This window comes from Aptenodytes patagonicus, chromosome 18, assembly GCF_965638725.1.
Source record: "Aptenodytes patagonicus chromosome 18, bAptPat1.pri.cur, whole genome shotgun sequence".
Lineage (NCBI taxonomy): Eukaryota > Metazoa > Chordata > Aves > Sphenisciformes > Spheniscidae > Aptenodytes > Aptenodytes patagonicus.
This window is the reverse complement of record NC_134966.1, coordinates 6334442-6894700: the sequence shown is the minus strand read 5'-3', so window position 1 is coordinate 6894700 and position 560259 is coordinate 6334442. Positions and strand designations below refer to the sequence as shown.

The 560259-nt window shown below is 46.2% G+C and overlaps 30 protein-coding genes, 2 long non-coding RNA genes and 1 other non-coding gene across 86 annotated transcripts in view; 14 read left to right on the top strand and 19 right to left on the bottom strand.

The window, feature by feature from the left end:
• Positions 1 to 21111, bottom strand: part of PTPA (protein phosphatase 2 phosphatase activator) — a 24974-nt gene extending 3863 nt beyond the window's left edge. The window contains exons 1-9 of the mRNA XM_076355118.1: positions 21019 to 21111; positions 18334 to 18434; positions 16923 to 17009; positions 11591 to 11716; positions 10706 to 10823; positions 9042 to 9141; positions 7743 to 7867; positions 7137 to 7237; positions 2346 to 2453 (exon numbers count right to left, since the gene is read on the bottom strand). Coding sequence (XP_076211233.1) covers positions 2346 to 2453; positions 7137 to 7237; positions 7743 to 7867; positions 9042 to 9141; positions 10706 to 10823; positions 11591 to 11716; positions 16923 to 17009; positions 18334 to 18434; positions 21019 to 21043 — 891 coding nt within the window. The 5' untranslated portion in view covers positions 21044 to 21111. The remainder of the gene's footprint in view (positions 1 to 2345; positions 2454 to 7136; positions 7238 to 7742; positions 7868 to 9041; positions 9142 to 10705; positions 10824 to 11590; positions 11717 to 16922; positions 17010 to 18333; positions 18435 to 21018) is intronic.
• Positions 21112 to 21505: 394 nt separating this feature from the next.
• CRAT (carnitine O-acetyltransferase) lies at positions 21506 to 39198 on the top strand. Of its 2 annotated transcripts, XM_076355583.1 has the most exons (15): positions 21506 to 21608; positions 24006 to 24108; positions 25502 to 25765; positions 26243 to 26361; positions 28601 to 28654; positions 29682 to 29847; positions 30442 to 30616; positions 31111 to 31289; positions 32310 to 32410; positions 32876 to 32995; positions 33505 to 33627; positions 33979 to 34114; positions 34595 to 34657; positions 35182 to 35319; positions 35891 to 39198. In XM_076355583.1, the coding sequence occupies exons 2-15, from the start codon at positions 24055 to 24057 to the stop codon at positions 36104 to 36106; spliced, it is 1908 nt and encodes a 635-aa protein (XP_076211698.1). In that variant the 5' UTR covers positions 21506 to 21608; positions 24006 to 24054; the 3' UTR covers positions 36107 to 39198. The 2 variants fall into 2 exon arrangements, with proteins under 2 accessions (XP_076211698.1, XP_076211697.1); XM_076355582.1 differs by lacking the exon at positions 24006 to 24108 and having other exon boundaries at positions 21516 to 21608.
• A 2599-nt stretch (positions 39199 to 41797) lies between these two features.
• Positions 41798 to 56025, bottom strand: DOLPP1 (dolichyldiphosphatase 1). Its single transcript, XM_076355504.1, has 8 exons — positions 55940 to 56025; positions 48093 to 48193; positions 46342 to 46426; positions 45974 to 46073; positions 45025 to 45123; positions 43555 to 43683; positions 42688 to 42777; positions 41798 to 42206 (listed from the first exon to the last, which is right to left on the bottom strand). The coding sequence occupies exons 1-8, from the start codon at positions 56013 to 56015 to the stop codon at positions 42170 to 42172; spliced, it is 717 nt and encodes a 238-aa protein (XP_076211619.1). The 5' UTR covers positions 56016 to 56025; the 3' UTR covers positions 41798 to 42169.
• A 2788-nt stretch (positions 56026 to 58813) lies between these two features.
• Positions 58814 to 75801, bottom strand: MIGA2 (mitoguardin 2). Of its 2 annotated transcripts, none has more exons than XM_076355152.1 (15): positions 75564 to 75801; positions 74684 to 74894; positions 73616 to 73728; positions 71125 to 71242; positions 70488 to 70627; positions 68819 to 68936; positions 68533 to 68633; positions 67944 to 68059; positions 67463 to 67535; positions 66710 to 66796; positions 65937 to 66035; positions 65287 to 65421; positions 64475 to 64528; positions 63410 to 63526; positions 58814 to 62777 (listed from the first exon to the last, which is right to left on the bottom strand). In XM_076355152.1, the coding sequence occupies exons 1-15, from the start codon at positions 75657 to 75659 to the stop codon at positions 62577 to 62579; spliced, it is 1779 nt and encodes a 592-aa protein (XP_076211267.1). In that variant the 5' UTR covers positions 75660 to 75801; the 3' UTR covers positions 58814 to 62576. The 2 variants fall into 2 exon arrangements, with proteins under 2 accessions (XP_076211267.1, XP_076211268.1); XM_076355153.1 differs by having other exon boundaries at positions 74684 to 74879.
• Positions 75802 to 77864: 2063 nt separating this feature from the next.
• On the top strand, positions 77865 to 104741 carry SH3GLB2 (SH3 domain containing GRB2 like, endophilin B2). 6 transcript variants are annotated; one of them, XM_076355097.1, is made up of 12 exons: positions 77865 to 77956; positions 86322 to 86463; positions 86913 to 87041; positions 88267 to 88400; positions 88882 to 88974; positions 93191 to 93253; positions 97687 to 97710; positions 100502 to 100591; positions 101089 to 101189; positions 101686 to 101700; positions 102336 to 102600; positions 103274 to 104741. In XM_076355097.1, the coding sequence occupies exons 1-12, from the start codon at positions 77894 to 77896 to the stop codon at positions 103379 to 103381; spliced, it is 1227 nt and encodes a 408-aa protein (XP_076211212.1). In that variant the 5' UTR covers positions 77865 to 77893; the 3' UTR covers positions 103382 to 104741. The 6 variants fall into 6 exon arrangements, with proteins under 6 accessions (XP_076211212.1, XP_076211214.1, XP_076211213.1 ...); XM_076355099.1 differs by lacking the exon at positions 93191 to 93253; XM_076355098.1 differs by lacking the exon at positions 101686 to 101700.
• A 2394-nt stretch (positions 104742 to 107135) lies between these two features.
• NUP188 (nucleoporin 188) lies at positions 107136 to 137287 on the bottom strand. Its single transcript, XM_076355360.1, has 44 exons — positions 137261 to 137287; positions 135252 to 135306; positions 134578 to 134651; positions 133898 to 133982; positions 133125 to 133205; positions 132603 to 132647; positions 131876 to 131968; positions 131614 to 131733; positions 130983 to 131194; positions 130075 to 130189; positions 128587 to 128787; positions 127780 to 127869; positions 127136 to 127201; positions 126483 to 126602; positions 125881 to 126007; positions 125605 to 125760; positions 125125 to 125251; positions 124397 to 124484; positions 124227 to 124303; positions 123954 to 124068; positions 123491 to 123611; positions 123188 to 123254; positions 122633 to 122761; positions 121312 to 121445; positions 120798 to 120904; positions 119783 to 119989; positions 118958 to 119127; positions 118546 to 118615; positions 117821 to 117888; positions 116979 to 117174; positions 116389 to 116466; positions 115951 to 116036; positions 115373 to 115518; positions 114025 to 114206; positions 113447 to 113647; positions 112675 to 112767; positions 112300 to 112458; positions 111369 to 111506; positions 110864 to 110938; positions 109928 to 110137; positions 109018 to 109149; positions 108809 to 108879; positions 108235 to 108364; positions 107136 to 108002 (listed from the first exon to the last, which is right to left on the bottom strand). The coding sequence occupies exons 1-44, from the start codon at positions 137284 to 137286 to the stop codon at positions 107832 to 107834; spliced, it is 5214 nt and encodes a 1737-aa protein (XP_076211475.1). The 5' UTR covers position 137287; the 3' UTR covers positions 107136 to 107831.
• Positions 137288 to 137410: 123 nt separating this feature from the next.
• On the top strand, positions 137411 to 143095 carry DOLK (dolichol kinase). 2 transcript variants are annotated; one of them, XM_076355584.1, is made up of 2 exons: positions 137411 to 137444; positions 140535 to 143095. In XM_076355584.1, exon 2 carries the CDS (start codon positions 140640 to 140642, stop codon positions 142209 to 142211), a length of 1572 nt encoding a protein of 523 aa, XP_076211699.1. In that variant the 5' UTR covers positions 137411 to 137444; positions 140535 to 140639; the 3' UTR covers positions 142212 to 143095. The 2 variants fall into 2 exon arrangements, with proteins under 2 accessions (XP_076211699.1, XP_076211700.1); XM_076355585.1 differs by lacking the exon at positions 137411 to 137444 and adding an exon at positions 139420 to 140040.
• Positions 143096 to 144852: 1757 nt separating this feature from the next.
• Positions 144853 to 152079, bottom strand: PHYHD1 (phytanoyl-CoA dioxygenase domain containing 1). Its single transcript, XM_076355587.1, has 11 exons — positions 151978 to 152079; positions 150972 to 151130; positions 150346 to 150421; positions 150167 to 150214; positions 148492 to 148547; positions 148242 to 148304; positions 148119 to 148140; positions 147620 to 147748; positions 145947 to 146063; positions 145673 to 145799; positions 144853 to 145480 (listed from the first exon to the last, which is right to left on the bottom strand). The coding sequence occupies exons 1-11, from the start codon at positions 152008 to 152010 to the stop codon at positions 145435 to 145437; spliced, it is 876 nt and encodes a 291-aa protein (XP_076211702.1). The 5' UTR covers positions 152011 to 152079; the 3' UTR covers positions 144853 to 145434.
• A 7276-nt stretch (positions 152080 to 159355) lies between these two features.
• LRRC8A (leucine rich repeat containing 8 VRAC subunit A) lies at positions 159356 to 179104 on the bottom strand. 7 transcript variants are annotated; one of them, XM_076355087.1, is made up of 5 exons: positions 179039 to 179104; positions 178244 to 178396; positions 177192 to 177317; positions 164887 to 167050; positions 159356 to 161498 (listed from the first exon to the last, which is right to left on the bottom strand). In XM_076355087.1, exons 4-5 carry the CDS (start codon positions 167041 to 167043, stop codon positions 161223 to 161225), a joined length of 2433 nt encoding a protein of 810 aa, XP_076211202.1. In that variant the 5' UTR covers positions 167044 to 167050; positions 177192 to 177317; positions 178244 to 178396; positions 179039 to 179104; the 3' UTR covers positions 159356 to 161222. The 7 variants fall into 7 exon arrangements, with proteins under 7 accessions (XP_076211202.1, XP_076211204.1, XP_076211203.1 ...); XM_076355089.1 differs by having other exon boundaries at positions 179044 to 179104; XM_076355088.1 differs by lacking the exon at positions 179039 to 179104 and adding an exon at positions 178885 to 178949.
• Positions 179105 to 182422: 3318 nt separating this feature from the next.
• KYAT1 (kynurenine aminotransferase 1) lies at positions 182423 to 193711 on the top strand. 6 transcript variants are annotated; one of them, XM_076355840.1, is made up of 15 exons: positions 182423 to 182537; positions 183218 to 183325; positions 184537 to 184658; positions 187068 to 187126; positions 188104 to 188254; positions 188568 to 188717; positions 189060 to 189146; positions 189270 to 189398; positions 189740 to 189860; positions 190539 to 190615; positions 190874 to 190963; positions 191323 to 191509; positions 191734 to 191810; positions 192113 to 192199; positions 192618 to 193711. In XM_076355840.1, exons 3-15 carry the CDS (start codon positions 184575 to 184577, stop codon positions 192684 to 192686), a joined length of 1368 nt encoding a protein of 455 aa, XP_076211955.1. In that variant the 5' UTR covers positions 182423 to 182537; positions 183218 to 183325; positions 184537 to 184574; the 3' UTR covers positions 192687 to 193711. The 6 variants fall into 6 exon arrangements, with proteins under 6 accessions (XP_076211955.1, XP_076211954.1, XP_076211959.1 ...); XM_076355839.1 differs by lacking the exon at positions 183218 to 183325; XM_076355844.1 differs by lacking the exons at positions 183218 to 183325; positions 188568 to 188717.
• Positions 193712 to 194551: 840 nt separating this feature from the next.
• On the top strand, positions 194552 to 200127 carry SPOUT1 (SPOUT domain containing methyltransferase 1). 2 transcript variants are annotated; one of them, XM_076355847.1, is made up of 12 exons: positions 194552 to 194615; positions 194696 to 194738; positions 194952 to 195071; positions 195404 to 195563; positions 196214 to 196303; positions 196654 to 196703; positions 196945 to 197075; positions 197497 to 197569; positions 197939 to 198037; positions 198743 to 198845; positions 199429 to 199576; positions 199770 to 200127. In XM_076355847.1, exons 1-12 carry the CDS (start codon positions 194574 to 194576, stop codon positions 199842 to 199844), a joined length of 1134 nt encoding a protein of 377 aa, XP_076211962.1. In that variant the 5' UTR covers positions 194552 to 194573; the 3' UTR covers positions 199845 to 200127. The 2 variants fall into 2 exon arrangements, with proteins under 2 accessions (XP_076211962.1, XP_076211961.1); XM_076355846.1 differs by having other exon boundaries at positions 196199 to 196303.
• A 415-nt stretch (positions 200128 to 200542) lies between these two features.
• ENDOG (endonuclease G) lies at positions 200543 to 203182 on the bottom strand. Its single transcript, XM_076355130.1, has 3 exons — positions 202673 to 203182; positions 201985 to 202094; positions 200543 to 201264 (listed from the first exon to the last, which is right to left on the bottom strand). Exons 1-3 carry the CDS (start codon positions 203180 to 203182, stop codon positions 200979 to 200981), a joined length of 906 nt encoding a protein of 301 aa, XP_076211245.1. The 3' UTR covers positions 200543 to 200978.
• A 160-nt stretch (positions 203183 to 203342) lies between these two features.
• On the bottom strand, positions 203343 to 216189 carry TBC1D13 (TBC1 domain family member 13). Of its 4 annotated transcripts, XR_012996759.1 has the most exons (13): positions 216117 to 216189; positions 215936 to 216009; positions 215251 to 215291; positions 214699 to 214760; positions 214303 to 214386; positions 212814 to 212896; positions 212496 to 212655; positions 211468 to 211675; positions 210628 to 210791; positions 208916 to 209076; positions 208627 to 208684; positions 207428 to 207900; positions 203343 to 206681 (listed from the first exon to the last, which is right to left on the bottom strand). XR_012996759.1 is itself a non-coding variant. In XM_076355324.1 (12 exons), the coding sequence occupies exons 1-12, from the start codon at positions 216137 to 216139 to the stop codon at positions 207835 to 207837; spliced, it is 1200 nt and encodes a 399-aa protein (XP_076211439.1). In that variant the 5' UTR covers positions 216140 to 216189; the 3' UTR covers positions 203343 to 207834. The 4 variants fall into 4 exon arrangements, 3 of the variants coding, with proteins under 3 accessions (XP_076211439.1, XP_076211438.1, XP_076211440.1); XM_076355324.1 differs by having other exon boundaries at positions 203343 to 207900; positions 214303 to 214402; XM_076355323.1 differs by having other exon boundaries at positions 203343 to 207900.
• A 1069-nt stretch (positions 216190 to 217258) lies between these two features.
• Positions 217259 to 239083, top strand: ZER1 (zyg-11 related cell cycle regulator). Its single transcript, XM_076355571.1, has 16 exons — positions 217259 to 217380; positions 222264 to 222527; positions 223402 to 223552; positions 223855 to 224291; positions 225871 to 226047; positions 227177 to 227291; positions 227815 to 227961; positions 228230 to 228403; positions 229115 to 229330; positions 230029 to 230070; positions 230418 to 230537; positions 230991 to 231106; positions 231238 to 231426; positions 232393 to 232490; positions 232892 to 232994; positions 234103 to 239083. The coding sequence occupies exons 2-16, from the start codon at positions 222370 to 222372 to the stop codon at positions 234158 to 234160; spliced, it is 2301 nt and encodes a 766-aa protein (XP_076211686.1). The 5' UTR covers positions 217259 to 217380; positions 222264 to 222369; the 3' UTR covers positions 234161 to 239083.
• Positions 239084 to 241690: 2607 nt separating this feature from the next.
• Positions 241691 to 247601, top strand: ZDHHC12 (zDHHC palmitoyltransferase 12). Its single transcript, XM_076355573.1, has 5 exons — positions 241691 to 241775; positions 242195 to 242331; positions 243341 to 243427; positions 244745 to 244911; positions 245524 to 247601. Exons 1-5 carry the CDS (start codon positions 241691 to 241693, stop codon positions 245831 to 245833), a joined length of 786 nt encoding a protein of 261 aa, XP_076211688.1. The 3' UTR covers positions 245834 to 247601.
• Positions 247602 to 248547: 946 nt separating this feature from the next.
• On the bottom strand, positions 248548 to 268592 carry PKN3 (protein kinase N3). The gene is made up of 22 exons (XM_076355502.1): positions 268513 to 268592; positions 264798 to 265080; positions 264086 to 264234; positions 262456 to 262585; positions 262191 to 262342; positions 261614 to 261809; positions 261112 to 261303; positions 260745 to 260854; positions 260117 to 260260; positions 259097 to 259172; positions 257928 to 258114; positions 256766 to 256877; positions 255656 to 255732; positions 254083 to 254149; positions 253383 to 253474; positions 252838 to 253014; positions 252686 to 252748; positions 252046 to 252122; positions 251338 to 251480; positions 250986 to 251093; positions 250329 to 250409; positions 248548 to 249433 (listed from the first exon to the last, which is right to left on the bottom strand). The coding sequence occupies exons 1-22, from the start codon at positions 268531 to 268533 to the stop codon at positions 249221 to 249223; spliced, it is 2850 nt and encodes a 949-aa protein (XP_076211617.1). The 5' UTR covers positions 268534 to 268592; the 3' UTR covers positions 248548 to 249220.
• Positions 268593 to 274774: 6182 nt separating this feature from the next.
• On the bottom strand, positions 274775 to 282770 carry SET (SET nuclear proto-oncogene). The gene is made up of 8 exons (XM_076355809.1): positions 282401 to 282770; positions 280916 to 280973; positions 279772 to 279914; positions 278943 to 279046; positions 278652 to 278765; positions 276921 to 277091; positions 276674 to 276820; positions 274775 to 275667 (listed from the first exon to the last, which is right to left on the bottom strand). Exons 1-8 carry the CDS (start codon positions 282753 to 282755, stop codon positions 275644 to 275646), a joined length of 1116 nt encoding a protein of 371 aa, XP_076211924.1. The 5' UTR covers positions 282756 to 282770; the 3' UTR covers positions 274775 to 275643.
• Positions 282771 to 298733: 15963 nt separating this feature from the next.
• On the top strand, positions 298734 to 307054 carry DYNC2I2 (dynein 2 intermediate chain 2). The gene is given in 10 exon segments (XM_076355834.1): positions 298734 to 298796; positions 298798 to 299007; positions 299782 to 300036; positions 300790 to 300899; positions 302630 to 302787; positions 303350 to 303459; positions 304210 to 304377; positions 304826 to 305058; positions 305882 to 306039; positions 306631 to 307054. Coding segments are annotated over 10 exon segments (1704 nt in total). The 3' UTR covers positions 306870 to 307054.
• Positions 307038 to 359991, bottom strand: SPTAN1 (spectrin alpha, non-erythrocytic 1). Of its 9 annotated transcripts, none has more exons than XM_076355827.1 (58): positions 359932 to 359991; positions 351051 to 351290; positions 350299 to 350424; positions 347600 to 347740; positions 346324 to 346470; positions 345566 to 345699; positions 344676 to 344820; positions 344425 to 344579; positions 343042 to 343177; positions 342378 to 342479; positions 341457 to 341594; positions 340899 to 341009; positions 340366 to 340443; positions 340033 to 340188; positions 339478 to 339682; positions 339162 to 339343; positions 338106 to 338349; positions 337664 to 337786; positions 336648 to 336865; positions 335815 to 335907; positions 335315 to 335449; positions 334640 to 334788; positions 333228 to 333287; positions 330773 to 330971; positions 329434 to 329538; positions 328610 to 328633; positions 328231 to 328266; positions 326330 to 326377; positions 325618 to 325709; positions 325079 to 325223; positions 324780 to 324961; positions 324497 to 324596; positions 324162 to 324359; positions 323893 to 324039; positions 323246 to 323349; positions 322946 to 323108; positions 322454 to 322468; positions 320539 to 320670; positions 320110 to 320247; positions 319637 to 319741; positions 319210 to 319418; positions 318253 to 318373; positions 317981 to 318102; positions 317293 to 317425; positions 316741 to 316839; positions 316306 to 316465; positions 315998 to 316074; positions 315614 to 315823; positions 315048 to 315344; positions 314453 to 314565; positions 313596 to 313613; positions 311737 to 311799; positions 310378 to 310432; positions 309668 to 309864; positions 309212 to 309265; positions 308580 to 308726; positions 308098 to 308245; positions 307038 to 307367 (listed from the first exon to the last, which is right to left on the bottom strand). In XM_076355827.1, the coding sequence occupies exons 2-58, from the start codon at positions 351285 to 351287 to the stop codon at positions 307242 to 307244; spliced, it is 7497 nt and encodes a 2498-aa protein (XP_076211942.1). In that variant the 5' UTR covers positions 351288 to 351290; positions 359932 to 359991; the 3' UTR covers positions 307038 to 307241. The 9 variants fall into 9 exon arrangements, with proteins under 9 accessions (XP_076211942.1, XP_076211939.1, XP_076211944.1 ...); XM_076355824.1 differs by lacking the exon at positions 359932 to 359991 and adding an exon at positions 356820 to 356867; XM_076355829.1 differs by lacking the exons at positions 311737 to 311799; positions 359932 to 359991 and adding an exon at positions 356820 to 356867.
• Positions 359992 to 361725: 1734 nt separating this feature from the next.
• On the bottom strand, positions 361726 to 373198 carry GLE1 (GLE1 RNA export mediator). The gene is made up of 16 exons (XM_076355288.1): positions 373100 to 373198; positions 372307 to 372531; positions 371139 to 371264; positions 370791 to 370939; positions 370408 to 370468; positions 369871 to 370125; positions 368870 to 369098; positions 368153 to 368268; positions 367893 to 367962; positions 367394 to 367536; positions 366334 to 366524; positions 365725 to 365854; positions 365282 to 365386; positions 364220 to 364302; positions 363984 to 364047; positions 361726 to 363300 (listed from the first exon to the last, which is right to left on the bottom strand). Exons 1-16 carry the CDS (start codon positions 373193 to 373195, stop codon positions 363232 to 363234), a joined length of 2112 nt encoding a protein of 703 aa, XP_076211403.1. The 5' UTR covers positions 373196 to 373198; the 3' UTR covers positions 361726 to 363231.
• Positions 373199 to 374266: 1068 nt separating this feature from the next.
• Positions 374267 to 393938, bottom strand: ODF2 (outer dense fiber of sperm tails 2). 2 transcript variants are annotated; one of them, XM_076355427.1, is made up of 20 exons: positions 393745 to 393938; positions 391976 to 392060; positions 389646 to 389771; positions 388849 to 389019; positions 387775 to 387941; positions 386622 to 386751; positions 385877 to 386008; positions 384913 to 384987; positions 383856 to 383927; positions 383186 to 383302; positions 382091 to 382276; positions 381150 to 381259; positions 380322 to 380457; positions 379523 to 379633; positions 378765 to 378869; positions 378035 to 378193; positions 377045 to 377145; positions 376338 to 376500; positions 375856 to 375981; positions 374267 to 375083 (listed from the first exon to the last, which is right to left on the bottom strand). In XM_076355427.1, the coding sequence occupies exons 1-20, from the start codon at positions 393936 to 393938 to the stop codon at positions 374910 to 374912; spliced, it is 2640 nt and encodes an 879-aa protein (XP_076211542.1). In that variant the 3' UTR covers positions 374267 to 374909. The 2 variants fall into 2 exon arrangements, with proteins under 2 accessions (XP_076211542.1, XP_076211544.1); XM_076355429.1 differs by lacking the exon at positions 393745 to 393938 and adding an exon at positions 391117 to 391270 and having other exon boundaries at positions 391976 to 392038.
• A 1256-nt stretch (positions 393939 to 395194) lies between these two features.
• PTGES2 (prostaglandin E synthase 2) lies at positions 395195 to 400925 on the bottom strand. Its single transcript, XM_076355279.1, has 7 exons — positions 400725 to 400925; positions 399454 to 399648; positions 398726 to 398781; positions 397940 to 398092; positions 397174 to 397374; positions 396741 to 396858; positions 395195 to 395999 (listed from the first exon to the last, which is right to left on the bottom strand). Exons 1-7 carry the CDS (start codon positions 400923 to 400925, stop codon positions 395871 to 395873), a joined length of 1053 nt encoding a protein of 350 aa, XP_076211394.1. The 3' UTR covers positions 395195 to 395870.
• A 1394-nt stretch (positions 400926 to 402319) lies between these two features.
• Positions 402320 to 407075, top strand: BBLN (bublin coiled coil protein). Its single transcript, XM_076355823.1, has 2 exons — positions 402320 to 402430; positions 405500 to 407075. Exons 1-2 carry the CDS (start codon positions 402340 to 402342, stop codon positions 405691 to 405693), a joined length of 285 nt encoding a protein of 94 aa, XP_076211938.1. The 5' UTR covers positions 402320 to 402339; the 3' UTR covers positions 405694 to 407075.
• Positions 407014 to 427039, bottom strand: CIZ1 (CDKN1A interacting zinc finger protein 1). 3 transcript variants are annotated; one of them, XM_076355821.1, is made up of 15 exons: positions 426732 to 427039; positions 424609 to 424724; positions 421942 to 422108; positions 420203 to 420338; positions 419237 to 419297; positions 416335 to 416414; positions 415885 to 415964; positions 414644 to 414826; positions 414161 to 414291; positions 413657 to 413741; positions 412932 to 413045; positions 412427 to 412606; positions 411704 to 411773; positions 410498 to 410619; positions 407014 to 407700 (listed from the first exon to the last, which is right to left on the bottom strand). In XM_076355821.1, exons 1-15 carry the CDS (start codon positions 426836 to 426838, stop codon positions 407158 to 407160), a joined length of 2175 nt encoding a protein of 724 aa, XP_076211936.1. In that variant the 5' UTR covers positions 426839 to 427039; the 3' UTR covers positions 407014 to 407157. The 3 variants fall into 3 exon arrangements, with proteins under 3 accessions (XP_076211936.1, XP_076211935.1, XP_076211937.1); XM_076355820.1 differs by having other exon boundaries at positions 407014 to 407763; positions 426732 to 427038; XM_076355822.1 differs by lacking the exons at positions 419237 to 419297; positions 420203 to 420338; positions 421942 to 422108 and having other exon boundaries at positions 407014 to 407763.
• An 8120-nt stretch (positions 427040 to 435159) lies between these two features.
• Positions 435160 to 504839, top strand: DNM1 (dynamin 1). Of its 13 annotated transcripts, none has more exons than XM_076355069.1 (23): positions 435160 to 435447; positions 460028 to 460101; positions 461302 to 461451; positions 462576 to 462779; positions 463307 to 463405; positions 464123 to 464283; positions 465404 to 465546; positions 465630 to 465765; positions 466953 to 467020; positions 468092 to 468230; positions 476424 to 476510; positions 476724 to 476794; positions 477252 to 477303; positions 478534 to 478545; positions 479814 to 479927; positions 490585 to 490694; positions 491320 to 491431; positions 492686 to 492697; positions 493948 to 494118; positions 494293 to 494534; positions 494923 to 495141; positions 498470 to 498506; positions 504190 to 504258. In XM_076355069.1, exons 1-22 carry the CDS (start codon positions 435287 to 435289, stop codon positions 498489 to 498491), a joined length of 2559 nt encoding a protein of 852 aa, XP_076211184.1. In that variant the 5' UTR covers positions 435160 to 435286; the 3' UTR covers positions 498492 to 498506; positions 504190 to 504258. The 13 variants fall into 13 exon arrangements, with proteins under 13 accessions (XP_076211184.1, XP_076211185.1, XP_076211182.1 ...); XM_076355070.1 differs by lacking the exons at positions 468092 to 468230; positions 504190 to 504258 and adding exons at positions 471489 to 471627; positions 502799 to 502867; XM_076355067.1 differs by lacking the exon at positions 504190 to 504258 and adding an exon at positions 502799 to 502867.
• A 2805-nt stretch (positions 504840 to 507644) lies between these two features.
• GOLGA2 (golgin A2) lies at positions 507645 to 527677 on the bottom strand. 8 transcript variants are annotated; one of them, XM_076355599.1, is made up of 28 exons: positions 527587 to 527677; positions 526130 to 526252; positions 525663 to 525743; positions 522084 to 522218; positions 521425 to 521468; positions 521213 to 521276; positions 520680 to 520739; positions 520126 to 520206; positions 518443 to 518481; positions 517880 to 517942; positions 517540 to 517633; positions 516765 to 516871; positions 516137 to 516195; positions 515750 to 515891; positions 514586 to 514675; positions 514297 to 514404; positions 514110 to 514197; positions 513246 to 513592; positions 512310 to 512423; positions 511811 to 512035; positions 511422 to 511521; positions 511246 to 511334; positions 510486 to 510639; positions 510251 to 510318; positions 509568 to 509670; positions 509206 to 509312; positions 508831 to 508999; positions 507645 to 508724 (listed from the first exon to the last, which is right to left on the bottom strand). In XM_076355599.1, exons 1-28 carry the CDS (start codon positions 527632 to 527634, stop codon positions 508474 to 508476), a joined length of 3153 nt encoding a protein of 1050 aa, XP_076211714.1. In that variant the 5' UTR covers positions 527635 to 527677; the 3' UTR covers positions 507645 to 508473. The 8 variants fall into 8 exon arrangements, 7 of the variants coding, with proteins under 7 accessions (XP_076211714.1, XP_076211715.1, XP_076211717.1 ...); XM_076355600.1 differs by having other exon boundaries at positions 513246 to 513589; XM_076355602.1 differs by lacking the exon at positions 520126 to 520206.
• A 1100-nt stretch (positions 527678 to 528777) lies between these two features.
• LOC143168792 (uncharacterized) lies at positions 528778 to 529130 on the bottom strand. The gene is made up of 2 exons (XR_012996780.1): positions 529063 to 529130; positions 528778 to 528906 (listed from the first exon to the last, which is right to left on the bottom strand). It is a non-coding gene; the product is annotated as an uncharacterized LOC143168792 (long non-coding RNA).
• A 130-nt stretch (positions 529131 to 529260) lies between these two features.
• Positions 529261 to 533239, top strand: SWI5 (SWI5 homologous recombination repair protein; the record flags this gene model as incomplete). Its single annotated transcript, XM_076355777.1, has 5 exons — positions 529261 to 529355; positions 529483 to 529531; positions 530070 to 530191; positions 531943 to 532037; positions 532504 to 533239. Coding segments are annotated over 5 exons (426 nt in total), but the record flags the coding sequence as incomplete, so codon positions are not given.
• A 1091-nt stretch (positions 533240 to 534330) lies between these two features.
• Positions 534331 to 536051, top strand: LOC143168566 (uncharacterized). Its single transcript, XR_012996745.1, has 3 exons — positions 534331 to 534545; positions 534803 to 534879; positions 535989 to 536051. It is a non-coding gene; the product is annotated as an uncharacterized LOC143168566 (long non-coding RNA).
• Positions 534946 to 539723, bottom strand: TRUB2 (TruB pseudouridine synthase family member 2). Its single transcript, XM_076355117.1, has 8 exons — positions 539627 to 539723; positions 539407 to 539535; positions 539211 to 539285; positions 538565 to 538626; positions 538163 to 538244; positions 537498 to 537570; positions 536929 to 537065; positions 534946 to 536143 (listed from the first exon to the last, which is right to left on the bottom strand). Exons 1-8 carry the CDS (start codon positions 539721 to 539723, stop codon positions 535854 to 535856), a joined length of 945 nt encoding a protein of 314 aa, XP_076211232.1. The 3' UTR covers positions 534946 to 535853.
• A 78-nt stretch (positions 539724 to 539801) lies between these two features.
• Positions 539802 to 545855, top strand: COQ4 (coenzyme Q4). The gene is made up of 7 exons (XM_076355776.1): positions 539802 to 539893; positions 540053 to 540234; positions 540723 to 540819; positions 542499 to 542601; positions 542945 to 543074; positions 543970 to 544063; positions 544688 to 545855. The coding sequence occupies exons 1-7, from the start codon at positions 539802 to 539804 to the stop codon at positions 544848 to 544850; spliced, it is 861 nt and encodes a 286-aa protein (XP_076211891.1). The 3' UTR covers positions 544851 to 545855.
• Positions 545856 to 547492: 1637 nt separating this feature from the next.
• TRNAR-UCU (transfer RNA arginine (anticodon UCU)) lies at positions 547493 to 547582 on the bottom strand. Its single transcript is given in 2 exon segments — positions 547493 to 547528; positions 547546 to 547582. It is a non-coding gene; the product is annotated as a tRNA-Arg (tRNA).
• A 197-nt stretch (positions 547583 to 547779) lies between these two features.
• Positions 547780 to 558114, top strand: SLC27A4 (solute carrier family 27 member 4). The gene is made up of 13 exons (XM_076355371.1): positions 547780 to 547825; positions 550557 to 550723; positions 551363 to 551757; positions 552436 to 552594; positions 552966 to 553035; positions 553145 to 553236; positions 553770 to 553879; positions 554310 to 554519; positions 554768 to 554894; positions 555075 to 555212; positions 555374 to 555538; positions 556002 to 556148; positions 556418 to 558114. The coding sequence occupies exons 2-13, from the start codon at positions 550563 to 550565 to the stop codon at positions 556573 to 556575; spliced, it is 1932 nt and encodes a 643-aa protein (XP_076211486.1). The 5' UTR covers positions 547780 to 547825; positions 550557 to 550562; the 3' UTR covers positions 556576 to 558114.
• Positions 558115 to 560259: the final 2145 nt, after the last annotated feature.

The window sequence follows — 560259 nt, the reverse complement described above, 5'->3', positions numbered from 1 at the left end:
GGGTGAAGGCAACACATCTGGGAACATCGAGCAGAAACTTGCTCCAGGAGCCAGCAGCAAACGGACAAGATCTTCAAGAGTGACTGTGGGTGCCTAGCCTGGAACGCCCAGAAGGATTCAGTTTTCAAAGGATGAAGCCTCAGCGATTCCTGAACATTGTGTCCTTCCCAGAAAATCAGTCACAGAGATCCTCTAGTTGCAAATGCTGGTAAAAGTTGCATGGCCAAGCACACCATAACTGAAAGCTCTGTCCAGCCACACTGCCATGTCCATGCTCCTCTCATCTCCCAAGCCAGGCAGGAACCAGCCGAGCCAGCAGCGGGGTGGGAGACTCCCCAGAGCAGATATAAAGAACCAGTGAGGAGGACTCAGCAGGAGTCCCCCCTCTCCTCTGCCCATCCAGGTGAACACAGGCACCATGCAGTGCCAGGAGAGGACATTGCTGCATGAGGACTATGTGCTTAGGAATAGTGCTTTAAGACCTACAAATGTTCTTTGAGGAAAAAAACTAAATTTAAAACACTTTGGTTGACTCAATGTTTTCTACACCTTAGCCTAAATTTGTGTCATTACTCTTCCTAGCAGCTTTTGCACTCTCCCCCTGACACAGCTACATCTCTAGATATTTCTAGAAACCCACCAGTACTGGATCTGGCATTTCTACACAGAATGTCGTCTGCTATTCAAAATAGACCGAGGCTTCTAGAAAAGACCATGTCTTGGGTGCACTTAAAAGAGCCAAAGAACCTCCCACCTCTAGAAGATCCCTGGGCTGTGCTGTCCCCAGCAGGCCAGGTAGATCTGCCAGCACACGGTGGCCCCATGACACCAGTGGACATGCACACTGCACCGTGGGTACGTCACTACCAAGCTCCTCCAGCCACATACGTGGTGCACGAGGTGGGAGCAACCATACAGCACAGGGCATGTGGGGCACCAGGCAGGAGCACCCAAACAGCATGGGGCACATAGGATGCCAGGGGAGTACCCAAACAGTGTGAGAAGGAACTAGTCCAAAGGAAAGAAAGGACCAAGGCAGGGCTCTTCAGGCAGCAGCAAACCACGCTCAGGCTCTAGGTTTTAGGGGACCCATGTTTCACTTTAACAGCGCTCCCAGAGCCGGGGTCTTCCCTCCAGCCCCCACAGCTCTCAGACCAGAGCCTCCAGCTCAGAGTTTCTCAGCAGGCAGCATCTCCAGCCTCCATGACGGAGCTGTGAGCGGGGGCAGCCCAGAAGGGGCAGCCCCAGGGGCACCCCTCCAAGGAGCAGCCAGCGGAGGGGGGTCGACCCCCAGCCCCGCTTCTCCTCTTTGGATGCCTTTGGAGGCCAGGAGGAAAGCTGAGCTGGGGGCGGAAGGAGCCAGCGGGCCTGGGAGTGACACCTCGCAGATTAGAGAGGTATGTGGCCTGGAACCTAAACACAGGATGTGCAGTGCAGAGGAAAGGCTGGGGGAGGGAGCGCACCGAGTTCGGCACAGTTAACCCCTTTGTGCGCTGGGCCTGAGCGGAGCTGCCCGCAGAACCTCTGCCATATGTCCCAGCAACAGGAGAATGGCAGAGACCACAAGGTATAGGATTAACTCCTTCAAGCCCCACCGGTCACCCCGGGTGCACCAGGGAGCTGTGCCATCCCTGCTCCTCCAACGGTGACTCCCTGCAGAGCCGGCACGGTCCCATCCTTCCCAGCAAGAGATGCTGCCTGTCGGCCGTTCCCTCCGGAGGCCCAGATGTGGTGGTTCCTGTCCTGCTTCCTCAAGCTCAGGGTTAGCTCGAGCAGGAAGGAGAGATAAGAGAGAGCCAAAACTGCCTGGTTCCCCAGGTCAGGGTTTGCCAGGAAAGCCTGCTGGGGCAGTGCCAGCAGAGCCCTGGCGGGTGGAGGGTTGCCAAACCAGGGAGGTAGCTGTGGCCTCGCCGGTCCAGCACACTGCACGGACGGGACTCGTAGCAAGGGGAGATCACTAGGAAGCATTCAGCCTGCTCTGGGGCTCCTGAAACATGGGATGATAATTTAAACCAAGTCTCCTCCGGCTGGTAAAATAGCAGTGCGGGGACCAGAAGGATGAGCAGGTCAAGACATCGGCCCTAATTTGGAGACCTGCAACTTGCACTATGGGAAGACAAGAAATGGCAAAAGTCATGTCTGCAAGGAATGGCTATTTTGGGGCAAACACTAGGCAGGCAGGAGCCACCTCCTAGCCAGCAGCACCTGAACTGCCAAGGGCTCCCAAGCCACGTTCAGCATGGGGCCCCCACCCAAGGAGCAGCAGAAGAGAAGAGCTGACCCACAGTGAAGCAGAAGGGAGGAGGTGTGTGGCCAAGCAGCCTCCCCCTGTCCACGGCGCTCACCTCTGCCTTGTACATGCGGATGAGGCCCTGGTTGACCTTGGACCAGGAGGGCACGGCGCTGATGTTCCAGAGCTGGTTGGAGTGCTCGGCAAAGGGGCCCGTCTTCATCTGAAAGAGACCCGAGAGCAGAGCTGAGGGAGCCGGGCCAGCCAGGAAGCTCATGCACCAGCAGTGACTCACGCTCACACTCTCTCCAAGCAAACATTCCCACCAAGCCCTGTGACCCACGCACCAGCCACCTCACTGCGCCTTCCCTCCCTCCCTCTACGCTCCCTCCCGCTGCGCCCACATCACATGAAGCCGTGGCAATCCAGCTCCCCCCCCTCCCCGATAAAATTAAGTCTTTTCCTGCCACGCTTTCCTAATCAGACCTCCCTCTGCACACCTCCCTTTTAATGACTGCATTAAAAAAGCCCCACATAAGTCCCATTCTCCCCCCCCTGGCAGAGCTTGGCTCAACGCTGTTCCTATTCTACCCAGAAACCTCCCAGTGCAGCACTGCTGGGCTTTCCAAGAAAATGACTCATTCCCCATTCAGATCAACAACAAGCAGCAGCGACAACCGCTGCTGCCTTCCCTGAATACAGAGGGCAGCGCAGGTTGGCAGCAGCTCTGGTGTCCGCAGCCCACTCCACACCTGCCTCTAGCAGAGGAGGGCTCTCAGGGGAGGCAGGAGCAGAGGGGACACGCTCCAGTCCCGCTCTCCAAACCGGCTCCAGAGCTGTGAGTTGCTAGCTTGCAGCAGATGCTTTTTTTTTTTGGTTTTTTGTTTGTTTTTTTTTTTTTGTTTTTTTTTTTTTTTTGTTTGTTTTTTTTTTTTTTAATACTCCAGCGTTTCTCCTCCCAGGGCGACGGGTTTGGAGGAGGGAGGGCAGGGGGGAAGCTGCAATCAGGGACAGTTGCATGTAGATTCCCTGGGTAGTTGCCTCTCCTTCTCCTCCATGAACAAAAACAGACCCTCGGGGAGAAAAAGAAATACAACGCAGCCACTTTGACTGAGCGAAGTTCCCATGACATCAGAAACCACAAGGCCGAAGCTCACGCTAAAAAGGAGCGTGGGGAGAGAAGAATCTCTTGGACTCTCGTTCTCGACTCGGGGCTCAAACAACTAAGCCCTTCCCTCCACGCACGCACAGGCCTGGAGCGAGGGTGGGAAAAGAGCCTCCAAAACCACCTCTCTGCCTACTGTAAAAGCAAGCAAGGCCGATCAATCTGCTTTGGGAAATTGCTGCTGCCCTTCTGCAAGGTCTGTGTGGCACCAGCCTGCAGCAGAGAAAGAAAGAGAGAGGGAAAGGGCAGAGGGGGGGGACGATCCAAAAAAAAAAAAAAAAAAAACCAAACAAACCACCCCACTGCTTGGAGGACAACGTGTTTCAAACCTGCTGTCCTCAGGGCTGGAGCACCGGGGGAAGCGGGTCTGTAGTTTTGCCCACTGTCGGGAGAGCGCAGACGCATCCCCGCTTCCCCTCGGCAGTTCTCGTGAGCTGGGGGATGACGGATGAGCCGCTCAGCCGTTCCCGCTCCCCTCTGCTGTGCGCACTTTCCTTGCGGATGCAAGATGAAACGCGCACATACACAAAGCGCGATGTTAACCGACAGAGCCGGCACATTATTAAGTGCGAGGATTTGGCACTGGCAGGCACCCGAGTTAAAGGCTGCCGGGGAGCTCAGTGCCAGGCAGTTTGCTCAAAGCATCCCCCCCCGTACGGGAGATTTGGCTGCGTGCATTTCGACGCCTAGCCTTCCTCCAGCATCGCCGCCCTTCGCAGGGGCACAGCCTGCATCAGCCACCACCACCGCGCTTTGCTTCTCCCCACTTCCCAAGCTGGAGCGAGCATGCTGGAGAGCGCAGAGGCGGCGAGCGCGGCTGGCCGGCCCCACGCTCACGCCTGGGGCTGCGTGAGCGCCTGGCACGGCCGCCACCGCGGCCCTCCTCTCCCAGGGCGAGGGACAGCTTGGCTACGGTTTCAAACTGGGGAGGGAAAAATAAGGTGGACGAGGGGGGGGGACAAAAAAAATCATCTCCTTCTAGCCACAAAGGGCGAAGAGGGAGCGCCGTGGGGGGGGAGAGCGAGAGGCGGCGAGTGCGCTGCAGTCCCGCAGTGACCCCAGGGGAACGGAGTGAGTCAGAGCAGCCATATTGAGCAGGAAATTACTCACAGACGCGGCGTTCCTGCCTCTCGGTTCCCAAGAGAATCGGCCTTTTGTAAATGGTTCCTCTGTCAGTGCCGGGGGGAGGGGGACGGCTGAGGCCGTGCTTTCCTGTCAGCTCCTTCCCTTCCAGCCGAAACCCGAGCCCTCCCTTCCCAAACCTCCAAATTTAGAAGCCAGATTGAAGCTGAAATTCCTGCTGCCTGCCCTGGGCCCTTAGAGGAGCATCTGGGCGATCTCAACTGATCCACTGCAACAGCCGGGGCGTACCCGGCACCCCTCTTCTGCACAAACACACACAGCCCTGCCGTCGCTGCCATCCACAGCCCCCAGAGCGGCAGGCACCGCAGAGATGCTCCCAAACCCTCCTCATCCTCACACCTACGGGTACCACACGCACCCCGCGGCACACTTTGGCAGGCAAGGCGGCAGCAGGGGGATAGCTCGAGTCCCAGCCGGCTCCATAAACCTCACCCTATTCAAGAACCACGTGTTCAGGTCCAAAACCACCCCGCAGATTTCCCAACAGCAGGCCAGCTTATGCAAGGCTTGCTGCCGTGCCTGTGCGCCGTGCGGGGTGGTGCTGCTGTAAGGAGGATGCCTTGGTGGGTTCAGCCCGGACATCATCTCGCTGCTACTTTAAGAGCCTGAGGTTTAAATATACACGTGGCAAACGCCACGACAGTGTATATTCATATCCCTGAAACGTCACCCAGGGGCTGAGAAAAATATCTGCTCAAGAGAATATTCTCTCAGTTGAAAGAAAACAACCTACCTCGGTTGTAGCTTGCTGAAACAAAACCTGCTCTCATGTCGGTAAGACATACCAGACCCACTATGGGAACTGTTGTGGTGTTTGCTACGTGTTTAACACCTTTAAAGGAGAGCTGTTTCCAGCTGACAAGCTCAGAAGAAAATAATATCGTTCATTTATTAAAGTCTCTAATCCCTTCTATGCTTTTCCCTGCTATTTTGTTTTGTTGTTGATTTTGGACAGAAAGCATTTGGAGGGCACTCGAGGCTGTCTCAGCCCCCCCTAGTGGCAGTAACAGCCTTCCCAGGCATTTTGGAGAGAAAAAACAAATTTTAAAAGCAAAATCTTTACAAAAAGGAAACAGTGCCTGCATGAAGATGGACTGAAAACACCATGCATTTGATAATCCAAGTTGTTGCCATCCCTTAGCGGCTCACGCCAGGAGGGCCCGAGAGGAGGGCTCCTTGCCACCAGGTGGCACTGAGGAACACAGCAGAAACACTGAATTCCATGATTCTCAACAAATGTGCGGAAAAAGAAGTGAAAACACTTATTTTAAAAGCCTACTAAAAAGCTAACTTTCTGCAGGCAAAAGCAGAGTGACCTGCAGAAGCAGTATGGTGCTGTGTATTTTAAAGTTCATGTGTCATCTGCGCGCTGCAGAATTTTCTACACACATGTCAAGAGATGTATGTTTTTAACAGGTTAGTGCACTGTCTGGATATTAGAGAGGCCCAAATTAAACTAAATCTTAGAGCATCTTGGCTCCTGCTTTCCTGTCCTCATCTTGATCTCTTCTGCCAGCTCCTGTTTACTACCCGTGGCATGATTTATCTCTGCATTAAGGGTTAAACCCTGTGGGGTGCTAAGTACCAACAAACCCTACTAGATTTGGCAGGACTTGACGCAGCACCTCCTGGGGTTTGGGCCAAAGGCTCCTATGAAAACTTCCTACATGAAAGGCTAAGTTCATATTCTGTAACCTCCCTTCTCATCTAATCACTAAATTAGAGAGGTGAGGAGGGGGGGAAAAGCAAACAGAACAAAGGGGAAGAACCGCACTCTGTCCTTCAAAATTAATCCCATCAACTCTCTCTTGCCAGAGACAAGAAATCCCTCACCACAACAGAGCGTGTGGTTCTTGCTCTCCCTGCCCAGACCGTGCAGCAAGGGGGACGGTGGAAACACAGCCAGGCCATCCACTGCAGCTGAGGGCAGAAAGCCATGAGCTCCCTCACTGAGAAACACTGCCCACAGTTGGCAACAAGCTGAATATCACCAGTCCCTCACGCAAGGGCCCTACAGTGCTTGAGCAGAAACATGGTTCTGATAGCGTTGCCAGCTGGGTGAATCTCAGCACCATCTCTGCTCTAGATCGTTTGCAAATAAGGTGCATTTAATGGGCAACTCTCTTGGTAGAATCTGGAGGAGACCAAGCTGCACGGAGGTTTGGGAGCCTGCCCTAAGCAAGGGGAGGCCCAGGGCATGCTAGACAGCACCCAACGGCTGGAGGGAAGGGAGGTTATCTTGGCAAGCCCAGTCATTTTGCAGCTCCTACTTCATCTTCCTAGCACACTTGCAGGCACCAGTCTTCTCCATTCAAGTTCCCACTGACTGATCCAACTGATGATCCAAGGTTATTTGTTTGCTCTTGTTACAGCTCCCTTCAACTGCAATCCACAGCCCATCTAGCTTAATTATACTTTCCTCTCAACATCCCTGTCTCAACTCATTCAAGGAGAGCACCTCAGACGTGCAACAACAGTTCATCCGCATAGTTCTATGAGAGCAAACAAGCAAGCAAAGGAGGAAGAGAAAACCACAGCCAGAGCCAAGTATCTAACGTCAAGAGAACTTCCCTGTGGGACAAACCTTCCAGTCCTCACCTCTGTAATGAAGAGGATGCACTCCAGGAACATGAAGTCCTTATGGTTTTCATTTACCACCTTCTCATCAACAAAGTGTCGAGGCTCCAGATTTGGATGGTCTAAAAAGAGTAAGAGACAATAGGAAGTAACCTGTATAGCACCCCCCTTCTGAGACCAAGTTCAATCAGGTCTTGTCCTGCCCCTCTTCCAGAAGAAACACGATCCTCCCATCAGAGCTCTTCAGAAGTCAGCACAGAGCTGCTCCCTTCCGTATCATCTCCCACTCCAGTGCCTCAGCAGTGAGAGCACCTGGTAGACTCCCCAGGGCAGCAAATATGTTTTCTAGCACCAAAGAGAAGACTCGCCTTTTAAAAAGCTTGTAGCCATTGCAATAAAGACAGATGTACAGTACAAGGAAGCCTTCCAACTCCCAGCCTAAGCAACTAGCTTTATTTGGAAAGCTGAGAAAAAAAAAAATCCAAGCTCCAAGCAAACTATTCTGCTGTATTATACACAAATTTGACATATTTGAATTTAAAAGTCAGTCCCAAGCCCTATCATCTTTGCAACCTAGACAGACGGGGCAGGGGGCAGGCTGGGACACGAGAAGATTTTTATTAGTACCTATCAGCTGGGAACTGCCCCATATGAAAGGTAGAAATTGGAAGTCATCCAAGCCCCACACGCCCTGGCTGCCAGCAGGTTCCATCCTGTAGGTCTTCTGAAGTTTTCGCATCACCTCTAGGTACCTGAGACCAAAGAGAGAAGGAAGGGTTAAGAGAAGGCCTTCTTCTGTCTTCATGGACTTACATGAGGACTGTTTGGAGAAGGACACAACTTCATCACTTGCAAGCAGGACCCCCACATACAGCACAGTACATAGAATATATATTCAGCTCCTTTGCCACAAAAAGCAGCCTGGCAGTAGGTACAGTAGCAAATAGCAGCACCTTTTAAAAATTGGGGGTTTTGGTTTTGGTTTGGTTTGTTTTTTTTAACACCAAATTCACTAAGAAAGCAAGTAGCAGGGGTTTACTTTATCTGCAGTGTCTTGTATTGGTGCAGATCCTTCCCCACCCCCATTGTTACTCTCTCTCTTCAACAACTTCCAAAAGAGCTCAGAAAGCTTTCCACCTTACGGCAACCGCTACTTCCACTTTTCAGGTGGAAAATTAAAGCTGGAAGTACTACTGAAGGAAATTGTTTCCATGCCACCAAACAGTGATACAGCTGGGATTAGATCTCTGGACTCCAAACACCCATTCCACCAGTTTCATCGCTACCAACTCTACCTCCTGGGCTGGAAACACATCCAGAGGAGCAGTGGAGGGCTGCCAGTTTCATATTTTTTTTTTTTAATGCCTGAAGAGATGTTAGATCCTCTGATCAGATATTCCTATCAGAAAGCACAGAGCTTCACCCACATACCTCTGCGGAGCTCAGTCACTTGTGCTCAACTAAAGTAACTCTCCAGAAAGACACTCAGCCCCTAACAGACAAGGTGCTATCACCTCTTTTGGAGATAGTTATAATGGGTCACCGTACAGTCCATTAAAAAGTTCATCTGCCTCCTAATTTTGTCTAAATTTGTCTTCAGTTTTCCCATTCTGCCCTTTTTCCCTAGGCCAGCCAGCCCTTCAGCACTCACATTCTCTAATTATGTACACGTCTTTGTAGAAGGCCCTTGATTTGCCCAGCTCACACCCCAGGAGGCAGCTCTTCTTACAATTTCTCCCTCCCAAATGGGTGCAGATGAGTGGAAGAAAGGAGGCACGATCAGCCCAGACTACAGGAGGAGTCTGGTGTACAGAACAGGCACATCTCACACATCTCGCACATCTCAGACAGCTGGAAGTGGACACTGTCAGGGATCTGCCCCCAAACAGCCCAATGCTTCCAGCCCTTCTCCTTCGATTACCTCACCTGTTAAATACTTTAAAGACAATGGCCATCTGGTCATCCACTCTGAGCACGCCGATTTTGCAGAGGCAGCAGAGAAAGGCTGCAAATGCAGCTTCGTGCCCTGGAGTTGACAGAGATAAAGAGATGTGACTCTGGTGTCTCTGGTCCCCAGGACAACCTTTCTGTGGGCACCACAATGGCTCTTCAGAAATCACAGCAGTCACATTCCCCGTGTCGAGAGCCCCACCCAGCTGTCCCTAAGGTGCTACCTCATCCTGTTAATGACATGAGCTGACAATATTTCATCCCACACAGCACCCACCCAAAGTATACCTTCTAGACATTCATAAGGTGATAAGGTGATTATTAACTCTGGGAAAAAAAAAAAAAAAAGAGAAGTTCTTGAGGAAAAACAGCTCCAACACTGGGAGTGCTGGGAGCAAGGCAGGGCCTTTCTCAGGAGCTTGGCACAGCGGGGAAGTGGAGCACCGCAGAGTTGTTTGCTCGGGGGATGCAAGAGAACCTCACATCTGCAAGTAAACAGATTTCCTCCCGCTTCAAAAATATCTGTGTCGGAAGGATGCAGGTCCCATGACGCTGCCGGGAACAGTCCATCCCAGAAGGTACTGAGATCTCAGGCTGAGCCTCTGCAGCTTGGTCCTCCAGCTAGCAGCAAGGAAAAGAAATAACCAGCAAAACCAGAGCAATGTCTTTTAGTGGAAGGGACCACAGAAGAAGGGAGGGTACAGGATCAGCAGCTCCACACTAGGAAGAAGTGCAGCTCCCAGTGTAGGAACAAAGTGCAACCTACGGTCAAGCCACTGTGAGCTAGGACATGGGCCACTGGCTTGGGACATACAGGAGGGGAGGAAAGGCTGAATTTCCTTCCCTGAGTTGACAAAACCCCAGCCAGCGGGTCCCTTTCCAAAGACAACATCTCCCCCTGGTGCCGGCGAGCTGCAGCTCTCCTGGCAAGCACTGCTCAGCCTCCAGCTCTTGATCCTTTTACCCACATCCTCCCCTTCTCCCTGCCCAGCTCCAAAGTCGTGTCTTGCTCTCCTGCCTTTTGGTGAAGACACTCTCCTCAGTACACCACATATCCTCCAGACAGAGGAGCAGAGCACGTAGATGATTCTGGATTTAAGTCTAACTGAAGCCAGTGCAGTTACTCCAACCCGCAATTCAGTGTCTCCTTAGGTGCAAAATGCTTCTACTTTCAGATTTCAAAGCCCCTCTGTAAGCAGTGATGTCACTTCTAGGGAGCACCAGACCTCAAGCCACCTCCCACTGAACACAAACTCGGTTCCCATTCTAGTTCCAATTCCAGTAATTATATTTTATCCCTCTAAACCGCCTGTTGCAGATCAGCCATGCAGGACTGCTGTATGCGGTAAAGCAGCTCCTACAGCTTATCCCAGAACGGCTTGCACAGCTTGGTTCACATTTCCTCAGATGAGACATGAAAAGGGTGTCATAGCTCTAGCACAGCCCTGTGCCCAGCCCCAGCTCTCTCAGTCATAGCCCACACTGGACATAGGGGTGAGGAGGCCCTAGAAGGAAGGTGTTTGTATCAAGCTGGCTCTAAAAAACAGTGGCAATAACATATTTAAATAAACGCAGCACCAGGCTCCAAAGGGTCACTACCTGAGGAAGTCAAGTCTCAGCCAGCATGCATGCCCAGGTACCTGTGCCATAGTCAATGCGGGTGGAGTTCCCCACGGATTCCTTCAGGTACACGGCCACTTCTGGTGCAGCGTCAGCCAAATGCTTGGGGATCACTGTTGCCACCAACTTTTCTGCTTCCTGAAAGACACAAAAGACTCCCTCGAGTGAGTGCAGATCTGTCACAGTCCCCAGGAGCAAGTCACCCTCTGCTCAGACACTGCTGCAGAGTGGGAGCTGCAATGGTGCACTCCTACAATGGCCGGAGCCAGCATGACAGAGGAGCAAGTTCTCCTGTTGAAGAAGTCATCTCCAGAGATGGAGCGATTCAGGGAGAGCTTGTCCTGGCACTTACCCAGGCCACACGCATCCTGTAGGAAAAAAAAGCTTCACCATCCAAGTACAACAACCCAGTTACCCACTGATTCATCTCCAGGACAAAAGCCTTAATAGAGCAGCAGACCACCTGCAAGCTCATTGCTGCTGGAACTGTGCCTGTGCCACCTCCAGAGCTTGATGCAGGGCAAGTGCTCTGAGCTGAAGGAAGTCGAGCAGTTTCATAACCTTCCTCTGATTTTGTGTGTCACCCATCAGCTAGCAGGCATACCGGGCAGTTACAAAGCAAAGGAGTTCCTTGGGCTTGGAGGGCCCTCATGGACCATCCAGGACTTGGAGACCCAGCCAAGAGCATTTACATGGACCATATGCTCTCATAAGAGGAGAGGACAGCACCAGATCAGGGGTAAGTAATGCATATCAAGAGATGGATCCTTCACAGCTTATACAAGCAATTCCTCTGTAGGCTGCTTGGCTGCCACACAATGACGGAGCCGTTCTGCTACCCCTGCTGGGCACGCTGCCCTTCCGTAGGAGCTGCGTGTAACACTACACGTGAAAGACATGCTCACCTGGTCTAGTTTGGCGTACCAGGTCCTGAAGGCTTTGTTCCCAAAGCGAGAAGGTTGATCCACTGGCGGGGTTTCATCGATCCATCTGTCAAGGGTGTTCAGAAGAGCCACCAGCTTTTCAATGGGCTACAGAGACAAAAAAGATGAGGGGTCACGGTGACATAAAACAGAGCAGTCCCTCAGGCTCCGACATCTCTGCCCTGGATTGGAGTCGTTAAAGCCCACACCATCCTTCCTAAGGGTGGCAAGTGGAAACGGGGTGTGCCAACCCTCCCCAAAATGCAGAGGGGCCGGGAAAACCGTCCTTCCCCTCAGAAGATCGGTCCAGTACAAAGCCCAGCCTGAGGCAGGCTCTCCAGTCACCCACACAGTCTTTCATGAGCTGTAACAGCACTATGCTCTAAAACCTCTGGGAGAAGAGCTACAGCAAGCTCCTAGCTGTAGGGCATACAGGATTGAGAAGCAGGGAAGTGCTACGCAATTCAGAGATCTCTAACACAAAACTCAGGCTCTGCATCTTGAGGGTCCTGCGTCCCGCACGGGATACAGCACAGCACTTACCTTATAGCCTCACCAGTGGCTGATGATGTGATTTAGAGGCCCTTCTCAAGGCCTCTAATCTTTGTCCTGAAGCGTCTCTTAGGAGCCAGGATTAGCAGTGATGGTGTTAGCGTTTGTACAGCATCCAGTGCAGCAGAGCCTAATTGCAAGTCAACCTTCTCAGCATGATTCCTGTTGCTTCAAACTCATACCAGCCAGACTGCTACGGCAGCTCCAACCCCGGGATACCCAGTGCACGTGGCAAAATACAACCTACCCAGGGGAAGAGGCAGCCTGGTTTGCCCACCCGCGGTCTCAGCAGAGCAAGCATGAGAAGCTCTTGGCTCTCAGAGAAACATCTCAATACAAACACAAAGCTGATGGGAAGACAAATGCAACAGCAGGACAACAGAGCCATATTTCTTACACTTAGCGCTGGAAGGAGAAAGTGAGGAACTTGAGTAGGATGTATGAGAGTGACTGGAGGAGACACTGCTGTGGTCATCAAGGAAAAGAAGAGAGGTGCAACAGGCGATGCAGCACAATGTCTCAAGCTGTACTGTTAGGACCAGAGCTGGCCAATGCACACAGCCTCCTCCCTTGCCTTGCTCATACAGCTGGGGAACGGCTACACCCCACGCACCAAGAGGCAGCACTTTAAGCAGCTCCAAACAGTTTTAGGAGGCTCTGCCGACAACTGGTCAAGCCTGCCAGAGGCTCTGGGATTCTCCTCACCCAACTCCAAGCAGCCGGAGAGCCATCAGCTGCCACAGCAGCTGGCCAGGCCCTGGGCAATGTAGGCTCCTCTGTCTCGAGGGGGGATTCCTCCTTAAAGGGGACAAAGAGGACAGCAGAAGCAGCGGCTGGTTTGACTTTGCTGGAGGCATCAACCGTGTGAAGCCGGCTGGTCTCCTGGGCTGTGGTTCAATTCTTCACGCTGCCTGCCGGGAGGACGAGGAAACAGCCGAGCCCAGCAAGTTTCTAGCCCTTGAAGTGCCACTCGAAGGGGGCGGGTGGAGAGACAGGCATGGCAGAGCCGTGCCACTGAACCAGCTGTGGATCACTCCCCATGCCCTCTGCTCCCAGGAGGAAGGGTCTCATGGCAGACACAGCCTCCCACAGACAGCGGCTCCTCAGGAACCAAGGACATGGCGGGATCAGCCAGCCAGAAGCAGGATCAGGCAGGGGAGGGATCAACCCACCCCACAGGACCTTGACACTTGGCCGCTGAGCCAGGCTAGAGGCTGGGATAGAGGATAAGACCTGAGCACACCAGGAACACAACAGACCCAAGTGCCATGGGGGGCCAGAAGCTCTGGGTGCCCTGGTGAGGCTGCAAGCTGGAGCCACTAGCGGGCCAGTGTCCCAGATTCGTGTGGACTGAGGCAGCGCGACCCCCTCTGCTTCAGCTCCCTGCTGCCCAAAACGCTGCAGAAACCCAGCGTCTCCCCACTGCACCGGGCCAGGTTTGGACTCAGCTCTAGTCCTTCCTGGCTATTGCATTCCCCTCCAATTAAGCAACAGCGTCCCCAGCACTGGCTTGCGTTAAATAATTAAATCGTGCTGGTGATTTATCCACCGGCACCAGCAGCTCATTACAAGCAGCTACCGTATTTCAAACCCCTCTCAGCGAGCACTCAGTGCTGCCTGGATAAATGGCTGCCAAGGACCAGCTCCTTCCCCCTCCCCAGATCTGCCCGCAGGCCTTGGGGAGCGCAAAAGTCGAACCTCCCCTTCCCCACTCGCTTGCTTTAAAGGGATTAAAAAGCCCAGCCCCACTGAACACAGGAGAGCAGGACCCAGCTGCCGGCGCAGCCATGCCAATAAATAATTAAAGAGATGCAGCTCGTTTTGGGCTCGAGGCCCTTTGAAAAGGGGGTTACTAAAAGAAGCAGCTTCCCATTGTCCAGCAGAGGAAACTTGTGCATCCAGGGCTGACCTCAGCGGGGGAGAAGGAGGGGAAGAGCAGAGCTTACGGGAACACAACCATCAGCAGCACTGCAGCCTTGTTTTGCCTGGATGGCTTTTTAAGCTCTATTTTTGCTTTACCTTTCCAGCGATCAAAGCAAGGGCAGCCTCCCCTCCGCTCTCCTTGCTCTTCTCGTTGTGCTGATTTTGCATCCCCTTGACTCTGAGTCTGCCACCGGTCCCAAAGGCAAACCACAGAGCCTGCTACAGAGCAGAGACCTGTCAGCATCTCTCAAGAGCAGGGGCCAGGCAGACAGAGGTGCTGAGAAGGCATCACAGCAGCCAGAGTTGCCCACGGGGGCCAAGCCTGCCCCTGTGGGCTCCTCGGGCCCTGTCGGAGGGGGGAGCTGCTAAAGTTGGGGCATTTGCTGCTTCCCCCACTTCCCTCCTGGAACCGGAGCAAGCCACAAGGCCGGCCAATTTCCCCCGGTGCAGCGAACTGTTTGAAGGGAAGGTCTGCTCCTCGCACGGCCAAAATTAACCTCCTCCTTGCTGCACTGCTCCTCTGATTAAAGTCGCAGCTTTGAAAAACTGCTCCAGGCTGCACCCCAGCAGTCACTGCACAGATCCTCCCATGAAAAGCACTCCCTCCAGGAGGAGAAGGCAGGTCACAGCCTATCAGTCACACAACCTTGTGCTAGACATAGTGTCTACGCCAGAGTCCTAAACAACAGCTCAGCTATCACTACTTGTCAGATGCCTCCAGCAAAACCCCAGACAGCTCCACGCAATTTTTCAGTAAGAGCAGAGCAAGCTCAGCAAGTCTCAGAAGGGGCTCAGCCCCCAAAGGATCCAGCTCTCGCTCCAGCAGACAGTTTGATATCGACACACTACTCTGGAAACCATTAAGCTGTCTCTTTCAAAGCGGAGCAGACCATACTTTCTTTTTTTTCCACGGCAAAGCAATACCAGTAAGTCGTGGAGAGGATATGCATTCAGCAGAAAGGATTCCAGGAGGTCATCTGCCAAAGGAACGCGTCCCCAGCATTTGATCAGGGAGGAAGATGGGATGGCACAAAAGCACAGCAGCAGCAGGTACGGCAAAAAAGAAAGCAGAGCAGAGATGCAAGCGGAGGCCACGAGGGGCTGAGCCTTTAAAGGCACAGATAAGCAGTTTGATCTACAAATGAACCCGCGTGAACAGGCAACCTCATCAACAAGGCAACCTTGGGGATGCTCCACCTGTGCCTCAAGTCACAGGCTTCTGCTCTCCTCAGCGTGAGGGGAATGAGACATGTTCCCTGCCACTTCCCAAGCGGTCAGGATCGTGTCTCTTGTTTGTCACCTGGACTGGGACTGCAGATGGAAAACATTCACTCCAAGAGGGATCTGCTGCACGGACACAGCCCTGATACAGCTGTTCCTAGACAGCTGACAGCTCAGAGGGGTTGGCGGAAGAGGGGTTTTTTTTCCCCCCTTTGTTTTGCTCATTTTTAATGCTTTGTTTCCCTAGAACTGCTCTGTGAATGGTTGGAAATGAGCGAGATCATGACAAAGACAAAACTCAAAGGTGAAATGCAAACAGTGGAAAGCAAGACCAGCATTTGCAGCAGTTTCTACTGAATCGAAGGAACAAAAGGTGGACACAAAGCCTGTTAGGGAGGGATTCATTATCCCTGATCCCCCCCATGAACAAGTTTCTCATTCACACACTGGCTCCTAGAAGGGAAGGCTGGACTCAACATGCCTGCTTCAAACACAAATGACTAGGTTAAAGATCATCCTAGGCTGCCTTCCCACACCAAAATGAAACTATAAACACACAGGGCCCAGTCTGCTTCCCATTCTGCCTACAACTTTTTAGACTATTCCCAGCTTTCTTGCACAGCTGTGATAAGTTTGAACAGTAAAAATGTACCCAAGAATCTCCTCATTGCAATGCAGAACAAGGGAGGGGGATCCAGCGTGCAACACAGAAGTGAAGCTGGTGGCCAACATATGCTCTGCAGATCACGGCAGCACCCAGAGACCTCAGGCCAGCACTGAGCATGGCTGAGGCCAGGCAGTAACACCACTGAGGATGCCTTCCCTTCCCCTCTGGCTCCAAACAATCTCACTGTGCCCTGATTAGGTGAACAGGCATTAAAACTGGCCACGGCAGCAGGCAGAACCGGGTGACAGTCACATTAATGCAAAGGGAAAAATAGGTCCTTTCTGCTTAACACCTTGGAAGGGGCGATCCTGCCCCACAGGCTAAACCTACCTCCCCAGCCCAACCCTCCTGCGCGCCCCGCAGCCCTCCGTAGCCCTCAGCACAACCCTTGGTGAGGCAGGTCCACTCAATGACATGCCTTGAGCTCACACGCTGTCAAACCAGACCTCGCACAGCTCAGCTACAGTGTGGGCCGAGGAGATCGGTGCTGTTAACACAGTCTGAGCAACAAGGAAGCCCAGGGACAGGGAGGCAAGTGACTTGCCCAAGGTCCCACAGAAAGGCCAGAGGGAGAACAGGAATGGTACAGGCATCTCAGCCTTTTGCCTGCAACCAGGAGGGAATACCACATCTTCAAAACATCACTGGTTGAAGCCAGACTGTGAAAACAGGGTCAAAACATGTCCTTTCTGCATCCTCCTTTTCACCACCAGCTTCTGTCCACTTGTAACTTGTTTGATTTCCCATCCAGCAAGCACACACAGAGCCTCTGCATCCTGCGGGGAGGATTGCAGGCTGACATTTGCATTTCCAAGCATAACCCAACCCCATTTATTTTCCCCAGCTCCCAGATAAGCTGCCAACTCATTCCTCGCCTAGGAGCCAAAAAAAAAAAAAAGAAAAAAAAAAAGCAGAAAAGGAGAAACAAGGGGATCCAAACTCTTCTCCTACCTCTGAAACTTTGTATTCGCAGGTCAGCTTCTTGCCCCTGACACCTTCATTCAGAGTGAGGATGAAGCCCATGTAATCTGCGTATGCCTGCAAACACACCCGAGAGAGCAGGGCGTTAGTGAATACCCACAGTCCGTTTGAACAAGCAACGCAGCATGGGAACGCTCCTGCACACCAAGGGAACCTTTCCCAACACACAACGCTGCTTTCTTGGAGACACCCAGGGTGCAGGGCTTGCTGTGAGGTTACTGCTATTTTTGGCAGACATCAGAGGCAGATGGCGATTGCACCGAGAACTCTGCATCACTGTAAAAATTACAGAGAGGAGAATCCTAAAAATGCTCGCACTGCCCCCAAAATCATTCCCTCAGCTCCCTGCCTCCTATCAGGTCACATTCAAATTCCTCGGCTCTGCAGAGTCTCAGTTGTGCCTAGACATCCTGCCCTGCGCTGCTTCTCCCAGACCTGCGCCTTTATCCCCCCTTTCCTCCTTCTACTCTTCTCCCATGCTCCTGCATGATGGAGAAGTAGGAGACAGCCCAGGCTCCTCACCGCTCTTCTCTAAATTCGCTGCTTTTGAAGCATCACATCCAGTGCAGCTCCACAGCTCTAAGTCTTTGAAAACACCAGACTAGCACACTGCCACCTCTCCCTCCTTGGGCCCCTCTTGCACAGAAGTCCTGACCAGGAGCAAGTCCTTAAACCCAGGAGACTTAACAAAGGAAGCTGCACTCAGAGGTTTGCTTGAGACCTGGCTATAACTTAAGCTTCTCTTAAGACATCACAGATCAGTCATCAAGCAAGAACTTGCTCCTAAGAGGTGGGACAAGTCTGGGCTAACACACCAATCCCTCAAAGGCAGAGAAGGGAGAACCTGCCTGTTCCACCAGCTCCACACATACTGTAAACAAAAATTATCCAGGAAATTGAAGGCCTTGGCTCTAGAGCCCTTTCCAGTACAGCAAGGTGGAAAGGCCCCAGGAATCAACCCAACCTGGTGCTATTAGAGGGCCAGGCAGCAGGACCATGTTCAAGCCGAGTTCAAACAGCGCTGGGTAAATCCAGTTTTGATATAATGTACAGGCTAGGTAGGATGAAATAGTTACCAGCTTCTCGTCTAGCTTGTTGGGAGGGAGCAGTAATAATTTGTAAGCACCTCTGGTCTCCCTCAACCTCTGGGCTCTCCCTGGCTCACTCCTTTGTTGGAGTATTTGGCTGCCAGACTCCACGCCTCATTGCCAAGTAATTTTCCTACAAACAGGCAGTGACTCTTCTGCTTTAAAACACAAATAAATTAATTTCCCATTACTTGCCCAAACCTGCTTTACCTCGTGGCTGTTCCCAGACCAGACCTGGCTGCCACTGAAAGATAATAAGCACTTACCAGTGTTCCCTGACCCCAGAGTCATACCTGAGAGCGCTTCCACTTGGCCATGTCGGAAACCATGTTTATCTCCTTTTTGGGGATCATGAAGCTCTGCTGGAGGGGAGCAGCCACCTCCTCAGAGGCTCCTGGGAGATGCAAAAAAGAGGTAAAATAGAGGCAGTGGAGAAGAAGAAATCCTCTATCTTCCTTTCTCAGAAATCAACATTCATTTCTCAGGAGACAGAAAGCAAACAAATCCATCCCAGCTTGCACCATTATCTCACCAAGTCCTCCTCACCAAACAATATCCTCCCGATCCCCGGATAATATACTCCTAAGGACACTGCAAGGCTTCAGAAAGTGGCATTATGTTTGTTTTCACCACTAAAGATGCATTTCCCATCTGGACAGAGAGGCTGGTGCAGGAGATAACAAAGACAACACCCAGCTAGTTTAATTATTTCTATCTAGTGAAGACCAGCCTCAGGTCGTGCTGAAGCACTGAGCTCTCCTAACAAACTTACTGTGCCTTGTTTTTAGGGTGTTAAGCCTGAACTGCATTCCTCTGAAAAGGACAACTCCTGCAAAGACAAAGCTGGAGCAATTCAATAGATGGCAGTCCAGAGCCGCAGCCCCCAGTCCAGGCAGCACGGGGGCTTGGAGGATGCCGGGACACAGCCTCTTCCAGGTGGAAGCTATGAAGATCATTTAATTTTATAGCTCTCTCAGAGCCCAGGATGTAATATTTAACACAAATGCAAGTTGCTAACGCATTAGAGGGGCTGTTTTTCCTGGCATCCGAACCTAGGGCCCAACCCTGCTGTAGGAGTGACCCCTACCCCACGCTCTCCAGAGCTCTGCTCTCAGCCTGCAGTCCCGCAATGGGACACTGCAGAGCCAGAAACGTTCCCTGAGGTTGGAGGTAATTTGCATTATGCTCCTATAAACGCAACTTTTAATAACAAGAGGCAGTGCAGCAGACCACTGTTAAGGAAACCAGGTGCTAGTGTGAATTTATGAGTTCTGTTAGAGTCACCCAGTTCACCTTTTTAATCCTAGAAAATCTGAAGGCATTTGTTCAGCACCAGCCACCCTGGCAACACTGCAGCGACTGCTCTCCACACTACGGCAAGTTCAGGCACTGGCTCCCTAACATACACCACCAAACTCCAACTCCTTAAAATATTATTAGCTGCATTTACATAGAAAATACTACCCAGAAGCATCAGCAGCCTTTTCTGCAGCAGAGCAGCGCTGTCTAGCAGGCAGATCAAGGAAAAAAGAATCCAAAGTCCCAGGAACCACGCAGAGTCTGCTACAGACTTGTCACATAACTGTAGAAAGTTATTTAGCTTCTCTGCCTTTCAAGTTCCCCATCTACAGAACAAATGCAGTCTCATCACCCGCCCAGGGTGTTACGGCGTTTGGTTCGTTCCTGCGCGTAAGTTACAGCAAAACTTCCAGGTACAAGGATGAGAGGAGCAACACGCAAGGAATTTAAATGAAGGACACGCGTGCCTCTCTTCCGAAAATTCACCACACAACTCACAATGACTAGCATCATAACGATGGAGCTCTTATTTTAAAAGAACTTATAACATGAAAACAATGAAAAACTCCAGAGCAGCGGTGTAAAAAGGCAAACACTGACTAGTCCATTAATACAGATGATACATAAAGACCAGAGATGCAGCCAGGGCAGTGTCCTGGACCAGGGGGGGTCCAGGTGTTAGCCCAACCTCTGCCTCATCACAGAACTTGTTTCATCTCTTTGCATTCGTTTCTCAACCACCGCTTCTTCCGACACACGCTTTGTGCATTTCCTCTTGGGGAAGGACCAAGAGGAAACGCAAGGTCTCCTCCTCTGTGGAGAGGAGACCACAGATACTCAAGGAAGGAAACACAGCGAGGGCTGCAGGGGTTACAATATCATAAAACGAATACGTAAGCAAAAGTCCAAAACCAATGATGGGATGGAGACAGGAGCAGAACGGGTTAGTTTTATGATGAGAAGCAATTTGGACAAAGACGACGCTTTCAGTCTTACTCTCGTGGTGTGGGGAGGGGGACTCAAACTCAGCCGCGAGATGGGACCTTCTACACGGGCAAACGCCACCCATCCCAGCCACGGGAAACGGAGTCACAAAAAATGGGCTACAGATGACAGGGAGCCCCGACTCCAGCTGCTCCGGCAGCCCAAATCCCGACCACCTTGCCCCTGGGATGCGCAGGACGGACCCGCACACCCTGTCAGCCCTCGCAGGACAGAGGTTCCCCGCGGCCCCGGCCCCGATCCCTGCCGTGGGGTGCAGATCCCTCAGGGAGCACCAGCCCAGCCCTCACCGTCTCGGGGAGATCAGGCCCGAACCGTGCCGGCAGCTGACGGCCCAGCAGGCCTCAGCCCGGAGCGGGACCGGGTGGCCGCTGGGGCTGGGGCCGGGGCTCCCCGCCCCACCCGGCCGAGGGTCAGGGGGCTCCAGGGCCCCTTCGTAACCTCAGCAAAGCCTCTTCCCACCTCACCCCACCGTGGCTCGCTGCCGTCGCCACCCCACAGCCTGGGGCCCAGCGCCCCCGGCCCAAGGAACCCCCTGCAGCATGAGGCCCAGCGGCCCGGCCCCCCGGCACACCCTGGACCCGGCACCCCGGCTCCGAAGACACCCCTTAAAGGCCCCGAGCGCAGCCCCCAGCCCAGAAGGCCCCGGAGCCGCCCCCGCCCCGGCCGCTCCTCACCTGCTCGCCGCTCGCTCTCTGCCATCTTCCCGGAGCTCGGCCACCGCCGCTGCCACCCCTCACCTCTCACCTCCGGACACGCCGAAGCCGCCGGCGGCCATCTTTGAGCAGGGCACGCCGCCCGGCCCTGTCGCTCCCGGAACCGTCAGCCGGCGGCGTGGCCCCTCCCGGCCACCGTCGTGGCCCACGCCGCCATGTTTGTGCGGGGCACGGCTTCCTCTGCCCACGCGGGACCGCGGGGCGGCCATGTTTGTGCGGGGCGCTGCGGCGCCGCGAGGAGCGGGTGTGCGCAGAGGGGAGAGGAGGCGCGCCTCGGCGAGCAGGAGGCCTCCTCTCGCCAACTCCCGGAGAAGGCAGCTGGCAGAGAAGCCGCATTCCCCGCTCCGACACCGACCCCGGCGCTCCCTCCCCTCACAGAGGGACCCTGCCCTTCCCCAAGATGGCGGCGGGGCGGCCCCGCCCCCTGGCGGCCGAGCGCGGCGGCGGGGCGGCGGCGCCCGGTGTCGCCGGTGTCCTTGCGGCGGGCGGCGGCCGGGGCCGGGACCGCGGGCAGGCTCGGAGCCATGCTGGCCTTCGTGGCGAAGGCCGTGGTAAGTGCCAGCAGCGCTCCGAGGGCGGGGGCGCCGCGGGGACACCGGGGAGGCCTCCAGCCGGTCCGGGGGGGGGGGGGGGGGGCGTGAGATGGCGGCCGGGCCGCGCCACCCGCCGGAAGGGCGACAGCGTGCCGGGAGGGAAGGGGCTGGCGGCGGCCGGGTAGTCCCGGGGGCTTCCCCGTGCCGGGCAGGCGGCACACGGCGCCCGGCCAGCCCCGGGCCTCGACAACGGGCAGGAGCCGCCGGCGGTCAGCAGCGGCCAGGGCGCGGGCCTGGGCCACGGCCCCCGCCGCACGGCTGTCACGGGCTGGTTCTGCCGCGGGGGTCTCCGCCAGCCACAGCCTGCCGCTTCGAGCTGCCCGGAGGCGTTTAGAAGGGGCGGGTGAGGAGGCGGCTCCGCAAGGCTCCGGCACGAAGGGCCCACCCTTGGCCCGATCCGTGGCATTGCTGCTGTCGGGGTCCGGCACCGCTCCCTAAACCTGGAGGAGAAACACGGCCTCCTGGGTTGGGACCGTAAGGACGGTGATTAAGGCACGCTGCAGGCACGTGTTTCTCTCGGACGAGGATCCCGGTTGTGAGGAGGGGTGGAAGGGGCTTGGCCACCAGCAGGGAGCCACGAGAAGGCTGCTTATCCCGGGTGGAGGGCAGGGACGTCGCTGAAGTTAATCCTCCAAGCCGGCTTGGTTTCTTCACGTGCCTTGAGGCAGCGTTACTCAGTGGAGCGTTCACCAGAGCTGTCAGAGATGGAGGGTTTGGGGCTGGATGACAGCAGGGAAGGTGGATGCTGGCCATGGCTGGTCAGGGGCGAGGGGAGCCCAGGGAGCAGCTATCTGTGGCTGCGGGCTTCGCCTTTAAAACACGCCTTTCCCTTCAAGCAGGGGGAAGGCTACACACACGGCAGAGTTGTCAGCCCCCGCGCCTGGTCTTAGCAACTATTTATTGCAAACCCTGACGGATCCCGGGGGAGGAGGCGGCAGAGCGGGATGACAGCCGTTACATGATGGATTCACTCCCCGAGACACTTTCTCAGAGGCCAGGCAGGGCTGGTTGTCTCTGGGCTTGAGGGGGTCTCCACCTTCTAATTTGAAAATAAAAGAAAAAGACAAAACTCTGTCATCCGACACTAGATGTTGTGGCCATGCTGGGAATCAGACACTGCTCTGAAATCCCTCCTGTCCCCCAGCCCCAGGCTGCAGGTGGATTTCCCACCAGCTTTGCAGGCTCTGGAAAAGGTCATCTGCCGTGTTGGAACGTGGCTCGGGAGCAATGCCAGCCCGCAAGCTGGCCATGTCTGCACGCCCCACTCTCTGCTGGTATTCGTTTTCCCTGTTGCTTGTGGGGAGAGGTGGACCGTTCGCTCTATTTGCTGCCAGCTGCCTCCTCTGTTCAGCTGTGATCACTATTCCTTCTCCCACCAGACACTTGAGTTTGACCTCAAACCAAACAAGCAGAGGACATAAAAGAGGGAAGATACAAATCCACGTTTTAACATGTAGTGTGTTCAATTAATTTGGTTTGGGATTTTCACTGTTACCCCAGGGAAAATCTGAAACTGTTTGTTTGGAATCATCATACTTGATGTTAGCTATGTAGAAGACTGTGCTTGTCTGCCCCTCAATCGATTAGACGGACACAAAGGAGGGGGTGATGTTCCTTGCGACTGCACAGTTCTGTTGTTGCCCTGCTTTGGAGATACCTTTTTTTTTTTTTTTTTAAGGGTTGACAACGCAGAACTCCCCAAGGTCTCAGCTTGCAATAATGACCACACATGCATAGGGCGTGAGGGCAGTTAAGATACCGCTTTTAGCCCCAAACTGAATTTGCTCCCATCTCCAACTAATCCTACCATCACCTACAGCGATGCTGGGTCACTGTCCAGTTCCTGCTGGAGAGCTGTCCTCATCTGACACCCTCTGGCCACCTTTGCCTGAGCAAAGGGCTAAATTCCCCATCGCCTGCATAAGTCCTCCCTGCAGCTTGTCCCATCTGGTGACAGCCCGCAGTGTCACCTGCTTCCAGGACGTAGATTGGGGTCTCTTCTGCCTGACGTTCAGGCTTCTCTCACAACAGCCACTGTAGTTTCATGGTCCAGGCAAAGGCTGAGGGAACAACATCCCCAGCACCTTCGCTTCTGCCATGGCTGGAGGCCCAGAGCTATCGATCGGAGAGAGACTCTGCCCACACGGTATTGATCAGCAAGCACTGACCGGGCAACGCAGGGCTGACAGTCAGTGGCCACGGGAGGGCTTCCCAGAAAGGCACCTTCATGGCAGTTGATGCAACCTGATGGTCTGATCACCCCCATCCTCTCCCAGGCCTGTGTCTGGCCTTGAGCTCTCTGCTCAGAGCGGTCATATGGCTGTTTGCTAATGAGGTGACGCCCTGCATGGGCAGCACATTGTCAGGTGGAAGAGGAAACCGAGACAGGCCGAGGGAGAGGTTTATGATCTTTTCTGTCCTCCCAGCCATGGATAGGAAGCAGAAGCAAGCAGAGAAGGTACAGTATGCCCACACTGCCATGATTAACACCCTTCATTTCTTCCCAGCCCCGCTCTCCTTTCATGCTTCAGTAATTCTCTTGTTTTTAACATTTCTTCTCCAAACCTTGATCCCATAGTTCTTGCCAGGTCCTACAAAGAGCATAGAGCATTTTCTCTGGGGGCTCAGCACCACGCAGAGGCTTTGTCACCTTGCAGATTTAGCTTGCTCTTTCTTCTTCTCTGTGCGTAACTCCTGGGAGGAGGTGGGGGGACACACAGCTATTTTCCCTTTGCCTTGGAAATCAAAGGGCATGTTCTCATTGGCTTTGCATCCTCAGTGCACTGAGGATATAAAGTCCGGAGTCCTGTAGGAGAGCATCTGATTCAGTAGATCCAACAGAGGGGGAGGAGCAGAGGGAACTCAAAACCTCTAGAATACAATTTAAACATCTTCAAGCCAAAGGGTGTCCAACCCTGTTCACCCAAGAGGAGTTGTTGTTCTTTTGGGGGGAAACTGGCAAATTCATTTCCTGGTTTTGCTGGGTTTGCTCCGTTTCATTTCTCTGCCCAGGGAAATGGTACGGTGCTTTCTAACGCTTTCACTCCCACATGACCCCATCGGATCCCAGGAGCCTGTTGGCATCACCCACAATTTCCTGAACAGCTCTCCCTGTTCCCTCTCCAAAGGCTCCTGTGATTTGGCCAGTCCCATGCTGGTACAACTGGATAGAGGTTCTCTTAATATAGCTGGGTCCTCCAGTAACTGGGAGGTTCACCAGCATAAAGGAGCATTGCCCCAAGGCCTACACATCACAGCCAGTCCTTCCCTGACCATCGCTGGTGATATACAATCCCTGGCCAGTCAGAGAAGAGGCATTTTAATCCTGTCCCAAACTTACCTAAATTCTGCCTCCTCAAAGCCTGAAAGGTAGTGTGATTTGGCATAAGGGTTCTGCTTAACTTTCTAGCCTTACGCTGTTGTAAGAAGTAACTGAACAGTTTCTGACAGTACGTAAGATGATTATTTCTTTCACGACTTACTTTCTTCCCACTTACCATGGGACAGAAGGGTTTGACTTTGTCAAACGCGTGGAGACTCTCAGCTGGAAGGTGCCCAGAGAGCGGGAGATATATCATTATCCTGGCAGCATTTCCTCTGATGAGCTGAGAATCAGTATCTTGGGAGATCAAGTCTCTCTTTCGCAGCTTTTCTGGATGTCCTACAACCATTTCTAGCATGCAATCAGTACACCTGCGCCTTGTGTTTGCGCTTTGTGTGCTCTGCTCCCATGCTGAGACATCTGTGTGCCCTCAGAGAGGTTGGAATGGAGAGTCCCAGATCCAGGTTATTTGCTGCCTTGTGCACATCGGGGGGAAGTTTTGTCTCGACATTTGCTCTGTGCTTTGCAGGCCAGGCCCTATGGCCTGCTGAAGCCGACAGCTTTAGGCAAGATCCCAGGCAGATTCCAACTTCATCAGGAAGCGTTGCCCCATCTCCCCGTGCCGCCGCTCCAGCAAACGCTGGACCGCTACCTGCTGGCTCTGCAGCCCATCATCAGCGAGGAGGAGCTGAACCACACGCAGGAGCTGGTGGCTGAGTTCCGCAAGCCGGGAGGTGTCGGGGAGAGGCTGCAGAAAGGCCTGGAGAGAAGAGCCAAGAAAACCGAGAACTGGGTAGGTCGGGATTCTGGCCCCCGGCTTTGGTTAGGGAGGGTGGAGGTCTGACGCACACCTCTCCAATGTTCTGGCTGCATCCACTGGCACCTGTGTTTTTATGGCATCACCTTCATGACCAGTCTGCTGCTGACCTCCCTGAGCTCTGCAAGCTCCTCACGAGGACTTGGGTGAGCAGAGAGATTTATGGGAGAACAGGGAGTCGCTGACCCTGTCTGTGGCTGCTGAAGCCTCTAACCTGTTAGCATCACACAGCTGCCCCAAGAAGTTGAAGGAAACCCTCTGCTCGAGCCCTGCACCAAGAGCCCCCACTGCCTTGCTCAAATCCCCGTCTACCCTTCCACGTGCAAAGCATAAAACCCAAATGGTTTGCAAAGCGTGGGACAGAGCTGGGGGCAGGATGCTGAGACCGTTCAGCCGGGCTCGGGTCAAACAGCAGCAGACGCCATGCCTGCATGTTGCCTTTCTCCGTCCCAGCTCTCGGACTGGTGGCTGAAGACAGCTTACCTGGAGTATCGCCTGCCAGTTGTGGTCCACTCCAGCCCAGGTGTGGTTTTACCTAAGCAGGATTTTCTGGATCGACAAGGTCAGCTCAGGTAAAGTCCTTTTCTACTTTCCCCTAGGTTTCAGACGGGATGAGCTATCTCTGCTGGACAGGGAAGAGGGTGTTCAGGCTGATTGGGAGAGTAATTAGCATGTGGTCCCCAAGTCTGATAGCTGTCTGTGCTGTGCAGGAGGGCTGTACAGATAAGGAAAGGCTGTAAGGAGACTCCTGGTTGCACCAAACTAATTATTTCATCAAGAGGGAAAACCGAAGAGTCCAGTGGTTCAGGTACTAAACTGGGACTAAAAACCTAGGTTTTGGTCTTTGCTCTAGCACAGATCTTCATTGCAAGATGGCCACATTGCTGGCTGGAGGCATTACGAGGGTATATCTGACACACTAAAGACTTCAAGGCACTAAGATTGTGTGTGCAGTTAAAGGAGGCATAAAAACTACCCCAGGTACGTAAGGGAGACCAAGCAGAAATGCCTCTGGAGTTTGCTAGTTTAAAGGGATGGGGGAACCTGCTACAGGGACTATTAGTCAGTCTGTTCCTGCAGGGGACTGTCCCCGATTGTGTCACTTCACTTGTGGATTTATGGTTTGGAAGACTTAGCAGTCACCAGCCTCTCTCCACCCCCAGTTTTTCCTTGCAATCAAACCCTGCCACGTCCTCTCTTCCTTGTGGGCTCTCTTTAATTTTCAACCACCACTACGACTGTGTTAAATCCACCTGCAAAACTTTAGCATTGACCTTTATGCAGGGTTACCTTCGCCACAGTTACCAGTCATCACTGCTCTGGCAGTTCAAAAGTACCGGCCAGGGGAGCAGCGAGGCTGAGAACAAATCCTCCCTTCCACTCCCTTGGATACACCTGAGCAGGGGTGCAGAGGGTGAGCCTTACAGGGACAGTGCAAGACCAGACAAACGTCTTTGAAAGCTCTTTCTCTTATTACTCACTCTCAAGTTATCCAAATAGAAGATAAGATCTGGAGCACGACCAGTGCCCCAGCCAGTGGAATCGAGCAGCTGCATGAGAATCTGGGCTCCCATGTAAAATACAATTTAAAGGCGTGTTTGTATAGTTTGTGGCTGCAGAAAGAAGTTTGACAGCGTGGCTTGAGACTAAAGCTTCAGAAACCAGAAGGCAGGTTTAGAAAGTGGAGTGGAGTTCTCCATTCCTTAATCTGGCAACACTGCTGGCTGAAAACAAGTCAGCTAACCTCTCCCTCATCTCCCCCACAAGGCCTAACTCTGCTCCCAGGCTGTTTTGCTCTCTGGAAAGAAACACAGGTTCTCTCACTGTTGTTTCCCATGCATTTTACTTCCTCGGGTTTTGCAATAAGGCTGGGAAATTTTCACTGAAAACTACTTTGCAGGATCCCTTATTTGTTTAACAGCCCTTAGGTTCTTGAAGTTACATCCTTTGATCTTCACTAGGGATGGGTAGGCTGAACAAATCTAGATGACACTGCCTGCAAATGCCAAATGCTCGCACCACTTTAAAGCCTTTGAAGCTCAGCTGACTGCAACCTCTTGTCACAGTGACCTCCTGCCTCTTTCCTCCCCTGCGTGGGTGGGAGCTCCCAGGTCAGAGTACACCAACCTGTCACTCCCAAGCTAAGCAGTTTGATGTGGCTTGTCACAGCCTCCCTCCCTGCTGGGAGTTGGCATCGGCAGCGTTTATGTTGATCCTGGTAAACACAACACCTCAGCATCAGCATGCGGCATGTCTGCATTTGTTTCAGATCCCTCAATGCCAGAGGAATGCTCTTAAGAGTTGCATTAGCAGCAGAACATTCATCGGGTAGGAACTAAGTCAGCACTAGTGAGTCTTGGATGCAGGGAGATACAGCTGCGTCTTGGCTTGAAACTCAGAGGTGGCCCCTGCACAGGGAGGGGCAGAAATCCCCTTTTCTTGGTGCTGTTTTAATGCTAAGACTCAGAACTAGGATGTGATAAAATCGCAATACGTCAGTAAAAAATACTGCTGTTAGAGGGTCATTTATGCATCTGGACTGAACCCTGCTTTCTTGAAAGTTGTCCAGAGTTCCTTGGTTATACAGTAATACATAAAAAAAGAAAGTGCTACATGGTAGGACTATCCAGCAATCTCAAATCACAACCCCAGAGTGATCAGCTAACCAGAGATGGGCACAACAGGGGCTTGGCAGAAAGGCTGAACTTTCTAAGGAGCAGAGAGCAGCTCTGCTAGCCCTCCTCAGCTGGTTCCTCAGCCCCAGATGTTCTGCCTTTGAATCTCAACTTGTTACATTCGATATTTTTCCAGGTTTGCTGCCAAGCTGATCGAGGGCATCCTGGATTTCAAGACCATGATTGACAAGTGAGTTAGTGACCTTCCTGACTTCTCACGTATTCTTTACTGTCACAGAGAGGCTGAGCCTAGTCAATAAATCTCTCTTCCAAATAGAAAGGAAAGAGTAGATAGCACATATTTGAAAAGAGATATTGTAATCAACATCACTGCTCACTGCCAAGGTCACCACCACTGGAAAAAAGCAAATTTACTTTTCTTTCTTCATGTTCTTTGTTTACCTTAATACTTTCACTGACACGTGTACGTGCTTAGAGGGACTGAGCCTGACTGACAGTCCTGTGGAGCTACCTACTTTTGTTTGCCCACAGAACAAGTTACAGCTCAGGCAGCAGGAATTTGTTTCTCTCCTTTTGGGTTTCTGGTGTTTCTCAGCTCCCAGCTAGACAGGATGAGCTCTAGAGAAACTTGTTCCTCCCCAGCCCTTTTCTTCTGATCACCAACAAACCTCTGCTGAACATGCCTTATTTATATTCCAAAAATATGTTTACCGACACATTACCAACCTTTACATCCAAATTCAGACAAGGCTCAGGGCCAACCATGAGAAGGGTAGTTGGAATATGACTACTCAAGTGATCAACTGAGTCCCAGTCTGGTTCATGAGTCATAGATAGCACATCAGACACCCACCCCTCAAGATTATAGCTGAAAACCTCTTTCTGCCATTTCACTGGAAACAATACATCTCCCAGTATATTGTGCCCTGGATTCTCCTCTGCAGACAACATAGTGTATGCTAAGCTATGTAGTAGGTCCAGAGATCTTTGGTGTTACAGAGAAGATAGTGTTTTTCCCCTTCCCAAATGAAAGGCTGGCAGACAGACATTTTTTGTAGTCCCTACTAAGAAAGCTGGTAGGAATGGGGGAGGACGGCCCCTTTTTTTATACCACAAGCACCAACACATTTAGGTCTTGCTGGAGTGAGTGACAGGAGCTGCACGGCTGAGCCTGTGCCTGTCTTGTGTGGGGAGTGCAGGCCTTCTCACTGCTGTCTTTTCTCTTCCCCTTCCTCCTTACCTTTTTGTGTCTCCAGTGAGACCCTCCCAGTGGAGTACATGGGTGGGAAGCCCCTCTGCATGAACCAGTACTACCAGATCCTCTCATCCTGCCGCATTCCCGGGCCCAAGCGGGACTCCATTGTCAACTATGCCAAAGGCAAAAAGCAGTCCAGACACATCACAGTGGTTCACAACTTCCAGGTACGGCCGCTCCTGAGCTTTCAAGGAGGTTCGTTTAGATGCAGGTGTCCCTTTCAGCTAGCTGTGGTCCAGAGGAAAGGGAACAACAGAAAAGTCCCTGCCCACAAGGTTTGCCTCGCCAGGAATTCATTCCTGCTTCCTTTATCTCCTTTGGCCTTAGCTGGCCAACAGCTGGGATTGCCGTGTGTGAGCAACAGACTACGAGGCAGAAAAACGCTCTCTTCTCTGTTTCTTGTCCCTGCAATTCTGTCTCTCAAAGCCCAGAGATCACGTCTGGAATTGGAAATTGTAAGTGGAAACTAGATAACAAACCCTACCACCACGGCTGAGTCTCAGAAATGGGAGTTCCTCATGTATTTTGGCCCTCGTTACCATTGTTTCTGAGCTTCTTAAAACCTGGACTGTATTTATGCCCTGCAAGGGAAGTTGGACTTGGGTCTCTCAATTCTGAGCATCCTTCAAAGGTCTGCTTGCAAGCTAAGTTCTTAGGTCAGGTCTTACCTCCTCAAAGTGGCTGTTCCCTGTTTCAGGGGCTGGACAATAAAGATCTCTCACGTTCTGTCTCTGTCCTTGTCTGCTCTTCTCATCCTTCAGTTCTTTGAGCTGGATGTTTACAACAGTGATGGAAGTCCCCTTACCACTGACCAGCTCTTCATTCAGCTAGAGAAGATATGGAACACCTCCCTCCAAACAAACAAAGAACCTATTGGGATCCTCACCACCAACCACCGAAACAGCTGGGCAAAAGCCTACAACAACCTTCTGAAAGGTCTGTAGAGCCCCTAACATGCCAGCGCTAACAAACACCACGAATGCTTGAACTACCAACCTCACCGCTGTGCTCTGCTCGGTTCTTTCCTTTGGAAGCTTGTTTTGGACAGATAATGTGAGCTTTTCACCTCAAAGAAGCAACTTGATTTCATTGCAAAGTATTGTTATTTCTGTTTTGGAAGGTACACCGGTAAAGTCTGAAGCTTGGTTTTAGACCTGAAATCCTAGAGTTTCTTGCCTTGCAAATGGGTGGGATGTACAAAGCATGAAAAAAGGAGGATGAATGCAGCATGCTTGCATCTGTAGCAACCCAGCTGGCTACAATCTTAATTACTGTGTACACCCCTAAATGACCAATATTGCATTGAAGTACAATGGGAATCCAACCACCCTGCACCCTTCAAACCTGCTCTTTCAAATTTAAATTTCCCTCCAATTAAAATGCAAGTTTTTCAACTCCCGTTTCTTATTTGCTGTTCATTTCTCTCCCAGATAAGACCAACAAGGAATCCGTGCGTACAATTGAGAAGAGCATTTGCACCGTCTGCCTTGATGCGCCTATGCCACGGGTGTCTGAGGACATCTACAAGAGCCGTGTGGCTGCTCAGATGCTGCATGGTGGAGGCAGTCGCTGGAACAGTGGGAACCGATGGTTCGACAAAACCCTTCAGGTAAGCGCTGATGCTCTAAAGATGACATGGGTCTGGAGGAGATGCTTTTTCCTGAGACTACAAAGGTCCAAGAAATCCCAGAAACCTTTTGCAGGAAAGTTTTCCTTATATCAAGAGAGTGGAGAAATAGGGGAGACAAGGTGTGGTGGCTGACAGTATGAGATCCTGTAGTTTCCCTTGCAGTCACCACAAGCACTCATTCCTGCCTCAGGGACTTTTGTTTCTTTTACTGCCTCTGCCCACGCTTATTCAGTGTAGCGGTTCTTTGTGTTCCTTGTAAATCAATTTTCTGCCTGCGGTGAACAATGCCTCGTCTGCTTGGAGGCAGCCCAAACGTAGGGAGGTCTGTTCCTTGTATCTCCTCTAGGTTTGCCACTTTTTGTGTTTCTGCCAGAAGCTGCCCAATGGCTTTTTTGTTTTGTTTTTCAAACATCAGCTGCCATCCCACAGCATCCCTCTGATCTCTTCTCCATTCAGTCCTGTCAAAAGCCTTCAACAGCAGCTGCTATTCAAGCTTCTCCTTCATTAGTTGGTGTATCCTGGCTCGTGGATAGTAGCAATGGTGCTTTGAAAGATTTCTCTCATATCTGCTGAACTCTTCATAATGTTTTCAGCTATTTTGTTCCTATTTGGAACTCTTCATTGATGGGATAAAGCTTAGATGTTCCAGCTAATTGAAAAGTAAGGGTAAGCCAGCACATGGTGTTATTATTCCTGTATTATGTGTACATCTAAGTAAATTGAACCACTCTGTATTGCCAGGACACTGAGTACACCAATATATCTACCAGACACACTCTTACCCAGTTAATTTTGCAAAACTGTAACAGTGCTATCAGATCTTCTAGGCCTGCTGAAAGGCTTCCACTTCTGTTCTGCTAAATGAGACCTGTGTGTTACAAGGATAGGATCACTGTCCATTCTGATACAGAGCAGTGAGATACTAAGATCTCTCTGGATAGCTCCTGCTTCACGCCCTGGATGTCTGTCTTCAACGCTGTCCTCTCATGCTTCTCATAGTTCATCATTGCTGAAGATGGCTCCTGCGGTCTTGTATATGAGCATGCTCCCTCAGAAGGCCCACCCATTGTTGCTCTTCTGGATCACATCGTGGAGTACACGTGAGTCCTGCCTCCTCTACTTTTCCTCAGCATTGGAGATAGGTTTTAAACCACCTGCTCCCCAAGAACATGCCTCTTCACAGCTCACCTCCTAGGAATTTGTTCTGGAGGAAGGGTAGTGGTATGCTAATTAGGTATTGCAGTTCTTGTATTCATGAAGAGAATTGAGTGGCCAAGCTGCTCTGATAAGTTTTGCCACTGCTTCCATTCTCAGGGAATTGGACTGTTCAGAGTTAACGGGACTTTTGCCTGGGAGAGGTGTTTCTTTTGGGCAGAAGGTGCAGAAGACACTTTACTCATACCCTTCAAAAAACACTGTAATAGCACTGTGAAGAATTTTTCAGCCTGTGACTAGTGTCACAAGGAGTTAGGGAAGATCTCCTGTGCATTTCTACCGAGGCTCTGGTGTGCTTAGCTGAGCCTCATGTTAAAGCTCTGGTTAAACATCATCATTTCTCTATGCAGGAAGAAACCTGAGCTGGTAAGATCGCCCATGATTCCTTTGCCAATGCCCAAAAAGCTGCGGTTTAACATCACCCCAGAAATCAAGAATGACATAGAGAAGGCAAAGCAGAACCTCAACATGTAAGTATGAAGCAGTGGAGAGGTCTGGTGAGTGACTAAGTAATTCATGTCCCCCTTTGCAATGCATCAGTGGTTTAAATGAAGCTTCCCCCACTGCAGCCAGGGAGTTTTCCCAGTGACTTCTTGGGTCAACAACATTGAACCTAGCTGAAAAGCACACTAAAGCCACCTGCCAGGAATCAAGTCAAAGGTGCTGGTAATTGCCGATCCATCCCACTTCACTGAGAAAGAGCAAGGCTTTACTGGCTCTAACTAGGGATACTAGAGCATGCACGCACACACACACACACACGCCCATCTAACCTGGTGAAGATTTTCAGTAGTGGCCAAAAAAGCTCATCTCCATAATGCTGCCCAAACAAGTCTGTGTGTGACTGAACTCTCTCTGTCCCTGCGTAGATCAGATCCAAATAGCCTGTTCTCTGAGCCTTGTGAAAGCAACGTCCGTGCCTTTATGTCACAAGAACAAGCAACAGGCAAAGGAATGCTTCATCTTTCTTTCCTTGCAGAATGGTCGAAGACCTGGATGTCAAAGTCATGGTCTTTCATCAATTTGGGAAAACCTTCCCCAAGTCAGAGAAGATAAGTCCTGATGCTTTTATCCAGCTGGCCTTGCAGCTAGCATATTACAGGTAAGACCACCAATAGGTAGCTTCTCAACCTCTTCACCATCAGGCTCAAATATGTGAGCTTGATAAAGGTGTCACAGACGAGTCTCTCGCAGGCTGCTATAGCCTGCTTCCTAGGTCCCACGTTTTCCCCAAGCACTGGGGCTGAACAGCAAATCTCACTTGTGGCAGCTGCCAAGCAACAGGTGAGATTAACCCCTCTGTGTGTGTACAATCATAGTAAGGAAGCATCAGAGATCAGCTGTCAATGGGACTCACATAAAGTCTTCCCCTTGCCCCCAGTTATTCTGCTTCACAAGAGGCCATTCCTCTCAGGACAAACTCACTTCTGTGACTTTCTTCTCCATCTTACAGGATGTACGGCCACACCTGTGCCACGTATGAGAGCGCATCATTAAGGATGTTCCGCCTGGGCCGCACAGACACCATCCGCTCCACTTCTGTAGACTCTCTTAAGTTTGTGCAATCAATGGACAGCCCTGACAAATCGGTGAGGATCTCAAAGAAGTGGAGTAAGAGGACTCCACTCCAGAAAAAGAGGAAAGCTGCTTATTTGGGTAACCCTGTGCCAGCTGGTTTCAGCTAAGCAGAACTGCACCCAATATGAAGCTGAGCTAAAACATAGCTTGGAGTATGTAGTTACACACCTTGGGTTTCATTTGGCTTTCCTTTCACATGTATTGAAAGCCTGGGAAACGACATGTGGACATTTCTAATCCCACCAGAAAGAAGTATGTCCCTTCTAAAAGTCTGTTTAGCTACTCAAACTAAGTTCTGCTACTGATGGATGGAGAACTCCATTCAGAATGAAGTAACATAGCCAAAGTGACTTAAAAATTAAATCTAGTAAATCTAAAAGTTAGTCTAATATAGACACACAAGGCAGAAATGCCCTCCATCCTAGAGGAACAGCCAAAATGAGGTTTTCCATTCTGCAGAAAAACTTACAGACAGATCTGTGTGTTCTCAGGACCAGGAGAAAGCAGACTTGCTGAGGAGAGCTACCCAGGCCCACAGGGAATACACTGATATGGTGAGTGTCCTCTATGCAGACAGAATTGGGGTTTTACATAGCAAATGAGGGTTCTGGTGAAAGACGAGACCTTAAGAGCTTTCTCTGCTGACATAGCGATGTGGCCATTAGTGCTGTTGCACAGGTCTAACTTTGACCTGACAGTGCTCTAGGCTACGGACTGAATGCTTTCTCTCTAGCTAGTGGTTTAAGTGTCCCTTGTGACTGACCTAAAGGAGAGAATCCAATATGAAAATAGCTTCAGTTCTCACTGTTGCCGATAAATGCCAAAGTTGCATGAGGACCCCTTAAACCAGAGGGAGGCCATAGGCAGGAACTGTGAGGTTGGTCCACTGTGTGTTTAATTTCACAGTCCTTACAAACAAGACTGACTATTGGTCCTAAAGGCAAGATGTAGTTTCCTTCTAACTTCAAACATTTAGAGATTTTTTTTTAGAAGTGCTTTTTGCTTTAACCCAAAGAAATTGATAATTTTGCTCGCTTGCCTGCTAGACAGGCTTTCATCTAGTCTTCCCTCCTTACAGGCAATAAGGGGCAATGCAATAGACCGCCACCTCTTAGGCTTGAAGCTTCAAGCTATTGAGGACCTAGTGAGCATGCCTGAACTGTTCATGGACACAGCATATGCTGTTGCAATGCACTTCAATCTCTCAACCAGCCAGGTAGGACTCATCTAAGCAAAGATGGAACTGCTCTCTATTTTCATTGCCTTTCTTCTCCACATTTCTTCTTCATTTCCTCCTGTTTGAAGCTAATCTTCATTTGGGGACAGAAATTTTTAAGCCTGCTACCAATCCCATAAAGCTGCAGATCTGATCTTACAGCTGCCACAGTCCATCTCAACCCTGTAAAATACCAGCATAACCAAGGCCAAGATCACCAGAAGTGTTTGGTGTCTACCTGCAAGTGATAGCAATTGAAGTTAGCTGCCAGAATAGCTTTATGTTCATCTGCTGTGCTGTGATTCTTACCGATACAGTTCTGCTTGTGACTTACTACAAGCTTATCCTGGGGAGAAGGAGTACTCCTTTGCAAATGCATAGGAAAACACACTGATACTAAATGGCAGAATCCAGCATGTGTGTGGTGGTAGGCGGGTCTGACCAAAAAGGCCCTCTCCTAGAGCATTTTCATGAGATGGCAGTTTCTTCTACTGTTGACAGAGTTGTTAGCATTTGATGGCTACATTTCTCTCTGGCTGGTTAGAAGTTTTTAATCACATTGTCTCCACAGGTCCCAGCAAAGACAGACTGTGTGATGTGTTTTGGTCCCGTCGTTCCAGATGGCTATGGAATCTGTTACAACCCTATGGATGAACACATCAACTTTGCAATTTCAGCATTCAACAGCTGTGCTGACACAAACGCAGCCCGCATGGCACATTATCTTGAGAAAGCACTGCTAGACATGAGGATCTTGCTCCAGTCCACTCCCAAATCCAAACTGTAAGAGGCAAACACGATGCAAAACCCCCAACTAAAGGGGCTATCCTTCATGCACTGAAGTTCGCAGTTCCTCAGAAAATGATTGAGGGGACAGCTTGCCCTGGAACCTAGGAGGGCATCTACCATGTGTTTTCAGCAAGAGGTTACAGAATAGTCATCCACAGATACTAGCGGTGAGAGGAAACACTGTCTGAAGCTGAAGTAGAACTGACTGGTCCTCTCCCATCGATGCAAAGTGCACCTTCCTGTCCTCAAAGAGGACTGAAATATGATTTTTATGGAACTTGCTGTAAAGGAATACAGAAAGCACAATCCTTACCCAGTATCTAAATCCATGTGGTGAGGAAGGTAGTTCTTCTCCAGGAAAAGCAGGGAATGTTTATTATATGATGGAACTACTGTAAGACCAAGTCTTTTTGCTGGCTTAGTCTTCTGAAGAGCACAGCATCTTTCAAACTTGACTGAGGATTTTTCTGCTGCTCCAGCAAAAAATCACCACTGAACTTTGGCAAGGGGAGAAAGAAGTTCTTAAGTCAGAGCAGATCCAGTCTCGTTAGAGTGCATTGCACTACTTAACCCAGGCACTCTGACCATTGCATGCTTTACAAGCCTGGGAATGTTCCCTTCCCCTCGTTTTAGGATGCTGGGATTTCCTTTCTGTTGCACTGACCCTATTAACAACAGAATATAATTCACTACAAACTAAGGTGGGGTTTTTTTGTTGTTGTTGTTCTAGGTTTTTTGTTAAGCTTGGTGTTGTGGTCCTAGCCATGGATCTTCAGGCTCAGCATAAAGCTTTTTCCCCACAAAGCTTCCACAAAACCTCTCTCACACAGGTTTTGCTAGCTTTGGCTTTATGTACCTTAACATTTGGAGAGATGAGAAGGGATTGCCTATGCGTTTAGCAGGACACTTGCTTCATTGTACCTTTCTTTAGAATTGAGGAAAAGAAACAGATGCTGACCTTCTGTTTACTACCCAGAGGGCTACATGCCTAGTCTCCTTCAGGGCACACATGTTAACCCAATGTGGTTTTATACCTTGCTTTCAGAAACAACATATTTGTGCATGATGTGTTATGCCTAAGTTGTGGACAAATAAGAATGTTTCTGATCAGGAACTCCAGAACATACTTCTGTTTCTGGCCCACAAAGTTCAAATCTGTTAGAGCCAAAGGAAAAACAGCTGTGGAATCACGCTTCTTTCACATCACTCTGCTTTAACAAGGCAGGAGATCTTGAAAAGCAGAAGAAAGCTGAGAACATGCGGGCACTGTAAGTGTTTGTCCACTGTGGCAGCCATTGTTCCTGCAGTAACAGTACTGCACCTTTTCTGCCTCTGTTGGAGGTTTTTCTTACTGCAACGTTACTCAGATTTGTGCCAGCTCTATTCTGTGAGAGAATGATCTCATGATAGTGTTTTCATGTTCAGTTGACAAACTTGAGACAGTAAAAGATTATATATAAACATTAACTACAATTTTCACATAGGAATTTTTGTAAGCACTACTTCCAATGAATCTGCCAGAATCCAAGCTCCTGACTATACCTTTATTTAGTGAAACCGTATGGTAATGAAGAATTCTAGTGCTATTTCTGCAACAGGAATTTAATATTGCACACCCTTCAAGATGTGGCTGCTGGGACATCACCATAAACAAGAAGCATTAGGAGTCTGATGGCCTGTTTTGTTACAGGGAAATATTTGATCATAATTGCTACTCTTCTGATCATAGAACAGCAAGGGACATGATAAAAGCGCCTTGGTGAACGTATGTGAAGAAATTTGCACTAAACCTGTTTAAAGTAAGAGGGGGGGGAAAAAAAAATCATTCTAACTTGCTTCTTGAAAGACACAGGCCAACACTACTGCATTTTTTCCTAAAAGGATGTTATTTCAAAGCTTCTATCTTATACCTAAATAAACCTTAAAAAGGAAAATTTAACTGAAACTCACCTGCACAGCCAGTGATTGTATGAACTGCCACTTTCACATCATCTACATGGATTTAGTTGATCTTTTAGAAGAATCCTGAATGGAGTGAGATAGTCTAAAAAAAAAAAACAATAGGAGCACTACAAACGTGCGAGCACACATCCCTGCTCTGTTGACTCCTCTGTATGAATTAGACTGAAAACTGCAAGAGGATACTCAGTATTATCACGGTGTAAGTGATTGTGTAAATACTACATAAAAGACCAAACCTTGCTGGAATAACATCTGGGCTTATGGAGCCTTTTACATTGGAAAAAATATTCCTTTTGCCAAAGTAACCCTTCCCCTGTACTGAATCTATGTCTGTTGCTAGGGGATGAGTTATTTTTCCCTGTCTGCAATGCCTTCAACCACTGATGCTACAGTATTGCCACTTAAGTATTTGAGACTGGCCCTCTTCTACTTCTGTCTCAAAGGGGAAGGCTCTCAAAGGAAAGTGCCTATTAAAGATTAAGCAGAAGTACACTCTGCTGTGACTGTATCTCAGAAGAGGGATTGATCTATTCTGGATGTCCCACTAGCTTCAGCAGAGTACAGCTGCAAGAAGCAGACTATCACATTGAAAGAGATACAAGATTCATAAACGACTTAATGCATCCTTAATGATATACGGAGCTGAAATTCAGATGAATGAAGCTGATTTTTTACATGCTTGAAAGGACACCAAAATCATTACAAGGTTTTTCCTTTAAAAAGTCTTTTCTTATTGTACAAGTTCTAAAGTGTGATGTCCTCTTGATTCATATCTTCTTGATTTTTTTCTGGTGTTGACTTACTGAATACTATTCTCCTCCCTGTTTACGATTGTCTGATTGTTTTATCAAGAGATGTCCATTGTATTAAAGGCACATTAAGTACAAGAAACTTAAGTTCCAGAAGAACTACCGATTTGGAACAAATAATTTAAGAAATGTATAGACTGAACATATTCAGATAACTCTTGGGGTGTGAGTGCAATTTATGACACAGCCTGGTAGTGTTGCATGCTTTGCTGGTTAGCTGTGTTAAATACTGTTTCGGTAGTGTAATCCATGTCATGCGAAGTTTTGAAGTGTTCTTTGAATAAACTAAAACACAATAAACAGATAAGTGCTACAAAAAGGCTTAAATCTCCTTAGACACTGCAGAAGTTACATAACTACCCTTATGGGAGGATGTTTGTGTGGGGACAGCAAGAACAGTGAACCACAGCATTCTGTCACCTTCCTTTTATTGTCTTAGTGTCTCCATCCAGCCCCCTTGAGTACAGGGGAGGAATAGAAAGCATCTGCTTGCAAAGCCACATATTCCAAAGAAAATACTCCATTTCAGAAAACTAGTGGCAGGAGACTTCATACAAGTGTAGGATAATAAGGCAGAGCTCAAATCTTTTTCCCCCCACACAGCACCATTTAGTTAAGAAAATCCATGGGATCACTAAGGAATTTCTACTATATCAAGTATTGCAAAGAATTCTGGAAAGGTACAGCAAAAGTAGGCAGAAGATGCAGATTACAAACAACTCACAGAGAACAGAGGAGAGTTTATTACAGTTTCTTACAAGAGCTCTTCTTCCTCTCCCTCACTCCTAAGAATTACTGTAGGAAGCTTGGGTTTGAAGGCAACATGAAGTAGAACAGCTTTTTACACTACACTGCTCTCCATGAGGAGATGAAACCTCTTCCCTATGCTCTAGTTCTCCATAGGTGCTTCCACATACAGTTTTTCCAGCAGTCTGTCATAACAGCTTAAGAGAGGCTAGGGAAGTGCTAGCCATTCTTGAAACAATCCACTCGTTCACAACTCTCTTCGCCAAGGACGAGGCTGATCTCCCTTCTGGCTTTGTAAGTTAACTTACAAGAGATATAAAGAGAAAATAAGTGGTTTTGCAAGACATAAGTGATTAGTACCAGCATTCAAAACTGAAACATATGGTACCACCATGTCACGTGGCCTATCTGATGTCCTGTTTCATTTTAATAGAGCTGTTCTAAGTCAGATCAAATGTCCTTGTGAAAGCTGCAAGATGCCTCTTTATTCTGATGCACCTTCAAAGCATATCCAGTGCTCAGGTCCTTCTGATGTTAACAGGATTGCTCACGATATGTGAATACTAAACAGTTCTTTAAAAAAAAAAATATTTGCTGTAACAACTGAAAACAGTTAGTTTACTACCCATAGCTACTTAAACACAGAAATTTAAACAGCCTTCATTCCTGATCTCATAGATCAGGATCACTGCTTTCTACAGTTAACACTCTGGTTGTCCAACAGTTTCTGCAGCAGCTCCCACTCCATACGAACACACAAACTCCTATGGCAATAGGCACAGATGAAAACTTAAAAAAAAAATCAAGATGAAGAGAAACACATCTCACTTCAAGCAGCTTTATAATGCAGGAGTCTGATAAAGTGGAGATAGTAAGACAGGCAGCAAGACTGAGATGTGACAGTCATTTTACCTCTGCTCACATGACTGCATCGAAGGCACACCGATGACCTTTGAGCCAGTTCAGAAGCTGTCCTTTATCTGTGAAAGTTCAAGTCAATTGTGCTTTGAATAAATACTCCCCTGTAGTTACACTTGAACTGCTGCACTATATACTAGAAATACAGAAAGTGTCCATGCACAGCCCTGAAGCACTTTGAGTATAGCCCTTGCCAGGTTAACTCATGGATCACAGAAGTTGTAGGCATCACCAGCACACACAGATGGCAGGCACACTCCCACAGAGACACAGCATCCAGAGAGCTGACTGGCCAAACGAAGAATCGGAATGGAAGAAGGATGGAAAACAAAACTTGCTTGTAGGAGTTCAGCATTCATGGTTACTACTGCAGAACCCCGACCAAGCCACCGTAATAACTGGTAGGAGTCTCTGCTAGGATAAGCCCACTACTCGAGTTCACGGTTGATTCTAACACGACTCTTCGAGAAGTAATTCAGACAGCAGCCTAGCTAGTTATTAGTCATTCGCCTTGTTATTCATTTATGGTTGTCACTTTGTTCATTCTTAAAAATCCCTCCCTTAAACTTTAACAGAAAAAAAATTTAAAATCCAGTGCTTAAGACAGAGACTAGCGACTGAATTTTGTAAGGCTTTCGGCTGACTCGTACTGGAGCACAGCACTGCTTATAACCAAACAGGCTTTCTAGTGCCATCGGTAGCACACTCAGTACAACAGAAGCTGTACAGATCACAGCAACCCTGAGGTAATAAAAGTATAAAGGAAGAGATGGAATAAACATGAGATATGTATGATAATCTTGCCACCCAGAAGAGATTCTGAGAAAGACACTCTTGCTAATTACACAACAGGAGCAGCAGTGGAAAAAAAAAAATAGTCAGTATATTTCAGTTTTTCCTTTGTTTTACACACACACTCCCCTTAATGGTATCTGTGCAGGCTTCCCTGCAGAACCGTCACTAGTGTTAAAAATCAGATCTTTAGTCTTTCTTTCCATCTGTACAAAGTGCAGCTGGAATTGATTTTGATCTCCCAAAGTGGTTGCAAAAAGGAAAGGAAGCCTTCCTCTCCCTTCTGCCCCATCATAGTTCCCCTCCCTCCTAAGAAGTTTTTAAAAATTAAAAGCCCTAATTAAGCATGATCAACTTGAGATTAGTTTGGTCATCTTCTTCCAAAAACAAAAACCCAAAACAAAAAGCAAAAACAAAACACACAATCAATGCCTCACCCACCCCAAAAAACAATAGTTCCATTTAAAAAAATAAATAAATAGTGTGTATATTTCATGCTGGAAAAAAAAAGTCACAGAAAGGATTCATTTTTGGTTTTCCCTCCCCCGAACATGACACCAGGCATTTTCTCCCCCCTCCCCTGACGTAGACATGATGGTACATTCCAACCAGCAATGTGCATCTGTGTTGAAAATGAGTTTGTACTCCTGCACGGTCCCACATGCATCAGGGAGCATCCAGCTAGCTGCTAAAGCAGAGCAAAGGCTTTCAGGTTTTGGGTATAGTCCCTGCCTGTTCCTTTGGTCCGTCTGTTAAAAGGCTCCTTGCTGCTCCCAGGTCTCTGCTCTTGTCTGTCTCCGTTAAAACGTGCACTCTGGTCCCCACACTTCGAGTCACTGGAGCTTCGTACCCAGCTTGCGCTGTCTGTTTCTGCAACGGCAACACAGAGGGCAGGGTGAGAGAGATGGCCCCAGCCCTATCGCAGGGTATTGTGGCAAACCAGCAGGCAAAAGATAGGAGGATTAAAGTAAGGCCCTGCTTAGCTCCATGCAAAAATAAAGCTGCCCCCACCAGACTCTAAAAGGAGATCGGTCCTTCCCACTCTTTACAGTCCTAGAACATCCACCATGTCTTAAGTGTGCACAAGCTCATATGCAGATGCAAGATTATAAACACTTGCTTGCAAAACACACGGGCTAGGGAGCTGAAATTCTATTTAAATGAAACATTCTTTAATCTCACACTCCCCAACAGACTCACCTTCCAGATGCAGTGGTTAACCCTCAACTTGGTATTTCTTTACTCTGCCCTATTCTACCCACAGCAGCTATCTACATATTAGAAAATAAATTAATAATTACATCTGACAAGTCAAACCAGCTACAGCTCTTCCCCCCCTCAGGTCACTTACCTTGCCTCTGCTCTCGTGACTGTGTATTCGAACCACAGGATGTTAGGAATGAGGCTGGTATCTCGGATTAAAAAGAACTCTGAAATTGGCCTGGAAGTGGACAAGGTGGTGGAAAAGGGGAAATAATTAGACTTCCTCCACCACAATTCTGATCAAAATAAAAAAAAAAAAAAAGAATAGCACAAACACTGCTCCAGACTTAACATCACTATTCCATTACCCTTCAGTCTGGGAAAGGAGCTCCTTGTTACATTTAATCAAAAAAAAAAAACCCCTCTTGTTTTTCCTTTCCTTATACAATGTTTCCAGACTATATTACATTTAAATGGTATTGCAATTTCACTAGGTCATTAGACCTTCATTACGAAAGGTCTGTCCTGCTTGAAAAGCTTCTCCAGCACTCTGCCACACCTCACAACTTTAGTAGGGCTTTACAAAAAACAGTTGCTTAAACTTCCTCTCTCCCCTACCCATATCAGGCAAGGCTATATGATCCTTTCTATACGCAAAACGTAGGAATGAGTAGGTTACACAGCCACACAACAGTCAGTATGCAAAACTGAACAAAACCCAGGAATTCCCATTTCTAACATCTGTAACTTCAGTAGCTCATAGAAGTTTGAGCAGCCCATTTACAGTCAGGGCTTGTACAGCTACAACTAAAATTTTAGAGACTGAAGTATCTTTATGTTTGTTTTGCTTTAGATGCAAGGTACAATTTTTACACCGATTGACTAGGAAAATTTTCTTTTGCCAGGGAATTCTACTATACCTGTGTTACCAGCTCACTGCAAGGGACTCATTTAATGAGCAAAACAGCAATCCACAAAATGCAGACTTGCAGGAATAAAACCTCCACAGACTTACCATGCAGCTATCCTTGGGAAGAGAGGAGTTAGTATCTCTTGTGTGAAGGCAAACCAGGCTATGGCCATAATGCTTCCTGCCACACCTCCATATAAGACTTGGCTCCAGGTGTGGTAAAGCAAATAAACCCTGCAGTGGAAGAGAAGAGTCACCAGACAAGCTTTAAAACAAGAGGAGGCATGACTCAAGGGCTGATGTTTCACTGGACCCTCAGACATTCTGAGCAAGTTATCCTCCAGATGTTAAAAGCAGGTATCTTACTTTTTTCATTAAAAAGCTGGCAAAAAAGTGGGGGAAAAAACTGGGAAAAACTGTCTTCCCTGCTACAGCAGTTTCAGCTCAGAGCACTGAAACTTTGAGCTTAACTCAATAACCCTCCGCATTCTTCTTCATATATCTCTGGATTAGCTGAGGAACTATTACCGTTGGTTCCCATGAGAGACTTTTCTAAAGCCAGTAACAAGACAAGACCCCTCCAAGCCACCAGAGCTGGGCTTAAAGGCTTTTAAGAACATAGACACCATTTTTGTTATGATTTTGCTGCTCTCAAATGTGACAGCACAAAGGCTGCACTACCACAGCGTGCTTACTGTGATTGCAGCCATTCAGAAAGCTGTATTAATGGTCTGTTGAGTTATCCCTGCACACGAGCTACGAGTCACGTTCAAAATTCTTTTCACCCATATATCATAAAGCCATTAAGATCATCTTATCTGACCCTCTGCCTAGCACAGCCCACTGGATTTCCTCAAATTAATTTTTAATTAGATGATATATCTCTTATGAAATTATCCTGTCAGAATTTTAAAAATAACCAGTAATAAGGAATCAGCTCTAGTGTACAGTCAACTGTGCCAACAGGTAATTACTTTCCTGTGGAAAACGCGGCCTTATTTCTAGCCTGAATTTGTCTGGTTTCCAATCACTGGAGCTCACTTTATATGTGTGTGTGTATATATTTTTTTTTTAAATCTACTAAAGGGAAAAAAATCATTATCAAAGTTTCATTTTCTTCATTCATCTTAATACAACTGAATCTTGCAAGTCAAACAGCTATAAATGTTTTTATTAACTAACGCTCAAGCAAAACAATTAGTTTGATCAACTGTAGCAATCCACATGCTGCAGATGCTGGTGTGCCAAGGCATGGTGTAATGCTTTCATGATTAGTGCTGGAAAGAGGGCGAGGCAGTGAGGCTAGAGCATGGCAATGGAGCCGATGGGGAATTGCTACAAGCTCAACTGATCTTGGGTTTTATAAATGCTTCTATGAAGCACCACACATGTAGCACCTTTGTTTGCTTATTTGAAGGGTCTCATGGCAACACAGCAGCTTCCACAAAGCTCTGACTTGTACAAATGCAGTCATCAAGAATCAGATCAGAAATGCAGGATAAGGAATGACAGGTCTGCTGGCTGTTAAAGGCCACAGGACTGTATGAGAGCATAAGACAAACAATTGCTCCATACCTACTATATGAGACTAGCAAAGCCACTGTGACGAGGCAGATGGACAGCACATGTCGCCATAGTAAATCCAGAAACCTCGCATTGTTTGTTTGGTGCATTCTGAAAGAGATGGAGAGCCATTAGCACAGTGGCAGGGAGCTGAGCAGTCCTTATCTCTGTTCTCACTATCTCTGAAACCCTAGGAAAGCTCTACTCCAGTGGGGTCATGGACAGCTCGACACCATCCCAGCAGCAATCTGTCCCACTGGCAGGAGTTAAAGAGAACCCAGAAAGCCATACTTCTCTCTCTCCAACTGTTAACAGGGATTGCTGTGATGGAAGGCAGAATGCTCACAATTACTGCAACTGATGCGAAAGGCACATGCTGAGCATATGCAACAGGGAGCCAAGACGTCAGAGTCCCTCCATCGTCCACAAAGCTAGGAGGAACTGTGAGTTTTGTCTTTCTCCACATGTGGAGCCACAAGACAGAGCCATGCCCCAGCGAGAATTTCAGAAAAGCACAGCACAGCATGTAAAACCAGTACTTGGTAAGGGAGATGAACTAAAAGGTCATGCAAGTGGGCAACAGGTATTACCTAAAAGATTGCAGACAACCCCACTGACAAAACTGAGTAGACACATGAGAAAGCAGCTCTTCTTTCCTCCTCCCTATTCCCCCCCTCTTCCCTCACACTGGTGGATCATCATGGCTTAGAAAAAGCAAATCGGGAGACCTGTACCCAGATAGGCATAGGAGGCCCACCCGTACCCTTCAGTTTTCAGCAATGGTAACTACAGTCCTACGTTCAGATTGAGACAGACATGCTTCATCCACCCTAGCCACAGAAAATTGTGCAGTTCCTCAGATTTAATTCCATTATGCCACTTGGGTGGCACACAGTAAGGGAGCCATCTATTTGAGGTGTTTCAACATATTAACAGCCAAAACCTGACATTGAATTTTTACCTTAAATAAAGGAACAGAAAGGAATAGACAGAGAAAAACCACATGAATTGGGAGTGGCTGGACGGCATCCCATATTTTGTGGTCACTGTTGAATGGGCTTCTGGGAAGAGAAGAAGAAAGAGTATGGTCAAGGTCTACTCTGTACATAGCAGCTGGAACGTTCCAGATGTGAAGCCAGACCACTCTGCTGGAGTATGTGCACATGAGTTCACAGGACACGTCTCTGCTCAGATGGCTCTGCCAGCCTTCTTACACCCAAACATCCAAAGCCAACATGAGGCAAAGGGGAAAATACCCTCTAACCCCCCACAGTTAGCATTCCACTCAAAACTCAACCGACACCGTGACACCAATGGGCCATACCATACCTTCGCAGGGCCGAGGCTCCCGGATTACATTTTTTATTAACCAGTTCACTCCCTCGTTGAATGCCAGCCCTCCCAAGAAAGAGATCTGTGAAGGCAAGACAACTGTGTCATCCTATCTAAAAGATCCATCTACTTACCAAACTCTCTCTGTTGACAAAACCCCAAACCATATGTTTCTAGTTTTCTTTTTTGACTACTAGAGTTAAAACCAATGGCTTCAAAATTCTCTACCTGAGGAAGAAAAGCATTTCTTTTTCAGCCCACTTTGTGTATTTGGCAACATATTGTGTATATGCAGCTTTTCAGCAGATGATACACAGAAAGAGACAAAAATGACACTGTATAGCAATTCTGTTAGCATATTTCCACCAGCAAGTATAGAAAGTGACATTTTTTAACAGGGCAGGTTTTAAGGGATTGTCTTTCCCCGACGACCAACAGGGGGAGTGCACTCGCTGTTATTTGGGTAAATAGCTTAAAAAAAGGTGACTTTTAGGCTTTCTGGCTTTTCCCTTTATGAATGTTTTAATCTTGAAGTTGCTGTCTTCAGTCTACAATGAAGTCACATTCTGAACTGAGCCAGACTGGTAGCATTTATTTTTACTCTTTAATTCCATGGTCCATACACCTCCCCTAAATTAGTCTTGCTGCTGTGATCAAATTCCCAGCTGGTGATGATAATCTGCCTCCTTAACACTCTGTCCCATTCCAGATGATGGAGCAATTTTTCATCCTATGTCCTGAGCTACGGGTCAGGCTGCTGCAAGTCAGCTAGTGCCTCTCTCCACCTCAATGGTGACTTCCCACATAAAGAATTGGGAATCAACCTCAACACTTGTCTCATTACCAACGCCTAACAAGCCCCTGTATTCAAAAACCCATGAATTTGTGCAATAGTTACTCTAACTTATTCTCTCTTTTGGGTCAACAAGAAACCTTTTGGGTTGCCAAAACTTAACAGCTGCCTTTCCTAGCTAGCATCGGCTTAATAACCTAGAAGTCCCATTCCCAGGTCCCTTGAGCCACTGGTTCCCATGACACCATGGCCTTATATTAGAAATCTGATACTAAAATCCTTTCACTGGCCCCTATTTTATCTGTTCACTGAGGGCAAATGTTACAAGAGGTTTATACCTCCTAAAGGGAATTTATCCATGACAGTGATTCCCAACTACCTGTCGGAGCAGACAGAAACCATTATGCATTACAAAAGAGTCCCTTGTTAGTCACTTGGACAGAAGCAAGTCTCTTCTGTCCCTGGTATTCAATTCACAGCTGGGAAGCAGCCCTTATAGACAGATCCACTCCCTTGGGAATCTGTAGGTTTTATTTTGTGGCCCCTTTTCTGCCTCAGTAGTTCAAAGAAAGCACATCCTATTGAGTTACAGACACCACCTCCTGCATATGCTGCCCATCTTGTAGGAACCTACTAGTGCTATGATCCCACTGGATCTTGGGAGTGTTCAGCCTCTGCAACTGCATTCTTTAGTTCCTCAGACATCTCCCTCGATGTTTTTGGACAGATAATGCCCAAAACATACTACAGAGTAACAGAAAAGTCAGCAAAGGCTAAGCTGTCTTTTAACCTGGTACAGGTGATAAGTGTCTCCTGCTGTTCTTTGACAGGAAGATCACCTTACCTAAGCTTGCTCTTTAAAGAGAGAAAAAGAAGTGTGAATACAGGAGCACCAGGTGACAAAGGAAAAGACTTTTGTCATAAGGAGAAGCTAGGAAGGGAGAGAAGGACTCACCGTGTGAAGCTCTCTCTTGAATATGATGAGTGTTACAAAGCCAACAATAATGAATATTGGACCAAGACTCAAATAAGCTAAAAGCTGACCAGAGAAATCACCTAGGGAAACAAACAAGAGAAACAAATCAGTTTGACCTTCACAGGTACTTGCCTGCCACCAGAGCATGGGTCAGTTGGTGCCCTCAATCACTGAGAGCAGAGGGGCAAACTCAGCACTGCAGCAAGTCTCCATTTTGCAGACTGACTACTGCTGCTCCAACCCAAAAGGAGCCAAGGCAAGGAAGACAGCAGCGCTTACATGCAGGTTCAAAAGCAGGGATGAGAGGAGCCTGGCATTGTTCAGCAGAGATTACTGCCAGCCAACATACAACAATGACCATGGGTGTGGGCCCAGAGTCACTTTAATCCAACATAAGCACAGGCTGCTGCAAAAGAGGCAATGTCTTTCCCTCCCCCTCATTCATATTGCCTCCCTGTGCCAGCAATTACCAGCAAGCACTCCCCAAACAAATCCTTTCCCATTCCCTTACTAAAATGGGTTACTTTTCAGCTGGATCAGCTCCCTAATCTGTCTCACCATGTGTCTGCATGAACACTAGCATTAGCAAAATGGGGAGGAAATAAATAGCTAAACATAGGAGGAGATAAAGGGAAAAAAGGAGACACTGCTTTTTAACCAGTAGCCCACTTGTATCACAGAAGTGACTTCGGGCCTCCACCTCAAATAGCAAACAGTCTAGTTATCGCTCAGGGAGAATCAGGGAGCAGCAATGGGACCTCACAAGAGGTCATAGGTACCTCAAAACCTTTATCCTGAACTATCACAGACACAGAAGTAGGCAAACAACAATAAAGAGCAGTTATATATTTTGATCTAAGTTTCTCTTGCCTCTGTTCCCTGAAAAAGGACACATACGAAAGTATTTGGAGAGAAGATGTCAGCATAAATTCCAAGGAAACAAAAAATTACCAGAATAATTTTGCTCCAAGATCAGCAAGTCACATCAGGAGAGCGAGAACTATCTACCAGAGAATCTTTAAAGACAGCAGTCACTACAAAAATGCAGTATGAACCCAGTGAGCAACTTAAGAGACAGGGTACTTCCTATATTGGTTCTCAGAGACTAGATCTTGTCCATCCCATCACTGAACACAAAAGGATCAGCCCCCACATAAATTTATCCTTCCTCCCTCCTCTCAAAAGGGAACAGGATGCCTCTGCAAGGCTGAGCATTGGACTCATTCCTAGATCAATTCCACTGCAAGATACTGAGTCTCCCCAGCCCATGCACCCACTTTTTAAAACAGCACTTGGCAAAATGGACTTTAACCTCAGCCTCTGAATACTAGAGCTGATAAAAAAAGTTACCGCACTGCTACAAAGTTCACGCTGCTGCTGTTGTTGCCACATAGTTGTGGTTACATCAGGTACAGTGCACAGATCCCTCTTGAATTCCAGACTCTGGGTTAGATTTGGGAACCACCACCATCATCAGCAAGGATTACTTGCAGGAGTTTTAGTTTGCATCACCAGTGATATTAGGAAGAGTTGGAGGACAAAACCCCCAAGACAACTGGGTTTTCACTGAAGTGAGGTTCTATTTTGTTTTTAACCTGAAAAGCATTAGAAGACACTGAATTTGAAACTTTTCTTGCACCATATGGCAGGTTTGCCTTGCATCAGGTGGGTTCCAAACGCTCCCAAAGCGGAACAGCAATGTATTACGGTAATGCAAAGTGGATGTAAGTGACAGTATCCGTTACCTGGCAATAGAGAATCAAGCCCCTTATGCTTTTACATAAATCACAAACTCTCAGCACAATGAATCCTGTCTTAAATGGTGAGGGACTTAATGAGACAAGCCACCAGACAATCAAAACTACCCTGAAAACCTTAGGAATACTTTCCAGTAGTCTCAATTCCAGTGCTACCAACTGAAGATAGCTAGCTCATCATGGAGGAATCACCATGTTTCAGATCACCCTCTCCGTTAATCCACAGTACATAAAGGCTTAGCACTTCAAGACTAAAAGCCGTAATTTTGTCAAGTAGAAACCAAACCAGATTATTCGTCTTCTCGGGGGGGGGGGGGGGGGGGGGGGGGGGGGGGGTGATGTCTATTTCTCATGCAGATGGCAGAAGATACTTAAGGAAGTAGTCTTTTAATTTAAATAGCATCAGCAGTACCAAACTCAAGATCCTCCATTATGTTATCATATTACGCACCCAATAAATCAAGCCACCCAGACTTCACCAGCACACAACCCACGTTTGCACCTGAAGCAGAGAACCAGAAACCATTGCTCCCAGACAGAGGGATCCCATCCGCTGCCCGCAGACAGAGTACCAAGTCCGTTACTCAGACAATCTTGACACAATAGCTCCCCAAACATTTCAACTGTCCATTTAAAATAGAACAGAGATAGCATTAATAATATTTCATATTACTGTGGCTAACAGCAATCAAACAGAATCACATTCTGAAGCCACTTTTTCTAGAGGAGGAGGCACATAAATAGCTGTGCACTAACTGAAGGCAGCACTTTTGCTATGTCCTGGGGGCTACACCAGGAAGTCACCAATGCCATCGTAAATGTACTCACCTAGATTAGCGGTTTAAGGCAGAGCTGCACTAACTAAACCAGCTCCAAAATGACTGGAAATCCCCAGTGAAGAAGGCAAAGCAAGCTCCGAGAAAGAGGCCAGTGCTGATCACCGCACAGCGCTCCCGGGGCCTCAGAGCATGATTACTTGTGTCACTCCTATCTACTCTCACACTCCAGTGCGCTCAGAGACTTATTCCCAGGGAAAGGGGACTTGCAGGAGAGCCGACAATTGGAAGTCCAGTCAGATCTAGCAAGCAGGTCCCCCCTCTACCTTTTTATAAAAATTAATTTCATTTTACTAAACTTGGGAATTTTAAAGCAATTCCTCCAACCAATAAGAAGAGAGACAAAACCTCTGGAAAAATGCAAAAGGAAAATCTATTTAATATATAGCTTCGGTTTTGTTTTGTTTTAAATTCTGCTTTTTTGAAGTCTAGCCTCCCCTGGACATCATTTGGGGCTTATGTTGCAAAAATAAAGAACCCAACTACCTCATTTTTAGGCACCCAAGAGATAAATAGGTGAAATGCTATACATAGCTCAGAAGCACGCTATTTTTTTCAGCCTTCATTCAGCATCTTCTTCTGCTCCAATTCAACATTTTACCCAGCATTCCTTCAGTGGAAACATCCAAGCTCTACCACATTAGCTTAACCTGTATATAATGTAAAAATATGAATCAACAGCACTCTAACCACATCCTACCACAAGATCTAGCTTTACCACCATCACTGCTTCCTATTGAAACATCTATTTGTGGCACTGCTGCTGGTCGTATGTTCTTGACTAAATGCATGTGTGCAGGTTGCACAGACAACATGCAGTGTATGTGTGTCACATGCATTTACACCAGTAAATATTCATGACGGATCATCATTTCCTCTACTTGCACATATCCTGATATCACAAGCTGTGGGACAGTAAAAATATCTTCAGGAGGCTTTAAATTACAGCATAAAAGGCACGCAGCAGGCATGAAACTTCTGCAGGAAAATTAAACATAAAACCCCACATTAAAGAAGCCAAGCAACTGAGTGGTATCTGCTTCTTTCAACAGATATTACTTAGCTACGAAATGAGCCCTGACTAGTGAGCTACCACCCTAAACAGAAATCGCAGCAAGGGTTATCAGAACAAACATTCCTATAGGAGCAACACACGCCAATACTGAATAGCAACGAGAACTGCTGAGCCAAAGTATATACACAGCACAAGCACCTTTGCTCCGATGGGTTGATTCTGCACGCTTGCCTCTCCAACTCTGCGTGACTGTAGTAAACACCCTTCACAACTAAGAAAACAGGAAGATTCTCTGTCATTCTGCAGAGAAAGGGTTTGGCATGCCAGGTTTCTCTCCTTAAAGAATTTGTCCAATGTGAGAAGAGGAGATCGAGAAAGTCCCAGAGCTTTAAGAATCCCAGCTGCACTGAAGAGAGGAAGTTTTTTTTCTTTTCTCCAAATAATAATAAAAAAAACCAAACAAACCAGGAACTCAATGTTTCTCCAGTGAAACTCACCCTACAGACAGGAAGTCCCTGAAGATGAGTTTTAAGTCTGCAACAAAAAGTCATCCCATGCAAAGCAATGCATACGGGAAAAAACAACCCTAATTATACACGCAACATGACAGGATTTAGTTCAGTTCTTATCAAACAAGAAACCCTGAGGCTTAGTGTGAGCCAATACCTTCAGAGCAGTATCCAATGCTCTGCAGCAGTCAAAAAGGCAAGAACAACATTTTTAAGAGCAAAACAAGTTACTGTTACAGCACTACAAAAATTTATTATGTGATTCTGTCTAAAAAGGGATAGTAAACACAGGAAAGGCAAATAGAAAGGGGACAAAGATAACAAGAATGGAACAGTAGCCGCTCAGAAAATATCAAATAACTCGGATTTTCAGCTGAAAAAGGAAAACAGAGGATACAACAGTTCTATAAAGTCATGAATGATATGGAGAAATGAACAGCAAACATTTGTTACCTCTCACTGCATGTGAGAGAGAGAGTGATGAAACTGCTGAGCAGTGGACTTAAAAGCAGAAAAGAAACAATCACAGTAAGTTACAAAGCTCAGTGCCAAAGATACTGTGAGATCCAAAGCGGAAATGGATTCAAAGAGCAATGAGACATATTCAGAGTATAGCTTTTATATATCCAAAGGACTTAACAATCCTGATGCAATCACCAGCTGATTACTGGAAAGACATACAGAAGAAGGATTATTCCTGCCTACCTGCCAGCAACCCAACACTGTGCCAGATCATTCCTTAGTCTCACCAAAGTACAGTTGCTGATAAGAAAAGCTCCAGGACCAAACATTTCTAAAAATATTATCCTGATATGGCTTTCAAAGACTGTCCTCTTCAGCAGCATGCTTTAACATGCTGTCAGGTAACACTGCCATTGTTGGTTTCTTCTCCCTGTGTTTGATCTTTGCATTTACTATGGGTAATACTTCAGTTAGGTCTCCAAGATCTCATTACTCAGACCAGTTTGCAGTTGACTACCACAGCGTTCATCCGCTGTTTCTCATTTGATCTTGCTCAAAGTTGACATTGCAGAAAGCCCTGAAGAACTCAGCAGCCACACCAGCAGTAAGGATAGGTGTTTGGCGTTTTGCACTATATCGCTGTTGATAAGGAAACATTAGATAAAGACAGGGAGGACGAGCACTCTTCTAGAGACACCTCTCCCCTTCACAATTACAAGCAGAAGCCCAATAATGGGCTTCATCTGCCAGACAGAAATCAGCAGTGACTGCTTTTCACCTGGTCACAGAAAGAGGGACCAACACTCTTGGCAGATGAAAGCTGGGATGACAGCAGTTCTGCACGGGAAGTCTTCAAAGACATGAGATTTTAAGAGCCGGTTGCCACAGTGGCTCAGCACGCTGCACTCCAGGCCAGCAGCCTCTGGGATCAGCCAAGAGCGAAAGATGTTTGCCACAAGACAGTGTATGACGTGCCAAGACAGCTTAATAATTTATGTTAGTAAAAGCAAGATCTATTTCTCTTTCTGACCCCTCTCTATCAGCACAAGGCTACACTAACTCCATTGTGCTGAGCAAACTGCCAACATCACTATTTTATAAATATACATTATCTAGCAGCTTTATGGACCTGGACTTAAGCCGTACACAGACAGAATGTAAACAGCTTTCTAAACAAAGTTAGAGCACTTTCCCCCAAATCCAGGTAAAAGTATCAGACTGCCATCTTACTGCAACTCATTCTTCTAGACTGAAATAAATTAAGAAACTTTCGTACCTCCAGCTGTTTTGATGTTTTAGTCCTTTGTCTCCACTTTATAGGCTTCCATAACGACATGTTTTATCCAAGACAAACACAGTGTTCATCCCCTCAATACATAACCCTAAGCTCGGTGGTGATTTACCCCCTCCACACAATCATCTTCTCCATTTGCCTGCATAAAAGCACTCAATGCAGAGAGAAAATAATCACATTATGTCACATTCTTTAAGATCTGACAGAAAACCCTTGCACAGCAGTTTCAGCCACCTTCATTTCCCAAACCAATCCAACAAATAGTGCACAGGATACCCTGTGTATACTGCCAGGTTCAGATAAGGAGATAAGATACAAAGATGAATATATCAGTACCACTGAAAAGATTATTCCCCCGTCTCCCCCAAACTGTCACGTTACTATATTTGACAAGGGGGACGGCAGAAGAATGTAGAGGGTGAAGGAAAACGCAAGACAGAAAAGGAAATGCTAATCTTTCACATAAAGCAATCACAGAACACAGCCATATGGGGGGGGGGGGGGGGGGGGGCAGGCAAGAAATAATGTATTTCCAGTGCCAGATCTTTTCAGTGTTGTCACATTTCAAGTTTCCTGGCTAAGTGGGTACTTTCAACCCAGAAGATCCCTAAGCACTTTAGAAGCTTTAGGTATTGCACTATGAGAGGAGCTTTCATCAGGAACTAAAATCCAGCTATTGAAATAGGACACACAGCAACACTTTATGGCAAGTTAGGCACTTGCTAGGAGAACTAGCGATACTGAGAACAGTGTTAACACCAAATTTGGATTTTGACCAGATTGTCAATACTAACACTCTGACACTTCATACCCTGCTTCCTCCTATTATCTTTGATCACAACAAGCAGCCAAAAAAAAATATTTTTTCTATCTCACCCAAAAGCAGCACAGCGCAAAGCACCTGAAGAGGACCTCCGGAAGACCACAGTTACTAACGAGACACTGCTTAGACAGCTGCTATCTGAATACAGACCCACTTGCTCTTGCAACACTGGTAGATCAGGGATTCATCCTACCACAACGTGGGCCAGGTGGCTGGCACGCAGTGCCACAGGGACACGGCACAGGACCTTTGCGGATCATACCACTGCCGCAGCTGGAACAGCCTATCCTGCACACAGGCACCCGTCGCTTCTCACCACTGACTGTACCCAAATCCACCTTGCCAAGTGCTGACCTACAGGAAGCCCTGTGCCTGTCGTCCTCTGGGCATTTCCCACAGTGCCACCTGACCAAAGCGTGACAGCGGGGCCCACTCCCAGCACAGCCACAAAAGCCGCTTAGCAGCCAAGCCCACCTCAGGGGCAGGGCCGCCCCGCCACGGCACAGCTCCCTGGGATGCCAGGAGGGAACACCAGGGCCAGATGGCCCTGTGACGCACCAAGTCAGACCTCCAGCATCAACCCAGACACGCAACAGCAGGGCGGGAAGGGGACACCCGGCCCCGCCATGCCACTGTGGGGTGGCACCGGGGCTGTGGGGAGCAGGCACGCCCTGGGTGGGGCAGGCACTTCGAGGCCCAGGGGCAGCCACACATGGCCAGGCATGCCAGGGAGCTGCAGAGGGGGCGAGGCAGCGGTGTAGAGAGGGGAGGGCGACACGGGAGGGCAGGACCGGCCCCGGGACCCCACGGCGGCGGGACAGGGCCGCGCCCCGGCCCCCCCCTCCCGGCCCCCTTCACCGCCTGGGGCTCAGCAGCCCCTGGAGCACGGCGCCTCGCCAGGGCGCATGCGCAGCGCCGAGTCCCCCCGCGGCTCACTATCCGGCAGCGAGTCCCACCGCCCCCAGCGCGCACGCGCGCCTCGCCGCCTCAGAGCGGCCGCTCAATGGCTCACTATTTCGCAGCTGCCAGCCCGGCCCTCAGGGGTGCCGTGGAGCGGCGGGCGGGGCCCGCCCAGGAGAACGGCGCGGCGGCCACCGGGGAGGCCGGGCGGGGGCGAAGCGGAGCTTTACCTGCGGGATACTCGACGTGAGTGAGGGAGACCGGCCGCCACGGAGCGGGGAGCGAGCACTCTCCGACTGCGGCCATCTTACCCGGATACCGGGCCGGGCCACCACGGCCAATCGGAACGCACTTAAAGGGCGGTGCGACCAATGGGCGGGGGCGCGGAGAGCGGCGGCCCAATGATGCTGCGCGGCAGGTGAGGCGCCGGCCAACCCACAGCCACCCAATTAAAAATCCAACCCGGGGAGCGGCAGAGCCAATAGCCTACTAGCACCCGTGCCCAATAGGAGGAAGACGCAGGTAGCGGAAAAGCCAATCGAAAGAAAGGCGGGCGTCATTGCCCTTCGTCATTGGCGAAAGGAAGGATGCAGATTAGCCAATCACCAGCTTCCATTGCCGCCAGCTCTTAGCCAATCAGCTGCGGCCCTGGGGTGGCTGCCACGGGGGGCTGAGGAAGGGGCTTCTTGGCGACTTGGCGCTTAAAATGGCCCCTCCGCCCGCCGCGGGCCCGGGGTGCCCCGGCCGGGACAGCCCCTGGGGTGCCTCGCCTTGGAGCCGGGCCGGGCTGGGCTGACGGGGAGCAGCGCCCACGGGAGGACTCCCCCTCGCAACCTCCCTGCTGCCGCCCCAGCGCCTCACGGCCTCCCGCTGCGGCGCTCGTATTCCCTGCGGCCATGGGATGGGTCCGGGGCCTGGAGAGGGCAAGTTTGGGGCTGGCACGCTGAGGAGCTGCTTCCTCCTCTGGCCCCGCTGTCAATGAATAAAAACCAACCCAGCCTTCTCTCATATCACCTTTTTCAAGGGTGAAAAGATGTGTTTTTAAAAGGGAATCTTTTATTTTATAAATGGTATTGCTACAGAGCCTACTACATAACAGGATTATTTCACTAGCATTCCTACTTGCCCCTGCACAGGAGTGATTAAGTGACATGAGCTAAGCTCTGTTGAAAATGCCCCCTTTTTTTTTTTTTTTTTTTAAATAACACTGGGAAGAGGATGGATTTTTATAGCCACATCTCCTTTATAGCTCTGTAAAGGACCAGCAACTCCAGCGTGAACGTGCACACATGAAAATAAAGCATGAAATAAAGTCCTTGCAGAATCTCAAGAGAAATCAGGATGCTGCTGCTGATACCCCGCACGTCCTTTAAAAGGTACTGCAAAGGCCAGGCAACGCCTGGTCGAGATAATACCTTTTTTTTCCCCTCCCCAAATACCTTTGACTACTGAAATCACCCACTTTGAAGACCAAACCAAAATGAATGTTCCCATATGTGAGCCCAGAGAATAATACTTACCTGGGGAGCCTGAGAAAAAGCAGAACACAAACAGTACAGCACTTCAAAAGTGAGATAAATGAGCAGCGTTTACACAGAAAAGCTTGTAGAAGGCAAATGCACCTTCAGACCAAACCACCAAAGTTAATTCAATTTTAAAAGATAAAACTTACAGAAAAATAAATACGCAAGAGCAGTGCAAGAAGTGATAAACATAGGCAAGGGGTTGCCTTTAATTTTTATATGTCAGGAAAGCACATGGACTAGGATTTCTATCCCTTAACACGTTCACTGTAAAGTAAGATTTCAGAACAGGGAGAACGCTCCTTTTTCCTGCAGTTGCAATACACGTGTTTTCAGATAGCAATTATGACTATGGCCAATTAATTTCAACAGCCTCTTCAAAGTTGACACTTTTCCTGGCATTGCAAGCAGAAAAATAGCATTAAAGTCTTCTTATTTGGAAAGAAAGAGCAAGTATTTACTGCAGAAGTTCAGTTCATTGCAGAAAACTGCTACAAGGTAGCATGAGTGATTTACTGCTTTCATTATTCAAGTTAAATAAATCTCCTCCTTTCCAAGCTATTGAATATAGAGTTATGCTGGCGGAGTGGATTACATTTGATCTATGTACCATGACAAGTACTGAAAATTGTGGGCTTCATTGCTATATTCACCCACTCCTTCCTGAACATAAGAAGAAAGTGTCAATACACAGAGCAGCCTTTGCTCTGTTCCTTCAGCATAAGAAAGCACAAAGCTGCTCTGGAGATGTAATGAGTATACAGTCTGACACCATGGAAACGAAGATAAACTCCTTTTAACTCTTTCAACTAACCTTCAGGGTGTGGCACGAGACAAAAATTTTCCTATTCATGAACATTTTATTTGCATATATCATAGTTCGTGACAGGCTTGCATTAATGCTAACCGAGGCTTAGGTTTTTATTTTTAAGCGTATGGATGAAATCTTAATCACTATGGAAGCAAACAGCCTATCTGATTCAATCTGGTTTCTGTATCATTTGAAAATGAAAGTATTTAAACATACTGTAATTGCTTCAGAAAAATGAGATGAGTTCCCTGCATTGCTCAGCAGATGGGCATCTCTGATACCAACCCACAGCCTTTACTCCGGGTTTCTTTCACCTAGTCTGGGAGGCTGATAAGTATGCTACAAGAACTTGGACAGTGTTTAAGAGATTCTGCTCCTCACTGGGATTTCTGTTATCACTTTATCACAGTCTGCTAGCCTACCCACACCACACCCAAACACAAGCAAACCACCATGGGAAAAGAAAAATCTGAAAAAATGAAACCCCACAGTTTTCAACCACTGCTCAAGGTACAATGAGTTGTCTTGTTTATTTTATAGCCTGCTTAGTCTACGGACTTGTCTTCACTAGAACCAGGAAGACTCCCCATGCAAACAAAACCCTTAAGTTTATCTGCTGTTAAGTTTAGCATTTTGACTCCAGGAAGAGCGAGCCTTGTTTTATACCATCAGTCTAGCACCAGAGGTGTCACCACAACTGTCACCTAAATCAGAAACAAAAGACTTGCGTTTCTAGCAAGTTTCACCAGGAAATTTAGAAACAAAAACCACAGTCATGAAGGAAAGTTTTATTTGACTTGTAATGCCCACATCCTAAGATTAAAGGTATTTAAAAAAAAAAAATTAGCTGCAAGGAAAAAGAAAGAAGCAAAACAAAAACAGATTTGTACACCTTTAGGAAATCAAGAAAAAATAGGCAAAAGTTTACATTCATTAGTTTCAGATATGGCAGAAGAATGTTCTAATGAAGAGGAGTAAATAAAATCCTGCTTTCCCACCTTTTTGTATGAGACAGCACGAGTCATGCTCTTCAAAGCCACACTGATCTCGTAGATACAACAAGGCAGATTTTTCATTATTTTTTTATTAATGTATTTGTGCTTTAAAGATCATAAAGACCCTCCTACAGCCAGCCATTTGGTGTACTCTCTACATACATACTAAAGTACTGAGTACGTACTTTAACCACTGGTGAAGCTTGTTACAACCTCCACATAAAAACTGAAAGTCATGCATATTTGAAATTCTGTTTAAGCATCAGAAACTATTGAAGGATTTTATTTCATAGCTGCTAAGCCACTTTAAATCCCCATCAGTGTTAAAATCTTGCAAGTGTCAGCCCAGAATGATTTAACCCCTTGAGAATAAGGGTTCATTATAAAAAAGGCAAATATCTTATCTCTAGAGATTCTACCCAAATACGTATCTCATCTGCTACTAATGCTGAAGAATTTCCTTTGCTAAACACAATATGCTGGGGAAAGAGGGATTTTCTAGTGATCTCTTATGAAGCCAGAGGGCAGGCAGTTGTTCTGTCATAACCTTTTACTCTACTCTACAAAACAGATGAGCATGGAGGTGGCTGCCATTTCAGCCAAGCCCTGCTCTGGATGGGATCAGTGGGAGCAGCCTGAGCCCCTGCCCGGGGTTGCAGCCAAAGGAGCTGAACGCAGCAGGTCACTGACCACCAACCCTCAGGTCAGGGACAGCTTCTTCCACAGGAACAGCTCCTCTGAACAGAACCCTTCAGAGGCTGCAAACACCTTTCGTCTGCCTTTCCTCTCAAGCTACACTGGGATTAGGGAAGGAGAAAGAGCAGCAATGAAATAGCGGCGGGGGGGGGGGGGGGGCGCGTGTAGAGAAGTTTAACATCCTCCCCAGTAAAGGGAAAAACAATTTGTCTCAGCAGACATCCTTGGCTTGTGCAGGAGCAAGTTAAGGGTTGGCAGGTGGAGGGGGAGAACTCAACCTTCAAGAAGCTGTGGATGCTCTTGAGGAAGATCCCTCTTTACCTTCACTGGGAGGGCAGCATACCCTATTTGCAATAAGAGCTAAGGAAAAGCATAAAGCTGTAATAAAACTCTTTCTTCCATTTGATTGATTAGGAATTCACTATTTCTTAGCTTAAAAAGCCGCAGTGCAAGTCAGTGTTTGCTTCATGGGGACCCTGTTTCAGTATCCTCTCCCGCAAGGATGCAAAAAGATCAAAGTCAGCGGCCAGTGTTCTTGTCTGTATACAAAGCAGGCAGGGTGCCCCAAGCACTGAGGCCAAAAGACACTCCAAGTAGTAAATAAATACACATAAAACAACTCTAAAAATGAGAAATTAACAGCATCGATTGTTTAGAATTACAATCCATCTTATTACATTAATCTTCACATTTTAGCATCTTTTTAACCACTATACAAAGCTGCTGAAGTTACTCTTTCTTCTAAACCAGCCATACAAAAGCACAAAGCACTATAAACATTTCTTTTTGGCAAAGTAACTTGCTTTCAGAATATAACGTACTTTTGAATCACAGTTTACATATAGCAGGTGTGTCGTGCTAATACAACATCCTCTGTTTCCTCTCTCACTGCATGCTGCCAGGAGCAAGACACCTCAGAGACCTCTCCTAGTTTCAGTTACTGTCTCTTAAATCCTTCTCATAACAGTTTATTTCATGCAGCCTCACTTGGGTCAGCTGCTCCTCACTTTTGCCTCAGCACTGTCTTGTTTATTGCATTAATCTGGTCTTCAGGATAAGCCACATCAGTTTGATGTGCTTATAGAGCAACAGATGTTAAGTTAATCCACTGATGGGGATTTAAGTGCTCTACCCTTACCCTCTTGCAAGCATCTCAGGAGCATTTATCTACTCCTTTTACATCCTCCTGTTTACTTTTTCCCTGCTTACTTCCTTCCTGCTTTTACCAGCAGAGTCCACGTTAGATATCTGAAGAGGAAGAGAGAAGACATTTGTATTCTCCAAGCCCATGCACTGACTTTCCATTCATATGGAAACTCCAGAGTCTTACTTTTTTTTTTTTCCTTGCAAAAATATGGCTAGATAAGACTTACACCTTGTACCTGGAACAGACACAAGGGATAACTAATCAGTCAAGCCTGTGTTTTTGTGAAAGTACTCATTTTCTTCTCCCTGAAGACCTCCTCATTCTGAGGCTGGGACTTGGAGATGTATGTGGCCTGAAACAGGAGAAAGCACAGGCTGGACCCTCAACCTTCATCTGTGGCATTGCACTCACAGAGGACTCGGCAAACCACTGCTAACCTCATACAAAAGCCAGGACCGCCTCGAGTTCAGCACACTCCACTGCCACCACCCTACACTAGTATCCAACTCAGCACATGTCCCAGAGCAGGCAGATTTCAGGTGCTGGCTGTGCAGTCAGGATCACATCATTTGATAAGAGCCCTTCCCAGCGCTACAAGGTCATACATACACATGCATTTGATCTATGCCCAAAACTACGCTACGTTTCTTCGGATTGACAGACTATAAAGAGTCGTTTCCTCTCTAGCAGCTTGATCCCAGCTCTCCAGCTACCTGCACACATAACCCCTTTCGTACATCACATCCAACATCTACACCTCTTACTGCCTTGTGCATAATGGGAATAGGCACCACACTACACCGGTTCCCTCTGCTTGTGTACACCCCACACCTCCTACCCAGCGAAAACTGCTGCTGGCTCATTCTGAAATACAGCAAGGCACTCCGATGGATGTTAAAGACTTCGTGCATGCACAGGCAGGATGCAAATCCACCCCTTCCTCACACTGGCTTGCCTTAGGGGCAAACAAGGCCTCAGCAATCTCCTAAGCGAGGATGACCGCCCCACAGAGCCCGTCATCTGGCCTGCAAACAGCACCAACACAGAGGCAACAGACCAACTTCCTTAGAGCTTCAGACTGGTTACAGAAGTCTGCATTTTACTTCAGTGCTTTACAGAAGTCTTTCTTCCTCCCTGGGAAAGAAATCTTTGCTAGTCACATTGCATGTGTTAAAACACGTAAGGTAAAAATCAGCAGTAATGTCTGTAGAAACACAGCAGAGAAAGAACGATAATAAAAATCCCAAAGCAAACAAAGCCTCCTTAAGAAGCTAAGGGTCAAGTGGAGAATTTACCAATGATGTTCCTGCTCCCACACACAATCGTAAACGTCGGGGATCATCTCCCAGAAAATGCACAGGCAAAACGGGTACATATATTGCCCTATTCAAGAGAATTGGGCAAAAATCTGGGCCCAGGCAGTTCGTGATTTGTATGACACATTAAAAATAATAATAATAATAATAATAATAATAAACAGGAAGGTGGAACAAAGAAGAAATTCAAACCATAAGCTGGCAAGTGGTCCTGGATCCATCCCAGCAAACACTACTGGCTACAAAAAGCAGAAGGTCCCACCAGGTTGCTGTGTGTTGAAATAGCCTTGCTGCCACCACTGAGCATTGCAGGTAGTTTTATCCATCTCTGGGAGGAAAAAGGTCCTTGTACAAAACTGTTTTCCTCCCCTGACTGACATCAGATGAGCTCCTTCAGCGACTCATTTTCACCAGGAAGCGTGCCGTTCATCTCGGGGGAAGTCTCAGTGCCCAGGTATCCCAAGAGGATCTCACTGCGCCGCCGCGACAGCTGCAAAATGTCTTCTGCCAGTGACTGCACTGTTGTGTATCTCACATTGTCCAAATCAAACATGTCCTTCAGATATTGTACTATCTGGTGCTGCAAAGACAAAAGGAAGGTTTACAGTAAAGAGACTTCCTCCCACCTGCAAATACCAGCTGCCTGGACTGCAGCAAGCGGAGAACCCCATAAGGAATTCTGCACATCTGCCACCTGGGCGAAGATCTGCTTCAGGCTGGGTATTACTTTTGTGGCTAAATCCCCTCATGCCTCTAGAACAGGACAGCAGAGCTCATGAAGTCAGGAAAGCAATGCTGATGTCCGTGGCAATATCCATGCAAACATTTAATGAATGCAACACAGCCTCTCATGATACTATCTACGAGATCAAGAGGATTTAGGCTTCAAGACCAAATACATAACTTGTAAGATCCCACGTACTCTTAGACAACATATTCTTTCAGCATATGCGCCCGTAACCTTTTCCAATACTGATGGTATAAATTGATCTCATCACACATTTTTGCTATCAACTATGGTAAATTGTGATGGGAATTCTTATCAACCTGAATTCAGCAATCCGCATCTCAAAAAACAGTGATTTTTAGAAGGCTTTTGTAGGTAGACAAGTTTCTTAATGCCATGTCAGTCATCAAAAGCACACATCTGCAGCTTTAAGCCTGAAGACAGCATTAGTCCCACACAGATTCGGTACAGAGAAGCCATCTTACCTTGAAGAAACTGCAGACTTCAGATAGCTGCTGCTTGGGCCCCAGAAAACCAAAGGCTAGAACAGGACTGACATGCTCCGATACGGAGTAGAAATGAGAGATAAAGCCATCTGGTACCTGACACAGGGAAGGGAAGAATTAGTCAGTCTCGGTTCTCAGACAGAATTACCAGCTTATTCCATATCAAATTCCATGCCAGAAAGCACCGTGCTTCAGTAACTGAAGTTAAAAGCTACTTAAGAATATCTCTTCCTGCAGAATTACATTTATCTTTCAGATCCCTTGAAGGATGACTAGAGCTTTCTATCTTCATGTTTCTAAACTACTATTTCAGGAGGAAAATAAATAGAAGAAAATGAAAGGCAACCATCAGGCAGTCTTTATAGACTCTATTTATAATCTCCGGACCAAGCCAGGAAAGGACATGCAAATATCCAAGACAGAGCTACTGCATGACAGCACCAATACGGCTTCCAACGCTCTCATTTCTCTTTGTACCATCTCGTACCAGCTGGTTGTGGGACAGGAGCTGAAAACTTGCCAGAGGCCACAGACCCTGTGGCAGAACTGGGGTTGTGAAGTTGCGGCTTCCTGTTCCCCAGGTCCATGAACTCATCTGCTGTGATACTTTAGAAAGCCACAGATTTAAGGGAAACGCATCAAGTAATAGCTAGTCAGCAGTCAGCGCTGGGAAGCGGAGAAGCGCATGAGCCATTCATTGCGCTGCCAGCAGGGGAACTACAATTCAGGAGCAGCCCCTTGTTGCTTGGTGTCTGTGACCATTCCTACGGTATTGTGAGCGGGGAGAGGGAATACCAGACAGGCAATGATGTCTTTTTAATCCTCACATTAAGAAAAAGGGAGAATAAACTCAGACTGATTCAGTAAGACACTGGCATGGCACTGGAGCAATGACGGCAGGACTCCAGTGCTCTAAAGCATCACAAAGAATGCGATTCAGTTCAGTCTTATACCACTTAGATTTTGTATTTTGTCAAGATCTAGGTGTTATCTTTTCAGCTTCAAACACATTAGATTCTTTCCCTTTTAATTAATTTTGCTTACCATCAGCAGCCTCCTTTTTGCTTTCAGAACTGACCAGCAGGCAGTTGCTAGAGCCTACAATTAACGGAGAGAGACCATCAGTTACTGGAATTACTTTTCAAAAAAAAACCAAAAACAAACCAAAAAAAGGTTTACCAACACATTGCCATCAAAGTATCAAAGCAGTGGCCCTTTTGCGCCAACAACTCTAAAATTAGTGACAAAATTGAAGTGAACTGGAAGCAGATTTAGCCGCTCCAGATCCATTCCAGAAAAGCCAAAGTGTTTTTGAAGATCGCTAATATGATCTGACACAGCTGCCAAACACCCCAGAATGCAGACTGTAAGCAGACAGCTGTTACAAGGTGCCTCCCAACCATCTTCTTCTCAGTCTATGAAACTAATCAGTCTTAAATATGCAGCTGGGGGCCAGGACTAGAGGAAAGCGCTGCTATTTGAGCCTCACTGTCTGCGGAGGTACCACCAGAATGAATGGCCAGGTGCAAAGAGCCACACTTGTTCTTCCCTACATTTTGATCCTCTTATCCTCATTCATGAAAATATGCGGTGTCATCTTTTAACATCTCCATGGCATCACTGATAAATGCCGCTAGAGAAATAAGTCTATTGGAGCCAACCAGATGCTTTCAAATTAAGGAAAGCTTTCCTGTAAACAATTTACATGTACCAGAAGATTGTTGTTTAGAGCTTCAGGAAAGCATGGTATTTCTAAAGAGAAAATTCAGCTCAGCCAGCACAGCCGAGTTTATACTCCTTCCTAGCCTTGGCACTGAGATCTCATGCTCAGCACAAGGATTAAGCGTTTAACGTACCGTCTCCTTGAAGCTGTCGGAGAGCCATCGGTTGCGCAGCACAGCCAGCACAGAGGAGGGCGGGTTCTCCAGATCCTCAAAAGCATCCATGAGGATGAAGTCCAGCACGATATCAAAGAAACTCATGCACACCACCTGTCAGAGAGCGGAACAGTCCGTAAACGAAACGGGTTTAAAAAAAAGGAGATAGACTTTACTCTTTTGCTTTGAAGCAACAAAATGTAATGAGATGAAGTTTGCCACCAAGGCAGGAGGACTGTACGCTCAGTGTGTACACTCAGTTCACAGCCCCCAGAGAGGGGCTGGCCAAGAGACGTATTAATCCTGTGTCCAGGAAAAGCCCGGTCAAAAGGCAAACAAATCTTACAGACCTACGGACAGTAGCTTGTGCCCTCTAGAAAAAGTTGGGATTTTGAGTTGGGGTTTTGGGTTTGGCTTTTTTAACCACAGTATTGCTGACATTGCTGAAGGCAAGGTTTGCCATGAAGTTTAAACACCCCAACAGCCAGTTTTCCCCCCACCCTCCCCAACAACATACGATTGCAAAATAATCGTATTTCAGCAGCAGTTCTTTCACTCCTGGGCTGTTCCTACATATTCATTATCCTCCAACTCCTCTGCAACTTTCTAGAGAGAACGTCTTTACCAACCCCTCTTCCCTCCAGCTCCTGCTGAGTGGTCGGCCAGGTCTCTTGCTTCAGTGCATAATGCAGCATCTCCTCGTAGCTTTCCAGAAAAGCTTTGGGATTCTGGGAGAGCAGAGAAACAAAACACTTCAGAAGGTACAACAGTTGCGGGCACATTTCACCAAAGTTTGACTACTCTATTCTGAGCTAACATCAACATCAATGCATGCGACTGGCTGAAGTTCTTCGCCAAAACACTCTTTGTGCAGAAAGAGAGAATTTGTTCCTGGGAGGCGTGGATTGCCCCAGGTTCAGCTGTGACTCAAAGCACCCACGTTGCTCCATTTTCTTCAAGGAAGTAGCAAGAGACACCTGTAAGCAAACCAAGCCAGTAAGGGACTAACGCTGTGCAAGCGACAATCTCCCTGTTTAGGGGATAACCAGTGACTAAGCCAGTGATCTGAGAGCTGGTATGCGGTCGATGCAAAGGTTTGATTCTCTTTTCCCTTTCCTATATTCCTTGAGATGATGCCATTGCTGATGCACAGCCTGTACCCTCTGTTTGCTCCAGTGAGGCACAGTATCAAACTGTGGACAAGAGCTGCACAGAGAGGTTCTTTCAAGAGAATTTGGTTAAACAAGATTAAAAGCACGGGCATTTTACTTCTTGCAATAGTCACCAGCATACAGATGAAGTTTTCTCCTTCCAAGACACTGGAAAAACTCTGGGTTGGGATGGAGGAACAAGTGTCCCTGTGCTCACAAGACACAGCTGAGTTGTTATACAAACTTCCTACCTTTTCAGCTTTTGTCATCAGTCCTATCACCATTTGCTTCCCAACCTCCCCAAAAAACAGTTGATTGCTTTCATCCTCCAGCAGCTCCTGCAAAGGGAACACAAGAAGTCTCCTGTGAACACCTACACCCACATGAATTCTGAGTTGGGAGAAGAAAGGACAGGACACAAAGCAGTGCAATGCTGCATACACCAGTATCGTTAACCTTTAATAAGCTGGAGTCTAGAAAACAAGACTGCTCTCTCCAGGAAGCGAGTTTAAAATTAGGCTGAAAGACTGGAATCAGCAAGAACGGAGGCACGGGAGCCACGGCGTGGCAGTGGGGCCAGGGCACAAAAGCTGCTGTTCAGGCTCTGGACATACATTGCTAGGATGCGGATCGCAGTAAGGAGAAGGAAACCTTGCTCCCCCACTTCAGAGGTTTGACTCCAGCCCAGTGAAAAGCTCTTAAGTGGGCGTAGCAGCTCCTGGGCAGCTCTGAAATTACCAAACTTTCACTTCCCAGAACTAAACTAGTGTCAGTGGCCATGTAACCACCGCTCAAGCTGGGCACAGCGACCAGGGGATCCTCTCCCTCTCCAAATCAAATCGATCAGGACGGGATTACAGTTAAGCAAGGGGAGCTTGGGCTGCTGCTGCTTCTGCTTTTACTTGCTCTAGAGGGGCAAAGACTTCACCCTTGCATGGGCAGAGGAGAACGTGCTGCTGGCAGCAACACGCCGCAGGAACCCAGGAGCCTCGAGCTGTTCTCACCTGGAAGGCCTGCCTGACGCAATGCAGCTTCGCGAGGAAATCCTGGTCGCTGTAGCAGCCAAGGAGCTCTGTCCTAGAGGGAAAGGGGAAGGATTGCATAAATTTCAGCTCTCCCAATGTCTGTGTTCCTAACAACTATGCTCCCCTAAAAAAAGTAATTCCCAATCTGTGCCTACGAGGAAGTAACAACCGCATTCCCTTTGTACAGGTCACTGGGGGACCAGACCACCTCTGCGAAGGCTATTACAGCACAGGACTATGCCAGCCAGCCACACAGAACAGTCATATTTCCCATTATTAATTTCCTGGGACAATTACCCTTTCTTAACATGTGTCCCCTAAAATCTGGGGCTAGTTCCCTAGCAAGTTTTTGCCCCCAAAGCGTTATTCTGGTTATAGGGCTGCTCAAAGGCAAATAATGTGTTCACACTGCTCAAAGGAGCCTTGACACAAGGACCCACAACTCCAGCTGGCACTTCACCTCAGCGTCCGGCACGCAACTTTCCCTTCTTTCACTAACTGCAGAGCTTCTTCATAGGCTGCTACTGGCTTAGAGAGGTGGAATGGTATTTCCTCAAAGTGGAGAGAGTCAAAGAGCTGTAGAGGTGGCAAGAGGCATGGAAGAACAAAATGATCTTGTTAAATATTTGCAAATACTCAGAGACTGCACACAAGCAAGGTATGCCTTCTTCAGCTAGCAAACTTCTGTCAGTGCCAGTTATTTCATGCAAAGATATTTCTTTTCCCAACAGTTTCAAAGCTGTCTCGGCTCTGACACAGCTCAGTATCACCTAAAATTTACACAACCAAGCCACATTACATTAGATTTACAGTACTTTCCTAGCTGTTATGGCATGTTTTCTACAGTAGATAGGAAGATGACATGGAAATGCTGGTTGGAAAGGCCCCTAATGAAACAGCTTCTCCTAACATCCATCATGAACCTCCCAGCTTGGGGCTGTTGCTCCCTGTTGTATCATCTTCCTCTACCAAGATGTGTTTGGCTCCACTGCCTTTGTGGCTCCCCTCCAAGCAGCTGGACTGCTACACACAGCTGAAACTTAAGTCACCTCTGCTGCAGAGAAGAAGGAGTCCTCGGAAATTGAGCTGTCTTCATCATCTGTCCGAAGCCGCAATGACCCATCCGTCAACGGAAGCATTAAAGTCTTCTCTGGAGGAGAGGAAGAAGTTGCATGTATTGGAGTTTATGGACTACCACTCCTCTTAGCCACTGTGCTCTCCCTCCCACCCCCACAAACAGCACTTTGTCACCACTTCATTGCCTAGCTTACAGAAAAGATGTAAAATCAGAAAAGAAACTGGTCTTCTAATGCATTTCTAACCCAGCTCCCATACCCAGATCCAGCAGCATGCTGTCTGACTGAAGCGAAGACCCAAACTCTTCCTGGAGGTGGTAGGCTCGGTGCAAGAGGGACTCCAGCTTCTCGGCAAACTCCCTTTTCTGGGACTCCTCCTTGAACACACATAAATGCCACCCTTAGTTAGCCAACTGAGCAGAGACAGATTGACAGCACAAATACGAAAGGAAATTTTCAGTAAAATGGGATTTACAGTTTGCAGATTAAATGATTTAAGAAAAACAAAACAAAAAAAAAAAAAGAGTGAGAGAGGACTCATTAATCCTACAATGCAGCTAATAACACAAGGGGAGGGAAGCTTCTACACAGCCCATTCAAACCCTCTGGCTTTTTAGCTTTACAATTTTGTTTTCCTGTTAAAAAAGGAAGAAAAAGCTTTAGAACTTTAATGTGCCATCCAGAAAAACAGGTATTTTAATGAGTTATAGATCACTTAATTCTCCTGACTTGTGACTTTAGCCTAATTTCAAGAGGGAATCACATCAGAAAACCTGTGTTGAATACAACAGAGTATCCAGAACTGGGTAACAGAGTAAGAGTCCTTGGATTAAGGTGCTGGGCATAAGCAAAGTTTGCTGTAAGCAGCACAGGAGGATAGGGGGGAAAAAAAAAAAATAGGGAGAAAAATAAGACTTACACAGCATCTTGCCTTCATGCCCCTGTGTCTGCGTGAGTATCTCACCCAGAAGATAGAAGCATTAACAAGAAGCACAAAATCTATTTTGATAATGAATCAACTGTTTTTAAGTCAGTTTTAGAAATACTATGGGACTCTTCAAGGACAGACAACAAGAGAATCTAGATTTGACTTGGATAAATATTATCCACCACCAAAGACAAATATCCCACATACTTACTACACCAGGCCCTGTTTATAAGAGGCTGGGAACACTTTTTGCCAGCGAGAACTCCTGGAGAGTTGGGAGTTTAGCTCTTTTCACAGTCCTGAGCTACAGCTGCTCTCTTTAGCTTCATGATTGACACTGAGCCTTTCTAGTTTGGATCTCCTCTTGTCAGAGGTCTTCCCTGCATAGTCCTCAAGTCCAAGACAACAAGGCGTTGTCCTATAATACTTGTTTCTGTAGCCATATGCAAAACGAGTTACACATCCCCCTGACCCACTTGCTCAGTGAGCAGGGGCATACTTAGCTCCTACCGAGTTACCACTTCACTTGACTCATTAATACATGCAGGCAGCCAGCCTCTGCTTCTCCACCCAGCTTCCTAGGAAGTGATAGTGACCATCAAGATCTCCACTTTCAAATGTGTTAAAAAGTTACAGACACAACACTGCCAAGCAAAAAGCTATTTCTTTCTCTCCGGTGCTGTATTTGTTACAGTCTTTTCCTACCGCAGCCTCTGCTGCTGGAGGACTCGCATGACAGTGACTGACATGATGCTGGAAGGTGGGCAGAAAAGCTGGGGAACGAGGGGGCGAGACTTATTAAAAAGAAAAAGAAATTAAAAACACCCACTCGCATTGCATAAGGAAGCCACAGATATAGACAGCTCTTAAACAGAGTCTGGCCCAACTCTGCCCTTAATTTGCTCTTCTTTTAACCTCCTAATTACTGCTTCCAGCACCAGGGCTGGTCTTTCAGCATGTTCCTCCAGCTGGCAAACGCAAGGAAAAAGGGGGGACCTACCTCGGGGATGTTCTCAGACATGCTCTCTTGCCGTTTCTTGCTGTCCCAGGGCACGGGGGTGCTGGTACTAGCATTGTCCCTCTGCCTGATGGTCAACGCCTGCTCCCACTTCTGCAGGGCCTCCTCAAACAGCTCCATGCCTGCCAGTGCAACCAAATACAGGCTGTGACAGTCCCAGGCCACTTAGGAACAAAGCGATACAGCATGAGCCTTTGCTCACTCAGACAATCCAGTGAAGAGGGAAGCCTCTCCCCAACTGATAAGAAAGAACAAATGTATTCTACTTCTTAGATTAAGAATTTGGATGAGAAGTTAAGGAGGACATCCCCAAACCGGTTAAAACATCAACCGTGTTACTTCCAAAATACTGTTCTCCACACAAGGTGAGCCTGTTGCTCAAAGAACAGTATTTTGGAAGTAAATTATTCACTGAGAAAACAGTGAAATGTTTCTTCAGGAGAAGAAGATGGGATTTCTGTAACTAACAAGTGACTGAGTTTGAGTCAAGAGTGGGAGAGTGCTTCCTATTAGAGCTCTACATTGAGCTGCTGATGCTCTATGTCAGTTTACACCCTGTTTTTGCTCTCACAGTGATAAACAACCCCCCCAGGGTGATGTTACCCTTGTGCTTGTTTACCTTGAACGTAGAGGCTTTCTGCACTGGAATCACCAATGGCTCCAGCATCCCCCATTGCCTGGGCCTCCCACATCCCTGCTGACGCTGGTGTTGGACTCGAAGAGTTGACTGCTACCATCTGCAGGAAAGCAGCAGAAAGCAGCAAATACCTTTTGAATTCTCTCCCATGGTAGCAGCGTTAAGACCACACAAACACCACCACCAGATAAGCCATTTCCCTTCCCCACGTTTGCCCTTGTGCTCCCCCTTACTGGTACTCCCTGGCCTGGGAAGGGGAAGGTATCAAGAGTTACCGGCTCCCTCCCACTTGGGTTTATGCTACGCTGTCAACTGCCGAGAGCTGTACGGTGCTGAGAGGGGAGGCGAGGTGAGAAGTCCTCCCCTTCTCCACCCAGCACCACAGCCGTGTCTTTGAAAGGACAGAAAGTTGTGTGGGAAATACCTTCCCAACCAATCTACACTGACGCTTCACTAGGAAACGGCAAGCTGTACAACGGTGAGCACTAGCAGGAGAGCACTGATGGAGGGGACAGCCCGAGAACGCTCCAAAGCAATCGCTACAAAGGCACAAGGATTTTGATAGAAAGTTCATGTCAGCCGCAGCTGTCCGTACAAAAAACACTGGAAGTGGGCAGAAGCGACCACAGTCCAAACGAAGGAACAGATTACCAGCAAAAATACAGCTGAGGACTTTGGCCAGGGGGATCCTCGCTCTTCTCTTTGTAACCAAACCTTCTCCTGGGAGGGCTGGGCACTAAGATCCACACGGCAAACTGTCAGCTTTCTCCAATTTCACACTAGCGCATAAACGTGTCTTAAAGTCTGACCCAATAAAGTGCTGGGTTCAAACACTAGCAACGACCAGTGTTTTCAAATGGCTTAGAGAAAGATGTCCAAATGTGAGCCTGATACTAGAAAAAAGCTACAATAAACATCTGACAGATGAATTCTTGCCCTGCCTCCATTGATTAATCTCTGTGGAGTTGTTAATAAATCACCTTGAGATCCAGAACTGCAAATCATCAGTTCACTGCTGCTGACTTATTTACTAGATGGCAAAGAGCCCCAGGAAGCAGACGAGAGAGCAGGCAGAAACTGCAGCTGTGCGAAGGATGAGCTGTTTTCCCATCAAGTAACATGAAAGCAGTGAGTACGGTGTCACAGACGCTCAGCTCCCACACAATGAAGGGGGTACGGGAACAGATGCCTCTCCGTGTGGATATCCCCACCCATGCACCAGCAGCGGAAAAAGGAATTTAGATAGTTTTTTATCTAAAGAGAAACAGACTTCAGCGATACAAAACCCAGACAGCATCTGTGGGAAGGGAGAAGCCGCGGGGGAATTAAATGGACGTGAGAGTCCCTGCAGGGGGAGGGAGGCCAGAGCTGGACACCCCTTGGTCCTCACTGACACATCCCATCGTATCCCAGTAACCCCAGGGGAATACTGGTGCAGGGCTGCACGCCCAGCGCCGTGCCGGCACTGCCGCCTGCTGGAGACACACTTTGGCCAGCACAGATTTCTGGCAACTTTCTGGTGCTTTAACCGTACAGGACAAGCTAAAATACAGCAATGCCTGCACATACTGTAGGGTGTTGGTGGCCGACAGCTCCCTTCGAAGGGGTGATTTTTCCCTCTTCTTGTCCCAGCATTGCTAACCAGCCACCGAGCCCAGGCGGGTGATGCCAAGGGGGTGTTTTGCAGTAAGTCGCAGTGCACGAAGCTGCAGAGGTTCGCTTGTGCCGCCCACTGCTCCAACAGCACTACACGAGGCTTTGAGCAGTGGGGATGTAAAACAGGTCTTGAAGCCACAAACGCTCCCCGGCGCTTCTGCGCTTGGTCTCACAAGAGGTGGATATAAGCAGTGATGGCTTCTCCTGCCTGGTTAAGCCTGAATTACCTGTATTTATAGGCTGCTTTTGGCTTTGGAGGAGGTAGAATGACTAGGCTGTGTTCTCGACCTGCACTGTTTCCCGAACAGAACTATCAGATTTTGGTAGTTAACTTGGTTTTTACAACCAAGCAACCTGTGAGCAGCCCCAGCAAAGGAGGGCTGTACTGGCACAGGGGCTGCGGGGCCACCCAAAGCCCCACCACGGAGGGAAGCAAACAAGCTCCCAGTTGCTGTGAGACCCAACAACAACCCAGCCTTGTTCTCGAGGGGGTCACAGACAGCCCCGAGGAATCATGGCCATGTCCCACACGCAAGTCCCTCCTGCAGCCCCTCGTTGGCCAAAGAAGTGGGATGTACCCTGGGGCTCTTGGCCCCGGGAAAATGCTGCTCTGATTTCATGCAGGCAACTCCAGACAGTCACTGCAAAGTTAATATCAGAACACACCCTACAATTACGCTGTAACCTGTTCTGCTCCAAAAGCTTTGGCTTTATCCATCAGCCAGTGCAAGCCCAAGGACTCAGTGATCTTGTTACAGGTAGGTGCACTCCTATCTCCCAGCGCTGATTCTCCCAGCCCCGCCAAGAAGGTCCTTACCGAGGCAAGGCTGTGGGAGGAACTGGAATGTTTGCTGGGCTCGATGGAGGAAATCCCACTGAGCGTGTCATTGCTCTTGCTACCAGGACTCTGGACTCTCTTGCTGGAGTATCCTGCAGTTGGGAAGGTCAAACAAAAACAGGATTTTAGGCCAGGTTCACTGCAGCTGTGAATAGGGAGGGGAACATCGCCCTGTCAGGTGTGACTGCGGATGGGCAAAGCAGCATCCAATACCTAGAAATGAGTCACGGATCTCCTGCATGCTCTGTTTTGCTCTGAGGCACTAAGAAAGGTGGTATCAGTGAGGATCCGAGGCTGAGGAATGAGTATTTATTCACCGCTTATGGATGGCAGGAGGCAAGCACAAGTGGAAAGCATCAAGGAAGAACTCCTCCAGCTTCCCTCAGGCCAGGCAGGGCATGGACATCGCTCCCTTGGTTATTATTAAAAATGCTTAAAGATTTTCATATGTTTCACAACACAAATGCTTAATCCCTAAAGCGCTTTGCTGAGGACGTCAGTCAGTCTTACCCCAAAAATCAATACAAGCAGGTGAAGAAGGTGCCCACGGTCCAGGAGCCACCGCAGAGCTGGACAGACACTTCTGACTCCCCAGCCTGGCCCAGGCCACCCTCCTCTCCACCGCCCAGCCTCGCCAACGCGGCTGCGCACGGGACCCCCGGGTCAGGCGTCATATTGGCATCACCGAGATCAATACGCAACCAGGTCACCGTCTGCCCCAGGCCGTTATTATCAGGGGAAGCATGGCGCAACGGGTCCACAGTCTTTCTGTAGGAGGGGGATGGGAACTGCAAACCTTGGTGAAAACCTCAGTGTCACTTTTTTCTAGCAAGGGCTTTAAGCTCAGGGTCTCTCCCTTTCCTCTGCTAACCCTGTGTTCATGGCACTGTGCTTCAGGCTTCTAATTTCATTCTGCATCGATGCACTACACAAATGGCTTTGCTTTCCTCTCCCCTCAGCTGTCAGGAACTTCCCATCGCTCCCTGTACACCCTCTTTGCTCCCTCACAAAAAGCTTTTGGGGATTTTCCCTTTTTGCAAGGCCAACCTTTCTTCACGGAGGAGACCCTTCTGGTTGGCAAGATGGGCACTGTGATCCCTCCAGGCTTAAAGCCGGACTTCTCCGGAGCGATCTGCTTCTTTCGACGACGACGACGCTTCAGCTGATGAGCTGCAAGAGCCAACGCAACTGTCCCGAGAGCTGTAGCAAACAGCACCTTACGCAGGCCTGGAGAGAGCCGCAGCTGAGAGAAGACAGACTTTAAACACAAAAGATATGAAAGAGCAACAATGAAAAAACAATTCCACCACCCTCTTTTTTTTTCATAAGCAGTCTTAAACATAAGACACCTTGGCATTCCCCCTCCCACCTACAAAACACAGCCCCTGCTACACAACTAAGACTTAGCAGCAGAGAAACTGCAGAGCATCATTTTGACAGAATCTGGAGAACTTGGTCTCAATTCTCATTGCCAAAACACCCTGCAAAAATCTGCACGCGGCCCATAACAGATGCAATCCAGGTTACCCAAATTCAATTCTTAAACCCTGGTATGTAGCTGAGCTTTATTACCCCAAGTGTTGCGTTACTACAAGTGGGAAATGTATTAATCATCTTTAAAACAAAAGTCTTTTTTTAGTGCCTTTGAAGAAGAGAAAGGTTGAGCCTGTGCGTTCTCCCGGGAAGGGATGTGGGAAGCCCTTCTCTCCCCTCTCCCTGCACCAAGCCCACCCTGAGCAGCTCTCTCCCACCACCCCAAACTCTCCATGCGATTCTTACAAACCCTCAAACTGCCCCGATCCCCCCCAGCATCACCCCGTCATGCCTCTGTCCCTCAAAACTAACACAGACTCTTCTCTCTCTACAGACAACCCCCAAAGAGAAAACCCAAGGAACCCGACAGAAAAGCTTTTCCTGCTTGTTGTACCTGCCCGAACGTCGTGTAAACAAACACGGGGATCTCTGCCACAGTCATTGCCAAGGCCTGGATGATGGACATTCCCTCTGTCCTTCTAAATGCCATGTCTGAACAAGGATCTCGGCACCTCCAGGAGCCACAAAAGGGAAGGGCACTTGCGGATGCTGCGTGAGCTGCTCACAAAGAAATCCAACTTTTCTCTGACATCTGGCTCAGAGTCCTGGGGTCGGCCTTCATCCAGCAATCCTCCTCCTGCAGGAAGAGGAGAAAAATCAGGTGAGTGAAGGGAACACACGACCTGCACCTCCTTGTACTGCACTTCACAAACCACACACCGGGTCACTTGGAGCAGTAATGCCGCTAGAGCCAAGCAGGAGATCTAAAGCATCTTCTCACCAACAGCAGCAATTTTTTTGCTTGTCCTACCAACCACAGGGGCAGATTTCCAAACTGCTCTACAGCAGCAGCATCCTTGGACTCGATAGCTGCCGGAGATTTCTACATGCACCAGAACTGGCTGCACATGGTTGGGGGGATTTTGTTTGCAGTCCCCATATAAAAAAAAAATTATTACAAATAACCATATGTACGCTTTCATTGTCAAAACTCTGCTTTCATACAGTTTTCTGTGCATCAAAGACCAACAAAAGGGTGTTTGCCCAGGAGGTTTCAAAGCTGCTTGAGTTTACTCAGAGCTTTGCTGGCCATGCTGGGAGCTGGAGGAGGGACAAGCTTCACGTCAAGGACAGAGCTACAGAAGAACGTATTAAACCAGAGGGGGTCGTCTCTTAAACGTCACAAAGTTATAAACCCTTTGGCCCCGCTCTCTGCCAGGTCAGCCTTTGCAGCAAGCCGACCCTGCCGCAGCGAGGGGACGCTGCTCTTACCCCGCGTGCGGCCGCGCTCCGGCGTCTCCCCACACTGACCAGATAAACCCACCCCAGGTGTTACAGCCACGCGATGACCCCCTGCTCCTGCCAGACCCCACGGCTGACAGCCACCTCACACCCCACGGCCCGTGGGTTGGTGTAACCCCGTCTGGGAGCCACATTTGGATACGGTCTCAAGGTGGCTGGAGCCTGCAGGGACCAGACACGGGCGACGGGCCCTCCCCACAAGGTTACACGCAACGTTTTGGCCAGAGCAGAGATGAGAAGAGCAAAGTGCAAGAAATTTTGGGCACAGAAAACAGCCTGGGGGTTACTACGCCTGGCTGAGGGGCACACGCAGCAAGGTACCAGGGAAATCCCTTCGTCCAGGGCATCTCGCCACAGCCCTGCCTGCCGTGGGCTCTCATGGCGAGGCAGTGCCGGCACCCCCGGGCACGGGGGTGTTAAACCCACCGGCCAGGCAGGCCCCAGCCAGGCAGGGAGCTCCCCACGGGGCTCCCCGTACCAGCGCTGCAGCAAGCTGGGGCCCTGCAAACGGGGCTCCCCGGGCCCCCTGCACCCATACTATCCTAGGCATCCCCCATGCCCCTGCGCCCTGGGGTCCCTCGCACCCCTGGGGCATCCCCCGGGCCCCCTGCACTCATGCACCCCGGGGCACCACCCGCACCCGTGCATCCCGGCGCGTCCCCCCACCCGCAGGCCCGGTTCCACCCGGGCTCCCCGTCTCCGACTCCCCCCCCACCCCCCCGCGATGGTGCGGCCCGCCGGGCCCGGGCCCGGGCCCGGGCCCGGCCCCCGCGAGCGAGCGCGGGCGAGCGGGCGGGCGGCACCACTCACCGTGGCGGGGGGGGCGCGCGGCCCCGCTCGGCGCCCTCTCCCCGCGCCGCGCGCCATGGCCGAGGAAGGGCAGCGTCTCCTTCCCCCGCGCCGCAGCCTACCCTGGGCGGGGGCGGGGCCGACCGCGGCGGGGCAGAGCCACCGGCCCCCCTCCAGCCAATAAGAGCGGCGAGCTGCCTGCCGGCGCACCAATCGGAGCGCTTCCCCGGGCCTGGCTCGAGGATGCGGCGGCGAGTGCGGCTGAGCAGGCAGGAGAAGGGGCGGGGGGGGGCGGTGCGAGCGCCCATTCGGCGGCGGCCGACAGCTCCCCCCGCCGCGGCGGCCCTGCTTAAAGGGGCCGCGTCCTCCGCCCGCGCCCCCGCCGCCTGAGGCGCTCCCCGGGGAGGCCGGACCCCCGCAGGCCGTCGCTACGGTCCGGCGCTCCCCTCCCGCCGCCGCGCCGCCCGCCCGGCTGGCTCGGCGCGGGGAGGCCCCGCCGGTGAGACGCGGCCCTTTTAAGAGTCCGCGGGGCGGCTCGGGGAGGGCATCGATCGGCGCTATAAAGGGCGGGCGTGCGGCGGCCGCGCTGACAGCAGGGGCGCGGCGCGGCGGGAGGCGGCTGCCGGCGCCGCCATGGACTTCAACGTGAAGAAGCTGGCGTCGGACGCGGGGGTCTTCTTCTCCCGCGCCATGCAGGTGAGGCGGCCGGGCCGCAGCGCGTCGCCGTGGCAACGGCGCCCTCCGGGGGGGGGGGGGGGCTCGGGCCTGCCCGGCTCCCTCGGCCGGGGCTCGCCTGCGGCTGCCGGGCCTTCCCCCGGCAGCATCTTCCCGCTCCCTCCCTCTCTCCTGTCTCACAGACACGGAGCGTCCCGCGCCGCACCCTGGGACCCGCGGGCCGAGGCCACAGCGGAGCCAGGGCGCTTTTTTCCCAGCCCGAGGGAGGCTGGAAAGTGGGTTTGGAGCTGGGTGGGTCTGCTTGACTGAACCACAGCCCCGGGAGCAGCCGCCGCTGGGCACCGGGGGCTCCGAGCGGTGCTGAGTGACCCCGAGCAGGAGCTGAGCTGAGGCTGTCTGGTAAAGGTTAACAGGGCACGCGGCCCCAGGGATGCTCCTAGCCAAAACCTTGACTTGAGCGGGGAGGGGGGGAGAGGAGTGTGGAGAGGACATCGCTTGCCTCACGGTCGTTGGTTTTAAAGAAAAGCTTATCTTGCAAACAGCTGCTCAGTTAGCTGTGCCCAGACGCATCAGGGAACTGCGCCCTTTTGCCAGGGAGATGTGGCAGAGGTGGCCTTGCAGATGGTCTGCACTTCAGTCCCTCGGGAGGTCAGGGAGCAGTAGCTCCCAGGCCCTGGCAAAACACGGTACCGTTGAAGTGATGCTTCGCTTCAGTGAGCTGCTGAGACTGAGCAGGTAGTGTCTCGGTGGTGGGCTAACGTGGCATCGGGACCATCCCTCGCAAACTTGAGATCAGGAGCTGCTTGGGGATGAAGTGACCCCCTGGAGCTGTGGAGTGAAGAAACTTGGCTACCCGTGAGGAGCAAAGCGTGCAGCGGGTGGTGAGATGTGGCTGCTGAGTCTGTCCGCTCCTTGGGCGTAATAACTGGAAAACTGCTCTCGGTTGGGCAGGAGAGAGGCAAGTCAGAGTTGGTTGGGATCCTGCCAGAGAAGTGAAGTCCAGCTGGTGACTCTGGGACTGGGCAGCTTGTTCTACCTATTGTGTGGGGGTTGATAAACAGAGCAGTGCCGTCTTGTTCCAAACCTTCTGCGCAGTGGAGTAATTCTGGCTCTTTTAGGAACTGGTCTCCTGTAAACAGATATCACCTCCTGTAACCGTGCCAATGAGTCATATGTTATGAAAAAGAGAGATATTAACTACAGGTGCAAAATAAGGAGCAGATGGAAGGCTTAAAGATGCTCTTCTCATGCAAATGACCTTGGTAGCAAAAGAAAGGAAGAAATGCTGTAAAGAAATCTTGTGTTTAGAAGCCTTATTGTAAGTCTCTGATAAGTGGGTTTTAGCTTCAAGGCGTAGGAAGGAGACAGGCATGGGAACAGTGTCTGCACACAGTGATTCTAGAGCAAGGAGGCGTTTATAAATAGGGGCTTCTGCCTGCTACACCTACTCCACATAATCTCATATATGAATATTCATATGACTAATTACAGTAGTAATTTCTTGACACAAAATGGGCAGTTAGTACTTGTGGACAGCATGCAGGTGTTTGTGTAAGGAGGGGAGGCTGGAAGGAAATGGATTGCTGAGGCTGAAAACCACTTTCTGAAGTCTGATTGCTGGGGAAAATAGGCCTATTTGGGCTGTCCCCATAGAGTCCTGCTGCTAGTGTGGGTGAGCACTGCCCTTATCTCCACCAAGAGCCAGAAATCACAGTTGAGGTCTGCTGTTGGCAATGAGGATTAGGTTTGTAGCACTCTTTAGCACAGCAGATCTTCCAGGAGGGGAATAAGACCTGCCTAGAATAAGCTCAGTTTTCTATAGCATTGGAGATGCTTTCTTTGGCTCCAGGCATTTAACAAAGCGATGTTTTACTGGAACTGCAGTGACTGGGAGATAAATGGACTAGCCATTATGTGCTGTGCCACTCAGACAGCATTAGCTATTGCTGTCTGAGATGTCTGGCCAACACAGAAGAGCTTAACTCGAACTGGAAGAAGGGCTGTAGCATTGCTCAGCAAGGGGGGAAGGAGGCAGAGCATGGTCAGCACACCACCTCTGGGGTGGCTTCCCTGAGGCTTAGTGCAGGAGCAGTCCTGGTTTGAAACCTGTCAAATACAACCTAATGCAGGTGCTGGCTGAAGGATTTTGGGCTAGGCTTGACCTCTCTCATGACCAAAAAGAAGAAAAAACAAACTCAAAAACCCACTGCTGCCTTTACACGGCTTTTCCTAGGCTCAGGCACCAGTTGGCAGGGCTCCTACTTGAGGAGAAGCTAGGCAGCTTGAAGGGCTTGTGTGCTCCTGGGTGGGCAATCCTGTACCCGTCTCCAGCAGGAGCAGGCCAGAGGTGGCTGTGACAAAGCAGCTGTATGAGCAGTAACTATCTTACCAGGCTCATGTATGCGGCTCCCTGACCAGGCGGTGCCTTGTGGGCTTCATGGCATCTCTTACGTTCTTCAGAAAAAACAGGTAGTAGAAGTAGGTGAAGTAGAGGAGGGAGGCGGTGGTCAGCACTGCTGCCCTGCGAGTGGGGAACAAGCTTCTAGGCTTGGGCAGCTGCAAGGATAAAGAGCTCTTGTAGGATTCAGCATCCCACTCAAGGATGTACTGTATTGACACTTGCACCACCAGTCACAGCCATCGAGTAAGCGTCTTCAGAGGGGATGCAGCACATAGCCCCTAACAGCTCTGTCGCCTGCAGAGATACTTCAAACAGGTCACGCTCTTCATCTTCACTGAAGAAGAATAAGGCCTTTCTCTTTGATCAGCTGCACCTTCCAGTTATCAGTAAGTGGGTTTGATCCCAAACCTCTGCAGAGGAAGCTATGCTAGCAGCTCCAGCTTCCCTACAGAACTGGCATCTCCCCTTCCAAAGGTAACACATTGGATGTCTCTGTTCTAGACAGGCTGCAAGCCAGGCTGTCTCGGGGATGTCTGGAAATAATTGTAGGTGTTTGTCTTTTGTCAGTTCTGATGTAAACTGGCTCTGGGTGAAATTGCCCAAGCATGAGTACAGCTTTTGGATGCTTATCCCACTGCTAATGTAATTACTACTAGCAGCTAGAGGTTGACTTATTCTATCTTGAAGCTCCTGAAGAAAGACAGACTCCCCCATCTCTCTGAACTCAGGTGATAAAACAGACTTTTCCCCTCTGCTTGCTGACCTTACTGGGGTTGGTACCTTGGTTGCTGGACACCTTAAAAGTCAAGAGAACAGGAGGTGACTTAAGAAAAGGGTTTTGAAGGCCAGAGTTATGGGACAGAGCATGTTTCCGTTTGAAACATGCCTATGAATCCATGAGGGGAGTATTTTTTCCCCTCCTAAATGCCTTGCTCATGAGTTAACTGAGCTGTCCTGCTAATGGCTTCCTTCTGTCCTCTAGCACAGTTTCACTTGGCTCACAGCCTAGCTTTCCTGACTCCTGGTGACCAAATACTTGAAGCATATTCTGTATCTGGTCCAGAGCTGTTGAGATTCAGGTAGTTTTTAGATGCTGACTGAGCGGCTGTGGCTTCTCTCCTCATGCAACAAGGTGGGAGGTAGATTTGCCTGAACTGATTCTGTCATGCCTCTGGTCACTGCAAATACAAATGTTACAATAGCCTGGGCATTATGAAGCTGTTCAGAGGCTTCAGAAAATCCATCGGCCCAAATCTACTGGCAGGTGCAGGAGACCATTCCTGGTTTAAGACTCCTGGCCCTGGTTTGATCTTTGTGATTTAAGGTGGAAAGTCATAAGTAATGTCAAGCTGGAAAAACTGGGGACCCTGCAAGTGGTATGAGGGCCTGGACTCTGCCACCAGATCCTCTGCAAAGGGGCTGCAGCTACCCTGTCAGAGCTCACAGCATACAGGCCTGGGCCAGCTGGAGTGGAGAGGGATGGAAAAATCACACAAGTCAACTCACGCTGCGTTTTGCAAAACAGCTATGGTGTTGGCATAACTCAGCGGGAGCACTGGGATTTTATTCCCCTCGCTTTAAAGGGGAGAAAGGTGCTAATGCTTTCAGCAAAGGAAACAACACGTGCTATTTTAAAGCCTAACCTTGATGGCCTTTAGTCTCTAGGGCTGTAGGCACAGCCTTGTTTGATATTGTAGCTGTAGTGCAGAGGGACCCATCCAGCTCAGCCCTACTTGCTTACCCTCCTGACATCCCAGGAGTGTCTCTACCAACTCTTGGGGAAAGGGGAGTTTTCCCCCAAGCTGTGAACGCAGGCAGCTGCCCTAACTGCAGTCCAGCATGGTCTTGCTTCTTTTGGGCCTGTCGCCCAAGAGCTGCTCTCCTGATCTGTCAGCCTGCTTGCCCGCACAGGCCCTGATAATGCATCTAGCATTCCTGCCGGCCAGCCAAGCCTCCCAGAGGAAACCTAACCTTTGGCTGAATTATTGATGCCCTGGAATGCAGCATGACTCTCCTCTTCCTGGAGAGCGAGAGTGGCACTCGACAAAAGGCTGCCCTGCATTATTAATCACCTCATCGGCTTCCCTGCACAAAGACGGGACTGGTGCTCAGCTGGATCAGCTGCAGGGATGGATCAGTGGGGCCTCTCACACCGTGACCTGGCACGTGATCCCAGGATGCAGATCCTGGAATTGGTCCAGGGCAGGACTGTTGACCCAACCGTCAGGTCCTAGAAAACAAATGGGAGTAGTTCGGCTGCGGCAGGATGGAGGAGCTTAAGGTTCCCAGGCACTGCAATTGCATGTGCTCTGCCCGCCCTGACTCTCTCCCAGGTGGATACGCACCAAGCCTGTAGGTCAACTTGATACAACCAAATAACACTCCCATTTGTGGCAGCGTGGAGTATTTGGTGCTGCAAAAGACACCAATGCCTCTAGTCCAGGAGCAGCAAGACACAAAATATTTTTAATCTGTCTTTTTACAGTCCGGAGGCATGAGTGTATTATCAGCTCGTCTGTTCTCCTGCATCTCTTGGCCTCACAGTGAAATCTTATGACTGTTCAACGGGAAGAAAAAATAATGAAATTTCTGTAAGTGTTATGAAAACAAATTCCTAGGAACCCAAGCTCTTTATGGGGGAGTTCTGCTTGAAACATTTGAGTAGCCAGACTTCATAAACTGCTGCTGTTCTACCCTGCTTGTCACTGGGGACACTGACTTGGGCAGCCACTTAAGAGGGGATCAGCAGCTGAGACCTGTGGCCACCTGAAAGCTCAGATCTCCACTTGCACCAGATATAAGAAAGAACCAGTTCATAGGATAAGGCGGTGTAACTTACCTCTAATCTCCTTCGCTGGCTATGCTTTCACGAGAAGCTTCATCTGATCTCACTACAAGCTGCTTCTGCAAGAGGTGGTCCTGCTCTCCCCTGCACCTGATGGCACATTCCCAGTACTGCTGTGTAGTCGAGAGAGATCTGCCCAAAAAGTCATGTTAGAGGTCAAGTTGAGCTAGATCAGTGACTCCCTGTGCTCAGACAAGGAGGTAGAAGTGTGCTGCAGGGGAGGAAAAGAGCACCCTCTGCAGCAACCCTCAGTGAAGTGGTACCAACTGCCCCGAGGCCGTGCCTGGGTCTGAACTTTGCAGCATAGCTGACTTCTTTCTGGGCAGGGGTGAGGGAGGCACTAAGGGAATTAAGTGTAAATGGAGCAACAGCCTCCCAGCATGTGAGCTACAGCCTCCCGTGCCCTTGCACCCACTTCATGACGTTCATGCCCTGCTTTCCAACTCTGAAAGAAAGCCTGAATAAGAGATTGTTTTCTGGCCTGACCCTTTGGAGCCACAGGCTGTGACTGAGATTCCTGCCCGTCCTCCCCTTCTGGCATAGCCCAGGCTTGCAGTGATCATGGTGCGGGTCCTCAGGCCTCTTGCAAGACAAACAGCTTTAGTGCCTGACCTAAGAACTGAGTGACTGAGTCCTGGCTGCTCCCTGGCCAAGTGCTGTGCAAATGACCCATGTTATTCCGCCGCACCGGGCAAAGGGGTGGGTTGCAGAAAACAGACGCAAAGGATGGCGATGCTTGGAGATGCCGCTTGTGAGTATAGCAAAGGACCCCAGAGCTGGAGTGATTCAAGAGGCTGGCAGCAGCACTGTGGAGATGCTGGAGGGCTTCAGCAGTGATCTGACTCTGCAGCAATGCTGTAACAAGCTGACAAGAAACTGGGTTTAGGCTTGACAGCTCCAGGGCAGATGCTGGTGCAGGAGAGTCTAAACTGCAGGAAGAAGAGCTGGAATTGAAAGTGAGATGAGATTTCAAAAAGCTGTCTGGGAAGGGGGGGCGAGGGAGACTGTTATACTTGCATCAAAGAGTCTTGGCTTGTTTAAGAAAGCTCTTAAACAGATGACTGGAGAATTGGTGCCAAATACCTGGGAAGCCCCAGTTTGCTGCATGGCAGTGACTCAGCCCAGCCTGGCAGAGTCTGAAAACAGCCCTGGGCTCCCAACAGTGACAGAGGAAGAGAGCCTCAGCCACTCACACATGTCTGATAGTCATGTGCGGCCCCCGAAGACAATCGTAAACGTTGGGTACAAAGCAATACAAACACCCTCTCACCTCGAATCTGCTTTTAGCCGTGTCCAGCAATAGCCATGGGGCCACGGCAAGACTGAGGTGAAAATAAGTGCCAGTAACCAGGGGCTACTGGTGCTGAGGAAGAGACTAGTGAAGCAATCCCTGGTCATGCATGGTTGCGAGTCCTCCGTCCCCACTGAGCTGCAGGAGGGAGTGTGACTGTCCTTGCGGTTGAGTATCTGTCACCGCCGACATCTGGCAAAGCAGTTCACTGGCTCTAGCTCGAATCTTGCCCAAACAGGTCACTGTGTAAACATACCTCCAGGGCTTGTATATCTCGGACATCTAGTAACATTTGCACGCAGATGGTAACAGGACTCCTAAAGGCTGTTTGCCTGCCTCGTGTGCTCGTTCTGGGCTTGCTCCTTATCTCACTTTGTTCCCAGCATTGTACTGTGTGTGAACACAGCTGGGGCTGTTGGGCAGCCACAGGAACAGAGCGTGCCAGAAAGCCTTTCAGGAGGGGCAGCAGACACCAGACCAAGACCCCATGAAGAGGGCATCTTGGCCCATCTAGAGCTGAGCTGTGGGACAGGGGAGAGGAGAACAGAAGCTGCACATGGCAGATCAGACAGGAGTTATATTTCATCTAAGAGTTTTAGCCAGGCTTTAATCTCTTGGCACCTGACTGTACCAGGTATTGTACAGTACCACGTCCTGATAACTCAACAGTGGCACCAGAGGTCAGCAACAAGGGCCAAAAAGGACAATTGCAACCTCTGTAGGATCCCAAGTGGCATAGCTGTCTAAAGGGGCCTTTTAGTATGATCCAACAAGATGCTGGTTCCATCAAGAGCAGGAAATTGTGCTTAAAAATACACTGAACTTGGCCAACATCACTGAGAGGCGAGTGGAAAGGGATGGGATGAGATGAGAGGGAACAGGCTCTTCTCTCAGAAGTCACCCAAGGAAGCAATGGGGGGTGTCCAGGCCATCTGATGCTGCACCTCCAGACCGACAAACCTTGCTTGTCATATGTCACTGCCCAGTATGAAAACACTGAAGACTTGCACAGCCTGCTTTTCCCTGCTGCTAATTTTAAACTTAAAAGGAATCACGGAGGGAGGGAGTGTCCATTGCCAGTATGAATCTGAGTGCTGAGAGAAGTCAGACACCGTTACATTTCTCTCAATACCCTGCTTCAGAGCCTGTCCAGCCTGCATGTCCTAGAGGAAGTCACTTGCTGGAAGTGGTTTGGTTTTTTTTAATCTAAATCCTGAGTTTGAGCCTCCTTAAACCTCAGGTGCTCAGTTGGCAGCTCGCTGCCAGCAAGGCAGGAGGTGAGCTGGGAGGCAGCGCTCGGACACTGTCAGTCTGATGGCTGTCAGAGGGCACTCACGAGCCCTGTAGCAAAACCAATGTTGTGTACATGCTTGTCTAATAAGATGAGAAGAAAGCCTGACTTGTGAGGTGGTCGTGGCATTCCTGATCCCATTGGATTTGCAGGACATAGAGTTGGTTAGGAGGAGGTGAAAGGAGTTGGCACCTTGCCTCACCTGAAGGGTGTCTGTTGCTCTCCTGCATGAAGTACTGCAAGCCATGTGCATATTTAAATAGATTCCTCACAACTAGAGTATTTTTGTACCAGACCTTATTAAAAGTTATTATTCTGGAACACCTCTCAAACCTGGACTCTATTTTTAGCTTAATATTTGTTCCACTCTTGGGCAAAAATTTGCCATCTTCCCCTGAAAGATGCCTGGGAACAAAGATGACACCTTGAAGGCTTTTTAGCCTTACTCTAAGATAAATGCGTGAGACAGAAGAAGCCTCAGTGTCTCTTAATAGCCCTGTAGCACACTAATTTTGCTTTAGCAGAACAGACCTTCTAATGACTACCTCCTTCCTGCAGTTTACTGAAGAAAAGTTGGGCCAGGCTGAGAAGACTGAACTAGATGCCCACTTTGAAAACCTTCTGGCCAGAGCAGACTTCACAAAGAACTGGACAGAGAAGATCTTGCGTCAGACTGAGGTTCTGCTGCAGCCAAACCCTAGTAAGTCCAGCTTCTACTGCTTGAAGGACAAATCTCTCCTGCAGCTCAAACAGTGTTAAAAGACATGCCCTCTGGCAGAGAGCCCTGTTCCACTGAGTTTGTGGGGGTTGGAAGACACGTGTCTTTGCAGGGCCTGTCCTTCCTTCCCTATGTAGCTGAGAGATGCCTGGGCGTGCTCCTGAGGACTGGGAGATGGTTGGAAGGGAGGGCACACCTTCTCCCAGTGCACACCTTCTCCCAGTGCACACCTTCTCCCAGTGCACACCTTCTCCCAGTGCACACCTTCTCCCAGTGCACACCTTCTCCCAGTGCACACCTTCTCCCAGTGCTGCTGTTTGCTATCCAGTGCATGATTGAGGACTGTATGGGGTGGGCTACCATGAATGCCAGTTCCAGGGGCCCCTCCTTCATCCTCCATCCTGTAACTGCTGGTGGTGTCCTCACTCCAGGTGCCAGAGTAGAAGAATTCCTCTATGAGAAGCTTGACCGGAAGGTGCCTTCCCGGGTCACCAACGGGGAGCTGCTGGCACAGTACATGACAGAAGCAGCTAATGACTTTGGGCCAGGGACGCCTTATGGTAAGTCAGCCTGGCTAATTAAAAAGCCCTGGGAATCCACCCCTTCCTAAGAGAGTATCCCCACTACTGTTTTGGGTTAAGACTTCCGCAGCATGCCTCTTGAAGGGGGCAGGGTGGCCTGCTCCCCCTGTGGCAACCTGCCTATTAGCGTGTCAAAACTGATGCCAGAGCAGGGTGTTTTCTAGCACAGCAGCGAACAGCCCATCTGGAGGTAGGAAGTCAAGTCTTACTCCACAGCAAAGCGTGCTCCATGCTGCGGGGGAAAAGGGGCAGGGGTCCCCCCATTCCCAGTACGGTCCTCAAGTCTGGCAGAGCTAGAGAGGAAATAGACACGCGGGTCCAGGGTAGCTAGTGGAACTGGATACAGGACACAAACTATTCTGTGGCTTTCTAAACTGGCCTGAACAGGGAGTTGCAGTGAATGGCTTTAGCTTTGTCCAGTTTGAGCATATTTTTAGTCTAGGGTGGTATCTAGTTGCACAGAGTCTTTCTAGACTCTGAACAGGAGAACCATCCTTTAACTGTGTCCTGCAAGCGGAGGGTGGAAATCTTTCTCCAGCAGAAAGAGAACAGGAAAACAGATTGGGAAGGTTGGTGCTTGGCTACAAGCCTCAACAGGCCCCTTCCTGACCACAGTGCGTCTTTCTGCTCTTAAATCCTAACAGTTGCCCCTTCCTGGGGGAATTTTGGACTTCTTTAAGCAGCAGACCTGCACAGAAGCACAGCCTTAACTTCCAGCTGTCCTTGCCTCTGCCACGAGCTTTGTTACCGCTCTCCAAATCAATAGTTGTTCAATAGTGAGTCCTGTTATAGGCAGAACAGCTCTAACTGCATCTATAGTCAGCACTGCCTAATCAACTCATTTTTTTTCTGCTCTGGTGCTTTTTAATTTGCTGCTCTGTTCCTGTGCCTCTGTTTTATGAGACAAACAAAGATCATTGTGCGCAAGCAGGTGTAGCAGTAAAAGGACATCAGTGGAGTAAGTGCCTCAGCAGATAGATAAGATCAAAGCTGCACTGGGAGCAGCTAAGAAGAGGCCTCAAGCTAAAAGCAGATTGTAGTTAGAACTGAAGCTGGTGCGGTACAGGCATGGTCACCTTGTCCAGGCAGGGTACACTGTGCCTCTGTCCCCCAACACTGGAGCCTGGTAGCTCTGGGTGGGTTGGCTGAAGCCAACACAATGTTAATTGGTTTCTCCTGGAGTTGAAGGCTCCTGTTATTGCAGGGAAGACCTTGATAAAAGTTGGAGAGACTCAAAGGCGCTTAGGTGCAGCAGAACGGGACTTCATCCACTCTGCCTCCATCAACTTCCTGACCCCGCTGCGCAACTTCCTGGAAGGGGATTGGCGAACCATATCTGTAAGTATGGTAGCAGGGAAGGGGAAGCTTGTCATGTCAGCGGAGATGAGGAGGGTGGGGGGAGAGGGAGACAGCCCTGGAAGAACTCATTTTCCTTCCCTATGAGAAAGGAGGACTCCATATCTCTCCCCTCAAAGAATGCAAGGATAGGGGAATAGCAATCCTAGATCTGCTCAGGGCTCCCTCTGCGGCAGGGAAGGATAGCCAGCTGATGTGCATGAAGAAGGTAACTCCTTTCCCAACTCCTGCAGCTTACTGGGCACCACCCACCCATAGGCTGCCCTGCTTCCAGAAGGTTAGCCTGTATCCCTGGCAGCCAGGCCCAAAACTCTTGCTAACGAGATGAACATAGCAACTGCTTCTTTCTCCCTAGCATTTTTTGATAAGGAAATAGATTTGATTCCTAGATGATACCTTGTCCCTTTCCCTCCCCAACAGCTCCTAAGCAGTCTGCTCTTATCCCATTTTCTGTCTCTTCCAGAAAGAGCGGAGGATCCTGCAGAACCGCCGCCTGGATCTGGATGCCTGCAAAGCCAGGTTGAAGAAAGCCAAAGCTGCTGAGGCAAAAGCAGCGGTAACTTTTTCCCTCATTCCCCTCCCTGTCCTTCTGGTCCCAGGGCTTGGCTCACATGAGCAATGCCACATGCTCTCTGGACAAAAATTAGGCTACCCCACTATGTCCTGGCTCTGGCAGGCATGGGTGGAGGGGATTGCTCATTTGGTATGCAAGGGATCTGGGAGCAGGAGCCACGCGCCTGTTCCTCAGATGCCTTCCCATGGGGGAGTTGTTGAAACAAATAGTTCTGAGCTTCCAGAGTCTGGAAACGTCTACTTGACCCAGGGTCCTGTCTCCTGACTGCTAGTGGCTACTGGACGATTTGTGCTAGTAACTAAAAGGCTGCATCTTCTGAGGACTTGCTAAGTTTCCCTGGGGATCTCAAAGCAAGCCAAGAGAGAGCTGAGCTGGGAGGTGCGCAAGGGGAGAGCATGCTGGGGCTCTGCAGCAGTCCCAGGCTTTCAGACTAGTTAAGATTCTGCCAACTCAGTCTTCCCCAGGCAGGAGTGCCAGGGGAGCCTGCAAGGGCTGGCCGGTGTCAGGCTGTCTACCAAGAGGTCCTTCCTTCAGCCTCTCTACTCACTTAATTCATGGTGCTGTCTAGTTACAGGCTAGTCTTGTCCTCTGGCTTTGGGGAATTCATGGCAAGTAAACTAGCAAAGGTCCCAGGTCAGAGCAGTGCAGAAGGGACTGGTAAGTCTGCCAGTGTCACTGTCCGCAGGCCTGAGCAATGGGGACAAGCGCTTCAAAGTGCTTGTCTGAGGCTGACAAGACCTGTCAGCTCAGGGTGCTCCCTGGGCCTGAGGCATCTCCTGGAGCTGGGCTCTCCCTGGGCAGAGACGGTGTAGCAGGAGGCAGAGAGGATGTAGCTGGGCACTGATGGGTTCCCTGGAGGGCCTTGTTGAAGCAGATTGCCATCCTGTAGCACTCTGGCTGTTGGCACAAGGACTTGCCAAGTTCTGCTTCTAGCCTGGGGCCAGGAGCTCAACTAGCAAATGTGTGCAATCACAACAGGCAAGAATCCTTGTCAGTCAGTCTCTGGGATGCACTGGGATCCCAGCCTAGGAGCCCTGCCATGAGCCCATTTTCTAGCCATCTGCTCAGCTGGGCCTCTGGCCTCGCAGCTCCCTGGGAGGCCAGTTCCCAGGTGTTTTCCCTTTTCTCCAGCTCTAACTGCATACATGCCATATGGGGAAGCTGTGCTAAGCTCATCAGCCTCCATCAGCAGGTCTAACAGAGTGCTCAGGCCTATGTGGGAAAGCCATGAATAAAAGTGATAGCTGCCCTTTTAAAAAAAGCCTCCTCTCATCAGTCAGGTCACCCAGCTCCACTGAAGGTAACTTCAGGGATCCCCGTTTCCCCTTCTGAAGGGGACAGTGCCCCCAGTCTCAGTGGGAAGTGGTGGCCATTGCTTTATCTTAGGCTCCAATCAGAGCAGGAATTCAGATACCTCCTGTGCTTCCTCCCTTTCCACCTTCTCTTTACCTTGCTTCCTACATGAAGTGATCCCAAGGCCTCTCACCTGCACACAGACCCTTGGGTGAGGGACTTCCCTGTAGCTGGAAAAGAAAAACTTGGTTTCCCCCTGGAACTGCAGGGCTGGGGTGCCCCAGGCAGGATGCAGAGCCAGTCCAGGCTTTCCAGGGTGTTCACCCCAAGCCACGTTTCAGCCACTCTGCTTCTTTAAAACAGAGATCACACAACAGAGGAGCAACCTCAGCTGCTGTTGTGGGCACCCGTCTCTTCCCCAACTTAGCTTAAAGGTGGGGTCCCTGGCCTCAGGGCTCTGGGTGCCTCACTGACTACTAGAGGACAAGGCACAGGTGGAAGCTCCCAGCACAGGGGGGAGAACTGCTGCCTCTGCTCTAGGTGTGTTAACTCATCATTAGACAACGTTCCCTGTAACATGCCTGGAGTCCTGTGTCACACCTCTCTATCCAAGCTGGCCTAAAGTATCACACCTCTCCCAGCTCACCACTCTCTTGCTGCTCCTCCCCTCTGTAGTGCAAACTTGCGTTCCTACAGCTTCTGTCTCGTGACTGACCCTCCAAGTGCGCTGCTGCCCAGACCCGTGAGCTGCTGTTCGAGTGTCTGGGCTTGTGCATTTCCCTCAGACTTTGTGCTTTGTCCTTCCTGTTGATGCTGTTTTGTTCACTAACCTTTTTGTTTTGTTTCTTTGTAATTTGCTCAGTGTGAGGGAGATGTGAGTATTGACTGTGCTAACAGTGCTGTGATTTTTTTTTTTTCTTTAACACCTCTCATTGTCTCTTTCTCATTTTAAATGAAAATTCATATCTCCCTTGTCCCATTGGGACTGGCCCTGGAGCATGTACTGAGCATGGTCAGGGCTGTGGCTGCCTGGGGAAGAAGGTGCTCCAGAAAGATGGGAGCATCTGTTGGCTGCCTGCAGCCCCTCTGGAGCATGCACTCGGTTCTATCAACGCTGCTTGCAAGCAGTGCTCAAGAGAGGCAGGGGCTCCCGGAAAGACCCACGCAGGCTCCTCTGGCTGCAGGCAGGAGGAGGGTCGGGTTGGGTGGCAAGTCCCTCTCCTGGAAGGGAGGCAGCCCAGAGACAATGACAGGCAGGTTGATCTGTTTGCGGTGCTGTTCTGTCCTCCAGGCTCCAGGGCTCTGCCCGTTTTCCCTGTTAAAGAGCGGAAGGGGGAGGGAGGTGGGTCCCTTTTGACCACTGCTTGCAAATACACCTTCTCCATGCACAGGAGTGCAAGAGCAGCTTGCCTCCTTCATCCCATGTGCTGTGACTAGTTTTGGGACTCCCTGGAGACCAGGGAATGGGAGGAGAGGTTTCTTCAGTTGCTTTTGATCTTTTCAAAAAAAAAAAAGCTATTTCTGTGAAACATCTCTTCTCCCCACAGGGAGGGGTCAAGCCTAGTTGCTGTGCTGGCCTCAAATCTCACTGGTGCATTTTTTTCTCCCTATATTCAGGTTTGACTTGTAGTAGGAATCGCTCCTCCTTATTCTTTCCTCCAGCCATCCCCAAAACTCCTGGATGGTTTAAAAAAAAATCTCTTCTTGTTGGGACTGCCTGACTGCTCTTCCACACACTGGTCACTCATTCCAGCAGGCTGCTCGGGACCCAACAAATGGGGTCAGCGTGTATAAGTAAATCTGGGTGAGCTGCAAAGAGATTAACCTGGGAGAGGAAACGTGGGGCCTGAGAGGATTAACAACGTAGCTGGGTTACAGCTGGATTGCGTGCCAGCCTTGCACACCAACCCACTGCGCAGTAAAGGCTGGCCAGGGGGATACCCTGATCCATCACACTGGTGTGGTGGTCCTGATGTAAGCTAGCTCGTTGGCTTACCTCTTTGGGTGATGCTACAGCCAAAGGCCATCCTAGGAGGAGGCCTAGTCTTAGCTGAGCTGAATAGAGAGACCATGTTAGTGATGGTTAGTGAGCCCACACCTGTGTGGGGGTGGACTGGATCCCTTGCATTCCCAATGAGGAAAACCTCCAGAGTGCTTAAGTCTTCCTGCCCCAGGGCAGAAGTTTAGCTACGGAGAAGGTGGCTTGGAGGTTTTCATCCCAGAGGTCAGAAAACTCATACGCTACCTTTGGCAACAGCAAGGCTTTGGACTAGATCTGCTTTGGCTAAGCCATGCCCCTTACTGAAAATAGCAGATCTGAGTCTGTTAGGAGGAAACACGCCCAGAGGCTTGGTGAGAGTAAGAACAAGTAGATGTGTTTCTTTAAAAGGCATCGTGGAAAGGATGCTCTGACGCTAGTAAACATGCCTGCTTTAAGGACAAGGCCCTGTACAGGGACACTTTAGGACTGTAGGCGGGAAGCAAGGGGAAGGAAGGTCCTGCCCGCTGGACTGAGCCAACATGACATGAGCAACCTGCTGGCTGCAAGGGAATGGGAAATGCATTTGAGATTGTGCTGTCTCATCTCCACTCCAACTGGCCGTCGTATGAGCGGATAGCTGTAAGTACAGGCAGAGTTTCTAACAGTAGAAATATCTGCTGTTCGGGTACCAGGTGTGACTGCATGAGCCAGTCCACCTCCTGCACAAGCCTGGCTTCCACCTGAGGAGAGCTTCCATGCACTGCTGCCCAGGCTGTTGGGAGAGCTCCCTCCTGCCATCCCATAAGAATTTGAACTAAGCTCCCAGCACAGACAGGAGAAAAACACTAGTCCCTTCTTCCATCCGTTGCCCAACTATCGACTCTTCTGCGTGACTTGTACATGAAACTCTATTCCCCCCACTAGGCTGTGCCTGACTTTCAGGAGACTAGACCTCGTAATTACGTTCTCTCCGCCAGCGCATCAGCGGTAAGATTGCCTCCTCCTAGATGTTGCCTCTCCAACCTCTTCCTGCCCCTCTCTTCACCTGACTTAAACTCAGACCTAAAATGTTTTCAACATTTTAATGTGACATGGGCTGCTCAGGGTTCCTCTGACTCAACCTTAAGGATGCGGATCACCCCTGTGGGGGTGCATGGTCAGGGTCTGGCACTTTTGCTGCGTGGTTTGCTTTCCAGTTTCTCTGCCAATCTAGTGGGAATCTTCTGACTGGTTTTTTTTTTATTGCTAGTGGAGCAATTGAAAGGAAAAAACCTCAAAGGTTAGCCTTTCTGGATGGTTCCAGCTGTACACTGGCAATGTCACGTGCGTGACTGCCTGATCAGTACTGTGGTGTCAGTGCTCAGAGGCTTTGTAGCTGGTCAGGAGAAGCAAAGGTGGAGGAATCTCTCTGCCACCCATCGTGTCAGTAACGCAGTAGGCTGACAGTGCAGGCTTGTCTATTCTGCAAATAGAGGTCATTTTTTTTTTCCTTTCATCTTGGGGCCTGTCTGTTGGCGGCTGTTATGCAGTCAGATGCGCTGGGGGTGGGTGAATAGCCCGTTGCATCTCTGCTGTGTTGCACTGAGTGGTTGTGGTCAAGCAATTGAGTTTGTGCTGTGTTCATGGCTCCCCATTGCACAATGTCACATTTCTCGTTAAAATGTTGAAAACTGATCATCTTGCTTCCTAAATAGCGTTCAGAACAACACTGATGCCTGTTAATAGAATAATCTGGGAGTGGAAGGGCTGGGGAGTGGGATCTGTAGATATGAAAAAGGACAGCTGAGCCTTCTAGCAAACAAAAAACGTCATGGAAACAAGTTGGATTTGGTTAATGGGAAACCCATCCCATTTGGAGAAAGAGGTATGTCTGAGCTGATAGCATCAGTGTTAGTTCCCAGGGGGATCTGTCCTGACCTTCTTGGAGAGTGATGCTGGGATCAGATATAGCTTTGCACAATAGCTAGAAAACTATTTCCATGGGTAACAGGCCCGGTGATGAGACTCCTTAGGAAGAAGCTGATACTGGTGATGCTGTAGCAATTGCCCAGTTTCCATCTCTCCCAGTACAGCAACTAGCAGCAAGGCTGTGGCTCTGGTTCTCCCTTGGAAAGGTCTGTTCCCAGGACAGCACAGTAACGGCCTAAAACTGAGCTCTAGGAGAATCAGAGGAGAGAAACTGAGCTTTCCCTGCCTCTGAATAGCTCTGGTTAGACCAGGGTATCCTGATCATTCCCCGAGGCTTTCTGAAGCAGACCTGAAGGCAAGCATCTGCATAATTAGCATCTCGCAGAGTGCCCAGATGCTCAGTTGAACATGTCTAGTCATCGCCAAACTGCAAGCTGGTCTGCTTTTGCTGTATTGCAAAGCTGTTCCGGGGAGCAGATGCCAAGCACAGTAACATGACAGGAGAAATAGATTTTGGGGGGTTTTTAGCCCACAGGCGTCTACCCTGGCACGTCTCTGCCTAGTTCAGTGGTCCCTCTTCAGAGCTCTGCTAGAGACGCTCTGACAGCAGTGATGATGATATGGGACAGTTAGAGCAGGGCTCTAGGAGACCGTCTTGCTCTGGGTAAGCAGCCAGCACTGACCTTGATCACTTCATCATGTTTGATGGCTGCACAGCAGGGCCTGCTACCAGGAGTGCCTGTAGGAAACCTGCTGGCCTGGCCAGCAGTGGTCCTTGTGGCTTCCAAAACCATCTATTTCAGAGGTTGCAACTGGCGGTTGAAGTGCCACCTGAAGTCCAGCTGCACTAGCAGGGGTGACTTGAGTAACAGTTGGCATCTCTCATTAGCAAAACATGGGCTGAGCCCAGACTGCTCCCCAGCTCCCTGCAGGCAGGACTGCTTTGCAACAAGCTCTCTAATCCCAGCATTCATCCCAAGGGGTCAGGCACTGCAGCAAGGTAGGAGCTCCTCATACTGTCGCTCCGCTTTTCTTCCAGGCCAGAGTCCTTGTGCTATTTTAGTCTTAGTGTGTACTGGCAGTATAAAGCAGCGGCTGCTGCTCCCCTTGCTGTTGAGCTCTGCTCCCTTCTGGAGGGAGAGATTGCTTATGCCCAGGTAACAACTTTCTTACAGGTGAGCAAACAGGTCAGCTCTCTCCTGGACCATATGCCCTCAGCAGAGCTCTGATTTGGATGCTAAATTTATGTTGTTGTTTTTTGGAGAGGTGGATAACATTGTGCTCTTATTTTCTCCCCTTCCCTAACAGGAGGGCTTAGATGGAATTAGATCCACCTGGAGATAAGCACCTCCCTGGTTTCATATGAGTTGGAGCCTGAGGAGCCATTTCTCCTCTCTCCCACACTGACCTTTTGTTTTTGTGTAAGAAGGTGTACGTGGGCTGTGTAAGCCTCAATATCCCTTTCTCTCAGACCCTGCCACTTGCCATGCGCTGTACTCCTAGGAACGATTCCAAGAAAAACATATTGAGTACCTTAAAGAGGGTTCCTCTGGCTGGAGCTGGGGTGGAGGTAGACAGGCGCAGATCATGGCCTTTTCTGCTCCCTGAGCTGTCTGAAACACTTCTGACTAGAGCCGCATAGTGCCTTCGCCCAGGGATAGATCTGGGCAAAGCTGGACTGCCCCAGAGCACCACAGGGACAGAGCTGGAGATTGCACAGCAAGGCCAACAGAAGAGAAACAAATCTGGCTACAAATTCAACGGGTACTGCAATGATTAAATGGGCCTGAAATGGCTTAAGTGCTGTCTACAGCATCTAAGTAGGAAGACCTGTGGCCAGAGTGAAAGCTTCCCATTGCCCCTGTAGTAAACCTTGCTCCAAAAACACGAGGGTGTGCTGGAGACACCTTGTGCCAGAGCAGCAGTTCAGGCTAGGACCTGCTTCTCAGCTGCCTACAAGGATCTTCCCGCCATCTGCCTTCCAGAGTAGGAGCTCTTAGACTGAGAAGGGGAAGGGGCTTGTGTCCCCACGCATGGCTGAAATTGCCCAGGCCTTATTTGAACCAGTTCCTGCTTTGCAGTAACAAAACATCCTCCTAAAGGTCAGAGAAAACACCCAGCCTCAGCGCACTGAGCGCTGCACAGGGACAGCCTGCGATCGTAAGGCTACAATAACTCCACTCAAGTAAGAAGAGGTGCCGGTCAGGCTACGTACCGTGGAACAGGAGCTGAGCTGCAGGCCAGGGGGCAGAAGCCAGAACAGGAGCAGGCAGCAAGCCAAGGAGCCTGGCATAACACCTTCCTGCTTCAGTCCTTCACCAGTGCAGGCAGCTCCTGCAGGTGCTCCTTGTATTGTCTGGTGAAGTTGTCTCTGCACCTGGGGCTGCCACAGCCCATGTGAGGGCAGTTGCTGGTGAGCAAACCTCAACAAGGTTCAGTTGGGAGACCCTGGGTCTAAACAGCGTGTGTTCTCCCTCTGACACCGCAGCATCCAGCGCAGGGTTTCCCAGGTGCCTGCAGTGCAAATTCAGCCATGCTATGGTGAGCTTCCCTGATCTGCAAAGGTGACATCAGAGGGTGAAGCTGAGGTCCTCGGAGGCCATCTCCCCCGGCCCCACTGACGTGGGGTGTTGCTGGCAGGCTGGTGCGCTCCCAGTTGATCCAGGGGGATTTCTCTCCATGTTGCCAGGGCTGAGGGAGTAGTTGTCTGCTGAGGAAAGGCCAAGCCGAGGACCTCTGGGAAGGATCAATGTGTTTTTCTACCTCTTCTCTCCCTTTCCCATCGCTGTGCGTGACTTTTGTTGTCAACTGTTTCATGTCCTGGAGCCAGATCCCAGCAAGCAGCTGGCAGCGTTCTGCTGCCCCGAACGTGCGCCTGTGGGTGAGGAGAGTAGGAAGGAGTAGCGTGGTGTTTTGCCCGGCTCAAAGGCAGCATCCAGCCATTGCTTCCTCCTTCCCATAGCTGAACATGCCTGTTGGTAGCGCAGACTGGCTGGATTATGATCCCGTTAACCTGAGCTCTCTAGACCAGTGGGTGAGGAACACTGGCCCCTGTCTGGCTTGAGCTCACAGCAGTTCCCAGGCCCTGTTCATGGGCTCAAGCGGCTCACCTGTCGCTCTGCAATCCTAAAAGAAGGGCTGTCCTTCAACATGAACCTCTGCAGGCTTCAGTAAGGTAACCCTTGCTGTTCAGAGGACTCTGCTGCTTAATCCTTTTCTTCCTGGAGCCCGTTGAATGCAGTTGCTGTAACAGCCCTGGCAGGGACCAGAGCTGGAGTGCCGCTGGCTCTGGTGTCATGGACTTACTCTCCCATTGTGAAACTGAGCTCGAGGGTGCAGGAATGAGGGGAAGGGGCATCAATCTGGCAGCTGCTGCTGGGTGAAGGGCTAGTTTGTCCCTGGAGTTGGCCTGCTGTGTCCACGGAGCGTCCTTGCCGATTGGTGTTAATGCCGAGTGCTTCTCGACGTCTCCAACACTGATCTCCTTTCCTGTTGCTCTGTGGCCCCTACAGCTTTGGAGCGACGAGGTGGAAAAAGTAAGTACCCAGCTGAAACTGTGCTCAAACCTTCTGGGCATGCTGGTGGTGTTTAGGGGGTGGGGGTGCTGTGTGCCTGCACACATGCAGGGGAGGATCAGTGGGATGTTGCTGTTGTCAGCCCCAGGCCTGATCCTGCAGCTGTAATGGTTCAGTGCGACTCTGACAGTGGCTTGGGAAGAGCCTGCCCCGTGGGCCAGTCGGCTGTACCTAGTGTGAGAGACTTCCTAGGCAAACCAGGCGTGCGTATGTGATAAAAAGGCAACTGAGAGCCCTGCACCGGTGTCGCAGGAGCAGAGGTGATGGGCTGTGAAGTGATTCAGCTCTGCTCCTGCGGCAAAGGCCCTGCCTGCTCCACTTTTGCATGTGCCATGCATTAGCCTCTAGTAGCCCCTTGCCTGCTTGTTGTGGGGTCCGAGCAGGAGCTCTGAGCAGAGCTGAAGCAAGGACAGAGTGTTTCCCCGCGAACAGCCCCAGCTGCCGGAGGGAACAGCTCTGTCAGGAGGGCAGGGTGGGAGGTTTGGAGCCTGTCGTGGAGTTGACTCTGTCTGGGTGAGCTGCACTTCCCCTTCTGAGTGGATCCATGGAGACAAAGTCCCAGATCTTGTTTATTTTCTGGACTCCGCAAGGGGAGTGTGACTCATCCGTGAAGATGGATGGAGGGCTGCTAGTGGACTAGAGATCAGGGTGAGCTCTGTGTGGAGCTCCAGCATGGTATGGAGCTTCCAGAGACACCTTCTGGGATCCCGTTGCCTTTCGTACCTCAAACACCCCCAGCAGACGTTAGCCTGAAGCCTGAACTGCAAGGTGGTAGAATGGCACGTTCCTGCATGCTGCGCATGATAGCAACCTATTACTGCCTTACTCTAAATGCATCATCAGAGCAGACTGGCTGTTTTTGAACCAGCTCATCCTGTACTTTAAATCCTTCAGTCCCTCAAACAAATAAGCAGACTGCAGTCAGCTATAAGCATGCAAGGCTCTGTTCCTCTATCCTCTACCTTTGGTCAATCCTGCTTGGATAGACCAAAGTATGTCAGGGAACTTCAAAGTTCTTCGTGTTTTGGAGAAGCACAAGACTGGAAGGGACCTCCCAGGTCACGGTCCAGTGCTGGCTTTATGGGAAACAACATCCTGCAACTGCTCAGAGCTAGCAGGGAGAGGCAATGGGTCAAATCCCAGGCAGTGCCAAATGGAGCTGGGTCTGCCTGTCACAAGTTTCAAATAGCTCTGCTGCTACTGGAGTCTCTGCTCAGCTCACTGGAGCAAGAATCTCTTGGTGCTTAGTAAGGCTCTGTACTGGTATTTCCTGTTACATTCCTCCTTCTCCTTTAAATAATCCCTTTCATACAGAGGATGCAAGAAAATAGATCAGTTGTAGCTTAAAATAGACAAATTTGATTAAAAGACAGTCAAAGCATTTCTTTGTTCTAGCCTAGCTGTGCAACAGTACTGGTAATGCTGTTACCAGATGAGAGGTGTAGTGGCCCGCAGCAGCGCCTCCAGCTTGCCCTGCTGAGAAGGCTGGGTCTCCTCTGGGGTGACCCTGCTCAGGAACGTCAGCGATGTGGCCTCTGCTCTGAGACTATCAGCCTGTCTGGATTAGCTCTCCGGGGTCAAATCCAAACAAGTCCTGGGCCAGACTGATCAGGGCATTTCCAAAGCAGCAAAAGGAGCTCTGTCACAGAACTGGTGCCGTGCAGGAACCACGGTACCGAGGCAGGCAGCCCTCCGATTGCTGCACCCCCCTGGAGAAAGGGGAGAAGGACACAGAACCCGTACTCCTTCCAGCAAGCTGTAGCTGAGTGGACATCACTCTTTTGTGCCATCCTAAGAGGGAACTGGCACGTTCTGCTTGGTGTTAAGGAGTAAAGCGTGCCAGAGAGAACAAAAGTGCCTGTTTGCCACCTCTTTCCCTCTGGCAGCGGGGAGGGGAGAGCAGGCACCAGAGCACCTGACTGTTCCAACACTTCTGGAGCTCTTCTCTTTGCAACGATCCACCTGGGTATTCTGGTACTGCAAAACTACCCTAGTGTTTGTTGGTGTGGGGGGAGAAGTGTTCTGTCTGTTCGGTAAAGAGGGTCTCCAGTATCAATCTGTCTCTGAATTCCCAATGTCTGTTGCATAGCTGCCTTCTGTTAACCATTGTTTAATTCCTCCGAGCTCAAAATAAATAACTAGCTTCAAAGGAGAGCCTTGGGTAGAAGTTGGATTGGGACGTTCATCTCCATTGCGGAGAGATGTAGTTAGTAACAGCAATTTAGTAAATGCTCCCTGGCCTCAGCCTTTGTTCTATGGTAATAAAAAGGATACCAGCAGAAGTTGTGCTTTTGGAGAGACAGTTAGGGAGGTTGTCACATTCTGATGCCTATAGGCTTGGGGGGGGGGGAGGTTAAAAGGACAGGTGCTGGCATGGGACTGGTTTTCCACATACCTCAGGATTAACAAAGCCTCTCCATCTTCACGTTCTAGTCTTGTGGGAGTAGGAGCTTCCTAGCTTGATGCATCAGTCTTGAGCTGCCATTCCATGACCTGCAGTGATCCAGTGTAGGATCAAGCAGGAATCAAGCCGAAATACAGCCAGAGGCCTCTGGGATTCTCACCCAGGGTGTCTTGTGCCTGATGCTCAGTGTCACTGGTGCACGTGGCTCCTACTGAGCCAACAGCACACTTGTCTCAGTGCCAGAAGGGAGGGGGGGGGTTGGAGGAGGTGGGTGTTGCCTCTCCCTGGAAGAGGCACAATAGCGGTCCTTGCCTTGTGCTGTCTTGAACACCCTGTCCTGTTTTGCAGGCAGAACACGAGCTGAGGCTCACGCAGACCGAGTTTGATCGACAGGCAGAGGTGACACGTCTCCTGCTGGAGGGGATCAGCAGCACGCATGTGAGTCTTCCTAGGTAACTGAAGGGGTGACAGGGACTACAGAGACTCTTGGCCCTTTTCTAGAAGAATGCCAAGAGGATGGCGGAGCCCTGCACTGGGAGTAGAGGTAGAAGGTGTCATAAATTTGGATGCTGGAATGCTCAAACTAAAAACATAATGAAGCATGCACAGGCAGTGCCACTGTGACACCCGCAGTTCTGCTGTCCTTGAGATGTTTCCAAGCCAGAAAAACCTTGTTGTTCTCTCACTAGAGCTGTGGACTAGCCACATGGGCATGGCTAGAGTGCCAGGAGCAGCCTCCTCTCTCAGATCACCCTTGGGCCTATGCAACATTCCCAAACTTAACAAATTAGTGTATTCAAGCCAACCAAGTAACTCTTTTAAATACTGGCCTGCACAAGTCTGCTTCCCGTGGGGGTAGGTAGCAGCTGCAGGAAGAGAGTTCCTGTGCCTGGCACCCAAACTCATGGACCAGCTTATGGTACTTCTCCCTCCAGGTGAATCATCTTCGCTGTCTCCACGAGTTTGTGGAGTCTCAGACCAACTACTATGCTCAGTGTTACCAATACATGCTGGACCTGCAGAAGCAACTGGGCAGGTGAGACAAGAGACTGCTTTTACTTCTCTAAGGGTTACTCAGCTGGCTACCCCTAGCTCAGGCCTCCTTCCCCATCCCGCATCATAATGTTGGGTAGAAGTTTTAAAGCCCCCTCCAAGCTCTGACACAGCTTCTGAGCTTACAGAATGATGACCAATCCTGGTGGTATTGCATTTAGAGCAGGCTAAATGCCATTGGATTCATCTGGGTTTTATACATTCATCTCAAAGCACGATGGCCATGAGAGTTTGAACGTTCTTCCTCTAAATTAGTTATATCACATGGGAGACAAATTCCTGTTGCCAAGCAGCAAGCCTGAGTGTGCGTAGCTGCAGCAGTAACTAATTCCGTGCTGCTGGCTGCACATCCCATGGGCGCGGGCAGGGCTGTTTTGTCTGTCAACCTGTCGCATCAGTGCGGTGGCCTGACCCAGGAGGGGCTGTTGTCTCTGCGTGATCACTCACTACTCCTGTTCCATTCTTTTCCATGCTTGCAGCTCCAAAGGAGAAATGTAAGTAGGATGTTGCACAGGAGTGGCTCTAAGAGCTCTTCACCTCAGCCAAACTCTGGAGTCTCTGCAGACTCGCTACAAAGGCCAGCAGGGGCCAGAGCTGTACTCCCTTAGTACAGAGGGGGGATTCCTACAGATAAACGAGACAGAGCCCCATTACTCTATCTAGAGAGCCCAGAAAGCCTGGGAGCCTCCAGTTGTGGCGTCCGGTTTAACAGCAACAATGACTGTCCCTTTCCTGAAGAACTAGCAGACTAAACAGAGAACACGGACCACGCGAGAGCAGGGCAAGGACACAGCACAATGGACCCAGCGAAACAGCTGCAGGGCCAAGAATAGCACCTGCCCAGACCCCCCTCTGGTGCCACACTTCACTCTCGTACTCTGCAAGTTAGGTGCCAGTCCTGTAACAGGACACTGGAATCAAAATAAGCAGACAAATATTACCTGTTGCATAGTCTCGGCACCCAAGAACTGAGTGCATTTCCCCCCTCAAAGGGCAGCGTAGGTATGTTACAGCTGTTAGCTGGAACTCTTGAGCATCATCTCTGCAGTGTAACTACTGAAAGAAAGAGCTCTTTCTTGGTTCCTCATACTAGAGCCTTACTGAACTCTGCTTTTTTCTCCTGCGTAAGATTTTCAGGCACATTCGTAGGCAACGCAGAATCCACATCTCCTCCCCCAGCTGCTACCTCTCTTCCAGCTGTCGCTGCTGCCACACTCCCTGCTGTGCCTACTATTCCAGTTGTGCCCACGATTGTTGGGGTGCCTAACACCATGGCAGAGAGCGTCCTGAACCCAAATGAAGTCAAGCCTCCTGCCAGTGGGACACGGAAGGCCAGAGTCCTCTATGATTATGAAGCAGCTGACAGCACCGAGCTGGCACTTCTTGCAGATGAGGTTGGTAGCTTTCCTTTGCGTTGAACTTTGCTTTAACTGCCTAGCAGCCCACTGCATGCTCAGCAAGGTCTTGGTTACTTTTCCTGCCCCTAAAAACCCTGTTTTATGGAACTGCTAATAGTCTTTTCCTTGACACTGGTATCTGCTGAGTTTCAGTGAGCTTGTGCTCATGGCCATTTGCTATTTAAGAGTATCACCCCAGTAACTCTTCTATTCCTATTGGAGTCTAGTTGAACCCAGCTAACAAAATACCCCAATACTTAGCATCTTCAGTGACCCTCAAATATAGCTACCTTATCTGAGAGCAATGGGATAAGCTACTGGCTGGAGGCCTGGTCTAATCATGCTGAGAAAAAAGGAAATTCAGCAAGTTTCAAAGTCTTTCGTTGACTAGACTGAACTTTTGTATTCAGAAGGGGTGACACAGCAGTATCACGCCACCCTGTATGTGAAAATACCTTAAGTCAATTTGGAAAATGAAAAGGCAACAGGGACATCACTGGGCAGATTTCTGTAGATCTCCTATTAAAGCTGCAGATGGCTCCAGGGAAAGGGCACAGATGCCTGCTAAATGAACTTCAGGAATTAATTGTTCTTTCAGTACCCATCTGACCAAACCTCTTGGCGCTGTCTGCAGAACAAGGTCCTGTCTAATGCCGTCTTCTCTCCCCAGATGATCACTGTGTACAGCCTGCCAGGCATGGATCCAGACTGGCTCATAGGGGAAAGAGGGAACCAGAAAGGGAAAGTTCCTGTCACTTACTTGGAACTGTTAAGTTAAATGTCTCCAGGAAGATGAATGTACAAGCAGAATGCACCCCTCATCTGGCACTTCTAATGCGGATTTCTTCATCCGAGACCATTGCTCTCTTCAGGGTCGACACTCCATTGCTAATACAGGAATTGTGGGAAAGATGTGGTAAAACTGTTACAGTAAGGTTTTGGGAAAGGGCTGATGGCACCCAAGACTGAATTCGTTAACTACCAGTGCAGCCTGCTTTGAGGTTAGTCTTGATGGCGCAAGATTCCTTGATGACTTTTTTCTACCCTACCCTAGTCTTGTTTATCGCAGTGGCTTCCCCAGGGCCAGCAAGCTGTCTCCCTCAGCAGCTGCTCACGGAGTTTAAGTTACACTTCCCTTGTGTCTGGTGTGGGTTAGTGCCTGTCTGCCCCTCCCGTCCTCTCCGTTCTTCAGCAGTAGAATTGCCCAAGTCAAACCATCAAGCATTCCAGTGGGGAAGCGTCCCACACAAACCCTCTGACATGTTCTAGCTCTTAAGGCAAGGAAGCTGAATCTAAGAATTAACAGCCCGTTAAACCCGTCCACCTTGCTCACCTGTGGGAGAACAGTAATGCAGGGCTCTCTAAGAGCCATGCTTACTATCGTGGTGCCTGATGGCTTCAGTCTAGAACTGTCCCCTGAAGCTGGAAGGAAATTTCTTTGTGAAGACCAACCTAATAACATAGGGCCTGTATGTCAAAAACCAAACCTCAGTGCAAGGGACCATGCATCTTGCTTGCATTTCCTCTGAGAAACTGCTCTTGGACTGCAAAGAGTTTACAAGCCTTTTTACAAGCTTTGCTCCCGGTGTTAATTGTCCAGGCTTTTCTTTCAGTGTGTCTGTTCCAGGCATGTTTTAGCCTGACTTTATTTTCACCCTAGATCACTGATTTAACTATTTCCCCTCCCATCTCAGCAGTGAACAGACTTGGTGCATCCTAGTACAGTAAGGGGTAATCCCACTTGCTGTTATCTCCAAGAATGAGCAATTCCTGGCCATGCACACACTAAACAATCCAGGCTGCCCTTGATGTACGTGGTGGTTTAGCTCAAAGGGAGTGCTCAGGTGTGTATGCCTTTTAATCCTATAATGAGCTTTTCAGCTAGAGCTCGCCTAAAGGACTTCTGCTGCTGTGTAACTAGTTTTCACTCAAGCTGGATGGAAGAGACTCACCTGCACCAAGCTCTCTGTTCACTACCCTTCCCCTCAGTATGTCAAAACTAACTTTGCTTGTTTGTTGATCTTTTGCACTTTCCCCAATGGTGTCGTGACCACTCTAATGTAACAGGGCACTGAGCACCTGTGTATGTAGGGCTCATGGTTTTCAGCACTTATTTGCCAATAAACAAACTGCCTGACCTCCTGCCTCAGCGTCTTGTGTGGGTTCAGGGCTGCTCTTGCTCTCCAGCCGTGCGACTGCAGGCTGTAGGGACAAGCAGCGCCGGCAGGGAGGCAGCTCAGGTATCCCTTCTGCTATCCCAGTCTTGGAAGCCAGGTGGAAAAGCAAAACAAAGCTGTCAATCCTTCCTGTCCCAGCTGAAACTCTCAACATGCCTTAAGGTTGTTAATGTCTTGCAGTTCCTTTCCCAGATGACACATCTCAGTTGTACTACAGATTCAGGAACTCTAAGAAACAACAGCTCCTCCTTAACCTGAAGCAAAAATAGAGCAGCAGTATGACTTTAGCTGCTGAGAGACTAGAAATGCTATCCTAGATCTAACAGACTCTTTTTCGTTGTTATGGAAACTAGATCTGCTGCTAATTTAAAATCCTAAAGCCTTGTCCCTAGCAGCCAGCTTGGAAAGAACTCCTGGGAAAAGCAGCTGTTGAAATGCTCTGTAGTGGAGCAATAGCGCTCAGTTTTTCTACAGTTAAACTCTAATGGAAGGGAATGGGGAAATCACACCCTGCTACTGTTTTAGTTAGTCTTACACTTGCAGTGATTACCACTACCACAGTTCTACGCTTTTGTAGATCTACCCCTGCCTATTTCCCTTCCAGCTTCCAGTATGCATACCTTTCTCTCAGGCCAGGAACATCCCTGCTTCCCTGTTACTCCTCTCCCTGGTACATTAAAGGAAGAGGAAGAACGGCTTTGGCAAAAACAGCAGCAGCTTAATGATGCAGAAAACAGTGTCTCTTCCCTCAGAAAAGCCAGAAGGAAGTCTGTTCCTGGCAGCAGCGCTCCCCTCCCTCTGCATTAGAAAAGAGCACATGAAAATATTAGTGCTACTTCTAACTGGCTCTTTACAGAAAGATTACACTCTCACGCTGCTTATTTGCAGGTGTCACAGTGAGCCACCCTTGGCTGAAAGCTGTTCTGTGCCCCTTTGTGGCTGCGGGGCAGGTAAAGGTACAACTCAGGGCTGAAATGCTGCTGTTTAAAGTGAAGCTATAGCTCTAAAACACAGATGTAACCAACAGCATCCACTATTCTTTGCTGTCTGGCACCAAGGACTCCTGCCTAGCACCGTAAACTCTCACTCTACTGCTTGAATAAATATCTAAAAGAACGTATTACTTCTCCCTAAATTCTCATTCCAGCCATTCTTGCTGAACACTAACAGATTAGCACACTGCATAGCTGTAGCAAAAGGAAAGACACCCACAAGAGCTATCAAATAACAGCCCTAAGCACTACTGTACTTGCTTAGATGTACTGAATTCTGGCTTTACTTCCACTCCCCATAGCTACCTGTCACCAATTTGCTATCTATCTTCTCTGCACAGTTCTTCACCTTCAAATCTCCGCGTTCGCACTCATAGTTCCCTGTGGCAGAAAGTGTTCACGGTTACAGGTAGCCCCATCTAAACACGATCGGGCTTAGGACTGTCACACCACCTCCCTCACTGTCAGAGCAGCTCACCTGAGCTTTTGGAAGGTAATCAAGCCCCTCTCCCTTCTACTTGAAGACCACTTCGCTCCAGCCAGCTAGTTCAAATCCCTCCAAAGCCTCCAGGGCAACTAAAACTCGGTCAAACAAGTGTGCTAGACTATCACCATCACTTAAGCTTAGAAGGGAAAAGAAAAAAAAACAAAAAAACAACTCAAAGCAACATAATCTAATTTTCTTGCTGTAGACTCTTAAAACCATCGAGACTAAAAAGGTTCTGACTGGTAAAGCAATCAAATGTCTCTTTAGGAAAGAATTGGTAGGTTACTAGCTTACAGCTACACTGAAATTTGATTTCTTACCTTAGAAAAGTCCATCTAGATTTCAGGCTTTATTTTAAGCAATAATCACTGCCCTTCTCTTACTGTCGCCATCACACATTGAGCCTTGGAACCTCAAAGAGTTTGTTGATCTACTTGAGAGCGCTACAACAGCACAATACAACTTCACCGTAGATAGCGTCTTTCTTCTAGCTTGAACCCGCAGCCTTCCCCTGCTGCTGCAACAGGCAGAGTAGCAGCTTGGACCTGTGCACAGAGTAATCCATGCGCATGGTCCACACCATCGTGTGCAGAGGAATCATTCCTGAGGAGTATTTTATAGTGATGTTCGTTTAAAACCTCCTACAAATTCCCCAACATGAGAGTAAAAGAGAGAGAGTGGGTGTGGGAGAGCTGAGGGAATCAACCTTTGCTTATAATCGCTTCAAACGGTATCTGGATCATCGCTCACAAGCCACAACTCGCATCACTGTTAGCTGGGACTTTAGCCCAGCTGATGCAGCAGAACTACTACACAGAAAAGATGCAGAATTGGTGCTGCAGGCTGCTATGCCCAACACAAAACCACGAACCCAGCTGCTGTCTATAAAGGTTTTAATATCAGTATAAATAGGGCACAGTTACAAAAATCTGCAAGACTGGAGCAATGGAATTTTGACTTAAAAACCTTGAGTGAGGCCTTGCTCTTCAGAAACACACACAACACACAGACTGCAGGGTGAAGGGAAGGCGTGAGCACACATACACCATCTTGCCTTGAACCATTCAGTACAAAAATAGCAGTAGAAAGATGGTCTCTGAATTGCTGGCTGATCCCTTGGTTGTGCCTTAACTGGACTCTGACTGCGAGGGAGAGGCAGATTGCACCTTGTGTTAAGAGCAGAGTTAATGCCCAGCGGAAAGTTTGTCTCCTCTCTCCATCCAGCCACAGCTTCCCCAGCTGAGGTACAAGCTATAAAAATAAAGGTTTTGACTGTTCAGCACTTGTACCCAGCCAGGATGCTCTAGCAGGTGGAGCGGGCAGGCTGCACACGTGGGCTCATCACTGAAGAGCCGCTCTCGGCTCTCCTTACATTCACTCCGCTACTGGGTTGCAAGAGTTCAACGGGATCTCGCTGTTGATGTTACAGCTCGGTTTACACCACTGCCCACACCAGGCCTCCCTCCCTTTCCCACTCCTTGTTACGAGCTCTGCCAAAAGTGATGCCTTCTGTGGTGGACATGAATCATTCTGCTGCAAGTCCTGAAAAGGGAGGCAGGGGCAGGATAGAATCTATCTCTGCACGTGCCGGACAAAGGCCTGCACGAGCTGAAACAAAGGCTCCTGCCCCTCAGGACCCAGCTTGGAGGCAGACTTTCCTTGGGGAGAGGGAAGAACCCCACTGGCGGGTGAAGAGGGACCCCCGCGGCGGAAGTAACGAGACAGGCTGGAGAGCAGTGTACTCTGAAATTAGAAGCACGTAACAAGTTAGCTTCTTTCAAACACATGCCCCTCTCCCTCCCCAAACAAGGTGCCAGTGGCACAGGAACAGGCACCAGTAGGTGCAGCCCAAGACGCCTAAGGCTGTTGACTCATGCTGGGGAACGGGCTCTACTGGGCAGCCAAAGACAAATGACCTTCTCCCACAAGACACATTTATACTGAACAGCGAGAAAGGATGGTACAAGCTGCTTACCAGCTCAGAGCTGAGCTCCTGTTTCATCCGCTGCTTATCGCGGGGATGCACAGCTGGGTCTCTCAAGTACCGAACAGCCTGGGAGATGAGCAGGTAGAAACAGTTTTCCATTGTAAACATGAGAAGAGACCTGTGCAAAGAAACGCACATCAGCAGGAGCCAAAAAGGTCAGCACGCTCTAGTTTCAAGGTCAAACACTCCCAGAAAGACTTCACACACAGGGTGCATACGAGGGAGCACTGTTACTGTTCACATTCTGCTCAAGCAGCGATACCCAAAAGCTATGGTCTGCAGAGTAGAAACCCCTGTGGGCCATCAGGGAAGTCTGGTTTAAATATGCTGATAAATAAGCATCAAACAACTCTCTACACTGCATCTTAGGATGGGATGGCTTCACACACCCTCCCAAAAAAATCCGATTGCTTTGGAGAGCTTCTGATGGGCTATCTGAACTCCCTGGATTCAGACTGAGCAGCTCTGAGGCTACATGAATGCCTGTAAACCTCAGTTCTGATCCGAGGAGCATTAGGTTCTGCCCCTTAGCCATGACTAAATCAAACAGCTAGAAACTTACTTGAGGGTTTTGGTTCCCTCTTGCATATTCAGCCCTGCAGCCTGAGGGAAAGGTTCCTTCTTCTTATCCAGCTGAGAGGGGGAAAAAAAGACAGGCATTAGAGACAGGAGATACAAAAGAGGAAATACTCCTAGTCTTCAAAATATCAGTTGAATGAGTGCTCTGAGATCACTGCAACTGCTGTGCTCTCCCAGAGAAATGGCTAGTACCTCTCCCAACATGTTAAGGGCCACGTTGACTGTGGCAAGGAGGGTCCCAAAGGAAGGTGCGACATCTGAATCAAAGGCTGGTGTGGTGAAACTCAAAACGAAGAGCACGTTGTACTCAGCAAGGTCCAGTGACTGTGGAGAAACAGAAAGAGGAGTGAGTGACCCCTGAGGCCATGAGTATGCTATTGTCATAGTAACAGGAATACCTAGTCCCTGTATCACACTTTTTATATGGAGAACTAGAAGCACCGAGATCATTTCCCAAATCTCAACTATACAGAAGGAGCAGTAGAGAGCGTTCTGTACAGTACTGCACAATCAGACTACTATATGGCTCCCTTCGCATATATGAACCTTCTCCAACTCCCAAGCCGTACAGCTTGCCACCAAGTGGCAAGCTAAAGTAATGACTGTTTCCAGATTGTTTTCAAAAGCCCAGGCATATGTACCTAGAGGCACAGGAAAAGGAAGTTAACTATCCAAAAGCTAGCAGCAGGACACTGCCAGAATCAAGGATTAAACCTTCCTTTTCTGAACCTGGAGACCAGCCACTAGGTCACACCGACACAGGAGAATAACAAGAGGATGTCTTTTCTGAAGAGTGACATACTGAGGATACAAACCTAGCTGGGTTCTTAGTCTGCTCCAGTAAGGTTACACGAACACAGCGTTGTGCAGATCACGCAAAAGCCCAGCCAAGCCTTCCTTTCACATTGATCAGTGCCTGATTCATAAGGGGAATTCCTTGTGTTCTGCCTTCCTGCTTTGTACAGCAGAACAGCAGACAGATGTATGGTGGGGTCACTGTCTCAAGCAGGACAGAACGTGCCTCACTGCATAGACCCAGAACATCACTTGAAATGCTGGAAACTCCCCCCTTCAGGGAGCAGCATCTCTGCTCTCTCTCTACCTGATCAAGGAGGATCTGGCAGACGTCAGGGGTGAAATGGCGCAGGGTGGCAAGAGATTTGCTGAGGATTTTCAAGAGGCTGTACTGCACCGTAAGCAGTGCTTTTTGCTCTGCTGCTTCTGATTCAGGGCTGGGATGTTTGGAGGAGGCTTGGGGATTACGCTGCACTCGTGGAGTCACACTTGATGGAAGAGAATCACCATTTTTTGTCTGTGGAGAAAGAAAAAAAGGAAGTCTTGAATACAGATATGATTATTTTGCACTACTTTCAGGAAAAAAAAATGCTATGAACAAAAGGAATGAGGAAATAAGGCATCCAAAGTCTGTCACCTGCTAGAAGCATGAGAATCTACACTCAGCCTGCATCGGGGGAGGCACTGCATTGCAGGGAGGCAGCTGCAGAGGCTATTTAGATTCCACATTCCGGAAAAAGAATCTCTAATCAACACACCAAGCCTTAGCCATGCTGAAGTAACACATCAGTAGCAATGCATCATCTCCACTTCATCAACCTAAGGATTCCCCAAGAACGAGAGCTTTCTCTCTTAAAGAAGTTAAATCAGATCAAGGACACCAGGTCAATAGTGGCTTAACTAATGGCACCTACAGAGTACTACAGCAATGCAGCTTTCTTGCTGCAGTGTAGTCAGCTATAAAACGATAACAGCACCATTCAAACACAGGCTGCTGTTTCTCTAGGACCGGCTTTACACAGTCCAGAGTTTTTAAGAGTCCAGACTACTCTTTGCACACTTTTTTTTTTGCTGTGGAGAAATGCAATTCCTAACTGTTGAGGATTGTCAATAATCACCACTAGGATTACCGGCAAGCAATTCAGTATCCAAGAGCCTGGATATTGAATATTTGCCTTTTAACAGGGAGCATGGGCATGCTACATTCCTAACTTACAGTTTGGTTTAGGGTCCCCATCCTCACCTGCAGGTAGTGCTGGAGCATTTTGCGGCTGTGCAGGAGGGAGGTACAGGCCTGACACAGGTAACACAGATTCACCTGAAATAAATAAGGTGAGGTAGAAATCTCTTCAAAGCTCAAAATCCATCTACTCACTACCATTGGTGGAAGTTAGAAAATCCAGTTAGACAGAACACACTGATCATAAAGGATCAATGCAGTCTCTTGATTTCCCAGTATTTTCTTGAGTCATCTGGCACTGAGAACTGAGAACTAAGACATTGAATTGCCCAAGTTATTTTTCCAAGCTATCATTTCTCTGTCCCCAACAGTTATCTTTGCTCACTCAATTCAGACAAGGTACTGACAGAACAGACATTTAAATGATCTCAGCAGTAGTTCCTATTAAAAGAGCAGTAATAAAAAGGTGATATAGTGCCATTTATATAGTGCCAGCATGCCTCTTAACACATGCAAATCCCTGTGCTCCAAGGCAATGTATTGTCCACAGCAATATCCTGATTCCTACCTGCATGTCCCTCATAAGCTGTGGCAGGTGGAAATGCCACTCCTTTGTGAAATTTGAGAGCTGAAGAATGAAGCCAACAGTGTGATCAGCCTCTTCCAGACAGGCCAAGCTCTGTACTGTCCGTACTGCATTCAGGCACTGGAAAGGAGAGAGAAGTAAATCAGGGCAATGACAGCTAAATCACAAAAATCCCATTCCCTCCTCTAGAAGAAAAAGCTGAAGATGCAGAGAATCTGCCCTTAGGGACAGCAAATGCATTCATGAACGTAGCCACACAGCACATGGGTCAGACTCAGAGCACTTTATATTCTTAGTCAGAGGCCAATGCATTTCACGAGCTATGCTGCCATATGAGAAGACAGCTGTTTGTCTAGGGAGCATGCTTATAAACAGGTAATTCAGCACCTATGTACAAACAGGACTCTTCAGCACATCTGCACTGACACAGTCCAGCCAGTACAGGTACTTCAGTACTGCAGGACATGAGAGCTTGCCAACCCGAATGGTGACTGAACCCCAACCACAGCATTTTCATTATTTGAGCAAGGCTGAGCTGAAGCCACCTCCAAGAACAGCTCTCATAATTTTCTTTCCAGAGCAGACAGCCACTAAGTGAGTTCCCATCAACTCTCACTTCTGCTACTGTGCTGAGTAGGCATATTAAACACCTGTAGCAAACTTACAATGCCAAGAATGAACAGAATGAACAGATGGTGACTGCCCAGCTCTAACAAGCATCATAACAATCATCCCTGCCTGACCGCATGGCTTGTATATTCTGTCCTCCTTCTCCCACTATTGAATTACTTCCACTGTAAATCTTTCTGAGGCAGGAGCCTCTTTTCCATGCTTCTGCACTTTCTGACATGTTTCCACTACTATTGCAACCCAGAAGCCAAGCAAACCATCACAGAGGAAGTATGTGACATACCTGAAGAATCCTCTCTTGATGGACACCAACAAAGTCCAGTGCTTCTGTCAGGAAGTTGTATCTAAGTGTTTTAAGAAGGCGTTCCATCAGCGACATGGAGAGACGATAGACCCCAGGCCAAGAGGGGACATCCAGAGACTTTCGAGATGAAGCAGATGTCTGAACAAATCAGATACAAAAATAAATTACTTATTTACACTGCTGCCCAGTGCGGCACACGCCACAAACCCTTCACACCATTTTGAAAGTCTCCAGGCTCTAGGGGTGCCTGCTGTCCTTCCCAGACCAGGAAGGCTCTGCTCCAACCACGGCCTGCAAGGCAGGGCATGGCAAGCTCTCCTGGCATATTCCCACCCAAAAGGAAGTAGCACCCACCTGAATGGCTCCATTAGTGCTGAGCTGGTACACGCTCAAGAGGGGCAGGCAGACACTCTGTGTGACACCAGCTCCAGCCACTGCTGCTGCTCCCTACAAAACAGAACAAACTACTGTTAAATTTGCATGTCTGTTTCCTCTCTGAGACCAGAAAGACTTATTTTGCATTAGGTATTTCTGTCCTTTGCACTGTCACCAGCCTTTTAGAGAACTTTCATCTACACACACTTCTTCTATGTTGTTAAAAATTCAGTATCAAGAAAAGCAACACTGTTCTTCCAATAAAATCTAACCTGAGTAACTGTACTATGAATTCCATTTCAATATCACCTGGTTTGGTACATACATAATCTTTGAAAAGGGCTGGCTTTGGAACGACCTTGCTTTCACTTAAAGCCCCACACAAAGTTGAATTTGTAATAGATAAATAACGCTTTATTGCAACTAATGACAAAGCAGGTTTCGACACTTAAAGCTGTTTTAACTAGGGGGGGGATAATTTGCATTGCAGAAGAATACATTCAGTGAAAGTGCCTGCTCTAAATTACAGGTCTGCTCTGGCTGGCTCAGCTCTTCCATCCGAGACACCCCGTTACCAAGAAGAAGGCGGCAAACTAAGCAGGCATACATACAGGACCTACTGCTTGCCAGCCTCTAAAAAAACCCTTTCTCTACAGATCACTGTTCAGTTGCATTGCAGACAGAATAATGAGATATACAGTTCCTATTTAAAATGTATAGCTATATGCTCTCATTTCTCTGCATCGCTCACCTGTTGAGTCCTTGATAAGGTCAGCAGTAAATGTAACGAGGCCTCTGTGAAGTGAAGGTTTTGTTTAACTCTCAGGCTGATCTCCAACGCGGCAAAGATAGTAGGAAGCACAGGGACTTTCCTAGTAATCTGTAGCCAGTAGTCTCCGTCTTCATCAACTTCACAGAGCTCTTTAGCCAGATGCAGACCCAGAACACATACCTGCAGTGACAAGGATAGGAGAACGAGGTATAAGCTTGACATGTGTACCAAGAAAATCCTGAAAGCATTTACTAACACAGCCTAAACTTCAATCATTCTCAGAATCATAAACTAAGACACCCCTCACATGTGTAATGCACCCTTCCTGGCTGTATTAGCAATTGTGACGTTTTTAGGACCTATCTGAAAGAGAGGCAGCAACAGTCAATTTCCCAGACTGATGCGTGCCAAAAAGACATGGAGTATTTCTGAGACAGAAACTGCCGAAACTTCCTTTGAAGGCAGCAGGCTGCAAGGAAAAGTTGTTCCAAACATACACGGAACTTTTGTCTAGAGAGAAGAAACGTGGCTGCAAAGCAGATGAACAGGTCCTTTACCCCATCTCGCTGGTCCTTGTGTTTAACTCGGGAGGCATCATCTGTTTCCATGCTGTCCTTGTCATCTGTAGCATCTCCCAAGGTCAGGCTGTGTCGAGTCTGATCAAAGAGCGCAATGACCTCATCTTGGAGTGTTCCACACACGCTCAACACCAGCTGGGAGTACTGTGGGATCTCATTCACTGTGACACACACAGAAGAGACAACAGTTAACACACAATCCTTGTACTTAGGTTTCCAGTTTAACTGATAACATCACTGGGCCACATTTCTTGGGAGTTAGTATTTACTCCGTTTTCATTTCAAAACCTACAAAACAGAATGGTAGGAACTGTGACTAAGTTAGATGATTAAACCTAGGAGGATATAATAAGGGATTAGACGGTCATCTGGATAATAAAAACATGTAGTTTTCCCAAGAAGTCATATAAACTCATGACATTTCAAGGCACAAATCAAGCACTACTATGGACAGATTATTCCGTAACTGCTCACTACAGCATTTCCTACCCATTTCTCCAGATTGCTGGTACTGGCCAGTGGGTGCAGTCTATGTTCTGTGAGTCCGTATAAATACTACATTCTCATCAAAACTATTATAATAAATTGCACCACCTTTTACCAGCATGACTGGAAACTCAAATTCAAAGGCAAAGAAAAACATTTAAAAAAAACCCCAACCCTCCACTTTCTATTTATTTTCCAAAATATATAGGCTTGCAGAGCCAAGCAGTGGGACACAGAAAGATAAGCTGATACACTTCTCAACACCACAGTTGCCTTTGCATGGGTTGTACAGAGAAATACTGCTCAGATTCCACTGAGGGTCTGCAAGTGCTACTGCAATGTAAGATGTCCCACAAGTGACAGGAGTAACGACCAGACTAGTTTCTCTGGTTTGCAACAAAATGTACCCTCAGAAGACTTTCTTGTGTTTGGGTCTTTTGTTATCTCTAACTAGAAATTCATGTCAGAATCTAAGCTCTACAATCACTCTGTGAGATGGCATTACTAGGGTGTCCCTCCCACACCTGCTAAGCTATTTTCAAAAACACATGGGAAACCTACCTTGTCTCTATCAAACTGATCAAATATAGGGGTTATTGTTGGGGAAAGACAAGAGAAGGGGAAGACTTACGCATACTGTGAATGATAAACCTCATCTCTTTCTAAAACCAGCTAAAACCAGTAAGAAAAAAGTAGAGAAGTCCCACAGGTTGGTGACTATATTCAGCACTCTGTACTACTACTAACACCAAAAGCATTTTTATCTTGGAAATGCTAGAGTGTTAGGGTGTATTCAGCCATGGCAGCCCTGCTCTTGACACTTGTACATACACCACCTCACCTTTCATCTCCTTCATTTGCAGCACAGTGATAAGAGCTGAGAACACTTTGGCTTTGGTTTTCTCCATCATCTGCTGATCTGCCTGTAGTACTCCCTCCAGAATCTGCGTCAAGGAGTTTATGATTTTATCCACAGAACCCAACTCGCTGACAACAAAAAGGGAGAGCTCTTCAGATTAGACAAGATCCCTCAATAAATATATTGGCTTGACTGAGCTGTGCGTATCGTAAGTTATACGATCCACACAAATAAAAGCAGTTCTTCCAAGTAAAGTTTAAGTCACCACCTGGATCTCACTAAAGACATTCCACAGTACAGTGAGAATGCAGGACTATCACAAAAGCTTTTTTGATACACTTTTCACCAGCAAGCAGGAAGCCAAACCATAAATGTATTACTACAAGAGATTTCAGTGACAACCTACAGACATTTGCCATCCCAAAAGAGAACTCTATGATAAGGTTTCAGTTTCCTCCCCGAATCACTAAGGGAATCTCACTAGAGCAAAACACTTAAACATAATCTCCCAAGTTTTTATACTTAGCAGTGACTACTAATTATCCAAACAAAATACCTACCTCTTCCACTGTTTTAGCAGGATCAGAAGAAGGGTACATAGCATAGACCCCAGCTGCAGACAGGATACTGACATGGGAACTAGAAGCTAAGAAGAAATACCGCAAGAGTTACAGTTGCAATAGTCACACGTAAGAACACTTAAGAAATCCTCAGCCCAAGCACCACCACCAATGACCAGGTTTGTTCTTCAGCAGCTAGCAGTATCGAGGGAACCAGAGTCAGGACCCTTTGCAGGGTCACCCAGTGATGACAAGAATAACACATACAAAATAAAGATTTATAAGAAGCTCAGCAATTCAGGGAGAGAGACTTTGTTTCAGCCCAATTTCACAGGATCTAAAAAACCTACGATGGCAAGCAGCTGCAACAGACCTCCTCGCAGTACAAAGGAGATGAGCAATTGGGAAATTAAAGAACTGACAGGAAGCAGCACCTACCAAAACCTTGGTCCCATTTAGCACATCCAGAAACAATTGCTGATGAACTGCAGAATCAGTCAGATGCATTATATCCGCCTAAGATCCACAAAGACAGAGATCAATCAAGCACAACAAAAGATGCACCTTCTTAGCAGTCTGACATCAGTCTACTGTTTAAATTTGTTACTTTAAGAATTCACCAAATTTTATAGCTGCTGAGTGATGCAGTTTTACAGAAATCACTGAAGTATTACATTAACAGTTGACAAGAAGTCGGCAATGACTAATTTCCCTAATGGCACATCCCTACCTCACTTGACTCAGCAAAATCTCTTCAGAATTACTTAGAATTGCTATAAAAATTATTTACTACCTCCCTCCTCTGCTCAGACAGACAATATACTAATTTTGATCAAACAGCAAAACACCACCTACTCTAACCTCTTGTACCACGCTCATGCCAACTTGTGCTATAAGCATGTATGCAAGCAAATTGGAAGAAAAAACAGTGAATTCTTTATTATGGCTTAGCTGGCCCTGAGAAGTTGACATTGTATCATTCAAAATGTTAATTTCAGATTATCGTGAAGATAAGAGGTAGCTCTTACATGGCTAGTAGAGATTATCAGCAGCATCCGCCAGGCTGAGATCAGCATTTGATATTCTGTCATGGAGGCACAGCTGCTACCCTCCGTCTCTGCCACGTGATATGCCAGTAACTTCACATATTCTGACCAATAGGCAAAGCGCTTTTTGGTGGAGAAATTCTTCAGCGTGTCTTTCAGGGACTGATCCAGTGAGCCCCTGACCAAATCAAGAGGAGAAGTTATCTTCATTTATTCTTTCGTCAGAAAATATACTTCTTCTGAGATTCAGGTAGGAAAGCCAAGGACACAGCTTGCAAGTGAAGGTTATTCCACATATTAGACCTGTGCAGGGAATCCCACTTTTTGCATCAAATGTGAAGGAAAAACATGATCCCTGAAGAAAATCTATGATTTTTTTTTTTTTTTTTTTTTTTTTAAGAGATTTTAGTTAATCATGACTTTTCAACGTATTAAAGGGCAGTTATGTTCAGGAAAACAAAACGAGTGGGAGAAAACTACTAAAATGTTATTCAGCAATCACTATAGTAGGTGTACGTAGCTTAGTTTACAATTAGTTTTAATAAATACTGTATATTCTCATTCCACGGTACAAGGAAAATACTAATACTAACATCCTCACCTACAGGCTGCAGAAACACTGTAACATCTCTTTCTGCAATTAGTGATTGCAAGAATCTCAAATGCACATTTGTGATTTGTTTATAAATCACTGTTCCTCCCACATTTTCACAGGATTACATGTACTTTGTCCCTCAAAGCCTGCATAGTCTATCAAGATTTAACACACACAGTTTAGATAATTAAAAAGTACAGAGACGAAGGAGAGACTACCAAAGACTCACTTGACAACATAGTAGATCTCCAAACAGATGATTTTCATGATTAAGGCACAGGTATCCAAGACACTGAGCTATAAAGACAAAAAAAAAAAAGCAAAATTTGAGCACCTAGCGTCTGCAGGGTGAGTGGAATTCTGATTCATCCCTACCCATCCACTTGCAGTGACTGATACTTCAGTTTTGCAGAAGACTTGCTTCTCCCATGGTAGCAGTACTTATGTCATTTGACCATGGACTGGTGATAATAAGGAAAGAATGCTGTGTTCAAAGCAGCACTCCAAGTGAGAGCACAGGACTTTCATAATGAAGGGAAAACTCCCACAGAAAGGAAGAATAACAAGAACCTAATTGATTCCTCTGTGATACTAGTCAGCCTGAGCTCTGCCTAAAAAACGAAAAGGAGAGTTTCTTTTGCCAAACAGCACACGAGGTATAGTATGGATACACTACAGACAGCATATCTTCCAAAGATTGTCACCACAGATGCTAGGTAACATCTGTTTTTGTTTCATATGTGAATAAAGAGCAGAGAATTTCAGAAGACAGTTCATGGCTGTACAGTCTCTGCAAAGCAAGAAAGCATTCACTTCATCTCCTGGCTGTGTTTAAACCACTTGATCATACTTCCTTTTAGAAAACTGCAAGCAGAGGGAAGAGCCACATACATCACTTAGAAACCTTTTCTGAGAAGTACATAACTGCCTTCATTTTGTTTGGATGTAACTTACCTCTGATGATTCTGAAGGCGGAGGAAGGGTCCCAAAGAGGGGATTGGTTAAATTTTCCCAAAACTTTGGCCTAAAAGATATATACAGAAGTAAAATCAGTTATCTCCCCCATGCCACGTGCCTAGCAGCATTCTGACCGTTCCAAACTTCATAGAAAATATGCTTTGGTAAATACAAACTTATATAGCTTTGTATAAAAGAAACAGAACGAAGTAGATTTGGTTCTGAACATGCACATACAGGCTTCTCATTTTCTTTCCCGAGAGACTAAGTTCAAAGCCCATACAGTGCATACCCTTACCAGAGCACTCAAAGACTAAGATGCAAATGTCCCTGAAAAGTCTGATGAACCAAAGAAAAAGTGTTTTGGAAAAAAGGAAGGAAAACGTATTGTAGAAAAACCACAACTCACTTTGTCCTCAGAACTAGCATGGCGCTATCCCGACGGTCCTGCCACAGAGCATGCAGGAAGGCTATGGCAGCACGATGCAAGAGGGGAGGGCACCAGTACCTCTCCTGTTGTTTGGAGTCTATCAGCTCTAAGACTACTTGGAGGCAACTCCACTCCCCTAAGCTGAATTCCTAAAGCAAAAGGAAACGAGAGAGTTTACATCGCCACAGAACCACTATGTAGGTACCTATTAAAGCAGAATGTGCTTGATTCCACTTGAACAATACACAGACAAATAAATCTTGAGTACATGATGCCATCATATATTTTGTATATAATTACAAGGAATGCAGTCATTACACAGAAGAGGAAAAAAAAATATTTTTAGGGAAATAAAAGATGAGCTAAGCTAAGACTTAGTAAGACCAAGTGCCTTCAGAAGGTCCCAACCCAAGAAGACCTTGAACTGCAAAGCACCAGAACGGGTATTCTGGAAAACTGATATTGTCCATTGTACCTCAATCTTCAGCTTTCTCACTGACTGGCCACTGTCAGAGTCAAGAGCGTGGGCCACAGGGATCTTTGGTCTGACCCAGTAGATGTTCTTATGTTAACTCGGTATCTGCCTTGAAACACTGGGGAAAGTTTCTCTTTGGTTATAGGGAAAAGTGAAACTGGGATAGCAGCACATCCATTAACCGCAAGCACAAGCTGCATTTATCTTTACATTAAGCACATCAGGTTACATGTAAGAACTATCAGATTTTAGAGCCTAGTGCCATAAGACTGCTATGAATGCTACAGTAAAAGACTAGCGAGTCCTTGGGCAAATATCTGCTGTTCTACCTTTGACCCGTCACTGCCATCCTTGACTTCCAAGTTCAGGAACAGCTCAATGAGCCCAGGTTGTGTCTCCACCGCAACTGTGAGGAATTCCAGTATCATGACCTTAATACGCATGTCCTCAATCTTGCTCTGCAGGCGGGTGAGGAAGGCATCGCGGATGGCAGCAGCATCACTACCAAGGCAGGCATAAACAGACATGGGAGCAACCTGCAAAAGGAAAGAAACATCAGAAGCAAGAATAACCAACCTCTACGGAATGCTTCTTCTCTATATAAAAGGTGATTTGCATTTCAAATTGAAACTCCAAAACATTTGATATTGAATCTACAAACATTGAGAGAACTCAAAAGTAAGTTGTTGTCATTAAGCAGAAGAAACTTGCAAAGTGATCCAAATTTTCCTCTTTGGCAATTCTGCTCTATCCCTCACCTATTTCTCAAGGGTTATGACAAAACTGGAAAAGATAAAGAGAAAAACAGTATTGGAATAATGTTTCTTGAAATAAATAAACCCAGAGCTGGATTTATATGCTTTAATAAAACTGCAAATACATTCTCAGAAGTTTAGTAGCCAAAAAGAGTAATTCTAAAAGGCAAAGTTGAAAGCTCCTGATAAAAACTTAAATAGGATCCTCTCCCCAGTCGGATGTTAAAGTTCCAGTTAAGAAGTTGTAGGAATGGTATTTAAGAGTGTGACTTGAGAAAGTTGCTCAAAAAAGTGGAAAGAGATCAACTCGAGGTGCAAATACTTTGCAGAAAACACCCCACTCCTGTGAAGCCTCTCAGCGACTGAGTGACTTCTGAAACAGCAGAGGATTACATTAAAAAACTAAGGGCCCTTTATGTGATTTTTAATGTGCTCTACCTCACAGCTTTCAGTCCACACTGCCTTCAACTGACTTGCATTAAGCTCCCTGATACAAAAAAGCCTGAAGAAATCATCTTGAAAGAATTTCAGCAGTGGAATCAGTCACAAGGGGAGAAGCAAAGGAGCACTTGTGTGAGTCTCATCTTACCGTAGCCAGTCGTTTGAGCAATTGGATGGCCAGGCGTGGAAGTGCAGGGTCATGCTTGTGGTAGATGTATTTGGCCAAGACCGCAATAAGATTGTTTCCATGAGCACCTGGAGAGAACACAATTAAAATCAAAGAGAAGAAACTGCAACAAGATGTAACTATTTACCCAGTAATGATTTCCACAACAGAAAGTCAGAACTAGGTCAGTCTTCCAAAAGAACAAGGCATGGGCCCAGGCAGAGGTACTAATGGCAGCTGATTTACTGTATTCTGTAATTACACCCATCCCATTACAAAGCAGCAAACAACAAGCCATGTTTGCTTAATACTTTAGAAGCTGTCCCAGAGGAGAAGAATGCCTTAGAGGAGGGAGAATAGGCCTTCTGCCATCACAAGAAACCACGTTTTGGAACCTTGAAATCTTAACTACTGTTTGTAATGAGACACACACCAACTATTTGCAAATAACAAAAAAGCATAGCTGCCCAGGCTGTCCCCATGGAGAAATACATACCATGCTGAGTAAGTGCCTGTTCTAATGGAGATACCACACTAGAGGGGGGTTTCAACCGGATGACATTATTGGTAACTGAGAATGCCAGTTTAACTGTTTGGATCAGCAGTTGACCTTGGCCTTGTGCTTCATCACTGTGTTTCCAAAAAGAAAACAAAGTAAGTAACTGTGTTGACAACCGACATTTATTATTTGCACAACATTCGAAGAGGCAATTCTATACTCTGTCAATCTGGGGTTATAAGACATTTTTACTCAGACTGTCATGTCACCATGTAACAGCTGCTGGAATACAAACCCCCACATATCCACAAAAAAGTCTACCCAGCCCCAAGTTTTCAGCATCAAACAAAAAAGAAAAATAGCCTGACAGCCTATTGTCACTTTCTTTTTCCTTCTTTGGGATACAGCAATTTAAAACATGTTAAGACAGAGGAAGAAACATTCACAGAAGCAATCTCACAGAAATTATAGTGTACCAAAACTGGATGAAAAGATAAAACTGGCTCTACGTCTGGTATTTTCCTAAGATTTTCCTTATCAGATAAACATTCTGAAGAGACATTAAAGCCAAAAAGATTTCTCAGAGAGGTCTCACTTTCTCCTTAACAAGTCTGGATTCCCTTCCAGACTTGTTCTGAAGGAAAAAAAAATGGCAGACTATCAGAAACAACTTGCTAGCAAGTTTGGCTGGCTACGTGTCAAGTAAGGTTGGCCAGGAAAAGAGAACAGAGGAAAGGAGAGAGATTCAAGCCTCAGTGAGAGCCATATAAGGAGGTTAAGGCACTCAACACTGGAGACATCTTCAATACTTCCAGAGTACTTCAAGCTGCCTTCAGAACCACCCTGAAAAGACTGATTATCCCTAGCACTTCCAAAATTACAGTTCAAGCTTTATTACAATTTATTCATGAACATAGCTTCACTTGAACTCTGGTGCTACCTGAGGACACAAAACTTCTAACATTGGCTTCCAATTCACTCATGCAATCTTATAAATTGCATTCAAGTGAGTTCTTTATGAAAAAAATGTAACTGCTAGCAACCGTTAAACAACTGAGCACATTTACACCCACCAGCATGCTCCAAATGTCGTTTAGAAACAGAAAACGAAAACAACTGCATGAAATGGATAGTGTACAGAAAAGACTATATACAGATCTGGAACAAACAAGGCTTGTTCCTCCAGACCATACAAGGCAGGCTGTCATGGCTAGCTGCTGTGCTGATTCCCCATTAAGTGCAATCAATTAAATCTACATTTCAAATTATTATCTTTTGCTTCTTTCCTCACACCACTGAAATGAAACACACCACTCACCTACTAGACTGGGAGGCCATTACCATATCAATAGTGTCCACACCAATTCCCATGATGTTAATGACAGCTTGCCCTGCTTCAGTGTTGGCCAAGCTGAAGATGCACAAGGACTGAAGGCTGGGGGCATTGCTGTGAGAAACGAACAACACAGGACACCATCACTAGGAGCACTTGCAGTATTTTCCCACCTAGCACTTAGAAAACTACCACAAAGTAAAGTCTTAATTTCTACACCCCCACTGACCCCTACTTTATTCTCCCTTCTACTTTCTTCAGAGTGGATACACCAAATAGGAAAGTGTATGGCAGTCTGTCCCAGGAAATCTGTTTACTGTTTTCTTTCTTCACCAGGTATTCTAAAAAACAATGTCCCTAATCTTTTTCTACCCTTCCTGTACTCAGTAACACTGAAAAGAGCTGAAACCAGCACTACACAACCATGCCAGTTCATTCCTAGTCATTTACATTCAAAAACTGAAAGAAAAAGATAGCAACAGAGCCCTCCTGCACTGTAAGCCAGGTTAGTGCAGATCTGAGATCCACCGCCTGTCTTACCTGCTGCGAGGATCCATTTCAGGGCATAAATTCAGTATAGCATGGATCAACTGCAAAATAAGGCATCCTAAAACAGAGATGAAATGGACTACTCAGTTCAGGAAGATCTGTTGTCTAGTTCTTAACATTTTCAAACAAATCACAGCACCTAGCAATACCGGTAGATGTACAAAGCAAATCCCAAATGGCTGCTAGAAAAGGTATGATAAAAAAGGAGTAAAAATTCACATATTCTCTGAGAAGACAGGTGATCCTTTTTATCCCCCCCCTCCTCCTCTTTCTCTCCCCCCTCAACACCCTTACCAATTTTCTCTCTCACTCCATGAGAGTTATAACGCCATTTGTGGTAATTTGGTAACATCTCCTTCAGGACAAATACAATGCAAGGCACAAGTCCTTGGCTCTGGGTGCTACCAAGTTGTCCCTAGGAGAAACAGAAATGTTATTGTCCCCCTTCTGGTTAAAAGGACAAGAAACCTGTTGCAGGAAGATATGCCCTATGTCTTTAAAGTGTGAGAAAACTATGGAGCATGGGGACATAGATTTACAAGCGACGTCTACTCTTTTGTAGATCAGATGAATCAAAAGTTTTCTGAAAGAATTACAGTACAGAGAAAGCACAAACGGTTGCGTGGAAGGGAGCGTCAACCAATGATTACTCATAGAGACCCGTTGCACAGGGGATCTCAGACACGGCTGTATTTCACTTTCCTACCAAAACAGCCTACAGCTGACTTCACATGCAGACCGTTCCAGAAGCACTCACCCGGACAAGAGTTGTGATCAGGTTCAGGAAGGAGATGGTAACACTGTACTCGCCTTGAGGCTGTTCTATGCTCATCAATAGGTTTCCATAGCCCCCAGCATTCATTCCCTCTGCACTGTGAAATGAGCAAGAGGGTTTATTACATGAGTAACAGGACTCTGACATGAGCGAGAGATGACAGATAGATAAGATTTCACACTGGCAAAAAGTTCTTATGACAGGTTACAAATAGGTTAGGCAAAAAAAAAAAAGGGACTGGGGGATCATGAATACCTAATCATGTGATTCATACTGGACACTGGATTGGCAACAAATGGTAAGAACCCCGTATGGTGAAGGTCAGTCCAAACCTGCAAGAGAAAAAGTACAGATATTCCCTCTCATTCACATATACATATCTACCAGTTCTCAAACCCAGGTAACCCAGAACGTCATTTCCTCACCTTGGCTGGCATCCGAGCAGCCAGTACTGTCAAACAATTGACACAAGAAGCAATAACATCCACAGGGGGAGAGATTACAGTTGTTAGCCTAGGAAAAAGAAATATTATGCATAAAAAGCACTGCCATCTGTGGTCTAGCCTATATACTGTTGTTTTGATCAAAAAAGCTTCTCTCTCACTGAAGTACACAAGTATAAAACCTAACAAGGCAGATACAGACACCAGAGTCTGCACTTGCAGTCTAGACTTGCCACCTCCCACTCACACCTGAGTCAGATCAATTTACTGCAAGAGGCAAGCCTGGCAAGACAGCAGACTGTCACAGCGAACAATAATTATACAGCAGAACATCAATTCCCAGGCAGTTAACCCTGAGAGGAGAGTTAATAAGTACAACTGTTTTAACACCTGGAAGTTACTGCTTTAATGATATGTTTTATTCCCCTTCCATGTAAATATAGCTACCAATAAAAAATGCCTTTAAACAGATAAAATTGCACAACATTCAGGAAAGAAGTGGAAGAGGAGCCATTCTGCTGCATCAAAGCATTAAACAGTACGTAGCCAGAATAGTCTTGAGAACTGAACACCAGTCTTGGGGAGTTTAAGCACTGAGACACACTTCTTGCAAAGCTCTTGGCAAAATTAGTAATTAGCCATTCTTCCAGCTCATTATAGCTTCTCAGGTACCTCTGCTGTTAGTGACTTCAAATCGGTCAGTGACTTACCTCTGCAGGAGCATGTAGATTCGCGACGTGATTGGCAGAAGGCAATCTGCTATCGATACATCAGTGCTGATGACTTTATGAACCAGATCAATTATTGGCTTGACCCTCTGGCAATGCTGAATCACATCTGGGTAAAGAAAACTAACGCTAGAATGCAAAATCATACTTAAGCAGTAATCAAATCTGGAACAATGCACATTAATCTTACCACACATCCCCATGATCATTCCCCATACCAAAAACATTTGTTTTATCTATCTCAACTTTTCCCTCATGTAAAATTTATCTCATCTCACTACATGCTCTTGGCCTTTTGCAGTGAATTTTGCAGTATTATAATAATAATTAAAAAATCAGGTTTCTGGGAAAGTATTCCATGCTCTTTCTAAAGTATTCAGAGCTGTTCAATCCTACCATTAATTGTTACTCAGTATCAATTTGAGGTTATTTATTCTCTTTTATACTCTCAGCCTATCTCACCTGCTGTTGACACAACATGGAGTAGCATCTCAATCTCACAGGTAAACAGTGTCCAGCTGCTGTAGGAATACTCCCATCGTACCAAATAAGCCCGATCATCCAGCATCACTTGGCCCACTGTTCCCTGAGGTATCCGCAGATTTGTTTGACCTAGTCCTAAAGATTGAAGAAGCAGGTGTAATAAAGTCACAAATCTACCCATGAGTTAGAAGCCAGATGAAGAACTAAATTCCCCAAAACATTTCAATACGAAAAGGTTAAGTGCAGTTTCCTTACCAAGAGGATAGAGGAGCTTTGGAGCCTGTCTTCGCCAAAGTGTGCCATCTTCATGAGAGATCACATCAGGAGGTTTATGCTTGTACAGTTCGATATAGAAGGACATTTTATCCAGGAAACTGTATACCTGCATAAAGAGAGAGCTTAAACAATACAGCCGAAGAGCCAGACTGTCTTAAAAATTAATCAACCAGGTCATTTCCAGGAACAGGCAAGTTTTCTTGATGTGGACAATATCCTTCTAATATGTCAACCCTACTAAAACATTATTAGACAGCCCACACGTCCAGACAAGTCTCACCTAATGAATAGGGAACTTCTTATGAGTAAAGTACAACCTGAAAAACTAGGCAGTATCTTAATCTTCAGCCATTAGAGTTGAAAAGTTTTCTAAAAGTCAGAAAAGAGTGTCCTGCAACAGCACAGGACTAAAAAGGAGCCCTGTCCACTGTTCTTTGACAGAAGTTTAATGTCTGTTATCTAAGACTGCAATTGAGATAAGAACATGTAATGGAAAGAAAGAGTCACACAGCATTATCACATGGCATGTTATCCCTGTCTTGAAATAAATCCTCTCCCAAACGCCAAGAGAGATCCTGTACCTTTTTTGCAGTAGATTTATCAGACACAAGGGCTTGGAGCAGCTGAAGGAGAGGAGTAAGAAGATGGGGGAACATCCCACACACACTGTCCAGGATAATACCCAGACCCGCAGTAGGTTCCTGGTGGTGGAAACAGAAAACAAATGTCATATTACTAAAAAGAAATGCTAAAATGGTCTCAGTATAGCACAAGGATACAGTACCTTTTTAAGTTGTACATTTAACATTAATCATGCACAAAAGTATCACTCCAGTCCTTGCACAGACTAAAGCATGAGGCAGTGTGCAAGTATAAGGCAGGAAGTAAGTCTATAATGCATTACATATCATCCTAATTCTGTGACAACAAAAAAAATAAGCATGATGCTTTTGCCAGCAGTTAGTTCAATCCTTGCAACCCCAGCCCTGGTTTAAACTATCACCTATATTAAAACTTGTTCCAGTATCCTTCAAGAGTAAAGCCAAGGCTGTACCTAAAAGGCAGGAAAGGGCAAAAGTAAATCAAAGATAGATACAAACGAACACTAGCTCCTCAGGCCCTCCTAGAAACTAACTAAATAAATACAATCAGCCTGTTCCTTTCCTAAAAGGGGATCTTTTATCAGGTTTTAGTTATAAGCAAGGTAGGTCAAAGAAGTTGCCAACACACTCACCGTCTTCCAGAAGAGCTGAGGAATGCTGGAAGCTGCCAGAACTTCACATGCAGCATCAATTATATCCTTCAACGGAAGATACAACGGAGAAAATAAAAGTTACTTTACGCAGGGGGATTTCATCCCAACCAAGTTCTGCCACATCTTTGGAATTTAAGTTTCCACGTTTACCAGCCAAGACGTAACTACTTCCTCTAATCAAAGCAGAAACACTCAACACACCCAAACCCAGAACACACAGCCAGCCTAACGCCGTGCTCCTTATCATGAATGGACTGGCCAGGACAAATATGTCCACTATATCTGCAAAGGGCTATACGATGTCTTCTCAAACTTGGAAATGGAGTATGTGTTATTTCCATTGCTTTGGAAAGAACACATCAACAATTAGTTTCAAATCCATAGGACTTCAAGTGCAAGATATGCTCTTTCGTTATTAATCAGCCAGTCTGCAGAGGTGTTTACTAAGTTTGCATTGTGTAAATGCAGTAGGAAAAGCAGCAAATCACTCTTTTAGATCTATCTAAGTCACATAAAGTTTGCAGTCTCAAATGCAGGATTACAATTTAACAAAAGTAATTAGCATCAGTTGTGACAAATTATTTAAAATGAGGTAACAGACGCAATGAGCCTTGGATGCTTACCTGCTGATTGCCCAATGTATGTAATTCCAGTGATGTCAGGACAAAGGAAAGAAGTCCATAAATACACATACAAGCTGTGCTGGCAGTACACTGGAAAGAAAGAATACACAAGGTCATTACAGGAAAGACTATGAATTACAGAACACACTGTAACTGTACTCAAGTCTGCTTTACAAACTGAGTAACTGCCTCTTTCATACATCCTTGCTGCAGTCAGCAGAGGGGCAGCAAAACAGGAAGCAGTCATTAGTTAAGCTCCACATTAACATGAAATATTTCACCGAAACAAGAAATCTTGCCACTACCATTATCATTAGAAATGCCTTCTAACCATCAAAAAAAGCAGCACTCAGTGTTCACAGAAATCAAAAGGATTTGCTTTCACTGGTTTCTGCCTACAAAGTAGTTTACTCTCATACGGTATTGTCTAATGAAACCATACACAGAGAATAGTGCAGAGTTAAATCACCTAATACTCAAGATCGACAATGGCAAGTACACTTCTGGAGGCAAATCAACAAATGTGATTAAATGCAGTCTATTCTGCTCAAAAGAGATGTAGTTCTTCAACTTACAAAAGGGGTTTTTTTATTCTTTGGGCATAAAAATCTGTTTCATTTCAACTTGATTTCTGATCTTCACTGAAAGAAGGTAAGATGATAAAACATGCTTTACTGCATACTCTGCTTAAAACCAGATTTAGTTTGAAAGAACAGTGGTTCAAAATCATCCGCTTCCCATCATACCGTTATATCAGGAGCAGTTAGAACGTTCAAGAGCTTACATATATGATTATAAGAAACTCACATTCTTCCCCCCACTGCTCAGCGATCGTAGAAGCTTTGTCAGATACTGGAAAACATTCAGCTGGATAGCAGTGCTGCCCATTCTCCTGATAATGTTTGTTGACTCCTCTGGGTTTACAGTGTGACGGAGCAGAGCCCAGGCCAAAAGCACTGGAGCATGATGTGAGACATCCCCTAACTGCAGCAGCTGATTGTCCATCTCCTGCACAGAGACAAGACAAAAGCAAAATAATCGAGATCTTCTGGAAGAAGTTCATACTCGGCAAGCATATAGCTGATTGCGTCTTCTTGCTAAGTCACCTTTCCCTTGCAGATAATCACTTCAAACATGCAACTGACCAAATTATATATACTTGCAGCCTCAGTCTGTTTTTCTGCATGGTTTACTGACTTATAGTTGATCTAACCTTAGATGTTCTCTGACCTAAAAGCACTGACACTACAAATCTTTTGTTTCATTCCCTTCTGGAAATTTCACAATGCCTATTTCTTTGCACACATCTTTCTTCAGAGAAAGGCCCAGGATAACCAAGGAAATATAAGGGGGAAAGGAATTAATTTCATAGAATCATAGAATAGTTTGGGTTGGAAGGGACCTCTAAAGGCCATCTAGTCCAACCCCCCCTGCAATGAGCAGGGACATCTTTAACTAGATCAGGTTGCTCAGAGCCCCGTCCAACCTGACCTGGAATGTTTCCAGGGATGGGGCATCCACCACCTCTCTGGGCAACCTGGGCCAGTGTTTCACCACCCTCAGCATAAAAAATTCCTTCCTTACATCTAGCCTAAATCTCCCCCCCTTTAGTTTAAAGCCATTCCCCCTTGTCCTGTCGCAACAGGCCCTGCTAAAGAGTTTGCCGCCATCTTTTTTATAAGCCCCCTTTAAGTACTGATAGGCTGCAAGAAGGTCTCCCCAAAGCCTTCTCTTCTCCAGGCTGAACAACCCCAACTCTCTCAGCCTTTCTTCACAGGAGAGGTGTTCCATCCCCCTGATCATTTTCGTGGCCCTCTTCTGGACCCGCTCCAACAGGTCCGTGTCTTTCTTATGTTGAGGGCTCCAGAGCTGGACACAGTGCTCCAGGGGGGGTCTCACCAGAGCAGAGTAGAGTCACCTCCCTCGACCTGCTGGCCACGCTGCTTTTGATGCAGCCCAGGATACGCTTGGCCTTCTGGGCTGCGAGCGCACATTGCTGGCTCATATCCAGCTTTTCATCCACCAGTACCCCCAAGTCCTTCTCGGCAGGGCTGCTCTCAATCCCTTCATGCCCCAGCCTGTATTGATACCGGGGGTTGCCCCGACCCAGGTGCAGGACCTTGCACTTGGCCTTGTTGCCCCAGAATGTTATGTGGATGCTAGTTCCTACACCTGGTCAACAAACCCAAGGATCAGAAATCTACAGACATAATCTTTAAACAGCACTGCTTGGGTAATCACAGTCAAGTTCTGTATTGTTAGGCCTGATGAGAGGTTACCCTGCTAGTGCTTTACCTGGTGGATGCGCTCGTTATTGGCTAACTTGTGCTCTTCCGTCCTGTCATCCAGAGCACGTTCATGGAGGGAGTCAATTTCCATGCCTTCCACCAGAATAAGAGCACTAAAGTAGCTACAAGCAGGAAAAGAATAAAAACAAGTACGTCAGAAACTTTATTTAAGAATTCAGGTTTTGGTTTTTTAAATTGTAAGTGGTCAAAAAACAACCCTTAGTTTGCTTTTGTTCAGCTGTTCTTTGAAGCAATGAGAAATTACATGAAATTAACAGCAGGTAATTGAAATTTTGTTTTGAAATGCTAGTATATGACAGATTACAATCTTCAGAACTACCATTTCTGGTTGAACAGACAAAAAAAGGTCACTGAAATTTGAAGACTGCTCTTCCACCTTTGTAACTCTGCCACCTGGCAGGATTTTCATTCCCCCTGGCTGCAGCTCGAGTTATGTCCCATGCAGAAAAATTAAGACATTACTGCCATTTGTAAGCAGACTCACAACACCCTGAACTGAGGCAACACAGTTAATACAGGTCAGAGAGAGAGCACTAGCCTCCACGCAGGTAGCAGCCAGACTATCAGCACAGGACTGTGAAGACGCAATTTTACTTTACCACTAGACCATCTAAGAAGGAGTGGCACTGTGTCTTCATTGCCACTCTTACCAGAGGCAAGATTATATACTAGATTAAAGCTAGTATATGGATACCTCTCTACTTTGCAAGCACACCTTCATTTTGCCACAAACCTCCGAGGTGACCAGAAAAGCTATTTTGCCTTCAGCACAATAAGCTTAGCTTGAAGTAGCAGTGATTTTAAGAGGCAGCAGCAAGAATTATAAATCCTTTTTTCCTGAGGAAAACAACTGTTTTGCTCTGTACTCACTTCACAAATATACATGATACTTACCCAATACGATCCACCAGGTGATCCATGCTCTCATCTACCAAATGTCTGTTCGTTTGTCTAGTGCCAAACCCCTGTTCTTTGAACATCTTTGCAAATGCCAGAAGCTCATCAGGTGCCATTTCAAAGTATGCATAGTAGAGGAAGATGACTTCCAGGAGCATGGACTGTTCACGGAGGCATTGCACAAACCAACGGGAAACCTGACGTTCTGTCTGCACAAGAAGAAGTTCTACCATCATATGTCGAAGCTCACAGGTCAGTCAAAGCAGTAAGAAACTGAGAAGCGTTGAAGCATTTCAACAGCTTGTGTAGCCAGCGGTTTGTATCAATGGCAAGGAAAGCCACTGTAAAGATAGAGTGCGCTGATGCAGAGAGATTATGAACGACTACACATAAACGCATCTGTTAGCCTAGGGCTATCAATGGATTTATTACAAGGAACAATACGTTCCATGCAACACACTCTGTTTCTGAGCAAAAGTGCGTCCTGTTAGACAGAAAACAAATTTTAGGTTTCTTGGACCAGGAGAAGCATCCTTTTTAACTGCATCTGCACATATGCATTTTCCAACACGCCCCATAAAAGGAAAGACTCAATAAGTTTGATAAAGAATAGCAAGAAACAAAATACCATGAGATTTCCATGTGTTTCCCATGTAGGAGCTTCTGCTTTGTACAGCTCTTCAAACTGTTTCCGGTAATTAGGAACTAGTTCCTTGTCCAACTTTTCAACACACTGGAAGTATTGTGCCTTAAATAAACAAATAAATAAATGAACTTCTCACATGCACACTCACGTGCTTTTTACAATCACACGTGGACAATTACTACACAACTTACATATTTAGCCTATTTCAATGACATCGCATCCAGGAAAAGGTTCCTGTACTCACTGTGTAAGGGTGCCTCTCATCCTGAAAATAAGTGAGTAGATGGAGGACACAGCGCAGAATGCAGATCCTCTCTTCATAGTAATAGTCAGCAAGCTGTGCATACATAGTGTCATCAATATCAATTTGGTATTGTGTCCGACTCCCATACACCCTCCTCTCCCATACATTGCCAAGGCCTTCATCACAAGAATATATAGTGCTCAAAACATTACTACAGATGGAGTTTCAACTAAGCAGTTTTTAAGTTATCTGAAAAAAAATAATACTTAATTAACTTTACAGAACTCAACAAAACATGCCCATAGGGACATGTCTATAATTACACTGTTAAGTGAGAAAACTTGGGAAAGGAAGCCAAAAAGAGAGAGAGAGATGATCTCTCATTCCTCATCCCTATTATCCTCTGTCAGATATGATCATCAGTCTCCATTTCAGAGTTGTCACTTCAGACAATAACATATAAACCTATAAGCTTTGGAAAACATGGGAGCATACATCTGCCCAGCTAAATTCCCCGATATTAAACCTAAAATTTCCTTTCTGTAGCAACTATTAACACTGTTCAAATCTTTACGCGCATCCCTCTATTTCAGAAGCATCTTCTAAAATCTGTTCTTTATATGAAGGAATGCTTCAATTATTCCAAGATTTTCTGGATCCACAGAAATAAAGTTGGTTCTCTGTCAACAGATCTTTTCAACAGAAAACACAAATGGAAATTACTAACCTTCAGCATCAGAGCCTGACTCTGCCTTTCGTCCTGAAGAACTGTCTGTAAGCAAAACACAACAAAATAAAGAATTATCTACTGCAGAAATACCTACTGACAAAATACATACTCACAAAAAAACCCTGAAATAAACAAAAGACAATTTGTCTTTCCATTTCTTTTGGAAAGACAGATTCCAAAAGTACAAAGCCAAAACACTCATTTGTAACTACGTATTTGTTCTTCATCTCCACTCACTCTCCTTCACTAATCTGTAGCTTTCCTGTATTCCTGCGATAGAGAGAGGAGCTGAGTTCCTGCAGAGAGATTCAAGCAGGAAGACGTACTAGAAAGTTAGGCCTGGATATCTGCTATCACATTTCCTTAAAGCGGCACTTGAGCATTGTAGGTTCAGAGAAGAAAAGCTACAAAGCCATTTCCAAATCAGAACTCAGACTCACACCTGACGGTATGCATCAACAAACTACTGGTATTAAGGAAAGATGTGGAGTAAATAGAACATAAACGGGAGCTACGGACCTTCAGGGAGTCCCTTGTTCCTCTGTAATCCTCTTGAAGATAACACTGTAACAACTGCACACTCTGCTCTTCATCCAGACCCTGAAAAAAAGAGAGATGCTCTGAAATGAATAGAAGGCAACTGAATTAATTAAAGATGAAGATTCTCTCCAAATATTCAGGCAGCTCTTCTCTTCAAAACAAGTAACTTCCAAAATACGCCAGAAGAAAATTTTTTGCATCAGGCAGATGCTTGCTTTAGTCAGCACTTCTGTTTGAAGCAAAATACATAAGCTTTGATGTCACCTAGATGTAGCCAGTTTAACTTCAGCAAAAGGAGCGTAACAGTGATTTTCAAAAAAGGTACCACCACCAGTCACCGAATTCCAACTTCTGGCTTGAAGGAACATAACCTCGCAGATAAACCGACAGCACTTTCAAACATGGCAACTGATTTAAGGGACATCAGTTTTTAGCTGAGCAGTTTCAGATGTCTTGAAAGAATCCAAGAAAGACCAAAAGCGGGTGACTGCTTCTGAAAAGCAGGGCCCTTTGCAGCAGGAGGGGGTGTTAACCAGGAAAACGGAGGCACCTCAAGGTCACTAATCACTTCTTTAAATTTTCACCTACAGCCCCAACATGTACTTCTAACATCCTTTAGATTATTTTGAACTAAAAGGAATTTAAATTTGCCTCTATTCAACATCAAGAAGCTTACTTAAGTAACAGAATCCCAGTAACAATACATTCCAAGTGCAGGGATAAAAAATAATCAGAATAGCACCTTCACTCACCAAAAACTTGCTGACCCGCAGACCCAACTCTTTTAGTGGAGCAGCTACATCTTTATCAGCTTTTATTTTTTCTGCTGAAGTGGTACTAAAGAAAAAAGACATTTTAGTCATTAAAAATGCAGCAATCCCAAGGAATGAACCAAAGAGGCTTAATTTCAAAGTTCTCAGTTTTATCAGTTTAAACCGAACATTTGCTTTTACCTCAATGGCCTTTCAATATTTCATACAACAATATTCTGTAATCTTCCCACCAGACAAAACTTAACATCGTTCACAATCTTATTACTATAATAAAGGCAGGCTGTATTCATTCCACCTTCTCCAGTGAGGGAATCTGGATATCTTTCCGGGATGACTGAGTGTCAAGAGGAGTCACTTCTCCACCGGCTGCATACCTGCACATGATCGCTGCAGCTCAGCAGAGGCAAGGGTTAAAAGCCACCTAACATTAGCAGTGACAGCAAAAACTGCCGTTACTTCTTTCTGGTCTGTATTTCATGCCCAAAAATGTTATGTGGATTAAGAACTTTCTCTTGCTTCTCCTCTTCTGAAATCTCAGATCACGCAAGAGAGTAAAAATCTATTTTTATGTAATCAGAGAGAAATATTCAAAATGCTCCCCTACTTATTAGGAGATCCCATTTTAGAGGAGAATTTCTGAAATCAAGCAATTACTATACCTTGGCGGTTTATAGTATGAAAGTCCCTCTAACAATCTCTGCCAGTGCTTGTTCAATTCTGCCGCAATCTGTGCCTAAAAAAAGAACCAAATACTACTGAACAGATTCCTCAACGTACACTGCTGAGTATCAGATTTGTTAAATTTAAGCGAAGCAAAGAAATTCCACCACCACCAAGAGACAGGAACAACATAAGACTGAATCTGTGATTCAGACTGATTCAAGGTGCATATTGTATGAGAAAGCTCGCTGCCTTGCCTAATCACGGGAAGGGAGAGGAAATAGGAGGCAATGGACTGGGTTCAGAAACATTTGGATTTCCAACCTCTGGGCAAATTCTTGAAAGCATGGGCTCTGTCTCAGAACATAAGGAAGCAGGCTGTACCACTCATGAATACCCCAGGTCAGCCAGTCTAGAAAGTAGCACTTGTGTCCGCTCCGGAAAGGGAACCACCTTTCACATGCATCCTTCCAGGTAGTTCATGAAGCAGCTATAAACAAGGAGTGGAAGAATGAACAAGTAGTGGAGAGAGAGGAACAAAAATCGCACTGAGGAAGAGGGAAAAGCAGCAAAACATATTTTCATTAATATTCAGAGAGATGTATGAATTACATATTTAGCCACGGAGTCCGGTCAGTGATGGGCAAACCTGCTTAGCAAGACACGGACTTACCGGTTCTCTTAAAGCTGATCTGCCCAGAAGAATTGTCCACAATTCTCTGCTGCTCCTGTATACGAAGGGAAAAGGTGGAGAGTATTTTAACGATGAACACTATTTCAGGCTTCCATTTAGCTTACACCTTTTCAAACCTGCCATTAACTCAGAGCAGATCACACTGCAATATAAGAAAACTGATTTAAGGACCATTGGTTTTTAGCTGACCAGTTTCAGATGTCCAGGAAGCCAGGAAAGACCCAAAGAGGGTGACAACTGATATAGCAAGACTTGCAAACTCATATCAAAGAAGCATCACATTTGTAACAGTTTATTAGCTCAATTTGATTTTGCTACTTGGACGTTTGACATTAGTAAAAAGAAACCTAATGGAAGTATAGAGCAATATTTTATTCAGTTACATTCGATGCTCTCCTCCAAACAAATTTTTCCATAGCAGTTTCATCCTTCACTCTAAGTGGAACATAAAACTGGGTGAAGTGAAAAATTGCAACACTTTTACATAAGGTAATGATTTGCCGCAGGTCTTCAGAACATTTACCCTTGGCTTCTTGTTTCTTCCTGAGAACTCTGTAGAAAAGCCAGTCTGCGCTATAAGGTATTACAGATCAAATCCTGACCCTGGCATACGCATCTAGAAAAATGAGTGTCCCTACAACTGCTCTGAAAAAGCATGTTTGCCAAAAAGAATATTTCAGGAATATTTCAGGAACTTAGACAAATGCTGATTTGATAGTAACGTAATACAAATCAGGAGTTAAACACCACAGCTCCCCACACAAAGACTGTCTGCAAAAGCAAGAACACTCATTAACTTATTTTTAGAATAGCATCATCAAAATAACTCACTATGGCAGTGAAAGTCATCTGCAACTTCTGACACATGGTGCCACTTAAATGATAAGACCTGTTATTTCCAGTACACCTATCAACATAATTTCTACCTGCTAATTCCTTGGTAGTTAGGTGCACCTCCCTGTGTATAAGCTAACAAACCTCCCCATGACTCGGTCGGCAACCAGCTGCAGGTGCAACCTCTCCAGCCCACAGAGAGCACCGAAAGGCCACAGAATTTTACCAAGAAAAGAATCGCTTTGTAGAACGGAGCACCAGCCTAGCAGAGCCACCCCTGCTACTTTTCATTCCCTCCTAGTCTCTTCTGTGAATAGAACGGACCATGGTTTGTTGCCAATTCATTAATTAGACCCCAAGACAGCTAAGGAGGGAAAGCTCTCTATGCAATCACATGTAGCAGTGGTGTTCTTGTCCCCATTAGGCCTTACAGACCATTTACCGTTCATTTACTAAAAATTAGACATCTAGGAACACTCCAGAGCATAAAAACGTTACAATAAATGTCAAAAAACGTGCTCAGGACAAGCGAAGGCACCGATCTACAGTGATCGCCGAACGTGGGATTCATTGAATAGCTTCCTTTGCACATCTTCCACATCTCTATTTCGGTTTTTATATTTGCAAAGAGCTGTCCGAAAGGTGGAAACCAGCCCCTGAATGCTCTGCTCTCCACGAGAGCAGCTCTGGGACTGGGGAGGAGGTCTGACAGACACCGCCGAGCTGTCAGCGTAAATCGAGACTTCAGCCTCGCAAAAGCAAAAGCTTTTACAGAGCTCTGTTTAACATCTCATCTTTTACGACACGGCAGAATAAAAGAAACGCAAAATCACTAAAAAGTCACTACTAACACCGAAATTTAGCCGCCTGGGGGGTGGGGGTGGGGGTCCCCGAGGGGCCCCTCAGCGAGGGACGGGGCGGGGCCTCGCTGCGCGCGCGGGGGGCGGGGCCAGGCCGGCGCGGGCCGCGCTGCCGTTAACCCTCCCCGCCCCGCTCCCCCCCGCCGGCGCTGCCCCCTCCCCGCGGGGCCCCTCTCTGCGCCCCCCCCGCCCCTCCGCCCCGCGGAGGGGGGCCCGCGCGCAGCGAGGGACGGGGCCGCCCCCGCCTTCCCCCCCGCACCCCCCGCCGGAGCAGCCGCCGCCGCGCCCCCGCACCTCGCGCACAGCCCGCCCGCCGCCATCTTCGCTCCCCTCTCACGTGACCCGCCGCGCCGAGTCGTCCCCTCTCCTTCCCCGCGCCGGCGTCACGTGGTGGGGCCGCCGCTCCGCCTTCGGCCCCCTCCCCGGCGGGTTGGGTCATGTGACAGACGGCAGCGCCAAGATGGCGGCGTCCCGCGAGGTGGGTGTGCGCTCGGCTCCCGGGCTGCGGGGTGAGGCGGTCGGGGAAGGCCGCAGCTCCTCGGCGGGACACGGCGCTCACCCGGGCAGCGGCTCCGAGACCTTCCGGGGGCTGTTGCGGCCGCCGTCCCCGCTGCGGCCCGTGCCCCGCCGCAGCTTCCCAGTAGCGAAGGCTGGGTTGCGGGGTGCCGCGGCTGAGAGGGAGAGGAGGAGGCGAGGCGGAGGGCGGCGCGGAAGGACAGGGCAAGGGGAGCCCGCAGCGCTGCGGAGGACGGAGGGAAGAGAGGGAGGAGGCAGGTGTTGCAGCGAGGCGAGGGCTACCGGGCGTTTGGGAGCAGCTCTGAGGAGAGCTTCCCTGCCCAGAGCAGCCGGGATGCGGATCACGAAACGGGCAGAAAACGCTTCGTCCGGCTTGAAACTGGGGGCGATGGGTCCCGTTCGATGCGTGAGAAAGCGGGAGCGCTGAGGAGCTTCGCGTTACCTGAAAGGAGGCGTGGCGGAGGGAATTGCAGCAGGCAGAAGAAAATGAAATAATTCAGCAGTGAAATACATCGTGTCGTAAATTCAAAGCTGCTGCGTGAGAGGAGGAGACCTGTGTTTCATACGGTGAAATTCTTCCTTGTCTTATAGCCAAGCTGGCAGGCTGCCTGCTGGGGGAAGCTGTCATGTGTCGTTATTGATGCAAGAGCTGGGCTGCAACCTTCAAGTTGCCAGACTGAGTGGGACGTCTTTTTCAGTCTTTGGCTAGCGTGTGGTATTTACCCTGCCTCTTCTCAAATAAGCCTTAAGCTTCTCCCTCCCCTGTGCTCAGAAACAACAAGGAGTAGGACCCCAAAACCATTACTGGTCGTAGGTAGATGCTGCCCGTGCCAGTTCTGTTTTATTGACCGTATGATTAATTCTTCTCCTGGTCTGTTTAAAAATGAATTCTGATGGCAAAAATAGTGTACTTGGCCTGATCGAGCTGTATAGCAACAGTAAATGTAATGAAGTTGTTTGGCAATCAAGTATTTCAGGCTACGTGAACAAAGATGTCAAAAAGCACTCTATTAATAATTAAGAGTTTTCAGTACAAAGTCATAAATAACTAAACGCTCCAGACCCACAGCGTAAGGGAGTTTGACAGTACAAACTTTAATAGCTACCCAGTAATATTACTGCTAAGATCTCTATCAGCTTTATAATCTGGTGACACCATTCAACACTGGATGAAAACCCAAACCAGGACTTTAAATAAACTTCTAACCTTCCGTGAGGGAGCTAATGTAGATATTAGTAATGAGACTGGGGGAGCAGAATTTAATAAGAGTTTACTACCAATCGGCTTAAGGGTGGGCCAGAAAGGATGAAGCAATCCAAAGTTTCAGCTGGAGTTATCATATCCAGCAGGGATACATAGAACTGGATCAGCCATTTTGTTGCCAACAGAAATACAGAAAGGTACCTTCAAAGAACCCAAAAGAGACACCAGTATAATGGCATTGGCTTACGTATGGCTAAGACATAATATCAAATTATGGATAAGGAGAAATAAAGGTTGCCAGAAAGCAATAAATGCTGGTGAGAATTGCACAATGTTTGAATGCCCACAATACTTCGAAGAAGATAAGATGTGATTTAACTTAATAGAGTCATTATGTGCATTGCTGATTATCTCAACTATTTATCTTATGGTCCAAAAGTTTAAAGGAAAGATTAGTTTGCAATGCAGCTGTCATTGGCTGTGAGCCTTGGTTCAGAGAAGGTGAAGTGCTGTAAATGCAGTAAGCGTTAGTAAGGCAAGGGAGTGAAGTGATACAGAAAACAATGACAGCTTCAGATCATGATCAAGAACATATTACAAGGTTTACTTACTCTTGAAGAATTTGAGGAAAGTAGTGCGTACCAGGGGTTAGTTAAACAAATCACTTATAAAGTAATGATGCATTTTTGGGATGAGACTTGCTAATATTTGTCTAGTGTCATTAATGACTAAAATATTTCACTTACTGATACAGATCTAGAGTCTGTGTAAAATAGGAGTGTGGCATTCTCACTCAGAAAATGGGAATCGAGATATCTGACAGGGAAGAGGCTGTGCCATGGGTTAAAGAGAAATTAAGCCAATACCTTTCTTTAAAGATAAAGAAGAATAAGTCAGACTCATTTACTCACATATGAAGCTGTATAATGGTTAAATCATATGGCTGCAACACATCCTAGAGTTAAACAGAATATTGCCAATATCAAGATGGACTAGAAGCATATTTTAGAATAGATATCTTTGTAACAAAAATGACCCAGCAGTGCTGTAGAAGCAAAACAAATTAAGCTGCTTAATGCTAAGGATGTGGTGAACATCCTGTTGTGGCTGCAGGCAAAATGATTTCTGTTCATTTGATTTTTCTGTGCTCAGATTTTCAGCTTAGCTTATCTTGACAGTTCTGGTAATAGATCAAAATTAGATGAAATATGCCATTTGACAACTTTTTTTTTTTTTTAAATGATTGTGATGTTTTCTTTCCTACTTCTATTGTAAATACTACATAGCATTGTAAAACACCTGCTGCAGTAGCGGAAGCATTCAATCATAACACCAGTAACAGAAGGAGAGAGAGGTACGTAGGGGGTTTTGCACAGCAGTGGGAGGAGAAATATTTAATAAAAGGAGGAACATTCTGTAAAAATACAGTGAAGACTGCATACAAAATTAGGTTCTAAAATTACCTTTAAACTTTTAAATTAACTGCGTTTCAAATTCACACCATCACAATGAAGCCTTCTGGGAATACTTATGGCTTGTTTGCTTCACATTTCAGTTCAAAGACATTGCAACAGAAATACTTAAAACTATCCGAATACCCCAGTAGTCAGTGGTTCATTTCTGTCACTGCAGGCTGACTTCTCTGATTCTCAGAGGAGGATAACAGTTTTGGCTGATCCATTACCTCACTGGTTTTATTTTTTTTTTTTTATTCACCTGTGTGTTGACATTAACAATTGGCACATAACTATCAGTTTAAATTGAGCTTAAGAACAAACCAGCTGTGTGAAAGCTTTAGCTTGTCTAGTAGTTGCTTTAATTATTTGCTCTTTTTTTTTTTTTAAATAGGAATTGCGGTAGCATGAAAGGGAATTCTTCCTAATGGGCAACTATTGAGCACATTGGGACTCCTGAGAAAGATTTTGAAAGCTCGAGCCACGTTGGACTGGAATCATGTTAAACAAGCCAGTGCTGGCAGAATCCCTGATCGTGTTCATCATCGTTCTCTTTGTGCACGCAGTGGTGTGGGACCGGTATTCCTGGTGCGCTGTCGCTCTCGCCATCCAGGCTTTTTATGTCCAATTCAAATGGGACCGTCTGCTCCAGCTGGGTGGGGCTGTATTCCAGTTCCGTACAGCAGCGAACAGTGGCCTCCTGCCAGCTAGCATGGTCATCCCCTTGTTGGGAATAGCGATGAAGGAGAGGTGCAAGTCTGCTGGCATTGTGTACTTTGAACGTTTTGGCATAGTTGTAGCTTCCACTGGCATGCTGGTTGCTCTCTTTCTGTCTGTAATAGCGGTTGGCATCACAAAACCTGTGCCAACCAACACTTGCATACTTACTGGTGTTGCTGGCAGTATAATTATCTATACCATGAAGCACTCTTTGACTGTTTCAGAAGTGATAGAGGTCCTAGAAGTGCTGCTAATTTTTGTCTACCTCAGTATGATCTTGCTGTACTTGTTGCCTCGATGTTTTACTCCTGGAGAAGCATTGCTAGTTCTCGGAGGTATAAGTTTTGTTCTCAATCAGCTCATTAAACGCTCACTGAATGTAATCGAGGGCAGAGGTGATCCCATAGATTTTTTCCTTCTGGTAGCAGTTGTTGGAGTTGTTCTTCTTGGGCTTTTTTTCACTGTGCTCTTCGTTTTCATGGATTCGGGTACGTGGATCTCCTCCATGTTTTTCCACATGATGACAGCAGTGCTAGGCTTAGGGGTCATCATGCCTTGGCTGTACCGACTGATCCAGAGGAACCCTTTGTTCTGGCTACTCCAGTTTCTGTTTCAGACACAGACAAGAGTTTACCTTCTTGTATATTGGACGTTTTTGGCTGCTTCAGCGTGTGGCGTAGTTTTCTACCAGAATGCTAAGAGATCATCTGAATCTAAAAAACACCAGGCCTCGACTATAACCAGGAAATATTTCCATTTCATTGTTGTAGCTACTTACGTTCCTGGACTAATTTATGACCGCCAGCTTCTCTACGTTGCTGCAGTACTGTGTCTGGCAGTGTTCATCTTCTTAGAGTATATTCGGTACTTCAGGATCAAGCCATTTGGCCAAACCCTTAGGCATTTGCTGTCTCTCTTCTTGGATGAAAGAGACAGCGGACCTCTCATCTTGACTCATATTTATCTCCTCCTTGGCATGTCCCTCCCAGTATGGTTGTTCCCCAGATCTTGTGCTCCTAAAGGTACCTTGTCTGGGGCAGGAGCACTGGTCCCCTACTCTGGGGTACTGGCCGTAGGGGTAGGAGACACTATTGCCTCCATTTTTGGTAGTACAATGGGGGAAATCAAATGGCCAGGAACAAAGAAGACCTTTGAAGGGACAATGACAGCTATTTTTGCTCAGATCATTGCTGTGGCTCTTATTCTGATCTTTGACAGCAGTGTGAATCTGAACTCCAGCTATGCCTGGATTCTGGCATCTGTGAGTTTAGTTTCTCTTTTGGAAGCTTACACTACCCAAATTGATAATCTGCTGTTGCCTCTCTACCTCCAGATAATGTTTATGGCTTAGCACTTCCAGGAACAGAGGTTTCTCCCTTTCTAGAGAAAAGTGGTAATAGAATATGCACTGTAATGAGAGATCAAAGCTGATCTAAACACTGCTTTTGGTGCAGCAGACAAAATTGTTAAAAACAGAAATGAAAAAGACCTATTTAAAATAAAGGGTTTGTTTTGGTCTTGGTTTTTTCCCCTGTTTAAAACAGCATGAGTTGATTTATGTTCTCATGAGAACACAAACGTGACTTGTAAAGTGGATTATTAAACACAAATGCTGTTTTTATGTCTCTTCTGGGTGCTCGGAGGCAAAGGAGGTAGACGAAGAAGAGGTAAGTCAATGAGAGAGAAAAAAAAAAAAAGCAAACCTCTCAGATCCTGCCACCTCAGTATTGCATCAGAGCCAAAACTTGGTTTACTGTACTGAGCCCTGCCGTCTTGCATTACTGCCTACGCAAACTCCTCATTTCTGTATAAGCACCATTTAAAGCATGTTTTATAATGAGGGTGGCCACCATCTACACAAAGCGAATACGACTGTCCCAACGTATCCAGTCACCGTCAACAAGAGCCATACTAATGCACTGCGATGTATGAACACGACTTCAAATTCAGTAGCTGTAAGAGCTGAGTTTAGCCGGGGCGGGTGCAGGAGGTTTGAGAGTGTAAGAGACTGTTTATTCCAAACAGTACTAACAGGAGAGTTGCAGTTTTAACCCTGGAGATCTATGCAATGAGAAAAAAATGTTTTATCTTCAAGATTTTAATCTCTAAATTCATTTGGAATAAACATTCAATACAGGGGAAAAAACCTAAGCAAAGTCACAGAAAAAAACTAATTACACATTAATCATGAAAGCAGAAAATGTGTTAAAGTCAATAAACTTCTTTAATACTGTTGCTGTTTTCTATTTTTCACATTTTTTCAGCTAGATGTTTAATCAATTTATAAAAATGCTCCTATCAACAAATTGAGTAAAGTCATTTAATTCCATCCATTTAATTAAAATTATAACTACCGTTTTGTGGCTAAGAAACCCACCTAATCTTTGTGTATTAAGCACTTCTGTGTTGACAATCTCTTCTCGCCAGTTTGCCAAGTGTCCACTAGAAGAAGACACATTAGCACCTGTCCTCCCTGCCTCTTCCCTTCCCCTGAGAAGCGTCCAAGCAGAAGATTTGCATTCCAGGATTCTTGTTTGCAGGATGAAGTTAGCTTCTGGCACTTTTATTCACTTTTGGGGACAGTTTTGTGCAAGTCCAAGATACCTTAACGCAATACTGTCCTGCGGCCCTAGCCCCGAGACTGTGTCTTAGGAGTGAGAATAAGAGCGGGGGTGGAGTGAAACTAGTGCTCTGAGCCAGCAGACCGAGCCAGCAAAATTGGCCCCAGAATCTGATACTGTTGTTTGTCCCTGCAACAAGCCGGGGCTCCAATAGCTGAGAGGCAGCCGTTGCCCAATTTACCCCCCTGGGTAAATTTACCCCCCTGCCCCCTCAGGGCAGGGCTCCTGAGAATTGATGCTGCTTTTGCCGAGGATGTCAAAATTGTCCAGAGTTGGTTTTGGTTAGTAATGCAGTAAGTTGTCAGATACTCTTTGTAGGAAGCCAAACTCGGTAATTGTGCTAGACTGAGTTTCCTTCACATTTAACAGGAAATCCTGCAAATCCAGTCCAGCTTCTTGCTTTTATTTATGCACTTGAAGTAGATGTTTTTGTACATTGCAGGTAGCGGTGCATATAATCAGAGGACAAACTATCACTCCTCAGCAGAAAGGTGCTATTCTAAATTATTAACTCTTCTAATGGAAGGATACAGAAAAAGCTTTAGCTGCTTCCATCACGAGCCACAGCCTTCACCACGAACATCATAAAATAGCAGCAGGGTTAAAGGAAGTCCCTTCCCCTCCACCCCGCTCACAGCTTTCAAACAAACTGTCGAAGAGGTAGGGGAGGGCAGCAGCTGTACCTGCAGAAACTTTGAACTCGAACATTACTGCTGTTGCCATTACCCAGATTCCCAATTCCTGCTACGGCCACCTGATCACTCCACTACGATGAATTCCTTGCTGTACTGAACCTATTCTGCATTGCCCAGCAAAGCCCAAAGAGCTGAAAGGAAGCTTCTTACCATGAAGAAACCAGATTTGACTATTTCACATCAAACGAATGCCAGAGACAGGCAATATACTTTTGAAAGGGATGAGTCAGTAAGAACTGGGGCTCATTCTGCCAGGACTCCGAGCAGTCTTAAGGTTATATGATGTAATTAGTGCATTGATGATACCAGGCCCATATCTCAGGGTTGCCACTGCACCAGGGCCAGTGAAATTACACCTACACAGTTCTGTTTAGTTTAGGATACAGGCTTGAGCTTGCCTCGGATTAACTTCTGTTTCTTAACATTCCTTAGGTTTCACCTTGCTATAAGTTGGTTTGGTGGCGTTGAGGGGATAGTAATTGTTCTTGAGCACATTGAAAGTTGAAACCGGTCATCAGACAACTTAACGCTGGCCCCATCTGTTGGGAGAAGGTCACACTGTGTCTTCCTCAAAGAAGAGATGAGGGAGATGAAAATCAGAATTTCTAATTTTATTTAAATGTTAGGAGTTTGATTGGGTTTTTTTGTTTTCATAATTTCGACATGAATCTTTAAGAACTGTAATAATTTTTTAATCGGCACACCCAGAGATCAAACACTCAGCTACAGTTTGCTAGAAATACTTAGAAGATTGATTATAAAAGTAGACTTCTGCTTCATTTTGCCCACAATAGGATTATTTCTAATCACTGCTATTCAAACAATGGGATGGAGACCTAAGGGTAGAAGTCAGCCATCTTCACATGACACGTTCACCTGCATTGCTGGGATCGACACAGCCAAGAAATGCACTAGGCAAGCTCTTGACTTAAACAGAAGAAAATACTGAGTATCTGCAAGAAGAAATACTTCTTAACTGCTCCCAGTCAAGGTGCAATGATCTTTAATGGTCTATTCTCAAGGCTGAAGAAGTCTCCTTACCAAGAGGACTGGGCAACTATTCTCATACTAGTAGGGCTCATGCTGTAGCTTCTGTCTAACGCAGGTGTATTCGGCTGTGTCAATGGTCCTCGTTCCGAGGAGAGGATAAATTAACCTTGAGAGCTGATCTAGCGAAAGTTGTATTTAAAGGGAACATGAATGAATGATTAGAGAAGAATATTGATCAGCTATTGACTCCAGAAGCCAATCACTAACTTCACGTGTAGAGCGATGGAAAAGGCAGTTCAGGAGTTGGCTGGAGCCTAGGAAGTAAGGAAGAGGTAAAAACAAAACTTCAGAGGCTATTCCAGTTCTACAGGTATGACATCAGTGCTAACTGAGGTACTACCAACAGAAACTGTGTGACATGCAAGACCACCAATAGAAGTTTATCCTGGCTTTTGCATTGAAAAGGCTCTGGTTTCCTCCGCTGCTTGTTAGGATGGCGACCTTACCAGTTCTCTTTGCTCCAGCTGGTGTCTTTGGCTTCCATCACATGGAAGGTGAATGCGTGGCGAGAAGACTCCGAGCTGTTCAGTTCACTCTTATGGACAACTTCACCGTGGATGAGAATGAGTCCACCTGTTTGAAAGAAACATCCGTACTGCTTTTTTCAAATTGCGAGCGCTAGCTTTAAAATACAAGCGAAGTTGAAAGTGTTAAAATACAATTTTAGCTCTTTGTTTTTCTTGAGGCGTAAAGCAGACTTGTTCGGGGAGTTGTTTTTACCTTGACTTATAGGCAGAGGTATGAACTGGCTGTTATCGTAGGCCGGCTCTGACCCTACAAACTCTACGCAAGTTGAGGTACCTGAAGCTGCACGGACCATTCTCCGGGTAATTCCACCTGCAAATCCACAGAATAAGCAAACACATAAAAATTAAACAGCTAGCTACATTCTGCACAGCAGAGGAACAATATCTGTGATTTCTTTTGGCAATGATAGGAACTTCATTATAGTATACTCAATTTTTTCCTCAGTAATTTGGGTGAGGTTTTTTTCATTGAGCAAAGATTTAGGATTTTCCAGCTGTGGCAGAAACTGATAAAAAACTGCCTTTCTTTGCCTTTGTCTCTTTCTGTGCATTGCAACATAGCCCTTTAGGAACACAAGTAGTCATACACTTACACAAAGCCAACCTTTGGTCCGTTTCTCCTTTCTGTAAGAGCATAAGTTGCAATCAGAGTGCAGCTGACTCCAGAATTTATGAGGGATGAGTGCCTTAAAAAAAAAAAAATCTTAAGAGCACTATGATTACACTCACTGAGTGAACGCTTAGGTGAGCAACAGTTTGAAGCTGATTAGTGTGCCCTAGAGGTAGTGAAAAAAACCAGAAGACTCTGCTGGTAATCCAGTAGTGGTTACGCACACAGCAACTACCATCGGTCACAACAGCCATTACATGAGTCTGGGCTGATCTGGTTTTAGTCTGTGTGTTCCCCTGGGACACTGACTGTTCTCCGATGGCTTGGACGGTGGCCAAGTGATCCTTGCATAGACTTGGAGGCTTTCCTTGTTTACTGAAATTGAGACCAATATTTGACAGTTTTGTGTGTGTGTGTGTAGGAAGATTTTTATTCCGCTTACATCGGGCTGTCAGGGCTAAACATTTTATTGGCCAGGGCAAAAAAGGGGATCTTTGTGAAGGGGATGCAACCTGGAAGAGAAACAGCTGGGGGGAGGAAGAGTGATTTCTCAGTGTATTCCTACTCTGGAAGGCAGAAGGAGGATTATTACTCTTTGCAGTCCAGATTAGACTTGATGAACATTTTCAAGGCTAAAGTCAAAACTGTGGAAGGAGCACCAACGTATAGCAATGACCTGTTTCACTACAGGAAAAAAGGACCCAGTAGCTTAAGACCGTCTTTACATTAAAGTATTAAATCTCAGTGGCCTGGCAGGAAGACTGAATCTTGCAGGGGAAGCTCCTGAAGTAATACTGAAGTGGAAAGAAGAGAGTCAGGAGCAGTTTTAATGGGCCTCCCCTTAACAGGTTCTGGAGCAAATTAAAAAAAAATCAGGAGGACTGTCCTTCCTTGCCCCAGTACCCTGGATTCATTTCTAGGCTAGATATCAACCTGAAACTAAACGCGAGTGTCAGTCATGTATTCTACCTATTTTTTATTAAAAAAAAATGTTGTATTAGACTCATGTGACTGGTGGCCAAGAGCAAAGTAAAGCAGTTAATAACCTGCTGAAAAACTGTGGTTGTCGATTTGACAACAGCACAGGGAGAGATCCTTGTAGTAAATAAAGTCGTCCTTTCAACAAACAAGAATAGTAGTGTTTCTGCAGGCACTGCACGATGCAGAGAATGTAACATGGTCCATGTTACCCTCCACCCTCAATCAAGACGAGGGAGCACATTTCACAGCACGCACCAAACTACTATGAGTCTTACTGGTGTGAGAGCCAGGAATGAACCACAAGCAGCCGTTCTCCCGCGTGGCATCCTCCAGGGCAACCCAGAACCCCAGGATTCTGCCCAGAGGCTCCGTGTGCAGGAAGGTGGCATCCTGGTGCGGGGTCACTGCAAGGAGACACAGTCGTTAGGGTCTTTTAATGCCGGAGGAATTCAGTACCACTAGAAGGATGGCAGGCTTGTTCTCCCCGACTTCTTGAGCTGACCTACCCTGCCTACCCCATCTGTCATACACATTAAGTCTTACATAAAAATACCACCTTTCAGCCTGCTGCAAATGTAAAAGTAGCTCTTTGTTCAAGTTGCATACAACGTAGAAACATTTTTGGAAAATGTGGATGCTTTTTAATAATTTTAAGAAGGTGTGGACCACAAAAACTCACAGGCTTAAGTCTAATTCTGAGCCTTTTTCCTGGTAATATTCCTTTCCTAAAGGAGTATTACCTGCAGTGTGATATAGAGATAATGCAAATCTCACCTTCACCACCAATGCCAGGTTGCTGCAAGGAAAGAAAGGTGCTGTGTGAAGAGAAGAGTTTCACGGCTTCCCACCTAACAGGGTCTTATTTCTTGAGTGACAAGACGACTTGAATTACTGTACCTTGAAGATATACATGCTTTGCACAACTACTGGTCTCTCAAGGCCTAGTTTTCTTCCCAATTCCTGCAAGAAAACTTTCCAAGATTTATGTTTGCTGTTTTCTGCACGCTATAAAGCATTATTCTTTGAAGATATTTAAATTTCCTTTTATGGACAAAATGACTATCCTTGGGAGTCTAGAAAATTAAGATTAACTACTCCATATTTTATTTTTTCCCCCAGACCATTCTAGGAAACAGTAACGGCTCACCTGCACCTTGGAGGAGTGGGTGATTTGCTTGAAGACAGGATCATAAGCATGTAAAGCTGAGGGAAAAGAAAAGGCTCAGGCTGAAGATTTCATTAACAGAAGGGAACTTGGCAGCTCTCAATGATGAGCTGCAGAGACGACAGCCGAGCAAGATAAGTTGCAGCCAGAAACTTTCATTCCTCCCAAGAGTGGAATATACAGGGCTTATCACGCCTAAGGTGATACGACACTTGTAGATTTGTACTATCTTCTTTAGAGACCAAAAATATAATCACTCACTGGCCACGAACTGCAGCTATATAAAAAATAGGGTATAACAGAGTGAACAAAAATTGAGTATTACGTGATTAAGCATTATATTATGCAAATGCTAACATGACAACCACTATTCATGACCCTGAGGCACATAGGCGAATTCACCCTTTAAAAAACACAGCTCCTAAGACCTACCAAAAGAGTAATTACTACAAAAATGAGCTAGGGCTTATCTTTGGTGCCCTTTGCAGAGGGCTACAGCCTGCAGGTCAGAGCTGTTTCTGCACAGACGCTTGCTACAGCCCAGCTCTGACAAAACCGTAAAACAAAGACTTGGAATCGTGCCTCCGTCTCATCGTGACCAAATTCACCACGAGGACACACAACCGGGTCCCAGCAGGGGCTGCTCCCGAACAAGGGATGAGGCAAGACTCGACCAAAAGGAGTAACTACAAAAAATAAGTCTAGAGAAGCCTTTTGAATTGTTAAGTTGCTGAGTCAGCAGGCATCTGCAGTTTTCACTTCCCCTAGGGAAAAGCTGAAGTATAACAGAATGGCAGGGGGCTGGGGGAGGGAGAATGTTTTTCTGAGAAAACCAAAGCACCGAGAACTCTCAGTACTGAATTTCCAAGTTTAGTGAAGTTTAATCTGAACAAAGTTCATGTGTTTGGAGATGCAGTGAATCCTGCTCTCTTTTTCCATGTATTGTTCGAAAACAAAAGGGATCAAAACGCAAGTTCAGTAGCTGGGAGAGAGGAAATATGTCAAACTGAAACCAGTAAGGGTAAAGAAAAGGTGCTGGTGACACCAAAGGAGGGAGAACAGCTTCAGCGTTGGCAACCCAGCCCTGTACAGGACATGGAAGACAGTTTGATCTGTACTGAATGTGACCAGTCTTAGGTGGTAAATTTATCAGAGAAATCTCTTGCATGAAAAGGCAAGGGCTGAAGTCCAAACTTTCACGTGTCAGTGACTCTAAGCTATGCATAGCTGAAAAACCTCCTAGAAGGGTTTTTTGAAAAGGATCATAACAGAAGATTTTGACCGCAGAGAGTGAGGGGCAGCACGGAGGGAATTGCAGAGAGAGTGACAGAGCAACGTGGGGAAAAGCAGACTGACACGTAGAAATCACGTTGAAGAATTTAATGCAGAAATCCAGAGTAAAACAGCCCGGGGTTGGAAAGACAGGAGCTGCGTGGCCACAATGGCGAGAGGAGGTGAGGTTTGTGATAGTTGATGCAGTGGTCCCCGGGAGGCACAGAGAAGCAACACAAGAGGGAAGAAGTCACTTCTCTGCTCAGAAAGGTTTCAACTCAGATAGCCAAGGTTATTTATAGTGAGTAGGTCTGGAGAAGTCCTCATGTCTGAAAACCACATCCCTTTTGTCCATCCCTCTCCAAACCCCATCCTTTAAACATACCGTGGCCAATCTTGCTGACAGATTTCTCCTTTGGGATTAGGAAGTTACCTACAAAACAAAACCAGAATTTAACATTGTTTGCAAAGCAGGAATCGTGCCTAGAGCTGGAAACTGGCCCCTGACCCCTCACTCAGCCTTCTCCTGTCCCCTCCCTGTGGCTAACTCAGGCCAGAGCTTACCTCTCTCATCCAAAACGCCTTTCTCAAAGAAGAATCTAATCTTGTCTCCACTGGTTAGGAAATAATCCGAGCTACCCTGCCAGGGATAAGAGCCCAGTAAAGATAGTGTCCTTGTAAAAACATAAATGAACCTTTGATCAAAGCATTAATACTCACCTGCATCTTTTTCCCCATCAAGCCGCAGCATAAACAAAACACAGTCAATAGAAATCACTCCTACAAAGGCTTTCCCACAATACTACATCTCTTGGCATTGATTAGGACTTTACAAGAACCTCTCGCATAGAGGCTACCCTTGCTTTTCTTTTGCTGGCTGCCTGGAAAATAACCTATTTTCTGTCTGCAGAACAAGTACAAAGTGATCTGTGAGAGCTGCTTGCGGCTACCAGGGGCAATAGCTGTGGGGGCTGAAAGCACAGCAGAGCCACACGCGTCCTCTCCTCCTTCACCCTCTGATAAGACCACCACCAAACATTTGTAGAAAGCCGGAGAGCAAATGCCTCTCAGTGTTATGTTCAGTTAGGAGAAAGAATCATGTTCCCCCAGAGTGAATCCTAAGCAGCTATTTGCCTTTTACCTTTCTCCTTCCAGCGCTCTGACGGGGACAGCCCTGCCCTTCTCGGTACCTGCGCCTGCAGCTGCTCCTCTTCCTTGGTGGAGAACTCAGTGCGGCAGTGTGGTGGCACTTCCATCTCCGCTATGATTCTCTGAATCTGGTTCCTCATGCTGTCGCACTCCTCTGCGGTGAAAAAATGCTCTAGGACGAGGAAGCCATCCTTGCGGAACTGGAAGAGACGGGGTGACTGCTCTCCTCCGGAGTCCTCAGGGGAAGCAGCACAAAGCAAGAGAAAACAGTTCTGGCCCTTCACTGTGCCTCAGCTCAGTGTGAAAAGCATCCCAACTTCAGCTCTGCAGCGGGACAATGTGCTCTTAATTTTTTAATTTCAGGAGGGATTTCTATTGTAAAAGAGATAGTTCGTTAACAGGCTCAGATTCCATACAGTTAAGAACAAAATATCTCAACCCCTCAGTCCACAAAGCAGAGAAGGTATCGTCGCTAGAGCCTTTGTGGCTTAAGGATACCTTATCTAAGATGTGTGACCAGCAACTATTAAATTACAAAGCCTGCTAACGTGATCAGAGCAGTCATACCTGGATTCCAAATAAGAATGAGATTCCTTTAAGATTCCTTTATAAGCTGCCAAGCATTGTATTTTCTAAGGGAAAAATCCCTGGGTGATTTCTCATGGTTGACTACACAATCCCTTACAAAATGAAGTGAACTCTGTCAGCATTACTGTTTCTTTATATAGAATACCCTGGAGATTATCCTTTGACAGGCAGATTTCGACTTCACAGATGAGAGCTGAGCAGCAGAGACAGAAGGGCATGAGAGAAATTCCTCCAAGAGCTCTGCGGGACAAGTTGCCCTCCGGAAGAGTTTGTAGACGCAACAGGGTCCTCTCACGCTCAAAATGAATGCAATACAAGAAGCTGAGAAGAATATAAAGTGTTGTAAAGCAGATCTTTGCTAGACCTAATCACAGGCTAACTAGTAGTGACCGTGTCTTACAAGTAGTGTCACCTGCCTGCACTACAGACGTGCTCCTTCCCTGGGGTGCAGTTCCTTACCTTTTGGATCTGATGCTGGGTTACGAACGCCATCAGAGGCAGAAGCTCCCAGGATCCCACCAGCAACACCACGATGGCACCCGGGCTCTGCAGGGCTGACTCCCCGCCTCTTCACGTGATCCTTTTCACAGCATGTGATAGCAGCAAGCGCTGGGCAGCCGGAGGGTTGCACAGCCAGCGGAGCTGCCTCTCAAGGAATTTTGTCGCGATCTCTGGCCATTTGTTCCTGGCAGGGACATTCGGGGCTGCAGAGTTTTGCTTTGGCTCTTGGTGCTACTTAAAGTGCACAAAAGTGTTCTGCTCAAGTGTGATCACAAACTTGATTCACTTAACTCCAAGGAGGAATCACTGTTTTAATTAATAACCCAGATTAAAAAATAGAGCAGTTAAGCTGGTAAACACAGTGGTAAAACAAGATAAAGGAGGTAAAATAAGATTCAAGTGGGATGAAGAGGTCTAAAAGTTTTGAAACAAATTTAAAGTGACAATTCAGGCTCCTACAGAGCCCTTTTTGCTCAGTCAACGAGTCCTGCCAGCGCTTCAGCACCTGAAAGGGACTCCAGCAACCCAGGAAATGTCAAATGGCAGATTAAAGGGTGTTAAAGCTAGAGAGCTTTCACTAAGGGTTCGGTAAAATTCATAGAGAACATATCTGTTATTTTCATTCACAGCTGCTCTTTGGCGATGTACACCTTCACTTGCTCGGTCCGCTCTCCTGCGGCTCCAAATGTGCATGTAAATAGGTGAACCCAAAGCCACAGTTCAAACCAGAGAGAGAAAATGCAGAAACTAGATCTAGAAGGCAGAAGAGAGTGAAGAATAGATGCCAGCCCAGCGGTGGCGCTCCCCACCAACACATCCTTCCCATCGCACAGGAATCCCTGGGGAAACATCCTTCCAGCAGTACTCCACAAAGAAATGACATCACGGCAGCGGTTTTTATGCATCACTCACCTAGCCAAAAAAAAAAACAACAAAATGAAGGAGTGCAAAATGCTCGTGGGAAGGTGTTTACTTCAAATATATTTGCCAGCAACTGAAAATCCATCTTAAAGAGCTTTTTTTTTGGGGGGGAAAAAAAAAAGAAATTAAGTCCTCTATTCTGTAACAGAATCAACTCTGGATAAAAATCCCTCCCCATCTTATTCAAAGTTGGTTTTGGTTTTTAATGAAAAGGGAAATCAGTGTTTTCTCTTTTTGAGCATTTACAGCTTATTTTCAAGCTTTTCTCTGCACACAAGAGGATATGAATTCGGTAGTTTAAAAAAGCTAAATTTTGCCAGAGACTTTAATCACTAGGCTACAAGCGTGGAGGGGAAACAATCAGCCTCCAACACTGCACAACTCAAAAATAATCAAGTAGTTCCTCCTTCCTGTTAAAGGACTCTCACCAACTGATGGAGCTGAAGTGTTTTTAAGGCAGGTGTGTAACCAGTGGAAAAAAAAAAACCCCGCCGTAGCTATTGCCTGTAAGTGGGTCTCGTGAAGACCCACCTCACCCCTCACCGGGAGGCAGCAATCCTGGAGAAACTTGCCTTCTACACACGCTCCCATGCCACTCCTCAGTCCCTCTCTGTTACCTCCATCATTCGTAATGTCATGTACTTCTCATTCCCAGTCATTTTTTTTCCCCAGCAATTTAGCACATCATCTTCTCCACTCCCCACCTTATGCACACGTGATGACTTCAGAAGCTGTTTTAGTTCATACGCATGACAGTAAACCACAGCTTTCCTGTTCTATGGATTGTTTTGAGCAATATAAACAGCAGACCGCAGCACACAACAGAGCAAGTACCAGAAGATAACTGATTGCATAAACTAGGACAGGCAACCCATCTTGGTAACAGGAGCATTCACCAGTGTCTGTCCTTAGGAGTCTTCCAGTTCTTTGCCACTCCAGACGTGGTCCTATTTTGAGGCTTAGAAAGACCTTTTCAGCAAGAGGAAAACCACCCCCGCCACATAATGCCCAAAAAAAAGTCAGAGAGAAGGATGTCATCTTTGTAAATACCTTCTCTTCCAGTAAGTTTAAATAAGGAAGGTAGAAAGCAGACAAAACTGGGAAATGACCCCCTTTTCCTTCCCTTCCTCCCCCTCCGAGAGCTCTTTTGCAGACTATTAAACATTTTCTCCTGCCAGCTCTGCAAGAAAACTGCACTTCTGGCAAACTCCACTGGAGGCTGCCAAAGCCCATCCCATGTCCGTATAAAAGGTACGGGAGCGAGTGACATCTGGAACGTGGACGACCCTGCAGCAAACAAAGCACAAGTGTTTCAAATGCCTTTTTGGCTGGCACGATTATCCTCGTTTCCTCCTCAATAAGAGTTCCTATTGAAACCATTTGGAGCCAAGCCAGCTTGCCAGCTCTCCAGAGCCAGTTTAAGCAGCTCAACACTCTTGCCAAAATTGCTGCTGTCGGAACTGCCAAGGTTATTAGGTAAGCAAAAATTTCAGCTGGACCTCTTATCACCTCTCCTGAAGTCTTTGATATGATCGGCAACAAGTGACAGAATATTTAATGAGAAACAAGGAGCACAGGAACAACAGTAACCATAATGAGTATTTAAATTGTATTAAATAGTATATTAGTATTTGAAGTGGCATAGATACTTGAATACTTTTGTTTTCCCTGTATTGGCAGTCCTTTCTTTCAAGTTATCAGAAGCCTCAGAAATGCAGTAATTTTTCATCAAGAGAATTCTCATTGTCATCAACAGGTAAAAACAAGATGGTTACTTTCTTCAAAAATCAGCAAGGTAAAAAGCTTGTGGTGCAGTAGGGCTAGAGATTTTACTGGAATAAAACCAATATAGTTCCAGCTGCCTCTGTTGCATCTTTATTCTATGCTCTTCAGTGAGCTATGTAGAAAATTTGGAATTACCAGGATTAAAAATCTTTTTCCAACAAAGACAGATCAGTTCTTTACCTGTCACTGTGTTAAAGTCCTGCAGGAGTCCAGCAAGCACCAGTTTTCTTTGATGGTACCTTTCATTCTTTCCTTTTGCTCAGCTATTCAAAGAGCTGGTAAATTCTTGCCAAAAGGAGCTGCAGTCCGGGTGAGCCTTAGCTGACAAGGGGTATTTTGTCCTGTCCTGTCCTTTCTTGGTTCAGCGTTTCATTAAAACTCATCGGTGTCAATAAGCAGCACCACGGACCACCTCCTCTCACCTGTTTCACAGCCTGCTCACATTCTGTCACTGAGGTGGGGCCAATGTCACTGTGGTCAGCTAGTCTTGGACAAAGGAAGCAAGGGAAGGCAAAACGCAAGAGAAATACCTTTCTATACAATAAATGAGCTGCACAGAAACCCAAACTGTCTTTGAAAGTTACAGGCCGATTCTCTGTAACACATCATGAACACGCTCAATTAGGAAAGATGCTATCTGCCAGCATTTTCAGTTGAAAAAGTAGTAGGGGTAGGCAGACAGCTAGGAAACACACTTAAATAATTTGTTACCAGTAGTTGGCTGAAGACACTGTTTCTACGGCAACAGGCAGTTTTCTCCATTGACTTCAGTCCCTATCCCTTTCCTAGGGAAGGAGAGAACAATACGCGTTTTGAAAACCTAACCGAGTTTCTATAGGTTTATGTAGACAATACTCCCAACAGCCTTGTATTTGGCAACGTAAACTGTTTCAGCCATTTGTTAAAGTGATGGTGAAATACATAAGGTGGTCCAGGCTTGTCACTGAGCAGGACCTCTTTCACCATACATCTACTCTTTGCTTATTCATAAAGGAATGTCATAATCCACAAGGACTCATGTGATTAGTAAAAAAAACCCAATAATCCTACACAATAGTTGGGATTATTAACATGTCTTCTGAAAAGCGAGATCGTGAAAGGCTAAGTGCCTTTGCATACAGAAAACGTAAAAGAAAGCAGACATAAAAGGAAAATGCAAATTAAAAATTAAAACTTTTATTCTGTTAAGTGTCCAGTCTTACAAGTCTTTCAGAGAAAACAATAGCAGCCTTCAGTGCTGAAGGTGGAGGTGCTGTTGATCAGCTGCTCAAACAATCCCACATACAAAGTGAATGTCATGATTCGGAAGTGTTACATCAAGTTGCAGGTCTCAGATGCCAAACCACAACCCTGCTTGTACATTTACAAAATGGGAGTGAACAATGTTTAAGCCATGAGTAGTGTCTTACTTAAATGGACACATTTGTCAGCCGTAAAAGATGACTCAGGCTCATTAGCCCCCTTCTCATTAAGTCTCCTCTAGAAAAATTTCTCCCATTGTTCCATAAACTTCCTTTAAAGGAGACCAAGAGGGAGGAAGGGTAATTCCAGAAATCCTAAATCAAGCCTTTCTTTGTGTGAATTCACACAAAGTTCACCTTTGCTATTGGGGTCCAGCAATTCAAGTCCAGCTACTTTTGAAAAGGGATTTCAGAGATGAGGTTTCTGAAGGATTTCATACTGCCAAAGCAGTTTAATATTAACCTACCACTGCAGCTGGAGGGATGGAGGGAGAAAGGTCCAAGTCAAACAATACTCTTGTCCGGTTCCAGTTCTGCTTCATGCACTGTTAGAATGCAGGTAGGACAGAAAACTCACTCTGTTTTGGCACATACTTAGTAAAACAACAGGATCCATTTTACGGCCAAACAGTAGGGAAAAAAATAATTTTAAAACACAATGAGAAAAAATAAAAATCAAGGTGAAGTTTAAGCAATAGTTTTACTAGTTAGCATTCACACGGCCTTACCTGAGGCAACATTTCATAGTAGATGACGCTACTGTTTACGGTATGACAATATTGTTCATCAGTGAGAAGTCACGCCAAGAGTTAAGAAATCTCTCCATGGTTGAAAGAAAAAATCAGAGGGAACAGCTGGCTTCAGGCAGAGACTATTACAAATACACTTGAAGGAGCAAGTGCCTCTGTGGAGAAGTTACATTAATGTAGCTCTAGAGAAGGCACAGCCATTAATGAGGAAAAAGTTAGTCCTCCTCTGAAGGAGGACTAATAAAAAATCCAAAGAACTCAAACCATGCAAGTCCCTTTCCAAAGCAGAAAAAAGGTAAGGAAAGGAAGCAGTGTTACAGCTGTTGAATCGATAATATTTGAAACTTTTCCATACACCTCATCCTCTGCAAAGGATATGTTATTGTTCTCAAAATTCCTAGAATCATTTGTTAGAGAGGAAAAAACAACAACAACAAAAAAAAAGAGACGAGGACCTCAGTGTGGTTCAGCAACAGAAAGCCACTTAACACTATTTATGGTAATGAACACCAAGAACTAACTTTAATTAAAAATGAAGTGAGCTAAATGGAGTGTATAAATGGTAATAAGAAAAAATTAAAAAATGAGGTAGGATATTATCAGGAAGTGACAATTAATACCAAAGAACACCACATCATGAAAGATACCTGTAACAGCTATTTAACCATTCAGACTGGCAGAGTAAATAAATTCCAGCTGCTGAATTAACTGGGGACCAAATAATAAAAATCAGAAAACAATCTTAAACAAAGAACAACTTCAGCTAACATTCCAGTGCATAGTTCCAGAGATACAGCAAGATTTAACACATTTTATAGGTTTGGTATTCCTTGCCTTTCAGCTGGTTCAAAATAATTACTTGCAACTTACTACTTTTTGGGGTATTTAGCAGGAAAGGTAGAATTCTATTTTACTAACCTTTGGTCCTAACATGGGATGAGCATGCTTGGGATCTACAGGTGCTCCAAGAACTCATCCAGCTCAGAAGTGCTATTAAGGAAACAGTTGGTTTTAATTCAAGTTGTTGTATAGTTTAGCAGCCAATAAATAATCTGGTTTGCTACTACTATAGAGTGCCTCGAAAAGCCTGTCAGGAGAACAAGACACTGACCAGACTGTTGATTGTCTGCTTAAGTTGAACTTTTTTTCTGAACGTACAGGTCAATGTCAGAAATAAAACCCCTAAACTTCAGTTTGATGGAAACTTAAAGGAAAAAATATAATATACACTGATTGAATACTTGCAAGTGAGGAGGGATTGTTGACGTAAGCTCATCCCTTAAAGACTGAGCAATCCAGACAAGTATGGGAAGTAGATGACTCACTCTGCTGTGGGTTGAGTTTTGCAGGAGTCCTGAGCAGTAAACACATTCAGGACCTCATGGTTTAGACCCTATCCTTGAAGTTTTAAAGCTTCTTCCATCTCATTACATGAGACTGATACTCTGGAATCGGTATCTATTTGAGGGAAGACCAAGAAGCACATATCAGGAGTAAATAATACATATTGCTGTCTTCCAGAGTGGCAATGTATTTTTGTGCCACCCGTGTTTCTGGTACAAGAAGTTATCAGACTGCTCATCCCAATTTTGCCACACAGGAAGCTATCTCAAGCCCTAGCAGCCATGACCGAAAAAATTGAGCTTGGAATATTGTAAGAGCAGCAAAAAGCTAGTGTTTTCATGCATGATCAATACTGGCCTGTCTTACAATTGCTTTGTAGAGCTCAGGCACAGGGCAGTCTCTACTCAGCAAGCAGCAGGAGTATGGCTCTGTTATTTGATCAGAATTTAGAGACAGTCTAGCAGAATAGCCTATTATCCACTTGTCCTATGGACTCAGCACTGAGATACATGGCAGTTCAGGAGGCTTGCAAGCTTCTAGAAGCACTGCAGCATACTTTCAGGAGCTGCTTATAGAAACTTCTAACATAGCTGTGTAAAGTTTAGTTTGCATAACTAAGACCACAACTAGAATCAAAAGTCAAAGCACTCATCTACAGTGATCTAGACATACAGAAGAAATATCTCTACTCCTGTAAGCTAGGTGAAAATCCTGTGAGGTGCTTTGCCCTTTCAGCCCTGCCTAGTCTGAAATACATGTGTTGCAAACCAGTTACCCAGTGGCCCTGAATAGGAAACAGACTTTGAGCCTCTATTCAGTAGCCGTTACTCTCCAGCACTATCTTTTGGCACAGAGTAGGGGGGGGGGGGGGGGGGGGGGCAGAATTTCCTTCACAATCCAAACAGCCCCCACACCCACCACAAGGAACTGACTGGAAAACACTATTACTGTAGCTAAGCCTGAAACCATTCCTGCTTTACTTAAGCAGCATTAAGCCCACCTAGCAATTTCTGCCCTCTCTGTTGATCCAAAAAATGCTTGTGCAAATAGAACAAGTACAATCCAAGAAGCATCAGCATCAGTACTTCCCCATCCTTTCAGCAGTGGCCCCAACTCTAACACAATTTCAAGACGCTAACCCTGTTAGAAACAAGAAGAGCTTTTGCAGTACCTTGCCTTCCAGATAAAGAGATTTAATTATATTATTCCCTGGACTGTTTAAACTTTTCATAATGAATGGACTAAGGGAGGCAGAATTTAAGTCTTTCTTAAAAGCAGCTTTATAAACAGATCTCCTGGATTTTAATGTAGCTTTATTTAAGCATCTGAATATCAACAAATCCAGAGCCCAGTTAACATTGTTTATGATTTCAGCATGTTTAGTGTATATATTTCATATCTTACATCTGATGAAGAAAGCCACAGTGTGCCTTATTGCCCCAACATCCAAGGGATCACCACGATTTGCTAAGCCAGGGCACTCGCTGGCAGCTTGCCAGGAACCACTTTGGAGATGGCTGCAACTTCCCCCTTTTGTACACGAGAGGCCTCCAAACTTCTCATGCCTCAGCTTGCAGCACTCCACCTTTGCATCAGACCAACAGGTCGGTTCCGAGTATTACAACCAGGACCTGCAGGTCCTTGAGCCTCCTCTTCCTTCTGATGGAAAAGAGCAGACTTAGGGTGTATTGTAGGCACACCTTAACCACCACACCTTAAGGACATGATTATCAGTAGCTATTACAAGTTATCTACCTCTGCTAGTGCAGAAGGTTGGTTTTTTGTCAAACAATACCAGACAGGTCAGACTTGTTTCAATAAAGACTGCTCTGTCCTAGGGATCTAGAGGAGCTCAGTCCACAGAGGATTCTCATACTGCTCCTTAACGCTGAGGGAATGAAAAAGGGGAAGAAATAGGAGGACAGATTTCTTTTCCAGCACCAAGTTCAACCAGCATTAGCTTCTTATTTAGGTCAAGAGGTGTAACAGGAACTGACAGTTGTTAAAGTGAGGAGGACAACAGAAAAGAACAATCAAGCAGCTCTGTAGACTGCATTCATGAAAAACACTGGCAAAGCATCTAACAATTTAAGGGGGGGGGGGCAAGAGGTGCAGAGGAAACCTGAGTGTTCCTCTTTACTAACACCACCAACCCCAGGAGACACCCCAACACACTGGCCAGTTGTATGTTCATATTTGATACGTGACAAAATACCAGGAATTTAAAAAGTAGCTTAAAAACTTTAAAAGCCAGATCCTGAAGCAACTCAATGCTTCTGGGAGAGTAGATTAGACACTCTGACTGCTTTTTATCTAGATCTTTCTCCCATTTGCACTATAACCATCCATTTCAGAACAGGCTAAAGCTCTGAAATTATGTCAGTTAGTGCCTCCAGCACATCAGCTGGAGAAGGATGCTATGTGATCTACTCATCAGCACAAGTGACTTAAAATAGTGCAATCTTAAATGAGCAGAGTGAGTTTAGGGGGTTTGGTTCCTTCTCCAGGAGCAGCGGAGAAGGTATGGAGTGCAAAGGGAAAAGACAATTGGTAAAATAAAAAGATCCTGCATTCAAGCTGATGCCTGTGATAAACTTATCCCCCAAATCCTAATGCCAGCATCTAGATAAAATCAGCTGTCTGTATCCTATCCCACCCCACTGCGGGACCTCACTGACTGGATCTAAGTCAGAGGGGAACAGTACCAGGTGTCACAGAAAGAGATGGAGGTTCAAGAGGTTTCCTAGTCTCTTGATCTTTGCTTGCAGGACACTGGACACTCTCAGTCCCTGATACGCATAAGCCCCATTTGGAGCAATGCAGCAATCCCCACATTTCATTTTCTCCTCCATCCAAAGGTTGTTTCTTCTCACCAGCACCATCCACCTCACCCCACTTCCTGTCCAGAACAGCAGCAACACCTCTTACTCCCACTGGCCCTTGCTCAGAGGCCAACTGATCTGTGTTAATCCTCATCCTGATCCCAAGCTTCCCCCATCCTGCATCTGAGGTAAGAAGCCACCTCAGAGTCATGTTTGTTCAGGGACTCCTTGGCTAGTCTGGTAGTCAGAGGGGAGAAAGGGGAGGATCTGGGGAAAAGGGGACTGGAGTGGCCTTTTGTTTCCTTCTAGTTGGTCAGAGGCTTTTCCCTTTTTTCAGGGGTTCAGGCTTGTTCTTTGTCTGCCCTCCACAGCCGCTCTTTGACTTCCAAGGGCAATGTGTTGAACAGGTCCTCCTCTACCACAAGCCCACTGCGTTTCAGCAGAGGACATTCTCCCAGCTCCACAGGCAGGCACTCCAAACGGTTCCCTCTTAGCTCTATCTGCGACAGATTTGTCAGCTCTCCAACCCGGGATGGAAGTGACTGCAGCACATTGTTTCCCAGGTTCAAGGTTCTCAGCTTCCTGCACTGGAACAGCTCTGGTGGGAGACTCTCAATCTGAAAAAAAAAAAAAAGACAATCACAGGCAAAGTCACCAGCAAAAAGGACACACACTCATAAGAGATCAACAAGCCCACACAATGCTTCAAGGTCTACAGAGCACTTGTTTTCGATCATCCACTTCTCCCTTGAGTGAGCTCCTGCTTTTCACCATAAGGACTGTTCCCAAAGTAAAAGTCGCTACACCATGATTGTATGGATTCCTCTTTCAGACACTCTATTGCATTAGTTACAAAAGATCACCAATGATGGTGGCTAAAGCAGAAAACATCACCAAGGACAGGATTAGAGGACCAAAAGCCTGCTCACGGCTGGCCTATACAGTCACGTGCTCCCATCAGTATTAGCTTCTTTCCATCCCAAACCCTTTACACCATCATTGGATCATAGCCCCTTTGCCTTAAGTAGCTATTGTACAATTGGTATTATACTGAACACCATAAAGACTGATTTAGTCAGTACTCCTAGTTTTGCTGTAATAAGAGCAGAGGCTACGTGGGTATGATCTCCAGGCCCTGAGAACTAGGGCTATTCTTCCATCATTTCTGTAGGGCTTTGAAACATTGCACAGACTTTCTAGGCTCCAAAGCACAGGTTTTGACAGTACCAAAATGCAACCAAAAAAGTGAAGCCACCAGCTGTTAGCTTTCCCACCACTACCTTCATGTATCCATGAGTCACCAATTTAATAAGGCTTATTTCTGTTAAAGCCTTTTAATAGTCCAGTCCTCCCAAAGAATTTCTAAGAAAACAATATGGCTAAGGTTTAACAAACACTGGGCTATGAACTAAACATAGCAATTCAGTACTCTCCCCTTAATTCAAAGTCTCATCTTGGAGGCTATCACTTGCCTTTAAATGCAACCGTGTCCTTTTTAAAATTTAAATTATGCATGACATCATTCACGGCTAAGTTAGACTGTAATCAGTTCTGAATGAGATGGAGTCCAAGGAAAAGCCAAGATGAGACCAGACCAATTAAAGACAGTTCAATTCAGTCATCGTTACTGGTACTGTCGAGTGTTTTGCAAACAGCAACATGCAATCAAATGATCAGAGTCTTGAACATAATAGTGTTAAAGGGACAAGTATTGGGTTAGGAAGGAAACTGTGATATAATACAGCCTGCTTCCCAGAATGGTACACTGCTACCAGCCAACTCCAGAAGTCTCTATTTGCTAAGACTGCTGAGCTAGGAGAGGACATCCGAGATAATTCCTGGCCTTGGGAAATGCCAGCCTACCAGTCCTTGTGTTTCCTGCTGTCACTGTTTACTGTAAGTAACCAGGCTGTCAGAGCCCCAGGGCAACTGTGGCCTTGGCCAGGCACCTGGCAGAGGATACAAACAGCTTAGCTGTTTCACTGGGTCCTCACCACCTTTTGCTTCAGAACACGCTGGAGCAAAGGCTGCTCCAGCCTTCCTGTTGCATTAGCGTTTTTTCAGAGAAATGGGTGGTGCCACACTGTGCTGCAGAAAATGGAGCTGCCTCTAACTCCTTTTCATCCAAGAGAGGCTCCACCCCAAGACCACAGAGGATACATTGCAGATTAACCCTCGGGAAGCTGTGCTAGGAAGGTTGCCAGAAGGCAAATGGTACAGAATTAAAGATTCTTATCCAAGTTCTGAACAGTGGCTTAAAACTCCCTCATCTTTGCTTAATGTCATCCTCAGAAGCTACCCATATCAGCCCCACTTGCCCCAAGAAAATATTTTGGCTTTTAACTTAATAGGAAATGATGCGTGCATACCATGAAGTTTACCAGAGCTTAAGCCACCCATACAGAGAGATGCACAGCCATCCAGCCTGTTAGTGCTGGGAAAACTGAGTGAGCAGCTATTAAACTGGGATAGCTGAATGGCTGCTGCTTGTCTGCTGTTACTCTTCAGTGGCACAACAGACTTGAACTTTCAGCCACTAACTTCAGAATGCTGGCTGGAGTTTTAGGAACCCTGTGTAATACTGATCTGCATTAGCAATTAAATACTTGATTTGAGAGTGTTTCCCCTGTGAAAAGGCAAACCATACTAGGGCTGCTCTGTCTGCCTCTCACAGGCAATTTGACAGCGTTCAGTTATGAATACATCTTGCCAATAGCAGTAAGGATCTTGATATATGACAGTGAAAACTAGGACTGCCCCAGGACAATTCTACTGCACATTCCCAGAAGAACCCAGAAGCCAATAATTAGATCTGTCTGCAATTTGTAGTTATGTTAGAGCCTTTTGCAACTGCAGGTGGTAATAAACTCCAAGAGAAAAAGAGCATCCCAGGCATTTGCAGACAGAATGAACGAGAGCTTCAACAAAACATTCAGCTCAGCACACCAGTCTGTGCAGTCACAGACTGATCTTTGTGACACATGGTAAGCGAAGTCTCCTTAATTCCAAACACAGGAACAAAGATTCAGGAAAAAACATGGGTACAGTTTGCTTTAAGCAAGTAAACACCCTCCAACACAAGCCAAGAAACAACTTGTGGTAATCAGGCAACATAGCACACTTGGTCATCCCCTCTAACCTGCCCTGCGCTTAGACAGGCTTAGACAGTTAAGACTTAGACTTAACCTATCTGGAATTACACAAGAAAACCCACAGCCATCATACTGAGGCATAGCAAGGTGCCATCATATTTCCTCCTCTCTGAAAGTCAAGGAATTGCCACAGTTCACACTTTCACATCAAACTGACTGCCAATTGATAAACCTGGTTTAGTTCACTCTGCCCTGAGTAAGGACACGGCGGAAGATTGCTTTGCTCTCTCCAAAGTCACCTTTGTGGAATGAGACAATGCATTTTAAAAGTGAGAGCTTAAGAACCATTTTTCATAAGTCTGTCCATATCCAACTTCTCACAAAAAGTGCATGCTTACAAGACCAAACTATGGAATATTCCCTGGAAATGCAAAATACTATCAGCAAAGCTGTAAGCCACACACACACGCCCTAGATGGCTGCTGCCATAGTGTATGTACATGGCTGAAGTATAGGCTTACGTGCATAGTTCTAGATTAAGACTACAGTTTCTCAGATCTCCATTTTAAGCCCAAAACTGATGTCAAGCTAGAGACTGCAAGCTTCCGACTGCAGAGAAGCAACTGACAGGCAGAATTTCTAAACAGCCTCCAATTGCCACTTAGTAGCAGTTTCGCTGTTAAGAGAGGAAATGCTACAGAACAAGGGCTGTTGGAAGAAAGGCTTGCCCCTGAGTTATTTGCTATGTTTCACCTTAGATAAACCCCTGAGAGAGACAAAAGCTTGAGAATTTAAATAGAATGGCAGCGCCAGGAGTATTTCAAACCATTATAGCATGTTTAATCACACAGGTAACAGAAGTGCCAGAGTTACTTTTACTCACGCAGCAATGCTCAGCTCCTTGCCCACTTACCCTGTTGGCTGTCACAGCTAGGTTCTGCAGATTTTGAAGGAGTCCAACGTCTGGCGGTATGGAAGTCAGGTTGTTGTGGCTAAGATCCAAGTACCGAAGTTTTCGGCAATAGAAGAGCTGGGTAGGGATCTTTTCTATCTTGTTACGATTCAGGTAAAGGCGTTCTAAATTGGTTAGGTTGCCTATTTGCATGGGGATGTAGGCAATGTGGTTGTACCACAATTTAAGGCAAGTGAGACGATGTAAGTGCTGGAAGCTGATGATTTCCTCAATGGTCTTTAGGTTATTGTCCTTCAGGTCTATCTCCTGCAGATTGTGGAGGCTAAAGATAGAGTGAGGAATGCGTTCCAAGTCACAACGGATCAGCTCAAGCTCTGTCAAGTTGACCATTTTCTTAAGGCTGTTGAGAACAATGAGCTTGGTGCCCTCATTGTTGATGGAAAGCTTCTGAAGATGCACACCAACATCTGTCACCACCTGTGGCAGCTTGGTGAGGTTACTCTTCAACCTTAACACCTTCAGCCTCTTCAGCTCTCTCAATCCATCTATCACAATGTACCGGTTGTTTTCAGCACTCAAATTCCCTGTCAGATGAAGCTCCTCTAGGGTCTTCAGGCTATAAATCCAAAGAGGAATCTCCTTGATGTCTGTGAACTTGATGTGGAGAGATTTCAAATTCTCCCTTAAGAAGGCAAGGGCGGGAGCCTCGATTTTGGCAGCTGTGTGGTAGAGCCACAGTTCCTTAAGGCTGGTGAGCTGAGCAATGCTTGGGGGAATAGTGACATCAGGGATAAGCTCCAGCTTCAAGACCTCCAGCTCAATGAGGTCAAAGACCGTGTCAGGAATGCCACTCAACATGAAAAGATGCAGTTCCAGCTTATCCTGGGAGTTCTTGGTGATCCTCTGGCGCAGCTTCTCCAAAGTCCACTCATTGTTGAGGTTCAGCTGCCGCAGTTTGTTCTCACTCACCTCCGACAGAAAGACAGCAAAGCGCTTGGAGTACAGTGGGTCATACTGATCGATCAGATGGAGCATAAAAGCGAAGTCATTTTTCACATCAGGAATGTCACTGTAACTGCTCTCCTCCCGGATGGACTCAAAGGAGTATTTCTTGAGTGATCGCCTCAGCATCCACCAGAGTGTGTACATGCAGATCAAGCCATAGAATATCACCAAACTGATGTAGAAAGATGCCAAGATTTTGAAGAGAGTGGCCAAAGGATGAGCACAGCGGTACATCCTGTAGCCAGTCAAGCTCTCGATGTCCACTTTACAGTCAACATCAAACGTTATGTTGTTGACATAGTAAACAGTATAGCAGATGATCAGAATGAACTTGATCACTTTGATGATGGTCTGTCTCATATACAGGCGATAAACTATATCTCCCTCTTCCACATGCGTGCGGAACTTTTTCACTTTTTCAAAGAGTGCTTTGGCCTGTTCACCTTCCTTCTTGTCCAAGACACCAGTCTCAGACCGGTCCACAATCCCTTGCTCAATTCGAGACTTTGTTCTCTGCAGCATGGGAACAGTGGCTTCCACATCCTCACTGACTGTGGAGGATTTCTTGTCCATGGAGCCATTCATTTTCCCAAATGCTGGCTTGGTATCACTCTCTTCCACCACTGTCTCAGATAACGCCCTCGTTGTCCATGGAGAGTCAAAACACTTAAGCAAAATAGACACAAAATGCTCCAGCTTGGAGCTGGTCCTTGGGAATTTGAACCAGAAGTTGCTACAAGCCAGGAAGATGAGAGTATGTAGCAGCACCAGATAAGGAAAATACTTGGCAAACCAGTGAAGACGGTTCTCATAACACACCGCATCCACATAGTTATACTGGTGCCGGTCCAAATCATATCGGATCCCTGTAGGCCCTGTATCAGTAGAGGGAACAAGACTAGAATTATAGTAGGTACGCTCTGGGGTTGCAGCTGTCCAACCTCTGACTGAGTCATTGCAAGAGTCTTTAGTAACCCATTTACAGGGCAAACAAATCATTTTGTCCTGGGTGACCTGAAGCGTCCCTCCAAACACTGCAATCATCAGCATCACTATGGAAATGTAGTCCGTGAAGACGTCCCACCATGGCTTCAGGATGCGGTATGCCGGCTGAGTGTCAGCGAAGTAGCGCAATTCAGTGACTGGAATCATGATTCACCTGAAAGGAAACCAGAAGCAGGCATTACTAGCTTAAACTGTTTTGTTCTGCTCTTCAAGAGGGCATCAGGAAACTCATGTTTTAAGAGCTGACACAGCAAGACTGGAATTAGCTGAGGCCCAATTTCACATCACTTGGAGACAAATGAATGAGGCTTCCTGCAAATAATTTGCTACAGGTGAGGCTGTGAAGTTAGTTTGTTGCTGTCTTCCCTGACAGATGAATTGTCACAAAACATCAGAACTGGTACTTATCATTAGCAGTCTCTGGGGCAAGACATTCACACTTAAAGAAAGCTCGCAGGACAGACTTAAACTACCCCGGCCAGACCAGTACTTGGAAGTTTACTGTTTTATCTAGGGATTTTATTTCAGGGATGGAGGAGTTTGCCAGCACTGTTAGAAGTGATAAAATCCAGGCACAGAGCATAGTTGTCATGAGTTTGTTACTGTTTTTACAGAGCTAGAAAATAATAATTCTGCATTTGTGTGGTTCTCAAACTGCAGGGGCCAGGAAGAGGATTTACATACAATAGTTATATTTCCTAGAACCACTCCATTGATGCAACTCACATTGATAAAGCAAGCTGGGAAAGAGAACAAAGTTGCTTGATAGCATAACTTTTCCTTCCATGTAAGTAGTTTTAGCTTCCCCTCTTTGCATTAATTTTCCAAGAAAATATTAGTTACTTGCCCTCTGATAGATTCAGTACTGAAATCCTGTAACAGCTGCTCTTTGCCTTATTTACTTCAGAAGTAGAGGAAAGGGGAGACATACTTAAAAGAAGAATTCATTTCCCTGACCATCCACTCCCACCTAGAGTTCATCTCAGCTGGGATTTAAGTGTCACAAAGGAAACCAAAAGGTTCTGGGAAGCAGAAGTCTTATGGCAGTGCTTGTTTTGTCCTTCAGACTTCCAGATGAAACTTCAAGCACATTCTTCAACGAGCCATAGAAAGCCCGGAAGCCTGACTGATCCATGGATAACTGTGAGCTCACAAAATTCCCCTATCTGACAGGCAACACAAGCAAAGAACATGAAGTCATTTGACTTGTTCTAATGATTGTGAAAAAGCAGTAATAGCACATCATACTTGCTAGCAAAGTTCAGGAGTAGGACAAGCACTAATCTTTCAGCCATTTTGAAACTCCCATTAATTCAATTGTAAAGGAGAAAGAGCAAAAGTTCAATCATGTTTCCCCAACCCATAGGATATCATTTGTACAGAGAGTCCCAACAAGTCCTGGGGGACTGCAGGGTCGATAGCACGTTTCTATATACCACTGGCTGGGAGAAAGCTTTCTTTGACAAGTGGGGCGCCCACACCACCTGCTTTGGTAGAATTCAAGTTTATATTTAAAATGAACTTAGAGCACAGAACCGCAAAGGAAGCCCTTCCTAATATGAACTCAAAAAGCACCACACTCCCTAGAGACACTAAATACAGAACTCTATTCCCTGGTTTGCTGCTTATAACAATAAATGGTAAAATGCCAGCTTTGACTTCGTGTTACCTGGGAAGGCTGCAAGCAACTAGAGGTGATAGACTGAAAGATGACAGCCATCCCTGAAGAAGCGTTTGCCCTTCTGCCCATCCAGTTCCAATACTACATTAGTCTGTCACAAAAGACAGACTGGGGTAGTTATAAGCATTTTTTTTTTTTCCTGAGTGGGGAATTTTGAGAGAGAAAGTGGCAATACCTGTTTTAGAAGTTCAGTAAAACAAGGCAGAACAGCAAATCTATTAATTTATCAACCACTAAACTCATGCAATCCCGGCACAGGATGCAGAAAAAGGGGATGAAAATAGCCATATACAGCACTGTCAGAAGAAACTACTGTCCTGTTAGGCTGCAGAGCACTAGCAAAGTGGCTGGCATGCCTCTGCAGAATGGACTGCATTGAGCAGATTAGGGCAAGAGGATTACACATTCACAGGGACAGGGAAGAACAGGCAAAACTGAACATCTTCTGAACAGCACCTGAGCAGCTAGAATGAGTGACAAGGTGTTCAGAGCCCCCCGCCCAGTCCTGTTGCTAGCTTGCTGCAAGACTCTAGGCAAGGAATTTCAGTCATGCCTCGGCTTCCTTCTCCAAATACATCCATCTCAGGGAGAAGAGAGTCCATTTGCAAGATACATTTGAGAAAAGCTGTCTGTGCATATGACAGAAATACCAATTCCAGGATAAAGCAGGGTACAGAAGTTTTCTTTACACCCCCTGCACTTCAGAACACCTCAAATGAAGCCAGCATTTAAACAGCTCCCTGAATCACAGTTCCTGGCGATGTATGTCTCCTCAGTTTGTCTACACAGACAAGAAAATTCAAAGTCAAACCCATTTCATATATTTATATCATATTTTCTGCAGGAGAATCTATAGCTCCGACAGAGGCCTTTAATCACTACTGACAGGAGCCTTATACTATCCCAGCCCCCTTACCCATCCATTCCCTCCCTCTTCAGAAGCACCAAAACAGGATAGATACCTGATTTTTTTTCCTCTTTTGTTTGTTTGGGGTTTTTGTCAGGACCCCTACTACACCAGGCTAGGAGAGCAATTCATAGAGAAACTAGGAAGTTCAGCTACTGAAAGGTTTGAGAGCCAGGGCAGGACCACTGACGTACTGCCGGACCACAAGGGAAAACAAACAAGACAAGAACACACATGCCCTCCCTGTCACCCTCTGCATCCCTCCCACCGTGATCGGACTGAGGAAGCGGAGTCCTGCACTTCTACAGTCCAAATAAGAGAAAACCTGGAAAGCTTTGCAAAAGGGGAACATCAAAAGCTACTGCAGTCATCTGCTGGAACAGTTAACTTTGACATGGCTCAGCTTCTGAAATTCAACTATGCTTGCAGGTGAGCACAGCTTCAGTTCTACCACTCATAACCCAGAGGGGGCTTTGGGAGCCAGAGGTCTCACTACACACCACCCTAAGGCTCCATGAGAGTCTAACGGCAGTCTCCCAGCAAGTACACATTTCTTAAACACTCCTGCCAGATGTGATGGAAAGCTTTTGTAGTGACTCCTAAACTACATCTAAGAGGTAACACAAATGCTGCTATACCATTCATTCCTCTCCATAAATGCTGTGTAAGATCCTATTCCTCTTTTCTTTTCAGGAACATGCAGTGAAAACACTGATATTGTTTAAATAGGAAGCAGTTCTTTTCTGAACAACTCCTTACTCCTCCTACCCCACACCAAAGGAAAAAAATATATATTTCTCTCTTTCCTTCTCTTGCCTAGATACCACTTCTCCCCAAAGATCCTTCTTCCTCCCTCCAGTGCTTCATTGCTCTTGGTAGGGAAACTTTTGCAGGAATTGTCAGGCCCTTCATAGTTACCCCTATTAGGCTTATGAAATAGGGAAGATCTCTTTTCAGGAATTAGGGTCTCATGGCTAAGGCATTTGCAGACTTGAGTTGTAGTGCTGCATTGCTAGTTTTGCCCAATCCAGGAAATGCCTAGTTTCTTGTGAGAAGAAATTAACCTTGTGCTCACTTTGATTTGTATCTCAAGATAGCTAGGAAGGAAACCAACAAGGAATTAGCACAGCAGGCTCCCTAATTTTATTTACCAGTTACATGGGGTAGGAAATCTCCCTTTACATTGTGCACCTACAAGACAGCTAAAAAAATCATCTGAGTGTCCCATGACAGTCTATTACAGCTCCGTGTCAGCAATTAAATCCTGGTAGGGTGGAGCAGGAAATCTCCTGCCTTCCAGTAACAACGACAGGGTCACTGGAGGAAGAAAAGGACATTCATAGCAAGTCCCCACTCCTCCTGGCAGCAGTGGAGACCCTGTTCAAGTCCCAGGAGAAGAACAATAAAACTAGGGGCCACCTTTACAGAAGCTGGAATTTGCCATGTCTTATCTAATCTTACTCCCAGCATCTACAGTAAAAAGGAAAATTGCCCACCAAAAACCTGAGACAGTAGGTGGGAAAGTTGCATCCCTCCTCGCCCAGATTTCCCATGCATATAATCCATTTCTAGTTCCTGAAAGACAGTTCTGCATCAAGATGCAAATGTCATCTTTATTTTGTGAACTCCATTTTGTAATCATTTTAGATTGCGATTCTTATTGCAACACTCTCCCTTCTGGATTACAGCAAGCAGTTTTGCTGCTGGGGTTGATGACAACAGCAGACTAACTCTGAGAAGTCAGATTCTCAGGGGCCATCTGTCACTTGACGCTCCCCTGCACGGTAGGATTCTTCCCATAGGGACTGTGATTCCAACCACTATATAGAAACCAAGCAGGTAGCTGGAACAGACTCAACAAGCACATAGGCAGAACAGAATGATTTACATGGAGGGTGTTATTCTGGCATAAGGCTAGGAACAATCCTTGCATGAAGACAGCTGGCCAAAAATAGTTACCTCCCTTGTGACCAAGACCAGACCAAGCTCCACAGGACCAGCAGGCAGACTGCAGAGATTTCAAGCTTCTGCTCTTTTCAGAAGTTGAACTCCAGTGTCTTTGTCAGCAGGGAAGTGCTTACTGTGAAGAAGCTTCATTTGCTAAGTCAGTTCTGTCATGTAGCCTCACTGAAGGCTGCGCACAGAACACATGAACTGAGTGAAGGAGTTTATAGACAGGAACAGTCATAACTAGAAAGGAAGTACTGTCAGAGCAGTCTTGGTGAAGAAGGATCCAAGTTCCTTCATATATACCTCGAGTTGCAGAACTTTCCAGTTGGAGCTCAGAAACAGGTGATTTTCTTACAGTATAGTTAACTCCGATGCATGGAAGGCATCGATACTGAGATTTTGGAAGAGTGCTTTATTCAAGTTTAAAGGCAAGTTGATTTCACTAAAACTTGCATAAGCTGATAGGTCAGAACATCTCTGCCTAAACTCCTGTCAACTTATCAGAAGCACAAGGAAGTAAGTTTTCCAAGGGTATAATTAAATAGGCAGGCTTTAGGTATTGCACACCAAGGAAAAAGAAAATCTTCCAAGCGTCTGTCTTAGAGGTGTTTCAGCTTTTGCATTCCACAGTGCTTTCCTAGCTACCACACAGTCCCCGAGCAGTCCCTCACCCCCTGCTCCCCAAGAAATTACTTTACCTTTGAGGGTTTCAGCTACACCAAAGCAGCACTACAATTCATATCCAATACAGAACAATGCCAGGACAGTTTATAGCAGCAACATCTGAGATCATACCGGGAAAGATCTGTATGCTAAAGCCTCATTATTATACAGCAGGATCAATCCAGCCTAAATAAATACACTCCTGAAACCTTTGCACATTCCACGTTTAGATACTACGTACCTCTTCAGTGCCTGCAGATTCACCTCGATCCAAGTTTGCATCCCACAATGGACTCCTTTTGCCAGACGATCATCCCTGCCTCAGCCTGTTGGGCACCTACCTATGTGCAGCACAGCCTCACCATTAATGCTGAACAGGCTGATACAACAGAAGAAAGAGCAGTTTCAGACTTACATAACCAGCCTGCCAAACCTACACAGACTTCAGCCAACCATAAGCATCACCAAGTACTAATCCTATGTTTTACTAGACACACCTGGAGGAGAAAGATAATCACTCACATTAGAAGAACAGGGACATTCTGAACACACCACACCTAAATAGTAAAACCAGTCAGAAACAAGATTAAACATATCTGGCTGACAGAGACATCATAAAGCAGCACGTACCTTACTAGATAAAGGCTGACAGAGCCGAGAACGTGAATGCTTTCCACAAACCCCAGGACCCTGGCGATATTTAACAAGTTCAAGGTATTAACAGAGCAACTGCTGCAGGAGCAAACATCCTCTGATTTGGACAATTCCTCTACCCAAAACCATCCAACCTAAACAGGTGAAGATTGACATTGTTGACAGGCACCTGGCTGAGCAGCGCTTAAAATTCCTGCCTGCAACTGCTGGCCAACATATCCAGCTAGGGACAAAGTGAACGGAAACATCACTGTTCTGTTTCACTGGCTAGTTTGTCAGCTTGACTCATCATTTGCTGCATACTTTACCTAGTCTCCTCTTTCCTCCTTTCTGTTAGCCATTCTGTTACTAATGGAGCTATTGGCAAAATAGGACTACACGCAAGATCTCATGACGGGCACAAGAATTTAAGTTTCCGCCCCTTACTTCCAGGACCTCCCTGAAATCAGGGAAGTCCTCCTCACCTTTAGTGGCATGCAGCTTCCAAGTGAGGCAGTCTCATAATACAGTTTTAGATAAGTAGACATGGATGCATTGTATGTTGGGTCTTGCAACTCTTTAGTTTCCACTACACATTCTTAACTCTCAGTGGATTTCCTTGGAAGACTGTGGACTTACAAAGCAGAAGTCAAGCACTGCTGGTAGAATTTCTTACCTCTCAGAAGCCCAGAGAAAGAGGGAGTTGTTCATGCACTGACAGCATTAGAGGTAGATAAGGGAAAGAAAAACCTTGATGCTGTTAAGACTATAGCCCTGATTATTGATGAGCTACAACATGTTACAATAAGTTTTCAACAGAGCAGAGCTTCCCTCCCCAGCATACTGCCACCTGAAATCCTAAAGAAGAGCATGACAGAGCTCTTTGTTCAAAAACCAGGAAATGTAAGGTCAGAAATGGGACTGGGAATTTACGTGTCTCCACCCCCATGTTTATTAGGCCCAGAATTAAAAGAGAAAAAGGAGGCTGAAACAGAGCTGCTTTCAGGCATGCCTCAGAAGACCTTCCAAGCACAAGGACAGCCACATGATCAACTGGAAAAGTCCAAGACATGAGATGGAACAACTCAAGTGATTTTGCCCTTTGCTGTTTAGAAATAAACAGCAGTGAAGCCAAATGCCAAAGCCCTGACTAACAAACTTATCTCTACATCAGGTCCTTTCTGCATGAAAAAAATAAATCCCTCCTGTGGGACAAAGTGTCTTCTGAGACAGAGAAGCGAACATGTGAAGTTTAAAGGGTCATTTATCATTTAGACTAGCACATAGAGTAGCGGAAGCAGCAGCTGCCAGAACTTACACTCTTCACTTAGTGGAACAGCCGGTGAACTCAACACTGACAGCAATGCAAGTTGGTTTTCATGCAACCATCCAGCAGCTGTATGCAACATTCAGCCCCACCCAAGCCACAAGACACATCAGGATGAAGTGAACCAACTGGGTCACAACATCTTTACTGAAGCTCATGAAAAAGAATAATCCACTTACACTATGGGTAGCACTATCATCTTTACAGCTACCCCTTAGTTGACTCTTCCCATCAGATGCAAGACTGACATTCTTTTCTTAACAGTTTAGTGCAACAGCTCCTGTTTACCGTCACACAAGCAAACCTGTCCTAACAGGTACAGGGAAGAACATCTGCACTATCAGAACAATCCATGATGGAAGCCTGGCTTGGCCTGCTACATTTTCTGACTTCTGACAGCATTTTGCCCCAGCTGCACAGAATTGAAGACAGTCTGAAGTTATAAGCATCACTGACACTTGGAGCAGGGACTATATGTCGGTGTCATACAGCTATGTAAATTTAAGTGCTATCAGATGACTTGCAACAGTGATGCAAACCAGAGAAAAATGTCTGTATCAGCTTATAAATTATGAATGTACATGGTCACAGACTTCCTATCCAAAATTAATTTTCTTTGACATAAAAAAAATGCTTCAAGGACAGGGCATTGGAGCTTGTCTTGGAAAAGCACAACCAACTTATGCCAACAGGACACTATGAAACACTCCCTTGTATGAAGGCAAGTGATTGAATTAACTCTGTTAGTAACTACTTAAGATAAACAGACAGGAACAGCATTAACTTTAACAACCAGAACAGCTTCAAGCACCTCATCAGCTGCAGGAGAAGGCTCTTCAGCATTTGATTCCAGCATTGAGAAGAGTCATACAAGAAAAGGTAACCGTTTTCAGCTAAAGACAGAAATGGTGGACAGAGCAGAGCTTTGACATATCTAACAACAGATTAAGAAATCAAGACACTAGATTCAAAGTGAGCAAAAACTTTTAAGGATAATCTTAATTGATTGTTGACAGACTGTCACAACATGCACAAATCCATGGGTGTTGCCACAGCTGCTTTCAAGCTCAAACAGATGAGCCAGTTAAGATGAAAGAAGATGCAGATGAGAGCAAAGCAAGGTAAGACAGACATCAGCTATCAGCACAATAATATTTAGTCTCAGTCAGAGGAAAGAAGATGAATAAGTACATATTCACCTATTCACCATACCCTATAAGCTTTGCCTTCAGGACCATGAGCTCCAAAACAGTAACTACGACTTCCAGCTCAGAACATTTTCTGACTGCACTACTCGATTAATAAGGAAAGACCATCTAACCTTTGATCACCAAGATCTGATAAAACCAAGACTCTAAAGGAGAACCTGTTAACTAGTCCAGTACACAGCTTTATTGTGCACAAAGGTACGCTGTAGCTAGAGAAGCAGGTTGCAAATTTGTCACAGAAGAAGAGGAGCTTTGTGACTTGCCAAGGTAATTTTATAGCAAACGTTAACAATGCTTAGTACACAAGGAGAAGGAAGCACTATTATTTCAGCAGGGAGGTCATGACTGAATAGTTTTTAGTTTCAAATGTAGTTTCATAGCAGCAGGAGGGGCACGTATAATCCAGCTATATGAACTGGATTTCAAATTGCAATACAAAATACATGCACCACATCAACAGTTTAAGGAAAAAGCTGCTTGGAAGCATTCAAGATATGCTCTTCAAAGCATGTAGACTGTTAAACATCCATACAGTATTAGTGCGCATATCCTAAACTGAGGCTATTTTTGAAAACACTTGAAAAAATGCACAAAGCAGGCTCACCACACTGCAGCTGAATACATTAATTTTTAATAATTACCATAACAATATCTGTGCATCCCCCCCTTCATTAAGGAGCCCCACACAAAACTACTAAACCCTGCTCCTCTATGCTGCATCAGCACTCACCTGACATTGCACCTCTGTTTTCCTACACACCAGTTAGGCTCAATCTAACACCAGAAGTGAGTTTCACTTCCTTTTAAGTACTCTACTGAACAAAATCCTCCTTTAGAATGTGGAAGAATTACATGAAGGCCTCTAAATAAGCCTGCTCCAATCACACAGCAATAACACAGTAACTTATACATTTGACCTCCACTGCTTATTTAAAAGAACTATCGGAGAACCCCAAACCACAGACCATCTTTCTGAATGCCTGCAGCATTTACTAGAATGTAATCAACTCTAAGCATTCAGTAAGTCATCACTGGAAGGCTTCAGGCACTCCACATTTCAAACATGGAAACATTAGCTTAACACATGGCTTCTGGCATACTTCAAGTAAATATTTATGCACATTGACCTACATTAATAGAGTTAAGGTTTCCAAATACCATGAGAGGATCAGCACGAAAAATAAATCGGTGAACTGCCAGAACACTAACCAGAACATCAGACAAGTCTTAGGGATACTTGTGTTCTGGAAGCAACGCACAGCACATCTTGCTGCTCAGAACATGGCCAATCTGGACAGCACTTCTCATCCTGAAGATAAGCACAGAATTCTGCAATATTTTTCATCACTATCCGAGCGAAAAACCAAGGAAGCAGGGAGTTTCTTGCAACTAGTTTCTGTCATTGCCTAATTGACACCCACGTGGGTGACTAGCCAGTGCACTCCCGAGTTCACTGTGAAAAATTGCCTAGGAGATGGCTATACAGCAACACAAACATCACCCTACAGGAAAAGGAAGAGCACCTACCAAAGTGAACAGTTCTCACTACTTCTCAGCTGCATTCCTTTTAGGCAGCAGTCACCAAACCATTTACTGGACAGCCTTCAAATATTTACTGTTTAGTGCAATGAGAAGTTGGGGTTTATCTGGCCAGCAGTTAGATGTATGGGGAAATATATAACAGTTATATTCTACTTTGGACAATGCTCAGTTCCTTTACTCTTTTTTGATCTTCAAGCTAAGTGCTCGCAGAATTTAATTAGCATACCACCACTCTCCCCATATCACCCTCTGATCAACCACCTTTCCTCCTTGCTCCTTATCAGTTCTCATCACTGCCCTGTGCTTTGCAACTGTGTTTAAGTAGTATCCTGGTCATTTTTTTGGCTTTACTTTACCACTCAAGAGCTGGCCTGTAGCCCTTACCCTGCAGCTGGGTTCTGCTATCTGCACTTCAGTTCTCTGTGCTGGAAGTGGATGATGTTCCTGCGTGCTAGATCCTGAGCAGGTGCTGAAGCGTTGCATTCCCCACACGCCATGGGAACAGCTTCCCTGAAATGAAACAGAGATTATCAGCAAAGAAGAGGGGATCAAGTTCACAGAGGGACCACGTTATGTAAAAGCTTGGTAAAGGACATCTAAGAAGCAAGGAGCAACTCAGAGGGACACTGGGAACCAGAAAAAGACACCCTGATACCTAGAAAGATGGTAAGAGCTCTAAGAGCTAAGTAAAACGCTTGGGAGGAAGGAATCTCCAACATCTGTTATTCCAACAGAAGTTACCAAAAAGCAGGTGTTGCAGACCCAGCCAAAGGAGATGCTGAATATTACTATCCTAACTAAGCCTAAACTGGTAGAGGCAGATTAACCTCCTGGAAGAAAGAGCAAAAATTTTTAGATGGGGAAAAAGGATTAACGGCTTTACTACCTACTTTCTAGTCTGAAAAGTTTGAATTTTTTTTTAAATGTTACCATCAGGTGTATCTGAAAACGCAGATCATCTTCCTAACCACTCTGGATTCAAGCAACTGTCCCCTTTCCTCTCAACACATATCTACCAACATGAATCTTTTTAAAGTGGCAGCAGTTTAGCACCATCAGTAAGAATTACAACAGCTTTTTTTTTTCTTGCTTCCTGCATGTCAGCATGGGGCATGGGAAAACAGACAAGGGAGCAGACCTAGGCTTTGCGAGACCTCTCAAGCATCCAGCCTCCTAGCTATGTAGGAGAGGACTGCAGAACTTCAGAAAGCATTTCATTAACAACAGGGGAAAATGAAAAGGAAAAAGACATCGCTGGGGGAAAAAAAAAAAAAACAAACAACCCATGAAGATGTTCAAGAATACGTTCCTCCTGATCCCAAAGTTACCATTAGGGCTGACAGCTTTTGAAGCAAGCCCCTCATAATCAAAGCTATTACATTTCAGCTGTAACAGACTACTGCAAAGGAAACGTTTAAAGGAGAGGACTCTCTGACCTCCTCCCCCCGCCTCCTCTCAGGCGACGGCCTCAGCACCAGAACACCTCGGTACCAGCTCCGCGCTCCCGCACACGCTGACTGCGCATCAGCCCCATCTGCCCACAAGCCTGCCGCACCACCTCAGGCTTCCAGGAACAGAAAAGACATCCTCTATAAGATAGAAATAAAAAAAAAACCAACCAGCTTCAGTCCCCAGCACCGCTGCCAGGTAACAAATACGGGACTTCTCACCCTTGCCGGAGAAGCAAGGTCCCCCGGAGGGGACACCCAGCACGCACCGAGGGGACATCCCTGCCTCGCCCCACGGACCGGGGGGGTGGGGCCCACCTGCCCCCAGCCCCGGCTCCCCGCCGGCCGCCCCGCCGCCTGACAGGGCAGGGACGGCGGGGACACGGAGGAAACGAATTGCTGCCGAATTAGTCAGCAAATCCTCCCCGCCCGCCCGGGCGGTGCGAGGGGAGCAGCTCGGCGCTCAGGCCCCACCTGGCCGCTGCCCTCCCCTCGGGGCTGCGCCCCCCCGCCCCAGGCGCCCCCCGCCGCCGCCGGACCCCGGCCCTGCCTACCGCGGGGTCCGGACCCGTTCCCCTCACGGCCGCCCCACCCGGAGGACACGTCCCCGCAGCCCCGCGCGTCCGTACCCGGGCCGCTGAGGGGAACGCGGCGTGAGCCGGGCCGCAGCACCCCGCCGCCAGCACCCACCTGGCCGCCTCAGCCCCCGCCCTCCCTCACGCCGGCTCCGGCGCCTTTTGTTCGCCCCTAACCGCACCGCGGCGGCCCCACCCCGGAACTGACCTCACCTGCCCGGCATGGCGGCCATCAGCTCGTCCCGCCGCCGCCGCTAGCGCGGAGCGAAGGAGGGTGCCGCCATCTTGGGAACGGGCGTGAAGAGAAGGGCACGCCGCCGTCTTGGGAACGGGCGTGACGAGGGGGGGGGGGGGGGGGCACACCGCCATCTTGGGAACGGGCGTGACGAGAGGGAGCACGCCGCCATCTTTGTGCAGGGCGCGGTCGACTGTGGTGGGTGGGCGGCATTTCTGGTGGCGCGGATAATGAGGAGAGGGAGAAGCGGGGGGGGGGGGGGGGAGTGAGGGCGGGGGCGCCATCTTGGTGCAGGGCAGCGCGCAAGATGGTGAGAGTCTTAAAGGGGCCGCCATAATTCCAGCCTCAGCGCTGGACAGGCGAAGGGGAAGGTGGGGAGCTGAGTGCCTTCACCTGCTGTGGCAGGACAGCAGGTATTTGGAGTCCAGAATTGAATCTTTTTGTCAAAAAAAAAAATTTACCTCTTTATTAAGGTTTATGACCCAACCATGATCAAGCCTTCTGTCATTACTTCACTTAATGTAATTCTATGTACAGCGACTCGGTCTCGCAGCCTGCGGCGCTGAGGGACGGCAGCCTCTGTCCCTCAGGAAGAACAGGGAGGAAAGCCAGGCCTGCCAAGGACAGCTTCAGGCCCTGATTCAGGGTGGTGTCACTGCTGTGAAAACACAGAAGGGTAAAAAATGATAGTTGCCATGCCCTGACATCACGTTGTTTCAGTTTTAGCCCCTCGGCGTGGTTCAAGCCATGCAGAGCCCTGAGAGGAGCATCCGCTCAGCTGTCTGGACCTGGTGTGCGTCACCTCCAGGCTCACAGACAAAAAGGAGGCTGTGTCTTTCCTTGTCGGGGCCCTACCTCCTCTCAGGTGACATTAAACCCTTTCCTTAGCTCCTAAATGATTAAAATCAGCTTCACCTGCCTCACTCTCTGGCTGTGCCCTGTGGAGGAAGGAGGGGTGGTACATAGCCCAGGCCTGACCACCCAGTCCTCCTCTTACACGCCCACGCCAGCGCAAAACTCTGATGTACGCCCAGCTCCCGTCCTTCAAATCACCGAGCAATAACTGAGGCTGCAGACATCATCCACATTTAGGGACCGGGGGCACACGGTCCAGATTGGTGGAGAAAATCTGGTGAACATCTCGCTGGATGCCTCAAATAAAAAATAGTGGATACAACTAGTATCAACTTTTAAGGCTAGTTAACAATAAGAGAATGAAAATAATTTAAATTGCAGCTTTTACCACTTTTTCCTTAAGAACCAGCCTATGTGACATTTCTAAAGTGGAATATTTTGAAAACCCCGTTCCATTTCTCTAACAACAGCTCACCAAACTAAGGCCACTGAAAAACACAGCATTTATTTCCTCGCAGCAGGAATAGTAACACCGGTGTGTTACGAGGATATATCCAACAGTCATTTTGTGGTACCTGAAAAAAGCAGGCTGATTCACTAATGGTTATTTTCATTTGGCTGACTCATTGGAGGACACTGGGCAGCATCATTTTTTTAAAAATTCATAAAGGATGGTTGAAAGGCATTCATTATAACTTCATTAGTATACAAGAGGCAGTTCTGAGTGGTTAAGAGCAGCCAATTTTAACTTGTATACACCAGTGATCACTGCTATAGTAAAATAAGCATATCTGTGCCTTTCTAGGAACATTACAGGTCAGCATCCTGCTGTAGCCATAGGCACAGGACTTGTACCAGAGGAGCTATGATCCCACCTACCAGGGGACAGTGTGGCAGACACTCACCAGCCCAGTGCAATAGCCAGATTTAAAAAAAAAAACATCATTAAGAAGAATTGTTCATTTCTAGATGCACTTGTTAAATTAAAATGAGCTGAAGAAAGAGAGGGTCCCAATTTTCCTTGAGTTTTACAGCACAAACTCCAAGGTCAGATAGTGTCCTCTTCCTTGCAGGCCGCGTGCACATTATCCACCAATTTCTGCTGAATTTCAAGAGGACATTAAGGTGAAGTTACATGTTACTGTTGAACCAATATAAAGGCCAAATCTTGCCAAAGAAGGTGGGGACTCATGCTCTTGTCCATCCCTTCTTCTCCCCACTCCCCTCTGCTCTGGTCCCTACCCAGATCTCTATTTCCTTGCAGTGCCTTTAGCTCTTGCACCCACCCTGCCCTGAGCCAGTTCAACTCACGGACCTTACAGAAAACTGTCCACTTTTCTGCCAGGTTGGCTTTTTGCTAATTTAGCTAGTCAAGTGAGCTCTGCTCAGGGGCAAACAACAACCATGGAAGGTGCAAGGCTGGCAGAGGAGAGGGCAAAGCAAGCATAGCGAGGGCAGCAGGAGGGAGAGGAGAAAATGGCATTGAGCTATTAGGTGGCTCAGGATGTGCTGTGTACATTCTTATGGAAGCAAACACAAGTTTTCCTTCCACCTGTTTGTTTCAGTGTTTGAGTTAAACCGAAGTTTAGAAAACAAAGAGTTTGCATCTGCCTGCACTGACATTCCCTCCCGCTTAGTCATGGCAGGGATGCTGTGAGCCCAGCGGCTGGACGTTGCGTTAGGATTTGGGAACCTTTGGCACAGAGGATGTCAGCCGCTTCCTTTCCCTGTGGCTCACTTTTTCCTACTGTGAAAGGGAGACAGTAATTACTCAGGAGAACTACATGACCTGATTCATCCGTGCATGTACAGCCTTGTCACAAAAGGAAGAGGGAAGCCAAGAGAGGCAGATTTGCTCTCTACGCCTCACTTGAGCAATTGTCACCTCTCGAACCACTGATGGGGAGTTCAGCTCCTGCAGCCGTGCACTGAAATCCCCCTCTGAGGCCGATATCTGCCTCCCTGCCCATCCACAGCCCAGGGGCTGGACGATGCTGCAGGATCCTGCTTTAGGTTGTATTGTGGACAGTTGGTCATTATCCTCTGATGAACCTAACGCTGATGCCTTCACCTTCTGTACCTGTGATCCATTCTCTTCTCTAATAATATTAAGCCGGCACAGTGAAATTTTTGAGTGTCCTACTGACTTAAAAATTCATTTTTCAAAATGACTGAAGGCTTCACTCAAAGGGAAATTCCCCGCCATTGCCATGCTGAAGTAATTATAGTCATACCACAAAAATTATCCTGCTATAATTATGCTGGTATGAGCCTCCATCTGAACAATATGCTGAGATATTTTCCCAGGCAGCCAAAATCCTCTGGCAGCTCTGGCTCCAAGCCTCCGGGAGGAAGGGACCTGCTCCCAAAAGCCCTCTCCTCCCTCACCCTGGTGCTTTAGAGAGCGACCTGAGATCTCCTGTTCCCCGGTACGATTTTCCCCATCAGAGTGTTGTAGCTCGACTCCTGCCTTCGTGCAGCCTCTCCGACTCCTCCCAGGAAGTCCCAGCTGCAGATGAAGCATTTCAGAGAGAGGGAGAGGGCGGCATGTGTGCAAATGCAGCCTGGGCGGTTGTGCCAGACTTTCGCAGCGTAAGGCAGCGTGGCCCAGCTTGATGTAAGTCTGTTTTACCCCCCCACCATCCCCTCTGGGAGCTGCCTTGCGCCTACGTGTGTGTGCGCTTGCTGGCTGTTGCTGCTGCATTCGTCCGTTCTCCCGCTGTGGCGTTGCACTCCACGGTGCGACGGGTTCAGGGGGGCCCTTGTCCCCAAAGCCTTTTGGGTGCACCTGCGAGCAGCCAGGCTGGCCAGCACTGTGGGTGTGCTTGGGGAGCACCGGGACGGAGGAGACGGCTAATGCCCACGGGCTGGAGGGCAGGAGGTGGTGCGTGACCGGTCCCTGCAGTGACCTTTCAGCTGTCACCTCCAAAATCCTTAGTGTGCTCCGTCCTGTGCACCCCACCAGGGCAAGAGGTGCCCCGGCTCCTTCACAGGGAGCGTACGTATAGCACAGCCTGAAATGCCCAACCAGGTGAGAGGCTCCCTGAGCCTTTCCCAGGCTTTTTGACTCTCTGGTGGCTGACCCTGCTCCAAAACATTGTCCAGGGCTGGGGAGGTGAGGCAGAGCCCTCTGCCCTAGCCCCGGTCGGCTGCTCCCACTGGGAGCAGCACCCTGACCCCGGTGCTGCCTCTAGCTTTTTGCAGGAGCCTTGCGTACAGCTCTTACACCAGCTCTGTAGTTTTCTGTAATCCAGTGAAGTCCTTTTCACTGCCACACTTTCGTTTTGTCACCTGCAGGGTTAGTCCCCTCATTCCAGTAGTCGTTTGCTTTGCATCCCAAAGCAGTGTCCCCCCACATCTCAGCGCCCGTCCCCGACATGCAGCTGTTCCGCACACAGGGACAAGGTGGGTATTTTGCAGTCCCAAAAATATTATAATGTGACTTCCAGTTTTTCCATAAATAGTGCTGGTTTTTCCCACCTGAGCAAAGAGATGTAAAACCCCACGGGTCTCAGCTGGCAGCCGCTTTGCACTTTTGTTAGAAATAACACAAAATGCAAACAGTGGGGACTCACATCCTGCATGTAAGGGTGGAAAGTGCACCTAGGAGTACCGAGAACGTACCTGTGGGCTGGCCAGCTTCAAACCTGTTTTAATTTATTTTTTGGCAGCTGGGTAAATTAATCCATGGCTGGTCAAAATAAAGGTCCATGCATCCTCCAGCCTCACTGCTTTTATCTCAAGTACCTAACAAAACATTAACTTATTTTAGCTTAAATGCCGCATGTTTAAGCAATGCTGTAGAACAGTTGAGGGGACCTGAGGTGAAGGAACAGGCTGCATCAGGCACAGAAATTAATTTGTTTGTGGCCTTGAAGGAAAGGTAAACACCAAAATCACTTTGGAGATGGAAGCTGACATCTTGTTAATCAGAATAAAACTTGTGACTAAACAGCCTGGAGTTGCAGCAGCTGAGAAGCCGGAGATTCTCACAAATAGCAGCACTCTTGCTTTGATTTTTTTTTTTTTTTTGGTAACCTTAAGAACATGAAGGAAGAGGAAGAGATGGGTTTGTGCAGAGTAGGTTTGCCCAGCGTACATCCCTAAGGCCCCTTGTTTCACTTGCCAGCCTCAAGAGGCAGGGTGTCCCAACAGCACTGCCAAGGCACAGCCCCATCAGCGAGGAAGGTGGAGGTGCTGCAGGGGAGGAAGGGCATAGGCAAGGGATACCTGGGATCAATGAAACTGGATGGGAAGCTGATGTTGAATACCGAATTCCCAGAGGATGCCCTCTCACTGGTGTCCGTACCACTCCCCCCAGTGCAGAGGAAAGTGGGGGGAGCCTGGAATTGGGGAGAGAGGAGGCAGAAGCCATGGTTGCCCTTGTGATCCTGACTTGGTGTGTGTCATGGGCACAAAGTACAATCCCAGCGCTGTTTGACATTGCAGTGACAACACAAAGCGGCTCATTCCCCCTTTTCCTTTCTGTGGCAGAATAACCACAGCTTTGGGTCTGGACCTGCACTGCGTCCTCAGGTACACGGAGCGTTTGCTTTGCCCCTGCTGCCGTGGAGCGATTATCTCACCCCTCTGCTTTATGTCTGGGGAAAATGCAGGTCCCTGCCCGCAGGAGTGAGACAGCAGGAGCCGTGGCATGCTCAGGAGAGTGGGACCGTCTCTGCGTCACTTCTTGCTGGAGAGGAAGAACAGCGCTGGATATAGCTCATACTCCGGCGAGGTATTGAATGCCCAGCGTGACTGTTTCTGGCCGGCAGCCTGGTCCCTGGCTCAGGCTGCAGTGGTGTGGAACCCCGGGGGAGCTCACTGCCCAGCAGCTAGCCATGGCAGCGATGGCAGATAGGGCACGTCAGGAAAAGCCACACTGGTACAATCTCCTCTGTACCCACTTATTTCCAGGTAGCCTGTTTAAAGGGAACATTTCATAAGCAAGAGAATATTCGTCACACAGAAGAAAGCTCATTGTTTGTGGGGTTGCCTCGTCGGATGGTCTCTTCTACTAAAGACTCTTGGGTTGCAAAGTATTTGGGAAATATCAGCATCCCTCTTGGAGATACAAACATGCAGAGCAAGGAAATCATGTGCGTCAGGGAGTCAGTGGTGGAAGGTTGTGGCCACTAAGTCTTCTACATTTGCACTCAACTATCCTGTCTCGCTGCCAGGCAAATTGCAACTGGAGAAACACACCATTTGGTTTGGTGAGCAGAACAGGCTGAAACAGATTTGGGGGCTGCGCGGCTCCAAGGCTGGGTTGCTCTCCAACCTGATGGGCAGCTGCCCATGGCAGCATCACCCAGGCTGGGGATGGGATGGGAGGGATGTCAAAAGAAGAAAGTATTTGTCATTTCCCTTCCTGAAAGGGCTGGAGCAGACAAGGCCTTTCCTCAGAAATGGGAACTTCTAGGCTTAAAGCACCTTCTTCCCACTCACCCCCATCACACTTGCTGATGCTGTTAAATTCTCTGAACTGTGGCCAGCAGCAGCCCCACCGCAAAAGAACAGCACTGGAGCTGTTAATATTTCACCTCCAGCTATCTTTTACTTCCCAAGCCATGAATCTTTCTACTCCCACCAAAATCAGCTCAGGCACTGGGTCTTGCTGACCGTAATATCCATGAGCTTGTGCAGAAAGAGCAAAGCAGGGGGCTGGGGGAGAGGAGTGGGGCTCCCCTAGACCCAGGGAAGCACCGACTTCTGCTCGCCCTTGGCTCCCTGCCCGGCACCACGGGGGAGCGCAGAGTCCACCCGGTGCCCTCTGAAACACAGGGCTCCTCAGCAAGTTATTTGCAAAGCTCCCTAGCGAGGGCTGAAGCTGTATAAAAATCCAAAGACCTCAACACAAAATATCGTTGGGGCACTTTTCAAATTCTGTTGCAGCCCTCTGGGAACAGCAGAGGTGAGCAGGTAAGTGGGGAGTTACCGCTGCAGCCGAGCCTGGGGAGGGGGGCCTGACCTGGTATCCACCCCACCATCCCAGCACGCCAGAGCACAGACCCTGTCCCCTCCCATCCCAGCTCTGCATCTCACATCTCGGCTGCTTTCACATGCCCTCCTCGTCCCTGTTCAAATGTATTTTATTTGCCGTGGTGACAATCGTTTTCTTGGCTTATTGCTTCAGAGATGCCCTCCTCATGTCCCCATGCTGGCTTTTCTTGGTGCATTGAGCATCGTTTCTCTCTGGTTTGCAGTCCCTTCGCTGTCTGGTTACCTTTTCCCCGCATTGTTGATTTATTAAATTCTGCCTCTGCCGCTTTTCATCATCCTTGTGATAAATTCCCCATCGAGCACACCTGACTTTCTCCCACTGTGCTTATCCGACTGGAAGGATGATTTTGCTCTGAATGTTTCCTACTGCCCTTCCCACCACCCCAGCCATGATGCACGTGGACATTAGATATCAGTCAGGCGAATGGTACCTTGGTGTCTCCGTACATCAGGCTGACCTGTGTGCTGTGCTCTCCTCTTGCCTGTACCCAGTTGCTGCCTGGTTTTGCCATGAACTTTAGGTGCAGAATCCAGCATTTTCTTTAGGATCTAGAGCAACTCCCTTCACCAAGGGCTCCAGCAGGACAAAGGAGTAAATACTTTTGTTACTCCTTAGAGCAGTGTGGAATAAAAAAAGTTTTTTCTTCTAGGAAAAAGGGATATTTTGTGGCCTGTGGAGAACAAGGAGGTCCTTCCGATGGAGGACAAGAGAGGCTATGGAAGGCAGAAGCCTGAGGTCTGGGGTCATTGGCCTGGCTGTTAAAGCTTGGCTGAGCTCATTTGACCCCATGATTTATTCCAACTGAAAATGAGGTTTAAGGCATTGCCAGCTCCCCAGTGAGTGTACACACGGTTCTTTTATTCATCTGTTTTCTCAATTCTTGTTGAAACTTGTAAATGAAACATCCTCCTCTGCCAGCTCTCATCTGTTTGATCTTTCATAAAAAGTGTGTGAAGCTTTTTCCAGAAACCACTGCAACAGCGTTACTGCTTTAAGGTTGGTTGGCAACAACCCATGAAGCAATACTAAAGGGCACACCTTCCACTGGGAAAAACATACCTGGGAAGGCCACGTCCCCTTCGCAAGTGGCCCCATTGCCATTAGTAAAAGCTTCAAACTCACTTTCTTTCTCTCTCTTTGCAGGCAAAAATGTCAAGGCCAGTGCAAGCTCGGAGGCTGGAGGGAATAGATAAGAATATCTGGTGAGTTGAGAGAATATCTAGTTTACCTTGGTGGTAGATGTGGTTTTAGGCAGCCTAACACCAGCTGGAAACTGCTGCAGCCACACAGCACAGAGCAGCGGTCTCCCTCAGCTGCTTTGCCTTTGTTCAGGAAGCGCATCAGGGCAAGTTTGCCCAAGGAGACTTTACCCTGGCTCCCTTCTGTACCTGCTGCTCACACTTTATGCTCTATCAGGCGTCCTGCACCACCCTGCAGGAAGGCAGGCAGGAGCACCTTGTAGCGCATTGCACTCCATCCAACCCGTCTGCCCGAATGATCCCAGCAGCACCCAAATCTGAGCCAAGTGGTTGCAGCGCACTGGCTGCAGCCTGGCATCTGCTTCAAGCCCACCCTTGGGCACTGCAAGCAGAGAGGCAGGCAAAAGGATGCTGCAAATGCCGTTCCCAACCTGCCAGGCACAGTGTGGCATTGGGAAAACTGAATGCTTGAAGAAGATATTTAAATGGGCTTTCCCCAAAGCCCTGCTGTGCCTAGTTTCAAGCTACAAACTGCCAATGAACCTACTCTTGGGTGAGACAAGTGCTGAGTTCAGCCTGCCTTTCCCTCTGCAGAGGCCTTCACGGTGTCTAGCTGCTAAATTTTGCAGAACTGCTATGAGCTTGAAAACCTCTGAGACATCATCTGCTCGCTCTGGTCTAATCAGAAGTGGCACACGGCTTCAGCTGTGACCGCACACACAGACAGCACAACGGCTGTTTCCTCTGAGAACAAATTAAAACCACTCCCCAGTGCCATCCTGGCTCATCCTTGTTTTAATTGAAATGGGCCTGAAATGATCTGTGCTTGGTCCTGTCCACCTGTGAGCAGCGGGATGGCTCCGCAGGAGGGACACCAACCTCGCTCACTTCCAAAGGGATGCTGGCAAGCGGAGCCGGTGCCAGCACGCTGCCCGGACCCTCTGTAAATGCTTGTCTTTCTCTCCCTTTCTTCTCACCAGGGTGGAGTTTGTAAAACTGGCTGCCACCTACTCCACAGTGAACCTGGGCCAGGGCTTCCCCGACTTCCCCCCACCGGATTTTCTGAAGGAGGCGTTTGTGAGAGCCCTCAGCGGGGAGAATCACATGCTGCACCAGTACACCCGTGCCTTCGTGCGTGGACAGATCCCCCTCCTCAGCAATACCCCCCTCGCTCCCCATTAGTGTTGGCTGCTTCAGGGCTCATCAGGCAGCTATAAACAGGGCAAACCACATGAGGCAAAACATGCATCCAGCCTCAGCACAGGCCCCCCCGCGCCCAGGGCTGTAACACCCTGCTTTACCAGGGCGTTTGAAACAGCCGGGCTGGAAAACATCCCGCACACTCGGTCACAGGGCACTTGGCTGCCCAGGCCCCTTCCAAGGGCTCATCCATGTTTTAGGAGGATTCTGCAACCCAAATCCCACCCCTCCTCTCACCCCACAGGGCCACCCACCTCTGGTGAAGATCCTAGCCCAGTTTTTTGGGAAGTTGCTTGGACAAGACCTGGATCCTATGACCAATGTGATGGTGACTGTGGGGGCGTACCAGGCCCTTTTCTGCTGCTTCCAGGCTTTTGTTGATGATGGCGATGAGGTAACCCAAGATTTGGGCTTGTTGCACAGGCAGCCTTCTCCCAGGAGAGCCCTTCCTGGCTGTGGGTCTGCCAGGGGTAGGTTTACATAGTCCTTTTGCAAAGTAGAAAAGGTTTTATCCCCATTCTCCAATATTTGAGCTTCCAAAGGAAAAAACTCCCTGCTGCAGGGTACTGTCTCATATCTGCATAAGCCAAAATAATAACAGTGCCCACTGGCAATGCAGGTTCTCCATTACAATAACTCAGGGATTAAAATTTCCTGTCCCTCCCATTGCTCTCTGCACCCATCAGGGAAGGTCTGAGCAGGGCCAGGAGGGCACTGACATGTCCCTTTCTTCCAGGTGATAATCATTGAGCCCTTCTTCGACTGCTATGAGCCGATGGTGAAAATGGCTGGTGGGATGCCTGTGTTTGTCCCACTGAGACCGGTGAGTGGGTTGGAGCAAAGCTGTCGAGGAGGGAAGAGTCGTAGCAAAGTGAGCAAAGAGGTGAGTGTTAAGCAAAGTGCAGAGGTAGCAAAGCAAGCTGAGATTCCTCTCTGTTCTCTCTAGAAAGCTCCAAAAGATGGAAAATTGATGTCTAGTGCAGACTGGCAGCTGGACCCAGCTGAACTGGCTTCTAAATTCAGTGAACGGACAAAAGCCATCGTCCTGAACTCACCCAACAACCCTCTGGGCAAGGTAATGCCTCTGGCCTTGCTGTGGCTGGCCCTGAAAGCAGCTGGGGTGCTACAGCTCACCCAGCCACATTTGCAGTGTAGCAGTGACTTGACCTTCCTTGCACAGAAGGGAGGTGGGTGTTGTGGCAGCACCGCACGCTGTGCTCACTCTTCTGGTGTTTTTAAGCCTGGTCTTTTGTGCCAGCTGTGGCTTTGCCCTGTCAGACCATTGCAGCCAGCTCCTGCCCACCCTGGCTTGGGAGATGGTGCGGGTGGGGGTGCAGCCTTTGCAGAGAGGCAGGGACAGGCAGGGGCTCAGAAATGCTCCTGCTGCATCTCTGCTCCACTCCCTGCCCGCTGCAGGTATTCAGCCGAGGGGAGCTGGAGGTCATTGCAGACCTGTGTGTGAAGCATGACGTCCTGTGCATCAGCGATGAAGTGTACGAGTGGCTGGTCTACGACGGGAAGGAGCACATCCGCATCGGTATGGAGAATGGCTTGGCTGAGCTTGGGCGTCTTCTCTGGGTACAGCATCTTCAGGGAAGGAACTGGTGATTTAACTGGGGTCCCCTCGAAATTACATGGGCTGCTTGCATGCACAGCTCTACCAGGCACGTATCCCCATTAGAGGTATTTTGCTGCACTTCAGTCTCAGCCTCCAAACCAGGTCTTAAACTGGAGCCCTGACTTCCAGAGCCAGTCAGAGGAAACAGACAGTTGGCTTCGCAGTGCGAGATCCAGAACAAAGAGCCCTTTGGCTCCAGAGAAACTGTGGTTTTTTCCTACACTTTGTAAAAACCACAGTTTTCTGGTGTCTCTAGTTTTGGGACATCCATTTCAACATGATTTCAGAGGCCTGTTCTTCCTGTTGCAGTAACCTGCAATCACCTTGTTGCAGGGTGATGATGCTTGGCACCTCTGGGAACCCCTGGGGCTGGGTACATGCATATGAAAACACTTAATTACAAAGAGATGCTCTTGAGAAACCTGGCTGCCTGCTTGGGATGTGCTTTGAGGCTCATCCAGGTGAAAGACGTGCTGTGAACACCAGAGGCCGTCGTGGGTTATGGTGGGCAAAGAGCTCCCACCATGTTATTAATGCAGCCCAGAAGCAAGCACGCCGAGCTCTGCCATCGGTGTTTCTCTCTTGTTTCATCGCCAGCCAGCTTGCAAGGGATGTGGGACCGCACGGTGATCATCGGGAGTGCTGGGAAAACCTTCAGTGCCACTGGATGGAAGGTGAATTCCCCTGTGTGGCATCTCGTGTTCTCCCCATCCCCGTCCCTTTGCTCCAGGGCATGGGTCCCATTGCCATAGTGTGGCGCTGGGGACCCTGCTGCCGCACACTTGGCTTTGAACCTCGGGGTCTGAAAGTACCAAAGCTGCTTTACAATAGCTCTGTCTGGAAAATACAATGAAGCCAGCACAGGCAAATAAAGGGGAGCCCAAGCAGGCACCCAGAAACTTACCACCTTCCTCCTCCTCTCCTCACCACAGGTGGGCTGGACTGTGGGACCCAACCGGCTGCTGCAGCACCTCTGTACTGTGCACCAAAACTCAGTGTACCACTGTGCCACGGTTGCCCAGGTAAGGCGGCTCTCTGCAACTGGCCCTCCAATTCCCAAACCCCTGAAGCAGGGGTGAGAGAGGGTCCTTCTGCCCACGGCTAACCTGAAAGGCACAGACAGGGTGATGTGTGGTGCCCTGGAGAGGCTCCTTCCCCTCTCCCTGCAGTTGCCCCGTGCCTGGGAGGAAAGGGAGAGTCCAGCCTGCCTGGGGTATATTCCTTATTTTGCATTGACAAATCCAAGGGGCCATTTGGAGAGGCTGGAGGCAGAGAGCTTGGCTTGGTGCAATGACAAATCACCCCCTGCTCCCTAATCACCTGTGAATTGCATCAGAGCAAAGACTCCAGTTCTTCCCACCGGGTTCCTCTCTCCTCTCAGGAGGCCGTGGCTCAGGGTTTCCAGAGAGAGCTCAAGCTCTATGGGAAACCAGAAAGCTACTTTGTCCAGCTGCCCAAGGAGCTGCAGCAGAAGAGAGACTGGCTGATCCAGAGCCTGGATGCTGTGGGGATGAAACCCATCATCCCTGAGGGCACCTACTTCTTGGTGGCAGACATCTCCGAGTTCAGTGAGTCGTGCAGCTGCGGTTTTGCTCAGGCAAAAACCTGAGCATGGGGGGGCCAGCTCAGAGTGGTACCACTAGCAGGGACAGGGACCTGCATAAACCACCACCAAAGCAGGGACGGACGATAGCGTGTTTCCCATCCAAGCTCCCAGAGGCCGTGGGTTTGGAGCTTGGCTGAGGCACGCGGCAGCAGCCCCCACCTCCACGCTGCTGTGCTTCTCCTGCAGAATCCGACGTCCCTGATGTCCCTGACTCCGATGAGCCCTACGACTCCAGATTTGCAAAGTGGATGGTCAAGAACAAGGTAAATGCATCTGGCCCTTTCCGCCGCGCTAGCCCCAGGTGGGTTTGTGCCCTCCCTGCTGGCTGCGCTCACGGGAGCCAGCAACACAACACCACTGCCGGGTCTGGCAGCTCATCTAGGGGGGTGCCTGGGGTGTCTGTCAGCAGCTGGCCTCAACTCTGGCAGCCTGAGCTCAGGCAGAGTGAGCAGACAGGGCACCAAGGGCATCTACAAGCCCATCCGTGAGCTTGAGAGCAATACGTGGATGGCTTCATGCCAGCCCAGAAGGAGTAACCTCAGCTCCACGTGTTTCTCCTTCCCAGGGACTCGCCGCCATCCCGCTCTCCGCTTTCTACTGTGGGGCCCACAAGAACAACTACAACCATTTCATCCGGTTCTGCTTCGCAAAGGTGACATACCTGGCAGCAAGAAGGAAGGCGAGGTTGGGAGTAATAATCAGGGCTGGTTTAATGCCCTGATTTAATAAATGCCAAGAAGAAATGCAGAGCGCCTTGGGCATTAGAGCCTGAGCGTGGCATCACAGCTGGTCCAACCCCCTCCTGCAGACATGCGAACTGAACCGGGGGCAGGAGGCGTGCCGGTGCCATCCTAAGCTTTGCCCCATCAGCATGCCACATTTCTTGGTCAGGGCAGGGAGTCTTCTGGGTGTACATTTAGCTGCCCAGTGGCTATGCCTGCGTCACACTGAACACGAGGCATTTGCAATGTTCCAGAATGAGAATGGGATTTTTATACGAATGACGGCTGCAATGAGGGGAAAGGGGATTTGGCTGCAAGCCACTGACCAAACCTGTGGTGTTTGTTTAGGAGGAAGCCACACTGAAGGCAGCAAATGACATACTGCAAAAATGGAAACGGGAGAAAACTAATCCCTGAGCGCACTGGAGAGAAAACCAGGCTCTCCTTTGTCCTCACCTGCCACAACCACTCCTCCTCTTCCTTTGCTTGGCTACAAACTTTGATCCGTCCTTATTTTTGTGCTTTCAACCACGTTTTCTGTCAGACAAATGGGTAAGAGGTTGGCCATGCTCAGGGTCTGGGAGACACTTTCTGTCACTGTGAAATGACTGCAGTTTCTTGCAAGAAGTGAGTCTTTGCATGTGCTGTCAGTATTCGACATTTCTTCCTCCTATGTTTAAAGACTCTGATAATCAGTACTAGGATGCGTCCAGCAAGACACAAGGTAAGGATGGCTCCTGGGGTCTTTTCCACCACCAAATTCTGAAAAGGTGTTTCAGGACCTACTTTTAAGGCTATGCTGGGGGGTTACTGTGGCTTGTCTTGCTCCACATCCCCACTCATGTACCCCAGGGTGCAGGACAGCATTTCCACCAGCACCCACGGGACTGTGCAGTATCGCCACCCATCAGTAGGTTGATTCCTATGATCCTGAAAATTATAAACCCAGCAAAATGCTGTTTCCCGTAATTAACAATTTTCCCGTTATTTTTTTCTGTGCATCTCTGGGGAAGCTGACCACAGAATCGGCAACTGGTTTCCCCAGGAAACAGGCTTTCATAAATAGCCTGGCTATTGCCAAACCTTCCCTGTGCACCCCCCAAACCACCCCTGGCACTTTGTCAGGGCTTGGCAGCATCGTCCAGGCTGCAAAGGAAAACCTTCAGCCTTTGACAAGCGCACGCAGTGGCCGGGGAGGAAGGGCACAGCAGCCTCGGGCTGCTCCTGCCACTGGTGGCCCCCGCACAGCTTCCCACCCGTCGGGCTGGTGGGTGGTGGGGTAACGTGAGCAGTATTTTGAAAGGTAATTCTTGCATCATTCTCGATTTAAACCTGGATAAGAATGTAAAACAGCATCATCAATCTCGCAGGAGTTATGTGCAACAGACTGTGCAATAAGTATTTGTGGCAGTTAAATTATTAAAGTAGAATTACTGCAATTATTGAAGAGTAAATGTCTCTGTAACGATTACAGGGCTGACGCAGCTCTCCTGGAGAGCTGCCCTCACCCATGCAACATCTGCGTTGTGTTCCGCAGTGGTGGCTGCTTGTCCCACCCAGGCCCGCGGGTGGTGGCTCTGCAGGTTTTCTGTGTCAGGCTGCAGCTGGCAGTAGCGATACCCACGGAGCCAGAGCTGCACTGACCCGCGGGAGGGGGGCAAACACCCACCTCCTACCTTCGCCCACGGGAGATGCGTCTGGTCTCACCTGCCTGTGCAGCCTGGGTGGGTGAGGGTGCTGCTGAAGGCCCTTTTGCACCCCCACACGTGCCAAACGCTGGGAGAGCTGCAATCACCGAAACAGATAAACAACCGTGAGATTAGATTATTAACGTAAAGATTAATTGCAACATCCCCACATGCGCGGGCTCTTGCTCTAGGCCATGATACACCCCGCAAGGGGCAGGGTGCATCCCCCCCATCCTCCAACACGCTCGCAGTGCTTGTGCAAAGACACCCAGACACGGGTGGGTGGGTGGGCGGGGACAGATGGACACGGACAGACAGACGGACGGACATGGACACGGACGGACACACCCCCCCCTCCCCCCCCACCTCCCAGCCTCCCTGGAGAGGCTGAGCTACGCCCGCGCCCTCCCCGTTTCCCTTCGGTCACCCATTCTCCCGCAGAACGAGGCAGCCCCTGCTTAGCTTGACAGCCCGCGCAGGCGACTTAAACGCCGCCCTCGCCCCCTGCCATTGGCTCACGTGACGCCGGCCTCCTCCCCCGCCCCGTGGGCGGACGCCGGCGCCCTCCGGCCAATCAGCACCGCGGAGCGGCGTGGCCGGGGAGCGTGGGCGGAAGATGGCGGACGGCGGCGAGGCGAAGCGGCCCAAAGGCGTGCAGGTGGGGCGCGCGGCGGTGGCCCGGGTACCGGGGGCGGCCCCTGGGGGGAGCCCGGCGGTAACGGTCGCTGTCTCCCGCAGGCTGAGGAGAGGAAGGTGGACTGGCGGCGCTGGAAGCAGGAGAGTAAGGCCGGGCCCCCGCGGGGGCGGGCAGGCAAACCGGGGCGCAGCCGCGGGGGGTTGCCCGGCGGGGCCCTCGGAGCGGGAGGAGCCGTCCCCGAGCGCTCCGTGCCCCGGCGCGGCCCTCACCGCGGCGTCCAGGCCCGCGGCCCCCAACCGCCCTGGCCTGAGCGCTGACGGCTCGTTGTTTAAAGCGAGATGCTGTTCTCCGTTCCAGGGAAAGCAGAGAAGAAAAAATGGAAGGAAACGAAGCTGCTGAAGAAACTGGAAAAACAGCGGATGCGGGAGCTGGCAGAAAAACAAGCCGAGAAGCAGGAGGAGCAGATGGAAGACAAAGGTGATGCCGCTGTGAGCCGGTGGGGAGGCCTGGGTTGAAAGAGCTGGGAGAACTTGGTCGTTAGAAGTCAGCAGGTTTTACGTATCGATAGGAAAGGTGACGCTCGGCTTCATAGATCTGATACAGCTCAGCCCACACGCATAAACAGGCACGAACGCAATGCAGCGAGCACTGCACGAAAGACCTTTCTTAAGAGAAAACCTGTGATTAAAACCTAAGAAACAGAGGTTGCTTTTTTCTCCCACCATAACTGCAGCTGAAGCAGTAAATAAAATGCTGTACGCGCAGCTGTCACGCTGTGGCTTCTCTTCTGATCGCACTCTGTTCCCCAGGGCGTCACTACACGCTGAGCGTAGCCCTGCCAGGCTCTATCTTGAACAACGCCCAGTCACTGGAGCTGCGGACGTACCTTGCTGGACAGATCGCTCGGGCCTGTGCCATCTTCTGTGTGGATGAGATCATAGTGTTTGACGAGCATGGAGAAGATGTAAAGTAAGGAGGAGGCATCTTGTTCTGCAGAAAGCGTTTCCTCTCTGCTTTCTGTTTCTTCAGTCTTTTATTAAGCTAAGACCAGGAAAGAACGGCGTGTACCTCAAGCAAACGTTTGAGCCTCTCTCAGATGCCAGGATTACAGGGACCCCTATACCACTGGGCAAAGATGTTGATTTAACTGCCCTGGCTACTAGGATCATTTATCCCAGCACAGGGGTGACGAAGCAGCAGGAGGTCAAGTTCTCTTGTACTCTTAAATCTTGCTGTGGCGGGGCAGGGCATGCCTATATCCTTATGGAAGACGAATTCCTGTCCTTCAGCTTTTCAACCTGGACCTGCATCTGTGTTAACTGGCCAAGCCATGCAATCCTGTAGCATCCAGCTCGGTAGCATCCAACTGCCAGGTTGTGTCAATACATGAAGATCAAAAACAAAACTGAAAGAGATACTTGGCTTACAGAGAGAGTTCCAAACGTGATTTGTTAAGTCTTTACCTCTGGAGTAGCCTTTTTATAAGACAGCCCATTTATTTCCTGGGGAGTGGAGGGTGCTGCTATTTTCAGATTAAGGAGCAAGGCTTGGTCTTCTGGAGACCTGGCCATTTGGGGCTGTGCAGTCTCATGCCGATTTCACAGGCTGCTCTCTTTCAGGAGCGTGGAGGGGGACTTTGAAGGAATTGGGAGGAGAGGCAAGGCTTGCGTGCAGCTGGCTCGGATCCTGCAGTACTTGGAGTGCCCTCAGTAAGTCCACCATGGCCAGACTGTGCATCTGACTTGCATCAGAACTGACTACCATGGGTATCTCACACTCGAGGCTATGGGAGCAGGAGACAAGTTCTGTTTATATTGCATAGTTATGCAGGAACACAGGATCCAATTGTTTCACGTGTCTGATTCAGGAGTTTAACTAAAAGAAGAGCAGTGAATGCAGGATACAACCTGCATGATACATTAGAGGTAGATCAGGGACTTGAGGGAGCTAAGCACGCTTTTCTCTGTACCCAGCTCCTTTGAGTCAGAACAGGGGTAGAACTGAGGGTTGGATTCCTTAGAGACAACTGTTTTCACATTTGAACCTTCTCGGATAACAGGTACTTGAGGAAATCCTTTTTTCCAAAACATGAGGATCTGCAGTTTGCAGGTAATGATTCAGTTGTCTCTGTCCCAAGCTGTTGGCTCCCCCTTCCTGAGCTCTGGCTCTTGTTTTGCATGGCATGCCTAGAATTGAAAAACTTTTCCCCGCTTTAGAGCGCTGGCGAGGTGCTGTGCCGTGGTGTGCCGGACCAGAGAGAGAGGGGGCAGCGGAGCAGTTGTACTTAACACCTGGGTTCCCACAGTTTGTGTCCTCTCCTTAGCAGTTGCTTTCCTCTGTGCTGTTCTAGGGCTGCTCAACCCCCTGGACAGCCCCCACCACATGCGGGTGGATGAGGATTCAGAGTACCGAGAAGGCGTAGTGTTGGACCGGCCAACTAAGCCAGGCAGAGGCTCTTTTGTTAACTGTGGGATGAGGAAGGTATGTCTGTTACCAACGATCCCAAAACGATTTTCCCTGCCTCTCGGGCAGATTTGAAGCGGGCAGGGTGGGTGCTGCTGAGTTTCTGAAGGCCGCAGCAGGTTTAATGCTGTTGCTGTCTTGTCCCTTCTGGCTCATTAATGGCTGTAGCTTCCCAAGTCCTGGCAGGCCTGCCCATTCCAGCACGTCATTGCTTCAGTGCTGGAGTTGAACCTTTGAGCAGCAAAATAAGTCTCAGGCTGCTGACCCAGCCACCCTGAGCCTGCTCTGCACTGCGTGAACCACACAGGCCCTGATCGCAGAGCCCTTCATTCCAGCTCCAGGCCAGAAGAGACCCCCACTTCCTCAGAGGGTTCCCTTCCTTCCCCACCTTCCCCAGTACTTCCAGAATGTCTGACGCTGATGGTGACTGTCACTGCAGGAGGTGCAGATCGACAGACAGCTGAACCCTGGGTTGCGAGTCACTGTGCGCCTGGAGGAGCCCCAGAAGGCAGGTAATCCACTGCTCCGTTAGTATTGGTAAACTTCAGTCCCGCAGGAGTCGGTCCTTCCATATGACAGCCTTCAGATTACTAACGTTTGAAGGTACCCGACAGCTCTGCACGTTCCCTTCACTCCACACACCATTTTAATAACATCCTTACCATACCTCCTTATTGACTGGAAAGAACTATCAGCTCTTTGACCAACAACGAACAGCCCAAACATACTTGCACGCTTTCCAGAACCGGCTCGAAAGGGCGGTTCTTGGTTGTACACCAAGTCAGTGCCCTACCCTGGGAGAAACTGCCGTATGTGGCTGGTCAAATCCAGCTCTCGCTAGGAGATCACAGGGGTTGTTAATCTCTTTGCATCCCTTTCAGAAGCTAAAGTGCGGAAAGGCACCGTGGTGTCCTCACACCACCCTCGGACGGTGTCAGGCTTGTACTGGGGTTACAGCGTCCGCCTTGCCTCCTGCTTGAGTAAGTATTTGCAGGGGTTCTCCGCTCTCTGCCATGTCTCTGCCTGGGCTTCCACACCAATTTCAGGCCTACTGGCTGCACATCTGCAGCACATATTAACATCTCTTTCTTTTGAAATCTCTTTTGTCTCAAAGGTAGCTTACACATGCGGCTAGCAGCCTTGTGGCAATCAAATTGAAGGGCTAAAGCTAGGGGCGTGAGTCACCCCGGTCACCCACCAGTACTCTGCCCTGCACTTCCACTCACCGTTGCGCCAATGTCCACATTGTAGCAGGAGACAAGAGCTGGTGCTCTCCATCTCCAGCCAGTACATCTCCATTTCCATGATAACTACTTCCCGCGCATTCACATCAAAGCCAGCAGTGACATTTGAGCTCAAGAGCCCCGCAAAATCCTTTTCCTGTCTTCTGATTGATTGCACCTCCTAGGAAAGTCATAAGCTGTTAGTCAAGGAGTGGCTCCTGGCACCTGTTTGAGTTTTGAGGAAAAGGTGCTGCAGTTGAGAAGGGTGCCAGAGACTCCTGCAGTAAGGGAATTGTGTAGGAAAGAGGAATCATTCTTCTGTCTCCTGATGCACTAGTGGCACTTAAAAGCAATTCCTTCTGCTGCTGCCACTCACCTGTGGAGCGTTTCAGCCTGTCCAGAAGGCACGCAGCGTGGGCGCGGGCACCACATGAATAACCCCATATTGTGTTTGTTTCCCAGGTGCTGTCTTTTCAGAGTGCCCGTTCAAGGAAGGCTACGATCTGTCTGTTGGGACCTCGGAGCGGGGCAGCTCCGTGGACCAGGCCACTCTCCCCTCCTTCAGGTTCGTGTCCTGCCTGCTTGGCCCTACTCGGAGCCCCCAGGGAGGCCTGGTGCAGGCAGCAGAGCTGCACTGTGGCCTTGGTGTTCTCCCAGGCAGGAACGCTCCTAGATACAAACGCGAGACTTGCCTGCAGGCTCCCTCCTGTGCTCTGCTGCTCCCTTTTGCACCAATGCACATTCCCCTGCGTGACGGAAGCTGGCGGAAGTACCCCAGGACAAGGCCAATTCCTTTCCTGTTTCTCTGGAGTTGGTAGCAGGGACTGTCGCAATGGCCAAGTGCCGTGGGGCTTTGTTAGGGAGGCAGCTGCATCGGGCATTGTCAGCAAGGGACACAGCTCCCTGCTTCAACAGCACAGAGGAGCTTGAACACAGACCCAGATACCTGAACAAAAGAAACGAGTCTGCTTCTTGCAGATAAAGTTAAGAGAACTGTTTATGCGAAGCCAATTCTTGATCCGCTTGAAGGTTCGAGGCACGTGAGCAGCTCTCCTATGTAAAGCTTGTAGTATCTGCCTAGTGTCTGCCTTGGTACAAGGGGTAAGAGCCAGTCTCCCCTCTCACCCTGTCCCTGTGCTCTTTCCTAGGCATGCCCTTGTCGTGTTTGGAGGCCTTGAGGGCTTGGAAGCTGGGGTTGACGTGGACCCAAACCTGGAGGTCACGGACCCAAGCGTCTTGTTTGACTTCTACCTGAACACTTGTCCCAGCCAAGGCAGCAGAACCATCCGGACAGAGGTAGGGCAGGTGGCTAATGGTGCAGTGGGGCGCAATGCCTGCGTGCGCAGAGCAGTGCTGCGTTTCTGCCTCTGGCAGTGACATGTATGGCCCACGTGTCGTTCCTCACGGTGACGCCTCAGCAAAGAGCGGCTGGCTTGCCTGGTGCTCCTCAGAGAGCAGCAGTTCTGACTGCTGCCTGGGTCTGTTCCAGGAAGCACTGCTGATCTCTCTGTCTGCGCTGAGACCCCACATCAATGAGGCTGTGAAGACACCCAGCGACAGCTGAGGGAAGGAAAACCACTGACCTTGCCATCGGCTGAGGACTGCCTTGGGGAAGCAGCTGTTCAAACGCGGGGTGCTGGCCAAATCACTCCAAGAGCCTGACAGGGCCAAGACACAGCGTGACTAAAGCTGGCAGCACTGCTCGACCAAGTGTCTGCGCCCTCCTGCCTGGGTGGCCCAGCCAATGGCTGGTTGCTGCCTCTCAGCAGCTGGGACAAGCCTGGCAGCAGACTTGGTCTCAGTAATTCAGACATCTGGGGTGGGGAATAAAGCAGTGTGGAACCTCAGCTGCCTTGAAGTCCGTGTGTGAGTGTCTTGGTGTAGGGGACGGGCACTCGGTGTCCAGCGATCCTGCACGCTCAGTGCCCCTGGAGCCATGTGGCCTTCAGACTTGAAGGCAAAACTGAGTCCTTATGCCAAGAAGCTGTTCCTGTCTCGGTTAGCCTGACTCCCCCAGCCTCCCCTTCAACTCCAAGGCTTCCTCCTTCCCAACAGCAGGAAGGGCTGGAGCTTCAATTGGGCCTCAGCACTAAAGCACATCGGCATAGCTCGTTACAGTTTGGCTCCATCTGTAATGCCTTAACCTCTGCCTACAGTGAGCTCAAACAGGAAGGCAGCTGGAAAAGTTGGCTCTGTCCTCCCCTCTTCCTGCTCAGATATTCAGGGCATTGGTAAGAGCAGATAAAAAGCAACCAATACTTTGGGGTTTTAAAGATTTACTGCTAAAATCATCTTCTGAAAGAAAACAATCATACAATCCTTTGGCCACAGAAAGGCAGGAACCTCTCCTCTCCCCCCCCGCGCCCATCTTGCTCCCATTCTTCCCTGCTAAATAGCAGAAATTATGTAACTTCCCTTTGTGCCTTAATGAGCCAAGGGAGCAATTACAGGGGTACCCTCTGTACTGCAGCTTACGGGCAAATTCAAAAGACATGCTATGGTGTCAAGTGCCCGGGAGCCTTCTGCAGGACCTGCCGCACGTGTGTGTGTCACCGTTACGCAAAACGAGGGGAAGGGTAAAGAGCAGCATTGGTTTGATTCTTATTTCTCACATTTAAAATTGCACGAGGAACTAGTATTCTGTGGATGACTGCTGTGAGTCCCTTCCCACGGAATACCTGGATTTGTTTAGTTGGGTTCAATGCTTGTTTCCAGCTGTGATGGCTTTCAAGTTACTTGTTCTCTTCAAGATGTTTGGGACAAAGAGGAGCCCCGAGGCTCGCTCAATGCTCTCGATGGGAACCAGGAACCGTTCCAGGGGGATTTTCTCATCCACAGGGCTGTTGGGCATCACATACGAGCGCAACTCAATCTCCCCGCTCTCCTTTTCCAAGATGAGCACCTTGAAGAAATGGGTGGGGACGGCCACATTGTTCTTCCCAATCACCTGGTACTTGACGTACATCTTCCCATCGGCCTCCATCCTGCACCAACAGCAATGTCCCATGTTACCTCCTAGTCTGGTGCCACATCCGTCCCCTCAGCCCTCCACCACCACCCCTAAGTGAGCCCCCACCCCACAGCATGGCAGGGAGCAGCCCTACTTCTGCAGTAGGGGTGTAAAAACATCGCTGAAACAGAGGCTACGTGACACGGTGAGGCCGAGCTGTGTATTGGGTCTGCTCCCCCCAAATCCCTTCCGTCTCTCTTTAACAGCTTTTCCAAGCTATTTCCTGCTGCTGAAGAGATCTCAACGTGAGCCAGCTGCTCTTCAGTGCTACATGAAGATCTTTGCAAATAAAGTCGTGCTCTTAAGTGGAGAAATAGTCCGTGAAATAAAACCTAGAAGCTTTATTCCGCAGGGAAGGGGTCTGCAGTCTAATCTGTTAATCTAATAATCTACTAATCTACTACTAGATTGTTAAAGACTGCAAATAAAAGCGACTTGGTTATGTTGTAGCTCAAGAAACCCACCTTTACTCACGAAACAATCCACCGAATGGGAAATACACAAACTAACCCTAATCCCAAGAAAGTACCTTTCCACAGAACCTCTGCGCACAGCTGGTCTCACCTACTGAGCGGGGCCTTAGCAGATCACTCCCGTTTGGGAGCAGCTGGGAGGCTGCACCCCCTCAGCCTCCTTTCCTTTCCCTGCACGATGCATCTTTCAAGCGCAGTCCCAGCTTGGCCCTCGTGTTTACCTGGGCAGGTAAAGGGGTCCTGTGCAGACATAGACGTTCTTGTTGTTCCTTGCCAAGCTTCTGCTGTACTTCTCAAGGTTATTCCAGGCGTTCTGGTTTAAATGAGGATCCTAGAAACACAACCAGGGCAACACAGACAGCAAAGTCAGTCGCTGGGGAATTTGTTCGCTGTTCATAACCTGTCTTTTCTGTAACACGTCTCGCAGCGCCCCAGGCACCTTCCAGTGAAATCTCCACTATCGCCTCCGCTCCGGAAGCTGCGTACAGCGAGGTCCTGGTTTGCACACCCGGGAACAGAACCCACTCGCCTCAGACCGTGATTTTTGCAAGCATCTGTCCACCTGTTTAACTTCGCTCCTGCAACGAGCTGCGCTGAACAGAGTCTCTCACGGTTTGAGAGGAGCGCGCAGGCAGGCGCGTTTGCAGGATCGCTGCTGTTAAGTTTAGCAGGAAATACAGCACCTTCGAGTGACTTCGGCCACTTTGGACCCTCTCTGCCCGAACCACAAACCCCAGGGACAAACAGACGGCAGAGCCCGAGACGCTCCGAGGTGGTTTCCAGCAGGGAGCAGCACCTGTCCTTGAACTCAGACAGCTCCGGCTTCCCCCCTCCACCCGCCCCGGGCGCGGCGAGTCCGCCTGCGGGCCCCCGGGGCTGCGCGGAGCCGGTGGCCGCGGCGGGTCCTACCTGCGGGGCGACGTTGCTGAGGTAGAAGGTGTCCCGCATGGCTTTCTGGCTCCACTTGTGGTTGGCGGCGGCGGCCAGGTGCCCGCGGTCGAAGCCGCTGCCGCGGTAGTCGCCGTTGGTGGCGCGGTGGTACTCGTGCACCGAGTCGTCCTCCTGGAAGTCGCAGGCGGCGCGGTCGGAGGTGCCGCCGAGCGTCTCCCGGTTGAGCTGCTCGATGACCCAGAGCGCGCTGCGGCTCCGCGGGTCGTAGCACAGCACGTAGGACTCGCGGCTCCGCAGCTGCGCCAGCCCGGGCAGCCCGTACTTGGTCAGCTCGGCCCGACCCGAGCCCGGCAGCGCCGGCGGACCGGCCGCCGCCGCCGCCGCCGCCACGACGGGCACCACGGGCAGGCGGCCCAGCAGCCCCTCCGCCGCATCGCCCTCGGCTCGGCGGCGGCCGGCGAGGGCCGCCCCCAGCCCCGCGCCCAGGGCCAGCGAGGCGCCGGGCAGCAGCCACCGGCTCCGCAGCATGGCCGTGCGCTGCGCCGCGGGAGCGGCCGCCGCTTAAACGGGCCGCGGCTTTCCCGGACCGGGCCTCTCCCCGGGCAGGGCGCCAGCCGCGGGAGCATCGCCCCTTTAAGGGCGAGAAGGCGCAGGCTGCGGCGGCGACAGGAGCGGCTGCGGCACGGTGTGCGAAGGAACCATTTTATTAGGACAAGTGAGAGAACAGCGTTAAACGAGACGCCCAGAGGCCACGCGATGGGCTCGAAGGAGAATGTACAAAAATAAAGAGGGGAGCGGTCGGCGAGGCGGCGCGGGCTGGGGCGGGGGGGGACGGGACGGGACCCGCGGCTCCCCCCCCCGGCCGGACACGACGGCGACCTCCGGGCACGGTCTGCCCTGGCCTCCGCCCGGCCCCAGCCCCGCCAGCCGCCGGTCTCCCACCCCCGAGAGCAGCCGCAGTTGCAGCGTTACCTTTGCCAGCGTTTTCCTCGAGGAAAGCCACCGCTCCCCCGGCTGGCCCCGCTCCAGCCCGCACGGCGGAGCGAGGCAGCGGCCGGGCCGGTGGAGGTAAAGCCGAAACCATCTTGCCGAAGAGGCGATGGCGATGGGGACAGGCTAGCTTACACCCACAAACCCCCAGCGCGCTCCAGGCCTCTGCTTGCCACGGCTTACTGCTACTGCTCGGTCGCTTGGTTCCCCCCAGCCACTACCGCAGGGGGCATTTAGAGATACTGTAGTCATCGCCTGTAGCAGCATTAACTCCAAGCTCAACACCGTGAGTCACATCACCAACAGGAGACGTTTGCACAAAGCCACCCGTTTAGTCAAAGGAAGCATTATAAAAATAGTGTTTAAAAAGAAGCATAAAAGAAGGAGTTTTAGAGTGATGAAGTGTTCTCTAGACCCTGTTCCGGCAATTATTTCCAGACAAGGTAAAAAAAAAAAAAGTGTTAATTTGTTCCTCTCTTTTGGGGAAAGGGCATTTTAGAAGAGCGCTCCAAATGGCTAAAACAAAGTCACTGACACTCATTAAGGGAAAACAGCCCCTGCTTTCCCAAACACTCCAGACTCCCCCAAAGCAACTTCTGGCCTTCATTCTGGCATTCACACTGCCAAAGTGTGAATAATTCTAGGTTAGACCACAAAATTCAAACTCGGAAGCAGTGTTCTGAGTGACCACCATCAACAACTTGATCTCTAGTATCCTGTTGCTTCTACCTCATTGGCAAAGCCACAAAGTTTCCTGAAGCCTGAATTACGGTGAGACGCGGGTAGAGCAGACCTCTTCCTCCCAGGGAAAGCTCATCTCTCCGCACATCCAGCACAGTGTCCTGTTTTTCCTCCCAGTTGAAGACAGGTCCCCCTTCCCCTGCCTGGCAGTAGTCCTGTCTGTGAGGAATGCATTTTAAGAACTATTTAAACATCCTCTGTTTAGGCCCCTATGAAACAAGGGGTGCTCAAGGGACCCCAGACTAACCACCTCCCAACCCAAAGAACTGCCACTTCAGCCAACCTCACTGCTCCTGCAGCAGATGAGGATTGAAAGAAATCAGAGGTGGAAACATCTCAAGGGTGGAGCAGTTCTTACTTGGCCACACAAGCAAGGAACCACTAGTTAAATATCGTCTGACCTCAACAACAACAACAACAAAAATATCACCAAAAGCTTTTGAGGAATGAAGCCAAGGAAACCCATGAGGAGATCCAAAAGCTGGTTACAAGACTTTCTTTTCTCCTCTCAGAAAATCTGGTTTTACTTTAAAGAAAGGAGAAAGTCTTGGAATAAAGAAATGGATGTCCCAAGTCATTGAAAAGTACAACTCCTTTCAACAGCAGGACAGAAGTCCTACCACACAGGAGGGGATGAGGAGGAACATAAAACGGCTTTTCATGTAGGAACCAGCCTGTCTGGGTGTATCAAAGTTGTTACAAGTTCTCCCCAAAGAAGAACAAACTCAGTTTAGCAGCCACAGTCTGGATAAGGCTACAGAATTTATCCCAGAGAACCCTTCCAGTAGCCAAAGCTTTCATCACATCCCATTAAACCACTGCAGACTCCTTGTAAAAGCACTCACCATCACCCCCTAAAGAGAAGTACGACAGCACAATATAAGCCCTTCAGCACCTAGGAAGGGAGGAGACAGCATGACACCCAGACAGCCACCTGCGCTGCTACTTGAGTAGCCACCTCCCCGGCGTCTTCAAGTGTTTGTAATGCTACAGGAACAGCACCTGGCTCAGAGCGGGGCAACGCCACTGCAGGAGGTCAACCTCAGGGCCCAAACGCTACTCTGAAAACAAGCAGAAGTTCATCTACAAGTAATGCTTTAATCCTGACTTGCCTGCTGCCTTCTCAGGTTATTTTAAGGAGACTTCTAGCTACCCAGAGCAGGAACCCTCCGGATGCTCCTGTCAGCAGTAAGAAAATACAGCATAAGGGAACCCTGCGCTTGCCAGGGGGACCTGAAATGGACAGCCCAGGTATTTGGGGAGGTGTGAGCAGAGCTTGTACCTGGAACATGAGAGCGCTACAGCAGTATTTAGAGCAGTTCTGAGGCAGAAGTGTTTGGAGGAGGTCCAATTCTGCCTAAGAGTTCGACCCTCTGGTTCTACATCTGTGCCTACCAGCTAGCTGCCTGGCCATACGAGGTCTGACTACCGGCCTCTCTAGTGCAGGGTACCCAGGAGCTGAGACCACGAGATCACCTGGAATAGCTCAGCGATACAAGGCAGGAAGAACATCCATCCAGTGGTTAGAGCAGACAGGATGCTTCATCACACAGCTGTCCTGGTCTATCAGTTCCATGTTTCTTGGAGGAAAACTCTACCCTCTAGAAAGGATTGCAGCAGAGAGGGATACTGTTAGCCACAGGTATTAATTACAGATTGGTTTAAATCTTCAGTTGCTCTTGCTGCACCACAGCAGCAACACCTGGCTGCACCAGTGTCACTCGAGCATCTTCTCAAGGGGCAGAGAGATTGCTTGGGATTGCCAATAAGAACATAGGTGCACGTATCAACTTGTCCTCTGGTCTCCCCACCCACGCTTGTGAGAATTACAGTAGCCTGTAAAGAACTGGCCCTTCAGTGAAGGAAATAACACTAGTAAAAAAGCTGAAGGCTGACAACATCCCTCCTGCTAGGGCGATTCTAGGCCATCAGCAGCTTAAGCAGATCTTGCAAAGATGACTGACCTTTAACAAATCAATACCCATAAATACCGAAAACTGCAGTGTCAAACAGCTATGCAGAGGTGAGCCAGCACAGCACAGAAAGAAAAGGAAAAGCACGCTGGATTAGTGTTCGCACAAGATCTTCTGCACAACCCAAGCACCTGGGTGCTGGCAGTTTCTCCCTCTGAAGATTACAGTTTCTGATCAGCTTGACACTGCTGGCAGGTTAGCAGGTCTCTCCGTAGTTCATCTTAGTCGATGTTCACCTGAGCCTGCTCCACTGTATTTGAAACGCAGCAGTTTCTCTCTCAGGAGGACAAGTGTCCAGCTCAGGACTGTGACTCCAACAGGACCTGTACACAGAAAAGTGGATCAGCCCCAGCAGTCAGCTAATGACAAATGCTTGTATGCCCACTGGATTACACCAGAAAAGGACTCTTAATTGTAGGTCAGACCTGTACCATGTCTTTTCCTGACAAGAAGTACTATGAGACAGTATCAAGGTTACTGTGACCAGAGCTTATGCAGGGTAATATTATGCAAGAGCCACTGAGGCAGAAAACCCCAGTGCCATGGCTGTATAAGCCCCTAAATGCGGCTGTCTTCATTGCACACGACTAGATGCCCATTTCTTGTATTTCAGAATCCTGACTGTAGCTGGATATGCTCCAGTTCAAAGCCAGGAAAGCAGCTTGAGGCTCCCTGCAGGAACAAGCTCCTACTCTAAGGCTGTGCATAACAAGGCTTGACTTCAAACTTCACTTCGCTCATTGATTTAAACCACCACAGTCTTGCTTTCAAGGAGACCTTGCTGATAAGGCGATTCTGGATTCAGGCAGTTTCAGTGCACAAAGCTGCTAGCTGTAATCGCGTCCTCCCATCTCAGCTTCTCAAGGTCTCTTTCCCAGGCAAAGGGGTCCAAACTGCCAGATATCAGATGACAACCACCAGAAACTGATGCAATCTTCTTCTTTGCACACCCCAGGGATGGCCAAGTGCAGACGGGAGGGAGAAAAATCCAGAAGCTGCTTGAATGGCAGGATGCGTGACTTCATTGGGAAACATTCTATTCACAGGAGGAAGATCCTTCTATACTCACCCACCAAAATCCACTGGCCTCAGCCTGTCTCTTCCCCATCAGAAGTTACTCCATGTGTTACTTCCATGATACAGGAGTCCATCCCTTCAGGGATATGCAGACAGATGGTTTCTTTCTCCCCAAACTTAAAGTCATTAAAAACGATACAAAGAACTGCTTTTGGCAGCATAGAGGCATTTGAGATTTGAAAAAATCTGGAGTACACGACCCAAGTAGATGGGAAAGTAATCAGTCCTTGAGCTAATAAATAGAGTAGAAGGATGTCTTCAAGGTGGCTAGTAGCCCAAATACAAAACCTGAAGTCCTGCAGAGACCACTAGGAGCTTTAATGCACCACACTGCATAGGAGCATCTCCTGGGATCCGCTGCCATACAGTTTCTCCGACACCTTTTGTTAGGCTCATGGACTATTTGGAATCTTGAAGTTCCTTTGCCTTCTTCAAAATCAGGTGAACATCAGAGATAGGATAATCCTATGTCAAAGAAACAAAGTGATATAAGTGACTACCTAGCCTTTCTTGTACGCATTGTTTCACTTAAGCAGGGCAAACCTTGACAATTATTATAACGTACAGCCATGTTCAGTTACTCCCCTAACAGCTAACAGTTTCCTGTTTTGTAACTGATCAAGCCTCAATACCCTTCAAGAAGGTTGGGGGTTTTTTTGGTTGGTTTTGGGTTTTTTGGTTTTGTTTTGTTTTTTTTAATTACTCCAAGGGTACAGTAAGCTGGCCTGCTACAAGAGCTATCTTCGTGCCAGAAAGCCTTATCAGAGCCAGTACCTTGCACAGCCCAAAGCAGGAACTGGCAGAATCTGAGATATCCTACTGTTCAGCGCAGGCGTTTTCAACCTTGGGCTCTCACACATCTCAGAACTAAACAAAAGCCTCTGGCCAATAAATTTAACACTGTTACACAGGGTTTCACATCTTTGCTAGAAAATATTAATTGTTTTGCAAACCAAAAGATGTTAAAAACCTCCAGTCTATGACAATTTCTCTGTAGGCTAGAATGGGTGCACAAGCGAAAGACTACACTTCCAGTAACGAGCATGCTTAAGATTTTTCTGCATGCAAACATCAGAAATCCAGTACTTCTCTTCAGCCAGGCGTACCCTCACTCATACCATCACCCTCTCTCACAGTACTATTTTAAGACTCTTCAAATTGCTCCCTATGCCCACTATATTTAATTCTTACCTGTAGCAGCCTCATGTTCAGAGTGAAGTCTCCTTCTAGCAACTGATCCCGGATTAGTCTGAAAGATGGAAATTATTCCAGCTACTTTTGACTCTTTATAGAGGAACTTTAAAAACAGACTACACCGTGCCCTTATAGAGGCTTTTGAAAACACTTTTGCTACCATTGTAACAAGTGACTATAGCCTATTCACCAGATGCCTTAACACGTGCCTATAGAAGACTCCTGGATCCGCGGATTTAGGTAAAGGAGGGAAAGAGAAGAGCAGGAAGGCTACCTATGTACTTACATCAACATGGCACAACAGACGAGCAGAAGAAAATCAAAGCGCTTATCATCAGCAAAGAGGGAGTCCCAGATACGGATGACGTCTGGCAGCAGGAACTCTTGGGACAAGAGCAGCGTCAGCCAGCGGAAGGCAAAGAACTGGGGTTTGACGTTCTGTTCTTGCTGTTAGACATGCACCAGGCAAAGAATGAATACGTGCTCTCGGCCAGTTCCCTACAAGTAAGAGATGCACCCCATGTTTCCATCCCCATCTCCACCCTGATATAGCTCTAAGCTGCCAACTCATACTGCAACATCAGCAAACCCACTGCCTCCTTTGAAGACTCTCACAGTCAAGCTAGATTGAGAGAGATTTTCAGTGCAGCCATGCTCCATGTCTAGAGACAAGCCAGAAAATCCTCCTCTGTCCACAACATGGAATAAAGGAAGCTTTTCTTCCTGAAGGTGTTAGTTCCGTTAAACTTGCCACGTAATTTTAATGTTCCCATTTGAACAGCATTTTATCTGCAAAGCCACAGCCCTCCCCATCTAGCAGAGGCACTGTTTTGTCAGGATTTCCTCTCCTTTCCAGAAGCCCTGTATTTATCAAAAGGTTTACTATTCACAGAAAGAAACAAAGATGGAACAGAGTTCACACTGATGATCAGTAAAACATACTGTAAACACTTCTAGCCTGAAGCTTTCTTGTTTTCTGCTGTCAAATCCAAGGAACCATAAGTTTAATCAAGGTCAAATGAGTTCAGGATCCTGCTGATATTCTTAAGGACCAGCTGCTGCATGGCCAAGACCATTTCCTGCCAGCCAGCGAGCAGTTTCTTTTCTCCCCACTGAAGCAGCTGCCAGCCAACACTGTGAGTCATGTCACTACGCTGACAAACCATCTTTTGGATTATAAAAGAAACATATCCTGATTTTTCTAAACACAAAAAAATCTCAGTGTGATTTGGTGAAGGTTGGACTAACAAGAACAGCTTTCCCTTCCAAATTCTCCTTGGACTTTCACACCAAATGGGCTGTAAGACCTGAAGATGTTTTCAACAAAAGCTGCCTTCTACATGTTCTACAAAACCCACGTGAACCCAAGGCACTCAGAGACCCCTGGATGAAGGAGAATGATAGAATTAGGCGGGCGGGATGGTCCATCTTGCTGGATTTCAGTTTACTCCTGGAATGATCTCCATGCAGTTTAAGTTAGTGCTGTCAGGGCAGCCAGTGGTGACAGAAGTGTGTGTGTGTGTGTGTGTGGAGGGGGGGGGGCTGTTTTTTGTTTTGTTCTTAAAGACAGAGACACAATTCCTGTAACCTCAAATTCCAAGGAACTCTACAGCAAAACTCATGTTTTGCCTGATGACTAGAAGAGAGTAAAGACTCCAGCTCCAACCAGGCCTCAACTCAGGTGACCAGGGATTGTGGCCAAGTCACTTTGGACTCACAGCTGGCAGCTTCGCAACAACTATTGTTTGCTTTCACGGTCAGGCAGGGGAGGAAAGCCTTGCTGTGTCAGCTCGCTCTAGGCTTACTCCAAGGAGAAGTTGTTTCAGCTCACAGATAAGAGAGCCTCTATGCCCTATAGGCAAAGCCCTTCATACACTCTTTCAACCTTTCTATTCAAGCACAGTAACAGTTTAACAAAATCGGTTGACATTTAAATGCACTATTAAGCTTCACTCCTCGCATTCCAACAGAGGCTCAGAGAAACACCTCGCTCCTCACCAGTTTCAAATACAGCTCCACATCTTTTTCCTTCAGGGTGGAGTAGACCTTCTCCATTTTGTAGGTAATACCACACTGAGAATCATCCAGGCTCTTGATGAAGTTGTCCCGAATTTCAGCCATTAGATTGGTGAAGCAGAAAAATGTGTCTGCTTCAGCATGTTCTGGGGAAAGAAAAAAAAAAATGATGGGGGATGATCACTGACAGAGGCACACAGACTTAGAACTGTTCTTGCTCCATAATCTGGTTGCTGTACTGGATTCAAGTAGTGGATCCCACAAGATCTTGGCTTGCTTGGTCTGGGACAAGACTGGACACTTTCTTTTTTTAAGCTAGAAATGTCTACAGAGCCACTGCAAATACAGCCCCTGTGTGCAACACAAGGTCTTCATGACATCGGGTCACAAACCAGTTATCTATACCCAAGAACACCATCTGCTCTCCCCGCCATCAGCACACACCCTCGGAGCTCCCATGAAGTAGAAGCAACAGGCAAAGTACTCCCGTTCCATTCTTTTCTTACCAGGTACATATAGTGCAAGCAAACAAGAGCTTCTAAAGGGATTTTAAGTTTCACAAAGCGCAACTTAGATCCATGCAAAACAAACAGAAAACCCTCAAAAAGTCCTCACTTCCCGTGCCTTCACCACTCACAGCCCATTCAGTTTCTATCAATTTGCTGTGGTTCCCAAAACTCATCATCTCTTGCTGTATTTGTTTTTTGGCCCTGAACAGTCAAAACAGAGTTGTTTGAAGAGAGTCTTATTCCCAAGACAGTTCTTTACGCAGAGAGCACGCAGTACGACAGCCGTTACTGAGCGGCCAAAAGAATCTCTCACCTTTCCACTCGCTGTTAGGATCCGTAGCAAAGGTGTAGTAAAGAGGCCCCACGATTTCATTCATCCCCTGAACGTACGCTATGCCGGGGTTCAGCTTGGCATAGATGAACAGGATTCGCTCTACCACTTCCCAGTGAGCTTCACAGCCGTTGGGCAGAACTTCGTACTCGCTCAGAGAATTAGAAGTCGTTTTAAGAGGGGAGCTCACCTGAAGAGCAAGGCAAGACTGGGGCTGATTCAGGATAACCAACTGGCACAGATGGTTTTGTACACATGACAAGCTTGGCTTTTAATACATAAAGCCCCCCAAAAGATTTGGACAGCTTATACCAAGCAGGCAGGTGTTCACATAAACCAAGACAAGTAACTCAGGAAGCACAAAGGCACTGAAGCCCTAGTGCTGGCTATCCCTGAAGAACGAAGCAGTCTGTAGTAACAGACAGTTCCCCCAATCACTGCACCACCTGATCCCGTGCAGTACAAAACCACAGCAGTTCCACTTCTTCATTACTGGTATGAGGAAAAGTATACATCCGTTGTGGTAGCAAGCCAACGTGCTTCCCCAACAGCATGTGGCACTTCTACTGTAACGCTTATGAAAGAGGAAAGAGACAACACATTTCAGCAGCTACCCAGCTCTTTTCCTAATTGCAGATTTATGAGATTCAGTTCTGGAAGACTATGTGAATTCAACTTCAGTAAATTACCCCTTCAGTGTTCTGTTCCCATACAGAAAGGCACACGTCAAGCATAAAATATTCGCACCTTCCTGCAACTCCAACTTCCACCAGAAGTCAGGAAAAAATAATCCTTAAAATTAAATACACCTATAATTCCCCGCTTACTGTCAGGCACATCAACTGGTTCCACAAAGCTGTCTAGCCAACAGAATATGCAGTACCTGCTGGGGTATTTGCTTAATTCAACCACACAAGCAGAGAGACAAACAGAAAAAAATCCCGAGAACCACCCTTCCCCTTATCAGCTACGATGCCTTGCCCCATGGACAGCCCCCACCAAGATCTTACATTTGTAACCCCGCTGCGGTTTCGCGCCACCGTCTGTGACTTGAGTGTGGTCTGCTCCACCCGCTTGCGCAGCGTCTCAAACTCATTTTGGGGGTCCAGGATTAAAAGGCAGGGGTAGTCCGTTGGGCGCTGGAAGAATGCCATGTCAGGGTAGAGCCTCCTAGGATGGATACAGAAGGAAATCAGGCATAAGAAGAAGGAAGTACATGCCCCATGTTGAATGGGAGGCTCGGTTTAATATTAATCTTCGTTTTCAAAGTACAAAGTGTTAACCAAACCACTCAGGTTCAGAAGCCTGAGTCATTATGCCTCACACACCTGACATCTTTGTCTATCTGGAGGAGCACTTCATTATCCTTGAAGTAAGTATTCCATCGACTGTCTGGGTTTGGATTGAGGGGCTAAAGAAATAAACAACAGAAACAGAACAACCATATTTCACATGTATCAAAATCCTCAGTAAATATACACTGATTTAACACTTCTGCTGCCCTTCTGTCATCTAGTACCAGCACACTCCCAGCACATCAGATTTATTTTTTTCTCTCACCAGCTACGTTTAATGTTGTTTCTCCACACAGTGTGCAGGAAGCGGATCAGAGCTTGTGAAACAAGCGAGCGTGCAGGTTCACTTAGAGACGCAGAAGCCAACATTTCCAATCCCTTTTCACCTGCCTTTTAATGACTTTGTTCCCAAATCAGCTATCCTGTCCTGCGTCAACAAGATTCCTGATTGAAGCTCCAACCGGTACAATGGAGACGGTCTTTGTACTTAGGGTAAGAGCCACCCACACAGCACTTAGGCATTGGGGTTATTAGTTACAAGTATCCCCCTCTATCTCAGCTCTGAGAAGGCTGATTAAGCACCACCCTTGTGCCCAGGAAAAAGGAAATACATATTAGTATGAACAGCCTATCCTGTATCTGACCAGTTTTCCAATATGACAAACTTAACTACCCCTCCACACACGCTTTCCTCTTTCCAGATCAAGATCCATGCAAAGTTAACAACCAACCGAGAGAAGAAAAGGGGGGGGAAGGGGGAGGGGAGCGCAATGTTCCAAGATATTCAGAGATCACTGTAACCTGCCAATGTGTGGAATGTTACAAACATGCTAGTTTTACAGCACCAAGGCCTCCAGAGATCACAGCGGCACAGATGACTGTACACTCACAGAGAAGTTAATGTTCAGGACAAGTCATGGAAGCAGTTGTATCACTTTACAGTTTCTTCTGATCAGTTACTTCATTCCCTCCCCCAACACATACACTCTTAACAGCACTTCCAGAGAAGGAAAAAGCCAAGGGATGCAGAAAGTAGTCAATTAAAAAAAAAAAAGCCAGCAGCAGAACTAGAAATAAGCAAGTCTCTTGCCTTCCCATGCCATAGTCCAACTTGACTCTCCTGCCTCTTTCATATCCTCTGTTCAGAGTAGCCTGCTCTGAGTCCACCCACGGACCTGACCTCCCAGGAGAGCACCTCTGTGCTAGAAGTACCTCTTGTGAGCCTCTCCCTTTCCCTAGGAGACCCGTAGCCTGGGCAGCTAGCCCCAAAGGAGGGGAGAAGGGATTTGCATAGCTGAAAACAGCTCTCTTCAGAACTATTGGTGCTTTGCCAATAATTCACACTGAAGGCTACTAGGACACAAGCACCAGGCTGGCACCTAGGAACCGTCCCTCCTGCTAGCAGGGCAAAGTTGTCTCAGTCCAAGAACAGAGCCAAGAGCAGCCCAGGGGTCCAGATTCCAGAACAACAGTTTATAGCTCTGGGGAATTTTCTGCGACAAAAAGGCTTAACAGCACTTACATGATCTTCTAAGGTCACATCTTCCCTTGAAACACCCAGGTTGGCTTTGGCGATCCCAGGCTGGATAATCATTTCCTTTAAGAACTGGGAATACAGATCTCTTAAGGAAGAAAAGAGGAATTTGCAATGAAGCAGAAGATTAAGTCAACGTAAGCACCCAGACTGAGTTCAAATAGATCTCTCTGTACCACGCTGCTCAGCCAGAAGGCATTTGATTTTCTCTTCAGTTGAGTTCAGCTGAAGAGGTCAATCCACCAGACCCAGGAGACAGCCTACAGAACAGTGCATTCCACACGAGAACAATTCGTTTTGTGAAGGTACTTAATTATTTAAGGAACTATTCTCCTTCTCTGCAGATATCATTAGAAATAAAGGCGCAAGTACCAATGTCCTCACCTCTGTTTCTTCAGCAAAGAGCTCCATAAGGCTTTCTCTAAAGGGAGGTAGTTCAGAAGTATCTGTACAGAAGACAGATGCACGCAAATTAGTATCTGGAGAATGAGCTATTATACCTATAAGATAAGCAAATCAAACGCAGCAGCTAGAACTGGCTCTCTGAAAATACTGGGAGCTTTCTCCAGAAAACCTAGTACTTTGCCAAGTCAGGAATATTTCGTGGACCGGTTTTCAACACAGACCTATTTGTAGGACTGATCAACAGCAAACCTGACCGAAACGCACTCCTAGCTTAATACTGAGGGCTGTTCTCATGCAAAGAGCAGACAGCCACTTTCTGTCATCCAGAGAGATGGCTGCCCTGTGTCAGTAAATGCTACGGCGATTGTGCCAGTGCTGATCTCCACAAATTACTGTCGATTTTGAGTGGCTTTTAAGCTCTGGAATTTTTTTTTGTTTGTTTACAATTTTAAGTGCCAAAAAATGCTATGTGTATTTAAGCAACCCAAAGCATCACTCGCAAGAAACGAAAGCACCCCAAGCAAAACCCACCTTCCAGCACAGGCAGCGCAGCCCACCTTCGAAGGGAATTCCTGTGGAACATCAGGCAGAGAAATAACTACGTTAGCCCCAGTCTCCTCACCGCAGTTTGCTAACATCACCACACAAACAGGCAAGGCAGCACTTTTCCTCCCCAGGGGGCAAGAAGTTTTCACAGGGACGCTACAGGGGTTACACAGGGTGCCAAACCTGCCGGTGCCTCCCAGGGGGGAGGGTGCCTGCGGCAGGCGTTGGAAGCAGAAAGCTGGGGACCGTGCAGGTGACGGGCAGGGCACAGCAGAAGCAACGAAACCCACAAGCATCTCCGAGGGGGGGGGGGAAGGAAGGGTTTGCCTGGAAGTTTGTGGCTGTGCTCGAAGGCCGGGTGGGGACCGCTGCGGCCCGACAGAGCTCGGGTTTGAAAACACACCCGCCAGCCTCGGGTTTCCAACACCCGCCGCTTCGCGCCAGCTCTAGGAGCGGACTGCTTCGCGGTAGCTGAGGTGGCCTTCAGCCGTCGGACACCCTGGGGCCTGACACCCCGTGCCTGCGCCTTCAGGCGTCCCAAGCCCCGCGGGGGCAGCACCAGCCCCGGGCCAGCGCCGGCGGGAGCGCCCCCGGGGCCGGGACCGGGGCCGTGCCCAGCGCCCTCCTGCCCGGGCCGGGGCCGGTCCCCACGCCTCCCCGGGCCACTCACCGCTGAAGCAGAGGTCGCGGAGCTTGGCCAGAGCCACCGTGGGTTCGCCCAGCACCTCCTGGAAGTCCGCGATCCTGAGGGGAGCGGAGCCGCGGCCGTTATAACGTTTGTCACCGGCATCCCCCGACCCCACGGAGCCCTCCCCCCGCAGCCCCGGCAGGGGAAGGGCCCCAACACCGACCTGATCTGGTGCAACCGCGACATGGCGGCCCCCGCGCCCCTTCCCCGAGCGCCGCATAAACGCTCCGGCTGGAAACCCTGCCCGCGGGGGGGGGTGGGCGGGGACTGGCTAGACCCCGCCCCCGAACCCGCCCGCCCCGCGGCGGTGGCTCCGCCCCGCAGGTGGGGGAGTGGCGGTCAGCCCCGCCCCCCCCGCCACCGCCTCAGGTTCCCGCCCGGTGCGCCGCGCTCCGCGGGGGCCCGGCCCGGCCCCGGCCCCGGCCCCCCCCCCCCCCCCCCCCCCCCCCCGCCGCCGGGCAGCCGTTCTGCTGCGGGCTGTGCCCTGTCGCGGCACCGCGCTCCCACGCGGGGCCCGGTGGGACGGGGCCGGGGCCCCCTCCCCAGGCGCCAAGTGCCAGCGGCGCTTACAGCTGCCCGCGTTGCCCGCCCCGGGAAAGACCCCGCGGGCAGGAGCCGGCCCCCCCCGCCGGGGCTCCGCCGGGCGCGGGCAGGCCCCGCTGGCGCTCAGGGTGCTGAGGGAACCCCAGGGGCGGTGGCGTTCCGCCGGGCGAGGCCCGGTGCCTGCGGCCCGGGCGAACGGCAGCCGTGGGCGAGGAATGGCGTCCGCCAGCGAGGGCTGTGCAGCCGTGGGGCCCGGGGTTCGCGTTCGCAGAACCTCCGGCTGGCGGCGGCGGCCGCGGCCCTTGGAGGGGGAGACCGGGGCCGGCGGGGCCCGGCCCGGCCGGGCGGCGCAGGGGACCCCGGGGAGGCCCTGCCGGGCCGCCGCCGCCGCCAAACAAGCCCTCGCGTGGTGGCGGCCTCGCCCTCTGACCCGCGCCGTGACATCATGCAAGCAGCACGGCGATGTCACCGCAGTGAGCGCCGCTGCCGTGGCGTCACCCCCGCCGCACCTCGTGACGTCACGTCACCGCCGCGGGAGGCGGCGAGGTCACGGGGTGCGAGGGAGGGCCGGGGCCGGCAGGACCCCGACGGCCCCGCGCCGCCTTCCGGCTCCGGCGGGCGCTCGGGAGGGGGCAGCGGCGGGCGCGGCCCGAGCGTTCCGGGCTGGCCGGTGTTTCCGGGGGGGGGGGGAGCGGCGGCGCTTCCGGTGCGGGCGGCCCGGCTGGCGGAAGTGACGGCGGGGTTTGTTGACAGCGGAGGTCGCGGCGGGGGGAGCGGGCCCGAGGAGGACGCGGACCCCCTGCCCGCCCCGGGGAGCGGCGCCGGGACGAGCCGGGACTCCCGCCGCCCCCCATCCGCCGCGCCGGGCGGGGGCCTGGCGCCAGGTGAGTGCCGGCGAACCCCTCCTCGATCCGACCCGCGGGGCTCGCCCTGCCCGGGGGCACCGGGCCTGCCCGCCGAGGGGTGGGGAGGCAGCGCCGCCCCACGCGGAACCGCCGCCCCCGGCAGCGCCGCCCGGTGCCCCTCGGCGAAGCCCCCATCCCCTCCCCGGGACTAGCAGCCGGGCCCCGCCGGGCAGGGCCCTGGGCCGCGGCAGCCCGTCCGGAAGGATCCCCGGCGCTGCCGGGCGAGGTGACCTCCGAGTGCCTCGGGGACGGAAAGTCGCCCCACGGAGCGGGGCCGGCGCCCCGTGTCGGGGGAGCGAGGGAGGGTTTGGGTTTGCGACCGGACCTGCCCGCAGGCTGGTGAAAGGGCTCGCAAGGCTGTCGGAGACCATCACGATCTGGCGGCGGCGGATCCCCCGTGCCCAGGGAGCGGTAACCCCGGGGCTCCCGGGGGCGTCCTCTTGGGCAGGTGACCTTTTGGAAAGAAAATCCATGATATAATTCAGTCATCCGAAGGAACATCTTTACTGCAGGCAGGTACAAAGATCAACATGTTTCCCAGCTAGCACGAGTCATTTCATTTGCGATGTCGGTCTCGGCAGGCCGACAAGTTCGGAAATCGCGGGCTTTGCTGGGCCGCGGAATAGCTCAATCTACTCCTACTTCAGTTTCCCTGCTGCGAGGCAGGGATGGTATTTCCCCGCACAAGCTGCGATGACCCATCGATTAATAAAAACACAATGGTTTGCAGCTGCAAGATGCCAGCTAAAATGACAGTGCAGCTTTCCTTCAAAACGTAACCTGTGCCAAACTCTGCATTTGCATTAAATTTGTTATTCTAAAGTCGTCGTAATCAGTTCACGTCGGTGCGTATTCTTTGCCCTCTCCTTGGACAAGTCCCCGATGCCGAAAAAGACAGCTTTGCCAGTCATTTTTGTAGCAGCAGCGTAAACGTTATGTCATTGGCGTGGAGCCACAGTGAGTCAGGCTTCGCTTTGGGCAGCCTCCTGGAGAGAGAGAGAGTGGGAGAGAAGATCGGTCTCAAGTCCGAGGTAGGGAGTGTTGGCACGGGCAGGCCCGGGAGTGCCAAGAGCGGTCCCAAGCCTCGCGTGCCGGTGCAGCCTGAAAAGCTGTAACAACACGGATGTAGCCTACAAATAAGGAATATTTGCCGAAGAGGCTGGCAGGACCTGAGAGGCTGGTAATGGGGGAGAGCGAAGCTGCGTGTACTGCGGTTTCCTTTGGGTCCGTGGATGGTGGGAGCGTGCTGTTGCTCCATGGAGAGGGCTGCTTCTGGGGGTAGTTGGGTATACAGGCTTTTATATGCCTGCTCCTGCGTCTCCAAGGGACTCGATTCCTTTGTGCGTTGAGATGGAGGCAAATCTGTTAGAGAAATAAATTGGAAAAAATATTGGCAGCCGTGGTTCTAGTCACTTTTCGATTCCTGCACTTGAATTTTCGGCGTGTTTCGCGTATCTGTCTTTGACCCTTCAAAAACACACATGCACTAGACAGCTCATCGCCCATCACTGGAAGGCAGTGGAGACAGCCTGCTAGGCGGGCAACTTGCTGATCCATTGCCTGTGGAAAGCTGCCTGAGGATAATGATTAGGCAAATGTTAATGATTCGTCAGCACCTCTAGTTCATTTCTGTTAATCAACACACTGAGCTTATAACTAGAGACGATATTGATCAGTGCAGCTATTGACACTCACTTCCATCTCGCCCTGCCCACGTGCCATGTCTTGAGTCCAACTGGGGAGAGAGAGACTAGCTTGTATCGTGTCCTGTACAAAAGGTCACAGCGGCGGCTCTGGGCGCTGCTCAGATATCCATAATAAATCATGAGGATGAATGCTTTTCTTTGGTGTTATCCTACTGGGACCGTTTAACCACTTTCCTCTATATTAACCTTCTGTACGGGATTTTGTTGGTGAATCACAGGGACCTCAGAAGTTAAAGGGCAGCTGATTTCTCCAGGGCTAGGATCAACTGGCTACATTGTGCTGGTCTCAGCAGAGGGGGAACAGAGGATTGTCAGAGCCACAGGAAGGCAGTTCTTGCCCTTTAGTGTTCTAAGCTGCTTGGACAAGTCCCAAGCACTGGCCGCTTCCAGCTGCACGTGATAATAGATTGTCAATGGGAATTTGTTTTCGAGTTCCCTGGGCATCGGTAGTAAACAGTGGAAGAACACTGGCTGCAGGGACCTCCTGTCTGATGGCCCAGGGGAACTGGTAGGGATAGCAGAACACGTTTCCCTGCTGGTTCACATCTTCCTGTTGATCTTGCCTTTCTGGAAAGATTCTTTCAAGCAAGCTTCAGGCAAAATCTGCGAGAGGGACTTGTTCCGGAGGTGAAGCGGATTGGTCTCCAAAGCAGACACAGTGCAGAGCGCGGGACGACTTCCTCCCACCTGCATTCCCTTAGCCGGCACCTCAGGGCCAGTGAGACACTACTCTGTGCTCAGTAGCCCATTTCATCCTTGACTTCTCTCCTGACTTAACTGCAAAGGAGAGGGCTGTGGATTATGGATTTCCTTCTTTTTCAAAATTGAAGACCCGCCATCTTACTCATTTTCATTGTTTGTACCACATGTATCTCAAAGGTCTCTGAGCTATTGTGGCACCCTTGAGGAGTTTGGTGTTATTATGACCCCAGCTCAGGACTCAGTGACGCAGAAGAGCAGGTTACACCCTTTAAACTACCTCTGATCGAGGTGTTAAGTACAATTTTTGTGATTGCTGAGGTTTTGGGTTTGTTTTTTTCCTCAGCATCTGCTTTTGCTTGGAGACCTTTTGCCTCTTGAGCCAAAACCAGCAGAGAACCTGCCTGAGATCCCCACTGGAAAGGCTGTTGAAAGTTGTAGGTCAGAACGCAGTGGGTCAGAAGGAGTTTGGGATTGGAACACGATCGTGCCCGTTGCCTGCAGATATAGTTCCCAAAGATGCTTATAGGAAGAAGAAATTATCAATCAATCAAATTCAAGTAGAGCCAAAAGACAAGTCAAGTTCATCACCTGTGCCTGCTTCTGCCCGTAAGGTTTTGTCCACTTACACTAGAACGAGATTTGGCCCAGGGAGACGAGGCCTGGGGTGGGCGTACCACAGGAGTGATCCAGCACGGCCGTTCCTCCATTGCTGAGCGAGGAGCAGTTCTGATCTCTGCTTGCTTTTTGAGAGGCTCCTTTCTGCGTTGGGTTAATTCCCTGGCCAACTCTTTGTCCCTGGTGCTGAGGCATGCCCTCAGAAAAAGAATTAATGAAACGCAGAAGGAAGGAAGAAAAGAGCTTTGATTTCCAACTTGTGCTGCCTTCATGTTTGCATGGAAATCCATTCTGCAGCACAGGGAGGGATCAGAAGGCTGGGAGCCCGGGCTGCCGGGCAGGCTGAGTCACAGCTGTGCTCCTGTCACCCACAGAGACCATTTGGTGCCTGAATTTGAAAGGTTGCCTCGTCCACAGTCTTAACTGATCCTTCATACAGGTGTCACGGCCCAGGCAGTGGCTGAACAGAGCACCTGAAAGGGGAGGAGGGAAGGTGCCTGATCCACCCCAGGTGCCTTTGGGGATAGTGACTAAGGGGAAAAACGAAGTTAAACTCTTCCGTCTTGTACCGATACTGCAAGAACGAAGGAAAGAGAAAACACCGGAGGCTTTAGAGAAGCAGAGAACAGGAGAGACAGACAAGTGTCCTGATCTTTGCAGCTGCATGATAGAGATCAGAAGTGGAATATAGTTAAGGACCTTTTGCAACGACTTCCCCAGCAGTGGCTGCTCAGCTGTGGCGCAGAGGAGAATGACTGACTCCACAGCACTGGTGTTCTCACTGCCAGCAGGGACATACTTCTTGATAAGACACAGGTTTTACATGAAAAATAAACACTTCAACACAATTTTTGTGTGCCCATGGAAATACATGGACAGGTTCACATTAGGGTTGCTTCTAATGTGATTTGATGCTTTGAAGGTGAAATGGCGTTGTTGGTCTTCAGTCACTTCTGCTAAACACCTCCAAGGCTCCAGCAAGCCCTCCTTCAGTGCCAGTGAGCGAGTCTTAATACTAGAGCCATGAGACTCTTCAAATAAGAAAATAGACAGGAATAGCTTCCCCTAATTATCTGCCTCGCCCATCCTTTATCCTGTACTAAAAATGAAGAAGGGCAAAAGCATCTTGCCTTTTTCCAGGTCAGTCACTCCTACTTTTTTGTGACAGATTTGAAATGGTTTGGGTGAGCAAGTCCCAGGGAGCTACAGGTACAGACGTCCAGCGTGTGCATAAACCTTGCTTTACACTGCACTCAAAGGGAAGCCAAACCAGTCTGTGTGTTTCCCTCTGGCTTCTGACCCACTTCACGGTCTAGTTCAAGGATTTGCGTGAAGCTTCTGGCTTGGCGCTCCAGAAAAACATTTAGCTTGAACATGAAATTTCACTTAGAACGATGGCAAACAGAATTACAGGCACGAGATACGGGGCCACCAGATCCCACTGGGACTATACGAAGGAGCGTCCCGACAGTAAATTTTCTGGTGGTTTATCCAGCCCACTCTGAAGGAAACCAGGCAATGTGGTTTCTGCCACTTCCCTTTCAGAGGGCCTTTGTCAGCCAGATAACCCCTGCAATGAGGAAACATTTTCTTGCTGTGTAGCCTCATTTCCAAAAATGTTTCATGTTAACTCGTTCCCACAGTGTCCCCTGGGGGTGGGGATACCAAGGAATTAAGGGCACGCTGCCAGAGAGGCCAAAATGCTGCAGGTTCTTTTGAGGTCAGCAGTGATGGGCTGTAAACGCAACTATCAACATCCTGCTGGTACAACAGCTTTGCGGGACACTTGCCAACATGCCTTTCTCAATGCAACTTTTTTTCCCCCCCCTCTGCTTATAGCTGTCCTGATGTCCCTGTAAATTCATCCTGGAACTTCATTTGAGGAAAGGATCTACTGAATCGAAAGCTTCCTTCTGCTCTTCCCCTTCCCATAACTTCCCTCAAGATGGCATCCGATAGCCCCGAGTCACTAATGACCTTGTGCACAGATTACTGCCTTCGCAACCTGGAAGGGACTCTCTGCTATCTACTGGACAATGAAACTCTCCGGCTCCATCCTGACATCTTCTTGCCAAGCGAGATTTGTGACAAGCTTGTCAATGAGTACGTTTCAGGCCTGTGGAGAAGCTGTTGTCTGGTTTGGGAAGGAGCCGGGAGCTCAGGGAAGGGGGAGTATAATTCTCTAAAAAGAGCAATGGGAAAGGATAAAAGGGGGGAAAAAAATGGGGAAGAATTCATAGGACTCTTTTTTTTTTTCCAATTGATCCTCACATTGGAAATCAGGATTTGCATTAGCTTCGGAAGGAAGTGTCCCCAGGGGTTATTGTACTGCTATATATCATTCTAGTTTCTGTGGAAATCACCATTTCCACATAGGTAAACCCAGAGTGAAACAAACAGTCACTGCTTCTTCCAGGAACATCAGTAAGCAGCAAAGGAGCCTTCTCGTTTCCCACCACTGAAACTTTACAACTCTCTCTCAAACCAGAGAAATAAGAGTGCAAAGTGCTAACAGATGTTAAATTTTAAGGCTGCTGCTTCCGTAGCTTTACAAAGCAACCTGTTTCCAGGGGTTTATAATTTGGCTGTCACAGTCTCTCTTGGATGAACTCCTGCCCACAAAGTCTGACGGAGAACTTTGGCCAACTAATTTTCTGAAAATGAAAAATGAAATTACTAGCTTTAAACAGCTAGGGAAAAAAAATCCTGGAGTCTGTGCTTGCCAGAATCCAGTTTGTTTGTACACACACGTGACCTTGCACAAATCTTTGCCTGAGATTTTCCTAAGGATTGTTAGTTCTGTGCAAGAAGAGGTACTAGGCCAGCTCCAACTACCCCAAAGGCCATTCTGGATGATCAGGAGAGAGTCTGCATGTGCTTATGTGCTTGGTCACATTTTCTCATAACCAGTGAAGGTGCTAGAGCTGTAGCTGAGCCTTTTGTGTCGTGCTGTGCTAACGCCATTGCCCCAATACAGGTACGTGGAGTTGGTGAAGACGGACAGCATCTTTGAACCCCATGAAAGCTTCTTCACCCTGTTCTCAGATCCCCGGAGCACCAGGCTAGCTCGGATCCACTTGCGGGAACAGATTGTGCAGGACCAGGACCTGGAAGCCATCAGGAAGCAGGTGGTATTGCACTGATAACCTCCAGCTGCCACTTTGCATAGCAGCATTGCTGCATGGGCACCAGCTAGAATCCCAGGCACCCAGAGATTCACAAGACTCCACCCTTCACCATCCAAATTTTCTTTGGGAGGACCTCAGCTCCTCCCTTCTCAGCTCCCAAAGCCACCACAGGGAATGGGATGGGGACACTAGTCAAGTTCGGTGATATGTGGTCTCAGGCTCTCCCAGTGGGAGGTGTTGTAGCAAACAGGGTGGGCACTCTACCTGTGAAATATTTCTGACTTTAATTTCCCATCTTCCAGGATCTTGTTGAGCTCTACTTGACTAACTGTGAGAAGCTGACAGCCAAGAGTCTGCAAACCTTGGTGAGCTTCAGCCACACGCTTATCTCCCTTAGCCTCTTTGGCTGCTGTAATATCTTCTATGAGGAGGAGAACCCTGGAGGCTGTGAAGATGACTGTTTGGTGAACCCCACTCGCCAGGTCTTGGTCAAGGACTTTACTTTTGAAGGCTTTAGCCGCTTGCGCTTCCTGAACCTGGGCCGCTTGATCGAAGGGGTAAATGTGGAGACGTTGCTTCGTCCTTTGGCCTCCCTTGCAGCTCTTGATCTCTCTGGGATCCAGCTGAACGATGTGGGATTTCTGACCCAGTGGAAGGACAGTCTGGTTTCCTTAGTGCTTTACAACATGGACCTGTCAGAGGAGCACATCCAAGTGATCGCACAGCTTCGCAAGCTCAGGTCAGCAGATCTGTTCTTCCTTGTTTATCCTTTTCCCACTGATAAGGAATGGTCTTTTAGGAATGGTCTGCTTGCCTGCTAATGGAGAGCCACCCGCTGCCGGTTTCAAGTTATAAGCCTTCCCGTGAACAGGCTCACTCATTGACTCACTATACGTTTGACATGTCTAAAGCCAGCCTGCATTTTGCTTACAAGAGGACACCACTTAGCAGAAACTCCCTCTTGGAAAAACAAAAAACAACACCCCCCCAAAAAAACCAAACCCACCACACACCACAACTGCACACACCAAAAAAGGGAAAAAAAAAAACCACCCCAAAACAAAACCACCACCCCCGCCAAACAAAAAAAGAACAGCTGAATACTTGAGAGATGGCAAAAAAATTACTACAGATGTGTACATATACTAATACAGTGATAATCACACTGTGAAACTCAGTCCTCCAAACCACTTGTCAAAAAGGAATATCGGAAGTTTAAGCCTGGCTCTGAGATAAAACTAGGAAAAACTCTGAGCTCAGACTGTCTACTCGCTGTGCTCCGTAGAAGCACAGTGTGCGTGGATGGTGCAACCCAGGGAAAAAGCAGCGTAAATAAATAGGTACTCCTGACCCTGCCATGTTGACAGTGAAATGACTTCCTGAAACAGAGTTGAGACAATTGCTATTCAAACCGCGCAGCGGTATCAGGAAAGGGATCCGGGACTTGCCAAGCCAAAGAGAAGGGCCGTACTAGTCACACGAAGGTTACTTTGCAATGGCTTTAGTATCGTCTCTACTGACTGCAGACACCAGGGGGTACCACGTTAACATATGACCTAGGAGTCTCTGGGAACATCCTGCATAAAATTTTCTAAATCCAAGTACTTTAACTCCCAGTGATTTGCAATGAAACTTGGTCTACAACAGGTAGAAGACACTTTTGTGAGTGGGATGTTGGCTCCTGTCTTAGGCAGTTTAGAGAAGTCTCTCCCAAGCGTCTTAGTTACTGCTCGGCAGGCACGAGCAGCACCTGTCCTGTAAGGGACCCCACCTGCACATGACGGCTGGTCAGTTTGTTCCACCACCCCCTTAGCATCAGGGTTTCCCCAAATCTTAAGCATTTAAATACCTGAAGATAAACAAAATCAGGGTAGTGTAATAACCTGGGGTGGAAAAAATAGAAGAGTGAGGAAGTAGACAAAAACTTGTGTGACTTAATTTGTGAGGTGAGACAACATACGTTTCTGGGGATGCAAAGATCCTCTAGTACATCTTAACCACCGGGCAGAAATGCTCAGGTGGCTGCTGTGATGGAGCTTGGGAAAAGCAGTTCCTGAGCCTGGAGCAATTTCCTTTGTGATGTGTGCCCAAATGATTCATTGTGCTCCATTCTAAGTAGACCTCTACCAGATATCTGTGTGCTTCGGTTAGACACAGGGCCAGATCCTGCTGAACCACATTCCTATATCTTGTGAAGGAAATAATAGTTGTAATAATAAAAAAAATAATCACACTTGGCTTGTCATCTTCCTCTGGTAGAGAGGCAGAAGCCCCAGCTAACGCTTTCCAGGCTCTGAGCTCCTCTCTGTCATTTGCAGGCACTTGGATATCTCCCGAGACCATCTGTCCAGTTATTACAAATTCAAGCTGACCCGGCGGGTTCTAAACCTGTTTGTGGAAAACTTGGTAAACCTCACTTCGCTCGATATCTCAGGGCACACCATGCTGGAGAACTGCACTATCCCAAGCATGGAGGAGAAGATGGGCCAGACAAGGTAAGGAAACAGCAATTACTGAGGTCTGCTTGGATGGATAGATCAGTCAAAGATGAATTAAGAACAGTTCCCTCTAAGTTTCCAAATTCTGTAGGTCTAATTAATACTAAAAAGCAGGATACGGCTGTTACTAGTTTCTCTTGATGCTAAAGACTGGTACGGGAATCAGCTGTGATTCTTGTATGTGACACACATAAGGACTTTTAGGAGTAAAGAATTCATCCTATCTGCCTCCTGTACATATCTGAAGAAGTATTTCAGCAGTTCTTTTCCACGCACATTCTTCCAGGGATCTCTTGCAGTGGTTTATATTTCTTCTGAAAGGACTCCAAAGCCCTTTACACATTTTCTACATGAAACATTCTTACCCGCACTGAAATCCAGGCTCTTCCGAGACAGAACATTTCTACACTGGGTCAATACATCAGTGCTCATAGGAGGGCTGAGTGTTTTAGAAACTTAGAATCTAAAGGCATATTTTCAGATTTGACCTGGATGCTGGGCAGATCAACCTTTGAAAATCCTGGTGCACCTCAGTAGGGGCATACCTAGAGGTCTGGTTTTCCAGATCAGCCAAGAACTCTGCCCTCCTATTCCCCGAGCACTTACTGAACAAAAGCAAACAAGTGCGACAGTACTGGCTCCTTTCCACCCATGCTGGGGGGAAAAAAAAAAAAAATACTGGCTCTTGGTCAATAAGGAACATGGCAGCAAAACTGGCGTTCTTGCATCATCACAGAAGCAGACTAGCGTGTCTATCAGATGACATGCAGTACAGTTTGCAAGTAATTCGGATCAGTGAAATCCACAGCCCTTTCCTAAGAGGAAATGTTCACCCCAGCTAGTGAATTTCCAAGACAAAGCCTACCTGGGAAAGCTGCGTTCTGTCTGCGTGACTTTACTGCTGTTCTGTTGAACACATTTAGCCCTTCACTCAGGATCACCTGGGATGAATGTCTAATATTATGTTTAGGAGCAGCCGACTGGCCTACAACTGAAGTGTAGCTATTGCTCTAGTTAGGGAGCAGTACGGTCAGAGTGAACAGAGAGCCGATGGCTGTCTCTGTGGCAGGAGACACCTGAAGAAACAGCGTACAAACATGAGTGATCTTTTTCTTTTTTTCCTCAGCATTGAGCCAGCAAAGAGCAGCATTGCTCCCTTCCGGGGTCTGAAACGACCGCTCCAGTTCTTGGGCCTTTTTGAAACATCTCTTTGCCGCCTGACGCATATTCCAGCCTACAAGGTAATGGGGCTGCAAGAATATTGGCAGTAGGTACTTGGTAGAAGTTGAAAGAACATGGAAATCATTGGCTGCCAGTAAAGTGGAGTTCTTAGGGTCTTAGGTGTGACAACTGAGCTCTGACCTTTCGGCAGCTACTTGATAATGCAGGAAGACTGCCAGAAGACAAGACCTGTACCTCACGTGGTTTTTACAAGGGTTATAAAAACACACCTCTTGGAGAAGGGCGTGGAAAAATCATCCTGCCTGAAGGACCAGGATGTCTGTGACTACAAGAAAAGGATTTAAGACAATAGGAGTCTTACTTGTGAATAGCATCCTCCTGCCCCAAAGGTGCCATTTCTTGTCCCCCTGGGCTGAGAAATGACTCGACCTCTTTGCTCTCACCCTGGGCCTAATCGTACTAGCAGGGCAGAGGGAAGTTGTACCCTTTGACCTTCCAGATCTGCCCTCAGAAGTTCCTTTCCCATGTTGGTTTTCCTCCTTCATCGTTTCTTCCCTGACTCTTTTTGTTCCTCCATGCCAGGTGAGCGGAGACAAGAATGAAGAGCAAGTCCTGAATGCTATCGAGGCTTACACTGAACACCGGCCAGAGATCACTTCCCGGGCCATCAACCTCCTTTTTGACATTGCCCGTATCGAACGCTGCAGCCAGCTGCTGCGAGCCCTTCAGGTAAGCCCCATTTACCTCACACTTAGAAGGGAAATTTTGCAGTCCCAGCCTTTTCTTCACCCTGGGACACCGTATTAGGCCGTTCTGGAGAAAGTACCAGTAGTGCAGTGGAACCGGGTACCTTCATTTCACAAGCATGTTCCTGCAATGCCTGGGCCACGTGTTCCTTGCAGGCTTGTGACGGTCTTTGCCCCACACAGCCATAACAGTCATTCCAAGACTCAACAGCAAGTCAGTGGCACTGAAGCTTCATGTTGCTTCTCTGCAGCTGGTGATCACAGCCCTCAAGTGCCACAAGGATGACAAAAACATCCAGGTGACAGGCAGCGCGGCGCTGTTCTACCTGACCAACTCCGAGTACCGCATGGAGCAGAGTGTAAAGCTGCGGCGCCAGGTCATCCAGGTGGTGCTGAACGGCATGGAGTCCTACCAGGAAGTCACAGTAAGAGCGGCCCAGCCTCCTCCGGCTCCCACAGTCCTCCTTCCCTGTATTAAGTCTGTAGCCTCGTGTTAGCCTCTGGGTCTTCTAAGCCTCCAGGATGTGAGCCAAGGCAGACACCAGAGAAGCTATTGTCCAGATCTGCTCCTTGCCTTCACTCAGTGATGGGGATTACATGCAGGGTGCTCCTCATCCATGCGATGTTCTCCAGAACAAGGGGAAGAAAGTGATTATAGCAAGGCTCCTTTTTATCTGATGATAGTGGTCAAAGGGCATGTACGACACACAGCACAGATGTCCAGCACTGACTGGGGGGTGAAAAGGGTGCAGGCATTGGGGGTGTTGAGTCAACAGAAAGAAACATTATCCCAATACATCGTATTGGAAGCTAGCTGATGTTATACGCTATGATGCCACTGGGTTGCAGAATGGCGACTGCTGCATAGAGAGCTTACAGGCAGTGAGGAACTGGCTTGGAAAGTGATGGGTGTTGGGTGAGTGTGTGGCCGTGTGAGACTAGAGTGACAGCAAGAGAGAAGAGGGTGCCAATAGAGCACGGCTAAAGCACAGTGCCAGATAGGAGGGTAACAGAAATTTTAGTGGTCGTAGTCAAGCAAGAAGATGGTTTCAGTACCAAGCAGCAAGGAAACATGAGGTGATGGGGTCCATGTTTTCGTAACCGCTTGGCCCAGCGTTTGCTTCCTTTTGACCCAGGTACAGCGAAACTGCTGCCTGACACTGTGTAACTTCAGCATTCCCGAGGAGCTGGAGTTTCAGTACCGCCGAGTCAATGAGCTGCTGCTGAACATCCTCAACCAGAGCCGGCAGGATGAGTCTATCCAGCGCATCGCTGTGCACCTCTGTAACGCTCTGGTCTGCCAGGTGGACAACGATCATAAAGAAGCTGTGGGCAAGATGGGGTTTGTCATGGTTGGTATGGTCCCAAGGTGTCTACTTATCCTTAATCCAGGCTAGCACAATTCCCTTGTAGCAGTCCACCAAATGCATCCAGCCAGTGATCCAACCTTACAGTATCACAGGAGGGAACTAGCGTCCTAGCAATGCTAACCTTTCCTGGAACCTATCCCTCCATGTGACATCTTTTACTTGCCTACCAGCACTGGAAGTCACAATGTCAGAGAGACTGTCACATTGTCTGTGAGAACAGGGAAGCAGTGTAACCTTATACCTTACCTCTTCACTGCATCATACTGTTTCCAGAACTGATACCACCTGGTGACCAACTCCTTCTGCATCCCCCTGAGTTTGCATCAGCTTCCCAACTCATGTCAACCCCCATCCCTCACCTTTTCTAAGAGCTGCGGAGGCCACTGCTTTGGTGCAGTTATACCATATTCCAGACTCTGTTATACAGATCAAAACTGACTTGACTGCAAACTCAACAGCTCAGGGACTGTGATATAGTTCAGCTCTGTGAATAACTGCAACATTGAACATAACCGAATCGCACTGGTTTAGAGAAAGAGATACCAAGTAGGTTCTCTACAAAGGATCAAAACTGCATATGCCTCCAAATTGGCCGTAGCCAGCCCTGCAGTACTACAGCAGTTAGTTTTAGCTCTGTGATTCTTGAGCTGTTTCTCACTCTTCCCTTCTTCTGCCCACAGACAATGCTAAAGCTGATTCAGAAGAAGTTGGCTGATAAAACGGTGAGTGTTTCCCAAAAAAATGTATACATAGAGTATTTTCCCTTCAGCTTGACTTAGGCATGGAGATCAGTCCAGAGTGCGAGCTCAGCTTCTCTAACAAACACAAGACATCTCAGCTGATGCTGCAGAATTTCCTGTCCCAGGGTGAGGGCAGGGGAATGTGACAAGGAGGCAAAAGTATTAAACAAAAAAACCCACTTGCTGACAAGTTGAAAGTGAATAACAAGGTTTTCTTACCTCTGGAGCCATCTAGGGTGATACCAGAGAGGAAACACAAGTGGTCGGTTTGCACTGGGCTCCCGCATTAGCAAAGCTCTGTTTCTGTCCCTTTCTCTTTGGCTCTCTAGTGTGATCAGGTGATGGAGTTCTCCTGGAGTGCCCTCTGGAACATCACTGATGAGACCCCCGATAACTGTGAGATGTTCCTTAACTACAGCGGCATGAAACTGTTTTTGGAGTGCTTGAAAGTAAGTATGTCTGGTTTCCTCTAGAGGAACGCTGACATTACAGTGGAAATGCAGGTGCCTGGGCAGGATCCCCGGCTATGCTAATCTATAAGCAGTACTTCCTGTGTTGCACAAACAGAGAAGAAAAAGCTTGCATATTTTCTTCTTTCTCACCTCCATCCACCCAACTAGTAGAACAGAGAAACTTACATTCAACACATCTTCCTCTTTCCCCATCTCGTACGCAGTCCCCCTTAAGTCGAGCAGCAGCAAATAGCAGGCCCTGGCCTCGATTCTCTCATTTCACATATATCAACACTAGAGACCCCATTTGGCATCTGCTAAAGAGCCACTGCTGACTACCCAAAAATACTCAACCTTTCTAGATGTGCTGTACGATCTTTTTCCAGGGTTGCTCGTTCTCAGCACCACCATAGCCCCACTTTTGTATAATCCTGTTCTTTGCTTGCTTAGGAGTTCCCAGAGAAACAGGAGCTGCATCGCAACATGCTGGGCCTCCTGGGCAATGTAGCAGAGGTGAAGGAGCTCCGCCCGCAGCTCATGACCTCCCAGTTCATCAGTGTGTTCAGGTGAGTGCCTGGCTAACAAACAGCTGGGCTGGGGCAGGGAGAACGCTCTGGAGCTCTGCTCCTGAATCACCTGGAGACTTTTAAACCTTTGGTGCATCAGCACCTCTAAATGATCTCTTCTCACTTGGCAGCAACCTGCTGGAGAGCAAAGCGGATGGGATTGAGGTATCCTATAATGCCTGTGGTGTGCTCTCCCATATCATGTTTGATGGTCCAGAGGCTTGGGGTATATGTGAGCCCCACCGAGAGGAAGTTGTAAAGAGGATGTGGGCAGCCATCCAGAGCTGGGATATCAACTCCAGGAGAAATATCAACTACAGGTGAGGAATAGAAAAGTTTGGCCCACTCACCTAGGAGCCAGGATTGTCACAGGAAGCAAGCACCAACAGAGAGAAGGGAAGAGGTATAGCCCAGCACGGAGGCTCTGTTTAGAGTGAAAGAGAAACATCCTCAGGGACATGTTCTTTAGTGAGGGTTTTACATCTTCCTTTGAAACATGTTACACAGGCTGCAGAAATTAGACACCTTGCCTGGCAATTCCTATGGGAGAAGCGTGGGAGCCCAACAGAATTTCTCCTGCATGTTTGTGGTGAAATTGCGTAGTTAGGAAAAACGTGATCTGACTATCTGGGACTGCCTAAGCATTTTCCTCTGAGACTGCTGTCCTTTGCACTTCTTTAAGTTGGTGTCCTTCTGAAAGTCACACGGATTGCTGTAGCATTCACTCTCCTCTGGGGGATATTTAGACACAGTTCCCAGAAATCCCTTCAAGGGTTAATACAGCTGGTGGAATCCTCCGAAGCCCTTCCTGTAAGAGGGTATCAGGTACTCTGTATTCCCATAGTGCCTCGCAGGGACCCATGCCTGAGCTACAGTATAGGCATGTTATTGTTGTCAGAAGAAACACAGCAACCATTGCATGTGAGCAGCCAGCTTTGGCTGGGTATAATTTTGCTTTGGCCCCTCCACAGAAAGATCAGTGCTGCTGGGTTTCAGCTGTCATGAGGAAATGACTGACAGAGGATGGAAATCAGTTCTTGGACTCAGTTGCATTCGTTGCAGCTATTTATCTGGGCAGCATGTTTATGCTAAAGTGGTAGGGCCTGTAAGCCTGCCAGTATTGCCGCGTGACACAGACTTAGTCTTTGTTGTCAGAATCTTTGACATGCCAACGGATTTACTGCTATGGTATCTATGAGCACAGAGTTTGTATTGCTCTGAGTGTCGAAGGTGCTGAAAGAAGCAGCTCTTGGATTTTTAACAACTTCTGCAATATTTCTGTGCAGGTCATTTGAACCAATCCTTCGACTTCTTCCACAAGGGATCTCCCCAGTCAGCCAGCACTGGGCTACCTGGGCACTGTATAACCTGGTCTCTGTCTACCGTAAGTTCCCTTTTCAAAAATCACATCCACTGCACTGTAAAAGTTGAGGGTGTGGATCTGAGCTTGTTAGCAGAAAAAGTCTTCCCAGTTTAGCTATGTGGGTAGAGAGAACCTTCTCTGAATGATGCAGGGATGTCCAGGCAGCACAGCCAAACAAAAAGGAATGAGACTTAGTGTGCCGGAAATTCCTTCAGTGTTTTGATCCTTCTGGCCATGCTCTTACGTTCTCAGCCGTTTTGTGTCTGTTGTTTTCACAGCCAGGGCACCCCTAGCAGGCTGGCTCCATAAAAAAGAAAAATGTTTTGGCTTCTCAGGCCACAGGCTTCTCCCTCCCCTCCTGCCACCCTTTATACCACTCTTGTGAAGGTTCACAAGGACCTGTTTTATTCTTTTCTCTGCAGCTGACAAGTACTGCCCGCTGCTGATCAAAGAAGGTGGGATTCCCCTTCTGAAGGACATGATTAAAATGGCCTCAGCACGGCAAGAGACCAAGGAAATGGCCCGGTAGGAAACCAATGCACTATCATCAAACATTCAATTTAGCTTTAGTTTAGTTTTTATTCTTCTACATCAAGTAAGGCTACCAAAGAAAGGCCTGTACTGGTGTGTACGAGGGGTAAGAAGCGAACACAGGAGAAGAGCAGGAAAAAGAGGATGAAAACAGAAGACTAGAGAGGTGTTTATAGGTGGGCAATACACACAGATCATTCAGGGTTAATGGATGCCAGGCGAATTGGTTATAGAAATGGCTCTTTGGACAGGGGAGCCACATGGCTAATTGCATCTCATACACTGATAGTCTACAGTCATCGCTATTCTCCATACTTGTGCGGGCTCCCTGTCTCCAGAATATTGGCCTGTCGGTAAAATTGCTGACTGCACAGTTAGAATGAGAGGATTTTTCAAAAGACAGAAAGAGTCCATCCCCTTTGTGAGCTTCCCCAACTTACTTTGTTATGTGACCTTCCTTTGGAGTCATTCTTTCAGAGCTTTAAAAGCCAGCTGCAGTTTCTAATCATTGGCAAACTGAGCGCTATAATTTCATACCTGCAGGATGAATATAAAAGAGAGAGAGAGATCAGCTGGGAATATGTACCTTGTGGGTGGGCAGCAGGCATTCCCTGTAGCTGAAGGGTTGCTAAACGCTGGGCGTGGCTGAAGCCTGCAGAAGACTCTCACAGTTAGGCAGATTGTGCATGGTGATGGGACAGCGCAAGAACGGTACATGAAAAGAATAGGAAAAGCGGGGACAGATGACAGCAGAGTGAATGACAAACATCTGTATGCACGTGTTTCCTGATGCGATTCAAAGCTATCTGACGATTTGGATGTGGGGGTGATGAATGAACCGTCACGCATGGATCTGGATGTATACTAACATGACTTGAAATTCCAAGGGGAAGAACCGTGAGCTCTAAGCTGCTTTGGTGGAGCATACAGGTTTTGACACAAATATCGGTTGATGCATATCTCAGAAGAGACTGCCTGCTGCAAATAGTACACATTTACACAGAGATCAAGCTGTTGGACAGTTCTTATGTTACTGTCTCACAACTGTAATGCAATAAGCTTTAAACTAAACCCTCTCTCCTTGTCCTTGTTTTATCCATAGGAAAGTTATAGAGCACTGCAGTAACTTTAAGGAGGAGAACATGGACACTTCCAGATAGAGGCAATCATCTAATGCCTCTTGCCAGCACTGTATCCAGCCTCTCTCTAATTCACTGTATATAGGGAGGACTCTTTCTTACCAACTCGCCTGTTGGAAGGAAACTTTATGTGTGTGTGTGAGGCCCTCAGTAGATGAAGGTGAACAGGGGAGGGGGGAGGGACTTTTTGCACAGCAAAATGCTTTCCTTAAATTAGTGGACTTTTTTGTTATGAAGTTTCAAGTTGAAGTTCTGTGTGTATGATTTCTGTATAAAAAGAAAACAAAAAACAAAGACAACTACATTATGTATCTTTTAACCTTTTTATTTTAGACCACACAGAGAGCCTCAAATGCTCATGAGCTTGAAGACCTAGTTGTGTGATCGCTAGTGTGACATTTTTATTTCCCACTTTTTAGAAAAATTCCCTTTTGCTGTATTGCATGAGGTCCTGTAATGTCTGCAAGAACACCAGTCCTGAATCGGTATTGGCTGCTCAATGGGGTTACAGGCAGCGATGAGTTAGTTATTTGGTTCGAGAGGTTGGGGGACACAATACGAGAGTTAGACCAAAAGAACTGACCTTTTTAGCGACATCTGTAAATGGAGGAAATGGGGAAGAAAGATCTTTCAAGTCAATTCACTCCCTTAAGGGTTTTTTATAGAAGACCTACATTAATGGAAGCATCGCTAACTGTATGTGGGTCATTCGGAAGTAAGACATTCCCATTAAAGTCAAGAGGTCTGTTTTGTCCCCTTTGGCAGTACAGTAGGATCTGCCAGCCCACCCAGCCTCGTAAGGTCAGGGATGACCAGTAAAACCAGTTACACATCCTTGGCAACACAGAGCTTTTCTCTCTAAGGGAGCCTGTGCAACAAGGAACAAGGTTTGTTCACAAAGGGCTACACATCTTCATTCCAGTCCTTCGCCACGTTTTTAGTTGTGTTCTGTTTTATGGGGAAGGGCTACAAATGCCAGAGAGCGTGTTTCCCTTCTGCATAATAAGCTCTACTAGGCCCCAGTCCAGAGCGGCTTGTACCACTTGTGCAAGTCCCAGTAATGGACTGGAGCTGTTCTGCTCTTTTTTTCAGTCTGCATCAGTGCAAGCCATGCTCAGTGGCAAAGTAATCTCCCTTTATAGGAAGCTCACTGTAGCACAAATGCAGTAATTGGAGGTGCTAAAGTCCTCTCCTGAGACTGGGGGTCTCCACACACCCTTCGGAGGGTGATCCCATGAAACGGCACCTCTTGTTCCACCCCAACATCTTCCCCCTCTTCTGGGAAGCAAAAGGCCCTATTCTTATCTGACTCCCACTAGCACTAACCAGTGCAGTCCCGCTCGCATCAGCAACATTACTCCAATTTGTATGATGTAGGTGAGAGGAGAGTCCCATTAAGGTGGTCTTCGCCTGTAAGGCTCTAGACCTATAAAGGCTCAAGCAGCCGAAGGCCAAGGTTCGCCTCACGGCCAGGCACTCAGCAACACATTGTGCAGTCCATGCTTAGAGCCCTCTGCTTGCCACAGTTCTTTCGCAATTCACAAATCTTCCCTTAGAAGGGATTTAGAAAAGATTTTATGTCTGGTAGCAGTAAGAGGAGACCATGGCCGTGTGAGTTGGGACATTTCAGGCCTCTGAGCACAGCCTCGCTGCTCTCTTCCCTTGTATACATTGCTCTCAGATTTGACTCGCTGCTATGAGGTTCTTCTAATGCTCAGAGTTAATGCTGTCATTGCTGAGCACATTATAGACAGATCCTAGATACACAAACTGACACTTTAAATGACAGAACACAGCTGCCCTGGAGAGGTTTACTTTTTCTGCCAATATGGTGTTACTCAATGTCTTTTTTTTTTTTCCTTTTTAACCATACGTCATTTGTTTTGATATTGTGAGATCTGTACTTTTTTCTTTAAGTATTTTTCAAACTTATATATATTTTTGTGTCACTTTTGAATTGTTTTCATATGGTTTGCAAAACTTGATGAATTATACTTTTTTGCAGTCGTTTGATTGAAATGTATTTTTCTCTTTCTTATTTCTGTTCCCCAAGAATTTGTGTCCCTATGAGCTTTGAGACGGAAGTTTATTTCAAGATCTGTTTTCTGTATAACATTTGCTAATCTTCCTTCTAGATGCAAAACTAAGAGAGGCTGCAAATACTGCCAGCCAGCCTCGGAGCATTAGGGGAGTCAGGCTTTGCTCATTTAATTCTCTATTTAGTGCTACTGTCCTTCTGAAGTTGTTTCACGTGACAGTGCCACCCACTAGGCTTTCTTCCTTTAATGCCCATATAGTGAGAGCTCCTACCACTAAAATCTTGAATCACGTGACAAAGAGCACTCAAGATTCTGACTACGTTGGCAAGGTGGGAGTGGAGCAGAAGGGGACACATCACAGATGCAAGAGGTATCAGAAACCCATGTCCCCAGAATGCAGCTGCCACGCTGGGGAGACAGCTGGAGCTCAGGAACTCCCGTCTCAGCTAGAGCAGACCTCAGCCTTGCGTTGTAATCAGAGCCAAACAATCAGGCTTTACACTGAGATTTTGGCACAACTACATCAAGGTTAATGAACAACCGATGGCTTGGTTCCATCTGCCTCAAGACCCCAAAGGTTTGGGTTTTTCAAACCAGTGCCCCTATAAGTTCAGCTGTTACTGAAGTCTCACCTGCTGCAAGCTGGATTATGGTATCCCAAACTAACAAGATCCAAGCTGCATCAAAACTTTGTTTCACACTGTAAAGATAACCTCTATCCTCACTGCTCACATATCCTCATCAAGCTGTACCTGAGCCTGAGCTGGGATAAAAAGATTTCAAATTCCCAGCAACATGGAGATTAATGGAGTCAGGCCAGCCTGCCAGAAAAGCTTAGCTTTCTGAAACCTGTCGCTGATCCCAGGGGGAAAGGGGAAATATAACTGGTCTGTTACACCTAGCTACACGTAAGATTTTGAGTCAGGCCACCAGCAAGGTAAATTCCTGAGACAGCATTTTAAAAGAAACAGCACCCCTGTTAGAGTAACATGAGCTTTGGCTACAAGCTTCAACGTCTTCAAGCCAACAAACTCTGTGAGCTGAAAAATAACATTAACTTTCAGTAAGGAGCAAAAGAGAGAAAGGTATCCTCTGAACACCTGAGCGTAATCCAGGAATTCCTGTAATCGGGAGTTTGAAACTGGGTTGTACCTTGGTTTCCCTAACTGAAACAAGAGGAGTTGTTGCACCCTAGGCATAATGCATGTACCATGACCTGAAAGCACTTTGGAGGCAAAGAGGAGTTAATGAATTGCTGCTGTAGATGCAATGCTCAGGACAGAACAGGGTAGTTGTCTGCAGACATCATACCAATAATTCTGCAAAGGAGGGGAGGGCAAAGTGGCTGATTTTTTACGAAGGTCTAATGTAAAAGGGGAAGTTGGATACCCTGAAATGCTTGGCTGTTACAGAGAAGCCTCTCAGGGCTTTCAGCTTTGCTGGAGCAAAGGAATGAACCAGGAGACTTCAACTCCACGCAGAATTACAGAGCCAATGACCAACCCTGCCCAGAAAACTAGAACAGGGCTCTATCTGTCAAATGAGAATCCAGCTGGAGAGAAGTTCATAGTGTGTAAAGATATGGCAGAGGGGCTCCTTGTGCTCTGTAGTTGTTGTCCCATTCAGACTCTTATTCATGTTCTCACTACTACATTTCCTTTAATACTCAAAAGCTTGGCAAGCAGAGCACAAACACAACTCAGTAGTTCTCTGCAGAGACTGTGCCGACAAAGGAACCCTCTACCTTGACTGTACATAGTTTCCTTCCTGGCTGGAGGATGCCTCGTTATTCAGTGGCCAAAGTCAATGATGCAGCAGTCCTCAGCATGCAGGGTGTCAGGTGTCTGCTGTTTTCTCTGGAATAGATAAGAGAGCAAATTGGTGGGCAACTTTCCACAAGTGCTTCCCTTTTTCCAAGATCTGTGGAAGGAATTGCTTATAATGATGGGCACCTACTTGTATGATGCTTAACACCCAGCAGCACCAGACTTTCTCATCTAAACCAAGCCAAAAAGTTTAGTACTGCTATTTGTGGTAATTAGTAACATTGCAGATAATTCATCTGCCCCATCTGCATCATGGCTGCTATTACCCTGCACCTACCTACTGGCTGAAATGATATCTTTTCAGCACTGAATCCTACCCAGCTTGTCACCTTGGTTGGACTTCTGCTGCAGTCACTCTGGTCTCTGCAAAAGATGAGTGGGAAGAAAAGTCTTGGAGCTGTGAGCCTATTCCCCTCTCATCACTTGAAGGCGGCAATTAATTACCAGTAGAGCAAAAGCTATAGGGGCACTGCGTTCAGGCACTACTCCACAGAAAAGATGTTTTCTTGAGCCTGTTTAGGGAGGGGCCTGCCACAGCTCAGGTGTTAGAGGGTAGCTTGTGCTGGAAAAAAGAGAATTAGAAGTAGGGAAACAGCTGGTCTCCACGACAACCATGTGTATGAAGCACAGAGGGTAATGGTCGTCAGGAATGGATGAAAAGCAACACGGGGGCTGGATGAGAAGACAGCACTTAAAAAAAGGAATGAGGGAGATTTCCTGCTGAACTGAAACACTTCTGCTTTAGCAGACTGTATTTTGATTTCATATAATTGTCGCTGATTCTCTCTGTAATTCTTTTCTTGTTTAAAAAAGTTTTTAAGCTAACCAAATATGTATTTCCCTGTTTTGCTTAACGAAAATAACCTCAGTTATTATGAGCAAGCGTCTGCTTTTACTCTGTCCACTGACCTGCCTAATGGTGAGAGGCCTGGTTCAAATGTTTGTACATGGTGAAACCGAGCAAAAAAATAATAATGCACAACTGTTGCTTCCTTACAATTCTGAATGAATTAACTTTTCTGTTGTATCCATTGGATACCCGCTGTGTATTAAACCTAGTGCTTAACAATGTCTTCTTCCTTTGGTCTATGAATGTGGTTTATTTAGGTACATTACTGGTCCATTTGCTGCCATATATTTCATTAAAAATGAAAGGAACTGCCATGTGTTGATGATGCAGTTCAGTGGCTTTTCCTTTCATCACTCCAGGGGATACAATACTGTTTGTCAATAGAAAAGAGGCGTGGAGGAAGAGCTTATTGTTACGAAATTACGTGAGAGGAGAAAAAAAAAATCAGAACAATATTTGACTTTACAGATTGCCTCTGAACTCTGTAACGGATCTGTGGCTTGCATTCCACAGCCTCAGCTTTGTAAGTGGGCAGAAGCTGAGTACTTAAGAAAAGACTCTAGCTTAAAACAGCCAATCTGCTTTAAGGCCAGCGTGACTTCCTTCTTAAGACCCTGGTCCTGCAAGGGTTCAACTCCCAGTTAATTCAATGGTCATTGTAAACTCTTTAAAGGATCAGACTCTAGGTGACTGAAGTAGGAGGAGGAATCATGTGAAACTGAACTGCCTCTAGGAAGCTGAAAATATACCATGTTGTAAGAGTACATAGAGATACCTTAGGCTTCCAGCAGCATGAAATTCCTAGCTGGAATGCCATAAGAATGTAGATTCTCCGCTCAGAAACTTGTTAGTAGAGGTTTTCTGGAACTAAGCCTAATTTCAACAAGTCATTTAGGTTGACTTGAGACAGAGATAAGCTCTGATCTTTGTTAAGACAGGTTTCAAAGCTGTAAGAAAAGATAAAAAGCATAACATGCACCAAATTACTCTAATCACAAAGAGAGTGAGAATACATTCCTTAGGACAGATTATTCTAGAATATCAAAACGTTTCTACTTTCAAGTGGGTAATATTGTTACTACTCAAATTGCCTTCATTAAGCTGTAACATTTACACCTCTCTGCAAAGAACAAAGACGCTACCCACCTTTTCTTTCTGTTTGTAGACAGAGCCTGGTTTTACTGTTCTGAGCTTCCTGCTGTTCTGAAGGGCTTCCTTTGCAACTCAAGGAACAGAAAGATTTTCAGGGTATTTAAAGCAGGCAGAGAGTAGCCCCGCCATCTCACATACAAACTCTGTATGGGAGGTTTGACAAGCACTGATGCAGTCTATGAGGTGTCTGAGGGAGGATTTCTGTAGGTTTTACATTTACCTAGAATAAAAAAAGAGAAAGCAAAAGGATTTGAATGATTGTTGGAAATTTAGACTACAATTTTTATTAACATTTATTTATTAACCATTTAAGTGACCTGTGCAGCCAGGTGCTTTCCTGGAATCAGCAGGTGGCCACTGACTCACTTAAAAGAGACTAAAATAATCAAGAACATCCTATTTGTGGTCAGTCAACACCAAGGAATCAGCTACTTTTCAGGTGCTGGAGAGTAAATTTGCAAAGAATGTGATTTTCCTTTCCAAATTTTTACTGGGAAAGAAGGTAACAAAAGCAGCATGATACATCTATGTTAAAACTGAAAAGAGTTTAAAGAGAAAACTCTGATTTCAGAACTTTTACAGGCCTGTGGTAAGATTCATCTCCCCTAAATAGTCAGACACTTAAAGTGTAAATGTGTACATCTAAGCTGGTCTTCTTGGCTTTTTTTATTGTTCGCAAAAGATAAAGACACATCTAGGGTGCAATTCAACTACTTTTAGATGTCTGCTTTCAAATGAGAAGGACCATTCTCTAGACATGCCTGCTTCCCTCTCCTGCTGTCAGAGGAGTCTATCGACCTTGCTCAGATACGAACGTCTTCACTGCAGACATCTGAAGTTAGATCAAATCCCACCCTGGCAGCCTCCTACCAAAGTTACGTCAGTCATTTAACAAGCGCTGTTCGCATTAATAGGGCTGTCTAAACGCGTTCAGCCAGGCACAACCTCTGCATTTCTCCCTAGGGGATAGAAATCCACACATGAAATAATCAAAGTGGCGAGACCAGAGTTAACGCACCGCAGTGCAGCGTCTCACCCAGACAGCACCTTGAGCCCTCACCTTCCAACAGCACACCTCAGCGAGACCCCTTCTATCGCTTACATGGACGTTTAGCAGTATTTGCCTCGGGCGTAACTGCGATGTGTAGAGGAGTTTTACCAGCGACGCTGCCCTCAAGGGCCTCAGCCCTGCGCTCCCCGCAGTACCTGCTGACATGAAACCCGGCTGAGGGGCCGTGCAGAGCCCGGGGGTCAGGGTGGGAGGACAAGCGGGAAGGGGGGCTGCAGGAAAGCGCCTTTCTCCTGGGAAAAGCCCCCGAGGTGGAGGGCCAGCATGCGGGGCAAAACACAGGCAGGCGGCGTGAGGGGAAGAAAGGAGGCCCGCGGGCTGCAGCCAGGCTTCCCCCTACAAACGAGGGGTAGTGGGGGTGGGAGGAAAGAGATCCCGGTTCCCACTCTGGGCGAGCCGAGCCTGAGGTGTCAGCGCCCGGCCCGGCCCTGCTGCGAGCCCTCAGCCCCGCTCGGCGGGTCGGGCCACCTCAGGGAGCAGCCCGAGGCCACGCTGAGGGCAAGAACGAACCCCGCTTCCCAGCGCGGCCCCCACCCGCCGGGCCGGGCCGAGCCGAGCCGAGCCGGCCAGGCCCCGCCCTCGGGCGCTGTCCGCCCTTCCGGGCCGGCGGGCGCCATGGGGGCCGGCGGGCTGTGGGTGAGGGCGGCGCACACAGCCCTCAGCGGGGGCTTGACGCTGGGGCTCTTCCTGCATCGCACAGGTGAGGCGGGGCCGCCGCGCCCCTCCCTCACCCCCGGCCGTGGGGGGCTGCCCGCCCCGAGGAGGTGGGCGGCCGAGGGCCGAGGGCCGGGCCCGCCCCTGAGGAGAGGCGGCAACAACCTCGGCTCGGGCTGTGCCGGCCCCCTGCGCCCGGGCAGCGGGGGAAAACACGGGCGTTCTCCGCCCTGCCTCGGCCTCTGGGCCCTCCGGGGGAGCCCTGGGGGGAGAGGGGGGCTGTGGGGCGCTCGGGAGCCCCTTCCGTTACCTGTTTCTCCCCTTCTCACCCCACGCCCTCTCGCCCCCTGATTTCTCCCCGTCCCCCTTCTCCTAGGTGCGGGACCCCTTTGTTAAGGCCAGAGAGAAAAATCCTAAATGCTTTGCAAGGAACTACTGCTCTCTTTTTTTTGGGGTACCTTTCAGATCTGCAAAAGCAAGAGGAGCGCGGAGAGCTGCTGCAGCCACTGATCTTCGTCTTACTGGTTTTGTGCTCTGTCCTGCTGTACTTTAAGGTGTCTCTCATGGATCCGGGTTTTGTTAAGTCTGAAGAGGAAGCAAAGGTATATCACTTCATGAATGGAAGAAAGTGCTGGGGCTATAAAATCTATAGGCTTTTTTTCTTTTTCCCACTCTTCTAGATAAGAACAATCTGAAACAGTTTCAGTTGCACTTGGCATAAAGGAAACATACACAGACCATTAGAGATCAGGCCTAAGAGTCTCCAATTCATAGTCTGTAACTGCAGCAGGGTTCACAGACTTTGTGTGTGTCTTTTACACCACGCTTCTGTTGTAAGCGCACTGTGCCATTTGAGCATAAGTCCTCTCTTGCATCAGAGGCTGCAGTACCCTATGGAATGTATACATGACTTATGTTACGCTAACCACCACTAAGTGGTACAAGTGCAAAAAACCCGAATTGAATGGCAAGCTTGAAAGAAAGTGCTCTCTGCAGCTCTGTTTATTGAACTGTTTATAGATTTGTTGCTCTCTCAGAGGACATGTACACAAACAAGTTGCAGTGAAGTAAATGGAGATGCAAAGTTTCAGTAACTGAGGAGTAGTCTACTCCAGGTTCACTGCCTTACAGATTGTGTAGAACAAAAGCATTATCAATTTTAATCATCCACCATTAATGTAAATGTTGGCTGTGTTATGAATAAGTAGCAATGCTTATGCTGAAAAGACATCGTTACCGTCTTTGGAAGTGAAGTCTAACCTTGTTTATTTTTGTCCCAAAGCATAGTGTTGGGATCAGTGTGGTATCTTGTCCACAATTATTTCTGCTTCTGTGCAAATGTTCTTTTGATGGTTACAGTAGCCTGTTCTCTCTCGATGTACCTTAACTGTCTGCAGTAGAATTTCATGCCACAGTATTTATATAGCAGCTTCTGTAGGAATTCTAAGGAATTATTTTAACTTTCCTAATGACAGAGATAGCCAGCACTGTGTAGCTGTTAAGTAAAAGGATCCAGACAGCTCAGTCATGCCAAGTGCGATAATAGCTGCTGTGCTTCAGACAGCAGCACACAAAACGGCCTTAGTCACTCCCTTTCTCTTTTTTTTGTAGGCAGGCAAGAGTGAAGAACAAAGCATGGTGATACCCCAAGTTCCAAGTAATATTAAGATGCGGCGTTGTGGTTACTGCATGGTGAAGGTAGTCATTCATAACACGCTAGAAGAGGGTGGGATGAGCGATTTGCAAGCTTACATTTTTTGGCAACATCTTTGTTCAGCTGCTGTTGCCGGTGTTTTCCTGCTCTATCGTTGCTGCTCACTGCTCAGTGGTTTGGAGGCATGGCAGATCTGATTAATTCTGTCATAAGGTCACTCTCCTGCTGAAAAACTCACAGAAAAAGTAAATACAACTAGCAAATTGAATTCAGATACAGTCTTGAATTGAAAAGTGATCCAAACAAATTGTGTAGTTAAAGGTGTAGTGGTGATGGACATTGGCATGTATGCTACTTTTCCAAGGCTGAAACAAGTCCCTGCTGTCTCATAGGACCAAGGATTTTCTTTTGCCATGGGAAAATTGTATTTACATTCTTACTGCCACGTCAGTCAGACCTTACAGTATTGTCAAAAAGGTTATTTTGAAGATATCTTGATAGAGTCAGAAGAGCAGCTGAGCATGACCTATAAGAACCGCTGGTAGCTGTGAGCTTGTTTGGAGGCCTAAAAACAACAAAACATTAGCCTGAGTTGTAAAAGATAGTATGAAGGAAAAATTAGAGCAATTAAATTAGCTCTTAAAACAGCTTGCCTAAAGCCTAGAAGCGCCCATTTTCAGAGCAATCCTTATCAGTTTAATAAAATCAAGCATTATCCCAACTTCCATAAATTCCTGAAGAATATCTACCAGGAGAAGCCAGCTTATTGCAAGAGGAAAAGCTGGCAAAACACATACATACTTCAGGGAACAAATCCTAGGAGGCACTCATACTACTTTCCTCAGCCAGATCTTTCATCTTCTCTATTCCTGGTACTCGAGCTGCTTTCCTGTGCAAGTGTCTTGTATTCACACAGAAGTAGAGACGCTTCCCTCCTCTGTGCTGTCCCATAAAGACATCCCATCCCTGCACACATTCTTCAATAGCTGTGGTCCTAGTTTTTCGCCTCAACACTCTGCTCATGCTTTCCTGAACAGAAAAGGCTGGCTCTATCTCCCTCCTTTGCACACTGGACTTCCTATAAATAGGTAGATAATAAAGAAAATGTATAGACAGAAGTAGTGTGGGAGAGTCATTTAATTTGAATCTCACTCATTTGGGTCTGTACCAGGGGAATCACGATCCCCGTTAGTTGTCTTAGGAACGAAAAAACAAAGTTGTGCTGTTATCTCAAAATGGAGTGCTTTTGGGACAGTACTGCTGTGGAGGAAGACGATATAGCATGATGCTGTCTTCTGCCAAACGGGGAGTTGAACTAGTGGACTATTGCCAGTGTGTGTTTGGTTGGTTTTGTTTTGCAGCAACCGATGCGAGCCAAGCACTGCCAGCTGTGCCAACACTGTGTACGGCGTTACGACCATCACTGTCCCTGGATTGAGAACTGTGTAGGAGAGAAGAATCACCCCCTCTTCATAGTCTACTTGAGCGTGCAGCTTGTAGTTCTGCTGTGGGGAGGTCACGTTGCTTGGTAAGGCCTGGAGTCAGCACTTTGACCTCTGAGATTGCTAAAAGTCTTGGTGCCTCTAGAGCCCCACTGAAGGGTTTATAGCAGTGACTGGATTGGCTTCGTATCTTCACCCTCTTTTGCATCCCGGAGATCAGCTCTTCTGAGCCCCCTAATCTGCTGAGGAACAACGAGGCTGATCAATAGTTGAGCAGAATCTGATAATTTGAGTTTCATTGTTCATCTTTGTTTTAAGCTTAAATTAACAGAATTAACAACAGTACAAAAGCTAACTAATTTTGCTTCAGTGACTGTAATACGGTCTTTGTTTACAAATCCAAGTACTGGAAACTCCAGCGGGGTTTCAGCTGTATGCCTGTTCAGGAGAGGAGTTAACTGAAGATGATTGTCTCTCTCAATTGTCAGGGGAACCAGCATCTTTTAAACTTCTTAGAATCTAAGTCACTACTGGTGCAGTCTCTTAAGAGAGTTTATGGTATATTAACTCTCTGTAGTAAATGATTATCAGAAGCTCACTAGTTATGAATCAAACTTAAATGTGCCATCAAGTTTGCTCGGCTTATGTAACTAGTTCTACATCTTTAACCATGAATTTATTTCTCTTTGAATTGAAAGGTCAGGCCTCTACTTTGAACAGTCCTGGGACTGGCTGCAGCACAACATTCTCCTCCTTATGTCCTTCCTCCTGATAGTCATATTCACCATTGTTGTCCTGCTGCTGCTTATTTCGCACCTCTATCTGATCTCATGCAACACCACCACCTGGGAATTCATGTCACATCATCGCATCTCTTACCTGCAACACTCTGAGTTGGAGAATCCCTTTGACCAAGGGGTAATCCTCAATCTCTGGAGATTCTTCTGTTCATGCCACCTCACTGCATGGGAGAACATCTATTTTCACAGGAACAATGAGCCTGTCTAGTCACAGTAGTACCTACCTGGTAGAGTGCCAACACATCTGCAGGTTGCCGGGTAAAGCTTTGCTAACGCAAATGCTGCTGTTTCCTTGCACGGAACTTTAGTACATCATCAACTATGCAACCTGTTCCACAGCCTGTTCATCCTGCAAATTACATTTCAAGGATAGTCAGGGTTACTTTTTATGTACGAGTAACACTGTTAAAGGGGAGACACTGGTTCTGGGAAGGCCAGCAGGGCTAACTTCTGGACTGAGCAAAGGTTTCTCTCTAAATTTACTTCCTTTTGCTAACTACATCCACATCTCTCCAGAAGAGATGCAAGAGTAGCGTGAACATCCATGTTCACTTCTCTTCCCCAAAGTTTCCCTCTCCTTTTGCTGCTAGGGAACAGCAGCTATTACAGACAAAACCAGCCAGAATCAATAGAATTCCTGTGGCCTTTCTTCAACATAGTTCTCACTGTGAGAACCGCAGTGCCTTTTGTCAATAGTGTTGGGCACGTAATAGAAATATTTGAGTAAATATTTGGACAGTCAAAAGCAAATTTCATTTTGACCACATGCCTAAACTTTATGCTTTTCACAAAGATTTGAGGCTTAATAGTGTTAATGTGCATGAGAAACAGCAGTAAGGCACCAAATTCAGCTTATGAGATAATTAGCCTGTACTTTGTGATGCCCTGACGAGCTTTCTAACAGTTTTTTCTTTAAGTTGATGGTGCTGTCAACAATTCATAGACTATTTTGAATGAAGTCAGCAAAGAATGATACCATCCACTTTTCTTTGGACAGAAAAGTAATACTTGCCTATGGAATTACTTCTGCAGATAACTTCATGCTCAGGCCTTTCCCGTAGCTTGTGGGGAGAGAACCAGTAGCAGAGGTGGGTACTTCGTGCCTAGCTCAAGTAACACTGTTGGTAATACTACTACCTCAACATACTAGTAAAATTTTAATAAAAGAATACAAAGTTTCAATGCAAGAGGAAGGATTCCACGTCCTGTTTGTTTCATTGAGATGAGGGGTGCTGATAGCTTTCTAGGATAGCAGCAAGCTTACTTGTTTTCCATTGTAATAAAAGGTCATACTTCAAGTTTCCATGGGGAACTAAAAGGAAGTTTGGGATGACCAATTTTAGCTTTAAAAACAGAAAAGGCTGTGGTGTGAATTTTAGTCCTGACCCTTTTCTGTTTAAAAAAAAACAAACAGCACCACAACAAAGCCTTAGTTAAAATTATTTTGTGTCTTAATTGCCTTGGCTCAGGAATTAACACCAGCTCAAGAGCACATCTGGCAAGCTGGTAGGATACACTCAGGGTTTAAAGCTGATGAGCACTCATGAAAGGATAGTGTAGTCACTAATACAGCATGATAGTCCAAAAGTAGTTTTAAAACAGCAGAAGGATCCCTTTTGTGACCAACTCCAGAGTTTGTAATCTGCATCCAGTCTGGTTTGTTCAGGGTAGAAACTCCTATCAATCAGAGGGATATCAGAACGCTAAGAATTGTTTTCATAACAATGGTATACCATCCAGAAAGGATTCCGCAGTTTATTTGTGTCGGTGTGGTGCCTGCTAAAGTATGGCTTATCTGCCACATAGCAATTTCTGGTTCTTCAGGTATCAGTCAGATAAAAGTTTGTCAGCAGGTACTACAGCTCAAAACACACAGTTTTGCTCTGTTTGGTAATTCTCTTTTAAATGCACCAGGATGGTAATTTACAGTCTTTTTACTTTACTATAAACTATAAATTAAAAGATTAAATATGCCTTTTTTGGTTCTTAATGCCTCCTTCCTTGAACCCAAGTTCTAGGTTTCACCTGTGCTAACAATCCACTGTGCTACTTACCACTTTACAGAGGGTTCAACCTTAAGAAAACTCACAAAACACGCTGTAGGGGCCAACAGCAAGCCAACCATTACTATTCAAACAAGGGTGAGGAAAATGTGTATCCTGCTTTAAATGGGCCATTATGCTGTAAGGCAGAGCAGGGGGTTGAAAGGATATTTGTACACAGGAATTTTCAGAAGCAGGTATACTTGGCTCTGAAAATAGGAAAATCTAGGTTCAGTGTGAATTATTTCTGTTTTGCACAAACATACGCTCTTACCTCTCTGAATTCTGAAGCACTTAGACCAGCCTTGATTTAATAATGACGACTCACTAGCTGCACCCGAACCTTATCTCCAGATATAGCACAATTGCGTTAGTTCAACTAATGTCTACCTCTGTTGAAGACAAACTGAAAGAATAATAGCTGTGCATCCGTATTTGTCGTCAGTGTGATGCTTCATTTCTAGACACCCTTCCTTTTTTTGCCCAACAAGCTAACATTACAAATTTAAGAGAAGAAAATGTATCTTATCATGTATCTTTACAAGATATGTTACCAGGCAGATGAAATCACCTTTAACTTACTGATTTTCCGATATTAACACTGTCGTGATTTAGCTATCCCAAAAAAGATACAGGATACACACATTGATAAAATCTGTGGAGAGGCAACTTGACTGCAATCATTTGTATGTGACAGCTGATGACACCATGCAACATGTACACAGACAACTTCAGTGGGAAGGAAGGAAGGAAGAAAGAAAATATTACTAGTGACATTTACAGAGAAAAATAAAATCCTGCCTGTTGAGCAGAATATGGTTAGCCCTGATCTGAAACATTCAGCTAACACAAAGGAGATGAAAAGCTGAGATTTCATTATAAGGAAAGCTATCTTTATTTAAAAAAAAATAATAATAGCATGTGCAAAGCTGTGGCTTTTTTGTATCATTAAAAACTAGCTAAGATTTAGCATCCTCAAAGAAGTAGAAAGAGACTCCTTTTCCTTAAGATAGATCACTTGGATTATTATCAAACCCAAACATCATTGTCTTGTTTGTGTTAAAATCCATTCCTTCTCTGGCATACACAGAGTTATGATGGGAATGGGCATAAAATTATTACGAAGAGGGAATGCTGCATATCTTTTCTAGAAAATAGGTGAGAATCAGCCATTCCCCCTGCTACTATGCAACTTTAAAAAGCCATGCTACTTACTTAGGCTTTTTGCAAAGAGAAACCTGGGTTGCAGAGATAGTTGATTTAAATTAAGTCCAGCTTAAATTCCAAATTTCCATCTATATTCAATGGCAGCAGAAGATGCATCCAGTCAAACATTAATTACTCTTTAAAGATAATTGACATCCAGTATCCATCCACCAAACGAGGCTGAAAAAACACAGTAGATTAACTCAGCTTGCAGGGCACTCTCGTCCTGGGGTCACCAGCACTACCAGTTCTACGAATTCTGTTGACTTTTCCATTGCTCATGCCAAGTCCTCTCTACACTCTCTCAAGGTGGTAACAATCTGTTCCTGTTTCTTATAGCACAAGAATCAAACATCTAAAAGGTGTCTGGAGACAAAGTCAAAGTCCTTGAAGACAGTCTGCTGCTTACGGGTTAGGAGAGCAACCTCCTCTGGAGGAGTAAGGATTGGCTTTTGTGATGTAAACTCTTCATCAAAGTTGCTAATGTCGGTCGGATCTCTTAAAGTGGGCACAAAAGGGGGCTTCAGAGTCCTGGCAAACAAGGCATCCCAGTCAATTTCCTGTAAGAGAAGGAAGTGAACAGGCCAGATTGACATTAAGATTATTTATGAAATGTGAAAGTAAGAGGAAGGATTGCCCCTTCCAGATCATTTGCAACATGTCTTACTGCTACTAATTTAAAAGAGAGAGAGAGAGAGAGAGAGAGAATTGAAAAAAGGCCCAAAACAAACAGCATAGTTGGTGTAGGCCAGGTAGTACAGAGATTCCATACAGTCTAAGGCTGTTCTTCAGAACACCAAGAAACAAAGCTACAGCTCAAACTATATTTAGGAGGGACAAAACTGAAGTGCAGCTGTGGCCAGGTGGATCTGTGGACTTCCCAGCGATTTCTGCTGACATCCAAGTTCTTTTCTCACTCCAGTGCAAAGCCAGCCAGGGGCTAAAAGGCTAGTAACTTCTGGCAGATGGGTAATGACAAGGAGGAAAGGTAATTCCTTTTCCTGGAACAGACGTGTACCCTTGACCCAAAGCAAATGTGTCTTTAGCCTCAATTTCTCTTAGGATTCATGTATATCCTGCAAATGCAAGTGCTGTCAAATAGACTGACTGGCAATCACTGTCATCACTAGACAGCACCTTTGACTGCTGCAGTTTGATTTAAAAGGGGTGTTTGCTGATGGCTCAAAAGGTAAGTATATTTGTACATAGCAGCATCACAATTGGAAATAACAAAGTGGCTCTGGAAGCCTACAGATCCCAGAAAACACACTTGGGGGATGTAATTTCAAACATGAATTGAAACACATATTCCTGAATACAGCAATGAGGTGCAACAGAAGCTACCACTAAGATTTCACTGACAACTAATGGAAATATGCCACAATACCAACAGAAAGCAAACCACTCTCAGCTCAAACACAAGAGATGAAGGGGAGGGATAACGTGAGTTCCTACCTTAAAAAAGGCCTGGATTTTAATCTCTTCTGCATCTTTTTCCCCTGCTCCCAGTCTACGCTCTGGACATTTCCGAAGAAGCTGCAGGAAATACCAGTTCAAAAGTAAACAACTGGAACAAGGATGCACATAAGTAATGTTCCAGAAGGAAAAACAAAAGGAAGGAGATGGACTGACCCCTCAGTATCTTCTCATTCTCACTTTGCAGCAAGGTCATAATCTGCTAGTAATAGCTCAGACCTAGTTCCTTGTAAACAACTTGCCAACATCAATAAGATACCCGCTATAAAGCGCATGAAGCATCTCATCTTAATTGTGCACCTGTGACTACTGGGTCACATTCAAAAACTGAATCAAGCCATCTCCACTGAATGACTCTGACATTCCTGCCCTTTAATCAACATTTCTCCATTTCAGACTTCGCAGCAACAGACCTCAGTAAGAAGCCTGCTTAGTCATCCTTAGACAGAAGAATAGCATTTATGTAAAGAGAAGGAAAGGAAAAATACGTGTAAATTTTAAATGTTTCCTTAGTCTGTGTAGGCAGCTCCAGATTACACAAACAAATGCTATCTCGTCCTAATAGAGTCCCTCTGGATCCACTTACACAGTAAATGCAAATTCCTCAGGCTCCCAGAGACCCATCAAGCCCATTACCTTACGGATTATAGAAAGTGCCTCAGATGAAAGGAATCGTGGATACCGGACTTCATCATTGACAATACTGTCAAAGACTTCTTCCTCATCATCTCCAGGGAATGGTGACTGCAATTGTGACATTTTATTATTTAATCCACATAGCACCCATTCCTCACTATTAAAGAGGGATGAGAATAGCAGGGAGTTGTATGGATTAATTAGTGTTTGGCAAGCACTATGAATGAGAAAAAATGTAATTTAAGTACTAATAAATAGTTGGCTACATTCAGCAAAATTTTATCTCCGGTGGTCAGGTACTGGTCTCCCCAAGACTGCTTAGTGAAATCCTCTTAGAGAAAGGTGGTCTTACCTCACCAACAAGCATCTCATAAATGAGTACACCCAATCCCCACCAGTCTACTGCCCGAGTGTATGATATGTCCGTCAGGACTTCTGGAGCCAGAAATTCAGGAGTGCCACAGAAGGTGTTTGTGCGGTCTCCAAAACCTATTCCTGTAGGAAAAGAACACTTCTGTAAAATCCAGCACACATTACTAAATGGATCACATGCAATCTCACCTTCTGAAAGCTATAGATTATCACTTTATAATCTAATAATGTTAACTGGGCAAGGGCTCTCATCAATGCTTGTCAATGCCAATAAGGAAGTATGAAACCTGAGGCCTCTAAAAAGTCCATATAAGAAATATACAGACAATACTTAAATAAACAGCAAAACCATGGAAACCATTGCTCATTTACTCAAGTACGTATTTTGTAGTATCCTATATTCTGTCTCCTTTGAGCAAACAAGCACCTTGTAAACTCCTTCATAAGTTTCCTGAAGAGTAAAGGACAAAGTACTCTTTCCAAGTTCATCATAGCCAGACAGGTGAGGTTTTTTTGTTGTTTGGTTTGTTGGGGGTTTTTTTTGGTGGATTTTGTTTTATTTTTAAGATGGGGATGAATACAAGTTACACACAACCATCTCAGTACCTGTATTTGTGAACACTTTACTAAAGCCCAGATCCTAAACTGGTTCTGATGGTTCAATTTTGGCTTCACCAAAGTCACTCACCTTCCTTACACAATCCAAAATCTGCGATCTTCACAAATCCTTCAGCATCTAAAAGCAGATTATCCAATTTCAGGTCCCTGCAGGCAAAGGAGAGGTAAGAAAACGGTGGATGATGTCTGACGATTGCCAACCAACATCTTTTTTTTGCAAGAGGTAGAAACTAGATGTTAATAAAGAGAATAAAATCTAAATTGAGTAAAGTCTACATTTGGTTTAAATAATGTATTATTTGGAAGATTCCCCTTAATTTATTGGTATTTTCCTCTTAACGAAAGGCTCACAAAGCAGCTTAGAGCTGGGTGTGGCTTATTCATCTGGAAAAGAGCATCCCACAACAGCATGACAAATTACTTGACTATCACAGTAAGAACGAAAGCAGTGACTTACAGGTGCCCCCCAGAATGTATTGACATGTCACAGAGGATGAATCACCTGCAACATGTCAGATGAATAACTTCTAGATGACTTTCTTTACTGTAAGCACGATGAACATGCCGATAGCAACAGGCGATGGGGAAAATACAGACAGACAGAAAGATTAGAAACCCCAGCAAGATAGTGAGCTCCAGACATACAGCTACAGGAAAAATAAACTTTCAATTTGCTGAACTGTCTTATACTTTATTTTTTGCTGTATTACCTATAAACAATTTTCTTCTCATGCAAGAACTGGAGCCCCAAGACTACACAGGCTGTATAAAACCTAAAAGAGAGAAATAGTTATCAGGAAATATCTATGAGAACCAAGTTAAAAATTTATAGCACCTGAAAACTAGACTAATTCTAACTCACTGTGCCATATGCTCTGGAAAGACATCTTCATGTATGCGCATCATAAGATCACCACCCGGAGTATATTCCATCACAAAACAAGCATGATGAGGTGTCTGGAAACATGCAAACATGTTCACAAGGAATGGATGATCGGAAGAATTGACCACTTCAAATATTCGCTTCTCACAGTTCAAGCTGCCAGGATTCAAAGAATGAAAACGTCAATGTTAAAACTTGGCAGAAAAACCTGTTTTGAGAAAGACAGGATGAAGAAGAAAATCTTTACATCTTAAGTTACAGAAATAAAAAGTGAGGGCTAATACAATATTTATCTTACGTACTTCCAAACCTTGAGTTTTAGAGTAGTATTCAGGTGTTATTCCACCAGAAGCTAGAAAGCAGCGCTGTTATGTTTCCTAATTCCTGATTTTAGTTACCCAAGCCTTAAGGTCACATTTAACCTTAATAGTACCATGACCAGTACACATCATACCTACTAACATTTGATTACAGGTGTGTTAATGTAGCCTCTGGCAATAGTACCATCTCTAAACGAAGCTCACCTATCAATTTCATCTCTCCTAATAATATCTTTTTTCTTCAAGGCTTTGATAGCATACAGCTTCCCAGTTGGCTTGTATTGGGCCAGCAGTACCTGAAAGACAACAGAAAAGCTGTACTTCAAACAAATCTGTTATTTCCTTATTGGATTACTTTGACTCCCATTGACACAAACTATTTCCATCCACTCCAGACAGTTGTCCTCAAAACCAAGCTCAAGTAACTCCAGAAATGGAGCACTTTTTTTCTGCTCCTTGTGCTGCAGCAGTCCAGAAGGATGTCAGCGTAAGTTATATTCTTTTCACAAACAGTAGTATCACAGCTGGCCAACTGCTCTATGAGCACCTCAGAGGTCTCACAGCACGCAACTATGCACACAGTTTTTGGGAATGGAGCTATTCCACTAGTGATCACAATGATAATGAAAAGAATGAAAAGAATGGTAATGATGTGCTTTATGGAATGACTTAGCACTCCCCGGATGGTTTTCTCCAGGCTTTGAAGCCACAAATCTTCTGGAGTTTTGACTGTTAAAGGAGTTAGCAGCTGTTTGTGTGGTTGGGTTGGGTTTGTTTTGTATATCTGCATTGCAACAAATCTCTTCTGTACTGCAATGTTTCTATTCAGACTCTGAGGCAGAGGCCCATCTTCACAACCGCAGTCCTACTGACCTCCTCCACAAAGTGTACACTTGTACACTACCTTCCCAAAGTGGCCACGTCCCAGCATGGCGATGCAGTGAAAATCCTCAAGCTGAACTGTCCTTTTCCTGCAGACAAACAAAGAAGAATTGCTGAGACAATACCCAAAAGATGCATAAACAGATAACAAAGGAGTGTGTATTTGTGTTAGGGGAAGAAGCTCTGTATAGCAAAAGGGAAAGTGAACAGCTGTGTCAACCACTCCTCACCTAGGCTGAAATCCTGAAAAGTTAGGCTTGCTGCTGCTGTTCTGCCACTGAAGAAAGGAGCAGGTAACAGTAAGGTGAGGAAACTGCTCCCAGTGGCAGCAGTTCCATCTGTACTGGCAACAGGAGCAACAATTCTGACTGTCCAAGGCTTGCTTTCTCTGTTACTTCCCATAACAGGATTGGTTCCCCCTGACCCCCATCCTTGGGGCAGTAAAATTCAATTTTGCCTACACTCCTTTCAGCAGGCTCAGCAGCAATTGTGTTAATCGGACATGAACATGTGTATCAAGTGCTAGTAGGACAAGGGCATAAGGAGAAGTTCTCAAACAGGAATTGGAAATGAGACATGGTGAGACAAGAGACATAAGATGTTGCTGAAAAAAAAGTAGCTGAATAAAGAGATGCTATAGAACGTTATGTCAGCCACAAGGTGTTACCAAGGAAACTAAGGCTGCAGAACTACTTGGCAAGAATTTAAAAAAAAAACAACAAAAAAAACAAAACAAAAAAACAACCCACACCCTAAAAGCTTTAGTCCAGGATCATCTTTAAAAGACAGCAGACACTCCATACTCCTCCACTGAGTGAAATGAGGGGCTAAGTATCTACGCATGAAGGACAACTCCTTCCTCAGCCTTCTCAGAGAGAAGGTAGGTAGGTGCCGGACTACATCCTGACTACAGGGTTTTGAAAATGGGACCCCTCAAAAGTGATGATGAAGTTATGAACATAATTCTATGATCTCAACTGCAAGATCAGCTTAGACAGATTTTGCTATTTGTGCTTTTTTGGTCAGTATTTGTTCAACAACATTCAATTTTTTTTACTTGTCCTGTTTTTGGTATATTTACTACTGTGTATCCTTGCTACATACAAATTGTGTATATCTAACTGCCATAGACTACTAGCAACTTACTGTTTTATGCCTCCCTACGTAATGAAAGACAGTGTATCTTGCATATCAATAGAAACAAAAGAGTGTGAGGGATGCCAAAAGTGTTTCTGAAAGGTATTACTTAGAATGCAGACACGTCTAAATATGCTACACCATAAAACTTCAAACACAAGGAAGCACTTGAAGACAGTTAAATGACTTTACCTTCTACTAAAGTCATCTATTACTTTAGGCCTAGTCTATCAATAGGCCAAGTATTGGGGTTAATAAGCAGATAAGGCACAGCAGACATATGGACAAATAAGGTTCAGAGCAGACTTTTCATGGTATTGTCTACACTCAGCACTAAGAGTCTGCTGCTGAGTAACCAAAGCATATCTTGAGCAGAATTTTAGTCTGCGTGCTCAAAAATTTCAGCCCAGTGCCTCTTTAATCTGCGACCCAAGACAGCCCATGCTGTCCACAGTTACCTTGGAGATGCCTGGATTGGACATTCTGTTAGAGCAGAGCTGCAAGACTTCTCCTCAACATGCAGCCTCTTCAGACACTAGGAACAGAAAGAAAATTACAGTGTGTCATCCTCTGGAATCACCAAGTCAGACCTGAACACCCACACCCAACTTTTCTCCTCTGTCAAGATCCAGCACAACCACAGACAAGTTCTTGCAGTTGGTCATCGCCTCTGCTTGGAGGAAAACAGCATGAAAACAGATTGTCTACGGTCACACAAAACTATTCCCATGTACAGTATTTTTTTGATAGGGCCAAACCCTTTAAAATAAATGCTTTTAAAAGTCTAGGATAAAACATTTCCTTTCTAGAAAAAAGGCATCTCATGTTCCAAAAAAAAGTCACAATGATCAGAGAATGCATTTTCCTCTACCACCAAAGCCAAATGAGAAAGGGTAAGATGTGGTAGAACCCAGGTCATTAACCATTATACTGCTGAAAACAATTTTCCTGCTCCTTTCTGTCAGAAAAGTAGAGCTCTTCTTGGTTTTGCTCAGTTTCTTTAATGACAAAGAACCTCATCTCGTCCTAAAAGCCTGCCGGCCCTCCTTCCCTGCTTTCTCTGTGCAGTCATCTGTTCTGTACTCTTGCCCTGAACTCCCAATGCTGACCTGTCTCCCATTTTGCATGTCCAAGAAAAGCAACTTAAAATTTTAAAAAAAGAGAAGAGAGAAGGAAAAAAGAAAAGAGAGAAAAAAGAAAAGAGAGAAAAAAGAAAAGAGAGAAAAAAGAAAAGAGAGAAAAAAGAAAAGAGAGAAAAAAGAATACATAAAGATATAAAAAGAGAAAAAAAGAAAAAAGAAAAAAAAGAAAAAGAGAAAAAAGAAAAAAAAAGAAAAGGAAAAAAGAAAAGAAAAGAAAAAAAAAAAAAAAGAGGTGCAACACTTTTGTGAAGGCTCCATGCCAAAATAGCTCACTGGATTCTGAATCCCTGGAGATCAGCCAGCTAATGAGGAGGTGCCTGCCTAAAGTATAGTTAATTTCTCCAGTAATAAACAAATAAGAAGAACCAGGCCTTGAAAGAATACCAACCAACAAAGAAAAGTCTCCCTATTAGCCCAGATGATTACCGGAGAATCTGCAGGAGACAGTGTTGATTCATTGGAGTTAGCCGTCAGAAAAAGGCGTGGAGGCTTGGGTGGCGCTTCATCAGCAAATGTAAGCTTAGCCACAGGAAAGTCACTGCATTTGTAAGACAAAATTGAAGGAGGTTGCTTTAGGGCAGAACATTGTACACAGACACTTTTGTAGCACATAAAACATCAGCAAAGTTGAGTTCAGTCCTGTACACTGGACAAGAGGACTCCCTGATTCACACCACAAGTCTGTGAAGTATCAGCAAGACATATTCTCTCCTAAATTAATGAAAAGAAATGAGCTATTAAGTTGGTGATGGTTAGACTGACATTCCAACACTAGCTCTCTGATGCTATAAAATTAATGAAACATAGGTGTATAGAAATAAATCACTATGGTCAAGAATTTAAAGGAAGTCTTGATTTTAACAGCAACGCAGTAGTTGACTCAATTTTTTTTCTTTTCTAGGTCTTGTGAATCAGTGGGAATAGCCTCTTTCAGAGAATGACTAATTCTCTAAAAATTAATTCTAACAATTTTTAAAAATTACTCTTTAGAGAATTTTCTTCTACAGCATATTTAAAAGCTTAGTTATGTACCTTCTGAGTGCTACATTATGCTACTGGTTGGGGTACATGTAACCTCATGAAAGAATGCATTTTTACCACAACAATCACATTGTGACCTTGCCCAGAGTTCAGTTACTATACTGGTGAAGACATTTAATGAGTGGAATTAAGAACCAGTACATTTTTTGTGTGTATAAAATAACTTTTGAAAATCTGCTTTTGGGGTTTTTTTTCCTATCACAGTGTTTACTTATCACCACTTTTATGCCCACAGACCTTACTGCAGAGGAAAAGAAAGCTGCTGAAGTTCCCCGGCTCTGGAACACACTGCTTGTTAGGACAGCAATTCTGGAAATCGGTCCTACTGCTAACAATAAATCAGAGCTAGCCACAGCGTACTGAGCACCCCACTAAAACCACATCGTTTCAGGCAGCATTGGCTTTTTTAAAAATCCTGAATTAAGTTCCACAGATACAATTTTCACATCAATATCTTCCTCCACCTTAGTAAGGTGCAACAGAATTTTAAGATCTATCCTACACCCGTTCCAGAGCGTCATCCAGCAACACTCAGAACATGACTTACCTACTCAATTTGGACATTGAATCAACATGACTTTGCGGGGGAACTGGAGAGAAGTCTGTGTGAACAGGGTCATGAAGTGGGGGACTCAGAGTGCTCATGGAACTACACGGAGGGAGGAAACTCATCATCAGGCGACCCCAAGCAGCAACATTTATGTTCATTTGAGGAGCTCGGAGAAATTCCTTCCCTGGAGGAGTCAGAGTCAAAACACCAGTGAGATTACAACACACAAATTACAATCTCACGTACTGTTAAATTATCGTTTTCGCCCAAACACCCATGGGTTACTCAAAAAGGTAGGCCACCCTAGGGAGAATGGGCTTTTTTTTTCAGGGAAGAAAGTTTAATAAAGATGATGATGAAACAGATCTACTATTTCACCTAAGTTCAGCTCCATATAATATCATAACGATCCTCAAGTAGAAGTTGCATAAAACATTAAAAATTGATTTTAAGTCAGGTTTTCTTCTATTTCAACACTGTATTTTAACCATGCAGCCTGTTAATAGAAAGTTTCTGAAAATGTCTTAAAAAGAGTAAAACATTTGGGATGTTTTCATTATTTTTACTGCTTCCTGAAGAATATAAATATAAAATCTCATTTATCCCCCACAGCCAGGAGTTCTCAGTATGTAAGGTCTTACCTTATTCAGCTTCACAAGAAAGAATTTGCAGACAAAAAAGGAAGTATGCAAGCTATTCCAGTCTCTAAACTATTAATCTGAGATGCCAGCTCTAAAGACTTGACAGACAATCAGTAGCCTGTTCATGCTACAGTCTTCTATAATTCAGAGTTTTCCAGAAAACCTTCCAATATCTGTTCATCAGTAACAGCATCACTGGTTAAATTAGGACAGCTTGAGTCCTGGATCTTGCTAAGTCTGTTAAATAACTCGTAATTATATCTTCCTAACAATGTTAATTGTGCATAGAAACACCACGACAATATCACATTACGCATCATGCTGCAGCCAGGCTGCCTGCACTTTTTATGACTGAACAAACTTTCACATTCTAATAAAGCCCACCTACTCACACACAGTAATTAGCAAGCATTTTAATGTCTCTCAAATTTAATGGGATAGGAGTGCGTGCCAGCCTGCTTGTGCAAACCCCTGACCTCACCTACACACCCTAGACAGTAAGCAGTCAGTTCTCCAGCAGCTTACCTTTCTGTTTGGGGAAAATGCGTTTCTGTCGCTGCAATTTTGGCTTTCTCTCAATGACAGGATTACAGAACATCACCTATCAGAGAAGCAAAGGGGATTTGTCGGGATTCTTCATTTACACTGTGAACACAAACTTTCACACATGCCTGCTCTCTCATCAAATTCTCTATTCATATCTGTTTGGTAAATTAGGAGTCACTCCTATAGACTCCAGACTGCATTATTCTAGCTTCACCCTCTAAGCATCTGTTACTTCAACTGTGATTTTAGATGTTGGAATTTTCCGCTACCTGAAATGCAGAAAAACCCCAGAATTAAGACCAATTCATATCCCAAACAAAATTAATCTAATTTGTAAAGCCATGCATAAAGAACACAACCATTTGTAGGGTAAGGAAGGTAGTAGCCCATGGCACAGAAGTAAAAACCAAAAACAACCCCCACAAAAATCAAGGAGGGGGGAAGAGGAGGCAAATTTTGGTACATGAGGTCAAGATCCTACTTTTGGAAAGATAACCACAGGAGCTGTCATCACAATACAAAGGAGAAAGTACTGCGGCTTTTAAGGGATTATCTGGATGATCTCTTCATTGATGGTACTTCAAACTATTATGCCTCAGAAAGATGATAAAATAAGCATACCCAGAGGGAATGTGGATCTCTGATTCTACAGTCTCTGTGATTCAATTCTGACCATTAAGCCATATGTTTAATTAAAGTGTCACCGATGACTCATAATGAAAGCAAATAAAAACCAACAGATTTCACAGCGCACACACATATAATTACAGTGGAGCAGCTGAAGAGTCACTCTGGGCTATGGCATGTGTACATCTATTATATCATGTTGTTCCTTATTCTTATATGTGATATTGATGCAAAAGGATTTCAGGTGTCATTCTACCCTTCTAGATTATTGCTCCTTCCATTCCTTGTATCCTGGGTTGAACAACTGCTTTCAGGGCACGCACCCTAAACAGACAGAGTTCTCTGAAAAAGAAACAAAGCTGACATTTATACCTCTGCAAAAAGCATTCCTTGGGGTTCAAGTGAGAGGCACATCCCATGACGTTCATTATCAAGGAAATCATCCAAACGTAAAAACTTCACTGCACATAGTTCTCTCCAGTCTCTCCAATAAATTGCAATTTCTAGCTCACGAGACTAGTGGGATGGGTGAGTAGTGAGGGAGAAAAAAAAAAAGCAGAAGAGTTACATACTGCCCCACGCTCTGGAAATGGCACACATGCTGTTGTAAAAATCCGGTAAACTAAACAGTACACATAAGAAACTTCTTTAATCCTTCTGTTCCCTGCTTTCTCTGATGTTCTCAGATCTTCCTAGCTAAAGACCCTCTTGGAGATGGCTGTCTTGGCTCCCCATTTCAGAAATCCCCGTGAGAGCCACTTTGCTGGTAAGATGAAATAAAACTGCTCAGATAAGGAGAGAAGGACAACAGATGCTGTTCAGGCTGAATCTCTGCCAGAGATGCACTGCCTTCAGAGGAAGACTAAGATAACTGGCACATGAAAGGACATGGGGACAGCAGCAACAGAGTTGAATCAAGTGGAATGGCAGCTAGATGAGCAAATCAGGTAAGGTGAAATGGAAAAACAAATACAGCACAGGGAATCTGGGGCAGACTTACCCGGTCCAGCTCAATGATAAAGCTCTGGTCCCATGCCTGGTTATTAACTGGTCCCCAGTTTGTTTGGCCAACCACTTTATTGTCCACCTTGAGCACAGCAAGGACCTCATCTGGACAAAGGAGAAAACATGGATTATAATCTTTTACCAAAGAAAATCTCTCATGCTGAAGGTGAATATCCCAATCAAATGTAATTTCCAGGAGAGTACTAGGACGACTAGGTATAATGCGATCCATTTTCTCTCTAAGTTTTGCAGAAACCAGGTTTCTTATAATTACACTCATACCAGGCTAACCTAGTACCTTGATGAGAAGCCCCCATGCTCCCATATGTCACTCACAGTTCAACAGGGAACCCCATACTCACTACAAGGCTCTTCATTCCGCAGGTACTTTCCTGCAACACTACGGCCATGGATACCCAGGCCAACTCGTGTTCGGGAAAGGGACCTCAAATCACTTGGGCTGCCACAGATGGGAGAAGAACTAGTCATGCGGGAACGTCCTGGAACATTTTCCAATAGGTCCTGACACCCCATCAGTCTCACTTCCAATGTTCCTGGGGAATTTTAGGAGAGCAAAGAATATTATTATGTAAAAGATGAAGTGATTCCAGTCAGCTTGTCCTCACAGGGGTCCAAGAATTTCTCAGATTCATGATTTCTTGGTTAACAGCTCAAATCTACCCCAGACTAATAGACTGCAAATCCATATGATCAGAAAGCTCTGGCTGGCCTAGAAGAAATAAGTCCAGTTCCTCGAAAATCAAATGTCCATATAACAAGAGGCATTACAACAATGAGAAGAACTGCAACTCATTTTTCCCTCTGTCCTCCTCACAACAACATGCCATGCAGGATTTATGGTACCTGTAAGGGCTGTAGGTTTGATGACTGAAGTGGGTTGGATGCTGCCTTGCTGAGCTCCCAGGGAGGAAGTATTTACTAGTTCCTGCTTGATGAGTGCTCTTTTTGGGTGATCAGGAGAAAGCTCAGTAAGCTGATGTTCCAAGGACAAGCGCAGCAGGTCAATCTTCTGAGAGGACTCTTGCAAACGACCCTGAGCCTAGCAATATGAAGTAGAACAGAAAGCAGGCAGAAATTTTCAATGTACAGCCCCAGTCCAGGTACTATTAATCCTTTATGAGCTACTAGAGTAAGCTTCAAAAAAAGACCAGATAACTTCTTACTAATAAAGGAACAAGACGAAATATTTTCCCATAGGTCCTGACCACCCCGTCAGTGTCACTTCGGATGTTCCTGAGAAATTTCACCAAAGCAAGGAACGTTATCCCTAGAAGGGAAAGTGATCCCAATCAGTCTGTCCTCACAGAGAGACGGGAACTTCCCAAATTAGTAACTCTTGGTTAACTCTACTCATTCATGCTAAACCACTAATGTTGAGGCATGAAACCACCCTCTCAAGAAGGCCTGAATAAGTGCTTACCTCAGCCAAAAACTTGCGATCCTGTACCCGACTCCCTCCTAGGATCTTCAGCACATTTTTTGCCCCCTCAGCTACAGCAGCTTCAATGCGCAGGTGATGTCTCAGCTCCTCAATACGCAGCTCCAAAGCACTGATGGTGGTCCCCATCCTCACTGGCCATTTTGGAGATAAAACATAACAAGGGTGAAAATTGACTGAGTATTCTGGATCTTGGGGCTTTGGACGCATCTGTTCTGGGCTGTATCAGTTACTTAAAACACCTTACCTGCTGGATCCACTGTATCTTCCATCCCTCCTGCTGACTGAGATACTTTCACAATGTGCATGCGGATTATTTCAATCTTTGTCTTGCTGTCCTGAAGCATCTGCTGAGCTGTAGCCAGCAGCTTCCGCTCCTGCCAAAAAGAAAGGATATGCAGAGAGAGAACCATGTTCATTAAAAATGTATTACGATGATGTGTTCACATATGAGGATGAGGTGGTACCTGCAAGAAGGGTCATAAATGATCCTGAAATGGCATACATACGCAGTTACGTAAAGGAGACACTGCTGAGGATCAAGGACTTTGAGATCACTATCTCCATTTGTAGAGGGAAAGGACAGGTAAAGGACATGTCCAGTTAATACCAAACCTTGCAGTCACTGAGACTTGTGCTTCACTGGCCAACTGTGCTTACAGTCTTTTGTGAGCAGAGGTTTTGAAAAAATAAAAATATCACAACCCTCTACACTGCTGGTCTTACTGAATTAAGCTTCGTAATAAGCTTGGATTTTTTTTTTTTAATTATCCTTTGACTTTTAAATATGATTATGCCAAACTCAAAAGGTGGAATGAATATGAAACCAGTACATCTCTGAAAATTTTTCTCACATAAAGTGATACTACATGCTGTGCTCTATCCTAAACAACCTAGTGATATCAAAACATCACACCAACTCAGTGTACAATACCAATACTTTTTAAACTTTCTTTCCTCAAGTCAGTGACTGAATATACCTCTTATACCGCCCTTACTACCTTCACAGGCTTGCAACAGTTTTTCTAGAGATAGCACTTCTATCATGCCACTTCCTATGAGATGCTTTTCTCTGCCTCTAATCTGGAGTCACTATGAGTGTTGAGGTTAGATGCATTAACATCTCTTTGTTGGCATTCAGCCAGCTAAGTTAAGCATCTAGACTGAATAAGTAATGCAGAGTCTGCAGCTGGTAGGGAGAGGTAGATCTCTCCAAAGGGCCATTCTTCTGTTCGAGAATGATAACACAAGCTACTCTCTAGGCACCTAGAACTTTCCACTGAGACTACAGAAGGATTTACATGGCTAAGTTAAAACAACATGATTCCCAACTCTATCATTAATACCGCTAAGCAACATTCAAGAGCAGAAGCACAATCAGCATCTGCCATGTAAGAACTGCCAAAAAGATCAAAACTGCCAGACTATGCCCGTCTGTCCGGTCTAATAACTCCCCTCTAACAGTGATCACCACCAAATGCTTCGGAAAAAGGCATAGGCAACCACATCATGGGCCAAAGTGGAATAAACTACACTTTCAGAAAAGCCTTTTCCTAACTTCCAGTAATTATAGATTGGCTTAAGCTCTTGACAAATGAAATATGCACCATCCAATTCCTTGCTGATTCCTGCTAAACTCCTGAAATCTGCAACATGCAAGTCTAATGCAGAATTGGAGTATTGGTTGCCCTGTGCAGTAACATGACATGCTGTCACTGTGCTGAGCACCAAAATGCAGAGCTAGGATTCAGTCAAGCAAGCTTTGCAAATGAATTTCTTTCACACATCAATTACCAAAGAGAGTTTGTGTATGGACTCTAAATACAAATTTTGATCCAGGTATCCATGTTCCCAAATGGTTGTTTATTCTTGCTTACCTTGGATGCTGAATACATTTGGATCATGTTCTCAGCTCCTTGTTTCACCTTCATTTCAACATGCAGCTGCTTTTTCAGAGCTTCAACCTTCCTTGCCATAGGGTCTGGGTTTCTTTCCCAGAGACAAGGATCTGGTGATGCAGATCCATCTGTACAAACAATACAATCAATACCATTAGTCATCTTTTCTTGTGTCGTTTCACTGGGTTATAGATGGGTGACTCTATAAAAGAAGGTTAGGCTATAAAATAAGGTACAAAAAGGTCTTGTCTACAAAACTGGCTGCAAAACACTGTTTCAAATGAAGCTCTAGCTCATATCTGTAAATATTTCTTAGTTTATCAATGAACCTGTCCTAACAAGTACTCTTCCAATTTTTCACTCATTCATCCTGTAAGATACTTGGATGTTCAACTGCCCAGAAACTCTATTCAAATCTCTTCAATTCCACCTACAGTGTGCTTCTGAATATTGTCCATGCCCAGCACTCTCAGCTGGTCTTCTCCCTACACCGATGTCTCGTGTTGCCTCCTTTCACCTTTACTGCCCCATTCTCAACTTTTTACTGCACGGATCACTTCATCAACTAAATACCAACAGGAGAAACTCCCACTGCGTGTGAGCCCTCAACAGAAAAATATATCAATTCAATATATATAAATATTGAAGCACTATAACACAATTTTCCTGTCAATCACGACCCAAGACCTACCTGTCTTACTCTCCTCTTTGTCTGTTATTACAATCCTTGCATTAAGCTCCTGAAGTTCCCAATGCAGTTGCTCCAGTTTTCGGTTGGAAGATTTCAGCACATGCTCTATATGAACAAGATTCTTTCTGTCTGTTGTCGCTTTGCGCAGGTTTTCTGCTCCCTCTTTAATCTTCAGTTCTTTCTGTATAGCGCGGCGAAGTAGTTCCTTCTCACCCTCCAGTTTTTGCTGGAAGCTTGGATCCATTAAGTTCACACCATTGCCCAGCTGCAAGAGACAGCTGCCCTGCAATCAAGTAGTGTTGGGCAAGAGGATTTTAGAGATAACACAGTTCAACTATTTTTATGACATAGCAATACCATCAGAGGATTCCACTCCATTTCATTTAGAAACTGGTTCACACAAATTCTGAAGCCAATCTTTTCACCAAATTTTCAAGAAGACCAGACCTACATTTAAATTGCAGAGGACAGAACACAACTTTGATCTTAACATGCCTTAATGTGGTTTTGAACCATAATGGAGAAAAACCTTCATCTTACTTGTCTCCTTGTTATTTAATGTCTACATGCATCTTTGTTCTCCAAGTATCAAAGCCCAGCCAATATTTGTCCTTCTTCTGATCGACATTAACTTTTACTAGTATGATGTAGTAGATACAGATTTTTATCTGAATATGTCTTGATGCCGACTGTTCAGACACATCCCAACTAACCTGTTAGAGCTTTTCAGGAATGTCACAAGCATGCATTAACTCTCAGCTGTTACCCCTGAAGAAGAAAAATGTGAAACCTACAGCTGGTTCTACAAATGAGCAAGAAAGAGAGTAAGCTTAACTTTCTGCCGTATCTGAAAAGGTAAGCAGACTGTTGTCTCAATCTCTATTCTGCCTGTGATTTACAGGCAGTAAGGCGGCTTTAAAACATTGATTATTTTGAGTTGCATTAGTAGCATTCAAGCTTGTTCTGGGCTTTGTTTTACATCATTTTCAACACTACTTGTTCTAGTGATATATGCCTCATTGACAGCTCTGGACAGAGATGCTCTGTTTACAGACTCTGGACATACGCAGTATAGGCAATAGCAGCACAGGTATATCGCACTGACCAAATAAGCACTGAACTCAGACAGGAGCTGTGAAAGCTTTATCCATGAGGATGCTACCTAACACCGTAACAAACAGATCCAAGCAAGAGATTATGCTTTTCTCTTCAACAGGAAGAGTGGCTTTAAGGCATTCAGATCAATTAATAACCTACTATTAACGACTCAGCATACTCCCTGCTTAAATGCAAAAGAAACCGTTGCTCAGTCAAGCTCCACTGCACTAACCAACTTAATGTCACACAGCACGTCAGTGACTAAAGACAGAACTCGGGAACCCTGACCTGCTTTCACACTCTTTCATTGGCTGACCATATTTCCAACAATAAACCACAATGGTTTTGTGTTACCAGTGGTACATTACTGCACTTTAAGAGCGTACTATGCATCCAAAGCCTATGCCACTCATACAGAAACAATTATTTAATCATATCAGTATATTTTGTTATGCACCTCAAAGATCCAACCAAACATCCTTGATCAGGTGTTGCTACAATTTCAGACTAATAGCAAAATAATTAAAGAGGGAAAAAAATCTATTTTAAAGTTGGCCTAAAACCAAGTTGGGTCTGCAACAGATACACAATAGCCAAAATAGGAGTTGTTCAGATTGGTAACAAAACAAAAAGGTTCAGATTAACATCCTGATTCCAGGAAGTTCTCGCCCAACTAGTAAAGCCAGGAACTAAGCCAGAGCTTTGAAAAACATCCAAAGTTTTGTGAGGAAGAACTTGAATCATGGAGTTCCTGAGTCACAGGCATCCTTTACCAGCTGTAAGTTGGAAAATCAGAAAGCTCTTTATCCAGTCTGTAGCAAGTGACTAAAAGGAGTTCGTTGGTTGCAATTCTCATTTAAGTAATTAGAAAAAGCATACAGATTTATTTTCTATCCAAACTATGCAAATGAGTGTAAGCAATCTACCCCCTTTGATCCGCCCAGAGCAATGGAATGAGTAGTGCTGCAAGAGTAATGCCGATGAAGAGTAATGAATACAGGGACCTGGGTATTGATTCAGAGAACAGGTACAGTCTGGGCAGTTCTCAGGTCAATTTTCCTCCACATCACTCTGTGCCAAAAGCTAGTCTGAATACCAGATAATGTACTATGCTAATTTTCTAGATATATTTAGAGTGTAAGCATGGTATGTTTTACCGGATCCTTCTTCCCCTCTATGGATCAGAGCATGCCATAACATTGACATTGTTTGCACCAGGAAGATAAAATATTCTATTACTGAGGAGGATGGGAAAGCTGAATTTGCATTTGGGTTGATCCATTTTGCCTTCTGACTCAGAAATTTCAATGGGGTGTTGGGATACTGACACAGCCTGTGCTGCAGCTGCTCTTGGGTTCCCAGGGAAGGTCAGTCCTTCAGGGTATGTCTCCAACACAATCCCAAAACGCATCTACAGCTCGCAAATACCCACACTAGCTTAAATTAGCTTGCTTTTGGTATTTGTAGTGGGGCTGCCAGAAATCACCCAGGGCTTCCGCTAGACTTACATTGTACTGCGTACCGAAGTGTCTAGACTGCTTCCTAACTAGCAAAAATTTCAGCAGTATCAAAGTTGCACTTAGTCCTTTGGATTGCAGCCCAGGGAGATCCCATCACCTCAGTTATGCCCAGCCTGGCAATGAGCTTCACCTGCACAAAGCCCAGAGCAGACCTGGCCCTTAGAATTTCACTGTCACAGAAATTGATTTACAATTTGATATAATGAGCTAGCGATGAGGAGGCCGTCCCCTCTTCAGACCACACGTGTTCACCAGGACATTTTAAATCACATCTTTCATGGCAACTTTGTGCTGTAGGGATGAGGCCTGTGTCCGATAGACTCATGCTAACCACATTCACTCTTTACGAGAAAAAGCTACTGCAAGGTTTGGAAAAAGGCAATTGCAATCCTGTCTGGAGCCAGTCCCCTGTCCAACTCCGAGCTGCGCAAGGGCTGGTAAGGGTGGAAAGCAGCGAACCCAGGAGGCACCGAGATGGGGAGAAACCGGTCAGGCCGCAGCACTGGCAGCGAGCGCTTGCTCTTTGTGCCGGTCTCTCCATCCCTTCTTTCCCAGATTAGGCTTGAAACGCCTCAAGGAAAGAGGGCAGGGCACCTCCTCCACTCCGGGGAGCTTATTCCAGAAATGAATGTTTTTCTCAGCACGGAGGCTGGCTGCCCTCCCCCGGCTCCCGTGTGCCAGCCCCAGCAGCCGCCTCACCTCCCACACCTCCTCGATGCCGAGAGGGGATTTCCTCAGCAGGCACCAACTTGGCCCGAACCCCATTTCCCTGAGGCGAGGAGGTACATTTTTAGGGGATCCCACCTGCTTCGCACAGCCTCTCCCACCTCCCCGGGGCGCGGCCACCGCGAGAGGCGGAGGAGACAGCGGGAAGTCCTGCTCCCCCCACCACCGCCCCCTCCCCGGGGCCGGGGGCTTCCGACGGAACAGGGAGCTCTGCTTTCCCGGCGGGAGGATGGAGGGGGCCCCCTCCACGCTTTGAGGGCACCCAGGAGGGCGGAGGGGGCCGCCCAGGAGGGGCGAGCCCCCTCGCCTCAGGGGAGGCTCGCCCCGCCCGCCATGCTGGCGCCCCTCCGAGCCCTCGGCGCGGCGCTCACCTGCGGGGTCCCCGCCGCCATTGCTCCGTACGGCACCGCCAGCAACCGGCACTTTTTCAAACTTCAGCCTTCCCGGGAAGCGGTGTGCCGCCGCCAGCGCCCTCTCGCGGGATGCGGGCCCGAGAGAGCTGCCGGCGGGCGGCCCTCAGGGAGCGGGGAGCCCCCCCTTCCCCACACGCCGCCCGGCCCTGCCCCACGGGGTCCTCGGCCAGCCGCGGCTCCCACCCCTCTCAGGAGGTCGTCCCGCTGCCTTCGCCCGCCCTGAGAGGAAATGCGCAGCCGAGACCTGGCGGCGAGGTCCCGCAGCGCGCCCGGGATGGCGGCGGGAAGGAGAGAGGCGCGACAGGCCGGACGCTGAGGAGACTGAGGTACCTCCCGCTTCCCAGCGTGGACATCGCCCTCCGCGTCGGGCTGCTGGGGAAGGAGAGGCTTTAGGGGGCCAGCGTCCTTTGTAGGCACAAAAATTGTGGGTTCGTGCCAAAGGGACGGTATGGGGACATAGACAGTGACAGAGCTCTTTAACTCGCGCCCCGTTCGGTTCCTGACACCTCCTCTGGTAGCTGGGCACTGTGAGGAAAAATCCCTGCGGCCGGCCCCAGCCGGGGCCCAGTTTGCTGTGCTGACTCGATCAGGTAGTTTCCAATTTTAGTTCTCTAGATTGACTCGTAACTGGCATTTTTTGTAGGGGAACAAGCAAACTGCGACTCTCCTTTAGATAGGATGCTTCCCTGGAAAGGGGGCGATGCCTGCCTCCAGTGCTGTTTTTTGACTAACTTTTTCTCTGCAGAACTGCCCCTCTACATGTAGGATCTGGGGTTTCAGCTAAATAGTTGAGTGAAAAAATAACCAAAATGCATTGGCAAGGCTGGCAGTGATCCCCCAGCTATCATGGGTGAAAAACCACCATGCTGCTGTACTGCCATCGTGTCATGCAGAACCGATACACAGTGTGTCATAGGCCCAGTGTTTAAAACAAGTGGAAAAGATAGATACTTATTTGTCATGGTTTAACCCCAGCCGGCAACTAATCGCCACCCAGCCGCTCGCTCACTCCCCCCAGTGGGATGGGAGAGAGAATCGGAAGGGTAAAAGTGAGAAAACTCGTGGGTTGAGATAGACAGTTTAATAGGTAAAGCAAAAGCCTTGTGCACAAGCAAAGCAAAACAAGGAATTCATTCACTCCTTCCCATGGGCAGGCAGGTGTCCAGCCATCTCCAGGACAGCCGGGCTCCATCATGCGTAACGGTTACTTGGGAAGACAAACGCCATTGCTCCGAACGTCCCCCCCTTCCTCCTTCTTCCCCCAGCTTTATACGCTGGTCATGACGCCATATGGTGTGGGATGTCCCTTGGGTCAGTTGGGGTCAGCTGTCCCGGCTGTGTCCCCTCCCAGCTTCTTGTGCCCCCCCCAGCCTGCTCGCTGGTGGGGTGGGGTGAGAGGCAGAAAAGGCCTTGACTCTGTGTCAGCACTGCTCAGTAGTAACAAAAACATCCCTGGGTTATCCACACTGTTTCCAGCACAAATCCAAAACACAGCCCCATACCAGCTACTGTGAAGAAAATTAACTCTACCCCAGCCAAAACCAGCACATTATTGCTTTCAGGTGGTAAAGACCATCACTTGTAAGATTCCCCCCTCAGCAGTGTTGTGTAGTATTATTAGTGCACTAGTATGCTTTTTCAGTCCTAGAGCAACACACAGCTTTGAGTTGGAATGCATCCGGAGGTTATCGTATTCCCACATACAAATTTAGAAATATACTAATAAACAGAAATGTTTTCCTTTTATTTAATTAGAACAGTTTTTCCTAGCATAAGCATTTTGTAAATGATCTGCAACTGAATAATTAGTAAAAGGAAATCACCAGAAAATGTAATATTTAAATCTAGCTTAACGGAGTTGAATCAGTAAAGCCTTAAACATCTATAAAACCTTTGAACATGCTCCGTTGTTAATAAAGCAAGTGCATTAAATTAATATAAACCCTTCTGGAACCTGTTGCTATTTGTAACATGGTCCAGGCTCTGTTTAGTGTTTAAGGAATGATTTTAATTAGACTGTTCATTCAGTGGAAATCCTGGAAAAAGGAAAGTCAAACTAGTAGGTGTGGACTGAGTTTCAGAGGAGCAGGGACACTACCATGCCTTCAGTGGACAAAGCCCATCCGAGCAGACGGGGGTCAGGGCTGCATTTGGCTCGTTTAGTGGGAGAGGTTTGGTGGGAGCTCTTGGTGGGGCGGTGGCTGCAGAGGTTGGTTTGCTGCCCTCGGGGTTCACACAGGGGCTTCCCCCTCTTTCCTTCAGGTCTCGTACCCTCCGGGTGAGGCATGGCGAGGGCTGGAGGGGCAGTTCAGGGAGCTGGAACAGTCGTCTGAGAACCATCTGGCTGAACAAGCCCCCCAGCCTGGAGGGATGGGGCTGGTCAGTGGCTGACCCTCAGGGCGCGGGTGATCCCGGAGGCAAGGAGGATGCATGCTCTGGCTTCGCAGCCCTCTGTTTCCCCCCCTGGTCAGAGATGTCCCTGGCTATCCAGCACCCCAGCTGGGGCCTCAGCCCATCCCACGGGCATGGTTCAGCTGTCCTCTGCAAATCCTGCGGATGGAGGGGGCCGGTGTGTGGGATCAGCAGTTCCTGCCCACTCGGCAACCTCTGTCCCACGGGAAGACACGAGCGTCGCAGCTGGGAGCGCGACGTGCCTGCCCAGCCCTTCCAGGATCCCGCAGAGCACGACTCCTCCGGGTGCCGGGGATACTCCCGGGGCTGGGCCAGCCCTCCAGGTGCGGCTCCTGCCTAGGTAGTATCATCGCCGGGAGGAGGGAGCGTGTGACCTGCCCGGGTGGGCGGGGGCAGGGGGCCGCGGTTTCCGAACCGCGGGTCGGGGCGGTCCCGGGATCGAGCGGCGTGGTCTCTTTCGGGCGCCTCCCGGAGGGGGTGTTGGGGTTGGGGGTTAAGGCATGCCCTGCCGTTGAACCGGCAGCCCCTGTCCTCCCCTAAACCCGAGGAGAAGGGAAGTGTGCGGCACCGGCTTGTAGACGAGTTACGGCTCCAGAAAAGCCTCTTGCCGTTTTGCCTGCGGTTATGCGAGCGCTAAAAGCCGGGGGGAAAAGCGCGGGGGAAAGTCGCCCTCGGTTCCCGGAGCCCTCCGCCTTTCACCTTGGCCAACTCTCTCGTTTTACGCTCCTTCCCGGCCAGGGAACAGCCCTCCCGCGTCAGCACGCAGGAGCACCCGGAGGGAGCGCTGCTACAGCCTATGTCGTGTGCTGCAGAAATCCTCCCGGTAGCAGCGGGGCTGCCGCAGCTCCCGGGCGGTACGAGGCCTCGGAGAGCCGGCCCCAGCGGGCACGGCTGTGCCTGGGGGACGCAGGAGCCCCGCCGGCTCTGCTGCGCAAAGAAGCTAAGGCTACTTAGCAGGCACTTGGAGTTATGTCTTACAGGACTCCCGCCGCTAGAGTACATCCACTCAGAGAATGTGATGATCAAAAGATAAGTCTTGGAAGTTTCCATTTTTAATCCAGCAGAAGGAGGGCAAGAGGTTAAGCATAAATCTGTTCCCCGGAGGAAGCAAGCATCTTGTTCCAGTCACTTGTGACCTCCTGTCACTCTTATCGCACTGGGCACCTGATATCCATGAAAGAGAAGCGAGCACTATCAACCTCACACATGAAAGATGATGCCGAGTTTGGGACTACTGATTCTTTTGAAAAAGACTCTTAGAAATGGTAACATTAAGTAACAGTTAAATGTACTTTAATTCCTTCAAACAGAAGGATATCTTGAAGGTACATCAGAGAAGTTATTTCATTAATTTCAGTCTCTTAAAAAAAAAAAAAAGCATGGCTTCAAAATTCAGGAACAGTATCCAATAAACAAAGTACTATCGTTATGCACCAGTTTTAGAGTGTGTGGTACAAAGAGAAGCTTACAGATTCAAATGAATGGCATAAATGACTGAGAAATCGATCCAGATAATGCTTGTTTACAGGGACAAAAACTATGTTGACATGTATGAATAAGCAGACAGATAATCTCTTTAAAAAAACCAAACCTTTCTAACTGTATTTACACACACATGGATGTATTTGCTTTCCTTTGGCACTAGAAATTACAGACAAAAGATTCCATTTTATAAAAATTAAACTTCAAACTTAAAATAAAAATAACCTTTGAGTCATTTAAGTCATACAGCCCCAGCACAGTAGCTTCACCTTTATTAAATTGCTGCCAACTCTGTATTCTAACCCTGGAAATTCAGGCCACAAAGCCTGAATTCAGCTTCCACCTGTGACAAATTTCACTTGGCAAGATTAACTGGATGTGAGGAGCTCAAGCAGCCGTGGGGAATTAATGACATACAGACATGTTTAATAGGAATGAATCTCCCATTCTTATCCAAGGTCAATGTCTACCTTTAAATGCTCTTTATATGCATATACAAATTAAATCAAGTAAAAATGGACACCCATTACATATATTCAGCCAAATTAGACATTAAGTGAACAGTCAGAGCACATGACAGCCATCTGTAGTATTTCTTCAATGTTGCAGAGATGTGTTAATCCCTAATCATTTCCATTGCTAGGAAAAAAAAAAAATTAAGATTACACTTAACAAATATGATTTATTCTTTTAGCACGTTAGTTTACTCTTTAGCCATTGCCAGGAGTAAACCTTAAGTTTCACAGGAAGTTCAGTATTATCAGTACAGTAGCAAGAGTGTTATGGCACCCTGTAAAATCCTAAAGAACGTGCAAGAAAAATCTCAGAAGTAGCATTTCATTATCCAGACTTCTCATTTCTTGTTCATGGTATTTGACTTTACAGAACCTGAAGCTTTGATTACTTTCAAAACAGTTTTTATAGGTTTTCTGCTAGTAGCCAACAGGGGTGTAACAACAATGGCACAGTATTTTTCCTAAAGCATTAAAGACTAGGAAAAAATTCTTTTCTTTGAAGAACTACAATCAATTAGGACTACATACAAATTAAGTAACGAGGCATCAGGGCAAGTAATAGTGCATCGACCCTCTACCACAACAGGAAGTGGTTTTCAATCTTACAACAAAAAGGAATCAAATGAAAAAGAATCTAAAATTTATACACTTCGTAGGTTTTGTTCCTTCTCTCTCTAGACGGTGAGAAACCATTACCAATTAACATTTCACTTTGCTCTGCAAGCAGGATCAGGGCAGACGCTTTCGCTGAGATGGAATAAAGTAAATGGTTGCCTTATTTTTGCATTGATCACATGCAGACTGGACGTCGCATTGTCTCCGATAACTGGATTGAATCCAAGCTGGACCAGACACTTACAGAATGTTTCCCCCACGCATGTTATTTGGGCATGTCTCAAATAGAGATTAATCTTGTTCTGCTAAGTGTATTCTTAAGCATCAAAAAAAGCTGAATTTGACTATAGCAAATTCTGTGAGGAAAAGGAATCAGAGAATATAACAGCAAGTCTTCCCAGAAGACAGTCTTTTCTACACATCCAAAGAGAACTAGCTGTTTGAATTTTAGATAGCTGATACAACACTTTTTTAAATATTTCAAAAGCACAGCATGTTAAAACAACTTTCATTACACTTTGTGGAATACCAGTACCAACAACCTCTATGTGAAATTGTTACAAGCTACTCAAATGCAGTCTCTTTAAAATGAAAAAGAGTACAGTATATCTAAAGCATATATACATGCTGCTACCAAGGAAAGAAAGCAGCGAAGTAGCAACTTTTTATACACGAGCTTCGCTAAGAATCTTGCTCTTGAAATAGCCCCAAAATTAGCTTGCATTTAAGATTTATTTTCAACTGAAAAGACTTACAAAAAGAGCCAATCTTATTATAAGACCCCTTGGTCTTTTTATTCTGAGCTTGCATGATGTTTTCATGCAAGCTGATTTACTGGAGATACAGTACTTCAAGTTACTACTTAAAAAAAAAAATCTAAGAATCAAGTGATTTTTCTTTTTGCAAAACATGAATATAAACCTCTGTCTTCACACAAGGCATATGCACCTACAGCCCTGTCTTACAGAGTTAGGTAATTCAAGAAATGGAGTGTGCAGTAGTAACTACCAAATGAAGCACTTTACAAGTACTAAAATAGTGGAAACTAAATGAACTAATTATCAGTCCACGCAACCACAACGTTGCATTGCACTACATAAATACTGACCAAATGCCCCCAAAAATGCCAAGAAACTACAACCAAGTTCAAAACAGGGTATTAAAACTGTTTCTTTCAGTGAAGACCAACCAGTCCCTTTGTGTACACATTTAGTTTTATTGTAACAAAGCAACTTGTACACTTTAACGTTTAAAACTGAGCATCTTTCTTTCCTTTCCAGTGAAACAAAAAAAAAAAGAATTTAAAAATAAACAAGAACAAAATTACAATAGAGAATGTCAATTCCAAATAAGATCCTACAGGTTCTGCTGATTCTCCATCAAGTGGCAGGGCTCAAAGTCATCATTAGGAGAAGATTTTATTTTAAAAGTGTCATCTTAAACTGCAAGGATGTTTGTTAAACATCACAATTAAACATGCCAAAGGAGAAGAAGCCATGTTGTCAAAATGCCCACTTAACCCACCCAAACATCTGAAACCCACCCCAGCTGACCTTCTATAACCCCATTTTTTTTTATTTTTTTCTTTTTTTTAAACAAGAGAAAGTAGACAGATACATGTTGGTAAATGCTAACTGTCCATATTCACATAGAGACACAGTGTAATCTCTGAGCCCAATATACAGAGAAAGAAGGAAAAAAGCTAGATTCTATGCACTACTACACAGGGGCCTAGCACTCTTCAGCTTCCAGCAGAGTGAAGGGAGCAGAAGGTTTTCTTTTTTCCCACAGAACATGGTGTGTTGATTCCATAAACAGTTTTTGTTTTGAGACAGAAAGGGATAAAAATGAACTTGAAACAGAAACTGGTAGATTCTTTTCCACTGTATTCTGCTCAAGGTATTTCCCCCAAAATAAATTGTGAACCATGGTGTAGAGGAGAGAAAAAGAGACCTCAAGAGAACAAGGCGACTGAGCACAAGAAAAAAAAGACAGCAACTTGCTCCCAGGGACTGGAGAAAAATTAAAAAGGTAAAAAGGGGGTTTGGAATCCATCAGTGTTCAATTAGTCATCTTCTCCTTCATCCTCCTGTTGAAAGATAAGCAACAATTAAAAAAATCTAATCACTAAACTTCAGATAGCACGAACTTTCAAATGCAGTAACCAGAATGTTTTGCTACCCTACAGACTACAGCCCTACAATGTTACTCATAGCATGCTGTGTGATGACCTCTTTCCCTCTTCACTAGGAGTAGTAGCACTTGCCATGAGTACCTACCTACATAGAAATCAGTTAGTAACTGGATATCCCAATGAAAAAACATGTTTGAAAAAGTACCGTGATTTATAATCATTACAAACATTGACATAACTTTAACATTTACAAAGTGAAGGGGTCATCTTTTTTCCCCTTGTTTTAAACTCTGAAGAGCAAAATGCTTCAACTTTCATGCTAAATTCTAGGTTACATAATAGAGCCCAGTACTCCAGTGCCCACAACAGCCCTCCTATCTCAATACAAGTCATTTTTCGCTGCTGAAATTCAGACACACCACGCCCAGTTATGAGAAACAAAGACATTCTAAACTTTAAGTTACCAACACCCTGAATGCTGTCCCTAGAATTCCACTTGCTACTAAAGGAAATTTCTAATTCCTGAATCCAACAGAGAGTCTTAGCTAAGCTGGCCATAAGCAGAAATAAACCAACAGGTGGGAGGATGACAGAGCTGGATGCATCAACAGAAGCTATTTACAAGTAAAGCATTGCTAGAATGTTCACTAATTAAATAAGAATTTTGTTATGCTAATATCCTAGTTCTTCTAGAGCACTTCCCTTACAAGTTTACTAAAACTACTTATTTGCACTGTCTCTCATATAGACAAACATACTTATTACTACACTGAAACCACTCCACAAGTTAAGGTAGTAACAGTTCTGCTTCTCCCCTCCAAACACCTTGTCAGTGATCGTACAGAAAAGAACTATTTTACCTTTGTAACAATGGCTCACTATTCTTACAAGATCCCTCTTATAAACTTCTTTTGATTCTTATACACCAGAGATGGAAGGGGTAAGGGGTAAGATTACTCACCTCTCCTTCCTCTCCCTCATCATCATCTTCATCTTCCTCCCCCTCATCTTCATCTCCTTCTTCGTCAATATCCTCCAATCCTTCTTCCTCTTCATCATCATCATCATCCTCTTCTCCCTCCCCTTCTTCATCATCCATATCAGGAACCTTAAAGACACATATGCAACATTAACTACAGTGATCAAATTCACTTTCACCTGCACAGTGCTATTACGGGTATGGATCAACAACTCAGTGCTATTCCTACCAAGTAGTACTGTAGCGGATTTGGCCAGATGTCATCCTTGATGACTTCTCCTAGTTCATCAGCCCCTGCATCGGAGTGGTCAGTGAACCAGGTAAAGAAACTTTCTGGCTCTTCATGCTGCCTCTTCCTACTGGCTTTGTTCTGTGTCTGGCTTGAACGTTTTGTCAGATCCTGAAAACAAAGTTAAGAAGTTCCCTAAGAAGTGGTCTTTACATGGCTTTTTTTTTTTTTTTTTTGAATAAGCACCATTTAGAGATGTACTTGTCTAAACAACTACAAGAAGTCACTTACTACTCCCTTTTTCAGGGATGAGTCTTGAAGAAACATTTGGAACACAAACGACTCACAGAAAAAGATACGACTCAGCCACTTGCATTTCTCACGAACATGGGAAAACAGTAAAACCGCCTGTTCCTTTTAATGACCTCCACTGAAATACTGAAAATTCACAGGATCTTGCATTTGATTTATGCTTCCCTATCACAGGGAAGCACCAGTATGACAAGTGTTTAATGATATATCAGACTTAAAAGGTCTCACAATGGCTAAATGCTACTCAAAGTAGCTGTAATTGTAGCTAAATGCTACGACTACTACATGCACACAATTTAAGAAACACTCAGTCTCCACACCTCTAAGCTCTGTCTTTTAACTTGAGGTAAAGAACTGCCTAGCCTTCTTATCCTAAGATTTCCTGCTTTGAAGTCTTGAGGTCATTCTTTGTAGTAAGTCAAAAAAACTACACAAACCACAAAAACATATGGTCACAAGAACATACTTGAGTCCTGTATCTACAACCTTACCCCAGAAGTTTAGTAAGTTTGCAACAATCTGTTTGCTGAGTCTGAAAAGAAAATTACTATCTGCTATTTAAATCCAATCTTTCTTTAATCATATGGTAATTCCAAACTTCTAGTATTTGTTTTCTTGACAGAATCACAACATTTATAGGTTTAGACTGTTTAATGAAGAACAATACCAGAATTCACATTGATTTTGTGGTATGTTGTAAAGATCATTCGGCTAGTTTGTACTGGACTGTAACTTTCTGTACAAGTGCGAAAGTTCTAGTTCAATTAAGTTTTCTTCTCAATCCGAGGGTGACAAAACAAGCAGCAACTTAACTGCAACTCTCAGTTCTACTTTTAAATACTCATTTCAAAATCTTCAGGATAACATGAAAGCGCTCCCAACTTTTACAGAAACTAAGTACAGCAAATTAATTGTGTTTGAATACTGTCTGGATGAAAGACATGCCCACATTATTGTGTGGCTGCAACTTCTACAAAGACGTAGCGTCTGGAAATAAACAGAAAAAAAAATTCACACACCCCTAATCTGACCCCCCAAAACCCTGCTATCCTTGGAATTCCTTATTTAATAGTTATCTTAAGAAAACAACAAAACACAGAGTCTAGATCCACGCCAAAGAGACAAGCTAATGCACTTGTTAATCTCTCCATCTGGTCATACTTGTACTTTCACTGTTTTAATGGTGGTGCTCAATGAGCAAGAGAATTCACTACCGATCTCCATGTCAATAGGGTATTCCAAACCCTGCAAGACAGCCATGAACTCTGTACGTAGAGAGGCGGCAAGGGGGTTGAGAAGGGAAGAAAAGGAGGACAAGGCAGTTTCAATACAAAAGAAAAAGAAAAAAAGGAAAAGGAAAATAATTAAAGTGATGGTATCACACAGAGCAGCAATCATCTCTCCCAGATGCATACATACCTTCCCAGATTTCCATTTGATCTCAGTTGATTTTGAAGATGGGTCTCCACTTTCATTGAGGTGAAACTCTTTGGAGAGAACTTTATTTTCAAAGTATGGATTCTCATCAAAATACTGTAGAGTTGAAAGCAGAGAGTTAGAACCCATATAATGTAAAGACACATGCCAAGTCAAACCTCATATTAAATGGATAACTGAAGAGATTAAATTACAAACTACAACCCAATATGCAATTACATTTAAAAAAACCCTAGAAAAATCACAAGTGAAGGAATTACTTAAAGTACTTACAAAATCTATTCTGTAACCTGATTTGATGTCTTCAAATTCTGTCACCTCGACTCTGGTCAAATAATGCAGTGCTTCCTCATCTTCTTCTCCCAGCAGTGCAGATACTAAGACAGAATTAGGAATCCCACATTAACAAAGCTATGAAATGTTTCATGCAGATGAAATACAGGAAATTGATAGTAAGAGTTGAAAAGCAACAGATCTGTCCAAGCCAACTTCTTGTGGCCCGTTTTTTTTCAAGTCACCAGCCAACAAACTATTGGCATTTGTGTGATTTGCATTTGCTGAGGTGAAAACATTACGTTTGCCTGTTGTAGTTCAACGTTAAAAAGCAGCAAGAGCTACCTGCATACATCTACCCTTGTCTCTGAAACACATTTTCACACATGTAGTTTGCCCAATCTAAGCAGTCTACAAACTTGTTTTGTCCTCTCAGAAAGTCTATTGCCAAGATCCCTAAGGAGCTTGCCTCCAATTAAAAAAAAAAAAAACCCAAAACCCAAACAAACTAGAATCCTTTCTTTTTTTTTTCCCCCTTTAAAGGGCCCAATTCACTAAGAAAAGTGGGAAACCTGTCATTTAAAATGCAGAAAGAAAACCAACGTGGGATTTTAGTGAACAAGATGCTCCTTTGGTCAACAAATGCAAGAAATAAAAAGTTTATAAAATGCACTCTAGGACAAAAAGGAAGCGTTTGCATATGAAGCAGGCTTCCATTTAAACATATGCCCAACAACAATTCTAGAAAACCCTCAGAGCTGCAAGACACTCACACAGCAAGCAAGCAAACACTGAATTTACAGAAAAAAGAGGGCTATTAAGAATATACCTTGCGGGTGGTTGACAAATGTTGTTACCCAGAAATTTGGGATTTTGGCGATCAATTCTGACCTCTTCTGGAAGAATGGTTGGCGGAGTTTATTGTATTTCTGTTCTACTTTCAAAATTTCCTCACTGGCTTGTTCATTCAGTCTGTAATAGAAAGAGCCACATTAACCACAGGTGACAGAACTGAAATTTAAAGATGCATCATCAGTAGTTAGCTAAAAAACAAATGCATCTGATTAGACTAGTCTGCCACATTCAACAAATGAGGTATCTCAAACAAAAATCTGAGGCCCAAACCTGTAACGACTATTAAGAAACACACTACCAGAAGCAATCTCACTGATCTTAAGGAAACATTCTTAACACGTTGTATGTTTTGCAGCATTACACGAGGGACAGACCCTTATTTATGCAAAGCAAAGTAGTATTTACCTCTTAAACATTTTGTCTGCAAAAGACCTGAAGATGGATAACACCTATCACCTGCTCTTTATAACTTCTGGGCAGGCAAGTAAAATCTTAAGACGTAACATTTAACTGGTTTTGTAAAAAGGCAGGGCCCTGATACTGCAACAGCTTCACATGGCCAGAGCCTCAGCAGTCACCTGCAGTCTTTGTAGGACAGTGTGCATGGAGATGGAGATAAGATCCAGGCAAATACTGACACAGAGCCCACAGTTTCAGGATATGAAACTAATGTTTCAGTGACACTTTCTACATATTATTCTACAAGCACATGAATATATAATAAAAAAAAATTAAAATAAAAGCTAACTTTTCAATCAAGTTTTTGGTTCTGCTTACAAACATGAAAATACTTTTGCAAAATAGCATAGACATTAACTTGAAGAAACAGTAAGAAATAAATTTCTATTATCAAAACTATCACAATTAATTTAAAATTTTAAACTCAAGTTCTACCTTTTTAATTATACACAATTAAACAAGAAACCAGGATACTTCTTCCAATTTTTTTATCATACACAAATACCTCTTACAGTTAGTCAAGTCAGAACACAAGTATATCTTGGCGGAGTTTAAAAGAGAGTGAGTACTACTGAGTGCTTACTTTACTAAATATTTTTATTTTTGAAAGTTACATTTTAATTTCTGCTAAAACATTTTAAAAGTTTGTTAATGTTTACCTGTCTATTTCATTCTGTACTTCATCAATGTGTTCAATTGCTTCCTGTTGCTCTTTTTCTGAAAAACAAATGAAAATGCATCAAAATCCCTTCATTCTCAAGTCTGACAAATCACCTGGGGTTTTTGCTTAAGACCTTTTCTAGTGATCTACTTTAGAAGTGCGCAAATATTTCTATTAAATGTTGTAAGTGTTACTAGGCCTTAAACCTTCAGCTACTTCCAGGTGTACTATGGCTGAAGTGCAGAGAAGTTTGACAAAACGGCACTCCGAGCGAGCTTACCCCTAGAAATCACAGCTCACATTCCCCTACACAGTTTTACAAGCCAACTTAAATGCTAAGTCAATCATGACAGATTCATAACAGTTTATCTAAAAAGCTGTAAGCCATATTTGGCGAGACAAACACATTTGAAGGGACATTGAATAATTCAGAGAGGACTGAAATATCAATAGAAATAGCCTAACTGGGAACGCATCACCTTCTAAAAACCAAGAAGAACGTTCGAAAGGACGGTTACAAGCAAAAAAAGACGTCAAAGTCGCCGTTTGGCAATTATTTTCCAATCGGAACTTCCCCTCGGCAACGTCTGGCAAAGGTCTCGGTTACGGGAGGACTGTTTACCTATCGCGCTGGGAGATGAATGAACGGCAGCGGGAAGTCGCTGGAGCAGTGCAGCACGCTCACTCCTCCCCCGCTAAGTTTCCCGCACGGCTCAGCCCGCGGTAGGGGACAGCTCTCCCCGCTCCCCAGCCGCGCGGGTGGGTGCGCTGTCCCCTCCCCACGACGGAGGGGCAGCCGGGTACGGAAAGCACGTGTGCGACCGGAGCTCGCAGCGGGCGCAGCACCGCGGGGCGCGACGGCGGACTTGATGGAAGGAGGAAGGAGAGCGCTGCGCCCTTCCCGCGGCGGCGGCCAGGAGGAAACCCGCGGCGCGGCGACCTTTAAAAATCCCGGAGCTGCCGCGATCGCACGTGGGAACGGCGCGGGCGGCTCCATCGCCGCGCCGCCCGAGCACCGCGTGGCTCCCCGGGCGGGCAGGCCCCGGCAGCGGCGGCGCAGCCGGCGCCGCTCCATCCCCGCGCGGCGGGGCAGCACCACGCGGCCGCGGCGGCGCCGAGACCAGGAGGCGGCGAAGCATCATGGCGGCGGCGGAGCACAATGAGGCTCCGCGGATGCTGCTCCGGGAGGTGGGGCGGGGGGGGTCCCGCTGCTCCGCCAAGGCCGCAGCGCCCCCCGCCCGGCCCCGCCTGCGCCCGTGGGGAAGGAGGCCGGGCCGGGGAGCGGAGACAAAAGGGCGCTAACATGGCCTCCTCCTGCTGCTGCTGGGGCCTGCACATCCGCCCGGCCGACCCCGCGCTCTTCCCGCCTCCGGCCCGGCCGCGGCCCGTGTGGCTGGGGAAAATGGCGGTCGGTGCGGCGCGGTGCGAGGCGGAGGCCGCGGCGGCTGCCGCCATTCCCTTCCCGCCCCCGGCGCGGCCTCACCTGAGGTCTCGTCAGCCCCATCGTGGTTGGAGTTCAGCTCCTTCTTACTGACTTTGGCCGCCGGCGCCGACATGTTGGTGGCTGCGGAGCGGAGCGCGGAGGGAGGGGGGCTGTAACGGGACTGAGCGGAGGGGGGGGCCGGGCACAGACTCCTCCTGCTGCTGCTGCTGCCACCGCCGCTCTGGCTCCCTCCGCCGCCGGGGCGCTCCCGCCTCCTCCGCCCGGACCTGGGGCTCCCGGATAACAGGGGGCGGCAGCGGCGCTCGCACTGCCTCACGCTCTCCACAGCCAGAATCACCACCACCGCCGCCTCCTCCTGCTGCTGCTGGCGAGGGGCGGGCAGCGCGGCGCGCATGCGCAGCCCCCCCCTCCGGGGCACGGAGGGGGGGACGGCGGCCGCAGCGCGCAGGCGCACCAAGCCCCCCTCCCGGGCGCTGGGCGGTGGGCGGCAGAATGCGCAGGCGCGCTTCGCCCCCCTCCTTGAGAGAGGGCGAGCGCACCGCTCTGCGCAGGCGCCGACACCGCCTCCTCGCCGCGGGCGGCCCGCGCGCAGCCGCAGAGAGGCCCCTCGCCAGCCCCGCCCCCGCCGGCCGCCCCACGCTGGGCGCCCATTGGCCGCGCCTTGCGCCCTCGGAGGGAGCGGGGGGCGGGCCTCGGCGCGGAGACACAGAGGACGGCGCGAGAGGCGGGAGACGGGGGGGGGGGGGGGGGGGGGGGGGGGAGTGGGGCGGTGGCGCGCGCAGGTGTGCGTGTGGGGGGCGCGCATGCGTGCGCGCGCCGCGGCCGTTGCCCGCCGCACGTGGCCGCGCGCCCTCGCTGTCGGTGCCGCGCTCGAGGCTTCCGCGTCACCTCACGGCCGCTCCCGCCCTGTATGGAGACGCGGTCGGTGACAGGGTCGATCCCTCTCCTCGCGTGGGGGTGGCCAAGGTCCTCCTGGGGAAAGGGGGCGGGGGGGTGACATTTGGGACCACTGATCCCCAAATGATCCCAAAACGGCTGCTGTCCGAGTCGTCCCACTGCCTGAGGTGGCCCCTCTGGACCAGTCCCAGCACCTCTTGTGCTTGGAGAGGCTGCGTGAGGTGAGGTCCCATTTCCACCCTGCCTTGCTCAGGGGACATGGCAACCCCCGTCTCGCTGCACTGCCTCCCTTAGCTGGAACATGACCCAAAGCAATGACTTAAGATGTTAACATTCTAAGGGCACAGAGGCCCTGTCAGTCACATCCAGCCCACTCGGTTAATGTGGGAGCACAACTCTATAAGGTCATCGAGCCCAGCCGTCTGCCAGCACACCTGCCACTGCAGCAAGAGCAAGCAGACTTTAAATAACCCTTTTTGTCCCTTTCCTGTCCACCTGTCATGGAAGAGCTCATTGCAGCTTCACAGCTACAGCTAACTGTTTTGCTCTTAAAGTAACAGCCAAGCCATTCTTTTCTATTAAAATACACAGTACGTCATTCACAGATGAGTATTACGATATAGATCAGGCTAAGAAGTACGGCTTTGATGAAGTAGGAACTTGCCTTTTGTGTTTGCTTTCCAGTCACACAATATTATCATATTCTCCCTGCTTGTTTCCTTTTTTGTTTCCTCTTCAAGTTGCCCTTCCAATGGACTTATTCAACAAGGCCTGGATTAGTTCCTGCCTCCTCAGAGGTCTTACTATAGTTTTCTGATTCCTGCTCCCACCTGTTGCTTCCAAATCCCAATTGCTTTTTCTTTTGTATTCCCAGCTGTCACTTCCCACCAGCTATGTCCTTGCCTCCATTGCCACCCACAACTGTGGCATGTCCACAATTTGTATTGTGCTTCCCTGTGCAAACAGCAGGCGAGAGGAGGTGCCATCCGTTAGTCCTCTGCTTTCATGTACAGTAATGAGCCCTCTTAACTGCTGGGCACAAAAGGTAAGCAAAACATTGCAACTTTATAAATGCAAGATTATAAAATCCTTTCCAAGAGGGATGTTTTAAGGCCTTCCTGAAGCCCATCACAGTGAGAGAACTTCTCTCATGCTCTGTCTGCAACTCCCAAGATCAATTAATACAGATATCTTCACATTCAGGCAAGGTAAGCTCATGTGTGTAGTTTGGTTTTCTTCCTTCTGTTTCCCTTGAGTGTCTTTACTATGCAGTTGTAGCTGCTTGGGGTTTTTTTTTCCTCTTTTTCTCACCTGTAATTTGCTATTATATTGTCTTTCTCTAGATTAGCCTTTAAAGGTCCACAATTTGAAAATATGGGCCATATGTTTGAAAGCCAGTTCCAAGCAGGAACATGATGATCCAAACGGCATCTGCCTGCTCCCTACTGGAATCCCTTGTTTAGTCTATAAATTACTAGGTATTCCTGAGGTACATGATTAAGGTGTTCTGCTGATGCATTTGAAGTCAAGTAATCGTGAATTTTAACTGCTGTACTCTTAAAAACATTTCCACGATCTGTTTATCCTACCTTAAAACTAGCTATTATACAAGAAAAGAGAGTATATATTAATTATATATATTAATATTAATAGAAACACTTTTTAAGTAATTTTGAGACACAAAATACAACCCTATGCTTTCATGTGAAAAGAGAAAGCAGAGTTCAATTTTTTTTTGAGGAAGTAGTGTTCTTTCACGTAGTTACTTCCCTTTTTTTGCTTGCTTTCTTCAATTTAGTGCTGGTATTGTGCTGTTCCCAGCTTCCTAATAAACCTTTTGTCTTAACTCTTCCTCAGTTCTCTTCCTGTTAGAAAAGTTATGTTAACATCAATACTTCTTCTCCAATTATACATCCTTTCACTCCAACTGACCAGGTACAATTGCTTTAACAGCCTGTATTTTCTGCTTTTCAAAAGAGAGCCTCACTTACACAGTTCAACTGCAGTCTAACTTCTGGGTATGTTTCATAAAAGGTCTCAAAACAACAGGTGCTTACATGCTTCTGGAGCTTGGCTCAAAGACTTTGACAACAATCCACAGAGTGATGCCCTCTCTGCACTCTCCTCCTTGCTTTAGAGAGAAATGAAGTAGTAAAAGTAAGCCACTGAGTTAGAATAGTTGTTGAGCCCTAGGAAGGATGAAAGCAGAGCACCTCCAGCGGCTTTTGCAGCTGAATTGATTTACTGTTTGTTCTTGCTGCATTGTTAACATGTACGCCCAGGAGGAACATGACTCAAATATTTGTGAAGAAGCGAGTAGCAGCACAACTCTCAACTCTGTCTGAAACTGTTCCTTTGAGTAGGTACCCCAAACCCCATGTAGTTTCATTAGAAAGGAAGGAAAATGGTATCTAGATTGTATAAAGCCTTGTTGTTACATAAGTTACCTGCTGTTACACAAGATTTTCAGAAATGACGTGATGCTTAGAACTAATATGTAACCGTGTTTAATATCTCTGCTACTATAACAAAAATAATAAATACTTAGAGATTTAATTGATAAATATTCAGTTACCTGCCTTCACTTCTTTCTAATGCTTTTCACTATCTGTAGCTAACCTCTAAGGCAGTTTTAGTCCTTGAGTAACTGTTGAGGGGTTGAAATGTAGTTACAATGCTATGATATAGGGGGGGTGAATGTATTTAGAGAAGATGATGTCCTCCTCTCATCTTCTCGTAAGACCTTTCTCAGCTCTGATTACATCACATATAATAGAACAGTAACATTTTTTCCTGAACTATACTGTCCAAGTAGCTATGCTGCCTATATCACAAATAGCTCTTTTCCCTCCGTATTACAGTTAGTATTCCTGCTTTTGTTTGAACTTCCCATGGCACAGTTCAAGTTGCAAAACTATATGTGGCATCTTTCAAACTCAGTGCATGAGTACTCTGCTGTTGACAAATAAGGGAGTTAGATCATTGCCATCTTCCGGATGGCAATGACTTTGTCAGATGAATGAAGAAAATTGTGTTAGCTTTCCTTTATGTATATTTGGATATATGGGGGGTTTGGCAGCAGCTGATAATGATTAATGGCCTTACAGTTTACATAGAGGGTAGCAGTAACTGCATGTTTTTCTCAAGAATTGAATAAACAGAGCTTCTTCGTAAAGATAATCTCATATTTGCTCCTTGATGTAAAAGTTCAGATCTCCCAATATTTCTTTCCTTAGGTATGTTACTACAAGACAGAGACATAATTGGTAATCACGCTTAGTTTCTGGAATGTCAAGTCAGCTATAAATTTTAAACACGAGCCCCTGATTTGGGAAGTGAAATCAGAAAATGTGCTAAATCCTCTCAAATACAATGTAATGATGTGTGAAAAAGAAAGAAGAGTACACTTCCAAGTATTTCTGCAATGCAAAATGGGCATACATAAAATCATGCAAGTCAATATAAATAATAGAATAGAATAGAATAGAATCATTAAGGTTGGAAAAGACCTCCAAGATCATCGAGTCCAACCGTCAACCCAACACCACCACCCACTAAACCATGTCCCTAAGCAACTTACGTTTTTATAGCCTTCCATCCCAAAGAATCTCACAGCCTTTACAGACATTATTGTAGAGAAATATAAAACAAGGATCATTTTACCACTGCTGAAATGCAACCAACTGCTTAACAATTGTACATCTATGCTGGGAGCCTGGTCTTCCACAAAGAACTTGCAGACTTGGGCTCTGTAGTAGGAACAATGATTCCCCCTTGGAGTGCAAGACAAAATTTGTTAGAGTATATTAAAGCTTTCAAGTTACTGAGTACACCAGGGAGTTGAAGGCTGCACAACATCTCAAGCACACATAAGCTTGTACTTGATAGTAAAGTCTGACTGGCATATCAGTGCTTACTCTAAGCAGCAGGCAGAGGCACACCGGCTGGTTTGCTGCGTGTAATCAGTTTGACAGCCCCCAGGAATTGCCGAGTCTCCATGACCCTAGAAAGACAGTTTGGCACATACATTAAACAGTCAAATACCTCCCCTCCAACTGTTTATCCATCTCCACTAGTCACAGACCTTCCCAGTTGAGCACTCACGTTAGAACTGAATGGTTAGATAATGACGGAAGAATCTTCCACGTGTCCTCACAGTTGTTGCAGTTTAAACCCTCGGATGAAAATATTTCTGGGCTGGTAACTGCTTTTGAAGCAGGATGGCGGTTCAGTAACACAGACGACAGGGAGTGGCTAATAGTATGTAGCTGAATAAATCCAGTGATTCTATTTGGATTTTTTTTTATTTATTTTTTGTAAAGTTCCCATTAGACATAGTTGCTAAACCTGATTTTTATTTTTTCCTATACCAACATTTTTAACTTACCAGAGCACTTCCTTGTAATCTATGAAGAGCTGGATGGTCATGTAACACTTGTGCTCATTCCCAGATACTAGAGACAAAGAGGCAGTCAAAATATTCTTAAAAATCTTAAATGAAATTCAAAGTCAATGAAATCTAAGACACTTCTGAACATGAGACATAAGCTTTCCAGATATGTGGGTGCTTAATGTTTTCCTCATATTTTTCATGTAAGGTGTACAGTTGTGAATTTTGTAGGGAGCTGAACTGATCTGTGCCTTCCAAAATATTAGGGGAAGTTGTTTACTGGAAAATTCTCTTGAAGTTACATTCTGCATTGTGAAATTAAGAGTCCCTGCCGAAAGAGACATTTGATCGGAGGAGTTTCCTGCCCTTCTTGACTTTCATTCAGATTTTATATCTCAGACGTTGATGTTGTCCTGTTCCTTGGCTTAGATGGAGCCCTGTGGCTGTTAACTACCGATCGACTGTGCCAACAGACACATACATAGATGCTGTTATAAATCCAGCGCTACTGAATTGCAGTTTCTAAAAGCAAAAATGTTTAAATATCAACTTGTCTAGATGTGCTACTACCACTTCCAGATGTGAATATCCATCTCCTCTTGCCTGAGGAGTTCACAGTCCAAGATGGGATCTGAAATGTACAAAAGTTTTGTTTGGAAACATGTATTGGCATATGCAAATGTGTCTCTTCACTATCTGCAACACCTGCAGGGTGTTACAAGGGCAGATATTTAGATTTCATTGATGCTGTCACACCAGTGGATGTTCAAAGCCTACTCATAGGGATACACAATTATTAGTTTTGCAGGACAGTACTGGAGCCAATCCATCCTGCACTGAGGCAGTGGAAGACTTCAACCAAGCTTAATACAACTACAGTTTCACAGAAAATGTCTGAAACCAAGATGTTTATTTGGAATCATCTAGTGATTAAATAATATGTTGTGGTTGGCTTTGTTTTTACGTTTGAGCCTTTATTTTACTACATACACTCCTGCGTAATGAAAGCTCTAAACAGAAGTTGCTGGAAAAACTTGCCACTTACAAGAAGTATTCCTAGGTAGAACGATCAATCACAAATACAGACACTTTCAAACTGGAATGCTGCAGTATTTATACTGGGAGTTATTCTGGAATAGCTGTGCCAACCAAATTTTTATGTAGAAGGCCCTGAAATAATTCACAGGGGAAGTAGCTGCAGGTCGTCGATTTCGTTCAGTGGTGGTCTGTCTGAAGAAAAGCTATAATTTCCTCACAGCTAGGGCAGAAGCTCTAGTGCTAGATAGAGTCCTTCTAATGAGACACAATAGATACGGATAAAAAATCATGGAAGTTACAGTATTATAAATTTATATGAATGCTGAATTTAAGTTTTAGGATAACTACGCAGTAGGGGTAGAGCACTGTTGAGGACTAGGAAAAACTATACTTTGTTCTTTTGTGGGTTCTCCTGCAAGAATACTTTCAGGTGATCCTCTCCCTCTTCTCCACTCACGGGAATATTAAGAGGGAGCCAACTTTTCTACAAAGAGAATTTATGAACATTTGCTTTCCAGGATTTTAACTCTGGCCAATTCCTGAAAGTCTTATTTATCATCTCCTCAGTCCTACAACAGGAAAACTCTTGCTGAATCCTAAACAAAGTTGAGTAACACTTCAAGATTTGGTCCCTCAGGAATAACAGTAGAGACTAAAATTTTACACTATGTGTATTCCATCCATTGTCTTGTTACCAAGTGGCAGCTGTTTTTGTGGGAATCATTAAAAACTTCCCTTGTTACGTAGAGCACTATCGATATTTGAACTCTCAGGGGGAGTAACCTCTGTTTCTATCCAGAAAATATCAGATTAAAATAAACACAGGCAACATTGCTCAGTGAAGAGTGAGTACGTTATTTACAGTTCTGTAGTTTCAAGATGGCATTATTCAAACATTTGCAGTGTGTCTTGAGTCTTGTGTAGGAGTATAGTGACAAAAGGTGAAACAAGAGGAAAATATGTAGGGATCTGTCATACAGTTTTTGCTATAATAATACATTGTACACATTATTCTTTTCATCTGAGAATGTCAAAGCTCATTAAAAAAATCTAGTTAAATATAAAAAGCTCTGTGAGGAAAGTAATTCTTTTATTGGTAGGTTAGCTGAATGCCAGAGTTATTCAGAGTTATTCCTCATTAGAGCTGGAGACAGAACTCAGGAATAGAACTAGTCTCCAACTTCAGCTACATAAAATGCTGCACGAGTTGCCAACAATGAAGATCTGCAAGTGGAATTTGGTTAATTGTGTCAGTCTGTAGGAACGCTTATTATTTTTTGGTATTACAATAGCTCTGAGAGTCCTGAGAGTTCTGTGACTGTGATCCATTTGCGCAAGGTGCTATCTGAACACAAAGCAAAGAGGTGGTTCTGGCTTGGAAGAATGTAAAGTCTTTCAGGACATAGTTTGACAAACTATTTTTTGGTAGAAGTTCCTACTTATGCATTCCCCACCACACATTCCTCCCCTCTTCCCCTTCACACTGTCCCTGAATTGTGCCAGTGCAGGTTTTTTTGTGTAGCCCCATGTTAAATTGAATCAGGAAACTGATTTCAATTAGAAATAGTCCTCATAAAACACATTTATTTTTAACTCAGACTAGTACTGTGGTCTGGTTCCCTGGTGCAGATACGTGAACAATGTTAAAAGAAAAAGGGTCCCACGAAGGCAGGAATGAACAAGGAAAGGGTAAGGAACAGGTTGCGTAAGTTTTGCTTACTTAGAAGAGGTGTTTGTCAAACTGTGCCCTTAACTTAGCCTAACCATGACAAGGTTGCAATTGTAACGGGTGTGAAAAAACAGCAATTTTTTTTGGTAAGTTTTGCTTAAATTAACACAAGCAAGTGGAATATATCAATAAACAACATAGCAGATCTGCCACCTCAGGTGATACTGTAAAAGTTTTCATAGTAGAATTTAATCATTGACAAAAAGTCATCCTTCCCCTTTCAGATTCAAAAATAACATCTCTCAGAAACACACAAAGGAAATAACCTTTAAACTCCATGTTTGTTTTTGCAGTGGTATGACTGGAAAGTAATTTCATCTGCCTTTACAAAGCGGGGGGGGATGTAAAACAAAGTAGAGACCATTTCCCTCCCACCACAGTCGTACATCTGTTATCTGACTCACCGCTTCTGGGATTCCTTCTGGCAGCACTGGTTTTATTGCACTGAAAATTCAAGCATGTGAAAATATTCCCTAATTTCAGGTTACTTTGTTCACTGTTTCGTTCAGGTCAATATTCCTTCCTTTAGAGGTTTGGAACTGAACATTCAGAAAGTGCTGGATATTGCTGTTCTTAAGCCTTGTGAGAAGGACCAGCTCAGTGGAAAGGAAGGGGGAGGGAAGGGAGAAATGAAAGGGGAGGAGAGTCCATATCTGAAGAGAGACTCCAGACTAGAGAAATTTTACTGACATCCATTCAGTATCCAGCAGGGTCTCCTTCAAGGGCTTTTACTGAGATCCAAAGGCCCTTGCAATTCACAGAGGCATTTACATGCAACGTTGCCCTCTGGGAGCTAAGGTATAACTGTACTCCTGGATAATAATAACAAAGAATACTACCAGACTCCTATTGAAATGTCAACCAGGCACTACTGTTGTAGAGAGTAACAAAGAGATGCTAATATAATTAATTATGAAGCCTCAGTACCCTCATTAACACATCTTTAGTGCCTAGATCTTTGAAAATCAGCTGTATAAAGTGACTGTCAGAGTTAATTCCTATAAATTGCCTCCTGTCACATCCCAGCACTGCAGCAAGTGCTCTCAGGCCTTGTTGATGCTAAGAAATCCGAGGGTTTTTTTTAGTACTGATGCAGTTATACTGGTGTTATTAAAGGTATAAGCTGTTGCATAAGCAGGAGTTTGCCGGGCTAGAATAGAGCAACATAAAAATGCCTTTAGTCAATCCAGCTTCCACAACTGGTAGCATAAATAGGAAAAGTTTGAATCAATTAAATGGAAAACTAAGGACAAAAGAAAAACAGGAATTAAAGGTGTCACATAATTTGGCATTAAAATGTTTCTGGACCTTTTTTTAAATTTGAGGATCGCAGCCAGTTTATAGCTCTCCCTCCTCCTACTGCCTTTACGACAGCATTTCAGCTCCAGGCCTCATTCCAGTGCATCTTCCCTCCCCACCACTCCCGCTTACAAATATATATTTCAATAGACTTAGGCTACATGGAGTTCCAAAACCAGCATGTAATTGGTGCAATTGTCTTTTACACTTCGCCACAGAGCGCCACATTCATGCCTTCTTAAGCCCTGTTTTGTCATGTTTGCACTCTTTTTTTTTTAAGTTAGACTGGCATCAGTACTTGTGTTGGGAACCCTACATACACACTAAAGAAAAAAGTTACACAAACTGGCTATATTGGTAGTTCATTATTTCTGAGTACTAGACTACTATCCTGTCATTCTCCTAAAAGAGAAAGGTGCCGTCTTACAGAGGCAATAAAAAGAAAGTGATCATTACAAATCACTTGGCATTTTCTGCAGCAGTCAAAACACTCACACTGACATATCCAGTTTGTCTATACAAGATAGTCTGCTTCCCTTAATCTTCCATGTGCTTTAGAGAAGATGATAATCTTTCTGCAGTGCCTAATTTTGTAAAGTTATCTGTGTGTGTGTTTGTATAATATGCTCCAGGGTCCTTTGGGATCCTTGTTATACTTGGGATAACAGACCAATCAAAATGGGATATTTTTATTTGCCATTTCAGAAGTGGCTTTCACACTAAGTGTAAGATGATTTTGCAGGTCTAGCTAAACTGACAATATGCAAACTCTCTAAATGGAGGTGAAATTTCTATCAGTAAAAGGAGTCCTTGCAAATCTGTCTTTCCTACTGTATTAGCTAACATCATGGTAGGAACATTATTTTATTCTCCACTCTTAAATTACATATTCATATCCCAGTAAAGCTACAATGTATTTATTGATCATTCAGTGTTCATAGAAATCATGTATAAGAAATGAAAGTAGCATGCTTGAGATTAAATAAATATATAGATTTCTGAAGAGCTATCAAGAACTATTGTGCAAATTCTGCTTGCTTTACATAAGTATAAACCTGATGGTACTGAGTGGAATGTAACTACTTATTTCTGAATGTCCTTTTTTGAAACAACACCTCTGCAAAGGATAGCCAGTTCTATTCAGATGAGTAATACCTGTCCGCCATGCTTTTTGAGATAGCCAGCTGCTTTATATATATCAATTAAAATTCCAACAACTGTTTGAGATACTGTAGACGTAGTAGAGTTGATGAAGTGAGGCACACAACAGAAATAATTTTTAGCCATGCATGGTTACTGACTATGGGATTAATTTAAGGGATCTCAGAGTTTTCTTCCATGTTGTCAGCACTGCAAAGGGTCAGCTACCTTTCAAGAGTGGCATGCCAGATTGTACTTTTATTTCTGAGATTAGATGGTGGGCATGCTGGTATAAACTCAGCAGGAACTAGAGGCTGCTGAGTCTAAAAGGAGAGAGCCACTGCCAATCACCTTGTTGACAGCATCAAGCCTCTGTCCAAGGCAGAGGCTCCCAGCTGCCACCGAGTTTGGAGCACCATGACAGCCAGGAATTGGGATCCTGAGCCTTTCACAGATGCCTCTTTCGATATGCCATGGCTATTGGTGCTGTGCCAGCTCTTGCTTGCCATTGAAAACCTGCCGGCGTGGTGTCTTTGCGCCCCTGTGGTGGTGGCTTGCTATCACCTGCAACAAAGCAAGCTTTCCCTGTGCTCCTTCCCATTTTGGTTACACTTGACTAAAATCTTTGTCTTATTATCATGAATGTAGGAATGAGTATGGGATAGGCAATACCTGTACAGTGCAAGAAATCATATCCATAATATTTAATAAGGACCCCCCAACTCTTAATTCTACAAAGCATAATAGATCTGTGATTTTAATGGAGATGGATTATTTTTATAACGTATCATGTCTCTAGGTGTAACAGAACTTCAGAAATAAGGCAACATGTTTTCTGCCTAAATTGAAAGTACGGTTTTCAAAGCAAAAAGGGCACAGCATTTGCAGGGACATTTGGGAGGGGGGACAGGGAAAAGGAGGTCAGAAATTAAGGAAAATGCATGAGCCCTTTATGAATGGCACTGGGGAAGCAATAGCTGGAGGATTCACACAGCTTGAGGTAACACAGCGAGTCCACACAAGGACCTGAACCCTCATTAAGCTACTGAGCGTCTGGTTGGCTACACGGATGCTGTGTTCTCAACACTGAACAGTTGTGGTGACCTTTCTTTCCTTCAGGCTTAGTGAATGTGTGAATACCTGATCTTTTAAAATCACAAATCTCTAACAAAAAGAAATAAGATGTGTACATTAGCAATGCATCTATAAAATATGTATCGGATATGGTTGAGTCACGGCTCTGCAGTTTAGGAACTTGTGCCCTGTTCTTTCTTCTGCCATAAATTCCCAGCATGATTTGGCAAGTCATTTAACCCTTAAACTTGAAATTTTCCCTGTCAAAAAATGGCACCAGCAGTTCTTTACCTTGCAGAGCTTTGGCAAGGGTAAAATAATTACTTGTGGTATATTCCAAGTATGAGATGAGGAGTATCACAAGTAACACTGCAGGTAAACAGACCAGTCAACTCACCACTTCTTGGTCTTGCATTTGAACTCCAAAATCACCACCTACAGTAGCATGATAGGGTGCTGCTGTCGCTAAAAACTTTCAGGAATGAGCTACACCAGACTATTGGTGAAACTAAAGAGGTGTCCTTTTAGATAACGCTGCAGATGTAAGGGGCTTCCCAGTAATTTTCCTTTTGGGTAGTATCTCGATTATTTTTCTCTAGAGATATTTCCATTTAACGCAAACCTCTAAGCCTCAGTGAGACTAATTTCTAGATCACTAGAGCAAGCAACCTCACTCTAAAGCAAATGATACTCAAGATCTAGTTCAAAGCTAAACAGTATAGGAGTAACCAATCAGGTATTGTCTGTACCCAAATAACAAGCACAAAATGTCAGCATAAAGCCAGTTCAAACTGTGTGTTGCATACTTGGGTTAATTCAAAGGCAATACAGTTAAGTACCCAGACCTCATCCAAACCAAATTTGTCATGCTAGGCAATACAGTAGTGCACAGGTTTGAAATGAACCATCAGGGAAACGGAATTAGGTCTTGCTGGTTATACTAGCTGGGGAGACAAGTAGGTTCTGGAGTGACAATTCTTTGACACAAACCCTTTTTGTTGTTTGAAGAGTTTTGTTGTTTGGCTGTGGTTTTGTTTTGGTTTTTTTTTTTAAATAAATGAGAACATGTAAAAAGTTCTGTTCCTCTGAGCAGAACCATCAATCAGTAAAAGGCAATGCCTTTGATCCCATTTCAAGCCCTTCACTGCCAATCTAAGCCCCAAGAGCTCTTTCTCATGGCCGGACACTCCATTCTTGTTTGAACTATGCATGTTGTTTTCTTCATCCTTACTTGCATCTGTTTGGGGTGGAGGGAATGGGGGGAAGGTGTAAAAGGGGAAGGCTTAGTTACATGTCTCTATTTTGGGTAGGACTGCTGTTTCAGCTGTCTGGAGCCTCAACAGAACTCAGTTGTTTCATTTATCACAAATGGAGGGCAACTACTGCACCCACTAGTGGGTGAATTTTTACTGAGATGTAGCTTAGAATATTTGTTTTGCTCCGGGTCATAGAAATCATACCCCCAGTGTGCACGCTTATTGTTATATCTCATTCTTTTTTCTGATACTTTCTCCCCCAGTCCTTCTTCCCACACTGCTTTCTCTCTTTACCTCAGTCTTCTCTTGTTCTTGTTTTCTGATGCTGATTTGTTCCATTATGTGAAAGTGAAAACTTTATTAATACTTTGTCTCATGAAACACAAAGAAGAGAAAGCACAGATCAGCACTGTAGTAATAACAGCCACTTTAGAGAGACTTAGTAGCCTCAGACTAGTAACAACCCTCCCCCAATTATCCCCGATTTTACCTTATTTCCAGTCTAATGTGACTATGTCAAAACAAAAATCTCTATGTATCTGATACTGCCATGCCAGAAAGGAAAAGCAAGATGTGATTTATTGAAATACTGTTGATATAATGAAACCCCAGCAAATCAGAGATACTGGAATAAAGACAGATAAAACTGCAATTACTTAGAACAGTCATCTTCTGGAGCTGTTTGCTCCTTTCTCATCCTCAGGGAAGAAAAAGTCCAGACATGCACCACCTTACGGGGAACATGTCCTATATTTGCAGTAACTTTGCATATTACTTGCTGAAAAAAAATTGTTGATTTATTTTTGGTCTGTTTCACATATTCAAATTCCAGTTTTCTTATCTCACTTCACCATCTCAAAAAACACAAACTTTTCTCCTTAAATTCCCTCTGACAAGTTATTTGAAGTTTTTAAATTGCAGTCTGCACTTAACATTTTTATTATGATGCAGACTGTATATAAATTCACACTTGTAATATTTACTCTACTACCAAACAGTAATATTCCTTGGCAGTTCTAATCATACCAATTAAAGATAATTTAGTGATGACTTAAGAAGATCTATTTATAGATGATAAGTCTTAAACATCAAGAACCTCTTAAAAAAAACACTCTGCTATTGGGTTCAAATATTTAGTATCAGTTATTCAACATAAAGTAAACTGAGATAAAAAAATCCCCCTACTTCCTGCATTTAACTATTTGCAGTAGAAAACCTCATCCAACAATGCTTGCTTTCTGTACTTTTAATAGGGCTGCTGAATTTGAATAGAAAATATATTTATTTCACTCATTAAGAGACAGATTATCTTGTCACTGTTTTGCATCTTCAGGCTGATCTCTTAAAAAATAAGCATTTCTCAGTAAGTGCTGTACTAGGATTTCACCAATAATAGCAGCAGAGCACTGTCTTATGATCTAGCAGTCTAGTTCTTGAATGAACACACTGAGGCAGAACACCAAGTGTTTTCTCCAGAGAAGGGACTGGAATCCTGCTGTGACAAAAACAGTACATTGTTTCCAATACTCATGTCTTTCAAAGCCACTTTGTAAACGGATGTTTAAACCACGGTGGAAACAGAAAGCTAGATGAGAGGTAAAGACGGTGAAGTAGTCTCAGACCCACAGCTACAGACACCTGGTTGAAAACCTGAAGAAGAGTTCTAGAGCTGTGGCTTTTGAGACATTTCACTTGGGTTAAAATTGGTAGAAAAGGACAGCAGAGTATACGTTGTCATTAAGTACTGGAATTCACATCCTGACATTTGACCTGATAAAAAATAAGCCATACCACAAAAAAGGACATAAAAAATACCCTTCTTGGTCGAGCCAATGGTCCATCTAGTCCATTATTCACTGCCGTATGGCAGTGACCTAAAGAGAGGTGCCAGGGGCCTGCCTACAAGAGAAGTGGACTGCAGAAAGTGGTCAGACTTGCATTCCATCATTAAAAAGCAGTCTCCTGCTGCCGCTGTTAGAGCTTCCAGCGGTACCAGCTACCTCCCACTGCAGGAGATGCTGAACTTGAACTCTGGAAATTCAGATTAACTCCTGTGCTAATCAGAGAGCGACTACAGGGCTAAAAGCACCATCAGACCAACCCAAGATTGCCTTTGTGTTTTTACGTGTACTATGGAGTATCACAAAGGTCCTCAGAAACCAGAGGAAGAATCACAGCAGATACACAGTACAGGATTTGAAATCTGGAGGCTTCAGTTCCATCAGGACTTTTTTTCCTTGCTTTTGAAGGAGGTGCCACTTAACCTCTTTCTGCTTCAGTTTCACTATCTGTAAAATGGCTATGATAGTTCTCATGAGTTTTAGGGAATCTTATTTCACTCTTATTTGTAAAGGACTTTAAATTCCTCAGAACCGTTGCACTCGGCTCTGACATAAATGGATTCACATGTGCTAAAGCGGCACTACGTCCGTTCTCATGAGCGCCTACTCTGTATCCCGTCATCTTGATTTTTACATATAGGCCAAACTCCTTCCCAGCAACAGCAGGAATAACTCCGCTGAAGTTGGTGCATCTGTGCCTGCTTATACCAGGGCTAAACTTAGCCTGTGCGTTCATCATTAAGTTGTTCCAGTGGAGTTACAATTAGAAAAAAACCTATAAGCACAGTCATAGCTGTTAGGAACAATCACTTAAGGAAGCTGTGACACCAGTAAATGTTTCTGCAGGCACAAGCCGTGTGAGCGTTACCCAGCTGTACCCGTTCCGGGCAGATGTTGTATCAGGTTAACTACAGCTCTCCGGTGCTCATGGCTCCCAGGAGGAGAGCTGCCCAGCTCCGGCAACGCAGCTGGCATGCAGCGAGCTCGGAGTGAGGTCAAGTAGTAATTCACCCACAGTACAAGGGACCGTAACTCCCTCATCAAAACCAACGAACGTAAAAAGCAAGGGAGTGAAAACGCACACCAGGCTTTGCACGCACGTTTGAAGTTGACTCTCCCACCCCATTTCCTCGGCAAGCACACGCCGTATACGCTAACCAAAGCGGCGTGCTTAAAACCGAGTTTCTAGCGTTACGAATAATCCCTCCTCCGGAGGGTGGAGGGCTCCGGAGCGGAGCCCCAGGCCTGTTTCCGAGCTGCACCACGGCATCCGTCAGCGGCACCCCGCGACGGACGCCCGCGGCTCCGGAGCAGCCGCAGGGGACGCAACTTGTACCGCTGAGCGCTGCGGGATTTTTGCGCCGCCAGTCGCCGAATATCGGATTTCTCCTCAAACATCGTTTTCCTCACAATGCGGCCCGGCCCAGGCTCCCGCCCCGCGGCTGCCGCCGCAGCCTTCCCCCGCTCTCGGCTTTGTTGCCCCCCCCACCTCCCCCCGGCGCCATCTTAACTCCTGGCAGCCCCTGCACCCTCCCGCCTGTGCTGCCACTTGTGCCCCCGGCGGCGCGGCGGGACCAGCCGGGGCCCAGCGCCGATACGGCTGGAGTAGCCGAAGGGGAAGGAGGAGCCCCCGCCGGACCTGAGGCAGTAACAAAGGTACCGGCCGAGGCACCCGCCAGTGCCGGGCCAGCCCACACCCTTCTTCCACATGGAGCCGCCGCCCGCCCAGCACAAACCCTCCATGCCCTTCCCCAACATGGCACCCGTCCGGGTCAGTTTACCGCCCGCAGGCCGGCGGTCCCGTCGCTCGGGGTGGCGTCATCCCGCAGCGCCTCGCCCGTTTCCATGGCAACCCGCGGAGCGGGCGGTGGGAGCTCGTTGGGCCGCGACCCCCGCTCGCCGCCATGTTCGCGGACGGGACGGCGCCCGGCGCCGACGTGGAGTCGCTGTGGAGGAGCGCCCGGAGCGCGCGCTGCGAGGCGGTGAGAGACCCCAGGCGGCCCTCGGGGCGGCCTCGGCCTCGGCCTCGCTCTTATACCGCCGGGAGGGGCCGGGCCGGGCCGGCCGGGCCGGAGGCGGCTGTCAGAGCCGCGGCGGCTTGCGCCTTCCCTGCCCCCTGGTCCTGCTGAAGGGGCGGCCGGGCCCCGACTCGTCCCCTCCGTGCCGGTCGGTGAACCCCCCGCAGGTCCCGCTGCTCCAGCGCGGCCTGGGAGGGAGACCGTCCCCGCGGGGAGTTTGCATCCCTGCCGGTGCCCGGTCCTCGGGGCAGAGCCGGCGGCGGGTGGGCCCGAGGTGCCGGCGTCTGCCTGCTGGCTCTGCCCCTTTGCAGCATTTTACGAATTTAGGCCCTTTCTACAAATTGGCGAAGAAACACACGTGCAGCTGCCGCAAAGCTAGTAGTTTGAGAGCTGATAACACCGTGCTTGTCATCACGTTCGGTGTTTGCTATTTCCTCTGGAGGCTCACTGCCTTCTTCCTTTCTCTCATCCTCCCCATTCCGTGCTGTAGAGCACGTGGCCTGAATCTGACCGGCATTCAGGCATCTCTGTCTCGTATCAGATCACATGAAGGTCACAGATACATCACCGGCACCCGGACAGTTATGGAGGCACCCTGCTTTTAACCATGAACCAGAGGTGTGCAAAGGTGCTTGAATGTCTCTATGACATGCCAAAAAGGGGAAGGTGCTTCAAATGTTTTGTGCAGCACTCTCTTTTTTCTGTTTGGATTATAGAGTGTCTGTCTTCTTTTACTAGAAAAGCTGCCAGACTGGGAAAATTTCAACAGCAGAAACTGCAGTACAATCTCATACTAGCCGAGATGCCGGCGTGCAGACAGATCAAAGTAAAGATGCTGTCCAAGACTTCCAGCAAGAAGTCCAAGTAGATTACACTAGCCTTCTATCATTCCTTCAGAGAGTGGAGGATGCTGTTATCAAAGAGCTAAATAAAAACTGGAAAAGCCGTGCCTTTGATGGCTTTGAAGTGAACTGGACAGATCAGAACGAAACAGTAAGTTGACACAATTCAGATCCTTGTCATCGCCCAAGCAGAGCGGGTTGCAGTGGCTCTAACTCGTCACTTCTATTTCTTACTGCTGAGATTGTTCTTTCCAGATTCTAATAATTAGAAATTACTAGTTGTTGTTTTCTCCAGCTTGCTTACAGCCTGGCCTTGCTTGGTAAAACTGTTCTTCCTGCCAGTGACTGTGTTGCAGCAGCTTTGTGAGAAGGAAGCCTGCAGTTGGTGTAGGCTTATCTTCAGCTTCCAGTAGCCCCTTTAGAGCAGGCCAGACTAGCGGTTATCTAGGAACAGTCGCACTCAGTGATTCGGCAGCTCTTGCTATTTAGATTATATGTGTTTAGTGTACAGTGCTCAAGAGTGGAAGCAACTTGTGTCAGTCACTACATGTTGGTACAGTCGTTTTCAGACCATTGCTTGTGAAGCTTAGCGAGTGCTAGACTCGTACCTGGGGGGCTGTGGTAAATCCTTACGGCACAGCCTTTCAGAGTTGTCGTGCGGCCCCTGGAAGTGTGCAGTCCGTGAGAACTAACTATGAAGCAACAGTTGGTTTGGTAGGGTCATGTGCTTTGTTTTTTTTTCCCCCCCCTATAGGAATTCAACAACTTTTTCACGGGTATCTGTGCACTACTTGGATAGAGGGGAAGCCTACGCTGTAACCACACAATCGTATGCAGGGGCATGCACAGATCTTATCTGTGTTGGGAGATTATTGCTTCAGTGCTTGAATTTGATCTCTTCCAGGTGTTGTGTTTGCATACGTTGTCATACCCAGAGGCTCAGGATCAAAACCTACAGGTTACCAGCGTCTCATGGAATGCAACCGGATCCGTTGTTGCATGTTCGTATGGCCGGTGAGTATCTGAATGGATTGAGAGCGCAACTGAGGTTGGTGTGACGTCTCAGGCTGACCCGAGTTTTAGATATGTTCGCTTCCTCTGCAGTAATAAACTGGACATATATATACACCTTGCGCAAGGTAAATAATTCATATTCAAAGAAACAAAATCTCAGGGCAGTCTTAAATTATGGCTTTTATTTCTTCAACCTTCCCCCCTGCCCCGAAAATGGATACATGTACCCTTGCTGATTTGTTTCTAGGTAGATTCTGTTTGGAAAGAAAATGCAAAGAGCAGATGCACTTGCAAATATACGTGGGTGAGGTTTGGAAGTACGTGCTTATCTTCATTGAAGATCGTGTTGTTTTAATGTGGTCTCTTAGCACCCCGGATGAACCTGGCACCCATTCACACGTGCGCCTGATGCCACGGACATGTGCTAACAAACATTTAAGAATTTCTGAATTGAGAGTTGGACAAAACTCTCATCTAATCCAGTGAATGTCTGTGGCAGCCTCTCCTTCTGTGCCCTACTGCTGCCCTTACTCCTTTTTCCTTCTACTACCGTTTCCTTAGATTAAAAGCCCCAGCAAAAAGGGGATCCATGAGTGAATGCGTAGGGAAGAGTAAAACAGGGCAAACCTGTAAGTTACTTGCCCCTTCTGCTCTCCCAGTCTACAGCTGTTTTCAGATTAGAATGTGGTTTCTATGTCTGTGGTTACCCTCGGTAGAATTCCCTTCCATGAACTTACACGGCCTCTGTGAATCTGTGTAAACTTTTAACATCTGTAACATCCTTTAATAAGGAGTTTCACAGATCAACTACCCATTGGATGAAAAATTGCTCCTTTTATTTGATCATATCTCTTCCAATAAAACAATTAAGAGCATCAAATAAAGGCAGTAGAAGTCAGGCTCAAAATAATTGCTTCCTGTCCTGGCCACTGACTGTTCTGTAGATCTTTGCCCTCCGTGTCATCTTGTAGCAAGACAGGACATCACATTGGTCAGTGTGGTGCTAGTGACAGAACACTTCGGTAAGCGTGCGATGAATGAAACAGAAATAATGAAGAAAGTAGAGTGGCGGGTGTCTTTTAGCATCCCAGAGTAATAATTCATGAGCCACTTGTGGCAAACAAGTGTGATGGGCATAGGATGGGATTGAAATCTCTAGAGCTGGGGTGCGTGGCGTGATTTATGCAGGGTCATCAACACCATTTGGTGGTTGTGAAGAACGTTCTCTGTTCCTGTGGAGGCACCTGGGCTTCAAATCGTGCTGCTTATCTCAGGCCAAGCGAGACTCAGTAAGTCTTTTCAGCCCCTATCAGTCCTCCAGGTAAGGTATTTCCTCGCTGTGTATTCTCAGACCCGGGATCTTTGAGTGCATGTTTAGAGGAAACGTGGCTTGCAACTCAGCCAGTTTGCAAATCAGCAGCAATTTGGTCTCCTTGGATTTTCATTCCCAAATGCTCACAGCAACTTTCTGTATGTGCCCTTTAGATTGTTCCCGTTATTTGAATGGTTAGTGGATCTTGGAATAGCAGGCACTTTGTTCTATAAGTACAGACGCATACTGTATATATACTAGCCTGCAGAGAAGTTTCATCGCCTCACGATCCCTTCACCTCAGTTTTCCTTCAAGCCACAAAGCAGCATGTTTAAATGACGAGTCAGGCACACCGGAGCTCTGCTAGATGGATTCTCCGAGGAACAGACAAGGCAAGACGTGGCTTTGTCTTCTTCAGGTTGGACGGTGGGGACTGGAGCACAGAAAAATCCTATGTCTGTACCTGGAATCTGGACAGAAGAGGGTTGAATCCGCAGCGCCCTGACCTCGTGGTGGATGTTCCCAGTTCTGTCATGTGCCTGGCTTTCCACCCCTCCCAGCCTTCACTGATAGCTGGTAGGTTGCTCTTACCTTAGGTCCTATCTGAAATGTACCCTTATTTCTTTCAGCTTGGATCATTTTTTTTCTCTCTCTCAGCTCAGCCTAAGATTTCTTGCAGAAGTAATGGTGTTGCAGCTCCTCAAACCGAGGAACTAACGCTCGCCAACATCCATAAGTGCAGTGTTGCTTCTGGACTGGGAACTGGGACTTGCTCTTTCAGTCACATCTGCCTTTGTATCATCTCCTCAAAGAGAGATGATAGAAGGAAATTCAGCCCTGGGTGTAAGTGGGAAGAGTGTACTTATTTCGGTAGAGCTATATTCTCTTACACCAGAGCTGACTGTACCCTGTATATAGCTGCCGGTCCCCTGAAGCTGGTGGGCCTGTTTCCACCAGAGCTTCCTTTGTCACCCTTTCTGCTGAGGACTGCTACTCCTAGAACTCTGGTCATACTCCCTGGCAATAAGAAAAGTTATCCCCGGTTCTGTTGTAATAACAGCGCGAACTGCCTCTTGCACTACTTGTGTTTGTGTGCTCTTAGCCCTTAGATGTTTTATTGGTTTCTTTGTCCTTTCAGGTGGCCTGTTCGGTGGGGAGCTGGTGGTGTGGGATACCAGCAGAACAGAAGACCCCGTGATCTGGAGGACGGGGATGACAGATGACACTCACACTGATCCAGTCTATCAGGTAACAGAGAACATCTACAAGAGCCACAGCTGGGGGAGCCGAGAGGTGCCATTGCTCGATTTCATACTTTCAGTTCCTGTTCACCTTACTGGTGCTTTACCTGAAGCTCTCAGACAGGCCGCTACATTTCAGCGGTTATGTTCTCTTTTGGTTGGCTGTTTTTCCCCGAATCTAGCTACTGAACAGGCATTTGCTGAACTGGACACTTGCAAGTAAAAAAATAACTTCTCTCCGCACAGGATAAATGAAGAGTAGGCCTGTTCCCGTGCTGTAACTGTTTATTGATGCAGATGCAGCCAACAATACTTGCAGTGGTTGTCGTGGTTTAATGAATGTTAAAACACGCAGGGTCACAATTTGTCATGCAGTCTGGCTCCCTAGTGGTTTTTGTCCTTCTGGGGTACTGTGACTCTGGGCAATCTGGGTATTTTCTCATCTGAAAGTCAGGAAAACGCTGCTGTTCATAGCTGGGTGAAAGTGCTATAAATACCACGTCTCAAAAGCGATGGCAGGTGAACCACAGAAGCTGCAATACAGAATTCAGCCCTGAAGACCTAAACGCATTTCTCTCCTAGCATCTACGTCTGCGTGCCAGCTCCCAGCAGAAGCTGGTTTGGTACCAAGATCACCGGCTGCCGCCTGGCTCTGCTCCCGTGTTGCCTTGGCGGGTCAGGGGACCGCAGGCTGCCGGGTGCGGGCTTGGCAGTCGTGACAGTCCCCCTCGTCATGAGCTCATGGTATTTGGAACAGGTTAACTGGTTACCTGACGCCAAGCACAGAAACCACGCCCGGCTGTTGAGCGTGTCGACGGACGGAAAAATCCTGGTGTGGAGGGAGGAGCGAGATGGTCGGCTGGCCTTGGCCGAAGGATTCGCCATGGTGGCTCAGCAGATCCCTCGCAGCACTCAGCTGAAGAAGGTGAGTTCAGCAGTTCAAAGAGGGCTGAGTTGAGAAAAACACTCTCAACTCTGGAGCCCACGTGGCAGAGCTCGCCTTCCACATGAGAAGGGCCAGGAAAAGCCCCTTTTGAACATACGCACTAACCCTTGATCCCCATCTCCTTTCCCATACTGGAATCACTCCTTGGAAGACTGGCAACCAGCGAGGTTTTGCTGTGCTCTGAAGAGAAGCTGTTGGGATGGAGAAGAGAACTTACTTATAACAACACTAATTCACAGGAATCCCCTTGTAGGAGGATGCTGCAGAGGTTAAAGGCTGCGCAGTGCTACAGACATCGTAGCTGGTGCCAGTTGTGCAGTGAACAGCTCGCTGGGTCCCTGGCAGGCTGGGTCATGCTGCTCTAACCGCACGTGCGTTTCACTGGAGCCCCCAGCTCTCACAACAGCTGTGTCTCTTTTTCTCCCAGTTCGCCTGGGGAGAGGCAGCCGTTGGTGTGACCTCGCTCTCTTTTTCACACTTCGATCCCCGCGTGTTCGTTGTCGGTGTGGAAGGCGGCTATTCCCTGAAGTGCTCCACCGCAGCAGAGACGTTGGCTCTCCATCGGGCAGGCAGTTCTGTTCCCCTCAGGGCACCAGCGGAGCTCGCCTTCTCCCCGCACGGAGGGCCGGTGTACTCCGTGAGCTGCTCGCCCTTCCACAGGCAAGTGCTGTGAATTAACACCGCTGCTGCATGCTGGACACAAATTACTGCCTGTCTCTACACGTCCATTTTTCAAATAGCCCCTGGGGGGGCGTGTGTGTACAAGTTCCAAAAAAGGGTCACCTGGCCTTGGGAACTTGATCAAGTAACTTCCCGTTGTAGGAAAAACAATGTCCACTGGCTCTGGTGAAGCTGCCCACTCCGATACGCTGCGCGTGGGCACAACACGAGTGACACAAAATAGCGTTTGTACTCGGGCCAGCACAGAACATCAGCACCTTCCTTAGATCATCCCAGATGTTAATATTAAAGAGCAATTTAAAGACAAGGGGAGGAGCTGAAAAAGTCATTTATTTATCAGTGCTTAAGTGATCTGCCCACCAGAAGTCTAACTAGTAGCTGCCAGAATTTAAATTAGAAGCTCACATCTCTGCCTGCATTTACCCACCATCCACGGAAGAGGCCCCAAGCCGTGTTTCTATGAAACATGCTGACAGCCCGGGTTTGCATTTAATTTGCATGAGACAAACACAACTCTAACAATGCCCGTCTCTGGATCAGCAGTTCTCAGGCATCTCTGGCCCACAACCCCCCACCAGTGGACAACGCAAGCCCTCATTAAACTTAATTGAGGGCAGTAACAAAGCTGTGTCTCTACAGACCGCATCCCAGGGTACAGCTTGGAAATCGCCGCTTTAGGAAACACATTCAGACCCTGGCAAAGCAGTAATATTGTCCAAGATTATGCTCCTTGACTGATTTTTGTTCTGTATCTTTAGCAATAAAGCCAAAAGAGTTGTTTCTTGCTTCCTCCCTCCCCCAGGAACCTCTTTCTGAGCTGTGGGACTGATGGACAAGTTCACTTGCACTCCATGTTGCAGACACAACCCCTCGTTTCTCTTCAGTTATCAGAGAAGTACCTCTTCTGCGTACGCTGGTCTCCAGTTCGACCACTGGTCTTTGCGGCTGCGTCTGGGGAAGGCAAGTAACTGCAGGTGCCTATTCTCAGACACAAGATTAAGATTGTGCCGAGTATCAATTAGTACAAGTCAGTTGTACTGATGAGCATTTCCCACAAGCAGAGAGCAAGGACCGTTGTTTGTACTGTGCAATAACGGAGTCATTTCTAACTAGCAAGACAACTTCAGTCACAGTTATTTTTCACTTTTGATGATACCTTTACTTCTGTTGCTACAGCCGTTCACAGGGCTATAGCACGGCAAGATTACCGTGGCTAAAACTTACTTCAAGCGTCCTTGTTTTTGACATTTATTTCTAGAGCTAATGGTTTAAACGAAGAAGTTTTTCCCTAGAAAACTGCCCAAACAGTTTTGAGTTAAGGAACGGAGATTTCACAGAACTCGGCAACCTGGTTTCAGGTCTCTGACACCAGAATAAATCTGCGCTGTCTTGCAGTGACGTCAGCTATCTGTCACGGCCTAGACACCATCAGAGGGGAAGGGGAAACGGGCTAAAAAGAAAAACTCAAGTTCCAGACTAAGCAGATACTCATCTGCTGTTAAATGCAAAGTCCGTTGCCATAAAGCTGCAACAAATGTTTCTGTTTTACAGGAGATGTGCACCTGTTTGACTTTGGGAAGAGCTCGCAGAAGCCCGCCGTTTCCATAAAGCAGGCCGCGGGCGAGTGCCCCGTGTACTGTTTAGAGTTTAACATCAAGCAAACTCAGCTCTTGGCAGCAGGGGATGCTACCGGTACAGTTAAAGTCTGGCAGCTGAGTTCTGACTTCACTGAGCAGGGACCCAGGGAAATGAATCGTCTGGAGCAGCTGGCAAGCGAGATCACGGACTGAGGCAGCAACGCAACCAGCTGCGTGAAGCTTGTTACTGCTCTGACTCCAGGAGAAGTCACCCACACACCTCTTCCACAGTGCTGCCTGTGAAACACATGTAACCACGACAGCTGGAGTTTCATCCACATTAACAGCTACATTTGCATATAGCCATTAAACACAAGATGATGTGGTTCGACCAGTAACTTTTATTGAAGCACACTGCAATATGTTTGTTTTCCCTAAGAGTTTTAAGCTAAGCAGTTTAAGGTTACATCATAAAGTAACATTGATTATTGTAGAGCACAAAGAGAGAGAGAGAGACACATGCAGAGCTATAGTGTCAGCAAACGTGAGCATGTTCTTTGCATCTTCTGGTACTAGTGTTTTAGATCAATTCACAAAGAGTGAACGTGTAAATTCTATGTAGTCGTAGGCAGAAGGAAGTTCTCTGCCCTTGCCGTCCATGTAGGGCTTCATGTGAGAAATGCAGTAATCGGCTTGTTCCCGGGTCAGGTTCTGAAAGACAAAGACAGCGCGGAGGTGGAGACGGGCATTTTGAGGCCGCGGATGGGGCGTTTACGAGCAGCCTTCCCATTCCTGGGGGCACACGGCTCGGAGCAGAAGCCAGAGCAGCAGAACTACGCCCGGCATGGAAATGCTCTGGCTGTTCACACTATTTGGTTAAGGGTTGGGAAGTCTGACCTGAGTCTTCCCACCAAAGAGAAGACAGAACAGGTAACATACGAGGAAGCAGTGCAACCTCTTTATTTCTCTGCCAGCTGGTGGGATTCAGACAGGAAAAACTTGCTGTCTTGGCAGGGCCGCGAGAGGGAGGAGATGTTCACACTGTCTAAGCTTAGGCTTAAGTTCCTCCTTTGAATTGCTGTCTGGAGAAACGTCTCCCTCTAGTCTCCCAAACGATTAAAGGAAAGCATTGAGTTTCTGAGGACAGACAGTGAATGCAACCCCTTCCCAGGCCTTTGAGTAGCTGTTGTTTTACTCAACCCAAGTAGTTCTTTGGCAGTTAAAGCTTTTCCTCTTCCTCTATAGAGGAAAGAAAGCAACTGGGAAGGGCTGCTACCATCATTTCTGTGTTTGCGGCAGAGGATACCTCTGCAGGTTCAGAACCGACTCGACTGCAGTGCCATGAACCTCCAAGCAACTAGTGCTGGTCTTTGTTAACAGTCTACAAACAAAAAGCCTCCGTCTGTTCCCCCCTGGTGGGCCACCACCAGTGTACACTCACTTGGTAGAGCTCCTCCTTGGTCACGTAGGGCTTCCCCTCTGAGCTGAGGGCACGGAAGGCGCTCTCGATCTCCTCGCTGGATTTCACATTCTCTGTTTCCCTGCTGATCATAAATGCCATATACTCCTGCAGCGAGACGTGTCCATCCCTGCCGGTGAAACACAGCGTGTGAACACTGCCGTCCATTAATACCCGGAGCACAGCGCTTCCATACCCTCCTGGGAGGGGCTTTAACTTTTTTGGGAGGAGTGAAAGTCTTAACGCAGGAGACTGTCAACACCAGATCATTTTCTAAATTTCTTCTTCACAAATGTCAGTCTTGCCTTCATAAAGACACCTTTACATGAATTGTTGTGAAAACAACCATAGCCTCTCCACAACAGGAGCAAGCACAGCTCTCAGCCTGTGAGAGACCTTCCAGCCAACTCCCCTAAGGATACCGATACAACATTTTGTAACGTAAAAAGGTCCAACCCACGTACCTATTGGGGTCTACAGTGTCAAGAATAGACTCAAACTCTGGGTCTGGCTCTCCTTCCTCAACCATAGGCAGGTCGTAGCCGAGAGAGCGCAAGCAAGACTTAAACTCCTGGTGATTAAGTCGTCCAGATTTGTCCTTGTCGAAGTGCCTAAAAACATAAAAACAAAGCCCGCATTTTTAAGTGTCAGTTGTTGAGTACCGAAAGCTGTAAAGTGGGCTGAAAACGAGAACAGATTATAACTAGCCCACTATTCTGGACAAATGAGCTTGAATCAATAAATAGTTCTAGCTAACATACATAAAAAGTAAGCATAAATACTTTGCTTAAAAAGCACCCAGAAATGGCTATATTCCCAGCTGGAATTCACTGGCACTCCCAGTTCCTGCACCACTGTGCCCACAAGCGAGTGTGCCCAGGAGAGGTGCTCAGGCGGCTGTGGCTGCACCCCGCCAGCAGCGGGTGTCTCCGGAGGCTCTTGCCATCCGGCAGAGCTCAGAGCAGCTCAGCACAGAATTGGGCAGACAATAAAGGCGCTACAAACAGATCAGTCAGAGAATCTTGTGAACAGGAGCCATCCGTGTGCCAGAAATCTCTCACAAGCATTCCTCTGGCATGCTTTCCCTGCGACTCACTTGAACATCATGCTGAACTCCTTCAGAGCCTCCTCGGTGACTCCAGTCGTGTTTCTGAAAAGGAAGCAGCAAGGCTAGTGAACAGTTCCTAAACTGCAGAACTCTGCTGGAGTCCATCTGCCCCAAGCCAGCGTCTGCATCAGAAGATGAGGACAAATGAGCGAACAATACATTACATCACCACAGCTCAACAGAATAAATCGATTCTTCTAAGATCTCGTCATTGCTAATGGCCAACAGGAACTATTTCCAAAACTGCTAACTTCATCCCTCTGAAGAGAGCCGGGAGGCCGTGGGGATTTACGAGCTCACTACACCCATTAGTCAGAGCACAGGAGAGACTCGTTAGCACGGATCACACAAGGTTTGTTTTCAGACACAGGCAGGTCTGTCTCCGACCTTTTATCCCCCCCCCAAGTTAGATACACTTTACACTGCACATGAGGCAGGCAATACCGAGCTTGAATCTGCTGTTCCAGATTGTGCTGCATTCTCATCCCCAGCTGGTCAAGCTGGTCCCACTGCTGTGCCAGCCCCACGGTGCTGTGTTCGGTGTATTTGTTGTCCAAGATAAGTGCCTCTTCCATGGCTGCTCCAAGGTCCTCAATCTTCTTCAGCTGGCTCCTCATAGCTCGGATCTCCTGGTGCTTGCGCTGTTAGGAGGGAGTGAAGAGGAGAAAAATTGAGGAGCACAAAAAAACCCCCACCCTTAAAAAGTTAGAATGCAGACCGGCAGGGGACGAACGGTCGTCTTTTTCTGCTGGGATTGTATATACACATGTATTGGGATTTGTAAAATAGTATTCAAAACAATGTTCCTCTTCATGCATGCTGTTGGAAACCAACAGGGCTTGCAAACCAGTTCTTGAGCCAAACCCCCCTGTTATTAGGGAAACGTGCTGAGAATAACTGTATCCTCTCTGCCCTACCCCGCTCGGTTAGAAAAAAAGAACAAAAAGGAAAACTACATTAGTGTTGTTTAATGGCTTGTGATATAAGTAGACATCAGATACGTAAATAGATAATCCCAAAGGTCTCTTCAGTACTCAAAATGTGTAAAATCAATTAAGATTTTACCACATAATTACACGCATTTCCATTCCCACCCTGTGTTCCCAAGTCATCGGTTGGGAAAGGTGTTTTAGCAATAGGTGAGCGTTGCTTACTTTAGTAGCTTCCAACTGCGATTCCAGTGTTCCCGACTCCTCCACCATACAAGACCTAAACACAGAATCACAGTGAGAAAGAGCACTTATCCCATAAAAAATGGCAGGTGGGGCTTGAAATTAACAGTCCTTCCTTGAAATTAAAAATCCTTACAGCAGTATTGTTCTCCTGTAGATATTTAAACACTCTTTTTGTGTTTTGTTTATTCTGACTTATCCTGTTTCAGACTGACACATGTACATCTTGTTTGATTTTTAATTCTTTGTATAGTTAATTTCTAGCCCCATTTGAAAGGCAACACGATCAGCAGCCACACTTCATGCCAGATCCAAAGCGCCCGCTTTACTGGACCTAATGAAATTAGAAACTTAGTGCAGTCCCACCCCGCTCCACCGTGCCCAGCACACACACGCACACACGAACTACAGGTGATTCACTGGAGATGGGCTGTATTTGCCAGTAAGGTACAGGAGCTCCACAAAGGTGTGTTACATGGGGATAAAATGGGGGGGAAAAGACCTTGAAGACTACTGGTTTGATTGAAAAATAATCTTAATATGGCACAAACACTGCAGAAAACTACAGACCTCTCCTCCACAGCAGTGGTTGGTGGACAGTTGCCTTTCCCGCCCCACCTCTCCCATCCTGCACCCAGAGAAGCTGAGGCACGGCCACTCCTCTCAGTCTGATTTCCACACTGAGCTTCTAGGCACACTGCAGCCCCCGCACCAGCATATAAAGATCACCACTGTGGTGATGGTCTCCGAGATCTACTTCATATGGACTAGCTACGGAAAGTCTCTGGATGCTGCTTTTCTCCCCAAGATCCTAAGCAACCTTGAAGCAGCAGTGTTTAAAGAATCTCTGTCCTTCCAACATGTGTGGTGAGAGTTCATAATGAATGTCCTGTGCACGGACAGCAAGTCTGGGCGCTGTGCAGGTGAGCTGTCCTCTCCTTTGACTCTCTGGTATTTAAGTTCCTAAAACTTAAGTCGCTGGTATTTAAGTCACTAAAACCAGGTTTTCATCCCCACTGAAATCTATCCTCCTACATGCTTTTGAGCTTCTTGAGAAGGGGATTTCAAGTGCTGAATCACTCTGTAGCATTGAAAACGCACGAAACATCTGGGTGTTTCTCACCACAGGGTTAAGGCTCAGATTCAGTGCACATCTAAAGAGCTGAAGCGCACGCCCAGAACCCTGAGCAGGAAGCTGGGAACCAACCGTGGAAAGAGTCAACAGGGAAACAAACCTCCAAGCATCTCTAAGCCGTGAAAGTTAGTTGGAAGGAAAGCGAGCCTTGGAATTAAGAGTGCATTTGAAAACCAAAGTGAGATAAGAAAATAAGAGGAAAAAACCTTCCAGATAGATCATCCCCAACTTCATACTGATAGACACGAATGACACGACGATATGCTATGCTAGTCAAAGAAAAGAAACCAAGTAAATTCCAAAAAGGAAGAAAGAAAGAACAGAGGAAAGAACACACCCAAACACGGCCACTGCAGTGGAGCCACACTCCAAGCCAGCACCACCTTGCAGCAAACACAAGCAAGTACTTAATGAAAGAAAATTATTCAAATGCTGGGTGCACATACACAAAAATAATCTGTTATTATTTTCGTGTAAGTCACAAAAAATTGAGTCTCACTAAGAGATTAATCAAAGTCTTGCAGTTAACTCATCTACAGATTCTTTAAAGGCATTCTTCTTCCTCCCCTCCCCAAAGAAAACCTCCTCCAGAGGCAGCGCTGGGTGCACACAAGCAGCTACGGCACACTGAAAAGCAAGGTGTACGCATGGCAACTCGTATCTCGAAACTTCTCTGAAGCTCTGCCTGCCCTCTTGCCAAGGAAGGCTAAGCACAGCCAATGCCTCTCTGAGCTAAATCTGCGTTTTTAATCTACTAACGCAGAATTAAGGACAAACTCTGCCTGGCTTATCAGCAGCCTTCTGGTAATTTGTTCAGCAAAAGAGCTTGGCATGGTGATCTCGAACTCTGACCCTACGTCTTTTAGCAAATGGCTCCTTTCTGTTCGCTCATTCTTGGATACCAGAACTAATCTACAACACTACTTTACAAAGGAGCAGAGAATTCAGCATCCGCTCCAGGGAAATCTGCGCGGTTCCATTAAACTGTACAACAAAAATGGGGCAAATTATTTTTATCTGGCAGAAACAGCAGAACACAAGACATTGTGATCATTACAGAGCAAATAAGAAGCACAGTTATCTGCGAAGATTCCACCCTTTTATTATGAAAAGCCTTCTCTCTCTATGAGAAAGGCCCCTGCCTCCTCTCCAGCACTTTACACAGGCCTCTGCACCAGGCCCATACACTATTTGTTCGCATTTTACATTATGTCTTACTACAAAGCTTCGATTGTGCTGCAGATTTTTAATCCTGAAGACATTTAAATGGACAGACACACTCTCAGAGGGTTTGGCAGTCTGAAGGCATTTAAAGATTTTATTATTTCCTTTCCCCTTCTTGACAAATGACCAGCATACATCCTCACCAGGAACTATTTCCATGGACACGAAGTGGACTTAAAACTGCAGGCATCAAACTGCCTGCAAACCCAAGCAAGTTTGTGGGTTCACGTGGGAAGGTTTTATTTTCTCCTATCAAGAATATAATCTTTGTGGGGCATGGTTATGCAGCAGATTAAGAAACGGGCAGTTCATATTTGCGTACTACAGAGTTTTAAGAGACATCATTTCAGTCAAGCCTCTTCCTGGGGAGTCTTCACTCCTCCTTACCAAAAACGGTCAATACTTCGGAGCTTTGAGAACAGTTATAATGGAAAAGTTTATTTCACTACGCAAGTCTCCAAGTGCTGGAAAACTAGGAATGTCAGCTGTTTTCCAGAGGCAGACTATCCTGTGTTCTCCCCTATCTTGTCAGATTAAGAGCCTTTTCTCATGCAAGCCCCCAGAGAAAGCAAGAACAAAAGTTAGGACTTCCATGGTATGCCAGTGGCTACCCGTTAATAATTTCTTGTGCTTTTGACTAGGAAATTGTTATGTTTCTACTGGTTTATACTTAATCTACTCCAAAATCTTGTTTCCTGTGTCTGTCCACCTCAGCCACAGGTTGCTCTTTTCAAATAAAAGGGGTTTCAGCGCAGCTTTCACAAGCAATGTAATGACAGAAGGAAACACACAGAGCAGAACACATCACCAAATTTTTAAAGATATAAAATTCAATACTAACCCATCTAGCAGATAAGTCCTGTAGAATGTGAAGATCCAAACATCAGGCAGCAGGACAGAGACAAGACAGTAAGAGAGGGACAAAGATTTGGGTGGGAAGCAAACATCAAAAAGTTAAAAATCGTATTTATATTTCATTGTTTCATGAAGACACATACAGAACTAGCTGTAAACACACAGAGACAGAGAATCACAGGATTACATGAGAACAGAACTCACCTCCTCTGAACCACAACCAGAGTGCGTCAGAATTGGCTAGCAGCACTGTCTGAGCACGGTTACCTCTGTTTTCTAGAAACATGCTCTTCAGTTCACTGCAATTCTCGACCTTAACATTTTTTATTTCTAACGCAGTTGTTAAATCTTTACTCCCTAGGCAAGGATATTATTAGACAGCACCCCCAGCAAGTGTTTACAAAGTAGTCTTACGCTTTTTTCACAGCTTCTTTCTCTACTGAAATTCTAGCGAGATTTCTAATACAGAAGGAGCATTAACAGAAACGCCACTGGCACTTCACAGAGTCTGCTTCTCGCTATGTGCTCCCCATCCCCCCAGCTGTACTTCAGACTAGTTCAGGAATAACTGGAGAAGAGTGAAGTCCTGGATAACTGGAATTACTGCAGGAAAATGAATTCAGAAGCAGAAACATTTTTCAAGTCTGGTGTTTCAGGGCTTTCCTCTTCCCTGTGGCTAACAGGGCCTCCCTCAAATCCCAACTGCAGGAAATGAACGAGTCCTGAATAGCTGTTTTTCAGCAGGAGACATTTACAACTTAGACAGACCGAAGAGCTGTAGGACAGATACAAATATTAGCTGAGGAATTCTTTAAGGGCAGCTCCTGGGAAGACAAACTGTACCTGGTCTCCTGAATCCACTGATGGAAAGCATTAGCATGCTGAGCAAATTCCTGGCGCAGTTTGTCATTTTCTTCCTGCCTTCGCTGTTCCTTCTGCAGCTCCAATTCACGTTCCTGAGAAATGAACAAAATTAATTTCAAACAGAGAAATAACGTGATTGTCCTCATCCTGTAATAAAAAACAAAAACCAAGAGCTGCATACCAGCATGGTTCTGAAGCTCAAAACAAGACCGAGGGCTCAAAGAGTGTCCTGGATATCTAGACAAAATCATCTAAGATGACAACACAGAACATTCCTACTGAAGCCTTGAGAACTGGAATTGAACCAGCAGTTACTTTTCTGCATAGCATGGACATTAAATATTTTATAGTTAGGAAGCGAGGGATGTGTCCTTTGTCTTTTGAAAGACTGCAAATGGAAGACCTTAAAAACAAGTTTATAGCTAATGGAATTTTTTCTTTGCTCCCAAGTTTTGAGATATTTCCATCTGTAGTATAGTGACAAACTCTTGTACTGATTATCTTGGAGGACAACTTCCAGGGAAGACTTGAAAGGTCGTAAACTATGAAAAGAGTCTCTCTGTCTCTGACTTGCCTTGATAATTTTCTGCAGATTCCTCCATGTTTCTTCAAGAGCCTCCATAGTAAACCAAGTATATGGGTTGGAGGCTACACGGAAGCTTTTGATCTGGCGATCAAGCTCTGCCAGCTGGTTGAAGTCAGCTTGGGCAGAACTAAGTGAAGAACGGAAAGCATCATGAGCTTCTCGCAGTGCTTTGATTTCTTCCAGCGAGTTACAGCGCACAGGATCTGTCAGGTCCTCTTCAGCATTCTCAAACCAACTGTTGAAGGCAGACGCCTTCTTTGCAAAAGTCAGGAACAGATCCTCAACCTTGAAAAGAGAAAACAATCCAGTTGTCCAGTTCAGCTATGCAGTAATGCAAATATTCTATATGAGTTGATCTGGAATTAACATGCATCAATGACCGTTTGCCTTCACTACTTATTTCTTGCAAACGTCTAAAAACTTCTTATGACAAGTCTCCAGGACCTCCATAATCATTAGCTGCAAATGAAAAAGCTGCAGAAGTTGCAAGCGTTGTATGTTTTTTTCCAAAGAGAACAATTAGGTTTTTGTAGCCCCATGGTTTGGCCACTTACCTTTCTGAAATGCTCCTGAGCCTCCAAGAGTTTCTTTTTCCTGGCAGCAGAATTAGCAAGTAGCTGATTCCAGCGTTTCATCAGGGAAGCATGCCGAGCCTCAATGGCCTTTGACTGGATATGTTTGGCTGCTAGTAGCTGGTCTTTCAGAGCAGTGATGTTTGCAATTCCCTCCTGCTGGAAAGCCTGAAGTCCAGCATCAAAAGTTTCCTGAAGCATTAAAAAAAAAAAAAAAAAGAACAAAATATTTTAGATTGTATTTTTATTTAACCATTCTGATATCCTGCATATATTTCAAACATAAATACCAGATCCTTGTGTATTGCAGAAGCATTTACTTGTTCTCTCCATCACTTAGGGGGTGGAAGCAGCATTGACACTAACCTGTTTGGTGAGTAGAGTTTGCACAGAAGAGAGGTCACGTCCATAATCATCTGTCTTCAGACTGTTTTCCTTCTCACCTGAAAAATGAAACAAATTTATTAAAAATGTCAATGTCTCTATCTCAAACATTCCCTCTATTCCAAATCAGGTTACCTCAAAAGCATAAATTGGGTATAGCACTGCTGATTACTTTGGGTTTAGGTCTGCTTGTTACAACAGCAAGCGAGAAGGTATTTGAAGTCTTTTGAAATGAAAGAGCATTTCAAATTTCTTTGTGACAGGGTACTGTGCCCCAGTACAGAACATACCTATCCATGACTCCACTACATCTGCTTTCCAGTTGAACTGGAGGAAGGCAGAGTTCTCATCCAATTTGGCTTTCCTCTGAGCTGCTGCTTTCTCCAGATCTGACACTTTGCCTCTGAGGCCCTTCATCTTGGCAGTGATGTTCTCCTCATGGTGATTGTTCTATATGACAAGAGGGGGAAAAAAAAAAAAATACACACCATATGACCTTAAGGTCTTCCAAGGCATCCAGTAAGTTGGTGACAGAGCAAGGACTTCAACTGAAAGATTTTGTCTGAGAAATAGCTTTGAAAGCAGCTTAATTGCTGCCGCAAAAAATGAGTAAGAGCTCTTTTCAGAGAGATGACAAATCAGTCCTCAGAGAAGAGTAAGTCTTCTTTGACATGAAAATGTCCTGAGTAGCCTTTGAAGGTTTTTCTTTACCAGTTTATGCTCACCTTTTTAATGAGATCCTCTCCATTAGCACAAACATCATTCACTCTGTCTTTGTGGACAGTAAAATCAGTCTCAAATGCTTCATGCTTTTTCAGCAAGCCCTGCAAATACAAGACACAATCACTTTTAAAAATAATTTCTCACTACTTATTAAAAATAAAAAACAAAAATAATTTATTGTTATAAATCAGCTAGCGTAAACTTCTTCTAACAAAAACTATTAATCTTAGCTGGTTAGCACAACTTGCTGTTTTTCCGTGGACAAAAGGAGACTGATATTGACTTCCAATATAACTTCAGCCATTTGAATTAACCAGGATTGCCCATCAGAGGTCAAGAGATGCAAAGCTACACCAAATTGCAAGTAATTTCTACAGGAAATAACATACTTGGGATGCTTTTATAAAATGAATTCATGTTTTTTTACAACGTAGGCCTTCAAAAGGAACCAACAATAACCTCTAAATTGGAAAGACAGTAAAGAAAAGGTTCATTAAGCTCTAACCAACAATAATGCAACAAGAACAACAAAGAGGTGACAACTTTCTCCATACCTGGATAGCAGCAAGGGTGTCCCCATAATCCTCGCTGGCTACCAATGTCATCTTCTCATTGATCCAGGCTTCTTCTTCCTCAACATTTGCTACAAACTGCTGGTACTCCAGAGACTCCTCTAGACGCTGACCCCTATACAGGAAAAGAAAGGTTAAAATTAGTCAGAGTGTTGCTTTATGGCTTTTACATATAAGATGTAAAAACAAATTACAGCAGCAGAAAACCTAAGAATGTACAGAGACTGAACCCTAAACACACAATCATTCACACACCACTTCTCCAGCAGCAGACTGCAACGTCTACAGCTCTAGAGATTCACTAAGCCACAAAGCCTGCAGCTATTGAAGGATTAAAATGAATCATTTTCTCCCAACAGCTTCTATTCAAAAAAACATCCTGGTAGTGGATTAAAGCCAGTTAATTTCAAGTCTATGGCTTCCAACTGGTGCAAGAAAAGGCTAAACACAGCATACCTCAAAAAAAGACTCATGTTTCTACTGAGGAACATTATCACTAAAACTCTTTTCAATTGTCTCCAAGAGTCTGTCGTCAGTGACATGTGCTATTACATCATATTACTGACTAATGATCCAAACCCTAAACCCCTGAAATTCAGTAAATCTGGTCATTACGAGTCCATGTAGCTGTTTTAATTCATAGAATTTTACAAAAACATGTCTCACACACCGAGCAGCTGCCAACTGTTTTAGCTCTTTCCAGTGATCTACAAACTGAGCCAGTCTCTGCTGTATCTCCTCCTTTCCAATTGTGTTATCATCTGAAAGCTTCTTACCAGTGTCTAGAACACCCTGCAAAGCAGAGAAACACAGTTAGTGGAACATCACTTGCTCTCACACATTCTTTTTGGATTCCAGCAAACCTATTGCTGGCTTTCACATTTGCCAGAAGCAAGAAAGACACTGCTTATAGAAAAATCTGTCAAGGAGAGAGGCATCTACCTGGATAGCAGGTTCATGGGCAGCTAATTCTGCTTCTAAGCGCTTGTGTTTTTTCCTAAGGTTCTGCACACCGGTTAGGTCTCTGCCGTAGTCCTCTGAGCTAACCAACAGCTTCTTCTCTCTAAATTCAAGAGAGAAGAGAGAAAGATAAAATTTGAAAATTACTTCCATTGGTCAAACCTGACAAAAGAAAAAAACCCAAACCAAAACCACTGCAAATAAGGAGATGTTCCTCATAGCACAAAAATCTTGGATGTAAAAAATTGTCTGCGTGAGTTATCAGCAAACAGCAGCTAGCTCCTGGCAGCACATTCAGGAGTAATGTGGGGGGGAAAGAAAGAAGGTGACAGAGGGCCTATCATTTCTCTCTGAAGGACAGAGCTTCTCTTTCCTGTTTTCTTTCCAAGAAGATAGATACCTTTTGTAAAGTTTACCTGCTGTTGTCCAATTTTATTTTTTTATTTTACAAGCATGACCAAAAAAGTGCTCTAATTTAAATGATTTCAGTCAGGCTCACTTCTTCCCTTCTCCCAAGATACTAACACCAATATGGAAGGAGCATTTGATTAATTACTACAACTGGCTAGAACAAAAAAAAAGTACTTCAGACTGAAAAAGTAAGGTTTGAATTTTTGTTAGGAACTTTCCCAAAAAGAGTAACCCCAAATTTCAGTTATCTGGTCCAGGTCTAAACAGCATTACTTTTTCCAGTACAGAGCTTCCCTTCTTGGGGTTTGACCAAAGAAAATTGTAGATAAGAAGCCACACCCAAGCTAGTGCTGAAGCCATTTTGAATATAGTTTTCCTTGACTGGGGGGCAAAGGTGATTTCTTGTAGAGACACATACTTGTGGAAACAGCAAGTTATAAAACCATACTACAGACTATGAATGTTGCTAGGAAGCTGGCAGTGAGCACGTGGCCCCACGCCAGAGCCTAGAACTTCCAAAATACACACTTGATCCAGGACTCCTCATCATCCATATCACGGAAAAACTGATGCAAACGATGGGACTCGTTCAGCTTTGCACGGCGGGCAGCTGCCATACTCTTAATCCTCTGAAAGCGCCCATTAATGGTCTCACGTTTATCCTTTACTTGGGATGTATCAAAAGCACTGCTGGTCATCAAACTGTCAGCCTGACTGTTCAGGTCCTTCAGACGATCCTGGGAACGTGGATGAAAAAGCGTGTGAATTGCTTGGATCTCATTTCTGTTTGTTATGTCAGTATAAAAATCATAACCTGACTGCTGTGCAGAGTCACAGTTTTTACTAAGAAAACATGTTTCAACAAGTATACGACTGCAGCATGTATTGAAGTGGTATCTGTAGAATTTGCCGATTACTATGATTTATCTTCCAAAACTAAAAGAGAAAGCAATACCTCATGAGCAGATATATCAGCTTCCAGTAATTGGTGTTTCTTCAGAAGGTTGTTAACTGATGCCAAGTCCTTCCCATAGTCTTCAGATGCCAACAAAGCCTCCACCTGGGGGTGGGGAAGGAAAAACGGGATGGGGAACGAGTTGTGTTTTCACAAAACCCTTGAAATTATAGTGTCTTTAAAACTGTGCAAATTAATTATCTTCTCAAGTTTTCTACAGTGTGGATAAACCTTTGCCTCATCACCTGTTGAACTCCTAACAGATTCTATGCAAATATGCTTCTTTTCACCTTATTGTTTATAAATAACAACATAAAAACATCCACAAGATTTTTAGTCATAATAAAGATTTTTTCAAAATAAATCTAGACTTGCTCAAAGGTGGACTGTGCTCCACAACATCTAACATCAGCAAAGGGAATAAAAAATTAGAAAATCAAGTCTTGCAAGTAAATAATCCCAATCTCAGTTACCTCTGAAAGCCAGAAATCAAAGTCCTTGATTCCAGTATTGAAATTCTGTTGCTTATTGGCTTCTTTCAGTTTCTGACTCTTCTCTGCTGATTTCTGTACCAGGAATTGCCATTGGTCAGCCAGGGCAGCTAGGCGTGCCTGTTACAAAATGGAAAAGATAAATGCTACAAACGAAAAACATAAGTTCCGATAAATGCAAAACCAGAATAAAGTACAAGTTCGGCTCCTGATTCCAGATATGCAAATTACACAGTCACTACTTCATGCTGCCTAGCTTATAATTCAGTTCAACTTTTACATCCCGATCACAGGATCGGAAAACTTCTCACCCTTGAGAACAAAGCAGAGAGGGACACTCTCCTCCCCCAATTTTCCAAACACTTCTCAAAGCAAAAACTAAGCAAGTCTTTTAAGACTTGTTGTATCTACCTTCACAGCATCCTCACTGCCAGCACATGCTCCTCTTTCAATCAGAGAGTTCCCCATATCAATGACTCCGCGGATCCGATCTGCGTTGGCATGGAGCTCAGCTTCAAAGGCTTGGTGTTTCTGGTGTTTGCTCTGAATATGACAAAAGCAAAACTGTTAGAGACTGGACAAAGGGCTCCTAAATTGTTCTCATGGGCCAAGAGGAGAGCGCAAGAGTTATCTACAGACATAAAGAGGTTTCTATATAGTCTGAGCTAAAGAAGTTATCTCTCTCAGTAAGAATACTTATTGCTCACTCAAATAGTAACTCTCATTAATCTGAGTAATCATCAAGCTTTGACCTAGCAAAACTGTCCGTGAGCTGATACATACAACAACTCAGGCAACATCTGCTGCATTTTACAGATGCCCATGCACCATTCCTGGCATTAAGCTTAGCTGTTACTCAAGTAAAGCTTTCTCATTTTCAGTGCCATCACCTTTGAAAAGCAGCAGTTATACATACCCTAAGCAGAAGCACAGCAGATCATCCTTTCTACTCCTATAGTAATTTCACAAATTTCCTTTTCCCTTCCTAATTGATAGGTAATTAAGAGAAATCACTGCTGCAGCTGCTTTCTGCACAGTTTTGATATTAGTCAAAGTCATACCTGACCACATTATATATTAAAATCGTGAATTAACAACCATAAACTCTATAAAAATAACTGTGAATTATGTGTTAAAAAAAATACCTCTGCTGAGTTGAGAGCACCATGAGAACAATAGGAGCCTTGGTGTGGGAGGAAGTATGCAGTTCTCTCTCATATATACACTATCCATCCACCCACCAGGAAGGTAATAGCAGCACAAAAATGACAAGACAGAATTTACAAGTATTAACTGGAAATGCTAGTAACGTTGGACATGGGTATACAATGCCCCGAGAGAATGGAATGAAAGGAAACGTTAGACTAAAAATAAAAGATGGAAAATACTATAGCGCTGGCATGAGAAATTCTGCATGAACTGCTTTATTTTGGGAACTGTTAATCCTGAATGCTGAGATTATAAAAACATATCCTTCAGAGCTAGATTTACCAACATGTAAAATTCAATTAAAAAGCTGCCAATTGCATATCTCCATATAATTACCATGACAACAAATCCAAGACAAGCCTTTTTGGTTTAATATAAAATTCTCATTTTTTCAACTAAAAAAAAAAAAAAATTAATGTACCACAGCCTAAAGCGACAAATGACAATTCTTTCCTTTCTTACTCTAGTTAGCTTCCCCTTTCTTTGTTCTGTCTTCTCCTCCCCAATATCCTCATTTTACTCCACTTCTTGGATTCTTACAAGTCCTGTCAGCTTTCCATCTGGTACATATCTTCTTCTGGAGTGTTCCTTCTATATTATTCCCTTCTATGCCACTGCTGCAAGAACTAAGCTGTCCACATCTATCATTTTATTGAATCCTCCATCTTCAGCATTTGATTCTACAAACGCAAGCTAACAGAGTTGGCATTGTGTGTCATGTGTTAAAACATCACCACTCTAGATCCAGACAGGAGGATGACAGGCCCAATAGCCAAATTTCTGAAAAAGGAGGATAGAAACCCATTTTTCTGTGGGCTAACGCCTAAAAAACCCCACCAAACTACATCACTAACGCACCACAAATTAAACAGATCATGCAGAACACCTGCAAAACGAATACATAAATAAGTGATGCTGAATAGGCATTAACAAAAAAGCCACACCCATAACATGAAGATCAATAGCTGTACCTGGATGTAAGTCAAGAACTAATAGAAAACAAAGAGATTGCATGGACTGATGGATGGAGCAACAGACTGCAACCAGGCCTTGTGCTCACACATAAGCTATACAAAGAAAACAAGTTCACATACCAGGGCTAGTCCAAACTACTTACCAGCAGTTTGGAAAGCTATAAAACAGATTGAGAGAAGTAGTTCAGTGCATTCATACTACTTCACAAACCAGTATTAAAACATAAGAGGTAACTTTAATTAATTATTCCTTAATAGTGAAAAATAAATGAGACTTCACATTTTAGAACATAAGACAGAGATGAGACCCAAGAACTCGATTTCCTTATTATCTAGATGCTGGGAGAAAGACAGAATAGCTACTCGGGGGTTTCTTCAGGAAACTTCCTGCTGCAGATACCACATATCTTATTAATTATATGCATCAATAATTACCAAGTGAGTTCTATTTTGGGTCTCCTTTCATGCATAATGTAACTTCCATTTTCTCCTTGTTAAACGGAGACCATGTCCAACATGGTGTATAATTCTGTTATCACTGAACAAGAATTCCTGAGCATATTTTTTTCAAACCAGAGTATGCTTTGCAAAGTTAAAAATTGTATTTTGATTTTTGAGCTGAGAATCATAGTCACCTGGATATTTGTGGGATCCTTATATGACTCATCACTTGCAGTTTGGAGCTTTTCACTGATCCAAGCTTCTATTTCATCCACATCACGACTGAACTGCTGGAGTGTCTGAGATTCTCCTAGCTTCGATCTCTTTTCAATCATTTGAGCTTTCAGACGAAGCCACCTGTATGCAATTAAGTACACATGTTGAATCAAAAACTAGGACTGCACATGGCATCACATTTAACAGCTACAAAATGTTGCCAAAGAGCACTCTCTTTCAGTGAGTATCTGCATCTCGTCTAACAGGGCAATACTCACCTGTCCAGAACCTCATTGCGTCTGTTAGCAATGACTCCTTTTGCATAATGATCAGCAGAGATCAACTGGTCGGCAAAAGACTGTAAGACAGCAATTTTCTCTTCCTATTGAAAACAAGCCATAAATTACAACTGTGGTTCCTTAAAGTCAAGTGATGAGCAGGGTCTGCAACGGAACAACACTTTTTTTTCTTCTTTAAATATACATTATTGTAAATGTGACTCTATGAAGGAACTCTATCTTCTGCAGGACTGGGGAGTTCAACTTCAGAACATCTTTCACCTGTGGTGCTTAGGAAAAAAGTATCTTTTGGACTTTAAGCTACAGCAGTATGCTCTCTCAATAAAAGTAGGCAGCTTTCTCTTACAAGAAACTGAAAATACACCTTTTTCTGTTGTAAAAAAAGAAAGTAATTTCAAATCAGTAAGAGATTTACACAAATACTTGCCACTATTCCTACACTGTTTGTAGGCAGTGAAATACATCCCTATCTGCATTAGCCGCTTCTAAACTTCTGCAGCAGATCCCAAATGGCTGAATATTTAGAACTGAACTTTAGAAGCCATACATGGTAGTAACTTCTTTTGCTAATAATCCACATAAGAAAAACTACACTATTTTCCCCTTACTTCAGCTACACTCCTCACCTGGACATTGATTGCCTTATCAAAATCTTCATGTTTCTTGATGAGTGCCTCCACACTGTCTAAGGAGTCTCCTTTATCTTCTGTATTTAGGAAAGCCTCTCGGGCAGCCATCCAGTTTTCAGCTTGTTCACAGTCCCGATGAAACAGCTAGGGAGAAAAAACTCCAAAGCATGAGAAAGACAGACAAGAGCACTGCTCGTCACTATAAAAGAATAAACTTTCTTACGAAAAGAGGAATTATTTTTCTTTTTAGAAATGCAGCAAAATACCTGTAGCTCTAGGCACTGGTCTAGCATCATTCTGCGCTGAACCCAGGCCTTCTCTAGGTCTGTCCGTTCTTGTTCTAGAATATCCAGTTTCTCCTTGATCTCTGGGCTGGCATAGTGTCCATGAGCCAGAAGTTGTTGTCCAAACTGTTCAAATGCCTGGAAAGTGCCCGCCCTTGCATCTATTTCAGTGCGGTGTTCCTGCAAGGTACAGCGATGTGTGATTAAATAAATAGATGGCAGAGCTTGGACTGATCTGTTTTTGGAACTCTAAATGGAAAGTGTCAGAGAAAGAAACATTTTTTGATGTTTATGATACACACTTATCTTTCCCATACCTGGTGCCTTTCCAGTAAAGCTTCAGCTCCAGTCACATCCTTTGCAAGTTCATCTGAGGAGACCAGGCCCCGGATTCCATTGATCCAAGACATAAGGTCCCTGTGAACACACATTAAGAGAGAATTTTTCCCTCCCTCCATTGAAATAAGTCAGAACAGGAAAAACAGTCCTTTTTTGAACCCTCCCCAGAAATATTCCTGTGGAACAGTAAGCCATATATACTTCACTAATAAGATACCAGACAGACAAATTGGGCAGGGCCGGGGGGAATAGCATCTTTACCTGAAGTCACTGAGGAAACGCTGCAAGTCGTGAGAGTCTCCAAGCTTCTCTTTGCGCTGGTCAGCACGTTTTCCCAGACTACTCCAAGCCTGATTCAATTCAGTACATTTTTCTTGGAGGTCTTCAGCAGATTCTGGATGTGACTGGATCAGACGCTGGGCAGTTTCACCAAGAGAATTCACCTAGAATTAGAGAAAGGGAAATAAACACAATGGAGACAAAAAGAATCTTTTCTATAGTTCAATCATTTCTGCTAGATAAAAAGAAAGCTTTTGGTTTTGTCCTCCTCACAACCTCACCTTGTCTCCAAGAGCTGCCAAGTCTCTCTCAAAGCCTTCATGTTTGCGCTGCAGAGCCTGCACGCTGGCCAAGTCGTGTCCATAGTTGTCTGTATTTAACGCTTGATTCTTCTCCTCTATCCATTCTTTCGTTTCATCAGCATCTCTGATTTGAGTGAAGGGAAGGCAAAAAGAGAATTAAAATGGAGGTCATACTAGGATCTCTGATACCTAGCAGGTCACCGATTTCCTGAGAAGCTCAAGTAGTTGATGGTTCTATTAAATTATTTCCCAAGATGACACAAGGGAACTTTGGCAAAATAGGACAGTAGTCCAGATCTCCCAAGCCCGCAGCAATTCCACGCTTTTTATGTTAACAAGTCTTTCTTTTTCTAGGAAGAATATAAAGAATTCTTGTTGGACCACCAGTGGTCCAACTTCCACTGAACAAGCTGGGGATTGAAGTGCAATTTGTTTAGAATAGGTCCCACCGTGTTTTAGAACTCTTACAGATGAAGGATTTTACTGAATTAAGACCAAATATGATAGAAACACCCCACCTGTGGAATCTCTGGACTTCATGAGCACTGCCCAACAGCTGGCTTCGCTCCTCTGCTAACTGCTGCAGAGACCTCCAGCGTTCATTCAGTTCCTGCAAAACAAACAAGAAATCCCACTGGTATTGCAGACCAGTTTTATAGCATTTCTGTTTAAACAAGAAACTCTCATGCTGGACCCACTGAAACTTTGTGATAGCAAATAGAAAACTTTAGTATCCAGTACCACTTTGTTCACTATGCTTATCTGCACCTTCTTCATTCTGCTGACATTTGCAAAGATGCCAACAACCCCTTCTTCATCTCCATTTTTATACTGAGAATACTGATAGCAATGCTGGAAGATTACTTTCTTTTACAGTATATAAACTTCATCAAGCAGTCAGTAAGATAAATGAAAAGTCAAGACTGGCCTTTCACTACAGGTGAAGGTTACTATGTTCTGCTTAATTCCAGAAGCATGCACAAATTCAAGTAGCCTAGTTACATAAAATCATTTTAAGGGTTTCTCCTGAGATGGAAAACCAAATGATTTTATGTATATAGTAAGATATTGATGTAACCTGAGAAGTAAGTGCTGTCTATGTCAATACTTCTTTCAATAAATTCATTCAAAAGGGTTTATAAAGAATAATGAAAGACAAAGACTATGGAAAGGGAAGGTAAAACAATGTTCTCAGCTTTTAAAATAGCTCGGAAAAAGTTGGATTATTACCTTGATTGAGTTAAAGGTTGCCACTGTGTGTACCATCAAACGTGCAGACTGTATGAAAAGGCAGAAATAAAAAAAATGTAGCATTAAAGTCAAGTCTAACCAATCAGAGCCAAAATCAGACTAAAAAAACCCCTCCTTAAAAATCCATAATGAGTTGGCCCACGTCAAAAATACAGACTTTGTAAAATACAACTCTACACAATGCAGGAAGAGACACACCCTAGATTTTAAAGGTTTCAATGAAAACTGTTTAATTCTTTAACTTTTATCTACTTCTTTAGAACAGTGTTTTGAATATACTATTGTTTAAGATGAAAGAGAGAAGCAAACAGTAAGAAAATCAAGGCAAGTAAATTACAAAAGCAACTAAGAATAACTAGTTGCAATACCCAAAGTATTGTAGATCAGAGTAAGAATAGTTAGAAATTTACAAGTGAGTACTATCATGTTAGTGTAAAATTGAAACAAATAATAATAGTCTTAATAAGGACAGATGAGAGAAAATGTAAATTCAACATTCAATAAGTGAATAATAAAAAAAAAAAAAACCCCACAACAAACCCCTAGTCAAGGGGACAGAAAAAAAATCATCACCCAAATGGTTTAACTCTTGGCTGAGTTTTTGGCAAAATCAGCTTAGCAGTTAATTCAGATATTTCTAGAACATCATCAAAATTGCTGAAGGCTAATTAAAAAAACGACAACCAATTCCCTCAAACATGCAATCTACTTTTCTGACAATGATGGGTTACTTGCAAAGTTCATCCCTTTGCAGATACACACAGAGAAGAACTTATAGTTTGCTAAGTTACTGTGAGACTCTTAGGATTCAACGTACATGTGTACAATCTGAAAAAAAAATTTTAAAAATCACCAATTCTTGTTGACATGGCTGCATTTTTTACAATGCTGTCGAAATACTGTATACTTATCTGGTTTTCCCACATTCACACAACTTAAAAGATGTACAAGCAGCTTTAAGCTTAAGAGGGTGGATGTAAGACATGAAACATGGGAATGAAATACTAGAGAAAAGCATGATGTTGGATAACGTCAAAAATACTCAAGATATTTTTGTGCATCAAGCAGGCGATAGCTATTCCACTGTAATCCACTAATGAATGGAGAAAGGCTTCTTCTAACCATTGTGGAAAATGAGCTAGAGACAAATAATGGAAGAAAAAGATACTGCTATACACATACAACATATTCCTTACTAAAGGAATATTGACAGAAATGGCTTTGACTTTCAGGAATAAAAACATTTCTTTCTGCTGGCTACATAAAAAAAGAACTCATGCTAAGTGAACAGGAACTATTTTGCATCTAGTGGCCATGTAATACCTAAAAACATTGGTATAAAAACTGGAATCGGTCTTATATAGCACAAGCTCAAAACAAAACGGAGTTTCACAGCAGAGAGGTAAAAAACGGACTGTCAGCAATTTCTACTGCTAGAGCAATTCTGTTGGAAAAAACCTCTCTCAATTATTCTCATAATCATACCTGCAAATAGAAAGCTGACATAGTTACTTGACTTTGCCTAGATGGCTTTTATTTTTAAAACAAATAGTACCTATACGACATTTTTATATATTGAGAGAATCTGTATGCAAGTATATGAAGGCAAATTCCTGCTGAATGCTCAACAAGTTTTTGTAACGTGCTTGTTGAAGTAAACAAAGTGAAATGAAAGTAACTAACTCTAAATCAATACTAATCCAAACACTTGCTGAGACTATGACACCATTAAAATCACTTTGTCAACAGCCTTTAAAAAAAGGGGGGAAATAAAAAAAAAGAAAAAAGGGCATGTGAGAAGGTGTACGGTCTAAAAAAGATGATGTGCTGTATTTTTTGTTTTACTTTCCTGTTGTGTGCTACTAAGTAATGACACCTACCTTCCAAGGAGAGGCTGTCTTAGAATCAGTTTCATCCTGTTTGAAAATGTGAAGAAACAGCTTTAAATAGGAAGCAAAATCTAAAACTATCAGAATATACTAAAAATCTTTGAAAGTTCTCCATGTTCAATCCTTAACAGAGTACATCAATTTTTACAAGTATTTGCGTCATTTGGGGTTATCCTGCTCTGCATTGATTTGTGGTGTGGGGTAAGACACTCAGGAAATCAATGGATCGAAGACAAGATAATCTTTTTATGTCCACTCAAAGTCATTATTGAGTTCCTTCATGGAAATGGACTACAATTATGGCTGAACTTCTACTTGTACATCCCAAACCTGTTATAATTGCTACACTATCTCAGCAATTAACACTTACCCTGGGCATCATACCATAGACTTCCTGCAAAGGAAAAAGGACAAAGAGAAACAACTTGTTATTTTCTAACAGAAAGAAGGTTTTTACTGTTTCTGAGACAGGGAAGATAGCAGGAGATATGCTTCCACCCTTCTTCTACAAATTGGTTACCAGCACATCATTAAGTCAAACAGTGCTCGCACAACCTAAACGTATAGCAGAAATGGGAGTTTGAGTACTCAGCCGTCTACTACAACACATCATCTTTGAACTCATAAAATAAACAAGCTGCTTCAATACTCTGTTGGCACCGGATAAAATTATTTACAGAAATAGCACAAGTATGTGAAAAGCTTGGGGGGGCGGGGGAGGAATCGGTATATTACTAAAAAAACAAAACAGAAAACCCACAAAATCCCTCCCTCTGCAAGTTGAGCTCTATTTTATTTCTCTTTTCCCCTAGCATTCTTCACCATTTTTCCTGCAAAGAAATGAAGGCTGAAATTTCAAATTTATATGAAGTAAAACTAATGCATGGATTCTCCATGACTTTTAATGCTATTTTAAAGACTTTCCATACCTAAAAAAAAAAGAAAAAAGCTCTAGGTGGTGTAATTTGCTATAGCACTGTTTAAAAAGAAACAATTCAAAGGGTACCCTTGTGATAGCCACGCTACAGAACAGGCATTAAGTATCTCTGGTTAGAATACCAGTATTATCAGACCAGAGAGCAAAAATGAACAGCTAGAATCTTGCAATAACAAAGTGGAAGACAACAGACAAAACAAAGGAAGAAAGCCTCCTGCTTCTCAAGAGGATTAGACTGTGTGAGAAAAAAAGTGGACCTGTTGCTGTACTGCTTGCACTTCATCTGCCATCAACCCTTCTGACTCCAGGTCATTCGCAACCTTGTTTATGTCCTTCAGACGTGACTCATTAGCTTTTAAATCCTGCACAGAACAGTAAAATATCACAGCATTAACATTCACACAAGCAAAACATGTGGAACAAGTTGGCACACCAGGGGTGCCAAAAAGTACACGGTTTGTAAACAGCAGGAATTCAGCACACTTGACCTTTACAGTTACCAGCAAATATACAATGCGTGAGAGTCTATGCCAAGAAACCCCAGCTGCCAGTGCCAAGCGTCAATGGAATAAAGAAACACACTATCCGTACACAAAGTTAATTAACAATCAGGAATGGAATACACTTTTAAACTGTCAGGTATACAACATTACCAACATGAAGATCAAAAGCTATCATCCACATTACTGCATGAATAAGCTAAAAGGCCAACTCAAAAAGTTATTTTACACTTATACGCTTCCAACCAGACTGACAGAGCTTTCTATAAAGCAGAAAGGGAACCTCGTTACTAAATTAGTAGTGGAGAACTTGCACTTAAAATTTAACAGGTGACACATTTTCATTTCAACCATCAGCTTATTTTCAAAGAACCCAAATCCAGTAACTGCTATCATCTTCTCACCTACAGCATTACATTGGCTCAAATTGTTTGTTAGCCAACTTTCAAGCTGTAAACATGACAATGTCCTCAGAACTGTTGAATCACTGTCTTTTCCAATGTATAAGGTCAGGCATCTTTTAGTGCTCAGTATCTTACCAAAGTAGACAGAATAAATATATCTGCCCAAGCAATTCTTTCACACCTCATGCAAAGGGAAAAAAAAAAACATTAAGTAGTGTTGCAAAAATTGGGAGAAAAAAAATAAAACCAAAAGGCTACCAGCATTTTGAAGCAGAGAATTATTTTTTCATATCTTGGGAAACACTCTACAGATGGAAATGAAAATGCATCTTTCCTTTCAACAAAAAGAAAGAGGAATAGCTTAACTGAAGGTTATGCTTTACACAAAACAAAATCCCTCCAAGGGTTGGCAGGTTCTATATTTGAATGTGTTGAAAGAGTTTCAGTTCTCTGGGAGCTGTGAAGCATGTAGCAACCTGGAGACTGTAACCAAACTGAAGACTTTTGAATGTGGGATTCTCTCCATCCTCACAAAAGAGAACAAAAAAATGCATATATACCTTTTTATTTCCAACCAAAGCTATGTTTCCTTCTCAACTATGCTCAGCTATGAAAACTTATACGGACATACGAACAGAAAACCTGAGGGTAGAGACGAAAACCAACACACATTATGCAACATTACAACATACCTTCTGAAAGTCATCAAATTTCTTCTGTAGCACCTCCACCTGCTCCAGATCAGCACCCACTTCCTCATTTGTCAGTGCAGCTTCCTTCTCATTGATCCACTGTTGAAGCTCATTAGCTTCACGGAAAAGCATAAATTTTTTGCAGCTTTTTTCTAGCATGCCTTTACGTTTTTCTCCCAGCTCAAGAAGAGAGTGATACCTGGAACAAGCAGAAAAGGAAAGCAGGGGGCAGTCAGATTGAACTGAGCAGCATCACAGTAATTTACCAAGTACAGGTTATCACCAAAGATGTGGGAAATCCCTGCAGCCTACACACTGTTGTTCTGCAGAATGATCTACTCGTATGTGCTTAGGTAAATGTAAACTGTACATGTTTCTCCTCTACGTGGATATGCACACCAAAATGAGATCCCTCACATGCAACACTTCACTGGGCAAAAGCAAACCCAAATCACAGGTTAGGTCAGGGTAGGCTCTTAAGCGACAGCAGCATTGCAGCGCAGGAATGACTCCATAGGGTCTCTTACTTTCTGAGAAGTATTTTCCTATAGTACATCAAGTTTGCCATCAGATTATTAAAATCTACTAGCCTCCCAGCTATTGGACATAAATGTCTTACCTAGCCATTATTCAGTGCAAAATCTGCTGAATGTTTTAAAAAAGGTATTATTTCTTTGATAATACAACTATATTCAACTGGGAAATCCATGAAACTCATTTCACATACACCATTTTTCTATCTGTGGAATTCCCAACAACATCAGTGAAATTAGCCCTCATTTACATTAGAATAAATGCAAAGTAAAACCTCTAAAATGTTTAAATTGGTTTGAATGGGCAAAAAACCTTGAAAGACCAGCCATTTATTTAAAACCACAAGGAAACTGATGTCTCCTATTTGATACCAGGTAACCAACTAGACACAGATGATCCTACGACCTTTCCCAAGCTATTGCTGAAAAAAGCCAACAGAAGTTTTACAGTCATTGATACTGAATTACAGACCTCTTTAGCAATGCATAATGCCTGTTTTCGAAGAACCTGCATTCAGAAAAGCCACACCCTTAACACCAATTCTTACTGTTACCCTGTATTACCTATGTATATTATCGTATATTACCTACGAATATCTCGTAAGACGAGATATTCTATCTGCACCTGGATGTTTTTTTATATCCTGAATCAGATTGTGCATTGGCCTACTGCAGTGACCAACAGCAGCAACTGATTCTCGTTATTAAGCCATGAGGATATCCACTGTGATGTTATTAAATCAAATAATGTAAGACACTGCTGAGATACCTGCAGGGTCCTCAAAGAGGGAAAGGGCAGCCTTACAATGTTTTCATTTCCCACCTTGGAACACACAGGCAAATACTCAGCAATTACACCTCCCAGCTTGAAGAGTTCAACGATGTAGGATTTTCCTAACCAATAACTCAGAGGTGACAAAGTATGTTGAAGAAAATCCCTGATACCCTGGGCTGTAACGTCTATATATCAAACTGATAATCAACATTAAGTCTTTCCATGGAAGCAGAGACTCTGGGGTTTCCTGTCTATCCTGGTTTAAGGCTGGATAGAAAGGAACTAAGAATCTTTCGTATTAGGTTTGAATGGAAACATTCTAACCTGACTTGAGGAAAACACGTTTTGAAGCCTGCCCCAACTGCAGATGTTTGCCTTGGCACACAATTTTAGGTATTAAATACTTGTGAAGCTCATAAAGGATCTGGGGCAAAATTCCTTTAGAAGCAGACCTTCCCTCAAAGTTGCTTTGCAACACTTCAGAGATTAACCTGATACTTTCCCTTTTGATTCTCAAGAAATATATTCTCTATGAAAAGACAGTCAGGCACAGCCAACGAACAATATTACTTTGTATCTCCCAGCAACTTTCAAGAACATAATGCAAACTTGGTATTTTTTCCAGGAGACTTGAATACAAGTTTGAAAATTACATTAATGTTATAATTTAAAAAAATCATCCTATATAAACAAACTAATGCTTTTTGACTACCCATCATGAATGTTACTTTAACTATGATAACCCCACCCTTCCCAAACTCCAAGGTATTCATATGTGATGTAATACAAACTAATATTTCTATCTGCACCTCAGAAAATGCAAGATACACTTTTTAAAGAAAACAGTCTAGATATCACTAAAGCCTCATTTGGTAAGCTAAATCAGCATAATGGAAAATAACATCATCAACCAATTTAGCAGCGCAGAGGTGACCAACAAGATAAGCAGCTGGCTGGATGGCTGGCTATAAAGAACACATGAAACACATACCACGACACTCATCTAAACTAAAATAATTCACATTGCAGAAATTGCTTCCTTCATGTCTCTTTGGAGCAGCTTTCCCAAAGAAAGAAACAAACAAAGGGAGAATGAACAGTGACAGTATGGAGACAGCATGGTTTAGAAAGGGCTAATCCTACTCACAGTTCTTCGACCTGTTTCATACGCAGAGATACACTGCCGACTTCCTTAGTTATGAGAGTCCTGCACAGACAGAGGGAGCACAGCAAATGCATGCAAAAAATTAGTCAGATTAACAAAAATAATGAAAGCAGCAGCTCCATCCATGGGTTGTCTGTGGTAGGAGATGGTTAAGAGTTCACATTTAAATGGAGAAAATTAGGTGTCATTCAGAAGCAAACAAAGCAAATCAGACCAGGAGTACAATTCACATAAAGAAACCTCAGCAGTACAGTTGAACTCTCTCTATAAGGTCTCCTCATTTCCTGATCATTGTGCCATGTGATTGTAAACTAAAGGGTGGTCCCCTCTCCTTGGCTCTAAAATAAAGCACCCCTGTTCTAGTTCTTAAAAGCAGCATGCAAACCCACAAAGTTACACATTATTAAAATCCTGAACAATGCGTCATAATTTTCCAGCATCCTTTCTTCTCACTGGTACAAACTTTTTTTTGTTTGGTTTTTTTGGAGGTTTTTGTGGGTGTTGGGTTTTTTTTTAAATTCTAGAGCTAAAGCTAGTAATTATTGCATGTCACTGTAATAACTGGTGACTCAAAACAACTGAGTGGGAAGAAATTCTCATGTAGAATGACAGTGTAGCTGTGCAAACAGATGGGAGTATGCATAAAACTTTCAGCTTTGGCTTCCAAGTGGCTTGATAAGATGAGCCAGTAGCTCACAGCTATCACCCACAGCCCTTGCTTGAACTAATCTACAACTACCATGTGCTTTAGGTCGTTACCAAGCAGCCATACAGTTTTCTCTATTTGCAATGGCACGTTTCTCTTTTAAAAAGGGGGGGGAAAAGAAGAAAGGAAAAAAAAAAAAAAAAGAGGGTGGCACATTTTAGCCCATGTAATGGAACAAATAATGGCACCATACTTCAGGAAAAAAAAAAGTCATGAGCTAGCACTAAAGTAGTCACAGCTCCTAAGGAGGTCACCTCCAGAGGCAGCCCTATATAGGGAGGGTACTGTACTTTATGTAACCAAATTTAAGAAAGCTTTTCAAAACAGATCACACATTAAGAAATGACAACTACAAATACAAGAGCTGCTTAGGACAGATATAACTCACAAACAAGTTTAAGTTGTTAGGTACAACAACAAAAGGAACACATAAAATACTGAAGTCAGACAGCAAGTTGAGCTCTAGTGTCATGAGTTTTACAGTTAAAAAATGGGAAAAGCAACACGAAAATCTAGAATAAGAATAAAACAACTCAATATGGTGCCCCTGGTAAAGGAGCCCCATGTTTTGCTCCAATTAATTACTCCCTAGTGTAAGAAGCATCAACCTAAACTTCTGGCATATGCGAGGCAAAGGCCAAGCCAGCAAATGCTGGATGGGTATCATATCTCATCAGTTAGATCTTACTGGTTGTCAATTTGCTCCTGTCGCAATGCTATGCTGCCTTGCTCTTCCAGGAGATTCTCTCGGGATGCAGACTGGGCAGGATCTAGTTTTTTCACATAGGCAGCTGGTACAAAGCCCTGACGGTCATTAACTTCAACCTTCCACCAGTCCTGGAAAGAAAGAAAGGAAGGGTAAAAAAAACCAAACCAAACCAAACAAAAAAAAAAGCATCCGCTATGAGGCAAGCACCAAACAAAGTATGCTGAGCAACTGAAAGCTGCAAATCAGAAGCTTCTGTTAACACAAGAAAACCACTGACGCTCACAACAGTTTGCTCTTTTTATGGAGATCATTTCAAACAAACTGTCTCTTGAAGACATCTAGGTCTTACTTCCATGTCTCCTCTTGTGTTTGGTCAAAAATTCCTCAAACAGTAGGGAATTAAGTTTTCTCACAGACTCATGCCCTATAGCATATGTTGTTCATCTGACTTCGAAAAGTTGGCAGCCATAGAGGAGTCAAGAGAATGAGCTGAAGAGGTATGTTAAAGTGCTGAATAGGAACATGGACTAAGTGTGCAGATTCTTTAACTTCTTTGAATGCTCTTATTAAAAAAAAACAAACCAAAACCGCTCCGCAGAACACACACCACCAAGTAAGCCAAGCAGCTCAGCAAACCAGACAGCAAGAGCATACCTTGTTGGTGCTGTTGAGTAAGGTGAGGACATCTCCCTTTTTCATAGTCACCTCCCGGGGACTCTTCTCTTGGTAATCATAGAGTGCCAGAACAAGCTCTTTTCCAGTTTCATCATCTGTGGGAGCAACTTGTTGCTAACAAAGGAGCACAAGAAAAATGAGTTGTTTATTACAATCAATGTAGTTGTCCTAAAAAATACTTCAGCCTTAGTTAAAGCTACTGTAGTGCCTTAAAATGATTCTTGTTGAAATAAATGTAATGCAGATAGACTTATTTTAGGTGCTGTCTGGGCTCAAACCTTGAAAACCACCACATTATACTGTTTTTTTCCAATGCAACACTGCTGCCTGTTACGATTATAAAAACAGACCACTAAATTTTTTGAGAAAATAAAGTACGGTCTGCAGTAAGATCTCAAAAACAAAAACTGTTATTAAGCCTTGTCTTTACCTTCTGCTGACCCAAGAATTTTAGCAACATGATCAGCATCTTTCCTTACCCTGCATGACTGGGCCTGTTCCCTTAACGCCTGTATGCTACTGCCGTAAGCAGAAAGATCAGACATCAAAGCTTCATGTTTCTTCAGAAGAGCCTGAAAGCGAATGATAAAAACATGTACACCTAGCCATTTTACAAGTACTACTCTGCTTAAAATATATACTTTGCTCCATACACAGGGAATGTGGGTTCTTCAGAGCTGCCAGTCTTGTGACTCTCATGAGAATAACTGCTTCTATTTATTCACAGGCTAGATAGTAGTCCAAATGCTTCTTGTGCTTTTTCTCTACCTTATCTCAGAGACATTCTTTTGTTCTGACCAGGAATACCAGTATCGCTCTGGAAATAGTGTTAAGTTTGAAAGAATGCCTTTAAACTGCACTTCATTTTGATGAAATGTCAGTCAGCAGTGTTTGGGATGTAGTGTTTGACCGCAGAACGATACTAGTAAAGTAACTCTAGACAAAAAATTACTTCCAGACCAATGAACTACTGAAAACCAGACTCATACTGAAATGCAACATCACATGAGGAATTTGCTGGTATTAGTCTCATTATACTTGACAAAAAAAACACCCTATGAAAGAGTGAATACAAATGTGAAGTTTCCTCGCAGTTGGTTTAATATACTGAACAGCAAAATTTCACGCGCATTAACTAAGACACAGGAAAAACTGTCATCTTTTGACTCCGAGCCAAAATTCAGCTTGATGCAAGAATTTTCTGCCTTTTTTCTTAAGAATCCTGAAATTAGCAGAACTCCTTATTTTTTTACTGCTGGACAAATCCTCGCTGTGTTTATGCAAAACTGATTCACACAACAATCTCAAATACCTCAGCAGAGTCTTCATCTTTTCCATAGTCTGTGCTGCCTACAATAGGCTCCTTTTCCCTCATCCAGGATTCTGCCTCATTAGCATCAGCAAAATACTGCTGAGCTTGCAGGGAATCCTCTAGGTCTTGTCGACGCTGAGATGCTTTAGCTTTCAGAGAGTCCCATTTTTGGTTTAGCTCGTTCAATTTGATTTTCACATCCTCAGCTGCAAAATGTCCTAGGTAACAAAAAGAGAGGGAACTGAAGGACTTAAGGAGACATAAATAATACACACGGAAAGATTACTTGTACTTCTCAAAAGTCACAGAAATTGGACCTGTTTAAACCTACGTAGCCTATTCTGACTAGAATAATGAAAGCACAACTCAGCTTGTCCTTTTGCCTCAGACTGGAAAACACTGTACCTGTCAATCAAACTGTACTAGGAATATTTGAATCATGAACAAAACAAGACACATCATAACATTTCTTCTCAATGATGAAACAGGAAAGGTCACCTCTTTCCAGTGGCAGAGTTTTGACAACAGACAAATATTATTTCAGACCTGCAATCTGAATCCTGGAATCAGGGAATTTTTTTTTTTTTTTAGCATTCTGGTGTTAAGAACACCCAGTCAGAAATAAAGGTACATATTTATCTAAAAGCAGGAATGACTTACTGTCTTTGTGGAGGATCATCTCTCACATCATGATTATGCATCTCAGATACAAGCCTTTAATAGATTTAAAAATGGAGACTAAATATCATAGGCACAAAGCTGTTGAATACAGGGCTCATATGTGTTTGTCAAGAGCAAATGGAGATCTGTGAAAATCACGACAGGTTCCCATCAAGGAATCTGTTTTTATTTTCAGGTGAAAGAATGACTAGAAGTTCATCTTGCTAGCAGGTACCTGTCTATTGCCTGGATAAAAACAGTCAGTGATTCTTAATTGTACAGGGCCAGAGAACAAAGTCCAGCACAAAGACTTGGATTTCTGAAAGAGGACGAGTTAAGAAAACATTGAGACGTACCCTCTTCCACCATAGCATTTCCCTTCTGTGTGACTGCTTTAATGCGGGGCTCATGGCCTGCAATTTCTGCCTGCAAAGCCTGGTGCTTCTTTAGCAGATTCTGAACACCAATTAAGTCCTTGCCTGAAAGATATAAAATAGTTAATCAGCTAATTTAGAGTCGCTAGACCACACAAAAATTTCAAGGAAGCTGCAACCAGTGCTAGACAAACTTGCAGAATAAGTACTATCACAACGAAGACAGAGCACTATGAAAACTAAGTTACCCATTGGAACTGCAGAAGTAACATAACAGTTAAAGAACGATGGGTGACGGCAAATATGTAAATCCAGGCAATGTTAATAAACATATCAGAAATTTCCATGTAATGTTCCATAAAAAGACAAGTTATAACAGAGCAATTCTGACATCTAAATCTTGGAGATACCAGGATGGACCAACCTCGGTTTGTTGAAGCTGCAATAGGTTCTTTTTCCCTAATCCAGGTTTCTTCATCCTCAATGTCACGGAAAAGCTGCTGCAGGCGAAGAGAATCTGCAAGTTTCTGCTTGCGAGCTACCATAGGATCCTTTAGAGCTTCATAACGAGCTACTAAAGCTTCTTGTTTCTTCTTGATATTGTCAGCATCAAAGTGCCCAGCATCTTGGAACTGGCGTGCCTGGATGGTAATGCCATCTATACGATCCTAAAATTAATTCAGCAATAGCATTATCTCAGAATCTCTGTAAGATGGCTGCAAGTGACTGAAAACATTTGAAGAGTATTTTCAGGTCTTAGCTAATAAGTTATGTTGTGACAGGAGAAGAGAACCTCAGCTGCAATAATTCTGGTAATAATTATGTCCCAGATAATACTTAACACATTATGTAAGTGTAATTGGTTTTAATCTGTCAATTTAATAAAATAAAGATTTCTGAAATTACATTAACTTTACAGATGTGCTACTCTAGATGAACCACTTCTCAATTGTTAACAACTGATAATTTCAGTTGTGGGAACCCAGAATTTGTTGATTTCCTTACTGTGGATTTAATCTCCCTAAAGATCACTTGCAAACGTAGGAACCATTTGCTGTAAAGTTCTATATTTAAAAACTGATCTGTTCTTCCTCCCCTCCCATTTCTTAGAGCTATATGAAAACAAACTGAACAAGAACAAGCTGTTCGCAAATGGAGCGTCTAAGGGGAATTATTTCCTATAAAAAGCACAGCACATCTTTTTAAGTTGGTATTCACAGCACAAAACAATGCTGTGCTGTCAGCAGGTCACAGTATGGAATCATTTTACTTTTTCAAAAAGCTAATTTTGTCAAATTCATGAAGATACTGTTCTTAGAGACATACAATTTACATTTCAGTTCAAAATTATTTCTGATAAATAAACTGTAAAGCCCAAGGCTACAAAAGTTATGAAAATACAGACCTGCTAAGGTCTCTGGAGTGAATACTTTTGAGTAGGCAGATCTGAAAGGGCAGGAAGAAAAATTATTTCCCTTACCTGATGGGCAGCAACATCTGCCTCTAGCAGGGCATGTTTCTTCTGAAGATTCTGAACATTAGTAAGATCTTTTCCATAATCATCAGAAGCCAAGTGTCCCTCTACTTCATACAGCCACAGCTCAATGTCTTCCACATTGCGATTAAACTGCTGCTGTTGATTGGCTTCACGCAATTTTATACCTGACCAAGACAGAGTGGCAAGAGGAAAAGAGAAGATGACTTAAGTTTTCCACTTCATTTAACTCACTTCCTGTCTTCTCCTGGCTAAACTCTCTAGAAAAAGAATTGCCCCTATTCTTCTGAGCAAGTCGTACCTTTGAGCTCAGTGGCCTCCAGAAGTTTTTTCCACAAGCTGATAACTTCATTCATGCGAGCTGCCACTTCATCAGATGCATAGTGATTGACATCAATCAACTTCTGGCCAGCTTTCTCCAGTGCATCAATACGACTCTGATTAGCAGAAAGCTCTGCTTCAAAAGCCTGATGTTTCTGAACTTTACCTTGCAAGTTTGATGGATCCTATAGATGAAGAAAGAAGAACCACCTTTCAATCCAAAATTAGTACATATAGGTCTCTGAAGAATTTTTAAAATTAGACTACATTCATAGACATGCCAAGATGTCACAAGAGGATTTGGTGCCAAAAATGCGCCTTTGAAATCAGAACACTTAAGTTATTGAATAAGCATGATTACAGCATGATAGGAAAATCCCCCTTGGGGTCGGGGAGAAATTGCAATTTCTCCTGTTGCCATTAATACTGCCTACTATCAGCAACATTTTGGCTGACACTGCTACATACTATTAGAGTGATTACATTAAGCCTGGTATTGCCTTAAAATTACTCTAACGTTCGCCTTTGTGTTTACCTTGTATGCCTCATCTGTTGCAGTTTTCATTTTTTCATTAACCCAACTCTTTAGCTCATCAGAGTCTCGGAAAAACTGCTGCAGATGGAAAGAATCTGCAAGTTGAGCACGGCGGTACATAGCTCTTTCATGAAGGGCATTTCGGCGGCTCAGCAGCTTGGGGGAAAAAAAAAGTAAAGGTTTTGAAATTCTTCAAGCTTGTAAGAACCACCGCTGTATCTGTACTTTTGGGAGAGCTCTGCTGACTTATCCTATATGGCAGTCATACCATTTAAAATAATAAAGCAGAACATGATTTAAAGTCTACAGTCCAAATCTATTTAAGATACTTACAGCATCTCTGCGTGTAGCAACATCATCCATGGCATAATGGTTATTCTGAATCAATTTAGTAGCAAACTCATCTAATGCCTAAAGAGAAAACAGTTTTCCATTTACTTGGTGTAATAAAAATTGTTTGTGCAAGTTTACTTAGTAGATTAACTCTCAAAATTTTATCACACTAAAACTAACAGAAAGCCATTAAGATAGCTATTGTTACACCCTTTTTTATCTGTACCATCATCTTACATGTGGAAGAGTGCAGATTTTTGATAAATCTTCATCCACGTGTGTGCTGGCATGATATGCAAGCACTGGGTTACTCAGCTCTCTGAGGCAGCAATCAAGCCCTATCCCATCTTTTCCACTATTTTCAATTTTAGAGACAATACACAGAGATAATACATCCCACATATCAGTGGATCATTCTGCAGAGCAAACCCCATCCTTCTCAGTCATCCTCCAGCAGCGTCTCCTCCCCAGCCAACAAATTCACTTGTTTTATTTCTTCCCCATTTAGTGATCACCTAATGTAAATGTCTTACTGTGATTTTCTCCTCTTGGGCACTTAGGGATTTCTCAAAGTCTTCATGCTTCTTTAGAAGAGCCTCCACACTATCCAGAGAATCACCAAGGTCTTCATTCAGCAGAAATGCCTAAAGTAAGGAAACAAACACATTTTTATGTTTCCACGCTCAGCTGCCCTAAATCAACTCAAGCATGGCCAGTGACATTTCTTACCATATGATATTACTGAAAAGTAAAGGACGATATACTGGAACGGTGTTCCCTGGACACCTCTAACAGCCAAAGGTTCTGAATAATTCTTTTTAGCTTCTTATTCAAACAGCATTTTACAAGAGTTAACACACATAGAAGCAATCTCAAGCCAACCTGTCACAACTAATAGTTTCAGCATTAGATGGAAACAGTCATTGTAGCAGCTTGGCAGTCAGATAAATAACTCTGCACAGCACCCTGCTCACTAGTGCATGTTTAGTGGTAGTCACTGCCACTAGTAAATACCAATTGTTTAAGTCTACAGAAGACTAGCCAGAAATGAAAATCAACCATATCTGGAGAGTTCAAAGGTATGCACTCACTTCTTGTTTGCTCATCCAGTTGTCAACTTGTTCAGTATCTCTGTAGAAAAGCTGCAGGTCCATGCACTGTTCGTACTGTTGTCTGCGAAGCTCCCATAGTTCTAGCAAGGCAGATCTTTCATCCGAGAGGATGGTCAGCTAATGGATTGGGAAGAGGAATATATAATAATTCTATCTAACAGTCTGGTTCATTTCCATCTCAATGTAAAATCAAGTTGTGACTCTAAAAAAGTGGTTAACACTGGACTGAAAGTGACCTCCTGTGTAAAGAATCATTCTCCTGTTACTGACATCATCATCCTCATCTAGGGCAAGCCTTTTCTCAGCTTATCAAGTTTGAGTAGTGGCTACAACCTTCTGACTGAAGTCAGAAACCTCTCCTTTTCCAAATTAAATCTACAGAGATATTTAATGGACAACCGCTCTTTTTGACTGCAGACCTATTTGTAAAAGAAGTTCTTCAGCAAACCATCCTGTGCTCTCAGCCTCTGAAATCTCTTTGGCTCACTCTCACTTATGGCATTTGAACTGTCTGATTGGCCAATGTTTCAATATGCAGCCTTCATGAGAGGCCCCATTAGTTCGAAAACCAAAACGTAGAAATACTAAATATTTACTGACACTTCTGATAGCAAACCTAAACTTAGATAAACAGATAACCCATTTTTCTTTTGGAGGAAAGATATACTAATAGTTCCTAGAAGACAGTACTAACAGTCCTAATAGTTCCTACTAATAGATAGGCAGAAGCTGTCAGTTTGAGAATGAAAAGCGCACATTACTTAAATACATTAAAAAAGCCCTGTAACCTAGAGGGATGATACTTTGCAGCTTACGATCTTAACAACAAATTAACTTTTAAATTAAGGGACACAGAAGAAAGAGACAAAATTCTTCTAGGAGCTCTTGCTCTCAACTCACCTTTTCTTTAACTTCATCAGAAGCATAGTGCCCAGCAGCAAGCAAAGCCTGGCCAGACTCATCAGCAGATTTGAAGCTATCTTCATGGGCATCAATTTCTCCCTATGAAAGGGGACGTGAATAAGCTGTTACCAAAATTTATCTTAGAATAGAGTGTCAGAATATGAAAACTGCTATTGAAAATAACAGAGACAACAGTCTGGACGCCTGAATGATAAACATTCAACTATCTTTAAATATATTACACTTAACATGAAAACTGGAATGAAATGTATTACCTTACAATGCAGATAAGGTAAGTATAAATTCACATGTTAAAATGAAACTAAAGGTTGGTTTTAAGCTGCGCTCTTTCTGCTTACTTATAGCAATTCCTCATGATGGAGAACTAAAACAGTCGTTAGTCCAACTGATTGCTATCAGGTCTAATTATTTTTTATAAAAATATTATCATAAGCATTCTTTCTTACTTATTAGTGTATATCTACTATCAAGAAACAAAGTAAAAATATTAAATCAGGACAGCAATCTAGTACTGTGTTAGTTGCATGATCAAAGGATTCTAGTGATACAACATCAGCAGTTCTGACTCAGAGACTTGTGTTAGACATACAAATCCGTTGTTGAGGGTCGCTGACTGGATTTGGCTGTATAACCATTATACCTTATGTTCCTGATGTCTATCTAGAAGGGCTTCTGCTCCAGCCACATCATTGGCAAGTTCATCAGCATTTATCAGAGCCTTCATCTCTGTCACCCAGCTGGTGAGGTCTCGGAAGTCCGCAAGAAAGCGCTGCAGCCTTAGGAAAGCAAAAGAAAAAACAGTTGGGAATGATTTGTTTGCATAGTTTCTCCATCCTTACCCCAAAGAAAGGGTTACAAACATAAAAGCTGTTCCTCAGATAGAAACAAAATAAGACAATACCAAAATGCAATCAGAACACTAAATAACTAAATATGCTCTCAATCAAAAAACCAAACCTTTTAAAGTTAGGAAAATGCTAGGTTCAAAATCAATTTCTCTAAGACATGTTTTGTATGTAACTCACATTGAAAGCAAAAGGAATATTCCCAACTACAAGCCTGTATGTCAAAGAGAACAGAAATCAAAAGATAGTTCTCAAGCAAAGTGTTTCAAGATAGCCCAGGGGACTGCTTCTGTCACAACCATAACACAGTGTGTGTGGTGGTGGGGGAGAACTGACAGAAAGTTTCAACTGCACACCCTCAGCCTTAAAACAACATGCAAACAAATTCTCAGATTCCTTTCAGCATGCCTTTACAGTTCTTGCCTTTGGCACGCGCTTAACACTTATCAGCAAAAGTGATCAGATTCTGTTTCCCTTTTAAATTTGCTGTTAATTGATCTGAAGAGATTATGACAGGGAAAGCAAAGGAAAAATGATTACTTGTGTGGGTCTCCACCACCATAAATCTTACATCATGGGAGGGAACAAACAGCAGAAAAATAAAACCAGAAAGGATGTAAACTAACCACCATATTGGGATAAGTTTCTTTTTAGTATGGCTCCTCAATAGTGATCTAACAGATTATGTTTCATAGACGACCAGGCTAGTACAGAAACAAAGCAACTATCACAGAAACAGGTACTTCATTTAGTCTATACCATAATATACCATACTTTAGTCTTCACAGAGAATCATAAAGACTCCATAGTGAACAGATTTGTAATATATGTATTAAAAAAAAAACCACCAAAACTAAAACATAGTCAGATAATGTACTTCAAAATGCAGATACCAACTCAAGATGGGAAAAAAAGCAAATGTCCTAAACCATCAAGGTGTCTATTTTCATAATTGATCCACATCCAGAGAATGACCAAAAGCTAGAAGTATTTATTTATCATATTTCTTTTACTATAAGAAGTTATTGTAAAATATAATTCGGTGAACAAGACTGCTTCTGAAAACACGAGAATCATCCAAAAATTTTGGAAACAGCATCCCTTTCTTCTCCTCCCGAGAGCCCTCTGTCAAATTTGAATAAGGAAGAAAGGTCATTTCAGCATTATAGTATTCCTACCTGTAGGAGTCATTAAGGCGAGCATGCCTCTCTGCTGCCAGAGTTCGTATCTGTTCCCAGTTGGCAATCAGCTCCTCCCTTTTCACTTGAATTTGAGAAGCATTTATTGGGTGAGACTCCTGCAAACGGTCAGCTTCTGCACAAAGGGCCTTAACCTAAACCCAGTCACAAACAGTGAGTAAGCTTCTAGCCTTTTACAAGCAGGTTACCTCATTTAAATGGTGTAGGTAAAATGCATCTCTTATGGGTACCTTATCTTCCAGAGCTGCCAGATCTCTTTCCAGGCCTTCATGCTTACGCAATAAAGCCTGCACACTGGCTAAGTCTCTGCCAAAATCGTCGGAGGCCATCAACTGCCCTTTCTCCTTAATCCAGCTGATTGTTTCATCCACATCCCTTCAAAACAAAGCACAAATTGAAAGCAGTTTATCTTGTACGGAAAAAGGAAGAAAGCAGGATGTTTTCCTGTATGTATGCCAGATGTACTGGCATACAAACCCATACATATAAACACTGCAACCAACTACAATCATCCTTTTTAAAAAAACCAAAACCAACAAATCAATAAACCACCTAAAAAAAGACACTTTTTTTTTTTAAATCTCAAAAAAACCTTGAAGCGTACTGATAGGCCATTCTTCAGATGGTGTCACCAGATGCGAACCAGGAATTATAGCACCACTGAGCACCATCACCTAGTAGGTCCATTTTCTTCTCTGGACCCTTCTCCAACTTAATTACAGCAAATCTCAAAATGCTGTAGATGGAGATGAGGATGGAAAGACACTGCTCAAAGACCCCCAGAACAACTGGACTGACATCCATCTGACAACAAAAACCCACCCCTTTTAAGGCTCATCTAGGACAGAATTGGGGGGAAAAGCCCTCAGAGGAAAGGGAAGCAAAGCTGCCATTAGCAAGAATGAACAAAACTGCCAAGTGTTGAAAAGCTAAATCAGAATGACTATTCTAAGGTAATTCTAGAACATAAGGTCCTCATTCAACAAGTCACGAGGAAGAGCAGAGCAAAAAATGTAACAGACAACAGTAGCTCTTCTTGTAATACTGTATGCAGCTGAATGCATCACTAAACATGCACACAAATGTTACATCACTTCAGCAGATCCAGCCAAGATCATACCTGTTGAAGCGCTGAACTTCAGCTGCCCCAAAGAGTTTTCCTTGCCTCTGAAGGGCAAGCCCCTTAAGACGCTGCCAGCTTGCATTTACTTCATCCTGTTTGGACTTTATCAGTTCCTCTTCAGGGTGTTGTTCCTAGTGAGCAAAGGAAAAATGCTGTTTTCATGTGTTCTGTGATTTTAAATTCTTTGACAAAACCTCAAACCACCACTGTTTTTCAAGAGATCAATTTATAATAACTGTACTTTCCAGATGATCACTCAATTTGATAGTTTTCCTGAAACCTCACTGTATAAACATTCAAAATTCTTGCAGTAGTTTAAGTTTCCCTATGCACTAATCAGTCAACGGGAAGAGAGCTGTAAACAGCTTTTTTTCCTGGAATGCAATACTTCCTGCCCTGTCTCCATCCTTGATCAAGCCCCAGATGACATACCAGAAGAGAATATATATTAATCCTGGTTGTCCAAGGGAAATAAATTTAACCCCAAATAAGACAGTTTCTCTTACTAATCACTACTCTCCACATTTTCAGGAACATTCTCAGCCGGGGCAGTTACCCAAGCTGTTCAGCAGAAGAACAAGTGAATCAAATGATGACCATTTAAGATTAAGATAGCCAAGGATCTAGGCACATGAGAGTAAAACTTAAAAGATCTGCTACTAAACCAGGGGGAAAAAAGAGGAAGTTGCAGACAAAAGCTTGCTGTGTTATACCAGACTTGCCAAGAGAGATTTTCAACACACATGAATGTTTACCTGGATGAGTTTGCCAGCAAACTGGTTCACTTCATTTACTCTTTCCTCATGAGCTGCAAGGTCTGTCTGGAACTCTTCAAACTTCTTTTGCAAAACCTCAACGTGCTCTAAGTCCTGCCCAAGCTCTTCCGAGGTCACTATTGCTTCCTAGCACATTGAGGGGAAAAAAAAAAACCCTCAATTTCAGTATAACCTATGGGAAACCACTACTAGAAATCAGGAAGCAAACTATCCTAATTTTGAATAGGTCAAAGATAGTTACAATCACGGTGTTTAAAGTCAGATTTAAAACTACAACATTTCCTCCTTTAAACTCCACTCCCCCCCCAACATCTTTCCATTATTGCAGAAAACATGCAAGATCACCAAGGGTGTTATTTTTTCATCTTGCTTGCTCTTATTCATTTTTCAAGTTATTGCATATAATCAATTCTACTATGATAAGTTTTCTCTTCTGTGCACGATGATCACTATTACAACAACCTGAATTACTGAAAGAAAATATGCACAGAAAAAGCATACTTTTAAAACTAAAAAATAATTGCCCATGCTATTTCGGAGTACACACAGTGACTAGAATTTGTTTACGAGCATTTGCTGTAGGCTTCTGATGCAAGATTTCTTTATGAAAAGTGCACTGTCATATTCAGTAACAGTTATGCAGGGTTTATAGTTTGAACCCACAGTGACACAAAATAGCAAACCATCATTAAGAAAACCTATATGATCATTTTGTGGCTTTTTTCTTTGATAGTGTGGTTTGTGGTCTGTTTCCTCAGAGTTCAAAGAATCAAGAGCCAACAGTTCTCTTGCAGCAAATGTCCTTACAATGTATATCTAAAGATATTCCAATCATTAAGTAATTATGTACACACCGCTTGCTGGTTAGGCTGGCTACTTTCTATAACAGATCATTTAGAATATTTATAAAAAGCATGTTGTAGATTTCCCTTACAGGAAACTTGATTTGATGACTATGAGAAATATGAAGGTCTCCTCAAAGCAAAGAAAGAATTGATTATGTTTAACTATGCTCTCCAACATGCAGGCTTCCTCCCTTCGTCTAGTACCTTTTTTTTGTGGCTGCAAAAGAAGAAATAGTAGTCTGCATACCTACTGCTTATACAGTATGAATAACCTAAATAAAACATATAGGTGCCTTTAAAAGCTCTCTGTGACTACCTCAACTCCAGCAACTCTATATTGACAGAAAATTTCCACACAAACACGTCACATTTCCCATGAAGAACAAAGTAAAGGCAGGTCATAATTATACCTTGTCATTGATCCAGTCCAAGACATCTTCACATTCCCGTAAGTATTGCACCAGCTTCTGTGCTTGCAACAATTTGACTCCCTTCTCTCTCATCTTTTCCAACAGCAATTCCCATAGCCGGTGCAGCTCCTGCAGCCGAGTCTAGAACAATAGGATGTTGTTACTAAAATCCTGTATCAGAGAAGATTAGATTTATTCCCTTCCTGATCTTAACAGAAGATTTTTCTCCCCCGAAGTTGTACATTGCAAACCTTACTTTAGACAAAAGGTGGACAAACCTTGTAACAGTTTCATCTCCAGTCATTAGTTTTCAAATGATGTAAAGTGATGTAACAACACAAAATTAGAAATCACTGAACTGAGTATTTAAACTCGTTATTAATTAATGAAGCTATCAAATAGTTATGTTTACGTAACTGTGAGGTAAACATTTTGAGATAAAATTTCATTTAAATTCTATGCTAGTGTGAAGTCAGACCAAAAATTTGCTGCTGTCCCCTTCAAATGTCTAGTCTTTTACATGGAAGTCAACTCCCAATAAGTGAATCTCAACTTCATTTTGGAATTTATTTTTATTGAGACCACACATTTTGTTTTAAGTCAAACTTGTGCCACTTTACAGTATTTTAACAATTTCTCTTAGCACTAGTCAGTTAATATATTTAGCCAACATTGTTAAGTAACATAATACTGAAATACTAGGAGCAGTTACTAGTTTTAATATTGAGTCTCTCTCTGGCTGCACTCTGCCTTTCAAAACTGTCGGGAGCAACCATAAATTTTATGAACAATTAAAAGAAAAACCACACTCCCACACAGAAACACAACTTGCAAAACAGGAAAGTATCTGCTCCACCCATATCTATAACGCTTTGCTCATCGAGATCTGAAACTTGAAAGTCACGCTAGAGAAGCTTTTGAACATCTAGCATGGGTGGATACCCATTTAACCCATTCAGAAAGTTCAGTTAGGTAGGTTTCAAGGGAAGAAAGAGCTCACACAACTATTTCCTAGCACTGCCCAAAAGGATAGTGCAAATCGTCAACCAAGGAAGAAAGAAGACATTGCAAAAAGAAGTTGCACTGCACAGCCAAAAGTTTCACCTACTCGTATGTGGAACCCAACTTGGGTAGCCGTTACTATTGGGCGCTGGGCAGTCCGGTATGGCGTGAAAGACTGAAGCATTAAAGGGCAAATTACCACTCCAAACAGAACACAAATAACAACTTACACTGAGCGGCTAACACACGGTATTATTTAAGATCACCCAACTGCAAAGTGGCTTGTTTTGGGTTTTTTTCCCCCCTATTTGTGGTAAAGATTATACGATCACAATGAGATTTCTAAAATAATCCTTACCTTAGGAGTTTTTATTATATAATGTATAAAAAAAAAAAAATCTGCTTTTCTTAGTCAATATCTTTTCTTAGTTACAATGAAAGGTAACACTGAACATACCAGTTAAGTTGTGATAATCACTGCAAAAATATCACAAGAGTTCTTCTTTTGAGAAGTTATAACAGCTCACATCCAAATCCTTATAAAGGAAAAAGCTTTAAACAACTCTAAGGAGACTTCTTTGCATTAAAGAAAAATTCAGCCATAACCGACACTGAAACAACTGAGGCCCCGAAACAGCAGATTTAACAAAGTGAGTCCTTGAGAAGAAGTTGGTATGCAGCACAAAAATAAGTGTTTACTGGTAGGGTATGTGCATGTCTGTGTGTGCACATGTGTGTGGGAATAAGAGAGAAAACACTAACATAACCAGAGAAAAAATCAGAATACATAGGAGAAGGAGTAAAAGGTAACTCTCAAGTCAAGTCATTACTTAAAATTTACAGTTTGCTCAGACTTTTTAAAACATTGATAATCACTCAAATACTGTCAAACATAAACCTATCTAGTGCAGCAGCAAAGATTTTAAAAATACATTTGTCGTTGCATTACACAGGTTGGGAGATTTAGAGAGAAAGAAAAAAACAACAGTAGATCCTCAGAAAAGGATCTGAAGAAAGCTTACTGCTTGTTATTGAGGAAGCAGCTGTCTTAAGAAATGTTCACTGCCGGATAAACAGAGCAGACAGAGCACTGTACTTGGAGCTCACAGAAAAAGCCGTGGAAAGCAAATTCAAAGAGATTCAAATGTGGGGCCAGTACAACTTAACCAGAAAGTAAAGATCACTAGAGACCCGATCTGAGCCAGAGCACATAGAAATTAGATGTCTGAAGTCTACTGGTATAGTTGCTTGTGTTACTTATAATTATTATTGCAGAAAATTAAAATGCTATATACAAGCAAAAAATGAGCGGTCAACATCCCTGACACCAGGCCTTGTGAATTTGCAGCTTCTTGATATTGTGCCATTTTGGGAAGAACCACAAGTATAATTAATCATGTGCCTTGTGAGTTTCAATACATCTTCAAATCACTGATGATTTTCCAGTCCAAGTTCCTGGACTCCACTGGCAGATAGTTCACCTCAGAACTGGATCCAAGAAGAGATATGAGCTGAGTGCTCGTGAAAGTGAAAAACATCTGTAAGCTTTACAAATACAAATTCTCTTGTGATTTCACTAATCAAATACCTGTAGAATTTTAAAAAGTGTTTTAGAATATAGTTATCCGTGCAATCTGCACAAAGTGTTTAAGGAAAAGCCTGTAAAAGGGGGGAAAAAAAAAAGTTTTAAAACTCACTCTTATGGTTTCAGATGCAAAATGGCCTTCATTAATCATCTGATTTCCAGTCTCATCCAGTTTAATGATAGCCCCTGAATTGGCCTGCACCTCAGCTTCAAAGGCTTGGTGCTTCTGCAGCTTCCCCTACAAGTAAAACATCGAAGAGCATGACTGAGATTTGGTGCACAGCCTTCCTCTACATTTCCCAGCATCAAGATTTTTCTGTATTTTATGCATATTCAGTACCGACAAACAAACAATAAAGTAGCACAGTTGAAATCATAGCTGTACCATATGTTTCATGGGTGGATTCAAACATCCTAATTTTAGTTATTTCATTATTGTATTTGCTCTTGTACACTGGAGTGTTGAAACATCTGAGAACCCATCAGCTAGTTCCACCCACACAAGTTAATTTTCTACAAATGCCTTTTTTTGTGGAAGCAATAAGAGTTAATTCATGTTTATTTACGGAGCCAAAGCATCCAACAAATTCTAGAATTAAGCAAAGCTGGTTTTACACTACATTGCACTGTGTAACTTTTTCTATGCTGATTTAGCATCTAATCCATTATTAGAAATATTCCAATTATATCAGCAAAGAAACCAGGCTTTTGAAGAACACTTTGCAAGGCTGCGGGTATTTGCATCCATCTTTCTTCACCACTCTCAGATCAAGTTACATTTATGCATTTGTTCTGTCTATCCCAGTTGACCTGGTACGCCCTAATATTAATAGTACAGGAACACAAAATGGCAGTAGGACTTGCCTGTAAATTGCTTGGGTCCTTGTAGTTTTCATCAGATGCTATCTGCAGTTTCTCTTGGATCCATTTTTCAAGCTCATCTGCATCACGCTGGAAAAACTGGAATCGATAGGAATCTTCAAGTTTTTGGCGCCTTAGAGAAGATAGTTCCTTGAACCTGTGGTAACGGTCCAAAACTTGTTGACGCCTTTCTTGGATATCTTCTGCTGTTTCCAACACTTTTACACCACTCGGATCCATTTTCTGAAAGCCAAAAAAAATACATTTTGTTTGTATTATAAAACAATGGTAGGGTAGGAAGAGATCCATGAAAGAAAAGCCTGCTTTTTTAAACTCACATGTGGTTTACTTACAGTCTTACTCTGTGTGTGCAGGTATGTATAGAAAATATAAATATTATAAATATAAATATAAAAATAAAACATATATATATAAAAAACATATAAAAACATAAATAAATAAAAGCACACTTCTAGCAGAAAATAATGGGAAAGGAATATTTACAAAGACATTTAACAACTACTTGTTTTGGAAAAATATGGCTGCAGTCATATAAAGGCCATGTCATCTCAAACTGTAGCATGCAAGTATCTAATACAAATGTTGAAAATGTGTCTCTGTGCAGATATATATATGTAGATAAATAGACATAAAATGTTTCTTGTACAACATATAAAATCTGGAAACATTTTATTTAAAATACTCAGTATAGATTAAAGTAAGAATATTACTGTTCTTTAAAGAACAGCTAACTGGTCCACATAAGTACATATATACACATATCTATATATATTATACATAAATATATATACACACACACCTCTCTCTGTGTGTTGTATCGTCCCTCTGTTCTCTCAGACAATTAAAAAGTTACAAACCCACCCTGCCACTCCCCACCACAGCCTTTCAAAAGCCCATGCAAAGGCTCAGGCTGCTTCATAGATCTGACCTTAGACAAGTCCAGAAGCGTTTCATATAACTAGTGATCTTGCTCCGACTGCTTTGACTGAAAATCCTTGTGCATTGCTTTATATACTAAAACCTGTTGTTACCACAGACAGCAAAGAACTGACTACTGTTCTGCTTTATCTCCTTTCTATTAAAATTGGGATAACCTTTAACGTTCAGTTCCTAAACTTTCAAAAAGCAATTTGATTTTCAGTAAGAGATCTGTGCATTAGAACAGAACTGTAACACTAATTAAAAAAGTAGTATCATTATTCTCATCGGATTTTGGATATTTACCCACTTATTTGACAACTCTGCATATCAAGATGTTGCAACAAACACTTCGTGCTTGAACAATTATGCAATTAACATCTTGATGTACAACTGTTTACATGTAAAGCTCACTTAATGCTTTTATTATAAATTCTGTAAGCATCAAGCTAAATCCTAAACTTCCCGTCAATCCTATCAAAGATAGGGAAGAAACCCAGTCTACAACTGCATACAGAAAGGCACGGGCAATCTCTTAAAATACGTTGTTAAATATTTAATTGTTATTTAGTCATTAGTTAGCCGCATGCTTTAATTAGACGCAGATCTTGCGTAATTGTATGAAAAACTCCACAGGTTGGAAAGCGATCTATACGGCCATGTTTTCTGGTTGGTTTCCAAGCACTTGTAAAGGGACCATCTGATAGAAAGGAACATATGGGGGCGAATTCACACATTCCCGAGCTCTCTTCCAACAGTCCCACCCTGCTAGAGGACAGCCATTGCAGCAGCAGTCGTTACTCCCGTGAACTCTGAGCCCCAACTGCATTGCGGCAGTTTAAGGAAGGAAAGAAAATTCAGCTTTGCTTTCTCTTCCAGGCCTGGGCGTTTCATTCATTATTATCAAAAGAGGGCAAGGAAAAGAAAACAACCCAGTCTGTGTAGATTGTGTTATATAAATGAAGTCCAGGTTTCATCTGGCAGTGGTACCAAAGGCTCCACTTGATTACTGTATCTGAGTATTAAAAGATCAAAACCCTGAACATAACTTGAGCTCAACCACAGATCTGTTTCCCTGAGAAAGCAGCTGTTTTTTCAAGTGCTCTTTCAAACAGCCTTTTCCCTCCAGGAGAGCAAGTTATTGCTAAAATCTTCCTCTCCTGTGCTGTCACACTGTGTTTGAATTCCAACAACACTTCTTTAAGCTGAATTGTCTTCAGGAATAACAAGATGGCAGTTAGTCTAAATGTACTGCATGACTGTAGCCTGTCTCTCTGCTTATTCTGGTTATGAGCATTACCGGGAGAAAATGAAATCCTAGTTAGTCTTTGGAAGGCTGTACAGTCTTTTGCTGTCAACTTATATTTCATTATTATAAATAACCTCCACAGCCTAAGTGATTTTAAATCACTTTAAAGTATTAAATTATTTAAACTATTTAAATTATGCAAATAATTAAATTATTTAAATTATAATTTAAATTATTTTTACATTTAAAAAAAATAAATAGGAGACCTCCTGTAATTTAGCCTGGTAGCTGGTTTGCCTCTCACCGCACAAGTCTTGCAATCTGGCTCATCTTTTTGCTGGAATTTGTTAAAAGAAAGGCTCCTTTTATAGCTACAGTAAGTCGAGCTAGTCAATTGTAAAAGAAGTGCTTTGGTCTAGCAATAATAGACTGTTCTTTCCTGCAGCAGATCAGCTGACGTCAGCAAGTCTGTGCTCTGCCAGAGCGCGATCAGCAGTCACTAGGGAGCTCTGAACTCAAAAGTCATCGATGCTGCAGAATGATGCAGTCTACCTCCGATGTTTTCACGCTCGAACTGCAGTACACCCCTTGAATACAAAGCAGTTCTCCAAGATGTTTCTAAACCTTCTCGGTTCAACTACGTCATTCGAAGGCATCTATGATATACCTCTGCACCCCTAGCAAGAGAACCACCAACAAGAAGTTGAGCTTTATGTTTTGAACGTGAAAAACATAGCGTATGTTGGGATGTACACGAATGCCCAGCCCGACCCCAGATAACCGGCCTCATCCTCGGCACTGTGTGCAGAGACAACATTCCCCACATCGCTGCTGCCTCCGGCCCCTCCCGGCGCTGCCTGCGCCGTCTGATAAGGTCAGGCAGAGCGAACCTTCCAGGCGGTGCGGGCAGAAGGAATGGCACCGGCCGGCTCCTGCCCAGCACCTCGGCCTTCCAGACAGCCAAGGCAGGCGGCATCGCAACGACGTCCCCAAACCAGCGGATCTTAACTGTCCTGAAGGCATTCGCCACTGTACTTTTATGCTGTAAGACTAACTTTAGAAAGCCACTTGTCAGCTTATGTCTAACTAAAAAAATAATCAGAAATGCTTCTTCGCACTGTACCATTGTGGTGGTATTTTTTTCCAAAAAAAAATTTTTTTCCAAAAAAATACCACCAAAAATAAGTAAATTTAAGATTAAGAAAAAACAAAACACCAAAACAACCTTATTACTCTTATCCTTCAATCTAAAATGATTAGCCTTCCCCAGACAATACAAATTATACATAAGGGTACACTAAAATTTGCATGGGAATATACAACTGCAGATATTTATAGACACCGCAGTGCAACAATGATGATGTCAGCAACATCATTCAAGTTCGGGAAACAGCGGTATCGAGGTGGGTTAAACAGGAATTACAGCGGTGTCACCAGGGCAGACACACATAAGAGCTGTCAGCATTTCCCTTACCAAAACATGTTTTCGGGGATTTAAAAACTCAAATGTAAAATACATTCAGCGCTATACAGAAGTTTTTAGCGTATTTTTAAAAACAATTACATGAAGCTTAAAGAATTAAACTCCTTTGCCTGAAAAGCAATTAGATATCAGTATATAAAGATCACTATCTTAAGATGTAGTAAAATAATGACTCTCTCAAGGCAAGTCCTGATGTGCGTTACATATATTCAGCATACGTGACCCTAGTAATAGCCTGTAATACGAGTACTTTCCCTATCAAAACACTCCCTGCTTCCCAAGTACGCACGCATGAGCAGCTTGATGAATTTTTTTTGCATTCCTCAATATTACGCATAGTAAGTCTTGTCAAAAGAACATTTAACTGATATTGGCTACTCCCTCCTGCCTCCCTCTTGGGGGACGGGAATGGATTGCTGTTCTTCTTCAAGCAAAAAAAAATTAATTCTAATATTGGATCTGAAAATAACCTTCAAAAGGAAAAGACAGAGGAAAAAAAAAAGTACACTTTTCGAACTTTCATTTCTTCCTCTCACAGCTTCCTCGAAATGCTAGGGAAGAAGTAAGCCACTACGTATGTCTCAAACACAAAAACACCACGACTGCCTAGTTTAGTTTAGTGCTAAGTTAGTATGTACTGGTACTGCAGGTAAATAATAGAGAATCCTTCTGAAAAGTATGCGCAGCACTGGCTCCTGCTCCTGTGGAGGGAATTTCACAAGCATATTGCATTACAAAGATGTAACTGAAGGTTGTCATATCATATACCCTATAGTAGAGATTTAAAACACAAAATTAATGCCCCGTCATTTGGTTCGTTATGAACTTACATCTACAAAATAAAGACATTTTAAGGGTGGATTATGTGCAGCAGAACCCTGTGTCCAAACACTCCCGATTACTGTTAAGGAAGGGTCACCTACAGCCTCAAACCTCTACAAATTCCAAGCCAGAAAAATGTCAAGTGCTGCAGTACAAAAACCCAAGATGTGTTGAAGTCACTGCTTAATGCTGTAGTCTCATACAGACTAACCACAGCACAGGTAAAATTCAAACAAGGCCCAGAATTTAAGTAGGTATTACAGGCAAACAAGAAACTGTAGCATTAAAAGAAAAAAGAAAGGTAAATTACGTTTGAACTAAAGCAAGCTGCAAAGCTAGTGATTTAGGCTGATTAGGGGGTTTGTGCACAGCCTTAACTATGCACTTTTGAAATACTGAAGACTATTAAAGTCCTGTTCATTTTTAGGCATTTAGTCTTAAAATTTTAATTCCACTATTCAAATAAGAGCAGCTGAATTGCCTATATGAATTTGTCACCTTTAAGTACAAGGGCTTTTTTGGCTTTGCTTTGTTAATATCACCACAGACCTTTGATAAAACTATGCAGGGCTGGCAAGGACCGCACTCTGCTGAGAGTCCTGAGAAAGCAAATTACCTTGACTGCATTGCAGAAATGCAGAGTTTACAGGTAATGTGATACTACATAATGAACCCCAGCATTTTCCATTCCCATTTGTTATCTTTTCATTGCAATTTTAATTGTACTATAAACATCTACATTACTATCCTTTCCAGATAAAATCTAGTTGCTTGTGTTACCCAGCTGAAGTTTGGTCCATACCTCCTATTTATTTTACCACCACTGAAGAGAAAACGACACAGATGTATAAGCAGTTACACCACAACAATACAAGGATTAGAAATTTATGCAAGTGGATGGAAGAGGAACCAAAGCCCACTTCAAATGCATAATGTTCTACACAATGTAAATCTTATCATGGTTGATTTTTAGATGCTATAAGTAAAAAGATACTGCTCAAGTACTTTTTAAAACAAAAATCTCTTAGAAGATTAATCCACACCAAAGCCGATCACACTGAACTATAACAACTACAAAATGTTCACGCATCATGCACCACAGACAGAAATTAGGAAATTCAAAGTAGTGAAGGAAAGGCAGATCAGACTCAACACTGAAGTACAAATAAAGCACCTGCTATATAGAACAAACTCTCGAATGGCTTTTTGTTACAAATAGGTCATTGCAATAAAGGCAGGCAAGTATGGTGCCGACACTTCATGCATTATGTAAAAATACCTGGACTTTGACTTTACGAAATGATGACAACATGATGGAGGAATGTAGAGTCTAAAAGGGAGGGGGAAAATCAAGATAACATTCAACTAATGACTAGCATAAGGACATGGCTTAATTCTTTTTTTTTTTTTTTCCCCCAAAAAAATACATATTCCATCAGAGTACACATTTCATACTTTCCTTCTGGTTCCTCCCCATGCAAAAATGGTTACAAATATCAACAGGAAAACTTAATTAGTTTGATATGTACTAACCTTTTTCTAAAAAAAAAAAAGTACTACCATAATCTGAAGGTCAAAACAGAAAGTAAAGAAAGTTATCTGGACTTGGCAAATGACACTTCTTCCTACAGCGTAATCAAGTGGGTCGGATTAATTTAAAGACACAAACTCAATAAGAAGGTTTTGAATATAAATATCTCCAAAGATGTTTATTTTCAATTACCACAGTAAAAAACGGGCAAGTAGCAGTTGTGACAGAAGGTATTTTTTGACATGGCTAATTATGCAGCTGTTAACGTGTTTCTAAGCCACTGAATTTTTAGCTGAAAATTTCCTTGCCTCCCTAACTCTACGTTTTCCCCATGAGTAGGCTGCAATCCCTGAAGCAGTTCATGAACAACTGCAGTTATGTGCCTTTGTGCCTGCTGAAGCTAGTGCATACCTCTCATGACATTTGCATAGCTTAACGTGTATCAGTTGCAGCAGCAAGAAGGCAGCTTGCCACTCCATTTGATCCATGGTCGGCTATGGGAGCACAATGCCGGACTACGCTTGGCAATCTCCATCAACGGCATCTGCAGTCTGCTCCACCCCATTTTTCTGCTGCCTACACTCCAGGGACAAATGGAAAAAACAAACTCCCACACTACACTAACATGCAGCAGAGAAAAGGCAGGAATTCGTATTATTTCCTCCAATACAGGGGAAGCAATTAATTGCTCCCAAAAAGCAATGTGTTTATGAATAAAACAATTAAAACCCCATAAATACATTAAGTAGACAAAAATAAGGCAGCAAAGATACTAAGCTATTTGCATTAAATTACTAAGGTTAGTTATAAACGTAATCGTTGAGAAATAGGAATTTCACACCAAGAGGTTCCACCCTGTCTCAAGAGATTTAAGGCTTCTCTCACCTTTCTGCCATGCAGGCAAAAAACATGTAAAAAAATGCTTAAAAGACAGTCTTTGACATTCAATGTTTTTGCTATTGTTGCTACCTTTTTTTTGTTATTAAAAAAAATAAACATAAATATGTTTGTTAACTTCATCAACTACGGATCTCATAGAAGCATAACACCTAAATCTGATTTTAAAATAAAATTTCTATTTTAATCCGACCAGTACAGTTGTATTTTTTTTTTTCCAACAGGAATGGAAATGAATTACTCTTGTGAACAATGTAACCTGCTATCTTGGTTCAAGTATTTTCCACACCTTAACAATTCCATTACTACAGTTACAGATCCTGCACACAATGCAGCAGAAAGCATCCCATTTTTAAAAGTAAGGACAAATGAAGACCTCGTGGAAGAACTCATTGCTAGTTGCATTTAAAGGCATAAAAATCACACAGTGGGATTTAATATTTGTTTTGAACAAATCTGAATCCCTGACCAAGGCCTTTCATTGAATACAGTCATCGGAATCTTCTGGCACTTTGCTGAAAACAAAATGCCAAAAGAAAATGGATTATTTTTTTTCCAGAAAGATACAGAACCATTCAGGCTGAGTTGTTTTTTTTTTTTTCCCCCCCTAATGTGTTCATTCGCCATCTCCAGACAACTGCTCTTCAGAACCTATTTAAATATGTATGAAAGACTGCTCAATAGTCACGTACATTTTAGACTGGAACACGTAGCTGTTTTATGATAAAATAGCTACTAAAAATCCTAAACAGGCAACACAGACCTTCTGAAAAAACATACAGTGATAATTGCTTATGCTTTTCCTTAAATATCAGGGCAAATGATTACCCTATTGGTACATATTTATGACCTAGCAATGCAGATTGTACCAGATAAGGTGTATGCAGGCAACAAAGTGAGAAACAATTGACTGTCATTACTCTGATTTATGTTAAATTTAAAAAAAAAAAAAAAAAAAGCTAATCGGGGAGGAACAAATCCCGATTCTCTTATGAAGGAAACCGTAGTGCTTGCCCTATATACCAAAATGACACATATATGAAAGGAACACAGGTTGGGAGGATTTCTTTTAAATGTCTTCCTGCGTGGCCGGACAACTCTGTTGTGCAAGCTATTTACGTGTTCACCATTTCACACAGCTATCTAGCTCCCTGAGGAAAGGGTTCTCCAGCCATCACCGAAACACCCAGCCCCTCGATCGCTCTCTTTTCTTCTCTCCCCTCACACGCACTCCTCGCCGCATCTCCTGACCTTGGACAGGGCTGGGCTGGTGAGAGCTGAGGGAAGCCATTGCTGTGCAATGAATCCCCTCCGCCGGGCTACCGCAGAGCGCCAGGTTCTCCATCTCCCCCCCACCCCCCGGGATTTCCCCTCAGGCGGGGAGGCAGGGTTTTACCGCAAACCTTACCGGACAGGGGCGAAAGGAAGGGCGGGCAAGGCGGGGGCCTCTCGCTCTGCCCGCAGGGACGGAGATTCGCTGTCACTGTTATTTACTCGCCTCTTTATCCCCTACCCAGGGCGCTGAATGGAATTCCTGCCGCGGGTCGAGGCTGCCCAGGGCGGATCCCACCGCTCCTTGCCCGCCTGCCCTTTACCCACGCCGTGCCCGAGGCTGCTCCCCCGCCCTTCCCTTCCCTTCCCCCGAGGGCCGCGGAGAGACCCCGGGCGCCGCCGCGGCCCGGCTCTGCGGCTGCCCGCGATAACAGAACCCCACGGCAGCAGCCGCGGCCGCCGGGGAGGGCGAGAGCGAGCGATAGCCGAGGTGCTGCGGGGAGCCCCCGGAGGCAGGGCCGGCCTCAGCCTCCCCCGCGGCTGAGGGGAGCGCACACCCGTACACCTGTCTCCGCAGCGGCGGAAGGCGGAGCGGGTGCGCGGGAGGACCTCTATCTACCCGAACGGGGTCGCATGAAGGCGGGTGCGGCCCCCGCAGCGAGCGCGGCGCCCCTCCCGCCCGCCGCCTCACCGGGTCGGTGCGCAGCCCTCCACCGCCGGCTCCGCGCCCTCCACCACAGACGCCGCGCGCCGCCTGCGCCCGCCTTTTTATAAGGCGGCCCGGAGATGACGTCAGCGCCGCAGAACGGTCTCCCGGGCGGCGGAAAGGGCCGAAGGGTTTCGGAAAGAATCGGTAACCGGGGGCGGGGCGGGGCGGAAGGGCCCCACCCACCCGAGCTCAGCCGGCGAACCGCGGGAGCGGCGCATGCGGGGAGGGCCGGAGCGAGCCGAGGGGCTCCGGAAAGTGCCGAGCGATTCCGGAAAGAGCCGAGAGGCGGGGAGAGGTGCCGGAGGGTGGCGCCGGCTTGGGCGCGGGGCGTTTGTTCCCCCCCCCCCCCCTCCAGCAGCAGTGGGGCGTTGGGCCTTTGGCCATTGCCTCACCGCCCTAGTGACCAGCCTCGGACACGAAAATAATACAAGGTTGCATTGGGAATCAGTTAAAATGTCCGCGCAGCATGGCGGCAGCTGGGCTTTCTGCCCCCTTCTCCTCAGCCAGGGTCAGTTTGGGCGCTTGAAGGCTGGAGCTGCTGCGGCTGCAGAGCGCAGAGGACGGGTGACAGGTTTTACAATTTAAACCGATACGCCAGACTCAAAGCAGCAGCCTCATTATTTAGTTTTACATTATTAAAAATATGTACAGGTAAGGCTGTCTTTTTGAAGCAGCGTGTAGTGTCACACTCACAAAGACGCCTGGCAAGGACAGAGCATCAAAAGGCTGCAAATGCTTGTCAGGAAAAGCACATTTTTGAAAAGCCAATGCATAAATTCAAAAGAAAATGAGACTTTAAACTAGGTGTTTAAAATAGACATGGCAAAAAAATTCTACTGTAATTTTTTTTTTTTTTTTTAAGAGGCCTGGTAAGGCAGCAAGAACTTTATGGGATCAAAGTAGTGAGTGGGTTTGAGTGATTTTTGAGTTAATCACCCTCTCTTTTTTATAAAAGTACTTAAATGGAAAAAGCATACTTGCAGTGACATTGCATCGCAACCCGTGGGACTGCCTTGTCTCCAAGGAAGAGTATGACTCATGACAATTTTAATGCATCTCATCCTGAATGCACAGTATTTTCACATCTGAGATACTCTCCTTTGTCATATCTGACATGAATATGCATATAAAAATACCACAATTGCACTGCATCTTTGTAACACCAAATGGCTAACATTCAAAACTGCTAAAATGACAAAAACCAGAATTGCATAATACCAGTCAACCATCAGTTCAGGCAGTAGATGCAACCTTAAGCTACATCAAAAAATAAATACTGATTTTTTATGATTCTTTTGAAGTCCACTCATTATTCAATTAGAAATTCTTATTAATGTTTTTGAAATAGTCGATAAATATCTGGAAGTCCTTACTGAGGCAGAAAAGGATACGTTTGTTATTTATAAAAACATAGACCTACATTCCCCCCCCCAAATGTTAGAAAACCCTAGTACCTATCAGCAAAAAAAGCTATTGTGTCCTGTATATACCGTCAAATCACTCCTTGTGTTTTGGCACAGGCAGACAATTGTTTCTAACAGACAGTACCAATTAATATCTTGGCAAAGTGAGTTTCCAACATAATTGTAGATACACAAGATGTAATTAAAACATCTCCACTCAGTATAAAAAAAACCACAAACATTTTCAAGTATACTAATGAAAGTTGTATATTGCTTCAGTGTTATCTGGTAAAAGAATACTGAAAGATTTCCAGCATCCCAGAACAATCACCAGTAACACCAGTCTAAAGAATTCCAGAGTCAGTTTACAAAATGCATGCACCAAATGCAAATTTAATTTATTTACCAGTCAATTTTAAAGTCAAGGATAAAGGTTTTAAAGGCCTGAATTCTAAAGTACGTTACAACCTTTTCTGAGAAATCTCAAGAGCTGTACAAAAATCAAATTCAGATCCTCACATGGCCTCAACTCCACTGTCTTACAGCTTCAAATTATGATGCCTCTAGGAATAGCAAAAAACGATCTGATAAAAATAATAATAGTTTTAACTTGCAACAGTATATTGCAAAAACAACGCACTACCTTCTAGAACTCAGAAGCAAATTTTCTCATCTTAGAGGCCACCAAAATAGTCCAAGGCCAGCGCACCATAAATCAGACAAATCTCCCATCACTGATCTCCCATACTATCTCCTGTATTCACCAAGGAGCTGTAGATTTTCTTGACCATCCTTCTATAGAAAAAAAAACTGCATCAGCTTCAGATTAAAAAGAAAAAAATCAAACTTTAATACTAATTTTAACAGATTTCTAGAATGAACTATTCTCAGAATAATCCACCATTGGTACAAAAGTATTACAGTACTTGATACATAAAATACCACAGCATTGATAAGGAAGAAATCCATTTACACAAAAAGAGCCCTTATAAAATGCACCTTAGGTAACCCAAGCATACCATTTCCCCCTCAAACAATGGCAGAACATCAGCAAAAGTGCTAGAATGAATGCACCATTTTGCCACCTTTTTTTTCCCCCCTCTAAATAGGAAAATGTATTGTTAGCTTCCATCCTTCTGATGGTTAACGGACACAGAAATTCTGTAGTTCCAGGAACTTTGCTCTTCCCCCATGAAGTTACTATTATCCACGCAAACCTTTTAAAACAGTGAGTTTTAACTCTCTTAAACGGAGAATACTGCCTCTTGGAGTGAAGTTACATTCAACAGAGGTAAGTGTCAACACTACTAGGCCACATGCCTTTACCAATCTCACTGTAGTTTTAAGATGTTGAGAAAAACAGGATGCAAGTACGTCAGCATAATTAAAACTGAATTGTAAAAGACAGACGTAATAAATACAAAAATAAAGTTCCAGCAGTAAGTTTCTGAGATTGATTACTCTGTTAAGACTTCATAAAGCTGTGAGGTATTTTCACTTTCATGGAGAGAACAGTACTGTGCAAATTTTCAGTCCAAGAATCTTTAATCTCTGAAGCCCAGAGGTCATCGGGATACTATATTTAAAACATCTTCCGCATGTTTAAACACATGAAGGAAAAGTCTTCAATTTTCCATAATTTACTATACAAAAACTTATAAAAATCCAAAGCAAAGAATAACTTCCAATTATTTGCAACAAATTAAACACAAGTTTGTTCTGCCCAACATAAATCTTGATAAATTAAACATTAACAGGTTGATGGAATATTTTCCCCTCATTCCTCTATATACAAAACGTATTTATTTTGCCTTTACATGTAAACAGGAAGCCAAGTCTGAAAGCACTGACATCCAAGGGGAAAGAAATACAAACTGATTTATGTTCTCCAAAAGGAAGACTGCAGAGTGCCCTTTGGTAATGGAATTTCCTTCTGCTGTAGACATTCCTAGTGGAGAGAGAAAGACAAAGAACAAAACAAAAAGAAATGTGTATCTTAATTTGCCATCTCTTCTCAGGAATTTTGATGGCTCTTACTGCACACATTCAAAGCATTGCTAATAAAATGTACCAACATTAATTTTGAAATGAAAGTACAAACTCTGAAGCTATCATATTTTAATATCATAATCTAAGTCAACATTCACAAAACAATTTACATAATCAAGTATTTTACAGTTTTGCAAGCTTTCTTAAAAAAAAAGCAGAATACAATGCTAAACAAATGCTACAGAGAGCAGTTCAAAGTGTCTGCTTCCTCATGTATCTAATCAGGACAACAGATAAAAATAAGCAAACCGCTAATAAAAAATAGCGGTTACAGAAATGACTCAGCAGAATCCTCCTCAACCTGTACATCTCCTCTCACTGAACTTCATATATAATCAAAATACATTTTCACTGAGAAAAAGTAGATGTGAGATAAGTGAGATGTTTGACATCATAAGTATCATTAAGGTAATTCAGTAACTGAAAAGTTATAAAAGAGACAGGTTACATCATAGTGACGGGTCTGGACTATGAGGTATGCTGCAAGCAGCGCCAGCATCATTATCAACATGATGCATATATCAACCGAAGGGAAAAAACCCCAAACCCAGCACACTTGAAAACTGAAAAAAACTGCTTTACCTCCAAGAATTGCTTGAAACGCATTAAAGAGCCCATCTGTCCAGAGCTGGTAATTGCTTCAATTCTGCAGAAATAGCAGCATGTTTCAAAATCTACTTAGAAAGTTGGGTTTGATTTACAAGTGGGTGTGGGGGTGAATGGCAGAGATTGGAAAAGATGAACGAGTCATTGAAGAGCAAACACTCACGAAGTAAAAAACAAGGATTACTTCACATTCCTAACCCCAGACAGCATACCTTGGGAAATAGTCTTCTCGGATAAGCAACATCATTTTCCAGAACTGAACCTGATACTGCTTCATGAGAGCGTTGCCACACACCTATGGTACAGAAATCCACAAAGACCAGGTTCCAGAGTAACATGACAACTTCAATGAACCTGTTCAATATCAACCACTTAATTATTTTACCCAGACATTTAAAGAAATGTACCTACACCTACAATAAAACGAGCAAATCCTCTAAATGCCATTACTGCTACCACAATTGCCTTTTTTTCTTGTTGACTGTGTGGTGGCCACTGATACCAGTCTCACGTTATTCTTCCTCTCGCTCCAGTCTCCCTCCAAAAATAACAGCCTTCCCTAATACCATATCATGGTCATTTCCCCACCTTGACTACTGCAGTGTGGATTCATCAGCTTTCTTCATACAGTCAGTTTACAGGACAAACACTCCTCAGACTTCGCCACTACTAACAGAATCCCCATGGTGTATTTCACTTTGTACTTTACTTTCTCATTTCTACTTTTAAAGTTCTTTAGAAGGCATTTGATAAGCATGGGAGCTGCTTGTGTTCAACAGTGTTTGTCTCCCCTGACTTCAGCCTTTAACTCTGGCTCTTATTTAGCATAGCCCTGTATCCTACGAGATAGGATTAACATACGTCAGGCTCTGTCCTTTTCAACCTGAAAACCCCATCCATAAAAAAACTTTTATGAAGTAATTCAGCTGGAAAGGCCACAGGACCTCACTGCATTGTATGAACTGATGCCAAATGCTTAGCAGACCTTATTCTTACAGGACCATGCAACTATTTTTAAAATACCAGGAACCTTAAACGGCACCAAATACAACAGAAGTTGCATGTATAAAAACTTCCAGCTTTAAGTCATTCAGCTCCAAAGCTGTATATGCAAGAATGTGTAAATATTCACATTCCTTTCTGAAGGAATAAGGACAAGTTAAAAAAAAAAAAGCTGTTAAAAATCACAGTGAACCTCACCTCAGCAATCCCTTCAGAAACTAAAACGTCACCAATTTCGATCTCTTTAAACATTAGTAATCCACATCACTTACCTCCAGAAAATCAAAAAGAAGTGTAGCTGTCACATCTGCCAGAGGCTCCATATTCAACATCTGAGCAAGCCAGCGCCATCCATAGTTCAGCCCATGAGGATGCGTCTATAAAGCAACAAAAAAGCTACCCACCACTTGTTTTACGACTTGCAAAATGCTGTTATCAAAACAGGCAGTTTTCTGATTTACTTTCTTTATAAAGTTATTTTACAATAGCCTAACATAAAACTTGACTGTTATGAAAATACAAAGAAAGGAAGTAAGGTCTACACTACAAATTACTTTGCATTGCTTTGTTGATTATGGTTATGACCATCTCCCTTCAAATATATTATGAGCTGGTTTAAGTTCAGCACACCTTAACTACAAATCAAGTTTACAATACATTTAATAGACTCTTGGGATAGTAACAAGGTTCTAATTATAATGCCATACATGCATACCCCTTGTTTGTTTCCATAAGGCCACCGGAGTTGAATGATAGCAGCATAAAGGCGAATCATTCCTGACATCCGTTTAAGAAAATGATCTTGTTCTTCCATCTTAGAATCCTTAACTTGATATCCAAGCATCCTAAGTATGAGAAGACGTTCCAGTATTAGTACAGCAAAACACAGTCACTTAAGTCCCTGCAGTTCTCAGCTTACTTTAAGTCAACTGTACTGAGAACAGGGATACGCCAAAACCATACAAGAATTATTGCAAAGGCCGATCATTATCCTCTGGATCGTATGTTCCACTGTTTTATACCCTGTAGAATATTTAGGTCCCATACTGGATATTTCAGCTTGAATCAAGCTATAGTTATCAACTGTTCTTTGAGAAGGACAAGGAAGAAGAAGCAAAAGGACACTTCCAAAGCTGAAGGACACAGCGTCCTCCAGGGAAACAGGGTCAGGGGAGCTGCACACTTGTGAGTGAATTTCCAGAGTCTCTGCCAGCACATCACAGTGCCTACGTAATCAGAGATGGGGAAAAGTGGAGTTCACTCAGAAGAATACAACCTTCACCCTTGCAGGGTTCATGCTGGAGACGTCCAGTAATAACTTTACCTCTGATACTCTTCCATAGAAGTCCCTTCTTTCAATGCAGGGTAAAATGGCACAGAATAGGGGCACTTTTTGTGCAGATGAGCTAAAAAGAGCTCTCCAACTCGAGGGTGTATTTCCCAGATTCCTGAGGCCACCACAGCAATTGGGAAAGCTGCATCACGGTGAGAAGCTACTTCTTCTTCTCCTTGATTCTGGAGGGGGGAAAGGAAAGTCAGTCCCCACCCCTTCAAGCCATTTCTCAGACAAAAAAAATTCCTCTTTTTTGTGTAATTAGCCTCTACTAAAGGATCCTAATATTTCCATGGCTATGTGGCCAATAGCTGAGAAAGCCTTATGTCCTCAGCTCCCACAGAGGATGACAATAAACTTTGGGTCAGGACAGAAAAAAAGGGGTTAGCAAATACAGGCTCAAAGTGCAAGACTGCCCAGATATTCTCACTCCAAGCAATCATTTTCAGATGTTTACAAATCAGTCACAGTTTTACTCCATGGGCTAATTTTTGCATATATTTGTCACTGCAGGGACGAAAGAAAGTTTCAAACAGCCCAAATGTAGCAAATAAAGACTAGAAAAAAATACTGCCAACTTCAAAAAGCAACTTAAACAACGACACTTCATTTCTTGGGAGGTGTTAACTACACAGCAGGGACAGAAGTTTGCCTCTCGGGCCTTAGCTCCCCCCCCCCCCAGTTCTGCTAAGGTGTAAGGTTTTGAGCATATATACAGTTTTGTGATAGATCATAAATCAAGAATCAACCCGTTTTCCACTAACACTGTACCTAACTAGTTCAGAATACGTAACATGTAAGGCTGGAATTTAAGATAGTTTTTCCTCCTAGAAGAGATAATAGGGGAGTGGAGGGAAAAAGAAACTAAGTTCTTGCACGTTGTTTTTTTAATCCAAAAAGCACTTTCTCTAATCAATATGAACATTAATACATGCAAGCCAAACACCTAGTAATTTTGCTCTTAGTAGTTGAAGACAGAGGACAGGGTCCAAAAGAACTTCTTAAAGCACTAGCTACCTTTGCCACCCCAATAAAGAGAACATTTCCTCACCACAAATTTCTCCGCAAGTTTGTAATAAACAAAATCCAGACCCTGTGGATGCTGAGTCACTGATACAGTTCGCCCTCCACTCTGAACGGACTTTCCAGAGAGCAGGTTATTGATCTTGTCAAATATCTCTCTCAGCTGAGAGCCTGCAAATGTACAAGGAATGCACGGAGACAGAAAATTAGGAAACCGCAGACCAGTCTTAACCAGACCACATCAACTTCACAAAAACTAGACCTACATCCTGAAGGGTAAGGCATCTCAAACTGCACGTTTGCTACATCTGATTAAACAAACCGAATCGTGATGAAGCAAGATGCCTCCAAGGGAAGCAACAGCCATCAAAAAAAAGCAAGCACTGTGCTGCAAAGGCTTGGACTATATGCATACCAGCTTTCTGCTGTAGGGATAATTACAGAAACATTGGGCACGTTGTGTCCTACTAAAAATCTTTACAGCAAAAGGCATTTCAGTTGGATTGGGTTCTTGGCGTTTTCCTGACCTGCTATTCTAGAGATCTGGCTCACAGGGATTGTAGCTGCTTTCTGCAAGTCTGTTTTTATCTTCTTAACCTGCAGAACAAACAAACAAACTTTAAAAACCTTTACAGACCAGCAAACTACTATGATAGTTTGGATGAGCAGACTGTTAACAGAGGCTGCTAAGTTAGAATTTTTATTTTTTTTTTTAAATGAAAGCTGTCCTCTTTCCCCTAGAAATTAAGATCGTCACTCTTCAGCAGTATTAATCATTTGTTCATACCTCATTGTTGTCTTTGCAGTTGCTGATTCCACTGAAAGAAGCAACGCACTGCTCAGCAGCATCTTGAAGCTGCTGGTACCACTGCATGGTACTTTCTTCTGCCTTAACTTGAAGTCCTGATATTAAAAAAAAAAATAGCAGAAGACTAAGACCGACGCAAAACTCTAGAAAACCTTAAGAAAACTTTTTTTAAAAAATTGCAAGGAACTAACAGCTGCATGAGTGCTTTATTCCCAGAATTTAGTTTAGAAAGTTATGTTCATAAATGAACTACAAGTTTGCAAGCTATACAGGAGTCCTTCTTCAGCTTAGTAGCTTATATACGCAGGACATCTGGACTTAACTTACTCTCAAGAAGGAAGCCATTTCAGTGGTCTGTCCTTGTATGTTTGTCACATTTTGACCCATCTACACTCGCAAGAAGGCACAATGTTATTTTCTAATATTCCAATATATGGCATAGTGTCTAGGAAGAGCAGGTTTTCCTCCAGTTAATACAGTCAATTTATGCTGCATCAGTTTCATTTCAAAAGTTTGCTGCCCGCAGTCCTATACCCATTGTGCTAATTGCGCTAAAAGTAAAGGCTACGAGAAGGTATGTCATCACAACAGTAAGATTCCAAAGTAGTATTTAGCCTAACAATAAAAGAGTGTGTAAAGAGGGAAAGGAAAGGAAAGGAAAAAAAAAAAAGAAGGAAAAAAAAAAGCCTAACCAACCTTCCTTCTGCTGCTTTCCACCTGACTGCTGTGCAGGGGCAGGAGTCTGAGCCTTCATCTGCTCTTTTTTCAGTAACTCTTTCTTCTTCTGTCTCTCTTCCTCTTCATCTTTCCTCCTTTTTTCTTCCACAGCTGCAGCGATTTCTTGCTGCATGCCGGATATCAACCCTCGCATCTCCTGCAGTGCTCGTTCAGTATTGGCCACATCTACTTGAGTAGGGAAACCTCTCTGTCAAGAAACAGAGGTAATAGAGCATCAATCTTTTGTTCCACTATCTGTAGACCAACAGCAAGAGCAAGGAGCCTTTGAAGCATTAGCCTTCAGGTAACCTGGGAGCCAACTACACATTTTATCCTCTTTGGTGAAAATACCTTTTTCTCCTTTATTTGTACATAACATTGGTAAATAATGTGAGACTAGATCTCACGAGATCTTGGACAACAAAAATTAATAACACACTCTTGACAAGTATAAGGGAACCCCAATGCAAAGCCTAGACAGCTTCCTCTGCAGAAAGCCAGCTGTGACAAGCTGAAACAGAGAATTAGCCTTATAGTGTTCTATTTTTCAAGGTTTGTATCCCACCTTTACGTAGAGAAAAAAATTTTCAAGGAAACCTAGTTACTGCAAAAAGGCTTACGAGTATAGGAGAATCATAATGTGTCCAGTATTTAACAATTTATGAACGACTCCGCTTCCATGGTTGTCTCAAAAAGGAACTTTACAGCATCAAGAGTTTACAGTATTTTAATATTGAATCTTTCTCCTGTAGAAATCCTCATGCATTTTTATGAGCCATTTTCAGGAGAACAGCTAAAGTGCCATAGAAAAGAATTCTCCTTTTAAATTAGATGCTTTATAGGACAAATATCTAAAAACCATTTCTGTTTTTAACCACATCTTATTTAACAGCCTCCTAACAAGCTGCCTTTGAAGACAACTACAGGAAGCTTTATGAAGGAATGACAAGCAAAGTTAAGAACAACTCTAGAACCTCTACCTCACTTGTGGTGCGGATGAGTCCCGACACCAGCCCACAGATCTGGTTGCCACGATTACTGTATGCAGAAAGATCGATTCTTGGCAAGTCTTTGTGTCTATAATTGGGATCAATCTGCTGGTTAAGCTGCAGCACTTCCTCCTGGATGGAATAAAGGCGACGCAATCTTTCCTGGCCTTCTTCCTTACGCAAACGCTCCAGCTCTTCTTGACGCTGCCTCTGCTGCTCTGCCTCGCGCAGTTTTAGGTTTAATACCTAGGGAGAAAAAGACACAAGAGACACAAAATACTTAAATAACTCCAGCTTTACAGGTCCTTCCTGGTCTGATGACTCTAGCTTTACAGGTCCTTCCTGATCCTACAACACATGTGCCTTTACTGCATTTCCACAACAATGCAGCAGGTGCCCAGGACAGCACCAGAAAATACGTTCTCACTCCAGGGGTGCCATGTAAATACAAATAAATCAACTGGTCTTTCCAGTTCCCACCGAGTAGTCACGGTCTCTTATGAAAGACAACTTTTACAAGTCTCAGACCTTTGCTCTGTGTCGGTGTTCTTCCTTCAACTTCTCTTGCTGTCCCTGAGCCTCCTTTGAGCTACAATATGCATAAAGACAGAAAAAACATATTCAAGACATGCACAAGACAAAATACAAACACACAGCAAGTTACTTTTGAAATAAGCCAAGCTAAAGGAACTTTAACTGTCACAAATACAGTCTTTTTCTAACCATTGAAACCTCAACAGCAGCCAGAGATCTACTCTGAAAGACAAACAATAACAGGATAGTTAATGTAAGAACAGCAGCAGGTGAGATTTTCAATCACAAGTGACTAGCATAGCATTGTCACGCACAAGAATTAATCCTCACTTTGATTAAATGCTGTAATATTTTAAGGATGCCAGAGCTAATCTCACCTCTTCTCCATTACTTCTTGCAAATCTTGGAATTCCTGATGCTGCTTTAGCTCCTTCAGTTCATCAAAGCGCTTCAGTTGTTCACTTGCCAGGTCATACACTGCCCTCACCATCTGCTCTTGCTGCTCCTGCCGTTGCCTTAGCCCCTCCTGCAGATTGCAGAGGTGCCAGAAGCACCACAATGCAGTAATCACCGGAATTTGGGCAGAAGAAAATACAAACTAAATTGCCCAAAGTGGGCCAACATTTAGGATAACTTACTGTCCTGCTACTTTTACCAGAGCATTGTTACATCTGGTTATGTAGCTCTCCTGTGATTCACATACACCCTCAACTTCTTTTTTTTACCTTTCCTTTCAGCCTGTGCATCTCTTCATACATCCGAATGCAGCCTTCAACTTCCGCAACTTTAGATGGCAGAACTGCTGGAAAGACTTCTTGATCCGTTTCCAGCAGACTGAGATCATCATTACCCTGCGTGGTCAGCATATAAGCAAAATCAGTGACTGAGTATAGTATCAGCAACTCACGGGGGAAACCAGGTAAATCAAGTCTTCTAAACTGCACATTATTTGTAGAGAAACAGACAAAGGAGTCAACCAACGCACAACTTTTTAGAGTAGTTATATACCCCGGTAGCGTAGCCTCACCATTTTGAGTATCCTCCAGGACGTATATGAGGTTGGCATAATTACTTTTCCCAATCACTAAAATTGGGAGCAGAGATACCAAGAGCCTACAGGACTTTCACGAAGGCTAATGTCACCTAGAAAGGCTAGACAGACTCCCCACGTTCTCTTAACATTCAGTGGAGATGTTACCCTGGAAGAAGTCAAGACAGTTTTGTACTTTGAATCATTCTTCGGACTCTCTCTTATAACTGTTATCAGATCTTGCTGCTTCATTAAGATGTTTTCCTCACAATATATTTCTTAAGTCTAAATGGGGCCAAGATGATGCAAAACTTTGCTGCTCGGTATCATTGTTATGTAGCGAAGTCGTCATTTAACGCATAGCAACAAACATTTGTTTTCTTTTCAGGTGCTTCATCAACTTCGTTACCTCCACAACTCAACCGCTCGTTGCCCAGCTTCCTACCCTTTTGCCTTGTAAAAGGGAGCCACAGCACACCTAAGCCATTCAAAGACTCCAGGGAACCCAAGGGGGTTACTCACGGACTCCTACACAGGCCTGACCCTGTTCTGTGACCTCGTCTCTCCAAACGGATGAGTCCCATGCTGATAATCCGTGTAACTGTACAGCTCCAACTAAATTTTCCTTAGTTACGGTGAAAAAGGGAGTTTGCTTTTGGCCTCCTATGAAACATTACTCTATGAAAATCTTGTTAATACCAATTTTATCATCACCTGTTTATCCTACAGAAACTTGCAACTAAGCACGTTTTTCCCCACAAATTAACAGAGCGCAAACCAACCTTTATCAGACAATTTATGGCAGCAAGTTAGCACGTTTTTTCTCACAGCTGCTCACATATGGATTATAAGCAGAGAGCTACCTTTGTTTCACTTGGCTCTGCAGACGAAAGTGGTGAAGAGCCCCGGCGGCTAGCAGGCGTGACCTTCTCCAGAGGAGATGACCGGTTTGCGAGGGGAGCGGATTCTTTAGGCGTTGAACTTCTGGAGGGTGTGATTTCTTGGGCTGATTGCCCAATCATTCTGTCTAGGACCCAGCCAGAATAAGGGGACAGCACAAGAGGAGACATGCATCCTTCCAAGAGATCCTGGAGAGAAAACATTTTCTGTAAACGTGAAACATACCAAGAAAGCAACGACATGCTAACAAACACACACTGAGAACATTTGCACGGGTCAGCAAGTGCTTCACCACCGCAGCTCGGTACCCCCTTTACCCATTTCTTCTGCTGTCTTTTCAACACGTTTTCCGGGCTCCCCTACTTTTGCAGGGCAGCCACGCTCGGACCCTCTCCTGTAACACCTCCTCCTCCTCCTCCTCCTCCTCCCCAAGCCCTGCACTACTTAGCCGGGACGAAGGAGCCAGGACCCGACCTGCTGGAAGGGGGGTAGAGGGGCCCAGCCGCTGACGCGCGAGGGGGAGCGGGCAGCAGAGATACCACAAGGGCGATTTATCCATTTCAAGCCCTAGGGGGGCTGTTAGCGAGGCAAGGAGTCGATGCACCACCGCTGGGGCAGCGCTCGGAGGGACGAGTCACGGATTCCCCCCCCCCCGCCCGCCTCGGCCGCCCACAGGACACACAGACCCCCCGTGAGCAAAGCGGGAGCCGCGGCGGCCCGGGGGCTCCCAGCCGCCCGCCGGGAGCGAGCCCTCACCTCATCCTGGAGCCAGTGGCGGCAGTAGCTCAGCCGGCCCTTACCGGAGGTGCGCAGAGCCGCCAGAGTCTCCCAGCGGAGCTGCCGCGGCTGCATGGCCACCCGCTCCGCCGCGCCCGGCAACGGGCTGACCCCCCCACCCCGCCCTTCCGCTTCCGGGGCGCCACCGGCCGCTTCCCGCCCGCTGGGGAGCGGGCGATAAGGGGGGGCGGCGGCTGCCCCCTGGCGGGCGGGCGGGGCCCCGCCCCTCTCCGCCGAGCCCTAGGCCGCAGGTTCGAGTCCCACCGGGGGCACCTCGCGTGGGGAGGGGGCGCTGCGGCGAGGAAACGGGCAGGGCCGTGAAACACCGGCACCTCCGGCGCTTTTCCCCTTATTTTGTGTATTCTCGCGGAGGAGCCCCGGGAGGGAGGGCTGGAGGCCAGCCTGCACCGCAGCGTTTATCCCGGTTTGCAGGGGCAGGGAGAGGCTGCCCTCCATAGAACAGGGAAAGGGGCTGGTGCGCAGTTGCCTGCACCGACAGCCCTGGGATGTGTTTGTTCTTCCAAAATAAGGGCCAAAGACCCTAGGCACAGCACACAGACGAGGAAATCCCCAACACAGCCAATTAAAATGTAGTTTATTGCTTGTTTTGCCATAGCACCTTTAGGATTTTTAAAGTGTTAAACACACACACACAATTACAGAACTCTCGATTAACTTAGAAAACCTTTATGACAAATACCACCCAATGACCACATCGCACATAAATAGGATACAAAAGGGATAAAAATGAAAACAATGTTTACTTTTGCCCCCATAAGAACCATTTACTGGAAAGAATAGGGCACCAGAAAGCACATGAGTTTTAGGGACCCAACACATTGAAGGCCTGATTTTCCAGGAGAACATGCAGGCTGGTTCGATGAAGAAGTTGAGTATCCGTAGCTGCTCTTTAATTGGCTTTAGACCAAGTCAGTATTTCACGCACACCCTGAACTCACGCATTCACACCAAGACCCCGACCAAAGCGCCACTGGGGTTAAACCGCAATCTCGCCTTTGAATTCAGATGGATTTGGCTCAGTCCTGGGGATATTCAGGATCAGGAAATCAGGGTGAGAGGAATAAAGTAGCATTAGCATCACACTCAGGAAAAAAGGTGAGGATCGGAGAGTATATAAGTAAAAAAAAAAAAAAAACAACAACCCCCCAAAAACCAAAATCACTATTTCTGGTACAAAACTGTTTATGAACACTGTGGTTGTTCAGGAGATAATCTCTTGTAAGTGTAGAGCCCAGGCACTTAAGTTATTTTCAGCTTCACATTTCTGGTGGGTGGACCCTCTCCCACCATCCTATCATCCAATGTATCAATACAATGTTCAATAGTTTAAAAAAATATAAAAAACCCCACAAACAAAAAAATCCCACATGATCTCCCCAGCAAAGAAACAGAATGAAAAAAGAAACATGAAAAGGAAAAGAGCTCTTATAAACATTAACATGCTCAACAAACCGCTGACAGGTTTTAAGAGCTGAAACCATCGGGACCTTACAGGATGAAAAGGATCTTTTCTGTCATACGCAAAATCATCTGGTTTTGGGGCACAGTTTATGGTGTAACGCCAACCTCCAACACCAAACCAGTATTGCTGATACCCTACACTTAGGACATATGCCACCATCATTTTATCGTCTCATGCTGCAAGGAAAAGAGGAAAACGTCTCCTGACAGTGACCCTGAAACGCCAACCTATTTTCTAGATAACATATGGCTTTGAAATAGGGTTCCTTTTGTGCATAGAAGCAGAGGTGCAGGGAGAGCATTGTCCTCATGGAGAAGAACGAGAGCGGCTGGGGGAGCCCAGCAAGGCACTTTCTCCAAAAACGTTGGCATAGGAAGACTTGAGGAACTGGACATAGTTTTGCATGCTGCGGTTGGTGCTCTCCGACTGCTCCAACCGATCCTTTAAATCCTGTAGGCGGCTTTCATACCGGCGCTCTGCCTACATAAAGAAGCACAAAACACAGGCTGAGAGACAGCAACATTCATCCTATTCACGTTAAACTTAAACTGTTCCCCAAAAGTGCTGAGGAGAGCACGAATTAGCACAGCAGTAGGTGACATTACCATAGATGGTGCTATGATATTTATAATTTGTTCTGCTCATTTTGAACTCCATTCAGCAACCCGCTGATAAAAACAGGAGACAACACAGCTAATCAGTTGGACTTTTAAAACTGATTAGCTATAGTTATGGGGAATTAAACACACTTTTCCGAAAAGCAACTTGGCCTCATCCATGCGCCAACCCAATTCCAAGTAAAACGCAAGTGAACAAGCAGGGTAAATAGGACATTATGAAAGATTCCCCTTTTTTCTTCTAGAAGCAATCCTTTCCTCTAGAAAAGAAATTGCATTCTCTCTCAGATAACTAAGCACAGTAAATGAAGTTGAAATCTGTCCCTGATACCTGGTGCAAATCTCATTTGAACGTAAGAAAGGTCTGATTCTTTCCTTACGTACACGTAAGTTTAGAGTAAGTTCATTCAGATCATTGCTATAAGCAAGAAGCAAGTTAGAGTCTGCATTCCTGAATTAGTGACATAACAGACATGTCATATCACACATCTGTCATGGACACATATAACAGCATGGCACATTCAGACACAGCTCTGCGTGACTTTTGCAGCAATCCATAGGACCTTGGTTTATGGACTCCAGTTGCTGCCAGGACACCACCAGCACGGCAAGAGTATCCCTTGCAAGTCACTCACATCGTCTTTGCTCCGACGCAATTGGTTCAGCTCTGTTTTACTCCTACTCAGCTGGGTCTCCAAATCCAACATCTTGGACTGGGCTGCCCTCTCTCTAGACGTTGCTCGTTCTCGAGTTTGTTCCACCTACGTGTAACAACAGAACAACTTTGTTAAAGGGTTCTCCATGGAAGAATGGTTTTTCCCTACCCCATTGCCCACAAAAGCTCTATAAAGTTTAACCGCACACATTCTCGTACACAAGCAGCAGCTCAGTCTTGTGCTTTCCTCTTTTCTGTCACAAACTGGAGCGCGGGGTTCAGTTTTTCAATGGTTTAAGTGCTGACAAACAGTACCAGCACATTTTATTATTTATTTCACTGAATACGATGATTTTCACGACTTTGGTCATAGGCTGAGGAGGTATTTCCAGCATTCTCGCTGGTCCCCTTTTGCAGTGAGGGTAGTTTTGGGGGAATTCACAAACACAAGAAATTACTTACTTGTCTTTTGGCATCCTCAATGGCCATCTCCAACTGACGTGCCAAGGAGCTACATTCACGGGTCTTCTCCTCTAACCGCAGCTGACACTGGTGGATTGACTCCTCACGTTTTGCTATGACCTGAAGGAATTCTATGTTCTGGGCGCTCGTTGTCTCTAGTTTTCTAGGTTAAGACAATAAGGGAAGGAAACCTATTCATTTTAGATGGAGTGTGTTTCAGTCTGCCTTTTTGCCATGTCCCGACTAGTCTGGGAATAGATTCTATTCCTCCTTGAAAGGTGAGAGCCCCAAGAAACACTTCTCCATTTCTCAAATCAAAATTTCAAAGATTGAAGGACAGAGTACCCACATACCTGCATTTTACCAGACATTGTCACTAAAAGGAATTTATCAACATGGGTAAAAATACTGTAATATGTAGTAACCTCAAAATTGTCAGGCTAGATTGGGCAAGGAGCTGGTTTATCTGCTGCGTAAGCCATCATCCTTTCTAACAACATTCATAACAGGTGCTGCAAAAACATATCACACTCTCTCCAGTGGACAGCTACTGATTAGAGATCCTTGTGGGGTAAGCAAATGCACAGAATCCTGGAGGCACGTGGGGGACTGGAACAAGACTGAAGCTGTTTCAATCCCCTGAAAAAACAATGGGAAAAGGATGGAAATGGAAGGTTAAGAGAGCAAGAGAGCCTAATATTTCTAACCTTTCTAGCTCCTCCACCTTCAAGGTGAGCTGCTTTTTCTCCTCCTGGGCAGACTGATACCTCTCTCTTGTCATCTCCATTTTGTCCCCCTGGAGCTCAATCTAAAAATTACGGTAAGTAATTACTTTACAGAGTAGTCAGTACACACACACGACCAACCACCTAAAACGTATGCAACTCTCCAGAAGGAAACATGCTCAATTCATAATTTCTGGAGAGCCCCAGAAAAGGAACAGTGGCTAGAAAAGCAAAGCACTAAACATCCATTTTGCCAGTGCTTCCAGTTAATGTTTGGAAAGGTATGAGAAAATTCTTCTGTATTGCAAACGAAAAGCCAGGTCCGCAAATGCTTGCATACAGAGCAGCCACCGGTAAGCACAGCGAAGCGCACACATTGAAAGCAGCCATATACATGACAGCAGCCCACAAAGGCATTAGAGCCTGAAATTCCAGGAAGGTTTATAATTCCAAGCCAAACAGAGTAAAGCAGTCAGACTGCGAGATCATTTGCTGTGTCTTGAGGCATGGTTGTAGAAGTCATGCCTGTCTATAGTTGCCCTGCAACACCTACGCAGTCCTTCTGGGGACAAAAAACAAGGACTGGGAAAACAACCTGAAATCAGGGTGAGAAAACAAGGCTGGGACAGCACAATCAGCAGAAAACCACAGGAAGGAAAGCTGACAAGATGATGGAAGTAACAGAAGCGAGTGTTGGTATTAGCAAGTGTTGTCACTGCTGCTATTCAAGTCCCAATAAGGTTCTGCACCAATGGATGAGAAACCTTTCAAATAGTACGGAATGCTACTAGCTACACCGTTAATTTCTTGCACAAAGACATGGCACACACCTTTATTTTGCAGTGCACGTTTAATCTTTTCAAAAAGAGACGAGAACAGAGACGAAGTTTGAACCTTCCTGTGATTAGAAATTCATCTTGGTCTCAGACTTGCGGATTGCAGTGCTGCAGGTACTTTCTGCCAGTCCCTTACCCGCTGACGAAGATCTGCAATCATGACAGACAGGTCCACATTCTTCTTCTCATAACTCTGAAGCTGGTCCTGACATTCTGCTAGCTGTGTCTCTGTGATCTTTAGGATCTCGGGCAGCTTTTCCAGTTCAGCAAGCTGGCTCTGGAACTGCTTACGTGCCTATAATCAAAGAAGAGAACATGAGGAACTTTCAGATGTTCATAAGGTCAAGACTAAAAAATTTTTCAACTTCAGTGAAGCTTTGTTAGTCTGCAACCATGCTGACACTGTGTGGATATTTGGCCAGCATTGGAGTTCAAAGCCTAAGGTCTTCTCCTACTCCAAAAGGCTTTCTCTTAGGATTCGGCATTCCCTATGGACAGAGTGAGAATGAGTGAGTATTTTGGATCCTGGGCTTCAATTTTACTAGAAGTACAAGCTCTTTTTTGAGAACAGCTGTTCCACATCAGACAATGGTGTAACCTGCCTAGGCCACTGTTCTAAACCACTATTTCTGCAGCAAAGGACACACTAAGCAATTTAAGCACCCCTGAAGAATGCCATATAGTCAAAAAGAAGCTGCTAAACATTCAATAAATTTTGCAGAATGAACAAGTCCTGATAAAAACTAATGGAAAAGGCAAACTCAAGATAAGCCTTTTATTTCCTATTTGCAGCCATTTTTCACTACATTCAGAACATTAAGATCCATGAATGTCTACAACATATCAGTCTTTAGAGGAATAGTTACCAGTTCAATCTCCTTGTTCATTTCATCCTTTAGTGTCTTGTTCTCTTTATCACACTTCTCCAGTTTTGCTGCCACATCATCTGCTTCCATACGGGTCTTGAACACCTGGACATTCAAAAAAACCCCATATACTTTATCTGTTGTATATAGTTTTCAATAAATGTGTAATGCTTTGGAGTAACTAAAACTGCTCAAGGATCAGCAACAAGTTTCTTGCCACACTAACCACCACCCCAGAACTGTATTTGGAAGTTCACTTTCTGCTTCTGCCACCTGGATCATTTGGGCTTTCCATCAAATGTTCTACTCTCTTGCCTTATCCTCCTAGTACCACAATATCCAAAATCCCCCCCAAAAAACAGCCAAGGAACAGTACTTGCCACACTAAAAGGCAGAAGAAAGCATCTCACTATTTTCCTTTACCTTTCGAAAAGGAGCAGGGAAAACTGAAATAATTAAAACCAGTCTTTTCCATTAATCAAGATCTCTGCTGGGGGAGTCAGCTCTTCCTAATGATCAAGTTATCAACACATAGTGAGGAAGGCAAGTCTTCCACACTTCGGCATACAGCACATGGCAGTCTGGACACTGCCGTTTGAGAAAAAGTAAGGCTAATAGAGACAGAAGAACCAAAACCATATGAAACTGCAACATCCTCCAAGAGCAAGCAAAGGGTTAAGGCGTTACAGAATAAGCCACAACAGTGAAGGGAGAAAACATGTTTGTGCAAGGGTTGAAGGTTTTGATAAGATGCCTACCTGTGACTTGTAGGTTTCAATCAACCCTTCATAGTTCCTGACGGAGCTCTTGAGCTGCTGCACTTCCATCTGCGCTTGGTTCAGCTTTTCCTCCATTGGGACCACACTAGCCTGAAAAAAGAAAACATCTTCCATTGAATGCTTGGAAGTAACTGCCACGCTAGCTGTCTAATATTGTCTAGACTCAAAAAAAAAGACTTTTGTCAGTGTAAGTTGGCAAAACTTTCCAGACTTCAGAGGATTGCCAAATTTACAACAGCAGAGCACAGAGGTTTGCGATGGATGTGCAATCTTGCCATTTGCCTGAATGAGCTGTGCTACTTGGATTAGGGCCACTCCTTATTTGGATCAATGCCTAGCTTTCCAAGAAGAAATTTATGTAGGTCACCTACAAGATCACCAGTGGTAAGAGATGACAGGAGAAATATGCCAGCCATTTTTTTTATTCTGGAGATTACCATTCTCTCTGCACAAGCTACAGTTGTTTGTTCTCTGGCCAGCAGCACGAAGATGTAAGGACAAGATATAAGATCCCAACTGGAAGAAACAGTACTTGGATTGGAGATGTTCCTAGTCAAAACGTGGAAGAAACCCAGTCCTCCTAGAACGTTCACTTTCTTTCTTTGTGTCTCTTCCCAGCATACTTGCCCTACCATACTCAGGTTATGGGAAAACTGGTTTGAAACTAAACGGCAGCAATGGGTGCAATTCAACTCTGTCCTCAGAGGCCAAGCAGCTTGTTATAATTTCTCCTTTTTTCCCCCTAGCATTTCAGCTTCAAACCCCTAGAATAACTGACCTTTAGCCTTTCGTTCTCCATTTTGAAAGAAGTGGTCTCTGTAGTCTGTCGATGCAATTTATCCACCAAAGCTTCTCTGTCCTCCCGCATCTTGTCCTCCAGGGTTGTCTGCTGTTCCAGCAAGTCTGCAACACGGCTGCCATAAAAAAGGAAAATTAATCCTTAAATGACAAGAAAGAATAAGACTCCTAACCCTTGAAAATTGCTTCAGAAACATGGCTTTTCCCTATCCTTTCATCTTCCTCCTCCAGTCATGTATGCACACCTATCTGTTACACTGTTCTACTACCTCAATCTTCTTAGCCCGCTGGAAGTTAACTTGAGTTGTCCCCTGGAGCTCAAATGCATTGCCTCCAAGATACACAGGATAAAGAGGTACTTCTCTCGTCTTGTACCTACCTATTTTTTCCTGCAGCAACAACTGTACTGCACTGATACAAACACATTTATTTAGCTTCAAAACAAAATTGGCATGAACTATATTGCCTATCTGTTCTAATCCCTTCTATTCAAGCAACTCAAACAGATCTCAAAAGAGATATAACCTTAATTCTTTCAAAGCATTACAAAATGGCAAAGGAACAGACAGTTTTAAGGGTTGGCAAACCCTTAAAAAGCCTGCCTTTGCTGTGGCAAGTCAGCAGCAGAAGCCACATCTCTCTCTCTCTCTCCCCCCAAACTCTGCTCTAGCCCTTAGGTAGCGCGGGTTTTGCTTGGATATTTACAAGCAATCCAATTAAATTATTCAATTTAATGAAATTATTAAATTAAATGAAATTATATTATCCTTGTACTTAGAACTCATCCCCACTCATGCTTTATTTTAACCTGTTCAGCGTAACAATTTCCAGTTCGAGGTCACTCTTGTCCTTTACTACTTTGTTGTAGCGACTCCTCCAGGACTCCAGAGTAGACAGCGCCTCAGCAACATAACTATCCTACCAAACAAAAGAAATACATGAGGAAAAGAGCAAGGGTGACAAAAATGTCACTGGATATGGGATATGCAGACAATATGCAGAGATACTGATATGGGTAAGCATGGTATGTGCAGAGACTTCACTAAGACTTTTAAAATATTGAGGACAAGTATTTATTTTTATTCTTCCTGATCCTTCAGAGAGAGGTGTTCTCCAACACTACTGTCAGCCAACAGACATAACAGCAGAGAAAGAAGAATCCTCTTTGAAGGCAGATGAACTATCACAAATACAAAGCATGGCTAAGATTCTACTAGTGGCTCCCTGGAATTTTAAAAACAGTGAAGGAAAAAAAACAATCAAGTAGTGTGAAATCCATGTTCTCTTCTGATTTGTTTTAGTCCTAACTTTTCTACTTTTTCTTGATATCCTTCAGCCATTTTCAACAGGAAATTCCAGTACACCTCTAAGTCTTTGTACTTTTCTGCTCTGACTATTTTCTCGATTAACAACCAACTCCATTCAGAATTTTCAGCCAAAACCACCAGGCTTTATTTCATTGGCTTTTGTCAACCCTCAGATGGTTCTAAAGAACCAGGCGAAAAATCAGAGCTGCTAGTTTAGAATGATCTAAGTTATTGCATGTCCTAAGTTAAGGACATGCAGCGAATATAGTGGCAGCTGAGAAAATTGGATTTGTTCTAAACTTAGCATAAATGGGCCAAGGCATCAAGACAGAAATAAATCTCATTAGTTGAAAGCAGAGACTCTCCCCAGGGCTGCTACCAGAAATCAAAGACTGAGATGCATGATCTGAAATGAGGTCTCTCCTCCTGTATTACCAGGTACCTTTTCGGCTAGCTGGACAGTCAATTGCTCTGCATACTCTTCACTCCGCTCTGCCCGCTCTTTCTGTGCACGGATGGCTTTCTTCAGGGCCTCTTTATCACGGTCTGCCTTCTGCCTTAGTTCTTTCAGTTGTTCCATGATATGTTCCATCTCTGCCTTATGCTGAGCTTCACTGCGCTCCAGATTCTGCAGAGGGAGAGAAAACACACCGCATGGAATAATGCCCTTATACCTGCACACCCAAAGCAGCAACTAGTTTCCTAGAAACAGTGGACAGAGCTGAGCATAAACCCCCAACCTCCAGCCTGGAGGTACTTGCAATCACATTTCACCTACACAATCCTGTCCTAATGCTGACAGACATGTCAGCATAACAAGTCTTCCTTTCCTTCCAAAAGTCTTATTTTCTTCTTTCACAAGCTGCTCTCTAGAATACTGATTTCCTCTCCTGACCAAGATAAATACCGGTCTACCAGTCTGTTGATCTACCTGAGAACATTCTCTTTATTAATTGAAATGCTTGCATATAATAATGTTGCTTTATGCAGCTATATATCTTAACAGAATTAAAGCTCCTCTAAACCATTAACACACATATATTCATCACAACATCATCACAACATCAACAGATACGTTAAACGTAAGTCTTTGACCAAGATAAACCAGGGGAACTTTCTCCTCCTCATTAATACTGTAGAAAGCATTCATGAATGTGATCAAATGCAGAAACTCATGGCACAGCATTTTTCCCAGAAAGCAAATTAAATAGTTTATGATCTGTCTTGACGCTTGACTAAACCAAAGACATCTTTTAAATAATTACATAGTAATTAACTTAGAAAAAAAATAATCTAATAAATGCACATAGACTTTAAGGCTCTGATTTTGCTTCATGCGTCAGAAATGAAAAGCTTTTTCTTTTCTTAATTCATTTGAAAAGTATGGCGTGTGTTAGCGATATGAACATCACCAGCCGATATTTTGGGCTACCAGACACAGTAGAAGAACAGTTGGTGAGTGCTACTTCCCTTGTCAGTCAATTCAGTTCATGAGAGTAAATGAAGAGACAATCCCCAGGGACCACTGAAAACATACCCGTATCTGTATACTCAGACGGTTGTTCTCAGCTTCTTTATTTCGCAGCTGTGCTTGTAAATGGCCTCTCACAGCCTCCATAGATTTGGAGAGTTCACATGCTGTCTTTGCCTGGTCCTAAATAAGAAGCAAACAAGACACACAACTTTTTCCTCAACGAGCTAATAGAAGGAACACTTTCTAATATGCAACCATTCAGTGAAGAAACCTCAGAGGGACCCTCACAGCTCCTCTACTCATGGGCAACAATCGAGTAGCCATTTATTTTACATCAGATGTGAATGACTGGCCTGAAAATTTGTTCTAGGGCAAAACATCCTTCATATCTGATCTCTTCCACTACATTCCTTTTTTACTTCATAAACAGAGGAACGGACTGGAATTTGACATCAGGAACCAACGGGACGTTAAACAGAAAGGCAATTCAGTGATAAGCCCAAGCAAAGAGAATACTGCCTATTCTTCTTTGTGATGGATGTTTTATCAGCAGAAAATTGAATCCACAACTATGTGGGAATAGGTAGCTGTCTGTCTAGTTTTATAAGCAAGCCAGTCATCTGATCCCTTAAAAAGTAATCTTCTGCAAGTACAAACCCATATTTTGGACTATCTGTGGTTCTACAGAAGTGGAAGGTGGAGCAGGGAGGGGAAAACAGAAAAAGGAAGCTACCTTTTCTGCCTGTATCTGAACGGTAAGACTGTCCACTTCTTCCTCTTTCTCCTGAAGCCTCATCTGAAGTTGCTGGGAAAACAAACACCACTCAGATGTTAAGTAACAAACACATTTAGGTTGGCAGGTGGAGGGAAAGAGGTGCAACTCCCTCCCTCCCGAGACGCTTTGATCCACAGCACTCTCTGTCTGGTATCCACAGCAACAGCATCCTCAGCCCCCGGAAAAACAGGCTGCATTCTCCTCAAGCAGAAAGCAAAAGGGATACACAATTTGTGTAACAGGGCATAGGATACCCAGTCAAGAACAAGGACCTGACAGGACTATATACTCCACAGACAATAAAAGGGCATTACCTATGTCTTACAGCAAGTTTTATAACTTCTGGCAATGTAAGAACTCTTTTCTCAGTTTACAGATAAGGAAATGAACAAAAACTGGCACCAGGTCACTCACTCATTCAGTGACAGAAACAGATACAGAAAACTTACCCTCTTTGTGCTTTTCTATCTCTAAGGATAACATGATAAACATACAGAAACAATAAGATGATTTCCAAACTGAAGAATTCTATCCTAACCGTCAGGGGTATTTTCGCAGTAGGTATTTTTTTCTCTCCCACCTTCAGAGTTTTCTTTTTAAAGAAACACGTAGTAGAATTCTTGCTTTGTACATTCAGTACCATAAGAAAAGGTAAGCAGAATCGTTTGCACTTCAACATAGTAAGAACAGGCTTAAGTTCTCCTTTATAGCTGAATACCGTAAATCCTAATAGTGCTCTTATATGTAGGTCTCAGTTGTGCTATCCCCATTCTAAGCCCCTATATTTCAAAGGCTATGAAAATCTATCCACTTTGAAATGTAGGCTGTTAACCAGAGGAGCAATGTAGTGGCTCTGATTACCACAAAAGCCAAAATATTTTTTATTGATCTAAAAGGCATTAGTGTAAGACTCGATGGTTGAATACAAGACAAAAAAAAGCTTGTCATTTTAGATCTCTCTGCTTTATCATTAAAAAAAGAAAGGAAAAAAAAAGAGAGACTGTGGTTTGCTTACCACTTTCTCTGCATCTGAGTCAGCCAGCCTTTTCAGCAGTGCTCCTTGCTGCTCCAGTATCTTCTGAGCATCCTTCTACAAAAGAAATAAGTGAGAAAAATTGTTAACTAAAAAGTCAATTTTATACAGATACTTTAAATGGAACTGGGCAAATCAACCATTTCCTCCCAGTTGCAGCAGCAATTCTCAGAAGATACTCAGAAGCATCAAATTTGCTAAATATTTCACATATCATCACCTATCTCAGAAAGCTTTCCCACTTCTCAGTCAAAGATTATAATAAAAAGCATGATGGCAATTTAAGATCTTTCTGAACTCTCGTGCTACTCAGGGAGAGTCACGTGGAAGAACTCAGTCCTTTTATCCAGTCTCACTGGTGGCTGAAAGAACTGTTACCATCAGCCTGCTTTTGCTCAAATGAAGTATAAACTACAGGAGGAATAGCAATTTCACTTCTATATTGCTCTTACAAGCAGTATAGAATTGTTCTGTACAAGCAGTACAGAACTGTTTACAATTTCTCTGTTATTGCTCTTACAGCCTACAAAAATAAAGTTCTGAACATCCTCAGGCTCCCATTAGCTAAGGCCACATCTAGTCTTCAGACTTCAGCCACTGCAACTGTAGCAGCAACATTTCAGACTAGCATGACCAGCAGATACAGCTGTATCCAGAAGAGAAAGAGTTGGCAACACAGTAGTGCCTATACCTTTTAATACAGTTGAAGACTTAGATGCTCTAACATCCTCACAGCAGAAAAGTCAGTCTTACTCTATGACGTAGGCAGGGATAAAAAAAGAAAACAAAACAAAACTATCCATCCTTTATGACACAGGGTCAACAGCAGGGTTGGGGGGAAAAAAAAAAAAAAGAGAGGAGTTAAAAGCTCTCAAACTCCATTTCAGTCCACAAGACAACATAGTCTCCGGTAATCATCCAAGTTCAAGCACACAGCACTGCTCACCTCCCGGTTGTGCTGCTCTCTGAGAAGTTCTCGTAGTGTCCGGTTGGTTTCTTCAAAGGTGCTCAATTTCTGGAGCAGAAGCTCTTTTTGTCTTGTCAGTGTGTTAATGTCTGAGCTGCTTATGTGTTTCTCCTAAAGAAAAAACCAAAACCAAAAGAGAAGAGGAGAGAAGAGGAGAGAAGAGGAGAGAAGAGGAGAGAAGAGGAGAGAAGAGGAGAGAAGAGGAGAGAAGAGGAGAGAAGAGGAGAGAAGAGGAGAGAAGAGGAGAGAAGAGGAGAGAAGAGGAGAGAAGAGGAGAGAAGAGGAGAGAAGAGGAGAGAAGAGGAGAGAAGAGGAGAGAAGAGGAGAGAAGAGGAGAGAAGAGGAGAGAAGAGGAGAGAAGAGGAGAGAAGAGGAGAGAAGAGGAGAGAAGAGGAGAGAAGAGGAGAGAAGAGGAGAGAAGAGGAGAGAAGAGGAGAGAAGAGGAGAGAAGAGGAGAGAAGAGGAGAGAAGAGGAGAGAAGAGGAGAGAGGAATTGTTCACTTGGAATTAATGTATGAAGCTGATACAAGCATGAGCAGTGCAATAGTCAGCACCACGTGTGCAGAAGTATTTACTTGCAGACTGCAAGTAAATAACCCACTTCCAAATAAAACTAGCAAACACCTTAAGCATGTTAAATCCCTCCACTTTTCCTTACATTTTTCTGGATCAGCAACTGTAACATTACATTTTTAAGACAGCCGTATAACAGGACAACACCTACAATGTTGAGTCTCCCAATTGTATTTTTCAGGGCATGGATCTGCCTGGCTGCTGCTGCTCCATCCCTTTCTGCCTCGCTCAGCTTGGACATCAAACACTCCTTCTCATGCTGCAAGTACTTTTTCTGTAGCCTGTAATGAGAATTCAGCCATCAGAGAAACAAGAAGCTTTGACAGCTGTACCAGCCACTATTGATGTACAGTTGATTGGGTTAAAACTCAAAACCCCTCAAATCAGAGGATAAAAGCTCTAAACAAACACTACTGAAGATTTGCCCTCTTTCAGTGTGGAAGCTGATCTGATAGAAGCCAGTAGGTAGACACCAGGAGCTTGCTGGGACCACAGCTATGAAACAGGAATTTAAAGGGGACAAATCGGGTTTATACCAAAGCCTGCACACACTATTAAACACAAAACACAATGCTATGCTCTTCCTGGACACTTAAGCCATACCGGAAATAAGACTCCAAACGGCTGAACGTGAAACAGGAAAGCACACCAAGATATACAGCTCAAAGTTTTTAGCCAGGGCTTGGGAATACACAGTATTAACTTCCAAGTGATCTTTCTTAAGGAAAAAATAAAACTAACTTTCTTAAAACACTAGTGTCCCCCTGGAGACACAAACTTCCCTAATTCTTTAGATACAAAGCAGACACAAAAACATCAGACTTGGAGACCTTCAGTGTCACTAAGAAAAAAAAACATGGTTCAGTCCTCTAAGGGGCTGTCATTCCTGTCTCAGTATGATTTTCACAAAGGCCAAAAATTCTCCTCTAGTTTTCAGCTCCATATTTATTCATTTGTGGTTCTACCAATATTATCCCAATTCAAACAGCATCTCTTAACCTTCAAAATATTAACTGCAGAGCTAGCATGACCCTCCAGTAGGCCACACGAGCCAACTGCTCTCAGGTTCCTCTCAGAGTAGTTTTTTCGATTCCAGTAATCATACTAGAGCTCTCCTCTGCAGCTACTGCCAGCTGAAGTCCCCCTTCTAAAAGGTGACAAAAAAATCCAAGAACATCAGTTCTTCAGCAGCACTGCAACCCAGGGTACAAACTACAACCTCAAATAATGTTAGCAATAAAGGAGGTAGGTGCGCTGTAAATACCACTACTTGCAGTAACAATGGGGAACCGGAGCTTTCTTACACAGTCAGATCTTTCTCTTCCTTTATGCGCTCAATATTGCGCCTGAGCAGTGTATTCTCATGTTCTGTTTCTACCAGCTCTTGTGTGACCTCATTCAGTTCTTCTTTCTGCTCCTCAAGGAGACGCTTTGTCATTTGCTGCTGTTCCTCCTTTTTCTGCAGCTTGGCCTGATGAAGATATTTAAATAGAACTTCAGACAAACCAGGTGTTTTTAAAGTGATACACAGAATCCACATCTCAAAGCAGTGAACCAGCCATTCAACTGCACCAAACAACAAAGGATCATGCTTTTTTTTTTTTTTTTTTGCCTAGATGCTTCCAGGCTGTTCCTGTGCACAAAGGGTATAATTCACTTATTGCCTGGAAATACCTCCCAACCCACAAACACGGGGAGACACAAGCGTCCTGGCTCTAAGTCACGTACCAAAAATTGTCATCAGCCATGAGACATGTGACAGACCTCAAACATGGCAGGAAAGGAGCTCTGGTAGCAGTTCACACACTGGAGATGGCTCCCATTGCTCCACTATTGCTTTGTGAGATCCAGGAAACTGGGTGAAAATAACCTAAATAGTCCCTGGCATTTTGTTTCCATCCACCCATTTTGGATTACTCAGGAGGTTCTGTGGCAGCTCAGTGTCACTGCTGGTAGCGGGACTGGAGTTGTGTACAGACTACTTAAGAGCTGAATGGGGCTCAGAAGTTGACTACTGCTCCTCGTGAATGACACATGCAACCCATTTGGCAGTTAAGAGCACTACAAACAATTGAAGAGAGAACACAGAGGGGGGTTGAACTACTGTACCACACTTGTTTCTGAAGAAGACAGATTATTTGGAAACTGAAGCACAGCAATACCTTATTAAATGGATAATGTTTTAAAATGTTTCATATTAGGGCTTAAGATCTCACTAGGATAGTTCAGCTCTTCTAAACAACTCTGTTTTTTTTTTTTAAGCAAGCTACCAACGGCCTGGGTAGTCTTCCACTGCACCAAGACTTGACTCCAGCCTCCTCCTGCCAAATGATCAGCTACAGAGCCGAAGTCAGCAGGTCTTTACGCTGTCTCCTCACCTCATTCTTCAGCGTTCCCACCGCATTCATCAGGCTATCTATCTTCTTTTCATATTCGTTCATTTTGCAGTAAACAGCATCCTCCTCATCTGTAGAGAGGTCACTCAGGCGCAATACTGACAGCATTTTTTCTGAATCTGGAGGTGTAATTTCTAGGCGGTGAGTTGGTCCCTGGTAGTAAAGCAATAAAGGGCATCATTTTTTTAGTATAAAATTATAAACAGCATTCTAACCCTAACTCTGCCAAAAACAGAGACCAGGTCACGTCACTGCAATAAGGCTAGTATGCAAAAACACGTTTGTAAACGGCTCTTTCATTTCCATCAGGGAAAGGTCAAGAACGCAGAAAGACTAGAATAGAAAAAGAAGAGAAAATAATGAAAGTTAAAATTCTTATCTAGGAAGAACCAGGAATACAAAAGGCAAAACTATCAACCCATGAGAAAGCAAATATTACACAATACTACACAAATGCTCCATGCTTCGGAAGAGACTATGAACAGCAGCCCCTTGCTGTGCCTCCAGATGAGATCTTGAAGGGGACTAGTAAAACTACAATAAACAAATAAATTTGTCTGGCTTCTAGAGGCAGAAAGGCATGATATGGCCATAGGCTGCTAATTAATTTCCAATTTTTCTATATTAAAAAGTGAAAAGGATTTATAGAAGACATTTAAAATGGATGGTAGGTGACAGTAGCTTTCTTTCAGACCAGCCCAGCTCCCTCACTATGCAACTGCTCTCTTCAACCTCAGCTAAACTTTAAAGTTTGTTTTAAAGTGCAAAATCAGCCATACCTCCCATTTGCAGGTGGAATCCCGGACAGATGTTTTGCCTGGGGGCATCCAGGGGGCCTTAGTTTTCGCCCGGACAGCTCGGCACACATTCACAGTATCCCCTTTCATTTTCTGTTTGTGCTTTTGCTGAAGAAAGAGAAAATAAAATAAATCACAGACTTTTAAAGAACCATTTACAATTTTTAGTGCTGCAAAACCACATGAAAGATCATTCATACAAAAATATCACCTAGTGTTTCACATGATACATCAGGTAAGACGAGCCAGCAGCCATCAGAGGCGGCTAACACCAGCCAGAAGGAAAGGTTATTGCACATTCGGTTGACAGTATGGCTAGATGTAGTACGTTCTTGTCTATCACGTAGCAACTCTGTTATACCACTGGGATACCTGCACTTGTGACGTGATGAGAGCCTTACCTGGCAGGCCAGGGGTGGGAGATTGGGGTGGGGGGGAAGGAAGTCTCCTCCCTATGGAGATACACAAAAATATACCGCAATACAACCCATTCACATGAAGAAGGAACAACCTGGGACATCCCTTCTCCATTCCACATTCACCTCACAGAAGAGCAGCTATATCATTTGACAACAGCACTACCAGAGAAAAAAGAACAGTGCAGTGTGACTAGTTATGAAAAGCTCCTGAAGTGTTTTCCCTGCTTTGCAGTCAACTAGTAGATCCACATTAATTTGTATTGAACTTGGGGTGCTCTAACTGAAGGAAAGTTAAAGTGGTTTTGCACAATTCTAACCTTAGAGAAAAATCATGTTCTAAATATTCCCTACAGGCAATTAATTAATAGGAGTCATTGATTTCACTGTCAGGCCCCACTCCATTATGATATTTGCCATTAGCAACAAACGCAAAATTAATAGAGGACTTAGAACAGGACGTCTGCACATAAGGAAGAATGAGCTAGCAACTTCCATCACCTTTTGAGAACAACTTTACATAAACATCCAACTACAAAAGAGGATATGAGATAGCTAGAAACTCATAGCTCAGCGGACTGAGAAGGTGCTTAATGCCAGAAGATGGTTTGAATCCAGACTCTTTTTTCCTAAGCACATTTATTTTAATACAATCAAGATGGTATTTGAAATGCCTAGATATTACCTTTCCTCAAACCTTTCCTACAAAAATAGAGATGAAGCCAAAGAAAAACCATTATCAGGGCACAAATCCAGGAAATAAAAGGAAAAAAAAAATCCCCCAAACCATATCACATCGGAAGCAACACTCCTCACAATCACTCACTTGAACACGAAAAGTAACTATATATTCTGTATCGTACTTCAATCATCTTAAACACAGAAGACGTGTTACTGAAAAATCACCACTGAATATGAATTCAAGTCTTTCCGTTCCAATACAATGGTAAAACAGACCTTGAAGATTTTGTGGTGCTTCTAGGACCATTCTCCTTCCTCTTTGGAGCCCTTACAAACACCCAGCTACGCGCTCCTACCTGGCATTTTGCAGGTGTGGTTTTCTGACCCTTTTTAATATGGACATGGACAGGGGTGTTTTCATCCACATGGACGTGCAAAGGGGGAGATGAGGAACGGTTCTTCATGGCTCTTCTCCCACAAACGGGAAAGGGCAATACAATGAAAGGAAACCTGTGAATAAGGAAACTGGAAATAACAACATTTCCCTCTGTGCCAGAGAGCAACAATGGCCAGCCTTGGTTAAAGTTTGAGCTGTCTTTCAGTAGCATCTGCCATTTTGAATTGCACACTATTTTGCTGTAAAGCTAGGATTAATACAAATAATTGTCCTGCTTCTGGTATTTTCTGCTTTTAACATGGTTATTAAAGACCAAATACAGTTGGACTGATAGCAGGTGTCTGTAAGAGTCATTGGCGTTCAAAGTCTTAGAACAAGTGAGCAAATCAAGGGTTCCAGTAACCAACACAATCTGATTATGAAGAGAAATTTGAAGGGGGGAGAAGAGGAGCATTAATTTAACAGCTTAGCTAAGAAAAATCAACAGGAAACCATCAGATCCTTCCATCCTAGAACCCTGAACCTGTAAACTCTTTCATACGTGCTTAACTTTAAGTGTCTTTTTGAAGTTAAACAAATGCTTAAAAAGCTTTTGGACCACGGCATTTCTTTAATCTTCATAAAAAAGCATAACCTTAACCAATATCTAACACAACACGGAAAAGCCTAGAGACGTAACGTTAAAGCCATCACCTTTGAGCTTGATGCTTCGGTTGAGGTAATGGTATAATGCAATTGCAAATCTTACAAAAATCCACCAGCAGCGCTAATCTGATTCTGGCAGAAAGGTTTTTGTCAGCCTAAGTAAAATTACTTACAGTTATTCTAAAGCCTTTAGCTCTTCTGGACAGTGTGCTCTGTGCAGGGACTGAAGTCACTTCATCATTGACGGATGAGGGACACCTGAAACAGAAATAATAAAATGACCACTAATAGGATAAAGTGCCAGTTTCTGAACATCCTCTTCCTTTCGATTTAAGGCAAGATGCAGGCTCAAACACATCAAACGTATGACCCCAACAACAAAAGTTGGTGTGTCCTGGCTTCCTCTAATAAGCATGAGATGAGGGAAGGACCGAGATTGTAATTCCTTACATTTGGATGATGAAAGTTGGTTTAAAAAATTGAAATGTTTTGTACAATTACACGATGGCCTTACTCAAACAGTTACAAACCTTCAAATTCTAACTGCAATTTTTAACCAGTTTCATAAGGAAACAAGGTTTGAACAGTTCCAGGGTACCTGTACATCCCCTCCCAAACCCCACCCCCTCCCTAAATTCTGCCATCATCAACAAATTCCGTAAAACTTGACAGAAATGTTGAGGTTCTAGGTTTATACTGTTTTGCAGGCTGAAGAGATGCATCCAAATTAGCGCTCGTGCTGAGGGGAACCCAGCACCACACAGACTCGTGCTGCAATGTGGCCCCGCTGCCTGCCCAGCAGATACGCGTGTGCTGGTTGGCTAACCAGTAGCACACGCAGAACTGGGAGTCAGCAGCAGCATGAGCAGCTTCTTGCCTGGTGGTACTCGGGGGACTTGAAGAAATGAGAGCGAGGGAGGAGGCATCCCCAAAAGCCTAACGTCTATCAGGGAGTGATATAGTGGTGGTACATCAGGCTTCGTTAGCCAACCTTATGGTAAAACTCCTTCACCATTTGCTATGTAAGAACAAGTGTTACAAGTAAAGAGTTACTTGTAATGCAGTAGAGCAGGATTTTGTACAATACTTCTGCTAGGCTAGAATTTAGATCACTCTCTACAGCTCATTGATTAATTTGCCAGCTTGCCAAGGTTCATGTAATAACCTACTCTAAATAAAACTAATAATACTGCATCTGTTTTTAAGCAGTATGTGTTTCAGACAACACACACCTGTATATCATGTCAGATTTATGAAAATTACAGCGGGGAAGACACAGCAGTACTTCCCTTAACCAGGAACAGGAAACAACAGTTTTCTGAAGGAACAGGATTCCCCAGCTTCTCGCTATGAACAACCCCAAACACCGCTGGGCATTTTAATCCTCTTCTTCCTAAGGGTTAAACCCTCCTCAGGCCCAGACGGGCACATCGGCTACAGCACCGACCGAGAACTTACACAGAGCTTTTGAATCACCACCAGTGAAACTCGGATGCCGTCACCCAGCTTTCCCTAGCAACAAGGTTTATTTCAGAAGTTTAAGTAACTTCTCCCGCGGCTTTTCAAAGAACCTGCGGCTACCTCGGGCTGGCAGGGACCGAGTCCGGGGTCAGTCTCCTGCTCAAAGCAGGATCAGCTCCGAGATCAGAGCAGGGCTTTACCCAGGCGGGGCTGGAAAACCTCGGAGGGCGGCACCACCCCCCCGAGCAGCCCGTCCCAACGCCTGCCCCGATACCAAGCACGTTTTCCGTTATATGTTTAAAGTCGCCTGATGGTTCCCGCTTTCCCTCACAGCGGGAAAGACCACCTCAAGGCAGGAGGTACTCCTCATTACTGACACGGCGGGGAGGGCGCCGAAGGAATTATTCCCGGCGGCTCGGACATCCTCCCGCCCTTCCCGACCGGGCCCCCTCACAGGGCCCGGCGGCCCCGGCCCCCTCACCATGAAGGGCCGCGCGGGGTCCGCAGCCGCCGCCACCTCAGGAGGTCTTCGTCAGGGGCGGGGAGGCGGCGGGAGGCGCTGCCATGGAGACCCCGCAGCCGGGGCGAGGGGAGCGGCAGGAGGCTGCACCGGGGGCAGGAGGCGCCGCCGCACTTCCGGGGCCGCCGCCGCGCCGCCGCCCGCGGCTCCCCCATTGGGCGATTCAAACCCTCCTCGTGACCCGGCCCGCCGCCGTCCGCCTCACAGGGCCCCGCCCCGCAACGGGCCCCGTCGCCATAGCGACGCGAAGCGGCCCGGAGGGACCGGGCCCGGCGCCGCGCTCCCCGGGAACCCCAGCCGCCCGCGGCGAGCTGCCCCCGGCCGCGCTCCTCCCGCCCCGGGGACGAGGTGAGCGAGCGCAGCCGCGCCGGGGCTGCAGCCGGGTGAGGAGCCGGCCGGGCGGAGCGCGGCCGAGGCGGCGGAAGGGAGTCAGCACAGCGCCAGCGGAGAGAAGCCGCGGCACCGAGCTGTCGGCGTTCCAGACCCTCGTTTAACGCGTTGCGGCTCAGGAGGCTGTGAAACGCTTTTCCTCCATCCAGGGCGTACGCAGAGGGATATTTTAAGTTATCATAAAGGGTTTCTTCAGGCTCCTGCCTATGTATGTTCAACACAATTTATTTTCTTTTTAAAACAACATTACCTGCTTGAACTCTGTTTTCATACCGTGGAACACAAGTTTCAGTACAGAACAGCTTTAACAAACAAATACGTCGAGTCACAGACCAGCAACCCCGCTGTTCTTACTGTAAGCGTTCTCTTCCTCCCCTCTATGGCAGGTCATAACTGAATTTGTAACTAGTCTTACATTTGGAAAAAAACCCCAACCCCTTTATCACAACCTTTGCTGTTATACCCGATAAAGGTGCCCACCCACCTCCCCCCCAACAGAACCCACCCCGTGCAAGCAGCTCTACTGCAGACCGACTTCAGCTGCACCCGTCACATCTCAACAAACCAGCTTCCCCGGATCCTGCCCTTCCTTCTGGGGAAACAGAACTTTTTCAAGTTGACAGTTAAGGAAATTCAAGCCTTGGGCTGCACAGAGGATCGCTCCCATTCGGACCTGCATCGTCTCTCACTACAACAAACATCAGGCGCTTCTACCCAGCGCAGCTCAGCAGACTTTGTATTGCACAACGTTACCTGCAGCGATGGCTCCTAATCGGATTGCTACAACAGCAAATCCTTTGTTATTCTTGCATGGCAGAAACATCCAGAGATCCCCTGGGCACGCAGATTGCTCTTAATCCTTCTTTTTCCAAAACAAGAACAAACTGATTTTCAGGGGTTTTCCAGAGAGATTTCATGCAAGATAAATCTTTCAAATAACTGCTCTGCGTTAGTGATTTCTGTGTAGGGTGTGCTTTCCGGGCGTAATGGGTAAGGCAAGAACTCACAGATCTCGCAAAGGGCACAGAAAGAAGCAAACCTTTATCCTTGCAGGTACAGTACAGAATCAAGTACTGAAAGAACCGTTTACATGGAAGAATAAAAGCATACAATCTGCCGAGTGCAGCATCGTTTCTGTCATAGGAAGGATGCCTTTCCCAGTACCGTGGATTCCTCCAGTTCCCTCAGCACTGGTCTTACAGGACTCTATTGCAGGAAATATTGTCGCTTAAAAACTAGTATCCAGTGTCTCAGTCGGGAAAACACTTCCGAGGACATGGATGAGTAGCAGAAGACAGCCTGAAGCAAAAGCTGCTCAGACCTACCATATCTGATATGGCTGTTAAACTTACTAGCCAAGAGAGTGGCTAGCTTTTACAGTAACCTGCTCTCAGAATGGCTCTTGCCGAGAAGAAGCCTATTTACTGCATTCTTCAGTTCAGAGCTTCTCCTTTCCAGCAGCATCCAAGATCCCTTCCTTTTACCTGTCCCCGTCCTTCTAAATATCGTGTGCAAACATACACCCAGCTGGATCCTTTCTGCTCACCGCAACTTGATATTCTAAGTGGGACAGTTTCTGTCCCTGCATGTCAGTCTGCTAGGTGCGACCAGTCCATTCAACTCTTAAAAAAATAAATGCCATTCTTTCTGAAGTTTTTTACCATGCAAGTACTTCAGGAAGGCAGCTGCAGCTGGCATCAGACTGCAACTTCACCTTTTTGAATGACTTCTTCCATGCGCTGGTACCAAGGCTGAATCTTGGTGTGAACCATCATGTCGTCAAAGGCTTCCAGCCCTTCCATGACTCGGAGGACCCCGTACACTGCCTGTGCCAGAAGATAAAGATTAGAACAACACTGAAAGAGTCAGCGGTGGAGAACGGCTGAGGGTACCAATGAGTGTCCCAATAGCCTAGCCAGTAAGGCTCTTTCCTTGTCCTTGCCGTCTACTTACTCCACCACTCTGATTAGCAAGGAAGACTGAATGGCAGAAAGGTAGTTAAGAATATGCGTGTTTTTCCATGACAAAACAGTAAGGAAAGATCAGGATCTATGTGCAGTTACGGGGCAAAAGTTAGCCCCATCTCTGCATCAAGCCCTGGTGTGAAACACTTCACTTGCATTCCAAGGAGACCTGCTGGTGCAGGGGATGAATCCTGCTCCACTCTGCAATGCTGCCTGCAAAGGAAACCCCAGCAGCACTGAATGTAGTGAGACCTGTGCAGGTGTGAGGCTTCATTCACCAGCATTCACGAGCCAGAGCGGTGTCCTGGCTTGTAACCTGCTTTTATCATGCTTCCACATGATCAGTAACATCCACCTGCAGATGGGAACTGCAGGTTCCATCTTAGAAAACATTTCTTGGGAGGAAAACAACAAATACCATCCTATGTTACACAAATATTTCTAAGTCCTCTTCACGTGGGAATTGTATTACTGCACAAAAGACATGGACAATGTATCTCAAGTAACTCACCTTCTCTATATTGGTATTAACCATTTCACACGGATAAGCAACTGGATAATTTGTAGTACACCTAACAATAAATGCAGGAATTAACTCCTTACCAAGTCAGCAAGGTTCGGCTGGTTTCCACCCATGAACAGACGATGTTTGCCAACAGCTTTTACCCACTCGTTAACTGCTTCATACAAGTCTTCTCGGACATTATCTTGAAGGTGATGTCTGGATAAAGAGAAGAACTAGTTTGAAGACACTAGTCTGTTTCTTTCTTTAACCTTTTATCATCTGTAATCTTATGGGCTGGTCTTTGCCTGGGAATTAGGAAGGTATTTGAGAGTGAAGGGGTCAGTTAGTGATTAAATAGCAGATGAGTAGAGGGGCTCAGTACCTCCAGTTAAAGAAGTACAGCTGTTACTCACATTGGATTAAATAGTTTGGTTTAAAACACTGAGGTTCTGCCCTTTGACATCTGGGGTTCACAGCTAAGGAGGTTAAGGAGCTATTCCTCTTGTGTACTTGGTGCTCAGCAGTACCAACCTTTTCTTCAGCCTCTTGCTAACGAAGAACATGGCAACAGCCCCCATGTACTTGGCAAAGAAACCTTCCACGGTGCCAAACTTTCCCTCACGGACAATGTAATCAAAAGATGCCAAGGCTTCTCTGGGGGTACGGTAAACATTGGGGGAGATGAGGTGAACAAGCCAGTCGTCCGCCCATTTTCTCCACTTCATTTCTTCCCTGCAAGCATTCAAAAGAAAGAAACCTTTCAGTGAATGAGGTACAGGCTGCAGGGCTACAGGAGGCAGGCAGAATCACACTGGCATTAGCCAGAGGTTCTGCCAAGGACGAATGCATCAAAAACTCCTGCCCAGCCTTGCGCTCTGGTGACCTCTCCAAAACGTGCTCAGGATTGTTATCTTTGGCAAGGCTCCTCCAATCTCAGACTAAAATTAAGACTAAGATGGAGCAGTAGCTTCTCCTCCCAATATAAGAACTAAAGCAGAAAGAGAAACTAGCACTCCACAGTACTCCCCTGCGACACAGAAGAAAGGCCAAGAAGGAAACTGGAGACAACTGAAGGCTAGCATGACCATGATGGTGGTAACTAGGCCGTCTAACAGCATTGTTCCAAATTACGTAAGAAACACAGCAAAACCACTCTAACTACTGAGGTTTTAAACACTAAGGGGGGTATGACAGGATTTGTCAGCACCAGCAGGATTTTGTATCTACACCATCCCTGAGTACACCTGGAGAAGGCTGTGACCCTACTTGGAGAGCCCAGAAACTTAAGAGCACTTACACTCTCACTTCTTTGACAGGATAGATGCGCTTTGTCTCCTTCTCATCCAGCATGAGCCAGTATTTATTCCCATACTCAAATACCTCCTTGCCTTGCTCAGTCACAGTTTTCATAGGAGGATAGAAGGACACAATCTCTTCTAAGCTATTCCTCCTGTGGACAGAGACGCAGTTAGCACCTGATCTGGCTGCTACAAAAATGAGCAAGAGCAAAGGACAGATTGAAAGATACACACTTGAAAATGTATTATTCTAAAAATAAGTGCATGAGGTTCCAAATTCTATTTGAAATAAATTTTGAAAAGAGACTGGAACAGCTACTTGCAAATAACTATTATTAGTGTACATACCTTTCTCTGTGTCAGAACCGAAATTTTTGCAGGCATAAAACTACCTACCATTCTCAAGCGCTTTGTAGCGCAGACCTAAAGGACAGGCCACAGGCACAGCAATTTCATTTCATTCTAGATGTTATAACTGGCTAAATGTAAGCTTAGTTCCAGGACTAACACTAGTCCATGTTTAAGCAGGCTTTGCGCAAAGAGAATCTCACAGGTGAAAAAGAGTAGTTCTGAAAGGTAAAAGCTTTGCTTCACTGCACACACATCACAACATATACAGGTACCATCCCCATTATCACAGCCAGGCTCACGTCAGCTGGGCCAAACACCCAGAGCTTCAGAGACCAAGGTCAGCAAGATACTTATGACCGACTCTGTGAGAGTCTTCTGAATCTCTAGTTCGCATGGGCCATTCACATTCAACTCCCATCATCCCGTTTTCTTACTTGGAAATGAGATAGGTCTTTATTGCACTGATGATCACCGAAGAGTCATTCAATTGCTGAAAAACAGAATCAAAACAAACTTTTAAAAGAAGCTAGTGAAATTGAAAAGGAAATTCTTCAAAACCTTTTCCCCTGCATGCTGAGGCTCCAAGTTAGTACTGTGGTCCCTTTTCCTCCCATACATTTGCACAGGAGTCCCTGCACACCTAAAACCAGCCTTACATTCAGATCTCATCTGTGATCGTTTCAGATTGTCACTTCAAATTTGTCTTTAATTCTGACAACAGAGGACCTGAGGGCCAGGTACACATGCAATGCTAGTGGGTTTTGGATTTAGGCTCTTGGCAGCGAAGGAGGAAAGCCACACTAACATTAAAAAAAAAAGCCAAGTTGAATCTTCAGTATTCTTGAGATCTCGTTCTTTTCCCACAAGATATAAGCAGTTCCTATTACCGCTGGTACAAATGATGTGTCCGGCATAAGGGCTGATAGAAGCTAGATAATCACTGGATTATATAGTCACTACACAAACAACATGCCTTTTAAGAAAGACCAACAAAAAATTCTAATAGGGCCAAGTCACAGGAGACCACAAAGCAAGAAACACATCTTAGGCTCTTGAGGGAATAAAAGATGATTTTAAGATTACACTGCATGTGACAAGCCACAGAGAAGCCTCCAAACCACTGCTTGCGGGGAAGTCAAGCTTTCAACACAGTAAGACTTACCAGAGGGCTTCCAGCATTGGCTAGCAGGATAGGCACCTTTCTGTAGGAAGAGAATTTGATCTCTTTTCTCATTATCGGGTTCACTTCCACAATTTCATAGGGCAGTCCATGATAATCAAGAAAAGCTCGGACTTTGCTGCAGAAAGGACACGTTTTATACTGGTAGAGAGTGAGCTGCAGGTTCCCTGCAGGCAGCTGGGGAAGGAAGAGACCAGAAGCTTCCATTTTCTACTAAAAATATAAATATTGCCTTCCTTCCACCCTTATTTTTGTCATGAAGTCGTAGTCATTCAGTTTCAACATCTGATCATCAAAATATGTTGGTTAACATGCTCTCTTCAAATGGCATCACAAATATTCACCTTCCATTCACCAAATACCTGGTTTTCTAAACATCTATTTAATCTGCTGGAAACTCCTACTCACAGCCAGAAAAGAGAAGTTAAATTCAGACAGCTTAACCCTCTACACACAATTCTGAAACTAAAGAAAAACACAACGATATTTTAATCATCTTTGAATTGAAAAAGCTATTTTGGTTTTGATTTAATTCCCCCCCCCCCCCCCCCCCCCAACCTTTGTGGAGGCCGCAGGGTGGGAAGAGCAGAGTTTGCTGTTGATTTTAGGCATGCATCTGCCCAAGTTCAGATTCATGGGATTAACCAACCTGTGCACAACTGAGACAAGGCAGGGAAAACCCAGGGCAGCACAAACAGTGAGGAATCAGCTGAGGAATGTTTCCCAACACTGCTATGCTTCAGCGATCTGACAGGCCACGCCAATCATTAGTCATACGTTATAAAACAAATGCAGTCATGTCACTTTGCTTCTCATTTGCAGTTTATTGGGTTACACAACCCTCCGTGGCTGCTGGGGAAAAGCAACAACTCCAACAGACAATGCTGCTTCATGTCCCCAGCAAGCTCTCGCTTTCTGACAGGCATTCCTTACAGCTCCTCAAGGAGAACGCGGCCGGGGCCTCCTTTACACAATTTTAAGCGGTTTCCTCACCGAAACCGGAGCAAAAGCAGCCGCTTGGTCCGCCGAGCGGGAAAAAACCGCTCCGCGCCCTCCCTGAAGCTCTTGTCTCCGGGGGCTCGCCACCGCGGCCGCGCCCGGGCCTCGGAGGCGAGGGAAGGGCAGGCGCCCGGGGAAGCACGCGGGGATGAAGGCGGCAGGAGCCGCGGGGGGCGGCCGGGAGGGGAAAAGAGCGCAGCCCGCGGGCGGGGGGAGCCGCCTCAGGCGGCGAGCGGGGCCCGGCGGCGCGTTACCTCAGCGGCCGAGTGCTCCCGCAGGCGGTGCCGTGCCGCCAGGTAGAGACCGGCGCCGCCGCCCAGCGCGAAGGCAGCGCTCAGCAGCAGGCGGCCCCCGCCGCCCCCTCCTGCCGCGGTGCTGTAGGCTCGGCGCGGGGCCCGCAGCCGCCAGGCGGGCAGCAGCGCGGCGGCCCGGCAGGCCCTGCCGGCGGCGGCCATCTTCCCGGCACGGTGCGGGCGGGCGCCTGGGGGGGGGCTTAAAGGGACAGCCCCGCCCCTCTGCGCGTCCCCCGCCCCCGAAATGGCGGCACCGGCTCTTCGGTGAGGTGAAAAAACCTTCAACGGCGTTAAACTCCACGCAGGGCAGGCAGGGCGAGGCCGTCTGGCTGCAGAGAGCCACAGCGAGCGCGGCTCCGCTCTCCCGCAGCAATTATAAAATCCGGATTCCCTGAGAAGACACCAAAGCGTAGAGTGGAAATAAAATAGCCTGTTCTCCGAGAGCCCGTCCTGCCCGGCGGGGGCGGCTGCTGCTTCTGACTGGCACGTACCCACAGTGTGAGTGCAAACCTTCACGCTGAAAGTCATAATCTTTTTCATTAAAGCATGGTTACGTCCCTTAATTACACTAATGTTCAATTCCCCTACTTTGGGCACAACATGGGGCCCAACTCGGCGGCATGCAGTGGGGTTACCTCACAGAAAGGAGACGAGCTGGCTGCGATGTTAAATGAGGACATAACCTTTTCTTTCTTCTTTGCCCCAAATACCCACTTAATAATGGAGTTCTCAACCCGGGCTTATCTCAGGAGCGCTGGGCGAATTAATACTCTAATTGCAAGTTATTTTCATCCCAGCAACATCTCTCCCAGGGATGAAAAAAACACGAAGCAATTACATCTCCTCAGGGCGCGTGAGGTACGACCGATACTGGGCCAAAGACAAGGAAGGGCAAAGCGAATTGCACTCATTCCTTCAGGGAAGAGGAGGTTTGAAGGTGACCTGAGGGTGGTTCAAGCCACTCAGGGGACGAAGCAGGGCCGGTGACACAGCTGCATTTTGGAGTTCAGCAGCAAAGCCCTCGCTGCCGCGGCCTCAGCACCCACGGGACAGCCCGGGGGGCTCCTCACGGGAAGAGGTGCAGGCCTATTCATATAGATCATAAGTTGCCTTGGGAAAGAAGTGCTGGGTGCCGACGTCGGCCCCTGAGGACAACTTCACTTCGTGCCCAGATGCACCCGCTGCGTGCTGTGCCTGGGACAGCCCTTGGGGTGGGAGGCCTAGGGGGGGCCGAGGACACCGCGGGGCAAGGAGACAGCTTCGCTTTGGAAACGCGCTTGAGGAAAACACCCAGGAAGCGGGAGGCGCGGAGGGGGGCGCGGAGCTGCCGCCCCCCCCCGCGCCCTGCCCTCAGGGGCCGCCCCGCTGCCGGCGAGCACAGCTCGCCGCTCCCGCCCGCGCGCCGCCCACCCCGCACCCTGCGCGCTAACCACAGGCTTTACCCCAGCGCCGACCGGCCGGCCTGCGTGACGCGGCCGGCGCCGAGCTTTCCCATTGGCTAGCGGCCCTGCGGGCGCACGGCCGCGCCGCCCGGGCGGTTCCGGCGCTCGGCCGCGGCGTCGCGCGGGGCGGCGGGATGTCGGGACCGAACGGGGAGCCGCACGTGCCGGTGGGCGGCGCCGGCGGCGACGACGACGACGACGACGGGGACAGCTTCGGGGAGGAAGGTGCGTGGGGGCGGCCCGGGGCAGTGCCGCCTGCCTGGCTGCCCACCCCCGGTGGGGGTGGGCGGCCCGGCCCGGCCCGGCCCCGTGGGCCGCGGGTCTGCCGGCGCGGGTGACGAGGCCCAGGCGTTCCCAGATGTTTTGTTGCTTCTGCTGGGAGCGGTGTCCGACGCTTTGAAACCAAGCGGGGCTGGGACGATTGCACCCAGCGATGAGGCACTGAGCTCCTGCGTGCTGCCTTGGGGGCGGGTTTTATTTTTCCTTTTCCTTGTGAAAAGATTATTGTGTGCTTTTGCCGGTGTACGGGGTGCGGGTGACCAAGGAGAAAGAGGATGTTCAGATTTTGAAACGGCAGGACAGATCATATGGGCCGATCTGGGAGAAGTAGTCATGGGTGGAAAAAGTGAATTTAATGCAATTAGCTTGGCAAATTCCACTTTCGGTGGAATTCACTAGGTGTGACGTTCCCGATACTGTCCTGTCCAGTTCGAATAAGCCATTGGAGGAAATAAGACAACGGCAGAGGTGTAATGTGCATGTATGGATCATTCTTAGAATTGGAAGTCTTTCAAAGAGTAAGCACTTTGCTCCTCTTCCCTTGGAAGCGGTGAAGAGTTGGGCTATGCTGTTTCCCAAAACACCGTTCAGTTTCCAGATGTGACCCACGCAGGTGAATCTCGTAGTTGTGGCTGTGATCCACCTGCAGTGACAGGAGGATCATTTCTGCCCTGAAACGCCCCAAGAGCGTTCACTGCTTTGCATCATCACAGCAATTTGTGTTTCAAACTTTTTAAAGAGCTAAGAGACACATTGGATGTGATGGAGAAAGTCACTAAATCTGATCTACATCAAGTCTCTGTGTTAAGTTGTTCTGCTTGTAATTAGCTGGGGCTTTGTGTGCAGTAGCTGGTCATAACGGCCTGTAGCTCTTTCCTGGTCTTGTGGAGCTGAAGCCGTGGATCACTCACTTCCTTGATCTCAAATAGGAAACATTTTTGGCAACTGTCCTCTTAAGAATGCAGAGGAGTAAACACCACCATTGCCATACTCCTGGCCAACATTCTCATTACGGGATGTGGTTAAGCTTCCACAAAAATACACCAGAAGACAATCAAATAAAATGTTTTTACAGCTTATTTTAAAATTGTTAAATTTTTTTCACTTCCCAAAGCTGCACAACTTACATAGCCTGCACTTGAGCTCTAGGCACTGAGAACAATTAGGCTTCTGCTGTGATTACAGACTTCTTGCCAAGTTGATGAATAAAGTTACTTGTCAGAAGTAGTTACTGTCTCTGCTTGGGATCTGCTCACTGTTTAACCGGAACGTGGTGCATCAAATGCTAGGTTGAAGCAAAGAGCTCTAAGTCATGGACATTCAGGGTTTGCAAAATACTGGTAACTGCCGCCTTTTTGGAAAGGTGGTGTCTGTGGGATTGATTTTTAAATACACGGACGTCAGCAGTGCTCTTGCTTATAATGCCACCTCTGCATATACCTGCGAGACCAAACTTTTATAAACAAGCTTAAATGCAACATACGCAGTTCTCCAAAGAATTAAAGGCTGCAACACTGCTGTGAATGGCTCCAAAGTAGTATAAGAAAAGGAGGACAACTCTTTTTAATAATGAAACTTCTCCTTAGCTATTAAGAATGCAAACGACTGCAATATTTAAATATTCACAGTTCTTTTAAAGCTGCCAGTAATGGCAGTGCCTGGGCCTGGCATGCTGGGGGCTCTGGGCAGTCGAAAGGGGCAAAGCTGGGCTTGTGAGGCTGGGGCATTTCAGCATGGCTTGACCCTCATCCATAGGACGAGGGTGCCCAGAGCACGTCCTCATCCTCCTCACTTTCTCTATATTCTCCGTTAGCTCAGAGCAGCGCTCCAGCCAGGCACTGTGTGTGTCACGCTTGGCTCCGATGCTCCCCCAGCTGCTCAGAGGAGCCTGGTGGAGAGGAGCCAGCCCCAGCCGGTGAGGTGTGGGCTTGTCCCACCCACGCAGGCATCTTTCCCTGTCCTGCAGCCCACGATCCTCGCAAATGTCAGTCCGCAGGTCACAGCTTGATGCCTGCCTCCCTGCACTCACTCAGCCCACGCGGCTTCAGAAAGGAACATGGGACTGGCTCTGCCTGAGGTCTCATGTAACCCCCTGGGGTTCCTGAGTAACTTGTCAGCAGAGGTTTATCATGCCTGGTTTTTCAGTTTGTTTTTTTGTTATTCTTTAGGATTGTGTGAATATTGCTTGGAGTAGTCCAAAAGCAAGCGTTTCATCACAGTAGCACAGCTATCTTCATCTGATCAACAGTGCTAATACGCATCACTGTGAAATTTCATTGTACTGAGGCTAACGCTTCGGCACTTCAAACAAATGCTGTGAATAAGAAACTGTACCTAGGGAACCAACTGTCAGGATCATCTCAAATGAGTTTAGTTTTAATGTGAAGTACCCAAAGCCTTAATGGCGCATGAAAATCCTGTGGCTGAACTTGGTGCCCCACACTTACCTCCCTTTGGAAATAACGGTGCCACTACCAGCAGCTTTGGGCTCATCCCTGCTCCTGCCACAGCAATGGCTGTGCTGTTTTGGCAGTCTGACCCCAGCCAGGCCCTTGTGAAGCACATCCCAGTCTGGGAGCCTTACACAAATAATTCACAGAATGTTGTAAACACTTCGGCACGCTGCCATAATGCCTGCACCATCAGGAAAGATGATCCCCAAGGCAGCTAAAAAGGCTAACTTGTCCTCGGGGTTTATTTGGTACTGTTGCAATGCGGACCGTTGCGCGCTAGCGCTCAGCCTGTGGTCAGCTATTTATGTATGGCTGTCAGATATGCGCAGAACAGGTACCTTGCCTTAGATCTTGTTACCAGTCCTCCAGCTTCCTATTGGTCTCGTTTGATCGGTGAACACAACACACGCAGGATTCAGTTGCATTTTACTTCATGCACCCAGCGGCAGATAAGGCACAGCCAAAATGCTGTGGGCATGTTTTGCAAGAGCTCTTGCTGCCTTCACTGACTGCAGTGACAATATACTTACATTGTTCAGTCTCTCATGTCCCTTCCTTTTAGAATATGCAGCAATAAACTCCATGCTGGACCAGATCAACTCCTGCTTGGATCACCTGGAGGAGAAGAACGATTATCTACACGCCTGCTTGAAAGAACTGCTGGAGTCCAACCGCCAGACCCGCCTAGAGTTCCAGCAGCAGAGCGAGCAGCAGAACATGGAAGCTGGTGTGCAGGGATCACAGCCTCCTGTCTAGTATGCTGGCCACAAACTCTCAGTTGGTATCACTAAGGGGACATTTACTGGTCACCGATTTAATGTAAAACTTGAGTAGAAGAGGTACCTCGTGCCTGTTACTTGTTCCTTCCTGTGGTTGTGTCCTGCCATTCACCTACATGTTCTGTTTTTCTTTAGCTGTGTGATAGGTGCAAAAGCACACAGATGGATGTAGGAGAGTTGGTTCTTTTCGCTCCCCAACATGAGCCTGGCACTGACACTTGGTTAAAGCTGGTTGTAGGAAACCTGATGCCATGCAGGTTGTTCGCAAGCAGGCCCTCTTCACAAAGAGAAAAAATGATCTCTGCTCTTTTGCGCTGCTAAATCCAAGCAAGAGTGTTATGGCTCTAGCCTCTTCCCTCAAAAAGCACAGTAGGCAGGGCTGTCCTGACTCTGGGCTTGCCCCAAAGTGTAACTCTAGTGACAGACTTTGAGAGGGGGGTCCTAGACCAGCTCCTGCCTTGAAACTACAGCTTCCCCATTATTCACATTAACTGTGATGTAAGAAATACTGGCAGATGGTCCCAGATCACTGGACTCTTCTGTCCCCTTCCAAGACAAGCTACCAGGGTGATGTTTTTGACTGTTATAATTGGAAGCTGCCTAACTCCTTAAGCTGCCATTAAGGACTCGGGCTTTAGAGAGAGGCAGAGCAGCCTGGTTAGCCCCCCCCACAGCATTAGCTATGCAGAGCAAAGAGACAGGGGCCTGCCTGCCGTGGGCTGTGAGCAGAGTCCTCCCGGTACATTACACACGAGCATTCTGGTCTGAAACTTTGTGATCTTGTCAGGACGGCCTGGGGCCAGCACTGTGAAGCAAGTCTTACTATTCTACTTCTGTAGAGTTAAAGGAGTTTTTTTGAAAGTTAAAGAAGTTATTTATAAGAAATCTGTTTTATTAAAATCAGTTTGAAACAAAATTTGTTCCTGAGAGTCTCCACTGTGAGAACAGACTGTATGAAGCCTTGTAGTGTCAACAAAGGACCAAGATGCACATTCTTGCCTAGCTTGGGACACTGCTTGTCCAAGAGTGTGCACCTTTGAAAGGAAACTGTTCTGAGGACCAGAACTGGGCACACTGTCTCCCAAGAGATAAACTTTTCCTCTGCCTAGAAAGGAAACAAGAGAGGAACTACAAAGAATTCTTAGTGAAAAATAAGTCTGCATCCATCTACTTCATTAACTTTGTGCCCTGTGGAAGTCACATTACCATCTTTCAAGTTGAACAATCCAAGCCTCAGTCTTTCCACATAATTGCTGTATCCATCCCAACTGTACAAGTAATAACCAACACCATCCTGTATTAGACACGCTAAAGCCAGGCTTATTTTATTCTTAAAATAAAAACAGCAGTAAAGTTGAAGGTTTTTGCTCTATTAAAAGACTCAGAAAATAAACATTTCCAGCAAATATCATATGTAAAGGGCTCTCCCTTTAAGGCCACTCTATCTGGGTTTGCGCCTAGTAGAGCGTCTGCACCCAGCAGAGGTAAGACTGGCTGTCTCACCTTTGCCTAGGGAGGAAGGCTCTGCCGCTGCCTCCTGGCCTGTGTTTGCTGCCTCATTCTGTCCTAAACCCCCTCCATTCCCTGGATCCTGGCAGTCGTCTGTGCCTTCCCTTTGCCTGGCTGCACTGGCTTCCTCCTCCTTAGACACAGCGTGTCCCAACAACTCCCCTACAGCGCGGTTCTCTTCAGGGAGTGGGCAATCGGCACTAGTGGTAGTGGATTTGCTCTCTTCCTGTAGATTTTCTTCTTCTACAACCATGATTCCACATACATCATCAGTCACGCTGGCTAGGCTTTTGCCCTCTGCTACAGAGGCGGCCAGCTCACCCTTACCCTCTGGAGACCTCGAAGCTTGTTCTTGCAGGGCTGACAGCTCTGTACCCTCCTTGTCTATCCCATGATCATCATTCATCTTCTTGCTGATATCTGCTGTTGTAGCAGGAGGCTGTTTCAGATCATCCAGCAATTGGGAGCTGGAGCCCTGGGAATGCAAAGGAGCCTCGGGGTAGGCAGCTGTGGCACGATGCCTCGCTGCCTTGTATCTCTGCAAATACAAACAGACCAACGTGAGAGACAAGCCCAGCTCAGCTACTGTCACTGCAGCAAGTAGCAGCTGGTCCAGGAAAACCTGTACAAAAACAGTGGTGAGTGGCAGCTAGAATCTGCAGGGGCACGACTTGTCTCGGCAGCTCTCCTGGCCTGGCTGCTGGGGCTTTCAAGCAGAGAAGTGTCAGCTCCTGTGAGGAAAAGTGTCGATATTAAAAATTGAAGTCCCTCTCGCATTACTTGAGCGAGTGCATGGCAGACCTGTGGCTCCTGAGACAAAAATCATGTTTTGGCAACTGTTAATCTCAGTCAGACTCAGGACTTTGTAGATGTAACAGTGCAAGTGACAGCTCTTGCTTCAGCTACTGCCAAGACATAACTCTGGACATGTACCCTGGATACATGAAGCTATGCACTGCCCTCAGCTACAGAGATGTGATTTAATGTTTATCAGCTAAAGCAAGACTTAAGTTGAAAGCTTAAGATTTTTCACTCTGCTGATACGATCTGTGCAGCCAGTGAAACTGTGGACAGGAACACTAAGATATCAAGAATATCTTCTTGTTACAACTTACTGAGGTTCGCTACAGAATAAAGATAAGCATATCATCGATAAAATGACTCATTTGCACTAGCTATCATGATGAACCAGTAGAGGTCTGTAAAGAGATTAAAATGGCTACTAGCCATTTTCAAGACTGGATTTCAGAAAAACAGCAACTCTGTATAGCTATCTAACATGCAGTAGGAATCTGGTCTTCAAGAGCCAGACAGAGCATGAACTAAAGGAATAAAACAAAGCTCCCTCTTTTCCACAACAGTTCCCTCCACAATCAACTCACTTTCAGCTTTCTGCTAAAGGGTCCCTTGAACTGGCACTAGCATCAGACCTGACAATTTAAGGAAACTATTTTGAGCGCACTGGCTTTCACCACTGCCTTAAGCAGTGCTACTGTAGTCTGCAATGTGAAATTATAGCACATTAAACAGGCAGCTTTACATTGTAATTCAGTTTATCATTGCAGGCTTGCTCTTTCCCTGTCCTCAAATAATGGGATCTGCGCAGTATCATAACACATTGGAACTAGATCAGTCGAGTCATAATGTTGTACCCAAACTAAACCAGGTGCAAGCATGCCAATTTGTTTTCAGGGTGATGCTGTGAACTGCCTCACCAGCAGACAATTCTCTGCTTTGAAACCCTCTGCTGAGCTACTCTGAGAGTACTCCAGAAACTGGCAATGATTTAACTCAGACTATGACAACCCCAAGGCACCTAGGCAGCCAAGAATAATAGTTATCTGCCTGCAGATATTTAAGGTTGGACTCTTGGCATAAATAATCCCTCCAGGTCACTCTGGTATCCGTTTGAAGAGCGTTTGATTTCAGCTCTAAGTGGGCCAAAAGGGAGGCATACGCACCGCTGCTGCAGTTTCTCTCTAAGCTGATCTAAAATAAGCCAGGAAAACTGCAAGGCTGATTCCTTCACTCCTGAAATGACTAGTTGCAGGAGTGGGAAAGGATGAGCAACCACGAAGGAACAGCTGCGTTCTTCTCCTGCTACTTGCCATTCCAAATCCACTGCTCTAAGTGCTGGCTTAGCACTGCTGGCTGCAGCACCCCACCCTTTCTGGAGGCAGTGATGGTTGACTAGGAATAGTTAACCTGTCTGAAGACTAGCACAAAAACACTAAGATTTTTTTTTTTTTTTTAAACACTAACGAAAGCTGGATACATCTCCGGTAGGGAACCACAATGGCTTTTGCTGGAGCAGGTTTTGGGTGCAGGCAGAGGACAAAGTCAGTGTGGGAGCCTCCCTCCTTGCCAGGGTCAGGGAATACTGCTCTCCTGCACAGGCAGGGCGCAGGCAGTGGTCACGGGAAAGGGCAGAGACAGTGCAAGCCCTGCGTATCCACCACAAGGTACTAATCCAGGCCCCTCACCCCCTGGCAAGTCAACAAGGACAGAACGATGGAGGCAGATTCCAGGCCAGCCCAGTAGGAAAAGCTTCTAGATACGAAAGCAGCAAGGGGCAATATGGCTTCTTTAGGTCGAGCCAGTAAAGCAAAGGAACAGCATCAGTTGGCAGAGCTTTGTGCTAAGGAGTTTCTAGGAAAAGGTAGCAGACAGACAGACAGACTGACTTCCTGTTGCAGGCTGACCCTGGGGACCAAATGGACTCTCACCAGCTTGTAGCTTCCATCACATAGAGTCTGTAATGTTAAATTTCCAGATTTCTAAGGTGAATACCTGATTTTACCAGGCCCCTTCATGGATGAATCACACCCACAATTTTGGCTAAAGCAGCTGTTCCTGCAGTATCGCATGAAAAGATGCGTATGTACCAGCTTTCTTTAAAAGGAACAGCCTCCGTCTCTTGTTCTTTCCCCATCTTGACCCACCAGTAATCTGTCTAACAGAGAAGAGGCCTAAACTGAACAACACACTCCACAGGTTCAGCAAGCAGAGCAGACACTCTGAGGAAGATTTCCAGCCAGAAATGGGCAACAAGATGACAGCAGCAGTAGCTGGGAAGCAGGACTGGACTGGTTTTAGATCTACAGGGGTGATGGGAGACAAACACAGAGCACACCAGGAGAAAGCTATGGCACAATGGACACCAAGGATGATGGAAATGAACTGAAGACAAGACAGCTAACGTGGTGGATTCGCTGAAGAGACACGCACGAGGGTAACAAATGCCAGGCCATGCAATCGCCAAAGGGTCTAACCTGAAAGTTCTCAAAATGCATCAGGGACTTGCAGTGTGCGAGCCGGGCAGCAGAGTCGCTATGGTAGAATTTGTGACACAGCCTGCAGAGGTAACCTGCGACGGGGACCAGAAAATCCAGGCCTGCGAAACGGGAGGGGAAGGGAAATCACAGATCACATTGAATGGAACTCAAATAATGAAAGCATGTTAAAAAGGAAGGGGAGGGGAGGGAGAAAAAGAAAAGTGGAAAGCTTTGCTTCTGTTAATCAGGGATTTGCAAGATGACTTGCTGAATATCTCATCTTACCATGGAATGGCTGTGTGGTTGATATTCAGAGAGAAATCTGGCTGCCAGAGCAAAGAAACTACACAGAGCATTAAGGGGAAAAAAAGGAAAAAAGAATACAATGGAAAACTACAGAGAACATGTGATCTAATGTAATGGGATCAAACCAAGCAGAAGACAGCAGGCGCGCAAGAGGAACACGCAGAGAACATTCACAGCATGAATCATTATTCCATCTGCCACACGATAGTGGAAGGTTACAGTGATATGGAAGATTGGTGTAAACAGAGCTCTCCTTGGGCACAAAACAGCCTCTGCAGAGCTGCCCTCCTCACAACACGAGTGGCCGTTAGAGGTTTGAAGTCAGAATCGCTTACAGGGTGGGGACCAGAGACAGCCATCTGGAGGCAATGCTGCCCACCAGTCCAGCAACATGACTGAATAACCACTAGGTAGAGCGTGGGGGTTCTGAAGCAGAGGAAACATGCACAGTTTGGGCTCTGGCAGAGAGCTCGATACTGTCAGTACTGCTCAGTATCTCTATACAAGCTGCATTTCTGTTGGAAAGCATTCTAATCAATATGCTTTCAGGCTCCATCTTTCAAGAGCATCCCTCATTTGCTACCTACTTTCTTCAGTACTCCTGCCCTACTCATTCCATTTCCTACCTTAGTAAGGTATCTGGCTCTTGTCCTTTCTTCTTCAAAGCAAAAGGCAGCTGACAAACATCAATCACATCCGTATGTTTTATCACACAGTAATAAAGCAACATTTGGCCCTTTCTCCAGGCAGCAGTGACCTGCACCAGTCCAATGCAGATGCTGGAGCACTATGGCCCAAGAAGTCATTACAGCAGTAGGTAGAGACCATCCTCTCTTACAGATACAGCATGTAGCCGGAGAAGGCTCTGTGGGCCTTTGCTTAACTGTGCTTGCTTACCATAGGCTGTGTCTGGACAATACTTCTCGCTGCCTTCGTAATCTTCCAAAGACACTTCCTTCAGCCCAGTCTGGAAACCAAAAGAACATTAGTGCCTACTGTATCTATGCCAATTCCCTTCCTGGGCTCTTATATTTTTCTGGTAAGCTTGGGAGCAGAACAGAGGATTCACATACCAGAAAGAGCTGCACAGCATCTGGTTAGGGTCAGATACAAAACCCAATGTCAGGAGGCCACTTCATTGCAAGGGTTAAAAATGCCCCTTGCACTCCAAGCCTGAAGTAGCTTAGCCATGTACCTCCTTCTTGGTAACTGTTCTCTACTGGGAAAATGATATTTATCAAGATAAACCTCCACACATATACTTGCTATGAGACCAACCTGCTGCTGGGTTATTCAAAGAGACTATGTCAATGTCCGTCAGAAATTCTTTCCCTTGAATAAATGTTGCTTATGCTCCTCAACCACAAGGTAATGTTTGAAGGCACCAGTAGGAGCTCTACAGCACAGCAGAAACACCCTCCTGTGTCCCACACATAGTGCCTGATTCTCTTATGCATTGTCCTGTGCTCTGGAAGAACCCCAGAGCCCTCAACCCTCCTGCTGTAGGGTGCAAGGTTGACTGGACTCCTGAAACCCTGAGCTCAACCACCCAAGACCAACTAAATCACAGGAGCCCACAGCAGATTCTCAGATCATTCCTTCTCCTTTTGCAAGGCATACCTGCTTGGCAGCAGAATCCTCATTCTCCATCAGCACTACATCAAGGTCTTCCTCCTCACCAGTTCCCCCTTCCTCCTCCTCCTCCTCCTCATCATCATCTTCAAAACAGCCAACAGCATCCACTGTGATCAACTCCTCCGAATCTTCTGGGCTGCCCAACTCCTTCTCTCCTAGCCTCACCTGTCACGTACAGAAAAGAAAGATCAGATGAACTTTGCACTCTCTATTTAACCAAGGAAGACCCCAGACTCTGAACAGGCTGCATTTGATGAGTAGAAGGGACTGCCAGAGAGGCACAAAGCTGTCGTGCTTCTAGACACATCTAACTCCTTGTCCCTTTTTCACTCAATTTCTTACAGCTCTAACAATCGAAGTCCAGCCAAAGATGAAAATTAAAACAGGGTTAGAAGAGCTGCACGTCTTCCTTTCATCTCTGCAATAGTCAGGGAAGCAGAAAGTTAACCTGCTCCACAGCGTAGCTGCCTCCAGTCCTGCACAGTATTACCTCTTTGGCTTTCTGTTTGTGCTCAGGGGACTTCATATGCTCCACAAACTTGCGAGGCGTCTTGAAGTGGCGGCTGCAGACAGTGCAGAAAGGACGAAGCGAGCGTTTGGCCAACTAAGGAAAGAGGGATGATCCAGTTAAGTCACAAGAGGCACCACTTTGGAGAAATGCAGGTAAATCCTGAGTGAAACAAAGTCACAGCCCTGCATCTAAAACAGGGAGATCACAAAAAGAGAGTCGTCTTTTCAGCAGAAAGGACTCCCTAGCTCTTATCTGCCAAAAAGATGGAAAACATGCAGAGCAAAACAAATGTGGTTTATAAAAGGTGTTCTGGCACTTCTCCCTTAGAAACCAATAAATATAATGACCTGCCTAAATTTTAGCTTGAAAATTTACAGGCTGCCCACCAATTCCTCCATTCAATTGATTAGGTGAGTTTGATAGGCCATATTTATTGAGAAAAGTCAAGAATTATAAACTAGAGGTGCTTCAGGCCATACTGACACAGCGTGACAACTGGAAGCTCCAACAATGCCAGTGTTCAGAGACAGAGGTAGCATGGCAGTGCCCTTAGACAGTGAGGATGTTACTGGCAGAACTTTCTGTGCATCTCTCCACTCCAGTCACTTTTCTTTTGCTGCTTGGGGAGCAGGAGATGCTAGAAACTTCCACTCAATCCCCACAAACGGTCAGTGCAAAGGTGAAGTCCATGCTATGGTTGTTACCTTGTGTTCTTGGGTCCTGCGATGTTTGATTAGATCCCCTGTGAAGTGTATCTGACAAGTGTTACACCATCGCTGCTGGGTCTCTCTGAAGTGACAATGGATATATCTGTAAGTCACACCTTTTTACATTCTCCACGGAACACTGCAGTTTGCAATCTGTTCTCGGCATTGTTTTGCCCAGCGTTCCTGTCTTTACAGGTTCGGATTTATCTTCTCCCCTTCCCAGCCATTTATATAGGTTGCTTTAGCTCATGCTGACAGAAAAGCACCAGTTAAAACAAGTGTCCAACCTGATCTACTGTATTAAAAACTACACAGCAGGTCTAAGTCAACACTGGTATCCTTCAGCAGGAAGAAAGTTGCCTGAAGGAGATTAAGGCCCCTGAAACCAGAGGGATTTTGTACCTTACCTAGAACACAGGGGCACCCTGGTGCAGTGAGGAATTTTAGAACCCACGTAGGTCCACATTCAGATTGTGTTTTCCAGCGCAGACCAACACTTACCCATCTTTCTCTGCCAGCACCTTCTGCTCCTTCACCATGGGCAGTAGCGAAACAAAACAAACATTGCTCATGTGCTGAATCTCCCCAAGTCGCTGCTGGTGCTGAATTCCAGCCATGTGGGATTGGAAATTCTGAGAGAGAGGTTAGGAGGAAAATCCATTTAAATGTATTCAAAATACAGAAAATAATAGGTATGAGCTATGCTTTCCATTCCCTTGACTGCTGTTTAACAATGAAATGGTATAAAAGCTTAAGAGCATGGCTGCCTGTGGATCCACCCACATTCGCTCTCTAGCAGGTTGCTTGCCAGCTCCTCAGGAGAGGTTTATTTTATCCGCATGCTTGTCATCATTTTTTATGTTCCTTATTCCTGAAGCATGAGCCCTTGCTAACAAGTCTCCTGCTGCACCTCCCCATGGCAGCTGGCCATCTAATTCACTTCTCTTGACCACCCCTATCCCAGTCAGACCTGTGGATTTTTACCTGCTGACTGCAGCAGTTGGTCTTGCAGATATAACAGTAGAATTTAAGGACCGATTCAGGGCTGGGATCAGCTGTGCCTACCTCGCAGGTCCAGTGCCCTGGTTTCAGAGCTGTTGTACTTATAGCTCTGCTCTCACTGCTCTGCTGGATAGTCACTTTCAGTGAACCTCCAGAGCTCAACACCTGCCAAAAGAAGGAGTCAAGATTAAGTCAAATCTCTCAGTAGAAGACATGAAAAATTACACCTGCTTTTTGTATGCGACCTAAGCTCTCTACCCCTTAAGAAAATGCATTTAAGCTTGAATCCACCGGAGGCTGATCAGAAAGACTCTCGTACACACTCCTTCTCCCAACGCTGCTAAATCAGCAATCCCTGTGTCATAGTACCAGGCCTATTAGTACAGATGGTTGTTTCTACCGCCTCTGTAGACACTGTATGATCCAGTCTCTGGAGACTGGAGCAACAAATAATGCGTTGGTAAGGGACACAATCTGCTCACGTTTCTCGACTGCAGAACTAAAGGCAACTCAGCACCACACCTGATGGAGTAAGAATTCAAACAAGGGCAGGATGATACACTTGATCACATCAACAAATGTCTCCAATTACGGAAGACTATCAAGTCTGATTCACACCATGGGTTAAATCTTTGTCTGCTTACAGATTTACACAGCGTAAGATCCTGGTTTAACATCTAGCATGTGGGCAAGGTATTTCATGCAAATGACTCTCAAGTTGCTGGCTTCACCTGTGTCTCATTTTTCTAAGCTGCCTTTCAAAAGCACAGACTCCCACTATCTGCTCATACCTGCTGTGACAGCAAGTGCCACAGCAGCTGCATCTTTACTACTATAACCTGAATTTTTTTTCCATCTGCTCTTCAGCAACATAAAGGATGTATTTAGCTATGGCCATCAATGCATGTATTTTTCAGTGGCTCTTTCAATTCAACTTTCCATCTTTCCAGATGAATACTGAAATCTTAACGAACCCCAGCATCCACAAACAGCCAGCAGTAGGTAAGGTACAGGCTAGCAGAGGTACAAAAGCAGCAAGTCAGAGCAGACTGCACACTAATTGCAGACATATTATGCCTTATTGCCAGGGACAACAGCTTACAGCAGGAGACAGAGCTCCAGACGTGGGTGCCATCTGGTTCCCAGTGGCAACGGGCTTCTCTGGGATGGAGGGGGAGGTTGTATGTTCTGCACCACCCCTGCATGGAGTGGTGTCTACTCACCTCAGGAGCCTTTGGTTCCTCAGAGAATTTCCTCTCTTTAGAGAGATCTTCAGCTGTGTACTCCTTTGCATTGTCTGTACCTAGGAAGAGAGAGTCCTTTTAGCTGCCTTAAATCAAAATAGCAATGACAGAAAAAACAAAGCAGCAGGTGAATGAAGACAGGGAGCTTTCCTCACAGTACTGTTGGCCATGAGCCCAGTTCACAAACCTTTCTCCAAAGAAATCCTTATTAAAGAGGGAAACTTCCCATCATTTGCATTTGGTAGGCAACAGGTTTTAGGGTACTATGTTTGGATTTGGTTCCTAGATTTTCTCCTCCTTTCACCGTCCTGTATGACTGGAGGAAGGACATTTCTGACAAGACCCACGGGCTCTACAGATGCTAATCTACAGGTGCAGTTCCAGCAAGGAGTGCCCTAGAAGTGCAAATCACGGTGCCCAGCAACTCACCATCAGCTTGGACATGGCTGCTTGACTCTCCTGCTTCCTTGCTGTCCGTGGCATCCTCTAATGCAGACTCCTCGGTCACACTTCAAGGATATCAAGAAAATAACCTTATTTGCCATGTTACAGACGAAGAGATTCAGAAGACACACCAAGGCACAGGCTGGGGTCTAAGCTACCACACTCTCCACTAAACCTCCGAATCAATAGGCTACTGGAAGTGGTGTTTCAGGCAAGGATTCAGCAGAAATAAATAAAAACAATGAAGAGCAGGCATTCTAGAACAGATTCAGAAACAGCAGCCAAATAATCTGGACAAGAAGGTTACAACTGATTTTTTGGATCACTGCCCTCTCCTGCAAAAGCCCTGCAGGGAAGTAAGTTCATACAGGAAATATTCTTAATAAGAGCTCTGAGAGCTCACTCCTGTCTTGATTGATGACCTGCAGGGAAACTGCAATACCCGGACAGTACTCCAGGCTGCTCTGTGCATGAGGGAACAGACAGACACCTGTCAGAACTGAACGGGTTTAATCATAACTGCCTACTCTATTCATATCAGTCGTGTTTCATTCTGGAGTCCCTACAGTTCTGCTTGTGGGAGAAGTGGAGCTGTACAAGACACAGATCAAAAGGACTTTGCTTTATTTGGTACTGCTGATCTGCTAAGGGGAAAAAAGATCCTGAGGGGACTGCTGAGAATGAACAGTTGACTTCCAGAGGGCACAAAGTGTACTTTACAATGTCTTTCTCCACCCCCAATTTTTCCATCAGGGCTAACATTTTTCACCATGGCTTGAATGTCTTCTCTCTCAGGCCAGCTCGATATCCCACCCTGGTGTCCTTCTGCCAACAGGGAGCAGCACGTTCTGCACAAGCAAGAACGCAGACTGCAGGTACTGCATCCAGTGATCCAAACACATGCACCGCATAATTTATCAGATTGATAAGTGATAATGTAACTGGGTTACATGGCTATAAATATGCAGCAGGGTTGGGCAGTGCAAACACGAAGAAAACAAGAGTGGCTGGCATGAACATTATTTGTCAAGTGTTGCCAGCAGGCTCAACACTATACCACACACAGATGGTGACAGCACTCCAGGGCAAGGGTTTGCAGTCTAAACTGCAAATCTAAGGAGCAATCTAAGGGAGCAAAAGCCATCACAAGCATGATCTAAGGAGGAAATGGTATTATATGGATACTTGTCAGGCCATGCTAGAAGAAGTGGGTGTTCAAGGAGGATTTGAAGATGATGAGTGCTTTCTGCACTGGAATGAGGATGTTGTTCCAAGCATACAGATGGTACATAGGAGAAAAGGCAGAAGTGGGAAAAACCTGAAATGAAGAAGGAGGCTGGTATTCCTGACCGAAGGGAAATGGAACAATGAAGCACGAAACAACAGTTTGTGACATGGATGGGGGGAATGCCCTTCTCATCTGTAAAGGGCAATATAAGAACAGTAAACTACTTTTTTTTCCAGAGATACATCATCTCTTCATTGGAAGTAAACAGAAACACTTCCAAAAAAAGCTAAGGAATGATCTATTCTAAGTAAATACCAGCCATAATATATACATCAAATCTGGCAGTCCCCAACTACTGCTTAAGAAAGGATTTTCCTAATAGCAGGCTTGCTGCAATGAGATCTGTCATTCCTCAGACTTGATTCTTTTTTCAGTGTATGTAACAGGACTTTGATTAACACCCTACTAAATATTAATGTAATTAAAATTAAATTAGCTTTGGCAAACAGATTAACAAAGCATACACTCAAATGCATTTGACTTAGCTTTAATTGAATTTATTCGCTTTCTTGCTAATCAGAGTCCATAATTCACGATGGTCCCTGCTCACATAATATTTATCACTCTTTAATGTTTTATATGATCAAGGTAATATCTGAACATCAAAGTAATCCTGGAATATTCTCCCTAAAGCTAGCCATTAATCTCTAATCTACAGATGGAGAACAGAGAGGTGAAGAAACTTGTCCGAAACCACACGGTGAATTGCTAACAGAGAAGATAAGAGGACCCAGGAGTCCTGACTCATCGTCATTACCATACTGGAGAATTCTCAAATCAATGCCTCCAGAAATCTGTATTCACTCCCTCCTCTTCTCCCTCTGCACCAGCTAACAGCAACAGTTCTGGGAGAGGTACGGCACCGTACAGATGGCACCAGGAGCTCTCTGATGTGCCTTCCCACTAGATGGCAATACAGCCTTGTCTGTTCCTTCCTGCACCCAGGGAGGCAGGGAGTGCCAAGATGGGCCTGCCATGGCCAGCATGCCTGCGCACTGCGCATCCCTTGTGGATAATAGGATTGCCTTTGTCTATTTTTACCCAACAGACAGGGGTACTGGCGAGACAATCTTTGCAGAAGGGATACAGAACTCAACATTCACGATACAGGCTTGGATACTAGGGATTACTGATTCCCTTCCCTTTCTCATTCCTCAAAATAAACTATTCTCTCCTACACCTACTGTAACCTAACATATTCCAAGGCTTTTCCTCTCCACTGATATGTGGCTGCTCACTTCCCTTTTTGACATTTAGGGAAGAAAATTAGAGAAATATATCAGAATAGAAAAGAACGTCTCTGCTTCTTACAAGAATCCTGGCAGGAGAACACATGAGCAAACTCCGCTTCGTTGCACGTTTACATAAGCTGCATCTCTTATTTTTCATTCCCATAGTTGGATCACCCATAGCAGAGACCCTACAACACCCTGGATCTCAGCAAGCATCATGAGATTTTCTGAATTGTCCACGAGCATCTGAAATGCCTCCTACATGCTAGACATCAGGCCAGTATAGTACAGCCCTGATTATTAGAAAATAAAATTAGACAGTAATTCTAAACCCAGTAACTATTTCAATACCCCATTCAATAAATACCTCTTCAGTCTTTTTGCTGCAGGCTCAGTGTTCAACACAGATTCTGTTGGAGTTCTTGGCTCTGCAGGAACACAGAAGGAGATCTCCTTAGCAAAGCAGACCATGCCACCTTGAGCATGTTCCCTAATTGAATGGCCAATGCCAATAAAACTCTGTTAGAGCAAACAATACTATACACTCGCTTATTCCGAATTTGAGAATTGTAGTGACACGGTTAGATAATGATCTAAGAGATTTGTGTTTTATTGCACATATCACTGTAAGAGGTGTCGTGCAGAAAGAAATCTATGTTTATGTCTACTAAGTGGGTCTTAGTCCTATACCTAGGTGACAAGAGCCCAGGTCATAGGAACATTCATAAAAGCCAAGATGGCATATCTACCTGACAGCAACCATTTAATCAATTAATTTTCCCCATTGCATGTACACTGGTCACAACCTCATTTTATGCCTGTATTTTTAGATTAGGCACTCTTCAGTCAGAAATAACATTCCCACATCTGTATTGTATCGGACACTGCAAGAGATTCAGTGCCAGCAGTTTCTGTTCTGACAACTGGAGTACAAGTACTTTTTCAACTCATTTTTTCCTTAGCATGTTGATTGCAACTGGTTCTGCTGCATGAGATGTTGAGTTCAGCATGGGTAAGGCAATGTGAAAGCTTTAATTTCAAAACAGTTTTCTTTTTCCCCCCCCTATCTTAAATGGGGCTCACTGTCAAAGTGACTTCTGAGAGGCTTCCATGCAAGAGATATGGAGCTAGCTTATATAAAACTAAAAACATCCAGGTAAAAAGGATATATGAAGCACATAGCAGAGGGCTGTCACAGACAGTTTAAGTATTTACAATTGGAGAGAAATGTAGCTGATTAAGACTAAAGCCATCTCCAGTCTTTGCTGCAGGAACAGCCAAGAGAAGTTTATCATGTCTAGAAGCATTTGTTTCACTACAGGCTTCCCCTTACCTGTGGATGGCAAGGAGTTGTTCTGCTCTGACCCTGCTTGTACTCCCTCTGGGATTTCCATTTTCTCATCACCTTGTGTCTGAGATGAAGAACCAGGATCTAGTTCCCTCTTCCTGTCGGGCACCCTCTGGAAGTCCTGCAATGGGCAGAAAGTCACTGCCAGCTCTCGGTCCTTTCTCAAACCCAACACACTGCCCAAAGCACCAGAGTTTTACTGTGGGGCAGGAACAGGAATTCCAGCACAGAGTAATGGGGGGTGTCCTGGTTTCGGCTGGGATAGAGTTAATTTTCTTCCTAGTAGCTGGTACAGTGCTGTGTTTTGGATTTAGGATGAGAACAATGTGATAACACACTGATGTTTTAGTTGTTGCTAAGTAGTGCTTACACTAATCAAGGACTTTTCAGCTTCTCCTGCCCTGCCAGCGAGAAGCTGGGAGGGGGCACAGCCAGGACAGCTGACCCAAACTGGCCGAAGGGATATTCCATACCATACAACGTCATGCTCAGTAGATAAACTGGGGGAAAGCTGGCCGGGGGGCTGCTGCTCAGGGACTGGCTGGGCATCGGCCGGCGAGTGGTGAGCAATTGCACTGTGCATCACTTACTTTGTATATTCTTTTATCATTATTAGTATTATTTTCCCTTCCTTTTCTGTCCTATTAAACTGTCTTTATCTCAACCCACGAGTTTTACTTTTTTTTTTTTCTTTCTCCCCAGTTCTCTCCCCCATCCCACTGTGGAGCGGGGGGAGTGAGTGAACTGCTGTGTGGTGTTTAGCTGCTGCCAGGTTAAACCACAACAGGGGAAATAGATGGTTTACAATGGACTGCCTTGCTTCAGTCAAGTTTACATGGTAAAACAGAGGAATGGACTTTAATTCCACACCACAGGCAGCCCATGACATTTCTCTAGTGCTTTAATTAGCAACAGTAGAAGACCCTGCTGCTTGCAGAGTAGGGTCACTTTAGAGGGACTCTGGCAAGAGGTGCACGGGCAGGGAAAAAGAAGAGTCCCAAATAATCCCACTTCCTTTTGACTCTGGAGAAAGGACAGTCCAAGAGTGGAAGTCTACCTTATCCAGCACATCTTTTTGATAGAATGGGATCAAATATGCAAAAGCTAATCTAAGAGGAGGGAAGTACCGGTCAATTAATCCAAGAACCATTTCCAGGTTTTGAAAGAGGTCTTAATAGTGGAAGGTGAGGAAGGTTTTTACAAAAAAAATTCTAAATTTTACAAAATCCACATGAACAGATATGATCCTGATCTTAGAAAAGAGACAACAGCCCAAAGAGGCAGAGTGATGTGTCCATGGTAGTAGCCAGTCATTTGGGAACAGCAAACTGCTCTGGAAGGCTAAGGGGGCAGAACGCTGGCCTCTGTGAAGGGCAAAGCACTCAGCCAGGATTTCTTCTATTGTAATTATTTTGAAACTGGTACTTCTGTATCTTATCCTTCTATATCCTTTTATATCTTAGGTTTAAACAGTTCTGCTATGAAGAATTCTCTCTCTTGGGCAAGAAGTTACAAGAAACCTTTGCATCATAAATGTAAATATGGACCCCAAGAACCTTAGGGATGGACTAATTTCTGCATTTCTGTATCTGCAGCAGGGTGCAAACGTAGTTTTCATTGTAAGGCTCTCTCCTTTCTCTTTTGTTCTCCACCTACATACAGTCAACTGCTGCAAGTGCAAAAGGAGCACAAAGCTCCCGAACAGTTGGAAACTACAAGCCCACCTTGCGAAAGGTCCGGTTCTGCCGCTGGAAGGGAAGGCTGGGGAAGCCCAGCCGAGTTGGCTTTAATGAGACCCCAACAGGTGGTGGCCCCAGGAGGGAATGTCTTGTAGCCTGAGGGAAAAACTGCTGCAGTGCTGGCGCTGTCATGTTAAATCCACGCAAATTTCCTATAAATGCAAACACACAGCGTATCACCACCCTGCAGTGTGCAAAGGAGAGAGAAAATCTTCCACCTGTACAAGCAGCAGGGAGAGGGGAAGGGCTCCTCCACGCAAGACCCTGTACTTCACTGGGTACTGTATGAGTGCTCTATGCTCTACCCTCTTCAGCCCCCACAGAACAGAATTTGATGTGATAGCAGCTCTTACTATGTATCAGGCTATTTAATTATAATTGTCACTGCAGGCTAAGATCATTAGAGCAATTATTTGATCTGAGCACACGAGCGCTTGTGTTTGCAACAAACAAGGTCTCGTTTTACAGAAATCCTCTGTAAAAAGGGAAAATTCATCCCACATTTGTGCAGCTGGCAGCTCACACCATAGTATGGATGCTGTTTAACACAGGCCAGCAACAGCATTTCGTTTAAAACAACACTGGACTTTTCAAACAAGAGATTCCACAGTCCTCTCTGCCACCTGGTTATCATGCAACCTCAACATGTCAACCTAAACTCCGACACTTGAGACACTGCCATTTCCAATTATAATGCTCTGCTTTCTGAACAGTTCTTTTCCACATCCACAGACTATTAACTAAGTCTCAACAATTTCTTATGAAGGCAGTCCTTGCTATCCCCATTTCAGGGATGAGGGAATAGAAGTGCCCAGATGCCTTAGCTACACTCTCAGAAGCTGTCCACCATTCTGGGAACCTGGACTTATATTGCGATTTTTTATTTCTCACTTGAATTAGTGCATACTCTGGCTTTTTAGAAGCTGTCAAAACAGGACAGAGAAGTTTGGAGACAGGCACACAAAATCTAAAAAAACAAGCTACACTGTTTAAAGCCTGCAATGCAATAGGAAGTACTCCTCCATGTTTGTCTTCAAAAGTAATCTAATCTCTTATTACTTACCATAAATAATCTCTTACTGTAAAAAGACATAGCTGTATTAAAAAAAAAAAAAAAAAATCTATAAAGCAAGAAATCATCTCCTGCTCTTGGTTTAGCACCTTTGAAGAACCACACATCTGTTTCAACTCAAAGTATTTATTTTTTCCTCTTCCCACTGCTGAAGCCACATACAGTCAATGAATGATTTATGCTGATGTTTCCCAGGTACAGAAATACTACAGCATCAGATATTCTTACATGTAACCCAAACCCAAATGACCAAAAAAAATTCAGATCCCTAAGAAGGGCCACACTGAACATTGCAACCATACTACATGTTGCCTGTGGCTAGCTGATGTAGATTATTGAAAGAGAAGTCACAACTCAACTCAGCATGTAGAGGTGAAAAGAAGAGGAACAACGCTAAGTCAAAGTGCATGGAGAGTGTTCATTAACATACCTTATCCTGCTCTCGTATCTAATTTGCCTCAGGTCCTTGGCATACTATTTAAATACAACTTCTCAATAAGAGATTTTGCTTTAGGGAAAAGGTCAGCCCATGCTAACATCAAATGTATCTGAAAGGAGTATGGCTGACTAGTGTGGAGTCAGACTTTTTTCCTGACACAAATATGTACACCAATCTTCAGAGCATGGCTTGTCCTTTTTCACTGCCAGTTTCCCTACAACCTGAGAGAGATCTGTAAAGAGCCACTGGAGTCACTAGAGAGCCCTCTTGTTAAATGGGCAAGAGAGAACAAAAGGAGAGTTAACAACATGCAGAATAAATCTATTGTCTTCATATCTGGGCATGATTCACAAGCAAGATAAAAATTGCAGGCATTAATCTAAACTAGGCGCTTGAAAACTATCCCAGGTACTGATTTTCTGTGTTGAAAAGAGCTGTCAGGTTAAGACATGAGCAAAAATAAAAACATAGCTTTATTCCTAGTATCTTTATGTTAGCAATGCTATTATTAAGGCAGCTTCGTAAATTTGTTTCGAAAACATCACATCTGGCAAAAAAAGCCACTTGTGGAAACACAGTGATGGAAGAACAGTGATATTATCCACCACACAAATGACAGTCATTTCAGGGAATCGAAATTTCACAAGACAATTGAAACCCGAACAATTTTCCACCACAATATACTTCATTTGTTTGTACTGCACTAAGTCTGGACAAAGACAAGCGTCTACTGCAAACAAGGTTAGCGTATATGTAACAGACAACAAAATAAATTGTTTCAACCTTCCAACCAAGACAGACAAACAAATAACAAAAATCTAAGTATTTTATCTAAATATATTGAAGAATACTCTCTCCACCAAGTCTAAGAGGGAAGGCACATATTTAGTATCTAACCTGATACCTTCTAGTGCTATTCCCAGTCATGAACAGTTGGGCACATGGGATTTTCAACAACTGAAGAACCTCTGTGATGTGGACTATGAACAAATTTGAAGAGGAAAAAAAAAAAAGACAACAAACAGAACTGCCAAATACAAGGACTGCAATGGTTCAGCAAGAAATAGCCATACTATGGTTTCAGTCCATGAAGGATGATTAAATAACTCCAATAAGTAAGCATCTCCCATAACGACAGTACCTTGCATCTGCTGCATGAGTAAGGCCCGCTGAAGCATAGGATTGGCATTGAGCAGCGACGGTTGATTTGTTGCCCGTAAGCTCAGCATCTGTTGCTGTTGTGGTGGTGGCAAACCCCTGGAAAAGAAGGCATTAATCATAAGAACCCAATAAAAACTGTACCCTTCAATTCCAGGCACCTAACAAGTATAAAACGGAGGAGCAAAGAACAGCTGAAACACTGACATACGTGCATGAAAAAATACCATACACCAGCACTGTATCCTCTTTCTTCCACTCTCCTGGAATTTCCAAAGCTGACAGATTGTCTATCAAGGAATTTGAGGTCAGAGAGAACTCCTTAGCACGAAGCCCACATAAAGCCTGTCAAGCAGCGTAAAAAAAGCCCAGGAGCTGACTGCAGTTCTACAGAATTATGCAGCACTCATCAGTAGAAACGAGCAATCTAGATCAGCAGCCACATTTAACACAACAACAAAAAAGAAGTTCTAAAAAACAGGGAGTTTTCTCAGTAGCTTAAAGCACATTTTTCCAAAACCGATGCCTCCCACACAGAGCCAGACAGGCCATAAGTGTAAATGGTGCCCCCTAACTGCAAGAACCAGCTGGAAAAATAAAGCACGGCCTTCATATTTAAAACACAAGGAGGAAGAAGAGAGCAGAGAAGGACTCTCCAGTCCTAAGGAGGGTGGAGCAGACATGAGAGAAAAGTCTGAAGAAACTGGCAGGCACTTCTTCAGGCGATTGCAAGGTCAGGCCCACCTCTAAGCACGGCTGCTGACACAGCTATATCTGTTAGGGCTGTAAAGAGGTACAAACATGGATCAAAATATTCACACTGACAAAAAAAAAAAAACTCTTAACAGCATTTACAGCAGCTCATCTTCACGTTTGCTGCTCTAGATTGTTCCAGCCTCAGTGCTGAAATATTTATACCAAAAGAAAATCATACTTTTAAAGGTGTAAGATGCATCCATGCTATCTCACAGTCAGTCCCATACTGGCATTTTAAGGGCAGCTTTGTTTATAGTACAAGACACATGCAAATGGTAAAAAAAGATTTAGAGAGATTTGTATTTCTAGCAGAACAGAAAGATTCCCACATTTACCTCAGAGACATATGCCTTATAAGGATAAAGTAATTATTATAGTTTATTAAATAAGGAATTAACCTTCCTCTTAAATTCACATCCCATTGCTTTGAATTTCCAGAGGCTTTACAGAGAACAGTAACTGCAAATAAATGCATCATTTCAGAGAATTTGTGTTAGTTCTACAAATCTCAGCTCATCAGGGACAACTGCTCCTATCTAAGACAGTTATTTTATCTCTTGCATTTTTTAGGAAAACCCCAGCTATTTGCCTTTTTATTTCTGGCTGATGCCATTTGTCTTTTAAGGTACAAAACATGATTTTCTCCATCCCCCCGCTCCACAGTGCTCAGTCACATCCTCAGCGCTGGTGCCACTGCAGAAATAAGTTCAGTAATCTCACCCAGGCCAGGAGACCCAGCCAGAGAAAGAAAAGAAATAAATAAGTGAAGTCCAACAGTAAAATAAAGTGTGTGTCTCTATCTAGGGCGGCTCAGTTAGGTGCGTATGAGCATTTCTGCGGGAGAAGGCGTTCTCCCCTGAGCCCCCTCTCCTCGCTGTCTCAGCCCGGCGCCTGCCCGGGCCCTCGCCCGCTGTGAGGGAGACGCTCGGCCCCGGAGCATCCCCTCCTACACGCTCTGCTCGGGGTCACCCTACCCGCCCTCGGGGACTCCGCGGCGGGAGCGACCCAGCGAGCGGAGACGCATCTCCAGAGCGCCGGAGGAAGAGTTCAACGGCTACGGCAGCACCCGCAGCCCCCGTCCTCCCTCCCCGCGGCGGGGTGTGCCGCCTTACACAGGCCCCTGCCCCACACCACCTCCCCCCCGGCCGCCCCTCGAGGCCTCCAGCCCCCCAGCTCTACCCCGATCGCGGCCTGCGCCCGCCGCCTCCCTTTGTCGCCTTCCCCTCCGGGGGAGGGCAGGCCCGCAGCCAGCCCCGCCATGGCTTTCGCGGGGCGAGGAGGGACGGAGGCGGAGGAGAGCGGTCCCCCGGGACAGGCCCGAGATCCCCGGCCTCGCGTAGCGGCGCTTACCGGCCTCCCTGCTGCGCCGAGGGGTGGTGGTGGTGGTGCTGCTGCTGCTGCTGGAGGAGGTGCTGGAGCTGCAGCAGCTGCTGCTGGAACTGCTGCTGGTTGAACATGTCTGGGGAGCCCCGAGCGGGGCGAGCCTGAGACAAAACACGGGAGGGCGAGGGAAGCACCGGCTGCGGGGCTGGCGCGTATCAGCCCAGCAGCCATTGAACAGGGGAGCAGCCGCCGCTGCCGCCCATTCATTCACTGAGCCGATCCCCCCCTGCCTCCTCCTTCTCCTTCCCCCCGGGGTCATCGCAAGCAGCAGCCTGTGGAGGAGGTTTCCAAACCCCACCTCCCAAAACCCGCTCCCACCCTCCCCTGCCAGCGGAGCTCGCAGCCCGCCCCGCTCCCCGCGGCGGGGCCGGGCCGGACCGGGCGCCGCGGCCCCTTCCCTTCCCCGCCCCGCCGGCACTCACGGCGCAGCCCGCGGCGTTCACCGCTCCTCGCCAGCCGCCTCCATCTTCCCGCCGGGGACAATAACCACCTGCCCGGCTCCGCTCCCCGGCCGAGCCCGGGCAGGAGGCAGCTCCTTCGGCAGGGCTGGAGGACCCGGCCGCCCTCGCAAGGCTCGGGATCACCCCCGGAGCCTCCTCTCAGGTCGCCCCAGCTTACACCACCTCCATTTCTTATTCCCCGCACAGAAGCAGGAGTGGGGTTCCCTGTCCCTCGAGAGGGCTGGGAGGGGATGGACACCATCTGTCCAGGGCCGGGCAGTGGGAATGGAGTAAACAGTTGAAGAGGGGGAGCAGATGGCATCCAACAGCATGGGATTTCTGCTCTTTGTTTTTTTTAAATAGTCCAGGGGAATCTTTGGTAACCATCTTCTCACCGAGGAGATGGAAAAAACCCAACAGCCTCTGGCCATTCGCTGTGGTCACATCTTGGCAAGCCTGCCATGAGAACCTGGAAGAAAACAAACAGGGACTTTTGCAATATTACTCAGTGCTGTAGGCCAAGATGACTTTTCTAGCAGGACCATTTTTTTTTTTTTTGTGAGTCTGCAGCAAAACCTTTCCTGCAGCACCTGTTTCCTGTAAGTTTTAAGGGTGTTCAGTACACATGGCCTCTGTATGGAAAAAATACCATGACTATCATTTCTCTTATACAACACTTAGCAAGGGTGAAGATGCATTTCTGCTCTTTGCCACTCCAGAGAATCCATCCTGAAATAATTTACTTTATAGTCTTATTATTCACGCCAATAAAGACGACTTGATTCATTAAAGGCATCGGAATTGATTTTTAGCTGAAAGTATTGTAAGCTGAACCCAGTTACTGGTGATATACAGTTAGCATTAATAATTTTCAACACAGCAGCACATGTTGATTTTTCCTTTGGGCCTTTTTACACCATCCTGATTTTACAACAATCAATTTGGAGATGACCACCCATATTAGTCAATGACTGGCCATGTCAATGCCCAGAGTCCTTTATCCAGTCACAGCTGTCTGCACACAGAGAAAACGCTCTCCTGTTAAGCATTAAAGCTTAAGTATCACCCCAGGGAATACATACATGGAGTGGAAAACATACATGGAGTCTTTTCCAAATCAATTTGCATAATTGATCTTTTTTGCTCCTGTAATCATGCTATTACAGCAGCTACCAGCCTGGCTAGTTTGCAGTGGTGAGGGAGAGGGTTAATTTTATGATCCTACAAATGTCCATATATTAGCCAGACATGCAAAAGATGGAATTCAGCTTGTAGAAATAACCTTAAATCTGAAATTGATGTTTCCTGTTCTTATTTCTACAACTAAAGTTCTTTAAAGTATTATTTGCATGTAACATTCGGAAATCTAAAAAGCAGCGTGTTAATGAGATATGTAAGTAACTAAGTCTACAGTTTTTTTACTGTTAGATATTACATTCTGACATAGTCTAGAAGCCCGCCTCAAAGCCTGGGCTTTCTTCTGCGAGGTCCTGTATACAAATTATTAAATAAACAGCCCTCAAGAAGAGTTTATGAATGTAAGCCTGCAATTCAATGCACGGATATACTACTGCATTGAACACAAATCTGGACATGGATTTAGTCCTGTGCTTGCACAACGCAAGTCAGGATTAGGGCTGTAGGAAGTGAAGAAATCTGCCGCCTTATCAACCTACGATCCAAAGGTTGATCTTCAGAGATGCCTTTATGTGTCAGATGTAAACATCATACCTACCAGAGATGGTTTAACTGAATCCAAAAGAGAAGGTTCCAGGTTCAGCTAATCACACCGTTTAGTTTGAAAGTCATACAGATACGTAAGGTAACGGCGCAGGAAATTAGGCTAGGATCCTTTCTTTCATTACAGGCAATAAAACAGCGTGTCGTAAGCTGACAGCCAAAGGGTACTTACTGTTGGGTGCCCACTGAGCATTGGTACACAGACCTTGACCTCTCATCTCCTGACAATTGTTTTTTCCTGTGAGGAACATCTCCCTTTCAATTATCAAGCAACTTGCTGTTCAGTACGCTGTGGTAAATACATGTCATTATGTGAGAACACATGAAACCTTAAAAACATAGTGCTACAATACAGACTACAATATTATTACTCAGTAATAACCTAGGTATCCACTAGGCTCAGGGGTGGTTACACAAAGATTGTGTCTCATTGACAACGGGAGTGAATGAAACAGAGTAAGAATTAGAAGTTCAAGGTAAGAAAATGACCCAGAAAGTACCCTGCAATACCGAGACTATCATCAGCGGAGTTGTTGGATCATCACTGTAAGGCAACCTGCATTATACCTCTGTATGATTAGATCAGGGTTACAAAATTTCTTGGCAGATAAGAGGACAGACCATATGAATGCTTTTTATTCAGGAGCTGGATTGCATTATGTAGCCAAGTTTTTGCTGGGCTATATGAATTTGTTCCAGGGACCAGATCAGGCATGCAGATAACCAGGGATTTCTAGTTTCCAGCACATGACTGGACTGTGCAGTTGTATGTTTTAATTTTGGCTTTGAAAAAAGACTTGGTATGCAACCCTTGGTGAAGCCACATAGCTTTTGAAAATCCAAGTGTTTCTCAGCGCCTATGACAGCACCAAGATATTGTGGTGCCCACAATTTCCTCTGCAATCCACAAGGATGGTGTTATTACTCATCCATTTCACTAGGATATAACTGGTTCTTACCGTAATGTCTTTAAACCTCCCAAACTCCTTGGAGAAAAAGGCATATGGAGCTTTAAAGTCCTTTTTCCTCCTGCTTTTGGGGCCTATCTGTTGAAAGAATGGGTCAAGTTTCACCAGACCTGCTCTCAAGAGCTGATATTAATTACTGGAATTACAGAGTTTTCCATTTCTGTTTTATCTGGAGGAAGGTTGTATTCACACATGTGAAAGCAGTAGCACACAACACTTCAAAGCAAAATGATCTGTGCATTAAGGGATATTTGCACCCACTCTTTGTTCTATTGCTCTAGAAACCTATTCCCAATATTTCTTGATTGGCAGGACAGGCCCACAGGGTATAAACTAAGATACTCTTTTTATACCCATTTTGCCACATGGCCAATCAGCTTCTATCAGTGATTTTTCAGCCTCACAAGGTACAAAATAGCTCCTGGAATATATTTTATCATCTCACTGGATGTGGAAAGCACAGAGAACTCAGCTTTGTTGCTCTTAAAATATTAATTTAAATTCACATCCATGTCCAGATCCCTTTCCTAATGGCCTATAACATTCAATTTATTTCTTTCCTTATGTATATTCTGGCTTCTGTGGAGTCCCACTAAAGATAAACCCAACCTAGTGTCTCATACACTAGATTTACCTTCTTTCACCTCTTTTTGAGGGATTTGCAGACCAGCTCAGCAAATTTCCTGTTTCAGAACAGAAGAGAAGATGAGGAAGCATTTCACTATGTTATTCTACAAAAAGCTCTATATTTTAAAATAAAAAATTAAAGCCTTCTTTTCTTTCAGATAGCTTTTCCACCAACCAACATTAGAGATAAACTTTCTTTCTGAGCAACTTATACCACAAGCAATCAATGATGTTACTATGGTATCATTGCTACTACAGTAGCATTTAAGTACCTATAAAATAGATACTTAAATTGTTTGTATCTCTATAGGCAGCTTTACATAGTCATGCAAGTTTAAGAGGCTAATTTTAATTAATTTTTTTAACTATTTGTCAGCTGTATAATGTATTCTATATTGATACAGACAGTGACAATCCTAGCCCTGATTCTTTGTGGAACTTATATTCTAACCTCTGTTTGTAAACATTTAATTTAAATTCTTACCTGTATTTATAAACATTTCTTAGGAACCCAAAGGACCGAGAGCATCCACTTCACGACCCACTGTGAGACGTTCTGAACGTTCACAGCTCTACCTGGAGTTAACAGAAACAGTTTGCAGACAACGAGGAGAATCTTAAGCTAATTATATTCCATCTTTTTGCCTCTTTTTTTGCCGAGGACTAGATGTGTTATTTTTGCAAGGGCAAGGAATGAGGGACAGAATCCAGCACTCAAGTGTCTATTTCTAATTATGCTAACTAAACTGGGAGTTCTGTTTGCACAAGGTGACAAAAATCAGTGTATAAAGCTGTCATTATGTTGATAGCCATACATAGAAACACACATAGATATGCCCACCTGCATTTTTAGGGATTCATATTAAAGTACATCCAGAAATATTTATAGCACCTTGGGGGGGAAGGAGAATATCTCTCATCCTCCTTGTTTTTCTTTGCTCATATCTTAGTTTTTTCTACCAAGGTAGAAAGAAATAGACTTTTCCTGTCCACTGCAGTTTATAAAATCCCTTTTTATTTCACAGACGTTACAATTTTTCAGTATTTCCCATGAAGGATGGTCACATATTTGGTTTTCCTCCTATAACAGCTACATGCTGCTGCATAAGTCACAGGTGGGAGGTATTATAGAATCAAAAGGCCTGTTTGCTGCTAACATCCATGCAACCCAAGTTTCTTGCAGGAGAGAAAATGGAAGGCTTTAGGAGTGATTCTGAGTGCCTGCAGTTCTCTTTTTCATCAATGGGAGGTGTAGGTTTCTAAAGCTTCTTAAAATCCAAGCCTTGCTGTCTCTGACACTCAGTTTGGGTCTCTGGGCTGTGTGATTACAATTGCTGCAGAAGTGTTTAGATAGACTCCACGATATTAATGAGTTCTTGTCGGGGTGACGCTGCAGGCACACACTGTGGTGTCATGTGCTTACAAGCATCTCTGGGAGGCAGGGGAAGCAGGAGCACATTTTGTGCATCTTACAGTTTTACACTAATATTGATCTGCTGATAAATCGATGTAAAGTTTGCCGATATCCCTGCAGGTTTTTACCACTTCTGCCACCTCTTTTCTTCCTTTCTCATCTACCTGGAGAGCACCCTATTAACTCTCCCATGTCCCTCCAGAGCGCTTTTGCCCTTTGAGAGTACAGGAAGTTAGACCAAGGATCCCCTTAGATACCCCCCACCCCCCAAGGACCACAATTCCCAAGAACTAAGTACCAGTTTCACAGAAAAATAAAAACAGAGAACATATGAAATAATACCTGCAAAGAAGTTACACTTAAGCCTTTCTGCTGTACCAGCTCCTTAACTGGCAATGAGCCCTATTTCCCCCCCATAGTCTTGAATATCAGCTGTTGACATACTGTACTTTGAATATTCTTTCACAAGCCTTCTTCAAAGCAAATGTATTAATTTAATCTTAGCTTTTCCAGAAAAAAAATGGTATAATCCTGAATTATTATTTCTGAAGTGGGCTCACCCAGAACAAAATACCTGCTTAGGATGTCAAGCAGGGAGCAGAACACAATACTTGCAGGTTGATATTTCTATTTTTAGCAAAAATGTTGATAGCCACAATCAAATATAGTTGCTTTTGTGGAATTATTAAAGGCAGGTGTGGATTCATGGGGTGGAGTAGAGGGACAAGAAGGGGAGCAAAGTCAAGTCACATTATGTACTAGCTAAGCAGCTAATGCTGTTGTCAGGGAGCAGCAAGAGCAGGGCTGCTCCCCAGGGGAAGGGGAGGCAGAATCCAAGGGGTAAACCCCACAGCTGGCAAGGCTATTGCCAACCAGGGCCCAATCCTGCAGCATCTAAGGGAGGCAAGCAGGGCAGACCAAAGATAACATCTAGGTCTAACAAAAAAGCTCAGATCACGAGGCAACAGCATGGCAACGAGGCAGGTCCAAGGTCAAGCAGAGATACCAACCTGCAGGCCAGAATTAGGACCAGGACTAGCAATCTCCAGGCACATTCATAGGAATGAGATAGACCCAAGGAGTCAGCCTACAAGTTGAAGTCAGAATCAAAGATGCTATGGGTATGCAGAGCTGCAACTGAGCTAGAGACTTAACTATTTCTCCATAATTCATCAGAGGTTGATAGCCCTGGGCTGAGCTTAAGTAGAGCTCCTGGCCCCACAGGTGTGGGGAGAGGCCTCAGGTGAGGCTGGTCATGGCCATTAGGGGTTATTAAGCTGTTATGTGAGATGATTGCAGTGATGTAGCTGGGCAATCTTTCTCTGTATTGAAATTAGAGCTGTGTGGGTGAACTTCAGGTTACAGCAACCTCTGGGAAAAGGACAATTTTCTTCTTATGGTTTCTTAAGTAAAGCTTCAAAGATCCTCATGGTCTGAAGTTCCCTGAGCATCAGCTCTGATCCAGGGAGGAAGGTGACACCATTCTTTAAGTCTTTGATACTCTTCAACTGTTCTTTCTGTGGTAGCCTCTAACAAGGAGCAGCTATCAACTTCTGAAGGAAAAAACAGTGCTTTTTCTCCAGGTTCCTTCAACATAAATTATCAGAATGGCTGCACAGATGCCCAAAGACTTTTGTCTGCAGTCTATATTGAGTTTGTTAAGCTTGTTTCTTGAAATTTACTGGGCAATTTGCTAAGAGGAAAAAATAGCATTGACAGCCCCCAAAACAGCCCACATATGCCCTGCGATAGCATTACCCATGCAGATGGAACTGCTCCCTTCCCTTCCTTCAGTGTTCTTACCTGCACACTGGTGATGTTTTCAGACCATTTTCCTTGGGCATCTTCACTGACACAGTAAGGCAAATTCACCCCTCAGTGTGGTTGTTCCAGTTTCCCTGTACACCCAGGTAGGTATTTTTGCATGGATTACATTTGATGGACGCCTGTGAAATCTTCCTTAGAATCATTATAACTAAAAAGTTGCTGTTTAAAACGAAACATGCAGCTCAAAGTCTGTTGCAGTTTTTTTGTTATTCATTTTCCCCACCACCCCCAGCTCTCTCTGAGCTGTGAACAAGAGTACTGGGTAGCAGAAACTGAGAGGTGTTTGAAATGCAGCATTCTCCATCCTCCCGAGTCACCGCTAGCCATCGGCTTCTTTTCCGAACACTTGTTTTCACTGCTATACTTTCAAATCAAATATGGCCTCACATTATATTCTTATTAAAAACCCAGCCCTTTTAAAAACCTAAAATCAAACAGTTTCTTCTTTATAGTAGACAAGTGATTTTTAAAAACAAAATCTAAGTACATAAAATGAAGCACTTGTTTGTGTTTCTGTAAAACAAGCATAGCAACAATATCTACTCTTTTGCAGCCATAAACAGAAATTGATGTGTATTTCATCCATGTTTGCATGAAGATGAAGCAGCAGAAGCGCAGCAGTGTTTTTGCAAGCCTCCAGTTTAATCATGTCAAGTATTTCATGTATTCTGGCAATTATGCAAGTGCTGTCCCAGCACAAAGCCCTCTCATACGGGTGTATCAACCACCAGGTACAGGTACTGTGACCAAAGTGCACGGGCGAAGTGAACTGTATGGGTGTAAAGACCAAACTGTGCAGGTGTAGTAACCAAACCATATGGGTACATTGACCAAATCATACCTGTACATTGACCAAATTGTACCTGTACATTGACTGTGCTGCATAGATATAGTCACTGAGCCCTACAGGGATGGTGACCAAGCTGAACAGGCTCATGGACAGGTATAGCGACTGAACCAGGCAGGTACACCGACTGACTGAACGATGGGGCACACTGACCGGGCCGCACACGTACACCGGCTGGGCCATACCGGTGTGTCAACCCACCACAACACAGGCCACAGCACCACACAGCCCCCGAGGCCTGGGGACAGCCTGTGCTGCTCTGGTTTTGGGGGAGCGAGCTGGCCCGTTCACCAGCGTCTCTGGGCGCAGACCCTGGCGCCATCCCTGGCCTCAGAGGAGGGGGTGTAAGAGGGCTTTGCCGCCGGGCGACCCCCCTCAGCGGGCCCTCCTCACAGCCCGCCCGGACTACATCTCCCAGGATGCAGCGCGGCGCCGGCGCGCTTAAGGCCCCCTGGCGGCGGCACGCGGCTGTCTGCAGGCTCGGCGGGGCGGGCTGAGGCGAGCCGAGCCCGGGCGGGAGCGGGCGGCGTCGAGCGGGGCGCGGGCTGGTGCCGGTGCCCACCGGCCGGGGCGGCGAGAGCCGGGCTACCCGCCGGTGAGGGCGCGGGAAGGGGTAGTGTGAGCTCGCCTGTGCGAGGAGCCGGTGCCGCGCCGCAGCCATGGGGAACCGCGGGATGGAGGACCTCATCCCGCTGGTCAACCGGCTGCAGGACGCCTTCGCCGCCATCGGGCAGAACGCCAACCTCGACCTGCCGCAGATCGCCGTGGTGGGGGGGCAGAGCGCCGGCAAGAGCTCCGTGCTGGAGAATTTCGTCGGGAGGTAAGGGGGTCCCTGGGGAGCCCCGCCGCAGGCACGGACAAGCGCGGCGCACGGACAAGCGCGGTGCACGGACAGAGCTGCTGGGTGCGCGGGCAGCGCGGTGCACGGACAGAGCCGCTGGGTGCACGGGCATAGCGGCTGGATGCACGGGCGGTGCAGCTCACCAGCAGAGCTGCTGGGTGCATGTGCAGCGCAGTAGCGGGGCAGCAGGACGCCCGGGCGCTGCGGTGGAGGGGCGGAGGAGGTCTCCCCGCCTCGGGGGGGATCTCCGCAGCGGGGTCCCCGCGTTGCCGCACCTTGGGGGCCGGTGGGAGCCCCCCCACCCCACCCCACCCCCGCCGCCGGGAGGTGCGCCCTGGCTGTTACATAACGGAGGGGTCTGAAATGTCAGTGGGGATCGGCCCCTTCCTCTCCCCTACTCGGTGCGGGGCCGCCGGGCCGGGGTGCCCCCTCCGCGGGGCTCCGAGAGATGGATGTTGTCGCTGGGAATGGGGGGTGTGTGTGTTTAAGTTTAATCTGCTCCGTCCCCCTCCCCCAGCCCTGCCTCGCTGTCCTCCATAGCGGATGCCATGTCAGGAGCTGCGGGGAGGCTATAGAAAGGACAGGGTTATCTCTCTCCTATATGCTCAAATCCCCGGGTGCTACCATTTTGTGACAGGCAATATACCGATGCCTTCCCTTCATGTGACCTTCGCATTCATCATCTGCAACTTGAATAAATTGCAGACCGTGCTGCCTGGTTATCTGCTCCAGTGTGGACGCGCAACACCTGGGGAGGGGGGTTGTTCCTCAGCTTGGTTCTGGCCTTGTTAATTAATTGTATTCAGTGATATACAGGTTTTAGTTATCAAGGTATTTTTTTTTTTTTATGCTGAGGGGCATGCAAGTTGCTGGTGACTTGTCTTAAAAGCACTGACTGCTGTGATACCTGCTCAGATGCTTGCATGGGTTTTTCTCTTTCAGCAAACTGCATTTGTGACAACATCTATTGGATGTCGTTCCCCCACACCCCTACTTCTTCTTTTAAGCTGTTTGCTGCCGGATGGCTTATAAAGCTTTTCCACTGTTGGAAGGGTCTGCGATGTGTATGAATTGCTTGTTTAGCTGTGAGTAGCCCCAAATTCTGGACTTGTGCAAGGGTAGCCTTCAGCAGCAAGTGCAGGATGTGCTGTGTGTACTAGGAAGAAGGCACAGGGATTGTATCTGGTGCAAAGAAAGCATGGTCAGAAAAAGTTGTGGGTTTTTTTTTTCCTTTGCTATGGATACTAATTCAAAGAGTTCGGGATCCTTTCTAGCTAACTTCCAACAGTCCATGCAGTATCCCCCAAGGATGCTGGGAATCATGCCAAGGGAAGGATGTTGCAGGAACACATTTTAATGAGCCTCAGGTCATAGACCAGGACCCACTTGTTTGTCCATAGACACAGGAAGAAAATAATAATTCCTGCTACCAAAGTGAAGAATTTGTTGTGCTGTAGCTTTCTAAGAAGAAGGGGAAAATAGGTCTCCTGAAATATGTGAGCAAAACAGGTTCACCTGTTGGCTCTGCTGTTTTCATGCTTTCTAAGTACTGGCAGCCTAACCTTGTAGATCCTTTTTAGAGGATCTATGCAGTCAGTGCTGCAGTGGCGTAATATATAATGTATGGCTGTCGGGCCAGAGGAGGGTTTGTCGAAGGGCAGTCAGTGTATCGGGGTACACTGCCCCTCTCTTCTAGACTGAGCAAACAGAAGGGGATATATTAATCCTTGGTGCGTCTCCACTGGCACCAGTAGAGAATTAGGGATTTTGTCTGCCTGGTGGAGAGCAAATGAATTAAATTGTTTTCTGTCTCTTTCTGCTGACCCCTGTCCCAGGAGAACTTGTGACCTCACTGTGTCCCATCATTTGTCTCTCTAGCAGCAAGTTATAGTGCCGTGGCTTTTAGAAAATGAAATAATGAAGGGTCCCCTGAGCAGAAGCTGAGAGACCTGTCTGTAGAAAAGCATTTAGAGGAAATAATTGGAGTGGAAATGGAAAATATGTTAAAGGGAAGAGGTCTTTCTCTATTTGATACCCTTGAGTGCTGGCTAGTTTAGAGACTGGTAACATGAGACATATTACCATGGAATGTAGGTGTATATGCTGCAAAACCCAATCCTGTTAAAATAATGTTGGGGCCCTGCTGTAATGTATAGTCTCTTTCTTTTTGTGTGGGTATTGGAAACCATGATAAGAAGCTATGGAAATAGTATCCAGAATAAGCATGGTTCCTCAATGTAATTGTGATAGGGGCTGTTTTCTTGTCTGAATAGGCATAAGAAGAAATTGTGTATAGACCTACTGTGTACAAATACAATTATTGCTGTAGTGTGGACATGACATATGTTACTGCTCCAGCTTGATACCAGGATGGTGGTGCAGCTATTGCTCAGCAGCTGCTCACTGCACAGTGAATGTGAGTGCTGATGAGTTTCTCTCTGAGTGGATGGAAATTTGTGGAAGAACAAATACTGATGCCGTTGGTACTAAGTGTTGTGCTTGATGGGGACACTTCAGCAGAGGGGCTGGAGGCCCTGGCAGGGCTGGTTTCCCCGCTCAGTACCTGCAGGGCTCCTTTCAAATGTCATCAAGGCATGTTCACATAGTAGGGCAGCACACTTGCCCCCACTGCCAGATCTAGCCTGTGGCTATGCAGGACTTCAGTCTAGGGCTGCTGCTGGCACCTTGCAGTAGCACTGAATCCCACTCATGCTGGAAACCTTGAAGCACAGAGGAGTGATGCTGACTGCAATTAATGTTTAGTTACATGTCTTAGCAAACAAATATTATTTTTTTCTCCTGAATCCGATGGCTTACCAGTTGCTGCTAATTACTCTTCCAGTGTCACTTACTCTGCTGTTAACAGATTATCCAACAGTGCAGAGCCTGTATTTATAATACCAGATGTCAGTGTGGCTGCTATGTGTGCTTTTGCTGCCGGAGACTCAGCATGGTGACTAGGATACTGGCTGATGGTGTTAAAATCACTGAAGAGACAAGAGAAGCCATGTAGAAGCCAGACAGGTGACACATCTCTTTGTAGACTGGTTTATCCTAGGCCCCAGAACTGGAAGGAAGGCTAATCGGGTCAGCTCCAGGCATTTCCTCTTGGTGTGGTTATAGACTGGTGGGATAACTCAGGTTGGAAGAGATCTCAGGGGTCATTTAGTCTATTCTTATGGTGTGGTTACTTCCCTGCTGCCACCTTTCTTAAATTAGAAGGTCTTAGAGCAGGCACCAGTACCAGCAAAATTGGTCTGATTAAAGAGAACAAAGCATGTGGTATGTGCTAATTCGACTTGAGAGAGCCCAAAGGACCAAGAAGGGGGGGATGTACAAGACAGCCCACAAAGCTGTTTGTAAAATCATCCATGTTCATGCCACTTATATTTGTTATTTTCACATGACAAAATAAAGTGTGGGGTTTTTTTAAATCCTAAGATCTCAGAGCACTGTTACACAAATCTTTGGATTTGTGGAAGTATTACTGTTATTTCTGCTTTACAAACAGGGAAAAATGAAAGCACTGGGCTATGTTCAGATGGCTGCATAAATGTCTGTGCCTTGTGTTCTTGTCTGATCCAAGGCAGCATGTTGCTCAGCCCTGCTAGGACAGCTGCATTGCTCTTCATGGAGAAAACAAGGCACCTCTGGCTTCTGGAGAACAGATGGTTTAAGGGGGCTGCTGAGGAGGCAATGACTAAGGACTGGGAACAGTAGGTGGAAGGACTTGAATGGAGGTGAAACCATCTCGTTTATGATCAAGGGAGCTAAGCAGTGCCAGAGTTGTAGGAAGTGAATCAGGGTTTACTTGACCCCAGACCTGAGCATTACCCCAAAAGCATCCTCTCTTGGGAGCTTGTATGTCCCAAACCAAATAGGGGCACTTAGCAGTCTGTTACCAGGCTCCGACAGTATATGCTGAATTAGCTGATGTTCGTACGTTGCCTGGAAGGAAATTGGAGGCAGGCATGGACCTAAACTCAACTGTGTTGGCCTACCCTTGCCTCTCCTAGCAAACTGAAATTTCAGCATGGGTAAGAGAGCAGGGAAAATGCAGCATTGCAATGCCTGTGGCAGTGGTAAGGGTAAATACCTATTAAGCTTGGTGCTTGTGCTACAGTAATTGCCTTGACAAAACCAGGCAAGGACCAGGCAGCATGTGCTGTAACTGTGTCTTTGCCTTGCAATGTCACATACTGAAAATGCAAAGCTAGATCTTGAAGCCGCGGGACTTAAGTTTGGCTTCAGGTACAACTTTGAGGAGCAACTTAATATCTTCATATCTCAACCTTCCCTAGCCATTTAGAGATAAATACTTACACCTCCAAGATATGATGAGGAAATGCCTTCTTTGATAACACATACTTCGCTTTGTTATGGGAAGCTTCTCCAGCAAAATACCTTCAGAGGCCAACAGCAGTATTTAGCAACTATCTAGAAGTAAAAGATCCTATAGGGATGCATACAGAGATACAGATACTTGGCCTGTTCAGCTACTGCAGGAAAACTGTTTGTCAATGATCTTTGTGCTTTTAAGTTGCTCAGGCTTCTGATGTAGTACATGCTTTGTGAGCTTGAGTGCTATAAAGAGAGCTGAGGGTTTGAATCTTCTAAAAATCATAGCTACGTTATGTATAGATCAAGGATGTCTGCTGTACTGGGTAATGCTGAGCATCAATGCAGTACTTTAGTGGCAGATTTAAATTTAAACAAGAAGATACACTCACTAAATTTCTCTGCTCTGGCCACAAAAGGGGTCCTTAAATGATTCTTCTTTTTTTTTTTTTTTTTGGTTCTGCTTTGGGGTATATTTACATGCCCAGAGCACTGGCAGAGAGAGTAATTGTAAGTCATGGACCCTTAATTGTTGTATGATAAATACATCTGTGAGCTGACCAAATGCTGTTGTGTATTTGCAGGTTAAAGACATAAGTCAGTTCCCAAGCAGTGCCTATTTAGGGTTGCAGAGGATGGTGCAAGAGCCAGGAGTAGGATTCTGCTGTTCAGAGAAATAAATCATGGTCACATAATAGTCCTTCAAATGGCAGCAAGCTTTTGGTCTTCAGTGAAGAAAATACCTATTTTTGTCTCAGATTAATCGGGGAAGGAAGAAAATATGGAGCACTGGGGGAAATGGATAATGTGTTACAGCAGACCACAAGATAAAATAATTTAGCTTAAAAGAAATCTGTACAGCTCTGAGCAAACACTTGTGGGAGGAGGAATGCTAGGAGGAGATACCTAATTAAGTTAAAACATAACATGGATGACTGTAAGGGGGGGAAAAAAAAAAGCATGAATCTCAGTGTTTGTAGATGCAGCAGCAGTATCTGCCTGTATTTGTCCTCTGACTACTTGCTTATAGGGGTTGGCTCAAATAAATGCAAGTCTAATATCTTTTTTTACTTCCTGCAGCAGTTAGATGTTCTCTGCAGATCTCACTGACTGTATTCTTCAGCTTAACTCTTTAGTGATGATCTCATACTTTTGGTAACTGCCCACTAGTCTTATATTCACTAGGAAAAGAGATCCTTATGGCATGTCTCTGATCATATCAGAATTTTCTCAGGGAAAGGAAACCAGCTGTATCTCCAGTTTGGAAGCTGATGCTTAGTATTGTGCAAGTTGGGGCTTGCCTGGACCTACTGGTGTGTGAAAATGACAGGTTGCCTTGTCATTGCTGGAATTCATCACCTGATAGCTGGTGGATCAGGAGGATGCCTTCTCTGCTAGTGTGGACTCTTTCTTGTTACCATGATAATCCTCATGTTGGGAATCTTAGAGTATCCTGAACTTCGATTAGTCCTTACTGTACTTTGGGTAAGTGTTGTAAGTTTTTTGTGTGTTTGCTCTATAAACAGTATGCTGTGATACAGGGCTGTAAAGAGTCTGCAGAGTCTGCAAAACCGGTGGGGGAAAGAAGTCAAAAGTTCCCCAAAGCATTCCCCTATGCTAAAACTGTCAGCTGTTACTGTTTTTCAAAACTCCACATGCTTATAACTTTTCACACAGTCAAAAAAAAAAAAAAGGCAAAGCAAAGACAAACTTCTATTTTTAAAGGCTACTGATTGTTTTCAGAAGCTGTAGTTCAATACCTAGCTGGGGATGCCAAGTCAAGTCCTTGAACCTGACTTCTCCAGATGCGCTGAGCAGGCAGAGCTCCACTAGACTTAAATAGAAGGTGTGGGAGTCTGTCTGCAGCACCCCCTATCTGAGGCAGCTTCTGAAAATGTTATTCTAAGGTAGGAAGCTAATCTTCTTCCTGATCTGGTGAATTACTGAGTGTCCCTACTTTGTCTTTAACTTAAAGTTTGAGCCTGTCTGTACAAGTGTGAGTAAAAATTCTTCTGAGTAAGGATTTATAGTATCTTTAAGATGAACCTTTTTGAGGAGAAATGGAATAAGTTGACAACTTAGCATACGTTAATCAAGAAAACAGTTCTTGCTGTGTTCTATCTACTGGGGTGAAACTTATTATGATGCCTTGAGCAGCGAATTTATTAGACAAGAGCAAACCCATGTGTGTTCCACCCACGTGAGCCAATACTCAGATTTTTGCTACAGGCAATGCATTTGAGTGGCAAACCCAGAAGACTTACTGAAGTGGTGGCAGGCAGTCACCTAGAAGCATATGGTGTTCAGCGATATGCCCAATGTAAAATTGGTTTTGAGGTGGCATCTGTGAAAGGAAATTTACTGGTAATATGCAGGGTAAACCTACTTCCTTGATAGGCCACTAAAAAAAAAATGCCCAAAAAAACTTTGGGTGTAATACTTTCCTTCTTGGACTCACAGATCTGTAACTGTATGAGTCAGAGTACTGATAGTTGGGAGGAGAGCTAAAACTAAATCTAGTCCAAAAAAATAAGAAATCTAGTCATGCATGGTGGGAAAATAGCTCACTAGTGGGATACTTCTCATTCCACTTGAGATTTTCTTTTCCTGATCTCAGACCCGGTTTTGCACATCTTGATAGAGAGTGAAAGCTCAAAGTAAAGGAATATTGTCTTGATAACAGGCAGACGGGCATGTTCAGCCTTGACACAGAGTTCTATTCTCAGCTCTGAAACTAAATTCTTGTGTGACTAATTTTTTTTATACCTTTTTCTCCATCTGTAGCAAGGAGAGTCTGTTGGTCTGTCATGTCATGTAGATGTATATCATTAATGGACACTTGTAATAACACTAGAAAAGGTTAACCATAAAGTAGGAAACTATTTTTTCCTAACAATAAATTAAAACTCTGCAAGGGTGGTACAGCGATGTCTGCCTGAGCCCTTTGAAAGACCTGCCTTCTCTCCAGAAGTGGTATGCCAAGAGCTTTAGCTGTTCATGCAGCCTCGTTTGCCCAATGTTGCTGGTTACTTAGGTCTGCTCTGCAGAGAGGCTGGAACTGATGCAGCCACCTTTGGCTGCTGGCATAGATCAGATACTAGATTTGAGGAGTCAGGGTATTCTTAGAAAGCATTGGGAGATGAGAGGCTGCATTAGATGAGCTGGTAGCACTTACATTTTTGAGCTTTAGACATTTAGTCTTTTGGAGCAGGGATGGGTAGTGCAGCCCTGTAGAGGAGTGAGCCCAGGGTTTTGTCCCTAGTGACTTTAAACATTTGGATGGTCTGGTCAGGCCTGGAGGTGGTCAGACTGCAAGCAGGACTGGTTCTGAAAAGCTCCAAAAAAGCTGTTTCTCTTTATTTACTTTTATCTGCGATCCTTCTAAAGCATGCATCATGCTTATTTTTGAGTGACTTGATGGAGTTTAGTCATGAGAATTTGTGCTGGTTTTGGCTGGGGTAGAGTTAATTTTCTTCCCAGTAGCTAGTATGGGGCTATGTTTTAGATTTGTGCTGAAAACAGTGTTGATAACACAGGGATGTTTCTGTTATTGCTGAGCAGTGCTGACACAGAGTCAAGGCCTTTTCTGCTCCTCGCCCCACCCCACCAGCGAGCAGGCTGGGGGGGGCACAAGAAGCTGGGAGGGGACACAGCCGGGACAGCTGACCCCAGCTGACCAAAGGGATATCCCATGCTATATGGCATCATCTTCAGCGTATAAAGCTGGGGGAAGAAGAAGGGGGGGGACGGTGTGTTCAGAGTGATGGCGTTTGTCTTCCTAAGTAATCGTTATGTGTGATGGAGCCCGGCTGTCCTGGAGATGGCTGAACACCTGCCTGCCGATGGGAAGGAGTGAATGAATTCCTTGTTTTGCTTTGCTTGCGCACGTGGCTTTTACTTTACCTGTTAAACTGTCAACCCACGAGTTTTCTCACTCTTACCCTTCTGATTGTCTCCCCCATCCCACTGTGGGGGAGTGAGTGGGTGGCTGTGTGGTGCTTAGTTGCTGGCTAGGGTTAAACCATGACAGAATTGGATGTCTTGCTCAGGACTACCTGCTATAAATATTGGGGTGGCTATGAAGAGAGGACTGAGACAACATTTCAGTGTTTACTGAGGAGTAGGCAAGAGTATGCATCAAAACATCGTGACTGGCAACTGAGAGCACAATTTAAAGTTAGATATTTAAACAATTATTCCAGGTGACTCGTTGATACTTTGTACTTATGTCCAGCTCTTTGTTTTCAAAGTCCTATTAGTGAATACTTTAATAACAATTGAATGTAAAGTGGCTCAGTAATTTTCTTAAGCTGTCTTATATAGATGGGCAGACAGGACAAGTAAGTTGCTGACAGTTGCTTCCTGCATGACCTTCAAGCTTGTCACAGCTCCTAGGCTGGTGTTGACTATAATAGATAACTACTTTTCTTTCCTTCAAGACACAGTACAGGAAGAATGAGCCCTGAGTCTGAAATCTAATAGTGTCTCTGATTGTTCTCTGCCATGTTAAATGCTCTGAAAGCTTTGGCAGACCCAGCCATGACCAAATGGAAGTGAGATGGTGTTTCAATCCCTGGTCAGTAGCTTCTTGCAGTTCAGCATAACATGCTTTTGGAAGCATCTTGGAAGCAGACATTATGCAAGCTCCTCAAGCTGTGTCTTGCTGACTGGAAGCAAACTTGCCAACTTCTGCCACTTTTCTGCAAGTCTTGTGACTTGTGTGGCTTTTGTTAGAGCCCTGGACGCAGCAATTAAGCTAACAGAAGAGCAGTGTAGCTTTTGTATTGAAAACATCAATTTCTAACATTGATGTTTAAGGGTACTTTTTTCTTTAAAAGATGCTGTTTCCCTAAGTGCTACTGGAGACAAGTACAAAGAATCCCAAAACTTCTAAGACCTGCATTGTCAACTCTTCCCTTCCTAAAAATCAGGGCTTAGTCCCAAAACTGTAAGCTCTGCTAAAATACTTGTGTTGTAGTCACAATGAACAATAAATTATACAAAATGAGGTTTGGAATAATAAACCCAGTTCCTCACTTGTGACTGAAATGGGAATTGAACTCAAGTCTCTGGGGGTGAAAAGACTATTTTAATAATGTATTGCCTCAACAGTCCCCTTTAACATTCCCTTTCCTGTTTTTTACGGCTTTAGGTTGCATTGTTGCAGCTGTGTTGAAGGGTGAAGAGTTAATGCTACCGTAACAAACATGAGAATTGCTGGGATCCTGTTTGACTCTGCTAGGACTGTCATTTTGTGGCTGTGAAACAGTCCTGATGTAAGAGTGGCCAGTGTAGTATATGGGATGCCTGAGAGAGGACACAGCTGATACTAAACTGTTACTGCTGTGGATTTTGGCTGAAGAGCCAGCAAGTGTTGCTGTAATGCTGTATAAAAGCTGAGCATAAACTGCAGCCATATATTTCAGAGTAGTTTTTCAGCTGCATTTAGACCCTTTCTCAAAGTATCAATAGGCAGAAGTCTATGGAGATGCTGAGTAGTCAGTTCTCAACATCTGCAAATATTTTTACAGCACAGCTAACTTACCCTGGAGAGCACTAGGAAAAACTATTATTTTTGCTTTTTTTTTTTTTTTGAGAATGGAGATCCAAGGATGGGGGAGGCTGTGCTGAATTTCTTGGAACAAGGAAAGAGGTACCTAAAGGCAAAAATCTTGAAGTCTTTGTTCAGTTCCTCCTCTTTGCCTTCCTGCCACTCTTGCATGTGTAAAGGCAGAGTAAGTTACGTAGGGTCTAGTTCAGGCCTCTGACAACAAATTAGCAGGCTGTTTCAGCTCTGAGTAATTACAAACCTCTACAAACAGGGGCTTATAATGAAAGTAACTGTCCATCTGCCACTGCCTGCCAGCACAGGAACAATTCTCTGTCAGCAGGGGAGTACACCTGATAACCTGCAAGTTCTGAATTAAGCCAGTAAAAAACAAAGCTCTAACCCTCACAGTTTTTGTGCTGATACTTAGGTCCACTGACTTGCTTCTGACTTACTCTGAACTTAGGCTGCTCTGGGTCAGGATGGGGCCCCTTTATTCTAATACGCATGTTAGGTTTTCTCTCTTTCTGGCTGTTGTGATCTCTTGAGTAATCTCTGGCTATTTCTTAAGCTGATTGTGCTTTTACTTTTAATAGAAGCTCCTCTATGAATAGCTGGGAGCTGCCTGAGCATGGTGGTGGCCTTGAAGAGGTCTGTTGCAGTGGGGTTATAGCTAGAGGTAAGGAGGAGATTGGTCCATACCAAAATGCAGAATACCCTCAGGGATTGGTGTATGACATGTGTCATGCTGCAGAGCTGATGCTGCAGCTCCAGTGCTGAAACTCAGGTCACCTCTTCTCCATCAGTGCAGCTCTCAGCAGAGATCCCGGATTTATACTTCTTCCCTCTGGGCTGTGCTACTTTGATTTGATGTTCCTGTTCCTAGGCATTACTCTGTTTATGCCTGTTCATACAAGATGTGTTTGTTATGCCAGGCCTGCAAACTACCTGGCACCCCAAGCTCATCTTAAAGAAGGAGGTCTGTTTCCTGAATGAATTTGTATAGACTATTGAAAGAATGATATTTAAAGAATACTTACTGCAAAAGAACAAGTGAGGCACTGCATTAGCACTTGATATTTTGCCATCTTCTGTTTGGACAAAGTTGAATTCAAACTGGACACCTGGACAGGCAAAAGCAAATGTTATTAGAGATCGGTGGATTGGTTTGAAGGGTTGAGGAGAAGATACCAGAGGAAGGAATTTAGATAAACCCTTTACTTGTGGAAAATAGGGAAAGGAATGGAAGACCAGAAGACTCTAGCCCAGGTCACTCTGCCACAATTTTGCTATAGATTCAGAGTGCCCATTAATAGGCAACACCAATTTTGACCCTTCTCTGCTTTTTGAATTTAAGCCCTAAAAGTTTCCACGAAGACTTGGACTCCTTTAGAAATTCTGTGGATGTATATCTGCATATAAACCTGCCTTTTTGTCACCTCCTATGGTCACTGCCCAAACTTGACCAGAGAAAATTGCTCCCTGGGACATGAGAAGTGCTGTCCCACTGGTTGGTCAAAAGGACTCTGGCAGACACATTGGAACTAGCCAGGAGCTCAAAAGCTCACTTCTTCTGGGACTATTGATCCAACTTTCATTCTGGTATAGCCTGAAATAGAGATGTCTTGTATGGTTTTTGAAGTAGAGTTTAATGCCTCTGACTTTGCTCTGCACTAGAGGTGTTAGCAGTCAGTCTGCTGGTTTTTCTTCAAGGGCTTAAGCAGCAGTGCCTCTGCACCATATTTCCAGCCAGGGTGATCCTAATTATATTTGAAACTGCAGAGGAGCAGTGCATAGCAAGGAGTTTGGCACTGTTCCTGCATACTTCTCCAGGCAGAGTGGAGATGTAAACTGGCATCTTAAATTCCCTCTGCAGGACAACAATGCACCTTGGACAGTTTGGTCAGGATACCCGAGTGCGGCATAACTCTGTTCCCCCACAGAACTCTGTCCGTCCTGCCTGGCCTGTTGGAAGGGAAGCAGCCTACCTCTCCATCCACAACACACTGTCTCTTACCACTGATCCAAGATAAATTATTAGGGTGCATGTATTCAATTTTATAAACTCACCACCCATGTCTGGCCACTAATAGCACATTATGGCTTGAGGTACCACCTCCTTTCCTCATACAGCTTCTGTTTGGGTTTGTATTAGTGGGCTCATCAAAGTGATTTTGCCTTTTTCAATGAACCCTTTCAGTTGTTTGTACCCTTTATGGCATTCAGGCTCTGGGGGAACTGTCTCCTTTTCTAGCGCACAGTGCTGTCTGGGAGCGGAGGAAGTGTCATACTGCAGTGATGAAATGTGCCTTGAGCTATGTTTGTTCTTCTCTTAGGTCTTGCAGCAAATAGCAGGACTCCAGAGGTGGAAGAGTTTTGACAAGAAATCTAAGATGGTACTTGCCATGAGCGTTTGGTATCTTCGAGTCTGCCATTGTACCTGGTTTCCTTCTTTGAAGGAGAGAAGGGCAAAAAGGGGGTTTATTTAGAGTCTTTATGTGACGAATAGCTTGAATATTAGTTACTGCTGCACAGTCTAGTGGTGTTCCTGAACACAAGAGAGCCTTTACTGCTGGACAACCTTTAGTCTAGACTCAGCTGCAGCCTGACTCCAGAGAGCTAGGACAGATTAAGACACTGGTGGTGGGAAATAGCAAGGTCAGCCTGTTGCTCATCAGTCTTAGTATACATTAATCCTAGGGTGTTATTTTGGCTGTGCTTTCCTGTCAGTCATTCCTGTCCCAGAGTTTTAGTGTATAGCTTGTCCTTTTGTTTTCTCCCAGCTCAAGTTGCAGGTGCTGTACAGGTCAAGTTTTTCAGGGCTGCAACCCTTCTGTTATGGCAAAGCCAGGATTTGTCAGTAGATTTGTTTGTGCCAAAGCAGAGCAGTGTTACTGCAGTATTATGACAGATCAGTGTAGCTTGAGAAAGAGACAAGCAAAGATGCTGGGTCATGGGTTTACCTTTATGGCCATAAAACCCCCCTGTGTTTCTTCACTACTGCCATCAGGACTGGACTAATTTGATGCTCTAGGGTGTTGTTGATGCCTGGTATTGTCCCCTTGGAGACTGTCTGGAAGTTGCAGGGAGATTCTGGAGATAAAATCGACATGACTTTTTTCCCAGGGTATATATGCTTTGGAGGGAGCAAAAGGAAAACTTGCTTTCATGCTATGATGGTGAAAGTTCAGCAAGGCAGACAGAAAGGTCTGGTTTACAGCTTCTGGGGTGGAGAATACACAATGCTAGTGCAATATTTCTTATACCTGTGGCTCTGGAGGCCTCTGGACCCAGCTAGTGCTGTGGTTGCTTTTTCCCTGAATCTGGGTATTGCTACCCAGATCTGGTGTTATGTTTGTTTTTTTAAATGAGTGAAACCAGCTCTTTCTTCTTTCTACTGGGATTGTAATTCTTGAAATCAAAGCTGCGTTTTCCACAAATGTGTAATCCTTACTGCCACATCCATTTAGGGTACACCAGCCTGCTTATTCCCTTGAGTTCCTGACATTGTCATGTAGAATCAGTGCTGTGTTATTCTTTACCTCGAATATCCCAAGGCAGCAAGCAAGATCCAGGACTTAATTTTCTATTACCCAAAAGATCCCAGAGGAAGCTGCACAGCAGCAGTGCTGCAATTTTATACTCTCTCAAGACTCTTTCCTTCCCCAGTGCCGTAGCTTAGAGTTGATGCGGCATTTGCTATAATGGGCAGTGACTTTTTGAGATCAGGCAATGCACTGTAGGCTGTACCACTCTCTAAATAATACTCCACAGTAAAATGCAGAGTTCCAAATAAGAAAATCCCTTTACAGTTTTTACCTGCAAAAATACAAAGAGGAAATTGGCTCACAAGTGCACTTGAGGTGTTGGAGTGCCCTGTTTTCCTTTCCCATCTGTGTTCTACATCCTCACATATTCTGGGCTAACCCATCTGCAGGAAGATAGCAGGGAGGGATCTGGCAGATAAATCAACCCTCAAAATGGAGGAGAGGAAGGATATTCCTGATTAATTCTCTCACAGCAGAGATGAACTGAAGCAAATGACATCTTGGGTGAGATGGTCAGTTTTGTATGCCAGGAGTACCTCTTGTTTCTCCTGCAAACTCTTGACCTATAGCTGTAGACACTTGCTTAAAATCTCTCAGCCTCAGCAGCCTGGGGCTGATGCACAGCAGTGAGGGATGCACGAACTGTGTGGACATCAAACTGATTTGTTTCTATGGAAACAAGTAGATTTCACCATGTTGTAGGGAAGTAGGAGGGGAATTATCCCCCTGGGCCTGGTTCTGGCTCTCAGATTGGGTTGGTTGCTGCATTGCAATTGTAGAGCAGCAGCCCATGAAGGGATTATCTATCTAGTCAGTGATCACAACTAGGGAGAAGCATGTGGATCCAATCTGCTCCCATTGCAGGCTTCCTCAGCAGGGATGACACAAGGCACTGTTGTTGTGTGCCAGGATTCTCAGGGTCACAGCCCTCCATGGCACTTAAAAGCAAAGAATTTAACCTTGGTCACTCATAGCCAGAAAGGAGGCCTGCATTGCAGTACAGGCAGCTGTGACTCTGTATCCTGCCCAGACTTTTTAATTAGGATGGCTAAGGTGATGAACTGTGCTCATACTTTAGCACACCTTCTAGGCAAGAGCTGAGAACTATTTGTGGTGTCTGCAAGGACTGGGGGAAGCTGAGATCTCTCAGACAGGCTTCAAGTGTTGCTTGCTGAAGAAATTATTGTATGTCCTGTTACATTTGGTGTAATTTTACTTTCAGAAAGTCCCAGCACCTGAAGTCCTGTGACTGGGGGTGACGATTTTATTCTAAAATCTTTTTATTCTAAAAAGAAAGTTAATCTCATGATACTAGTGAAGGAATCAAAGCATGAATATAAACCTTGATCAACAGGTTCAAATAAGAACAGTACTTATTAAACCCCATATATTCCTAGCGGTCTGTAGTGCTGAGTCTGTTTGAATGGACCCTGTGCCCTTGTGCAAGGTTCTAGTGCTGATCCTTCAAAAGGGGCTGATCAACACCTCTGTATTTGACTCTCATGTCCTAAAGGAACTTGCCCGTCTACGCCCTGGCAATGGCTCAAGAGGGAGAGCTTAGATTTCTACATAGGAGAAAAGCAGACCATGGAAAACTGGCAAAAATGGTAATGCCTGTGTGTGTTTGAGCCTGTTCCCAAGGTATTCCCTTGTCTGTTCTCTTCTTCCCCTCCTACAAATGCAGCGCAGGAGCTGTGTAACTTTCTCTAATGGAGAGAAATTCCATTTGCTTGGCTTCTGTCTCCCCTCACTGTACATAACGTGCTAAAGTCCCTATATAAACTGAGTTAAGGATGGAGTGCGGCTCTATCAGAAATTCTTGCTTTATGCTTTGTAGCACAGCCAGTGAGTTGATTGGATGTTGTAACCCTTGGTTATGAGTTTGCAGGGGTGCATCAGAAGAATGTAGCAACATCTCTGCCTTACTTTCAGGTCATCTAAAAATATATATAGTGCACCTCAAAAGTCAGGCCAGATCCTGCTGTAAGGTCTATCAAGCATAAAGCTAGGGTATACTGGCTTCCTTGGAATTATGGTAGACATACAGCAGCGGAAATCCCTGGGGCAAACTCTTGGCTGTGCCAGTTTACTCTGTGGGCTGGCAGGCCCCCAGGCCATTGAATAAAAGTATAATACCTAAAGTGTAAGAATGCTTCTGACCTCCTCGGATGCCTCTTGCCCTGTGGAAGCAGTACAGCCATGAAGCTCTGTAGTTCTGCATCAGATTAACGTGCACAGAGGCTCTGGTGCGGCCATGACTTGGCATAATGCATACAGCTCTCTTCCAGATTTTGATGTACCCTGAATCTAGTGGAGTGTGAAACAGAAAAATCAGCCCAAAGGATTCAAATCAAAATAAACAATAGAAAAACTTTTTATCTTATCCCACTGCTTCTAGAGACCTGCATAGAGGCATGTGCAGGAGAGGGGCTGAGTGGGATACAAAGAAAGGAGATGTGGAAAGAGTGAATGAGAAAGGCACTGACTGCAGTGACTCCTGGGAACCAATCTGCAGTCAGAGATAAGCCAGAAAAGCAGAATTTAGTACACTCTGGGAGGGGTATGGGAGAGAGCTGTTTCTAAGCAAGCGTTCATGTAAAAATTGCTATGTACTTTCCTTTTTGCTTTAGCAGTGTTTATAAAGGTGCTGAAGGCTGAACACAGCCACTGCAGCTGGAGTATGTGATGCAAGAGAACACTGCACAGGGCCTATCCCCTCTGTAGTTGTCTGAGCCCCCTCAGCCTACACTTGACTCAATAAATGAGTTCTGAGTGGGGGAAAACATTTTTTGATTAACGCTTTTGATGTTCAAGGCATGTGGGTCCTCCCAGAGACCCACAAGAGCACATAAATATGACGATGCATTTCAGTAACAAAAGGCTTTATCCTGTTCTGTAGGAAAGAGAAGATCTACGCTCTACCAAAAATTACCAAGAAGGTGACAGAGGGGACAGTACTGGAGACTCACCTCTGTATATCTAGATCAGTGACCAAGTAATTGTGCTGTGTCCCATGATGAGAAGACAAGCCCTATGGCTGAGATGGAAGCTCATTCAGATGCTGTCTCTCCATGGCACCTCTTTTAGTCCCAAATGTCAGTGAAACAAACCCCACCATTATGCTTGTTCATGAACAACTGGATTTGACTCACCAAACTTATTGCATGTAGGCTTTTAAATGGCCAGCCATGCAGTTTTCTATGGAGGTGGATTCTCTTGGCGGGGGCACTCTCCTGAAAGGTTTCCTGTCTTTTTGGCAAACCCTGTGATGTGGGGTCGTTACGGTTTTTGAAATGCTGCCTTTTGCAGTAAATGTAGGTTTCTTATGTGGCTTTATTTACTTTATATGTTAACTCTATGAATACACTACTTTTTTTATTACTTTGACTAAAGTGAGAGCACAGCATGGGGAAAAAGATGCAGGAGAGCTCCAGAACACCACATATCCTGGTCAGTTGTAAAAGGGGCAGAGGAAGCAAAACAGAAAGGTGATTATTGCAGTGATGATCATAATGTTGGGTTTGGAGCAGGATGTGTGTGTGAACATGTAATACAACCTATTTCTACATTTTTTTTTTTTCTTACAGTGCATTAGCGTAGTTGCTGTCCTTTCATGTTTGAAGACCATAGTGCCTCAGTCTCTGCATAAAACCTTAATAAAGGCATCTCAGACAGAATACCCCTCACACTTGCTAGGGACCTGTGCTGGTATCAACTGCAATGCTGTGCAAAGGAGTAGAAGAACTCAAGGCACATAGGGGAACAGGAGAAGGTGCAAACTTCAGAAGTTACTTTCTAGTTGATTATCTATCCCCTCTGGCTCTTGTTTGCAAATTATCCAGTAGTATGCTATAAAAGGGTCCAGCTTATACTAGCATTTGTGCTTTGCCCTGCTTGGTCAGCATCTGTGAAGTCTGTAATACAGGCTTTGGGAGCTTACCTTATGTACAGCAAACTCCCAAACTTGAAAAGAGGTCTGCTTGGCCCTTCTTGGCTACTGATCTGGAGAGTGGTACTGGGGAGAAATGGCTAGATGTTGGAGATGCTGTTTGAGTGCCAGAACTACTTAACAAAGCAATTGTAAGTGTTCCAAGTCAGCACAATAGTGTTAACCTCCCTTTGCACTACTGTAAATAGGAACTCAAGGTACAAGGCAGTGGGAAGCCTTCTCTTTCATTTTTTTGTTTCTGCTAACATATATATTATAATGACACTCATGAACTATTCCTGTCTTTATTTTTCACAATTGTATTCTTGAATAATGAATCATTGTGGACAATAATATTGCCAGTATGCTGGAATGTGGTGTACTTACAATAGATCTTTATTTCTATATGTATCCATTGTGTGACCAGTACCAATTACACCCTAAGAAACGATACTACACCAAGTGCTTACGGAATTGCTCTCTTTCGCTGTGGGTCAAGGTTAGGCGCACTGATGTGCTGTGGAGACTGGCAGATAAACAACACACATCCCCTGGCTTAAACTTCTCTGAGTCTAAAAGTGCTAACCTTAACGGAAAAAAATGTGTCTACCTAGAAATGAGACTTCCCATGTGATTGAGTCTGTAGGACTGGTGTCCAAGTTCACATGATGCAGCATGAAGGGAAAATGAAAGCTAAGGGCAGAGAAAAACAGAATAGCAGGTTGATGGGTGCTTTTGTTCATAATGCACCTGCTTTTAAATGTTTTCTGTTCATGTTGGCCTGTCTGGCTTTATTGCTTGAGAAGCACTTCTCTTCAGAGAAGATAAGATGTCATAGGGGCCACCAAGTCAGCAGGAAAGGAAAGTCTAAATCTGTAATGCAGCCCTTTTGCTAACCTACTGGGTGGTAGAGGAAAGAACAAGTTTGTCCTTGTTCTTGCCTCATGTCTGAGTTATGGAATTGCTCATGAATGTACTTGCATGTCACTTGAAGGATCAGACCAGGAAGGTGCTCTTAAGGGCAGTTCTTGCATCAGGCTTCTACCTTCTGGTAGAACTAGATGATGTCTGTTATGAAGGAGCACCAGGCTTGAGTTTGTCTCTAGGAAGTGGAAAGCTACTACCACTTCTGAGGTGTTTGTTTTAGCAGTCAATAAGATTAATAGTAAATATTTTTAGTCTCGCAGATAAAAGGAGTGGCTGAGGGAACAGGGGTTGTTTAGCCTGGAGGAAATGAGGCTGAGGGGAGACCTTATCACTCTCTACAACTACCTGAAAGGAGGTTGTAGCGAGGTGGGTGTTGGTCTCTTCTCCCAAGTAACAAGCGATAGGACGAGAGGAAACGGCCTCAAGTTGTGCCAGGGGAGGTTTAGATTGGATATTAAGAAAAATTTCTTCACTGAAAGGGTTGTCGAGCATTGGAACAGGCTGCCCAGGGAAGTGGTTGAGTCACTATCCCTGGAGGCATTTAAAAGCTGTGTAGATGTGGTGCTTAGGGGTGTGGTTTAGTGGTGGACTTGGCAGTGCTACGTTAACGGTTGGACTCGATGATCTTAAAGGTCTTTTCCAACCTAAATGATTCTATGATTCTATACTCTGTGGCTAACGTATTGCATAGGTGTCAGCCTGTGTTTTAAGGATTCATTTGAGACACGTGCAGGAGTAAGAATACGTTTGAAAATGTAGCTGTTGTGCTGTGAGATGAAGTGCTGTTCAGAGAGACTTATAAGCTGTTCATAGAATGTAGCCTGGATGAAGAAGATGTGAATATTGCTGTTCAGTGCAATGATAAGAAGAGTCATATGTCAAAGGTACTGATACCCCTAGATTGTCTTGGGATTCTTGTAATACATTGTGCCACGGTGAGCTAATGAACTCTTGATCTGGATGTGTGTGAATGATGAATGATCAACTATAAGACTTGACAGATGAAGTGAAGGTAGTTCTAAGCTTAAGCAGGAGCAGGTCAGAACTGTGTAACCAGATAGTAAAATCCACAGGGGCAGGAACAGTATTTCTTGCTGTGTATTGGCATAGTGCTTTGTGCAGCACAGTTCTGATTGAATTGCTGTCCCTGTGCACCACCAGAACACAGGAAATAACAAATACTGGATTTAAACACACAGCCATGTGAAATTGTGGAGGCTGTGTGAATCTTAATTTTCTGAAACTAATATAATCCGAACTGGGCATTAATCGCATCCCTTAATACCCTATTTGTCTGTAGATGTTTAATAAGAAATAAAGTTGAAATTAAATGATCAGATGGTGGTGTTCACTTTACTGTTCTTTGGAACTACTTTCATGTCTTCATAAGCTGCTGCTTTGGCAGCTTTTTTAATTAAAAGCTGCTGCTTTTAATTGAGGCTTTACCTTCTCTAGTGCATGTCATGGCTACAAGATCATAGGCAGGTTACCTGCAAATGCTATATTGCTGGAATTGAATGCCACTGTAACTGTTAGGGGGAATATGTAAGCCTCAGAACACAAACCTAAAACAGTGAGCTAGTTCTAACCACTTCTAGCAAAGCACGAAGGGACAGACTTGCTCATGCAATTACTTCTCTTGTGTTTATCAGGTTTGAGAGCATTTATTCTAACAAAGCAGGTGAACTAGGCACAATATACCCATAATGATCACTGAGATGCTGGAAGACTAGCTCCTCCTCCAAAGATCTAGTTATCTCTTCTTTAACAAGAAAACATCAGATCAAGATCAAGTCTCTGACCATAGGAATAAACAAGTATTTTTTGACTAGCAAATTGTGTGTTCTTTAACAAAAAATGTGGTCCTACTGCAGCAAACCAGCTCTTGCAAGTCTCTTCTTTTAATGGAGACAGTCATGTTTTCTTCAGTGTAGTAGCAATGAATAAACACAAGAAACTTGTCTGAAAGTTTCAATGTGTGTCTCAGGAAGTCCCAAACTCTTCATAGGGGTATCGCCTGCTTTTTTGACTGCATTTGTCAATGTTTTCTTCCCTTTCCATACATGTTGACAAACTGCTTGTATAATTCAATCTTCTGTGTCTTATAAATAGTCTAGGGGGAAATGTCTTTGGTCCATGTTACCTTTAACTTCTAATCCTCTGTATTGTGCAAGTCATTAAATGAACTCTGAAACTTGTTTATAGAGCAAAGATGTGCTTTTCCTGTCATTAATAGCACCTTTTTTTTCTGTAGGATTCCAAGATACCTAATGCATGGAGGTTTTTCACACAGAGTGTCTGGCTTTAATTTAAAAAAAACTAGTAGGGAAACCCCAAGTCCCCAGTGCCCTGATTATAAATGTATTGTTGCATGACATCAGGATTGCCTTAATATGTTTCTGATGTGTTTTGGATTTTGTTCAAATGTTGCTCTACAGTAACTGCTAGATTGTTTTCCATCCCTCAAATATTTTTTTTACTATTGCATTACTAATGCAGCTTTCAGCCCAAATCTGTACTTCAATGCAGCTCTGCATACTAAAATAGAAATAAGACTGGAAGGGATGATGTGATTGGGTTTGCCTTGAGGTAGCTGTGAAGCTAGTCGAGAACATTTGTAAGCACTTCAGAAGTGAGCAATGCAAAATATAACAATAAATGCCATTTCAGGTCACTTCCCTGCCTGAACTTTTTCAGCCTGAGACCCATCAGGATTTGCATCCTTGGTTCTTTTTGTTGTCATGGTTTAGAAGAGGAGATCTATCACTAGTCAGACCAAGAGTTTACCTAGCTCAATATCCTCTCTCTGACAGTAGTTAATAAAAGATGAGTGTGAAATATGTACAAATAAGTCTTCCAATAACTGACAGTTTGGGAATGTAGCTTATCTGAGCCTAGTTTTCCAACTCTGATAAAATGCTTGGAATTGTATTGCTGGAACTGATACCTCAATATTTTGATAGGGAATTTTGAGTAAATAGCTAAGCAAAAAAGATGCAAGCAAATTAAGTATTTATATTCCCTGAATACAGCTTCTCTCTGTTTTAGCTGCTACTTTGCTGTTTTCTGGATGAAGCCTAGCCTGAAGAAGTGGCACAGTGCGGTATTCCTGCTTAAAAGCATAGGAAATCAAATGCTCTCATGCCACTTCTGCATGTTACAAACAAAGCAACAAAAAAGTAATTTTCAGTTCTTAAGATACAAAGTGAAGGAGGAAAACAGGGGGTTGGTGCCCTCAACCTAACTGAATAACATATTTCAGGCACAAAGTCTTGTATAGCGTCGTATGTAATGAGGCTGCTTTTGATGTCACGCTAGAGGCTGCCTTGTCTTACAAGTGGAATCCCTGCTGCCCTCGTTCCAGCACTAGGAGCCTTATAGCATGTTATCTCTGAAGATTTATTCCATCTTTCTATTTCCTCCCCAGCCTTGCTACCGTACATCTCCTGTGCTGGAATTGAATAAGCCAGTTTATCTAACCCTTCTGCTCTTGCCTGCCTAAGTCATCTGGCATGTGATTGTTCTTATCTCATGTATCGTGTCCCTGATTCTGACTTAATTTCATCACTTTGTGCTGCTCTGTCTGGAGAAATAAGGGTGTGTGTGTAGATGTTTCCCCTGGCTCCTAAGTGGACTCAAACTGTGCTGGGCATGTTGTCCATGCCACACATGCTCTGTTGTTGTAGGTTATTTGCAGAAGCAATTTATTATGCCTACTGCAAGAGGGCAGGCAAGACTCCCATACTCTGCCTTCTCCTTGGTGCACAGCCAGCTTGCCGCAGAAATTACTAATCTGTGCTTTTTCATGTCTATGATTTGAAAGGCTTAGCTGGAGCAGGGGGAGGAAGGAGTTTGTCCAAGAGACTGTAGAGAGAAAGGAAGTGAAGAAGAATAGGAAATAATATGGATACAATGGGCTGATACTACATCAATTGTGGGTTTTTTATAAAGCTTTCTGGCTGTAACTCCTAAGAGGAGTCAAGCATAGAAAAAACGTAAAAGTTGAACTGCGTGTACCTCCCAATAGTTTGTGGATAAGAACACACATTCATTTTCTGATATTAGGGATCAGATTGCACATATTTTCACTCAGAACTAAAGCAGCAGTAAGACTGTTGATTTAAGTGATTAAATTTGGCTAATGGATTTGTTGTGTTGTCTTTTATGAAGACTTAGTATTTTGGTTTTTTCCTTGGAATAGCCTGGGAGCTACTTCAGTTAACACAGTAAACTGGATTTTTTTTTATAATGCTGGAACCCGGATGCCACATAGGTTTTCCATCTACCTTTGTCCCTGAGTTTTTTGCCTTAGTAGGTGTGACAAGAACAGCAGAGAAATTGGGATTTTGGCCAAAGCAGAAAGCTTCAGGAAAACATGGAGCACAACATGAGTGCAATCTTAATACCTAGAGAGCTCATGCTTGTAAATGCAAATAGTGCTTTTCCTACAGCAAAGCAGGATTTGATACTGCAAGTTGGAGATCAATAACGAGTATTTTCAGTGTGCTAGAAAGGGAATCTGTAGTAATAGGATACCTTTTTCCTCAGGTACAGTAAGTTCAAAATAAGTGCAGCTCAGATGGATTTGTTAAGCTAAAAACTGATGCTAGGGCAGGACTTTTTAACATACTGACCACAGACATCTATAGGAATGGAGCTGAGACAGTAGAAAGCTGCTAGAATGATGCAATGCCTCAGATTCCAGGGTTAATCCCACTAGAATGGAAAAACTAGAGCTGTATTATTTGAAAAACAAATGAAAGACAAACCTTGGTTAACTCTTTATATTTCTGAAAAGTCTGAAATAATAAGAATGGGTTACAGTCTTATTTTAACTGGTAGAGTTGTACCAGAGGTCTCATTACTCCGGACAGTAATTTACAGGAGATATTTTTATTTGGGGTGTTAGAGATTGGAGGATGCCTCCTTACCCTCCCTTCACTTGAAACTACTCTGCAGTTTTTGATATTATTGAGTTATTCTAACAGCCCCACAGATGGAGAATTACTTTTATAGCTGAGGAAAGGGAAATACAGAGAAGTAGAAGAACTTGCATAGGATTACACAGGAAATCAGTGGCCAAACCAGGAGCTGAAACAAAACTGCTCAAGTCCTTGTCTGATGTGTTTAAAACAAAAGCTCATTCCTCATCATCACTTCCTTTGTCAGTGTTAAGCTCATACAGGACTAAGAGCAAGATGCTCAAAATGGAGAGCCATGGATTTCTCATTCACCAGAGTAGTTAGTCACTACTGAATTAGAAAAATAATTCATTGCCACAGCTATCAAGGGAGGTAGGATTGTGTGCCAGAATCCCAGCAATGTAGGTAGGACTTCTTTTAACAAAGAAAAGTATATGCATGTTGTAGGAACCATGTTTTGAAGTGATCCTTCTCCCACTAGGCAAGGAAGCAATCGATCATATTTTCAGAAATGCTCAGTGGCTCTTGAAGAGACATGTGAACAGCTGAGTACTTGAAAACCAGGCCACAAACTAGCAAGGTCATCGGCAGATGCAGTGAGTATGCCTAGCTTTGCCCAAAGCACTTGAATTTGGAAAAAGAAAAAGCAAAGGAGAACTTGCGGGCTGTGGCTGCTAAGTCAGCATTTGGAGAAGGATAGTGAAAAGGCTTCCTTCCTTTGAAATGATTTGAAGTACACAAAAATTCAGGATTCCTGTTAGTATAGAAGGAAGCTGCTGCAGCTTTTGCCTTGGCAATACTTACGTCTTGAGTAGTTAGCCAGGAGAAACCCTGGGTGGAGGCAAGCCTTTGGCTGCTGTTTATTCTTTCAGATGCATCACATGGTGTTTGCATGCTGGAACAATGCCGTGTCTTCTCAAGCCCCAAAGTGCAGGGTGTGAGTGATTTTTGTAGTAGTTTGGGTAACTGTATTTTGTCAAAAGGAGGCATGCTAGTTTTCAGGCTCTGCTTCAACTTCTCTTTCTCTCTGATGAAAGAGATGACTTTCTTCCAAAGTACAGACAGCTGTATTAAATGGGCTTGTTAGTTAGCTTGGAACTTCAGCTGAAGGAGCTATAGCTGTTACAGACCAGGATTAGAAGGGATGTGCTGTGAGGATAGGCTTCTTCAGAACAACAAGCTCTTATCCTCCTTGAGGAGGAGCACTTGGTTTTTAGTGCCTTAAACTTTTTTGTGCCAATGGCTGAGACTCCCTGTTAGAATCCATGAATGCTTATAGAAGCAGAAAAGCTGTGAAAAGGGAAGGAAACAATCATTCACTCATCTGAAACTTCCTGTTTCATTTCAGGGACTTTCTGCCACGTGGATCTGGCATTGTAACCAGACGCCCGTTGGTCCTGCAGCTGGTAAACTCCAGCACAGGTATGTGAGCTACCTTCCCTGTGTGTCCATCTGGACTGCTGTCTCAGTAAAGAAAGGTCTTATTTGATCAGTGGCACTGCTCAGTGTGGAAAAAAATAAATAAGAATTTTCCCCAGTAAAAATGGCCTGCAGCTGGTTTTTAGTTCTACCTGCTTAACATCTGATGCATTAAGTGTTCAGAAGCAAAATGCTTCTTAGTTTTTTGTTTTAATTTATTAGGCAAGGCTCTATGCATACACTTACCACAATTTTCCTTTGCCTGTGCAGCTGTGACTTACAAGTGGGTAAGACCTAAAAGCCAGATGACCCTGCTGATAATGTACTGAAATAAGGGGGCGAGATGATTTAATGTACTGAAAACCCAATGTGAGAACACTGGGATCTGGAGAAGAAAAGATCTGGAGAAGAGTTCTGTGGCTGGTCTTTTGGGCAGTTCACTGGTTTTGCTACTTACTTGCAGGATATTTTCATTACTATTCCCCTTAACATAAGTTGAGATCTCATCCAGTAGTTGGCAAGTGAATGTTTCAAGGTACTCTTCCTCTCTTGTCAGGTGAACTTGATCTATCCATGACAGTCCTCTTGTCTACAGAAAGGAGGCAATTTGACTCTTAGGAGGCTTTTCAAACGGAAACAAAGGGTTCTTGGATTGGTTAGCCTATTCAAGGACCGACACACAAAAACCCCCAACCACCAGCCAATTCAAAACCATGTCAAGAGAAGGTTTTTTGCTTTCTTAAGACTCTCTTGAGTCTGTTCTCATTAAGTAATGAGACTCTTATTTACTCCCAGCACTTTAATACAGAGCTAGTCCAAGTTCTGAGTACCAAGGTATCTCCTGGTGTAGCTGTGGAAGTCACCACTGCTGCAGGCAGGTTCATGCTAAGTTTGCTTAGTATCAACAGAGAAGGTCCTGGATTATTACTTCAATGAAGACAAGTGAGGGTGCCACCTCTGCTGAGACAAAAGCTGGATTGTGAAGTTGTTGGGCTCAACTGAAGTCTCTCAGATGTTGATCAGATAATGTGACTGCAGTAACTTCTTCTATGCCAACCTGCCAGGTCCTAGTGGGAAAGGCCCTTGCCACTTCATCCCTTCAACTGTGTTTTGTTTTGTTTTGCTTTGGGACATGTTTTCATTACACTTTGAGTGTTTCTCTGATTTCAGTGACTATTTCCGACTCTGCTTCTGTTTAAATAGAATATGGTGAGTTCCTACACTGCAAAGGAAAGAAATTCACTGATTTTGAGGAGGTCCGTTTGGAGATTGAGGCTGAAACGGATCGTGTTACTGGCTCCAACAAAGGGATTTCCCCTGTGCCCATCAATCTTCGAGTCTACTCTCCCCATGGTGAGTCCTAATGCAGTATCTGAATCAAGAGAGAAATGAGGCAGGTTACTGCTTTGTCATGAAGTAAAGACATAAAGAACAGAGATGAAATGGGGAGTGTGCTTGGTTTTGACTTTGATCTCCATGTGCCTGGGCCATGCTGTATCAAACTGCCAGCCTTAGCTGTACTGTTAAAACGGGTTTGTCTGCCAGCTGAAATATCTGACTGCTAGCAGAACTCCTCCTTGAAACAACTGATGTCTGTACAGAACTCGTTCCTTTCCATTGGAATGGGCATTACAGTGAAGAGCTGCTGTCTCTTCCTGCTTCCTGATACTGCTTCACTGGGCAAATAAATGGAACAAAAAAAATTGAGGAGAGTGGCTTTCTTGAAAAGCACTTGCCTTCTGTTTGTTTGCATGTAAATGCGTACTCTGTATAGTTCTCTCCAGGTAATGCCTATGTCATACGCCACTGATCTCAGTGGAAGAATTCCGCTTAAACAAGGAAGCGACATAGTCCCAAATTTGCCAGCTCTTTAAATGTGAACAGCTGTATGGCCATTTTCTGGAAAGCAGCAGCTCAGTGCTACATAGCATTTGGCTGGGTAGAACTTGTACTTAATCTTTGGTTTTTATTTTTTCTCTCCGCAAGACAATTAAACCGTTATAGGGCTGCATATTGTAGTCCTTCAGCAGAAGGCCCAGCTGACTTTGACAGGAGCCTCCCTTGAATAAGGGTGGCAGGACTGAGCTCTTCAATACTGGGGACAACTCTTAATGAGTGGAACCAACTCTTCTGACTCTCCAGTCTTTGTTATGAAGTGAAAAAATGTACTTTCATCCCTTCCCCTTCAGTGTAGCATATGTGGAAGGAATCTGAGGACGCAGTTTCCCTTATCAGTGTGAAAACAAGTGATTTAAACGGAAGGGTGATGAGATCATTGACAATCATGACTAGTAACAGCTAGCAACTAGTTCTTGCTAAGCAGTAACAAAAGAACTACAAAGCTCTGTGTGCTTCTGTGTGTGCATCTGTTATGCCTATTATATATTGGAGACACTAAAGCTACAGGTGGTGCTTATAGACCAGAACATTCCTACCTCAACACTCCCTTGTGCTATCTCCTGTTTTGTATTGTCTAGTCCTGAACCTGACCTTGGTGGATCTACCGGGTATGACAAAAGTCCCAGTAGGGGACCAGCCCCCTGACATAGAGTTTCAGATCCGAGATATGCTCATGCAGTTTGTCACCAAAGAGAATTGCCTCATCCTGGCAGTATCCCCAGCCAACTCCGACTTGGCCAATTCTGATGCCCTGAAGATTGCAAAGGAGGTGGATCCTCAAGGTAAATATGTTAATTTAGCATGACATTACTAAACAATGGCCTGATTTTCCTTTTACCTTTTGGTTGTGATTAGCCCAGTAGCTGTGGGCTCCTGTCCATTGTCTTGGGTTGTATCTTCACCACCACACATTCTTCTGAGAAGTGTTAGTGAGTGTTAACAGTTACCGTAATAGAATTTTTGTTATTCCCCTTTTCTTCCTTTGTCTGAGCCCCATTTCTGAAGAGGTGAAGGATTTCCTTTCCTTTAGTCATGGCATTCTGCCTGGAGAAAAGTAGGAAAATCTGCACTAAAATCCCTCTCTGCTGTGGCATAGCATGTGCATGTTTCAGCAGGATATAACTGAGAACTGAGCTTGATTATTGTCTGTTTTGCTCTCATGGCCTCTTGGACATGATGGGAACTGTAATGTTTGTATTCAAGAGCCCTTGAGTAGCCAAGTTGGGCAGCCTGTAAGCTCTGTGAACAGAGGAAAATATTACATGAGTTGTTTGCTTGATCAAGTATGTTTGTTTGGTTTTTTTCATAGGGCAACGCACTATTGGAGTCATCACTAAACTGGATCTTATGGATGAAGGAACTGATGCACGAGATGTACTAGAAAATAAATTACTTCCTCTTCGTAGAGGTATGTTTCCTCATGCTAAGTCATGATCTCCTTCTTCTATTTCCCCTGTGTTGAGGTGTCCTGGCCTCATCCCCTTCTTCTAGTGCATCCCCTTCCTGCAATGTCTGTTACAACTTGTGGTTAAGCCATCTCTGTTCCAAGCTGGAACTGAGAAAAGTTGGGAACAGGGATCAGTCACGCTGTTAATAGGAACTTTTTGGGTATTTGTACCTTGATATGTAGTCCTAGCAGAAGCATAGCCTTATGCTCTTATCTTTACTTTCTCTTTCTTTTAATAAGGCAAGCTGCAAAAATGGAACTCCTGTCTAAGACTCCCCTCGTCTCTTATCTAGATGAGATTGCCATAGTATATCAGATGAAATAATTTTGGACTATGATACATGCTGTGTATAGCCATAGTGAAGTACCTATCCAAAGGACTTCAACAGAAGAGTCTCAAATGAATGAGACTAGGGTATGCTTTGTGATTGGGGGAACAGTAATAAATAAGCTGATTCTCAGTTGCATAGTCATTTTTGTCCTGTATACCGAAATACCAGAGCCTAGGCTATTCAGAGGAAAGCCTAGTTTTAAACTCTTCCAATTGGTTCCTAATAACGTGTTGCCACTAGAATTCCCCTTTTGCAGTGCCGCCAGCTGGGTAACTTCCTTCTCATTCTGAGTCCTGTTTACATTCTCATCCTTGCAACCATCTGATCTCTAATCCCACTCTTGCAGGTTACATTGGTGTAGTCAACAGAAGTCAGAAGGACATTGACGGCAAGAAGGACATTCAGGCAGCTCTGGCTGCAGAGAGAAAATTTTTTCTCTCCCACCCAGCCTACAGACACATGGCTGATCGCATGGGAACCCCCTACCTGCAGAAAGTATTGAACCAGGTACTGTCAACAGTTAAGAACTGCTGTCTACTATGTCACAAGAATGGCTAGGCTGGCCATCAGGGCTCTTCTGAGATGGAAGAATACAGAAAAAGCTAAAACTTGTGGTCAACAAACTGATAAATACTTAAAATTGTTTTGCTGCAGTGAGACTTGTGAAGATTGGTTAACTCTTCCTTCTCTGCATCATAAAAGGCATTTTTGGTGCCAGTACACACATGAAGTGTGCCTTGACTTGGGTTTCATTCTATCAGTATTATACATTAAGGCCAATAATGGAGCTTACACACTAAAGGCAGAGCACTGCATATCCTCTCAGTGACACTGGTGCAAAATCAATAGTTGGTTTATGGCGTTTACACTATCAGAATGCAAGGTCTTTCTGGTTAAGCTAAAAGATACCTTCTAAACTTCTAGTGGTCTCTGTACCTAATAGTAAGCTGCCAAGATTGATTTAAATGTGATACTGGTAGTCACTTTCCCATCTGTTAAGGCTGTCTTATATCCTGTCACGTACAGTAGCAACTTACTGTTGCTTCCCTCTCTGCTCCCTTGAAATACTGCCTTAAGTGAAGAACTACTTTGTCCTTTTTCCTCCTTATTTAAATATTCATCTTTTAAACTAGAGTTTTCCACAGCTGTGCTCTGAGGAAACCCTCTTATTAGAGCGTCATCAGTGGTTTTGGCTCCTTCCACCTTGTCTTGTCACCCTTAGCATTGAAAAAGGGTTTAACCACCACCTTGGATGTCAGTGGTATGGTAATCTGAAGACAGAATAGCCTTTGCCCTGGTGTAAATAGCAAATGCTAATATTTGTATATGAAGCTTTATTCTTGGGTTGGAGACAGCAGCCTTGTATGAATGGCAGTTTTGTACCAGACTAGAAGGTAAAATGAAGGTCAGGAACAGAGGGGTGAATAGGTAGGAGCTGGGGAAGCAGAATACACCCAGATTGTAACTGGTATCTGTCCTGGGATAGACTTTCTATTAGGACCTCTCAGAAGGATTGAACGCAGGAGAGAGGAGCATTACTCTTTTTATTTTGTGGTGCAGAGGAAGCAAACTTTTCCCAATAACTACCTAGAGGTTTATTATCATCTTAAACCTTCTTCTTGTGCAGCAATTGACCAACCACATCCGTGACACCCTGCCAGGGCTGCGGAACAAGCTCCAAAGCCAGCTTCTCTCCATTGAGAAGGAGGTGGAGGAGTACAAGAACTTTCGCCCTGATGACCCTGCTCGCAAGACCAAAGCTCTGCTTCAGTAAGTGGCCTCAGCTGCACGTCCCTCCCTGGATATGACTGCTCAGCCATGACTTCTACTTCGTGCTTTTTGTCTTCTTTCAGGATGGTCCAGCAGTTTGCTGTGGACTTTGAGAAACGCATTGAAGGCTCTGGAGACCAAATTGATACCTATGAGCTGTCAGGAGGAGCTAGGATTAACCGCATCTTCCATGAGCGTTTCCCCTTTGAACTGGTGAAGGTATTGCTTCCCTGTGCTGCTGAGATCCACTTTGTCTTCTTGCCTGTTGTCTGTTACCTCTTCTGCCTGTCTCCTTACTCCTCTTGGTACCTTTCACAATCTGTTTTTCCCTTTGACTACTTTGTTTCTTTTTTTTTTTCCCTTTTATCACCTTTTTTACTTCCTGTTTTCTCCCTTATTGGAGCCTTCCCATAGTACTGACCTTTCCCTCGGTCCCTGTCCTTGTGACAGAACTTAACTTTCTCTTAGTTAAATGACAATATTTCTTCGACTTAATTCCTAAATGCTAAATTAAGTGTGCAAAATTAACTTCCTTTAACACAGACAATAGTAAATCAATGACTGAATGTCCTTGCAGATACGTTACGTCAAAGCTACTTTGAATTTCACATGGTACGAATGGTGCTGAAACTTGTACTTCCTTAATCCTGAGCACCAGACTAGACCTAAAGTTGCCCTAATGGATATGCAAGAAGCAGGAAAGAAGATATAGATATACCTGGGATTACTTCTGTCTGTCCCCTATCAATGGCCTAGAGGTGGGAACAGTGTAGAAACTGTTCTACTGTCATAATAGCTGAAGGGGACTTTTATTGAATAATTGTTTTCTTGGATGGCAAAGTACACTAACCTAGTCAGAAGTGGTACAGAAAAACCTTTTTTAATATCAGTTGGAACAGACTCAAGAGCCAAATTATTCCACTCCTGGCTTTTCTGCATTTTGTTTCTTTTTTGCATTTGAATAAGATGAGGCCTTTTTAGTGAAACACAAGAGCCTGCCTTGCATTGGATAATACATTTTTGTATGTGAATTGTAAATCTATTTGTGGTGTTCACTGAAAAAACAGCTGCCAAGACCTCATGCTAAATTTTGGGAGACAAAACTGTTTGAGGAAGCAATCTAGCACTTCAGTCCTATTGCTTTATCTCTAAGAAGCTCCTTGGGAGCTGCTGGGGCTTGGCATCTGTAAATGTAGGCCCTTAGCTATTCATATTTGTCCAGGATGTCTGCATTGGCAACAGAAGCTTTATGGCTGGACTCTGTATCCAACACTTGGGCCAATATCTCATCTGACACATGATAGTGCTGGCATGGGACCTCTTCTCTGTAAAGCATGCTGTTGCGTATCCTGGGGTTGCGCAAATAAGTGTCAGGCAGTTTCTGATAAAATTCTCTCTTGGTGCAGATGGAGTTTGATGAGAAGGAGCTGCGGCGGGAGATTAGCTATGCCATCAAGAACATCCATGGAATCAGGCACGTATCACTCACTAGGCAGACCATTGGCTGCATAGCCTTGTAAATACCTCTAGACCTTCCAAATGGAGTTGAAGACTTCAGAGGTACGGTAGGTCAGCCAAAGGGGAGGGATAATCTCCTTGGACCACCCTGGTGGCTTGAATCTGGGAGTAGGGACAATCATCCAAGTCAATTTGCTTTCTCTTCCCATGTGAGAGTCGCAGAAGCCTAAAAGGTAAACCTGCCTTGGTGACTAGACATTTTCTCCCTCCTTCTTGTGTCTTGACATAAGAAAGGATAGCAAGAGGGATGCAAGCCCATACTACTCCATCATTTAGTTAAAACTAAAACGTTGGTTTTCACTTTCTGTCTCTATACTAACCAACAGTTAGTCGTTCAAAACAGTTGTTGGTACTGAGCACCTCCTCCCCTAGAGATCTGAGGGAGCACTGGGGTGCTCATCACCAGGATCCCAGTGGCCCCAGGATGTAGTTAGCAAATATGCTTGTGTTCCCCTCAGCAGAGGTTAGCTGTCAAAAAGCACAGCCCTGAGACCTTGAGTCGTGCTGCTCCTGGGAAGGTGAGCAGGGCCTGGTGCCTGTCAGAGCCCTTCCTGCACGCTGGGATGTGAACAAATACTGACCTGGATTTATTTTCATTCCTTTCTTTTGCTCAGTTGCTAGCTGAGCTTGATAAAGGGTATCAAATGTGTTAATGTCCTAATCATTAAGAAAATCTTTCAGAAAAGACCTCCCATCTGCTGCACAACTCTGAGGTCAAATGTGCTGCAGAGGGGTCAGCCCCTGCCACCCTTAGGCCTGGCAGCTGAGGTGAAATCATGGCCTGGCTGTGGCTGTCCAGCTGGGATCCACTTTGCCCTCAGCACCTCCTTCCTGGGAGGTGCCAGGTGACCCCCATTTTCCATGGACTCCAGTCAGGGCTTGTCCAGGGGACATGACACTCCCCAGCCCCATGTGTTGGGTTTCAGTGATGGCGGTGCCTGCTCCAAGATGTGTGTGTAATGCTGTGACATTCTCCTTGCCCCTTCTCCCCCTCCTGCCTTGTCTTGTCCCCACCCTGGGTGTTTAGAACCGGTCTCTTCACACCCGACATGGCCTTTGAGACCATTGTGAAAAAGCAGGTGAAGAAGATTAAAGAACCTTGCCTGAAATGCGTGGACATGGTCATTTCGGAGTTAATCAATACTGTTAGACAGTGCACCAAGAAGGTAACCAGAGGCAGCATGGAGCTGGCACTTTGCTCTGCTCGCTGGCTGCAGCGCAGCACTGTGACCTGGGCAGGGACTTGCCTGCAGCCACACTCGGTGTTTCTAACCACCTCCTCAGCATGACTAGACCTGAGCGGTACCAGCCTGGGGCGATCCAGCCAACAAGCCAAACAGGAGGGGAAGTGCTGTGGGACATGGGCCATGGCCCTGCTCCTTAAATGTTTTAGAGCTGAGGGGTGCTGGAGATGTCCCCACCACCCCTCTGTCTGTAGCATGACATGTGATTCCTTCTAAAACCAAGGGTATTTCTTATATGGCCACATTTGACTTTAAATTTAGTTTCTGGTTTTATTTTCCAAGCCAGAAATTGGGATTTAAATTTTGTCCTGTCTGTTCTTGTAGAAGTGAGAGGGTTAATCCCAAACTAGCCTTTGGGTGCTGCTGGGTGGGCTCATGGGCTGAACTTCAGAGGCTGCAGCAGTTATAGCTGTGGGCTGTATCGCAGGGAAACGTTCCTGTGGTGTTTGGCTTGATTTCTGGCTGGCTTGGTCCATATCCTGTTCTGGAAGAGCAGCGCATGGCTGAGAAGAAGCAAGTTAGAAATGTCCATCCACCTCTGGGGTCCTCCTGCTCTCACTGAGAGAGAGGGCTTCAGGTTTTGCCCTTTGGGATCCATACCGGTATTTGTTGGGGCTGAGGGAGGGAACCTGCCTTGATTCTGCCCTTTGGCTATGGCAGCTTTTGTTTCTGAGGTTGGGGTTGAAAGGCAGGAAAGTAAGTAAAACTTGTGCCATTTCTCTCAGCCATGGCTTGCTGCTTCAGGCAGGGCTAGGTGCTGGTGAAAAGGCACCTCAGTTGGGATGGTGGTATGGGCACTGGAGACTGGAATAGCCACTGGCTATTCAGGTGCAGGTAAATGGCAGTGCAGGAGGTGTCTGGAGAGTTTGACATCCTGTCTGCAAGGGTGGGGAAAGGTGCCCAAGTGGTGATACTTTATATTGCTTGCAGAAATGCCTAGTCCTTAGGGCCAAGAACCTCTACAGAAGGGCTCAGGCATGCAGGCACATGCTTTGCCCCCCAGGACAGACTGGGAAAGCAAAGTGGATGCAGTGAGAGATTGCTCAGGTTTCTAGAGTGCTGGAGGAGCTTCCTTTTTCTGTCCTGCTGTCCTCTCTTGGGGTGTGTGACTGTGGGGAGCACCCAGAAAATTGCCATTAGAGCTTGGCGACAGGTAAGCACAGGCCCTCGGGCTGCCAAGTATCCAGAGTTGCCTGCTAACTGGATCAGAAGGGCCCTCCTTTCTCATGCCCTCTGAAGCTTCTCTTGGTTTGTTCTCCATCCATCAGTTGCTATTCAAACTCCTCCCACTTGTTCTCTCTCTTTGCATCCTTCCCTCCATTTCCCACCTCTTTCTTCATTGTTTCTTTTTGTTTCTGCTTTTACTGACAATTTCAGAATAGACCATCTGTTCTGACAGTGGCAGGTTCCTCAAGTGATCAGGTGGTGCATACAGCCAGGTGGGATATAAGAGAGGAGACCACAGGGATGGGGGGGAAACGTCACAGATTCAGGATTAAAGCGTTCCGTTTTAGCTTAGATCCCACTGCTAAGAATTCAATGGTTGACTTCAGTGCTAGTTGTTCTGTGTGTGCTTGAGTAGTCATGGTTACAATTTTGTATCTGAAAAAACAAAATGGTGATACCCAGGTACTGGAAGGGACTGGCTTTTTAAATATTTTTTGTGCGTGTGCAGGGCTCCCGAAGTCTGGTGGGGGAAACTGTGTATTTTGTTTAGCAGGGCAACTGGATTAGTAGGAAACTGCTGCTGAGTCAGAGGATGTGAACTTAACTCTGGAAATGCCCTTGCTTTGCTCAAAAAGGGCTTTGTTGGCACCTTGGGGGAGACCCTGTGATGAAGCTGAATCCTGTAACATACTCTAACTCTTTGCTGCTTAAAAGGCAAACTAGTTGTAGGTCCTATAATATGTGTTGAAGAATGTTTTTAATATTGGTATTGCTTGGGGTCTTGCAGGAGTTATCCACTGATGTGAAAGATGAGGTGAAATTATCTGACTTAAATGAAGTGGTGGTTATTTATAGCTAGCCCTGGATTGGTTGTCAGCAGTATGTACCCCAGGTCTGACTATTAACTGTATCTTTAGAAAGGCAGTATCCCCTTCCCATGATAAGGGGACATTGTCCCCTTGAAAGCACTTGTAAAGTGGTAATGCCCCATGCTAAAACAAGTAACTCAGACTGTGTAACAAAGAGCATCCTGGTAGAAGCTCTAAAGTGTTAAAGATGTGCTGAAAAACTTCTTGGAGTGCAGTAGTCTTGAATTGGATTAATCTTGGCCGTATTTTAGTAACTTTATTTTCTGTGGACTTTCTGTTCTTTCATAGTGGAGCCTCTGAGAATACAGGCCACTTAGGTAATATCAGTGGAAATGAATACTTCCTTATAAACCTCAACAAGCCTGTATTGGGTCTGATGCTACAGGTTAGCTGGGGCAGAACAGCTGCTTTGTATAGCTATGGATGCCCTGTAGCATGTTTGCATTTTCCTAAATACTGGATACATCTGTTCTTACTGAGGAAGTTAATGTTGCAGGGAAGGTGAGACAGAGGAAATATGCTCCACAAGTGGAGCAGTTTGTCTGAATCCCTGAAACTGAGAGACATCAATTCAGTTCAGTTCTGCCAAAACAAGATGCAAGTGACAGACCTTTGCAAGTCTTAGCTTGGCTCCTGTTCAGGCTTCCTGCAGCTGGAATAAGGAAAACATGAAGAGGAGAACTGTGGTGGGAAGGAAAGGGGGGAATGCCTGAGACAAAGGGAAATGAGACATGGTGAGCCTCTAGGAAGAGAGGCAGTGGCTCACTGTGGCAAGCAGCTTTGTCTTAAAATCCAAAGAAGCTTTCCTGCAGGAAGAGATCACTTGATCCCTGGGGGGTTCCATCCATTCATCTTGCTCTTGACAGCTCACCATTTCACTGGCCCAGCTGCTCCTACCTCATTCCCCTTTGCCACTTCCATTTGCCCGTAGACTCTCCTGATACTTGGCAGTGCACAGGCCCCATAGCAATGCTCACCTGGTTCAATAAACCAATGGAATGAACCAAAATCTCACTTCTCATTTTGCCTTGTGTTTTCTCTCTCTTCCCTTTTCTTTCCTTCTCTTTCCTCCTCCTTCCTGCTCTTTCTCTGCTTTGCTTTCTTCTTCCTCGTTGCTTCCTCCCACCCTGCCCCTGCCGTGCAGAACGGGTCTCTTCACGCCTGACCTCGCTTTTGAAGCCATAGTGAAAAAGCAGGTGCAGAAGTTGAAGGAGCCGAGTCTGAAGTGTGTGGATATGGTAGTGAGTGAGCTCACATCCACCATCAGAAAGTGTAGCGAAAAGGTAAAGAAACAAAAAAATGCAAAGAAAGGTCAATGCTCACCCCCTTCCCACACACTTCCATGCTGTTTCTCCACACACACTCCAGGAACTCCAGCAAACTTAGTGAGAGAAAATTGATATAAAGATACATCTAAGGGAGAGTAGCAACCTGCAGGTATAAGAGCAGTCTACAAGCAGGCCAAGAGAAGTGGGTGTCACTGATGGGCTCTTTAGCTGAGAAGTGAGCTGGGATCCAGTGGATTACTCTAGCATACCCTTTTCCTCTGTCTGGCTCAGTGGTATTCACCTCAGTGTGGATCAAACCCTTTGTGAGCCCTGTTTGCTGTGCCACTGCCTGTGCATTTGGAACTTCTTACTTGAGTTTTTTTCTGGGACCCCCTTAAAAAAATCCAGATACCCTAGAAAAAGATAAAAAGCCAGAAAAAGACCTCGCATCCCCACGGCATGAGTGGTCTGCAGGTTTCATCTGTCTGCAGAGCTATGTTGAGCAGTAGTATATACAAAACAGCAGTCAATTAAAAGTTTGAGGTGCAAGATGTTCTGCAAGAGACATTCAGAGTCAACAGAAGATTACTGTCCCAAAAGGCTTGGGGAAAAGCTTTTCCAGGCATTATACCCTCTGCATCATTCTCCTGCTGATCTCTTGCTCCATGGACTATTCTCAGTGGGAGGTAGTGTGGATACTTTTCCTTGTATGCTGTGAACCACAGGAGGTGAAGCCTTAGGCTAGCAGAGGGCAGCAGCAGGTGGAGAGGGAAACTGTCCTGAGTGACATGGAGGGTGTCAAATACTGCTTAGAGGCTGGGGCAGGGGTGGGTTTGTTTCCCAGGCAGGTTTCTTCCAGGAGGGGGCACCACATGCCTCCTTAAAAAGAAAAAGGCAGATGTGGCAATTAGTGTTAAACTTAGCAGTGAGGGGCCAGAAACATGTCTGTGGCACAATAGAAGTATGTTCTGGAAACTGAGTTGGAAAGGGCTGTTTCATGGGTTATTTTAGGACTTGAAAATTACAATTCCCTTCTTCCAGGGTTACAGCCAGACTCACCAACTTATACACCTAAATTGGGAAGGAAGGGAAGATAAGAATTGATAGGAGTTCAGAATGAAGGCAAGAGCTGAGCTAATAAGGTCTGGCTGTACTTAAGAATACAGAGCTCACCTCTGCCTCTGTTAAGGAGACATCTTTGACATGCCCTGAACTCTGCCCAAGCTATTTCTTGCAGAGTCGTGCTGCTGCTGCCAGATTGTGGGGGCTGATGTGGTGAGGCAGAGTAACTCCTTTCCAGCCTGTTTCTCTTGTGGGTTTTCTATTTTGATGGGTTTGCTTACACTGTTTTCTGTATCTGGCTGGAGATGTCTGCTCTGGGTGGGGAGGGAGAAGGATCATGAAAACCTCAAGGGTGTTGAATTCCAGTTTCTCTATTGGACCATGTCATTAGAGTAGCTGGATACCCGCTTGCTCTGTGGATTTTAGTCCGTGATATGGTGGAGGACTCTGTGAGGATGTTCCAAGGTGATGCAACCAAGATGATACTGTAAGGAAGGTGATAGTAGCAGTGACATTGTAGGAGACTAATGGCTGTAATAAAAGGTGGAGAGGCCAGGGAGGCAGATGTTGGAGATGCAAAATAACTGCCTGAATGAAAATATGCAGCAATAGTACTGGAAAATAAAAGGACGGCTTTAGTAATGCTTAAAGCATTTAGTAAATGCTTCTCACTACATGTAGTGAGAAGGTTAATCTTGCCTGTATCTCCCTCTGAAAGAGTAGAAGGTAACTGCCATAGACCACTTTAGGACAGCAGCCAGCCTGAGAAGGGTTCTGATGGCGTAAGGTAGTAACAGCACAGGGGCATTAGTTAATTTGCAATATCTATCTTGCATGTTATAGTCCTAACTGCTTGATGTGAACAAGAGCATGTGCTATTAGGGGAGGCATTTGGAAAAGGCTACTCTAGGACTGATGCTAATTGTAAGGTAATACCCAGCCTGCTGTGTTGTGGACTGATGCTGCCTTTCAGATGACAAAAACAAACCTTTAAACTCGCTAGAAGTCCTGTGAGGCTTCTGGAAAGGAAGATGGCTTGGGCTAACACCTCTTGAATTAGCTTAACAGTCCTGTAGCCTTGGTTTGTTGCTGTCCTGAACTATTGTGTGTTATTGTTTGCGTGCTGTCATAATTATTTCATTTCACCCCAGATGGTGAAGAAATCTTTGTATGTGCAGTTGATAAAGCTGCATAGGTGGAATAATACGAGACTGTTGATAAAGAGCACAGAAGGTGGCAAACCCATCTGTCTACAGAAGTACAGCTTTCCTGTATGAAAAGAGATTCGCAGTTGACTCTCTTGACTATTAGAAAAAGTTGAGGGCTGAAGAGAAGGTAGCCATTAACAGCTGTTCTCTGACTGGCCTGATTCTGAGCTTCTTCCAGTTGGTTAAATGGAGAGTAGCTCCAAAATCAACAGAAAGCTGGTATAAGCATGTAAGCCCTTACATTTAAGAGGATAATGTTCTAGCTAGTGTGCCAGGCTGCACTGCAGCATCTCACAAGTGCAGGAAGGTCTTGCAAGTCAGCAATCCTTCAGCTAAAGGTTGATCTTTGGTGTGCTGGCAAGGACTCCTGGAATCTGCAAAGAGGGGAACTAGGGAACATTGGGACAAATTGGTTTTCAAAGAGGGCTGTAAGCTTGTATTTTGATTAAACAGGCAAATGCAGCTAAAACAGGATTGAAAACCCACTTGAGCTGGGACGTGATCCCAGGCTGACAGACTTAACCCCTTGAAGGGTCGCCTGCTCTCCTGTCTTTCAGAGTCATGGCATTTCTGGGTGCTGTTTGTACTGCTGGTGATAACTCCTTGCCCCTCTATGCCCTATTGCATGTTCCCTGGTGGTGTGACATTCTGTGGCTTGTCTGTGTCCCCTTTCCTTGCCCACCCTTGCTTTTCCTGTGCATGCTTGGGGTTGGAAGCTTCTGCATGGGGACTGATGCTGTCAATTTATTTTTGCACATGAATGTTGCTGGATGACCTGGGTTCTGAATAAACCACAACTTGTTTTGTACTTTGTGTGCATTTGTCCTGGTTGGGAATGGGGTGGTGGTGGTAGGTTTGATGTGGTTTTTTTTTTTTTGTTTACTGGGTTTTTTAATTTGAAGCAAAGAAGCTCAGACTTGCTTAGAGGTTTTCCAACTTCCTGTTTTTCTGTTTGACACAACTTGCCCATCTATCCTTTGCCAACCCCCCAAAGGAAACAGGAAGCTTTGCCTGTGTGTCTCTGAAGCAACCAGCTGCCAGAACCATAAAGAACATGGAGAACACCCAGTTTGTGCTTTCAAGACAAGGTGGTGGTGGGGAACACTAATTCCACTTGTTTTTCCCTGCCTCTGTAGGATCATTAGTGTTCAAAACAAACCACATTTGAAAATAGTCAGTGTCAAAGCTAGTCCTCAATTTCAGTTCCAGGCTATTGCAACTTGCTTGACTGCAAGGGTGCTGAAAGGGTTTGAGACTATTTGTAGTCAGATGTTAGGAATATTGTTGCTGGCTAGTGTGGGATCTGGCTTCCAGTGGTGATGCGTCCAGTTCCTTCTAGCATGTTATAATTGCTTATGTATACAGAACAAAAGGCCAAACCAGTTTAAGAAGTTCTCGTGTAAATTGGAGGAACAAAACAAATGCAGTGCAGATCATAGGCAAATGAGATTTCTGTTTTTATACACGCCCTTGAGGGGATGTAAGAGACTGATACTAGGAAATGCTGTTTGACATTATAGTTAAATTGGAGGTAATAAAAAAAAAAAGGGGGGGGGGATTATTTCACAGGGGATAGGTGAAGTGGGGAAGAAAGGGCTAGATCCTGGGTCTGGAGGATTAATTTCATTTGACTGTGCTGGGCCTGACCTGAGAAACATACAGTTACTGCTATTGAAATCACTAGAGGTTTACGAATCTAGGCAAGTAGGTAGGTGCTGTGTGAAACCCAGGGGGCTTTAAGGGTGCTCATTTTGGAAGGGTTTCTCATGTATGATCTCTGTAGATGTTCTTTTGAACCAGAGCTAGTAAAGTCCTACTTCTCTGTCTGGGCAGGAGAGGATTCCCTCCTCAGTAATGTGGCAAAAAGTGTGGTGTAGGTGCAATGTGAATAATAGACCTCAACTATGTAATCCTACCCCAGTACAGGTGGAGGGCAGGTAGAAGCAGCTGGATGCCCAGAGTACAGTGTTTCTTGAAGACATGTCCCCTTGAGTTGGTCAGATCCTCTGTCTGTTTGCAGATGTTGATGGAGAGGGCCAGATGCTTTCACTCAGTGCCTCAGCAAATGGGGATTGAAATCCACTTCACTTCCCAGGGAGACTTCCCATAGGATTTAGCAGGTAGTTGCAACAGGCCATTCACCTACTTAGCCTACTACAATGAGATGCTGAACATCTAGAGAAATTGCTCGCTTTAATGGGAAAAAACCCAATAAGCAATAGTAGTGTGTTTACATCTGGGGTTTGTCAAGAACCTCATGCCAGGAAGAATGTGGTGGGTTTGGAGCAGGCCTCTGGTGAGGCAGAAGGGTTGCTGCAAGAGTGAAAAGGACTTTTCTCTGAAGCCCAAAGCAAGAGGGAATGACCTTTGCCCCCAGCAGACCTCCAGGAACTTGGAAAAATCTGTTTGCAAGTCCAGCTTTCTAGGACTTCCCTTGAAAATACTGATTGCAGGGTGTATGTGTGCATGCATACATGTGGGGGGCTGCTCCCCCCTTTATACCTCTCTTTCCCATGCGCACGTGTTTTCTCTCTCTTGCAGCTCAGCCAGTACCCTCATCTGCGTGAGGAGATGGAGAGGATTGTTACTACTCACATCCGTGAGAGAGAAGGCAGGACCAAAGATCAGGTAGGGGATCAGGAGTGTGTGTAAGAGGGGAGATTGGGTGGGGTGGGGGACACCTTTGAAGGGACAGTCTAGGCTAGAGTGGCCTGAGCCAAGGGGTGTCTGGCTGCAGAGGGCTGATCAGATGAACAATGTGCAGGGCTTTGTCTGCCCCTGACTATTAGCAGTGTCAGTCACTAACGTCTGTCTTGCTCTGTCTGTGCCTCTGTTTGGCAGGTCATGCTTCTAATAGACATCGAGCTGGCTTACATGAACACAAACCATGAGGATTTCATTGGCTTTGCCAAGTAAGCACCCACATCCTATTGCCTCCTCTTCTCTGCATGTGTTTCCTGTGGCTCTGTCCTATAGCTGCTCCCGTAAATGGGTTGCAAAGGCCCTGGTGTAGATGCTGTGGTCCCAAAGTATGGTTCAGCTCTCAGTATCGCTTGTTTTTCAGTGGCTCTGTATTGCAAGTCTGGGAAGGAGAATAGGGATGTGTAGAAGGGGGAGTTAAAGTATTAGGGTTGTATCAGGGGGGAAAAAAGCAGAAGCAATAGAGGGTTAGTGACCCAAGTGTGGTTCAGGTGGGAGTGAGAAGATGAGTAGACCAGGCTGAGAGAGCAGATGGAAATAGACTGGGTTATCAAGCCTTGGAAGCCAGTGGTGAGGGGCGTGAACTCACTACAGCAGCTATCTGATGGGAGCAGGATTCAGGTGATGAAGAGCCTGAGGGGTTTTGAATGTCTCTGCTGTTGTTTGCAGTGCTCAGCAGAGGAGCAGCCAGATGAGCAAGAAGAAGGCAGCTGGCAACCAGGTAGGCCAAGTTCCATCTCCTTCACTGCTGCAAGAAGGACATGTTTGCTACCTGGAAGCTACCAGGTGGACAAGTGCTGGGCTGGATGCAGCAGTGCTCTAAGTTTTTTTTTTTTGGTGTGGTTTTTTTTTAAGTCATCAAACTCTTCTTTTCACCTGGAGGATAGTGTTTTAGGCTCACTGCAGTCAGGAAGAACTGAGTATGTAGCAGCAATGGAGGGAAAGTGTTGTAGAGCAAAACGGATGCTTGATAATCAAGATCTGGTCTTGCTTTTCTGGTAGAAATCCCTATTAATGTTGTGTAAATCCCTGTTTGTTCAGCCCCTTCACTAGCTATGCTACCTCTTCTGCTGAGGTATGGGGTACAGAACAGTAAGTCTGAACTGTTACAGTACAGAATTGTGTCTTCTAGTTGTCTTTCCCATTGGTGATATCTGCTTTCTGGAAAGGGATTTCAAGAGTTCATGGACTCTATTCTGGAAAACTTCACTAGAAATACTTAAACCTCTGTACAGGGAGACAAAGGGTGGTTATAGCCATGGTTGCACTAGTATGTGTGACAGCGCACCTATGGGATAAGACAGCAGTGGAGGGGAGAAGTTCCCTTATTCCTTTAGGAACTGTAAGGAATGTACATACAATTAAAAGGGGCTAATAACACCTTCTCCCAGATTTGCTGGGGACAAGGCAAGGCTATCTAGGCTAGAAGATCTTGTAGAAACGGAACCTTAGAAGCAGCTTCATAGAGAATGGAAGCAAATGCTTTTGCTTAGTCTTCTTAAAGACATTCACTCCTGACATCCATCCTCTTTATAACATGTTTGACCACCTTTCCCTGCACATAAACATGCAGACTGTTTCAGTACTGTTGGCAGGCAGGTAGGTCAGCAGGTTGGGCTGGCTAGCCATCCATTTCATTGGATCTCAGAGCAGCTGTAGGGAACCCCATCCTCTGCAGTATACCTTACAGAAGAGCTGAGTGTGAAAGAGTGCAAAGGGCGAACTCTGGATCTACCTGTAAAGCGCTTTGGCTTTCCTTTTAGCAGACTTTATTTTGGGATGGGGGTTGCTTTTGTTAACACCTGGGGTAAAAGATTTGGTACCAGCTTCCAATTTATTTTATTTTTGAGCCTCTCTTCTCCTGCTCCAGCTTTCCTAGTAACAATCTCTCCTCTCTTTGCTCCTCTCCTGCTCTCTGCTCTGCTGCTGTTGCTATGGTTCCCCTTTGCAGGATGAGATCCTGGTGAGTAGAAGGCCACTCAGCAGGGTGTGCTAATGAACATTAATGTTGCATCTGGGAAGGCAAGAACAGTGTATAGGCAAATTATTCCCTCTGCTGCTGAATGGGGAGAGGAGGGCAGCTGGCACTAGACACAGGTGAAGCAGAAATGAGGTGAAAAGGTGGTAGGTTGAAGAAAAATTCAGAACTGCTGGTACATCTTGTGAGTGGGTGGAGATAAAAAGCAGTAATCCAAGAAAGTGTGGTTCTGTTTCACTGCCCCCTCCTGTCCACAGAGAGAACAGGACTATCTCGAGCTTAACAGTAGGCATGAAATGAAGATCCAATGCTCCTATGTTTACCTTTATAGGGTAAACTGTCAGTTAAAGGGATTGTGTACCTCTGTGGTAGGCTGCTCACACAGTGCAACTTGATAATGTGCAGTGCAGTCGCATGGTTTTTCAATGCCAGGTTGTTTTCAGCAAGCACATCCATACAACAAGGTACATACACATAATGCATACAGATGTTTTTGGGTGTTGACAGTGCAATAATATGTATAAAAGCTAATGCATTTAAGCTGACGCATACTTGCATTTGATTACCGCATGTGTGAGGCTCTAAACCAGCACTTGGTGAATTGGAGTTCCCTAGAGACTAAGTTTAGTCTGTAAAGAAGTCAGGCTATTAAAGGAACTTGTTTTGCCCTTAATTAATATGACTACTCAAATAACTAGGTATGCTGAAGTCCAGGGTACTAATTCCAGATGCACCATTTTGTTCTGTTATACTTAGTGTCTCCTTTTTACTGAACTCAATTCTTTCTGGGTTGCTTGCCTGTCTCTTCTTCTTGAACTGGTTCCCCCCACCCCTGAGTTGGGTGAAGCACTCCACACATGCAGTGTGCCGAAAGGTGTGCTGGTGTCCTGGTTTTCTCTAGGTGTGGCCTTTTCTGGGTGTGTTGCTGTGATCTGGTGCTTGTAGGTTGTGCCGGTGTCCGAGGCACTCTTGATGCAGTTCTTCCTGCATCTCTTTCCCCTCGGCAGAGGGTATAATGCACAGCACTACCAGGTTCCTTCCTGCGTCCTTTTTATACTATTCCTGGCCCTTTCAAGGCAAAGACCTTCACTGGCCAGTTGAGTGGGGGGGCTCCTCTGGCAGCAGCAGAGAGCACAGTGTTCCTTGTCTTTCCATACTACTCTGTGTGTAGGGATACCCTCTGATCTTTCCTCTGTCGCCTAAGGCCAGGCTTTTAGGGCCCTTGTTAATGCTCACTGCTTCCACCCCCTTAGGTCATCCGAAAGGGCTGGCTCACAATCAACAACATTGGGATCATGAAGGGTGGCTCCAAGGAGTATTGGTTTGTCCTGACAGCGGAGAACCTCTCCTGGTACAAGGATGATGAGGTGAGTAGCTCAACTCTGTGACTTGAGTCTCAGGCATCTGATGAGGATAAGGCTTTCAGTTCACTGGGTGTTACAGATGTACCTTCTGAGTACTGTCTGCAGCTTGTGACGCGAGCTGAAACCATCTTTGGGCTGGGTTCCCTGTAGTCTCAGCACTGCTGAGCATTTCTGAATTGATGTGGATGTGGCTTTTTTGACGCACAAGGAGTAACATCTGTGCTTGAAGCTCTGGCTCAGCAGAAAGCTGTTAGACACTTGGAGTGAATTTGACCTTTGTCTTGCTGTGGCAGCTGTGATCAAGGGTGTGATGGGTTAGTTCCAAGACTTGGACTTTTTGGTATTTGTGGGGCAGCTGTGATGAGTTTCCTGAGGGAGTATGGCAGAGGTTTTCATGCATTTCTCCTGGTCACAGGAAGAAAGCTCTCTCCTTTCTGAGCATAGCAACAGGAGCTGTGGAGCTGAAGCTGCAACTCAGATGCTGGCTCCTTCTGACTTTGGATAAATTACTTAACCTCTCCAGGATTCAGTTGTTAAATCTGCAAAGCAGGAATGTCTCTTAATTTTTCTATATTGAACATGCAAGTTAAATCTTATTTGTAAAATTGTTTGAATTGTGAATGGTTAGAGTACTGCTGATCAAAAGTACAGTAATGTGTGGAATATCACTGACAGGAACATGGACCTACTCTGTAGAGTTGCTTGAAAATCTTGAATATTCTTGAATAATTCTGGCATTGTGCTGTGGTGTCTTTCTGCTTCAGTGGGAAATGATGTAAGCAGACAGAATTGTCCCAGCTGACACTATCATTGTCAACAGTGTGTTGCTTCCTGTGCAAGACAAAGGTAGATAATTGTCTTTTCTGATTACTTTGAAAAGAGAAAGAATAGCTGGATGGTTTTAGTAAGGACATGATCGAAAGGGTTAGCCCCACTCAATGTGCTGATGAAAAATGTCTGGTACGATGTAGTCATGCATTCTGAGTTGATCAGGGTTTCTGATTGCAAATAAACTGCTCTGCCCCTCACTGTGGTTTGTGTCCCTCAAATGTTCTGAGGCACACAGTAGTGTGCCTGGGAGCTACAGCTAGGCCTGGCTTCTTGTCTAGTTTGTATCAGTGGGCCTGTTTCATTCTTGGCAGGTGGAAATGATGACAAATAGAGTGATGAATCAGTCTCTAAATACCGCTTTCTGCATGGAGACTGCTGCAGTGCTGTGATGGATGAGCAGGCAGCAATTTCCTAATTAAAGAACCAGGCATTGGAATGTCTTTTGCTAAATCAGTGTCTCTGCTATAAGACCCCTGACCTTTATATTCAGAGTTGCTTGGGGAGGCTTCACTTTCCTCTAGGTTGCATATGCAGGTTGAGTGGTGATAAACATCAAGTATTTTAATCAAAGCCAGCTGCTACATCTGTATTAGAGATAATCAGAACTCCCTGTTCTTCCCTGGGGAGTGGGAGGGAGGGCTGCAGTGGGGATATGTAAACTGTTGATAGATTCCAGTTGCCTGGGATGGGGATTGGACCTCCCTTCCCTCCTGAGGGAGTGCAGCCTTGGGGGTCAATAGCAAGCACCATTTCCCTTCTGCATAGCAAGATGTAGAGCTGCCTAATGAAAGCTGTTCCCTGCCAGCCTCGGTCCCTCAAACACAGGAGATGCAGTGCTGATGAGGTCTGAGCAGCCTCTAAGAAAGGAGCTTTTTGTCTTCAACTGAGTGGGAGCAGGGGGGAAAGGGAAACGTATTTTTACTTGTTTCCTCCCCAAGTTCAACTCCTTGATCACTGGCTGTTGTGAGGTAGAAAAGCAGCAACTTCCACCTGGACTCCATAGTTGAGTCAGGCTAAAAGTTGATGCATTTGAGGGGCAGCTTGGAGAGCCTTGAGCATGGGGATTCCCATCCCAAACCTCAGTCCTGCCTGGAGCTGGCTCCATCCCAAAGAGCTGTCTGCAGTGCATGGTCTTCTGTCAGACTGTTATCTCTGCATGTCTGTCCCAGAGCTCTCCTTCTCCACCAAATCAGGATGACTCGTGTCCTCTACAGACCCTGAAGTGTTCTCATGTGTTTTTAAAGGCTGTACACCATGATCTTTCTTCACTGAAGCTCTGAGAAGGAAGGGGGAGGCTTTGTCTGCCCCACCCTGCACTTCTGTGGGCTCTCTTGTCCCAGCCTCCCTGTGCTCTGGCAGCTGTCCAGAGGGAACAAGGAGGGAGCTGAATCTGTCTTGTGCAGATGGAAATACTGGTGGTGGAGCTGTGGGTGATGATGGGGGAAGGAGCAGGGTGAGAAGTTGTGCAGTGGGGTCAGGGTGAAGACTAGGCTAGCACCTCTGGAGCTGGGGGAAGTGGGGGCACAGCTTCTCCCTGCCCTGCCTTGCAAGCCAGGACCCAGAGTCTGCAGAATGAAGACATCTGGACCCCATTAGTGAAATACCAGTCTTTCTGCAATGCTGGCTTGTTTTTCCTCTGCCTCTGAAGAAAGGAACTGAAACTTAAAATGTCTTAAAGGGCCCAGCATTACATGTTAGCAGGGATATATGGCTGTTGGTGCTCTGGAGGGGCCTGAAGGAGTGTGCTGGGGAACGGGAGGGGAAGGAAAGAGCAGGCCAGGCGGGGGTGGGAAGTTGGCTCCCCACTCTGCCTTGCTGCCAAGAGCATGTGTGTGTGCTCCTGGGCTCTCTGTTTTTCTTCCTGTCTCCTTTCAATGAGTCAAACACTGACCCCATGGAGAGCGGCCCCACAGAAAGCTGGCCTCCCAAGACCTGGAGACTCTTCTGAGGTACCTGCACCTCCTGAACCCTGTGGGATTATGCTGCAGGCCAGCAGATGGGGGGAGAGGTGGGGAGGAGCCTACACTGGCTGCTGGCAATATAGAGTGAGATTTCCTTGCTCAGAGAGGCCACAGTCTCCCCAGGGCTGGAGCAGCAGCACAGTACACTGTCTTAACTGCTCAGCGAGCACCATAGTGGACACGATACAAGAACTTGATTTGAATAGTCCTTCTGCCTGAATCCCTTCTGAAATGCACAGTGCCCACTTCTCTGCAGGGCATTCCCTCCTGCTGGAAAAGAGGGTCTGTGAGCTGGGCTAGAGCTGCTAGTGATGGGGACCTTGTAGGCAAGATGCAATGAGCACTGTGCTCAGTGGTTCCTATTAGTAAAGCTTACTGCCTGCTGGAGGGGACCCCTGTGCTCTCTGCTCTGCAAGGGTGACTGTTTCTGCTGGGGTACCTGTGACTGTGTACTGGAGTGTTTGCACAGCTGGGTGGATGGATATATCTGCTGTTTCCTTTGGAAATTTGTGTGAGTGTACAATACAGATGGGACCTTCTGTCCTTACTCAGGTAAATCGTATACTAGAAATTTTGGGCTTGTAAGAACAGGTGACTACATAAGAAGAATATGGCCTTATTTGCTTGTGTGAAAGTATTTGTGTTGCATGCAGTGTCAGTGCATTTGATTTCTGTGTGTACAAGAGGGGTGGGCACACAGTTTTAGGTACTTTCAGGTGTGTCAGGGAGTGCTTCATATTTTTTATGCATCATGTTGATTCCTGCTGCATCAGTTGTGCTTGAGCTTTTTCTGTCTTCATGCCTTCTCTCTTGCTCAAGTACAAAGGTACTCTCTGCTGTCCTGGGGAAGACTTGACCTTATTGACAGTCATTAGATAGCTGCTTATTCTGTACCTGTCAATGTCTTGTACCCAATTCTAGTTTAAAAATAAATACATTGATTGTTCCCCCACTACACACATGCACTCCCCCCTCTTCTCCCCCTTCCTACCTCCCCCAAGAGTGTGTCCTTGAGGAGAACAGCTCAGCTGGTAGAAATCTTTTGTCTTTGCTCTGATGCCCACGAGTCATCAGAAACTTGCTGTGACAGGTCTGGCTGCAGCCAGGTTTTTGTACCAGCTTGTCTTTAGACCGTAGGAGCAAGTCTGCTCTGAGGTTCTTCCTCTCCTGCTTTCACACTGCTCTCAGGTGCTCTCTGGAACATGTTCCTTCTCTTTACATCCTCTGTGGAGCTCTTTCATTCATTCACTCATCTTTTTTTCACAAATACATGTTTTCTCATGGATAATATCTTACTCAGTCTTAATCAGTCCTCACTTATGCTTTCACTCACTGTTTCTCTTCTTTCTTTTCCAGACAAACATCAAAGCAAACACAACTTCCAGAGTATCCAAACCTCCAACTTTCGATTCTTTGTGGATTTTTCTTTATTAATGGCCAGCATTCTTTATGATGTGAAATCCCCTTTCTCCAGTCACCTTTCTCTACTTGATCCTGCCTTCTCAGGTAGCAAAGCACAGTGCAGTTGTAACTCTGCCAGGCCCGTGTGTCTATCTCTCTGCATTTTATGGCAAAGTTTAGCATGTGAAACACAAGCCATCCTGAACACAGCTACCCCTGGGACAAGTGCATGAAACTGGAAGAAACGATGTCTAAGAAGGGGATGAGAGAGATGGAGGAGGAATAAGAGGGTTGTGAGTAAGCTGGTGAACAGGCAGGTAAAAGTGATCATGAAGCATGGCTCCAAAGGGTTATATCCTCCCAGGCTGAGGAATGAGTGAACTTTGCATGCAGCTATCCCCACAGCCCACCCTCTTCAAGCATGTCCCTCTGCCGTGCAGGTGTTGCCGTCCCCGTGCAGCACTGGCAGTGTGGTGTATCCCAGCACAGCCTAACCAATGTGCAGACTACTGTACAATCTCGTAGTCCTGAACAGGTAGTCTGAACACTGGGCAGACGGAGTGGAGCCTCTGCGATCTGCTCTCCGGCTATCAGCAGCTCATTAGTCCTTTCCCCTCCCTGCTTTAGGGATGGGGTTTTAGGGGCAGAGATGGGGTGAAAGAAAGTCCCAAGTCCTGATTGAAGAAACATCCTCCTCTGGCAGCTGGGTAGAAGGAATGTTGCTCTCTGCATGTTTCCAGTTTGGAGCAAACTTCCAAGCTCCTTCCTCTTCCAGTGCTGGTGTCAGGCTGGTACCTGGTTTCCACCTGCGATATGCTGCACCTTTTTAGAAAGAGAGGGGGAAAAAAAAAATTGGTTACTGCTGTTTGGGGAGGAAGTGCTGTGAAGTTTTGGCTGTCACCCAGGTGTGCAGAACTTGTTGCTTCATTCAACTCCTTTTCTTCCCCGTGAAGCTGTGTGGGAGAATTTCCAGGCCCCATGCACCCTCATCTCCTTCTGCCCAATTCTGTCCTGTAGATCAGCCCTTTGCCTGGGGTCCGGAGCAAAGCTCAAACAGGACCAGCCTTTGCTTCCAAGTCCTCAAAAGAGTCTTTTGACCCACCTTGGCCAGTTGCCTTTAAAGCTCACCTCTGGCTACTGCAGGAGTAATCTACATCCCCTCTTTTTCTCCCCCCACTGTGTCTGGCATTGCTGAGCCTCCCTCCCTCTTCTGGTTTTTGCTCCCTCCCTTCTTGCTTTCCTTCTGTCCTTCTGCCTCAATTGACGTGGCAGTGGAAAGCTAACTAGACTCGAGGGAGGAGCTTGCTGGCTGCTGGGAAGGCCGGAGGTTGGCAGGAAGTGAGCCGGCTGACGGATGGGGTTGCGCGGGGGAAAGGAAGGTTCCCTACCCCGCATGGAAACTTGAGGAATGCTGTCGCTTTTACATGTGGCGCTTGGCTCCCATGTAACTATTCCAGATGTTAGCCCTAGCCAGTGCGGTTTGCTCCCTCTCTCTCTGGTGCTGCAGGGATAAAGAGGGCTTTATGTATGCTGCATGTCTCCCTTCCAGGATCCCCTTCTCTTGTGTGCATGCTGGTGGATGGTTAAGATTTGTGGCCAAAAATATGAACACCCGGAACTCCCACTTTGGCTCTAACCATGCACTGGGGAAGGGTAACCAACCCTCTCCTTTTCCCAGAGGTGTGCAACACTTTGCTTGTGTGTTGCGCTTTGCCTCATCAAGGCAAGTCAAATACTCGGGGACGATTCATCCCTGTCCTGGCACTGGGACAGGTGTAGGAAGAAATGCGTGCTTGTCCTTCGCAAAGGCTGGTGAGCATTGCTGTGACCTTAGAGAGGTCACGACAGTGGAGTTTTGGGCACTGTAGCCTCTCTTAAGCTACTCAGTTTCTGCTTGTGCTTTCTCATACATCCTCTGATGGCTTCCTAGGGTTGCACTTAGCTACATGTTTGAATCTGCACGTTATTTCAGCTGATGTAAAAATCTTTGCTTTTGCGCAGGTGAGTTGATTACCATTGCTGTGCTTACTAAGCCAACAGTAATGGTTGTGATTAATCATGAGTTCAGGCCTAGTGTCTACAGAGCTTTTGAACTAAATCAGCTTAAAATCTTAGGATGTGTTAAGTTAAACCAATGCAGCTTTCTGATGTAAACAAGCCATTACAGCTGCTTTGCAGCTTGGAGCGGTGATTGCAGTGTCCAGTAAATCATGCTCTGAGGGTAGGAGTTAAGTGATACAGGTGGGCTGTGTTTTGGAAAGATGGTCTTGAGATGCACGTATGTTGTGGGATGACCAGGGCTTCCTGGAAGAATCACAGCTCGGAAATTCAGCTCTTCTAATGTGCATTTTATTTGCAAAGATAAGAAGCAGAAAGCCGTTGGTAACGTCTTGCTTGGGGGATGGGGGGGTGGTTCAACTTAAAATGCTCAGCTAATTTGCTTTCAAATACTCCAGACTGTTTTTCAGAGACTTCTTCTTAATAATCTTGTAGTGTGCATGTATTCATGCAGTGTGTTTATTATCAATTATTATGTTAATGTTTTTCCATTTGAGTAGAGTTTTATTACAGGAGTTCCCAAAATGCTATGCATGTGTTTAACACAAACAATTTGACTGAAACTCCAGTCATCTCTGGGGCAGGTTTGTTTACCCATAGTGCTCTGTCTTACAAGAAGGAAAGGAGATTAAGAGGTTTAAGCAAGATGAATTTCTCCCAATTTCACATGGCCAGCAATTAAAACAATGGCCCTGCTCTTTCTTCCATATCCACAGACCCTTGTCTCTGTGCAAAAGGATGTGTTTGTCATAACAGCTACAGGGAAGCCTTTAATTAGTTTATTTGTGCTGCAAATGCAAACTGAGACCTAATAATTCTGCCAATTACTTTCTTGTACTGTGAGTGCCAATTTCCAACCTTAGGGGAGCCCACACATGCATCTGTCAGCTTCATTTCACATGTATCCAAGAGTAGGAAAATTTAACTTGCTGTTGAGGCAGTCCAGTTGAATGGAGGAAATACTTTGAGTCAGGCTGGCTTGCTGCCAGGTTATTACCTACAGGATAGCAACAAATAATTCAGATGATAGTGCAAACCACCGTCTCTGGCTAAAACCAATCTCTAGAATTTAGCCACAGTAGAGGTGTGTAGCTACAATAAGGACATAGCAACATAAGGCTGCAACTGCAGCATCCCTTTTTTCCTGCAGCTGTTGTGCTTCACACCCCACAATTGGAATGCTAATGGATCCTGGTCTCCTTCCTGGCCATGTGTATTTTCTTTCTTTGGTAGATGCAAAGTACAGAGCCATATGGCTGTATCTGCACTATGTTGGGGGTGGGGGAATAATCCTCTGGCACTTACCCTGCCTGTGCTAGTAGCTTGCAGTCATCTCTTTGTGCAGTTCTCCATGCATGCAGCGTGACTCCCATTGGGAGCAGCAGCCCTGATTAGGGCTAGCCCTGTGCCTACGACGTTCCCTAGCCAACACTGAGCATCCATGTTCTGTTTTGTACAGCCAGTCTGAGTGCTTCTGCCACTTCACTACCTCTCCTTGGCCTCATGGCTCTACAGATTAACTTGCAGCCAGTGTGCACATTTTACATAACATACTCTGCTGCTGAGAGAGAGTTTTGCCTGATTTTTTTTTTTTTCCCTTCGTATAGACAAGGGGAGATATCTTACGAGCTACATAAGCTTCTTGGGATCAGACTGAGGGCTTTGAATATAGTATTTCACAAACTACTTTCCCATTTCGATGTGTGCTGGCTCTTCCTTCTCTTCGCACCCCCCTGGGTCTGGAAAGCTAGAGAGCGAAGCCCTTTTCCCCTCTTGGCCAGGATGCTATTCAGCCATAGCACATACTGCCAGATTGCTAACATATGGGCAGAGGGCTCAGCCAAAGTTTTGAGAGGCTCAGCCCTTGGCAGCGAGTTCCACACTTTCCTGTCCCTACATTCAGGAAATGAAGTCAGAGTGTTGATATAAAACAGGCTGGGTTGAAAACTGAGAAGCTGGAAAGACTGAAGTGGGGGACTGGGAGGGGGAGGTGTGGGGAGATGGAGAGCGGCAGGGCCTCGTTGCAGTGTGCATTGCCCTGCAGTATGTGTGGGTTGGGGGTTTCTTGCCTTGTGCCAGTGTCCTCCATTTGATTGCTCTTGCTACCTCAGAGTCAGAGGACTGATATTTTATGCTGGCAGACAGATACACGCATCTTTCCTCTGGTGTATGGAAAGATCAGCATGCAGAGATAGTGTTGTCTTGATCACGTGGCAGCATTTATGCAAGAGCTTGGAAGGGGTGAAAGTTGAAACTCTGGCAAAGAGCATGTATTTCCATATCTGGGACGCGGGATTCCCTTACCTTTTGACTTTTTTCCTGAAGAATGACTCCATTGCTAAATTTCTATGGAATGATGTGGTTCTAATGCAGAATTATTTTTCTCAGACGGCTTTAACATAAATTACTTTTTTGACTAGCCCAGAGACTCTGTGGGATGGATGCAGGGAGTTCCAGTCAAGTGAGACTGCACTGGGGATGGTCTGTCTTGCCTAGGGACTTAGCAGTTGGTGTACTTCGCTTCTAGGTCACTAGTTCAACCTAATCCAGCATAGTAATAACCAAAAGTAAGAGAAAGCTGGAGACTGTGTGGGGCTTACAGAACCTGAAGTGGTCTGTGTGGCTCTGAGACCAGTACCTAGCTGACAGATGTCCCATCACAAAAATGCTTGCCCACCTCTAATCTGGACTGATCAACAATATTAAAAAATCCAGGGGAACTTGCTTGAAAGAGCTCTCCTGCTTTCATAGCCTGGCATCTTTGGTGGGAGAGAATGGAGAGTTTGGCAGCTACGCAGGTGATCTCTTCTGTTTTCTAGATGCTGCCTTCTGGGATATTCTTGTTGCATAAATTTTGTAATGGACTGGTATAGTTTGATCTTTGGGGCATGTCTGAACTCTGTAGTGTCTGGTATCCTTAGCAAAGTCAAGTCAATTTAACTGAAACTTAGGAGGACGTTAGGCTGGACTTGCCATCCTCTAGGTGTTTGAGCTCAGCAGCTTTGTCAAACTTGTTGTTTTCCATTCTTGTTTCCCCTGACAGCAATCATGTTTTGTTGTTTCCAGCCAAGAACGGTCTACTAACACACAAGATGCTCACAAGGGGACAGTCACACGTACATACTTGCACACAAAAGTATGCTCTCTTTCTATTTTGGTCTCGGATAGCTGCATTCTGCCTTTTGGAGACCAGTGTGATGGCTCCCTCTCTTGTTATGTTGGGGTATAATACCCAGCTGGAACAGGATGTTCCAAATGGGGACCTTAAACCAAACTCTTCTGTTGATTTGCTGTAGATCCAGATTTGAGACTAAGCAGGGAGATTGATTTCTGACTTAGTTTCTGAATGTAAGCGTAAAAATTAAGATCAAATTTTTTTTTTTTAAAAGATGATACCTAGTGTCAAAGATGTTGAGTTTGGTTTTTGGGTGCCTTGTTCTGTGTTTAGCTGGAGATGTCTCGTAGGAACCAGACTGGAGGGTTGTGGTTGCAGTTACTCTGAAAAACGGGTCCCTTAAAGCTCTCTGAGTCTGGTCACTGGAATTTCAGACTCTTGTTTTTAACATTCACCAAGCATAAAGTGCCCATATTGCTTGAGCTTCTAAATGTTCAGAACATGAGATTTTAATTAATGAGCTTAGTTATTTGAATTTTTTTTCAACACAGGAGGCCTTTAGGTAACCTTACAGTAACGTATATTATTGTAGCCAGATCTGCTCTTTGATCTTCTGATGCATATTTATTATTGCTTAATACTTTAAAAGGGTTCACAGTACCCAAAAGAGTGTAGGACAATGATAGGATGAAGTGAGAAAGTCTGGTTTTCTGAAGAGGTGAATTTAAGCTGATACAGTCTAACTTCTGTGTCAAACCAGCTTCTCTATCATGTGCCTGGCTTCTCTTGAACCTGGATATAGACTTCTAGTGATTAAAACACTGAGGTGGTGACAGTGGAACTGAGAAGGCTGCTGTGTCCCCTCTCTGACCAGCAGCAGCATTTCCCCCTGTTAATGCTGTCCTGAAAACACAGGTATGAGGAGCCTTTCCCAGGCAGACCCGCTCTGGGTGTCAAGTGGCTGGTGAGGGTCTTGGTGCTGACTGACCCCTTGCTGGGAAGAGTGAGGACCTTGATGTTGATCACAGCCTGGGGAATTGGGACAGTGTCATGCTGCTGCCTGGTCCTGGAGGAGTTAGTGGGACAGGGTTGCTGGGCCACATGACAAAAGCAGTCAGGAAGGACAAACTGTTGTTTGTAGAGGACCCCTTTTCTCACAGATTTAAGGGACCAGAGGACCTGGGTTGAGAATGCCTCCCTGGTGATGTGGGGGCTGTATAACTGACTCCTCCGTGCTGGCAGAGTAGAGGCTTTGTTGGAGCAGTGAGTGACTTGTTACTGATCCCCTTTTCAGGAGAAGGAGAAGAAGTATATGTTACCAGTGGACAACCTGAAACTGCGAGATGTTGAGAAGGGGTTCATGTCCAGCAAACACATCTTTGCTCTCTTCAACACTGAACAGAGGTATGCTCGCATCTCAACACGCCAAGCTGTTGAAGCTAGGGACAGGTTTTATGTAATACTAGGTAGGAGGGAGTAGAGATGAGTGTGTTGGGATATGCACATCTTTCCTGAATAGCTATCCTTTAAGAATAGACATTTTTGGAGGAGATGGGGGACTCTTAAAAAGAAGTCTGTCGTCTTTCCTTCTGACCTTACAGATGTGTACCACTTTCTTCACCAGTGCATGGTCTGCAGTGTGACCTTAGCCTTTAGCTATTTGATGTGGTTACCTGGGTGTGGCTGCGGCTGGAGTATATATTTACAATCCATGTTCTTAGTGAGTGACTAGGGAAAGCCATAGGACATAGGGGACCCAGGTTCGCTGGAGAAGTCCAGCAGTGAGCAGAATTGAAAAGGTAATCTCTTTCAGGCTCTGTTGAAACACACAACTGATTTGGAATCAAACTTGCTCATAAAAATTCATTTTCTTTCCCTTCTGCAGGGACATCATGAGGATACTAGCAAGGGACAAAGTGTCTCTGCCTTAAAATGATGGGAAGATTCCTTGGTCATTGACATCTTTGTCAAATATGGGCAAATCTCTGATTTGCAATAGAGAAGAATAAAATGTTTGTCTTCCTCTCAGGAATGTTTACAAGGACTACCGGCAGCTGGAGCTGGCCTGTGAGACCCAGGAGGAGGTGGATAGCTGGAAGGCTTCCTTCCTTCGTGCAGGAGTCTACCCAGAGCGTGTTGGGGTAAGTTACAGCCATAATAATGGGATGGGAATAAGCACAGCATATATCTTAAGAAGGGTAGCTGCATCCTCTTGTGTTAAAAATAAGTCCATGAAGGTTTTGTCTCTTTCCTGAGCTGAGAATATTTTGGAGCAAAAATTTAAGTTTTTGGTATGTCCTGGTGCTTCCTTTAAGGAAGCTTGGGATAAAGTAACTGGCAGCTTCAAAGGGGAGATAAAGTAGGCTGAGACTGCCTTGATAAACCCTTCTAGCTCTCTTGCTTTGTGGGCATTAAATTCCCAATATAAGGAGGACACTTAACTACCTGACTACTAAGTGGTATGTGTCTGCTGAGCGAAGGCACCATTCCTTTTCAGTAACACTTACTGTACAGCCTTGTTAGGAGCTTCCTGGCTTATTAGTAGTTATCCCATTCCTTTCCCCCATCCAGTTAGGAAGGGATGTTGTTTGAATTTTTCCTTTTGCTTGGTAGATACCTTAATATGCTACTTTAGCAAGACCTCTCTTATCTTTTCCCTTAGCCTTGTCCCACAACACTTGCTGTCAGCATTATGCTCTGCTTTAAAAGTATGTTCTAGAGAATTGTAGTATATGTTCCTGTTGAAAGCCTTCCTGTTCTTCTGTGAGAGGAAGCTGCTATAAATCACTTTCCCATTAGAAAAGTGATAATTGCTTATCTGTTTGTATTTGTTGCTTCTAATAGACTTCTTGCATTCATCTTTTCTGTTACACTTGAAGATTGTGGTTTTTTGCCTTAAAGCATTTCCTGACAAACTGATGGGATATTAAAAAAAAAAGAGGATTAGGGACTGGACCTTAACAGTGACATGACTTCAAATTGGCTTTGAACCAGACTGGGCTTCTTAAATGCATACTCATAAAGGACATGTGCCACCTATTGGTGTGCAAATGAAGTGGTTTGACATAGGAACACTGATTGCTAGGTTGACTGTCTCAAAACCCTATGTAACGAATAACAAGTAGCCATTGTAGGTAAATAAATTGCCCTTTGTTGCTGACAATATGATTTCCTTTGCAGAGTGTCCCATTTTGATTTTCAGTTTAACTAAACAATTCACTTGTTCCTCTTCCAGGGTAATCCAGGTGTTTATGTATTTTTAGTGGGATTGGTCTTTTGCTTGTTCAGTGCTATTATGGGATCTCCAAATTCTGAGACCAACTAAAAGTCTTCTTTTATTTTTTTGTCCCTTTTTGTTTTAATTTTTTCTACATATGCTCAAACTGGCCTGCCAGGACAAGGACAAAGTAAGTCTGACCCTCTCTGCCTGTGTTGCCCCCTGGGGCTCTCACTGGATAGTTCTCTCGGTTTTTTTCCTTTTGTCACAGTTTCCTGAGAGGCATTTGCTTCTTCTCCCTCTTCATGCCTTCTGCTGGATTGCTGCTGTTTGTTTCTGTTCTTGGTTTGAGTTTTCCTTTTTTCTTTTTATTTCTCCCTTTTTGTATGACTTCTGAATTTTGGTGCAAACTTATTTTTGAGTTTTTTGACCCTTGTATTTTTTAAGTTGTCCTGTTTGACATCTGCTTCCTTTACTTTGTTTCTCACTGAGACCTTGCATTCCTTCATTATGTAAGATCTTCCCAGGAAACGCTCAAATGAACAAAAGAACTTGCCCTTTCTGATATATTTTGTTCCCCAAAACAAAGGATAAGCAATTGCCTACACTGCTGCAAATCCTTCAGACTGAGACAGTTTAAAAGAAAGGTTTTTCTTTATAAAATTAAGGTTTTTTTTAAAATAAGCATAGAGAAAGACAGCAGTCTTTCATGCTTTGCTGCTTTGAAATTGATCCCAAAGGGATGAGCCTTGGTGATTGCTTGCTGTCAAACAGCACAGTCCAGGTTTTACCTTACAGAAAGCTAAACAGTGCATTTCAGGCAGACAGGAAGAGATTCATTTGCTTGGTGTGAAAGAAAAGATAATTATGACTTACGGTGCAGGATTTGCAGTTAAAGTGATCAGGAAGGTTTTCTAGGTTACTCCCTCTACTTGCGGTCTGACTGAGGTGAGCAGTTGTTTCACCTCTCTGTATCTGTTTTCTCAATTGTATAATGAGGACAAAGATGCAGTGTGTTGAAGAGCCTGTAAGGCTTAATTTATGGTGAGTTATTCTCAGGTCTAAACTGAATCTGGGCATGGAAAACCCGGCTCAGATGAAGAACCTTTCAGGAAGCTATAAACATTAAAAGTAAAAATACAGCTTTGAGTATTCACTAGAGCTATAACCTGTGAACATTGGAGTCCCCATTACCTTTCACCTTTGTGTAATAACTTCCTACTAAGAGAGCAGCTTTATTGTTAAAGCTCCTCAGATCTGAACTGAAGAAGTCTGTACAAGCTGAGCTGTGCATTGACAATCACAGCTCAAAATGTAAGTTTAAATAAGTTTTATTGCATGTGCTTCCTGCATGTTCCCTTTTCTTTTCTTAGTGCTCTCATGCAAAGCTAATTTTGTGTTACATCTGAAGAACCAATCTGTTTCTCCTTTCCTCTGCAGGCCAGTGAAGCGGAGGAGAATGGATCAGACAGTTTCATGCACTCCATGGACCCTCAGCTGGAGAGACAAGTGGAAACTATCAGGAACCTGGTGGATTCCTACATGGCAATTGTCAACAAAACCATCAGAGACCTCATGCCGAAGACAATCATGCACCTCATGATAAACAATGTACTTATCACACTGTGGTTGAAGGAGGTGGGGAGATGTAGAGAAGGGGAAAAATAGGGAGAGAAAGAATGAAGAAAAACTTGAAGGCAGCTTGGAAGGAGGAAGAGGTGGGGACAGAATGGAGTGTTTTGGGGAAGACAGTGGAAATTGATTCACTCTGTGCTTCTTTACCAGACCAAGGACTTTATCCATTCGGAGTTGCTGGCAAACCTGTACTCCTGTGGTGACCAAAATACGCTGATGGAGGAATCAGCAGAGCAGGCCCAGCGACGTGATGAAATGCTGCGCATGTACCATGCCCTGAAAGAGGCCCTCAACATCATTGGGGACATCAACACCAGCACTATCAGCACCCCTATGCCCCCACCGGTGGACGACTCTTGGCTGCAGGTGCAGAGCGTACCATCTGGACGCAGGTACCAGAGGCTCAGGGGGGAGAGCCCCACAGATGTGCCTGATGCCTCTTCAGTGGCTAGTTGGGGCCTCCTACTGAGACAGGGAGTCCTCTTCTTCCCCTCTTCTCCCTGTGGATGAAGAGTTCTGGGTACTTGTGTTGGGAGGCTCCTAGGCCTTGAAAGCTAGGAGGCTGCTACATCTTTACAGAGGATGTGGAGGCTTCTAAACCCTTAGGTTAGATGGGGCCTGAAGTAGCTTTGAAGCCTGGCCTGGCCCTTGAAAGCCAAAGGGTGGTGCGTAAAGTGACATGAAACTAAAGAAGGAACACTGAAGGCAGCATATGGGGACGTGATGGTGACGGAGGGATCCCAGGCCTGTTGCAGTTGAATTTCTCTGTTTGTTTGCTAGGTCTCCTACGTCCAGCCCCACACCACAGAGGAGAGCTCCCGCTGTTCCACCCGCCAGACCTGGGTCTCGAGGCCCAGCTCCTGGACCACCTCCTGCTGGTGGGTCCACGCTGGGTGGTGCCCCCCCTGTGCCCTCCAGGCCAGGTGCCTCTCCTGATCCCTTTGGGCCCCCACCTCAGGTTCCTTCTCGGCCTAATCGTGCTCCTCCTGGTGTTCCCAGGTAAGTCCCAAAATGCTGCTCCACGCAGGTGGGATATGTCCAATTTTTGGGTAGCAGCCCTGACAGTACTTAGCCTGCCTAGGCCATAGAAGGAGAATGGAGTGCATGGTGTGGGTACAGTCTTTGACTATTTGAACTGGGTCCATAGGCAGGAGCATTGTTGTCCACTGATACTTCATTGTGCAGATGAGGCAATGCCAAGGCAGCTCTCGGGAACAGAAGGACAGCCTCTTCTCTGCACAAACCTCTGCAGAGGTTGGGGGAAGCACCTTGTACCTGACTGCTTTAATAAAGCCCTCAATAATGCATCTGCTCACAAGTAGGAGGTGGTCACCAGAAAAATCACAGGACTGGAGTGACAGTACACCTTTCAAGGCAGTTCCCCTCTGCGTAGGGCTCCCCAAAGTCTGAAGTTACCCCTTTTCTCCTGGCCCAGAGATCTTCAAGGTGAGCTGGAGAGACCTTCATCTAAGCTGTTCAGATGCTTTTTGGCTAGGAGAATAGTGCAATATCACTGGCAGGGAAGTGGATTTTTTTAGGTGTTTTTGTTGCTTCTGTAATCAACTTGAATGTTTTTTCCAGTCTAGAGGGTTCAAATCACACAGCTTTGCTTTCCCATTAGGAAACTTAATTCCTTTCCTGTTCAGTCACTTCAAACACACTTCAACATAGTAATAAGGGATTATCCCCTGCGCAGCTAAACACATGTTCCTGAACAGGACTTCGGAAGCAGTCTGGAACTGGGAATGCTTTTATGTTGGGTACTTGGCCTCCCTGTGAGGAAGAGAAGGTAATTGCAGAGTAAAGAATGAACATAACCAGAAACTCGGCAATGACATGCCAGAAGGAACACTTCCCTTGTGGAAAATACCTCTTTTCCAGTGGGTGCTGGTGGCACATGTCTGAAGCTTTGCCATTTTCTGTGGAAACACCCAGCCGGTCAATGGGTGGTGATGGTATATGGCAGAGGCGGTTCAGTCTTCCTCCTGTGATAGTGCCCCCAGTTCATACTTGGCACTCCCTATTCCCCTATAGGGAAGTGTTCTCTGCCAGGCTGTATCCAGCCCAGAGATGAATGAGTCCAAAGAGATTCTAGACCAGTTTCTGACTCTGGTGTGTGCAAATGGTTTTACTTTCTTGGTGCCTCTGCCCCAGTCCTCCCTATGCACCTTGATGCAGCTCACAGAGTAACTTGTCCACACGTGCCTCAGCGTTGCCCCAGGGACTGCAGTCCTGCTGGTGGCACCTATGGATGTCAGCATGATTCTGCTGGGTATTTTGGCTCTTGCTTCTTGTGACCCTGCTTTTCCATATACTGTTACTTTGTGGTTTTGTTTTTAGTATACTTACGCTTCTTTCTGTCTACATCTTTCTTCTTTCATTCAGTTTCATTTCTTCACTCATGAAAAATATTCTATATACCTGATCATCATGATAGGATTCCCCAAATGGGCTGAAATGAATTGGCCTTTTTTGAAGAAATCTGTCATAGCCTATCTTAATGGCTTTTCTGCCTTTGCCTGAAGTAGAAGGGTTTTGGGGGAAGGTAGGGAACAGCACTGGAGCAGAGGGAAGAAAGCGTTTCATACTTAACCAAGCAATCCCTTGCTTTAGAAGGAGATGGTAAGTTGGATCGCATGCTACAGACTGCCCTGATCTGGAGTTGAGAATGTAATTCCAGAAGCTGTGAAGTGATGCTCATTCTCTGATCCCCCCCCCCCTCTGATTCTTCCAGTTGTTCATAGACTCCTCCGGATCCTGATACCAGCTTGTCATTTGAGTTCACTGATGAATGGAGAATTTCCAATGACAAGGGACTCTCTCTCTTCTTCTCCTGTATATAGAATAAGAATGTTCCCTGCTAGCACTTGGACTCGGGTCCTTCTGCCATGGGTGAACGAATGCCATCTCCATTGTTGCTTTTTTTAATACCCATCTTTTTCCCTTGCTAACCAGGCTACGCTATTGTGTGCGTGTGTGTGTGTGAGAGGACCAAAGCTCTTGTATATGGTGTGAGTGGGCTTTTCCGTAGGAGTTGGTGTAATGTAGTGAACTGGAAGTGCATGGTGGTGGCTGGATGGTACTTTGCGTGTGCATGCACACTGATGCCTGTGTAGAAGTTTGGCAGTTTTTGTGCCTCCAGTTTGTGTGAGCATCTGATTTCATGGATGATGAACTTAAAGACAAGTGTTGCTCCACTTCTTTCTTATAAACATAATTGTATAGACACATGCTTTCACATATAAATACCATATGGTCCATTTTCTTGCACAGGAAGGTTTTCCTGCATATAATTAAGTACACTTAAAACAAGACTTAATTACCATCCTGCCTCTGTATTTAACATTTATTCAGTCTGCTATGGAAGTCTGTATTGCCAAATACATACCTTTGGGAGCTGAAAGTTACGGACAATATAAGGTCCTATCTGTGTGCAATAAAGCACTGCATTCGGACTATGTGCCTATTGGAGCTATGCAGGAGGATTTGCTCTGGGAAAGAAAATGATGAAGATACTCCTCCAGGTATTTAGTATCTTCAGTTTAAAATAGTTTGATGGAAACTGTAGGTGAAATATCTTAGGCAAGCTCAAAGGAGAAGTAAGAAAGTTTAAGTGAGAATGACTTAACTATTGGAAAAATCTGTTGAAGGCATTAATGGGTTCTCTGTTCTTTGGTACATCTAAGGAAAAAGGTGCAAGTGATCAGCATCACTGTAAGCATAACTTCACGCAGCTTTGGCTTGAATTATTCATGAGGCCAGAGTAGCTGATCTCATTATTTATGACCTTCAAAAAAGAAGTCTTCATCTGCTTCTTCCCTTTTTGGGTTGTGCTCAGGACTGCATGTTATCTCCCTCTTTCCTGAGCTGTTTGTTTCAACTCTAGCATTTAATATGGTCAGAAGATAGGAATCCTCAGTGAGAGACGAGTCAAGCCACCTGTGCCCAGCTGGTGGGTGCTAAGACCTAGGTATACTGCTGATTCAGCAGGAATGAACATCAGCCTGGATCTGAGTGGACTTGCTGTGTGGGTGAGTGAGCAGTGGCCAGTAGGTGTGTGAACAGATAGACAGCTTTCGATGTCCCCCCCTGTGCACAACAGGGTTCTGGATGTATGCAAAGATGAGGGTGTGACTGTGTGTGTGAAGTCCTGCGTGGCAGAGTGCAGCCCTACCCAGCAGTGCACACTCGTGCTGTGTTCTGGAGGGGGACGTGTGAATGTGTGTCTGTGCAAGCGCATGTGTCTCTGTTCCACCTTCCTGACAGTCTGTGTGGCCTCTGCCTTGAACTGTCTGAACTGCCATGTTGATTTCATGTTGTCTTTCAGAATCACTATCAGTGACCCCTGAGGACTGGCAGCCACGGTACGTTTTGCACTCTCCCTGCAATGCATGAGTCATTGTGTCCCCATCCTCCATTTGCTCTGCAGCTCACCTCTGCTACCTAGCTCTTGTATTAGTAACAGAGTCCCTTGTCCAATGAACCACCTCTGCCAGGATCTCATGAAGGGAGGAGTCTTGAACAGAAAAAACTGGCTGATCAGAGACAGAGCAGCTGCTTGAGCTGCAGGAGCTGGGAAAGCCTCAGTACCTGACTTAAGGTTACTAGAGGACTGTTTCTCTGCTTCCAGATAGAAGAGGTGGGATGGGGGAATGAGCTCTGGCAACAAGGTCTAAACTGTGTGTGTCTTTCATTTGGCTTATATCCACACTGACTGGGAGATCAGCTGAATGAACTCTGGTTTGATTTTGTTTGTCAGCTCTGTTAGGAACAAGATAGAGACTTGGGGAGCTGTTAGTTCAGACTCCTCTTCTTATATTCTAATGTCTGGCTGGAGAAGTGCTCCCCTCCTCACGTGTGTCCCTACTGCTCATGGAAGGCAGGAGGAGTTTGGGTCATTAATGTCAGGTCTTCCATGTTTGAGTGCAGGGTAACTCTGACATTTAATGTTCCCTGTTATCCTTGTGTCCCATCATCACTGTTAGAAGTAAACTCCCTTTGCTTGTTTTCCACTTGACCCTTTACCTTCTAGGTTACTCCTCTGTTTCTATTCAAACTGCCTTCTCTCCTCTGCCTTCTGCCCCTGCAGGGGGAAGGGTTTAGTGATCCATATCCCCCCCAGACGCTCTGCCCTGAGCTCCTGCCTGGTTCTCTTTCCTATCTCTCCCTGCATTTTGCAGCATTGTACTTGTTCAGTGAAGTAGCAGGGTATTGGGGCAGGCTCACGTGTACTGGGCTGGCCCAACAATTCTACCTTGTCCTGTTAATGCTGAGGGTGGGGGTGTGAAGAGGGATATCTGGCCAAATTCTCCTGAGTCTTTTTCCTGGGAACCTCCAGCCCTTATTGACAAAGGGGTAGATAGGGCCCAAAACACCCATGCCTGCCCTGTTCTGCCCTTTCTCCCTTTCTCTGTGGATGTTGTTTCTTGAAGTGAAAGGTGTGACTGAGAGGAGTGGAGCAGCAGCTTCTGTAGATTCCCTTGCTGCTGGTTGTGGCAGAGAGAGCTGGGGGGAGTGTGTGCTGAAGTCCTATCTTAAGAATAGCATGAGTTCAAGCCCCTGTTCCAGGGCAGGGGAGTTCACAGCTAGCCCCCATCTTGCAGCAGATGGTGTCTGTTACTGCTGCATGTAACTGCAGTTAGAGCTGAGGGGTGTTACATCCCATCAAACCAATGCAGTGATTGTTCAGTGATTGACATCTTTGAGGATGTCACCCGTCAGCCCTCCTCACTGATGACATACTGCAGAGGTGTTGGAGCTATCAGCAGTTTCCTCCAATACTCTGCCTACTGCAGACATCCCTGGCAGCCCTAGAAACATGCATCTTGGTGAACAACCTCAGGAAAGAGGCTTGCTGTTGTCTGTACCTTGTTCTGGGACTCGCTGTTATGGGGCGTTCTGTTCTTAATCTGGCGTAAAGAGCACCAAGGAAATAAAAAAAAAAAAAAAACAAAAACAAAACACCACCAAAAAACCCCTAAACAACCCAAGAAACCCCACCCAAAACCTTTTGCAGCCCAAGGGAATAAATGTAATGTTTTACCATCTCTGTTAGGTCCTTATCAGCAGAATTCTCTATTAGCCTGTTGGTTTCTAGATACGATTAGCTCAGTGTTCTGTCTGAGTATGGCTTGAAAGACTGACTTCAAGGGACATGACAGTCAGTGTAATCGGTCTCCTCAGGCTCCTGCCAGGACTCAGGTCTTGTTTCCCTGTGTGCCGGAGACTGCCACAGGCTTCCCTGTGAGCAAAGCTTTGTTCCTTGTTGTCCTGACAGAGGAAAGTGACTTTTCAATGATGTAAAAGGGCTTGGCTAGCAATGCAGTGAGACAGACTGAAGCAGCACTTCAGGAGTAAATGTTGCTTGAGAGACTTCTCTGTCCCTTTTGGTGCTGGGAAAGAGTTTTCAGCCTTCTGTAACCTTACCAGGCAGATTCTGCAAGTGTCTCCAGAAAACCTGAGCACAGACAAAAGCTGTAACTTTAAAAAGTGACAGCCCCTCCCCTTAAAATGCTCTGAGTGCTAAGAGAAATAAGTGTCTGCAAAAATCAATCCTAGTACGTTACCAAAAAAGCAGCCCGTCTACCTGAAAATTACTTGTGGTCCTTTGAGCCCTGTTTATTCTGGTATGGTCAAGTGGCCTCTCTTGCCAGAACACATTACATAGTCTAGCAACTTTAAGCATCCTTTTCATGTAAATCCACAGAGGCTGTTAGGACAACCTGTCCAAACTCCTGAAATGCAAAAAGCCCTTCAAGCTTCTAAAAAAAAAAAAAAAAAAAAAAGCCTTCTAACATATGTGACAGTGCAACAGCATCTCACTAAAGGTTGAGCTGAAATTTTGTAAGGTTTTAATTCAAGTGCTATAACTGTTCCAACGATAGCAGTAGCCGTTGAATGGTTGGTATGGCTGCATTTACACCATGAGCACCCTTTAGAGATAATGCACAGATCCCACATGTCATGAAGCTCAGGGTCACAGATTCCCCAGCTGTAACATCTCATTGTGAGTTTTGCTTCTGGGAGATATATTACTTCAGCATCCTTCCAAGGTGGTTGTGATTTCCAGGTTAGCTCAATCCCATCATTATTTGCTGTACAGGAGTACAAGTTACAGGAGCAGTAACTTGATTGGCATGCTGACAGTGGGGTCTTGCAGTCCCCATTGACATTGTCAGTCAAGGAAATAACATTTGGAGATGTTTTGGTGACTGAAGCTTTTCTATGTATCATTTCCCAAGGCAAGGAACAAGTGGTTGTAATTGTTTTGAGATCTGGGGCTTAATAGATACGGAGCAATAAATTCTGCTGAGGTCTAATAAACAGGACCATAGAGTTCCTCTGGTTCATTTGCGAAGATGAGGGAGCTTGGCCCAATTTATGGGAGTATAGCTCCTCTGGTACCAGCATGATTATAGACTTGCAGTGAGTGCAAAACAAAGACTTCTCTACCTCCAGAAGACTACTGGTGCAAACATCCTCCTCCGCCTCTCTTCCCTTCCCTCAGCCCCTGTGTTAGGGGAGGGCCTTCATCTCCAGCAGTCAGTTGATTCTCTGTAATCTAAATTAAAGCTTGTCAGTGTGGAATTGTTCAGGCATTAATTCTGTGACACCTGATTCTGTATGATCAGTGCAAATACTTCCTCTCTACTTGGTCTACATCCTGTTGGGTTTGCTCTTTGCATTTCAGGCAGTTTGGACTGTAAAACTACTCTGGCTTGGTACTGAACAATTTAATTATAATGATACACCATCATGATGCTGTTTAGGTTGCAGACACTGCAGGGAGCTTTAAAGAAAAAACATAGATTGGACTCACTGACTTAGAGAACATTTGGGTTTTTATTTGTAGACTTCTTAATGCCTGTAGTCTTAGTCTGAAGTGGTCTTTCAAGTAATGAGTTGAGAGAGATGGCAGGGGTGTTGTCCTGTATTTTCTGGGGTTTTGTTTTTCCCCAGTCCCTTACAGGAAGGAGATCCTAGAACACTTAATCCATGCAGAGGGCAAACACTTAAGTTGCTGTGCACTTACCTAGCTAGAGTACCAGCAAAATAGCAGAAACAGAATGGAGTAGCAATGGCCAAAGTTCCTTTTAGTGAAGTAAGTAGAAGCTGCATTTGCTGAGCACCAAAACTTGCAGCAAGCTTGCCCCTAACATCACAGATCAGTATCATGTATTGGAATAAGGAATATCAGGCTTGCAGGTAGCCTCGAGGGCAGGGGAAGAAGGTGCTCCTCCAAACCAGCCAAGAACCTCTGACAGCAGCGTGTCTCAGAGGACCCCATCCATGCTCTGTGACTGTCATGTGCTTGATACAGGAGCTCACTGTTGTCCATGCTTCTCAACTCTCATTCCAGAGCCAGTGCACTCACTGGCAATAAATCTCTGCACTTCCAAATTTCAGAGGGAAAGCAAAACTGGCTGTCCAGTGAATTGCTTAACTGGTGATCCATGCTGTGCAGAAAGATCAGTGCGAGGCCTAATTGACCCCTGTAAGTCTCCTTTGTGGAGTTTCACTCTGGTAGTTTGTGCCTCAAGTTTTATTCTCTTGCTGGCTCAGGCGAGGTGGAGAAGCATGTGTGATTGTGACTGCGATTGCTGTGCTAACCACAGTGTGTGTTCTCTTGTTTTTGTTTTCTGCTTTTTCACAGCAGAAGGGGCCCCGCCTCACCTACTCGACCTACCATAATCCGACCGGCTGAACCGTCCCTCTTAGATTTATAACTTGAGGCTGTAGACAGCTGGCGACGAATGCCGTGCTGGTGGCTTCCCCATTCCACTCTCCCTTCCACAGTCACTCTCCTCATCCATCCCACATCTCTGCCTCCCACCACCCCTTCCTGGTGTGTCGTAAAACACTAGCCTAGTGATCGAGCTCTTCGTCTTCACTCATGCGTCCTGTATTGCTTTGTGAGCATAGAGTAGCCTTCATTCAGTGGCATGGATCCCTGAAGTACACAGGCTCATTGGAGAGATCAGCCACAGGGACATCCTTAAGTCCAAGTGGTGGCTGTCCGTCCAGTTATTTCTTCTGCCTGGCCTAGCCTGGATAAGTGTCCTGCCTGCATCGGTTAGCTGTAGCACCTAGAACTGATCTGTAGCTATTTTCCTTTCTTGTAGTTAAGAAGACAAAAGTGTGACTTAGAAGAAAAATACTGTCAAAACATGTGACACCGTTAGGAACACATTAGATGTCCTGTGTATTAGTTTGACTTCTAAGGTGCAAAAATTCATGTTGGGAACAGTGCAATCAACCTTATATCGAAGTGAGGCAGGGAGATCAAGAAAGGGGGGAACTCAATGGATCGGCATAGTCCTGCTAGAGTGAAGTCTGAGATAGCGCACACACCTCGGCGTGCAGGGAGCACACGGACCTGCTCGCACTCAGCTCCCCAAAAGAGCTGGGGAAATCTGGCTGGTGATGCGCTGGCTCCTGCCAGCAGTTGTCTTGCATCACCATTTTTGGCTGACTTTCCTGAAGCCAGCAGGGAGAGGGGAATAGATATGCTGCTCCCCCCTTGCAAATGGACAACCAAATGTTTTCAGGGAGTTTGCTGTGTAATGTTTTGTTGAAAATATTTCTGCTTTGAATAAGCACATCTTTCAGTGTTTTTTGGGTACCATGGTGACTTCTTCTGTAGCCTTTTCTTCTTGCATGTGGATGGTACGTGTTTGGGGAAACTTGTAACCGTTGTTGATCGCAACTCATCTTCTTAAGGTTTGGTTTTTACTTTTCATGCTACATGTATTTAAAAAAAACACCCAAAAACTTGAGAATTAAAAATATATCAACCCTGTACATCTCAGATGTCATGTCTCTACCAGCGCTAAATGAGCCACCTGTATTGCAGGCTTTCAGTCAGGCCTGATTCAGATTTAAGTTATCTTATTTCAGTACTATTGCTCTTAATTCCTGTTGTGGATCCTCTATTGTTCTGATGCCAGTTCCTTTCTGTATTTTAACTATTGTTTTACTACTTCTCCCCCCTTTTCCTTCCCTTCCCCTTTTCCTTTTTTCTTTGTTTTTCTTGTCTTTAAACTCCAGCCGGCCGGGTAAGGCCAGTCCCTCCCGCCCGGAGAGCCCAAAACCACCATTTGACATGTAGGCCTGCTCCCTCTGAGACTCTTTGCCTGCCTCTTAGCTGTTCTGTCCTGGAATGGTCTGACTCGAATCTCACACATGGCTTGTTTTGTTTGCATTTTGTGACACACATATCAGATGTGACTGTAGTGAAACTGATTTTTTTTTTTTCCTTCCCAGCTGCTTAAAGGAGTTAAACAAGTATATTGTAGTAATGAGAAACATATCTTTACTGTTATAAATATCTATAAATATATATATAAGATGAAAAAAATCTATATATGTCCAGGTGTTTAAAGCCATTTGTGCTTCCATGTGGATTTTAGGAAATACTTAAGTAGGGAAAGAATATCTATATACATATATATATACACACACACATCCAAAAAGTTAACCAAATCCTGATGTTGAGTTTTTGAGCTGATTGTTAAATTCTCTGCTGTGTGCAGTTGGGTTATTGTATTACCCCAGACTTGTGGGTGAACTGTCTCAGTGCTGGTAGTGGCTGTGATGCAGTTTGTGATCTACCTGTCACTCTTGTTTATTGGATGAAATAAACTATGCTTTCTGTATAATGAAGGTCTCCATGACTAGAATAAAACCATTTCTCTTTCTCTTGCTCTTTCTCTGGGTGATTTTCAAACTGTGTTTAATTAAAACCTAATCTTTTCATCCCATAGAGCTTAAAAAGCTATACACGCAAGCGGGTGCTATTACTAATAGGGAAGGTGGAACAGATCTGCATCAACAGTGGTACCCGGGAGCTGCAGTAGAGTGAAAAGAGCTTGTCAGATGTGGAAGCTAACTCCCTTTCTCCATTGTAAAGGAAGATGCATTGAGGTGCTTCAGTGACTGGACATACAGAAGGTGGGAGTTTTGCACACAAAATTACTTGGCCCTTAAAAAGGTATTTTTGCCTAGGGTGTTTGTGGAACACAGCAAGCAGGTGTCGAGTTGTAGTTTCTCTGTCACGCGGCGTCTTCTGGGCCCGTATCCGAAGTGCAGTCTAATCGCAGTCTAACACGCATGGCCAGCTCATACTTGGAAGTTGCTTTTAGGCTGAATAGGGATTTCTCTCCTGGTATAAACTGGGTAAACCTGTTCCTACTGTCTCCATGCCAAAACAGTGAGTGCTGCAGGTCTTGGATCATGGTCGCTGCTTCTCACAGTGACAACCATGTTTCTCCATAATTCCTGAACTTAGCACTGTCATCCCAATGACTGCAATGGATTCCTTTAGCCCCTGTGTAATGGGGCTCCAGCATCAGTTCTGCAGGAAGAAACCAGGAGGGTTGGGGTTGCTGACTTAAATCACTGTAATATTGATGCCTGATTTAGCCCTGAGTGCTCTTGGCCACAGCTGGCTGTGGTACTTGTGGAATCTCCCTAGTACCCTAGTAAGACTTCGGTAAGCTAAAAATCTCCTTGAAGATTTTATTCATAGTAGATACTGGTGTGGGTTGAGTGAATTGACTCGGTCTCTAGCGCTTCCTTCCTCTGTGTGTTCTAGCTGTCTGTCTTGCATGTTTTCATGGGTTGTAACTTCAGCTTCTGCTTGACTGAGGCAATGACCATTGCTTGCCCTACCCTGTCCTATTTTTTTTTCTCACTGGAATTGTTCCATCTATCCCTGGTGTTATATATAGTTGTTCTTAAAGAATATTGTATTTTTGAAGGCAGAACTATGTATTTATTCAAGTAAATATTAGAGCCTTATTTTACAAAACTAGAAACCTCTAATCTGCTGGCTATCAAAGGTTAAGTATGTTCTGATGAGAATACCAGCTACCCTGCCCAGGCGAGATAAATCCTATCCACTGATCTACAGCCTTGTCAAACAAAGTGTCCTCTTCCCAGTGTAACAGCTCTTTTCCTGTTGTTTGGTGCTTATGGCCTTTAAGAAGCATTTCTCTATTTCTCCTCAAATCAGAGGCGGTTCAATTGCTCCAATTTAAAGCTATTGTGTGTCAGCTGAACAGTAGTTCCTGCTCGTGTGTCTGCTCTTAGTTCACTCCAAGTAAAGCTGGGCTCAGGGAAACACTCCTAAAGGGAACAGGGTGAAAAATGAATCTGAACCTAGGGTCTGGATGTGAAATGCTAGCCAAGAGAAATGTCTCAGGCTTGGCAGCAGTCTGCCTACAGGAAAACATTTGTGAAAGCTAAAGGAAAAGGGTGCTGATGCCAGGGCAGGTGTTTCTAGAGTTGGGCCAGCTTTTTTTAATAAAGAATTCTTTTTTTCCTGGCCAAATTTCAAGGTGATCTAAACAGAAGAAATACATCTAGTCAGTGCCCATCTGAATAAGTTTATTCAGAAAGCAAATTTGTAACAGGATTAAGTCACCTCTGCAACAGACTGCAGACCTTCTTCGCTGTTGTCTCCTTCACAGTACTAGCATAGAACACCCTATAAATATTTATTCCATTTATAATAATGCTCTGTATTAAATCACAGCCCTGCCCCCATTAGTTATGATACAGATTTATGAATAGCCTGAGCAGGCATAAACACTGCAAAAGGCTTAGTCTCTCTTCAAGGAATATACAGCATTTTACAGGGATATACTATGTACACAAACCCATGCAGCCAGGAGCTTGGGAGCCCCTGACACTTATGTTATGCTAGTAACAGACAGACACTGCTGGTGCTATTCACATGAAAGGAGTTCAAAAAACAGCTTCCCTCTTCCCCCGGGGGGTTTGCAGGAAAGCACTAACTGTTCTGTGTACGCTTTTTTCAGTTGTATATGGAAAAATTAAAATGAACCATTTAAAAAAAAAAAAAAAAACCACAAACCAAAACCAAACCAACTTAATCTGCTTCTGGCATTAGGAGAAAAGCTCTCTACCATGCTGTGTAAAGCTTGACCAACTTGGACCCAGAAGAAATGAATTCTCTCTCTTCGTCATTGACAAACCCCAAAATTGATACTGTGGTCCTGTGCTTGCATCTCTTTTGACAGGTTAACAGGGAGGTTAACAGGTGCTTGAGGCACTAGCCCAGGCTCCTGTGTTTGGATCGCACAGCTGTGACGGTCAGGTCCCTTAAACCTCCCCTGCAGTTTTCCTTAAAACTCCATTGTTGAAATTAACCTTCCTAGGAACAGGCCGTCCTTGCCCGAAAGGCAAATTTAGCTGCAGGGTATCTACATGCAGTTCACTTCAACACTTGCACACCCAAGGGCTTTGCTTTGCTGCCGCTTCGGGGGATGCTCTCCTCCTACTGTGTTTTGTTTTCTCCTTAGAATTAGGGCTGCAGCTTGAAGGCAGTGCCAGGTGACACCTCTATTGCTGGTGTGTGTCCCAGGAACTTAAACAGGGGCCACAGGATCTTGGATTCCACCCATCTAATGCACTCCTTACCAAAATGGGAGAAGAGGATGTGTAAGTGACGGAGAGCTAGAACCCCTAGAGTCCAGAAATTCAAAACAAAGCATGTTTATTAAGTGGTTTCCTTTTACTTATTTCTCCCATTTTTTTTAAATAAATAAAACCTTCAGACACATACAAGTGAAACACATCATCCTTCAAAGTGCAGTTACATTTCCACCCCACTCCCAAGAATCACATAAAGCTTTGTCAAGTAACCAAAAAGACTCAAAAGGCAACCCTCGGTCCCTTCCCCTAGCAATGAGAGTAAACGGGTCTGTAGTGCTGCCCAGCTAGCCAGGAGCCTCTCTCTTTTGGCTGTTCAAGGCTGGTTTCAGATACAGTTGCAAGAGGCAGGCTGCAGAAGGAAGGGGGAAGTTTAAGATGCACAGTATGAAACAAACCCAACCTGTTTATAGTCCAAAGAGTTCGTTAGCAGAATAAGTTAGTTACTTTGGGAGCCCTGGAAGGAGCTAGGCCGATTACAGTCACGAGCGATGGATCAGAACCGCTGCTCAGTCACTGCTGTGACGCTGGCTGCTAGCAGCAGAGTCTGGGACAAGGGATTAAGTCATTTTGCCCAAAGTCATGGAATCCCCTTCCCCCCAGCCTGCATCTAGCCCAGGTGAAGCACCAGCGCCAGCTGCCTCCCAGGATTAGTTCGAGTCTGCCTGTACTCCAAGCACACAAAGTAACAGAAGAAAGAGAAAGAGAGGATGAGGTCTGATGCTCAAATTCCATCTGTGCAATTGTTCTTTCCTGATGTCTTTAAAGTAGGTATCTGTTCTGACCAAGGGCACTGAGCAGAGGTATGGGCATGTACAAGTCGGTTAAGTCCTTTCAGGCTCATAGAAAATTGCTGTAAGTAAGATTTGGCGCCACTTAAACTACCATGATTTTGACCTCATCGTTCTCATCAGCACGGTAGAAGAAGGGAATGCACGGGTTTTCCAGCAGGGAGCCCAGCCTCTCCTGAGGGTTCTGGATTTCTCTGAGAAGCTGCATTATTTGCTTTGCTGTGGGGTCCTCTTGGCTTGGCTGAGCAGCTTTACTGTCAATAGGGGAGAAACCGGATTGATGAAGAACAGCAGCCTCTTGTTCTGCTTCATCTGATAAATTCACTTCTCGTAACCCTGTAAGGAACACAGACGAGGCAGGCAGGTAACTCTTCCCATCCATGCACAACAGTGAGACCTCGGGTTATTCCATTTTACATAACTTGTCCTGGCTGCAGCTTACCTTCCCCATCAGTGGCATTCAGTTCAATGCGCCTCTCCACTGGAAGTACGCTTTCGTTCTGACTTGCTAACAGCTCTGGGTTTTGAGCAGCTGCTACGTACTTGCTGTACCATTCATTTCTTTCCCTGACCAGGCGCATCACTAAGTCCTGCAGTTCCAGTAGTTTCATCTGCACCAAAGTAAAAGAAAGCCTATGAAATGTGCACATCCCTGCGGCCACAAACACTGCATTACAGCTTGCAGTCCTGCCTCTGTCACAAAATCAGCAACTTCAAAGTTAAAGCTAGCTGAAGAACAACACGTGCAGGTTTGGACTGTGCAAAGGCTCCCCAGGCCTGCCCTGCTTGGAGGAGGAGTACAGAAAAGATTCCTTGCCTTCATCTCTTCCTTATCCTGAGCCAATCTGCTGATGTACTCCTCTTTCTCCTGGTGTCGCTGTTTGAGGATAGCCCTTTGACTCTGGTATAATGCAATATACTCCCCTGGAATACAAGAGAAGCGTAAGTGTTAGCATGATTGGGGTACAAGCCTTACGGTGAGCACAGAACTATGTGGCGTGAGGATCCAGCAAATCCAACCCTGGATTGGAGATCTAGCCTAGTTAGGCAGCAGTAGGAGACCTGAACTGCTTGGTAGTTGGAGGGCTTCAGCTCCAAAAGCTGTTGGGGACCTTCTATTCCCCAAATAAATAATGCATTGAGCAAGCTTTAGTTTGTGCTGGTGTTGCCTAAACATACCAATGGTGTCTGTTTCCCCAGACAGCTGTATGCAGCGATGTTCTAACTCTTCTAGCCGTTCCTTCAGATCAGCTTTCTCACGCATCAGGTCTGTGAAACGGGACTGAACACAAAAATTGGTATCAATCATCTGAACTGCTTCATGTACAGAGAATACCCGTGTTAAAGACGACACCCCAGGGAACAAATCTTGCTGCCTTTACAACTTGTCTCCAGTTTGATGCTAAAAAGGAACAGAGAGAAGATAGCAAGCTAGAGAAGGTGTAAAAAAGCATCTCTGTATTTTGGGAAGCAGAAGGGCTGATGAAACAAAGTGCCTTTTAACCTTCTCATTGCTGGGACAGCACAACTCTGGTCGTACTCGGCTCCAAGACTGCAGACCACCTGCTTCATCCAAGCAGGGTGAAGATATTCAGTCTGTTTTTCAGCTATTTCTTTAGGAAAAGACCACAGATGAGTGTTAGGCCCTTAGACTCACAGTCTTGGGGGGGGGTGGGAGGGGAGTTACTGCTGCAAGCTTTCCTGTGCTGAGACAAGCTTTTTAGGAAGTAGCTTATTATTATGGAACATCTGCTACTTAATCCCCTACAATTTGTCTGTGTGTGCTATAAGAGTCTGACACTGGATGAAAGTCTAGCTGAGCAGGGTAGCGGGGCTGAAAAAAGAGGCGATCCTTTGCTTACCTGTAGTTTCTCCATGGCAGTTTTCAAAGCCTCGTGAACCTCCACTGGAACAGTATCCATAGTGGAATCTGGAAGGGACAGGTGTAATTCACAGTTCCTCCTTGGACTCACAAGGAGGATTCACAATTTTGTGATGCACTCACAAAACCTGTAGATCTGTTTCACAGCAGCCAGCACAGCTGGCCGAGGCATGCCTCCATATTCACACTGGCCCCAAACTGCACCAAAGTTTTACCTCCGCCCAGCATGACGTTATGTTGCTGCTCCTGCCTAAGAGCTGCTATTTGCTGCAGGAGGCTTCTGCACTGCTGTTTCTGAGCAGCCAGCTGCTGCCTCATATCTTCTCGCTCCTTCTCCACTTGGCACATGGCAGATGTCAAGAAAGCGACCTAAGAATTCCAGAGCATGCACATTAGTGCTTCTCCTGTGTGAAGCACAATCAGTCGTGCGTTTCAGGACAGAGTAACAGTTTACCCCATTTTATTTACGGCTACGAAACCAAAGTACTAAGTGACTGCCCTGGAACTAAACCAGGCAGCAACTACTGCATCTTTTCTCATTCCCAAGTAGTACAAATATGCAGGTTAAATACTAGCTCTCATGATACCTGTTTGATAGCAGTATTTTCCAATTATGACTGTACTTACAGAAAAATCTAGTAGATAATCGACACCATTTCCAAATTGCCTTTCAAACTAAAGAGAACATCATCATCGTAATGAGAGAGTGACTCTGCCAACCGAGTTGTCTTCATAATTAAAGCCACTGCCAGACTTCCAGCCTATCTTGCAAGGATGCTGCAGAAGTCTTGGTTTTTTGCTGCTATGCACAAGGAACTGTTACGCTGCCCTCATCACTGCGCCTCTGCTGGTAGGGATCACAGCTGATAAACAGCCTGCTCCGTGCACCCAGTGGAACCTCCCTGCAATTTAACCTGCCTCCTAGATGTTTGTTTAGAACTAAAACCAAAGGCTTTTCTACCCATTAAGACTCACCATTTCTTCATGGCTTTCAAACTTCTCTGGGATCACAAATGAAGATGTTTGGATTTCTTCGGTCATTGCTTCACTTTCAACTCCATCTCCTGTAAAAGGAGGAAGGTGAACAAAGAGGTAATACCCCGGAGAGCCCAGCTCTACCTCCTCCCTGGAGACCAGCTGCAGCTACTCACCATCTAGTCGGTGCAAAATCCTGCCATCCAGGTCTGCTGCTAATTGACTGATCTGGGCCTGCAGTTCTTTGTTTTCCTTAGCTACAGCTTCCAGACTTTCCTGCAAGAGAGAAGCAGAAGATCACTGAAACCTGTGCAAGCCAGACTGCAAACAGTCACTACATCTTCAGGCAGTAGCACCACACACACACACAAAAAAGCCCCAGTGCTTCTGCTCCAGACAAGTATCATTCACCTGTATTGCACAGGATGTAATGACAGAATCGTAGAACAGCCCAGGTTGGAAGGGACTGTGAAAGATCATCTGGTCCAACCTTTCACTCAATTAATAATTAATGTAGTTAAGCACTTTTCCTCCCGTCTTTCCACTTGCCCCTTTTTACTGTTACCTTCGTCTGCTGCAGCTCTTTCAGGTGCATTTCCACTGTCACCTTCCCCTGAACCTCCTCGTGCTGTAGCCGATCCATAAGCTGTATCTGAAGCAAGTACTGTTTGTGCAGTTCCTCCTTCTCAGCAGACAGCTGCTGGTACGCCACGGTGTACTGTTGTAAGTGGCTGTAGTACTGGTCCCGCTGCTCCTGCAGCCCCCGAGCCTCCTGTGTTTTCAGTTCCAGCTAACATAACAAGATTGAACCATCACATCAAACCATTTCTGCCAGAAAAGCTGATCCCTGTGTCATGATCCAAACTGTCAGCATTGCCCCAAAGCCACCAACAAGGCAGGCAGCCACCATCTGCCCCCACATCAGACAGCAGACGACGGGGGAAGGCTCCCAGCTTGATCATTACAGCACCAATTTCCATCTGTCCATCAAAGTTTGGAAAGTTGCCAGCAGTTTGCATAAACCGCTACATACCTGCCCTGCCATCCCACCGGCTCTTGCTTACCGTTTCTTTGAGCTCCCCCAGGTTCTCCTGCAGCTGCCCAAGCTTCTTGGCCAGCTCCTTCTTTACATGTTGCTCTGACTGTAGGGCACTTGTAACCTCCATGTTTTCATTTGTCTGCAAGACAGTTACCACTGTATAAGGAAATTGCCCCAACCACCATAAACATACACTCTCAATAAACCATGTTCATTCCCCATACAACAGGGTGCCATCCCTCGTGTTATTCTGGGGTGTAACTAAGGGCCATAAATCGACTGTTCAGGGCAGTAAATAACTTACAGAAAGGTTCAGAAGATGGGAGAAGAGCAAGGAAAGAGCCAGGGGAATCAGTGCTGGGACAGTGCCAAGAAGAGGCCTGGCACATCACACAGCCTGTCAGCTCCAAAGCAGATGGGTGGTACGAATATCCCAAACAGAGCCACAGACATTCAAAAAGAAGGAGTTCAGAAAGGACTAAAGAAAAATCGGCGGCTAGACCATGTGTCAGTTTGCCAGGGCCCCAAAGGGGAAGCTGCTGCATTGAAAAAGCTAGAGTAAGGATTCAGCTCCAGGACGGATAAGAATGACAGCAGCAGGAGAGAAGACTCCCGAGAACTTCTTCCTCATGGGCAAATACGGGGAACAGAAAACGGGTATCTTCAAGGGTAAAAGGGCAGGAGGAATACTCAGGGAAGAAAACAGCCTGACTGCCAGGGGATGAGAGGGAAAAGGAAACTGCTCTGGACAAAGATACTGGTTCATCTGCCAGAGCACCTGACGGAGTAAGGAATTACAGGGAACCTCCTGGCGTGGCAGTATGTATCACAGAAGACAGAGCATCCATAGCCTCACAGGACAAGAGACGGATCATGCTTCTGCCAGTTTTTTACATCTGTCCTACAAAAGGATTGCACCAGTGAGGGAAGCAGTGCGAAAAGATGCACGAAAGAGACATACCAGTTTGACAAACCCATTCTGCAGCTCAGCCAGCTGCTCCTTCAGCTCCCGATTTTGGCTCAGTGCCCTACTGATTGTGGCCTTGTCACTCTGCATGTCCTCCAGGATCTGCTGTCTGTCCACAGACTCCTCGTTGTAGCGCTGCACAGCCTTCTCAAGCTCCAGCAGCTGCTCCTCCTGCTCCCGGTTGAGGTGGCTCAGCTGCTCGTTGTCCCGGACCTGGGCCTGGTACTGCCCATGCAGTTCCTCCTTCTCTTGCTGCAGCCGCTGGATCTCTTCCTGCAGACTCAGCTCAGCTGCTGTGGGCCCTGCTGGTGAGGAAGGCTCAATATCCATGGGCTTAACTGCTGAGGAAATGGAATCAAAGCCAGCTCAGTCAAAGGGCTAAATCGCTGTGTAATACACATCACTATTACATACACAAAGCATACCCCAACCTATAGGGCTCTATGACCCAGAAGGTATCACCAGTTGTAGTACCCAATCCTCACTGCAGGGCACTGAGAGGAACGAAGGAGCAAAATGACCCCAAAACCAAGCACAGCATCCTGCCGTGTGCTGCTAACTCCCTCACAGCCCCAGCGAGAGCATCCTGCCACCCCGAACTCCTGGGCCAGAGAGGCTGACAGTACAGTCAGGCAGATACTAAAGACATAAACATCTGCTGGTCAATTATTTGAAGTAATTCACTTGCTGTTTGCTAGCATGAAAGGTTTCTTTGGGTCACCACCAGGCTTTCAGCTGCCTTCACAGCTTCGGAGCATCAGACCTACTTGCAACTCGTGTGCAGAAGTTCCTGCACAGTGGGGACAGAGCTAACCAGCTGGTACTCTGCAGCGCGAAGCCCCACTTTGGAAGCCCTACCTGATTTGCTCAACAGCTCTGTAACATTGGCTTCCAGCTCCCGAATTTGGGCCATATGCTTCTCCTTCTCCTCTGCCATTGTGTGGACCTGCAAGGCCACACAAGTGAAAGTTAAAACAATGTTCATGGTGCATTTACTCCTGCCCACGTTTGTCAAAAGCAGCTGTGATACTGCCCCTGATATTACCTGCTCAGAGAGCTGCTGTACCCGCTGCTGCCAAATGCTCCGCTCCTCCTTCAGTTTCTCTACATACCGATCTCTTTCTGCCTGGAGCTGGTGAAGTGACTCTGAGAGCTGTTCAAAACAAAATAAAACACAAAGAAAATCATATTGGCTAAATAAATTTGGCAGTGACCGCTTAAGGGATAAAGCTTGAAGAAACCAGTGTGAATGCAAAGCTCAGGCTGCATTCTTCTGCCACACAAGTTTCTTTACAGATGTCAAGATTTGGACCATATTTCATACCACCTCTTACCTGAGCAACCTGGGTTTCCAGGCTCGCCTTCTCCTCCAGTGCCATCTGCAACTGCTGGTTTGCATCCAGGCTCCCTGCCTGATTTGAGAACTGCCAACAAAAAAATCAAAGTTAGGGCAAAATGTTAATACTCAATTTCTGCATAGCCTTTCCCCTGATAGTAACCTGCCACATGATCCATGTTGTAACCTTCTATAGTTCTTTAAAGTGCTCCAACTCACAGTGAAGTTCAATGAAAAAAAAAGGGGGGATTAAAATCAAAAAGCTTAGATTTTAGCCCTGTAAAACAGGTTGAACTAGGCGGCTCCTCCCTACCAATTTTATATTTATGTTTTTTTAATTAAGAAAATGCACTTTAATCACATCATTTGACTCAGAAACTTTATGCATTTCCAGAGTCTGTATTATACAGCCAGATCAGATGGTATAAAAGCTTGTGACCTTAAAGGTTGTAAAACATGTCAGGAATTTAAAGCCAATGTCTGGAGCATGTCAGTGGACTAAGTAGCAAGGCTGGTTCAGTTGAGACACGGTACTTTTCCCAGAAGAGTAGCAGCTGGCTTTATTTCAAGGGTAACTTAAGCCACTGTCTGAGGGGAAAAAAAAAAGAAAAGAAAAAAAGAGCAGTTTCTTCCCTCACAGGCTCACCTTAACACCAAGCTTGCTCTCTGAACTGCTAACAGCTGGCTTCATGCATTCCCTTTCTAACTGGCTGCTTCCTCTTAACTTTCCCCAGCTGACTTTCAAGTTGCCACTGTCCAAATCATCACCTTCTGCCAAGGGTGGGTACAAACACCACCCCTACTCAACTGGTTTCTCAATGAGACTGCACAACAACTGAGTAACCAAAATGCTGAACAGATACAAGCAGGCCAAGTCACCGTATTTTTACACTTGGTATGTTCAGTCACCCTCTCATACTGTATAGCGTTCTTTTAGCAGACCAGTGTCACAATGTCTTTCAATCTACTGCTCCAACTCCTTAGAATACAGACTTTCTGTTCCTCAGAGGCCTCACTGAGAGCCTTTTATGAAGAGGATGTCTTGATGGTATTTTGCGCCGTCCTTTAAAAACAAGAGTTAAGTCCTACCCCCACTGTTGGAAGCAAAGTCTTACAATGATCAGTGTGAGCTACCCTCACATCCCAGAAGTATTATGGCTACCTGTTGAATCATCAGTTCAGCCATTTCCAGTTTCTTATGCAAATCCTCCATATCCAACTTCATAGCTGAGTTCTTGGAAACCAGGGAGTGAACCTTCTCTGACAGCTCCGAATTCTGCTGCTTTATTTCCTCACTACTTTTGCTGAAACAAACGAAAAATTAAGTGGCATCACTATATGTACATTTGCTGATGTCCATGTTATAAATTTACAATCCAGTTCTTCATAGCAGCTAGAATCACAGAAACATCACATCTAGTGACTTTTTTTTTTTTAAATTGAATATCCAACCCCCCCAAGTCACCACCTGTGGTCTGTGCCCCTTATGTTTTGTGGCTCTACTGAGAAGAGTAGTGTTACTCTGCAGTAACAAGCAGAATGGACTTACCTCCGTTTGTACAGTTCCAGTTTCAGGTTGTCTCGCTCCTTCACTAACTCTTTATTATGCTGGAGAAAAAGGAAAGTATTGATTCAGCTACAAACTTTAGCCAAACAAATAAGATGTTCAAAAAATACTTCATTTCATCTTTAGCAGATCAGCTAAAGTGGAAAAGGTCATAACTGGCAAAATCCTCAGGACAGGTTTGCTTAGAACCTCCTGAATTTGCCAGGAATAAGTCTGCTCGGTCTTTTCAAATGTGATGCTACTAACTGAACATGAGGTTATTTCTGCAAACTTCTGGATTAATCTCAATACTAAAGTGTCTGTTTGATGGGAGACCCGCCTGGGACAAGGTCTCAGTGAGGCTTCTGTTGTGTGGAGCTGGCAAGACTAATGAAGTAAGGTGCCAGATCTGATGACAGCAACTGGACCATATGATTAGTGGTCACAGAAACCTGAATGAAGTTTGCCTTGATGATGGAGAATACAGGGCTTTACAAGGTTAATTAACAATTAACAAGGTTAATTTCTGTCTCTTCTCTAAGCAGGGACTACAGACTTTGCAGTAGCATAGCAACAAGCAAATAGCCAAAGGCAGAGCTGCTGGTTAAGCATAAACAGAGGTGACTCTTACCTTCTCTGACTGTTTTTGCTGCATAGAGATGGAGGACAAAGTACGTTCTAGCTCTGATACCCTCTGGCGAGATGAATGTAAACGAGCAGCAAGGTTTTCAGCTTCTCCTGAACAAGTCAGAGCAGAGTCAGTTGAGGCTAGACCACAAAGAGCTTTTTGGAACTGGCTGAACAGCACTTTCTACTTTGTCAACAAACTCTTAAAGCAGCACAGAGCTTTGTAAATCAGTAGACCTGGTTCCACTCCTGGCTCTACAGGTGAATCACTAGCAACTCTGGGCAGTAAAGCTCTCTGTAACTACCTTCCTCACTTTTAGAGGGAGAGGATGAAACTTCCTTTGCAGAACAACAGACAATATGTTGTTTGGGGTTTTTTTTTTTCCCTTAATAGAATAAATTGCTCAAATTTAGTTCAGAATGAAAGGCTCAGGTAAAACCTACATTAACGTGACAACTGTGTGGAAGGGAGGGCGGAGAAAAGGGAACAAAGTTTTAAAAGAATCAGAAGAAAGTCAAGAAAAGAACAGTCTGGGGTAGTCACCAGGCCCAAACAGGGCTGACAAGGCTTTAGTGATGCACAAAGAACCTCAACTGCCATGGGATCAAGAGGCTCCCATTTGGGGGCAGCTATGATGACAGAAGCAGTGATGGTGCCAAGGATTGCTCATTAAGGAGTCAGTGAGTGTTGTGAGCTGGCTGCCAGCAACTATCATGTCTGTGACTTGAAATCCACAGCTTAACCAACAGCTTGAGCTGGAGTGCTCGCAGTTAATTACCTGATTTCTGCCGTGCTGCTTGCTGAGTATGTCCAAGGGCTGTCTGCAACTCAGACTTCTCAGAAACTAGAATTCCAATAGTCTGGATATGAACCTTTGGAAAAGGAAAATCAGCTCAGCGCAAAACTTCTTTGCTTGTAACTGCAACGTCACTGTTGCCACACAAGGCTAATTCAGTGAAGGTAAAGAGCTCTTGCAGTTGAGTACGGTCTGGCTGACTGACTCCCAGTTTTCCTGAAGGAATGGACTCATGGCTTCCAGGATGAAGACTGTGAGTGGTCAGTAATCCAGAAAACAGCAGGAGCCAGATGATATTACTGTAATGGAGGCTCTGCCTTACCTGTAGCTGTTCCCTCAGTGCTGCTTGCTCTTTAGAAAATTTCTGTTCGAACTCCTTCTTTTCCTGTATAAACAAATGATGTCTATTCAGCACAAAAATGTAAATATTTAACCCTTGTTGTTTTATGTCAAACTAAAAAAGCAGTGATTCATTGGTAGTACTTCCAGCGTCTAAATGATACCAGTATTTTTAAAGACATACTTCAGTCTTCCATTATTTGAACTACTTCATTATTTATCCATCCTAGAATAGCAATGACAGCATAGCGCAATCACTGCTAGCATAAATGTAGCAGTGTTTGGAATGCAAACTACTGGCAAGGACTCAAACGGTAATCTCCTGCCTCCACTGCAGTCCTCCAATACTTGGAGCATTTAAATATTAGCTTTTGTCAAAATAAGAGCGCTACCTGCCAGGCCTAACTCATGAAGTCAAAATATTCAACCTTATGCTACAAATGAAACAAGATCACGCAGGCCTGCGCCACAGTCCACTATGCTTTCTAGTCCTCAGAGAAACAGACGCCTATTTCTGTATCTATCCAAAAATAGGACACACTTTACCTTCTCCAGCTGATTCACCGCTTCTTGGTTCTGCTGCTTCTACAGAAGAAAATTGATGCGCCAGTATTAATACAAAATACTCTCATACTGCTGAAATGCATTTTCACTTTAATGAAGCAGGATACATGCCAAATTAATGCAAATAGGATTTCCATTATCCTTTTTGTAGAAGACTAGGAAGTTCATCTTAGCTATTAAAAATAACAGATTTGGGGCTCCCTTCACTAATATACTTTATATGCCAGATATGTTTTTCATTGCTCAGTACATTACCACAGTTGTTCTCAAATACCACTACTGAAACCCGTGTACATCTGTATCTGAGCATCCACCAACTTCAGTTAAACTTGCATCCCACATCTATGAAATTAATCGTAGTAATCTTGGTGTATTAGGATAATCACCAAAAATGCTTTTAAAACACACACAAAAAACACCTCCAAAACCCAAACAAAAACCATAGTCTTTTCCTTTAACTGAGACCTTAGACCTTTATCCCACTTAACAACTGGCCTTTAAGTCATGCAGAGCCACACTTACGTTGGCAGGCTTCTGCAAAAGGTGGTATGAGAAAGAGCTGAGGCCAAATGCAAAGAAAAGGGATAATTCTGTCCTAGCCAATTTCAATCTTATGGATGAAGCATCCCTTCCAACTTGAGATATTCTGTGATTCTAAGTATTTGGAGATTTTTCCCCTTCCCAAAGAGTGGACATTGGCCAAGCTGTTTCTTTACTACTACTACTTCAATGCATTTTGAAACATGACTACAGATGGAAGAGGGATGAGTTAGAGGTTTTGATTCTAGCAATGCCAGTGCACAACATAACCAGGAAAAGCAAAGGCCCTACACAATGCCAGGCAAACAGAAAAGCAGGCAAACAAGGAGAATCCTGGGTGGGCAGTGCACTATACCAGGTACCTCTGCAGCCCAACTAAAAGACAGGAAGAAACAAAATGGAACAAAAATAACCCCAAACCAAAAGTAAAACAACAAGAGGGGTCATGGGGTACACTGGGAAATGCTGAACTTTGGGAAAAGTGTAGTTCGAGAGAGGAACAAAATGGGGAAAAGTATTTCACACAAGAAAGGCTCTTTTCAGACTGAAACAACTCCACTTAGGTGCATTTCTTGCAGTGTTAAAGCTGAAGGCTGAAAAGCAGCAGCAGAAATCCATGCAGGCCACAGGACAAAGCAGTTCATTCATCGTGCCAAGAGAAGCCGAGGATATGATCAGAAACCAGCCCCAGGCTCTCTCTTAGACCTATTGCTCCCGCTCTGCTGATATATTTAGAACAGCATCACCACCTGCAGAAACAGGTCTTCACACTGCTGCCAGCACCAGAATTCTGTATCTCAGGGATTCAGACCAGGACCAGAAATAGCTATTTTATCAGGATGCTTATCATCCAGGGAAAGCATGATGAGATCAACAGAGCACACTTAAATGGAAACAACAAAACTCTGTTTCTTGTTCCTCAGATGAGCCAGTACATTCACAAGTGGCCTTAGACTTTGATCCTCTTAACAGGTTTTCCGTACAGCCCATTTTGTTCCTTACAAAGTGCTGTGTAAGCAGCCTTCCTTGTGGCACTATGAGAGAAGCCATAACCTTACAGACACCCAGAGAGCATGGAGGAGCAGCAGAGACAATGTCAAATTGGTCGGTTGGATTGTTTCTTACCAATTCCTCTATCTTTGTAACGAGCTGTTTGTTAGTTAGATTGCTGGAATCCAGGGCTACTGCCAGCTCCTGGTAACGTGTCTGATGGGCACATGCAGACAGGAGAAAAAGGAAGGAGCAGAAGAGGAGGAGGGGAGGAAAAAAGCAATAATTAAAAAGGACAGAAAAATAAATCATTATCACAGTTTGATATAATAAGATTCTCCAAACAAAACAAAATCTACGGTTTCAACAAAAGCAGCTGGGATGTCAACATATTTTATCCATTTCTGCCGAGGCTTCATTTTGACATAAAAGTGAATCAGAAAGAACTGCAGTTCCATGGAAGCCAGATTATCCCCAGTCCCCAAACTGGAAACACCTCCAATACCTGCCTCCTACTGTTGACCACAGCTACCCGATTACAGCACAAGACAACACTAGACAGTGACGTGTGATGTATGTGAACTGTGCATTCAGTTAGGTCTCATTCACACTGCTGTAAGCACAGAGTCCCAATAAGTGATCAACAGTAGCAAATAAGAAGAAAAAAAAATTATAGACTGAGAACTTACTTCCATTTCCTTAATATTTGTGGAAGAAACAGCACTCTCCCCATTCACGTACGACGTAGACTAGAAGTAAACCAGTCAAGTCAGTCAGTTTTATTCCCCAAGGCACCAAATCACTATTAAATAAGAACCAACTGTCATAATACTACTTCTTACAGCACCTTTCACTTCAAAGTAGTGACACAGACAGGTACAGAAAACATACTTTTCTGGCTAAGCATAGATGCAGACTCCCCCTGTGACAGTGATGTGAATTATGCAGATTGACTTCAGATTCTTTTCCACTAAATCAATAATACAGCTTTCCATGAATACATACTGTTCATTCATCCCACTCTGCTTTTCTTCCTACTGGTGAAATTTTACATTCCTAAACCAGGAGGTTTTGCTTCTCAATGCTTAAATATCTCATTGTTTAGTAGGATGTCTGCAGACACCTCTGAGATTGAAAAGTGTTTTCTTGAGCTGACTGCTTAAAGCTCCACATCAAACATTAAGAGAATTAATAGGATAAATGGATCAAAATGAGGCCGTACCTGAGAAACCAGGCCATTGAGTTGTTCAGACAACTGGCGGAGACTTTCTGTAGACGAGAAAGACCTGGGAACAAAGAAAGACCTTGCAATGAAAATTTCTCCCAGAAAACCGCCCAAATCAGAACGACACTGGGGAGGAATAAAACCTTAATTTGTTGGACACTTTGGGATCCTGTTGCAAAGCTGTGTGATAAACACACACAGACACTCACCTGTTCTCATCCAAAGCATTTTTATGATCCTCAGCTTCATGAATCTGTGGATTGAAACACAAAAATTTACAAGCCTGTAAAAGAAGATGGGAGTCACATTTATGAATATGTCACTAAGACTTGATTACATCTGGGCTTGGGTTCCACAGTACCTGTAATTACTGCTTCCCAAAGAGGAACTTCAAACCACCAACTCAGTCCTGGCTTACACATAATTTCTGAGTGGCATGAACCTGGGTTTCTTTGAATGGAGAAACTTAAGTGTTACAGGCTTTATGTTTGCTGTTACTATTTACCAGTTTAATCAACACTTTGCTTTGCTGGGAAAAACTTCAACTGAATCTTTAAGTAGTGAAAAGAAATGCAGATTGATCTGACCGGAGACCTTCTGTCCTATTAAGGGCACTTTCTGCTAATGAAAGAGGAGAGAAGGGGAAGGAAAATAGCAGCTTTGGGAGACGCAGGGGCATGCGCACGCTAGTACTCTCTCTGCTCTCACAGACAGACGATGACTAGATGGAGAGTGGAGAACGAAGTATTTTTAACAGGAGAAAATCTGAACTAGTCATATTTATGAAGATCATCTTTCTCAGAAAAAATGTGGTGTCGCTAACCAATATTCAATGGTTCAATGGCAATATTCATGATGATTCACAAACCTGTATCAGCTGCATGCTCCCAGGAGCAGGCAGAACAGAACCACAACTAGGTAGACTGTTGCTGTTAGATAGCACAGGGACATCGGTAGCAAGCTGTTCAGCATTACGAGTGGCAACATCACTGTCAAAGTACGCCTGTCACAAAACACATCACAGGAATTACAGCCTTCATGCAAAATGAATGAAAACACACATGAACACATCACCCTGTGATCTGCCTGTGAAAACTAGACAGATGTGAACAATCAATCATTTAGAAACACGTGGAAGGGAATCTGTGTTCTCCCCAGAGCAAACAGGTGACTGCATCAATCCACGAACAAACACTGTCCCAGGCCTGTGCCCTCTCAGAGCCAGTCTGAAGAACCGGTGTCCCATAATCAAACTCGCTTCTTCAACGTGGGGCAATAACGTCACCCAACTCTAAGTTCACACGCTAGGTTTACCGCAAAGGAGTCACCAAAAAGCAAGTGAGGGCAAAGCCAGATGGTAGTCACTCTGCTTTGAAAAGCACTATCTTCAAGATGTGTCTGGGGAAAACACAAGATCATTGTATGCAAATTAAGATGGAAAAGAACAGCTTAGTGACTACTTGAAAACTGGGTTAGTCAAACTCAAATGCTCCATCTAAAACTCAGTGAAGTTTGTGGCATGCCATGGACCACAAGTTTAGAAACAGGACATTTATGAACAGGCCAAACTCAGCGTGGCTGGGAGCAGGTGCCTGTGGCCCTGCTGGAGCTATGAATCCCATGACTAGAAGAATCTAAATAGAAAAGAGAAGGGCCAAAAAACTTTCTGGACAGCGATGCAAGTTCTCATCCAGCCTTCGTGGGAGGATGACTAGCATCTGATGACACCTCTACCAAGTCACAGTGAACTGGACAATTTCATCTATCTTGTACAGCATCAGAGGGCCATAAAGGCCTAGAGCAGTGTTCTCGTGTTTTATGGCAATTTGTTTTATTTCATCATCTCCGGTAAATCATCATTTAACAACACTATGAAGCAAATGAGACCAGCTGTCAACACTCAACCCCACCAATATATGGCAGCTCTCTGCTATTCCATCTGAAAGAGCTCCCTCTTACTTCAGTCACCCCCTTCTTGGCACTTCACAGGAAACAAGAAATCTCTCTCTTGGCATTCCCCGTTTACCTGCTCAGCACTTCATTCATGAATCAAGCAGCAAGAACACAGTAACAGTGAAGACAGGTTTAATGAAAGCAATAAGCTGGAAGACTGCAGAGGGAAACAAATAGAATTTTCTCAATTTCTTTTCAGCAGGACAGATACTTGTGCTCTCAAGGAGCAATATATGTTAGGTGCTTATAGGAAGGTCAGGAACTCCCTTACTTCCTCCAGCTACAGGTTACTTCACCTTTATTGGTTCAGACACTCATCAATATAGAGCATCAGATGGACAGAAGGAGTATCTTTCCCAGTACATCTCAAAAATGTTTCCTTAATTTTTTTCTGATCAGGACGTTCTTTTTGCTTAATGCTTCAAGATGCAAAAACCAGTAACGTGCCTTAACCACAAGAACTCCTTCCTTCTTCCTCCACTATAAGCAGTTTTGAAATAAATTTAAAAAAAACCCAAAAAACTATTTGAACAGCTGAATTTGTTGGAAACAGAATTTGTTGGAAACAGAAAGAATTAGGAGCAAAAACCTCCAGATTTTCAGACTTATCTGGAAATTATGCATTGTGAGGTTCTAATAATGTAGAATAAAAAGTTAGTAATTCTGCTCAGCTTAGCATATAGTAGGATCCATTTGCTTTCACATAAAGGCTCCTATTTTGTTGGGTTTTCTGTGTTTCACAGCCAAGAAAGCTGAAGTGGGTGAGATGGGAGGGGTCTGCCTCACATTAAGACACCAATGGCAGCAGTAGCTCAGATGCCAACGATCAGCTTTTCTGCCCTGTAAGCATCAAGTGAGCTTCTGAACAGCATTTTCCTGACTCAGGATTTTTACAAGACGGCAACTGGAAAGAGAAGTATTTCTTTCATTACATATTGCAATTAAAGATTAGTTTTCAAATTATTCCTAAAACCTCAGACACAACAATCCACAAATTCCATAACAGCCAATCGGATCAAATGTATCTCTCCGTGCTAAGGAAGCAGAAGAAAAAAAATTGGGAAAACAAGAATGAATAGAAGGAATAAATTCTCCATTTTCAGAACAGGACTAAAACTGTAGACACAGGTAGGTCTTCACTGCAAGACCAAATGCCATCTCAGCAACAGCACTGGACCACCCATCTTTATCTCACCCTCCAATGTGAAACAAGTCTCTTTCTCCGAGATCTAACTTACACTGAGCTTATGAGCATTAAGTGAAAACAGTCCCCATGACAAGAGTGAAACTTCAATCCAAACATGCTTTCTGATGCAAGACAGGCACATCCAGCACCCACAAAGCTTGCAGTAAGTCTTCACATCACTCAAGTTCTACTGATACACAACCTACACATACAAGGTCCAGTTGGAGGAACTTTCTGCTGTTCACTCCATGTGTTGGACAGAACAGCTGCTGTATTATCACACAAAAAAAGGAGAAAAGGGATACAAAGGCAATTCAGAGTGAACTCCATCTCATCTTGCAGGTTTCACTGCATCTCTCTGGTACCCCTGGTGATTACTACAGTTCTATTTCTTGCTGAAGACACATGGATATGCAGTAAATATAATAATGAGTTACTTTATGACAACTACATTGAAACAATGGTAGGGAAACAAGCTACCAAAATGCCACAAGTGAAAATGAAAAGCAGAGCTTTGGTACAACAAAATTGGAAGAAAATTCTGGGCTACAAAATTTTACTTCCCTGAGTTTCTATGACAATTTGAGCCTTATTTAAATAAACTGTCTGAAATACATTTTTTAAAAAGGCTGTTTGTTTACGTTTGCTCCTGAACACATTTCTGTCGCTTACTGGCGTACTTCCTGCCCTTTCCTCTTCAGAAGCTTGGGAATATGAAGACGCTAAAGCCTGTAAATGCTTGACTCGAAGAATCTGACTTCCTGCCTAAACATATTTAAACCCATAGTACTTGCCAGACTACATCACCTGTGCAAGTTTCATTGCCTGTCATAAAATGGGTTGGCTGGAATAACTAGGCAGCTTACTTAGGGCAGCTGCTTGCCTGGAGATGAGCAGAAACATGCCCTTCAGAAACGAGGCTCTAAGAAATAAAGCAGAAATACAGACTAAGAAAACACTACCTCTTCCTAGTGCAGTTTTCCTCAGCGGTTCAGTTAGTTAATTGCCTCACCCCAAATTCCTGGTTTTCCTTAAAGCTCTGCTGTCTCCAGGAAGAGTTTTTGACAAGGTTCACTTTTTCACATGTTAAGTTTGACACAAACCAGAAGGAAACAAGCACTTATGAGCAATGGAAACGCATGGTAACAGATAGCTCCATGTTAATAAAAACAGCAACAAAACTCAAGCGACTGACAGTGGACATGTCAGGACACGGCTCCATCCGAAAAATCGAGGTCAGTGTAAACAGAACCCAAAGCATGCAGTAGGGAGAGCGAGTCACGGCGAGGGACACAAGCACTGCCTCACCTTCCTCTTGTCCAATGAGGGTATGGCTACCCCATTGGAGCGGTTAAGGTCTGACACCAGCACCTTCAGAATGTTCTGAATCTAAAGGAGGCGAAAGAAAAGGGGAAAGAGAAACGGCTCAGAAAAGGACAGAGAGAAAACGTCAATCAAAGGCAGCCAAAGAAACCGGCATCCTCCAGCTCGTTAGGAGCACGCACCTTGAAAGAGCAGCTCTGGACACACACAGGGTTGTGCAACAGCATTGTATGATCAGACACCACTTCGGCACATACCCTGACTCTAGCGTGCACCTTCCAGTAGAGGTAGTTGCTAACTATTGTAGCACACTTCGTACACTGGCAACACAGGCATCTACACCATTCATATATTACACCAGCATAACCCTTTCCTGGCTCTAGTCGTGTTGTTCGGGAAACCAAAGATCAAGGAGACGGCAAATTATTTGGGAGAAAGAACGAGACACTCACGTTCTCTGGAGGCTGCTGGTCATCGTTGGTGGGAGTCTCGGGTCTACTGCCTTCTTTAGTTTTTCGGTTTTTCTTGGTTCCTGCAGTTGCTCCAAGGTTATTCTTCTGCTGATATTCCTTCAGCTGTGAAAAAAGAATATGTGAAGTCCAAACAGAATATGCCTTCTATGACTATAATGTCAAAAAAACCCCAAACTCCACTGAGTAAAAAGACAGATCAAGTGTAAGGACAAGAGAAATGTCCTTCAAAGAGTTTGTCCCTCATGGGGGGGAATCAAAACAAGTCCAGAGAAGCCTAAAGTAAGAACTAGTGTGATGGCTTTATGACAAGAGGCTCAGAGTTGTAAATGTTCAACTTTTGTATACAGCTAATGATGTTCTTGGGAAACAATTTGATACTCCATACTGCAACTCAAAGGAGATTAAAAGAAATATTTGGGGTGGGGGAGGGTACGGTTATAACTGAGAGCAGTAAGGTAAAATTAATAAAGGGCAATTAATCCTGAATGCAAAGTGAAAAAGCAGTGCCTAATAGTAAGATCTTCCACTCTGTGAAAGATTTTAAGAAGGAAAATTACCGTCCCCACAGATAACATATTAATACAGATACTGTAATAACTGTGAACTAAGGGGAGAAGCAATCTACAACTGATTTTTAAATCATAGCCATTTTGCCCAGGAAAAGCTAGTCTGATAAGCTGTAACTTGAATCCTGCTAGGTCTTCCAGCATTTTTGTGTATGTTATTGAACATCTAAGCCCCAAACCAAGTGAGTCCCAGGTAGTTATATAAATTACCCACTTCCACCAGCACCCAACCATGCCATCTCAGACAAAACACCCCCCGTCCCCCCGCTGCGCCAGGCACCGGGCGGGCAGGGGACGGCTGCAGCCGCGCTTCGGAGTGAAGGTGGGGAAAAAAACAAGTGAGAAGAAGGATCCCATTATTCGGAGGATTTCAAAATGGAAGCCTGAACTGCTCCAGGACACTTTCCCATTCGTATGACTTTGACACAGAGGTGCATCCCGCCGGTACGGATGGGGCCAAGCCGCCCCGGGGAAAAAATTAAGGGAAAAAAAGGGGAAAAAGGAAAAAAAAAGGGGGGGGGGGGGCGGGCGAGGGGGAGGAAAACCCACCAAACCAAACCAAACCAGGCAGACCGCACAGCACCGCAGCAGCCCAGGCCCGGCCTCTCCCCAGCCGCCTGCCCCGGGCCGGGGGCGACCGCCAGCCGGAAAGGCCCGGCCGCAGCGCCGGACACCCGGGGGCTCCCGGCGGCCCCCACCGCAGCCCGGCCCGGAGCGAGCGGTGCGGCGGCGGGCGGGCCTGGCCCGCGCCCCTCGGGGGAGGCCCGGCTCGGCCCGGCCCGGCCCGGCGGCTCCGATCCGCGCGAGGCCCGCGGAACCCGGCCGCCGCCTGCCCGTCCCGTCCAGTCCCGTCCCCCGCCGGCCCCTCACCTTCTTCTTGGCCGCCGCCAGCCTGCTCTGCCTGCTGCCGTCCGCCATGTCCGCCCCGCGCCCGGGCCACGTCAGCCACGGCGGGGAGCGGCGGAGGCGGCCGCCAAGCTCCGCCCCGGCCCGGCCTGCGCTCCCGCCGGAGCGGCCCGGCCCCTCGGCGAGCCCAACGGCCGCTCCTCTCACCGGCCCATTCGGTGCCGTCCAGGCTGTCAGCGAGTGACACCCTGCGCTGCCCCGCTCCTCCTGTGTGACGCCTTGTGCCGCCCCGCTCCTCCTGCGTGACGCCCTGCGCTGCTCCTCCTGCGTGACCCCTTGCACTGCCCCGCTCCTCGTGTGATACCCAGTGCTGCTCTGCTCCTGCTGCGTGACACCCTGCGCTGCTCCTGCTGTGTGACACCCTGCACTGCCCCGCTCCTCGTGTGATACCCAGTGCTGCTCTGCTCCTGCTGCGTGACACCCTGCGCTGCCCCGCTCCTCGTGTGATACCCAGTGCTGCTCTGCTCCTGCTGTGTGACACCCTGCGCTGCTCCTGCTGTGTGACACCCTGCACTGCCCCGCTCCTCGTGTGATACCCAGTGCTGCTCTGCTCCTGCTGTGTGACACCCTGCGCTGCTCCCGCTGCGTGACACCCTGCGCTGCTCCTGCTGTGTGACGCCCTGCGCTGTTCCTCCTGCGTGATGCCTTGTGCTGCCCTGCTCCTCCTGTGTGACGCCCTGCGCTGCTCCTCCTGTGTGACCCCTTGCGCTGCCCCGCTCCTCGTGTGTCACCCTGCGCTGCTCCCTGCTCCTGTGTTGACTCAATTGCCCAGAGTAAACACCAGCTAGAAACCAGCCTGGGGAGCTGGGCAGGCTTCCCTCATCCTTTGTAGGGCGCGTCCTACAAATCTGTATAGCTTTTTATTTTATGTGCATCGCTTTGATGTCTGAGCGCCTTTGAAGTCACGGTTAGCACAGGCAGATGGATTTTGCTGGTGTGTGATCCCATTCCCAAGTCCTTTGACCTCCCAAATGCGGCAACAGCAGTTTGGCTCGTGTGGTCAGCCCAGGGAATCGGATACGGCTGCTGCCAGTGCCTGGCACTGCACAGGGACACGTTTACCTTTGTCAGCCAGGCCAGGAGAGCTGCGGGAAGGAGGCTCCTTCTGCGCCTGCCCAAGAAGCTGTACCGGGTTTGCGTGGCGAGGTTTCGGTAGCGGGGGCCGGGGCCTTCGAAGGGTATGGCCACAGGCCCAGGAGCTGCGCTGGCCCGCCAGCGAGCGCTTCCTCCGGCCAGGCAGGACGTCTGGGGCAGCCAGCGGCTTGAGCGGTGGCGGCTTTTCCCCTACAGAAATAATAATCGTGTGAGTGACCCCGCGGGCGCCCGGGGCCCCCGTCCCGGCTGCAGCCCCAGGGTTGAGGTGGCCCCGAGGCATTTTTTGAAGGCACTGAGTGACGTCACTTCGGCTGCGGTAATTGGGATAATTATGCCCTGCCCCACCTAAATGCCACCTGCAGCTTCACGCGGGGAAGTTTGTTCTCCAGCGCTGTCCGCCGCGCCGGGCGCGGGAACCAGGGCTGGGCCCCGTCAGGGGGGAAACTACCCGCCCCGGCGTGCCCCGAGGCGGCGGCGCGACTACAGCTCCCGGCGTGCCCCGCGGCGGCGCGACTACAGCTCCCGGCGTGCCCCGCGGCATAGTCCGCGCCGGTCCGGCGGGAGGCGGCAGCCCTGGCTGAGGGGGTCCCGCCGAGCGCGGGCCGCGGCCCGCCCCGCCACCCGCCTCCACCGAGGAGGTAGGAGCCTGTTCCCCGCTGCCCCCTCCCCTCCCTCGCTGCGCCGCGGGCCGTGCCCCCGCTGAGGCGGCCCGGCCCCGCCGCGGAGGTTCCCGGCCTCTGACGCGGCGCCCTTCTGCTTTGCCAGGACTCCCGGTGGCGGCCGGCGGAGCGGCACTGCCGGCTTCAAGTCGCCGGTGAGTCCCCGCCCGGGCCGGGGTGGGGGGGAGGTGGGCCCTGCGCGGCGGCTGCCCCCGGGAGCGGCCTCTGCCCTCTCCCGGCCGGGGCCGGGGCCTGCTCCGGCGGCGGAGGGGGCCGGCGGCGGGCGGTGCCCCCCGGCAGCCGCTCGGTCGGCCCGGCACAGCAGGGAGGGGTTTTCCTGGAGGGTGAAGTTGCTCGTTGCCTGAGAAACTGCCGGCCTCGCAGTTCAGCACTGCGTCGTCCCGGGAGCTTCCCTTCAAAGCCAAATGGCGAGTTTTATTTTTTATTTTCACTTTAGGCTGCAAATCTACAAAATGCTGTAGGATATGATACGGAGCAGGCTGACGTTACACAAACTGAAAAATATTTTACCCGAGCTTCCCCCCCTCCCTGCCCAGGAGATATTTCTTTCCTTTTCTTTTTTCTCCCTTGTTATCCAGTGACACATAAGAGTATTTTCTGATTAGTGCCCTCCAGCACTGTAGCATCTTGTCCAGGGCTGAGTTAGCGTTAAACGTCTTCTGTGCTCTACAGATCCCATCTCCACGGTCCTGCCAACCTAATGGAGCCAATGAAGAAGCCCTGCGGTATGAAATCAAAGAGCTGAAACAGAAGGACCTTGCTCTAGACCAGGAAATTGCACAATTATTGTCTGAGTATGTCCTTGGCAAGCTCAGTGTTCACTGTGATGCCTCAATTGTTTTTGTTTTTAAAACAAAATATGGTCCAGGAATTACAACTAAAAGCTGACCTCTTATGATGCCATTTTTATCATGGTGCTATACAATGTTGATTACAGTGTTGTTTTGAGTTATGGGACCTGTTAAAGACAAGAGGGAATTCTTTCCGGTTTATTTGGTAAAGCAAAACAAGTTTTACTAGGAGCTTGGATAAGAGGATTTTAACTTTACCCCAGATGTTGCAGAGGTAATTATGTGTAAACTGGGAACGAATAATTTTAACCATCATGGTACTACAACGTGTCATGCTACCAGAAGAGCTTGTTCATATGAGAGTTAAAACTGAGATCATGACTTGTATGACCTGCCAAATACAGTCCCAGATAAAACTGTTTCCTTTTTGTTCCGTCTTGATCGAGTGTTCACTTGTTTTGTGTCTGAGGCGAGTGGGTTAAACCTTTGTGTTCAAGAAGCAGAGGTGTTTTCCAGGCGAGCAAGTGGCCTGATGTTGTGGTTTAACCCCAGCTGGCAAGTAAACCCCACCCAGCCGCTCACTCACTCCCCCCCGGTGGGATGGGGGAGAGAATCGGAAGGGTAAAAGTGAGGAAACTCGTGGGTTGACATAAAGACAGTTTAACAGGTAAAGTAAAAGCCGCGTGCGCAAGCAAAGCAAAACAAGGAATTCATTCACTGCTTCCCATCGGCAGGCAGGTGTCCAGCCATCTCCAGGACAGCAGGGCTCCATCACACATAACGATTATTTAGGAAGACAAACGCCATCGCTCTGAACACACCGCCCCCCACCCCCCTTCCTTCTTCTTCCCCCAGCTTTATACGCTGAAGATGATGCCATATAGCGTGGGATATCCCTTTGGTCAGCTGGGGTCAGCTGTCCCGGCTGTGTCCCCTCCCAGCTTCTTGTGCCCCCCCAGCCTGCTCGCTGGTGGGGTGGGGTGAGAGGCAGAAAAGGCCTTGACTCTGTGTCAGCACTGCTCAGCAATAACAGAAACATCCCTGGGTTATCCACACTGTTTTCAGCACAAATCCAAAACACAGCCCCGTACCAGCTACTGGGAAGAAAATTAACTCTACCCCAAGCCAAACCAGCACACCTGTAGAACACTTTGGCATGACGGGTGCCACATCCAGGGTAGTGCAACTGTTTTATTGTGGTTTCTTATGACACACTGTGGCAGCTGCTTATTGGCAACTGTTTTGAGATAAAATTGCTGCTTGATTTTTAAAGAGAGGGAATCTCTGGATTATTCATTGCGAAGGAGTGATATTTTCTAAGATAACGTGTAGTGCATAGAATGGAAATGGTAAAACAACAAAGGCTGTTCCAAAAGCTTTTTTGTTTTATCCTTAAGGATAAACAGACCCTCTTAATTTTTTTTTCTGTAGATTAGAGATACATATAAATTGAATTCACCACAGCCTATTCCTGTTTCTACTTGATTCTGAGAATTCGGGTGGATTGGTTTTTTGATAAGTCTTGACGTGGCAAAAAAACTCAAAATGAGGATCTGCTCATTTGCAGCTTTCATCTTGACTTGCAGCAACTGTACTTGCTGCCTTCAGATTCCACTTTTGATGTGCCAGGCTTGGGTATCTCAAATATCCTCGCTGTGCTTGGTCGGTGGTGGCAGCACTCGCTATGCAGCAGCAGCAGCAGCAGCAGCAATCCCTCTGTGTCATTTTTGACCTTTCTGGTTTTATTGTTACAGAGGCTACAGCCTGGAGGAACTGGAGAAGCACATCTCTCTGCTCCATGAGTATAATGATATTAAAGATGCTGGACAGATGCTGCTGGGCAAGCTGGGTAAGGAAGGGGAAAGCTGTTGAAGAACTTCTTAGTCAATGTTTTCATATAGACAGAGAGAGAGAAGCTACTACGCCATGAAGGCAGAGCTTGTTTTAAAGATTGTTCCATTCTGGGCTTGTATTACCAATCACTTGTGCAAGCACAGACGCTTCTGTCGTTATTTTCTTGGAATGTTTGTAGAGCTGAACGTGTGAAATAATTGTCATGTACTGGTATTTTAGTCTGTGTTATGGATTACCAACATTTGATAAGTCTTACTAATTTTTGTCAGTTTTGTTCTTCATATGCTTAAAAAAAGAAAAGTGTTGAGACAAGTGGGGAGCATAGCTGCAAAACCTTAGCTTGGTTTCTCGGCTATGGGAGGCTCTATGGGATAGTTAGGGGCCACTGGGAGGAAAACGCAACTTTTCTGACTGATCTGATCTTTGTTTAATGAAAGCAATGGTATTTCTTTCTTTTCTAGCTGTTATCCGAGGGGTTACTACAAAGCAGCTCTACCCTGAATACGACCTGGAGCTAAGCGACTAGTACTGAACCTGAAGACTGCCACGTCCTGCAAAAATGACTGTTACCAGGCCGTTACGTTTTGGTGTCATATCGGTTTAGAAGTGATACAAGGTGGCCTCGGAAGTATGTATTGCAACAGAGTGTGGGTTAACAGCCTTATTTCTAAGAAGCTTTGGAACGTGAAAGTTGTTGAATCTGTCAGCTGTTTCCTGCTTGTGGGAAAGGGACGTAGGACTGTGGATAATTTTGTCTACTACCTGATCAACAGGTTTTTTTATTTTTTATTGGAAAGGTTTTAATTCAGGTTGACATTAAGACTCTTTCCATTGAGCCTTTGCTTCTCTACAACATCCAGGGGCTATTTGGATACACTAATCTGCAGGTGGAAGCAGCTACTACTGAATGGATAGAGGAAGCGCGGGCGTACAAATGTGCAGTGTAAGCAAAGTTTCTGCTTTGAAAGAAAAGAAAAAACCCTCAGGAGTAAGGAGGGAAGAAGGCTGAAGTTGTGGTGGTTTGGGGGTTTTGTTTTGTTTTATGATCAAATCTGGGTAAGTCTGGATGTTCTGCGTTTTTGTACTTAACTGCTCTGGTATCTAGAGGTTTTGTATCATTTCTGCAGTAAATGACAAAATGTGAAGTTGTGTTGAACTGTCCAGTCTGAATAAAGCAGCTATCGCATTTCTCAGTGATTCACTTTAAAAGCCTATAAAACATTGCATGAACCTGGGAACAAATTCTTAAACTATATTCTGAGGTAACTATAACTTCTATTATTCAAATGTTCTCTGAAGGCTTTTATGGAGGCAGTGTGGCAGCACTACCAAGTAATGGGTAGGTGCAGCATTACCTTTACTCTCTTCTGAACGCAGAGTCACTGTGAGTGTCCTAAACACAAAATTATGTTGAGAGCATGAATGTTTCAAAGTCAGGTGTTAGGATTGAGGGTGACTGTACAGACTAAATTTGGCTGCTTTGTGCAGTTCTAAGTGATAAAGTGCTCTGCTGACTGCAGATCCATTGTCCCTTTTTCACTCAAGCTTGATGTCCTTCTGCCCATTTCTACTTCTAAGACCTTCTTGCCAGTAAGTTTCCCCCCTGGTCTCCAGTCAGGCCCATGCTGCAGTCTGCTCGTTATTTCCAAATTTGAATCAAATGACCCTGTCCTCGTAGCGCTTGGAAACCAGAAAACGGTCACAAGGCTGCTGCTGAGAACAGATAATCGTTTCTGCGCTCTTGGTTCTGGACCTGGCACAGAAGCATCACTAATAAGTATCTTGTTTTGCCACAAAAGCTGCGGGGAGGGGTCTGAAGACGGGGGACAGGCAAAGCCTGTGTATTCTGTGATTCATTCAAGTAAGTCTCTGCTAACGTGCAGCTGTGCTTCTCTGGAGGGTATTTACTGCGGCCATGTAAGAATGGACTCTCATGGGTATAGTTACAGGTATAGCCTCCCCACCATAAACCCCTCTTGCCAAGTGTGGAAATCTCCTGTGTTTTGGAGTAGTTTTAAGGGGAGGAAAAAAGTCACAAGAAGACTAGAACTGGGAAATGCTAACTTTGTTCTCAAAACCCGTGTTGCTGTTTTGGCTGGTATTTTCTGTGTGAAAGAGCTGGTTTAGCCTGGAGCGTTCCAACCAAAATGTTAGTCTGGCAATGGCACAAGCAGCTGGAAATGTTTTTTGCAATGGGATGTACAGAAATTCCTTCAGTTTGCGTTAGGCGTAAGCCACACGGGATGAAGTATACTCCGTTACCAAAGTTACTGAAGGTTATTTAAGGGCTGAGAAGTCCCCGTTTTCTTCTCCTCCTTGTAGGAGCACTGGTATTAAAACTTGCAGCTGCAGCCATGCAAGTGTTCTGCCCGGCTCCAGAACTCATGCTTCTGTGGCGATGGGTTTACACTTCAGTTAGCGCAAGACAGTTGTCCGAGGAAGGTGCCCTGACCCCAGCCTCTTGTCCACGGAGGATGAACGCACGCAGAACCAACCGGCCGAGGTAGGAGCAAACTGCCCTTGGGGAGTCCCTGCGGCTCCGCAGCTGGCACGGTAACGTGCCACGTGGTGGCAGCTCTGCTCCGCTGCTGTTCCGGCTGCTCCGTGCAGCGCAGGGAAACCCAGGTCAACTGAAAGATTCCAGGGTTTAAGTTAATGACTCCTGGGGTGCTTCAGGACAGGGCTGAACTCTGCCACTTAGGTACTTCATCACAGCCCCTCTTGCTGCTCCTCCCAGAGTTACTTCTTGTACCTTAACAGCTGTCTGGAGGATACAAGGTGCTGGCCTTTGTCCAAATCCAGAGGAGGAACAGAACAAATCTCTTCTACTGATTTCTGTAAGTAAATCTCCAAACTCTCTAACAATGTGTATAGCTGGAAAAATACTGAGTGTAAGAACGGCAAGCGTAACTTCAGATTTTTAATTTAAATTTAGAAAGTGTATTTCTGCCAAGTCAGACCCAGCTATAATGAGCTAACAGATAACAAGTGGTATTACAGAGCTTACAGAGTTTCACTGAAGGGCAGTACATGCTGTCTGCATGGAGCTGCTGCAGAGCAGGATACCAGAGACCCCCTCAACATCCTTGGTTCCTCGGGGGGGGGGGAGAAAAAAAAAGCAGCATGCTTTTTTTAGTGAGTCAGCATACTCACAGATGAGTACTGAGCCAAGAAACAGCCTCTTCCCCTTTAGGTCACTTTCAGTTTTATTTCTTGTGTATCACCTTATGCATCAGTCCCTATTACAAGCCTCTTTCCTCATCACACACACCTCCTCTGGATATAACCATTTCCTTGCATTGCTCTGTGCAAGCTGTGTTTTCTCCTGCACGTCCCTCTTTTAGTCTGATTTTGAGCTCTTACGTGTCTGAAAGCAGGGCTAATGGAAAGAAAATACTCTAGGACAACAGAGGGAAAATAAAATCCATATAGTAGATAAGTTATGCTGCCAGTTGCAAGGAACAAACAAATCCGTGCAATCAAGGGAATACATCTCTGTAAGACACTGTATTTCCTGCTGCTAAACAATTTGGGGATGGGCTTTTATATCCCTTAGCAACCTAATGTTCCCAAAGTCAACAGGAATTTTGGCACAGCTAACTCCTGTTAATGAACTGTTTGCGATGCTTTTAAAAAAATTATACAGCCTGTCACTGAAAAAAATGCCTCTCTGATTAAAGTCATCTCAAGGAAAGGGTGGAAGTGAACTGCAATTAACCTCTTTCCTTCTGCTGTCCATCATGCTGTCAGCATGTAGCTGCGTTATTGTGCTACAGAGATTGCCTGTGGACGTTCCCTCCGTAGCACTCACTCAGCTGTCTGCAGCGTGGGCCATCGCAGCGTCCGTCTCATGAAGACGACTTTCATCCTGATGGCCTAGTGTTTTCTCTAACTCTGTTTTCACTTTAAGCTGACAGTCCCAAATTGCGTTCTGTATACTCTGCAGGTTCCACTGGGTTCTCAGAAGGGCATCATCCAGTGTGAAAACACCATCGCGTATTCTTCGCACTTGTGTGCACACGGCAGATGATTTCAGCTCCAGACCAATCTCATGAACTATTTTTCGGAGGTACTGCTGAGTCTCATGCAAGCAATGGATTTCTAGAAGGACAGAGAGAGTCCGTCAGAAGAAACAAAGCATTGACGCAAACGCAGACCTTGTCTGTAAATCCAGACATCGCTCACACTTATGCTGAAAGAACTGGTTTGGTAGAAGAGACTATTTAAGATACAGCACGGGTGGATTATGATTTTCTGGAATACTCCAGGGTGTCCTAGCACCTCCCAAAGTGAATGTTTTAGAAAACAAACCCATAGATACAGGGGAGTAATGTAGAAATTTAGGTATTTCAAAGGGTGATAAGAAAAGGTAGCTTTTTAATGAGACAAATAATTTGTGAGGAGTAGGAGACTGGTTGCAGGAAAGCAAACCACGCTTTAAAAGAAAAAAACAAAACCAACCCAACCACACTGAACTGCATTACACTGAAACATTGGAATAAGGAAGAATTTTGCCCCGTAGGTATTCACTATGCAAATTTTTTTGCCTCGGTCTTAGATGTGGAACTGGCAGGGAAAAACCTGTGAGCTAGGTGCACAAGCTGGCTTGATTTACTATAGCAGCTTCAGTGCTGTGAGGGTTCCAGATCTTGCCCTACCAAAAAAGCTTTCCACCGCACTAAAGAATTCATCTAACACGGAGATGCTTTTGTGACTTTGGAAACTACAAATCATTACATTTTCTGCCGGGATTACCAGTTACAAATTGATACAAAATTCCCATCAACTCATTTTGCATTAAATCACGAATAAGAAACTGAAGTTTACCGACTTATTTGCCATAATATATACTCAGACTTCCCCAGTAGTTTTTGTACCAGTCCTACCTAGCTGGAATTCTGGAAGTGCGAACTGGAGGCATCGGATTGCTGTGATTATCGGAGGGCTTTTTCCCATGGGGCGAATCAGTCCTTTGACAGCCAGCTCGTATGCCTCTTGTGTTTTCATATCAATGTTAGAATGCCTGGAAAAAGAAAAAAAAGGAGCAGAGCAGACGCTTAGTCCTTCTCTTCAATGGGATTCAAAATATGTCCCCCCCCAATAAAGCAGAGCTGCAATTTTTATTCTTAAAACTGGCTATGTGTTGAGTCTTTGCATCCATTTTAATGCTATATATACTGTCAGTAGTGTAGCAGTTTGGGAGGGAGGTACTTGGTCATGTCTACAAGATATTTTTGTAGGTCCTAATGTAGCTGGAGATTTCAGGATACAAGAAGGACACTTAACTGCAACCTCTCACCAGAGTACAGAGCACTCGGAGTAACTCCTCTCTGTTCCTGTCTAGCACTCCAACCTTTAAAGACTTTGATTATGGCAAACAGAATCATCTCATTTGTTTTAGACCAGCAAATGGCAGTCAGATCAGGTCAGCTGCATTTCCCCACTGGATACGTACATCAGCAGGGCCTTATGATTTGTTCCTTGAATGACAGCGAGAATCCGTTCCAGCTTCTCCCTTGTGATATGATCTGCAAATATTAAGGTAGAAACAAAGGCTCAATTATCCATCCAGAAACTGGAAAGAGACAGCAGTCTGAAATGTGCCATCAGGGTATTACTGTCCCTTTGGCAGGCAGTCGCATCGAAACGGGCTGATGGGAACCGCCGAGGTGGCTTTAGCAGAGTCACTTCTCCTGGCTGTACCGTGGTAATGCACAGAGCAGCACAGCGCTGGACTACAAAGGGAAGAATCATTCTGCTTAATTGATTTTGGGATGTTGGCTCCAGTTCCTCTTATTGGGTGTTTGAAGAGTTTCATTCGAGGAAAGCTTCTAACCGCTGTCTCTAGGTATGATTTATGGAGAGATCTGGGTCCCACCCAATCCAGTAGCGACCACTGTGATCAGGACTCATACCGGCCTTCTGTATATTGTGGTTGTATTTAGCACCGGACTGTGATGTCAGGACTGCGCGTGGGCTGCATGTACAAATAAAAACTAGAAAGCATTTAAGGCATACCTTTTATCTTTGTGCAACGTACCAGGTTAAATGCTTTGCAGTTAAAATGCTATTTGTTTGGTGGTCTGTTTTTTTAAAAAACACATCAATTTTGTTTCTTACCAAATGTTGTCTTCTCTACTAGCTTCCCTGTGTCTGAGAAGTCATCAGTGGCTTTACCAAACAGCCCACCGACAGTATAAACCTTGAAGAAGGGCAAAGAGTGCAATTTATTAAAGAAATACTCCAAGCAATTGAGTAGCAATATTCTGCCGTGCAGCTGCTAGGAAGTACAGGCTATGAGGATGTTGCACAAAAAGACAGCAGCCTCCTCTGCTCACACGGCCACGTGTGGACGCTCACGTGAAGGATGAATTCTGGACCCTGAAAAGCTCTCAGAAGCATTGGTGGGTTTGAGACTCAAAAGCAGAATCACCGCCACAAGGCCAGTCCGGGGCACCGGGGCAGGAGTCGAGTGTGAGGTTGCGCTCAGATGTTCTGAGGCCCTTCAGAGCCATCACCTACCTTGGTCAGGTGGCAGTTGTACAGATCAGTGAGCAGCTTGTTCCCGTGGCCTATGCCAAGTACTGAAACACAGAAGACGGGGAACCTGTTATTCAGCCACACGGAAGGTTACTGACGTGCGTTTACACAGCGCTGCACACACACCGTACTTTTCTCCCCCCCCCCGGACAAGGGCCCTATCTCCTTAGAAGTGATGTCTGAGCAGTGCAATTAGACCCCCAAATTATTGCCTGTCATTAAAACTGTAAGGCTGTAACTAGGGCTCTTGGATTTCCCCAGAACTTTCCACCTGGGTACTTGTCAGGGCAAATGCTTAGCGATGCCGGCCACAGCGAAGCCAATTCAGGTGGTGGAGCGGAGACGGGGGGGGTTACGTGGCAGTTCACTGACGGTGTCACAGGCAGGAGCCTGGTGTCTCACAGCAAAGCCCTGTGTGCCAGGGGTAAGGGGTCGCTCCCGTCTCCTGGCATGGCCGGTGCCTTGTTGGATCGTTTCTTCTGTGTTTTAGCATTTATACTCCCAGCCGGGCTGTGAGACGCGGGGGCTGCCGCTGTGTAATGGCTGAGCGTTCACTGCTTCTTCCCCACGCGGAAACCCATCACCTCGCAGCCGGCGGGATGCGGTCCCGCTCCGGGACGAGACCCACCGAAGACTCCCGAGGCCTTCACGTCCAGCCGGTGACCCGCTCCGATCTTCAGCCGCCTGAACCGCGGGCCTCGCACTGCAACGGAGACAGCGTCGGGGCCGGTCGGCAGCGCCCGCCCCGGGCTCCGCCACCCCGGGGCTCCCGCCGCGCCACCCCCCCCCCCCCCCGCCGGCCGAGGCCCCGCGGCGGCCCTTACCGAGGGGGTGGTCGGCCAGCACCGGCACCCTCACGGCCACCAGACCCGTCGCCCCGCCGTCGCCCCCGGCCGGGGCCGGCAGGAATCGGACGTGCTGCCGCGGGGCGCGCCCCGGCGCCGCGTTCAGCTCTGCGAGAGAAGCGGGGAGCGGTCAGAGGCGGCCGGCAGCCCCCCGGGGTGGGGGGGGGGGGTCCCCGCCGCCGGCCCCCGCCGCGCTCACCGCGCAGCAGCCGCGTCTCCACCGCCTCACGGACGCGGCCCCACGCCACCCCCGCCGGCTTGTACACGGCGAAGAGCCCGCCCGGCACCGCCGCCATGCCGCGCTGCCCGCTCCGCTCCGCTCCGCCCCGCCCCGCCGGGCCCTTCCGGGGCAGGCGGCGGCGTGCCGGGGGGGGATGCTGCTGCTGCTGCGGCGGGCGGTGGTGGCGGCGGCGGCGACGCGGGTGGGAGCCCCGCTGCTGCGGGCGGGTCCCGGTTCCCCAGGCAAGTGCCCTCCCCCCGCCCCAGCCCCGGTCCCGGCCCCCACCGGCCCCGTCCTCCGCGGGCAGCCCCAAGGGCGTCCGGGCCGTGCCCGCCCCGTTTCCGTGCCCCGCGGGCTCTGGGGACCCGCCGGGCCGGTTCCTCACCCCCTGCTCCCCGCAGGCAGAGCCTGTCTGAGCCACACCGAGCCGCGGGCCCGGGATGGACGCAGCGGCGAGGAGGAGGAGGAGGAGGAGGAGGAAGGGCGCTACCAGCTGTACCCCGGGCACATCCCCACTAGCCCGCTGCAGAAAGCGCTGCTGGCTGCCGGCTCGGCGTTTATGGCTCTCTGTGACCCCTACAGACACGGTAAGCCGAGCGAGGGGAGCTCGTTCCACCCAGGGTTCTCATTAACGTCCAGCAAATCCTGCCCCGTGTCTCCTGGGAGCTTCTCAGGGGACTTTATTTCTCCTTCTGTTGGGTGAGACATCTAGTAATGGGGCAAGTGCAGGGCTGAGACCTGGCCCAGGGCAGGAGGCTGTGGAAGAGAGGGGATGAAGAACCCCAAACACCCCCGGTGATCTCCTCCTGACCCCCTATGATGCCACCCAGCCCCATTTCATTCCTCCCTGGTCCCCCATGCCTCATGCCTGCTCCTACGTCCCTCCCTGTGGGTGACACCAGGGCAGAGCTGCCCTGAGGCTGAAGATCCGTGGTTCGTCAGGTTCCTGCTTTGCCACAGGCTTCCTGCCTGCTCCTGGCCAAGGGGTTCGTTGCCCCATTTCCTCACCTGCCAACCGAGGACACCTGGGTGTTGCGAAAACCACTCTTGGGTCATTCTCTGGTCTTTCTTTCAGACATGGTGGCAGTCCTTGGGGAGACCACGGGCTGCCTTGCCCTGCCCAACCTGCGAGACAAGATGAAACACCACCCTGAAGGTTACCGCATCCTCCAGTGCGTCCCTCCGCATCCCTCCTTCCCTCCCTTGCTGCGTGGTTCGTGGTGGGGAGGGAAGGCAGAAGGCCAGGCACGTTCCTTGGGCCCCATGAAGGGAGAGCCCTGTGCTCCCCGGCTTGAAAGCAGCACAAGCATTTTGTTAGCTCTAACCCTCCAGGTTGTTTATTTTACTTTTATTTTTAACGATCACAGGAGCCCCGTGGCAAGTCTAAGGGCAAGAGCACAGCAGCCGCTGGGCCCAGCCCTGTTTCAGGTGCTGCTGTCTGTCTGTTCTGCTTCGCTGCTGGAACTGGCAGGTGCCAACGCAGGGAGATGCAGCAGCAGGCGCAGGGGAGAAATCCATGGAGGTGGATGCTGAGCAGTGGTGAAAACCCAGCACGTCCATGGATTTCTCCCCTGCGCCTGCTGCTGCATCTTCTTGCGTTGGAGGCTTCGTCTCTGCTGGTCTGCCTCCTCCTTAGACATCTCCGTATTTTCTTTCCTGGCGCCCACGGGCATCTCCCCAAGCTGTGAAATGAGGCCACTTCTCTTGTCTTCTGTGTTAAGACTTGATCACTTTTGCTTCCATGCCTGCAGGGACCAGGAGGGACTTAATGAGTCTCTTATTAACCAATATCTTACTGCTTATTTACTTGCCTTCTCCCCGCTCCTTGTTACGTGTCACGCCTGCCGCTTGTGTATCGTTCGGGTTGTACCACGAAGGGGCTGGGAAGAAGCTGCTTTTTGCCATATGTTTGTGCAGAGCAGCCTGATCCTGGCTCCAGACACTGACCCAGCAAAGCACACGGAGCACCAGGATGGGGTTGAGCCCCAGAGGAACTGCCTAGGGAGAGGGGACAGCAAAGGCACCGAGGGCTGGGAAGAGACGTTCCCCACCTGCACCTTGCCCCGTGGTATTGCAGGGATTTGCAGTGGTCCAGTTTGTGCACACAAGTGTTTCTTTTAATCCTCCAAGCTGCTGAGGTCCCTTTGACACCAAATACACAAGGAAGCATCTGCGGCCAGGGTAAAGTTGGTGCGAGTCCTGCTTATCTCCCTGGCACCTCCACTCCAGGTGGATCCTGGATCCACTGAAAGGCTTTTATCATGGGAAGAATTTATCCTGTGCATGGAAATAAAAGGGCTTTTGTTTAGTTCCAGGGCTGTGGGGCACCTGTTTGCCAACAACCTGGAGAGAAGACCTTTCCATGCGTGGCTGCCACGTGGCTGGTGGTGAAAGCCTGAGCAGGAGGGAAATTAAACCTGCATTTAGAACAAATTCCCTTCCCTCTTTAGGGTCGTTTCTTTGAAGCCCTGGCTGCTTTGCAGGGACGCTAAAGAGCTCTGCTCCCCCAGGGCCGGCTGTTGCTGGGGGCTGTGCCTGGCCAGCAGCCCACGCAGGAGCGTTTTAGTGCAGGGGACACCGGTGTTTTTCCAACTGGAGTTTTACAGGGGTGCAAGATGAGAGCTCTTTTATTGCCAAGGCTTCAGGTAAATCCTTTAAGCAATTTTCGTCCCAGCCTCAGCAACAGAAATAAGGATGGTGCTATCCCTGCAGCGAGCAGTCAGGATCCTTGCAAGGAAAATGCCTGGGAAGGGCAGAGGCAGGGGATGGGGGTTTCCAGGGGCTCCTTTTCTCCAGGACCCCCTGCTGTGGGTTTCACTGGGAGACTCACTGACCTGTGTTTCGCTTTCAGGGAACGGCCTCGCATCCGTCTCTCCACCCTGGACATGGCCAGGCTGCGTGGGCTGCCGGATGGCTCGCTGGGCCGAGAGTACGTCCGGTTCTTGGAGAACAATGTGAGTGTGGGGTTTCACAGGGTACGAACGGCTGTAGTTGATCCCAGTGCTGGGAGCGCAGGTGCGCTTTAGAGAGAGATTTGAGCCATGGAGGAACCTGTGGGGAACCCTCTGGGAACGAGAGGGAGTCGGGATGGGGTGAGATGCTGGGTGTTGGACAGTGCTGGATTTGTCACCAGTGCTGTGTGGTCCTTGGTTTTCGTCTATGTAAATGATACTGACCCCCATCATTGGGGCTGGGAGTTGTGCTGATGGAAGGGGCCACGTATGTCTGTTTGTTAAAGAAGGATACCAGAAACTTGAGATTTGGAAGGGGCTGACTTGGACCTCTTTGGATTTGCAGAAGGTTTCTCCAGACACCCGGATGCCACCCAAGTTTGTTGATGATGAAGAGCTGGCATACGTGATCCAGCGGTACCGAGAAGTCCACGACCTGATGCACACCCTCCTGGGCATGCCAACCAACATGCTAGGTGAGCAGCGGTGGGCTCAAAGGGCTGCGCTGCCAAACCGCAGCACTGACGATGCTCGGCCGCCTGTCCCAGGAACGGAGCGGGCTGGGCCGGTCGGACTCCCCGACCCTCAGCCCGGGGAGGTGTGCGGGGAGGTTTGCATCATCACTGTCCTGCATCGCTGGCTCTGTGGTGACTGAGAGCCTGCAGGATGTCACCTTTCACCTGCTGGGAGATGCTCTGCCCGAGCCCTGGATGCAGGCAGCTCCTGGGCGGGCAGGTGGGTGGGTGTTTGCTGCTTGGCAGGGAAGGTGGCACTGCGGGAGGGATGTTTCGCAAGCTCTGAGCAAAGGCAAGAAGTGAGGGGTTCCTGGTTGCTCCTTATCTGCACGTCCCCGTGTCCTTTGCCCTCGTTTTGTGTCTGACTCAATAGCAAGTCACAAGTCGAGCCTTGCTGGTGAGCCTGCAGGAACCGGCATGTCAGGTCTCCTGTGCAGGCTTTGGCTGAGACCTGGTGGCATTTGTAAAAGGTCTGTCCCGTGCCGAGAGATGGGGAAAGCTGCACGGGGGATCAGGCTTCAGCAGTTGCATCGCTAAAGATCTGCAGGGACCCAGCCTGCCCAGGAGGTGTTTCCCAAGTTCACAGGGCATCGACTGCGGGGTGCTGCTCCCGCGGGGACCCTGGGCTGTCCCTCTTGGGTGGGTCAGGCACGACGAGGCTCGTCCTGGCACAGGATGAGGCCACGGCCAGGCTTGGGAAGCATTCCCGAGTCCTGCTGCGGAAGCGGAGGGGACGGGTGCGTAGCCATCCTTGGGAAGGGGTAGATCATGCAGCCTGCGTTGCGGGACCGCACGACCCTGGCTAGTCCTTGACCTGGGTGCCCTGCCTGCTCATGGCCTCCCTGCTCCCTCCCAGGCGAGGTCGTGGTGAAGTGGTTCGAAGCCATCCAGACGGGGCTGCCCATGTGTGTCCTGGGAGCTGCGTTCGGCCCCGTCCGTCTCAGCGCACGGTAGGCACTGGCCGATGAGGAGGGAGTCTCTGCCCGGGGGATGTGCCAGCCTGGGTGATGCTTTCCGGTATCCTCTGGGGATGAAGAGGGGACACTGCTAGTTTGCAGGGGGGAGTCAGTCAGGGATCCCTCGTGTGAACCTGCTGCTCTGTCCCCACGGCCCAGGGAAGCGGTGACAGTGGGAGACATGGCTTTGCCTGGTCACTGAAGCAGAACCTGATGTTTCATCTGCTTCCAGCACTGAATCTCCTGGGCCAGGCAGGAGGAGCAATGCCCAGGCCTGGCTGCCCTTGGCTGGGCACATGTTGAGGGCCAGCAGGACCCTCACCACGCTGATGGCCGTTCCCTGCCCCAGCACATCTGTTTTGGTGGCCCAGTACAGTTTGGGGATTGCAGAACCTGAGGTCTGATCTTGGGTTTGCTGCCGACTGTAACCTTCCCGGCACACCGTCCTCTTCTGTGCCTCAGTTTCCCCTATGAGATAAGCAGAAGGGATGCTAGAGGGGTGGAGAGGCTTGTGGTACATGGGACGCATGGGGTTGGCATCTGCTGGAGACTTGGAGAAGGAAAGCGAAAACAAAACATGGAAATCAAAACTGTCACCATCTGTGTCTCTTGTTTCAGAAAGCTGCAGGTCCTGGCCACCGAGCTGGTTCCCTGGGCAATTCGGAGCGGGCGCAATGCCAGCTGTATCCTGAATGTCTACTACGAGCAGCGCTGGGAGCAGCCAGTGGAGTCCCTGCGGGAGGAGATCGGCATCTTCCCTCCCCCGGCCATTCGAGTGTGAGAGCTCAAGTACGGGGAGGGGACAGGGGATCCCCGTCGGGCAGACAGCAGTGGTCCCCTGCTGCGCTCCATCTCCTCCTGCCTGGGAGCACAGCGTGGCTCTGCTACCAGCTGCCACGGACTCCGGGGCTGAGTTTTCTCCTGCCAAGAGCTGGCACCCTCCCGTTGGTAGGGACCAAGTGGCCCCTCCCTGTGCCATGACAAAACTTGACACTTCTTGCTGTTTGTGATTCAGTGGAGGGGTGGGAAGTCCCACCATGCCTTTGCCAGCTGGGTCTGGCTGCTGGCTCCGGTACTGATGCTCCAAAATGCTGGGGTGGGGAGGGAGCAGAGCTGGTTTACGACACACCGGAGCAAACTTGGCCTTCTGCAGCTCTAGGGCTGTATAGGTAAATCCCTCCTCCCACCCTCCCAGGGAAGACTTAAAGTCTTGGGGCTGCCCTGGACTGGAGCTAAACCAGTGATTTACAGAGCAGCCCAGGGGCAGGTTTGGTGTGTGCAACAGTGAAATCCCATCTTGTACTGGTGCCTGACTGGTTTCCTGGTGGGTCATATGAGATGTGCCTCACGCCTTGGAGAGCAGGCAGTGCGTGATTGCATACCGACGGGAGCAGGCAGGGAACTACCTTTGGATATTATCCCTGCTGGATTGGCTGTTCGAGAGCCGATCCCAGTCTGCAGTGTCTCCCTGTAGTCCCTCCCCATCGAAAATGCTGAAATCCACGTGATTGCGCTGGGTTTTCAATAGGAATCGTCCTCTCCTTGGGCAACAAAATGACGCGATCGGGAATAAGGGGCTGAATCCTGGGAGTACAGAAACGGCGGCTGCTTGCGCTGCGTCTGGGAGCTGATTGCTGTCTGGGTTAATTAAACAGGGCTCCAGACTGCCAGTGGCTGGAGTGCAGAGCTGTCGGATGCGAGGGCAGAGAGCCACGAGGCCGGGGTCTCTTTGTACTTGTGGGTTTGCTGTTGAAATTCCTTCTTGCTTAATAAAATCCATGGTGGAGTTTGTGGTTTGTTACCCCTCTCCTTCCACCCCATCTCCCCGTCTGAGGGGGGGATCTGATGTGAAACCTCACCCCTTTTCGGCTCCAGCAGGGTCTGCTGTTCTTTGTCTGCGGTGGTAGGTGATGGCAGGGCACGCACGTGGCCACATGTGCCTGGGGACCGGGGCACAAAATGGGCTGCGGAGCCGCATCTTTCCAGCTGGGATTTGGGGGTGCTGGGCTGTTGAGTGGCTCCTTGTGGTGGTCATTGCAGAAAGGCCTGGACGGGAAGATAGGGGTGCGGAGCAGGAGGGGGGCAAGGCTGGGGGCTTCCTAAAGCAATCCTGGTTCCCGGGGGAAGGAGGAGGTGCTCTGGCTGGGGTCCTTTGGTGGCAGCCGGGGGACATGGCATTGCCACGCTGTGAGCTTCAGTGGCCCTGTCGCAGTCTCCCGCAGGATGTTGGAGCAGATGGGCAGGAGCAGGGGCTGACGGTGTAACCAGGGGTCAGGGTTGCTCCATCCCAGGAGGCTGAACAGGGGCAAAACTCTTGGTTTTCTGGCTACATTTAAGAGCAGACACCAGGACAGAGGGACTGGCCGCCTTCCTGTGCCACCCGACTCCCCGTTTTCAACCTCTCCCTCCACCCCCCGCCTCACCAGCCAGACTTTGGGCTTTTCTCCAAAACCATGTTCGTGCCTCCCCTTGGCCTCCGGACTTATTTCAAGCAGATAATAAAGGCTATCATATAAGTACATCTTTCAGGTGCCATAAAACACAGAGTGGGGGTTGTCCTATTGCACTGGTCGAGATAAAAGAAGCGTTTGGCCCTAAAATGACCCGGAAATGTGCTTTATCTGCATCGGAAACCTGTTGGAGCTTTGGGGTGGTTAAACCAAAGGCAAGCAAAGATTTGCCACTTGCAGAAGCCATGAGCAGCAGTCAAGGAAATGCGGGAAATGATGATCGTGAGAGAGGGTTTCACTGCAGTTCGGGTTATTTAGCGCGGCCGTGCAGCGCTTGGGCTGCCGGTGGCGGTTGTGCCGCCTTCGCGCAGCTGCGTGTTGCTCGGTGGGCTGCTGCCAGCGCTACAGAAATGGCATGTAATGTAATTTTAAACTGCACCTGCTCGGCCGGATCACTTAACAGCCACCGCGGCTCCTGTTTGCCATGGCTGTTGCTCGTCGAGTCTGCGAGAAGGAAGGCAGCGGTGGCTGAGGAGGGCAGCAGGCGGGTCAGACACAAGCCATGCGAAAATGCATTTTTTTGGGGAACATATTCGCTGTCGGCAAGTGGCAACTCCACCACCGCCACCAGCAGTGGTCCATGCCCATGCTGCTGGGGCCGTTTTGGGGATGTGATAACGATGACTACCGAAGGAGGTGATGCTGCTGCAGAACTGCGGACGGACCCGCGGGGATCGATGCGCATCCGTTAATCCCCGGGAGGGCCGCGTCCTGCGGCTCCTCTCCCCGCGTGGCTCTGTCCTCTCGTCCCCCGGCCGCACCTGGCTCCGCTCCGAAAACGGGGCTCCCCTCCCCGGTCTGCCGAGGGCAGCCGGGCTCCTGCGCGGCAGCAGCGGCCGGGGGCGGCGGCTCCCCCCGGCCCGTTGCGGTTGAGGAACCCCGAGAGCGATCGCCGCGCCCCGGCGGCAAAATGCGACTCTGGTGGGACTCGAACCCACAACCTTTGAATGACTCCCGTCACCGCGCTAGAAGTCCAATGCGCTATCCATTGCGCCACAGAGCCCTCGCTCTGCCCCGCCGCCCTCACCGCCTCTTCCCGCCGCGCCGCCCCGCCCCGCGTCCCGCCCCGCCCCGAGCTCCGCCGTTGCCCGGGACCGCACCCGCCACCGCGGGGCCGGGCCGGCGGCGCCGGGCGGGACTACAACTCCCGGCGGGCCGCGCTGCGCGCCCCGCCCCGTGCCGCAGCGGCGGGCGGGCCCCGCTCCCGGTGCAGGTGGCCGGGCCGCAGCGGACGCACCGGAGCCCGGTAAGAGCGCGGCACCGTCTTCCCCCTCCGTGACGTCCCGGCGCCGCTCTGCCCCGCCGCGGCGGCCGCGCTGCCTCCCCGCGGGCGGCCAGGCGGGGCCGCCGCGGCCCACGGTCTCCTCGTGAGGCGCCGCAGCTCTGCGGGCGGTACCGGGGTCCCTCAGCTTCCCGGTCTCCTCATGAGGCACCGCGGGCGGTACCGGGGTCCCTCAGCTTCCCGGTCTCCTCATGAGGCACCGCGGGCGGTACCGGGGCCCCTCAGCCCCACGGTCTCCTCATGAGGCGCCGCGGGCCTCCCCCTCAGAGGCCTGCGGGGCTCCCCTCGCGGGTACCGGCTCTCCCCGGGCGGTTCCCGGGCCTGGCCGGGGTTAGGGGAGGTGGGTCCCGGCTGCAGCCCCGCTGTGAGGCCCTCATGGGCCTCCCGGGCCTTCTGCCCCCTCAGATGGGGATGGGGCTGCGCTGCTCGTCCTGTCTGCTGGGGATGAGCCCGCCGGCCCCGGGGAAGGACGGGGAGGGAGATCCGGGGCCGGGAGGCATCTCGTTTCACCCTCCCCATCCTTCCTCGGGGCCGGCGGGCTCATCCCTGTTACCCTGCCCAGGGCCAAGTGGGGGGAGATGCCTCTGGGGACCTCCTGGGCCCTGGAGCTTGACCATTAGCACTGTGGCTTCTTGGAGCCCGGTCGCCTGCCTGTCATCCCCCCCTGCGACCTGCTCCCCAGACTGGTCCCTCTCCCCAGCTCTCCTCGGGTCTCTGTGCCCCTGGGTGATGGATCCCTGCGGTTTGCCTTTGTGCCCGCTGGCTGCGGAGCTACAGGCAGGTCTTAATTTTCTCTGTGTTGATGCAGCTAGACAAGACCTGAATCCTTAACGGCAGGGCTGGAGGTCTCTGGCAGTAATGTACCGGTTATCTCTTGGTAATCTCTCACCAGTTATCTCTCAGTAATGCACCGGTTATCTCTCGGCGGGAGGCACCGGGCATGCCAGTGTGAGGCAGAGATGTGAGCAGAGGATAACAGGGGCCTGTCTGGGCCCGTCTTGCCTTCAAGTGGGCGATTAAGCGCCTTGCTGCCCACACAGAGTGTGACTTCCCCACTGCCAGCTCTCCGTGTCTGTCTGTTTGATGTGAGTGTGTAACGAAGGGCCCAGGTCTTGGCTGAGGCATAGTAGTTTGATGGTGATTTAAGAGTTGCCCTGTTTAACTACAGAGAGGCTCCTAGGCAAAAATGCTGTGGGTCCTGCCCAGCTAAAATGCCGAGGGACTGTGTTGTGGGATCTCAGGCCTGGGAGGTGTTTGGTGGAGAGAGCTCAAAGGCCACTGGCACAAGGGGGAAGTCTCTGGGAAGGGGCTGTGGATGGGAGGATGTCCCCAGGCCCCCCCCGGGAGTGGCATCTTGTGCTCTGGTGCATCCCTGCCTGCTGCCAGTGGCACGGCTCGGAGGTGAGACAGCCTGCGTGACATGCCAGGGCACGGTGACCATGTGGCACTGCCTTGGCTCCCACCCTGCCAGCGTCTCGTACCAAATGAACAGAGGCTCCCCGGACCTGGGGGAACTGCGTGGAGCAGAGGGAAAGCCACAAGCGTGGCTCCTGGCCCCGCCGGCTGTGGCAGAGCCCACTCAGGGCTGCCAGCTTCAGAGCAGTGAATTCACCTTCAAGAGAGAAAGGGAAATGACATGAGTGTTTCCTTCCTCTTCAGCCTGCGACCATGCCAGGAAGGACCAGTTTTATCTAGGAGCCCTCAAGCTGCGAGGGTCACATCTCTGTCACTTTCCTCTGCCCGATGCTGTTGCCTGAAAAGAGCCTTTGCTAGATTGTGATCTCCTGCAAGTCTCAGAGCCACATCTGGGGTGTGTTTGGGATGGAGACAGAGGTGCTGTTTTGGGGGGACAAGTACCAGAGCCTGAGTTGCTGTCCACAGGGCATGGGGCAGGGGTCTGGGTGCTCCTGGCAGCAGCAACAGCCCTTGTTCTGCCCAATCCAGCCTGGCCAGGGCATGCCTGCGCCTGGTCTCGTCCCCAACCCGCTCTGGCAGTGTCTCCAGCAGAACCAGGCCAAGAAATTGTCTGTCGACACGAGGGTTTGCAAACATGAGCAGAGCTCAAAGGACTGAGTTTCCTGTCCCTGTTCCTGTCTGAGCTGTGTTGGGGAGCGTGTGAAGCTGCGCTCTCCCACCAGCCGTGCTGGCTGTCCCGGAGCCAGCTGTGCAGGAGAGCTGGTGCTGGGGGACAGGGAGACCTGCGTTATGGGGATGGAGGGATTCTTCGGGCAGGGAGGAATTTGGAGCTGGGCTTTGTCAGGCTAGAGGTGAGGGGCTGAGCCAGCCCTGCCTGGCATCGCCCTGGTGCCTGCCAAACATCTGTACAAGGTCTCCTGCTGTGACTCCGCTCCCACATCCATGAAGTGACTTCATCCTGCATCTCATGCCGCTGGTGTGCAGCTGTGCCCCTGGCTGGTGTGCAGGATGTGGCTCCCCAGGTGGGAACGGCCAGGCTCTTGCCTGGCACTGAGCAGTGCTGTGCCGGCGGCTTAATTGGAGGCCATCGCCAAGGTCCGGTAAAGTTACATCTGTGGGAGCTCTGGGCTGCTGGGTTATGTCCTCGTGGCCGGGAGGAGTGGTGACTCAGGGACCTCATCCAGGAAGTTGGGGGCTGCTAACGCATCCCCTGCCCATGGGTTCATTATCGCCGAGTCCAGTGTGCGTGGGTTGATGGCCGTGGTTTCTCTCTCTGCAGGCCACGATGCTGCGTCTGGCTGCTTTTGCAGCGCTGCTGCTGTTCTTCAGGGTCAGTCTGGAGCTGTCCTGGGCCCAGGCCATCCCCGCTCTCTTCATCTTCTACCTGGGATCCGGAGGATGGGACTTCTTCCTCATATTCATCAAGACAATACGAAGGGATGTCACGTAGGTGTCCTGACTGGGATGGCCTGACCATCCACCTTCCCCCTGGCCCACTGCTCTGCCCCAGTGTATGTGTGAGCACAGCCCCCAGGTCCTTGCACAATCCTGGGTTTCTGCTGGCACCCAGCCCAGCTGGAAGGAGATCTCCCTCTGCCGCGCCTGGGCGGCTCCAAACTCCTGCGCAAAGTTTTCAGAGGAAAGATAGATTTCAGCTGAGCTGGAAGTCTAAGTCACTGTCCTTGTACTTCACCGTGTCCCTAAAGCTGCTGCCATGGAACCAGGTGCCTGTGCAGGGTCAGTTCTGAGTTGGTACCAGGCTGTGCCAGCTCCTGGCAAGGATTTGTGGGGAGGGAGCGGTGTCACCTCTTGGAGAGCACCTGAGGCTCAAAGATGCCCCTTTGACTGGGGACATCCATGTCTGCCGCCTTCCAAAACACATCTCTTCCTGGCCTCCATCAGTTCCTAGCTATAAGCCTATTTGCGGAGGACCTCTGCCTATGGCCACGCAGCTCAGGGGAGCACCCAGAGCTGCTGCTGTCCTAGAGTAGGGCCTGGAGCCTCGTGCTGTGCTGGCTTTGCTGGAGGAAGTGGTTTTGCAGGGGTCACTGAGCAGCTGCCCTCTTCCTCCTCTTCCTTTGGCAGCACGGGGCTGGTCCTGTTGCGGGTGAAGTGGCAGGTATGGAGGCACGTGAGGGAGAAGAACACAATCGCCAAGATCTTCCAGAAGACCGCGAGCAAGTATCCAGAGAAGATGGCACTGATCTTCCAAGGCACAGGCGAGAGCTGGACCTTCCGGCAGCTGGATGAGTACTCCAACCAGGTGGCCAATTTCTTCCACGACCAAGGCTTCCGCTCTGGTGACGTGGTGGCTCTCTTCATGGAGTCCCGCAATCAGTATGTGGGGCTGTGGCTCGGTTTGGCCAAGATTGGGGTGGAGACCGCCCTTGTGAATTCCCACCTGCGCATGGAGGCCTTGCTGCACTGCATCACCATCTCCAACTCCAAGGCTGTGGTTTTTGGGGTGGAGATGATGGAAGGTGAGGGGCAGTCAGATGCGTCAGGGGTGCTCTGAACTTGGGGGGTGTGTGTCAATGGATTTAGTGCTCCTTTCCTGCCCACCACAGAGCAGGGATCTGGAAGAGAGTGAACAGTTGGAATTGGATCTGGGTTTTTTCTTGTTGATCCCTTTGGCCGCTGGGCAGGATCTGGAGTTCAGTGCTGACTGGCTCCCAGGCAGGCCAGCCTGGGTGTGAGGATCCTTCCTTGTGCCTCTTGGGTGCATCCCCTGTGTGGAGCCCTGGGCTGGGCTGGGCTGGGCCTGCCCTGCTGCACAGGACGAGCCTCCCCTTGCTCTCTGTGGCTGTTAGCCACATCCCTGCAGCACCTCGGCTCCAGCTCCTCATGTGTTTCAGCCCACGCCTCTGATGTTGATGGTGTCAACAGACCTCTTGGCACCGAAGAGGTTTTGGCTGGGGAGAGGTGGAGAACAGGATCTTCTAGTCATTGAAGAGGCCTGGGCTGTGGCCCCAGCATCTGTTAATCATGGGAACAACATCCCCCTGGGATGGTTGTCACCCGTTTGGGGATTCTGCCAAGCACAGCGAGGGTACTGCTACCTGGGGCAGTGTCTCCCTGAGACTGTCTGGGAGGGCAGGGGGTCTCTGTGCTGTAACCACCCTGCGGTCTTTCTCCATCTCCCCTCTTTACTTTCTCAGCAATGCAGGAAGTGCAGCCCTCCCTGGAGAAATCTATCCCTCTCTTCTGGTCCGGGGAAGGAAGCCCTGAGTCCGTGCTTCCTGGTGCAAAACACCTGGACCCCCTCCTGCAGATGGCCCAGCGGCACCAGCCAACCCCCCCTGATAAGGGCTTTCTTGGTATGTGGTCAGCTCTTGGGGGCCAAACTCACAGTGGTGTCTTTGTGGATCAGCCGGTTACAACACTGGCAAGAACGTCTGCTCAGGATGCCAATGGCAGACGTCTGCAGCAGGGCCTGGGGTGTTTGGGATGGGTATTACTCCAGTGTCTGAAGCCCAGCCCTGTGTGGAGCAGTATCCTGTTGTGCCTTCCATGTGTCCAACAGACCTGATCTGCCCAGGGTGAACGCAGCATGTTCTTGGTGCTGTCACATAAGAAAGTTTTGGCTCAACTGACATGAGCAGAGTGTTTAAATTTGACTTGTCCCCTGCTCCTGGTTCAGCCAGGTCCTAGATTGGGTATGTGACCTTGCCTTCTCATTGCTTTCCAGATAAACTCTTCTACATTTACACCTCTGGCACGACAGGGCTGCCCAAGGCTGCCATTGTGGTGAACTGCCGGTAAGGCCGTGGGCAGGGGCTCGGGGGAGGACAGAGCTGAGCTCTGCTCTGTCCTAGCACAGCGCCTCTGGCCCTGCTGCTGACATGTCCCTTCACCTTCCCACCCCAGGTACTTCCGCATGTCCAGCTTAGTTTTTTACGGTTTTCGCATGAGGCCCGACGATGTGATGTACGACTGCCTACCGCTCTACCACGCTGCAGGTAACGTGTGCCGTACGGAGCCCTGCATGCCGGGACTGTCTCTTCCCCTCAGCCAAGCCCAGGGCTCAGGATGGAGGCTGGTGCAGCAGCGATCTCCATGTTGAGTAGGAGCTGGCTGCTGCTGGCAGTGTCTGACTGAGGCTTTCTGCTTTTTCCCTGGGAGCCAAGAATCGATCTGGCTGATCTTTGGAGTGGGGAGTGTTTGTGTGTGGGGGGTTATCCCAGCTCCTAGCCTGGCTTTGGAATAGCTGCACCTTATTGCTGCTCCATGTGGAAAGTCAGGGGGCAGGGGAAGCGGTGCCAGCCTGGCTGGCTGAGACATGCTGGGATGTCTAGGTGCAAAGTGCTGCCCCAGATCTTGCTGCCACGCATCTCCTCCCCGGTGCCTGTGGTCCTGGGGACTTTGGCTAGGTGAACACCCGTCTGCGGTGAGCCAGTGCGTGGCATCCACCTTGCCCTGCCAGGCCTCTCCCTGAGCGGGCTGGGTTGGAGGTGTCTGGGGACTGAGGGCTCCCCTGGCTGCCTCTCCGCAGGGAACATCGTGGGGGTCGGGCAGTGCCTGCTGCAAGGCATGACGATTGTCATCCGCAAGAAGTTCTCGGCCTCGCACTTTTGGGAGGACTGCGTGAAATACAACTGCACGGTGAGGCTGTGAGGCAAGGGGCCAGCTGGGACTGGAGAGCGGAGCCTGGGGATCTGTGCCGTGCTGGGGAGAGCCCAGCTGCTGGAAGAGGGGGAGGCCTGGACCAGTTCTGCCTGTCCATCCCAAACCACTTTTGAAGATGGTGGGGCTGTGTCCTTCCCACCTGGGGTGGTAACTTCACGTGTCCAAACCCTTCCTGTGCTCCAGCATTAGCCAGGAGGTCTCAGATAGGTTTCACAGACTGGAGGAATGGATTAACCAGGGAGGGACAGGCACTGGATGAGCTAGTAGGGCTCCTGGGTTTTACCACAGCCTCTTTAGGGGGCTTTGAGCGTGTTGTGCCATTCCTACGTACCCTGAAGAAACCCCAAACAGACCCCAGGGCCTGGTGGAGGGGTCCTAGTGAGTCTTTCCTCTCCATCCCTCCCAGATTGTGCAGTATATTGGGGAGATCTGCCGCTACCTGCTGAACCAGCCATACCAGGAGGTGGAGCGGCAGCACCGGGTGCGCATGGCGCTGGGCAACGGGCTGCGTGCCTCCATCTGGCGGGAGTTCATGGCCCGCTTCGGCATCACCCAGGTGGCCGAATTCTACGGGGCCACCGAGTGCAACTGCAGCCTGGGAAACTTCGACAACAATGTGAGGCCCCACCACCCTCCCCGTGTCCCAGAGGGTGCCTGCTGGCCTGGGCAGGGTTGGAAACCCAGGCAGGCTGTTTGCTCCTGGTTTCTTGCTCCAAGAGGCTTGGCATGGGTTGCCATCTGCCCGGAGGGGTTTTGGCTGTCATGCGGTGCCAGCTCTCTGGTATCCTGGATGTGCATGGGCAGCAGGCTCGGGGCAGGAGAGATGTCCCTGCTACCCATGGCTCTGAGCTCTTTCTGTCTTAGGTTGGGTCGTGCGGCTTCAACAGCAGGATCCTACCAGGTGTGTACCCCATCGGCTTGGTGCGGGTGGATGAAGACACCATGGAGCTGATCCGGGGGCCGGATGGTGTCTGTATCCACTGCAAACCAGGTGAGGGCAACCACAGGGATAAGTCTCCTCAGCTCTGTGTGAGTCTTTCCTGATACTTCAAGATAATTTACCTAGGTTTGAGTCTCTGCTCAGTTAAACCCCACCAACCCCATTAGACACCCTTTTTGCTTGGGTGCGGGTGGTTGCTTCCCCTCTTCATCCCCTCTTTTCTCCCTGCAGGGGAGCCAGGGCAGCTGGTGGGCCGCATTGTCAAGAGCAACCCCTTGCAGCACTTTGACGGCTACCTGAATCAGTCAGCCACCAACAAGAAAATCGCCAAGGATGTGTTTACAAAAGGGGACGCTGCCTATCTCACAGGTGAGGCAAGCAGGGCCCTTCCGTCTGCTGAGAGCGGAGGAGAAGGGTACCTGTGTGGGTGTGGGGGCTGTCCCAGGCTAGTGGCACTGCCCTGAGATGCTCCAGGGTTGCTCCTAGCCCCTCTGACGCCTCATGTTTGCCTATTCCTCACTTTCCTGTAGGGGATGTCCTGGTGATGGACAAATATGGCTACATGTACTTCCGGGACCGCACTGGGGACACGTTCCGCTGGAAGGGGGAGAACGTCTCCACCACAGAGGTGGAGGGGACGCTGAGCCGCATCCTCAATCTGACAGACGTGGTGGTTTATGGGGTGGAGATCCCAGGTAGCTGAGAGGGGAGAGGACGATTGGGGGAGGCAGGTGGGCCTCCAGCACTTGAATGTGAGCATGTCCTGCACGTCCAAATCGACGTGTCCTTTTGCAAGAGGCTGGACCAAGGCTCCCCGTGGGCAAGCTGGGAAGAGGCCACCGGGGATGTGCTTAGCAGGAACCAGAGAGTTCTTTCCCTCTCTCAAGCTTTGGTCTGATTCTGGCTGGCTTGGAAGGACCCCATGTCCTTTCTGGACAGGCTGCAAGTGCCTTCTCTGAGAGGAGGTGACCGTGACCGCAGGGTGTCGCTGGTAGCCTTAGCTGCAGGGTGGTGACACAGCCGGTGACACAGCTGGACACACCAGCGCTTCAGTACAAAGCAGGATCTGTGCCAGAGGCCTTGCTGGCGCGGGGCAGAGGGAGATGATGCTACAGGGACAGTGTTTCTGAGTGCTCTCCCTTATTCTCTGCCTCTTAGGGATTGAAGGGAAGGCAGGAATGGCAGCCATCGCCGACCCAGAAAACTCCTGTGACCTAGAAGGCTTTGCCAGTGAGCTGAAAAAGGCCCTGCCGCTGTACGCACGGCCCGTCTTCCTGCGGTTCCTGCACGAAGTCTCCAAGACAAGTAAGTTGCAGCGTGCACGCTCACACTGGACACGGAGCTGGGGGGAGCCTGGGGGTTGAAACCTGGTTATGGAGGCCAATCTGTGGTAGGGTTGGGATGGAGCCCCTCTGCCCAGTGGAGCCCCTCTGCCCCATAGGGCCCCCAGCCAGTTCTTCTGGTGGTTTGGAGGCGTGGGGGTACAAGGCTGGGTCCGGGGTGGCACAGGTGTGGTGGGGATGGGAGCATGTGCAGCCAGTGAGCCCTCTCTCCCTCTTCTCTCCCCGCTCCAGGCACTTACAAGTTCCAGAAGATGGAGCTGCGGAAGCAGGGCTTTGACCCTGCACTGGTGAAGGACAGGTTGTACTTCCTGGACTCCAGGCAAGGCCGCTACCTGCCGCTGGACCAGGCAGCGTTCAGCAGGATCCAGTCGGGACAGCAGAAGCTGTAACTGGTGGGGCTCAAGCAAGGCACCTTCCCGAATCCTGCTGGGGAGAGGGGACAAGGCAGGCGCTGGGGAAGAAAAGGTTCAAGGAGCGATATAAAGGCATGCTAGAGATTTTATTTGACGAGTTTTACAGATAATGGTTTGGGGGGAACACAGGGGGAACCAAGGGGAGGGGGATGGTTACATACCAAAGCATAGACTCATTATGGCTTTATTTTCTACTTGGTACAGCGGTGGGGGTCCTGTGCCATGGGAGGGGCAGGGCCCTGGCCAGTTGAGGAGGGGTGGGGTGCCCCTGCCATTCCACTTTGCTTTTCCTGTGTTTCCCTCCCTTTTCCTGCCTGCAGCAACCCTTCCTTGTGAAGGCCATGAAGGGACCAGTGCTGGGCTCTTTCCCCACTCCTCCACCAAGCAGCCAGCTCCTCCTTGGCACAGGGCTCCCTCTGGCAGAGGGAAGCTGGGTGCCAGGTGCAACCCCTGCCCCCTGCATGGCCCCGCTGGTGTGTTTCTGCTGTGAATCAGGGAAGCAGGGTAGTGCTGGGCTCGGGAGAGGGACAGGAATGGGTTTCTGCCATGCCTTGCTCTCTTCTGGGGATGACATTTCTATTTTTCACAATCACACGCACATTATATTATATATAATACACGCTGACTTTTTTTTTCCCCAATCTTAATTTATTGTCTGTACTTTTGAATGTGTCCCGGGTTTGTGCAGTAGGTGGAGGAGCAGCCCAGACCTGTCCTCTCTTGGAGAGCCCTTTTCTCTCACAGGGAGACAGGACGCTCATCTGGGACTGATCTCCTCTTCCAGCGTGGGTGCAGCCACGTATGTCCTTGTGGCCTTGCTCCATGGTGAAGGACATGAGGGAACCCCACTATCTTGTGGACACTTCTCTGGGTCTCTCACTTTCACCTTTCATGGATGCAGCCTTGTTTCGTGCACCTTCTTCCTTGCAGAAAGCAGTTGGGAGAGTGGGAATGAAGGGCCTGGTTTGCATTTGCTTAGACGTACTCAGCACCACGGAGCAGCTCTCGGGGCTTTCCTGCTGTGATGTCTGTGCCCTGAATGCGGGAGGCAGCTTGCCTAGGGTAGAGAAGGTCCTCTGGAGGGTGGTCTCTCTGAGAGTCTAACTTCACGTGCTCTGCATTCCTTCCCGCAAGAGCCCTCCTTGTCTCCACTGCAGGAGATGGGCCCCGAACTGAAACGTCCATGTTAAACACCTGACTTGCGCTATGTGAATTCCCCATGTTGTGTCTGGTGTGAAACAGCCTTAGCAGTGATGTCCGATTCCAGTGCTCGGAGACCATGCAGAAACGTCTGTTCCAGAGAAAACTCTGGGTTGGGGTTTATTCTTCTTTTTTTTTTTTCTTTTTTTTTTTTTTAATTATTTGTTTTCATGCTTTTAGCAGGGTTACTCCTTAAAATGACATCTGTCTTTTGTGAGGGCAGGGTGTGTCTGCTCTTCTAGCTGTGCTTCCACACTAACGTACCTGCCTGCCCCAGTCTGTCCTGTCCTTACGATTAAACGCGAGTATGGGCTACACTGGAGTTTCCTACCTCTTCCTTGCGCAGTCCTGCTCTGTGTGGGGAGGCGGGGGACTGTGCCGGTTTGGGAACTGGGAACTGCCACTCCAGAGCACAACCTCCCTGTGCGAACTTTAGCTCATCTCGGAGCAGGGGGAAGCAAGCCCCTTGCTGCTGGGTTTGATGACTGTGTGAAAACAACCTATTGATGAAACCCTCCCCAGACCCCTCCACCGACTCCTCACTCCCCCTTTCTCCTGGTCCTGTTCTCAGCGTTGCCATCCTGTTTTGTCCTGACCCAGTTCTCCCTGTTTACCCTGGCACATCTGGCTTCTCCATCCCTCTCCTGTTCCCTCTTTCCTCTTCCTGCTGCTTCTCTCCATGTTTGGCCACGCTTAACCTTCCAGCTCATTTCTGTCCTTGAAGACAAGTTTTTTGGTACCCATTCCTCTTCCCTCACTGCCAGAACCATCTTTTAGACCCTCTGCATCCAACCCTGGGGACAGGAGAAACCGGCTGCTTCATGGTACGCGGGTACCAGGGAGAAATGTCTTGCCTGGGTGAAGTGTGTTTGCATCCATTATATACCAGATGCACCTTCAGGCATGCTCAAATTAATGGCTTCTCCAGCATCTCAAACTAAAATTAAAGCTTCTAGCTTATTCAATCCCGTGGACAGAGTGACTCTGGGCAAGGCCCAGCTCGGAGCTGCATCTGGCCTCTGCAGCCAGCTCCAGGTGGGGACGGGGATGGGCGAGGACAGGAGGAGCATGGGGTGGTGGAGCAGCGCGGTCCAACACCGCTCCTGGAAGGGCGCAGCTCCTGGGACAGCCTCTGTCCCAAAGCAGCCCCCCCAGCTCAGTGGAAAACAGGCCTCATCCCCACAGCCCTGCAGTGCCCGTGGGGCTCAGCCTTCAAACGAGGTGGCTTTGCTTGCGGGGGTTCATATTTAGGGGCCTGGGAGTGTCCCCTGGCCTCGGGGGGCTGGTGCAGGGTGTGCAGCGATGGCTGCCGCCCCTGCAGATGCTCCGGTCCCACTTTTGGATGCTGTTCCTCTCGCAGCCACCGGTGGAGGGCGGGCTGGGCTCGGCAAACGTCTCACCTCAGGGAGGACCTCTTTAGGGGCTCCCTTGGGGTCTCACAGCCCCTCCAAGGGGTTCAGAGCCCTGGGAAGCGGTGAGGGGGCACAGGGCGCTGGGAGCAGGGGGGTTACCCATGCAGGGGACAGGTCAGACCCTGTCTGAGGAAGTTTCGGGTACAGACGATGGTGCTGGGTGTGAGGCCAGCAGCAATCCCAGGCGCTGGCGTTCCCCTCCACTCAGGCTCATCACCAGAGCCTGTGCCTGGCGGAGACTTCGGCAGCACCGAGGTCACCCCGTTGTGCCACGCAGGTGGTGGGCAGCAGCCCAAACCGCCCGCCCTCACCCAGCCCTCTGCTAAAGGGAACGGGTAAAAGCTTGGCCTCCCCAAAATCAGCCCTTGGGGGTTGTTGTCTGGAGATGGATGGTTTGAAGTGATACAGAAGGATACGGGAGTGCTGCTCTCCCTTCCTGGAAGAGATGGCCGTGCTGCCCCGCACAGAAAGCCGCTCTGAAGGAAGAGGGGCCGCGGGGCAAGGCTCAGCACTGTGTTTCCGTCTGTCTAAAAGCAGGTTAGTTTAAAAAAGCCAAGCAAATTCTGCATTCAGGGCACTGCCTGTTAAATGCAGATGCAAATAGCTTTGGAAGCTTAGGGAAGCATGGCTGTTATTTATTTGCAAGCAAGCCCATCCAAGTGGAGACCGGCTTGTATTGTTGGGTTTTGGAGATGGATGGGGATTACAGGCACAGCCAAGGCCCATGCAAGGAGCAGGAGCACGATTTAGCCCTTGCTGGTGCTGACACAACCGAGGGGCTGGGACCTGGCCAGAGCATAGCAGGGAGCTCACCCCAAACCCTGCGTTCCCGGCCAGCTGCGAGGGGGAGGAAGGTCATAGTAGCAGGGTGCAGGCGAGAGGAGCAGGATAGCCCCCCCCCAAGGTGAGAGCTCTCATTCTGGGGAGACGGGGGGTGCTGAACGACTGGCAAACAGCTCAGCAAACCGCACGGGGGGCTCTATACACAGGCCTTCGCTAGAGGGGACCTGCAGAGAGCTCAGCAGTACTGACGGAGCATGGTGCTGTG

Coding starts and splice junctions, on each gene's coding strand:
- CRAT (XM_076355583.1), top strand. CDS start 24,055: ATGATCTTTTCTGTCCTCCCAGCCATGGATAGGAAGCAGAAGCAAGCA. Junction 30,617..31,110: donor CTACAACAACCTTCTGAAAG/GTCTGTAGAGCC, acceptor TTTCTCTCCCAG/ATAAGACCAACAAGGAATCC. Junction 32,411..32,875: donor GATCACATCGTGGAGTACAC/GTGAGTCCTGCC, acceptor TTCTCTATGCAG/GAAGAAACCTGAGCTGGTAA.
- DOLPP1 (XM_076355504.1), bottom strand. CDS start 56,015: ATGGCCGCAGTCGGAGAGTGCTCGCTCCCCGCTCCGTGGCGGCCGGTC. Junction 46,074..46,341: donor GGAGCCTCGGCCCTGCGAAG/GTATGGTATGGC, acceptor TTCTCTTCCCAG/AAGCCCATTCAACAGTGACC. Junction 42,207..42,687: donor GTCACGAGAGCAGAGGCAAG/GTAAGTGACCTG, acceptor TTGCCGTTGCAG/AAACAGACAGCGCAAGCTGG.
- MIGA2 (XM_076355152.1), bottom strand. CDS start 75,659: ATGGCATTTAGAAGGACAGAGGGAATGTCCATCATCCAGGCCTTGGCA. Junction 67,536..67,943: donor GTTGCGTGCCGGACGCTGAG/GTGAAGTGCCAG, acceptor CTTTCCCTCTAG/GACAGAGCTCCTTGGCTGCT. Junction 66,036..66,709: donor TGATGACAAAAGCTGAAAAG/GTAGGAAGTTTG, acceptor CTGCTCTCCCAG/AATCCCAAAGCTTTTCTGGA.
- SH3GLB2 (XM_076355097.1), top strand. CDS start 77,894: ATGGACTTCAACGTGAAGAAGCTGGCGTCGGACGCGGGGGTCTTCTTC. Junction 77,957..86,321: donor TCTTCTCCCGCGCCATGCAG/GTGAGGCGGCCG, acceptor TCCTTCCTGCAG/TTTACTGAAGAAAAGTTGGG. Junction 97,711..100,501: donor GGAGCGACGAGGTGGAAAAA/GTAAGTACCCAG, acceptor CCTGTTTTGCAG/GCAGAACACGAGCTGAGGCT.
- NUP188 (XM_076355360.1), bottom strand. CDS start 137,286: ATGGCGGCGGGCGGGCTGTGCGCGAG. Junction 125,252..125,604: donor CCATGTTGTGTCAACAGCAG/GTGAGATAGGCT, acceptor TTCTTTACCCAG/ATGTGATTCAGCATTGCCAG. Junction 113,648..114,024: donor ACAAGGACCAGCGAGATGGG/GTAAAGGACCTG, acceptor TTGTCACTGCAG/GTATGTGTTCTGGGTCTGCA.
- DOLK (XM_076355584.1), top strand. CDS start 140,640: ATGTTAAACAAGCCAGTGCTGGCAGAATCCCTGATCGTGTTCATCATC.
- PHYHD1 (XM_076355587.1), bottom strand. CDS start 152,010: ATGGCGTTCGTAACCCAGCATCAGATCCAAAAG. Junction 150,422..150,971: donor AGGAGCAGCTGCAGGCGCAG/GTACCGAGAAGG, acceptor TATCCCTGGCAG/GGTAGCTCGGATTATTTCCT. Junction 148,548..150,166: donor TGTCAGCAAGATTGGCCACG/GTATGTTTAAAG, acceptor CTTTTCCCTCAG/CTTTACATGCTTATGATCCT.
- LRRC8A (XM_076355087.1), bottom strand. CDS start 167,043: ATGATTCCAGTCACTGAATTGCGCTACTTCGCTGACACTCAGCCGGCA. Junction 161,499..164,886: donor TAGCTGTGACAGCCAACAGG/GTAAGTGGGCAA, acceptor TTTTTTTTTCAG/ATTGAGAGTCTCCCACCAGA.
- KYAT1 (XM_076355839.1), top strand. CDS start 184,575: ATGCTCAGGAGAGTGGGACCGTCTCTGCGTCACTTCTTGCTGGAGAGG. Junction 190,964..191,322: donor ACTGTGCCACGGTTGCCCAG/GTAAGGCGGCTC, acceptor CTCTCCTCTCAG/GAGGCCGTGGCTCAGGGTTT. Junction 191,510..191,733: donor GGCAGACATCTCCGAGTTCA/GTGAGTCGTGCA, acceptor CTTCTCCTGCAG/AATCCGACGTCCCTGATGTC.
- SPOUT1 (XM_076355846.1), top strand. CDS start 194,574: ATGGCGGACGGCGGCGAGGCGAAGCGGCCCAAAGGCGTGCAG. Junction 195,564..196,198: donor GAGCATGGAGAAGATGTAAA/GTAAGGAGGAGG, acceptor CCGATTTCACAG/GCTGCTCTCTTTCAGGAGCG. Junction 197,076..197,496: donor TTAACTGTGGGATGAGGAAG/GTATGTCTGTTA, acceptor CTGTCACTGCAG/GAGGTGCAGATCGACAGACA.
- ENDOG (XM_076355130.1), bottom strand. CDS start 203,182: ATGCTGCGGAGCCGGTGGCTGCTGCCCGGCGCCTCGCTGGCCCTGGGC. Junction 202,095..202,672: donor TCAGCAACGTCGCCCCGCAG/GTAGGACCCGCC, acceptor TTGTGTTTCTAG/GATCCTCATTTAAACCAGAA. Junction 201,265..201,984: donor GGACCCCTTTACCTGCCCAG/GTAAACACGAGG, acceptor CTGTTGGTGCAG/GATGGAGGCCGATGGGAAGA.
- TBC1D13 (XM_076355323.1), bottom strand. CDS start 216,173: ATGCGGCGCTCGGGGAAGGGGCGCGGGGGCCGCCATGTCGCGGTTGCA. Junction 214,761..215,250: donor TGCGCTGCCTGTGCTGGAAG/GTGGGTTTTGCT, acceptor TCTTCTGTACAG/ATACTTCTGAACTACCTCCC. Junction 209,077..210,627: donor TGGAGCTGTATTTGAAACTG/GTGAGGAGCGAG, acceptor CATGTCTAACAG/CAAGAACAGAACGTCAAACC.
- ZER1 (XM_076355571.1), top strand. CDS start 222,370: ATGGCATCCGATAGCCCCGAGTCACTAATGACCTTGTGCACAGATTAC. Junction 227,962..228,229: donor AGCTGCTGCGAGCCCTTCAG/GTAAGCCCCATT, acceptor GCTTCTCTGCAG/CTGGTGATCACAGCCCTCAA. Junction 229,331..230,028: donor GCAAGATGGGGTTTGTCATG/GTTGGTATGGTC, acceptor TTCTGCCCACAG/ACAATGCTAAAGCTGATTCA.
- ZDHHC12 (XM_076355573.1), top strand. CDS start 241,691: ATGGGGGCCGGCGGGCTGTGGGTGAGGGCGGCGCACACAGCCCTCAGC. Junction 243,428..244,744: donor GTGGTTACTGCATGGTGAAG/GTAGTCATTCAT, acceptor TTTGTTTTGCAG/CAACCGATGCGAGCCAAGCA. Junction 244,912..245,523: donor TGGGGAGGTCACGTTGCTTG/GTAAGGCCTGGA, acceptor TTGAATTGAAAG/GTCAGGCCTCTACTTTGAAC.
- PKN3 (XM_076355502.1), bottom strand. CDS start 268,533: ATGGCGGCGGGGACCCCGCAG. Junction 262,586..264,085: donor AAATGTATTCAGCATCCAAG/GTAAGCAAGAAT, acceptor TCTTTTTGGCAG/GAGCGGAAGCTGCTGGCTAC. Junction 251,094..251,337: donor ATGAGATGCTTGTTGGTGAG/GTAAGACCACCT, acceptor TCACAATTGCAG/TCACCATTCCCTGGAGATGA.
- SET (XM_076355809.1), bottom strand. CDS start 282,755: ATGCGCGCCGCGCTGCCCGCCCCTCGCCAGCAGCAGCAGGAGGAGGCG. Junction 279,047..279,771: donor ATTTGTCAACCACCCGCAAG/GTATATTCTTAA, acceptor ATTCTGTCTTAG/TATCTGCACTGCTGGGAGAA. Junction 276,821..276,920: donor ATCCGCTACAGTACTACTTG/GTAGGAATAGCA, acceptor TGTGTCTTTAAG/GTTCCTGATATGGATGATGA.
- SPTAN1 (XM_076355824.1), bottom strand. CDS start 356,852: ATGTTGTCATCATTTCGTAAAGTCAAAGTCCAG. Junction 351,291..356,819: donor TTCGTAAAGTCAAAGTCCAG/GTATTTTTACAT, acceptor TTTGGCTTTCAG/AAAATGGATCCGAGTGGTGT. Junction 324,040..324,161: donor ACCAGTGCCTAGAGCTACAG/GTATTTTGCTGC, acceptor TTTTCTCCCTAG/CTGTTTCATCGGGACTGTGA.
- GLE1 (XM_076355288.1), bottom strand. CDS start 373,195: ATGCAGCCGCGGCAGCTCCGCTGGGAGACTCTGGCGGCTCTGCGCACC. Junction 367,537..367,892: donor CCAGATCTCTAGAATAGCAG/GTCAGGAAAACG, acceptor GTACATTTGCAG/GCTCTCAGCTGAGAGAGATA. Junction 364,048..364,219: donor CGAGAAGACTATTTCCCAAG/GTATGCTGTCTG, acceptor CTATTTCTGCAG/AATTGAAGCAATTACCAGCT.
- ODF2 (XM_076355427.1), bottom strand. CDS start 393,938: ATGGGGGAGCCGCGGGCGGCGGCGCGGCGGCGGCCCCGGAAGTGCGGC. Junction 387,942..388,848: donor TGGGAACGCTGAAGAATGAG/GTGAGGAGACAG, acceptor TATCTTCATCAG/GCCAAGCTGCAGAAAAAGGA. Junction 383,303..383,855: donor TTCAGATACAGGCAGAAAAG/GTAGCTTCCTTT, acceptor CTTCTTATTTAG/GACCAGGCAAAGACAGCATG.
- PTGES2 (XM_076355279.1), bottom strand. CDS start 400,925: ATGGCCGCCGCCGGCAGGGCCTGCCGGGCCGCCGCGCTGCTGCCCGCC. Junction 399,649..400,724: donor GGGAGCACTCGGCCGCTGAG/GTAACGCGCCGC, acceptor TTCCTTCCCCAG/CTGCCTGCAGGGAACCTGCA. Junction 398,093..398,725: donor AAGACCTATCTCATTTCCAA/GTAAGAAAACGG, acceptor CTCTGTCCACAG/GAGGAATAGCTTAGAAGAGA.
- BBLN (XM_076355823.1), top strand. CDS start 402,340: ATGTCGGGACCGAACGGGGAGCCGCACGTGCCGGTGGGCGGCGCCGGC. Junction 402,431..405,499: donor GGACAGCTTCGGGGAGGAAG/GTGCGTGGGGGC, acceptor CCTTCCTTTTAG/AATATGCAGCAATAAACTCC.
- CIZ1 (XM_076355820.1), bottom strand. CDS start 426,838: ATGTTCAACCAGCAGCAGTTCCAGCAGCAGCTGCTGCAGCTCCAGCAC. Junction 413,742..414,160: donor GTGCTGGCAGAGAAAGATGG/GTAAGTGTTGGT, acceptor TTGTCACTTCAG/AGAGACCCAGCAGCGATGGT. Junction 412,607..412,931: donor ACAAACAGAAAGCCAAAGAG/GTAATACTGTGC, acceptor TGTACGTGACAG/GTGAGGCTAGGAGAGAAGGA.
- DNM1 (XM_076355059.1), top strand. CDS start 435,287: ATGGGGAACCGCGGGATGGAGGACCTCATCCCGCTGGTCAACCGGCTG. Junction 462,780..463,306: donor AAAGGAGGTGGATCCTCAAG/GTAAATATGTTA, acceptor TTTTTTTCATAG/GGCAACGCACTATTGGAGTC. Junction 490,695..491,319: donor CTCTTCAACACTGAACAGAG/GTATGCTCGCAT, acceptor TCTTCCTCTCAG/GAATGTTTACAAGGACTACC.
- GOLGA2 (XM_076355599.1), bottom strand. CDS start 527,634: ATGGCGGACGGCAGCAGGCAGAGCAGGCTGGCGGCGGCCAAGAAGAAG. Junction 520,740..521,212: donor TCAATGGCCTGGTTTCTCAG/GTACGGCCTCAT, acceptor GTTTACTTCTAG/TCTACGTCGTACGTGAATGG. Junction 512,036..512,309: donor TGGGGGAGCTCAAAGAAACG/GTAAGCAAGAGC, acceptor TTGTTATGTTAG/CTGGAACTGAAAACACAGGA.
- TRUB2 (XM_076355117.1), bottom strand. CDS start 539,723: ATGGCGGCGGTGCCGGGCGGGCTCTTCGCCGTGTACAAGCCGGCGGGG. Junction 538,627..539,210: donor GAAGGCCTCGGGAGTCTTCG/GTGGGTCTCGTC, acceptor TCTGTGTTTCAG/TACTTGGCATAGGCCACGGG. Junction 537,571..538,162: donor AGTAGAGAAGACAACATTTG/GTAAGAAACAAA, acceptor TAATATTTGCAG/ATCATATCACAAGGGAGAAG.
- COQ4 (XM_076355776.1), top strand. CDS start 539,802: ATGCTGCTGCTGCTGCGGCGGGCGGTGGTGGCGGCGGCGGCGACGCGG. Junction 540,235..540,722: donor CTGTGACCCCTACAGACACG/GTAAGCCGAGCG, acceptor TCTTTCTTTCAG/ACATGGTGGCAGTCCTTGGG. Junction 544,064..544,687: donor CCCGTCCGTCTCAGCGCACG/GTAGGCACTGGC, acceptor CTCTTGTTTCAG/AAAGCTGCAGGTCCTGGCCA.
- SLC27A4 (XM_076355371.1), top strand. CDS start 550,563: ATGCTGCGTCTGGCTGCTTTTGCAGCGCTGCTGCTGTTCTTCAGGGTC. Junction 552,595..552,965: donor CCCTGATAAGGGCTTTCTTG/GTATGTGGTCAG, acceptor ATTGCTTTCCAG/ATAAACTCTTCTACATTTAC. Junction 553,880..554,309: donor GCGTGAAATACAACTGCACG/GTGAGGCTGTGA, acceptor CATCCCTCCCAG/ATTGTGCAGTATATTGGGGA.